General features: G+C 37.5%; 1 protein-coding gene across 2 annotated transcripts; it reads right to left on the bottom strand.

Moving 5' to 3' along the window:
- Positions 1–55,579: 55,579 nt before the first annotated feature.
- TBC1D5 (TBC1 domain family member 5) lies at positions 55,580–471,871 on the bottom strand. Of its 2 annotated transcripts, none has more exons than XM_090379490.1 (21): positions 471,727–471,871; positions 449,403–449,538; positions 426,597–426,693; positions 398,078–398,186; positions 393,384–393,473; positions 385,897–385,971; positions 354,305–354,372; positions 345,855–345,957; positions 313,442–313,530; positions 296,220–296,240; positions 270,439–270,489; positions 258,246–258,315; positions 247,096–247,265; positions 220,619–220,761; positions 195,170–195,276; positions 179,737–179,864; positions 160,541–160,698; positions 142,709–143,070; positions 118,342–118,515; positions 79,508–79,796; positions 55,580–56,754 (listed from the first exon to the last, which is right to left on the bottom strand). In XM_090379490.1, exons 2-21 carry the CDS (start codon positions 449,491–449,493, stop codon positions 56,726–56,728), a joined length of 2,424 nt encoding a protein of 807 aa, XP_090235616.1. In that variant the 5' UTR covers positions 449,494–449,538; positions 471,727–471,871; the 3' UTR covers positions 55,580–56,725. The 2 variants fall into 2 exon arrangements, with proteins under 2 accessions (XP_090235616.1, XP_090235617.1); XM_090379491.1 differs by having other exon boundaries at positions 142,709–143,067.
- Between the last annotated feature and the right edge of the window lie 35,102 nt (positions 471,872–506,973).

Genomic DNA, 506,973 nt, shown 5'->3' with positions numbered 1-506,973 from the left:
TCCCAAACACCTGATAAGAGCGCATTGCTCCAGAGTCATAGAAAAGCTGTATACAAGTTATAACTGTTATATAAAGTTGTTTAAAGTTATAGCTATTATTACTATAACGTGATCAGAGATTCCATTTTAAATGTCATTACGTTTTAATTGCCTTTCTTAGTGTTATTATAATATCACTTCATGAGCCTTATTTCTTTGTTATAATATACATGCTCTTTATTTTTTTATTACATTAACTGGAAGGAATAACAAGTGTAAGTGAACTTTTCATGAAGAGAACGCATAGTGATTTTTAATTACTGAAAAAAAAAATCTATTTCTGTTAGAAATATGCTAACAATTAAAATTTAGTTTTATTTTCAAGAGTTTTAATGTTGTGGCTAAAATGACATTAAAGTTTTAAATTTCTGTAATTTCTTCAGAACTGTATAAATATCTGTACAAATCATAGATCAAATCGAAAGAAGAAACTTGTGAATAAATGTGAAGTTTTAATTTCCCCTCTTGTCAATGTGATTTATTTGCTGTATATCACAAGTTTTTTATGATATATTGCCTGGCCACTTTATTAGGACCTGGAGCTATTAGCTTGTTGGAACAGTGATTCGAGTCAGCGGCGTGTTGAACATTGGCTCGAATAGCACGGAGTCAACAATGTGGTGAAAAGAGTTTCATTACATTGCCATGAACAGAGGACTGTGCAGATGCTTGATGTCTTCCTCTTGTTCTTCAACCACTATTTCGTACATTTGGTGCAGCGCATTGTCATCTTAAAAGTACTCCTGGCTAATTAATTGGAAGAGGAGATCTACGTGATTGTTCATATTTGTGAGATAATTAATTGAGATTACACTATTATATCACGTGGTAGATTTGGGTAATTTATTATTGAGTTGGTCGCGTCTGGCCCTCAAACAGCTTAGATTTGTCGTGACATGGGACTCAGTGAGGTGTCAAAAGTATGCAAGAGGGATATTTTTTTGTGTTTGTCCATGTTGACTCAGTTGCTTCCCAGTTGTTTAAAACTGGATGGTTGCAGACGTAGGTGATCCAGGATCTTTTTCTGGGGGGGGGGGCGCACAAGTTCCCATGCCAGCTATGATAGTCTAGCCCAGGGGTGGGCACGCATGAGGTCAATGAGAGCCGCATTCCGGTTTTTCATATATTATAAAGAGCCACACCATAGTTACATAGTATTAAATACACAAATTCAAATTTAATTTAATTTAATTAATATGATTACATATTCTACACAAGCCTTAAGTGCTATGTAAAGTATACATATACAGTATAAGAAAATATAATTAAGAGAAAGAAAATACAAAATAATTATTTCAAAATTTTAATAATAAAAATGCATTAATAAAAAGTATAACATTTAACGAAGACCTTTGGTCAAATCTTTGAAATTTTGTGTAAAATTTGTTAAAGCCGTTCGCAGCAATTCAGCGAGATGATGATTGGTCAACTATGAAAGATATTTCGACTTCAAGAACTTCATTGTGGAGTACAAAGATTCACGGCAATATGTTGTACCAAAAATTGAAATTAGACGGCAAGCAGCTTTCTTTAAATGTGGATATTTTGATTCTGGCACGAGTTTCCAAAATTCAATTACATTAGTAGATTTGTGCTGCATTTGCAATGCCTGATCCTCTTTCATCTCTAATAACTCCAATTGCCCAGCCGCGTTTTCAACAAATATTATTTCAGAAATTGGAAATCCATCTTCAATAATATCACAAATAAATGGGTTCACAAAATATGCAAATGTAGATTTCAAACTTTTCAAATCTTCAAACCTATGTTCGAAATCTGCTTGCAATTCTTCCAATTTTTCTTTGTATTCGTCTAACTTTTCTTCTTTGATATTAATTATATTTGCTTTTACTCGTGGAAAATGATTAAATATTTTGTTCTTAAGATCGTACACAAAAAGTCGAAGTTTAGCTTCAAAACTAAATACAGTTTGTGACAAATCAATAATATTTTTTTCCTTTCCTTGTAAAGCCAAATTAAGTGTTTGCAAATGTTCTATAATGTCTGTAAGAAACATTAAGTCAGAAAGCCAAGTTTCATTTTCTAATTCTGGGTATTTTTTACCTTTTTCTTTTGTAAATGTTATGATAGGATTTAGGAGTTCCACAAAACGGCCCAAAACATTGTAAGTTGACAGCCATCTTACAACACACCATAGGGATAAATCACTGGGCAATTCATCTGTTTCGTCATTCCCTCGCAACTCTTCTAAAAAGTTCTTAAATTGACGATGTGTTTTGGCATTTGTTCTAATTAAATTCAAAATCTGCAAAACAATCTTCCACACATTTTCGTATTTGAAGTACTTCGCTATGAGATGCTCGCGGTGAATTATGCAGTGAAGAGGTAAGAAACGTGGAATTTTAGGATCGCTGTTTAAAAGACCAATGAGACCTTGGTTTTTCCCTACCATTGCAGGCGCTCCGTCAGTCGCAACACTTACAAGTTTATCACGAGGCAATTCAAACCTATTCATTACTTCATCAAGCGCATTTCTAACATCGATACCGCGAGTTGTTTCGATAAGAGCTACTAGGTCTAACATTTCTTCCTTCACATTTACGTCTGCAGATACATAGCGGACAAAAACGGCCAATTGTGGAACATCCTGAATGTCTGTAGACTCGTCGAGAGCTAAACTAAATGCTGTACAATTTTTCAAATCACACATCAAACTATTTTCAACATTTTTACTACTTGCACCAATACGACGCTCAGTTGTACGGCGTGACATAGGAACCTGTGCGATCAATTTATGCAGTTTTGTATTATCTGGATCCAAAACTTTAACCACTTCTTCCAAGTTTCTTTTAATAAATTCTCCTTCTCCATATGGACGTTTGGCACGAGCAATATTCCAAGCTATCAAAAAACTAGCTTCGTTTGCTCTGTCATCTTCGCGACTAAAAGAAGACAAGAGTCCTTGTTGCTTATGAAGACCAGATTGCAAGGACTTAAGTTTCTCTGTTCGCAATTTTGAATTTAATGGATATTGAGTTGAAAAGTGGGGATGACTTACTTCGTAATGTCGACGTAAATTGCTTACTTTGTAGTTGCAATTGTAACTTTACAAATAAGACACAACGACTTTCCATTATTGTCAATAAAAGCAAAATTTTCTACCCACTCTTCTTGAAAGATTCTATTTTCTTGTTCGTATTTTCGTTTTTTGATATTTTCTGAGGTCATGTTATCAAAAAATTTAAATAACTTTAATTCCAAAGTCTGAAATTGAAACAAAATAATTAAATTAATTTACGGCGCGGAAAAATTACACTCGTAACTTTTTACGCACAAGTCCACTGATGGCGCCAGCAGTGTAAATGCGCACGGATTTATTTATAATCAAAATAAAAATAGCAAGATATCTAGACAAAAAAAAAAAAATAAACACAACATAAAATCCGTATAACAAAATATTAGTTACTTAGTTATATTTTTATAATTTAACAAGATTCACTGAAAAAATTTCTGAAATAATAAAAAAAAACGGATTTAAATTTTCAATGGGAGCCGCACTTAACTCAACGAAGAGCCGCATTTGCCCACCGTTGGTCTAGCCTGTCAACAGTAATACGTTAAAATATGATGACGTTTGTAATTCCAATTTGGGGGCAGCGCTTCCGTTCTCCTTCCCCTAAATCCGCCGATGGTTGTGAATTTCTACTACTCCGAATAGCCCATTCCACATCAATCCATCACATTCAACGCAGCTGAATTCATGCAGTGCTCAAGTGAATTGAGATCTGGTGATGTGGAAGTCAATGCAGCAGGCTGAATTCAGTCTCACGTTCCTGTAACCTGTTCTGTAGAATGCTTGCGATGCGGCGCATTATCCTGTTGGAAAAACACATTCGCAATTAGATACAGTGCAACCATGAAATAGAAACGTTTAGTCGAAACACTTTTCACATATGTGAAAATTGTTTCTGACTGTGGCATCCAATTGTTGCTCCACTGATATCAAGGGGCCCAATGTACACCATGAAAACACTCCTGACACCACCACCACCAACAACAACAACACCAGCCTAAATTGCTGATAATTGGCAAGATTGGTCCTCATTCTGTTTTCTCTGAAATATTTTCCAGTCATCCGCTGTGCACTGTTGGTGCTCCTGATTCCACTGTAAACGTGCCTTTGGTGCAGCGTGAGTGATACACCAGCAAGTGGTGATCATCAGCTGCGATACACCGACCATGACAAGGTACGACGAGTGGAGTGTTCTGAAACGTTTTCGTTGGTTTCTTGCACAACGAGCTCTTTCCCATCACAGGATTGCATTTGGCTGAATATTATTTGGTGTGTGTGTGTACGTTTTGATTTGATTTCGGTTTTTATGGCGCAAAGGCGACTAAGGCCATGATGCGCCCTCTGTGTGCTTGTGTCTATGTGTTATGTAGGGCGGCTCCTGAAGTTACTCTCCATCTGATTATGGTGCCACGTACAAAGTCACTTAAATTTTTAGTCTTCTCATTTTTACACTAAATTGCACACACAGAGCATCCTTACATATCTGCCTACCAGCTTTATACTTCATGGTACGAACACGTGATGATGTTATTGAAGGCGTATTCTATTTCCCGAAAAGTGTAGCTAATAAAGTGGCCACTCGGTGTATATAGGATGTATTTTTAATATCTAGTAAGTGTTTTAATCTAATGTATGGCTGAAAGATACGAAGGTTTAAGTTAGTTATTGTGACCATCCATTTGCCTTCAAGTAGATGAGCTATCACAATAACTTATTTGAAATTTAAAATATTATATGATCATTACGGAAAGATATCCAGCAAAAAGGTTATGGAGGATCATAGCGAAATATGTGATAACTCTGCATACTGAGCGATTACAAGATAACTTCCAGATTTGAAGTCATATATCTCTCAAAGTACTTATTGGAAAGAACTGTTTTTTTGGAATATTCTTATAGGGGAAGGTGGAACAAATTGCGACACATGTTAATTTTGATCGGTTGTGAAGAAATCACTTTCAATGTTCTAAGTCTGAAGAAAGAAGAGCAATCAGCATCCATGGCATTCACGAAAAGTATAGTTTTGTAATAGCAATCGAAATTTATAATGCATAAAAAATATAAATTAAGCTTAGTATCATCCGCCCCATGTGGTATCTAGGCTCTTCTCAAGCGTCATTATATAATAAATAATAAAATATACATTTTAGAAACTTAAGGTAAGAGTTTTATTGAATTTTACAAAATAAAACAAAACTTTACAGAAAAATCCTTTAAATCATTAAAACTTTAAACTTTATATAAACTATTTAAACAACTGTGATTTGTTTTTAAGCAAACACATAACAGACATAACTACCATCAGTAATCTGAATAAACTAATAATAATAATTATAATTATCTCTGTGTTGGCAAAATTTGACACAGTGCATATAAGCAAGAAACTCCTTATACTGAGTGAAAAGGCCCGGGTACGAATCCCGTCAATGTACGAGGAATTTTTATGGTATTTTTTGATGAACTGCGCAATATGGTCAAAGTCACTGATGTGCCTAAAATCCTACAGCAACAAACAACGCCATTTTAGGCATAATGAAGACATGAGGCTCATTGTTGCTCATTAGTTCCAAACAGCTCATTTGGTTTGTTTTTCTGCAGGGCTATGTCTCTTTAGTTTACCGAAAAATAAATATTTTTTCTCGTTTGAATTAAAATAATTTATTTTAATGATGCAGGTTTTTTTTTGCAACATATTCTGTTTTTCTGTTGGCTGTAATTTAAACGGAGATGCTGTAATTATTTCTGCAGCTCTTCTCGCCATTGGCAATGATCACTGGGACTATTCCAGTGGTCAGCTTTTGATAGAGGAGAGCATTCCTGAATGCTTATGTGCATAATGCTTTGCTGCTATAGCACAACGAACAGGGCCAGATTTAGAGAGAACAGGACATGGTCTAAGCCAAAGCACGTGAACAGGCCCCAAAATACGTAATTCTAGATTTTCCTTCTAATAGGAAACACCGAGGAACTAACGGCTTATTTGCCTCAGTGTAAATCCAGCACCGACTACCAAACTTATGGGAATCGCACATTCTAATAAGAATATCAAAAGATATATTCTTATTAGTCTTTATTGGCTAAAACCACGGTTTAAGAAGCCTTGTCATATTATCATGGGACTTCTAGTTGCGGTGCAAATTTGCTTGCTGAAAGTCTGCCTATGTTGAGTTGGCATTCTTCTCCTTTTCTCTCCTTAAGCTTTACAAAACATTTTGACTTCTGCTTTAAATGCATCACCCAATAAATTTATATATTACACTTAACAGATAATTCACTTCCATAATACTGTACACTGCTCGACAAAATTAACAGAACACGTATAAAACGTGGTGTAACTCGTGCAGCTTGCGATGAAGGAGGAACAAAATTTGGTATGGTGGTAGTAGTGTACGATAGAATAACGATGAAATGAGCAGACAGCGAGAAACCTGGGACAGGTATAAGGGACATTTATAGGGGTTGTATAAGAATTACTAAAAAGGTCATATTTCAGAAGACGATACAAGATACTTGAAAATATGGTCATATGACATGAGTACAGCGTGTGATTTCCTCCAAAGACTAAACAGGCCGGATAACGGTGAACCATGCTTGATTCACCGCTAAATTAACAAATCCCATTCTTCCACCAGCTCAGACCTCATCAAGTGACCAGGCCCTCGTGGGTAGCACAATTAGTAGGATCGCCATCCTCCCCACACAGGGAGGGAAAGACTTGAGTTCGAAATGATGACAGGAGGAATTTTTATGGGCATTTTTCACAACGTAGCCGAGTTCGTCCGTCTCATGCGAGGGTAGCATGGTTTTTTCTCCCGGAAACTCGGGTTTTTTTGTCCAATAAATTGACCTCAGAACACAGCAATTTACAGACAGTGAACATCAGTGTTTCCCAAACTGCGTTCCACGGAACACTACTGTTCCGTGAGGTGTGAAAAATTGTTCCTTGAAGAATCGTAATTAATATTTTAAAAAATATAAATACATTTTGCGTATTTGTAGCGTACACCACGTTTGTATCATTATAATTTTTAACATTATTTTTTTTTAGGTTATTAATATACTGGCATAGACTATTAATCAAATACTGTAGACCGCGAACCCTTTATTTTGGCGAACATTGCACAGGGAAGTATGTGTAGAGATAATTCCATCTACGAAAAAGTAGAAATGTAGTGATCTAATATGCTATTCGTATGCGATTTAGCCTGGAGTACACGGGTTGAAGGAGAGGGGGAAGCGAACCGATATCATAACTAAACTCACTTCCTTATATAAATTTTTTTTTTTTGATAATTATAAGTATTTCGAAATAGTATTATTAAAATAAATGACCATGGATTTGTGGTTGAAAACAGGAACTTTAAAACGAAAAGCAATTGTGGTCGACGAAAACGAACACAATATTGTTACACTTCAAAGTGGGGATGAACAATCGCAGAATTTTGTTCCCCAAAAATCCGAAGTGAAAAAACAGGAACCAACTAATAAGAGACCAAAACGAAAGTATGATGACAGTTATTTGAATTTCGGCTTTACATGTGTTGGAAATAAAAATGCTCCTGATGCACAGTGCGTCGTATGTAAAAAAAAAAAACACTAGCAAACAGTTCTTTGGCTCCCGCTAAACTTGTGTTCCGTAAATATATTGTGAGATGAAAATGTTCCGTGACTAAAGAAGTTTGGGGATATATACAGAGCAATATGGCCTTAGTCGTTGATGCTCCTAAAATCCTACAACAACAACAAAACAACCAAGTGACCGGAGAGTTGGCTGTTGGAGTGCAGTTCGACTCCCAAGGGCATCCCACACACGACCGATCGGACTTAAGTCCGATGATTGTGCTGGCCATGGCAGCCATTGGATATCTTCAGTTTCAAGTTATTCCGCCCCCCCCCCTTCAGTTCTATATGTAGTGGCGTTGTCGTGCATGAAAAGAAAGTCTGGGTCAACCGAACCCCTAAAGAGTTGCACATAGGGTTCGAAGATCTGTTCTAGTCACCGTCCGCCCCACACCGGGTGGAAAACGCCTGGGTTCGAATTCTGTCGATGACTCGAGGAACTTTAGTGAGCTATTTTCACTCCGTGGCTGAGTTAGTCGGTCTCAGGCGTAGATAGCAAGGTTTCCCCCAGACACTGGGGGGGGGGGGTTGGTGCAGCAAAACAGACAAATCGACCATAGAACACACGCAATTAACAAACATATGACATACAGCACGGCAGATGAATTTAATTATTCGGGTGGCCTAAAAATAATAAAACAAAAAACACACGAGAACACCGCCTCCACCATAAGTGTCCCATTCTCTGATGTTGGTACCGCATTCCTCGTTGTCTCCAGATGAAATAACGTCTACAAGCTGTTTGTAGGCTAAAATGGAACTAATCAGAGAAGAGACCTGTATCCTATTTGTCAGGGCTCCAATTACATGTTCATGGTACCAGTTTCGACGAGCTGTGCGGTGGTTTGGGGTTAATGGGACCACTGACTTCCTTGCATAGAGTCCACTTGAATTGAGCTCCCTTAGTACAGCCCTGTTGAAAATGTTTTCACCTGTGGCTGCAGCAACCTCAAGAGACAATTGATGACAGGACATTGTAGAGTTCTCTTGCTGTTAGAGTTAAATGACGTAGCCCTCGGGCGATCTTGGCCAGCAATTCTTGTAAAGGTTACTGTTTCCATTGTGCCGAGACGAAACTGTGCGACACATTAAGCCAAAGTGCCACCTCCTGCGATTGCCTTGCTTTAAGTCGCCCAATGGCCCGCTATTTCAAAGAATCATCTAAACGACGATGACTTGCCATCGTGAGTACTGGAGATGTGGCCATTCCACTGAGCAATCCAAAAAACGGGAATGAAATGATGTGGTCGCAATCTGTGTTTTTATAGGCATGAATAATTTGCATAATGTGCGGCTCTGTAAGCTGGTAGATCGATTTATACTGGATACTCGGAATTAGCATGCCAGGATGCCTAGTATATAAAATATTCGACTTCGGCGGCACTGTTTACAATGGAATATTAATGAAAAACTAACTCCTCTCAGAGCCTTATAAACTTCAATTAGGTCACCTCTGAGATGCTTGGTTGCCAAGCTGTGTAACCTACATTATCGGAGTCTCCTCGTTCGGTTCCATTTTGTTGATCTCACCATGAGAGTCTCCCGTCTTTGGACCCTTTCAAGATCTTTTTTTATACGAGATCTCCATACTTAACACAGTATTTCAAATGAAACCTTACAATGTGGTATTATTATGACCGACCTGTCTCTACACAATAATTTTCGATAAATCATCGATGGGACATCATGTTCTTTCCTGCCCGCCTGTTTGCACTGCTCAGAAAACTTCATATCTGCCTGTATCGTAACTCCCACATCCCTTTCTTCCTCTACTGTTTTTAATTCAACCGCACCAAGCGCATTACTTATTTTGGCGATACTGTTCCCCAAGTGTAAGGCCTTGCATTTTGCTGCATTAAAACATAGCTGCCATTTTTCTGACAATTTTTGAAGTCTGTTCAATTCATCCTGAAAGACCGCTTCTTAGCGTCGATCATTAACGATTTTACCAAGCTTTACGTCCTCTGCAAATTTTGATATTGCGCCTTTTATCCCTTCGTTGATCTCATTTATGAAAATACGCCAATCTGAAGAATATCCATTAGAATCTTCCCAGTAATCCCAGAGAATGTTCCAGCTTTTACAGTAATATCTCATGTATCAAATACTTTGTTAAAATCCAAATAAACTATGTCGAAATTCTTCCCTACATCCAGTCTAAAGGTGTTTTTTGAATTTTGTGAATTTTGACACAGTTGCATGAGCAACTGTGTCAAAATAGCGTACTAAGTTAGATGTGCACGATTTTCTCTTAACAAAACTATGCTGTGTATCTTTCAAAATGCCATATCTATCTAAATGTCCCTGAATCGCACTCTTAGTCATTGCCTGTAAGATTTTCCCTAACACTGAAGTCAGACTAATTGGTCTGTAGTTACGGACCTCATTCTTAGAACCGCCTTTACGTTCTAACTCAAAGGAATCTCTCCCAAATACAAAAATGCCCCCATAATTAGCATCAATGTTTTAATACACTCCCTGGCGGCCTCGCTCAAATTACTGAGTATATGTCACCAATTTCTGAAGCATTACTCGACTTTACGCGAAAGTTTTCTAATAAACAGTCATCTGTAATTTTGATATTACTAATTTCATATCGCTCAGCCTCACTGTTACAGCCTCTTCTCAGCATGAAGGGCCATTTCTCAGTAAAGACAGATGCAAAATACCCATTCAATTTCTTCCACAATATAAGCTGGGTTATCTAAGACTTTCTCACCCCTAGTTCACAAGGCTCCGATCAGGTTCACTTTCTTCTTCGTTTTATTCACATACATGAGAAATTCCTTGTCCACATTCTCTACTCTCTTAGCCAGAAAATAGGGCCAAGATAGCCTTGGCCTCCGTAACCTTATTTGTGGTACTATTACAAAAAACCAAACTATTATATTAGGGTCACTCGGTAATTTCTTACATATACGCATGTGTACAGTCTGCGCGAGTAGCATAGTGGTATCGTCATCATCCTCCCTATACCGGGTGGAAAACGCCCGGGTTCGAATCCCGTCGATGACGCGAGGAACTTTTAGGGGCTTTTTTCACTCCCTGGCTGAGTTAGTCGGTCTCATGCGTAGATAGCAAGACTTTTTTTTAGTCAGAAAACTGGGATTTTTTGCCAGAAAAACAGGCAAATCGACCAGAGAACACACGCAATTTACAGACGCAATACATGTAGGTAGTTGAAGTAACGTTCTGCGTGTGACCCTAATAAAGATTTTTTTTTTTTTTTTTTTTACCCATGTGTATTGTGTCTGTAAATTCCGTGTGTTCTCTGGTCGATTAGCCTGTTTTGCTGTGTGGTACTATTACAGATAAAATTGTACCTGTTGTAAGTTTTAGTACTTTTTGTAGCTTTGAAACTGTTCCATATCTATTTCTGCTCTATTTGACTGGCCAGCCCTGCGTTCAACCATTTCGGCATCTTCCTCCTGCAGTATTTTCTTAATGGTATGTATGTGTTCAGCTTCTGTGATTTTTGCTTTAAAAGTATTCCATAATTCAAATATATTAATCCAATTAATAGATGCCATATAGCACATTAAGCGGTCAAAGTCCCCTCTAGTGAAATTAAATCCCGTACCTTTATCTTTAACTACTGCAACATCTTTGCCGTTGTGGTAGCCAAGCCATATCAAGGAGGGGGGGATCCAGGTGGGCCAGTTGGCATGGCCCTACGATTTTGAGGGGGGGCCTACTCCCCGTGGTAGGTTGAACAAAATTAAGATGTGTTATTAATATTGTTTTTTTTTTGTTTGTTTTACTTCAGATCAGTTTTGTGGGACAATGAAAAAATATGAATGTGGTGTAGCAAAGAGAAAGCGTGCCAAATTGCAAGAAGAAGCTGTCAAAAAATCCAAATCAATTACTGACTTCGTAATTAGACTTCACCATCGATGTGAATCAGAGAATGACCACGTTGATCTTAATAACCAAGCTGATGGAACACGACCAGCTAGAGATACAGAAGGTAAAACCCCCGAAAGAAACTGATGATAAACTGATAGAGCAAACAGTGGAACCACAATTGCCAACTGAAGCTGATGCTGATAATAATGAAAAAGGGTCCGCAGCTGTAAAGGCCTCCACATCACAAAACGACATTGGACTTATTCGTAAGAGAAATAGAATTGACACTGAATCATTTCTAATAAAAGTTCAGGACTTTGAAGTACCAACTGATGTCCCCAAGGATAAGGATAATCACTCATCATTTCCAACTCGCCTTTTTACAATAACATTGACAAATGGAGAGAAATATAAACGAGACTGGCTGTGTTGAAGTCAAGCGAAGCAATCACTGTATTGTGCGCCTTGTTTTTTGTTTACCAAGGGGGGATATCTCTTCTAATGTGAGTGTATTAACCAGTCATCCAGAATAGGGTATTGAGAAAGGGTGGAGAAAATTAAAGGATCGAATTCCAAGTCACGAAAATTCTAATATACACAAGAAAAACTATATTGCATGGAAAGAAGCAAGTAAGGCAACAATGAGCGGTGCTTCAACTTCAATTGACAATTACACTGTGCTGCCACTTTATTAGGTACACCTACTGTACCTAATAAAGTGGCAGTAGCGTGTTGAGCCTCCTTTAGCCTTCAAAACAGCCTGAATTCGTCTAGGCATTGATCGAACAAGATGCTGAAAATGTGCAGGAATGAAGTACCATGGAGACATGAGCGTGTCAAGCAGTTCCTTGAGGTGTAGGCCTGCAGCGAACAGCCCTTTTTAGCTGTTCCCAAAGATGTTCAATAGAATTGAGATCCGCGGACTGGGCAGGCCACTGCAGCAAAGAAAAGTCATTGTAATGTTCCTGGAACCATTCCATAGTAATTCGGGCTTTATGCACCGGCGCATTATCCTGCTAGAAGTAACTATCTGACTGAGAATAAACTGTCAACACGAACGGATGCATTTGGTCAGCAACGATGTTTAGGTACGATGTGGCATTCAGACGTGAATCTATGGGTATCAATGGACCAACGTGTGCCAAGAAAAACATTCCCTTGCACAGTAGTTGTCAGACATGGCGGGTCCATGGATTCATGTTGTTTTCGCCAAATTCTGAGCCTTCCATCAACATGATGCACCAGGAACTTCGACTCGTCAGACCAAGCAACTGTTTTCCAATCCTCGATAGTCCAGTGCTGGTGTTGCTGTGCCCAAAGGAGGCGTGCTCTCTTGTTCTTCATTGATAACAAAGGTACGCGATGTGGCCTTCGGCTGTTGTGACCCATTCGCGACAAAGTGCGACTAGAGGTCCGTTGCGATATTTTGTTTTGCGCACCAAGGTTGTATTCTGACGTGATGGGCAACATTGTGGCCCTTCTGTTTGCTTGCACAATTCTAGCCATCCTCCTCTGACCTCTCTCATCAACAAGCGATTTTCTTCCACGGGAGTGCCGTTGAGAGGATGTTTTCTGTTCGTTACACCATTCTCGACACACCCTTGAAACTGTGGTGCGTAAAAAGATCAGGAGAACTGCCGTTTCAGAGAAGCTTTGTCCAGCACGTCTTGCACCTACTGCCTATGCCACGTTCGAAATCCGTTAGATCACTCCTTTTCCCTATTCTTGTTACGGTTTGTATGCTTATCTGATACTAGAAAGGTTGTTCTTTTGCATTTATATCCACAACTGTGGTCATGTGACTTGCAACGTTGTGGGACAAACTTTTTGTTTGCACAGCAGGGGGTGTACCTAATAAAGTGGCAGCATAGTGTATATTGTTGGCCAGTTCAAGGCTGAAAGTAATAAATGGAAGAAAATTCTTCATCGCATTCTTGATATCCTATTTTTGTCAGAGAGGGGGCTCGCTTTCCGTGGTTCTTCTGAACAAATTTACGATAGCCATAATGGAAATTTTTGGGGTATTGTTGAGCTTCTGAGCAAATATGATTCAGTATTAGCCAGTGTACGGAATGCACAGGAGAATTAAACACGGCTCCAGGTACACTACCTATCAAATAAAATACAAAATGAGTTCCTTGAAATCTGCGGATCATTTGTGCAAAAGAGGATTATTGAAGAAATAAAAGCTGCAAAGTATTTTGCAATTGCTGTTGACGGAACGCCTGATTGTTCTCAAAAAGAACAGCTATTATTCATCATCAGATAATGAAGAGGAAAGATACCAGTTTTTCAACTGAAGAACGCTTTCTTGCATTTCATGAATTTTCCCAAAATACGGGTGAAGAAATTGCAGAGAAAATCTTAGACTTCTTAATAAGTCTCAATCTGAACTTTTAAGATTGTGGGTCAAGCATATCACAATGGTCCCAATATGGCAGGAAGTACAATGGTGCGCAGGCTATCTTAAAGGAGAAGAATGAGAACTGCATTTTTCTTTTTCTCATTTGTGCAAATCATACTCTGAATCTTGTTAGTACGATAGTGCTGAAGCCTACAGTGAAGCTATAACATTCTTTGGAATCATACAGAAAATGTTCAATCTTCAGTTCAAGTCCCCAGCGGTGGGAGATACTGAAAGAACAGCATCCTGTCTCACTGCATAAAATGTCAAAAACAAGATGGTCAGCGAGAATTGACTGTGTAAGACCAATTGCACGGTATTTGGACAGTGTCAGAAATGCAGTGGCAGAGCTGAGTGATGTTGTTATTTGGTTTTTAGGAGTTTAGCAACTAAGGCCATATTTCTCCGGGAATATGCGGTGGTCATTCCCTGACCTTTCCGCATCCTCTGTATTTGGTGGTCACGGGCTCGAACCCCAGTCTAATCAAGAAGCGTGTGCTACGCACTGCTGCTCCTGCCCACCTGGCTACGGAGGCGCCCGAGCTAAGTGCAGTTACTAATTTGATAGCAGAGTGTAAGTCTGATCTTTGGGGTATCAAAAAATATTTGGATACCTTTGAACGTGTACTGATGTTAGCCATTTGGATTAAAGTTCTCACAATGATCCATGAGGACAACTTGGTAATAGAATCTCGTGATGCCGCATTAGACTTAGAAAGGGACTACATTGATCAACTACGGGCAGATATCCTGAAAATGAGAGAGAAATGGAATGATATACTTAAAGAAGCACCGCATGTGTCAATCAATATTGGTGTGCCAGATAGTTTTGCTACTCGACTCGCATGGGGTACCCAACTTAAAAGGATGCCGAAAATTACTTCAGGTTGAATCTGTTCTTCACCATAATTGACTTTGTTATCGATGGCCTTTCACGTCGCTTTTCTGCAGTCAGGGAGATTTGTGGACGTTTTGATTTTTTATGGCACTTTAAGCAGTTAGATGAGAATGAGTTGTTACAAAAAGCTAAACAGTTTCAGCTCCGATACCGAAATCATATTTCAAGTGACATTCAGAGTGAAGTGCTTCTTCTTAAAAGAATTTTTGATGTGAATTTCAAATTCAGTGCTGTGTTACAGAAGAAAATGTATGGTCAAATATTGGACTTGAGATTAGGCAATGTTTTCCCAAATGTCCTCATCGCGTTGCGCATTTTTCTGTCATTGCCAGCAACAGTGACCTCTAACGAGAGGAGCTCCAGTATCTTAAAACGAATTAAATCATACTTTCGTTCCACAATAGTGCAAGAACTTTTGAATGGATTAGCAATTTTGAACATCAACAGTGACAAGGCAAAGTTGCTTGATTTTTCTGATGTAATAGATGAATTTGCCAAAGAAAAGCACGGAAAGCATTTCTGATCTGAAATTCCGAATACAGAATAAACATGAATGTACTATTGTATTTACTGCTTCTTATTATCGTACTGTTCTCTATTGTCTTATATACATTTTGAATAAAATTGCTTGCCATTACCTTTTTTATAAATCGTTCTAGTTCTTTTATTCTGTTCTGTTACTTGTAAGTACATCATGTACACTACATGTACATTATATACCCATACATAAATCATATGTATTTAGCAGTGATGGTTTCAGGCCCATCTGGCCTGGGCCTATTACCAGCTTCGCACGGGACTGGCGGTAGCACAGTTGGTAGAATCGCCCCCCCCCCCCCACCCCAGGCAGGATATGAGAAACTGCTCGCTTAGAGAGTAGAGAACGGGGACAATGAGTTTTTCATCTGTTTGAGTACAAAGAAGATAAGAGTAAATCAGTTGGAACCCTTGTGTGGTGGATGTGGGAAAGTCTTAGGTAACCCAGGTAACGTTGCAGATGACATTAACCTGTACTTTGCATCGATATTTACAGAAGAAAGACTCTTCACGGTGAGAGGAAGCTGTGCAAGTGAAATGTGAAAGAATGAAATTAGCGATATTAAAAAATTCAGATTATTTATCTGAAAAAGTTTGGAGCTTAAAGGCAAGTAACGCAACTGAAGTTGATGGAATATACCCAGCTGCAAGAAGCTAGAAGGGTCCTTGATTCTATCCTTCATACGGCAGCTCTCATACAAGTTGTAGATACTCCAACTAGAGGCATTAATACCTTATATCTACTCTGTCACATATTGGACACCATGCATATCACGTCACCCTTCTTTAGGTTCCAATCAGACCACATCCCGATCGCCTGCAAATTCTCCCTGGTCCAAACGATAGATGCAACTTACCACTCCCGTCAATCTAAATGGCAAATAAAGTCAAAAGCAATCTTTTCAGTTAAGTATCTCAAACTTCAAATAATTCTTAAACGCCTAACAGAGTTTAACTGGCAGAATCTATATACCCTCCGAGGGAATCTTTATCCTGCTTAGCTGAAGAATTCAAACGAGAAGCGCTGGCCGGGGCATCAAAAGAAGTTCGAATTACATCAAGAACGTCCCCCATGGTCCAATTCGGACATCAAACTCGCTTTTCGTCGCAAGCAAAAGGCCTACAGACGATGGAAAAGGACGAATAATCAACAAGGTCTCATCACATAAAAGGGAAAGAGCTTTATTTTTAAAACAAAAAAAGAATGAATGGCTCACAGGAAGCTGATTATCGACAGGATGCGACTCTCAAAAAGAATACACGCGTTTACGCGAAATCAGTCTACAATGGATGAGAAAACCTTCGGGGAATGGGCAAAATTGGCCTTCGAGCAGCCCAATCAGCAGCATAATCAGTCCGTCTTTCCAGTGGTAGGACACACGAGTTACCCTGCATTCTCTAATTTCGCTATCAGGAGATACCATCTGATGGAGATCATAAAGAAGCTACCGCTAAAGTCAGCAGTAGGTCCAGACGGGTTTTCACTGTTCATTTTGCAAATATGTAGCGTTTACATTGTTGATATTCTGGTGCATAATTTTAATCAAATCATCACTAGCACAGATCCCCCAGAAATTTGGAACACGTACTTTGTGTGTGTTCCAAATTTCTGGGACATTTGCGCCGAGTACCAAAATGTAAGCATCCGAAAGGACCGAAGGACTACAGGCCGATCGACATCAGCTGTGGATTCTTGAAACTCTTCGAGAAGACCGTTAACCCTGCACTTACAGAACATTGCTTCAACCACAGGCTTCTCTACCTATACACAGTAATCAAAGGCAGGATTACTAGTACCAATCTGTTTGACACACTTAACAACAATACAAAGAACCCTGAGCGGCCCAGAGCAACTTGATGTAGTCTTCTCGATATAAAAGCAGCATATGACCGTGTCAGTATTGATGCATTAATACATACCTTGGAGAACTATTTCAACGTGACTGGTAATGCTCTACGAATTTTACAAGCAATTCTAAAACCTAGAGAGCTTCTAGTCACTCATCAAAACTATCAATATAGGTGACTCAATCAAATCTATCAATATAGGTGACTCATCTAGTGACCAGGAACCTGGACACTAGAGGAGTACTGCAGTAGGGGTTCTTGCCTCCTTACAGTGCGCTGCAGCCCTTGAACCCTTCCTTGCATCGCAACAGGACTTTCTGTCTTATGCGGACGAGATTAAATTCTACATAACACCATCTAATCCTAATCAAGCAGCTACCATCAATCAATTGGCCAATCAAAAATACAACAACTAGAAATGTATCTAGATTCAGTCTAGAACTTAATCATGCTAAATCAACTCAAATGACCCTTACAAACAAAAGGTTAAAGAACAACATACAAATCTGTATCGGAGGGGAACCTGTAGCAAAAGTCATCTCACATAAGGACCTAGGCTTAACGTGGGATGAGCGCCTCACATTTCAGCAGCATCTAAGCATCACCAAAATGAAGACCTATGCAGCAATGTGGCTGCTACGCCAAGAGCTCACAGGATTACATGATCCTCAGCTTATCATCCAATATGGCCAACGCCACCTTTATCTCATTCCATTATGTTCCTCCATCATTTGGTCCTCAGCGCCTAAAATCCACTTCATCAAATTTCTTGGGCTAGAGTATTGGATCCTTAAATGGCTTAATAACATGGAAAAGTATACCCTCTCTAGATCGGTGCTCTACTCGAATTTAGACTGGTGCCTTGGAAACATCAAATTGTTTCTCAAAATATTCTAACACTCACTAAACTCATACCCCGACGCATAGATGCCTCCAGAATGGATGACATCGTTAGGACTCCCAGAACACAGTAAGCTGCCAGGCGGACCCTCGGCTTCCTCTTCAAGCAGGGCTAGACAATCTAGGCCGCCTAAGTACTATGTTCCCCGGAAACAATATCCAGCTTATCAACAGACTAGCGATTGATCTAGACAAGTTCTGTGACTCAAAAGTATACAACTCAGAAAAACTACAGGAAACTTTCACGTGGATGGAGCTATAACATTTACTTCCACCGGAAAAGCTGTACCTAAATTTGTTTACTGTTAAATCGGCTACTGAAATTTGTAAATATTTCATATTTATGGCTGTTATTTATGTAAGTTTACCTTGTTACATCCACTGATTGTAAAAACTGATTTATATTTTTCATATATGTATAATGTAAACTTGTTTGTTTATATAGAACGTAAATAATTAATTGTATTACGGATCGCTCCCTGGCTGAATGGCCGTGTAAGAGGTTCAGACCACATTTATTGGGTCAATAAACTGATTCATTTAATAATTTTGAGGGAGGGCAGAGAGATTGCATTGAACCGTTTAGATTAATTATGAGGACATCACAGACTCTGAAAAGATTCCTTGATTTGGGAAAGTAGTAATGTATCGCCTAAAGGCGGTGTTAAAAGTGAAGTGGGTAACTACCGACCGATCCGTCTAACTTCACTGGTAGGGTAAATCGTGGAGGAAATAATCAAGGGTTGAATACAAGTTCATCTACGTAGAAAGGGAAATCTGAATGGAACAGGATGATTTTATAAAGGGAAAATCATATTTAACTAACCTGGTTAGCCATTTTGACGAAAACACTCATGAGCTGGATGCAGGTAATAATTTTCATATTATTTACTTGAATTTCGATAAAGCATTGGACTCAGTCCCACATGAGAATTTACTGTAAAAGCTGGAACATGTTGAAATCAGAGAAAATCCTCAAGGTGGATCGCAGGATGGCTTCAGTGCAGGAGATAGAGAATTATACTTAATGGTTATTCGTCAGATTGGACTAACACAAGAAGTGGGGTTCCCAAGGATCGATACTGGATCACTGCGGTTTTTGATCTTCCTAAATGACATCGACGAAGGGATACAGGATGTAATATCAAAAACTGTAGAATACGTTAAGATCGGTAGAGTAGTTAATGATTAGTGCCAAGGCTAACTCCTTCCGGAACACTTAGACTTCAGAGATGGCGGTTATGTTTTAAACTTGGGGAACAGCAATTCCAAAATAACTTATATACTTGATAGGGGTTGAACCAGAAACAGTGGAGGAAGAAGTTACCATACGGTCAGACATGAAGTTTTCTGAAAGTATGGACAAGCGGCAAGAAAGCCCCATGGTGTTCTACAGATGATTTTGGAAAACATTCTTTAATTTGAGGATAAATGAGCCTGTTGTACTGGAATCCATAGGATAACAAATAATTAGGCGTATAACCAGTAAAATAAAATATCTTTAATCACAAATAGATACTTGTAGCTTTCGAGGCTGAAAGTGCCTCTTTGTCAACAGAAATGGAAACTTTAGAGATAAAATTATTCTAACGGACAGAGTTGTGCGAGCAGTGGGGCGTGCGAGGGCACGAGGTAGGCCAATCAATCATTAAACTGGTGTTCATTGTTGCTGCATGGACGTGCGTAGTTTTTCTGCAGCGCTCATCTAGACTTAAAACGGTTGCCTCTAAGATGGGGGTGTAGTCTCATTACTTTGCAGCGGTTCATGGCTCTCGAATTACACAATATATTGAGTGACTAACCAGAGGCGGTGGCGAAAGTGTCGGGAGTGGTCAATTACTTCGTAGTCACGCTTGGGATTGAGATCGTGGTGGGTGGACCAGAAGTGTTCCGCGATTGCGGCCTGGTCGGTCTTAGCAATGCGAATCGCTCTGTCGTATTCTGCAAGGCGGTCTTGAAGACGTCTCGAGGTCTCTCTATGTAGCAGCTGTCACAGTCTTTGCAGGCTATGCGGTATATTACACTGCTGCGTAAGAGAGGGGTGACCGGGGTCTTTACATTAGAAACTGGATAATCCCAGGGGCTCACATCTGGTGAGTATGGGCTTGGCACACCCAGGGTCCTGAGCTGGATATCATCATTCTTCCCCTCTTTCTTGGTGATTCCCTTTTACTTCTCTCTCTCTCTCTCTCTCTCTCTCTCTCTCTCTCTCTCTCAGGGCAACAGAGAAATTTTTTTTTGGCTGGTGCAACATAAACCCCGGGCTTCCTTGCACCATATGGCTAATAATAATAATAACGTACGTTTCTACCAGGAAGTTGCACGCATTTTATGCGGTATTCTCTGAAGATTTTTGAGATCCGGCCCGACGTGTCTGGATAGTAGGGAATGTAGGCGGCAGGTACATTGTCCTGAGTTGATTGTCCCTTGAAGTCTGTCCGAGATTTTAAGAGTGACGACAGACTTGACCGATTGTTGCTACCAACCCACATATTAGACAAGTGCTTATTACAAGCACAGGAGCTCACAGTCTACCCGAGACCGCCACCAACTCAGAACAATGTACCTCTCTCTCTCTCTCTCTCTCTCTCTCTCTCTCTCTCTCTCTCTCTCTCTCTCTCTCTCTCTCTCTCTCTCTCTCTCAGGGGAACTCGGGAATTTTTTGGCTGGTGCAGCATAAGCCTCAGAATCCTTGCACCACATGATGATGATGGTGATGATGATGATGATGAAGAAGAAGAAGAAGAAGAAGAAGAAGAAGAATAGGGGCATGATGGCCCAGTGGTTAAAACACTGGACTACCAGCCTGATGGAGCCAGGCTCGAATCCCGCTGGGAGACCAATATACAAATAATAAAATTAAAAAAAAAATAATAAAAAAATAAAACAACGCGATAGTTGCTCCATTGGACTTACCTTCCCCAAGGTCGGAGTGACGGCTTAGGAAGATAGTGGCGCCGTCTGGTGTCACTCGCGATAACTAAAAAACCACTGGACATAAGCCGAAGCTAAACAAGTCCACCTCCATTATGGATGAGGTTGCAGAGAAATATTAATCATACTGCAACGAGACAGTTTCCTGGGCCTGGACCTTGATGGAGTGGATACCCAAGCATACGCAGATGATCTTGTCTTCATGCTACAGGCAGACAGCAGAGCCCAGATGGAAGCTACTGCAAACCAAGCCATTGACAGACAACAGAAATGGGTCAGTCTCAATCATCTGAGAATGTCCTCACCCAAAACTTCCTCGATACTCCTGAAAGGTTCTCTCGACATACGCAGGCCACCGCAAATCAAGATACAGGATACTACAATAAAACTAGCGACAGAACTGAAGCATCTCGGACTTACCCTTGACAAGAACTTATCTTTCACCCCCACATCTTGTACATCTGCACAAAAAAATTAAGAGGTACTCAGCATTTATTGCCAGAGTTACTCGGAAGAATTGGGGCCTGAAGAAGAGGACACTCTCCCTCTTTTATAAAGCTATATTTATCCCAGCCCTCTCATATGCTGCAGGTGTCTGGTTTAAAAAAGCCACCACGGCAGTGAATAGGAGAAAAGCAATCACTGTATTGTGCGCCTTGTTTTTTGTTTACCAAGGGGGGATATCTCTTCTAATGTGAGTGTATTAACCAGTCATCCAGAATAGGGTATTGAGAAAGGGTGGAGAAAATTAAAGGATCGAATTCCAAGTCACGAAAATTCTAATATACACAAGAAAAACTATATTGCATGGAAAGAAGCAAGTAAGGCAACAATGAGCGGTGCTTCAACTTCAATTGACAATTACACTGTGCTGCCACTTTATTAGGTACACCTACTGTACCTAATAAAGTGGCAGTAGCGTGTTGAGCCTCCTTTAGCCTTCAAAACAGCCTGAATTCGTCTAGGCATTGATCGAACAAGATGCTGAAAATGTGCAGGAATGAAGTACCATGGAGACATGAGCGTGTCAAGCAGTTCCTTGAGGTGTAGGCCTGCAGCGAACAGCCCTTTTTAGCTGTTCCCAAAGATGTTCAATAGAATTGAGATCCGCGGACTGGGCAGGCCACTGCAGCAAAGAAAAGTCATTGTAATGTTCCTGGAACCATTCCATAGTAATTCGGGCTTTATGCACCGGCGCATTATCCTGCTAGAAGTAACTATCTGACTGAGAATAAACTGTCAACACGAACGGATGCATTTGGTCAGCAACGATGTTTAGGTACGATGTGGCATTCAGACGTGAATCTATGGGTATCAATGGACCAACGTGTGCCAAGAAAAACATTCCCTTGCACAGTAGTTGTCAGACATGGCGGGTCCATGGATTCATGTTGTTTTCGCCAAATTCTGAGCCTTCCATCAACATGATGCACCAGGAACTTCGACTCGTCAGACCAAGCAACTGTTTTCCAATCCTCGATAGTCCAGTGCTGGTGTTGCTGTGCCCAAAGGAGGCGTGCTCTCTTGTTCTTCATTGATAACAAAGGTACGCGATGTGGCCTTCGGCTGTTGTGACCCATTCGCGACAAAGTGCGACTAGAGGTCCGTTGCGATATTTTGTTTTGCGCACCAAGGTTGTATTCTGACGTGATGGGCAACATTGTGGCCCTTCTGTTTGCTTGCACAATTCTAGCCATCCTCCTCTGACCTCTCTCATCAACAAGCGATTTTCTTCCACGGGAGTGCCGTTGAGAGGATGTTTTCTGTTCGTTACACCATTCTCGACACACCCTTGAAACTGTGGTGCGTAAAAAGATCAGGAGAACTGCCGTTTCAGAGAAGCTTTGTCCAGCACGTCTTGCACCTACTGCCTATGCCACGTTCGAAATCCGTTAGATCACTCCTTTTCCCTATTCTTGTTACGGTTTGTATGCTTATCTGATACTAGAAAGGTTGTTCTTTTGCATTTATATCCACAACTGTGGTCATGTGACTTGCAACGTTGTGGGACAAACTTTTTGTTTGCACAGCAGGGGGTGTACCTAATAAAGTGGCAGCATAGTGTATATTGTTGGCCAGTTCAAGGCTGAAAGTAATAAATGGAAGAAAATTCTTCATCGCATTCTTGATATCCTATTTTTGTCAGAGAGGGGGCTCGCTTTCCGTGGTTCTTCTGAACAAATTTACGATAGCCATAATGGAAATTTTTGGGGTATTGTTGAGCTTCTGAGCAAATATGATTCAGTATTAGCCAGTGTACGGAATGCACAGGAGAATTAAACACGGCTCCAGGTACACTACCTATCAAATAAAATACAAAATGAGTTCCTTGAAATCTGCGGATCATTTGTGCAAAAGAGGATTATTGAAGAAATAAAAGCTGCAAAGTATTTTGCAATTGCTGTTGACGGAACGCCTGATTGTTCTCAAAAAGAACAGCTATTATTCATCATCAGATAATGAAGAGGAAAGATACCAGTTTTTCAACTGAAGAACGCTTTCTTGCATTTCATGAATTTTCCCAAAATACGGGTGAAGAAATTGCAGAGAAAATCTTAGACTTCTTAATAAGTCTCAATCTGAACTTTTAAGATTGTGGGTCAAGCATATCACAATGGTCCCAATATGGCAGGAAGTACAATGGTGCGCAGGCTATCTTAAAGGAGAAGAATGAGAACTGCATTTTTCTTTTTCTCATTTGTGCAAATCATACTCTGAATCTTGTTAGTACGATAGTGCTGAAGCCTACAGTGAAGCTATAACATTCTTTGGAATCATACAGAAAATGTTCAATCTTCAGTTCAAGTCCCCAGCGGTGGGAGATACTGAAAGAACAGCATCCTGTCTCACTGCATAAAATGTCAAAAACAAGATGGTCAGCGAGAATTGACTGTGTAAGACCAATTGCACGGTATTTGGACAGTGTCAGAAATGCAGTGGCAGAGCTGAGTGATGTTGTTATTTGGTTTTTAGGAGTTTAGCAACTAAGGCCATATTTCTCCGGGAATATGCGGTGGTCATTCCCTGACCTTTCCGCATCCTCTGTATTTGGTGGTCACGGGCTCGAACCCCAGTCTAATCAAGAAGCGTGTGCTACGCACTGCTGCTCCTGCCCACCTGGCTACGGAGGCGCCCGAGCTAAGTGCAGTTACTAATTTGATAGCAGAGTGTAAGTCTGATCTTTGGGGTATCAAAAAATATTTGGATACCTTTGAACGTGTACTGATGTTAGCCATTTGGATTAAAGTTCTCACAATGATCCATGAGGACAACTTGGTAATAGAATCTCGTGATGCCGCATTAGACTTAGAAAGGGACTACATTGATCAACTACGGGCAGATATCCTGAAAATGAGAGAGAAATGGAATGATATACTTAAAGAAGCACCGCATGTGTCAATCAATATTGGTGTGCCAGATAGTTTTGCTACTCGACTCGCATGGGGTACCCAACTTAAAAGGATGCCGAAAATTACTTCAGGTTGAATCTGTTCTTCACCATAATTGACTTTGTTATCGATGGCCTTTCACGTCGCTTTTCTGCAGTCAGGGAGATTTGTGGACGTTTTGATTTTTTATGGCACTTTAAGCAGTTAGATGAGAATGAGTTGTTACAAAAAGCTAAACAGTTTCAGCTCCGATACCGAAATCATATTTCAAGTGACATTCAGAGTGAAGTGCTTCTTCTTAAAAGAATTTTTGATGTGAATTTCAAATTCAGTGCTGTGTTACAGAAGAAAATGTATGGTCAAATATTGGACTTGAGATTAGGCAATGTTTTCCCAAATGTCCTCATCGCGTTGCGCATTTTTCTGTCATTGCCAGCAACAGTGACCTCTAACGAGAGGAGCTCCAGTATCTTAAAACGAATTAAATCATACTTTCGTTCCACAATAGTGCAAGAACTTTTGAATGGATTAGCAATTTTGAACATCAACAGTGACAAGGCAAAGTTGCTTGATTTTTCTGATGTAATAGATGAATTTGCCAAAGAAAAGCACGGAAAGCATTTCTGATCTGAAATTCCGAATACAGAATAAACATGAATGTACTATTGTATTTACTGCTTCTTATTATCGTACTGTTCTCTATTGTCTTATATACATTTTGAATAAAATTGCTTGCCATTACCTTTTTTATAAATCGTTCTAGTTCTTTTATTCTGTTCTGTTACTTGTAAGTACATCATGTACACTACATGTACATTATATACCCATACATAAATCATATGTATTTAGCAGTGATGGTTTCAGGCCCATCTGGCCTGGGCCTATTACCAGCTTCGCACGGGACTGGCGGTAGCACAGTTGGTAGAATCGCCCCCCCCCCCCCACCCCAGGCAGGATATGAGAAACTGCTCGCTTAGAGAGTAGAGAACGGGGACAATGAGTTTTTCATCTGTTTGAGTACAAAGAAGATAAGAGTAAATCAGTTGGAACCCTTGTGTGGTGGATGTGGGAAAGTCTTAGGTAACCCAGGTAACGTTGCAGATGACATTAACCTGTACTTTGCATCGATATTTACAGAAGAAAGACTCTTCACGGTGAGAGGAAGCTGTGCAAGTGAAATGTGAAAGAATGAAATTAGCGATATTAAAAAATTCAGATTATTTATCTGAAAAAGTTTGGAGCTTAAAGGCAAGTAACGCAACTGAAGTTGATGGAATATACCCAGCTGCAAGAAGCTAGAAGGGTCCTTGATTCTATCCTTCATACGGCAGCTCTCATACAAGTTGTAGATACTCCAACTAGAGGCATTAATACCTTATATCTACTCTGTCACATATTGGACACCATGCATATCACGTCACCCTTCTTTAGGTTCCAATCAGACCACATCCCGATCGCCTGCAAATTCTCCCTGGTCCAAACGATAGATGCAACTTACCACTCCCGTCAATCTAAATGGCAAATAAAGTCAAAAGCAATCTTTTCAGTTAAGTATCTCAAACTTCAAATAATTCTTAAACGCCTAACAGAGTTTAACTGGCAGAATCTATATACCCTCCGAGGGAATCTTTATCCTGCTTAGCTGAAGAATTCAAACGAGAAGCGCTGGCCGGGGCATCAAAAGAAGTTCGAATTACATCAAGAACGTCCCCCATGGTCCAATTCGGACATCAAACTCGCTTTTCGTCGCAAGCAAAAGGCCTACAGACGATGGAAAAGGACGAATAATCAACAAGGTCTCATCACATAAAAGGGAAAGAGCTTTATTTTTAAAACAAAAAAAGAATGAATGGCTCACAGGAAGCTGATTATCGACAGGATGCGACTCTCAAAAAGAATACACGCGTTTACGCGAAATCAGTCTACAATGGATGAGAAAACCTTCGGGGAATGGGCAAAATTGGCCTTCGAGCAGCCCAATCAGCAGCATAATCAGTCCGTCTTTCCAGTGGTAGGACACACGAGTTACCCTGCATTCTCTAATTTCGCTATCAGGAGATACCATCTGATGGAGATCATAAAGAAGCTACCGCTAAAGTCAGCAGTAGGTCCAGACGGGTTTTCACTGTTCATTTTGCAAATATGTAGCGTTTACATTGTTGATATTCTGGTGCATAATTTTAATCAAATCATCACTAGCACAGATCCCCCAGAAATTTGGAACACGTACTTTGTGTGTGTTCCAAATTTCTGGGACATTTGCGCCGAGTACCAAAATGTAAGCATCCGAAAGGACCGAAGGACTACAGGCCGATCGACATCAGCTGTGGATTCTTGAAACTCTTCGAGAAGACCGTTAACCCTGCACTTACAGAACATTGCTTCAACCACAGGCTTCTCTACCTATACACAGTAATCAAAGGCAGGATTACTAGTACCAATCTGTTTGACACACTTAACAACAATACAAAGAACCCTGAGCGGCCCAGAGCAACTTGATGTAGTCTTCTCGATATAAAAGCAGCATATGACCGTGTCAGTATTGATGCATTAATACATACCTTGGAGAACTATTTCAACGTGACTGGTAATGCTCTACGAATTTTACAAGCAATTCTAAAACCTAGAGAGCTTCTAGTCACTCATCAAAACTATCAATATAGGTGACTCAATCAAATCTATCAATATAGGTGACTCATCTAGTGACCAGGAACCTGGACACTAGAGGAGTACTGCAGTAGGGGTTCTTGCCTCCTTACAGTGCGCTGCAGCCCTTGAACCCTTCCTTGCATCGCAACAGGACTTTCTGTCTTATGCGGACGAGATTAAATTCTACATAACACCATCTAATCCTAATCAAGCAGCTACCATCAATCAATTGGCCAATCAAAAATACAACAACTAGAAATGTATCTAGATTCAGTCTAGAACTTAATCATGCTAAATCAACTCAAATGACCCTTACAAACAAAAGGTTAAAGAACAACATACAAATCTGTATCGGAGGGGAACCTGTAGCAAAAGTCATCTCACATAAGGACCTAGGCTTAACGTGGGATGAGCGCCTCACATTTCAGCAGCATCTAAGCATCACCAAAATGAAGACCTATGCAGCAATGTGGCTGCTACGCCAAGAGCTCACAGGATTACATGATCCTCAGCTTATCATCCAATATGGCCAACGCCACCTTTATCTCATTCCATTATGTTCCTCCATCATTTGGTCCTCAGCGCCTAAAATCCACTTCATCAAATTTCTTGGGCTAGAGTATTGGATCCTTAAATGGCTTAATAACATGGAAAAGTATACCCTCTCTAGATCGGTGCTCTACTCGAATTTAGACTGGTGCCTTGGAAACATCAAATTGTTTCTCAAAATATTCTAACACTCACTAAACTCATACCCCGACGCATAGATGCCTCCAGAATGGATGACATCGTTAGGACTCCCAGAACACAGTAAGCTGCCAGGCGGACCCTCGGCTTCCTCTTCAAGCAGGGCTAGACAATCTAGGCCGCCTAAGTACTATGTTCCCCGGAAACAATATCCAGCTTATCAACAGACTAGCGATTGATCTAGACAAGTTCTGTGACTCAAAAGTATACAACTCAGAAAAACTACAGGAAACTTTCACGTGGATGGAGCTATAACATTTACTTCCACCGGAAAAGCTGTACCTAAATTTGTTTACTGTTAAATCGGCTACTGAAATTTGTAAATATTTCATATTTATGGCTGTTATTTATGTAAGTTTACCTTGTTACATCCACTGATTGTAAAAACTGATTTATATTTTTCATATATGTATAATGTAAACTTGTTTGTTTATATAGAACGTAAATAATTAATTGTATTACGGATCGCTCCCTGGCTGAATGGCCGTGTAAGAGGTTCAGACCACATTTATTGGGTCAATAAACTGATTCATTTAATAATTTTGAGGGAGGGCAGAGAGATTGCATTGAACCGTTTAGATTAATTATGAGGACATCACAGACTCTGAAAAGATTCCTTGATTTGGGAAAGTAGTAATGTATCGCCTAAAGGCGGTGTTAAAAGTGAAGTGGGTAACTACCGACCGATCCGTCTAACTTCACTGGTAGGGTAAATCGTGGAGGAAATAATCAAGGGTTGAATACAAGTTCATCTACGTAGAAAGGGAAATCTGAATGGAACAGGATGATTTTATAAAGGGAAAATCATATTTAACTAACCTGGTTAGCCATTTTGACGAAAACACTCATGAGCTGGATGCAGGTAATAATTTTCATATTATTTACTTGAATTTCGATAAAGCATTGGACTCAGTCCCACATGAGAATTTACTGTAAAAGCTGGAACATGTTGAAATCAGAGAAAATCCTCAAGGTGGATCGCAGGATGGCTTCAGTGCAGGAGATAGAGAATTATACTTAATGGTTATTCGTCAGATTGGACTAACACAAGAAGTGGGGTTCCCAAGGATCGATACTGGATCACTGCGGTTTTTGATCTTCCTAAATGACATCGACGAAGGGATACAGGATGTAATATCAAAAACTGTAGAATACGTTAAGATCGGTAGAGTAGTTAATGATTAGTGCCAAGGCTAACTCCTTCCGGAACACTTAGACTTCAGAGATGGCGGTTATGTTTTAAACTTGGGGAACAGCAATTCCAAAATAACTTATATACTTGATAGGGGTTGAACCAGAAACAGTGGAGGAAGAAGTTACCATACGGTCAGACATGAAGTTTTCTGAAAGTATGGACAAGCGGCAAGAAAGCCCCATGGTGTTCTACAGATGATTTTGGAAAACATTCTTTAATTTGAGGATAAATGAGCCTGTTGTACTGGAATCCATAGGATAACAAATAATTAGGCGTATAACCAGTAAAATAAAATATCTTTAATCACAAATAGATACTTGTAGCTTTCGAGGCTGAAAGTGCCTCTTTGTCAACAGAAATGGAAACTTTAGAGATAAAATTATTCTAACGGACAGAGTTGTGCGAGCAGTGGGGCGTGCGAGGGCACGAGGTAGGCCAATCAATCATTAAACTGGTGTTCATTGTTGCTGCATGGACGTGCGTAGTTTTTCTGCAGCGCTCATCTAGACTTAAAACGGTTGCCTCTAAGATGGGGGTGTAGTCTCATTACTTTGCAGCGGTTCATGGCTCTCGAATTACACAATATATTGAGTGACTAACCAGAGGCGGTGGCGAAAGTGTCGGGAGTGGTCAATTACTTCGTAGTCACGCTTGGGATTGAGATCGTGGTGGGTGGACCAGAAGTGTTCCGCGATTGCGGCCTGGTCGGTCTTAGCAATGCGAATCGCTCTGTCGTATTCTGCAAGGCGGTCTTGAAGACGTCTCGAGGTCTCTCTATGTAGCAGCTGTCACAGTCTTTGCAGGCTATGCGGTATATTACACTGCTGCGTAAGAGAGGGGTGACCGGGGTCTTTACATTAGAAACTGGATAATCCCAGGGGCTCACATCTGGTGAGTATGGGCTTGGCACACCCAGGGTCCTGAGCTGGATATCATCATTCTTCCCCTCTTTCTTGGTGATTCCCTTTTACTTCTCTCTCTCTCTCTCTCTCTCTCTCTCTCTCTCTCTCTCTCAGGGCAACAGAGAAATTTTTTTTTGGCTGGTGCAACATAAACCCCGGGCTTCCTTGCACCATATGGCTAATAATAATAATAACGTACGTTTCTACCAGGAAGTTGCACGCATTTTATGCGGTATTCTCTGAAGATTTTTGAGATCCGGCCCGACGTGTCTGGATAGTAGGGAATGTAGGCGGCAGGTACATTGTCCTGAGTTGATTGTCCCTTGAAGTCTGTCCGAGATTTTAAGAGTGACGACAGACTTGACCGATTGTTGCTACCAACCCACATATTAGACAAGTGCTTATTACAAGCACAGGAGCTCACAGTCTACCCGAGACCGCCACCAACTCAGAACAATGTACCTCTCTCTCTCTCTCTCTCTCTCTCTCTCTCTCTCTCTCTCTCTCTCTCTCTCTCTCTCTCTCTCTCTCTCTCTCTCAGGGGAACTCGGGAATTTTTTGGCTGGTGCAGCATAAGCCTCAGAATCCTTGCACCACATGATGATGATGGTGATGATGATGATGATGAAGAAGAAGAAGAAGAAGAAGAAGAAGAAGAATAGGGGCATGATGGCCCAGTGGTTAAAACACTGGACTACCAGCCTGATGGAGCCAGGCTCGAATCCCGCTGGGAGACCAATATACAAATAATAAAATTAAAAAAAAAATAATAAAAAAATAAAACAACGCGATAGTTGCTCCATTGGACTTACCTTCCCCAAGGTCGGAGTGACGGCTTAGGAAGATAGTGGCGCCGTCTGGTGTCACTCGCGATAACTAAAAAACCACTGGACATAAGCCGAAGCTAAACAAGTCCACCTCCATTATGGATGAGGTTGCAGAGAAATATTAATCATACTGCAACGAGACAGTTTCCTGGGCCTGGACCTTGATGGAGTGGATACCCAAGCATACGCAGATGATCTTGTCTTCATGCTACAGGCAGACAGCAGAGCCCAGATGGAAGCTACTGCAAACCAAGCCATTGACAGACAACAGAAATGGGTCAGTCTCAATCATCTGAGAATGTCCTCACCCAAAACTTCCTCGATACTCCTGAAAGGTTCTCTCGACATACGCAGGCCACCGCAAATCAAGATACAGGATACTACAATAAAACTAGCGACAGAACTGAAGCATCTCGGACTTACCCTTGACAAGAACTTATCTTTCACCCCCACATCTTGTACATCTGCACAAAAAAATTAAGAGGTACTCAGCATTTATTGCCAGAGTTACTCGGAAGAATTGGGGCCTGAAGAAGAGGACACTCTCCCTCTTTTATAAAGCTATATTTATCCCAGCCCTCTCATATGCTGCAGGTGTCTGGTTTAAAAAAGCCACCACGGCAGTGAATAGGAGAAAATTAGAGACTATACAGCGCCCCATCCTACTAACCATCTCATGGGCATGCTGTACTGCAAGCTCGCACGCACCCCAGGTCCTAGTGGGCTGTCTCCCTCTAGACTTGGAAATCATCCGTTGCGGCGTTGAAGAGTCTAGGATTTGGTAGTCGTGTGCTTATACAAAAGCGACTTCTTTTTGTAAAAAAAAGCGAAAGTTTCGACAGGAATAGTGCATCAACGTGAAGACTGTACTGTGGAACAGCAGAAACGGATGGGTTCACGAATTTCGGTTTGCACCAATGGAAGTGGGGTAAAGGTGTAGTGTGAACCTCAACAAGCCATGCATTTAAACTTGCGGCAAACATAACCGTATATTGGAGGGTCTATGGCAATAGCTGTATCACAGAAACAGCATCACGCCAACAACGAAAGAATAACTCTACCTTCACTCGATACAGCCAGCCACTGGAACGGGCATAGGTTTTCCTGGCAATATTCTTTGGATGCTTTAGTTAAGTCAAAGACGTTTTGAATTAAGTGAAATGTAACATGTAATAAAAATATGGTACGTTAGGTTGGGCAATTATTATTTCACTTTCTATGTAATATTATTTACTTAAAGAGATAGCTCCTTTTTTTTTTTGGCTCTTTCAAGGGCCGTTTTTGATGTTCATAAAGGTTCAATTTCACTAAGGTCAGAAGTGTCGGATTCTCCAATAGAATATTCAAGCGCAACAGCACTCTCTGCCAACCTGTCTAATTCCCACATATTGTTTTTCTCTTTTATTACATGCTGGACGTAGTTTACCCACTGTGCAGCTGTGACACGATTTACTACTTCTGTGGTAAGCCATTATAATTCATCGTCTTTGAAAGTGCAATTTTCACTTGCAACGAATTCTTTGATTTGATTCCACACATTTTCGACTGAGTTTAAATTGCAAATGTTATGGAGTGACGAAGAACTTTATGTCTGTGCTATCAATACGATTCGAATCGTATCTGCTGCGAATGTCGGAAACAAGAGATGATAACTCGTTTTTAACATATCAGAATTCCGCAGACTCTGTTTTCTGTCAGCTAGGTTTGAATGTCTGATATTTTGGTAGAAGTCATTGGGATATTTTCCATACGAACACTATGCTTTAGAGCATTATCTAAAACAATAATGCTATTTGGCTGTGTTTGGTAATAGTTTGTTGACAAACCAATCTTCGTAATGCGGGCCATTCATTTCTCCATGGTAATCAGCTGCACATCTTTTTTGGCTCGAAAAATATGACATACATCGGAGACAACTATCAGCATGTGTAATTATTAGCCTTGAGCCTTTTCTAGCTGGAGCTTTCAAATAGATATGCCACTCAAAAACGCTCGTTTACTGGATTTATGGTACTGTCTTATCCTTTGTATGCCCATAATTTATCCAGGTTTCATTAGTAAAACAGATTGGTCTGTCTTCAGAATGATCACCGAATATCTTTTAAATATCGTCGACGCTACTATAGAACATCGCCTTGATCGACCGACATCAATCCCAGATCTTTTATTCTATTTCGTACTGTACGTTCGCAAATATTAGGCAACTCGGCATCCTCATTTATAAACTTAATCAGCTTTTTCGCTGTGGGAATTTCATTCCGAAAGAAAAATTCAAGCACTTTTTTCCGAATAGCTGTCAGTGTAAAATCATCGTACCTTTGCTTGTCTTCTTGTCTGGGTTCCAGTCTGGTATTTCTTTTTGTTTTGTTTTATTCTTTATTATTATTATCATATTTTATTTCAAATTAATTAATCATTATTATTTTTTGCCGATGCGGCAAAAGCCTAGAATTTACCTGCCCCATATGACTAATATTAACCCCATGCTATTGGCCTCAACCACCCTGAGGTAACTTATTTCAGTAATTAACAATTCGGTGGCTAAAAGAAAACAACAACCTAGATTAAACATTTTACCCTGTAATTTGAATTTATGGCTCCTAGTTTTGGAATCATTTATTATTAGTAGCCATATGGTGCAAGGAAGCGTGAGACTTATGCTGCACCAGCCAAAAAAAATTTCTGAGTTACCCTGTGTGTGAGAGAGAGAAGTAGAAGGAAATCACCAAGAAAGAGAAGAATGATGATATCCAGCTGAGGATCCTGGGTGTGCCAAGCCCATACACACCAGATGTGAGCCCCTGTGGTTAATACCAGTTAAAATCCATTTATATTACCTCCACCTCACTTTGCTTATTGGAGGCTTGAAGTGGTGAAACCCATGTTTAGTCTCTAGAGCAAAGTTTCCGGCACCCCCCCCCTCCCCCCATACTTCTCCTACAACCCATGCATGGTACTAAGTACTATAGGTTTTGATACCTTTCGTGTTTGGGGTTTTCATAAAAAAAACCTCTCAGCGTTTTATGCAATTTAAACAATGTACTCAAGGTGTTTAGATTCTAAACTGTGTAGCCGCATATTTGAAGTCTCCTCGAATGGATGCCTTTTGTTGATATCACCAGGCGCGTTGTCCGTCTTAGGACCCCTTCAAGAAGTTCAGCTTCTTTTTTTTTTCTTTCAGTTTCTACTACCTAGGCCACCTTTTTCTGAATTACAGCCTGTTGCATGGAATTCGCTAGGTTTCTGAAGGAGTCTAGCTCCAGAATTGAGCTAGACTCCAGAAGTGTGAAGCTGAACGGCCCTTTCCAACATATTGGTATTAGTAGTGACAAATGATGCAGGAAAGCATGCTTATACAGCATGAGCCAAAATAAAAAAAACACTTCCCATCTCTCCTATCCATTCCCTCCAATAGTTTGTCGTCTAGTTCTTCCTTGAATTTATATAAATTATCCACTTCCACAACAACAGATGGAAGGCTGTTTCCACTGTCACCCGCTGGCTAAAGGCAGAGTTCTACACATCTATTCTGCAACCATTCTTCCTAAATTTATTCTCCTTCACGTGCGTGGTCTGACCAACAGGAAGAATCCCATCAGCATTGCAATCCATAAAAGCCTGAAGCAACTCAATCATATCTCAAATGAATTCAGATCTGGAGAAGTAGGCTGTAAAAATCATGATGTTTGTTCCTATACCCATGATACAATTTTTTAACAGTGGATAGTTGCTTTGCCGTCTTCAAATAATCCATTGCAAACCGGGTAAAAATGAAGCATTACACAATGAAGTTGGTCTTATCTTTGTCGGTAACACAACCTTCTGACGATATAAGTTAACCAAGTTTGTATCAAAGAACATAGCCCATGCCATGATACCACCTCCAGCCGCTTGAGTGATGGACATGATACATTCTGTCTATACATGGTGCAGCAAACCTAAATTTATATTGGAAAATCTATGAGAGAAAATGGACACCGCAAATAATACAGTTGCACTAAAAGTTTGTAAAATAGTAATCCAAATTCCGTTTTTAATAAAAGTTCAATCAAAAATTAATTATGTGCTATAAGTATTAGCTCATGCATGTTCTAGTCAGTCGACTAGTCCTCTAAAGCAGGCGGCTGACCTGCCTTAAGAAGTTCTAAGATTATCTGGAATGTATTCTGCAAGTTAAAAGAAAAACACCCGGATAAATCACATAGAGATATTCGCGTTGGTTGCAGATTTGACTGGTGTGCCGGATTGCACTATTTAAAAAGATGAAGACTGAACTTTAGCAGTACGGATCATTCTCAACCCCAGAAAGAAGCGACCACCAAATAATAATAATAACAACAGATACACACCTGTTGTATTTTTCATAATTATTCTTTTGTACGCTTTTTTTCCCTATTGCATTAACATTAGTTGAGGCATATGATGCAAGAAAGCAAGCTTATATAGCATCAGTCAAAAAAAAAAAAATTCTTCCCAATTTCACTCCTCCGGTCACTCCAAATGTTTGTCTAGTTCAGCATTAAATTTATTTAAGCTACCAACTTCCACAACAACAGATGGAAGTCTGTTCCAGCAATCAACTACCCGCTGACTAAAGGCAGGGTCTTGACAGGGTCCAAAGACGGGCAAATTGATGGGATGTATGATGGGAGAGACTGATTATGTGGGCTAGAGAGCTTGGCATGCATCTCAGAGGTGGCCTGATTGAGGCTTATAAGGCTACGAGAGGGATTAGTAAAATGAATGAAGGCGGAATTCTGTTATAAAGAATTCCAGAACTAGGGATATAAATTTAAATTACAGAGGTTGAGGTTCAGATCAGATTGTAGGAAGTTTTTATTTTAGCCGGCGAGTCGTTGATTGTTGGAACAAGTTTGCCTCGCAGGTAGTTTAGGCTGGCAGTTTGAATAAATTCAAAGGTCAACTGGATAGTTAACTGTGTGAGGAGGAGGGCATTTAACCCCAGGGGCTCACATATAGACACAGAGTCCTGAGCTGGATGTCATCATTCTTCTCTTTCTTGATGATTCCCTTCTATTTCTATCTCAAGAGTAATTCAGAAAATTTTTTTTTGGCTGGTGCAGCATAAGCCTCAGGCTTCCTTGCACCATATGGCAAATAATAATTAAATTTTTCTTTTTGCCAGTGCAGCAAAAACCTTACATTATATGCCAAATACTATTACAGTATTAAGTAACTTTAAAATTTTTATGTCATGAATATACTACAGTTGAATGTAGGGCTTTGCACCTTGTTACTGGGCGTAGTCTATTATTGTGCTGCATATTAAATAAATAAATGCTTAGTCAGCTCCCTGAAAACAGGTATAGTTAAATTTGATAAAACAATTATTAATAAATATAACTTTAATAAAATGGATGAAAAAATTTACCCTAGCTAGAAAGTCGTCTTTGTGAATGCATCATTGATGAATTTGAATCTTCTAAATTTAGCATTGGCTATTTCAGGTTGTTGTGGAAAAGAGGAGAGGGGGGGAGATTGCCCCAATACAAAACCTAGACATGTCGAAACAACCAATATCGTAGACACCGAATGTGAAGTAGTTTCAGGCGATCATTAAAAGAGCAATACGCATACTTCGTGGCAACTCGCCAGTAACAACGTCATATGCTATACGCATGCACTACTAACAGAATTTATGTACAGTACCTGCAACCCCTAGCGGAAACCATCGAATATCCGCTACCAACTTGCGCGGTTCAGACGTCAATTTTATACATATAGAAAGAGGTTTTGGTAAAACCCTAATTATGGATACACCTCCATACTTCAGCGAAAAAGAAGGCACCTCTCACTCAGTGCTTTCCCTTTCACTTCCTCGCGCGCATGTTACAGGCGGGACATCGCAATATGTCGGAGCTAAAATGAAGAAAAAGAAACAGCGATAGAAAGCAAAACAAGTAGCAAAAATTTACACCAGATACAACCACTAACACTTTTCGCCCGTACATTACTAAACAATTTCAAGTGCATTAACAATGTGAATTGCTCATGCATGTCTACAAAAATATTTTTTTTTGGAGGCTGCCTTGTGATACGTTACTAGACGATTTCGTGCATTAACAACTAGAATTCATGCAAGTCAACAGAAATGCTCTTTTCCCCCCAGAACCCTCACAAAAGTTGGGGGTTCTGGTGAGAAAAAAACAATAACTGAGAAACTCAATCAAATCATCAAAAAAAACTACTTGACTACAAAGGAAACTCATCTCTTCAGTCCTGGCATGCTGGCTGGTACAATTCACAAACACTATTCAATTACAGCCTTAGATCTGTCCTTTTCCGATCACTCGCTCCATTGGGGTTGAACACGCAGAATAACAAAAAAAAAAAAAAAAAAAAAGGGGGGCAAAGAATGTGATGGCAGCAGAGCAAAATATCTGAGAGCAGAACAACAGCGATGACTAAACAATAACTGAGAGAAAAACAAAGATTAAGCAACATGTGAAACAAGGCAAATTTGCATCCAATCAAACAATCAGAAAGGCAAATTACGTATTCACAGTAATCACCCAATCAATGCTTACACCCGCAACGCAATGTAAGGTGTACCCATAATCTGGAGATCACCCGAGATTTTTAGTCAGTTGAAGATTCTAGTTGAACAAGTTTTATTTGAGACATTTCAATGGAGCTTTGAGCACTTTTTTGAGAATGTGAAACTATAAAGGGAGAGAATATAAAATTGTGTGTGGTACACGTGGATGATATAAACTTCAGCAAAATATTTTGGTGCTTAGAAAGCTGTACCATTACTAAACACGTGTTTTGTTTTGAGTTACTCGTGGTAAGGCCAATGCCACGTTTATAAGAAAAAAAGGTTCTGGAACACGCTGTTCAATTCCTCTTTATTATACCCACCAGGAGAATTTTTTTGGTGATGTATTGTTAAAAGAGAATAAATGTTTTACTCTGGCACAAATGCAGTGGCAAAACTAGTATGCCACCAGGGCTGCCACAGCGGTGTCCTTAGGAGTTTTGGACTCCTTTAATTTATAGTTTTGCCCGTGTATGGCACAAGTTTGCATCATTTTGATGTTATTAATTATATACAGCAGTTCACAAAGTGCAGTTAACCCAAACCTGACTGCTACTGCACTGCTATATCACAGCTACATCAGCCCTGCTGCTACTCCTATTAATCTACTTATTTACAAATGACATCTAAAGAAAAATATTTTATTGAATGTTAAACTTCATCAGTACAGTGTATAAGATGTATTTTGTAATACCGGCATTCTGTGATGAAAGTAAACAGCTAGGCACACGTGTATAAATATATTTCCAAGATAATGTTCAACTTATGAGAAAATTTTTTAAAGAATATTCTTAAAATGTATTTTTTATTATTACCATGTATCCTAAGTAATTTTATTTATATTGCCACTGAAAAATTAATAATGTCCTTGCCACTGTGAAACCTCATGGTAGCACAGTTGGTAGAATCACTGTCCTTTCCCCATACCAGGTAGAAAAGATCCGGGTTCAAGTTCTATCAATGGCATGACGGATTTTTATGGACCTTTTTCACAACGTGGCTGTTAGTCGGTCTCAGGCAAGGATAGCATGGGTTTTTTGTCCAGCAAAGAGAAAATCAACCACAGAACACATGTAATTTTACACAATATATAAGGAGCAATATGGCCTTAGTTGCTGATGCTCCTAAAACTTTACTACTGCAACTATAAAAGTTACTGTCCAGCTATATTGAGGGAAAAAAAAAAAAAAAAAAAAAAGGCAGCATACTGTTTAATAAAAATGTACAGCCAGCACTTGATGTATATTTAAACCATGTTCTTATTATTTTTTTTGTAGCATTTCTCACAAAAGTAATCCTAATGTAACTGTGTACAAAGAAACAATATAATGAACATTTGCTTGTTGTGAATTATTATGAATGGAAATAAGTATTTCTAATTGCTTATGACTTTCCCTTAAGCAGTAGATTCAGAAACAATTTCTGGAAAATCAAACCCTTTTGGAATATTCTGTTCAGATAACAGCAAAGTAAAGGACTTAACTTGTTCAAGGTTTTTTTATTAAAAGTAACTTTGAAAATGTCCTTTCAGGTCCACAGCTGGAAATACGAAATATGTTTTGTATATTTCGTATATGTTAAAAAGTTTGGGAATTAACTTTTTAACTTGAAATTGCAGCACTGTTATGAGTTGAGACTTCTTGCAATATGTTTGGTGACTCACCAAGATATGGTAATGCATGACTCATCCATTTATCTGCAGTCAATTTGAAACAGTGTGTATTGAACAGGTGTTTGTGTTTTGTCACATTTTAAAATGAGCTTTTTATCACATAGAAAATTTGCATCAAACTACACAAAACTACAGTAGAAATCTACAATTTTGTTTCAAACTACACAAAACTACAATAGAAATCCACAAGATATTAAAACAGCTTTTGGAGAAGATTCTATATGTTACTCAAATATTTTTCAGTGTTTTGCAAAGTTTATCCACTTGTCTGTTGAATATGATCCTTGCTCTGGTCCCTTCAATTTCAAAAACCAATGATTCAAATCTCTCATGATCTGGTCAAAGTTTAACTGTCTGCAATAGTTTCCAATGAAACTGATATTTCTTATGGGACATACCAATCAATTTTAACACAAGATTTGGGAATGCATTGTGTTTCAGCCAAGTTTACCTTCACATCCTCATTGACAATCACAGAGAGTGGCAAGTTCTTACATACCAGGATCTTAATCGTGCTACTGCTGACCCAAACTTTGTTTCTTCCAAAATTAATCTGACAAATCATGGGTGTATGGCTATGATCTGGAAACAAAGGCCAAGTTCTCTCGATGATCCACTGCAACTCCAGCTCCTTGTGCTGGCAGTTCTGTTCTCAGCAGCTCCTTGTGTTGCTGGCTTTCCTAAGCAGAGTTCCTGGTACCAACAGACTCTGAGCAGATGTAGGTCTTTGCAATTAAGTTTGGACTTTGTCTGATATTTAATTTTATTTAATTTGATTATTTTCAGTTTTTTCATGTTTCATATGTATCTTTTGGTCATGGTATTCTTTCCCTCCTTGTACTTGGGCAAATAGTAGAGGGAGTATATCAGAATACAGTACTGCTAAATTATGTGTAAATGACAGCGGAGTTGCCATAGGTTGGCTGGGACTGCTTTAATTAACAAATAAATGGTAAACTCTTCTTTTGCTAGGACTGAGAATGCAGGACATCTCAATTAATGTGAAAATGATGCTTATTGTATTTTTTGACTCATGGCATTGTTCATTATGAATTTGTCCTGCAGGGAAAAACAGTAAACCAGGAATACTACAAAAACACTTCTATGGTGATTGTACAACTAATCATTTTGATAATGCAATGCTATTCAAATAAAACAGCTAGATGCATCACAACAGTGCTCCTGTACTCAGTGCTTTCATGCTGGATGGAGCACAATAGTTCTCCATCCACCATGCTCACCAGATTTACCTTCCTGTAATCCCCCCCCCAAAAAAAAAACTTAAAGCTCACTTTAAAGATCAGATTTGAAATGACTGAGGAAATTATTTGGAACTTGACACAGGGATTTAAATGTCTTTGTTTTGCTTGGTTATAAATTGGATCCTTATTTGCAAGATAAGTTAAGTGTGTGTGTAGTAGGAAAATCTGTAATTCAGCATCAGAGTTTTTCTTGTCAACCAGATCTATATAGCATGACTAATTTAATCTGCAACTGACTATCTTTAGTTTTCTATTTGACATTATCCTCAACAGTGCTGAAATTGTCACTAAAGTGTACATGTGGTATACTCTAAAAATGAAATCAAAACTAAAACTGGCTAAATAGAAAATGCACCACTAATATACAGTACTGCAGCTCAGATCTTACTTAACTTGAAAACTGCAAAAGTACTGCAGTACTTCTGAAGTTTTCAAGTACAATACAGTACTGCAGCTCAGATCTTATTTAACTTGAAAACTGCAAAAGTTTTTATTCTAAAAAAGGAAAATTATTACAGCTACTTCTTTACATGCAAGCATTTTATTAATTTCATACAATTCATGCCATTTCATTGTAAACATTTCATGTCAGACTGAACTGACCAAAAAACCTCAGGGGCTCACATCTGGTGAGTATGGGCTTGGCACACCCAGGGTCCCGAGCTGGATATCATCATTCTTCTCTTTCTTGGTGATTCCTCTCTCTCTCAGGAATTTTTTTTGGCTGGTGCAGTATAAGCCTCAGGCTTCCTTGCACAATACGGCTAATAATAATAATAAAAATGAAATATGTGATTTGGTCAAAATGATTCCATAACAGCAGTGCTGGAACAAAGGCAAGGCAGATGGAGCAAGTTATCAGCAGGATAATATACAAATAGAGCAGAGGTCCCCAAACTTTTATATCTTGAGCCCCCTTAAAATATTTCATAAATTTCATGTGCTCCCAAGTTCCATAACAAATAAACAGATTTGACATAAAATTTACTATGACTTTAATAAATTAATATAAACTTCAATACATTTCATCTCAAAGAAATAAAATATGACTAAAATATGAATAATAGAAATAAATAAAAAATGCTTCATACCTGGATTAGTGGGATGATTTGTCCATATTTCATTAAAAAAAGTGCATCGTGAAAATAACAAGTGGCCAAAAAAATTCAAATTTTATAATTGGAATTTTTTGGGAACACTCCAATTTTAGGATCTAAAATAGAACCTAAATTTAAAATATAAATTTTATATTGGACATATAGAGGGATTCTAAAATTGGAGTAATGGGCATATATATAACATAGAACCTAAATTTAAAATATAAATTTTATATTGGACATATAGAGGGATTCTAAAATTGGAGTAATGGGCATATATATAACAGTCTGGATGCAAAAATACCAGGTTCTTGCACTGTGTGAGTGAGAGAAAATGTGTGAAACACTAATTTTGTTATATTAATTCCTATTTTTATGGAAAAACTAGGAATTAATACATTTTTTTACTCAAAATTTCAATTTATTTGTAATTTGTCACTGTAAAAGGCAGTCATCAAAAATGTAACACTTTACAGTCTATGTCATTTGAGTAAAATTTAGAATGAACTCTGTTAATGTCAAATATTTTGTTTTAAATATCAATCCTATTTGGACTCTGCTTAGATAGATAGATAGAGAGATAGACAGAGAGAGAGAGAGAGAGAGAGAGAGACCAAAAACAAAGAGCTGATACTGAATTCCATGATTTTAATAATGATGCCAACTAGTTATGTATCTGTCGAAGTGAAGAGCAAGCCCCAATGTCACATTTTTTTTTTTAGAATTGGTGTTTTTTATGAAAAAGCTGAGTCTCGAGCATAATTGCTCCATACGCAATAAACAGTATTATGGAAAATTAGGAAGCACAAGAAGATAGCTTTAAAAAATGGTCTTTGTGCACAAATATCAACATTTAAGAAACCAACTGAAGACAATTCCATAATGCAAGTTACAGTATAACTGATTTCGTAGCAAGGATGAACAACCTGTGAACAACAATGCTTTGGACATCTTGTCCAGTCTATAGACAATTTTAATGTGGCCCATTGTGATTTGTCAAAAAAAAATAAAATCAGCTTTTAGTTCTTTAAGGATCAATACAAATTACTTACACTACAATAAAATAATTTATTATTCAGTAATACATTAGTATTGGTTGTGAAAACCAATGCAAGCTTATAAATCATCAGCCAAAACAAAATGAAATATGATACACTTCACCCAAAACAAAATGAAATATGATACACTTCACCCATCCATAACCTCCAAGAATTTATCCAGTTCTTCCTTGAATTTATTCAAACTATCCACTTCTGCAACAACAAATGCAAGTTTGTTCTAACAATCAACCACAAGCTTGAAAGCAAACTTCAGCACATCTATCCTGCAACCATCCTTCCTCAATATGAATTTATGTGCTCTCATAAGTGCAGTCTCAGCAAGAGGAAGAGCACCATCAACAGTTAGCTTACTCAACGTATCAAAGGCCTTAAACACCTTAATCAGATCTCCCTGCAGGTGCCTAGTTTTCACATGCTGCAATCTGCAGAACTGAAGCCTTTCTTGGTAAGGGCACCCTTTTCTCTTCACCAATCTGGTTGGCCTTATCTGTACCCATTCCAGCAGATCTACATCCTTCCTAAAGTGAGACCACCAGACCTGTATACAGTACTCACGATGCGGCCTAACCATGGCCTTGTACAAAGAGATAATCATTTCCTTATCCTTGCTAGCAAAGTTTCTGTATACTATCGAAAACACCACAAGCTGTCCTGTATGCATCGATCAGTGAACTTCATATCTGACTGCACAATTACCCCAGGTCTTTTTCATTTTCCACTACTCTGTTTGTTTGTTTCTTTCTTTGTTGTTTCATGACACATGAAACAACAAAGTAAAACAACACACTGAGTGTAGTACCACACAGTTGGTATGTTCATCTGGGATTACCGCCACCCATTTGCAGTACCTTGGATTTGTCAATATTAAACTTCAAGTGCTAATTCTCAGTCCATTGACCTAAATTTCCTAGCTTTTGTTGCTGTGGCTCATCCTGATTACTCTCATTGCAAGTTGGCAATGAGACATAAGACTGACATACCTTCGTCAATATCATTAATAAATATTGAAAATGACAATGGGCCCAGCATTGAAACCTGGGGGACTCTAATAATAACATTAGTCTACAAAGAACAGTGCCCATTGATAACCACTTTGTTTTTTCCCACTCAACCATCCCTTTATTCATAGCAGTACCCTCCTCTTAATGCCACATTGCTTCAGTTTGTACAGCAGTCTTTTATGTGCAACAGTATAAAAAGACTTCCTGAAACCCAACTATATGATATCAAAATTATTTTTTGTATCCAGTTCCTTGGTTACTGTATCATAGTATACAGCCAGATTGATCAGACAAGACTGCCCCTTAACAAATCCATGCTGTGATTGCATTCTTGTCTAGATGGTCCTGAATTACTTCTTTAACCAGTGACTTCATTATTTTACCTGGAACAGATGTTAAGCTAACAGGTCTGTAATTACTATACCCTTTTGTGAATTGGGGATGCATTTGCACATCTCCGGCTCACAGGAACTCCCATGAATCCAAAGATGCTCTCATAATTATGGCTAAGGGTTTGCTTAATTCCTTTGTCTCCATTAATATAATTAGATAGACTTCATCCACTCCAGGCACCTCTTTATATACCTTATATTAAGTCACTGGGTCTATCATCAAATCTGGTCTTCACTTTTCCAGTCTCTTCTAATAGAGATAGAAGGCTGAAACTTCGTACATATTCCTAATTCATGTGACGTGACAATGCATTCTATCAAAATTTCAGCTAAATCTATCAAGCGGTACACAGTGCACCCATTGCATGTCATATATCGGCTACTTGGATTTATACCTGACCCGGATTTCGGACCTTTTCTCCACTTCTTATCTGGTTAGAAGGGTGTAATTTTGCAAATAATCTCTTTTGATGTAATGTTTCCAATTAAATTTGAGCTAATCCATCGCATGGTCCACTGTGCAGCTATTACATGCAATGGCTGCACAGTGCAAGATTTTATCGTCTATCCTTGCATTGTGTAAAGATTTTTGGTTGAAAATCTTTTCACATAAATTTTCAATCATACTTTATTTATAAAAAAAGATGAAAATTTCTATTCATAAAGAATAAAAAAAATAAATAAATAATAATATAAAAAAGTTTTTCAAAAATATACCTTAATTCCAATAAAATATAAGGTGTGGCCTTTACCATTTTTAAAATGAGGCATGTTACGTTGCAGGTAAAGACCACACCTTATATTTTATCAGAATTAAGGTATATTTTTGAAAAAATTATTTTTTATATTATTTTTTTATTTATGCATAGCTTCAACAATTTTTCTTACACTTTCCTTTCAGTTTTCACAAAATCATTTAGCACCCCCCTATTAGAGTTTGATAACCTTCCCTTTCACTAAAGAATTCTACATGTGTGAATGTAGATACAAAATACCTATTCATTTTGTCAGCAACCTGAGCAGGGTCATCAACAGTTAACCTGTTGATGTCATGGCCCAATGTGATTCAACACCCTCCTTCTACTGTTAATATAAGCATTAGTAGAGGCATATGATGCAAGAAAGCAAGCTTATATAGCATCAGTCAAAGAAAAAAAAACCATCCCGTTTCACCCATCCATTCACTCCAAAGGTTTGTCTAGTTCTGCCTTGAATTTAAGCTATCAACTTACAACGACAGATGGTAGTTTTTTTTCAGCAATCAACCACCCGCTGGCTAAAGGCAAATTTCCACACATATATTCTAAACTATCTTTCCTAGATTTCAATTTATGCCCCCTCAGGTGTGTAATCTGAGCAAGAGGAAGAATCCCATTAGCACTGAGCTTGCTCAAACCATTCAAAGCTTTATACACCTCAATCAGATCGCCTCACAGGTGCCTAGTCTCCAGACACTGCAATGTTACACTTACTTTTGGTTAATTTTGATAAATCCTTTGTTCTTCTCCCTGCCCCCAAAAAAAAAAACAACCTCAACAAAAATGCAATCTTTTGATTTATAGGCTAAAATGACTTATTATGGATGAAAATTATTCTAAGAATGCCTAGTTCAGTATAAGACAATATTTGTTTTTGTATTTTCTCCCTCTCCGCTTCCATGGAAAAAATATTTTTAATGCTTTATTAAAATTACAATCATTAATATCATTATGATAAAGTCATTTTAAGCTTCACTGTTAACTGTCAGACAAATATCACACTTTGGAGTCCACACATACTTCCAAAAAAATAAAATATAAAAATAAAATATAATTAATTGTTGTAATAACCACTCTTCCACCATGGAATCAACAATACAGTCCACGAAGCTTACGGCCCAAACCACCATACATTTAGGGGCGATATTTCAGGCAACTTACTGCTGCCTATCATCAAGACCATATATTGGCTGCTGTCAGACTCCTACTTGCCGATTTATGTAAGCTGCCTGAAACATCACCTCTAAGTGCACAGTGGCATAGAAGTATTTGCTGTTCTTTGTATTCTTTGCCAGACTTCTCATTAGCATTAGTAGAGGCATTTGATGCAAGAAAGCAAGCTTATGCAGCATCAGCCAAAAAAAAAAAAAAAACCCACTTCCACTTCACCCCTCTGTTCGTTCAAAATACCTGTCCAGCTGAGCCTTAAACTTATTTAGGCTATCAACCTCCACCACAAGGGATGGAAGTCTGTTCCATCAACAGACTCATAATCTGACTTAGCTTGCCTAACCTCCCTTGTAATTTGATTACCGACTAATTTATATATACCATAGGTTTCTGTATCATCCGATAATTTATATGCATTCTACACATTTTTATTCACTGCCACAAGTATATCATCAGTTCATCTGTTGAACTGATGATATACTTGTGGCATCATTTCTTAGTTGTTATGAAAAGCCTAGTAGCTTCTATGATTACTTCCTTGAATGTTTCCCATTTAAAATTTGCTGTTTGTAACAGCATCAGTTGATCCTACTGCATAAAATTTAAAAACTATCTGAGACCATTGTAATCACTACCTTTAATTAAATTCCACATTAGTACACTGTGATCACTGCCACCCAGTGGGTCTTTGACCCACATATTCTTAGTGCATGAAGAATCATTGCTGACAACCAGATCAGGAGTATTGATCAAGAGCATTACAACCTTTACCAGAACATTGATCACATGTTCTGGTAAAAGTGCAGTAATATATTTTCTGAGTAATAAATTATAATTTTTATTGTGCTTTAAATGGTGTAAATAATTTGTATCAATCTCTATGGATAAGCCTCACAAAGAAAATGACTATGTTCAAAGTCTAGAGTAAAGCTTTGTTTCTTATTCTACAATAAAATTTTAACTTTCTATAACTCATAATGCATTTTGCAGATTAATTGTATTTTTGTTTGGTTTCACATTTGAATTTGGAGTGGAATCATATATTTTAATGTAATCTTCCCCATTAGTAATCTCTAAAATTACACTAATCTGATTTATCTATAAATTGGAACAGTTATTTCAAAATGAAACATGTAAAATCAAAAAAAGAAAAAAAAAAAAAATTGAGGGTGACAGACCTAACCTTTAATAAGTTAAGAAAATTTTATCAGATATTGGCACTCTTGAGAGAACTGTCAGTCTAAAATTTGCATTAATACAATATTTTATTTCTTCATTTCTTGGGTTAGCTATGTCTTCAAACTTGAATATTCCTAATACAGTTTTAATAATTACTATTATTTAAAAATTCCACATAAGAACAACCAGTCCATTATAATTTATAAAATTTTCATCTGGATAGCAATAATAAAAGTTGTTCATCAATGTTTCTTAGTTTCACTTGCACTTGATTATTTTGTTAAAAACATGAAATTAAATTATTGTTTATTGAAATATTAAGTGCAATTATAATATACTTCAATTAATATTCTATTATTTATTTATGGCTTATGATATTTTTTAAGTTTTACAGAGATAAGACATACTTGACTTAATTTAATATTACCTTAAACATACACAAATAGTATTATGTTGTTGTTATTATTATTAATATTTAAAAAATAATTCAAGTTGAAACCCTAAAAATTATGTACTCTGGGATATATAAGTATTAGAATTTTTTTTTTTTTTTTTTTAAATACATAAATATTGCTCAACAGTGAGTTTCATTTCGATCTATGATCCATATATAAAAGGTCACTACTAATACAAGCACAAAAAATATTGTGAACCATGATTTATTTATTAAAAAATCAGTATATGAAAACTGATGCAATACATTTTTGGTTACCGGTAATTATACAAGTCTTTGCAGATTATTAAAAATTTTCACCAGACTTCGACTACAAGTCTGGTGAAATAAGTCAGACAATTCTTACACAATACAAATGTAATATGATAATTCCGATAATTAAAAAAATACAAGTAATAAATATAGTAGCAATATATTATTTATTTAAAACAAAAACCACAAATATAAAATCTAAAAATTTTTCACACTCAACTTATTTTAATGATTTTCAAAAATGAGTTCTCATATGTAACATATATTTGCATCTGGCTCTAGATAAATATGCTAATACTGGTGTACTCCAATACTTTCTGTACTGAGAGTTATTAAAATAACTCTCAAAAGTAATTCAGTGATTATATTAACAAATAAATGATAAATTTAAGTTTCATTCTGAAGGCAAGCAATTGGCTAGATAACTGATTGGTTCCTTCAACTAAGAAAAATTTTGAATTAAAATGCCTAAAATTATTTTGATCAGATAAAAAATATATAACAAAGGAAGATTCAAACAATGAATCTTGGATCATCATAATGCTGGAAGTCAATGAAGTATCTGAAGCTTAGCACTTATAACTTATTTCCTTGAAAACTTTGTAGATGTTATGTTCATTTAATCTAAGATATACATCTGATGCAATATTAAGAGGCAAATGAAACAATCTTTGAGAGTAAAAATTTGTTTCCTAATAGAGAATGACATGTCTAACAAATTAGTTGAAGGGAACACCTTCAAATAAACTACTGGCAAGTTGTGATCAGTGTATTAATGTGTGATTTTAATTAAAGAGATAAGATAACTACTGTAAAAGGAAAGATATTTTGTTTTTCACAAAAGATTACAATGGTCTTAGTTAAGTTCTTTTCAATGGGACCAAATGATAATTTTACAAATACAAATCGAAAACTGCTTATGGAAGTTATTCTGAAAATTACTAATCTTTTTATGAAGGAAAGGGAATTGTTCAAGATATTGGCAAAAATCAACCATAACCTTGGCAGCAGGAAAGAAAACTGCATGGATTATTTATAATCAGGGGACTATGAATCCTACAGTTCAAAGAACAGCAGTAAGGAATTCTTCACATATATTAGCAGTAAAAGGAAAGGGCTGAATAAACCATACTAGATCACTTGATATATCTATTGAAGGCAATACAAAGGGCATACGTCCAATTTTGGTTATTTTTTTGAAAATTAGGCCCTAAGAATTAGAAAAATTTTCTCTTTTTAATGGAACAGAAGGCACAATTCTTGTTCATATTGTTATGAAAATATAGACATGGTAACAGGAATCAACTCCCACTTTTACAGTTCTTGTTCTGTAAAAAGAGCACAGTTCATTTTATGCCCTTAGACCATCACATTGTTTTTCTCACCAGTCAAAGGGCTTAAGTTGATTTAGGATCTTTTAACCTCAACTCTTCTTAACTTTGGTCATGATTATAAAGGCATTAAGTCAGTCAAAAATTTCTTTATTTCTAACTAGATAATTTAAACTAGCCAAAAAGAATTTCTTTTTCATGTGAGCGAGTATTATGAACAATATTACATTTATTTTAGTAATAAATCTTAATATTGGTATCGATAAAACTTCTAATTTGTAACTGTTTTTTGGGTACTAGCATTAGTCAGGCAGTACTTCTCCTTGCTCAGAAAAACACGCACCTTGTTACCAGTGCAAAGTGTACATTTATTAGTGCGAAAGTGAATTCAGTTTTTGAATGATGAGACGTTCAAAAATCATTATTGAAATGGCTTTAAAGAGTCACCAACCTAGTATTAATGAAGCTAAGATGTGATTTTTATTATTATTCTAAACTAACAGTATAATCTTGAAATATTCATTTTTAAAATTCACCAAGTCACACTCACCCTTTTTAAAATTAATTTAGTAATTAAGCAATATAATTCATATTTATTTTTAATAAGCCCTTAATCAATAATTATCTTTTAGGGCAAAACTTTTTATCTTCCTTATTTTATTTGCTTACTTGCCGAAAAAGTTTATGAATTTGACAACATTAGCAACTTGTTGGACTGAGGAACCCATGCCTGCACATGCATTAAAAAAAAACCAAGCATCTTCAATTCTTGACTATAATATGTAGAATTTATTATTACTGTAAAAATTATCTGATATTGATTTATTATTATAAAATATAAAAAAAGAAGCAAAGACGTTATTTTACTGAGTCTGACCTGATCCATAAAAGCTAAAAAATATAAAAACTGTAATTAAATCTGTAATAGTGTCTTCATAATAATATTAGACTATTTTTTTTACTAGTACTGTTATAAAGCAAAAATTGCTTTTTACAGAGGTGCTCAAAGAAATTCTCGCTGGTGATGATTCTGATGAAGTCAGACATAATTCCTTCCTGTGGGAGTGACTTGAGTGAAGATGAAGAGAAGATAAAAAAAAAGTGTCCAGAAAATCTTCAGAGATAAAGTATTCTGATCCCATAAGTCCTAATTACAATAAGAATACTGTGCTTATAGAATCCAACCATTGCCTAACTCCAACTAAAGAAAATGATGATCCATGTGTTTCAAAAAACAATGAAGTAACCAATGAAATTGCTTCCACGAGATCACCTCCCATAAGAGAGCCCACAAATCAAAGTGTTGAAAAAAAAAAACATACTTGGGCAAGATGTTTAAGGCAGGAAAGAAAAATAAATCTGCATACAAGAAAATCCTACAAAACTGCTAAGGGAGTTTTAATACCCGCAAGAAGAATCCAACCAATGAAAATATGTCAAAAAGAATACCATGTGAAACTTGCCAAAGTAACCCCAGGGGCCTGAGCTGGATATCATCATTCTTCTCTTGCTTGGTGATTCCCTTCTACTTCTGACTCTCTCTATCAGGGTAATTCATATTTTTTTTTTTTTTTTTTTTTTGGTTGGTGCGGCATAAGTTTTAGGCTTCCTTGCACCATATAGCTAATAATAATTGGAAAACTATTTTTTTCCTGAATATTGGGCTCTTGGGACTTAAAATGGGTATGAAAGAAAAGGTCCAAAAAAACTTTGTTCATTAAAAAAAAGTGGTTCTATAAAAAACAGGGAAATTACAAATACCTATTTTTTTTTTTTTTTTAAGTAAATGGCCAAAGATTACCTGTGTGCAAACAATGTTTCTGTTCTTCTCTAAATGAAAAACCTAAATTCGTTACAAATGTAATAAAAAATAAGAATATTGTCAGTGGCACATGGAATACTATACAAGATGACAAGAGAGAAACAAATAGTCCAGCAAATAAGGTGACTGAAAGTGAATTAGAAAATATAAGAAAATGTACTGCATCATTTCCAGCTTACAAAGCCATTATATAGGGAAGGAAAGAAAAACAAAAAATTTCTACCAAGTCACTTAACTTGAGAACTATATACAATTTGTACTACACACAGAGCAAACAAATCAAGTTTCTAGAAAATTTTATGAAATAGTTTCATAAAATGAAACTTGCCTTTAAAAAACCAAGACAAGACACTTGTCACTGATGTGATATATTGCAGATGAAGTTAAAAGTTATGAAGGAAATGGGAGAAAATGAAGAACAGATAAGAAGTATTAGAAAAACATCAGGAAGTCACTGACAAAGCCTATATAATGAAAAGAGAAAACAAGGAAAAAGCAAAAGAACCAGGTTTTAAATGTTATTCATTCGATCTCCAGCTGTGTCTACTTACACCATTTGTTGATTCTTCTGTAGCCTTCTACAAGAAGTAGTTATGGACATTTAATTTAACTGTAAACGACAATGCTAATGGGGACTCAATTACATATGGCATGAGGCATTAGCAAGAAGAGGAGACTGCTGTATTTACATTAATTTACAAAGTTTGCCTGCTGATGTTACACACATGAAAGTTTAAAGATGCCCTCAACATTTAATTTATTCAGCCCATTCAAAGCTTTAAACACCTTCATTAGATTACCCACAAATCCCTGGTTTTCAAACCCAGTGCCTTGAAAAACTCAAGTCTTTCCCGATAAGAATATCCCTTTGCATTTGCAACCCTAACCAATATTCTTTGTCTTCTCTGTATATATCTCCAACAGGTCCTTATCTTTATGAAAATAATATCTCCAAAGCCTGTATGCAATATTCAAGATGTGACTTAACCAGTGGTGCACAAACTCTGGTCCACGAACCTACCAGGTCCGTAAAGGGTGGAAGTTGTGCTCATTATGTGCGTCACGAATAAGTTGCATAGCAAAAAAAAAAAAAGATGAACGTTCACCATCACATTAATTCTGAGAGGGGAAGTTTTAGAGACTTACTTCTGAGAAGGAGAGAAGAGAAGGATTATGGAATTTCAGAGAATTTCAAACCTGTTTGTCTCTATGCATATAGACAAACAGGCCAATAGATTTATTATTTTTTAAATTCATAATGATGATTCTGCTTAGATTGCTGACAAACTGAATACATATTTTGTATCTACATTTACATACGAGGAGTTGTTTAGGGATGGGATGCCAGAAGTTCATCAAAATCTAATAGGGAGCAAATGGATTTTGGATAACTGAGAGGAAAGTGGAAGAGAAATTGTTGAAGCTTAACATAAAAAGGCACTTGGGATAGATGGGATCTATACCATTATATTAAGGGAGGCAACAAAGGAGGTAAGCAAACCCATAGCCATAAATATGAGAGCATCTTTGGATTCAGGAGAGGTCCCTATGGACTCAAAATGTGCAAATGTAACCCCAATTCACAAAGGTAGATCAAAAGGTAACACAAGGAATTACTGACATGTTAGCATGACTTCTCTTTCACTGAACATAATCACTATTTAAAAAGGTTATGCAGGACCTTCTAGACAGGTAGTGCAATTATACTTCAATCACAGCATTGATCTACTAAGACTGCTGTACAAATTGGAGTAGTGTGGATTAAGGGCAGGTTACTGCTATGAATAAAGGGATGGTTGAGTGAAATGTGTTTATTACTGGGCACTGCTCTTTTCATTATGTATTGAGCTCTTTTCATTGCCTATATTAATCCACTGTAAATAAACAACTTTGAATCAGTTAACAGCACAACATTGCAGCTGAAGCCATGGACAGGCTGCGGCCTAGGGAGTGGCCTTCAGCATTAATGTAATTTTAAATGTACAAATTTGTATAATGTATGGACATTGCTCTTCATGGACTAATGTTATCAGTGGAGTCCCTCAGGTTTTAGTGCCGGGCCCATTGTTGTTTTCTATATTTATTAATAATATTGAAGGTATATCAGGCATAATGTAAATCAAGGTAAGCTACTGCAACAAGATCTAGAAAAATAAGGCAGATGGGTTGAGAAGTGGCAGTTGAAATTTAACATCATTGACAAATGCAAGGTACTGTATATATGGGTAGCAGTAATCTCAGATTAACATACCAACTGTGTGGTGCTACACTCAGTTGAAAATGAAAAAGAGCTGGAGTAATTGAGCAGTAAGATATGAAGTTCTCTAACCAGTACAGGGGCTGCCAGGACAGCTCATGGGGTTTTGTCAATTATATGTACGAACTTTGCTAGAAGGGATAAGGAGATGATTATTCTATAGTACAAGGCAATGGTTAAGCCACATCTTGAGCATTGAATACAGGTCTGGAGGCCTCATTTTAGGAAGGATATAGATATACTGGAATAGCCGCAGATAGGTTCAACAAGATTGGTAAAGGAAACGAAAAGTAGCCTTACCAAGAAAGGCTTCGGTTATGCAAATTACAGCATCTGGAGACTAGGCACCTGTGAGGTGAGCTGACTGAGGTGTGTAAGGAATGAGCTTTGAATGGATTGAGCAAGCTCAGTGCTGATGAAATTCTTCCTTGTTTTTAGACTATACACGAGAGGACATAAATTCAAATTGAGGAAGGATGATTGCAGGATAGATGTGCAGGTTTTTTTTCAGCAATTGGGTGGTTGATTGTTGGGACAAACTTACATCTGTTGTTGTTGAAGTGGATAGTTTGAATAAATTATTAGGAAGAACTAGACAAATTATTGGAAGGGATGGATAGGTGATGTGGGAAGGGTGTTTTATTTTATTTTATTTACTAAAATTAATTGAGTTTTTAAAAAGTCCTCAAGACAGTCAATCAGTTAAAACACTGAGTACAACTCTGAGTTCCTCACAGTGTAGATACAAGATTCAAGTTTGAATCTCATTTTCAAATAGCATCATCATGTTTTTTTTTTTTTTTTTTTTTTAAATAAAATTTATTCTAACAGCTGCAAGTTAATTTCCTTCAGTCAGAGCCACGGTATAAATAAACTCAATAATAAAACTTTGATAACCAATTTATTAAGAAACAGTAACATTCACAGAATTCAGATAGCTACCCTTGCATCCAGCATACCTCTTTAATAGTATATGAATTTGTATAATTTAAATCTGAGGATGCCATTCCCAGTGAATGAATTATTACTTTAGAAAAATTGTGAAAAATTTTACACATTAAGTTTAGTAAAACAGAAATACTGTATATGTTTTCTACAAACCTACACAATTTACTTTTTTTATATAATTTAAGTCAAATATTATTAAATGAGCTGATTTCATTAATGTAATGTAAAAATATATTTTATAAGTATTACATTTTAAAGATATTTCTGCATCATGAATGGAGATCTTTATCACACAAATTCAATTTAAACATAACAGTAATATCCAACAAAAATTTTATTAATGTTTTGAAACTTGATCTACATACCCAAGTAAAAATGGAATGTTTTTATAATATTTTATCACATTTTGCCAGTATACAAACAAATATTTGTCAAAACACATTAATATATTCACTTGATAATTTGTGCACATAATAATAAACATTAATAAATACTAAAAATGAAGCTGAATTTTCAGCATTTATCATGGGGCTTCATAAAAGATGTTATGAACTCATACTGCCTGTCAATTCTAAAGACGTTTTTTTATATATTTGCATAAATAAATACTCAATACTTTGAAATATTAATGCAAACAAGTCCATCAGTACGAGAGTAGAAACCATTTATAATATAAGTTCTTATATTACTTTTGCAGATTTGGTTAATGTATAAATTTATCTATATCACAATATTTGTCTATGCCAAAAATGATATCAGATTTCTTAAATAATCATGTCATTCTTACTATCATTAGTAGCTGAATTGATATTGTGATATGTCAGAAAATATAATGCAGTCACAAGAAAATAAAATTTATTGCATGTGAACAATGACATCAAATTCCTTAAATAAACATGGAAGTGGATTAAATAGGTGAGAAGTCAATATATAGAAAAATTTTACTGTATGCAATACATATTAATGTATTGTACAGAGTGCACAATACATTAAAACATTTAAAATATTAAATAATATTTTAAAACTGTTAAAATATTTAGTTCTATAACAATTATCTTTTTTTTTTTTTCATACTTCAAGTAAACTTATGTTGTGAATGTAAGTTATATTTATCAAAGTCAACATTATAAATGGTTTCCATTATTTATAAATACAGAGCCCAGTTGACCAAAATAGATAAGCATTAAAAAACTATACGCTCTCCATAAACAACATACATTTCCTAACAAATTGTCATGACAAATACTGAACAACAAACTTTGATAATGAGTTCTACAAAAAGGAATATTTAGATTTTTGAAACCTGACAATAAAATGTACTAATAATTAAACACTCAATATACACAACAAAACAAAAGTAATTATGACTGAACCATTTGCAGTCACAAGAATATTATCCTGTGTTTAACTCTCAGTTATAACTTTTTATTACATATATTGCACTGTACATGCAATTTCAATTTAAATATCCAGTAAAAATTAAAAAAAAAAAAAAAAAAAAAGATGATTTATTTACAATAAAATGTTTGAAAATAAATTATACATCTCAGATATATATAGCATTTCCAATATTTTCAATTAATGGAGGTGCAGCACCTTTAGAGGTTTTGAAAAATTTTACATCTCAGTAATTATTTTTATAACCTTTATAAATGAAGAATGATATGGATGACTTTGCTTACAAGATGAAACTTTTCTGACTTGTATGCAATATGACAAATATATGGCATGCAGGATGACTTTCTGTCCAAATCATTTTGCAACACCTGTATAAAATTTATGCTTTATGCTATTATCACTGTAATAATACAGCCACATTTTTGAAGAATCAAAGTACGCCATTTTTGTCACCATATTTTCATTACTGTATTGAAATGAACACTTTGAATGTATTGAAATGAACACTTTGAATACCTGAATATCTGAACTTTCTAGATACACAAAAATAAAGACAGAACTGGTGGGGAAGGAGATATAGCAAGCTTTAACCAAAGAAAAGTTCATTTTATTAAATGAAATAACTGATTATTTCTGATCATCCATAATAAATGAGGCCACTCGTACTTTCATTTATTTTTATATCATTGTAACTTTACTGCTGTAATACTTTTGTCAGACTCTTCTTGTAAAATAAATACATCTTGGCTATTACGAAATACTTTAAAATATTCCAATTAAGTTCCACAAGAAAGATTTACTGTTTTAAGAAATTATTATCATCAATATCAAGAATAAATCATTTATTTACAAACCCATTCAATTATACTGGTATTTCTGTTCAATCCACATACAAATGCAATTTTTGTTTTGGCCAGATATCTTGAAAACAAGCACCATGTTACATTTAGGAATGTCCCCTACCCCACCAAAAGCTTTGGCCAGCCTTCTGTACATTTGCACATCTTTGAGCAAATTTTTTTTATCCATATTCATTGATCACACTATCTCTACTTGGTGTTTCTTACAAATATAATTGATAAAAACTACTTTTTTAATTTACTTAAGAGTAAATGTAGTCATGATTTCTTTCTTATATTTACATTTCATCCTGTAAGTAAGGATTTTTCCACCTCATAGACCTCACCTATAATTCCACTCTCACAATACAAATAATATTTCACTATTTGTTAACTATACAAAAAGGTTTCTTCTCATTTTAATGCCAAAGTTTTGATTTTTTAAACTTTTATTAGCAGATCAGTAACCTCTTGAGTAAATCATCAGTAACCTCTTGAGTAAATCTAAGTCTTCCTTTTAGAAAATTTCTCACCTGCATATAAAACATGACAATCTTGTATTACATATCTAATATATGTATATATGTATATATTATCTATCAAATACATATACACTGAGTAGAGATTTTATTGGATACACTCCCACCACCCAAGAAATCAACCACACACATTGTCACAGACAGTATCATATGCCTCTATAAGGCTATATAAAGCAGGTTTCAGATACTGAGGAACTGTGTGTGTGTGTGCGTGCGCGTGAGTATGTGTGTGTGTGTGCACGCGTTGTGCGTGCGTGTGCGTTGTGCGCGTGTGCGTGAGTGTGTGCATGCATGTGCACGAGCTTTTCCAAATTTAGTGAAAGAGTGGGCTAGCAGTGAGATCTAAGTGATTCTGAGCATGGTATGATAGTTGGCTGCTGATATGTCAGTGCAGGTATCACAGATATTCCCCCGCTGGGATTTTCATTCATGCACAACAGCGTCTAGAGTGTACTAATAATGATAAGAATGATTTAACACTCAGAACACATTAGACAATGGCAGTTCTGTGGCTGGAGACAACCTTATTGGTCTGAAAGTCCAATGGGAGGTGTAAAGAATCATACAACTTTCTAGACAAGCAACAATTGGTGAAATTACAACATAGTACAGCAGTGCTGTGCAAAGGGATATGTGTCAAACCTTGTAACAGATGGGGTACACAGCAGCAGATGACTTCACTGGGTTCTACACTTGTCCCTTAAAAACAATTAGCTACTGGTGCACTGGGAACAAGAAACCTACTTCAGGCATTTGAGGAGTGGAAAAGGTTGTTGTTGTTATTTGGTTTTTAGGAGCATTAGCAACTAAGGCCATATTGCTCCGGGATACGCGGTGGTCATTCCCTGACCTTTCCGCACCCTCCGTATTTGGTGGTGACGGGCGAGTGGAAAAGGGTTGCCTGGTTTGAATTTTGCTTCAAGTGTTGTTCCATGTTGACAGCGGGACCAGGCTACAACAGCAGCAGAAATGCTTTTGCAGTGTACAAGGTCCCTTGATAGTGGTGGATACATGGCTGAATGCCATAGCTTACTTGTACTTCGTTGCCACCAAGGGGTGCAATCCTTTGTGCTCATAGTTTATCCATCAGGTAATGGTTAATTCCAGCAGGATAATGCGGCATATCAAAAGGCATTGATCATTTCAGAATAATCAATGCCTTTTGACAGGATCATGATGATGATGACTTTACCATACTTCATTGGCCTGCTCATGCATTGTATGCCAACCAAATCGAGCATCTGCTGAATTAGGTAGAAAAAGCTGTTTAGAGCCAGGTTCTGCTGCCATCTGATCTGCGCCAACTGAGAGGTGAGATCGAGTCTGCACAGGCTAGAATCCCTGTGGAATTCTTTTGGCACCTTACGAGGTCTATGATCTGACAAAGTGAGGTTGTTATAAGGGCTAAAAGAGGTGAAACTCACTATTGGGCCACTTTACCTAATAAACTTATCACTCAGTGTAGCAGAAGTGAAATATTAAATTTTATGCCCTGTATCCAAAAATAAATATATTTACAAATGAATATATTACTTTATATTTTTAATGTTAAATTTCCCTACAACAAGTACAGCTTCAGCAGTTATTTTAAACTAAATATGTTTTATAAGTGTGCTTGGCAAATATCCAGCTTTTTTTCATTACGTTTTGTATGGCTGTGAAAAACGATCTCTTACCATGTCTGAATGGTGAACAAAATGTTTGATACTGACATCAGCAGGCAATTTTTTTGCTCTCACTTTACTACAATTCCTTTCTTTTCTATTTAAATGTATTAATATAATTCCTGAAAGCTATGATGTAGGCACAGACTAATTAAAAGAAATAAAATAGTCCCTATAACTTTCCTTATCATAGTCCCTGCAATTTTCCTTATCATTGATTCTATAAGGTATGTGTAGGTAACCCTGATAAGATTAGCCCATTTCTGCATGAATATGCACTTCTTTTTATCCATATATTTTTTTTTTTTTTTGCAGGTGCAGTTACAGTGTGATGCATCTTTCGAAATAATAGCATAAATTCTCTCAAGTGGACTGATATTTGGCAAATCTGGGAGGTAAAGAAGGTGCCACATAAATTGGAAATTTTCTTCAATTCATCCACCCACAATCTTTCGCAGAATACAAAAATGTAGAAAGAACCTGGTCTGAAGCAGTACCAAGTATCCCAAGGACTGAGTGAACTCAGGAGGAGAGAACTCTTATGGATAATTCAGTACTATGCCATAAAAACATGCCCATATCAGATTACCACTATCTGAGACTCAGACAGAGGGCATGATACATTTTGGAGACAGTACTTTGCACCAATCTCTGCATCTGTATGCATCCAATGGTATTAAATAGTATGAAATGGAATTTCCTCTAGATACATTACCCATTTCCAGTTCTCCAACAATTGCTGTTACCATTCATGATAACACTGTAAATGGGTATGTGTGCTCCACTCAGACAGACAGACTTGCAAAATGAGAACTGTGGGTCTACACATTTTATTAGTTTTCAGTATATGGGGCTGGTTGATATGGGTGTCTGCCATCCAGCACCTACCCTTTTCATGAAATGGAGTGCTCCTTTAATAACAGTACAATATGTTCATACCATGCAATATATATCAGATGGACAGATATGTAGGAATGCTGTATGTGTGTGTAATTCAGTGTGAAAATGGGCAAGATGGAGATTTAAATGACTTTGAACTTGGCACAGAAGCTGCACTAGACATGCTGGTATGAGTTTCTTGGAAACTGCAATCCTGTGCTTTTTGTGGACTGTGTCTTGGGTGTATTCCAATAACATCCATAATATTCAACCAATGGCAATTCTGTGATCTGATACATCTTGTTGATGCAACTGCCAACAGAGGCTAACAAGACTTGTGAAAGGTAACAGAAAAGTTACAGTCAGTCAAATAACAACGAAGTTCAATAGTGGTAACCGAATAGGAATTTCAGAATGCATAGCCCATCATATCTCATCATGAATGGTGTATCACAGCTGATGACTGTCCACCTAGCAAAAAACAGGAACGTATGGTTGCAATGGGCTCCGGCCCACCAAGACTAGACAGTGGGGATTTGAAAGATGATGCCTGGTATGACAGATCCTAGTTCTGTTCTTTCATGCTAAGGGAGAACAAAACAACAGTAAATATCCATGAAACCATCCTCCAAGGTGTTAACAATGCAGACTAGAGGTGGTGTAATGGTGAGGGAGTGTTTTTATGGTGCACATTTGGTTCCCCTGATACCAGTGGAACAAAATTTGGATGCCACAGGTTATCTGGAAATTGTTTCAAACTAGGTGCATCCCTTCATGGCTGCAGTATTCATCTGCAAATAGACTCTTATAACAGGATAATGCACCATTTCACAAGGACAAATTATATATACTGGTGACAGGAACATGTTAGTGAAATCACCTACTGCCACTGCAATAGGCTGATTTCACTATCACGTTCCTGTCACCAGTACTACGTCATGTTCCTGTAACCTCCCCCAGTCATCAGAGCTCAATCCAATCGAGCAGCTATGGGATAAGGTGGAACAAGCCTTTCAGAGTAGAGATCCTCAACCACACAATTTACAGAAACTGTAGCAAGCAACTGAGTGCACAGTGATGCTGGTCCATGTGGCATACTTTTGACACCTCACTGAGTCCATAACATGATGAATCTAGGCAGTTCTGAGGGTTAAAGTGGTCATTTGGTATACAGCTCGGTATTATCTCCCTCCCTTTGTAGCATGTGTGAATCAGTGAATTTTAAACTGCCATGGTTTTCTACTGAAATTCTGTCCCCCCAATTACTTGTGGGGATTTCCCTTATGCTATCGCATTTGATGTTTGATGTTAATTCATGTGGATTTTGTGCAGCATATTATGGATATAGCTGTTACTGATAATGAGATTCTGATTTCATTTCATGCACTGTCCTTATTTTGAATTCCTATGGTGCATGTGCTTAATTGCACCTATTCAGCTTTAGATAAGGATCCCCTTCCCAAATTGGTTTCCAGAACTTCACTAAAAGTTTAAAATGGTGTGTAATGTATTTGAGTCTTGCTATATGTTTAAACAGCAATTTTGCATTGTATGGCAATCACATATTTCAATACACTTGTGATACTGCCATGGGTTTGCTTGAGTTCAGTAGTGGCTAATTTAGTCATGGAGGAAATGAAATCATGTATTTTATGTAATCCTTCTGTGATTAGAAATTTGATAGCAATAGGCACAAGTTGAAGCTTGTTATCATACTACTTGTGAGCATCACTAACTATTAGATTTGCATTTAAATTACAAATTTTCAATGTACAGGCAACCCCCCCGTATAACATGGTACTTCTACAACACGGTTTGGCTCTAACATGATTGATAAAGCGTGGCAACCCTCATACAACACTGTATTCATATGACACGGTTTCACTCTAACATGATTAGAAAGTTGGGAAAACCTCTTGGTGTTTCTTACAAATATAATTGATAAAAACTACTTTTTTAATTTACTTAAGAGTAAATGTAGTCATGATTTCTTTCTTATATTTACATTTCATAAGACAGTATTTTTGAGCATTTGTGTTGGGAAAATTCTGCTATTATGTGTTGGATGTAATTTTTCAACATTTCCATTCTTTATTGTGAATTCCTGCTTTTGGCTCGCTAATTGTTATGCAAAAAAAAAAAAGGGAAATCCCCGTGTGCTTGTTGAACTTGTGGAATGGTTTAAATTTCAAAGTTTTATTACTATTGAATAACGTGCCAGGCCATCCAAATGTTGAAGCAATGTTCCTACCATCTATTACAACTTCTTTAATTAGATCAAAGCATTATATCTACCTTTGAAACTCATTACATCAGAAAATTGTTACAATGGATTTTGGAAAAAAAAAAAAAAAAGATTCTGAATTGAATTGGTGGGAACTCAAAGTGATTAGCATTAGTTGAGGCATATGATGCAAGAAAGCAAGCTTATATAAACATCAGCCAAAAAAATAAAATAAAATAATGAAATAAAACCTTCCCATTTCACCCATCCATTCACTCCAAATGTTGTCAAGTTCAGCCTTAAATTTATTTAAGCTATCAATTTCCACAACAACAGATGGAAATCTGTTCCAGCAATCAGCTACCCACTGGCTAAAGGCAAACTTCCACACATCTATTGTACAACTGTCTTTCCTCAATTTGAATTTATGCCCCTTCATGTTCTTAATCTGAGCAAGCAGAAGTATCCCATCAGCATTGAGCCTGCTTAAACCATTCAAGGCTGAATGATGATTAGGTGTTTAGCCAGTAAAATAATATCTTTAATACAAATAGATACTGAATATCTTTAATTACAAATAGATACTGTAGCTTTCGAGACAAATCATGTGTCTTCAACAGAAAATGGAAACTTTAGAGATAAAATTATTCTAATGGACACAGTTGTGTGTGTGTGTGTGTGTGTGTGTGTGTATGCAGTGAGGTGTGTGAGGGCACGAGGTAGGTTATTCAATCATTAAACTGGTGTTTATTGTTGCTGCATGGACGTGAGTAGTTTTTCTCCAGCGCTTGTCTAAACCTAAAACGGTTGTCTCTAAGATAGGGTGTAAGGTAGGGTGTTATGCAAAAAAAAAAGGGGAAATCCCCGTGTGCTTGTTGCTTGTCATGCCTTTGCAGCAGTTCATGGCTCTCGAATTACACAATATATTGAGTGACTCTAACCAGAGGCGGTGGCGAAAGTGTCGGGAGTGATCAATTATTTCATAGTCCCGCTTGGGATTGAGGTCATGGTGGGTGGACCAGAAGTGTTCTGCGATTGCAGACTGGTCGGTCTCAGCAAGGCGAATCGCTCTGTCGTGTTCTGCAAGGCGGTCTTGAAGACGTCTCAAAGTCTCTCCTATGTAGCAGCTGTCACAGTCTTTGCGGGCTATGCAGTATATTACACTGCTGTGTAAGAGATGGGTGACTGGGGTCTTTACATTGGAAACTAGAGAACGTAAGTTTCTACCAGGCAACTGCACGCATTTTATGCGGTATTCTCTGAGGATTTTTTAGATCCGGCCTGACATGCCTGGATAGTAGGGAATGTAGGCAGTAGGTACATTGTTCTGAGTGGTGATGATTAGGTGTGTTTAGGCAGTAAAATAATATCTTTAATACAAATAGATACTGAATATCTTTAATTACAAATAGATACTGTAGCTTTCGAGACAAATCGTGTCTCTTCTTCAACAGAAAATGGAAACTTTAGAGATGAAATTATTCTAACAAACACAGTTGTGCGTGCAGTGAGGCATGCGATAGAATGATTTCATCTCTAAAGTTTCCATTTTCTGTTGAAGAAGAGACACGATTTGTCTCGAAAGCTACAGTATCTATTTGTAATTAAAGATATTCAGTATCTATTTGTATTAAAGATATTATTTTACTGGCTAAACACCTAATCATCATTCATCCTATGGATTCCAGTACAACAGGCCCATTTATCCTCACCATTCAAGGCCTTATACACCTCAATCAGATCACCTTGCGGGTGCCTAGTCTCCAGATGCTGCAGCTTGCAGAACTTAAGCAGCTCTTGGTAAGAGCACCCCCTTTGTTCCTCTCACCAATCTTGTTGCCGTTCTCTGTACTTGTTCTAGCAACTCTACATCCTTCCTAAAATGAGGCCTCCAGACCTATATGCACTACTCAAGATGTGGTCTAACCTTGCCTTATACAAGAGGATAATCACCTCCTTGTTTCTGCTAGCAAAGTTCCTATATATCATTGACAAAATTCCATGACCTGCTCTGGCAGTTCGTCTGCACTGCTCAGAGAACTTCATACCTGACTGCACAATTACCCCCAGGTCTTTTTCATTCTTTTTCATTCTGACTGAGTGTAGTACCACACAGTTGGTACATTTCTCTTGGTTTACTGCTACCAATATGAAGTACTTTGCATTTGTCGAGGCGTGAAAACATTTTTCATTTGTAGACTGTATCGGAATCATATCTTTATCGCTCAAATAACTAAAATGGTCAATGTTAAATGTTTGTTGGAAAAATGTATGGCCAGAGTCAGTTCATTCAGAAAATATGGTTGAACCGGCAGAAAACGGAATCGGTGCAAGAGTAGAACTTGCTAAGTCAGTAGGAGGGGAAGGTTTTGATGATATGACTACTGAAGCCCTCAGGGGTAGCACAGTTGGTAGAATCCCCACCTTCCCTATACCGGATAGAAAAGACCTAAGTTTGAATCCTGTCGATGATGGGAGGAATTTTTATGGGTCTTTTTCACAACGTGGCTGAGTTAGTTGGTCTCAGGGGAGGGTAACATGGTTTTTTCTCCCGAAAACTCTGGTTGTTCGTCCAGCAAAATAGAAAATCAACCTCAGAACACACAATTTATAGACAATATACACAGAGCAAAGGAGCCCAAAGTCCAAAAGGGAGCTTCAAAAATGCTTAGTTCAGTACCATAATATTTACAAAGATCTCTCAAGCAAAAGCAAACAAACCCAGATTAATGATTTTTTAAAGATAGCAGAAGATACATGAAATCAAGAATGGTGTACTTTTGTTAGCATTTTGTTTATGAAATGGTGTACTTTTGTTAGCTCTGGAATGTAACCCCTTTTTTGTACTGGTTCATAGTCTCAAGCAGAAGATACACAAAATCTAGAATGGTGTATTTTTGTTAACATTTTGTTTATGAAATGGTGTATTTTTGTCTGCTCTTGGAATGTAACCCCTTTTAGTACTAGTTTTTAGTCACAGTTTCGCACTACACAAGATTTTATAGGAACGTAACTACCATGTTATACGAGGGTTTGTTTGGTTTTTTAAGGAGCATTAGCAACTAAGGCCATATTGCTCCGGGAATATGCGGTGGTCATTCCCTGACCTTTCCGCATCCTCCGCATTTGGTGGTGACGGGCTCGAACCCCGGTTTAATCAAGAAGCGTGTGCTACGCACTGCTGCTCCTTCCCACCTGGCTACGGGCGTCTCCGTAGCCAGGTGGGAAGGAGCAGCAGTGCGTAGCACACGCTTCTTGATTAGACCGGGGTTCGAGCCCGTCACCACCAAATACGGAGGATGCGGAAAGGTCAAGGGAATGACCACCGCATATTCCCGGAGCAATATGGCCTTAGTTGCTAATGCTCCTAAAAACCAAATAACAACAACAACCTGGCTACGGAGACGCCCTATACGAGGGTTACCTGTAGCTTTATCATCAATCATAACTTTGCTAGAATATGAAAAACTCTGTTCTGACTGCAATACTAGGAGAGAGAGAAAGTGCAATTCACAATCCTAAAACCTGATGCTGATTAATTCTTTTATGTTCCACTTTGCTTTCACTCTCTAATTAGTAAAGCCTCGCCCTATTCATCAGTGGATTGACTTCAATATTTTCTGATAAAAACAGCTAATTTTGAGAAATCTCTTAAACTTCTACATATATTATAGTTTTACCTGTTGGTGAGTTGCAAATAATAAAAATATTCCAGTGAGTGATCCATCCTGTTATTTCCTTTCTCATAATATCACTCCTTGTTTCAATGTGACCTTTGGGTATCAAACAGGAATAGAATATTTTCTTTTTCAGGTAATTACATAAATTACCTTAAAAGAAAATTATGTAGCAGCTTTCATTTCACTATTAAATAAATATATATAATTTATTTAGTTATTATAATATCTACACACGTATAATATGCAATACGTAGTGAGATCTAGTACCTGATAAATTCTTCTATTTCAGTAGTGAAGTCTGTATGAACATGTTCTTTCAAACCAAAAAAAAGCACAGGTGATTAACCTTTGCAGAATGCTTGTGGGTAACTATATTTTTGACACTTGAAGGATTAGATTGAATTGGGAAGTAAGGTCAAATTTAGCATTTAATATCCAGCTTTCACAGTTGATGGCAGTTCAGTGTTGTCTTAAATATGAGAATTACACCAGTAGGATGAATTATTCCATCTTTCTTGATAACTATTCTTTTAGTATATATTACATTTTGATTTGTTTCTTGAACAATTTCATTCTTGGAAACATTAAGAAGATCCCACTGTTGGAGAACCATTGTGAGAATTCCACTGAATGTCAATATTGTTAACAGTTTTTCTGAGTGTCTCTCTCTGCCATGTAATCTCAGCTACGAGAACTTATTCCATTAATTAAGAATATGATGAGAGTTATTATATCTGATAACTTTTGTTTTAAAAATAATAAAAATATATTATTTCTAATAGTAATTAGTAAACAACAATTAGTAAAACATAATAGCAGAAGTTTAAAATTTATTTCTTGTGAGAAATAAATTTAGCCTTAGCTTGAAAAAAAAAAAAAGGAGTGGGGCTTATAAGAACTTTATTTTAAAATAAGGACAAAAAAATGAAGAAACATAAATAAAACAGCAAGAAAAATAAGGAACATCTTGGAACCCAGCAACTGGTTCCAACTATTGTTGAGGGTTAAGAATAGAGAGGTAACAATAAATTTATTGTTACCTCTCTATTTACTTATTGCTACTATAAGCAACTATTTACATGTCCACTAGCTAACTAAATTATATACAAGATTTGATCATAACGTTTGATGAATGATCTTATAATTCTTGAACATCTACTAGTAGCCAAAAGATTGTGAGCATTGTTTACAATGACCTCTTTTGAGCATGCACACACACCAGGTTTTAACTTGTTGTTACATGCCAATTTAGCAGAAAGTAGCTTAGAGTAAACACTTGTTTTTCTTATTTGTAAACATCATATTTTATATGATTAAAGAGGCCTGTGCGCTCTGGATTCATTATCAAAACTAAAATTACTGTAGCACAGAGCGAAAATGGATACAAAAATAGATTGTGACAAGTTTAATAATAGGAAATATACATATATTAGATTAGATACATACAAACCAAAAGCTTTCAGTTGTTTTGTCAACCTTCCTCAGTTAAACTGACAGTTAAGAATGGAGCATGTGGGCGTGTACTGCCAATCTTGTACGTGAAGTGCATGATTAATTGTTGGATGTTGAAGCCTGTGGCTGTGATGCATGCGGATGTTGCCAGCGTTTGTCAATAGTCAGGATTGACAAACGCTGGCAACGTCCGCATGCATCACAGCCAGCATTTGTCAATAGTCAGGATTGCTGTTTTGATGATAGAGTGGACTTGACATCCACTGTTCCTGTTGACTGAGGTATTAGAGGGTCGTGCATTTACAAATGTACCAGATCCCATTACCTTTTGGTGTCGCTACATGGACGATGTGTTCGTGGTTATCCCCAGAAATTCAGGTGACCGAATCTTAGACCACCTCAATTCTCTGTTGCCTTTCATAAAATTCACCATCGAGCTAGAGTCAGACAATACCATACCATTATTAGACACCCTTGTCCGGCACGAGGGCACTTGCTTGAAGACAACTGTCCATCATAAACCAATGTGTACTGACCAATTTACCAACTTCCGGTCAGCACATGTGCATAGCCATCTTCTTGCCACTGCATGAACCTTGCTAACTCATGCCTGGACACACTCTAGCTCTGTAAATGGGAGGCACACCGAAATTGCTAAAGTCAAAGCGGATCTTACGAGGTGTGGCTATCCCATCAATACCCCTGACAGGTGTGACCTACAGACACATGGCTATTAGCAACCAACAGAAACATCCAAGGTAATGACTCAGCCGCGAGCACCTTTATCCCATACTACCCAAACCTATCACAACAGGTTTGTAGAGTCTTAAAATCACATGGGATAAAATGTGTACAACTCCCAGGCAGAAAATTACGATCCCTCATCTCTAAGGTAAAAACACCGGTCCCCACCTTACTACAAAGCGGATTGGTCTACTGCATCTCTTGCCGTGACTGCACTAGCTGCTACATTGGGGAAACTGGAAGACGACTCGAAAAACGCCTTTCCGAACACAAAAGAGCAATCCGCTTAGCGGATGTAGAGCACTCAGCTATTGCCGAACACGTTTGGGCAACCCACCATGACATTGATCCACACCGCGAAGTCATGATTGTGGATAAGTCCCGCCACTATCAATGACGCACCTGGTTGGAGTCGTTGAACATCAAATGCTCCAATACCTCATTCAACAGGAACAGTGGATGTCAAGTCCACCAACAGCAATCCTGACTATTGACAAATTTTGGCAACGTCTGCATGCATCACAGCCACAGGCTTCAACATCCAACAATTAATCACGCACTTCACATACAAGACTGGCAGTACACGCCCTCATGCTCCATTCTTAACTGTCAGTTTAACTGAGGAAGGTTGACAAAAACAACCAAAAGCTTTTTGTTTGTATGTATCTAATCTAATATATACATATTTCCTATTATTAAATTTTTCACAATCTATTTTTGTATCCGTTTTCGCTCTGTGCTACAGTAATTTTAGTTTTGATCATATTTTATTGTAAATTTGGAAAGCCAGCCATGGAAACACATGAAATGCTCAAAGGTTTTGTAAGGAAAATTTGAAGATGAGGAAGCAGTTGCTTGTCAACCTCTCAAAACAATCAAAATATCAATGAAGTTTGCACCATTAGTCAACTGGATTGATGACTGATCAATCAAGAAATTTAGAGGAGATATCTCATCTGGTTCAGTTCAGGCTATCATGAATGAGCCTCATGCCAAGGATCTGGGCATGAGGTGAGTGAGCACCAAGTCTGTTTCACACATTCTCACTTGATATCAGAGACGGCATTGAGTCCTCATTTCAATTTAGTTGTTCAAAAAAGCTGTAGTGGAGCCTGCATGTTTAATAAATATTATAACAGGTTATGAGCCTTGGGTGTAGCTCAGATACTAAGGTTCAAAGCTCCCAATGGAAAACAATGTTGTTACTAATGCCAAAAAAGACAAGGCAGTCAAAATCACACGTAAAAGCCATGCTGACTACATTTTTTGATGAGGAGATAGTTATCAGAATTCATTCCACAAGGTGTCACTGTTAATGCAGCTCACTGTAAATGACCCAAAAAATAAAAAAATAATAAAAAATAAATTTAAAAAAATAGTTGGCTTCTTTGCCACGACAAGGAAACATGTTGTGCTGTACCCTTAAATACATGGTTTGGAAGCATGTGACTTTTGGCAATTCCCAAAATTAAATCAGGGCATGAAAAAAAAAAATGACTTTAGTTGATTCAAGAAATCAAATCAAACATAATAGACTGTCTAAAAGCATTCGCAGAAGAAGAGTTCAAATTTATCATTGAATAAAATCAATTTTTTGATCAAATCATGCATGCCCTGTTTGAAACCAGAAGGATACAGATTTTAGTATACTTTATGCAGCATTTGATTTCAGTGATTAGATTACATTAAAGGTAAATAAAATACTTATGTTTATAAATGAAAGTTTTACTTCCATATGCTGCTTGGCTGTTCACTTAAACAATATAGATTATTAGCAGTTTGGCTAAGTTTGTAATAAAGACCACCCACCCATCCATCTCATGAGAAGCCAGTAAGCTTCAAAACAGCTCATCAGGTGGTATCTCAGATTTTTAAATATATAGTGGAATCACTTATTCTGGTAACTTGACCTTAAACGAGTCTCTCCATGATTGAAATTGAGTGCAAATGCTCTTCTAATAACTAAATGCCATCCCCACACACACACACACACACACACACACTGTTCCTGATTGTTGCAATCAGAATGCCATGAAGTTATATAATCCATCATAAACGAAGACCAGCCCTGGAATTCCACCACAGGTCCATATTCAATAGCTGCATGGCAGATGGATTATAGATAACATCTCTATATTCTGTAGCCTCAATTAAAATGGCACGCCTGCACATGCCATTTTAAATGACACACATACACACCAAAACTAATTCTTCCATTTTTTTTATTGCTTGTCTGATGTTGCATACAAAATGTAATGAAAATTTAAATGTTACTGCCTGTACCCTGCATATTTCAACACTGCAAACCAGGTGTCAGGCCTGTAATAGTATGTGATATCAATTTCACTATGAAGCAGCGATGTGTTATTGAGTTTCTAAATGCAGAGAACACCACAGACATTGAGATTCACCAATCTTTGAAGATTGTTTATGGGGACATGACAGTTCATGTGAGCATAGTTACATGGACATTAGGCATGCCATTGGTGGTAGCAGTTTGAAGAGTATGTCGAGATCAGGCATCCTCACACTAGCAACTGTGAGAAATTAGTATTAGCATTAGTAGAGGCACAGAAAGCAAGCATTAGCCAAAAAAAAAAAAAAAAAACCACCCTTCCCATTTCACTGACCATTCATTCCAAATGTTTGTCTAGTTCTGCCTTGAATTTATTTAAACTATCAACTTCCAAAACAACAGATGGAAGTTTGTTCCAGCAATCAACTACCTGCTGGCTAAAGGAAAAACAACTGTCTTTCCCCTATTTCAGTTTATGCCCCATCAGGTTCGTAATCTGAGCAAGAGGAAGAATCCCATCAGCATTAAGCCTGCTCAATCCATTCAAGGCCTTATACACCTCAATCAGATTGCCTTGCAGGTGCCTAGTCTCCAGAAGCTGCAATTTGCAGAACTTAAGCCTTTCTTCATAAGAGCACTCCTTTGTTCCCTTTACCAGTCCTGTTGCCCTTCTCTGTACTTGTTCTAGCAACTATACATCCTTCCTAAAATGAGGCTTTCAGATCTGTACGCAGTACTCAAGGTGTCCGTGAAGAGAGACACAGTGAATAAAATGATTCATAAAGACTGACACATTAAGACTTGTGTGTAAGAGTGGGAATAAGCTTTAATAACCTATCACAAGTTGCAGAGTGCTGGTTTGTGCTGATCTTCTAGAGAAATATGAGATTAGGTGATGGTTTTCTTGGGAGCATCATTACAAAGATGAGACATGGATATAATACTGTGAACTGGAGTCAAAGTGGCAGTAAACAGAACGGTGACATAAGAATTTGCCAACAAAGAAGAAATTCGAGGCTTAACCATCTGCTGGAAAAATCATGTTACATTTTGTTAATTTCTTGGAATGGGGATACACATCAACAGTGAAGATATGAATTGCAAGAGCGAGGCAGGGCAGAAAGGAAAATTTCTCCTTCAGCATGATAATATTAGATCCTATACCAGCATCTTGACAAGGGAGACAGACCCCTTGTGGAATTTAGGCAGACTATTCTGTCACACTCCTCATACAGTCCCAACTTTGCACCATCATTTTCACCTTGTTTGACTTTATGAAGCCTGGCTTTAAGGGGGAAATACTGTGTTGATGATAATGATGTCCTTCTGGCCATCAAATAGGTTCTTGGAGGCAACGAAACCACAACTTTTATGAATTGTGGTTTGGTTGCTGCAAGCATGCTCCAGTTGAGTAGTGGAAAAAATGTATATGAAATGGCAGTGAATATGCAGATATGCCAATTTACATGTTATATTTGGGGAGTAGGTGTGTGTTATAGGCCTAATGACTCAAATGAATACAATGAACAATTGTACAGAGAAATAGAGTGGGCTAGTAAATCAGAATGTCTTATAATGGGGAATTTTAACTTTCCAGATATTGACTGGAACTTGTGGATTGGTCACTCGCACACTAGCAAGACTTTTGTAGATTTATTGGATGACTGTTTTCTACAGCAACATGTTCGAGAGGCAACCAGAGGGCGTAATATTCTTGATCTGATTATCAGCAGTGATTATTCATGCTTTAAGAATTTGCAGATAAAGTTACCACTGGGTGACAGTGATCACAACGTACTGATGTGGGAATTACTTAAAGATGTAACTACCATCAAGGCTAAAGGGAAAGGCTTTTGCTTTTGTAAAGGTGACTACAGAGGTCTCAGACAGTTTTTAAATTCTGTACAGTGGGATCAACTGATGATATTACCAATGTTGAATTCTAAATGGAAAGCCTTCAGGGACTTAATTTTGGAAGCTACTAGGCTTTTCATTCCAACTAAGAAATACGGTTCAAGGTTTAGGCCTAAATGGATGTCAGATGAATTAATGAGGCTCGCAGCAGAGAAGAAGAAGAATGTATGGGATGCATATAAAATCAGGTGACATAGAAGCCTATGGCAGGTATAAACTAGTCTGTAATCCAGTCACAAAGGTGGTTAGGCAGGTGAAGGCAAATCTTTGGCAAGGATGCAAAGAAAAAAAGAAAAACAGCAGAGAGTTCTTTACTTATGTAAACTCTAGAAGAAAAGGGATGAATCAGATTGGACCACTTAACATAGATGGGTTGACTATTGATGATCATGCTCAGGTAGCTGATAAACTGAATGAGTACTTTGCATCTACATTCACACATGAAAAGTCATTCAATGAGGGGAGTGCCAGAAGTTTATCATATGTGTAAACTACAACTATTTTGTAGGCAGTTGTTATTGTTTGGTTTTGAATGCATCATATTGGTATTCATACTGATATACCACCTGATGATTATGCATCATCTAATATTGACTTAGACCATATTGAAGAATTGTTTATTAGCCTGTACAAGTGTGTGTGTATGTTTGTGGGCTGATCTGCATCTTGTGCATGCTAAAAAAAAACTGGAATAGCTGATGGAGGAGTCATTACGCCCTCCTAAGATTGGCCAACTACAGTCCAACTGAAGAGGACTTCAGAAATTTTGCCAGTTGACAATGAGAATCAAGCCTAGACCTCTTCAAACAAGTGAAAAGTGGTAAAATTGTTTTATTGTCCCGGAGGATGTTTTGAAGACTCTTACTAAGGCTACCTCAACTGCAGCTCTTTGAATGCAATTAGTTTTACACCGATGGATTAGATATATGCAAATTAAAATAATCTTATGATTTTTCCAGTTGACAATGAGAATCAAACCTAGACCTCTTCAAACAAGTGAAAAGTGGTAAAATTGTTTTATTGTCTTGGAGGATGTTTTGAAGACTCTTACTACCTCAACTACCTCATTTAATCCATCGGTTTTACACCGATGGATTAAATATATGCAAATTAAAATAATCTTATGATAAAATCTGTTCATTATATTAAAGGAAATTTAGGAGCTAAAAGAAATATTTTTATTTATAAATAAATATATATCTGTTATACCTCTTCTGTTATACACTTTCTATATATATATATATATACCTTAATTTTATGGTAAGTTCCTGAGGGTAGTTTATTTTAAAAAAATGAAGAGTAGCATGCACAGTAAGCAGTAATTTGCAGTATAACATAACCATGTATACTCTATTGAGTATATGCCATATCATACAGTTTCACATTTTGAGCAGTATGAATCATGGAAGGGAGCCAAATTAGTTTCATCCAGAGGATAATGGCTTCTTTTTGTGTGGTAACTAATGACAGCTATATAGCAAGTCCTGTAAAATTTATACATGATTTTAGTCTATTAAAGAGATTATATTTTTTAGAAAAGTATCAGTAACTCCACTTTTAACTGCAGCATAATTTTATCCCAGAATCTAGTTTTCATATTAGGAAAGAGTGAAAAACTGAAAATAATAAACATTATCAGAAGAGTATTTAGTTTAGTTTTAATTTACATATGTACATATCTGCACTTTTTAGCATCATATGCTTGAAATTTAACCTACCACCAGAAGTTCAGTGTGGTAATAATAACTTAAAGTTCATTCTCATGATGTTTGACATGATTCACTTACAGAAAAGACATTATAGTGTGGATTAGCTCATCACAGTTATCAATTTCCATATGTAACAGAAGATATAAACATCCTAATATTAGTATAAAATCATTTCATAAAAACAAATAATCTATTCTCAACTTTAGTTATCTCAGCAATATGCTTTGGTCGTACTTCCCATTGCAGATAACCTAAAATTAGACATAATGTATTAAAATATAAAGAACCTTATCAAGAATATAATGACACCTAGTTTTATTTTTAAAAATCAAGTACACATTATCTGAGCACTATTTTTTTGTTGTTGGGATCACTTAATGATACTTGACTAATATAGAACGAGTGATCAAGTGGCTCTACACCTAATATTGAAATAATTAGTTCAAAGTTCTTTTGAAATGTGTATTATGTATCTGCATGTTTCTGATGCACACACATGAAATTAGAGGTCACTCATAATAATACTTTTTTTCCTTGTAGGTGAACAACTAACTGAAAGAATACTACCTCTGTAAGAAATGGAGAAAACTGAGATTAGACATGTTATCAAATATTTCGTGAAAAAGAACTGGATTCTGACTGATATTCACAAAGATTCCCACCATATTTACAGATCTGGCCCTCAGTGGCTCATCTCTTCCCACATCTAGAGAAATATCGTTAAGACAAGAAATTTGTAGATTTGTGATTTTGCTGTGGTGAATGCTATGGATGCTTGGTTGGATAGCCAACCACAAGAGTGTTTTTTTGTCAGGAATTAAACCCTTGGCACATCGTTCGGAAAAGTATATAAACATCCTAATATTAGTATAGTATTAGTAATGGCCGCATGGTGCAGGAAAGCCTATGGCTTATGCTGCACCAGCCAAAAAAAAATCCGAACAAAACAATGATAAAAACAAAAAAAAAATTAAATAAATAATAATAATTAATAAAAAAAAAAGGAAATTAAACCTATCATCCTATGCGCTTCCCTTACCCGAAAGTACTATCCAGATGACCTTTGAATTTCCCCAAACTGTCGGCCTCTACCACCCATGAAGGCAACTTATTCCAGTAATTTATAACTCGCTGGCTAAAATAAAACTTCCTGCAGTCCAATCTAAACATTTCCCCCCGTAACTTGAATTTATGTCCCCTAGTTCTAGCATCATTTATAATCTTGAAAATTTTGTCCTCATTCATTTTACTGATGCCTCTCAGAGCCTTAAACAACTCAATCAAATCTCCTCTAAGGTGTCTAGTTTCCAAACTCTCAACCCACATATTCGAAGTCTTTCTTCATAAGGACGCCCTTTTGCCGATCTCACCAGGCGAGTTACCCGTCTTTGCACCCTTTCAAGAAGCTCGATGTCTTTCTTTAGGTGCGGTCTCCATACTTGAACACAGTATTCCAAGTGTGGTCTAACATAAGCCTTATATAATGGGATTATCACATCCTTATCTCTACTTGCAAAAGTTCGATAGATCACCGATAGGGCACCATGGGCCTTCCTTGCAACCTGTTTACAATGCTCAGAGAATTTCATGTCTGACCGTATCGTAACACCCAAGTCCCTTTCCTCCAGTACTGGGTTTAGTTGAACTCCACCAAGTGAATAAGTTATTTTGGGATTACTATTTCCCAGGTGTAATACCTTACACTTTGTTGGATTAAAGCATAGCTGCCATTTTTCTGACCATTCCTGAAGTCTATCTAGGTCTCTCTGAAGAAGCTGAGCTTGACAGTGATCATTAACTACTCTACCAATTTTAACATCATCTGCAAATTTAGACATCACGCCCTCTATCCCTTCATCAATGTCGTTTATGAAAATTAAAAACAACAGTGGTCCTAATACTGATCCTTGGGGAACCCCACTTCTTACATCAACCCAATCTGAGGAATAGCCATTTATCACAAACCTCTGCCTCCTGCCCTGAAGCCATCCTTCTATCCATCTAAGGATTTTCCCAGTGATTCCAACCTGTTCCATGGCTCATGTGGGACTGAGTCAAAAGCTTTGCTGAAATCTAAATAAACAATTTCGAAATTATTCCCTAAATCCAGCTCGTGAGTGACCCTTTCGAAATAGCGAACCAGATTTGTTAAACATGATTTTCCCTTTACAAAACCATGCTGAGTATCCTTGAGAATTTCAATTCGATCCAAATGATATAAAATCACTTCATAAAAACAAATAATCTATTCTCAACTTTAGTTATCTCAGCAACATGCTTTGGTGACACTTCCCATCTCAGATTTCTCTTCCAATGTACTTCACATTGCAAATAACCTAAAATTAGATATAATGTATCTAATTTTATGTTATCTTCTGGAAACTTTGCTGAAAAATAAAAATACTTTCACTGTTGTCATCCTATTATTTCCACTTAACAGGTAGAGCAACTTGATCATCCCCTCATAGAGTACAAGAAAGTTCTCGGGGATCAAAATCCAGCCAAGTTTCTGGTCAGTCTTGTAAAATATTCCACTGAATAGTTTAGTGCAAATACTTGGGTAGTTGTTTATTTTGGGGGTTCTTTCTCACATCAACTAATTTGATCACAGTGTACCAGTTTAAATGGTACTAGATATGAATTCTATTTGTGTATTTATTATGATGCAGCATAAGCCTCAGGCTTCCTTGCACCATACGGCTAATAATAATAATAATGTCAGTATAGGGGTGGGTGTGTGTGTGTGTGTGTGCGTGCGTGTGTGAAGGGTCAATTTGCATGTTATGTGGGCTGAAACAACCAGCCCACATAACATGCAATTATCTGCTATCGCTCAAGCAAAAAAATTCATCTCCTTCTGCCTAAGATCAGTTAAATATACCCTTAACTAAAGATGCTTTTAAGGATTCTTCCAGCCTCCAACAGGATTGAAAACTGGCCCTCTCAAAATAAGCAAGTGGTGAACTTACTATACTGTCAGAGGACTAATGCAGGTGGATATTGTGAAATCGCAGTGTCTTTTCCTGACTTGGGCAAGGATACTCACAGTACTCAGTGGAAATTTCAATATTTATAAAATAGCTCAAGTTATTTGGAACTAGTTGGATAGTGAAAAGCACAGGATTACCTCATTCTTTAGTATTTTTTTGGCATGCAGAATTTAAATTGTTGATAAAAAATAAAGGATTTTTATTACTTGAACTAACAGAAAGATCCATCTGAATGGAGAGAAAAAAAAAACAAAAAAAACAAAACAGTTTCAAGATTACCATATGCTGACCATAATCGGTGAGGTTCAGCAGAAAGCTCACACACATGTTGATCAGTATATAACGGTGATAAAGTAGTTTATGCTAATGCTATGGACAAATTTTCAAGTGACTCTCGGACTGCTGTTCTATCTGTTTTGGTATACTGTTAATGGTTTTATGTAAAGCATTTACTTTCACTAGCTTTTAGGCAAACAACCCAAACAACCTGCAACTATCACTTGGATTTGTGAATTAATAAATTCTGGTAAACTATGCTGTAATGCTTTAAGCAGGAGGTCATAGGTGGAATATGATACACAACGTAAATTTGAGTAGAGAGATATCACTGTATTCTATAAGGTTCTGTATATTAACCAACACAATTTTTTTTCTTTCATCAACAACAGTTTTTCTATACTTTTATTGATGAAAATTTAATATATATATATATACAGTACGCGTCGGATATAGTGATCACTGGTTAAATTTCAAAGAATCAATCTAAATCAATAAAATGCACTACACTTTCATCGTTTACTAGAATCACATTTTCGGTTATAAGAATCGATTTTGAATGCCTCTGTGATATTTTTTTAAAGCACATTTCTGGAAGTCACAACCATAAAACAATAAAAACAATTTGCAGTTTCCAGTTTATCGGGCTTCCTGTTAGTACAATAAACGGGTAGTAAACTCGATCTTATTCATTTGCGATAATACTGATAGCTGGAATTCTGTGCTTTCACGTTATTGTGGTGAAATGTGTTTCCCCTTCGCTGAAATCTGCTCTTCATTTCTATATCTAAACTTCGTCTCACTTGCATGTGTCGTGTTAGTTCCAATTTGTGTGTGCCGTGCGCTTTGTTATTGATTGAAGCTTATCTTTTTTACTGTTTTAAATTTTACTACCAAAAAAAAAAAAAATGTCAGTGAACAGAAAGAGTGAATTTGAGTGTAAAAGATAAGTTACGAATTATAGAAATGTACGATAAATTAAACTTAGGCAATATGTCTCAAAGGGAAACGGCAGTAAAATTAGGAGTGCCTCAGTCATCTTTATCAAAATTGTTAAAATCACGTCACACATTAAACACAAATGTGATTAGTGAAACCAGAAAAAGGAAGTGTGAAGGGTGCCAAACGGTCGATGAAGCGCTGTTCGTTTGGTTCAAACAGGCCAGCTCATTTAATGTGCCAATCAACTGTAGCATTCTTCTTCAAAAAGCTAATGATTTTGCTGAAAAACTACACAAAGAGTTTAAGGCGACAGATGGATGGATGCCAAGATGGAAGGAGAGGCATGATATTGTTTACAAAAAACTTCACGGAGAAAAACAGGATTCCGATGGTTCTGTAGCTGACACTTGGTTGAAAACCTCTCGGCAAACTGTATTAAGTACTTATAATCCTGAAGACATTTTTAATACAGATGAAACAGGGTTGTACTACAGTGCTACCACAGACCACTGCCTGATTTTTAAAAACTCCTCTGTATCTGCAGGAAAGAAGATCAAGGACAGGATTACAGTTCTTTTAACAAGCAACATGATGGGAACAATCAAGATGAAGCTGTTAGTTATCGGCAAGAGTATATTGCCTAGATGTTTTAAAGGAGTAAAACAGCTGCCTGTTGAATATTGCCAATAATACCAATACGTGGATGACAGCTTCTTTATTTGAAGATTATCTTCGTAAATGGGATTTGAAATTAGATAAGAAAAACAAAAAATTGCATTGGTTTTGGACAACTGCCCAGCTCATCCAAAGTTGACTTTCAAAAACATTGAATTAGTTTTTCTACCGTTCACATCACTGATTCAACCTCTAAACCAGGGAATAATAAAAACCTTCAAGACCTTTTATAGATCGGATATGAGGCAAAGAACCATCCAGTCTATAGATGAAGGTTTGGGAACATCATCCGATATCGCAAAGCAGATAACTGTTCTAGATGCACTTCATATGACAATGAGTGGCTGGATTGAAGTTTCCGAAATCTGCATTAGCAACTGTTTCAAAAAATGTGGATTAATTCATGATGGGCAACTAAGTCACGATACTGATCACGCTGAAAGGACCACGTGACATGGGTGAACAGGAGTTTAATGATTGGGTGGACATAGATGGTGATCTACAAGTTACTACAGCTTTAACAGATGAAGAAATTGCCCAGTCTGTTACTGATAATTTCGCCAAGGAGGAGGAAAATGAAGGTAAAACTGAACGAATTCCAGTTACAAAGTGGTAAACTCGTGAAGTTAGCCATCCTGAGGAGAGCGTTGGAAGAAACTGGTGCAAGTGATCATGAATATAGACTTTTATACAATATTGAAAAATCTATAAATAGACTTTGTACTGATAATTTAACGCAATCTAAAATAAGTGACTATTTTAAATTATAATCATATTACAAATTGTTATGTTTAATTACTATGTACGTAAGTATAAATTTATTTTTATTTTGCTAACCTGTGAATAATTTATTTTTATTTTGTTCGGAATGTAAAAATTGGAATATTCTTCGGATTTTTATGTATCATTTAACTGGTAATAATTCTTTGGTAATAAAGTGTAAATTTGCGCTTTATATCTTTATTTTTATAGCCTCTGGATAATATTTGTTGATTTTCGCTTATTGGAATTGCCGTTTATTAGAATCAAAATTTAATTTGCAAATGTGATCACTATAACCGGCGCTTACTGTGTATATATTGTGTGTGTGTGTGTGTATATATATATATATATATATATACACACAATTTAAAACCAATTATACAAATGAATAAAATTCCCATTAACTTTATTGACCATTATACCCAGATATTGTACTACCAGAAGTATCTGCATTATTATTAGAAGAAAGAAAAGAACCTAGGAAAAATTTTCTTAATTCCCTCTTTGCAGCCACTAAGCTAATACCAAGGTTATTATTACCATCATCTCTCTTTCTGTTTGAAGCATTCATTCCTTCTTGTATGTGGGATGTTTGGTTGGTTAATCCATTTTTGCATGGTTCATCAGTTAATGCAACTTCAGACCCACAGCACATGTCTTGCCTTACTACAACGTAACTATCCAAGGGAGCAGATTCACAATCCAAATCAGCAGTTCCAACAGTTATAGTTTCATTAGCTGATTCACATGATGCAATGAGACTGTTGAAGTCTTCATCATCAGTTACTTCTTGAGTAAAGCTAACAGTTCCTTTTAGAATATCTCTTACCTATTCATAAAAAAAAAAAAATTAGTAACACCACATAAAAATTTATTATATAACACCACATACAATAGACATTCTCTTAACAAGTACTCATTTCAGTGACTCTTCATTTTACCTGTTCTCGTTCTGAAAACTCCCTCTCTGTTATAGTTCAACAACTTGAAATTTATATGATTACAAATACAGCAATTATCCTACTTTAAAATCATGCCAGATAACACTGTCTCTCTCTTTATATAAAATTTACCAAGCTGGGTCAATGAAAGACATCTAGTTATAATGTTATATGATTTCCAAGAAATATATATACAGGTGACCCCCGCTTAACGCTGATCATTCGTTCCGGAAAAACAGAGCGCTAAGTGAATCCGCGCTAAGCGAGCGCCGCTTTCCCATAAGGTAACATATGTATTTGTGAGCTGCGGTCGGTGCCATAGGATATTTCCTAATCAATAATAAACGGTAATGAAAAGATGCACAAATGTCGGTCAAAATATTTAATATTCAAATATTTGCACATATAAAATATTCTGCATTACATACGTATAATATGTGGTAACTACTTGCGTATCAAAAGTAAACTTAAAATTCCAATTAAAATCATGAATTTAATTGATTTAATTTAATGGATGAATTTAATCATGAAAAATGTGTGGATTTTGAGTTGAACTTTGGCCCTCTTCCAAATAAACTAAAAGGGGTATTAATTTTAAATGGCCCGCAGCGTTACCACCCAACAATAACGTCAACTGATCCTTCGCCGCTTTGAAACTTGGCATGTTTTTTCTTCTTTCAATATGAAACTTCTTTTAGGCATTCGTTTCCACAAAAGTCCTGCTTCATCTATGTTAAAAACTTGTTGAGAAGTATAACACATAATACCCCTCTTCAATAATTTTAACAAGTTCTTTTTTGAAAGTTTCGGCTCCTTGATCTGCATTCTAAATCTATTCTACCAGCCCTTACCAGTTTTAAATGGTTCCACATTTTTTTTAGGCGAGTTTTCTTCAGATCGATCTCGATCTCTCTCTCTCTCTCAATATTTAACTTAACTGAATTCTGCATTGGACATTATCTTCAATAAAATTAAAGTCTTTCCATTTCAATCCTAATAGCCGGCCTAGTCCTAGTTGCTTGCAGTGGAACAGCTACCTTTCCCGCTGCAAAAATTAATTCTTTATTTTTTTATAATTGTTCTTACAGTTAAAGTTGGAAGTCCTAAATTATGGCACACATCCGCTTGTCGTTGACCGGAATCGATTCACTTCAAAACGTCTAATTTTCAAATTCAGTCTTTTTCTTACATTTATAGTCTTCGTACTGTGCTCAGACGTTGTTGATTTTTCATTCTTTTTTCATTCTGTAACTGCGTTGGTTGCATTAATTATGATACAATGTTCGAGTAAACTGTCCGTTTCGCACGTTGTCTAATACGGTACTGAGTGATGACTAGACTTCGGATAAATGCATATAACGCAAATATTACAAGCAATATACTTCGTCATTTTTTAAAATGTTGATCTAGGAACTACGTAACAAGCCACTGTACTGAAATTAAATTAGCGTGCGAGAAAATTTCACTGAGCGTGGGAAAATTTCTCAAGTCGGCGTGGGAAACGTTTTAATGCTGTTTTGCTATTCATTTTCAAGCTATCGACTCCATCAAATGAAACGATTTCGTTAAATATGTCAAAAATGTAATCTGTAAAAGAGCGTTATAGTGATCTGTGACAGCGTTATAGTCAGACACGGGTTATAATATAATAACAGCGTTATAGTGAATCAGCGTATAGCGAACCGCGTTATAACGGGGGCCTGCTGTATATATATACATGTACTGTATATATTAATAATTAATAATGATAAAAATGGGCGTAAGAAAGAAATAAAAAGCACAGATAACCACGAACATAAGTGGCTGCATAAAGCAATATCCAACGACACATGTAAACTATAAAAAAATATAAATTACAGAAGGGGGGGCAGAAGAGTGAAGCAACAGATAAATAACAAGGACAGAAGAGAAAAATGAAGATGTGTGGTAGGAAAATACATATAAACATTTTGATATATTAGATATAGGGCAAATAAAGCCAAATTAACATGCCAATGAATACTAAATTTAGACCGGTGCCCACTTGACAACACTGAGGCCAAAAAAATATGAAACATCACTAAAGAAAATAGACATAAGGCAAACCACAAGGAGCAAATAAAAATAACAACCATTATATCCATTCTCATCAGAGGGCCACTGGACATAACAGCTGTGAATATTAATGCATTTCGAATGCAATGGAAATTACCGCAACAGACAGAGACAATCATTAACTAAAATGTCGACCTGCCGAATCAATAAAATGACAATAAAATAAAATATATATATTAATCTTCAATAAAATAGTTTGAATTTATATACATACATTCTGACCTTGTTACAAGCTAGAAAGTCTGATATTAAAGATGTAATTTTATATGAAGCCAACAACAACAACAAAAAAAAAAACAGCGTGTGTACCCTTATATGCACAAAAGATGTTTTATGTGTAAACATCTTTGATGACACTTACTAAATTTTGAAGAAGCTAGAACCAAAATCATGAACGATGTGACATTTTAAGCTCATGCCTGCTACATACTCTACCAAATGAATGTTAGTGACATTAGAGTCATGCTTCAGTCTGAAATATTTAGTATGAATGATGTAATGTTTTATGTACACACCCAGTAGATCTTTTAGCAGAGAAATTGTTAATGGAAGAAACAGCAGATGAGAGAGAGAGAAGAAATAAACCAAGAAATTCAAGAACTGACAGAAACAGACGTATTCTTGGGGTGGACTATACCATGAACACCTGTGAAAGTGAGATTGTTGTCGCTCCTCAGTCTGTCAAGGGACTCAAGAAAAAGGTTCCAAAAATAAAAATGAAAAAGTAAAAAAGAAGGAACAAAGGACACAAATTCTGATACAAGTGAGCAGAAAGAAAGAAATAGGAAAAGAAAAGATGACAGCCTTGATAGTAAACCTGAATATGAAGGATCCGAATTTGTTAAAGAAATTTGGAACAGGCTAAAATCTTATATGTGGGATGCCTACAGAAAAATACCAACTGCATCTATATTATTATTCTTAGTATTATTCTTATAATACTTGACATGTGGGATAAGTTAGAGACTAAGGCTCATGATATTTTTATAGAAAATATATTATTAAAGGATAGACTCAAAAAGAAGGGGTGGAAGGTAGTTCCAGAGAGTTATTCGTCTGCAGTAAAGAAAAGTGTAGTGAAGGACAATAAAACCTTCAAAAGTGATGATCATTAAGGCAGCTAATGATAAATATAAGTCATGACTGAAATTCTCGAAGAGATAAGACCAATGTTGGCTACAGTAAAAGTCAAGAATATAAAGCTAATAAGGGACCGAGGAGTCATTGTCGAGACAGTGACTGATGACGATATCACCAAAATAAAAGGGTGTTCAAAACTACAGGAAATAGGACTTGTGTATTCTGTTCCAAAACCGATAATAATAACAAGAATTGTGCTTTTCAACATAGAAAAAGGGATGTTCAAAGGAGAGATGGCAAAGGAAATTTGGATAAATAACTTTAAAGACTTTAATATTAGTGAGAAGGATTGTAATAATGGCCTAGAGTTTCTAACTGTAAATAAATCTGCAAATACTCAAATTGAAAACTGGGTCCAAAATTGTGGCAAATTATAATGAATAAGAAGCATTTGCTGATAGGTTGGATGTCCTGCGATATAAGGAAATATATACAGTAAACAATGTTATAAATGTATGATGTATGGACATGTAGCTAAATACTGCAGAAAGGAGATGATGTGTGGACGCTGTGGGAAAAATGGGCATGTTTTTAAGAATTGTACAGAAAGAAATAAACAACCAGTTTGTGGAAATTGTAAAGGAAATAATATAGAGGCAACTCATGTGCCAGTGGATAGGGGATGTCCTGAGTATAAAAAGGCTTTATAGTTTTATGAAAAGAAAATAAGTTATGGCTAAGGGACTTAAGGTTCTACAGATAAATGCTCAGAGAACTAAAAGTGTTGCCTTTGAAGTTAACTACCTCATGGAGAAAGAGAATATCATTGTAGCCCTCTTGCAGGAGCCATATGTTTCCCAGGCTCAGATCAGAGGCTATCCACAAAATTATAAGGTTATTGCTGAAGGTAATGCTCCTAAGACCACTATTATAGTAAGAGCAAAAGATGTGGTTGTGACTAAAGTCATGCTTTTGACAGACAATAATGTAACCTGTCGAAATAATTGGGATCTTTGGAAGAGTTGACCGAATAATGCTATATTGTCAGCATGCAGAACCTATAGAACCATATGTGGGGTACCTAGAAAAGGTACATTGCATGTTGGCTCCTGCGAGGTGGTCATGGCTTTAGACTCGAACTCCATTTCATAATTATGGGGCAATAGTTTTTCTGATCAGAGAGGACATGTTCTGGAGGAATTTATTGCTGCCTCTGGCATGGAGGTGGTTAACATGGAAGGACATCCTCCTATTTATTCCACTGTCCATGGGCAATCCTATATAGACTTTACTATGATTACAAATGCTATAAGAAACAAAATTAAAGACTGGAAGGTAATAGAGTCCCATAAGAATAGCGATCACAATTCTATCCTTTTTACAGTAAGGACAATTCTATCTATAATAAGGACAATTCTATCCTTTTTACATGTATTTAAGCTTAATAAATAGTATAGACTGGCAAGAACTCTCACCTATTCAGCACGTTGATAAGTTGACAAGAATCTTGGATCAATCATGCAATATTAGCATGAGGAAAAGGAAATTTGTAAATAAGCCTGTTTTTTGGTGATCTGACCATTTGACTCAATTAAGAAAGCAATCAATGAAATTGAGGAGGAAATGTCAGAACCATAGATGTCTAGGTAATTTAGATATATTACATTATTATACGGAAAGGTATAAAGTATGTTGAAGAGAGAGTATGTAAAAGTTGTTAACACTGCTAAGATAAATAGTTAAAAAAATTTGTGAAGAGCAAGGATGCCGAGATTCATGGGATTCGATTTTTAAGATAATAACTGATAAGAGAAAACTGCAAGTTACAACCAGTACTATAGGGGATGATATTGAGCAAACCTTAACTTGGGCTGACTCTGTGAACAAGATTCTAGACAGCCTCTTTCCATAGGAAAAAATGGACATGGAGACATGACATCAGAGACAAATTGTTTCTAAGAATTTAGAATATAAAGCAGATATTCAAGAAAGAGAATTTACTCTTGATGAGTTAACTTTGACAATGGACCAGGCAAAGGAAGGTAATACTAGGCCTGGATAAAATAGAAGTAATTGTTATGAAAAGGATATATTCACTAACTCCAGAGCTGTATTTAATTATGTATAATAAGTGCTTAAAAGATGGTATTTTCCCATGGAGTTGGAAGGAAGCACAATTGAAACTTATATTAAAAGGAACAGATAGACTAATGAATGATACTGATGCACATTGACCGACTGCTCTCCTTTCGGTTCTGGGAAAAGTTTATGAACGGCTGTGTGAGGGCCGATTGATGATTAAATATAATGAAAAATCTGTCCACAGAAAGCCAACACGGCTTTAAAAAAGGATTAAGTGCTGAGGATGCAGTATATAGATGATTAGTCTGGACTGTATAGGAGAGTGATTTGAGATATGTACTAGCAGTCTATGTTGATTTCAAGGGTGCTTTCGACCGACTCTGGTGAGAGAGTATTATACCAAGAATAAGAATAACTGAATGTTCTGGTACCTTATATTCAGTGTTTAGAGACTATTTTAATGATCGAAGAATTGTAGTTAAGACACTATATACTGAAATTACAAGAAGTGTATTATGTGGATGTCCTCAAGGCTCGGTGATAGGTCCCTTTGTCTGGAAAATTCTCTTAGATGAATTCTTAAACAAGAACGTAGAAGGAACAAGATATATTGCCTATGCCGATTATTTAGCAATTGTAATTACTGGGTATTCTCATTCGCAATTAGAGAACAGAGCTGAAAATGTATTAACAGAATTGTACAGATGGTCAAGAATAAATAAGTTGTAGATTTCACAAGAAAAGACTGCAAATGCTAATGAAAGATAAGTTAAGCATGAATAGAGCACCGACTGTCAGGCTGAATGGGGGGGGGAGTTCAGTATGTCAAAGTCATAAAATATTTAGGAATACAAGTTGAAGAAAGGCTGTTCTTTACCGAACATGCTAAATATCTTAAGAATAAGATTCGAACATTGTACACCAGGCTCTGGAGGGTTATAAGGTCTGACTGGAGTATAAAAGGTTGGGCCATAAACGTTTTGTATGAATGTCTATTTGTCCCTATCGTGACATATGCCTCAGGAGCTTGGGTACATAGAATAAGTAAGATGGTAATGCAAAAATATACTTTACAGGCACAGCAATTTGCCTTATTGGGTGTGACCAAGGCATGCAGAACTGTCTCCTCAGAGACAGTTCTGCATGCCCTGGGAAACAGGCAATTTCCCAGATATTATATGTAGAGGAGACAGTTCTGAGGAGAACTGTCTCTTCTACAGATAATATCTGGGAAATTGCCTGTTAAGTATGTTATACTGCTGAGTGTTTTATTATATTATACTAAGAAAAATATAACAAAGACTATTCTGGGAGTGTCATCTTGCCCAGATGAAAATAAAACTTATGTGCAATCAGATCTTAAAACTGAGAGAGCATGAACATTGCAAGACCTGATGGCTTTATGGCAAAATTCTAATAAAGGAAGACAGACATATCTGTTCTTCTACCAAGTTGGATGAGTAAATAAAAAGAAGCCTTGGCTTCAGTTCGGCTTAAATGCAACATTCCTAATAACAGGACATGGCTTGGCATATAGATTGTTCCAACTAGGTTTAAAAGAGCAAGGGACTTGTCAATGCGGACAGGAGGAAACTTCTCAACATATCATTATCAGCCATATGGTACAAGGAACCCTGAGGCTTTTGTTGCAAAAGGCAAAAAAAAAAAAAAAAAAATTCTGAGTTACCGACAGAGAGAGAGAGAGAGAGAGAGAGAGAGAGAGAGAGAGAGAGAGAGGGGGGGGGGGATCTCAGGACCCTGGGTGTACCAAGTCCATACTCACCAGATGTGAACCCCTGGAGTCGAATGTTGGAATGTGAAAATTATGTCGATTTAAGACTAACCTTGGAGATGTCTTCTGGCATGTACTTAAAAGATGCTCTCTGGGTATTGTTCACAGAGAAAAGATTATTTAAGTATTTTAATGACTTTGTAAGTGCTGTGTTTAGAAGACTGAAAAACTTATTACTAGAGAGTAGAAGCCAGCCTCCTCGGGGAAGGGATGGAAACGTCTTTGACTAAAAAAAAATGGAATAAAAAGTTTTCAAAACACATTTCTCTTCAGAGAAGGCTAAGTGGCAGTAACGAAATTTTGTTTCGTTCATTTATGTTAAAATTTTTATAACTAATTGTTTTTGAACTCTACAGCTCAGACATTAAGAAAACAGTATGTCCCAAGCCATGGATAGGCTTCAGCCTAGGGAATCGTTGAACATATGGTACCTTAAATGTAATGTACATGGCCACTGCTTACTCTACTGAATCAATGTTTGGAAGAGGTTAGGCCAATAGCCTAATTACACATTTTATTGTAGCCATTTGTTGAATAGTATGATTGAACAATACATGTATTTGTATTGCAGATACGAGGAAACTTCTCAACATATTATCATTATCAGCTATATGGTGCAAGGAAGCCTGAGGCTTTTGTTGCAACAGGCTATCATAACATCATGTTAGTCTGTCGTGCTTTGTCGCAAATTATACATGTAATGCTAACAAGATCTGCAAGAAATATGCTATCGAAACTATGATTAGGATCAGGATCTCAATGAGTACAAGCGTGAGATGGTAACGCTGCACATTCCATTCTGCAATGAGGAACGGTTTTACTACCGTTCGAAATTTAGTAGGTACCGCCAAAGATGTATACACATTAAAAAAAAAAAAAAAATTAAACTTAAATTTTTAAGTTTGGAGAGAGGTGCTATATTTTGATTGCACTAATTATAAGAAAGGTCACTTTGTGGGGGTTCTTTGGGGTCTCTAGCTTTTTGCTACTGCCGGAGACTCCAGAGATTTTATCTTGTAATGGTCTTCATATCATTTCCACTGTTCTTATTGCTCATGTCATCATAAAATTGAAAGGAAAGAACTGTGAATGCTATGATTAATGTTTTAGAGACACAATGCATTCCATCCAATTAATTTTGTATGTGTGAACAAGTGTCTCTACTAATTTGGTTCTTTATGAAGTAACAAGAAGGTTTTGAAAACCATCTTAAAAAAATCTTTGCAAAAAAGACCACACTAGGTACTTTTGGGGATGCACTCAATTATCTTTATTTCAATGAGTCCTGGAAAATTCGTCCCCGCATAAAGAAACCACAAGGCTTTGCTTTCTTTATTCAATTCTTTCGCAAGGGTCTTTATCAAGACTAGGTTGAACTGTTCAATCAGATCTCTTCTAAGGTACCCAGGTTTCAAATCTGGGAAATTGAGGTCTCTCCTTATATTCAGCCTAACAGATTAATAGCAGCTGCAGGCAGAGTGCATGTAATTCTTCCACTGCTTCTATTGGAATATGAAGCAACATGGAAAGCAAGGTGTTGGGGATTTCAAGTTTGCTGTGGGTCATAATGAAACAAGCAAACATGCTGTGTTAGTTTGAAAGTGGGGAGTTAAGATAGGTGAAAAGAATGGAGGACGAAGAAAAGAATGGAGGACGAAGAAAGAAGGCATCCTCCAGATGGGTGAGATGGGGAGAGGCAAAGAATTTGGATGACACTGGATTGGGAACCCCACCCAGGCCTAGGGAAAGGATAAAAAATTGAACAGCTAGGGTGCAGCACAAAGATGAGTGCCATAATGGTATGGGTCATCCAAAGATGACAGTTCCACCTGTCCCACAACAAGGTATACAGGTGGAGTTCTATCCTGTCCATCAAGTCCATGTAGATTGTCAAGTTTTTGTATTAATCTTCAGATTGAGCTAGAATCAAGTTGGCCTGGATTCTCAGGTGATTCGTATGTTTGGTGTACACTTCACTTCCTGGGTGAACTGTGAGAGCACAATGAAACTGTCCCGATCGGCAAGGAAAAAGTGCTCTGGTCCAGATGGAAGCCCTCTCATGGAGGTAGTAAGACACACTCTGGAGTTTTCATAGTTTGTGCAGTGGTACAAAATATGCTCTCAGCTTTCTAGGAGTCCACAGGAGCAGTGAGGATCCTCAATGATGCCAAGTTCAGCAAGTTTGGTATTTAGAGAGCCATGGATGAGAATGAAGGAAGTAAAAAGACCAAGTGCAAATTAGGGGGGGGGAGGCTTAGGACTGGCGAAGGTTATTTGGGGAATGAATCTCTTTGTGACAAGACCTTAACGAGTGGAATCCCAATGCACTTTCCAGATCTGATAAAAGTGATTTGAGATGTTTCTTTTTTCATTTTTTGGGTAAACTGCCAGGTTCAAACTGTAATTTAGGACAGTGGTTGGAATACTTTTCTTGAGACAGTATAATAGCCCACTTCAGATGACCTCCAGATCAAGGGGAAGGAAGTCCACCAAGACCTGGAGGGCAGGATAACTAATAGTACAGCATGCCCTAGAGATGATGAGGAGCATGGTACATTGTACAGATCGTACCTTCTTTGAATCCCTGAAAAGGGTTGCTCTGTAAGCCAAGGCACCAGCCCCATAACAAATAATAGGCAAGAAAACTGTCTTGTAGAGCAGGGTGAAGGAATGGCCATGGAGGCACCAGTCTTTGCACATCATCCTTTTCACCAAGGCAGCATATTTTCTAATCTTTGTTCCAAGATACTGGAGGTGTAGAGTAAAAGTGAGGTTGCTGTTAATAATAATTCCAAGATATTTTAACTCGGTAACTAAATGAATGGTGATGAGGCCAATCTTAATACCAGGGGGACACTTAATGTCAAGTTTTCCCTTTAACAAAATGGCCTTGGTTTTTGTCTGTTGCTATCGAGAGTTTGCATTCCTCAATCCAGTTGGAGAGGAGACAATAGCAGTGTTAGCTTGATCTTAAAGAGGCATCCAGTTATCAGAGTATATTACTGGAACAAAAAATTAAAATATAAAAATTTAAACATATGGGCTGAGAAGTGGAAATTGAAGTTTAATGTCACAATGTTTGTTTGTTTGTTATTTGGTTTTTAGGAGCATTAGCAACTAAGGCCATATTGCTCCGGGATATGCGGTGGTCATTCCCTGACCTTTCCGCATCCTCCGTATTTGGTGGTGACGGGCTCGAACCCCGGTCTAATCAAGAAGCGTGTGCTACACACTGCTGCTCCTTCCCACCTGGCTACAGAGGCGCCTTTAATGTCACGAATGCAAGGTAATGATAGGTAGTAGTAATTCCAGAATCACTCAAGGTACCACACACAAGGTAGTGAAGAACAATAAAAAACCTGGGGGTAATCATGTAGTCAGGCATGAAGTACTCTGAGTAGTGCAGATGGGCTGCTATACCAGCTCATGGTGATTTGCCAATGATATACAAGAATCTTTCCAGCAGGGGTAAGCTGGTAATTATTCCACTGTAAAAGGCAATGCTTTGGTCACACCTTGAGTACTGCATATAGATCCATAAGCCTCATTTTACGAAGAATGTATTATGTGGAATGGGTGCAGAGAAGAGCAATGAGATTAATGAGGGGAACAAAAGGTACCAAAATTGACTTCAATTCTGAAAATTGTAGCATCTGAAAACTAGGCACTTGCAAGGAGATCTAATTGAAGTTTTAATGCTTTGCAGGGATTCAGTAAGCTAAATGTTAATGGCAACCTTACTCTTGCTCAGACAACACACGAGGCAGCATAAATTGAAATCGTGGAAGGATGGTTGCAAGGTATGTGTGCTGAAATTATTCTTTCAGCCAATGTAGTTGATTGCTGAAAGAAACTTCCATCTGGTCTTGTGGAAGTAGATAGTTTGAATAAATTTATGAAGGAACTGGCAAATAAAGGGTCAACCAGGTGATATGGAAAGTGTATGTGTTTTTTTGGTTGAGGCTGTATAAGCTTGTTTTCTGACATCATTTGCTATTACTAATATTATTTGGATGTCCATTAGCCAATCTAAGCAGGCCATATGCTGTTGAAACTGTTGAGTTTTTAATTACTGATTAGGGAAATTCTGGTCCTAGAATATGCCCTATATTGAAAGTTAGATAGTTATATTAGTTTGAAATCATTACTTTGCTTAAATGACTTTGTTTGGTCACTCTTATTTTTAAGGTACTGTGACAGATAACAGCTGTCTGCTAATTTCATCATCGTAAGGTGTATTGGCTATATATCACTGACAGTCTATGTCCTATTGGTTGATCAACAGACGTGCACTGTTAGGAATAGTCAGTCTATTTGGTGCAACTTGTTAAGCTTGGGCATGTATGAGGTGCTATCCAAATATTCCAGAAATTTGAATGTTGCGTGGGAGCTACATATAGTACATACTTGTGGCACTAGATAACACTGCATGCATTCTTTGTGAATCAGTATGCCATGTGGCATCGGGCTGGATAGAGTCATTGAATATTTAAGTGCAGTTCTTTGGCAGTGTGTGTCACGTAGTTTGCGATTGTTGCAATGGCTGGTGTGAAAGAGCAATGTGCTTGAATCAAGTTTTGTTTCCTTCTTAACAATACAGCAGCAGAAACCCATAAGAAGTTGAAACAAGCTTTTGGTGGCAATGCCTTAGGCCAAATGCAGACCTACTACTGGTTTAACCATTTTAAAAACAGTCAAATGTTGGTTGATGACGATGATCACTCTGGGCATCCATCATTGAGCACCACCCCGGAAAATGTCACAAAAGTTCAGGTGGTGATCCGTGAAGACCGCAGGTGGACTATCCATGACATTTGTGGCATTGTAGGACTATCGTATGGCACGTGTCAGCAGATTTTGTCAGACGAGTTGAATATGAGAAGGATTGCGGCCAAGTTCGTGCCATGGTTACTGAGTGAAAACCAAAAGCAGCATCGCATGGAAATTAGCAGAGATCTTCAAGAATGGGTCAGGAGTGATCAAAACTTCTTTTCTACAGTCGTCACTGGTGACAAGAGTTGTGTAAATAGGTATGACCCAGAAACCAAGCAATGATCATCCCAGGGGAAGAGCCCATCTTCGCCCCGACCGAAGAAAACCCGACAAGTAAATGAGTGAGACCTTGCTGATCTGTTTTTTTAGACATTGATGGGATTATATATAAGGAATTCTTCCCTACTGGCCAGACTATCAAGGTGAAGTTCTACTGCGACATCCTGAGGTGGTTAAGGGAGAAAACATCAGGAGAAAACATCCAGAGAAGTGGCGCACAAAGAACTGGGTCATTCATCGTGACAATGGACTGGCCCACACACATCTCTCACTGTGGGGCAGTTTTTGGCATCCAACACGACAATCACCCCCACCCCCCTTATTTACCAGGCTTAGCCCCCTGTGACTTCTTCCTCTTTCCAAGAATGTAAATCAAGCTGAAGGGTAGAGGATATCCAAACCGAATCGCAGGCAGTGCTGAACATTATGACGAAGAAAGACTTTCAGGATACATTCAAATCATGGGAAAAGCACTGGGATTAGTGTTTACGCTTTCAAGAGGACTACATTGAAGGTGAAGATGAATAATTTATTTTATAAATACATTTCGGGAACTTTTGGGTAGCACCTCGTATAGATGCTTGCCTCATAATATGATTCCTGATGGTACAGCATTTGTAACTGTTATGAGATCAGGAGACTGATCTCACAACTAAGATTAATCTAAGGTTATTATGTAAGCAGTAAGTGATTTGATCTGATTTATTGACATTGTTAGTCAGATTAAGTGTATGCAGATAGGTGACTACACTTGCGATTAAATTATTTGCTTCACATAAGCACATGCTCAAGTTTTGATGGCTGAAAGTCAGCTTTTGTCACTGGATGGAAGGACGAAGCATCCCCAAGACAGAAACTGAATAGAGAAATGCATAAATTTCTAAAATTATTTCAATGCCTGAATTGAAAATAACCATGCAATCTTTACTAAAAAAAAGTCTTTTCCACTCATTTTGTTTCCCCCCCCCCCACAAGCAAATTGTTTTTTTTAAAGATCAATAACAAATCATTATTATATCTCTTATATCATCATTATCTTTTCCATTTGCTCATTCCATTTGACAAGCAAAACAAACAATTAAAAAGCTGACACTATAAAATATCACTCATAAAGTGTACTGTACATGTTTAGATGCAAATTATTCATAAAGCATATATAGCACTTTTTGATGTGAAAACATCTTTGGTGGCGCCTACTAAATTTTGGATTTTAGTAAAACCAATCTGTCACGATTTTGTGACACGGAAATGACATCATTTGATGTCACTTCTGGTTTTCTGACAAACTGGAAATGACGATTTTGCAACGTGAAAATGATGTGTCTCGAAATCATAACAGAATAGTGAATTCCAAGAGGACGAAAGAGGTGTCAATCAGAGTTGTCAATAATGGAAATGACATCATTTCTGGTTTGCCGATTTGATCGACAAATGTGTCGCAAAATGACGATTTTCTGACACGTCATTTCCATGTCGCAAAATCACGTATTGACACATCTGTCATTTAACTGGCATTATTTTCTTCTAACACATGATGTATGCTTGTGAGTTTGAAGCTACCTGAAGCCTCACTAGTGGAAACAGACACTAACTTGTTGATCATTGCAATGGCATCTTCTTTGTTCTCATCCAAAGGATCTTTGGGAACATTATTTAGCCACTGCAAAATGTGCATATGTGGACTATTGCAATGTTGAAATTCTATGCGCCTCTAAAAGTTAACAATGTAAAATTGACCAAATGGGCTATAACATTTTGACTGCAATATGTTCATAATTACATCCACATCTTCTTGAAGTATATCACAGAAGTTATAGCATCTTTGTCCACTAGTGTCACCTTCTGCATGAAATCAATGTCGTTCACATCGTCCTCGCTAATATCGTCCAACCTCGACCTGGTCGAGGTTGGAATTGTCCTTAGGAATGCCAAATTGTTTTTGATAAAGCTGTTAATGTATTCTTTGGATTGAACTTACTCGGGGGTCAGTTTTATATCTTTACCTATGTATTTGAAAGCCACCATCAAAGAGTCTCTTGTTCTCAATCTCATTACCTTCACTGCTATGTAAAGGAGATGATATGGAGTAACACCACATCGGTCAGTTCGTCTGAGCTCACTCGCTGCCATCACGAACAGAGTCACATGTAAATTCTCTCTGAGTGTTCTGAATTGTCCAAGATAAATGCTGGGAAAGGGCAGTTTTTCTGAGTGCTCATCAAACAGTAAGCTCTGTGGTATGTTAGTTTCTCCTGGGGTGATTCTAAGATATTTATCATCGCTCCACAACAATATTTGCTGTTGAGCAATAAGACTCAACTCAATTGTAACTGCTTTGCTTATGTTGTCTTTAGCAAAATTAATTTCCATGTCACTGTCATCAAAGAATGACTGATCTATCATGATTTGATACAATCGATGACCAAATATTGAAGCCATACCTTAACCACTTGCTTTCTTACTAACCCGATCAAATAGCTGGACATGGTGTATTTTCTTGCATTTTATATGCACAAATAAGGTGCCTGAGTCACTCATATGGACAATACAGCATTCTGGGCCAAGTGATCAATGTGCCTGTTTCAGTCAATCTCCCTTGGCAAGCGATGGCCATCATATATTGATTGATTGTTGTTGTTGTTATTTAGCTTAACGACACAAGGGCTACTGAGGCCAAATTGTGTCTGCTCATAGTTTATTTAGTCGAAATATAACACTGTTGATGTTAAATTAAATACTCCTATATAGGCCAATACATTTTAAAAATATTACAAGTTCATTTATGCTTGCTTCATTTCCCAGGATATGAGTTAAATCATGTGAGAGGTTCAACGTAGAGACAGACTGGAAAGTGTTTGACCGTATGGTTGAATATAGGGGACAATCAAAGAGGAAATGCCTAACAGTAAGTTGACTGTCACAGGATGAACACTGGGGTGGATCTTCTCCCAGTAGCAGGAACAGATGAGTATGATGAGTGTGTCCAATTCTGAGTCTTGCCAGTACTACTTCCTCTCGTCTGTTTTGTCGAAAGCCTGAGAGCCACAGCTTTGGTTCTTGCTTTATCTGGTAAAGTTTATTGTTGGTGTTTCTTTTCCAGATCTGTGACCAATTGTCGTCACTTGCTTTGCGAATAACAGGCTTATAATCAGTGTAAGGAACCTGAGGATGTTCTGGAACAGCTGGTTGAGGATTTTTAGCTGCAAGATCCGCACTTTCGTTTCCCGGAATACCAGAATGGCCAGGGATCCAGCAAAAACTGATTGATTGATTAGACACACTGCAGGAAAATAGCTGAGAATGAATGTGTTTCAAGGTAGGATGAGAAGATGAAAAATTCTTCCTTATGGCAGAAACAGCACTGAGCGAGTCAGTGTAAATTATGACAGGTGCAGGTGAGATGGAAAGTTCAATAATTTTACTGAGTGCTAATTTGATGGCATATAATTCGGCTGTGAAGACGCTGCAGACTAATGGTAGTGAGGCAGTAACCGTTAGAGAAGGAAAAACTGCAGCTGCACCAACCGCAGTAGCTGTTTTGGATCCGTCAGTATAGACTTTACAGGCATGGGAGTTCAGAGTAGTGTGAGCTAAGTGCAACTGCCTGATATTAAAGGAAGGTACAGTATTCTTTCCCCACTCCAAAAAATGTGTATCGTGGGAGGAAGAAACGTATGTCCAAGGTGGCACAGGTGCAGTTGTGTCCTGAAAAATATCGCTTAAATTGATATTCCAACTCTGAGAAAGCTCTTTAATCCTGAGTGAAGCAGGTCTGTTTTCACTTGGCTTGCTGTCATATAACAAATCCCACCGAGTATTATAAAGATACTCCCAACTGGGGTGAGATGGAAGACTCTGGATCTTAGCAGCATAGTGGAGCAGTAATGATTTCCTACGAAGATGTAATGGAGGATCATGTGCTTCGATATAGAGACTCTGGATTGGAGAAGTCCTAAAAGCGCCCAATGCAGTCCTGAGAGCACTGTGCTGGACAATATTTAGACGTTGTAAAGTAGTGCTCCTGGCAGAGTCATACACCGGACAACAATAATCTAGCCGTGACCGGATTAAAGTTCTATAAAGATGCAATAGTGTATACCGATCAGCGCCCCATGACATAGCCGAGACTGATCGCAGTATATTCAGATGCTTTAGACATGTATTTCTTAAATGAGAGATGTGAGCTTGAAAATTCAGCTTGCTATCTAATATCACTCCAAGGAATTTAACGGTACTTACAAGCGGGATTGGAGTATGGTTTATTTGTAATTCCGGATCGGGATGGAGAGCTCGTTTCTTGCAAAAGTGGGTGAGAGTACATTTCTTTTCTGATAGTCTGTAGCCATTCCGTGAAGTCCACGATTGTATTTTGGTAATAGCAAGTTGGAGCTGCCGTTCGATGGTGTTCATACTTTGAGATTGACAAGAAATTGTAAGGTCATCTGCGTACATGTAAGTTTCAACAGTTTTTGGGATGTCTCGTGTTATGCTGCTAACTCGGATTGAAAATAGTGTTGGACTAAGTATCGATCCCTGCGGGACTCCTTCTTCCTGAATGTGGGATGCAGAGAGTACATTTTTATATCGGACCTGAAAAGAACGCAATTGCAGAAAATTTTGAATTATTTTCGGCAAATGGCCTCTAAACCCCAAGTGGTAAAGGTCCATAATAATCCCATGACGCCATGTAGTGTCAAATGCCTTTTCAAGATCTAGGTTGACCATGACTAGATGTTGTTTCATGACAAAGGCATTTCGGATATGAGATTCGGCTTTGATAAGCACGTCCAGAGTTGATCTATTCCTCCGAAAGCCATACTGATGATCTGGAAGGAGATTTTGTGACTCCAGGATGTAAGTAAGCCTAGTGTGAACCATTCTTTCGAAAATTTTACCCAGGCAGCTCGTAAGAGATATTGGCCTATAGTTTTCAACACAGGAATGATCTTTTCCTGGTTTTGGTAAAGCAATAATGAAAGAATGACGCCAGGAAGAAGGATAGGCATTTTCGGAGAATATCCGATTATAAAAGATTAACATGGTACTCAAATCTTCTTGAATTAAATGCTTCAGCATAACATAATGAACTCCATCTGGGCCTGCAGCACTGCTTGAAGATCTGTTTAACGATTCTTGAAGTTCTATGAATGTAAAGGGTTGGTTGTACGGGAAAGAGCGGTGCGTGAAAAAGTTGATTTTATATCGTTCTGCACTAGCTTTGATGTTCTGAAATGTGGACCCATAGGAGGCAGAAGCAGAGATTGTAGCAAATGATTCAGCAAGTGCATTAGCAACTTCTTCAGCTGTAGATAGGTCTTTTCCTTTCCAATGAAGTATTGGAGAGGGCATACGAGCGAATTTCCCATTTAGTGCCTGTATTTTTTTCCAAATGAGGCGTGTGTCGGTGTCTTTTGTGATTGTTGAGGCAAAAGCGATCCACGAGTCTCGTTTCGCTTTCCGTCTAATCTGCCTTGCTTTTGCTTTAAACCTTTTATAAGCAATGAGGTTATTTGTGGTGGGATTCTTACGGAAATTATTCCAAGCTCGGTTTTTTTCCTGTTTGGCAGTGAAGCAATCTGCATTCCACCAGTGATTTCGGTGATTGTGATATGTCTTGGATTTTGGAATGTAGGTATTTGCTGCAGTCAGAATCTGATTGGTGATGTAAGTATTTACATCATCAATAGGTTCTTTTTTAACGTAAAGTCTATCTAGAAGTATTTGAGCAGAATAGCCATCCCAGTTCGCCTTTTTAAACTTCCAAGAGGATCGTTTATCAGGATTTGGTGTTACTCCTGTTTGTAAGGAGCAAATGATCGGAAAGTGATCACTGCTAAAAGGATCAGTTAATACAGACCATGTCATGCTTGGAAAGATGGAAGGTGAGCAAACTGACAAGTCAATTTGAGAAGTAGATCCTGTAGGTAAGTGGATGTATGTAGGAGATCCAGAGTTTAATAAATTTAGGTCATTATTATTTATAAATTCCTCGATCAACTTGCCTCTTCTGTCCATTGTAGCTGATCCCCACAATGGATGGTGTCCATTAAAGTCACCGAAAAGACAAATTGGAGTTGGAAGTTGTGCGATGAGGTTGTCAAGTTCTGATTGGGCCAGTGATAGAGATGGTGGAATGTAAATCGAAACAATGGTAACTGAAATACCAACTGCAATCCGAGCTGCCACAGCTTCTAGGCTGGTTCTTAATTGGATCGGTCTGGACGGTATGTTAGTATTTACAAGAATGGCTACTCCTCCACGGGCAGGAGACTCTGGGCTTCTGTCTCGTCTGTATATCATAAAATTTGAGAATTTCGGCGAAACTTGGGGTGACAAGAATGTTTCCTGTAGGCATATACCTATGGGATTAAACTGAGAGATTAAATCCCTTATGTCATCAGAGTGGCTGCTTAGTCCTCTACAATTCCACTGTATGATGTTAGGCATTATTTTGGTTTGGCTGAAGATGATTCATCTGACTGTTTTTTATGTGCAGGGCATTTTTTTCGGTCTTTTTTTGGGAATAATGGACGTCCAGTATCCATAGTGTCATTGGCATGGAGTTCTAGGATAGGGTCTTCATCATTTTGGTGTACATCCACTTCCATAGTGTTGGTTGTTGGATCAGTTTCCTTAGATTCTTTATTGGGTTTCAATCTTTCCGCATCATTTGAGACTGTCACAGTAGCAGTTGGGATACTAATTGGGGTGTTGGTGGCATGGCTGGTTTTAGTTTTAGAATTTTCTTTTCCAGTGGTTGATAAGGTTGTTTTAACCCAATTAGCTAGCGAGACGTTGGGCGGTATTGAGACATCTGTTTGAATTGCAGTTGTTTGAAAACTGCGGGTTCGAGAGGCATATGATGGACTTGGCATGGTCAACATTATTTGTCTGCGTGCCTCAGGATATGGGACTTTATGTTCTACTTTGTATTTTTGGATTGTCCTACCTGTTTTCCACATCTCACATGATTTAGAAAAGGCGGGGTGATTGCCTTTGCAGTTGGGGCAAATGGGAATTGCGGCTGGACAATCTGCCTGTGTATGATCTTTTGCTCCACAAATAGGACAGATGGCGTCACCTCTGCATGCCTGCTGTGAATGGCCATATTTCTGGCATTTGAAACAGCGAAGAGGATTTGGGATGTATGGACGAATTCGACAATTTAAATATCCAGCTTTTACTGAGGATGGCAAATCAGGAGTACTAAAAGTTAAAATGATGGAACGAGTTGGAATGAGATTTCCATCTTTTTTGGTCATAATTCTTTTAGCAGCGATTACCTTTTGATGGCTAAGTTCTTGGACTAATTCCTCCTCAGACACTGTAATTAAGTCCCATTCTGTGATGACTCCTTTAGATGAATTTAAGGTATTGTGAGGAGTAACAGACACTGGTAATCCACCAAATGTAGCTGTTTTTAATAGCCACTCAGAATGTTTGGATGTGGCTGTTTCAACCAGGAGATCTCCTGATTGTAGTCGCTTCACCATTTTTGGTGACCCTGCAATAGATTCTAGATGTCTTTGAATCATAAATGGTGATAACTTGCCCACGGGCTGCGTGGACAGAGAGTGTATCACAAGAAAATTGGGGATGTCTGGACGCTGTGCTTCAGTTCAAAGCCTTTTTGGTTGATTGTCATTATCATGACAGGATTCTTGTCTTGAGCTTGGAAGCTCTAAGGGTGGAAAATTGTTTGAATCCATGATAGCTCCTTTTCGCCCTGGGGGTTTATCTTTACCACCCAGGTTTCCGGCCCCGCCACGGGGAGGCAGGAGCAGTGCCACGAGGTGACCAAGCGGCTGAGTTAGTAAGTTAGTACTAAGAGAAAAAAACAGAAAGGTGGCTTCCCTTTCTGGGCTTCTGCCTACTTCTTGTAGTGCGAGAGAGCTACTATGCTATAGAAATAAAGAAAACGGTTTTTCAAACTAAAATAGAAACTGTTCGCTCAAATGTTCTCTGTAGAAAAATGCTTTAGAAAACGCACTAGAATCGCTTGGCCACGGAACGCTTGGCACCCGGGGCCTCATATATTGATTGAAACAGGCACATTGATCACTTGCCCCAGAATGCCGTATTGTTCATATGAATGTCTCAGGTGCCTTATTTGCATGAAGAGTAAGTGAGGAGAAATAAGCTTCTTTGTCACTAAAACTTCGGTAAATGCAACGTAATTTCTGGGTAGACAAAGCCGTTCAACATAGACAGTGCTGGAATGGTGCTGTTCTTAATTGATCCTCTGCAGCTATTACACACAAGGATCCCGTTGACGTCAACATCAGGAAATATCGATGGTTCAACTGTTGATGATCCTGCTCAGGTAGCTAACAAACTAAATAAATATTTTGCATTGACATTCATACATGAGGAGTTATTCGAGGAGGGGAATGTCAGAGGTGTATTCAACTCTGGCAGTAAGCTAGATATTCTTGTAATAACTGAGAGTAAAATGGAGGAGAAATTGTAGAAGATAAACACAAGAAAGGCACCTGGGGTGGATGGGATCTATCCAGTTATATTAAAGGAGGCAGCAGAGGAAGTAAGCAAACCCTTAGCCATAATTATGAGAGCTTCCTTGGACTCAGGGGAGGTACCCATAGACTGGAGATATGCAAATGTGACCCCAATTCACAAAGGAGGATCAAAGGCTGACAAGTAGTTATAGACCTGTGAGTTTAACTTCTGTTCCAGGAAAATTAATGGAGGCACTGGTTAAAGAAGCACTGCAAGATCATCTAGACAAGACTTCAGTTATAGCTGGGACACAGCATGGTTTTGTTAAGGGGAAGTCTTGCCTGACCAATTTGATTGGATACTATGATGCAGTCACAAAAGAACTGGATGCAGGGAATAACTTTGATATTATATACTTGGATCTTAGAAAGGCGTTTGATACTGTTGCACATGGAAGACTGCTGCACGAATTGGAGCAGTGTGGTATTGGAGGCAAATTGCTGCTATGGATAAAGGGGTGGTTGAGGGGGAAAAGACAGAGAGTGGTAATCAATGGACACTGCTCATCGTGGACTAATGTTATTAGTGGAGTCCCTCAATATTATAAATAATATTGATGATGGTATATCAAGCGTAATGTCCAAGTTTGCAGACGATACAAAGGTTGGCAGGGTTGTTTAGGACACTACTGACGCTATTCTGCTGCAACAGGATCTTGAAAGGTTGAGCAGATGGGCTGAGAGGTGGCAAATGAAGTTTAACATTGACAAATGTAAAGTACTATATACGGCAAAAAGCAACCCCAGAGCAACGTATCAACTCTGTGGTACCACACTGACAGTGGTAGAGAATGAAAAGGACCTGGGGGTAATTGTGCAGGCAGATATGAAGTTCTCTGAGCAGTGCAGATGGGCTGCAAGAGTAGCTCATGGTGTCTTGTCAATGATATACAGATATTTTTCTAGCAGGGATAAAGAGGTGATTATTCCCTTGTATAAGGCAATGGTCAGGTCACACCTTGAGTACTACAGGTCCTGGGGGTCTCATTTCAAGAAGGATGTAGAGCTGCTGGAATGAGTACAGAGAAGGGCAACAACATTAGTGAATGGAACGAAGAGTTACTCTTATCAAGAAAGGCTTAAGTTTTGCAAATTACAGTGTCTGGAGACTAGGCACCGACGAGGTGATCTGATAGAAGTGTATAAATCCTTGAATGGTTCGAGCATGCTCAATGCTGATGGGATTCTTCCTCTTGCTCAGAATAATCACGGCGCCTCCATAGCCAGGTGGGAAGGAGCAGCAGTGCATAGCACTCGCTTCTTGATTAGACTGGGGTTCGAGCCCGTCACCACCAAATACAGAGGATGCGGAAAGGTCAGGGAATGACCATCGCATATCCCGGAGCAATATGGCCTTAGTTGCTAATGCTCCTAAAAATCAAATAACAAACACACAAACAGAATAATCACCGGAGAAAGCATAAATTCAAATTTAGGAAAGACAGATGGCATACATAGGGTATATTCTTACCCTATGTATGCCATATCCAAAAATTTCATTACTTCATACAGCATGTCCCACCCACTTTTTCTTACTATTGAATACACCATGAATTGTCAAACTAATAGAGCAAGCTTGTCTGCGAAAAGATCTAAACCTCCCAAGCACTTCCTAATTCATTTCACAAATATACATGGTCTCAATTGTAATCTCAACGATGTCCATTTCCACTTGCAGTCTGCCAAACCCCATGTACTTTTTCTGACAGAATCTCAGTTATCGGTTGATTCAACTACTGCTCATCTCAGATGCTTAGAAAATTATTCGCTGTATGATTCCTTTCGCCTCAAAGGTGGTACTTGTGCATATGTCCGTTCTGATATTCCCTGTCAGAGACTTGGCAATTTGGAATCTCCTCTCTTTGATCTTCTCTGGCTTAAAATCTCTCTACCTCATTGCGTCAAATTCATCTGTTGTCTCTACCGTTCTCCCACTTCCACTAATCATTTGAGCTCTTTGACTTCCTCTTTTTGCAGCTTGTCTTTCTCCAGTCCAACTTTCCTAACAGTGAGGTAATTTTCTTTGGTGATTTTAATGTTCACAACTCCAGCTGGCTGCCGTTTTCTGGTCACACTGACCCAGCTGGTCGAGATGCTGAGCTTTTGCAATTACTAATGACCTTGCACAGATTGTTCATTTACTTATAAGAATACCAGATAATCCTAATCATACAGCCAATATGCTTGATCTTTTTCTCACAAACAACCCTTCTAAGTACACAGTGGAAGTGAGAGGTCCTTTAGGCACTTCAGATCACAACTTGTTGATTGTCTCTTCTCCAATGGAACCTTTATCTCATGGCTATTCCCAATCTGGTGTTGTTTGGCATTACAAGAATGCAAAATGGGATGACCTGCAAGACTTCTTTTCTTCTTTTCCTTGGTCAGATTACTGTTTCAAAACTTCTGATGTCAACGTTTGCTCAGATCGTGTCAGTGAAATTATTCTTGCAGGAAGGAATCCTTTATCCCACACTCCACTTTAAAATGTCGTCCTTTAACTAAACCTTGGTTTTCCAATAAATGTGCTAAGGCTGTTCAAGAGAAGAATGTTGCATATTGTAATTGGCTTGTTTCTAATTCTCCAGTTTCATTTTCTACCTACACCAAAGCTCGGAACAATTGTAAAGCAGTTATTAATCAGTCCAAACTAGAGTTTGAACAGGCTAAGAGTAGAAAACTTGCTTCTTGCTCTAATGGTAGCCGAGCATTCTGGTCTCTTACCGAAGCTATTGGCCGCAACTTTTGCCCATCTCTGCTCCCACCTCTGTCCAAACCAGATGGTTCTGTTGCCACTTCAGCCAAGGATAAAGCTGACCTGCTAGCATCCCATTTTTCTTCCAACTCATGTATTAATGATCTTGGTAAAACACCTCCCACCATTCCCAACACGCTCCATTAAATGCCTCCTGTGGTCTTCCGTCAAAAGGATGTCAGAAGGATTTTGACGAATCTTGATGCTAAGAAAGCTCCAGATGGTATTTCTCCACTTGTTCTCTAAACCTGTGCTCCTGAACTTACTCCTATTCTTTGCCGCCTTTTTTCACTTTCTTATTCCAGAGGTGTTTTTCCTTCTGCTTGGAAATTTGCTCATATCCAGCCAGTTCCTAAAACGGGTGACAAATCCCTCCCATCCAATTATTGTCCCATTGCAATTACTTGTACTCTTTCTAAAGTAATGGAGAAATCAATTAACCGCCAACTCTTAAACTACCTAGAAACCTTCCAAGTGATCAATGATCGCCAGTACGGATTTCGTCAGTGTTGATCCACTGGTGATATTCTTGCTTATGTTACCCATTTATGGACTAATTCAATGGAAAGGTTCGGTGAAACACAAGTAGTTACTCTTGACATCTCAAAGGCTTTCAATCGTGTTTTGCATAAAGGTCTTCTAAACAAGCTTCCATCTTATTGTTTGCCAACTGTTTTTAGTAATTGGTTATCCAGTTTTTTCTGTGATCGCTCACTGATGGTAGATGGCTCTCTGTCTTCTAACTTCTCCACTAATGCCGGTGTCCCCCAAGGTTCAGTTCTTTCCCCCACTCTTTTCCTCTTGTATATTAATGACCTTCTTCCATTGACTGGAAATCCTATCCACAGTTTTGCCGATGATAGCACATTGCATTCCACTTTCCATTTTGAGAAACCTTGTCCTGCTCAATCAGCTTCAATTTCTTGAAAATCTGCTACCAATTCCTTACCCGATCTTCAGGTAATTCTCCAGTGGGGCAAAGACAACTTAGTTGTTTTCAACCCTTCTAAAACTCAGTCTTGTCTTATATCTCGCAAAAAGGATTCTTCTACTCCTATGCTTATCTTTAGTGACATTCCGATTTCTAGGAAAAATGATATATCTCTTTTGGGGATTACCCTGACTTCTAATCTCTCTTGGCACAAGCACATTACAAATATTGCTTCCTCCACATCTAAAAAACTTGGTTTTCTCTTTCGCTCTCAGCGTTACTTTTCTTCCAAACAGCTGCTCACTCTGTATAAATCGCAAATCCGCCCTGCCATGGAATATTGTTCCCACATCTGGGGTGGTGCCCCCAAAACCTCTCTCAGGCTTCTTGATTCCATTCAGAAGAGGGCAGTTAGGTTAATTAATGATTCATCTCTAACAGTCTCTCTCCAATCGCTCTCTCATAGACGTACTGTTTCTGCTGCATGCCTCTTCTACAGATACTTCCATGGTCACTGTTCTTCTGAATTGGCTTCTATAATTTCCGCTCTCTCTTTCAAAACGGTCCAAACATGTGCCGCCACCAGCCAACATCCATTTACTGTCCAACTTCAAACTCACAGAACCAACTTTTCATCTTCCTCATTTATTCATTCAACTGCCGTTTTCTGGAACAACCTTCCTTCATATGTATTTCCTGAAAATTACAGTCTACAAAAGTTCAAGTCCAATATCAACAAATATCTTCTTTCGTCTTCTCAACCTCCAACCCAAGCACAGTACTAAGTACTATTGGTTCTAATACCTCTCGTGTTTGGGGTTTACATAAAAAAAACAAAAAAAAAAGGATAGATGTGCGAAAATTTGCCTTTAGCCAGCGGTAGTTGGTTGGTGGAACAGACTTCCATCCCTTGTTGTGGAAGCCGATAGCCTAAATAAATTTAATGCTCAGCTGGACAGGTATTTCGAACGAACAGAGGTGTGAAGTGGAAGTTTTTTTTTTTTTTTTTTCTTTTGGCTGATGCTGCATAAGCTTGCTTTTTTGCATCATATGCCTCTACTAATGCTAATGCTAAATGCTGTTTCCCGATGTTGACGTCAACTAGTAACTAAGGCCATATTGCTCCGGGGATATGTGGTGGTCATTCCCTGACCTTTTCGCATCCTCCGTATTTGGTGGTCAGAGGCTCGAACCCCAGTCTAATCAAGAAGTGTGTGCTGTGCACTGCTGCTCCTGCTCACCTGGCTATGGAGGCACCCCCATCAGGAAATGCAGTGTTTATCAGTGGTACATCTTTAGCAGCTGGTTTCTTTGTGTTGTTTTCGAACCATAGACGATTACAAAAACGTAGCATACAGAACAGAAATCATTTTCCATACATATCTTTTAAAATTCTCGATGCGTGTTCTTATGTAAATAGTAGTTGGTGTAAGGAAAAGGAGCTTGATCATTTAAACTCATTTGCTTTGCAATTGGAGAAATGTTCCGTTGTACATAATTAATACTCATTTCCTGTACATTATTGTTAGATGAAGCAGCGGCATTGCTGGTTGAAGGCACTGCAAAATCCAACACTTGATTTTCTCTTGGTCTTTTATGCAATCTCAATAGTATTTGTCATTTTTGCTTGCTCATTGCTACCCCCATCTTTATTCTGTTAGGTTGGCTTGCTCGATAATCAAAACAATGCTCTGCATTTGACTTCGGCATTGTTGAACACAAAGGCTATAGCAGTGTGGCATTCACAGTCACTTTATACTCAGAAAATTATATATGTGAAAACATCTATAGTGGCACCTAACGATGGAATGTAATGAAAATGCAGATTGCAACAATACAAATATTTGTATTGTTGCAATCATACTATTCAACAAATGGCTACAATGAAATGGTAATTACGCTATTGGCTTGGATTTCGCTAACCTCTTCCAAACATTGATTCGGTAGAGTAAGTAGCAGGCATGTGCATAAAACATTATATCATTCATACTAAATATTTCGGACTGAAGTAAGATGCTAATGTTACTAACATGGATTCGGTAGAGTAAGTAGTGGGCATGAGCATAAAATGTTACATCACTCATAAATTCGGTTGTATCTGTTCGATTTTAACATGGTTCTGCTTTTGATCAAAGATGTTTTCATGTAAAACATCTTTCATGAGTACAGGGTGCACACGCGGTTTTTTTTTTTGTTGGGAAGAAACACATCGAACTTTGCAAAAAATTTACTCCAATTAGTAGTTCAAGACACAGAACCTTCTCTGACAGAATTTAATCAACATCATTTGAATTTTGTCATGAATGGAAGCTCTACACTTAACTTTTTACAAAAGGAGCAGTTTATGTGTCAAGTGTACCAAATCGAACAAGTTTAAAAATGTATACAGTGCAGAAAGTTAACAAATTAAATGATGTAGCATTAGTAGAGGCATATAATAAAAGAAAGCAAGCTTTACAGTATCGGCAAAAAAAAAAAAAAAAACACCCTTCCCATTTCACACATCCATTAGCTACAAATGTTTATCTAGTTCTGCCTTGAATTTATTTAAAGCTGTCAACTTCTACAACAACAGATGGAAGTTTGTTCCAGCAATCAACCACCCGTGGCTAAAGGCAAATTTCCGCACATCTATTCTACAACTGTCTTTCCTCAATTTCAGTTTATTTGTAATCTGAGCAAGGGGAAGAATCCCATGTACACATGCAGATACAAAAATATTTTAGTTTATCAGTAACCCGAATAGGAACATCAATAGTTACACCATTTGCATTCAGCAGACTAATGTGATTTATCCTTTTCCTTATAGTGTTAATATAAGCTAAGAATTCAATGCAAAGAACTATGTGGTGTATCAGACATACTTCTTTGCATTCTTATCCAAACAATTTTCATGATTTGCTTTAACACTCCAAACCCCCTTTAGTAACTTGATAGCAGACTAGTTTATATTTACTGTAGACTTCTTTTTTTCCCTGATAATTTATAATCATCCCATGCATTTTTCTTTTCTGCCATTAGCCTTAATCAGTTCATCTAACATCCATTTAAGTCTAAACCTTGAATAGTATTTCTTAGTTGGTATAAAAAGCTTAGTAGCTTCTATGATTACTTCCTTGAACACTTTACATCAGTGTTCTCATTTGTTAATGTCAGCTGGTCCTACCGAAAATTGTAAATAACCTTTGTAAAAATAAAATCTCTTCCCTTCACCTGATAATAATTACACCTTTAAACAAATCCCACATTGGTACACTGATCACTACCGCCTAGTGGTTTCTTTATCTGAAAATACTTAATGTATGAAGAATCACTGCTTATAATAATATCAAGAGTATTACTTTATTTTATTGCCTCTCTAATGTGTTGGTATAGAAGACAGTCATCCAATGATCCAGGAATTTTCTGTTACTGAGGGAATGACTAATCCACAAGTACACCAATCAATAACTGAAAAGTAACAATGCCCCATGATAAGACATTGATTTATTTGACCATTCTGTCTGTTTGCATAGCTGTTCAATATATTCATCACAGCCAATTGGCATATAACATTGTACTTCTGTTCTCATTTTTGTTTTCACAGTGTTAAGATCACACCAGACTGCCTCAACATTGCACTGGCAATCCATGTCAGTCTGGTGTATTGCCCTATAATCTATGTGCTTCTTAACCAGCACTATACCCTCCTCCTTCTCCTCCTCCACGTGTCCTGGCTGTCATTTCTGTACATGTACTTGCTGTATATAAATTCTGCATCCTCTTTTGTTAGAGGAGCAACATGTTTTTGATATCCCTGTGATATCCACATTTCATGACTGAATCAGTGAAATGACTGACAGAATTATTTGCAAAAATTGACCCAGATGAGCACCAGTTTTGTCCAGTTTCATCTCTTAAAACCTAACAGTCTCACTTTTTTTCTTTTCTTTTTTTTTTTTTTGAGTTTATGTACTAACTTCTGAATCATTTTCCTGTATGGAATGTGGATACCAAGAAATGTCATCCTAAATTCAGTGTGACTTCCTAGCATAATTATGCAGCATGTAGCAGCCATACATGAAAACTTATTGCTCTGAATGCTGGTCTAATCAAGACGCGAGTGCTACGCACTACTGCTCCTGCCCACCTGGCTACAGACGTGCCTTAGTATAACATGGAAATACTGAATACAAATGGGGTAACTATTGATATTCCTACATGGATTACTGATAAATTAAACAAATATTTTTTATCTGTATGTACACATGAAAAATTTCTTAGGGATGGAGATTCTAGGAGTGTACTTAAGGGAATTAAATGATTTTATGATAACTGATAGGGAAAATAAAACAAAAATTACTGAAAAATCTAAAAGTAAATAAAGCAATTGATGCTAATGGAACTATTAATTTATATTAAGAGAGGAAATAAAAGCGATAAGCAAACCTTTAACCATAATTGAGAAGCAGAAATGGAAAGTGCCATAAAATTAATTTGTCATTTTTTTCCATATATCAGTTGTACGTGCCTTGCTTGACAGTCTAGTGAATGTGGAAATTTCCAGAGAATAAAGGTTTAGTGAAAATTCTACCAAAAGAATATGCTACTGTGATAGCGACTTAGAGACTGATGAAAGTGCCAGCGCCCGCCCTCAGTCATTGTGCTCTTATGAGTTTTGTTTACAGGGTTGTGTCTTGAATTTTGCATAGTTTTTATTTTCTAATCTAGTCTTATGTACCACAACTAGGCTAAGATTTGTGTTAAACGTTTGAGTTGTTTGCAATTCCCTCAGTAGTGTGTAGTTTGAAACATTGTATTTCTATTCCTTTGTCATCGTGTCTAACCTCGCTTCCATACCCACCTATTTCATCTTCCAAACCTGTGAGGATAAACAAGACACATCAAAGAAAAGATAGGCTGTTATTTGGTTTTTTTTTTTAGGAGCATTAGCAACTAAGGCCATATTGCTCCAGGATATGCAGTGGTCATTCCCTGCCCTTTCTGCATCCTCCGTATTTGGTGGTGACGGGCTCGAACCCCGCTCTAATCAAGAAGTGCGTGCTACGCACTGCTGCTCCTCCCCACCTGGCTATGGAGGTGCCGAAAAGATAGGCAAACTAGATGTAAAGCTGGTAAGCCCTACACAACTTCTTCAGGGAAACAAATCCCTCTGGGAAAAACCACTATCACATTTACACTTCTGATGAAGAATAAATATGCTTACAAGACTGTCTCCAAGGAGTATAGAGACACGTTTTCTTCAGTTCTATAACTTAACTGACAAAGAACAAGGAACATATAACACGAATTGGCTTGAACTTGCAAAAAATAGGTAGGCTGTGTCATGGAAACTACAATGACCTGACCAACACCAAAGACAAAACACATTTTGTTCCACTATTCCCAATGGTAATGATGGTGAGCACATTCAAGTTTGTAGTAAGACATTCAAAGACATTTTTGCTTTGACTGGTCGGCTCCTACAGACTGTTCAGTAAAAAAAAGAAAAGAAAAGAGGGGAATTACTGCTGTACACAGATAAAAGGGGAAGAAAACTAGAGTGTAGTGCACATAAATTTAAGTTTACTAATTATGACAAAACTCTAGTTTGTTGTCACATTGTCATTTCCTAGTGAAGTAATGTCAAAATCAAAAAAAGAATACTTGAGTCCCAACTTAAATATAATGTACAGAGCATTTAAAGAAAAATATTCACAGAGTCAAATTTCACTTAAATATTACAGAAGTGTTTTGAAGAAAGACTTTCCTAATCTCACATTTGGAAGACCTAAATCAGATGCTTGTAACCATTGTGATAAGCTCAATGCTGCAATAAAAGCTGCTTCATTTCCTGGTATCAAACAGCAAGCTAATAACGAACTGCAGGTACACCAACGAAAAGCAGAAAAGATTCGGACCATAATGAAAACTGATACCACAGACAACAGTTGACTGGTAGCTTAACTGCTGTCTGTGCTGTGGACATGCAGGAAGTACTACAAGTTCCTACACTTACAAATTCCAGAATGTTTTACTTGTGCCAGTTGTCGTGCTACAACCTCTACGTACTCAACTTAACAAATAATAACAGCTACATGTGTGGCATGATGGTATCTCTAGATGGAGAGAAAATGAAATCGCATTAGGCTCTTTCGAGGGATGTCTAAATAACTAACACTAGACGTCATCATACGGGCCGACAACTGTGTGGCCCAAAACAAAAACCGAATGCTATTCTTCGCTATGATTTTACTTAATGGCCAAAACAATTTTTGATATTACTGAAATTAAATATTTTGTTCCAGGGCATAGTTTTATGGCCTGTGACAGGACTTTGGAAGAAAAAGAAGTTCATGAAAGTCATAATCCCTGATGAGCTGAAAGAAGTTTGGCGTCTCCGTAGCCAGGTGGGAAGGAGCAGCAGTGCGTACCACACGCTTCTTGATTAGACCGGGGTTCGAGCCCGTCACCACCAAATATGGAGGATGCGGAAAGGTCAAGGAATGACCACCGCATATTCCGGAGCAATATGGCCTTAGTTGCTAATGCTCCTAAAAAAAAAAACCAAACAAACAAAACAACAAAACTGAAAGAAGTCATCAAAAGTGCAAAATGTTTTTACCTTTTGTGACAGTTAAAATTGGCACAGATTTCTTCGATTTTGTGACAGTTAAAATTGGCGCAGAGGATTTCTTCAATTTTGTGACAGTTAAAATTGGTGCAGAGGATTTCTTCGACTTTGTGACACTGGCTGATGACTTATAAGCACCACTAAACTAAGCATAAGTAAAGCATCACAAATCAGAGTGACAACAATAATAACAGCTATATGTGTGGCATGATGGTATCTCTGGATGGAGACTAGTTTTAATTCATGTATTCAGAATTTGCAGATAAAGGAACCACTAGGTGGTATGATCACAGTGTACTGATGTGGGATTTACTTAAAGATATAATTACCATCAGGGGTAAAGGAAAGGGTTTTTGCTTCCATAAAGGTGAATACAGTGGTCTCAGACAGTTTTTAAATTCTGTACAGTGGGATCAACTGACGCTGTTACCAACAGTAAATTCTAAGTGGGAAGCATTCAAGGAATTAAATATGGATGCTATGAAAAGTTTCATACCTATTAAAAAAATCGTTCAAGGTTTAGACCTAAATGGTTATCAAATTAACTAATGAGACTCGTGACAGAGAAGAAAAATGCATGGGATGCGTATAAATTATCAAGCGACTCAGAAGCCTATGGCAGCTATAAGCTAGTCTGTAATCAGGTCACAAAGGAGGTTAGGCAAGCGAAGGCAGATTACGAGAAATCCTTGGAAAAGGATGCTAAGAAAAACAGCAAGGATTTCTTTACTTATATAAACTCTAAAAGGAAGGGGATGAATCTGATTGGTCCACTTGATATTGATGGTTCGACTGTTGATGATCCTGCTCAGACAGCAAACAAACTGTATGAGTATTTTGCATCTACATTCACACATGAGGAGTTAATAAGGTTTGAAAATGCCAGAAGGTTATCAAAATGTAGCAGGGTGCTTAATGATTTTGTAATATCTTATATTATTAGTGATGATTTTGTAATAAGATTTTGTATTGCTTAATGATTTGTAATTTTGTAATAATGATTTGCTGCAGTTTTGTCTAGATTATCCTGCAATGCATCTTTAACCAGTGACTCCATTATTTTACCCGGAACAGAAGTTAAACTAACTGGTCTGTAATTACTCAGGGGAGGTCCCCACGGACTGGATATGTGCATATGTGTCCCCAATTCACAAAGAGGGATCGAAGGGTGACACGAGTAATTACAGACCAGTTAGTTTAACTTCTGTTCTGGATAAAATAATGGAGTCACTGGTTAAAGATGCATTGCAGGATAATCTAGACAAAACTGCAGCAATAATTCAGACACAGAATGGGTTTGTTAAGGGGAAGTCTTGTCTGCCAATTTTGATAGGATATTATGATGTGGTTACAAAGAAACTGGATGCAAAAAATAATTTTGATATCATATATTTGGATTTCAGGAAAGCTTTTGACACTGTTGCGCATGGAAGACTATTGTTCAGATTGGAGCAGAATGGTATTAAGGGTAAGTTGCTACAATGGATAAAAGGATGGTTGAGTGGGAGAAGACAGAGGATGGTAATCAACGGGTGCTGCTCTTCATGGACTAATGTTATTAGCGGAGTCCCACAGGGTTCGGTGTTGGGCCCACTGTTGTTTTGTATATTTATCAATGATATTGATGAAGGTATATCAGGCTTAGTGTCAAAGTTTGCAGATGATACACAGGTTGGTAGGGCTGTTAATGACAGTAATGGCAGTGTGCTACTGCAACAGGATCTAGAAAATTTGGGCAGATGGGCTAAGAAGTGGCAACTGAAGTTTAACCTTGACAAATGCAAAGTACTGCATATGGGTAGAAGTAACCCCAGAGAAACGTACCAACTGTGTGTTATTACAGTTAAGGTGGTAGAAAATGAAAAAGACTTGGGAGTAATTGTGCAGTCAGATATGAAGTTTTCTGAGCAATGCAGACAGGCTGCAAGGGCAGGTCATGGGGTTTTGTCAATGATATATAGTAATTTTGCTAGCAGGGAAAAGGAGGTGATTGTCCCTCTGTATAAGGCAATGGTCAGGCCAAGCCTTGAGTACTGCGTACAGGTCTGGAGGCCTCATTTTAGGAAGGATGTAGATTTGCTTGAGTGTGCACAGAGAAGGGCAACAAGATTGGTGAGGGTTATTGTTGTTATTTGGTTTTTAGGAGCATTAGCAACTAAGGCCATATTGCTCCGAGAATATGCGGTGGTCATTCCCTGACCTTTCTGCATCCTCCGCATTTGGTGTGATGGGCTCGAACCCCGGTCTAATCAAGAAGCATGTGCTACGCACTGCTGCTCCTTCCCACCTGGCTACGGAGGCGGCCAGATTGGTGAGGGGAATGAAGGGATCCTCTTACCAAGAGAGGCTTAAGTTCTTCAAATTGCAGTGGCTGGAGACTAGGCACCTGTGCAGTGATCTGATTGAGGTGTATAACGCTTTGAATGGGTTGAGCCCTTCTGTTGCCACATACCATCCGGGAGAGCCTTTACTCACCTCAAGCATTGATGAGCTGTGGTCATCCAACACTTCACCGGTGATTCATGGGTTTCCCCTTCTCGAACCACTTTTGGTAGGTACTAACCACAGATGAACGTGAGTATCTCACCAGCCACGCCGTTTCGGATATGCTCTGACCCAGTCATCTGGCCATTACAATTTGGCCTTTGTCAAACTCACTTAAGTGCACTACCTTTCCCATCTGAAGAAGAAGAGTAACACTGGTTAATGGAGCTCAGTATCAGGTGATTTTTATACCGTGTCCCGACATGTGCATGTGCCGTAATTCACCTGTTGTTGCTTTGATTTGCATAACAACCTGCTGGTCATAATGTTTTGGCTCATTGGTTTAAGTGGGCTGCATAAATTGCCAAGTAATCACTTTCAGACTGCAGTCAAACTATATTGTAGTATTATTTCTTCTCCTGTCTACCACCACCCTCTCATTAAAACCTAAACCACCACCAAATCGCAGTGGCTGGAGACTAGGCACCTGCACGGTGATCTGATTGAGGTGTATAAGGCCTTGAATGGGTTGAGCACGCTGAATTCTGATGGGATCCTTCCACTGGGGGCATAAATTCAAATAAAGAAAAGACAGATGTAGAATAGATGTGTGGAAATTTGTCTTTAGCCAGCGGGTGGTTAATTGCTGGAACAAACTTCCATCTCGTTGTGGAAGTTGATAGGTTAAATAAATTTAAGGAGGAACTGTACAGGCATTTGGAGGGAATGGTGTGATTTTTTTTTTTTTTTTTTTTTTTGCTGATGCTGCATAAGCTCATACACTTGCTTTCTTGCATCACATGCCACTACTACTACTACTACTACTACAAGTCATCTTCTTTCAATGAACTTTTTGACTAGGAGATCTTCACCATTTTTCTGTTTAAGAAAAACAAAAAACGAAAACAGCTACCTTCAATAATGATGCTTCTCAATATAACAAATAAGCATGAAATTAGTCAAGAAAAAAAAAAAAAAAAAGAGAGAGAGAGAGAGACCTTTTGGAGCTATGCTCCTTTTTGAGCAATGAGGAAAAAAAAACTTTATTGAGGACTTTTTTTTTTTTTTTAGGGGGACACAAAGGAGATAATGAGTGTTATGATATGGACAGTTACTAAAAAGCTACTATGTTAAAATCTGTATTTTTAGACTTCATTTATTATTATTTTTTTTAATAAAAAAAAAATTAATCACTATCTGGGTTATTCTTGCTTCCAGTTTTATCCCTCCCCCTCCCAAACAAGCCTAGCTTACAAAATTTATTCATATGGATAAATCAAAATCATAATGGTTTTCTTCAAACAAAGTATTTTTCCCTAAGCTTTGCTTTAGAAAATAGAACTCTCAAAAATTATGAAAGTGGCAGAGAAGGAAGAATTACATATTCTTCATTTCAGAAAAATTTTGTTTTTGGTACTTTCAACGATTTCCATTTCTGCTCCTCAATTATGAGCACATCCTTGGATTCAGGAGAGGTCGCTACAGACTGGGGATGGGCAACTGTCAGTCCTATTCATAAAGGGTGAAGTGAGTAATTATAGACCTGCAAGCCTGATTTATGTGCCAAGGAAAATAATGGAGTCAGTGGTTTAAGAAGTAATGACTGCTGTATAACTGCATCTTCATATGAACACAGTTATAGAGCAATCACAGCTTGTATTTGCTAAGGGGCTTTCCTGACCCACCTGATTAGCTACTATGAGCTAATTACAAAGAAATTGGATGCAAAAAATTATCCTGACATCATATACAGTAGAACTTTGATTGTCCGTCACCCCATTTACTGTCAGTCTCTGTTAACTGTCACTTAACTCCACTACACCGTAGTGCATTGTGATATTGGCGCCATGTGTCACTCAGTCTTTGTTTACAATTCACTGTATACGGTTGTATTTTAACCTATTGTTTCATATTTTAATAATTTTTATTTAGTAAACCCATTGAAATGACAGAGAAACGTAAAAGAATAGTGCTGGGATTATCACAAAGAATTGAAATAATCAATCATCTAAGAAAATGTGAAAGTGCTACAAGTATAGCATCGGTTTATGGAATAGGAAAAACAACAGTAAATGATATAAAACGTGATTTAGACAAAATTGAAAACCACATGTTGAAAATGGAAACTGCTGACAGTAATGTTAAAAGTCGTAAAACAATGAAGCTTGCTATTAATGAACAATTGGATACTGCAATATTTCAATGGTTTGTTCAAAAATGTAGCCAAGGAATTCCATTGTCGGGACCTAAAATAATCAAAAAAGCCATTGAAATCAATAAAAAACTAAGCGGAGATCCTTCGTTCATGTCTAGCATCAGACGGTTGGACAAATTTAAGTTTTGCAATGGTATTCAACAGTTGTCGATCTAAGGTGAGAAGCTAAGTGCAGATAGCGCAACAATTTCTGTTTATCATGAAAAACTACAGAAGAAAATAGCTGATCGAAGTTTGGTTAACAACCAAATATACAAGTGCAATGAGAATGACCTTAATTGGAAGGCACCGGGATATAAGATGCAAAAAAGACTGCATCCCTATAATGGTATGTGCTAATGCCCACAGTAGTCAATAAATTGCCTTTGGTTGTTATAGGAAAACCAAAAAAGCCTAGATAATTTTAATATATTAATTTAAATGCTTTGCCAGTTAAATATTTCTCACAAAACAATGAATGGATGAGCCAAGATATATTTCATGATTGGTTTCATAAAATATTTGTACCATGTGTAAGATCACATTTGGCATCAAAATGTTTACCACAATATGCAATGCTACTGATGGGCAATGTGCCTACTCATCCCATACACGTATGTGATTTAAAGAGCGATGATGGCAAAATATCATGCCATTTCTGCCAGCAAACATGACATCTCTCATCAACCGATGGATCAAGGCATGATTGAGAGTATGAAATGTCGTTATCACAAAATGTTCATTCAAAAACTTGTTTTGGCAGAAAATAAATTAGATGTGATAAGGTTTTGAAAAGCTACACTATAAAAGATGATTTTCAATGTCGCTGATGCCTGGAATCATTCCAGTTCAAACAATACAAAGAAGCTAGAATAAGATTGGCCAGAAATATATATTTTCAACTGATACAGAAACCATTCCAAAAAAAACTGAAATTTTGCAGTTATGTTCAAATGTTCCTGGTTTTAAAAATATTTCGATGGAGGAATTAAATGATTGGCTGAATGGAGAAAAATGGATGTCGGATGCAAAATTTTAGACGACAATGAAATTGTGCAAAAAATGGTAACAATTTGGATGATTCTGAAACTGAAGACGAATTAAAAGCTGCTGCTGACGGAACAACAAACATAATTAGCCACTGTGAAGCTGAAACTATGTTGTTAAAGTGCATTGAGTGGTTCGTGGTATAAGAAGAAGCAGATGCTACGCAAGTGTTACTTTTGCGTAAAATTCATAACATTGCCTCCCAGAAGTCTCAAGAGATGATGAAACAAAAGAAATTAACTGACTTTTATAGAAAAGAAATTTAATTATGTAATATCGTTTTCTTTTAAATTTTTTTATGACATTACTAGACAAAATATTAAGTCAAAATAGTAAGTCGAAATATTAAAAATAGGTATGTATGTAGATATCTGTACTATGAATTTTTGATGACCCAGTAAAAAATAAATAATGATGAAAGTTTAATTAAATTTAATTAGGTTATGTATTATGTAATAAAATAAACAAGTTAGATGACCCGTTCTATTGTATCGATCATGGTCTCAGTCCCGTACCCTGATGGACAATCGAAGTTCTACTGTTGTTGGATTTCAGCAAAGCTTTTGATATTGTTCCACATGCTCAGGGGCAAGTTAATGCTAAAGATAAAGGGATGGTTGAATGGTAGGAAACACAGAGGGTTATTAATGGCCATTTCTCTTCATGGATTAGTGTCATTAATGGAATCCCTCAGGGTTCAATGTTGAGTCCATTACTGTTTTCAATATTTATTAATGAAGGCATATCAATGTCCAACTTTTCTGATAATATAAAGGTGGACAGATTGGTTAAGTACTGTAATCAAGGTATGTTATTCCAACAAGACTTGGATAAATTAGGTATATGGGCTGAAAAGTGGTGCTGAGGATTATTATTGATAAATGTAAGGAACTGTATTTGGGTAGCAGTGATTCCAGAATTAAATACCAATTGGTGGTGCCACACGGTGTGGTGAATAAAAAAGATCTAGGGGGAATTTTAATTTTTTCGTGAATTTCTCTGCATAGTGCAGACAAGCTGGATAGGCTGCTAGGAGAGCTCACAGGATTCTGTCAATGATATATAGGAATTCTGACAGAACCCCATTCCATTTTTTTTTTTGTGATGAGGTGTCATGGTGGTAAGCATCGCTCACCACCAGCAAAGTGGTGGCTGTGTTGCAACAATAGTCAAAAAAAAAATTTCTCTGCACAAAACAAAGTTAAATATAGTTGCAACTACATTTTAATTCTGTTTCCATTTGCACAGTATTTAACATGACTTGAACCACTATTCAAATCCTGAAACTATTCTGATAAAGAACTATATTTTATTCTTTACTATATGTTTCATCACTCCTCTATTATCAACAGTCTATTCACTATTTTGAAATGCAGACTCCACCTCTAAACTGTTCATAAGTTTTAAATGAAACAATGTGTAATTTTTCTGGGAGTATGTTTTTGGTAGTAGAATTTCTCCCCTTTAACAATAGTATAATCTGTTTGGCTCAGCAGTTATCCCTTGATCAAAAATTGCACTATGTCAAAATCAGATTAAGTGTAGCACAAATAATACTGTACAAATAAACACAAGTTTCTGAACTATCAAGTCATTCAAAAGTAAGAACTAATTTTTAACTTACTCTATAAATCTATTATAAAAGGAAGCCAGAGGCAAAAAATATAATTTACTAATAGAGAGTAAGTAATAAAAAAACAAATAGTAACTAGAAAAAAATTCAAAGATTATATCAAATTTATTTAAAAAAAAGCCCTCTGACTTTAATAAAGTGTGTTTTAGAATAGGCTTACTCTTTTCAGTCCTGCAATGGCAAGTAACATATCATCTTCATACTGAAGAGGTTGACGTATCATGCATTCTTGAAGCCGATCTAGATGACGTGTCATGCGCTTACAGCAATACTCACACATAGCATGCAAATCAGACACCTCAGATCTTAGTTTATAAAGCTCTTGCTCTTTCTCCTATGTAAAATAATGACCAACATGAAACAAATTCCAATAATTTATTACTGCTTAAAACATGAGGATAAGCAAATTATTGTCACACAAACAAAAAACTATTCTATCTCTTCCTTTGATACAAACAGTATTCCTTTGTACAACAAAAACAATCAATTTCTGCAAGCAAGAGTTGCTATTCAGTGAGTGCTGACTCACAACCAAATGAATGAGTTTGCACAAATTACTGGGCACCTGAATAGCACATACTACAACTTCCTTCACAAATGAAGAGTGCTTACTAGATTATAACTCATCCAACAATTAAATGACTTTTTCTGGGAGAAAATGCTCCTTGAGATTTCAAGATGAAACTGATATTTGTTTTCCACTATGAGAACCCAGGAACTAAGACTTTAGTTTCCTGGTTTTGACATAATATTGGAAAGCTTGGATTACCAGAGCCTTGTATGAAGAGTGGTTCTGCCATCATTTATGATCTGCTGTAAAGATTTGGCTCAGCAAGAATGACTTAACAGAGAAGGCATTGTAGATTGCCAAAATGCTCCAGGTCACTGAAAACTTTGATGAAATGAATTAGTGATATCATGGAATTATTGTCCCTCTTTTCCCCAATATGAAATCGATCTTACAGCCCATGGACCAGAATACAACTGCTAATGTCAATTGATACTAACATGATCACATTAGAGATCACTGATGCAGAAAAGTCCACTTTGGGGGAATTTTGAAAACAATTCAGTGTTAAGAATGTAAGCAACATTTTATTAGTCAGTTCCTACTGCACAAATGCTAAGTGAAGAAAGTTCAGACCTGAATGTGTCACTGATTTCCTTGGAATACAAGAGAAGACGCTTTAAACAAATAAAGGACTGTTCTGTTGAGCTGAGGACTGTTGAGGAAAGGACTGTTGAGCTGAGTAGCTAGCTAAGTTTGGAATTAGATCTGTGATGTTGAAGAACAGCAGTACATGGTGAAATCATCACTCAAGACCTGTTTTCATTGAGGAAATTCAAAGCCTCAGCATAGTCACATTATGAAGAGATGATGATGATGATGATGAAGAAGAAGAAGGAAACTAAAATTTGATGACGATGATAACAATGATGTCTCCAGAAATGCACAGTCCTCAAGTTCTCGATTTTAAGTTTCTAGTATACAGGCTGAAGGCAATTCACCCTTCAGGAAGTAAATCTATATGCATATTATATATTTAAATCAAAAAAATTATCATCAAAATATCTGAAAAATGAGTTTAGTGCCCAGATTTATGATTTCTCTGGAATCAATCATTGTCATAACATGCAATCTATTTCTCCTTTGTAAAAAAATAAGAGAAATTTACCTCAATATGATACATAGAACACTTCCGTATGATACTTTCCACAAATTAATTGCATTGTTATATTCATTTTAATTTCTGGAGAGCATCATACCGAAGTGTTCTACATATCATATTGAGGTAACCTTCTCTTATTCTTTTACAAATATTGAAATCAACGTAGAACGTATTGAGCATCACAGCTCTGGTTTATATTATCAAAATCTATTTCTCCCTATCAATTAACAAGTGCTCATTGCACATGGAAAATCTAGGATGAAGATTTTCCATGTGCCCCATATCATATTTTATGTCTTATTGGAGGACGTTAATTCAAATTCAACTTCACATCACACACACAAAGAAAATATGTTTTAATATTATAGCATGTGTAACATTTGTTTTGCACATTTTGCATAAGTTATGCAACATAATCCAGCATATCTAATACTAACTAGAGACAAACGACAAAATTCCTTCTCAAATTTGCAGAATATTTCAAAATCCGATATTTAACAATGAAGCTGTTATTCTGGAGAGTTTTTGTGAAAAAGACAGACTACTTTGGACACTGAGAAGGAGACTTGATCAAACACACAAGTATTTAGTGATAAATCTTGAAAGTTGGCAGCTAAGAAAAAAGTAAGGTAGAAAATAAGTCAATTTGGAGAATTTGAAAGCTTGAAATTCAACTTTAAAACTTGCTGGTGTTAAAAAACTGATACAATCTGCTATACAAACTTCCAAAAGAAGGAGACTGGGAAAAATATATAATCAGAATTAAAATGGGAAATTTGTATTTGGAAAGTTATGGGCTCCTTCAACTGCTTATTATAATTTGGACTAAGACTAGAAATAACTCTTATTTCCCTAATGTCAGCTTATTCTAAAAACAAAAATTTCATTTAAGGATTATTTTGATACTAAAGAATCTATTAAAGGTTAATTTCAAACACAAATTACTTTTAAGGAGTGTTTTCTATATAGATCTAACTCAATCAACATATGCAATGCATTCTTGGAAAACTGAACAACCAATGAACATTAATTTCCCATCTAAACAATGTTATTTGATGAGATATATTCCCAAAGATTTGCAAATAATTTGATTTTTTTTAAATATGTAAATAAATACAATTATTGTATACATACCTGATAAACTAATCCTATTTGAAAAATCATTCAAAGAAAGTTGTCGAACTCCCTTCAAAAAAGAATCATATAGCAAACAGCAACGTTATGAAGGTCTCCAACAATAATATTAGTGCATTTTTCAACACTGGATTTGAAATCCTCTAATTATAATCACCTCTTCAAACTTCAGTATGATTTATCATAAACTTTTGAGGTTCAGGCTAGAAGGACACCGGACACTGAAGTTTTTAGGGATGGGAATATCAGAAGTACACCGAGTTATAATTGACAGCTAAATAATTTAGTGATAAAAGAAAGTGGAAGAGCAATTGTTGGAGTAAAAAGTAAATGAGGCATCTGGGCTGATGGGATCTATACAATTATATAAAAAGAAGCAGTAAAATCAGTATGCAAATTATGAAAGCATTCTTGGATTTAGGAAGGTCCCTATGGATCGGAGATGTGCAAATGTCTCCTCAAAGATTTCTTTACTTATGTAAACTCTAGAAGGAAGGGGAATAATCAGATTGGTTCACTTAATGTTGGTGGTTCGGCTGTTAATGATCCTGCTTAAATAGCTGACAAACTGCACGAGTATAGACAAGCACAGACAACATGGAGTAAAAATTCTACACCATGAGCCTTATACAATCTCTCCAGGTCCGAACTGATTGATTGATAATGCTCATCATATATTCCCTACAAGCTACCAAGTAAAAGTTACAAAGTTCCTGCCAAAATAAAGACTATCTGAATATTAAGCTGTAGCTTTTAAAATACTTTAGAAAATTAAAATTTACAATATATTACAGGATTTAAATTAACAAACAATTACAGAAATTAAACTGTTAAAAAAATTTAATCCCTAGTGGAGTTAAATTTAATCTACCGAAGTGAAGCTATGAAGTTCCTGTCAAAATATCAATGACAAATATAAATATTAATCTGTAATTTTATAAATACTTAAATAAGTACAAAAATAAAGTATCCTATATGTGGGGCTAGGGGAGCCATATGTGTTTCACAGGCCACTAAACAGAAATTTATTTATTTATTTGAAATTATTGTTTTTCTCTTTTGATTTAAATTTATTAATGTAGCATTTTTTTTTTTTTTTTGTGATTTGTCTGATCAATTTGGTATATTTATTCTTTACTTGGATTTTGTAATTGTATAAAAAAAACCACAGTCAACTTCTAACAGCATTGTATCAATAAAAACTTTCATATTCTTCCGCCATTGTTTTCGTATTGATATAGCAGATACTGGAAGTTTCTACGTAGCTTTTGGCAGTGTATTCAGTATCAGCAGAGGATTATAAACTATAATTAATAGCACTATTTACTTGTTTTAATAATTTAACTTTATCACATAGTCCGTAAAGTACCACATTAATATTTGTAGAAGTTTTAGCATCAGTGATTTGGTGTAGGTATCGCAAATAGCTCATGTGAGAGTTCAATCATGTAGGTTGGCAATAGATAGTTAAATTTATTATCTGTTATAACTATTTAGAATTTACAAATGTAACTTTATAGCTTAATACATATAACTATATAATACATACATGTAATAAATATAACTTGCCCAGACATGATAGGAGGGAGTATATGATGAGGGCCTTGTCGATCAATTCGGCCCTGGAGAGATTGTACAAGGCTCGAGGGGTAGAATTTTTTTCAGCCTGGTTTGTACTTGTTGACAGGAGAGACTGCTTCTAAAGGGATGGGGTACACTTAAACAGAAAGGGTGCAAGAATATTTGCTGATGCTACTGAGGCAGTGTTAGGTGGGTCGGAAAACTGCTAACTTGGGGGGGATACACAGACTAAAAGGTTAACAGTGGCCGCAGGCATAGGCAAAAATGATTCCTGCACTGCTTCTATTAGACTGAGCAGTAGCCTGGAAAGCAAGGCAATGGAGATTTCTAGGACTGCTGGAAATCATAGTGGAGTCATACATGGGCTGTGTTAGGGTAACTAAGAGTAGAAACAGGTGCATGTATACTTGCATGTACACCAATGCTAGGAGTATAGTTAATAAATTTGATGAGCTTAAAGTGCTAGTCAAGACATCAAAGGCAGATATTGTTGGGATATCAGAGATGTGACACCACACAGACATAAGCAGTGCAGATTTGGAATTTGGGGAGCACAATGTGTACAGAAAGGAGAGACAGGACAAGATCGGTGGAGGGGTTATGCTGTTAGTTAGGAAACATAAAATCTAAGGAAGCGCATCCAATTGATGTTGAACAATACAATGTTGAGTCTGTTTGGTGTGACATAAGCACTGGGAAATGAAAAAATGACAGTAGGTGTGTGTTATAGGCCTAATGAATCTGATGAGTATAATGAGCAATTGTGCAGAGAAATAGAGTGGGCCAGTAAATCAAAATGTCGTATAATGGGGGATTTTAACTTTCCAGATATTGACTGGAACTTGTGGATTGGTCACTCGCACACTAGCAAGACTTTTATCGATTTATTGGATGACTGTTTTCTACAGCAACATGTTCGAGAGGTAACCAGAGGGAGTAATACTCTTGATCTGATTATCAGCAGTGATTATTCATGCATTAAGAATTTGCAAATAAAGGAACCACTGGGTGAAAGTGATCACAATGTACTGATGTGGGAATTACTTAAAGATGTAACTACCATCAAGGCTAAAGGGAAGGGCTTTTGCTTTTATAAAGGTGATTACAAGGGGTCTCAGACAGTTTTTAAATTTGGTACAGTGGTATCAACTGATGATGTTACCAACGTTGAATTCTAAATGGGAAGCTGTTGTTATTTGATTTTTAGGAGCATTAGCAACTAAGGCCATATTGCTCAGGGGATATGCGGTGGTAATTCCCTGACCTTCCTGCATCGTCCATATTTGGTGGTCACGGGCTCAAACCACGGTCTAATCAAGAAGAGTGTGCTACGCACTACTGCTCCTGCCCACCTGGCTACGGAGGTGCCTAAATGGGAAGCTTTTAGAGACTTAATTTGAGGCTACTAGGCTTTTCATTCCAACTAAGAAATACTGTTCAAGGTTCAGGCCTAAATGGATGTCAGATGAACTAATGAGGCTTGTAGCAGAGATGAAAAATGTATGGGATGCATATAAAGTATCAGGTAACACAGAAGCCTATGGCAGATATAAACTAGTTTGTAATCAAGTAACAAAGGAGGTTAGGCAGACGAAGGCAGATTACAAGAAATCCTTGGCAAAGGTTACAAAGAAAAACAGCAAAGAGGAAGGAAAGGCATGAATCAGATTCGACCACTTGAGCATGATCATCAATAGTCATCATGCTACCTGAGCATGATCATCAATAGTCAACCCATCAATAGATGGGTTGACTATTGATGATCATGCTCAGGTAGCTGATAAACTGAATGAGTATTTTGCATCTACATTCATGCATGAGAAGTTATTCAATAAGGAAGTGCCAGAAGTTTTTAAACTATAACAGGGAGCTAAATGATTTTGTAATAACTGAGAGCAAAGTGGAGGAGAAATTGTTGAAGTTAAACATAAAAAAGACACCTGGGGTGGATGGTATTTATCCAGTTATATTAGTGTATTATATACTCCTAACGGACACCTCTCTTCAACGGCCATCTCTCTACAACGGACATTTTCAAATTCCCCAACTCTCCTCTATTGGTTTTAACGTCTTTTCAGCTTCTGTCTAACGGACGCAGACAGCTAATCTGCTCTGTTTCGTTTAGATTAGCACTTAATTTGATCTCCCCATAACAGACAGCGGGCGAGCTCACGGCCCTTTTTCTAGGAACGTTTCTTCGATTGAGGCAATACGTGTGTTTATTTTCTATTTCCGATTCTCTGAATTTTATCAAGGTTTACGTCGCGGTTCTAAACCCTTTTTCAAGAATTTTAAGGCACGTGTAAAACTTCTGATGAATTTGGTGTGTGCAGGGGGGGGGGAATTTGGTCGGCCTTTCGTCTTTTGAGTTTCAGTTTTCAGTTTTGTTCAGTGTCGTGTGAAGTGCACAATGTCTTCTCGTAAACATTTAACTTTAAAAGATAAAGTCGAACTCATTAATGCGTATGTCGGCAAAAACATAGTGTTCGCAATCTCACTGCAAAATTCAAAATCAGGAAGACGCAGGTAAGTGACATCCTAAAGAAAAAAAATGAACTGCTCAAACAATTTTGGCAACACATAAATGATCAGGTTCAAAAATCATACTGACAATGTTACGTATGTGTGGTTTTGTCGCGTACATGCTAAAAAAATTCCCATTAATGGGCCTATTATTAGGGAAAAGGCTTTGGAGGTTGCAAAATCTATGGGAGTAAATGAGTTCAAAGCTTCTGTGGGATGGCTAGATAAGTTCAAAACTCGGCATAAAATTTCTTGGAAAACCGTAAGTGGTGAAGGTGGATCTGTTGATACTGGGGTTGTAACAGAGTGGACTGTCAAATTGGAAGATTTATGTTGTGATTTTGAAGCTAAGGATATTTACAACTGTGACGAAACAGGGTTGATTTTTAAAGCTCTTCCTGAAAAACAATGAGCCTAAAAAACGAAAAGTGCCAGGGCGGAAAAATTTCTAAGGAACGCTTGACTACTATTGTGTACAAATATGCTGGGAGACTTTGAACAACCTCTTGTTATAGGAAAACCACAAAATTCTCGTTGTTTCAAGGGCATAAAGTTGAATCTTTTGAATGTTGACTAGAAGTCTCATAAAAAAGCGTGGATGACACGAGATATCATGAGCGAATGGATAAGTCACTTTAACCAAAACATGATTCGTCAAAACAGAAAAATTATTTTTTTCATGGATAATGCTGCATCCCACCCGCACATTGAATTGTATCATTCAAATCGTTTTTCTGCCACCAAACACATCTGCAGAGTGTCAGCCCTTGGATCAAGGGATAATAAAAAATTTTAAACTTCACTACAGAAAACAAAATAAATAAATTTGATGAAAAAAAAAAAAAAAAACAAATAAAATAAATTTGATGAATTTGAGGTACTGCTCAAAACATCAAAGGCAGATATTGTTGGGATATCAGAGACGTGGTGTCACACAGATATAAGGGATGCAGAACTGCAATTTGGGGAGTACAACGTCTACAGAAAGGATAGACAGGATAGGAAGGGGGGAGGGGTTAAACACATAAAAACCAAGGAAGTGAAGCCAGTCAACATCGCCGGACAGTGCAGTATTGAGTCAGTTTGGTGTGACATAAGCATTGGGAGATCAAAATTGAGAGTAGGAGTGTGCTATAGGCCTAATGACTCTGATGAGTATAATAAGGAACTGTACAGGGAAATAGAGTGGGCCAGTAAATCAGAGAGTCTTATAATGGGAGATTTTAATTTCCCAGATATTGACTGGAATTTGGGGGCTGGTTACTCACACACTAGCAGGGCTTTTGTGGATTTATTGGATGATTGGATAGAGGGAGTAATACTCTTGATTTGATTATCAGCAGTGATTCTTCATGCATGAAGAATCTGCAGATAAATGAACCACTAGGTGGCAGTAATCACAGTGTGCTGAAGTGGGATTTACTCAAAGAGGTAACTACCATTAGGGGTAAAGGGAAGGGTTATTGCTTCCATAAAGGCGACTACGATGGACCGAGACAGTATTTAAATTCTATACAGTGGGACCAACTGATGATGTTACCAACAGCAAATTCAAAATGAGAAGCATTCAAAGAACTTATCTTGGAAGCTACTAGGCTTTACATACCAACTAAGAAATATTGTTCAAGGTTTAGGCCAAAATGGATGTCAGATGAACTAATGAGGCATATGGCAGAGAAGAAAAATGCATGGGATACTTACAAATTAACACATGACACAGAAGCCTATGACAGATACAAGTTTTTTTTTTTTTTTTTTTTGATTTGGTAGTTGTTGGCGCATCGGCTTCTGTGGCCATAATGCACCTCCCAAGGTTTTTGCAGTACTTTGATCCAAGCCCGAGGCGGGAATCGAACCCGTGACCTTTGGGTTGCCGGGCAGGTACTTTACCCACTCGGCTAGCCCGGTCGGCGATAGATACAAGTTGATATGCAACCAAGTTACAAAGGAGGTTAGGCAGGCGAAGGCAGATTACGAGAAATCCTTGGCAAGGGATGCAAAGAAAAACAGCAAAGAGTTCTTTACTTATGTAAACTCTAGAAGGAAGGGGATGAATCAGATTGGTCCACTTGATATTGATGGGTCAACTGTTGATGATCCTGCTCAGGTAGCTAACAAACTAAATGAATATTTTGCATCGACATTCACACATGAGGAGTTATTCAGCAAGGGGAATGCCAGAGGTGTATTCAACTCTAGCAGTAAGCTACAGAATCTTGAAATAACTGGGAGTAAAGTGGAGGAGAAACTGTTGAAGATAAACACAAGAAAGGCACCCGGGGTGGATGGGATCTATCCAGTTATATTAAAGGAGGCAGCAAAGGAAGTAAGCAAACCCTTAGCCATAATTATGAGAGCTTCCTTGGACTCAGGGGAAGTACCCATAGACTGGAAATGTGCAAATGTGACCCCAATTCACAAAGGAGGATCAAAGGCTGACACAAGTAATTATAGACCTGTGAGCTTAACTTCTGTTCCAGGAAAATTAATGGAGGCACTGGTTAAATAAAGAAGCACTGCAGGATCATTTAGACAAGACTTCAGTTATAGCTCAGACACAGCATGGTTTTGTTAAGGGGAAGTCTTGCCTGACCAACTTGATTGGATACTATGATGCAGTCACAAAAGAACTGGATGCAGGGAATAACTTTGATATTATATACGTGGATCTTAGAAAGGCTTTTGATACTGTTGCACATGGAAGACTGCTACACAAATTGGAGCAGTGTGACATTGGAGGCAAATTGCTGCTATGGATAAAGGGGTGGTTGAGGGGGAGAAGACAGAGAGTGGTAATCAATGGACACTGCTCATCGTGGACTAATGTTATTAGTGGAGTCCCTCAGGGCTCAGTGTTGGGTCCATTATTGTTTTCTGTATTTATAAATGATATTGATGATGGTATATCAAGCTTAATGTCCAAGTTTGCAGATGATACAAAGGTTGGCAGGGTTGTCAAGGACACTACTGACACTATGCTGCTGCAACAGGATCTGGAAAGGTTGAGCAGATGGGCTGAGAGGTGGCAAATGAAGTTTAACATTGACAAATGTAAAGTACTACACATGGGAAACAGCAACCCCAGAGCAACGTATCAACTCTGTGGTACTACACTGACAGTGGTAGAGAATGAAAGGGACTTGGGGGTGGTTGTGCAGGCAGATATGAAGTTCTCTGAGCAGTGCAGACGGGCTGCAAGAGTAGCTCATGGAGTATTGTCAATGATATACAGGAATTTTTCCAGCAGGGATAAGGAGGTGATTATTCCATTGTATAAGGCAATGGTCAGGCCACACCTAGAGTACTGTATACAGGTCTGGAGGCCTCATTTCAAGAAGGATGTAGAGCTGCTGGAACGAGTACAGAGAAGGGCAACAAGATTAGTGAATGGAACAAGGGGATGCTCTTACGAAGAAAGGCTTAAGTTTTGCAAATTACAGTGTCTGGAGACTAGGCACCAGCGAGGTGATCTGATAGAGGTGTATAAAGCCTTGAATGGTTTAAGCATGCTCAATGCTGATGGGATTCTTCCTCTAGCTCAGAAAAATCACCTGAGAGGGCATAAATTCAAATTGAGGAAAGGCAGATGTAGGATAGACGTGCGGAAATTTGCCTTTAGCCAGCGGGTGGTTGGTTGGTGGAACAGACTTCCATCCCTTGTGGTGGAGGTTGATAGCCTAAATAAGTTTAAGGCTCAGCTGGACAGGTATTTTGAACGAACAGAGGGGTGAAGTGGAAGTGGGTTTTTTTTTTTTTTTTTTTTTGGCTGATGCTGCATAAGCTTGCTTTCTTGCATCAAATGCCTCTACTAATGCTAAAAAACGTGTTTTAAGACACCTCATTGCAAACACGAATTATGTAACATGTGCGAGTGACCTTGCAAAGAAACTCAGCATCCTAGATGCGATTCAATGGATTTCCTCTTCAGTAAATGCAATTAGAAAACAAACTGTTGTGAACTGTTTTGTAAAGTCTGGCTTCTCAAACGCAAAAATTGAAGTTGTGAACAGCAATGTGGAGCACCAAGAAGAACAAGAACTTCAACATCTATTGATAATGTACGATACTTCCGCTACAAGTGACACTGGCTACAAAGATATAGACTCGAACCTCACTACAGAAGATGGTGCTCTAGATATCAACATTATCATCGATATTTTTCAAGAAGTTCCTCATGAGGATGAAGAAATGGAAGGAGGCCATTCTGTCGAAGAACATATTAACGACAAACCACCGATGAAAATAGAAGAAGCACTCATACAAATCAATCGGTTAAAAATGTTTTTCGCTGCTGAAGAAGATACTGAAGGACTTTCGATGGTTTCTTCACTCCAAACAAATGTTGAAAACAAAATTATCAGCCGGAAGAAGGTGCAGAAGAAAATAAGTGATTACTGTATGTATTTTTCTTAAGATAAAGTCATAATATGCATAGCACAATTGTATGTATATTTTTTACAAAAATATTGTGCAAAATCTGTATATAATTTAATTTAATTTTACATTAAACGTTTAACGATTTTTCTTTCTTTTTTTTTTCTCCCTCAGACTTCTTGTTAGCAGACTCTCTCTCTAACGGACACATTCTCATTCCCCATGGTTGTCCGTTAAAGGGAAGTTTCACTGTACTTGTGTTCCAGGGAAAATAATGGAATCACTGGTTAAAGAAAAATTGCAGGATCATCTAGACAAGACTGTGGTAATAGTTAAAGGGAGGTCTTTTCTGACGAATTTGATTAGCTACTATGATGTGGTCACAAAGGAACTGAATGCCAAAAATAATTTTGATATCATATAGAGTACTTGGATTTCAGGAAAGCTTTTGATACTGTTGCATATGGAGAGTGCAGTTCGAATTGGAGGGTATGGCATTAAGGGTAAGTTGCCACAATGGATAAAGGGATGGTTGAGTGAGAGACAACAGAGAGTGGTAATCAATGGGCACTGCTCTTTGTGGACAAATGTTATTAGTGCAGTTCCCCAGGGTTCGGTGTTGGGCCCACTGTTGTTTTGTATATTTATTAATGATATTGATGAAGGTATATCAGGTTTAGTGCCTAAGTTTGCAGATGATACAAAGGTTGGCAGAGTTGTTAATGACAGTAAAGACAGTATGCTACTCCAACAGGATCTATATAAGTTGGGAAAATGGGCTGAAAAGTGGCAACTGAAGTTTTACATTGACAAATGCAAAGTACTGCATATGGGTAGCAATAACCGAATAGAAATGCACCAATTGTGTGGTACTACACTCAGGGAAGTGGAAAAGACCTGGGAGTAACTGTGCAGTCAAAAATGAAGTTCGCTGAGCAGTGCAACCAGGACAGGTCATGGAGTCTTGTCAATGATATATAGGAATTTTGCTAGCAGGGACAGGGAGGTGATTATCCCATTCTACAAGGGAATGGTCAGGCCACACCTAGATATTGTGTACAGGTCTGGAGGCCTCATTTTAAGAAGGGTGTAGAGTTGCTAGAACAAAGAAGGGCAACAAGATTGGTGAAGGGAACAAAGGGACTCTTACCAAGAAAGGCTTAAGTTCTGCAAATTGCAGCACCTGGAGAGTAGGCACTTGTGAGGTGATCTGACTGAGGTGTATAAGACCTTGAATGAGTTGAGCAACTGAATGCTGATGGGATTATTCCTCTTGCTCAGATAAAGAACCTGAGGCGACACAGATTCAAATTGAGGAAAGAGTTGTAGAATAAATGTGCCGAAATTTGCCTTTAGCCAGCGGGTAGTTGATTGGTGGAACAGACTTCCATCTTTTGTTGTGGAAGTTGATAGCCTAAATAAATTTAAGGCTGAGCTGGACAGGCATTTTGGAACAAATGGAGGGGGAACAGTTTCACCTAGAACAGTTTCCATTTATTACCACTCTCTTGCCATCTCCCACCCAACCATCTCTTTATCTATTGCAGTAACTTGCCCTTAATGCCACACCGCTCCAATCTGCACAGCAGTCTTACATGTGCAACAGTATCAAAAGCATTCCTAAAATTCAAATACAGCAAACCCCCGCTATTCGCGGTATATGTATTCGCAGTTTCGCGTATTCGCGATCACCGATTTAATATAAAATGAAACCTAAAAAAACGTGAATTTTAAAGCGCCGTGAATATTTTCCGCCATAAAAAACATGGGCGTGGCTAAAATTATCTTTCCCGGTCAAAACAGCGCTCAGTGGGTGGGGGGAGAGGGGAGAAAAAATCGCGAGCGTGGATGTTTCTCGGTAATCCTTGTTCAGTATGTGTTAGTCATGGAAGGTTTCGTTGTTTGCTTTTAATTTATATGCTTATAAACTGAATAAATTTATCAATTTATAAATTGATATGCTTCCAAAAGTGATAAATCTACCATTTTGCAGTGTAAAACAGACTTTTTCGAGTGTGTTAACGGAAGAAAGTGACTTTATTGTGGACAAGTTCTTTCTAACCCCTACAAAAATATGGCTACGAATAAAAAGAGAAATGTGAAAATATCAAAGAAGGTGATAACATTAGCGAATAAATTGAGTTATTAGACAAAATTTCTAATGGTGAAAGTGTCTCCTCAGTGGCAAAACATTATAAAATCAATGAGTCAACGGTACGATCAATCAAGAAATCGGAAGAAAAAATCCGCCGTAGTGTCCGTGAAAACGCGCTAATTGCTTCAAAAATTTGCTCTGTAACTCGTGATGTTAAATTAGAAAAAATGGAAAAAGCTTTAAATCTGCGGATAGAAGACCGAACTCGAAATAAAATTCCGTTAAGTTTACTCATCATTCGCGAAAAGGCAAAACTCCTTTATCAACACTTTAGCGAAACTGGTGATAGCACTGGCGGGATGTTTTTTTTTTGCTAGCAAAGGCGCTGGTTTGAAATTTCTAATAAATATTACATTTAATATTAAATTGTTTCTTATTTTCATTTCGATGCCATATGCTTGCATTTCACTATGTACTGTCTATGTACATAGTCATATTATGAAGGTACATATAATACATACTTAGACAAAATTTTAGACTAGTTCTTCTTATATATTTCATACTTTGGAACGGAACCCCTTTATTACTATGGGAGCCATAACTCAGTATTCGCGTTTTCGGTATTCGCGACATTTCTCAGGAACGTAACCCCCACGAATAGCGGGGGTTTACTGTATATGATATCAAAATTATTTTTTGCCTCCAGTTCCTTTGTGACCACATCATAGTATCCAATCAAATTGGTCAGACAAGACTTCCCCTTAATAAACCCATGCTGTGTTTGAACTATTGCTGTTGTCTTATCAAGGTGATCCTGTATCACCTCTTTAACCAGTGACTATTATTTTCCCCAGAACAGAAGTTAAACTAACAGGTCTATAATTATTTGTGTCACCCTTTGAACCCCCTTTGTGAATTGGGGATACAATTGCACATCTCCAGTCCATGGGGACCTCCCCTGACTCTAGGGATGGTCTCATAATTATGGCTGAGGGTTTGCTTACTTCCCTTGCTGGCTCCTTCATTATATAACTGGATAGATTCCATCTGCCCCAGGTGCCTTTTTTATGTTTAACTTCAACAGCTGTTTCCCCTTCACTGAAATCTTCAATCATATAAAAAACATAAATTTTCAGAATTTTATCCTCATTCCTATTTTTTAAGCTTCGTAAAGTTTTTACACTGTATCTCACTTGCGCGTATCACGTTAGTTGCAATTTGTGCATGCTTTGTTCTTTGTTATTGATTGCTTATCCTTTTTACTGTTTTAAATTTTACAACTCTCCCAAAAAAAAATGTCAGTGAATAGAAATATCAATTAGTCAGTATGTACCTTAAAATATTAATTAAGCTATGTACATAAGTGTAAATTAATTTTTATTTTGCTAACCTGTGGAAAATAATTCTTCCCATTTTTACATATCATTTAATTTTGTTAATTGGTAAGGTACTAAAGCAGTGGTTTCAACCTTTTTTTAATAACGGCATCCCTAAGTCATTTATTTTATTTTGGGGCATCCCTACTCAATTTTCTGCCTGTTAGAATTTTAAAATATTAAAAAAAAAAATATATATATATATATACAGGTAGTTCTTTCCCAAAGAACTAAGGTTAAAATTAGGGGTTACATTCTCAACAATGAAATTAGTTATCTAATTAGTTTATGTTTAAACAATGATTGATTTTTCGAAAAAAATGAAAACATAGCCTGTAAAATCAAACAAATTATAATAATAGAGAAATTATTTACGACTTACAAATGTTAAAGAATGTTTATTCTTCATCATTATTGACTAAATGCACACCTGTTGATCACTCATTATTGGCTCGGCACTCGTTGGCTTGTTGCACAAGGAGTCGTCTTCTACAGAAATGTTTCAAGAGGCATTTGTTTCTAAGATAATCTTCTCTTTTAATTATAAATTTCCCGATTGCATGCATAAGCATTTTTTAACAGCACACACAAATTGCAACTAACATGATTCGCGTGGAGTAACAAGTTTACGAAGCTTAACGAGAAGTTTCTAAAAATTTGTTTTTTTATACGATTGAAGATTTCAATAAAGTGGAAACATATTTCACCATAATAATGTAAAAACTATCAGTATTTTCGCAAATGCAAAAAGATCGAGTTTATTACCCGTTTATCATTGCTTGCAGTAACAGAAAAGCCCAATAAACTGTAAAGTGCAAATTGTTTTTATTGTTTTATGGTCGTGACCTCCACAAATGTGCTTTAGAAAAATATCACAAAGGCGTTTAAAATTGATTCTTATAATGGAACATATGACAACAATGAAAGTCATTTGGATTGGTAACTAAGGTCACGCTCGTGACCTTAAAAATTAAATTTTAGAGAGATAAATAGCTTAGTTATACAGCGAAAATTTCAACTTTCGAGATCTTGAAACAAATTACCAAAAAACAATGTGTTATTGGGTTCACATTACGGTATTTTAACGATACGATGGTATTTCTGGAACTGATTAATATAGTAAAGCAGGGTACACTGTATTGTATAGCTACACACGTGGTTTGGAATGCGGTATTTATGAATGTCTAACATTCATTTTTTTGCAATTATTCTTTATATTTTCGATTTTGTTGATACTTGGGGGGAAAAAACTCGTAAACCCGGGAACTCTTAAAACGAGACGGCCTGTATATATATAAAATATTAAAAATATATAGAGGTACTAAGTAAACATCAATTATAGATTACCATAAAATTAAAAAGATACTGTACACCTTTTTATAATGAAATAAACATATAAATTCAAAAAAAAAAAAAATAAATAAATAAGTTTAAGTAACTTAAACCAAAATTATGTGGCACCCCGGCTGAAAACCACTGTACTAAAGTGTAAATTTGTCAACTTTACTTTTATAGCCTGTGGATAATATTCCTCCTATTTTTGCTTATTAGAATCGCAATTTAATAGAATTAAAATTCAATTTGCAAACATGATCACAACAACCAGTGCTTACTGCATAATATCGTGAACAGTTTTATTATTGAGAGCCCATTGCAAAGTGATTTGATTGATCGTATAGTGAACCAATCGCAAAGCAAGGGTTCACTGTATATATATATATATATATAGTGTACTACTGCACTGAGATATGTTTAGTATAGTATTTTTAATGGTATTGAAATTGAATTGAAATTATGCCACAGAGCAGAGCAGCAAAGCAAAAGGCACAAGGCAGTGGGAATGCTGTGGCTTGGAGGAGAACTGAGGTGGGTGGATTGTCCTCTGAAACACAGCCTTTTGAAATGTACTGCTTGTTTGATGTTTATGGAGCTATCAGAAACAGGACATGATATCGCCAACGGTGATGTCTTTGTGTGTGATTGATGTAAGGAAGTTTGCCACCAACTCGGCATTGTTATGGGTCTATATGAGAGCTGGAAGAACAGGGTGGATGCCCTTGAAGGAATTAAACTGGAGGGCCCATCAAGGATCTAAAAAAGTTGGGCAGATGGACTGAGAAGTGGCAACTGAAGTTTAACATTTACAAATGCAAAGTACTGCATACGGGTAGCAGTAATCCCATAGAAGTGTACCAACTGTGTGGTACTCCACTCAGGGTAGTGGAGAATGAAGAAGACCTAGAAGTAATTGTGCAGTCAGATATGAAATTTACTGAGCAGTGCAGACAGGCCGCCAGAGCAGGTCATGGGGTTTTGTCAATGATATACAAGAATTTTGTCAATGATATACAAGAATTTTGATAAGAAGGTGATTATCCCATTATATAAGGCAATGGAGGTTCCTCCCATCTCCAGCAGAGATGGGGGAAACCCCAGGTGCCAATAGACAACTAACACACTGTATAAGGCAAAGGTCAGGCCACACCTTGAGTACTGTGTACAGGTCTGGAGGCCTCATTTTAGGAAATATGTGGAGTTTCTAGAACAAGAACAGAGAATGGCAACAAAATTGGTGAGGGGAACAAAGTGGTGCTCTTACCAAGAAAGGTTTAAGTTCTGCAAATTACATTATTTGGAGACTAGGCACCTGCGAGGCGATCAGAATAAAGTATATAAGGCCTTGAATAGTTTGAGTAGGCTCGATGCTGATGGGATCCTTCCTCTTGCTCAGATTACGAACCGGAGGGGGCATAAATTTAAATTGAGAAAAGACTGTTGTAGAATAGACATGTGGAAATTTGCCTATAGCCAATGGGTCATTGATTGCTGGATCAAACTTCCATCTGTCGCTGTGGAAGTTGATAGCTTTGAAAAACTAACCCACTATGAAGTTCTGAAATGCCCAACCTCCATAATACAATCAAGTACAGTAATAAGCTATATGTTTGCACTGGTTGACATCCAATCAACAAATCCAACTTTATTCTCCTCACGCAATGCACAGAGGTCAAATATTTCCGTTTCTCTGTATTTTGTTTCCAGAGAAGTCCGAATCAGCTTATAATCACATGCTCCAGTTGATAGAGAAAAAAAGTGTTGCAAATCAGCATTTTTACTTCAACCAAGAAGACTCCAGACTGATTTTGAAAATGCTCTTATCAAGTCAATGAAGGAAACGTTCCCTGATGTTGTGGTTAAATGGTTTGTTTCATTTCAGTCAAGCTATTTTGCAAATAGAAAAGAGAACCAAACTGTTTTTGAACTCCATGGTGTTTGTTTTTTTGAAAGAACAAGCCAAAGCTTGTTCTTTCAAAATTCCACGTGGAGGAATCATTTGTGAAAGGCTACATCTAATATTCTGTCATTTGAAAATACTAAGAACTTATGATTTTAAACCAATTCGATTGGTCCTAATGTACTATTCTTATTACTCTGGAATCACCATGCAAATATTAGTTGTGGTACAATTAATATCCACAAAGCTTGCATAATGCTGGAGCAGAGCTTTTGGATGCAGTCATATTAGAACTGAAAAATGATTTGCCAGGTAAAAATCATAAATATACAAAGTTGATTAATCAGAAAATAGCGAAATGTGTGTGTTGAATTGGCTGATTTTGTTGATTGGCTATAGTGTTGCATTATGTGATTAATTGATATTATTCAGTTGTATTCTTCTTAAAGGATTTGCAATAAATTGTTAAAATCCACAATAAATTGTATTCATATATATTTATTGTACTCTTTCTTTCATTCATTCAACTCTATGCATTTAAGCTTTTGGCCATCTACATGGGATTAGGGAAAGGGAGTGGTGAAATGTGGGATCAGGGCATGTAAATTGGGGCAACTCAGGCTAAACTGGGGTAGGGGTTACATTGAAATATAAAAATTAATTTTTTTTACTAGTTTCCTTCATATCTTACCCTCAACTTTTTGTTGACCCCCTTGTGGTAGTAGTAGTAGTGGCATGTGATGCAAGAAAGCAAGTGTATGAGCTTATGCAGCATCAGCCAAAAAAAAAAAAAAAAAAATCACACCATTCCCTCCAAATGACTGTCCAGTTCCTCCTTAAATTTATTCAACCTATCAACTTCCACAACGACAGATGGAAGTTTGTTCCAGCAATTAACCATCTGCTGGCTAAAGGCAAATTTCCGCACATCTATTCGACATCTGTCTTTTCTTAATTTGAATTTATACCCCCTTAGATTCGTAATCTGAACAAGTGGAAGGATCCCATCAGAATTCAGTGTGCTCAACCCATTCAAGGCCTTATACACCTCAATCAGATCACTGCGCAGGTGCCTAGTCTCCAGCCACCGCAATTAGCAATTAGCAATTAGCTAATTGTGGTGGCAATTAGCCACCACAACAAGTACAGGTCACTGTTGAACAAAAGCCGAGAATTAGGGTTGAATTTGAAAGTGTCTGCAATTCTGCCCAGACACGATAGGAGGGAGTATATGATGAGAGCCTTGTCGATCAATTCGGCCCTGGAAAGATTGTGCAAGGCTCAAGGGGTAGAATTTTTTTCAGCCTGGACTGTACTTGTTAACAGGAGAGATTGCTTCTACAGGGATGGGATACACTTAAATAGAAAGGGTGCAAGAATATTTGCTGATGCTATCGAGGCAGTGTTAGGTGGGTCGGAAAACTGCTAGCTTGGGGGGAGACAAAGACCAATAGATTGACAGTAGCCACTGGCAGAGGTGAAAGAGATTCTTGCACTGCTTCTATTAGAATGAGCAGAAGCCTGAAAAACAAGATGCATGGTATTTCAGAGACTGCTGGGAGCCATTGCGGTACAAGTAAACACATGGGTTGTGTTAGGGTAGCTAAGAATAGAAACAGGTGCAGGTATACTTGCGTGTACACCAATGCTAGGAGTTTAGTAAATAAATTTGATGAATTTGAGGTATTGCTCAAAACATCGAAGGCAGATATTGTTGGGATATCAGAGACGTGGTGTCACACAGATATAAGGGATGCAGAACTGCAATTTGGGAGTACAACGTCTACAGAAAGGATAGACAGGATAGGAAGGGAGGAGGGGTTATGCTATTAGTTAAGAAACACATAAAAACCAAGGAAGTGAAGCCAGTCGACATCGCTGGACAGTGCAGTGTGGAGTCAGTTTGGTGTGACATAAACATTGGGAGATAAAAATTGAGAGTAGGAGTGTGCTATAGGCCTAATGACTCTGATGAGTATAATAAGAAACTGTACAGGGAAATAGAGTGGGCCAGTAAATCAGTGTCTTATAATGGGAGATTTTAATTTCCCAGATATTGACTGGAATTTGGGGGCTGGTTACTCACACACTAGCAGGACTTTTGTGGATTTATTGGATGATTGTTTTCTACATCAGCATGTTCGGGAGGCAACTAGAGGGAGTAATACTCTTGATTTGATTATCAGCAGTGATTCTTCATGCATTAAGAATCTGCAGATAAATGAACCACTAGGTGGCAGTGATCACAGTGTGCTGAAGTGGGATTTACTCAAAGAGGTAACTACCATTAGGGGTAAAGGGAAGGGTTATTGCTTCCGTAAAGGCGACTACGATGGACTGAGACAGTATTTAAATTCTATACAGTGGGACCAACTGATGATGTTACCAACAGCAAATTCAAAATGGGAAGCATTCAAAGAACTTATCTTGGAAGCTACTAGGCTTTACATACCAACTAAGAAATATTGTTCAAGGTTTAGGCCAAAATGGATGTCAGATGAACTAATGAGGCATATGGCAGAGAAGAAAAATGCATGGGATACATACAAATTAACACATGACACAGAAGCCTATGATAGATACAAGTTGATATGCAACCAAGTTACAAAGGAGGTTAGGCAGGCGAAGGCAGATTACGAGAAATCCTTGGCAAGGGATGCACAGAAAAACAGCAAAGAGTTCTTTACTTATGTAAACTCTAGAAGGAAGGGGATGAATCAGATTGGTCCACTTGATATTGATGGGTCAAGTGTTGATGATCCTGCTCAGGTAGCTAACAAACTAAATGAATATTTTGCATCGACATTCACACATGAGGATTTATTCAGCGAGGGGAATGCCAGAGGTGTATTCAACTCTAGCAGTAAGCTACAGAATCTTGAAATAACTGGGAGTAAAGTGGAGGAGAAACTGTTGAAGATAAACACAAGAAAGGCACTTGGGGTGGATGGGATCTATCCAGTTATATTAAAGGAGGCAGCAAAGGAAGTAAGCAAACCCTTAGCCATAATTATGAGAGCTTCCTTGGACTCAGGGGAGGTACCCATAGACTGGAAATGTGCAAATGTGACCCCAATTCACAAAGGAGGATCAAAGGCTGACACAAGTAATTATAGACCTGTGAGCTTAACTTCTGTTCCAGGAAAATTAATGGAGGCACTGGTTAAAGAAGCACTGCAGGATCATTTAGACAAGACTTCAGTTATAGCTCAGACACAGCATGGTTTTGTTAAGGGGAAGTCTTGCCTGACCAACTTGATTGGATACTATGATGCAGTCACAAAAGAACTGAATGCAGGGAATAACTTTGATATTATATACTTGGATCTTAGAAAGGCTTTTGATACTGTTGCACATGGAAGACTGCTACACAAATTGGAGCAGTGTGACATTGGAGGCAAATTGCTGCTATGGATAAAGGGGTGGTTGAGAGGGAGAAGACAGAGAGTGGTAATCAATGGACACTGCTCATCGTGGACTGATGTTATTAGTGGAGTCCCTCAGGGCTCAGTGTTGGGTCCATTATTGTTTTCTGTATTTATAAATGATATTGATGATGGTATATCGGGCTTAATGTCCAAGTTTGCAGACGATACAAAGGTTGGCAGGGTTGTCAAGGACACTACTGACACTATGCTGCTGCAACAGGATCTGGAAAGGTTGAGCAGATGGGCTGAGAGGTGGCAAATGAAGTTTAACATTGACAAATGTAAAGTACTACACATGGGAAACAGCAACCCCAGAGCAACGTATCAACTCTGTGGTACTACACTGACAGTGATAGAGAATGAAAGGGACTTGGGGGTGGTTGTGCAGGCAGATATGAAGTTCTCTGAGCAGTGCAGACGGGCTGCAAGAGTAGCTCATGGAGTATTGTCAATGATATACAGGAATTTTTCCAGCAGGGATAAGGAGGTGATTATTCCATTGTATAAGGCGATGGTCAGGCCGCACCTAGAGTACTGTATACAGGTCTGGAGGCCTCATTTCAAGAAGGATGTAGAGCTGCTGGAACGAGTACAGAGAAGGGCAACAAGATTAGTGAATGGAACAAAGGGGTGCTCTTACGAAGAAAGGCTTAAGTTTTGCAAATTACAGTGTCTGGAGACTAGGCACCAGCGAGGTGATCTGATAGAGGTGTATAAAGCCTTGAATGGTTTAAGCATGCTCAATGCTGATGGGATTCTTCCTCTAGCTCAGAAAAATCACCTGAGAGGGCATAAATTCAAATTGAGGAAAGACAGATGTAGGATAGACGTGCGGAAATTTGCCTTTAGCCAGCGGGTGGTTGGTTGGTGGAACAGACTTCCATCCCTTGTGGTGGAGGTTGATAGCCTAAATAAGTTTAAGGCTCAGCTGGACAGCTGGACAGGTATTTTGAACGAATAGAGGGGTGAAGTGGAAGTGAGTTTTTTTTTTTTTTTTTTTTGGGCTGATGCTGCATAAGCTTGCTTTCTTGCATCAAATGCCTCTACTAATGCTAATGCTAATGCTAATTTGGTGGTGGTGTAGGTTTTAATGAGAGGGTGGTGGTAGACAGGAGAAGAAATAATACTACAATATAGTTTGACTGCAGTCTGAAAGTGATTACTTGGCAATTTATGCAGCCCACTTAAACCAATGAGCCAAAACATTATGACCAGCAAGTTGTTATGCAAATCAAAGCGACAACATGTGAATTATGGCATGTGCACGTCGGGACACGGTATAAAAAACACCCGATACTGAGCTCCATTAACCAGTGTTACTCTTGTTCTTCAGATGGGAAAGGTAGTGCACTTAAGTGAGTTTGACAAAGACCAAATTGTAATGGCCAGATGACTGGGTCAGAGCATATCCGAAACAGCATGGCTGGTGGGATACTCACATTCAGCTGTGGTTAATACCTACCAAAAGTGGTTCGAGAAGGGGAAACCCATGAATCACTGGTGAAGTTGTTTTGTTTGTTTGTTATTTGGTTTTTAGGAGCATTAGCAACTAAGGCCATATTGCTCCGGGATATGCAGTGATCATTCCCTGACCTTTCCGCATCCTCCATATTTGGTGGTGACGGGCTTGAACCCCGGTCTAATCAAGAAGCGTGTGCTACGCACTGCTGCTCCTTCCCACCTGGCTACGGAGGCGCCTACGGGTGAAGTGTTGGATGATCACGGCTCATCAATGCTTGAGGTGAGTAAAGGCTCTCCCGGATGGTATGTGGCAACAGAAGGGCAGCTGTGGCACAAATTGCCGGTAATTGGAATGCTGATGATGGGGGTAATGTGTCACAATACATAGTACATTGAACCCTGCTGAAAATGGGGTTGCGTAGCCACAGGCCGCTCCAAGCGCCCATTCTAACCACGGTTCACCGGCGACAGGGCCTACAATGGGCACACGAGCATCGAAACTGATCCTTGAGTGATTGGAAGAAGATTGTCTGGTTCAATGAATCATGTTTCCTGTTGCACCATGTGGACAGCCGGGTATGTATGCGTCATTTACCTGGGGAAGTGATGGCGCCTGGATGCACCGTCGGATGAAAACAAGCCGGCTGTGGCGGTGTCATACTTTGGGCGATGTTCTGCTGGGATACCCTGGGTCCAGTCATCCATGTGCCAGGCACTCTGACGTCTACCACCTACCTAAACATCATTGCTGACCAGGTACACCCTTTCATGGCAACGGTCTTCGTCTCTGGCAGGGCAGTCTTTCAGCAGGATAATGTGCCATGCCGCACTGCCTGGACCGTTTGAGACTGGTTCGCAGAACATGAGGAAGACTTCCAGGTATTGCCCTGGCCTCCAAATTCCCCAGACACCAATCCCATTGAGCATCTGCAGTTTGTATTGGAATAGCAACTTCGATCTGTGGTGTCTCAACCATGGACTTTACAGGAGTTAAAATATCGGCTGGTTACGTGTTGGTACTAGATACCACAAGACACATTTAGAAATGTAGTGTCCATGCCTCGCCAGGTACAAGTTGTTTTGGCTAAACGTGGAGGACCGACATCACATTAAGTAGGCGGTCATAATGTTTTGACTGCATGTGGAGGACCAACATCATATTATGTATGTGGTCATAATGTTTTGGCTCACTGGTGTATTTATTAAGCATATTTTAAGGGTTTGGTTTTTTTTTTTTTTTACTCAGAAGTAAACCCACATGGAATGTAAATCAGAAAATTGGTTTTCCATGTAATTTTTTAAACACTGCCATCTTGGCAGTGTTTAAAAAATTACATGGTATAATATATAAAAAATTATATAAAGATATTGATGGAACACACACACAAACATTCAAAAACACATACAAAATGAAGTCATTTATAAGTTACTTACTTCTTAAGAATAAAGATATTTAATAATTACAATTTTCAATTACAAATATTACAAAATTGAATCTCATCAATAGCACTGTTTCGTTAACTTTGGTTTTGTTAAACGTCTGCAAAATAACAACAGAGATGATGGTTTAATGCATATTAATACAGGCTATCAGCTTTTGCAAGAGAATATCTGAAAATTATCAAAAATTTTAACACTGTAAATACTTACCCTGATTGACTGTCTTGCTCCTCGTCTCCGACTATGATCAGTAATAGTGGCACTACAATAGTTAGTTTGTTGCCGTGGAAGAGATATCATTTCCCTACATGATACCTCCGATGATGCTTCTAGATGCCCCAAGCTATGACTCAACCCTGACTTTCTTAATCCAGGATGACTAGAATCGATGCTATCCCTTAGCATGTGCGGCAGAGTATGAGACCCATGACCACTAGCATGATGAAATTCAGCTCCACCCTGAGATAGCAGCTGAGCCGCACTGTCACTGGGATGTCTTGTGTGATGCTGAAAGTTCCCCCTTCCACGAGATGCTCCAGCAGATGTTTCAGTGTCATCCGGACAAACTTCTTCTAAAAATATACAAATATTATATACATTTCCAGTTTCAAGTTTTTTCTAGGATTCACAGTTGTATATCTCTGACATTATTTTGTGCAGAGAGTTGAAAATTTGCACAAATTTTCCACCAAACATCTGTTCAAGATTTCTAGGACAAACGCTGAATAAAGGTATAATTTGGTGTGGCTCTACTTTCTGCTCCCAGATTCTCTATGAACATAGCAAGAATGAAAAATGAGTATGACCACTGTACCCATCAACACTGAGAATACGTTCAATTAGTAAAACATCAGTGTGCAAGACTCCAATGAGGAGCCACTGTTATTAGAATATTTGTGCCACCATGGATTATACTCAGTTCTGGCTATGTGTTAAAAGAGATCAGTTGCAAACTAACTGCATTTGTGATAGAAGATATGCAGACCACTTTCTGTACCCTTACAGAAACAATTCCAAAGATCTACCATACAATACAGACACACCATCTTCGTGGTGGCAGCAATAGATTGAATTTCTCATTAATTAAAGGTGGCCGTATTTAACACGTGGTAGGCTCCCAAGTAATTCAAACAACATTCTAAGTTTAGAGTGAGATTTCTTGCAATGCTTGAAGTGAATGAAATGGCTATTAAAACAGCAGTGATTTGCTGCAGCAAACTTTATCCTTTGGCAAGAGCACCTGAAACTGCATCATGGTGAAATCAAAAGTATGCTGTTCCATTAAGGTACTCCTTCACAATGAGAAGGTAATTCCTCATAACAGTTTTGTTCAATTTTAGAACCAACAATGAATAAACCTGTTTCCACAGAGAAAGAAATGCTGGATGGGTCACAAGTACACATAACCATAACAAAACAATACTGAATATTACCAATTAGAAATATACAAGTTGCGAAAGACTTCCGAAAGAAAGTAATCTCTCATGCCGTTCCTCGGAGTGGCCATGTTTGAAAGATCTGACATATGCTGAATATCTCATATCCAGATGAAGTCACAAGTATATCACTGACAGCAGTAATTGTTCAGGATCAAAAGCATGGCATCACTGCCTATCATCAGTAATATATATTATCAATATTGTTACATGCACACCTTGAATGTGGAATGTCATGATATAAATTGACAATGTTCCAAGAAACATCTAAACAACTAACCAATGCTTTGAAACCCATGCTGAATGGACATCAACTGCATCTTCCACAGAAATCATTAATATAAGTTTGTGGTTCATATACTTTTGGTGACAGAAAATTTAAAATACACAATTATGCACATTTTAACCTCAATTTTAAAGTACACATCAGACAGAATTAATGCAAATTTTCAACTGGGAAACAAACAGATGCAGATAGATATTAATAGCCAATTAAAAACATGCTACCTTGAAAGAATGTATTAATACACACAATATCTCATACTTGTGATTATGAATATACAGACAGCTGCTCATTGTTGATTTTTAGTATTATTTGTAAAGTGTAACTAACACATTCTCTGTTCTGATTTATATAAGTATCAAACAGCACTATAAGTGATGTGGCGTAACACACACAAACATTCAAACAGCACCTAAGTGTTGTGTTGTGTTGTAATGCATATGGGCAACTATTCTTAAGCAGTCAATAAATAAGTGATAAATAATATATTATTTTGAATGTGCTGTTAAATTTTTATACATAACAGTGGTGTATTTTCATTAATTTATTTACTTTATTTTAATTTTCTTAATTATTAAATCAGTCTCGTAAGACAGTTAAAATCTTCAACTCACAGATTAGCAAAACAAGGCATTTCATGTTTGAAATACATATGGTAAGACATTACTTCCAATATATGGGAAAATCAAACTTGCTATCAGCAAAGATGTATTTCTCGATTTTGCTCATATTCTTAAAAAACAAATCACTTTTGATATTCCCATGTAAAAATAACTAGCATAGGCATGATTTTTTTTAAATATTCTTTTCAAATTAAAAATTAACTTAGATTAATATATAAAGCTACCCTTTATATTTTATGTTTTAAGCATAAATATTAATAAGGAAACGTTAAAAGAATCATTATCAATTAAAAGTAAAAATTACATGTTATGCAGAAATAACAGATCTCATAATTATAAAAATCATAGTTGACAAATCTTGTTTTAGAAAACAACACTGTAAAATCACAAGGATTTTTAGAATTTGTTAAAAATAGTTTCTTTGAACTTCCTCAACTCAACAGATGTCCAGTGGTCATTTCAGAATGTAGGCACAAGGAAACAAAGGTATTACTGATATATTGCTCAAATATGAGCCATTTGCAAGTGACCTTCCAGGTACTCACAATTTCGCAGCCATAAGATAATTCCACACACATTTTTCTATTCCTGTTTTTAAAGATAAAGTTGGAAAATACACCTGGGGTATAAACATGTTTAGCTACAGTAATAAGCTACAAATGCATTTTTATAATATAAGTTTAAATTTTAAGTTTGCTTCTTTCTTAACTGTTTAAATCTGTTAGTTAATACCAGCATCTAAATTGAAGCCCAATGAGTTTGGTTGGCCCAAGTGAGGTCTGAATATAGGGAGGGTATGGAATGCTAGAGCACCCAGTGCTCCTGGCCTGTCCATATCTTTATGATACTGTTTTTTAAGGCCAAGGCAATAAATAAATACATGAATATTCATTTATTTTTATAATCAATATTTGCTTTTGTATGGTGCTAATTGATATTTTTCTATGGTGCTAATTAATGCAAATATCTATATTTTTAAAGTAATCCCTTTGACAGTTTTGATTTTATCAGCAATTTTTCCAGTTATCATTTAATTTCAAACAACTACAGAGAAAATCAATTTTAACTAATTTTGTCAGCTATTTTTACAGAATCACTCATGAGCTGGACAGGAAATACTTGCAAACATTGCTTATTTGGATTTTAGCAAAGGTTTGACTCAGTTCTGCAGAAGAGGCTATTGTATAAGCAGGAACATGTTGGGATTTTAAGGCCTGGGTGAGATCTGAATATAGGGAGGCCTGAGATGCTACAGCACTCAGTGCTCCTGGCTAGTTCATTCCTGTATGATACTGTTCTTGCCTATGCAAATATTTCTTTCCTGGTTTTGGGTTGTTTATTTGGGGGATTTACAGCAGAAGAGCAGCATGGCCATAATGTGCCTAAATATGGTAAAGTTTAATGCCCTGTTTTTTATCAATATGGATTGTGGTTGAAGTTTAAAGTGCATTATCGAGTTGTATCTGTTTGAGGAAAGTAAAGATTTTATCTCTGTGTGGTGTATCTGCTAGGAGATGAATAATACACAGTGTGTTCATTGCAGAAAATGAGGCAAAGAGAGTTTGTTGTTCATCATAGTAAATAGGGCAATCAATGATTATATATTGGACTGTAAGATGAGTGTTGCAGTTTGTGCATTGTGGTGGGTTAATGGCTACAAGTAGGTAAAGATCTATCAGGTGTGTGTGGCCAATCTGTAATTTGGCTAATATGACTTCTTCATGTTGGTTCTCAGGTATACAGTATTTCCATAGTTTGAGATCTTTTTTTAATACCCAGTATCTTGTTATTGGCTTGACTCTGCCAGATGCACTGCCATTGTTCACGGTATCTTGCTCATAGGCAGCAACTTAGCATTCTGGTGACCTTGGAGTAATTAAATTGGGGGACCAGTCAAGCTCTCAGCTGCCCAACTCAACGCCAGAGCACCTTCTTGTGCATCAGGCAACATAGCGGCAATCTCCAAGGCAGAAGGCACTGGTCCCTCAGGAGATAATTATTGTCGGTGACTCCATTGTCAGGGAAATGGGTAATATATTGGGTAAAAAAGGATAGGTGGAATAGGACCAGGGTATGTCTGCCAGGGGAAAAGGTTGATGACATTGTACAGCAGATATCATCTTTTAAGGGCACAAAGGATGATACTGTTTTGCACGTTGACACTAGTGACTTTAAGAGTATGAGATCTACAGACTTACTTAACAAGAATAGGTCAATGTTGAAAAAAAGGATGTGAGTTAGGGTTAAATTTGAAAGTGTCTGCAATTCTGCCCAGTCAAGATAGGAGGGAGTACAGGATGAGAGCCTTGTCAATCAATTTGGACCTGGAGAGATTGTGCAAGGTTCATGGGATAGAAATTTTCTCAGTATGGTCTGTGCTTGTTAACAGGAAAGACTACTTCTACAGGGATGGGATACACTTAAATAGAAGGGGGTGCTAGAATATTTGCAGGAAGAGGTGCAAGTGATTCTTGCACTGCTTCTCTTAGATTGGAGGGCAGGGTGCTGGGGTTTTCAGGGACTGGTGATAGTCATCACAGAACAAATAAATACATGAGCTGTGTTAAGGTAATTTTGAATAAGAATAGGTGCATGTGTACTTGCATGTACACCAATGCTAGGAGTATATTTTTGTTATTTGGTTTTTAGGAGCATTAGCAACTAAGGCAAAGTTGCTAATGTTAAGGTACAGTGATCATAGTGTATTTACTCCGGGATATGCGGTGGTCATTCCCTGACCTTTCCACATCCTCCGTATTTGGTGGTGACAGGCTCGAACCCTGGTCTAATCAAGAAGCGTGTGCTACGCACTGCTGCTCCTTCCCACCTGGCTACGGAGGTGCTGCTAGGAGTATAGCTAATAAATTTGATGAGTTTGAAGTGCTAGTCAAGACATCAAAGTCAGAATTGCTGGGATATCAGAGACGTGGTGTCACACGGATAAGCAGTGCAGAATTGGAATTTGGGGAGTACAATGTGTAGAGAAAGGATAGACATGATAGGAAGGGAGGAGGGATTATGCTGTTAGTTAAGAAACACAAAATCTAAGGAAGTGCATCCAACTGATGTTGGTGGTCAATGTAATGTTGAGTCAGTTTAGTGTGATATAAGCACTGGGACAAAAATTGAGAGTAGGTGGGTGTGTGTTATAGGCCTAATGACTCTGATGAGTATGACTAACAACTGTACAGAGAAAGAGAGTGGGTCAGTAAATCAGAATGAATAATAGTGGGAGACATTTAACTTCCCAGATATTGATTGGAACTTGTGGATTGATCACTCGCACACTAGCAAGACTTTTGTAAATTTATTAGATGATGGTTTTCTACAGCAACATGTTCGAGAGGTAACCAAACAAAGTAATACTCTTGATATGGCTATCAGCAGTGATTATTCATGCATTAAGAATTTACAGATAAAAGACCCACTGGGTGGCAGTGATCACAGTGTACTGATGTGGGATTTACTTAAAGATATTACTACCATCAATGGTAAAGGGAAGGGTTTTTGCTTCCATAAATTCTGTACAGTGGGATCAACTGTTGATGTTACTGGCAGCAAATTCTAAATGGGAAGCATTCAAGGAAGTAATTGTGGAAGCTACCTGGCTTTTCACACTGATTAAGAAATACTGTTCAAGGTTTAGGCCTAAATGGATGTCAGATGAACTAATGAGGACTCATGGCAGAGAAGAAAAATGCATGGGATGCATATAAATTATCAGGCAACACAGAAGCCTACAATAGTTATAAGCTAGTCTGTAATCAAGTCACAAAGGAAGTTAGGCAAGCGAAGGCAGATTATGAGAAATCTTTATCAAAGGATGCTACGAAAAACAGCAAGGACTTCTTTAGTTATATAAACTTTAGAAGGAAGGGGATGAATGTGGGGAGGTGACCACACAGGTGCAAACCAACGTAAGCAGGGGTCGAGAGAATGAGAAACCTCTGTGTTATAAGGCAATACTAGGTGGTAGATAACTCTTATCAACTAGTGTAGTGGTTCCCAACCTTTTTTGACTCGCAAACCCCCTTTAACATAATATTTTATCGCAAACCCCCTTTAACATAATATTTTATCGCAAACCCTTAAGCCTATATTCTCTGAAATCATATAATAGTAGTACTGATTTTTTATTATAAAATATTCCCAGTACTACGTTTTTATAAACAACATTCCATAATAATAATAATTATTATTATTATTAAGTATTATTTATACTTTGTAAAGCAGAAGCTTTCTGGTTTTCTGGTCTCTTTCCAAAGCTATTGGAGGCAATTTTTGCCCATCTCTATTCCCACCTCTCTCAAAACCAGATGGTTCTGTTTTCACATTAACCAAAGATAAAGCTGACCTGCTAGCATCCTATTTTATTTCCAATTCATGTATTGGTAATCTTGGTAAATCACCTCCAACCATTCCCAGTACACTCCATTCAGTGAATCCTGTGCTTTTATGTAATCCTGTGCTTATCAAAAGTATGTTGATTGTTTTGATGAATCTGACGCTACAAAAGCTCCAGGTCCTGATGGTATTTCTCCACTTGTTCTCAAAACCTGTGCCCCTGAACTTACTCCTGTGTTGTCGTGTTTCACTTTCTTATTCCAAAGATGTTTTTCCTTCTGCTTGGAAATTTGCTCATGTCCAGCCAGTTCCTAAAAAGGGTGACAAATCCCTCTCATCCGATTAATGTCCCATTGCAATTACTTCTACTCTTTCTAAAGTAATGGAGAAATCAATTAACCGCCAACTCTTAAACTACCTATAAACCTTCCGTCTGATCAACAATCGCCAGTATGGATTCCGTCTCTGTCAATCCACTGGTGATATTCTGGCTTATATTACCCATTTTTGGACTAATTCAATGGACAAGTTTGGTGAAACACAAGCAGTTGCTCTTGACACCTCAAAGGCTTTCGATCGTGTTTAGCATTAAGGGTCTCCTAAATAAGCTTCAATCCTATGGTTTGCCAGCTGTTCTTTGTAATTGGTATTCAGTTTTTTTCTGACTGCTCACTGCAAGTGATGGTATACTGCTCTCTGTCTTCTAACTTCTCCCTTAATGTTGGTGTTCCCCAAGGTTCAGTACTTTCCCCCACTCTTTTCCTCTTCTATATTAATGGCCTTCTTCCATTGACCGGAAATCCTATCCATAGTTTTGCTGATGATAACACATTGCTTTCAACCTTGCAGTTTGAGAAACCCTGCCCTGCTCAACCAGTTTAGCTTCTCGAATATCCACTACCAATTCCATAAATGTGGATCTCCAGGTAATTCTACAGTGGGGCAAAGAAAACTTAATTTCAATCCTTCTAAAAGTCAGCATTGTCTTATATCTCACAAAAAAAGATTCTTCTGCTCCTATGCTTATCTTCGATGATACTCCGATTTCTAGGCAAGATCTTAGGGATTACTGTGACTTCTAATCCCTCTCGGCATAAAGCACATTATAAATATTGCTTCTTCTGCATCTAAAAAACTGGGTTTTCTCTTTAGCTCTCAGCGTTACTTTTCATCCAAACAGTTGTTTACTCTGTTGATATATTTCTGGCCTACCATAGAATATTGTTCCTACATCTGGGGCAGTGTCCCCAAAACCTCTCACAGGCCTCTAGATTCCATTCAAAAGAGGGCAGTTAGGTTAATTAATGTCTCATCTGTAACAGAGTCTCTCCACTCTCTGTCTCATAGACGTTCTGTTTCTGTTGCATGCCTTTTCTATAGTTACTTGCATGGACTCTGTTCTTCTGAATTGGCTTCTATAATTCCCACTCTCTTGTTCAAAGCAGTCCCAACACGTGGCGCAACCAGTCACCATCCTTTTACTGTCCAAGTTCAATTCCACAGAACCAACTTTTCTTCTTCCTCATTTATTCATTCAACTAATGTTTTCTGGAATAACCTTCCTTCATACTTATGTATTTCCTAAAAATTACAATCTGCAGAAGTTCAAGTCTAATGTCAACAAATATCTTCTTTCATCTTCTCAACCTCCAACCCAAGCATGGTACTAAGTACTAAAGGTTCTAATATCTATATTAGAACCTATAGTACTTGGTTCTAATATAGGTATTAGAACCAAGTACTATAGGTTTACATAAAAAAAAAAAAAAAAAAGAATACCTTCACAATGAGTTTCCGAGGTATTGTGCTACTTTGAATAAGTAACTTCACCAGAGGACAAGAATAATGTTACTTATTCGCAGCAGATACCTCCACCCAGATGGCACCGTTTCAAAGCTTGTTGGCTTACTCATCTATGGGTGGGCAGGTACCCAGTTGTTACAGTAATCACAACCCAGTTATGAAGTATAACTCCACAATATGAGAGATGCTTGATGGTTTGCATGGTTTAATCTAAATATATTTCTTGACTAAATGTCTTAAGTGTATGAAAAAGATTGTTTACTCATGGGTAATACACTTCCATAATTTCTACTACCCAGGTAGTAGGCATTCATCGTTTGATTATATCTCGCATTACCCATGCATAAACAACCTTTTTAACACTCTTAGACATTGAGTCAAGAAATAATTTTAGATATTTAACATGATATACTGTAAGATAGTAAAGTGATTATAAGGAATTGTGGGAGATGTGGTTTCTTTATTTGGCAATTCTTTACTTTTTATTTAATTTTATTTTACTTTATTGTTTATTATTAGTTATATTTTGTAGTTTACAATAATATACCTACGTAAATCTAAGCAGACGCCATTACAGAATTTTTAGTATCGGTGTTTTGATACACCATAGACACTCTTAAAAAAACTACAAAGTAGTTGTTGTGGGCATCATTTGCTCTTTCTCATATTGTGCTCTGCCTTCACGACGTCTTCATAGTCTTCTCTATTAGTGAAGCGTTACTTATTTGAGGTAGTGCAGTATCATGGCAACTCGTCGTGAAGGCAGAGCACAATATGAGAAAGAGCAAATGATGCCCACAACAACTACTTTGTAGTTTTTTTTAAGAGTGTCTATGGTGTATCAAAACACCGATATTATATAGATACTAAACTCTTAAAGTATTATGCCATGTGCATTTAATTATTTTAAATATTATCTTATACACCTTTTGGCATCTCTCATATTGTGCGATTAACTTCACAACTGGGTCGTCATGTCTGCAATACTAGGGTACCTGCCCACCCACTGATGATAGGCCAATAGCCTTGAAACATGTCTGGGTGGTGGTACTCACTGAGAATAAGTAACAATAGTCTTCTCTATTAGTGAAGCGTTTCTCTATTAGTGAAGCGTTACTTATTTGAGGTAGTGCAGTATCATGGCAACTCGTCGTGAAGGCAGAGCACAATATGAGAAAGAGCAAATGATGCCCACAACAACTACTTTGTAGTTTTTTTTTAAGAGTGTCTATGGTGTATCAAAACACCGATATTATATAGATACTAAACTCTTTAAGTATTATGCCATGTGCATTTAATTATTTTAAAGAATTTTTAGTGCGAACCCCCAGGGGTTTGCAAACCACCGGTTGGGAACCACTGAACTAGTGCAATACCACCACACTTATTGAAAGCCTGAAATGATGGAACCAGTGTTTAGTCTCCAGAGCAAAGTTCCGGAAACCACCCTCCTCCATCTCTTTCATGATGCAGTAAGGTTGATATCTTTTAAGGTTATGATGAACATCATGGCGAGATCCAATCTTTCTTACATTTCGAGGGTACAGCTCTAAAATGGTGTTGACAGGTCGGCTGCTAGATAGTCCACCAAACCAAACCGAACCTATTGGTAACTCTCTAGGGGACCTCTGGATCAGCTAGTGTATAATCTTGCTGCCTCTACTCTACCAGATCCAATCTTCCTTACATTTCGAGGGTACAGCTCTAAAATGGTGTTCACAGGCCGGCCGCTAGATAGTCCACCAAACCAAACCTATTGGTTTGGTTTGGTGGACTATCTAGGGGGCCTCTGGATTTGGTTTGGTGGACTATCTAGGGGGCCTCTTTGGTGGACTCTCTAGGGGGCCTCTGGATCAGCTAGTGTATAATCTTGCTGCCTCTACTCTGCCAGATAGTGACTGGAGGATTGTGTGTATTGCGGCATTGTTGAGGCCACATTATGTCAAGCAGCTGGGTATATTCTTGCTATGTGTACTCCATATCCAAAAATTTCATTGCTTCATACAGCATGGTCTCCCAACCTTTTCTTACTACTGAATACATCATGAATTGTCAAATTAATAGAACAAACGTATTTGTGAAAATATCTAAACCTCCCCAACACTACATCGTTCATTTCACAAATATACATAGTCTCAGTTCCAATCAGTCTGCCAAACCCCATGTACTCTTTCTGACAGAATCCCAGTTATCGGTATATTCAACCATTGCTCATCTGTTGTCCAAATTATTTGCTGTATGATTCCAATTGCTTCAAAGGTGGTACTTGTGCATATGTCCATTCTGATATTCCCTTAGTAATTTGGAATCTCCTCTTTTCGATCTTCTCTACCATATTCTGTCAAATTCATCCGTTGCCTCTATCGTTCTCCCAACCCCACTAATCACTTGGAATTCTTCGACTTATGTACTTATATTCTTTGACTTAGGCCACTCTTGTGTACATTTTACCTTGGAACTTATTATCTTGGTCTTAATGCTAATTTGATGAACTGAATAAGCATTCTGATAGGAAATGTCTTATTAGTTTGCAACCATCTCGTGCCACGTTAACAGTGTGATTCAGGAATCAAGCTATTAAAATAACAGAAATAAAAATTGCAGGTTGGTAAGTAGGAATGTTACAAGCTAATAAGTTATTACTTAAGCAAATTCTTATTCAACTTACCAACCATTATCAGCATTAATAGCAGATCTGTTCATGGAGAATTTTTAAAATGCAAATATCCAGCAAGCCACTTTAAGGCCTTCTCTGGTAATCCATTTCATAGTTGTGTTCATAGTATGGGAACACAGGCATAAAAAATTATTGAAATACAAAGAATATCTGAACAACGTTTAGAAGATGTTAAGTTTAAGCTTGAGATCAATAACAGCTTGCCTTTTTAGGCAAAATGTGCAAGTTAACAGAAAGCTGGTGGATTCTGGATAATGCACAAACTAAGCATCTAGTCAACCACAAAAAATAAACATCGCTGTTCACAAAACTTTATCAAGTAGATGTTTAGAATGTTTTGATAATAATGAAAGAAATGTAGCTTAAACTAAGGATACTGAAAGTATTATTATTAGTAGTAGTAGTACTAATAGTAGTAGTAGCAGCAGCAAAAGATGCAAGAAAGCAAGCTTATACAGCATCAGAAAAAAAAAAACCCCTTCCCATCCACCGGTCCATTCAATCTAACAGTTTATCTAGTTCATTCTTGAATTTATTCAAAGAGCCCACCTCCACAACACCAGATGTTAGTTTGTTCCTACAATCAACCACCCTTTGACAGGAGGCAAATTTCCATACATCCAAGCTGCAACCAACCATTCTCAGTTTGAATTCATGCCCCCTCATATGCATAATCTGAACAAGAGAAAGGAATCTGTCAGCATTAAGTTTACAAAATTCAATAAAGACCTTAAACACTTCAATCAGATCAGCTCTCAGATGTCTAGTCTCCAGATGCTCAACTTACAAGACTGAAGCTGTGTCCTGATTGGTGAGGGGAACAAAAGAATGAGCACCCTTTTGCAACCCTCACCAAGCTTGTGCTTTTCTATGTACCCATTCCAACAGATCCATGCCCTTCCTAAAATGAACCTTCCAGACCTATATCCAGTATTCAAAATATGGCCTAACCATTGCCTTATACATAAGAATGATTATTTCCTTATAACAGCTGGCAAAATTCTTGTTGTATCATTGACAAAGGATCATGAGCTGTCCTGGCAGCTTGCCTGCACTGCTCAGAGAACTTCATGTAATGACTGCACAATTACCCCTCCAAGTATTTTTCATTCTCCCCTGCCTGAGTGCATTACCACACAGCTGGTACATTAATCTATGATTGCTGCTCCCCATATGAAGTACCTTGCATTGGTCAATATTAAACTAACTGCCACTTCTCAGCCCATCTTCCTAATTTGTCTAGATCTTGTTGCACTAGCATACGCTGATTACTGTTATTAACTACCCTGCCAACTTTCATATAGAGTCCTGTGTTCTGGTGTTAGAAATGGGCCTTGGTGGCTCCTGTAACCTATTGCAGCTAATGATCGCCTGATGGTCTTGGTAGACACATTTCTGGCACCTCCCTCATTGAAGTCGGTGGTGATTTGTGCTACTGTCACTCTCTGGTTGGCTGAAACAATGTAAGACAGACATCGACAGCCACATTCAACCACCACATTTCTCCATCCACAGTGCTATCCATGATTAGATGTTATTGCTGAAATGGCGTATTCCCAATACACTCTTGATACTGTAGAATGGGGGTAGTGCAATTTCTGTACCACCTCCACACGATAGAGTGATCCATGTGTCGGGCATGGATCACTACTTAGCAGATGAACCAAGAGACACCCTCTTCTCACAGCTGATTATTGTCTATGGTGAATGCTGTGGTGTCATCAACATACTGCTTGGACACTGAAGAACTGGAAATGAGTGTGCTGGTTGCACGAGTCCAAATACCTGGTGCAACATGCTGACAGACTCCGTGTGCAGCGCAAGCAACACGAGTCCATGGACCCATCATGCATGGTGCCCACTATCCAGGCAAATGGTGCTGATTACTTAATATAGGGCATGTTTTGCTGGCAAGAACTAGAACCTCGGTTTATGGACCAACATTTCACTGGTGAGGTCTACTGGCAGCTCTTAGAAGACCATGTGCACCCTGCCTTGTATTTTTTTTAGGGGGAGAAATAGGATCTTCCAAGATAATAATGCACTGTGTTATCGTTCCCACACTGTGCACAAGTGGTTCCAGGAATATAGTGACGATATCACTCATCTTGACTGGCCTCCAAAATTCACCTGACCTTAATCCAATTGAACACCTGTGGAATATTTTGGAATGGGAAGTGCAGCACATAAACAAGCAACCATCACATATTCAGAACAAAGACAATAATACAAAAAGGAATATTGTTTACAAAAAAGCAGTAGTGATTCTCTATATAAAAGGCATCAGTGAAAAAACAAAAAGAAATCTGCAAAAAAGTAGTCTTCAGGTGGACTTTACGTCAATTAATAAAATGGAATATGCAGAAATAAGTGGAAATGTGGCAAGGTAATTCCAGGAAATATGCAGGCAATTCAGGGTGAAAATCTGAAACTAGCAGAGAATAAAATAACAAACACTGTTAAAAGGAACACCAAAGAATCAGAATTAGCACAGTATATGCTAGGGTGCACCCAAGTATATAACAAGTATATAATAATAGGAACTTTGCCATACCAGGGTTGAAAGAATAAAAAAAAAATAATAATAATAATAATAAAATAAATAAATAAAAGAATCCTTTCAGTCATGTTGCATTAAATGTAAATAATTTAGTCATGGGCTTTAAAACAATAGGATTAACACACCACTTCATACCATTTAACAGGATTAAGTGGTGTGAAAGGAGAAACCACAATAGGCTAGGCATTAAATTAGAGCTGTTCTTAAGACATGATGTCAGCAGTCACTGAGAAAGGCAAATTTGTAATCTTTCTTTGTTCTCACTTATTATGCATATGAATAAGGATGTGGTATTGGGTTTGTGATGTTCATTTATTAAAATATCTATTATGGTGTATAAATGTATTGCAATCGTTTTATTTCTTGATGGATTTCACCCATGAATAAAATGTCTTATATAAAACATGATTAAAATCATCTAATATTAAAGTAATTTCAACTCCTTTCTGCCATTCGATATAACACTGCATGGTAAGCAGTGGGTTGGGATTTGTTCTACTATTTCAACATCATCATCTTTATTTCCTGAAATGCCACTATTTTTCCCTTGATATCAGTTCATCAGTAAACTCACTAGAAAAACGATCAAATTTTCATTCAAGTACATACAGGTTGCACAATTTATTTCAGCGTGCTTCACTAAAGTTTTCCACTCCTAAGCTGTATACAGTTCATTCTTATCACTAAAGAAGGAGGATTTATATGTATTACAAAACAGAAAAAAATACCCATATTTATGCATGCATCTATGCTCTAAAAAGGAGTAAAATATGTTTTGGGATTGCAGGGGGTGACCGGTGCAGCAGTTGAAATTAAATAAAATTTGAATGCCTTGCCATGTTTAATTCTCATCATGGGGATCTTTCTGCTCCCACTGAAAACCAGGGCTGCCACACCAAGGCTTGTTATTTGGTTTTTAGGAGCATAAGCAACTAAGGCCATATTGCTCGGGGAATATACGGTGGTCATTCCCTTGACCTTTCCGCATCCTCTGTATTTGGTGGTGACGGGCTCGAACCCCAGTCTAATCAAGAAGCGTGCGCTACGCGCTGCTGCTCTTTCCCACCTGGCTACAGAGGCGCCACACACACACTAAGGCTTATGCTTTTCAATTTAGAGACAAATATCATTATCCACAGTTCTGCCTAAATTCACAATATCTTTTTCAATTGTATGGCATCAGTTGAATGTGTGAATCTGCTGTACATTTAAATATGTGAGACATCCCCACAACAGCAGTTGGAAGCTAAAGGCTTCTCATTAGCTGGCCACTTTAGACCCAGGATTTTATGATTTTGAAACCAGTTAATAATTTTTTTGCTTTGTGATATGGCATATTATCTCACTAAAACTAGCAGACTTTTCTCCCCCACCTCTTTGTTCCATAGCAATTATGCTGATGTAACAGAAAAACAATATAAAACATTTTCTATAATGAGCCACTTAAACTTGGCTTTTATAAACTTTTAATAAAGTAGCAACCTTCAGTATGATTTCATAAATTAACTTTCTGTATATTTCTAAAAGCTACTAGTATCAACTTGCATGTACAAACTTTTCTCATGGTCAGTCTTATATAGCATGTTAAAGAGGGAAACGGCCAAAATAATTTGTATATTCTTTCAACAAGTGACAAAACTTTCAGCACAGTTGATATGAAAGCATTACAAAAATTTTTATGTGAATCATTTAAAAATCAAAACATTTCAACAATCAACACAGGAAATAAACAAAAAAAATTTATTCTTAACTGGAATAAACTTGTATATTACATTTTACAAGAACAGAATATTATCTTTCTTTCAACAACTTAAACTTTCTTATTCACTACAGATAATTACAGATCTGCTGTCTTGAATAAACAGTTACAACAAGACTTGGGAGAATCAAACAAACATTACCAATGGTGAAAGGCACAGCCATCAATCATAACAAGTTGACTGAACACGTCCACAGGAAAGCATCTGGAAAGGTTTTTTGAGCATAAAGATGCAAAATTAACATTCAAACAAGATATTTTCTTAAAATTTCTTCAGAACAATGAAATGAAGAATTCAGAATAATGAAACATTACTGCAGAAACAGTAGAATTAGTATAACTATAAGGCTTCTTTAGTAATGCAATGTTCAGTTTTATTCACAAGCAAAGATTTAAATGGCTTAAGGCTGAAAGAATTATAAGCCACAAGAAATCAACATATTATTACCTTATATCATCCACCTTTACAAAATGTAATATCGGTGTAGATACACCATAGTTTACCCATAAATTTGAACTACGTATGTAGTGTAAATGGCATCATTTTAATTGTATCTCATATTGTGGGTGCCTTCACAATGAGACGGCTGGAGGCACCCGCAATATAAGATACAATTAAAATGATGCCGTTTACACTACATATGTAGTTCAAATTTATGGGTAAACTATGGTGTATCTACACCAATATTATATAGTTAATTACCTAAACCCATAAGAAATTATGCCTTGTGCATTTCATCTTCTAACAGCTTTACATAATATACTTCAAGTTTAAACAGCCATTAAAGCAGCTCTTGTAATGATGTATTGTCGGGCAATTACTTTCAATTTTTAATAAAATTATGATGCAACTAGTGAAAACAACATGGTCCAATGCTTCCTGCAACTCAGGTATCCATTTTTGTTTTCTTTTCTTGTAAAGCATGATAACTAAGGTTATTTTCACCCAAATAACATTACAAATATATCAGCAAGCTCAATCAACAGATATGAACAGTATTCTTGTTAACACCAACCAAACCAAATCTTTGACTTTATGTAGCAAAATAAAGTCTGCTTATATACAAAAAGTAAAACAGGAAAAGAAGGAGGATGCCAAAAAGCAGTGAAACATATGTCTCTTCACACATTTAGGATTTCCAGTAATGAAAAATAAGAATGAATGGGAGAAAATTTTTCAGAAGTGAAAACTCCGTAATGCCAGTGAGACAACTTGCTTTCCTGCATCATTTGCCATTGTTAATACTAAGTTTCCTTAACAGGCTAAAGCTACCACAGATTGAAATTAAAATTTAGAGAGAGAGTAAATGTGGACAGAATGAAAGTCACCTAATGAAGAATAAATTAAATACCTGGAAAAGAATATAAGAGGAATTTGACCACATGGAGGTCAAATTCCTCTTCTCCTAAAGCAAAGGGGAGGCTACAAGGCAATCCAGTGGGCAAGGGATGAATGTGGTGTTATGATAGCTTCTGACAGGATCCCTGACATTATACAACCAGTAAGCAAATGCAGTCCTGACCAGTGGAGCCTTGAAGCTGTGAATAAATGAAATAAAAAACACACAAATGTAACATAAATAATCAAAAACAATGTTTGTCTTCACCTGCTGGAGTGTCATGTAGCTTCCCCCTTGAAAAGATGGGGTTTTGGTGGCTGAATTCCTCTTTCATTCTTTTCTAAGTATTTTCATTTATTCTTCATTAGGGAACCTTCCTTTTATTCAATTTATTTTCTCTAAATTTTAATATCAGTATTTAATATCAATATCAGACAGCATTAGCCAATCGAGGAGACATATTGTCTCACTGTCATTTTGAAGTCTTCACCTTTTTAAAACATATTATTCCATTCATTCTATTTTTGTGTTATTGGAAATCTGCAAAGAGACATTGTTTCACTGGGTTTTGGCATTTGTCTTCTTTTCCTGTTATTCTCTTTTCTATGTAAGCAGATTTTGTTTCATTACTTTAAAATTAAGTCACATTTTCTGTCTGGTCAGTGTCAACAAAAATACTGTTTGTATTTCACTCCTAACTATAAAAGGTAAGTTCAAATCTAATTTATTTATTTACATTTTTCTTTCTTTAGATTACTTGACATTTCATTAATAATAACAGTATTAAGATTACATTTTAATAATCATATCTGTTATTAAATCCTAAGTATAAAAGCGTGAATAATCTTGGTCAATATTTTTTTAAACTCTTAAAAACTCTAATTCTCTTTGTAAAATGCAGCATCTACTAAAATACATCTGTGTAAGATGTGTAGCTAAAAAGTAAATTAGGTTTGTTACAAAATTCTTTGGTGTTATATGGCTGAAGCCATACAACACCAAAATTTATTCTAAATTTATCTCAATGCTTTCAATATGCTATTCAACCTTTTGTACAGGTTGAAAATGTTATTCGACCTGTATGAAAGGAGATATAATTATTTATATTCATTCAAGAAGTTAACATATAAAATCAATATTTATGTGTATTTAGAAATTTAACTTATTGAATCAACACATGCATAGTATAGCCTTAGCATACTAAATTCCATACAAACCAACTTCAGGACTTGGTGATGACTCTAGAGTGGCTGGCTCGCTTGATGATTTTGCTCGACTGAGAAGTTTATTTGCAGCAGGACCTAATGCTAGAGACTTGGGACGGCCAGAATTCCAAGAAGACTGAATAAAGCTTTGTTTATGATTCTTTGAAGTACTGTAAGAAATTTATTTACCACATGAAAATAAAATAGTAGTATGAAGAACAACTCTAATATTCAACCACAGAATCTTCCTTTCTTAACTTGTTTAAATATTTTTAAATTATATGATTTGATATTAGTAGGTGACACTGCTCTTTTCCCTTCATTGATTAAAAACATTATAATTAGTTGCATTATTATTTACTATTATTAACCCAATGGTGATGGGTTATGTGAAAGGTGACCCTGAAAAGTAACATTCCCTTATTAACAGTTAATCAATGATTAAAAATCTGAAATATTTTCTGCCTTCCTAAACGTAGTCAAACTTTTACTGCAATAGTTTCTGAAGTGATTTTTTTATGGTTTTCATACAAAAATTGCATTTAAGAACTTGTCAGGTCCACCATCTCTGTTTGTTTAATGGTTTTCCTAGTGCATCAGCAGCTATGGCGTGTCATATATATGGAGTGAGGTTAGCAGTGATTACAAATGTGGTAAAAAATGTGTACTGTGCTCCAGATACTAATCATAGATGGTTATATATATGCCAATTCATTTCAGATAAGAGAAGAATTTTTCAGCTTTAGTTTGACTACCCAGGAGTGATGAGATCATGGGAAAATTTTGTGGTGTGGATTAGAGAATTCTGCTTGGCATGCATGTTTATATGATGGACAGTCCACTGGAATGTGATGGATAGTAAGTATCATATTATATGTATGACATAGTGGAGGTTTTTCAGCTCTGAGCAGATAAGAATGAGTGGCATGCATATTCCCTATTTGTAGCTGAGCCAGTCTGACTGCTTGCCTGATTGGTTCAAATGGGAGCTTGAGAGCCATGGCTGGAGAACAGGTCTGATACACCGTAGTTTGTTGTTAATTTAAACTTATCTTGCCATGTTAGTTGCCACAGATGTTTGCAACTGTTTTGTTATGTGTTTAAAGTCTTCATATAGTATCTTCTCTCCATGATTTTGTGGTGTGGGAACTGACTAGGCAGCATTATCAGCAACTTTGTTGCCTAAGATTCCAACATGTTCCACAGTACAGTAGAAACATAGCTCTTTTCTGTGTCTGGTGAGGAGAGAGATATAGACTCTTATGATTTGTCTGAGAACAGAGTGAGATGCGTCTAGAAAGTTTCTTAATGCATTCAAGATGTATACAGGGTGATTCACTACCAGTGCGACAAACTTGCAGGAGGTGTAGGGGGCACAAAGACGAATCGGCATCACATAGCATTGCAGGGTCCGAAATGCCTTAGTCATGCGGTAGAGGACGTTGAACGGGAGGTCATGTGAACAGCGATCCCGCTGGAAGTCAGCATTTGCGAACCGTTTCTGTTGAAGAAACCAAGTAGCAAAAGTCCTCCGGAGTGGATAATCCGCAGGCTCCAATGATTGGACGCGTTGCAGATGGTATGAACTCATTTGGTTTGTTGACAGTATCCTCCATACAGTGGATTGGGAAATACCCAATCATTGGCCTAACGCTCGAGTACTCGTACTCGGATTGCCTTCTGCAAGACGTAGGACATTCTCCTCATTGTCTGGTGTCCTCGTCATTCGCTCTCGATTCATGGTACCTCTCGTGAAACAACCAGTCTCACGTAACCTTCTGTGCACACGTGCAAAAATCATATGATGAGAAGCACGCCTGTGCGGGAAATGTTCCTGGTACAAGTGCAGAGCGGCGCGCCCGTTACAGTCCGCAGCTCCATACGCGAGGTGCATGTTGGCCAGTTCAACGTTTGAATACTCGTCCATCCTACTGCCTCGGGAACCGGTTCGCAAATGCTGACTTCCAGCGGGATCGCTGTTCATGCGACCTCCCATTCAACGTCCTCTACCGCATGACGAAGGCATTTCGGACTCTGCAATGCTATGTGATTCCGATTCGTCTTTGTGGCCCCTACACCTCCTGCAAGTTTGTCGCACTGGTAGTGAATCACCCTGTATAATCAGATTAGAGTGAGGCAATAAACTTCCCACTTGGTGATGAGAGGACCTTAAGAATTTTAGCTTTTTCAGGCAGATAGGCAGTTTTGAGTTGTTTAATGCATTCTAGTAAGGTCAGTTTGTGATCAAGTATGATTCCTAAAAACTGAAAATGTTCATGTACTAGAAATGGCTGACTGTCCAGCATCAATTCAGGATCTGAATGGAGATTATGGTAACAACAGAAATAGCTGTACCCAGTTTTTTTTTTTTTTTTTTTTTGAGAGGATAATTTGAATCAATTTGCTTGCAACCATGAGCTAACTTTGTTGATGGCATATTGTAGCCACCTCTTTATCATCCACATGTATTGGGAGTGAAGGAGATGCTTAGATCATCAATGAACATCGCTGCGTCCACTGTGCTTGGTAGTTTTTTCCTATATGGTTTATATCAAATACAAATGGAGTAGGGCTCAGTACCAACCACGAGGGACACGGTCATCCTGTAGGAAAGCTATGGCTAATACTGTTTTGTTTTAAAGTGCACTTGAAAAGTGTGGTATAGGAAGTTCTGAATAATGATGGGCAGGTGACAACATAATCCCTGTCAGTATAACTAGTTAAGAATTCCATACTTCTAGGTAATGTCAAATAGGCTTTGCTCATATCAAAAACACACAGGTAGCCCTCGTTTTGCACTGGTCCGATTTGTGCCGATCAATGACCACAACAGCATTTTTATTTATTTATTTTTGCAATTTTTTTATAAATTGAAAATTTAAAATTGTCAGACAAAATTTATCAGCATCATACTGTGCTATGTATCATACACTGTTCATGTGATTTAGGACAATCTGAACCAATCAGCAATTAGTGCATCCGTATCAGAGATGAGTCTAAAGATTCCTGCCCTCAAAGTATAGAAACTCGCGGATGTGGGTGGTAAAGGTCAATGCGGTGAAGCATTCAGTTGGTTGTTGTTGTTTACGCTATTTACACGTGTTGGAAATTTATTATGCTAACATTTTTTTATTAATTGTGCTATTAATAAATTAAATAATAATAGTGATAGTCGTGTGCAGTTTTTGCCAATCATGTTATAAAGTTTTTGATTTAATAGAATAAAGAGATGCCATGTCTGGTAAAAGTAGTTCATTGAATCCTAGTGCAATATTCGGAGGATGGAATCTGGTGAAAGCCGCCCTAATTGTGTAGGGCTATGAATATGCCTCCATTGACTATTACTACAACTATGAAGAATGCTAATAAAATAAAACAATCGTTGCAAAGTGGTAGGTAAAATTTTTGGTGCCCGGAACCTAACCCTATGATTTCCGATTGACTTCATTATATAAAGGGTTCCATTTGCGCCTGTTTCCCCAGGAACCTAATCCCAACGTAAATTGAGGGCTACCTGTATTCTGATCGAAGGAAAGCATTTTGTATTGATTTCAATTTTACCAAAATATCTAATGTGGTTTATTTCATCTGATCCCATTCTGGATGCATAATCCAGAATAGGATAATCAGCAGGTTATAATTTTCTATAGCACATAAGTCTTGTGCAAAAATCTTGCACAAGCAGCTGATTAAAGCAATGGGTCTGTAGTGAATCAGACTGGTAGGGTCTTTTCCGGTTTCAAGAAAGCAAGAACAGCAGAATAGTGCCATTGTTATGGAAAGCAGTTGTCTGTATAGATTTATTGCAGAGGAGTATAAGTGATTACAACGAACTTTTGTTCAGTTGTTTGATCTTCAAGTAATGAATGCTGTCTGGTCCAACAACTCTAGGTCCATATATTGATGGCATTCTGTTTTAACTCATGCAACGTAAAAGGTTGATTATATCTTTCATCTCTATTTGAGTGAAAGTTTAGCTCATGCTTTTCTATTTCTGCTTTACGTCTCGGAATATTTTTGGCGATAGATGCTGTTGATGAGACCATCTCAAAGATCTCCCAAGTACATTTGTAATTTGTGGTAATTCAGCAACGTTCTGACACTATCAATTTATAACTGGAATAGAGTTATTGTGATATCTACCACTTATTTTCCTGATGGCTTTCTGGATTGTTGGGAAGTGGTGTTGTTATTTATTGCTGGGGCAAAACATACTCAAGAAGTCATTTGGCTTGTCCTTCTAATGTGTCTGGCTCATGCTCATTTGCACTGAAAAAGGTTGGGTTGCAGAGGAAGTTGTTCCAAGTTTTATTTTGTTCCCTTTTCTCTACAAGGCAGTCATCATCCACCAAGTTTTTGTGTGTACTGGTAGTTCTGTTGATGCTTTTAGTATGGCATTATTTGCATTTCTTTGTAATATATGTAACCCTTTGTTTGAAGACTATTGAACAACTGTATGCAAATCCTGTGTTGCCGGGGTTTTATATTTAGTCCAATCTGCTTTCTCAAAACTTCCATTTTGGATTTCTATTAGGGAGATTTAGACTTTTGCCTAACAGGTTGAACATGATTCAGAAGTAGTATAAGTAGTGGCAAATGATGAAAGAAAGCAAGATTATAAAGCATTAGCAAAAACACCTTCCCATATCACCATTAAATCCCATCCAATAATTTGTCTAGTCCTTCCTTGAATTTATTCAAATTACATGCCTCTATGACAACATATAGAAGTCTGTTCTAACAATTAGACCACCTGCTAACTGAAAGAAAACTTCTGCACATCCATCCTGTAACCATCCTACTTCAATTTGAATTTATGCCCCCTCATGTGTGTAGTCTAAGCAAGAGAAAGAATGTCTCCAAACAGGCCTACAAGGTTGGGAAAATTCATGTTGAAAAATTATACTTCTCACCAACCAGAAATTGTAAGTTTTACTGCAGACTAAAATACACGAATTAGATAAAACTGATAAAAACAGATTTATTTACAATAAATATGAAATGATGGTTAAAAAAAATGAAATGATGGTTAAAATATGACTAAAATGGAAGTTAAAATAATAATAAAATATAATAGAAATTAAAGCACTAAAAATTTTTTCTCGAAGAGAAAAGCTTTCGGAGACAACAGACTCCTTTCTCAACAGTTTACTTCTGCTGTATGACAATATCCTTAAATAGCAGGCTCACGGCACTCTTCATGTGGTTCCACAGGAATATGGTTGGAATTTCCCACCTGCACACTGGAACCGGAAATGGCTCAGGAGCGTGCCAATAAAAACTGATCATCTTGTTCAAGAACGATGGCTTCAAGGAGGGGATACATACACCCCTATCCCTGTTGATGGTGTTACCACTAGCTGCCCTGATGCGCAGGCTCTCAAGCCATTTATGGCTTGAGACCCATGAGTCCAGTCAGTGATGACTGCAGCTTTAGGGGAGATCAGGTGCTGCTTCTCCCAAAAATGCTCCGCCACAGCAGACTTTGCATAATTTGCTGTTCTTATAGCATTCATGTGCTCACCCAGACGTTCTTTGAGTCGTCGCCCCGTCTCACCAACATAACAAACCCCACAATCCGGGCACTTAATTTCATATACCACCCCACTACTAACTTCTTTTGATGTGGGGTCTTTAACTTGTGATATCATTGTGTGCAACCTCCATCCCGGAAGCTACACACAGCGTATCTGGAACCCACGGACCAAATGTGCAATGCGTTCAGTAAAGCCCGGATAGTAAGGAATGTATACAGTGATCACAGGGGCAGGCGACTCACTACGCGTGGACTCTACCCCTCTAATGAATTTATCCACAATCCTCTGGGGATAGCCACATTTCTTGAGGTCTGCTGTGACTCTAATAATTTCTCTCTCTTTATCCTCGGGGGTACTGCAGTGGGACCCAACCCTATCTATTAGGGCCTTAACTACACTGTTCTTGTGTTGGCTGGTTTGTGCCGAGCTATAATGGGTGTATTGTCCCCGGCACATGGGTTTCCTGAAAACATTAGTCTTAAGCCTACAACCTTCTCTGATCACCAACACATCAAGAAACGGGAGGGATCCCTCTGCCTCCACCTCCGAGGTAAATTGAATGAAAGGGGAGAAGCTGTTAAGCACAATGAGAATTTGATCTTCCGTCCCCTTCTGTATGATGGTAAAAGTAACATCCACGTATCTTTTCCATTTACGTATGTGAACTTCCAAACCGTCAAAGATCCTAATTTCCAATTCTTCCATAGCTAAGTTAGCCACAACAGCGCTAATGGGGGAACCCATGGCCGTGCTATGAACCTGTCTATACATAACGTCTTGAAAGACCAAGGTGGTACTGGACAGGCATAACTCTACACCTTCACAAATATCATTAATACTTAACAAAGACCTGGTATTTAAAGCCTCATCCTTTTCCAAAGCCCTTCTAACACATTGAACTCCAAACAAAATAGGAATACATGCAAACAGGGAAATAACATCATATTTCCCATTATGCTGATTGCCCAGCTTTGGTGAACATGCTTCAAGTGGTGTCAGGATAGAACAGCCGAGATTTGTGGATAGCATTTCATGGCCTTCAGTGATGAATTCTATTTCATTTTGAGATGATAACTACAATTCTGTATGGCAAAGATATGGCAAGAGGTCTAAACCATCCACAGATTGTGAATGCTGCACAGCAAGGGGAAGCAAACGTCATGGCATGGATCCTATAAGTTACAAGTCTCAGGAGGACTTGTAACTTATGGGATCCATTCAGCTAGTCCCAGGAGGTTTAACAGCCCACAGGTATATTAACAACATACTGTGACCTATTGTACTGCCCTTCCTAGCACACCTACCAGGTGCTAAGACAGTACAATAGATCAAAGTATTTTGTTGATATACCATCTTCAGGCAAGACAGCACTCACCCACATGGTGAACCACATCAAATGGTTCACACCATTTGACAAAGTTCACAATGTCAAATGTTAAGAAAAAAAATTTTGAAATGAAACTACTTAAACTGATGAATATGATTTTTGCAGGCCACCTGCCACCAGATAGCTCAAAAAATGCCCTTGTAGTGCCAATTTCAAAAAAAGGCAATATAAATGACTGCAATAACTACAGAGAAGTCAGTCTGGAATATAAAATATACTCAAGCCTTTTAAAACTGAAACTTAGTAAATAATGCAAAAACATCCTTGGAGAAGAACAAAATGGGTTCAGGAGGGGAAAATCATGCGTGGACGTTTACTTCACACTCAAACTCCTGATAGAAAAAAGAAGAGAGTTTATTTGGAAACCCATCTCTTATTCATAGATTACAAAAAAGCCTTTGACAGGGTGAACCAAACAAAACTATTTGAATCTTAAAAGAATACAATATACCAAACCAGTTGATAGAGGCCATCCTCAATATCTATAAAAAATAACAGAATAAAAATTAAAACTGAATCAAACAACTGATTTGGAGACAATAAATACAGGGGTACAACAGGGATGTGGACTGTTCCTACTTCTATTCAACATATACATAAATCATATGATAAGAGAATGGAGAAAAATCTCCAAGACAGGCATTGAAATTAGCCACAAAGCAAGAATGGACCCATTGCTTTTTGCAGATGACCAGGTTCTAATAGAAGAAAATTAGAACTCATTGCAGAAAGCCATCTTCTCGTTAACCAAAACAGCAAAATCATTTAATATTGAAATTTCAACTTCAAAGACAAAAGTGATGGCATTTAAAGGAAGAAATCCAATAAGAAGCAAGATCTGCATTGACAATAATATTATTGAACAAGTACTTTCAAATACCTAGGATACCATCTGTCCGATGAAAAAAAGAAAAAGATATTGAGCAAAAAATAAATAATTACATAGGATTTACTAAAACCATAAATCATATTTTCAAATCTAATCTGGTGCATAAGAAAACGAGGAAACGAATACATAACACCCTAACCAGACCAATCCTAACCTATGGCTCCGAAGCATGGACAATTAACAAAGAGGATACGAGGAGGTTGACTGGTGCAGAAATGAGCTTTGTGTGCAGAATCTATGCAGAGGCTATACCAGACTTGACTTAAAAAGAAATCAAGACATCCTTGACTCATGCAGAAACAGATGGATCCAGCATGTAGAAAAAATGGAGGGCGGACACTATCCGAAAGAGATTCTAAACTATGAACCCCGGAGAAAGAGACAGAAACAAACCCCTGCAAAGATGGAGAGAGATCATAACAGGTCACAAAGATGGAGAGAGATCATAACAGGTCACAAGGCCTAACACTGGACAGAACAGAAAAAAGAAGAAGAGAAGAATAACATAAGCTTGATAGCATAATATGTATTATTATGCTATCTGTGCACCAATTATGCAGTAAAAATACTGCATAACTGGTGCACAGTGTTATCATTGCAATTAAGTATATTATTTTAGTGTAGTATTCCCGATTAAATTGATTTTGAACAGAAATCATGTCTCAGACAAGAACAGCAAAGGAAAAGGCTCAAATAGCAAAAGTGCTATGGATTGAGGAGGGTGGCGGTGGTTTTCTTCTGAATCATGGCCTCATGAGACGTACTGCTTGTTTGATGTTTACGGATCTGTCTGGAATGGGGATGATACCATCAAGGGGATGTGTGTGTGTGTGTGTGTGTGTGTGTGTGTGTGTGTGTGTGTGTGTGTGTGTGTGTGTGTGTGTGTGTGTGTGTGTGTACAATGTAAAGAGTACAATGTGAGGATATTAGGTGTGAAATCAGCATTCTGATGGGTGTTTATGTGAGCTTGAGGAACTGAGTAGATGCCCTTAAACAAATTAAGTTGGGAAGCCCATAAAGCTCGTTCAGATTCCCACCTCAACACCAGAGCTTGCATGTGTGCATCGGGCAACACAGCAGCAGCAGCAGCATCATCATCCCTCCAAGCAGAACACAATGGTTCCATAAGAGGTAGCTATTGTTGGTGACTTTTTCAGGGAAACGAAAAATATATTATGCAAAAAGATACGTGGAATAAGACCAGAGTATGTCTGCCAGAGGCAAAAGCGGATGAAGACCCCCAGGGTCCTGAGCTGGATATCATCATTCTTCTCTTTCTTGGTGATTCCTCTCTACTTCTGACTCTCTCTCTTGCTCTTTTAGGGTAACTGGGGAATTTTTTTTTTTGCTGGTGCAGCATAAGCCTCAGGCTTCCTTGCACCATATGGCTAATAATAATAACGAATAAAGCAGATGCCATCTTTTAAGGGCACAAAAGGGGATATTGCTGTACATGTTAGCACTAATGGCATTAAGAGTAGGAGATCTGAGGACTTAACAAGTACAGAGCAATGTTGAGAAAAAGTTGTGGGTTAGGTTAAATTTGAAAGTGTCTGCAATTATGCCCAGACATGATAGGAATGAGCAGATGATAATAGCCGTGTCAATCAATTCAGCCCTGGAGAGATTGTGCAAGGCTCATGGGGTAGAATTTTTATCAGCATGTGCTTGTTATTATTATTATCATTATAAACCATTTGGTGCAAGGAAGCCTGAGTTATGCTGCACCAGACAAAAAAAAATTACCGAGTTACCCTGAAAGAGAGAGAGAGAGAGAGAGAGACACGTATTTATGTGTGTATTATATGTGTTCTATTGTTGTGTCTGGCCACTTAGCTACTCAGAAGCATCAGTCACCTGGACAGAGGATTCTGGATAATCATCCACATCACGGGAAGGTCCCAGTCCCAGTAAAACATGTACTGTCTCAAAAGAGACTCTGACTCAACAGAATGTTGTCAAAAGTTGTCAAAAAAGTGGGCCAGGTTCCTCTTGGGGCCATTCCAGAGGAAGAGAAAAAAAAAAAAATCCCGTGGTGTAATTAAAAAAAAAAAAAAAAAGAGAGAGAGAGAGAGAGAGAGAGAGAGAGAGAGAGAGAGAGAGAGAGAGAGACTACACTAGTGGAGAGCAGAGGGAGGGGATGAGAAAAAAAAAAGTACGCTAGTGCAGAGCACGAAGAGAAAATGAGAAAAGTTTTTAAAAAAATAAAATAAAATAAATAAAATTAACTTTTAAAAAAATAAATAAAAATAATTAATAAAATAAAAACAAATATAGATAATGAAACATTTTAGATTAGTAAAATAAAATTTTTAAGCTGCTGTCTGGGGATCCCCATTCGCAGCCTGTGTTATTCTGTAGGAGGTTTTCCTGCCCGTGAATACTTGCATCAAGTTCTGGAAGGCAGCCAGGTTCTGTGGTGTCTGTAACAGAATGTCCAGTTGATTTTCAGTGAGAGGGATGGTATTTGTAAGGTCTTGCCTCAGGTCCTTGTAGAGAGTGCACTCAAAGAGAAGGTGGAACCAATTCTCCTTGGCCCTGCAGTAGCAAATGTCTATGGAGTATTACGCCTAGTTAGAAGAGCTTCTCGTTCAATGAGCCATGCCCAATGACTAGGAATGATGTCGAGAGAGAGAGAGAGCCACTTAGAGGAGGAGGAAAGTCACATCTGGCAGGAACCTCCTTGTGACTGCTCCCTTGGTGGAAGTGTCCCATCATGTCTGCCAGATGTTTATCATCTCATTATAGCAGTGTGTTCTCTCTGCCTTAGGGTCAGTGTCCAGGTTTAGCTCAATGTCCAAGATCTTTGTCAGAATTTTATTGTTGATTCTAAAGGTCAGGCCACGGAAGGTTACATACAGGTCCAGTGAAGGGTCCCAGCTAAGACCTGGATAGCAGCAGTGGATACTGTCCTGCATACCCTATGGGTAGCCAGAAGCATTGTCCATTGTACAGAGCCTAATGTGCCTATCATTTTTACCAATCTAGCTCGGTGGAACCAAGCACCTGCAGCATATGACACGATCGGAAGGAAGATGGCTTTATAGTACAGCTGAAGCGACCACTTGGACAGGCCCCATTTGTTCTGGTGATTCTGATGATTGAGCCTGAAAATTTTTTCACCTTGGAGCTGAGATGGATGAGGTGGAGGTGAAAGCTTAATTTATGATCAAGAACCACCCCTAGCACAGTGGTCTGTGTGACAATGGGAAGTTGTACCCCCAGTGACTAACTTGCGGAGGCTAGCCACCTGAGGTCCAGCATATTTTTAAAGAGCATCATTTTAATCTTGCTTGGATTTATCTGTAGTTTATTTAAGCTAATCGGGTCCTTGACCCGATTAGTGTTGTCTTCTATGGCTTTGCGAGAGCGGCCAGACACCACTATCATGAGATTGTCCGTAAAAGCATCAATCTTGGTATTGGAAAAGGAGCGGGAAAGCCAGTCTTGTAGGATCATGTTCCACATGAGAGGTCCCAGGACTGAGCCCTGGGGGCACACCTGGGTGATTGGCCTGGAGACATGATGATATTTTGACTTTAGAATTACTGTTCTATTCTGAAAAGTAGCTTTGGAAAAGTTTATAGAGATGGCTGGAACGGGAGGCTGTCTGGAGGCATGCCAGAGCACTGCCCCACCAGACAGTGTCAAATGTGTCCTCGAAGTCAATGAAGATGGCAAGTTCATATTTTGCTTCAGAGTTTTCTATGTGCAGAACTAGATCGAAGAGAACCTCCTCACATCCTGGAGTGAATCCATACTAGCAGGGGAGAGTAGATTCTGTGCTTGAAAGAGAGATGTGGTCCTAAGTGCTCCAGTATTTTGCCAAAATTTGCAAGTAGCACAATTGGACGGTGAGAGCGTGAGTCAGTAAGGTTTTTGTGCAGCTTCTTAATGAGTCTCAGTAGCAAGACCTTCCAGTCCACAGGAAACATCCCTCCTGAAGACATTCACTGTACAGTAAGAGTATACAGGGTGTTTCAGTTAAACGTTTCAGAACTTCTAAGAGGGGTAGGGTACATCCTGACAACTCGAAATCATATAGCAATGTGGGGTCGGAAATGCTTTCCTGAAGCGGTGTTGTACACAGAAGCACCATAAAAAAAAGAGACTATAAGTGAGAAATCGTTTTAATAATACATGAAAAGAAGCAAAAGGTACATGGATTAAAGTAAGTGTTCGAAGTTTCTTCCACGGGCTACAATGCACGCCTCATATCTCTGACGCATGGACATCCGAACATTCTGGAATACTCCAGGTGAATTTCGAATTTCTTGAACAAGAACGCCAAGTTAGTAGGATGGATGATTACACGAACGCAGAGTTAGCCGATATGCATTTGGCGTACGGGGCTGCAAATTGTAGTGGGCCAGCCGCACAGCGTTTGTACGCGGAACGATATCCGATGAGGCGTATTCCCAGTCATAATTTCTTTGCAAGACTGCACCAGAGGTTAGCTGAGAGAGGTTCATTTGAAAGAGCTGACAGGGACAGGGTAAGAACAGCACGGACTCCAGCCGTCGAACAGAATGTGCTGCAGCATGTACAGGGGAATCCAAGAACGAGTACACGAAGTCTAGCAAACGCAGTCGGGGTTTCCCATTGCAGCGTCTGGAGGATTCTCCGAGAACAAGACATGCATCCGTTTCACGTGCAGCGTGTCCAGACACAGCAACCGGAGGATTATGCACCTCGTATTGCTTTCGCACAGTGGTACCTTGGAAAATGTGCTACAAATCCCCTTTTTCCTGCTGAAGTGTTGTTTTCCGATGAGGCATCCTTCACAAGGGAAGGAATTTTCAACACGCATAACGACCATATCTGGGCGGTCGAGAACCCGCATGCAATACGACGTCGTGCAGCACAGATTCGATTTTCGGTCAATGTATGGGCCGGTATTATGGGAGATCACCTCATCGGACCTTACCTGTTACCGTGTCGTCTAACCGGACCTATCTACTTGATCTTTCTGCAGCAAGTATTGCCACAACTTTTGAGAGATGAACAGATTTCTGCATCGACGCAACAGACAATGTGGTTCCAACACGATGGAGCCCCTGCCCATTATAGCGGAGATGTTCGTAACTACCTGGATGTCACATTTGGTCAACAGTGGATCGGACGTGGTGGTCCTGTGTGTTGGCCTGCTCGGTCACCCGACCTATCATGTCTTGATTTTTATTTCTGGGGTCATATGAAATCGCTAGTTTATGACACCCCTGTTGACAATGCTGAGGAGCTGGTTGCAAGAATCGCAGTAGCTGCCGAAGAAATTCGAAATTCGCCTGGAGTATTCCAGAATGTTCGGATGTCCATGCGTCGGAGATATGAGGGGTGCCCGTGGAAGAAACTTCGAACACTTACTTTAATCCATGTACCTTTTGCTTCTTTTCATGTATTATTAAAACGATTTCTCACTTACGGTCTCTTTTCTTTATGGTGCTTCTGTGTACAACACCGCTTCAGGAAAGCATTTCCGACCCCACATTGCTATATGATTTCGAGTTGTCAGGATGTACCCTACCCCTCTTAGAAGTTCTGAAACGTTTAACTGAAACACCCTGTATACTACAGCCGAAGCTTGTGGAGATGGAGGATGAAACTGTATTCGATGAGATCTAATCCTGGACATTTTTGGATGTTAATATTTTGGACAAATGCTGATAATTCTTCCAAGGTGAAAGGTTCTGTGGTTTCATCTGATTCATAGCTGTTGTTTGCTATACTAATAGCAGTATGTTCAGACAAGTCCTGAGCAGTGTCGTCTGGTGGAAATAGCTTATCAAGGATGTGATTGGCTGAGTCGTGCCAGTTGGAAGTCTCCCGGGGGTCTGCAATCACTGTGCTGAAGATTTCCGGAGTGTAGGTTTTGTCCCGCATGATCTTGTAGACTAGGCCCCACGGATTCGTCGTACCAGATTCTCTGACAAAGTCAGACCATGTTGCCTTCTTCCTCGCTGCAATAGCCTTTGTGTATCATTTTTCTTAGCGATGTAGTCGCTGTATAGTTGTGCTACTTCTAGGGCTCGCCAGTCATGCTATCGCTGGTAAAATCAGCGAGTTCAGTGGACGGACTGTCTAAGAAAGGTGAGTTCCCAAGTCCACCAAGGGCATATAGCAGAACGGAAGACTTTCTTCTTGGCAGATTTATAAGAGGCCTTCAGGACAGCTTGCTGCAGGGTGGTAAGTAATTCGTTATCAGTGCAGACGCTGTACTGGGTTGGATCCGTGAGAGAGAAATCTGAGACAATAGATCTTTCGAAAGCTTCCCAGTCAACATTTCTGATGGAAAAGCTGACAAAGTCTGGAATTCTACTTTCATTGGTGTTTATGGAGAACAGGATAACTCTGTGATCACTAACTGTCCAGTTGGGAATGACTTCCCAATTGGGGACTAGAGGGTTAAGTTTCCTTGTGGAAATGGTGAGATCAATGTTTGACTCTCCGATGTAGCTGCTGTAAGTTGTATACTGACTAGGCTGATTGTGGATCGTTAGGTTCCTGCTGATGATGAAGTCCTCAACCAGCATTCCCCGGGTGTCGGTAGTTAAACTGAACCAGAATGGTGGTTTTGCATTGGCATCAGTGGCTATGAGAAGTGATTCAGGGCCAATGAAGTCCAGGGCGTACTCCAAGAAGTTAAGGGGGTCATTGATATCTGCTGATGGAGGGGCAGTAGAGTAACATCAGGTAGAAAGACTGTTCAGAGTATATGACTTAGATGGATATTGCAAACTGGTTGCAGAGTCCCTGAATGACCAAGACATCCAGATCTCTGTTAAGCACCACAATGCATGTTTTGGGATCTGCCTGGGCAGGTTGAATAATGCGGGTATGAATGGAATACCCAGTGATTTTTGTAGAGAGAGAGAGAAGAGAATGAATGGGTCCTAGTGACAAAAAGGCTCCTGAATCAAGATGATGTCGACAGTGGCTCTCTGCAGCAAGGTGGATTTCGTCTGCCACAGTAAGTGACCTGTGCCCATTGATTTGCATAATCTTTAGACTCCGGGGTCCAGGTATAGAAGGGGAATTATCAGTATAGTGGAGGGGGCTAGCAATGGAACCATCTCGAAGAGTAGAGCTGGTTGGACTAAACATTAGCGGTTCTATGCCGTACTAGTTCTAATGCTCTGATATTCTGGGCAGGAGATGTCCTGGTTTATGTTCCCATCTTTGCCTTTTGCAGTTTATGCAGCTAGGCTCTTCATCTCAGTGGGGGACACCCAGCATTAATGTGTCCATGAGAGGAGGAGCTGTGGGAACAATTCTGGGAGGTGTGCCCATAACCCAGGCAGAGAAAACATTTTATCACCACTGTGAATGGGCAGAATCTGTGTGCACTGCAGCCAAGGAAGATTCTATCAGTTGATAGTATGTATATGTAAAGTTTGGTTTGGTTTTTATTGGCACATTAGCACCTAAGGCTATAATGCGCCAAACTCATATGTAAAAAATTTAAATTTTCACTGACCTAATTACTTAGGTCACCATGTCAGTATATAAAATAACAAAGGTATAAAATGTAGAAAAAATAAATCAATAAAGAAATAACAATAACATGTAAATATTAAATACAAGTAAAAACCTTTATTGATTTAAAATAACTAAAAATAGCAGAGACATTGTCATTGTCAGATAAAATCTGACTGAGTGTATACGGCTCAGTTAAAATTAAAGGCAGTAAAACGGATATTGCTAAAATCTGGACAATCAATTAAAATGTGTCTAAAAGTTAAAATTGTGCCACAGGACTCACACATAGGAGTGTCATCAGCCCTCAGCAAAAACGAATGTGTCAAATGACTATGTCTTATGCGGGTCCGGGCAAGAACAACTTCCTCCTTATGATTCCTAAGCAGACTAGACTGCCACGGTTCAATTACAGGCTTTATACGATATAGTTTATTCCCAGTCTGTCTATTCCACAAATCCTGCCATTGGGAGTGTATCTTCTGCTGTATTGTTTGCCTGTAGTCTGTATAGGGGACTGACAGGCAGCGATTATTATTAGGGATTGCTGATTTGGCTGCGGTGTCGGCCAAATCATTTCCCCTAATCCCAATGTGGGTGGGAATCCAGCAGAAGCGGATATCATATTCACGTTCTCAGAGGAAGTGAATCTTCTGCTGAATGCTAGACAGAACCGGATGAGGATTATACCTCACGGATATTAAAGCCTGTAACACACTGAGAGAGTCAGAATATAAAATGAACCGTTGGTATTGGCATTCACTAATGTGATCCAAGGCTAACTTTATAGCGTGCAGCTCTGCAGTAAATATGCTGCATTCAGAGGGAATCTGCTCCGATGTAGTAGTGTCTGTAAAGACAGCAGCAGATCCCACATATGATTCTGACTTTGAACCGTCAGTGTAAACTGGCACAAAGTCAGAATGTTCAGCTCGGTGTGCTGAATAAAGCTGCAGGTAGACCGACGATGGAGTGTCCGACTTTCCCCAATTTCTAAGGGACAAGTCACATGCTGGGACATGAGCATGCCAGGGTGGAAGAGGTTGCTTCGGTGGTACTTGTAGAGGCATGGAGAGAGAGAGAGAGACTAACAACACAGTGCTCTGTCAAACTGGATTTGGCCTTAATGGCGAATCTTACCGTGGTTTCAGATTTCACTTCCTCCCAAGAGAACCCAAAGTCAGCAAGATTCTTGTGAAAAAGGCCTCATTGGATAGGTCTTTAGAGGTGTCATAAATCAGTAGCAAGGGATTTGATTTCAAGGGTGGGGTAATGACAATACTTGCAGTGGCCAGGGAGTTGGAGGTGGAGATACTAGACAAATCCTCTTGTGTAGCTGTTTCCAGAAGGACACCCCGGTTTCTGATATATCTCAGTGATCTTACTTTGATACTTCTGTAGTCAGAGTTTTGGTGACCAATTCTTTCATAGCATTGCTCATTTTAAGCTCTGAAGTCTCGTTGGCCCTTGAGAACAGCAAGTGCTGTGGTTTCCTTACGGCAACTGGGGGTCTGCAGTATTTTGCCTTCTTGAGTAGCGGTCAGGGTTTGTCCTGTGTGAACGACGCTTGCGTAGGAGGTGGCCTCAGTCAAGGGGCTGGAGAATCTGTGGTTATCAGAGGAACTGGTTTCAGGACCAATGGTGACAAGGAGCTTGGAAAACATGTCAACCGCCTTCTCCAGCACAGCGGTCCTCGATCACAGCTCTTCATTCACTGTTTCAGCTTTTCATTGTCAATTAACAACTGAGTAGTAATGGTCTCCAAACTTGACCATAGCTCCTGGACATAATTACCCGCTGTCTTAGTGAAACAGTTGGTGTCATTATTCAGGAATGAGACTAGAATCCGGTAGAGTTTGGATATATCCTGGTACAAAGAAGTTGAATCAGAAGTGGCTCCTGGAACAGCAGCACTAAGTGCTTGGTGGAGTTTAGAGAGAGAGAGAAAGCAAGAGTCAGAAGTAGAAAGGAATCACCAAGTTGAATGATGCTCAGGACCCTGGGTGTGCCAAGCCCATACTCACCAGATGTGAGCCCCTTTTCTTTAACAGGAAAGACTGTTTCTACAGGGATGGGATACACTTAAATAGAAAGGGTGCAAGAATATTTGCTGATGCTATTGAGGCAGTGTTAGGTGGGTTGGTTAACTGCTAGATTGGGGGGATATACATACTAATAGATTAATAATAACCACAGGCAGAAGTGAAGTGAAACAAAAGTCTCACTTAAGTCTAAAACAGACTACGCCAAAATTATTCTTTGCATCTAGATTCTCTCTAACAACATAAAAGTTAATTATATAAGTTAATCATGGTTCCCTTCAACAAAGCCCTGCAATGTTACCACAAAATCTGTTCATATTCTGATGCTATTGCCATATACAATTCCATATTCTATTTGCTTATACAGTGGATTCTGGTTATTTGGGCCACCGGTTAATCGGGGCAGCCGTTTATTTGGGGCAAATCTTAAAAAACAGAAACCAATCGAGAAAATAGCCAGGGTTTACTTCGCTTAATTGGGACAGCATGCCATTTAATCGGGGCAGGAGACAGCAGCACTGAAGATTACCCTACGATTGTCTCCGACGGTACCACGTGGTTCGGTCAAAATTCTGTAGGTCACAACCATAAAAGAATTAGCAGTCACCTGTTTATTGGGATTTTCTGTTAGTGAAATCTATCATAAATGGACAGCAAACTCAATCTTACTGAATTTGTGATAATACCGACAGCTGGAATTATTTATTATTATTATTATTAGCCATATGGTGCAAGGAAGCCTGAGGCTTATACTGCACCAGCGAAAAAAAAATTCCCAAGTTACCCTGAGAGAGAGAGAGAGAGAGAGAGGGAGAGAGAGAGAGAGAGAGAGAGAGAGAGAAGTAGAAAGGAATCACCAAGAAAGAGAAGAATGATGATATCCAGCTCAGGACCCTGGGTGTGCCAAGCCCATACTCACCAGATGTGAGTCTAATTCTGTGGGTTGTTATGGTGAAATGTGTTTACACTTCCATGAAATCTTCAATCATATAAAAAAATTAATTTTCAGATCTTCTCTTCATTCCTATTTTTACAGCTTCGTAATTTGTTACTCCGTTGTCACTTGTGCGTATCGTGCTACTTGCAATTTGTGTGTGCCGTGTTCTTTGTTATTGATTGCTTATCTTTTTACTGTTTTAAATTTTAACCCCCACCCACAAATGTCAGTGAACAGAAATGTCAACTAGTTAGTACGTACATATTACAGTACGTATTAATTATTTCGATTATCACGTATCATTTAATTTTTTAATTGGTAAGGTAATAAAGGGTAAATCTGTGCTTAATATATCTTTGCTTTTACAGCCTGTGGATAATATTCCTCCTATTTTCGCTAATTAGAATCGCTGTTTAATAAAATTAAAATTCAATTCACAAACGTGGTCACAATGACCGGCGCTTACTGTACATCGTATAGTGAATGGTACTTTACTATGTTGAGTTTGTCATAACGTGATTTGATTGCACAGTGAACCAATTGTAAAAAAAAAAAAGGGGGGGATACATTGTATTTTTAACTATTTACGTGAAACTTCGGATAATAATTGGGGCAGCCGCTTAATCGGGCCAAAATGCACTAGTCCCGATGTGTTCCAAATAACCGGAATGGACTGTATATATATTTAATAACAGGCAGCTTCATAATTTTTCTGCCCACATAAGAAATTTATGCTCCACTATCTAAATATAAAAATGTCTTAATTTTTCCTTCTGATTGATTGTACTTCCTTCAAAAAGTGAGTGTGAAACCATTCTGAAAATAGTTCATAATTTTATCATTAACTTCTCATTTAGAAAATATTTCCATTATGCATAAAAAAAATTCATGTGAAAAATAAGCAATCGAAATTACAATGGTTTTATTATATTTCTATATTTACCTATGTAAAGATACGGTTATTTCTCCATAACCATTCTTTACAGGAGCCCGATGAATATCTCTCCTGCCTCCAACTAAAGGAATATGCTGTAACATTTGAATGGAGTATCCTACAGGTCGCTGATATTTCTAAAAGAATATATAAAATTACAAGTAGGATATAATATAGCATATAATGATACTATGTATTTTTGTTACATATATAATTATATATCAAAAATTAAGCAGAAATTTAGTAACCAAGAAAAATTCTAATAAAGCAATATGCAAAAATTATTCTTACAGCTATATTCTACACAAAACATTTTGCTATATTATTAACTTCTTCCAGAGTATATACGTATATACATGTTTTATGTGCATAGGCCCCAAGGAATGTGTATGTATATTATGCATTTTTAAAGGCAATTTAAAATGGCATTTCAAAGTATGTTACAAATCTTCCAGTAAGTGCTGCTATCTCTAATCAGTGTTTCTATATAATTGTAGGTACAGTTTCTAGTAGATGGTGGGTAGCACAAAAACAGATTTTAGGTTGGGTACCAAAAAATGTAGCAAAAACAGTGGCAGGTCACTTGACAGACACTCAACTTTATTTTTAATTTCTGAAAATGTTTTGGGTTTTTGAATTCTGCTTAAATGCCAATTATTTCTTCGTTTCTTAACAGACTGCACTACTTACTGTATGTAGTTTTTAAAGTTTTAATAAAAAATTAAAATTTTAAATTATGTTGTTTTATGCTTTTTATTTTCAAAAAAATATATTAATTCTACTCAAAATTTCAAAAAAATGTTTTTGATTTTATTTATTTTCAGATGTTTATTGAATTAGAAAAATTTTAACAAGTAACCTGAATCTAAACAAACACGGCATCAGAACCTGTCCAGTACTATGCCACTTTTCAAGCAAAAAGCCATACAGTTGTAAAGACAGTGATGGGTCAACTGACAGGTTCTTGAGCACAATTTCTATCAGAAAATTGTAAAAAAAATCACTTCAGAAACTAATCAGTAAAAGTTTGATGATATTTAGGATGGTAGAAAATATTTCAGATTTTCAATCATTGATTAATGGTTAATGCTGGACATCATTTTTGAGGGTCAGGTGACTTGCCATGACCACTCAGCTAAAAGTGGAGTGAAGAGGAAAAGGCAATTTAAAGGCAAATTGCTTCTATCAGCTATTGTTGTCCTATTTTTCTTAAAAAAGCCAAAATTGTCTTGAATTCAGATCCAAAATTTGTTGAAATTGAATAAGTGATATATAAATAGATATAGCAGATAGCATTACATCAAAAAAAAAAAAAAAAAAAAAAAAAAGGAAGAAATTATGAGTCTTTTATGATTTTTTTGTGATTTAAAAATTCTTATTTGATCATGCTTGGGCAAATGAGGAAAAATAAGGGAATATTAATATTTAAGAGCATTTATGCACAAATATTTCATTTTTACAAAATTTTCAAAAAACTCATTCCTTCAGGGGCCATGTACTGCTTATAAATTCAGCCCTGAAAAAGTTACTATTCACGCACAGCAATGCAGTGCAAAAGGTGGTTGCAACTATATCTATTATCCACATGGTACTCATTTAAAAATAGACATAACTTTTATAGCACAGAATAAATACGAATTTGCATACTGACTTACATACTAACCAGTATGGACTATCATTCATAATTTAATAATGCAACTAATCATAATAACTAAGTTTCTTGATTTTAACATATGATACAGCCAAGATGGGGGGGGGGGTCTTTGTGTATGTGTTCAGTGCAGAGAGTGCAAATAAATTAGGTCTCGGTGTTCTGATGGGCGTTTATGAGAACTTGAAGAGTAGGGCTGAATTAGGGTGGATCCACTCGAAGGAATTAAAATTGGGGCACATCAAACTCTCATCTGCCCAACTCAACCCCAGAGCATATACTTGTGCATCAGGCAACACAGTGGCAATCCCCACGGCAGAATATGTTGGTCCTACAGGAGGCAGATATTGTCGACAACTATTTCAGAGAAACAGGAAATACATTGTGCAAGGATAGGTGGAATAAGACCAGGGTATGTCTGCCAGGGGAAAAAGTTGATGATGTTGTAGAGTAGATATCATCTTTTAAGGGCAACAAAAGATGATATTGCTGTACACATTGGCAGTAATGATATTAACAGTATGAGATCTGAGCACTTACTTAACAAGTACAGAGAAGTGGAAAAAGTCGAGAGTTAGGATTGGATTTGAAAGTGCCTGCAATTCTGCCCAGGCATGATAGGCGGGAGTACATGATGAGAGCCTCATCAATCAATTCAGCCTTGGAGAGAATGTGCAAGGCTCATGGAGTAGAATTTTTCTCAGCGTGGTGTGTGCTTGTTAAAGCAGGAGAGACTGTTTTTACAGGGATGGGATACACTTAAATAGAAGGGGTGCAAGAATATTTGCTGATGATATCGAGGCAGTGATTGGTGGGTCAGAAAACTGCTAGCAGCTTGGAGGGATACATAGATTAACTAGAGCCAGGCAGAGATGAAAGCGATTCTTGCATTGCTTCTATTGGAACATGCAGCAGAAAAGCAAGGTGTCGGGGATTTCAAGCCCTGTTGTGAGTCATCATGGAACAGGTAAGTACATGGGCTGTGTTAGGATAACTAAGAATAAGAACATGTGCATGTATACTTGCATGTACACTGATACTAGTTGCATTGTAAATAAATTTGATGAATTTGAAGTATTGATTAACACTGCCATAAGAGTCAATTGACCATCTGTCTACTTTAAATTGCTGCAGCCCTTTTAATTAAATGTGAATCCATGACATTTTCTAACTTTCCATTAACTAACAGCATATACAATCGCAAATAATTTTGCACACATTTTTCATTTAAATTTTAGCTCTATACCTAAAACTGACAAATCAGTCGATTTGACTGTTTTAAAATTTTGATAAAATTGTTAATTTTGTACAGTTAATCAAGTTTTTCTATTTATTTACCTCGTGATAAACATTTATGATTTTATGATTTGAATCAACCTATGGTTTGTACAAGTATGTGCCCAGATGCATATGTCTGCATGTCTATGCAAGCCACTTCAGGTCTGAGCATGTGTAGGGGTCAGTCACTACCACATACTGAAATTTTATAAACGGAAAGGTATTTCAACAATTTTTACAGTGCTAGTTAGATTGCATTACAAAATGCGGTGATCTCAGGTCTTACCCAAGGCAGATTAAAACTGTCTATAGGAATTAGAAAAGCTATCTGAAAATGAGTCTGGAGAGGAGAGTGGAGATGAAGAAACTGACTAACGGATTTCTAATGAAAGAGGCAAGGAATCTAATAGTAGTAAAAATACTTTTGATTATTGTACATCAAGTGATTCTGTAGATGATAACACATGGCATCCTAATCATAATAACAATGTGTCTACCAGTAAGCAGCAAACATACCTAAAAATCTGGGCACATATGGGAAGTTATAAAATCAGATGGTCCTTCAGTTGGATGTGCACTACAAAGGAACCTAATTCCCGATAACCCTGAGCTAACTCCTTATGAATTGGCCATCTTCATGGACTTCGAGGGAGCCTTCAACACCATCTGGTGAGATAGTGCCTTGGCACGTCTTCGATCGGCAGCTTGCCCCTGGCAATTATACAGCCTCTTCCAAAATTATTTTTCTGACCGAGCAGTTATTCTTAAGTCAAAATTCCAGCAAGTCACCAGATCAGTAAACCGAGGTTGTCCCCAAGGGTCAGTCCTGGGACCCCTCATCTGGAATATAGTCCTCCAAGACTGGCTCTCCCGCACCTTCAGGAATGCAAAAATTGTAGCCTTCGCTGGTGATCTCACAGTGGTGGTGTCCGGGCATTCACAGAAGGCCATCGAAGAAAATAGAGTGGGCCAGTAAATCAGAGAGTCTTATAATGGGGGATTTTAATTTCTCAGATATTGACTGGAATTTCGGGGCTGGTCACTCACACACTTGCAAGGCTTTTGGGGATTTATTGGATGATTGTTTTCTATATCAGCATGTTCAGGAGTCAAATAGAGAGAGTAATACTCTTGATTTGATTATCAGTAGTGATTCTTCATGCATTAAGAATCTGCAGAAAAATGAACCACTAGGTGGCAGTGATCACAATGTGCTGAAGTGGGATTTACTCAAAGAGGTAACTACCATTAGGGGTAAAGGGAAGGGTTATTGCTTTCGTAAAGGGGACTACGATGGACTGAGACAGTATTTAAATTCTATACAGTGGGACCAACTGATGATGTTACCAACAGCAAATTCAAAATGGGAAGCATTTAAAGAACTTATCTTGGAAGCTACTAGGCTTTACATACCAACTAAGAAATATTGTTTAAGGTTTAGGCCTAAATGGATGTCAGATGAACTAATGAGACATATGGCAGAGAAGAAAAATGCATGGGATACATACAAATTAACACGTGACACAGAAGCCTATGATAAATACAAGTTGATTTGTAACCAAGTTACAAAGGAGGTTAGGCAGGCGAAGGCAGATTAAGAGAAATCTTTGGCAAGGGATGCAAAGAAAAACAGCAAAGAGTTCTTTACAGTCAGTCCTCGTATAGTACGATAGTTGTGTTCCTAGAAACCCTCGTGCAATGCAAAATCGTGCAATATAAACAACAGGCCCTATGGGAAAAATAGGGTTAGGTGCTCACCACCCAAGATTGAACACACATTTGTTACCAAAACATTACCAAACACAATAAATAAATACTTACGTATTTTATTACGACTATTACGTAATAAAATATTGCTAATGCTTTTGCTTCTATCGTAAGCAAACTTGTTTTTTTGCTTGATTTTCTATCGAAACAGATGACAGCCGTTCCATCTTTTCCAATTCTTTGTGTCTTAATCTAATGGATTTTAATTGCACTTTGAGTTATTCCTGCTATGAAAGTTGTTTTTATTTTCTCTGCATTCTTTGTAATTCTCGGCATTGCCTCATTTAGCACGGGTCTGTAGCACGTGGAATATCACATGGTCTTTCATTTTGCTCAAAGCGCTTCACAATTTCATATTTTTTCTCTATCGACAGAGGTGGACTGGCCATAAGCCTTACCGGGGAAACCCCGGTGGGCCGGAGGCCAGTGTGATTTTGGCCATAAACCATAGTATGAGGCCACTATAAATTTTCCCGGGTAAGAATTTTTGACCCAGTCCTCCTCTGTTTATCGATATTGCTTTTCTTTTTCTCACTGAATCTGCAGTGTCTTCACCGGGATGCTTCCTTTTCACACCTTTTAAATATTTTACTCATTTTTAGGGAATAAAGCACAATTACAAAATGAGGAGGCACGCTTGATACACATAAACAAAGCTGCGCGCATGTAGCAACTGAATAAACAACAACACCGTAAAGGCAGAGATACACTATTAACACATCACATTTTACTAAAGCACATTTCTAGGGGTTACTACCATAAAACAATAAAAACAATTTCCAGTTGCGTTTCTGCTAGTGGAATCTGTTATAAACTGGTAGTAAACTCTATCTGATTGCATTTGTGATTATACCGATAGCTGGAATTGTGTTGGTTTTTATGTTATTATGGTGAAATGTGTTTCCCCTTCACTGATATAAAAAACATAAATACATTTTCAGAATCTTCTCTTCATTCCTATCGTGTTGTGTTCGGTTGGGGTGATTCCGCATTGGACTGCCATTTCTTGTAAACACAAAGGCGAATCATGCATAAGCGAATTCGGTTCGTGTTATATAGGATGTCGTTCCCCTATTTATAAATTGTGTATGATCAAATTCGTGTAGTGCAAACACGTGTTATACGAGGACTGACTGTACTTATGTAAACTCTAGAAGGAAGGGGATGAATCAGATTGGTCCATTTGATATCGACGGGTCAACTGTTGATGATCCTGCTCAGTTAGCTAACAAACTAAATGAATATTTTGCATCGACATTCACACATGAGGAGTTATTCAGCGAGGGGAATGCCATAGGTATATTCAACTGTGGCAGTAAGCTAGAGAATCTTGTAATAACTGAGAGTAAAGTGGAGGAGAAATTGTTGAAGATAAACACAAGAAAGGCACCTGGGGTGGATAGGATCTATCCAGTTATATTAAAGGAGGCAGCAAAGGAAGTAAGCAAACCCTTAGCCATAATTATGAGAGCTTCCTTGAACTCAGGGGAGGTACCCATGGACTGGAGATGTGCAAATGTGACCCCAATTCACAAAGGATCAAAGGCCGACACAAGTAATTATAGACCTGTGAGTTTAACTTCTGTTCCCGGAAAATTAATGGAGGCACTGGTTAAAGAAGCACTGCAAGATCATCTAGACAAGACTTCAGTTATAGCTCGGACACAGCATGGTTTTGTTAAGGGGAAGTCTTGCCTGACCAATTTGATTGGATACTATGATGCAGTCACAAAAGAACTGGATGCAGGGAATAACTTTGATATTATATACTTGGATCTTAGAAAGGCTTTTGATACTGTTGCACATGGAAGACTGCTGCACAAATTGGAGCAGTGTGGCATTGGAGGCAAATTGCTGCAATTGATAAAGGGGTGGTTGAGGGGGAGAAGACAGAGTGGTAATCAATGGACACTGCTCATCGTGGACTAATGTTATTAGTGGAGTCCCTCAGGGTTCAGTATTGGGTCCATTATTGTTTTCTGTATTTATAAATGATATTGATGATGGTATATCAAGCTTAATGTCCAAGTTTGCAGACGATACGAAGGTTGGCAGGGTTGTCAAGAACACTACTGACACTATGCTGCTGCAACAGGATCTGGAAAGGATGAGCAGATGGGCTGAGAGGTGGCAAATGAAGTTTAACATTGACAAATGTAAAGTACTACATATGGGAAACAACAACCCCAGAGTAATGTATCAACTCTGTGGTACTACACTGATAGTGGTAGAGAATGAAAGGGACCTGGGGGTGGTTGTGCAGGCAGATATGAAGTTCTCTGAGCAGTGCAGATGGGCTGCAAGAGTAGCTCATGGTGTATTGTCAATGATATATAGGAATTTTTCTAGCAGGGATAAGGAGGTGATTATTCCCTTGTATAAGGCAATGGTCAGGCCACACCTAGAGTACTGTATACAGGCCTGGAGGCCTCATTTCAAGAAGGATGTAGAGCTGCTGGAACGAGTACAGAGAAGGGCAACAAGATTAGTGAATGGAACAAAGGCTTAAGTTTTGCAAATTACAGTGTCTGGAGACTAGGCACCAGCGAGGCGATCTGATAGAGGTGTATAAAGCCTTGAATGGTTTGAGCATGCTCAATGCTGATGGGATTCTTCCTCTTGCTCAGAATAATCACCTGAGAGGGCATAAATTCAAATTGAGGAAAGACAGATGTAGGATAGACGTGCGGAAATTTGCCTTTAGCCAGCGGGTGGTTGGTTGGTGGAACAGACATCCATCCCTTGTCGTGGAAGTTGATAGCCTAAATAAGTTTAAGGCTCAGCTGGACAGGAATTTCGAATGAACAAAGGGGTGAAGTGGAAGTGGTTTATTTTTTATTTATTTTTTTTTTTTTGGCTGATGCTCCATAAGCTTGCTTTCTTGTATCAAATGCCTCTACTAATGCTAATGCTAAACTAAAATGATGCTATTCAAGAATATACCGGATCTCAGGCACCCAATGCAGGTAAAGATATTTAATGCTCAACTACCAATTGTCACTGAAACCAAGGTACTTGGGGTGATTATTGACTCAGCTTTCTCCCATATCTTGTTTATCTAAGAAACAAAGTTAAGAGATTCTCAGGAACCATCATACGCATCTCTAAAAATGATTGAGGACCCTCCAAAAAGTCCCTGCAGTTGTATTTCAAAGCAGTGTTTTTACCAATTGTGACCTATGCAGCCGGAGCTTGGTTCTGAATGAAGGAAGGATCCCATCAGAATTCAGCATGCTCAACCCATTCAAGGCCTTATACACCTCAATCAGATCAACGCGCAGGTGCCAAGTCTCCAGCCACTGCAATTTGCAGAACTTAAGCCTCTCTTGGTAACAGGATCCCTTCATTCACCTCAACAATCTTGTTGCCCTTCTCTGTACACGCTCAAGCAAATCTACATCCTTCCTAAAATGAGGCCTCCAGACCTGTACGCAGTACTCAAGGCATGGCCTAACCATTGCCTTATACAGAGGGACAATCACCTCCTTTTCCCTGCTAGCAAAATTCCTATATATCATTGACAAAACCCCATGACCTGCTCTGGCAGCCTGTCTGCATTGCTCAGAAAACTTCATATCTGACTGCACAATTACTCCCAGGTCTTTTTCATTTTCTACCACCTTAAATATAGTACCACACAGTTGGTACGTTTCTCTGGGGTTACTTCTACCCATATGCAGCACTTTACATTTGTCAAGGTTAAACTTCAGTTGCCACTTCTTAGCCCATCTGCCCAAATTTTCTAGATCCTGTTGCAGTAGCACACTGCCATTAGTGTCACTAACAACACCACCAACCTTTGTATCATCTGCAAACTTCAACACTAAGCCTGATATACCTTCATCAATATCATTGATAAATATACAAAACAACAGTGGACCCAACACCGAACCCTATGGGACTCCACTAATAACATTAGTCCACGAAGAGCAGCACCCATTGATTACCACCCTCTGTCTTTTCCCACTCAACCATCCTTTTATCCATTGTAGCAACTTAGCCTTAATACCATTCTGCTCCAATTTATACAATAGTCTTCCATACGCAACAGTGTCAAAAGCTTTTTTGAAATCCAAATATATGATATCAAAATTATTTTTTGCATCCAGTTCCTTTGTATCCACATCATAATATCCTATCAAATTTGTCAGACAAGAATTTCCCTTAACAAACCCATGCTGTGTCTGAATTATTGCTGCAGTCTTGTCTAGATGATCCTGCAATGCATCTTTAACCAGTGACTCCATTATTTTACCTAACTGGTCTGTAATTACTCATGTGATCCCCCCTTCGATCCCCCTTTGTAAATTGGGGATACATTTGTACATCTCCAGTCCATGGGGACCTCCCCTGAGTCCAAGGATGGTCTCATAATTATGGCTAAGGGTTTACTTAGTTGCTTTGCTGCCTCCTTTAATATAACTGGATAGATCCCATCCACCCCAGGTGCCTTTCTTATGTTTAACTTCAACAATTTCTCCTCCACTTTGCTCTCAGTTATTACAAAATCATTAAGCACCCTGCTACAATTTGATAACCTTCTGCCATTTTTAAACCTTAATAACTCCTCATGTGTGAATGTAGATGCAAAATACTCATTCAGTTTGTTTGCTATCTGAGCAGGATCATCAACAGTCGAACCATCGATATCAAGTGGACCAATCAGATTCATCCCCTTCCTTTTAGATTTTATAAAAGTAAATAAATCCTTGCTGTTTTTCTTAGCATCCTTTGCTAAAGATTTCTCATAATCTGCCTTCGCCTGCCTAACCTCCTTTGTGACCTGATTACAGACTAGCTTATATCTGCCATAGGCTTCTGAGTCGCTTGATAATTTATATGCATCCCATGCATTTTTCTTCTCTGTCACGAGTCCTATTAGTTCATTTGATAACCATTTAGGCCTAAACCTTGAACAATATTTCTTAATAGGTATGAAACTTTTAGTAGCTTCCACGATTAATTCCTTGAATGCTTCCCACTTAGAATTTACTGTTGGTAACATCGTCAGTTGATCCCACTGTACAAAATTTAAAAACTGTCTGAGATCACTGTACTCACCTTTACGAAAGCAAAAACCCTTTCCTTTACCCCTGATGGTAATTATATCTTTAAGTAAATCCCACATCAGTACACTGTGATCACTGCCACCTAGTGGTTCCTTCATCTGCATTAGTCCACGAAGAGCAGCATCCATTGATTACCACCCTCTGTCTTCTCCCACTCAACCATCCTTTTATCTATTGTAGCAACTTACCCTTAATACCATTCTGTTCCAATTTGTACACATGGTACCACACCCTTACAATGCTGTCTTGCAGCTGAATCTTACTTGTTGGCTTCTTTTGAGCAATTTTAGACTGCAAATTCTTAATACACGAATGATCACTGCTGATAACCAGATCAAGAGTATTACCCTCTCTGGTTGCCTCTCGAACATGCTGCTGCAGAAAACAATCATCCAATAAATACACAAAAAATCTTACTAGTGTGTGAGTGACCAACCCACAAGTTCCAGTCAATAACTAGGAAGTTAAAATCCCCCATTATAAGACATTCTGATTTACAAGCCCGCTCTATTTCTCTGTACAATTGTTCATTGTACTCATTCGAGTCATTAGACCTATAACACACTCCTACTCTTATTTTTGCTTTCGCAGTGCCTATGTCACACCAAACTTATTCAACAGTGCACTGTTCATCTATATCAACTGGATGCACTTCTTTTGATTTTATGTTTTTCTTAATTAACAGCATGACACCTTCTCTCTTCCTATCCTGTCTATCCTTTCTGTACACATTGTACTCCCTAGATTCCCATTCTGCATTTCTAATATCAGTGTGACACCACGTCTCTGATATCCCAACAATATCCGCCTTTGATGTCTTGGCCACTTCAAATTCATCAAATTTATTTACTATACTTCTAGCATTGGTATACATGAACTATTGCATTCGTATACATGCAATAACTCACACTATCTCTGGCCTTTACAGAGAGTGTACTTAGACAGAATTGGGGGAAACCTCAGTGCCACAACACAATAAACATTATACATATATACTATGTCTTGCCTTTCTGTACATACTGTACTCGCCATATTCAAATTCTTCAACCCTTATGTCTGAGCGGCACTGTGTCACTGATATTTCTACAACGCCTGCATTTGTTGACTTAATCAGTACTTCAAATTCATCAAAATTTATTTACTATGCTACTAGCAGTAGTGTACATGCAAGTATAGATGCACCTCCTATAACTCATAGTTATCCTAACGCAGCCCATGCATTTGCTTTTTCCGCGAGGACCCCCAGCAAGCCTTGAAATCCTCGACACCCTGCTTTCCAGGTTGCTGCATGTTCCAATAGAAGCAATGGAAAAATCACTTTCGCCTCTGCCTGTGGCTCTAGTTAATCTATTAGTCTGTGTATCCCCCCCCCCCCAACAAGCTATCAGTTTTTCAATCTACCTACCACCACCTCAAAAGCATCAGCAAATATTGTTCACCCTTTATATTTAAGTGTATCCTATTCAATAATAAGTACAGACCATGTCAAGGAAAATTCTAACCCATGAGCTTTTATCTGGGTCATGCAGTTAATAATTCTGATATGTTCTTTAAAAATAAGTTTTCTCAGTTTTCAAGGAATTTTACCCTGTTTAACTGAGTATTCTATGGTCATGCAAGGTTAGTTCACAACCTGAGTGGATTTTCTGTAAAAAGGCACAAATCATTTTGTGTGCTGATATTCTAAATTCATCAATGTGGCCCATTTGGTAATTATTTATCACTTTCAATCGTGTTTTTTTTTCCCCCCCAATCAATCATCTATTTGCTTTTTTGCTTGACTGAATATGCTGTAATCATAAATATGTGAAATAAAAGGAGGTAAACTGTTAGCAATATTATCTGTTTTTTGATGAAAAATAATGTTTAACTTAAGACAAATCCACAGGGCCTCTTTCTCTTTTCTCTTATTCATATAGCTTAGCACGAGAGAGAGAGAGAGAGAGAGAGAGAGAGAGAGAGAGAGAGAGAGAGAGAGAGAGAGAGAGAGAGAGAGAGAGATGTTTGTGCACTGACCTGAAATATTCTTTTTTCTCCATAAAATTTTAGATGAAAATCAGTAAGTACCCTTAGACCAGCATTATGTATTCCTTGGAGAAGGCCACAGCTTCAAGTAGTATCATGTACCATGGTGACAAGATCATATGATTCAATCTCAAGAAAATACCTCTCAAATCACTACTTCTTTCTGCAAATCACTTTGTTTTGATTTGTCATAAATATCTTCCCAAAGGGTAAAATCCATAATTAATGGAAATATAAGAAATCATGCAAATGGCAATGATGACAACCAAACATACACTTTATTGCATTAATGTGTACAAACTGAAATGATAAGTTAACGTAATAGTATTATGTGCTGTAAATCAGCAAAATAAATTCTCAATATTTTGTTGTTCCTCTTCGAGCTGCAATTACAGCCTTGCAATGATCTGGCATAGAGTTAATCAACATCTGGATATACAGTCACCCAATTCCATGGTACCACACCCTTACAATACTGTCTTGCAGATGAATCTTACTTGTTGGCTTCTTTTGAGCAATTTTAGATGACATTATGTACCAACAGTTTTCAATAAAATTCAAATCTAAACTCTTGCCAGGCCAGCCCAACACTGGCCCAACAAGTATCTTCTTCCTCATTTGTTGGGTCAATAAAGGCTGCTTCTTGGGGTGATAGGCATGCAGACCGCATTCCGAAAGCTCTCTCTGGATAGTTAGTGCACTTGTTTCAACACCAGAAGCCATCTCAAAGTCTAGTTTTAGATCAGGAGCACTAGCATGGTGATTACGAAGGCATAGCCATCTGGTGAGTATGGGCTTGGCACACCCAGGGTCCTGAGCTGGCTGGATATCATCATTCTTCTCTTTCTTGGTGATTTCTGTCTACTTTTCTCTCTCTCTCTTTCTCTCTCTCTCTGGGTAATTCAGAATTTTTTTTTTTTTTTTTTGCCTGTTGCAGCATAAGCCTCAGGCTTCCTTGATGCAATACCTTGCAATTACTGTCTGATGCAATAGAAACATTATCTGACACAATACCTTTGCTTTGCAACAAACAAAATGACTGTAATCAAACAATATCTTATACGTTTCACTACAAATGTTACTTTTTTTTAAAGGTCATGCAGGTTTTTTGTCACCACTGTATTTTCCAACTAGATCCTCCTTATACATTATATCACATCTGTGTCAGCCTTTCCTGTGTAGAGCACAGTTTCTTAATTTGGATACATCTGATATTAAGTATTGTTATAATCAGTTTGGGGTCCTCTGCAGTCTCACTGAAAGATTTTATCTATTATTATTTATTTGTTTGTTTGACCCTTGTGATTGTCTCTGAAGGGATATACAGCTATGTTTATTTCCTTTGATATGTGTTTTTCTGGAAAAATGGGCTTGTTAATATTCATTTCTTAATTGGTAAATAGTTCCAGTGTTTGATCTTATGTTACCACTTGTCTCCCAACATTGGTTTCTTTAGTAGTATTCATTTCCTAGTTTTGTTTGGTGCTATGGGCTTGTAGTGTTCATATCTTGTTTGGTGGTGTGACTGGCATAGTCATAGTTTGCTCTTGTGGAAGTGTAGTTAGAAAGAACATGCATTTAACAAGAAAGACTTATTTGGTGAATTTAAAAGTTCAGCTTGTGTTTATACCGAATTATATTTTTTGGTTGCTTGTGTAGACTGGTTCATTTATAGGTAATGGTGTTACCTCAATTTTCCTTCTTGATAGGTTATATTTCTCTTAGTTTTATATTTTTGAATTGTTTTTCTTGCTTTCAATGATACTGTTTAGAACAGGACTGGTTGGTTTCCTTTGTAGTTTGGACAGCATAGACTGCTGAATGTGTGGTCCTTTATTTCATGACTGTTTTTACCACATGTCAACATTCCATGTATGTTGTTTGCAAATGGACAAAATGTCAGCAAATATGTTTGGTTTGTATAGGAGCATTTGGCAGTTGGTGGGTTGTGTCAAATGTGAGAATAAAAGTTCCTGTCTGTACGATAGTTTCATTTTGTTATATGCCATCAATTTCATTTCATAATTCCAGTTTGTTATATGCAGGACTAAAAAGCATTTTTTAGTCCTGCATATAACAAAGTAAATTTGGGAGTTGTCACTGACAGTTTCTCTGAACGTATTGAGTGTACTGTCTCAATAAGTAGGGGGGTATCAAAAAAAAGTTCATACCCTGACCTAGAAAAACATCAGTAGGAAGATGCTGTTTTTAATACAAGTTGTCTACATATTCAATAACTAACATGTGAAATTTCATTCCCGTAGGGGATCGTACACCAGAGGTGGGGCCCAGAATCTGAGGAAGGATACTATGATTGACAAAGTGGAGTATCGAACAGTGATCAAATCCCTGCATTTGCAAGGCAAGAAAGCTTAGGAAATTGAAGAAGAAATGAAAGCTGTGTATGGGCAGAATTGTCCATCCTATGACACTAAAAAAGTGGAAATGGGAGTTCGAGTGTCATTGATGAGTCAAGAGAAAGAAGGCCATCAACATTCACACACAGTGAGATGGGCAGCTGGTGCTGAGTGACAGACATGTGACAATTCATTTCATCACACATGCAGTGGGAATTATTTATGGGGTCTGAATTTTACATGATGATCTGCATGTGTCTAAAGTCTCCACACAATGGGTTCCAAGATTGCTGACGCCTTTGCAGAAGCAATATTGAATCCATTGCTCTTGACAACTGTTGAATTCATGTAGTGTGGATTTCTCCTGATCTAGCACTGTCAGACTTCTTGTTTCGAGAAATGAAGAAACCATTAGGTGGATGCTGCTTCGATTCGTCTCAGGAAGTCATCAATGAAGTGGAATCGTAGTTTCAGGCAAAAAGTGCGGACTTCTATGATCAAGGCATTAAACAACTGATCCATAGATGGGAGAAATACGTTACTATATATGGAGAGTACATAGAAAAGGATTAAAGTTCGTGTGAAGTTTACCTTTCTAGGGCTATTATTTCTAGGTAAGGGTACGAACTTTTTGATACTCCCTCATATGTCTCCTGATTGGAGATGCTGTACTGAATTTGGGAAATACAATGAGTCCCGAAAGTGTTTTCTGGATTATAAAGGGGGATATATGTCTGATTTATGTCCCATAGTACATATAATTCAAAAACATAGTTTTAGATATCTGTTTCCTGATGTTAAGATGAGGTCATGTCTGGACTGTTTGTTAGTCTGCTGGCTAGAACTTTCTGTGCAGGTCCAGATGTATCTTTACTACTCATCACTGTTCCTTTCTCTCCCCCCCTCCCCAAGGTTTCTAGTCTAACAACAAAGAGTACTTTGTGGCCGTGAAGGGCTTATTGCAATGTATCCATTGTATTACTATTATTATTATTATTATTGCAATAAAGATTTCTACAAAAGTGGTGCCAATTAGCAAGAAAGCAAATCATTTTTATTCTAATCTTCTTTTTGGATGGAAGGAGGTGCAACCCCAATGTAGTCAAAACTGAATTTTGAATTGTTTTGGGATTCAAACTTTTCAAATTTTACAAATTCAACTAGAATCCAAACATAGTGAAAAGATGGACCTTAGTGATAGAAATGCTCAGCTTTTAAAAGCTGGGCATAGAAAAACATTACTTTCTTTCCAATTTTATATTTAATAAATACATAAAAATGCAAAATTTGCTTACCACTGGGTCACGGAGATGCAATGCTAAATCAACAATATAATGGACATCTGCTACTGCTGGATATCTCATGAGATAACTCAGGCACATTGTATAGTCAGCAGACAGCACTATATAAAAGAAAGAGATTTTTAATTGACAAGCTTTAAATAAAGGCTATTTTTGGATCAAATATCTTGATAAATGTTGATTTCAGCCTTCTGAAATACCATAATGTAGTGCTGTAGGAACAGTGGGCCAGGAATGAAAGAGATGTTTTTCCCACAAGGTGTGCTATTTTCATGCTGTACTGTCATGATTCCATATTATACAATATATTTCATGATCACTTGCTACGTGAGAATGTATTCCCTTTATTATTCAGGTACCACTTGTATGTTAGATAGGTGGTGAATGTTGAAGGAGAGTATTTCTAAGTGTAGTAGTTGCAAAAAGGCAAAACGACTCAAGATACAATATGAATAAAGTTGATATTTAATATCATAGAACTGCATAGAAGAAACTGCTTGATTACTAAAAAAATACCATACATTATACACTATGAACCATCTCTAGGTGCCTTTCTCTTGCAAGTACATACAAAAATAAGAAAGAATATTTACATAAATTTGTTTATTAAAAGTTCATGGCACAAGTTGGGGAGGCAGGACATGAAACATGGTAAGCCATTAAACGTTGACAGTAACAAAGTTTTTAATGAAAAATAATGTAAATGAATTAAAATATCATTTTAATTTGCATCTAAAATATTATTTGATAGGAAAATGAAATGCTATTTTTATCTTACTGGGTGGGAATGATGGTAAGTACATTAGCTAAATCAGATGACTGTAAAGCATCTTTACTGACATCTTTACATCTGTCTGGTTACTAGACATGGAGGGAGTATAATGAACTGGATTAAAGCAGCCTCTTAACTTACAGCAAAATGGACCTTGGTGACTAGACTCCTACTCAAAGCTTAACAAAACTTTGCCCATTGCAAGGGCAACTTGGTACTGCAAATTGCTTCATATGATCACATACTGACCGTACTAAACAAAGTTCATAATGAATACCATGGCAACAGTGACACTCACTTTATACTGTTGTGGCATTACTTCTACGAGTGCAATAGTTTTATAGTCTCAGTTGTTTGTTTGCTTGTTGGTGTCATGATTATGCTGTACAAAAAGAAACAGTCATTTATATCCTGTTTCAGATGCCTCAATATATATAAAATGTAGCAATTAGGCAAGTTCCTGTGATGACACAACTTGAAACTTCTACATCCCTGAGCATATGGTTCCAGGAACCTACATACAAAAGTTACACTTTTTAAGAAGTATTATGTTTCCCCACAACAAAACTCAAAGAAGCAAAGCTAATTTTTATAAGAAAAAAAAAAAAAAAAAACAATAATGTTCATCTTTAAAAAGTAATATGGTTTTTTTTTTTTTTTTTTTTGCGTAACAGAAAGTTACTCAAAATACCAAAAATGGGGGAAAAGCTGCTAACTGTTTTCAACTTAAAAGTCATTTCCTATATTTAAAAATGCAGTTCAAAAATTTTACTGTATATCTTTCCTTGTGCTTTTCAAACTTGTGGTTTTTCCAGTTTTAAAGCAAAATTTAACACACACTTTGTTTAGTGCATTGCAATCTAACATTCTGAAATCAAACAAATTTTGATAAATCAGAATTTTTTTTTTTTTTTTTTTATCAAACTGTCAGCATTACACACGTGTATTCAAAGAATTGTTTTGATAAAACATACCCCCCATGGCAAGTAAGTCTCCTTTCAGCTCTCATAATAGTCTAGATTCATTGTGGTATGGGTTCAATGAGGAGCTTAAAGCATACTCCACTGCTTCCTGCAATTGTGGCAAATTGGATGGCTGCAGACAGGGCTGATATTCATAATATTTAACAACTGGTACATAATATATATACACAAGGGTGTCAAGACTAATACTCAAGATTTCTAAGAGGTACAAGCTAAAGGTTATAATGATTTATGCACCAACATCGAGCCATGATGATGAAGAGGTTGAAGAAAGGTACACTGAAATTGAGTCTTCTAGATGAGCAGAAAACCCACTACACTATTATTATGGGGGACTTCAATGCTAAGGTTTGAAAAAAACAAAACAGCGCAGAAAGGGGAACTATAGGAAATTTTGGAATTGGTGAAAGAAATGAAAGAGGCGAAAGACTTGTGGAATTTGCAGAATCTCAAGGATTGTCAGTAATGAACACTTTTTTCAAGAAAAGGGTGAACAGAAAGTGGACATGGAAGAGTCCAAATGGATTAACAACTAATGAAATCGACTTCATCCTCACTAACAGAAGATATATTGAAAATGATGTTACCATCCTGAATAAGGTAAATGTTGGAAGTGATCACAGAAGGGTAAGATGTACACTTGATATAGATGTAGGAAAGGAAAGGAAAAAACTGACTCGAGTAAATAATACAAAGGTCTTTGAGATAACAGAAGAGGTGAAAAGGCAGTATGTACTAGAACTTAAGAACAAGTTTGAGCTTCTGCAGACTGATCAGGACCAAGATATCGATGAGGAATATTACAACTTTCTGAAAGTGATAAAGCCCAAGAAACCTATAGGGAAAAAGAAATCCAAAGAAGAAAAAATTAGTCAAGAAACACTTGTTATGATGAACTGAAGGCGAAAAATGAAGAGAAAGATAAACACTGACAAATAGAAAATTGAGTATACTGAGTTATGCAAAGCCATTAGAAAGAGACCCAGAGAGAACATAAAAAGATTTAACACAAGAAAAGTAGAACGAGCATTAAGGGAAAACAAAGGATTTAAATTAGCAGCCATGAGCAGTAATACAGAAAGACAAATGATACTGAAACTGAAGAATAGCGATGGTGTACTTATAAACAGCAGAGAAGGCATAATTCAAAGAGCAGAAGACTACTATAGAGAATTATACAAGGAGCAAGGGAATGATGCCAGCAGTGGGGAAGATGGATTGCAAATTAGCAACACATACGACATACCCGATATTCTTCCAGATGATGTAGAACATGCATTGAAGAAAATGAAGAATCAGAAATGTAGAGTTGTTAAAATTGGGAGGAAAAGACAACAAAAACTGGCAAGGCTCTTCACAAAGTGCATTAGAAAAGGTGCGACGCCTAAGCAGTGGAATAATGCAATCATAGTTTTGCTGCATAAGAAAGGAAATAAATCAGAAATTGGAAATTATAGACAATTTAGCTTGTTATCCCACATCTAAAGTTGTTCACAAGGGTCATTACTAACAGATTGGAAAGAATACTTGATGAGAATCAACCGAAAGAGCAAGCTGGCTTTAGGACAGGATTCTCAATTATGGATCACCTTCGTGTAATATCACAGCTAATGGAGAAAGCAAATGAATATAAAACACCATTATGCCTGGCATTTGTGGATTATGAAAAGGCATTTGACTCCATACAGCATAAGGCAATGTTTCGGGCAATGGAAAGACAAGGCACGGATACTCCACATATTATGGTGGCAAATGAAGTTTAACATTGACAAATGTAAAGTACTACATATGGGAAACAGCAACCCCAGAGCAACATATCAACTCTGTGGTACTACACTGACAGTGGTAGAGAATGAAAAGGACCTGGGGGTAATTGTGCAGGCAGATATGAAGTTCTCTGAGCAGTGCAAACAGGCTGCAAGAGTAGCTCATGGTGTCTTATCAATGATATACAGGAATTTTTCTAGCAGGGATAAGGAGGTGATTATTCCCTTGTATAAGGCAATGGTCAGGCCACACCTAGAGTACTGTATACAGGTCTGGAGGCCTCATTTCAAGAAGGATGTAGAGCTGCTGGAAAGAGTACAGAGAAGGGCAACAAGATTAGTGAATGGAACAAAGGGGTGCTCTTACGAAGAAAGGCTTAAGTTTTCCAAATTACAGTGTCTGGAGACTAGGCACCGGCGAGGTGATCTGATAGAGGTGTATAAAGCCTTGAATGGTTTGAGCATGCTCAATGCTGATGCAATTCTTCCTCTTGCTCAGAATAATCACCTGAGAGGACATAAATTCAAATTGAGGAAAGACAGATGTAGGATAGATATGCAGAAATTTGCCTTTAGCCAGCAGGTAGTTGGTTGGTGGAACAGACTTCCATCCCTTGTTGTGGAAGCCGATAGCCTAAATAAATTTAAGGCTCAGCTGGACAGGTATTTCGAACGAACGGAGGGGTGAAGTGGAAGGTTTTTTTTTTTTTTTTTTTTGACTGATGCTGCATAAGCTTGCTTTCTTGCATCATATGACTCTACTAATGCTAATTATGATTTGGAAGAAAATATATGAGAATGTTACCTCTTTTATTACACTTGACAAAGACAGTAGAAAATTTAAAATCGAGAAAGGAGTTCGACAAGGAGACACAATATCTCCAAAGCTGTTTACTGCTGCCCTTGAGGAAGCTTTCAGAAGATTAGACTGGTCGTAGAAAGGAGTCAATGTGAACGGAGAGAACCTAAACCATTTACGATTTGCAGATGACATTGTGGTCACAAGCCACAATCCCAAAAAATTAAGAGGAAAATCTTAATCAGTTATGCACAGTTAGTAGGGATTTTGGGCTAAAGATAAATATGGCTAAAACAAAAGTAATGACGAACAAGCATGCCACAGAAAAGGAAATAATGATTGAAGGAGCAGTAATTGAAAAAGTGGAGTCATATACTTATCTGGGACAAGTTATTAGCTGTAATAATGATAAATGGCTGGAAGTCAAGAGAAGAATAAATTTTGGATGGATAGCTTTCAGGTTGTTGTTGTTGTTTTAGTTCAGTTTAACGACACAAGGGCTACTAAGGCCAAATTGTGTCTCTTCATCGTTAATTGACAAAAAGCGTATTGTTAGAGAGATTAAATTATATGCTTCTGTACAAACCAATATGTTTTAGATATAATAAAAGTTCTTCAAAATTTGCTTCATTTCCTAAGATGCAAGATAAATCAGGTGATATATTCAATGTAGAGAGTGACTGAAAAGTGTTTGACCGAATGGTTGAATATAAGGGACAATCAACCAGGAAATGACGGACTGTAAGTTGCGTCTGACAGGATGAGCACTGTGGTGGGCTTTCACCCAATAATAGGAAGAGATGAGTATGGTGAGTGTGTCCAATTCTGAGTCTTGCCAACACCACTTCCTCTCATCTGTTTCTTCGGAAGCCAGACAGCCACAGCTTTGGTTCTTCTTTTATCTGGTAAAGTTTATTGTTAGTGTTACTTTTCCAGGTCTGTGACCATTTATTGTAGCAGGCTTTGCGTATGACACACTTAAAATCAGAGAAAGGAACCTGAGGATGTTGTGAGAGAGAGCGGGGATAGCATTCAGGAAATATAGTCACATACTGAAGAGCAATATCCCAGTTTGTCTGAAACGTAAAATAATGAACCAATGTATACTCCCCACCATGACTTATGGAAGTGAAACTTGTGCATTGATTCCAAAAGAATGGAAGAGAAGCTGAGAACTACACAGCGAAGAATGGAACGAATTATATTGGGAATCAGACTGTTAGATAAGAAGAGAAACACATGCATTAGGCAGCAAACTCAAGTAAAGGGACATTCTTATCAAAAATAAAGAACTAAAATGGTCTTGGGCAGGACACATAGCTCGAAGACATGATGACAGATGGATTAAGAAAATAACAGAATGGTACCGAAGAGGAGCTAGAAGAAAACCTGGAAGACAAAGGCGGAGCGCCTCCAGGTGGGAAGGAGCAGCCGTGTGTGTAGCACACGCTTCTTGATTAGGCCGGGGTTCAAGCCCGTCACCACCAAATATGGAGGATGCGGAAAGGTCAGGGAATGACCACTGCATATCCCGGAGCAATATGGCCTCAGTTGCTAATGCTCCTAAAAACCAAATAACAACAACAAAGGCTGAGATGGATAGATGAAATTCATGAGTTTTGTGGGTAGTTAAATGGATGGCCAGTGTTCAAACACAGAAGGAACTGGAAAGGTTGCTGGAGAGGCCTTCATCCTTCAGTGGATTGAAAAATGGCTGATGATGATGACGACGACATAATATATCATACATATATATATAAATCAAACAATTTAAAAAATGTGTGCATTGCATGTAAGGAATGCAGATATGGAAAATTTCCTTTGTATTCTCTAAATAAACTAAACTATATTATATATTATAAAACTGCTTACTAATTGATATATAATTTGTAGCATAAATCATTCTAATAATTTCCAAATTATCTGCTGATATTTAGAAATTGTTGGTGTGATCTTTTATTTGATGTAGCTGTCACTAACTAAATGATGCCCACTGTCTGAGCTATGATTTGAAACGGAGAACTGCATCAAACTGTTTTGACAATTCCCCCATTAAACTGATAGTCATTAGGTGACCTGTAGTCTCGATATGCAGAGAATTACTCTTAACATCATTGATATTGTTCATGGTGCTAAATCCTCTCTCAGCTTCTGCTGAAGAAAGAGCAATTACATTCAAAATTTTTCTACTCCTTATAATACTGTCTGAGACTTTTATATATTGAATATCTCTATTATCGACTAGTCATGAAAATTGTTTATTGGAATGTCATTTAAGTAGTTGGCTTAATTTTATTAATTTTTGTTCACCTTCACTCCACAAAGCTCCGCAAACGTTATTTGGCCAAGTTTCAGGATGATTCAATAAAACTGAAAAAAACTTGAACATTCTCGTTATATTTTTCACTTTTGTCATCAAACAACAAATGCATTTTCATATACTTTATTAGACAATCTAATAGTTTTCACTTGTAATTGATACTTTATTATGTTTAGTTTCAAATGGTATATCATATTTATTCATTTTTATAATCTTATGCTTCTCTTTTCATAGTTTCCTTTATTTAGTTTTGTATGTTCAATCAGTTTTTACCATTTCATCAAATTAACCTGTCAGCTTTAATAACTGAAATATTTCTTCCTTGTAAAGCTAAAGAAAGTATTGAAAATATGGCTGTCAGTTATATCTTAATTATACAATAGATAGTTGTTAAAAAATTCTGATGGTACTTTCTAAATGTTTTTTGTGAGTTTTATTAGCATTAGTAGTGGCATAAAATGCAAGAAAGCAAGCTTATACAGCATCAGCAAAAAAAAAAAAAAAAAACTTCCCATTTCACCTGTCTATTTGTTCCAACAGTTTGTTCAGTTTTTCTTTAAATTTATTTAAGCTATCAACTGCCACAATGAGAGATGGAAGTTTGTTTCAGGAATCAACCACCTGCTGGCTAAAGGCAAATTTCCACACTTCTATTATGCAACTGTCTTTTCTTTCCTTTTTGGATTTGAATTATGCCCCCTCAAGTGCATAATCTGAGCAAGAGGGAGAATCCCATCAGCATTCAACTTGCTCAAACCATTCAAAGCCTTATACAACTCAATTGGATCACCTGCCTAATACCTAACACCGCAATTTGTAGAATTTAAGCCTTTCTTAGTAAGAGCAAAATCTTTGTTCCCCTCACCAATCCCACTTCCCTTCTCTATACTCATTCCAGAAGCCGTACGACCTTTTTCAAATGATACCTCCAGATCTTTATGCAGTAATCAAGGTGTGGCCTGACCACTGTTTTATACAAAGGGATAATCACCTCTTTATCCCTGATAGCAAAATTCCTATATATCACTGACAAGATCCCATGAGCTGCTAAGGTCAACCTGTCTGCACTTCTCACAAAACTTCATTGACTACACAATTACCCCCAGGTCTTTTTCATTCTCCACAACTCTGAGCGTAGTACCACACAGTTGGTAGATTACTCTGGAGTTACTGCGACCCATAGGCAGTACTTTACATTGGTCAGTGTTAAATTTCAGTTGACACTTCTCAGCAAATCTGCTCAACTTTTCTAGATCCTATTGCAGTAGTGTACTATCATTACTGTAATTAACAACCCTGCCAACCTTTGTATCATCTGCAAACTTGGATATCAAGCCTGATATATCTTCATCAATATCATTGATAAATAAAGAAAAAAGTAATGGGTCCAATACTGAACTCTTCGGAACTCCACTAATAGCATTATTCCACAAAGAGCAGCACCCATTGATTACAACAGTCTCCTCCCACTCAACCATCCCTTTATCCATAGCAGCAACTTGCACCTTAATGCCATACTTCTCCAAGTTGTACAGCAGTCGTCCATGTGCAACAGTATGAAAAGATTTCCTGAAATCCAAGTATATGGTATCAAAGTTATATTTTGCATCCAGTTTCTTTGTAACCACATCATAGTATCCAATCAAACTGGTCAGACAAGACTTCCCCTTAACAAAGCCATGCTATCTGAACTATAACTCAGTCGTGTCTAGAAGATCCTGCAATGCTTCTTTAACCAGTGACTCCATTATTTCCCAAGAACAGAAGATAAACTAACAAGTGTGTAATTACTCGTGTCACCCTTTGATCCCCATTTGTGAATTGGGGTTACATTTGCACATCTCCAGTCCACGGGGACCTCCTCTGGATTCAAGTATGCTTTCATAATTATGGCTAAGGGTTTGCTTACTTCCTTTGCCGCCTCCTTTAATATAACTGGATATATCCCAACCACCCGAGGTGCCTTTCTTATGTTTAACTTTAAAAATTTCCCCTTCACTTTCCTCTCAGTTATTACAAAATCATTTAGCTCCTGTTAGAGTTTGTTAAACTTCTAGCATCCACTTCCCTAAAGAATTGCTCATGTGAATGTAGATACAAAATATCTATTCTATTTGAAAGCAACCTGAGCAGGATCATCAACAGTTAAACCATCGGTATGAAATGAAGTCTGTAATCAAGTCACATAGGAGGTTAGGCCTTGCTTGCCTAACCTCCTTTGTGACTTGATTACAGACTAGCTTATATCTACCATAGGCTTCTGTGTCGGCTAATAATTTATATGCAACCCATGCATTTTCTTCTCTTCCACAAGTCTCATTAATTCATCTGACATACATTTAGGCCTAAACCTTGAACAGGATTTCTTAGTTGATATGAAAAGCCTAGTTACTTCCAAGATTAATTCCTTGAATGCTTCCCATTTAGAATTTTCTGTTGGTAACATCATCAGTTGGTCCCACTGTATAGAATTTAAAAACTGTCTGAGACCACCACAGTTACCTTTACAAAAGCAAAAACCCTTCCCTTTACCCATGATGGTAGTTACATCTTTTAAGTGAATCATACATCAGTACACTCTGATCACAGCTATCTAGTGTTTCCTTTATCTGCAGATTCTTAATGCATGAATAATCACTGCTGATAACATGCTGCTGTAGAAAACAATCATCCAATAAATCCACAAAATTCTTGCTAGTGTGTGAGTGACCAACTCACAAGTCCCAATCAATACTGATACTCCTTGACAAAATATTGTTTTCAATTTTTATTATTTCAATTGCTTTATTATGTGAAACTGATTCATGATGTTCTTTTAATTTTTTCTTCATTCATGATTGTAAATAAATTTCTTTATTTGAAGCATGAGCTTTAACAGAACATGACTGCCATTTGGATGAAATATGTAAGTTTTTAGCACTTTCAACATTTAAAGATACAACTTTTGAGTATCATTTGCACCCAACATTCATGTCACTAGCAAATAATAAGTCACTCATATTTTCTGTTGAAATAATCAAGTTGTTTTTCATTCCAAAATACAAATTTGTTATATTTTGTTCTGATTCTTGCAGTTTTTAAAAAAGACATTCCAGGCTATGGTTCATTATTAATATCCTTTCTTCTTTGTTCTCCCATAGATTCAGAAGATTTATGTTTATGATATTTAGAAGGAACATTACACCTTTTCCAAATTTTAATGTCTCTTCACATGGATATTCTTTTTTTAATATTTTATTATAAATTCTTCAATTTATAAATATCAAACCACTGCAAAAAAATTAACTCGCACTAGTCGTACTTACTACTTACACAAGATTTAAAACTTTTAAAACTTACTAATAATGAAACCATGTGAAAACTAAACCAGTTAGAAGCAGTTGCAATTATGTAATTCAGCGTTAATGATAAACTAGTGATTTCCCTGCACAATGTGCAATGCAGCCATGGATGCCAACCATCCTTTAACTCCTGCACACAAATAGTGACACTTCAGCTTAGTTGCTAGCACAATATTATGAGTTTATATAATTAATTAATTTTACCACTTATTATAGTTGTTATTATTATATTATTTATATTTAAGAACTAGTATGGAGGTATTTTAATATTTTAACAAGCAGAACAGCCGTATTGGTGTAAACCAGCTGAATATCAGCCCTGGTTGCAGATCTCTACTTCAAAAAGCTTGTTTCGTCCCATCTCACAGCTGCTCAAGGATTGAGATCTTGTAATAGGCTGAATCTAAGGAGTGTGAGGAAATCAGGCACCAACTCAGCATTGTTATGGGCTTATATGAGAGCTTGAAGGAGAGGGTGGATGCCCTCGAAGGATTTAAATTGAGGGGCCCATCAAGCTCTCAGCTGCCCATCATCAATGCCAGAGCTTGCACTTGAACGTCAAGCAACACAGTGGCAAACCCCAATGCAGAATGTGCTGGTCCCAAAGGAACTAGTTGTTGTAAGTGACTCTATTGTTAGGGAAATGGGGACCATATTGTGCAAAAAGGATAGATGGAACAGGACCAGTATGTCTGTCAGGGGCAAAGGTTGATGACGTTGTAAAGCAGATATCATCTTTTAAGGGCACAAAGGGTGATATTGTTGTACTCGTTGGCACTAATGATATTAAGAGTAGGAGTGGCAGAATTACTTAACAAATACAAGACAATGTTGAAAAAAAGGCATGAGTTAGGGCTGAATTTGAAAGTGTCTGCAATTCTACCCAGACATGAATTGATCAACAAGGGAGCCTTGTTGATCAATTCGGCCCTGGAGAGATTGTGCAAGGCTCAAGGGGTAGAATTTTTCTCAGCCCTGTGCTTGTTAACAGGAGAGATGGCTTCTACAGGGACAGGATACACTTAAATAGAAAGGGTGCAAGATTGCTGATGCTATCGAGGCAGTTAAGTGGGTGGGAAAACTGCTAGCTTGGGGGGGGTTGTTATTTGTTATTTGGTTTTTAGGAGCATTAGCAACTAAGGCCATATTGCTCCGGGGATATGCGGTGGTCATTCCCTGACCTTTCCGCATCATCTGTATTTGATGGTGACGGGCTCGAACCCCGGTCTAAATCAAGAAGCGTATGCTACGCACTGCTGCTCCTTCCCACCTGGCTACGGAGGCGCCAAGCTTGGGGGGGTACACAGACTAATAGATTAACAGTAGCCGCTTTTAGAGGTAAAAGTGATTCTTGCACTACTTCAATTGAAATGCAATTGAGCAGCAACCTGGAAAGCAAGGCAATAGGAATTTTCAGGACTGCTGGGAGTCATAGTGGAACAAGTAAATATATGGGCTGTGTTAGGGTAACTAAGAGTAGAAACAGGTGCATGTATACTTGCATGTACACCAGTGCTAGTAGTATAGTTAATAAATTTGATGAGCTTGAAGTGCTAGTCAAGACATCACAGGCAGATATTGTTGGGATATCAGAGACATGGTGTCATACAGACATAAGCAGTGCAGAACTGGAATTTGGGGAGTACAATGTGTACAGAAAGGATAGACAGGACAGGAAGGTAGGAGGGGTTATGCTGTTAGTTAAGAAACACACAAAATTTAAGGAAGTGCATCCAATTGATGTTGATGGACAATGCAATGTTGAGTCTGTTTGGTGTGACATAAGCACTGGGAATGGAAAAATGAGAGTAGGTGTGTGTTATAGGCCTAATGAATCTGGTGAGTATAATGAACAATTGTGCAGAGAAATAGAGTGGGTCAGTAAATTAGAGTGTCTTATAATGGGGGATTATTCTGATAGAGGTGTATAAAGCCTTGAATGGTTTAAGCATGCTCAATGCTGATGGGATTCTTCCTCTAGCTCAGAAAAATCACCTGAGAGGGCATAAATTCAAATTGAGGAAAGACAGATGTAGGATAGACGTGCGGAAATTTGCCTTTAGGCAGCGGGTGGTTGGTTGGTGGAACAGACTTCCATCCCTTGTGGTGGAGGTTGATAGCCTAAATAAGTTTAAGGCTCAGCTGGACAGGTATTTTGAACGAACAGAGGGGTGAAGTGGAAGTGGGTTTTCTTTTTTTTTTTTTTGGCTGATGCTGCATAAGCTTGCTTTCTTGCATCAAATGCCTCTACTAATGCTAATGCTAATGCTAATTTTAATTTCCTGGATACTGACTAGAATTTGTGGGTTGGTCACTCACACACTAGCAAGGCTTTTGTGGATTTATTGGATGATTGTTTTCTACAGCAGCATGTTTGGGAGGCAACTAGAGGGAGTAATATTCTTGATCTGATTATCAGTAGTGATTCTCCATGCATCAAGAATCTGCAGATAAAGGAACCACTAGGTGGCAGTGATCACAGTGTGCTGAAGTGAGATTTACTCAAAGAGTTAACTACCATCAAGGGTAAAGGGAAGGGTTTTTGCTTTCGTAAAGGTGACTATGGTGGTCTGAGACAATATTTAAATTCTATATGATGGAACGAACTGATGATGTTACCAACAGCAAATTGAAAATGGGAAGCATTCAAAGAATTAACCTTGGAAGCTACTAGGCCTTTCATACCAACAAAGAAATATTGTTCAAGATTTAGGCCTAAATGGATGTCAGATGAACTAATCAGACATGTGACAGAGAAGAAAAATGTATGGGATACCTATAAATTAACATGTGACACAGAAACCTATGATAGATATAAGCTGGTCTGTAACCAAGTTACAAAGGAGGTTAGGCAGGCGAAGGCAGATTACGAGAAATCTTTGGCAAAGGATGCATAGAAAAACAGCAAAGAGTTCTTTCCTTATGTAAACTCTAGAAGGAAGGGGATGAATCAGATTGGTCCACTTGATATCAATGGTTCAACTGTTGATGATCCTGCTCAGGTAGCTAACAAACTAAATGAATATTTTGGATTGACATTCACACATGAGGAGTTATTCAGGGAGGGGAATGCCACAGGTGTATTCAACTCTGGCAGTAAGCTAGATAATCTTGTAATAACTGAGAGTAAAGTGGAGGAAAAATTGTTGAAGATAAACACAAGAAAGGCACCTGGGGGTGGATGGAATCTATCCAGTTATATTAAAGGAGGCGACAAAGGAAGTAAGCAAACCTTTAGCCATAATTATGAGAGCTTCCCTGGACTCAGGGGAGGTACCCATGGACTGGAGATGTGCAAATGCGACCCCAATATCCACTGTTAAAGTGTTAAAAAATGTTATCATTTTTTTATCCCTTTCACCTGCTTTTAAGAAGCATTTATTCCTTATAGTGCCTTATACTTTTTCCACAGCCTATACAACTAACTAAGTAGCGCCTTCCTGTCAGAATGAACTCTGTTTTACTTTCATTTTCAGACGCCCCAGGGGATGAGGTCAGTGAAACACTACACCGTCGTCTAGTGCTCAGAGCAATTAGATGACACCAGTCATCCCTCTCCCCGACAGCAACAGGTAGTTCACGTTTGTTTAATTGCCTCAGGAACAAAAAGAGCAGATTGCGACTTTTGACCGAAGAGGGTGAGAAGCCAGAACGTGAGACAATTTCTTATGCAATCGAATCTAATAAACACAATGACTGTCATTCCAAAATTCCGTTCGTATAAGTGTATCGATTTATGTTCAATGACCACGATTGCAAAACAAAAGAAACTGCTCTACACAAACATGAGATTTCCTTTATCTATTTAATATATCATTTGTAGTAGTGTCAAATTTCAAAATTGACAATCCTCAAGTGTAATTCTTTGCTCCACATTTTTGACCTGTGAGATCAGAACATGTCATAGGTAATTAAGGTAGGGGAATGCAGAGGTATTTATATTGAAAAGGGGAAAGAAAACGAGAGAGTTTTGGCAGTCTTACTGTAGGTTTTGGAGTTTCTAGGTTGTAAAAGTTAGAGAGCGGATCCGAGAAGCTTAGCGAAAGTTTAAGTCAGCAGATAGAAAAAGTCAAGGAAGTTAGCCCAGAGTCGTACGGTTGGATAAAAGAGCAAGATTAAGAAGTACCGGGGACGAACGACCATTAGTCGGTAAGTGATTAGCCTTTTATAAAACAACACAAATCCAATCATTCGAAGTTAATCATACTTTCCCCTTGCCTTTAAATAATTCACACCCACTGACCTCTCTTCTCATAAAAATCATTCTGACAAATGTGTATCTACTTGTCATAGTTAGGTCTTATAATACTCATAGTAATTGTTTAGTTGACATATATACAGTATTCCTATTCTAATAGTAGAACAATTGTATGGCACGACTGCCATCAGTGATTGGATTGTGAATTTTCACAAGAGAAATAGTGGAAAAGCCACATGAAGAACAGTCCAAAATTGTAACACTACTAATAGCAAGATAACGCTTGCTATTCAGTTAATTTTCCAAGCAACCACATACCAATTAATCTAAAGCTTTGACCAGTTCAATTGTACTCATGTGTATGACTTATATGTTTAATAAAACTTGTTTTGTTGATCATTTTGCCTTGTGGCAATTCTCTGTTACACATAATTCACTGAGCAGATTTTGAGTTGGAGTTAAGCGGGCTCAAAAAGTCAACTTAAGGAGAACCTTTGAGTTAATCACAACGCAATCTTACTCTTATTTAAATCTGAGTGGGTTTGAGGGCACAAGGTTTTGTCCTAATCAGAACTACTGGACTGTCATTTGAAACCCAGGTCTTCTGGAAACATATATTAGCGTGCAGCCTTGTTGGAAGACGATTGATTCACAGAAAACACTATTTAGGCAAGCGCACACGCTAAAACAGAAGAAGAAACCTGTGGAACACCACAAAGGAGGATCAAAGGGAGACAGGTAATTACAGACCTGTTGGTTTAACTTTTGTTCCAGGGAAATTAATGGAGGCACTGGTTAAAGAAGCATTGCAGGATCATCTAGACAAGACTTCAGTTATACCTCAAACACAGCATGGGTTTGTTAAGGGGAAGTCTTGTCTGACTAATTTCATTGGATACCATGATGTAGTCACAAAGGAACTGGATGCAAAGAATAACTTTGATATCATATATTTGGACCTTAGAAAAGCCTTTGATACTGTTGCACATGGAAGACTGCTGCAGAAATTGGAGCAGTGTGGCACTGGAGGCAAATTGCTGCTATGGATAAAGGGATGGTTGAGTGGGAGCAGACAGAGAGTGGTAATCAATGGACACTATTATTATGTTATTAGTGGAGTCCCTCAGGGTTCAGTGTTGGGTCCATTGTTGTTTTCTGTATTTATAAATTATATTGATGATGGTATATCAGGCTTAATGTCCAAGCTTGTAGATGATACAAAGGTTGGCAGGGTTGTTAATGACACTAATGACGGTACACTCCTGCAACAGGATCTAGAAAAGTTGAGAAGATGGGCTGAGAGGAGCAAATGAAGTTTAACATTGACAAATGTAAAGTACTACATATGGGAAGCAGTAATCTCAGAGTAATGTATCAATTCTGTGGTACCACACTGATAGTGGTAGAGAATGAAAAGGACCTGGGGGTAATTGTGCAGGCAGATATGAAGTTTTCTGAGCAGTGCAGACGGTCTGCAAGAGTAGCTCATGTTGTCTTGTCAATGATATACAGGAATTTTTCTAGCAGGGATAAGGGGGTGATTATCCCCTTGTATAAGGCAATGGTCAGGCCACACCTTGAGTACTGTATACAGGTCTGGAAGCCTCATTTTAAGAAGGATGTAGAGCTGTTGGAATGAGTATAGAGAAGGGCAACAAGATTAGTGAATGGAACAAAGGGTTACTCTTATAAAGAAAGGCTTAAGTTTTGCAAATTACAGTTTCTGGAGACTAGGCACCTGTGAGGTGATCTGATTGAGGTGTATAAAGCCTTGAATGGTTTGAGCATGCTCAATACTGATGGGATTCTTCCTCTTGCTCAGAATAGTGGCCTGAGAGGGCATAAATTCAAATTGAGGAAAGACGGTTGTAGGATAGATGTGCGGAAGTTTGCCTTTAGCCAGCGGGTGGTTGATTGCTGAAACAAACTTCCATCTGTCGTTGTAGAAGTTGACAGCTTAAATAGATTCAAGGCAGAACTTGACAAACATTTGAAGCAAGTGGATGGGTGAAATAAGGGAGTTTTTTTTTTTGTTTTTTTTTTAGCTAATGCTATATAAGCTTGCTTTCTTGCATCATATGCCTTTGCCAATGCTAATGCTCTATCATTTTCCTTGAATCTGTACTGTACAATTCTGTTCTTGTGAAATGGCATAATCCTGTTGGAAGAGGTCATTCTTGGATGGGTACACTAGAGCCATGAAGGGAAGTTCCTGGCCAGATGCAATTTCATGATAACATGTGGCTTCCAGGTGTTGCTCCACTGGTATTAAGAGGCCAAATGTGCATACAAAAAGACTCCCCATACCATTACACTGCCACCAACACCAAACAGGAGTTGAGTGGATGTGAAAAATGGATTTTATTTTTAAATAAAATTTCAAGATTACCCAAGTCAGATAATGGTAAGCATCTAGATAGGTTTTCTAGTATTTTTAGCTTGCTTATATATAGACATAGATTACTATCTATGTCTATATATCTTATAACCAAGGCAATTTAATGTAACTTTAAGAAGCAGCACCCCCATACATCAGAGTCGTGAACTGCCACTAGGCATTTCTTTTTATTTTTTTTTCCCTCATTTCATTTTTTTAAACTTTGGTTGAACTTGTTTTTCCCTTTTTAAGAACACAGATCTAGTATCCTTGAAAAACTATACAGGCATACCTCGATTAACGAATAGGATGCGTTCCACGAAATTACTTCGTTAAGCGAAACTTCGTTTTCAGAGGTAAAAATACTATGGCCAGAATAGGGATACGTTCCTACGTAAAGAAAATGAAAAGCTTTTTTTCGAACAAAGAAAAGTTTTATTAAATAAACAGTCAACTTACATACAAAGTGAAATCCCATTTTAAAATATGAGGTTAAAGTTGATTGTTTATGCTTTTTTTCTCTTTCATTTAACAATTGCCTATACAGAGTTATTGCATTTAACACTGATCGCTTAACTATAACACTTCTTCCTAAGTCAGGATCATTTTCACTAAAAAAATTTAAAATGTTTTCAATATCATTTAAGCACCTTTTTAAATCTTTGGTTGTTAACACTTTTTCGGCAGGTACTTCTTTAACTTCGCCTTCATTATCTTTGTCTTCGTTGCTAACAAGGCTTTCTAAATCTTCCACTGAAAAACCATCATCTTCTGCATTCAATAAATTTCTAACATCCTCTTCATCGACATTTTCGAAACCTATTTGATTGAGCCATCTGGATAACTTCATTTCTAATTCTTGGATGTTATTTTCTTCTTCTAGTACAACTTCTGGCCATATTTTGCGCCAAACTCCATTTAAGCATTTCTTAGTGACTTCTTTCCAAGAACTATCAATGCTTTCTATTGCGTTTTTAATGGTGTAGTTTTTCCAAAAGGTTTTAACTGTTATTTCCTCTTTATCCTCTAGTTCAGTTAAATTGCTTAAAGTTCGACGCAGATTATAAGCTTTAAATGATGCTATTACTCCCTGATCCAATGGTTGAATCAGGGAAGTTGTGTTTGCTGGAAGAAACACAACTTTGACAGGAATGCATGTGTCCAACGTGTTAAGATCAGTAGGATGTCCCGGAGCATTGTCTAACAACAAAAGAGCTTTTTCTTTAAAGTTGTTTTTTTGACAATACTGTTTTACTCCAGAACAAAAGTGGTTAACAAACCAATCAGTAAATAACTCCATGGTAACCCACGCTTTTCTATTTGCTTTCCATATTACAGGTAAATTCATTTTTATGTTACCTTTTAACGCCCTCGGATTTTCTGAATGGTAAACTAATAACAATTTTAATTTATAATCGCCAGAGGCATTTGATCCAAAGAGTAACGTTAAACGGTCTTTGGCTGCTTTGAACCCAGCAGCCGATTTTTCTTCAATAGAAATGAAGCTTTTTGTTGGTAGCCGTTTCCAGAACAAACCGCTTTCGTCAACATTGAACACCAAATTTGGTGGAAAATTTTCACGTTTAATTATTTCCTTTAGTTTTTCTGGAAACTTATTTGCAGCTTCAACATCTGCACTTGCAGCTTCTCCTGTTAATTTTACACTATGAATCCTGGCGCGTTTTTTAAATTTCTCGAACCAACCACGAGAAGCCCCAAAGGTTTCCGTAATTTCTTCAGTTTGTTTAGATTTCAGGTGATTAAACAAAAATGGAATATTTTTTTTATGTTAAATGGGGCTTGAAATTGCGGACTTCGTTATATCAAGGCTTCGTTATCAGAGGTAACGTTAACCGAGGTATGCCTGTAATGTGAATTTTCTGTATAGTTTACAATGCAAATAAATAAACTTCACTTTTTAGAAAAATGAAAAGGAGTAATATATTCTTATGTTAATGATTTAGTACTCTTGTTTAATACAAATATCAACACTTGGAAAACAAATCATTTGATTTCTTTCTTTTAATGTATGTATTAAAACTATCTGATTGTTATAAACAACTCAAAGATAATCTGCAGCTGGCAGATCATGTTAATACGTAATATATCTTTTTTCTTTCTTCACAAAAACAAATGGTATATCTCTTACACTAAAATTTTATGATACTTTTTTTTTCGTACACAACTTACACCAATGAGCCGAAACATTATGAACACCTACCTAATATAACATTGGTCCTCAACGTGCAGCCATAACAGCTTGTACCCGGCAAGGCATGGATGCTACAAGATTTCTAAATGTGTCTTGTGGTATATGGTACCAACAAATAACTAGCAGATCCTTTAACTCCTGTAAGATGAGTGGTTGAGATGACCCAGATCGGAGTTGCTGTTCCAACACAAACCACAGATGCTCAATAAGATTGATGTTTGGGGAATTTGAAGGCCAGGGCAAAACCTGGAAGTCTTCCTCATGTTCTGCAAACCAGTCTCGAACAATCCAGGTGATGTGGCATGGCGCATTATCCTGCTGAAAGATGGCACCGCCACAAAGGAAGACCATTGCCATAAAAAAAGGTGTACCTGGTCAGCAATAATGTTTAGGTAGATGTCAGAGTGCCTGGCACATGGATGACTGGACCCAGGGTACCCCAGCAGAACATCGCCCAAAGCATAACACCGCTGCCAGCAGCTTGTTTTCGTCCGACGATGCATCCAGGTACCATCACTATCCCAGGCTTCCCACATGGTGCAACAGGAAACATGATTCATTGGACCAGACAACCTTCTTCCAATCACTCAAGGTCCAGTTTCGATGCTCGCATGCCCATTGTGGGCCCTGTCACCCGTTAACCATAGTTAGCATGGGCACTTGAGCAGCCTGCGGCTACGCAACCCCATTTTCAGTAGGGTTCGATGTACTGTGTGTTGTGACACATTTACTCCCATCTCCAGCATTCCAATTACCAGCTAGTTGCAGCACAGTCACCCTTCTGTTGCCACGTACCATCCGACAGAGCCTTTGCTCACCTCAGACATTGATAAGCTATGGTCATCCAACACCTTTCCAGCGATTCGTGGGTTTCCCCTCCTCAGACTACTTTCAGTAGATATTAACCATGGCTGACCGTGAGCACCCCACCAGCCGTACTGTTTCGGATATGCTCTGACCAAGTTGCTGGCCATTACAATTTGGCCTTTGTTTCCCATCTGAAGAACAAGAGTAACACTGATTAATGGAGCTCAGTATCAAGTGTTTTTTATATCGTGTCCCGACCCACGCACGCGCCATAGTTCACCTGCAGTTGCTTCGATCTGCATAACAATTGACTGGTCATAATGTTTTGGCTCATCGGTGTATAGTTTTTAAAACATCTATGTCAGGCACTCATTAAAAGGAAGTAAATATTTCCCTACCTCAGTAAAAACATGAGTGAAAATTGCTTTTCCTAAAACATTAGGTTACCAGAGAGCTTAAACATTCTTGTTTATTATCCTTTTGAAATGTAAGCTCATTCCAAATTCCTTCCATGGCATATTGTAATTCAGGAGTGCAGTATATATTAACACTTAATTTTTTTCAACCATATAATCCTTTATTCTTATATTATCCTTACTAAGGAGAATGAAATCAGTTTAGTACTTGACGCTTAACCATTAAAGTCTACAATAATCCATTCCTATGCTATTTAACCTCCCATTCCTTTTTATTTCTCTCTAGTCTACTAAGTACACTACCTCTCATAGTAACATGCTATCAACCCTGCTGTGGCGCATCCATAGCCAGGTGGGAAGGAGCAGCAGTGCGCAGCACACGCTTCTTGATTAGACCGGGGTTCGAGCCCGTCACCACCAAATACGGAGGATGCAGAAAGGTAAGGGAATGACCACTGCATATTCACGGAGCAATATGGCCTTAGTTGCTAATGCCCCTAAAAACCAAATAACAAACAACCAATAATCAACCCTGCATACTAGCTCTAATGTGCTACATATATGCACTAGTGTAATCATACTGAAACACTATTGCTGTAAGTTTTAGATTACTGGATTACACAAAAGTTTCTTCTGACAACACTTTTAACAAGACTAGAATAAAGTTACAGTGAAACAACAGATATACCACAACTGTATTACAAATGTGAGTATAAAATTTATATTTCTTTTCCAAATTATACATTTCTTTTTCTTTCATTGGATACAGTTCTATAAATAAACAGTTCATATTCTTTCTTCTATGTAAAAATTACTGATAAAAGTTCATATTTAAGCGACCTTTCACATTAGATGTCTACATACCTGGCAACTCTTTTGGTAGAAAATTAAAAAACTTTTTTCATTTACGCAGTAATTAACTTAATTTTTACAACTGAGGATTAACAATGACAAAAGCAAAGTACTTCATATGGGTAGCAGTAACCCCAGAGTAATGTACCAACTGTGCGGGGAAGTGCAGAATGAAAAAGACCTGGTTGTAATCGTGTAGTCAGATATGATGTTTTGTAAGCAGTGTAGACAGGAATCTTGTCGATGATATACAGGAATTTTGCTATAAGGGATATGGAGGTGATTATCCCTTTGTATAAGGCAATGGTCAGGCCACACCTTGAGTAAATAAATTTTCTGTTTATACTCCGGGACGACGAAACGGTCAGAGGAGTTCGCATGATAGATTGAATACAAGAAACACCACCATATTCAGTAGTCACGGGCTTGAACCCGGTCACTCAAGGCACGTGTACTTAGGCACCCGCATGCCTGACCACTAGGCTACGGCGGCCTACCGTACTGCATACAGGTATGGAGGCCCCATATTAGGAAGGATGTAGAGCTGCTGGAATGAGTACAGAGAAGGGTAATGAGATTGGTAAGGGGATCAAAGGGTTGCTCTTACGAAGAATGGCTTAAGTTCTGCAAATTACAGCGTCTAGAGATTAGGCACCTGTAAGGTTATTTGAATGAGATGTATAAGGCCTTGAATGGTTTAAGCAAGCTCAATACTGATGGGATTTTTCCTCTTTTTTTTTTTTTTTTGGCTGATGCTGTATAAGCTTGTTTTCTTGCATCATATGCCTCTACTAACACTAATGCTAATAACAAATTTTCATTTTGTATTGCATTTCATTATGCTGAAGTTTGATTATTTAGAGTCTCTGATTAGCTATTGGCTGTGTCAGTTTCTTCCCTCATCTGAGCTTTGGCAGATTGTGATGTTGTTTCACCTCTGGAGAGAAAATCTGCTATGATATTTTGTTTCCCTGGTACATATGATACTTGTATATTATACTCTTGTATTTACAGGGCCATTTTAAGATTCTCCTATTTCTGTATTTCATTTGGTGAATAAATCAGAGAAGTGAATGATTCAAACATTTGAAGATTATCTGAGAATCACTCAATCTTCAATATGCCTGGATCATCAGCAAACCTTCATATGTTGATGATCCAAGCATATGAAGATTGGCTGATTTCCAGATATTTAATCTTCTTGAGTGAGAAAGTGATGAAAAAAAATTTAAGCTCAATTGTGAAACAGTTTTTCCCCAGCCTGATTCAGTTATTCCTTAGCTCACGACTATAAGCCTTCAGCCTACCATCCTTTTATGTCAAAAAAACACAAGAACCTTTTGTGTCAAAAAACACAGGAACAATTTGTTTGTCAGCTGAATGAGAAATTCAAAATTTCTTAGGTCTTAATGAATCATTCCGTTCACTCGACTGTTGTTTTGTCTTTGGATCACAGCGAAAAATCGATGTTTCATCACAAGTCACTATTCAATTTAAGAAGTTTTGACACTGTTTCAAAACGATCTTTTTTTTTTTTTTTTTTTTGTTTTTGTAAACCCCAAACACGAGAGGTATTAGAACCTATAGTACTTAGTACCGTGCTTGGGTTGGAGATTGAAAAGACGAAAGAAGATATTTGTTGACATTGGACTTGAACTTCTGTAGACTGTAATTTTCAGGAAATACGTATGAAGGAAGGTTGTTCCAGAAAACAGCAGTTGAATGAATAAACGAGGACGATGAAAATTTGGTTCTATGAGTTTGAAGTTGGACAATAAATGGATGTTGGCTGGTTGCGGCACGTGTTCGGACTGTTTTGAAAGAGAGAGAGAGAGAGAGAGAGAGAGAGAGAGAGAGAGAGAGAGAGAGAAAGAGAGCAGGAATTATAGTAGCCAATTCAGAAGAACAGTGCCCATGGAAGTATCTGTAGAAGAGGCATGCAGCAGAAACAGTACGTCTATGAGACAGCGAGTGGAGAGAGACTGTTAGAGATGAATTTTGAAACAGTAATCTGACCAAGAAAAAGAAGAAAAGAAGTCTCACAGGTCATCCCATTTAGCATTCTTGTAATGCCAAACAACACGAGGTTGGGAATAGCCATGAGATAAAGGTTCCATTGGAGAAGAGACAATCACCAATTTGTGACTGAAGTGGCTAAAGGACCCCTCAAATCGACTGTGTACTTAGAAGGGTTGTTTGTGAGAAAAAGATCAAGTGCATTGGCTGTATGATTAGGATTGTCTGGTATTCTTGTAGGTAAATGAACAATCTGTGCAAGGTCATTAGTAATTGCAAAATCAGCATCTCGACCAGCTGGGTCACTGTGACTAGAAAACGGAAGCCAGCTGGAGTTGTGAACATTAAAATCACCAAGGAAAATTATCTCACTGTTAGGAAAGTTGGACTGGAGAAAGTCAAGTTGCAAAGAGAGGAAGTCAAAGAGCTCAAAGTGATTAGCGGAGTTGGGAGAATGGCAGAGACAACAGATGAATTTGACACAATGAGGTGGAGAGATTTTAAGCCAGAGAAGATCAAAGAGAGGAGATTCCAAATTGCCAAGTCTCTGACAGGAAATATCAGAACAGACATATGCACAAGACCACCTTTGAGGCAAAAGGAATCATACAGTGAATAATTTGGGCATCTGAGATGAGCAGTAGTTGAATCAACCGATAACTGAGATTCAGTCAGAAAAAGTACATGGGGTTTGGCAGACTGCAAATGGAAATGGACATCGTTGAGATTAGAACTGAGACCACGTATATTTGTGAAATGAATTAGGAAGTGCTTGGGAGGTTTAGATCTTTTCACAGATAAGCTTGCTCTATTAGTTTGACAATTCATGGTGTATTCGATAGTAAGTAAAAGTGGTTGGGACATGCTGTATGAAGTAATGAAATTTTTGGATATGGCGTACACACAGTAAGAATATACCCAGATCCTTGACATAACGTGGCCTCGACAATGCTCCCCGCATACACACTACTCGGACTCCCTCCAGTCACTATCTGGCAGAGTAGAGGTAGCAAGATTATACACTAGCTGATCCGGAAGCCTCCTAGAGAGTTACCAATAGGTTCGGTTTGGTGTACTAACTAGCGGCTGTTCTGCGAAGACTGTTTTAGAGCTGTACCCTCGAAATGTAAGGAATGTTGGATCTTGCTACGATGTTCATCATAACCTCAAATGTCATCAATCATGGTGGGATCAAGCATTTCTTGAAAAAACAACAAAGTCTACTTTGCTGTTTTTGTTCTGGAGTCAAATTGTGTGGAATCCAGGGGGGGGCACAGATTTGTGAAATTTTCAGGTGATCTTTCATAATATTGTGAGCACTACCATATGAAATGGACATTGTAACAGCTAATTCATGAAGTGTAATGCACCTGTCCCCATCCAAGATTTCCTGGGCTTTTGTGATTTGCTAAGGAGCTGAGGAGGAAGGCTGACCAGGTTTTGGGTCATCTGCAACAGACTCATGGCCTTTGCTGAATCACTTGTGCTACTTAAATATGGCCGTCCTACCAAGACACTCATTACCATATGCTTCATTCATCTCTTTAACTGTTTCTAATGCATTTAAGCCATGTCTGACAATAACAAATCACATAGCGCTGTTCACTCTGTATGTCCGACATGATACTTGCTTTATAATGATCATCAGTGACATGCAGCTGAAAAAAAAAAAAAAACTCTTCATGCAACACTAGCTCAACAAGTACTGAAATGCACACAGAGTCTGCTCAGGAGCAATCAGGGAGAGTGCCTTTAGCGGCAGTTATGGAATGTTTGCGTGTTAAACATAAAATCTTGCACTAGTCCATGAATTAAATGATCACCGCTCGTAGGTTCAAAATACCTATTCAAGTTGTCAACAACATAAGCAGGATAATCAACAGTTAACTCATTGATATCAAGCGGCTCAATGTGATTCATCCCATTCCTTCTATTGTTAATATAAGCACAGAAGTCTTTTCTGCTGATCTTTACATTCTTTGCCAAAGACTGCTCATAATCTGCCTTGGCAGATTATAAGAAGCCTAACCTCCTTTGTGACTTGATTACAGACTATTTTACATATACCATAGGCTTCTGTATCATTTGATAACTTATATGCATCCCATGCATTTTTACAAGTCTCATTAGTTCATCTGACATCAATTTAAGTCTAATTTACACAAGACAGTGAAATAAATCACATGTAACTAATTACTATAAATTTCAAGCAAGTTCTAAACCTTATTTTTAATTATTCTCTCTACTATGTATAGCACCTTTTGCAGTCACATGCTATCGACCCCACGTATTATCTCTAATGTAACACTGTTATTGAGATCTTTAAATTAATGGGTTATGCTAAAGTTTCTTCTAACAGGACTTGACTAAAGTTAAAATGAAACAACTACAAATATACCATAACTGTATTACAGATGTGAGTATAAAATTTATATATATTTTTTATTTTATTCAATAAAGTTCCATAAATAAACAGTTCATATTCTTTCTGTTATGTAAAAGTCCATGATGAAAATTCATATTTAAGCAAAATTTCATCCCATTCTATATTGAAAATAACAGCCATATATATCTGTATACTCACAGAGTTCTCTAATAAATATAAGCATTGCAGTAAAGATGTAATCAACAAGATCAAAAGAAAGACTATTTGCAAAAATAGCATCCCAGATGACTAACAAATCTTGTATGGAAAATTCTCTTCCAAACAGAAGGCGTAACCATCGACTGGGAAAAAAAAAATATATTATATATATATACATATAGAATTTTTCAGTAATTGAACTGTTTAAATAATTTTTTGCACAGACAAATAATATAAATGTTCTTATTATTTTTTAATTACAGAAAATCAGTTTTAATAAGTACACTGTACATAGTTTTAATATAGTTTTTAATTTAAAAGAAATCTGGACTAAAGCATTTTATGCATCAACATAAAAACAAGTAAATTAAAACAAATTCTTCAAAAATGCAATGTATGAAACAAAACATGAACACAGTCACTTGGTTTTGGTTCTGGAAATTGACAAGTGTTTTGTACGAATTTTAGTGATTTTTGATTTCTTTTTTAAATTTATAGTGGGATTGTAATTTTTATTGATCTACTGTAGTTAAATGTTTATTTTTATTTTTTTTTTATTTGACAAGTAGTACAAAAGTCACATTAAATTTCTCGTATTAGTTTTTAACCATTGTCAGATGTGAGCTGCCAGACAGAAAATATGTAAGCATTTTGTTGTCAGTGTTTGTGGAATTATAAACAGTAAGTACAAAACTTGCTATAAATAGTGTTACATCTTCTTCTTCAAGAGGAGTGTTTCCATTTACAATGGGTTTGCTCAGCCTACAAGTTATTTCTTGTTAGGAATTTTTTCCCGCCATAAAGTGCAGTTCAAGGTGTCTTGGTCGGTTAAGCCTCGGGCTGTTATGCACTCCCGTACTCCATCCATCCATGTCCTCCTAGATCTTCCTCTTCTTCTTCCAGGAGGTATCCATTCCAGGATAGCCTTTGGATATCTGTTTTCTTGCATCCGTTTTACAGGTCCATACCATGTTAGATGCTTTTCTTTGATGGTGTCAATAATAGTCTTTTTCACTTCCATTTTTTCCCTTATGTCTTCATTCCGTTTTCTGTCTCTTCTAGAAGTTCCTGTTGAATGTCTCCAAAAATCCATTTCTGTGGAGAGCAATTTGTTTTCCGCTCGCCTATTCAATGTCCAGGTTTCTGCTCCATACAATAGAAGACTTTGTACAATTGTTTGAAATATAGGTTTCTTTGTTTTATTTAGGATATTTTTGCTCCACAGAACAGAGTTTAACATGCCAAGAGCCTTTCTGCCATCTGTAATTCTCTTATTGATCTCTGCTTGGGATGATCCATCACTTTGTAAGATTGATCCCAAATATTTGAATTTATCGACTTGTTTGATTTTAAAACCTGCAATATTTAGAACGTGTCCTGGCCCTGAAGACAACATTTCAGTCTTGCTAAAATTGATTTTTAGACCCCATTGTTTATATTCCTCATACAATTGACGACATGCATACTTTGCATCTTCTAAATCTTGTGCTATCACCACCTGATCATCTGCAAAAAGTAAATTCTGAATATAGGTGTTCTTATTAATCGGCAATCCCATTTTATTACATTTTTTTGACCAGGATCTTAGGCAGATGTCAATATAAATTTTGAAAAGTGTTGGTGACGTGCAACAACCTTGTAATAAGCCTTTTGAAGTGTGGAATTCAGGTGACAAAGCTGATCCCACTTTAATTCTGTATCTATTATTCCTGTAAATTGCCTTAATAATGTTAATCAGTTGTCCATCAATATTTGCCTCTTTCAGTGCTTCCCATAAGAGTTTTCTTGGAACACTGTCATATGCCTTTTCAAAGTCAATGAAAATCATAAAGATTTTTTTTCCTTTTGATTGGCATTTTTCAAGGATCTGTCGTACTGTTGACTTCCCAGCTGAAAAACCACTTTTTTCTTCTAATACCTTGATTTGGGCTTCTAAATGGTTCCTGATCCATTTTCCAAGGATCTTTAACAGCGGGGTTCAGGACGCATATTCCTCTGTAATTTGAACAGCTTTTCCGATTGCCCTTCTTATAAATTGATGTAATATATCCTGTTATCATTTCTTTCGGTATTTCTTCTCCTCTCAGTATACTATTTAACAGTTTTTGTATCAGAACAGCCACTCCTCTTCCTCCATATTTCAGAAGTTCCATGTAAACTCCTCCAGGTCCAGGTGATTTATACCTTCCTTCCTTTCTTTAGGAGGAGTTCCACTTCCCTAACAGAAACTTTTAAGCCCGAGCTTTCTACACCAAAATCCTCCATCGTCTTGAACTCTTCCCGGTCTTCTTTTAAAAGTCCTTCATAGTACTCCGTCCAGTCTTTCAAAGGTATTAATTGCAAACCAGCATTGTGTTTATTCTGTTTTCTCAAGTCTTTAAGGACCTTCTGCTGATTGCTTGAAGCCCAATTTGCTATTAATAGTTGTGCATTTCCTTTCTCATTCTTCATTTTTCGCTTCTACTACCAACCGATTGGCTATTTTCTTTTTTTTCAACATAAATGTTCCTATATGCATCATTCCTATCACCCAGCCATTTCTGATATGCAAGTTTCTTTTCCTCTACAGCAGCTCTTACTTTCTCTGTAATCCAGGTCTTTTTTGGTCCTTGACTCTTCTTTTTGCCTAGGATTTCATGAGCTATTTTTTTAACAGTATTTTTTAAATATTCGTAGATTTCTTCAGTATTACCTTTTATCTCTATGTTGATTGCAGCATCCAGTCTTTGGGTGAAGTTGTTTCTAATGCTGTCGTCCTGGAGTAGGTCAATGTTAAATTGATCCACTTGTAGCATTTCTCCTTCCCTGCATTGTTGGTTGTCCACACATATTTTCTTAATCCAATTCCACCTCAGTGTTGTTTTAACAAGAAAATGGTCAGATCCACATTCAGCTCCTCTATAAACTCTGACATCTTTCAATACAAATGTCCCTGAATGTTTTGAAATAACGTAATCTATAACTGATCTAATTTGTCTTGTCTCTTGTGACCAAGTATATTTATGAATATCCTTGTGTTGTTTATTCTCAAGTTGAACTGTTCACAAAGATTGCATAGTCTATCTCCGTTGTCATTCCTCTCTTTCTCTCCAAATCTTCCAATAACTTTGCTATTTTGTTCAGTTCCTACTCGTGCATTGAAATCTCCCGTTAGAAATATCTCTTTGTTCTTAGGAATTTTTTCTATTAGTTCTCTCAGATCCTCCCAAAATTCATCCTTCAAGGTATCGGCGGTGTCATTAGTCAGGGCATATATTCCCAAAATAGTGTTACATATTACTATAAATAGGAGTTTTGGCAGATTATTTTATACTACATTTTGGTAATTCTTTTAATTATTAAATTTAGAAAAGTTATCGAAAAATCAGTAATCCAAAACAACAACGATCAATAATCCAAAAGTTAAAATAATAGTATGAATCTATGGTTTCTGACAATTTCCAATTAATGTCACAATTCTGAGCACAGAATATTTTAAAAAAGGACTGTCATTTTATAAAATCTTTTATTATGCATACTGCATCATAATATAGTATATGAATATTGGGAATACAATGTGAACAGAAAGGACAGGAGTGAGCAGGTGTTATGCTTTTTTGTTAAGAAGCATATAAAATCTAAAGCAGTGCACTGTGAAGGTCGCCAGTGCAATGTTGGGTCAGTTTGGTGTAACATAAAGCACTGGAAAGACAAAAAATGAGGGCAGAGGATAGGGGTGTGTTATAGGCTTAATGACCTCAATGAGTATAACAACTAAACAGACAAACAGAGTGAACTGGTAAATCAGAATGTCATATAATGGGAAATTTTTAACTTTCCAGATAATGACTAATATTAAGAATCTGCATAAGAAAGACCCACTAGAGGCAGAGATCACAGTGGGATTTGCTTAAAGATGTAGTAGTAGCAGTAGTGGCATGTGATGCAAGAAAGCAAGTGTATGAGCTTATGCAGCATCAGCCAAAAAAAAAAAAAAAAAAAAATCACTCTATTCCCTCCAAATGCCTGTCCAGTTCCTCCTTAAATTTATTCAACCTATCAACTTCCACAACGAGAGATGGAAGTTTGTTCCAGCAATTAACCACCCGCTGGCTAAAGGCAAATTTCAGCACATCTATTCTACATCTGTCTTTTCTTAATTTGAATTTATGCCCCCTTAGGTTCGTAATCTGAACAAGTGGAAGGATCCCATCAGAATTCAGCGTGCTCAGCTCATTCAAGGCCTTGAATGGGTAACTACCGTTGAGGTCAAAGAGAAGGGCTTTTGCTTTTGTAAAGGTGATTATAATGGTTTCAAACAGGTTTTTAAATCTATTCAATGGGACTGACTAATGATGTTGCCAATAGGAAATTCTAAATAGGAAACATTCAGGAAAGTAATCATACAAGCCAAAAGGCTTTTTATACCAACTAAGAAATATTGTTTCAAGGTTTAAACCTAAATAGAATCCAGATAAACTGATCAGACTTATATATGCAAGGAATATATATAACATGTTGGACAGACAACTTATGTGATCAAGACCCACTAATATGTTGTCTATCGAACATATTACATAAGTTGTCTGTCCAACATGTCAAGTAAAGTTTTGAGACAACAGGATTCCCATAATGTTTTTATACAATGGAATATATATAAATGACAAGGAGATACAGAAACTGATACTAGATATAAATTAGTCTATAATCAAGTCACAAAGTGGGTATCTAACAAGTTAAGGCAGAATAATGCTAAAGAAGAAAAACTCTTTGGCAAAGAATACAAAGAAAAGCTAAACACTACAAGGAAAGTGATTAATCAAGTCATATCCATTTACTGTTTACATAAGTAAAATCCATGATGTATAACAGTTGATGATCCTACTAAAATTGCTGACAAACTAACAGATATTTTGCATCTACATTGACACATGAAGAATTTTTTAGGGATGCTAGACGTATATCAAATTACAGCAAGTTAGGTGATATTGTGATAACTGGAAGGAAAGTGTAAGAGAAATTGTTGAAGCTAAACATAAATCAGGACCTGGTGTGGATGGGATCTATATCTATTATATTAAGGAAGGCAGCAAAAGAGGTAAGCAAACCATTAGTCATGAGAGAATTGTCATATTCAGAGGTGGTATCTAGACTAGAGATTTGTGAATGTAATACTATTCACCATATAGTGCAAGGAAGCTTTGCTGCACTGGCAGGGGGGGAAAAAATCAATCAAGTAGATAAGAAAACAAAAAATGTTATATTTCTCCCTCCTCACACAGGAGTTAGTCCAGTTGATTCTTGAATTTACTCAAACTGTCAGCCTCAACTATCTGCAAGGGCAATTGTTCAAGCAATCAACAACTCGCTGGCTAAAAGAAAACTTTCTACAATGTAATCTAAACCTCAACCTCCGTAATTTGAATTTATGACCCCTGGTTCAGGAATTGCTTAGAACAATGAAAATTCCACCTTCATTCATTTTACTAATCCCTCTCAGAGCCTTATAAATCTCAATCAGGTCACCTCTGAGGTGCCTGGTTGCCAAACTCTGTAGCCCACATAATCGGAGTCTTTCCTCCTACAGTCTTCCTTCTGCCCTGCCAATCTTACCATTCAAGTTGCTCATCTTTGGACCCTTTCAAGAAGCTCGATTTCTTTTTTCAGATGAGGTTTCCATACTTGAACACTTGAGTATTCTAAATGTGGTCTTATAATTGCCTTATACAGTGGGATTATCACCTCGCTATTTCTTCAGGAGATAATTTTTCTAATAGGTTTTTCTAATACTCTACAGGATAGTGTTCGATAAATCATCAAACCTGATGGTCCTGAGCTGGATATCATCGTTCTTCTCTTTCTTGGTGATTTCCTTCTACTTCTGACACTCTCTCTCTCTCTTTCTCTCTCTCTGTATCAGGGTAACTTGGAAATTTTTTTGGCTGATGCAGCATAAGCCTCAGGCTTCCTTGCGCTATATGTCCAATAACAATAATCTGTAATTATGACATCACTAATTTCATATGGCTCAGCCTCACTTGCACAGCCTCTTCTCAGCACAAAGGGTCTTTCATCTGCAACATCAGCTGGGTTTTCAAAAACTTTCCCACACCCAGTGCACAAGGGTCCAATCTGATTCACTTTTCTTCTCCTTGTATACACATACATGAAAAATTCCTTGTCCCCATTCTTTGCTCCCTTAGCCAATGCATTTTCACATGCAACCTTGGCCTCAATTTTATTTCTGATACTATTGCAGATCAACTTGTAAAGCGGAGCTGGCTTTTCCATTGTTCTGTAACTGTCCCATGCTATCTTTTTCTGCTGTATTTGAACAGCCATTTCTGCTGTCATCCATTTCAGCCTCCTCCTCCTCATGTAATATTTTTTTAAAGGTATGTATGTGTTCATGGCTTCTGTGATTTTTATTTTAAAAGTATCCCATAATTCAAATGTATTCACCATACCATGGCAATTTGCCCAGTTCATAGATGCCATACAACGCCTTAAACAGTCAAAGTCCCTTCCCCTGAAGTTAAAACTCGTGCCTTTACCTTTAACCACTGCAACAACTTTCTTCATCTTCCAGCTGATGATTGTATTATTACTTCCTGACAATGGTTCCTGTACTTTAAGCCTTGTGATGTCATTTGAACAGTTAGTAATGATGAAGTCAAGAATATTCTCACCCCTAGTACTTTCTCTAACATGCTGGTACAAATAATAATCTAATTTATTTAAAAAAGATTTTGCCCATTGTGAGTTTCCCTCCCACTTATTCTAATCAATCTGTGGCAGATTAAAGTCACCCATAATAAGACATTTATTCTTGCTTGCCCATTCTATCTACATGTAAAGACTCTCATCATATTCGTCACAATTTTCTGTCTTTAGATAAAAAGATTTTGCCCATTGTGAGTTTCCCTCCCACTTATTCTAATCAATCTGGGGCAGATTAAAGTCACCCATAATAAGACATTTATGCTTGCTTGCCCATTCTATCTACATGTAAAGACTCTCATCATATTCTTCACAATTTTCTGTCTGTAGATAACTCCCACTCTTATTGTTTCTTTGCTTCCAACTAACTCACACCACACAGATTCTATGCTGGCAGATGCAACTTCAGATTCAACAAAATTGCTTTTCACACTCAGGCTGCTTTTGATGAGAAGCATGATCCCTTCTATCTTCCTTAAACACATTATACATACTGTAGAGGAACTTGTCATCACCAATTTTTGGGTGGCACCACATTTCTATTAGCCCTATTTTAACAGCATTAATTGTCCTCACCAGGAGTTCAAATTCAGCCATTTTATTGAACACTTCTGACATTACTGTAGACACAGTTGAGACTAAGTAATCTTCCATAGTTTACTACTCTGACACACCCCTTGAAGTTACTTAGGTTTGTATCCCAAGCTATATCTTCCTTTGAAACATTGTTACTCTCAGAAGAACATCTTATCAACATCGGCTGTTACAGCAACAAATAAGAATTAATGAGGCGAGTGCAAGCATTACTTTTACCCATACCATATCAGATAGACACAAATCTAAATTACTCCCCCACCATACCCAGCAGTTTTCCTGAATCCTTAGGGTATCCTAACTGATATTGGCAAAAAATCTTTGCACCTCCTTTCATTTATAATAAAATCTTTTCATTTATTCAAATGAAAAGCATCTCTACAAAATATATTCCTGTTACCTACAAATGCAGATCACATTGATAAAATTTCCCTCCCCCCCCTAGAGCCTTGCAGATTCCCTCAAGGCTTGAGTTAATCCACAAGGCGCTTTCAGCATATATCCCCTCCTATCATGTCTGAGCAGAATTGCAGACACTAACACACACTCTGGCCTAACTTGTGGAATTTTTTCAGCATAGTCCTATATTTCTCCAACAGATGGTCTGGTCATGTGCACTTAATATCATTAGTCCCCACATGAATAATAATTCTCTCTTTACCTCCCATAAAATCTGACAGTCTGTTGGTAACATCATCAATTGTTGCTCCTGGCAAACACATTGTGGGTCTAGACCTATCTTTATTACAAAAAATGTTACCCATTTCCTTGACAATAGAGTAGGCCAATAAAACTATATCACCTTAGACCAGAGCAGTCTGCGCTTCACTATTCTTTTCTGGGTCCCAAATCAGGGGTGCATCACTTGGCAGGTCAGGAGATAATTGAGTCCCTGACGAGCTCCCAGTTACATTTGTTTCTAAGGCAAGCACTAGAAACAATGTATCCCCAATTCATAAAGCTGGATCAAAAGGAGATGTGAGTAATTACAGACATTTTAGCTTAACATCTGTTCCAGGGAAAATAATGAATCACTGGTTAGGTTAATGCAATCATAGCATGGATCCGTTAAGGGACAATCTTGTCTGACAATCAGATTGAATACTATGCTGCAATAATAAAGGAACTGGATACATAAAATAATTTTGACATCATATACAGTAAGTCCCCGACATGGGTAAGAGATATGTTCCAAGACTTCTTGCATAAGCTGAGTTTTACGTAACTCAGGTATGGCTAATAAAATATTGCATAAAATACATAAAATAATTTTGACATCATATACAGTAAGTCCCCGACATAGGTAAGAGACTTCCAAGACTTCTTGTGTAAGCTGAGTTTTACGTAACTCAGGTATGACTAATAAAATATTGCTACACTATCCCTGATATGCCAAAATTACAAAAACCACATAATATACTCAGAAGAATGAAGAAAATAGTTATATATTTTTCAGTTAAGTTATATATCACCCCAGGGGCTCACATCTGGTGAGTATGGGCTTGGCAAACCCAGGGTCCTGAGCTGGATATCATCATTCTTCTCTTTCTTGGTGATGCCCTCTCTCTCTCTCTCTCTCTCTCTCTCTCTTCTCTCTCTCTCTCTCTCTCTCTCTCTCTCTCACTCACACACACACACACACACACACACACACACACACACACACACACACACACACACACACACACACACACACACACACACACACACACACACACAGGGGTAACTTGGGAATTTTTTTTTTTTTTTTTTTGGCTGGTGCAGCATAAGCCTCAGGCTTCCTTGTACCATATGGCTAATAATAATAATTATAATAATAATAATAATAATAATAATACTTTTCATATATATTTAGTTATATATTTTTCATTAGTTCAATTAAAAACTATCTGGGGACAGTGATGAAGTAGCTGGAGTGGCACATAAGAAAATAAAACATAAAAGGAAGAAAGAACACATGTTATTGTACTGTAAAAACTAATATGTATTTCATAGCCTTGGTTATTATTAGTTGACTTCATTGGTGCCAATCCCTTCACCGCTTCTCATATTCTTTGTCCTTTATTATTATATTCACTGTTGACACTGAAAAATCTAAATTCTGCACGATACTTGTAATGTTTGATCATTTTCGTACATTCTTATTTTAATTTTTTTATGCAAATCGATCGCTTTCCTTTTCTTGGTAGATTTAATAGTACCGTTGTCACTTATTCTCTTAGTCGGCACCATGATAACGGTCAAAATGAAATTTTCTCTAAAGAATTTCACAGGGTTAAGACAGAAACACATTATTATCACCTCATGCGAGCTGAGATTTTACTAAAGCACATTTGTGGAGGTAACTATAAAAGAATAAAAACAATTTGCAGTTTCTGGTTTACTGGGCTTTTCTGTTAGTGCAATCTTTTATAAATGGGTAGCAAACTTGAACTAATTGCATTTGCAATAATCCCAATAGCTGGAATTCTGTGGGATATTACATTATTATGGTGAAATGTGTCCCTTCACTGAAATCTTCAGTCATATAAAAAATATAAATTTTTGGAATCTTCTTTTCATCCCTATTTTTTTAGGTTCGTAAACTTGTTATTCTGTATCTCACATGTGCAATTTGTGCATGCCATTTTCATCATTATTGATTGCTTATTTTTTTGTTTTTTGCTGTTTAAAATTTTACAATCCAAAAAAAAAAAAAAAAAAAAAAAGAGTAAAAAAAATTTACGTAATTCGGGGACTTACTGTACTAGCTTTTAGTAAAGCTTTTGATATTGTTCCACATAGAAGACTGCTATATGAATCGGAGCATTATGGCATTGGAGGCAATTTTTTTTTTTTTTTTTTTTTTATGAAAACCCCAAACACAAGAGGAAGTACTTAGAAGTACCTATAGTACTTAGTACCGTGCTTGGTTTGGAGGTTGAGAAGACGAAAGAAGATATTTGGTGACATTAAACTTAACTTCTGTAGACTGTAATTTTTGGAAAATACGTATGAAGGAAGGTTGTTCCAGAAAACGGCAGTTGAATGAATAAACGAGGAAGATGAAAAGTTGGTTCTGTGAGTTTGAAGTTTGACAGTAAATGGATGTTGGCTGGTGGCGGCACGTGTTTGGACTGTTTTGAAAGAGAGAGCAGGAATTATAGAATCCAATTCAGAAGAACAGTGCCCTTGGAAGTATCTGTAGAAAAAGCATGCAGCAGAAACAGTACGTCTATGAGACAGAGAGTGGAAAGATTCTGTTAGAGAAGAGTCATTAATTAACCTAACTGCCCTCTTCTGAATGGAATCTAGAAGCCTGAGAGAGGTTTGGGGGCACCGCCCCAGATGTGGAAACAATATTCCATGGTAGGGTGGATTTGCGATTTGTACAGAGTGAACAGCTGTTTGGAAGAAAAGTAACGCTGAGAGTGAAAGAGAAAACCAAGTTTTTTAGATGAAGAGGAAGCAATATTTGTAATGTGCTTATGCTAAGAGAGAGTAGAAGTTAGAATAATCCCAACTGCTTGTGTTTCACTGAACTTTTCCATTGAATTTGTCCATAAATGGGTAACATAAGCCAGAATATCACCAGTGGATCAACACTGATGGAATCCATACTGGCAATCGCTGATCAGACGGAAGGTTTCTAGGTAGTTTAAGGGTTAGCAGTTAATTGATTTCTCCATTACTTTAATAGAAAAGTAGTTGCAATGAGACGATAACTGTATGGAAGGGACCTGTCACCCTTTTTAGGAACTGGCTGAATATGAGCAAATTTCCAAGCAGAAGGAAAAAAACACCTTTGGAATAAGAAAGTGAAAAAAGGCGGCAAAGAACAGGAGCACAGGTTTTGAGAACAAGTGGAGAAATACCGTCAGGACCTGGAGCTTTCTTAGCATCGAGATTTGTCAAAATCCTTCTGACATCCTTTTGATGGAAGACCACAGGAGGCATTCAATGGAGCGTGTTGGGAATAGTGGGAGGTGTTTTACCAAGATCATTAAATACATGAGTTGGATGAAAAATGGAATGCTAGCAGGTCAGCTTTATCCTTGGCTTTTTTTTTTTTTTTTTGGTAGTTGTTGGCACATCGGCTTCTGTGGCCATAATGCACCTCCCAAGGTTTTTGCAGTACTTTTCTCCAAGCCCGAGGCGGGATTCGAACCCGCAATCTTTGGGTTGCCAGGTAGGCACTTTACCCACCTGGCTATTATTGGCTGAAGTGACAACATAACCATCTGGTTTTGAGAGAGGTGGGAGCAGAGATGGGCAAAAGTTGCGGCCAATAGCTTTGGCAAGAGACCAGAATGCTCGGCTACCATTAGGGCAAGAAGCAAGTTTTCTACTCTTAGCCTGTTCAAAATCTAGTTTGGACTGATTAATGGCTGCTTTACAATTGTTGCGAGCTTTGGTGTAGGCAGAAAATTAAACTGAAGAATTGGAAACAAGCCAATTACGGTATGCAACATTCTTCTCTTGAACAGCCTTCACACATTTATTGGAAAACCAAGATTCAGATAAAGGATGAGATTTTAATGTGGGGTGTGAAATAAAGGATTCCATTCCTACAAGAATAATTTCACTAACATGATCAGAGCAAATGTTGACATCAGAAGTTTTGAAACAGTAGTCCGAATGCATGATGGAAGAGATGGGGAAGATTTGATCGAAACTTCGATGGGGAAGAGATGATCGAAGTTACTGTTATTGATAAAGGGAAGATTGAATGGCAGAAGACAGAGAATTATTAATAGGTACTGTTGCACTAATATTATTAGTGGAGTCTCAGTCTCGTACGGTTAAGTGCTGGGCACATTATCATTTTCAATAGTTATTAATGATACTCATGAAGATACATCTGGCTTGATGTCTAAGTATGCAGACGATACAAAGGTTTGTGGGGTAGTAAATGATAGCAATCAGGGTGGTACTTTAACAAGATCTAGAAAAATTTGTTAGATAGGCTGGGAAATAGCATGTGAAGTTTAACCTTGACAAATGCAAGGTACTGTATATGGGTATAGTAATCCCAGAATGACATACCAAATGTGTGGTACCACACTGAATGCAGCAGAGAATGAAAAAGGGTAATTATGCAGTCAGATATGAGGATCTCTAAGAAGTGCAGACAGGTAGCTAATGTGGTTTTGTCAATGATATACAGGAATTTTTTCAGCAGAGTTAAGGAGGTGTTAGTACCACTGTATGAAGCAATGATTAGGCCACATCTTAAGTACTGCATTCATTTCTTGAAGCCCCATTTTAGGCAAGATGTGGATCTACTGGAAAAGGTGCAGAGATTGCAATGAAATTAGCTAGGGCGAATAAAAGAATACTCTTACCAAAAAAGACTTCAGTACTGCAAATTGTAGCATTTGGAAACTAGGCATCGGTTAGCAGATCTGAATGAGGTGTTTAAAGCTTTGAATAGATTAAATAAGCTAAATGCCAATGGCATCCTTCCACTTGATCAAATAATGAGAGGAATAAATTTATACTGAGGAAGGATAGAAATCCCAGGGGCACACGTCCGGTGAGTATGGGTTTGGCACACCCAGGGTCTTGAGCAGGATATCATCATTCTTCTCTTTCTTGGTGATTCCCCTTCTACTTCTCTCTCTCTCTCTCTCTCTCTCTCTCTCTCTCTCTCTCTCTCTCTCTCAGGGTAATTCAGAAATTTTTTTTTTGGCTGGTGCAGCATAAGCCTCAGGCTTCCTTGCACCACATGGCTAATAATATGTGGAAATTTATTTCAGCCAGCAGGTAGCCAACTGTTGGGATAAACTTCTATCTGGAGCTGTGTAATTGGATAGTTTGAATAAATTTAAGGAGGAATTAAACAAATTATTAGATGGTCAGATAAGTTACGTGGGAAGTATGTTTTTATTTTAATTTTAGTTGATGTTAGATTGCCTCTCTAAGGTATTATTATTATTATTAGCCAATGGTTCAAGGAAGCCTGAAGCTTATGCTGAACCAGCAAAAAAAATTCCCTGAGTTATCCTGAGAGAGAGAATAAAAAGTAGTAAGGAAATCATCAAGAAAGAGAAGAATGGTGATATCTAGCTCAGGACCCTGGGTGTGCCAAGCCCATACTCACCAGATGTGAGCCCCAGGGTCCAATAAATTCACAGAAGCCTTGCTAGTGTATGAGTGACCAACCAGCAAATTCCAATCAATATCTGAGAAGTTAAAATCCCACATTATTAGACAATCTGATTTACTGGCCCATCTATTTCTCTGTACAGTTGTTCGTTGTACTCATTAGAGTCATTAGGCTTATAACACACTCCTGTTCTCAGTTTTGCTTTCCCAGTGCTTACATCACACAAAACTGACTCAACATTGTACTGACTATCTATGTCAACTGGATGCACTTCCTTAGATTTTGTTTCTTAACTAACAACATAACCCCTCCTCCCTTCCTATCCTGTCTATCCTTTCTGTACACATTGTACTCCCCAAATTCCGATTCTGCACTGCTTATCTGTGCGACACCACATCTCTGATATCCCAACGCCTGCCTTTGATGTCTTGATCAGCACTTCAAATTCATCAAAATTTCTTTATTATATCCGCTAACATTGGTGTACATGCAAATATACATGCACCTGTTTTTACTCTTAGTTACCCTAAAACAGCCCACGTATTTATTTGTTTCATTATGACTCCCACCAGTACCTAAACCCACATCACCCAGCAGTCCAAGCTGCTCTCATTCTAATAGAAGCAATGCAAGAATTACTTTCACCTCTGCCTGCGGCTACTGTTAATCTTTTAGTCTGTGAATCCCCCCAACTAGCAGTTTTCTAATCCACCTAGCACTGCCCCAATAGCATCAGCAAACACTCTTGCACCCCTTCTATTTAAGTGTATCCTATCCCTGTAGAAGCAGTCTCTCCTTTTCTCACAGACCACGGTGAGAAAAATTCCACCACAGTGTTTTCCCTCTCAGGATGCTCACTTGTAGTGATGATAATTGAGAGCAGTGATGGCAGTTCCTTATTTTATTTCTGGGAAGCCATTGTGAACTGTCCATGTTTGAAGAATATTTTTATATTTATCTTTTGCCTTTGCCACTGAAAGCAAATAATAAATTTCTTTTCACGAAATCAACATCACCATATATTTTCAATCCATTGCAGGATGAAGGTCTCTCCAGCAACTTTCCAGTTCCTTCTGTTTTGTGTAATGGCCATCCATTTACTAAAATAAAGGTATATAAATTTTATTTAGGTACTTATATTTTTTGATATGGATCAGCTTTTGCTAACTGATACCATGTTTGCATGGTATCAGTTAGCCAATTGTTGGCCAATTGCCATAGTCATGTACAAGAACTCATAAATACATATCAGTATTTCCCTCAACCCATAAGGCATCAAATGATTTTGGCAAAGCCTTTTGCACCATCTTTGTTCAAATACATTTCTTCTCTACAAAGCACATTCCTTTTACCTAGGTTGTGCTATGCTAATAAAAATCCTCCCCCCCAAAGCCTTGCAGAAGCTCTCAGGTTTGGTCTTAATCCACAAGGCTTTCAGCATATAGTCACTTCTGCAATGCTAGGGCAGGACTGCAGCTATATTCTGACTAACTGTTGACCTAATTTTTTGTTGCATGGTCTTCTATTTATTCAACAGAATGTCAAGCTTGTACGCAATTTATATTGCTAATTCTCACATGAATAATAACAGTCTCTTTAGTTAAACCATTAAACTCCTCATACATTGATGGCCTGTTTGTTACATTAACAATTTTGCTCCTGGCAGAAATGTTTGTTATTTGGTTTTTTTAGGAGCATTAGCAACTAAGGCCATATTGCTCCGGGATATGCGGTGGTCATTCCCTGACCTTTCCGCATCCTCCGTATTTGGTGGTGACGGGCTCGAACCCCGGTCTAATCAAGAAGCGTGTGCTATGCACTGCTGCTCCTTCCCACTTGGCTACGGAGGCGCCCATCTGGCGCCTCCATAGCCAGATGGGCGCCTCCTGATTCTGAATACCCTGATTCCGAGGCCAAATCATTAGAGAATTTACTAATTTCTTCAGTAACTCGGTTTAATGTAGCAATATAGCAAGTTTTAATAGACTGGTACACCCCCATACATCGGGAATACAAAAAGAATCATCAGTTAAGCTAGGATTATCTGCTAGATTGACATTTGAATACATGTCACAGGATGCACAAGAGCAAATCTTTCATGGTCATTTCCATCTGTGTTTTGATATCCTGTGACACAGTATTTGAAGTGAACTTTGTATGTAGCAATCATTATTAAGGTAAGAATTAAGGTAAGAACTTACAAAATATTATACACACACATCATAATAATATATTACAGTAACTAAAAAACAAACTATTACTTATGCATCAGGAATTAAGAAGATATAAAAAAATTATTGTACTCAAAACTGAAGAATTTAAACTTACAAGGTACCAAAAAAGAAAATTATATATAAGAATATCTTTATAAAGGCAAAAATTAAACTTATAAAATATTACAGAAACTAACTGGAATAAATTGCAGAAATTAAATTTACAAGACATAAAAATTAAGCAAATAAAAAAAATATTAAGTTAATACTTAATGTTGCCGAGTAACTAGTTATATTCCCCTCCCCATTTTGTTAATTTAGGATCTTGTTTTCACTATTGCTAAATAACAGTATTTCAATTAATACAGTGTTTCTATTAATTCAACTTGAGGCGCCTCCATAGCCAGATGGGCAGGAGCAGCAGCGCGTAGCACATGCTTTGTGATTAGACCGGGGTTCGAGCCCGTGACCACCAAATACGGAGGATGCGGAAGGTTAGGGAATAACCACCGCATATCCCCAGCCCAGATAAAGGGTAAAGGTTGGCATCAGGAAGGGCATCCGGCCATAAAAATTTCATGCCAAAACAGTAAAAAAAATGCTGACCTCATATATAATGGGAAAAATGCAAGGACAAAAAAAAAAAATAATTCGACTTAAATTTCATAGAAATTAACACATTTCAACCAAACTGAGATTTTCACTAGAAAAGGCTAAGAATATCTACAACTTGAGTATGGTCATAGGAAAACTGCTTTTGGTTATGTTGTAGATGCAGTCAACGTAACAACCAATATTTCACTAAAAATTATTTCCTTTTTATAATGATTCTTAGTGCATAGTTATTTGAAGTGCGGAGTATAGTCAAATATTCAACCCTCCTATAGATTGTTTCTCTTCCTGTTGCATCTCATCATTGATGTCATCCCAATATCTTGCTCAAGCGAAGTTGTTTGGTGAATGCTGATATGACAGATATTGGCAATCTGTTCAAAGAAAAAAAAAACTCGTAAGTATAATGATGGTAACAATTTGTACAGGATGTACGTTTGGATAATTATTCTGTAATTATCCAAATAATTACAGATTATATGAATAAATACTCTGTAATTATTCGTGTCTATAATTACTTACGTCACCCTTTGATCCCCTTCGTGAACTTGTGATATGTATGCACATCACCAGTCCACAGAGACTTCACCTGAATCTAAATGTGCTCTCATAATCAATGCTAAGGGTTTGCTTACCTCCTTTGTTGCCTTCCTTAAAATATCTAGATAGATCTCATCCATTCCAGGTGTTTTTTTTTAGGTTTAACTTTGACAATTTCTCTTACATTTTTTTTCTCTCAGTTATTACAAAATCATTTAGCTGCCGGTTAGATTTTGATAAACTTCTGAAGTGCTGAAGTGGGATTTACTCAAAGAGGTAACTACCATTAGGGGTAAAGGGAAGGGTTATTGCTTCCGTAAAGGCGACTACAATGGACTGAGACAATATTTAAATTCTATACAGTGGGACCAACTGATGATGTTACCAACAGCAAATTCAAAATGGGAAGCATTCAAAGAACTTATCTTGGAAGCTACTAGGCTTTACATACCAACTAAGAAATATTGTTCAGGGTTTAGGCCAAAATGGATGTCAGATGAACTAATGAGGCATATGGCAGAGAACTTCTGGCATCCAATTCCTTAAAGAATTCCTCATGTGTGAATATAGATGAAAAACACCTATTCTGTTTGTCAGCAACCTGAGCAGGATTATACACAGTTAAACCATCAACATCAAATAGACCAATGAGATTCATCCCCTTCCTTCTAGTATTTACGTAAATAAAGAAGTCTGCTGTTTTTCTTTGCATCTTTTGCCAAAGATTTCTCATAATCTGACTTGGCTTGGCTAACCCCTTTGTAACTTGATTGTTGACTAGTTCATATCAACCACAGGCTTCTGTACCACCTGATAATTTATGTGCATCCCATTCATTTTATCTTCTCTTCCACGTGTCTCATTAGATTATCTGACATTCATTTAGGTCTAAGCCATGAACAGTATTTCTTAGTCAGTATGAAATGCCTACTAGCTTCTAAGATTACTTCCATGAATGTTTGCTATTCAGAATTTGCTGCTGGTAACAATATTAGTTGGTCCTATTGTATAGAATTTAGAAATTGTCTGAGACATTGTAGTCTCCTTTACAAAAGCAAAAACTGTTCCCTTTACTGTTGATAGTCGTTGAACTGTTAGTTGAACTACATATTTAAGTAAATCCCACATCAGTAAATTGTCATCACTGCCTGCTAGTGGTTCATTTATCTGCAGGTTCTTAATGTATGAAAAATCATCGCTGATAATCAGATCAAGATTATTGCTCTCTTGTTGCCTCTCTAACATGCTGCTGCTGTAGAAAACAGTTATCCAATAAATCCACAAAAGTCTTGCTAGTGTTTAAGCAACTAGCCCACAAATTCCAGTCAATATCTGAAAAGTTAATATCCCTCAGTTAATATCCCTCAATTCCAGTAAATCAGAATGTCTCAATTATAAGACATTCTGATTTAATGGCCCAATCTATTTCTCTATATAGTTCTTCATTTTACTCATCAGTCATTAGGCCTATAGCACACACTGCTCTCACTTTTTGTTTTCTCAGTGCTCATGCCACCAAACTGACTTGACATTGCACTGGCCATCCATGTCAACTGGTTGCACAGCCTTAGATTTTATGTGCTTCTTAACTAAGAGCATAACTGCCCCTCCTGCCCTTTCTCTATATGAAAAGAGGAACATGAGTGAGTGATCGATGTCTATTGTTATCTCCAGTCCGACCCTAAATGAGTAATAATCACAATAATAAAAGTGTGCATACCTGTGTATCTGTAAGAGTGGAAGGTGTGTGTGGGTGTGTGTGTGTGTGTGTGTAAGGTTTGAACATATGAGGAGTGTGTGTAGTGTTCTGGCAACCCCCCCACTTGGACTGCAGTGGAGATAACCCACAGAGAACTACCCCTACCTTACTGAAGACATGCATCCTCTCCTTTAAGGCATGGCGTGGAAACTGCTGACACTGGCAGTACTTCTTTAACCAGTGCCTCCATTAATTTTCTTGGAACAGATTAAACTCACAGGTCTATAATTACTTGTGTCAGCCTTTGATCCTCCTTGCATTCGCCTAATATTGCAGTCACATTTGCACATCTCCAGTCTATGGGTACCTCCCCTGAGTCCAAAGAAGCTCTCATAATTATGGCTAAGGGTTTGCTTACTTCCTTTGCTGCCTCCTTTAATATAACTGGATAGATCCCATCCACCCCAGGTGCTTTTCTTGTGTTTATCTTCAACAATTTCTCCTCCACTTTCCTCTCAGTTATTACAAAATCATCTAGCTCACTGCCAGAGTTGAATTCACCTATGGCATTCCCCTCCCTGAATAACTCCTCATGTGTGAATGTAGATGCAATATACTCATTTAGTTTGTTAGCCACCTGAGCAGGATCATCAACAGTTGAATCATCAATATCCAGTGGACCAATCTGATTCATCCCTTTCCTTCTAGAGTTTACATAGAAGGAAAGTTGCTGTTTTTCTTTGCATCCTTTGCCAAAGATTTCTCAAAAAACTGCCTTTGCCTGCCTAATCTCCTTTGTGACTTAGTTACAGACCAGCTTATATCTATCATAGGCTTCCATGTCACCCATTAATCTATATATGTATCCCATGCATTTTTCTTCTCTGCCATATGTCTCATTAGTTCATCTGACATCCATTTAGGCCTAAACCTTGAACAATATTTCTTAGTTGGTATGTAAAGCCTATTAGCTTACAAGATAAATTCTTTAAATGCCTTTCATTTTGAATTTGCTGTTGGTAACATCATCAGTTAGTCCTACCGTATAGAATTTAAATACTGTCTCAGACCACCGTAGTCACCTTTACGAAAGCAAAAACCCTTCCCTTTATCCCTGATGATAGTTACCTCTGAGTAAATCCCACTTCAGCACACTGTGATCACTGCCGCCTAGTGGTTCCTTTATCTGCTGATTCTTAATGCATGAAGAATCACTACTGATAATCAGATCAAGAGTATTACTCCCTCTAGTTGCCTCCCGAACATGCTGATGTAGAAAACAATCATCCAATAAATTCACAAAAGCCTTGCTAGTGTGTGAGTGACCAACCCACAAATTTCAGTCAATATCTGGGAAATTAAAATCCCCCATTATAAGATTCTCTGATTTACTGGCCCACTCTATTTTCCTGTACAGTTTCTTATTATACTCATACTCATCAGAGTCATTAGGCCTATAGCACACTCCTACTCTCAATTTTGATCTCCCAATGCTTATGTCACACCAAACTGACTTGACACTGCACTGTCTAGCGATGTCGACTGGCTTCACTTCCTTGGATTTTATGTATTTCTTAACTAATAGCATAACCCCTCCTCCCTTCCTATCCTTTCTGTACACATTATACTCCCCAGATTCCAGTTCTGCCTTCCTTATATCTGTGTGACACCACGTCTCTGATATCCCAACAATATCTGCCTTTGATGTTTTGAGCAATACCTCAAATTCATCAAATTTATTTACCAAACTCCTAGCATTGGTGTATACGTATGTATACACGCACCTGTTCCTATTCTTAACTACCCTAACACAATCCATGTGTTTACTTGTACTGCAATGACTCCCAGCAGTCTCTGAAATACCCTGCATCTTGTTTTCCAGGCTGCTGTTCATTCCAATAGAAGCAGTGCAAGAATCACTTTCAAGTCTGCCAGTGACTACTGTTAATCTATTAGTCCTTGTCATGCACTCCTTTATCATGCACTACAGTGACAAGTTAGAAGAATTATTCGCCAAATCACTGTGAGGTTCTACATATATTATATCATAACTTATAAAATCTCTAGCTAAATTTAAAAATAAACTAATGAATGTTGCTAGGATTATAAAGCTATTCACAGAATACAATTTAATATGGCAATTAAGTCAATAAAACAGCAAAATTTTTCAAAAACTTGTTCTCAGGAGTTTGAAATTCTTCAATTTCACAGTTCTCACTCTGGAATATGGAACAGGCATGAAGAGTGATTCTAATTTGCACAGGGTATATGAGGATAGCTTTGTAGATCTACTGCTATACTGTTTACTGACATTTCAGATTACACTGGTTGGCAAAAAGAACTTTTTTTTTCACTCCCTGTGAAAATTTAGGGTGATTCTTGTAGATCTGATGTTACTAAATTCTAATATGGCAACCATATTGCTGTAAAACATCCACCAATTTTAAGGGAGCAAGGAATTAAAAAACTAAGTTTCTAGTAAAAAATATTTCATATATTTTAAGAAAATGTTACATACAATACTAAATATTGAACAATGGGTCTATTAATCTTATTTATAAAAATTTTTAACTGATAACAAAACACTTATTTTGTCATTTTTTGCCTTTTATAATCATTCATTGGTGTCTCCTGTACAAGATTCCAACAGTAGTCTGCCAACATATTTGGACTCAATTTTCCCTGGTATCTTTTTCCATTTGAGAAATATCTTGGTGAATCCTTTCACTGTGTTCATCGGAGATCATTCCCAAGATTTCAGGAAAAAAGTCAAAATGGGAATGTAGAAAATAAAGCTTTAAGAACATGTTGTATCGCAACTCTCTATATGCTAAAATTAGCTCATTCACAGTTTCACTGTAATTTCTCATTGCTTAAAAAGTTCCAGCAGATGTTTTCAAATACCTTCCAGACTTATTTCTGTAACATTTAATTTTTTAGTGAATTCCTCTTGGAATAACAGTTTGATTTGAGGACCAACAAAAATTCCCCCTTTTATCTTGGTATCACTGATTCGAGGAAACTTTTGCCTCAAATAGGAAAATCCTTCTTTTTTGTCTATCGCTTTCATAAATATTTTTATCAAGCCTAGCTTGATGTGCAAATAGAGGTAAACAGATTTTTGACTTATCGACTAAAGGAGGATGAGCTACATTATTCTGACCTGGTGTTCTTAATGGTCTGGCCATTATTTTACCCTGTAGTGGCAATCCTTTGCTTGGCTGTCCCACTTGCATAAAAAGCCGCAGTATTTAGTGTATCCATTTTGCAATCCAGTCAGCAAAGCTACCACTTCTAGGTTAACACAGATATTCCATTTGTATTCATGATAGCATATTTTTTGCAAAAGAACCTGTAAGTTCTCGTATGTATCCTTCATGTGAACTGCATGGGCCAATGGTATAGATGGACACTTATTTATATTATGGAGTAAAACTGCTTTCAAACTGATCTTACATGAATGGATGAAAAGCCTCCACTGCTTGGGGACATGCTCCAGGTGCAACTCTTTCATTAATTGCTGGACACTGTTACAATAAACCAAAGCACCATCCATGGAGTAATAGGTCATTATTTTAGTTGCCTCTTCCTATAAAAAGACACCTTGACATTTCAAGAAGATTCCACTACTGAAGCCATGATCCTAGTAATTGTGCCTTGGTTTTCAAGAGGTCCAAATCTCTGAGCAAAGCATTCAATTCTGTCTGAGTGATTAGATGCAGCTTTGCAGTATGAAGTTCAAAAGTCTGGATCTGTACTCGTTCTGGGTTATTATTATTAGCCATATGGTGCAAGGAAGCCTGAGGCTTATGCTACAACAGCCAAAAAAAAAAATTCCCAAGTTACCCTGAGAGAGAACATTCATCAATGTTCTCTCTCAGAAGAATATCATCATTCTTCTCTTTCTTTATCAAGAAAGAGAAGAATGATGATATGCAGCTCAGGACCCTGGGTGTGCCAAGCCCAACTCACCAGATGTGAGCCCCTGGGGGTTCTGCATCTTCTGGAGATTCCTTTTCCAATCCTGAACCAGCAAGTCCATAAGTTTCTGGGCTTTGGCACTGGCATTGTATCGTCATGAGCAGGGGCAGACTGGCCATAAGACTTACTATGGAAACCCCGGTGGGTCAGAGGCCGATGGAGGCTGGTGTGATTTTCAATATTACACTCTGAGCTCCGATACATTCTGTTTGTTTTCTGTGGTAAGAATTTTTGACCCAGTCCACCTCTGATCGTGAGGAACTAGCCTTAGAGCAGAAGGTACTCTACTTTATGCTTGGATTTCTCAGAAAAACCATCTGAGATAAATCTGAGAAAAATCATCAGAAATATTGGTCATGCAAAAGTAACAATTGTTTATGTGGTCTTGAGGTTCCCGCCATATCACCGGAACAGCAAAAGGCATTGCTACTTTTAAGCCAGCCTGTTAATGTCCTTGAACATGAGCTACAGGAAATCTTTGGAGCCCATACTTTATCTTGATCTCCAAGTTTACATCCAAATAAAGTTCACAGGCTTTTCTCACAAGTTGTGACAATGGCTTCCACTGTGATTTTAATACCACTTCTCTGAAAGTGTAGCAAAAGCTATCAGGCTTATTTCGGCAAGAACGTAACTCAACTGTACATATTTCATGCACAGTTGAGGTACATGCACATAAGAACACAATTAAGAAATTGTAGATTTTTATTTCTAAACACAGTTCACAATTTATACTAATTCATACAACACTTGTTTATAAACACTAATTAGTTAAAACACCACTCACTCTCTGAAACACACACACTTTTTGAAATATAAAAATGCTTGTTTGGTGTGCAACCTACTCGTATATATACTGGTAGAGAAATTTCTAGAAGGCTCACAATGTTTCTAGAGAACTCTGTTGAAAGTTTTAGAACCTTCCAGAAATATCTCGGGCTTTATTCCACATGTAACAATATTCTAGAATTCCACAACATTCTCGAATGTTGTAGAAAGCTCCCGAATGCTCTAGAAATCTCCTAAATGTCCTATGGAAAAAAATAAAAATAAATAAATATATAAAATAGATGGAAAAGATGATTAAACCAACTACAGGTCTCAGTTTTCAGTCATTAACCTACAATATTTGAAAACTGAGGATGATGGAAATTTTTTAAGCACATAACCGAGTTTTTGAACATATTTTATACGAGAATCTGTTGAAATTATTTCAGGGAGGAAATTGATGCCAATCAGTATAGAAGATCTTTCAAGAAGGTATATCATATTTCTCAACAAAGATTAACAACTAAAGGCAGACAATATATTTTTATTCAAGACTACCTCAACCTGTTTAAGAACAACTTCCATTCTAAACATATTTTAACATTAGGCAACTCAACCCTGCAGCAGACATTTTAAAGATTACCATTCCCCTTTTGGTAATTTTCCTATCTGTAACCAGCCACATCAATAAAATTTGCACTTAAGACACTTTGTCATGCAAGTAATACAGTTATGGTGGATCAAGAGAATTAAGTAGATGTCGGAGTATCTTTAATTCTTTCACAAGTGAGTTCTATTAATGCTGCTATCAGAAAACTGACTCTATGAGTCAATTTTCTAATAGCATCAAACTTCATGGAGTGAGTTTCTTCAAGAAATTTTAGTTAGTTAAATATTAAATGCTTAAAACTTATTTAAATTTCAAAAGTTAATTTGTTAATCTGCCTTTAAATATTAGTTTTATTATTTTGATTTGTTTGCCCAGCATTATACTGAACTATTGTCAAAAATTTAATCAGAAAATAGGGCAAAAAAAAAAAACCTTCATCTTTCTTTTCTTTTTTTTTTTGTCTAATATCGTCTACATCTATTTATGTAACATTTGATTCGATTCCATCACTTCTAGATCTGAATTGCAGAGAATTTTGGCTTTTGCAAGTCCAAATCAGACAATCAAGGCTAAGTGTAAATATCTCCTCCTCTGATTTACAAGGCTATATGCATGTTGCTCCATTATATAGTATATATATCCTATATATAGTATATATATACAGGGTGATTCACTACCAGTGCGACAAACTTGCAGGAGGTGTAGGGGGCACAAAGATGAATCAGAATCATATAGCATTGCTGGGTCTGAAATGCCTTCGTCATGCGGTACAGGACGTTGAACGGGAGGTCGCGTGAACAGCGATCCCGCTGGAAGTCAGCATTTGCGAACTGTTTCTGTTGAAGAAACCAAGTAGCAAAAATCCTCCGGAGTGGATAATCTGCAGTATCCAATGATTGGACGCGTTGCTGATGGTATAAACTCATTTGGTTTGTTGACAATATCCTCCATACAGTGGATTGGGAAATACCCAATTGTTGGCCTATTGCTCGAGTACTCGTGCTCGGATTGCCTTCTGCAAGACGTAGGACATTCTCCTCATTGTCTGGCATCCTTGTCATTCGCTCTTGATTCATGGTACCTCTCATGAAACAACCAGTCTCACGTAACCTTCTGTGCACACGTGCAAAAATCATATGATGAGGAGCACGTCGGCCAGTTCAACGTTTGAATACTCGTCCATCCTACTGCATCGGGAACCGGTTCGCAAATGCTGACTTCCAGCGGGATCGCTGTTCACGCGACCTCCCGTTCAACGTCCTCTACCGCATGACGAAGGCATTTCTGACCCTGCAATGCTATGTGATTCTGATTCGTCTTTGTGCCCCCTACACCTCCTGCAAGTTTGTCGCACTGGTAGTGAATCACCCTGTATATATATATACTATTACACAAGAAAGCACCTTGTGAGAAACAACCTTTAAAATGTATGTATGGTGTATGTTTGGTGCACATGCATGTATGAACCCAACAGCTCAAATATGGAAAATGTAAACATAAATACATACTCCAGCAAGGGCTAATCTAATCTAATCTGTGATGTTCCATAATTATCATAGCTAGATATGCTAACTTACAAGAAAATCAATAGGAAATCAATATTCGAGAAAATCGATAACTTTTTAATTTAATTTGTGATGTTTTCTAAGTGTCAGTTATATATGTTACTTGACTGATTATCCAGAAGACTACAATTTGAACAGTTTAAATTGAAGTCTTTTAGTATTTTAGGTGAACTATATTAATCATTCCTTCAGCCATGCTATTAAAGTTTTTCTTTTTCTATGTCCACATTCAGCAACTGTTTAAATTTACTATAATTTTCATTGACTTAGGCTTCATCAAGTTACATGAAATATGAGTGGCATCTGAAACCACATACCTATATTGAACAGTAATAACAATGGGCAATAATACCTGGTCTTTCAGCAAAGAACTTCTGATTATCAATTGTTTGATATCTCAGATTCAATTAATTGAATGGTTAAAATGCAGTGAAGCAAAAATCTACAACCATTAAACTGAATTTTCTCCTTTAACTGATATTTAATATTTCTGTGACTGTTGGGTGTTGGTCCCTCCATGATAATATAGTGGTTTTGCCACTTATCCTTTGTTTGGAGAGGTCTGGATTCAATTTCCATCGATGACTGGAGAAATTTCTAAAGTCCTCTTCAATCAAGACTGTAGTTATCTGATCTCAGGCAGAGGGAGTGAGGTCTTCCCTCCCATGAGTTATTGCAGATTTTTGAGCCTGCACAATGTACAAATTTGCCCATGAACATGCACAGCAATAAAACATTTATATGGATATAAGTTATGCTTGGGAGCAATTAGCATAATTATAAAATATTTAAGGGCAAAGGCCTCATGCTACGAGGTAGAACGACTAACATGTAGGTTAGTGCAAAAGCATCATTTTAACGTAGCCATCTACCAAAGTAGTTAAATTAATTAATTAAATTAGCATTGTTCTGGTTATAATTATTATTATGTTGATCATCTTGAAAAGTTCTTAAATGTGATGCAACAGTAGAAGTATACAGAAAGGCTATGTAAAAACAGGCATCTAAAGTTCAACACTCACTCTCACTCACTCTCTCTCTCTCTCTCTTTCCAAAAATTTTCAAATATCTTGTATTTAATATAAATTCAATATTACACCTTACTTACATGCCATAAATCTGGGGGGCAATTTCTAATTGTTCCAAATGACTAAATAATTCATAATCATGATGCCTTAACAATTGTTCATAGATCTTGGTTAATTTAACTCCTATAACACTACAGGGTCCGGTATCGGGTGGTCGGGAAAATGGTTCCAGGTTGAAATGATCCATATACTGCAAAAAAGTTTGAAACCATCAAAAGCTGTAGTTAATAAAGCACCAAGAAAAAAATAAGGTTTATTTACAGTGTTCTAGAAAATATCATGGTAAAATTGAAGGGATGAAGTTTTATATCATTCAGAACTGCATTCACTAGAACTGAAAGCAATTCTCTGAGGGGAGAAAAAAAAACTGAATATACTTTTCTTATCAAAAACAATGTAGTATTATCAAAAGCAATGTAGTATTGTAATTGAAATATTTTACACCTGTTTCTTCATAATTAAAAAGGAAAAAGGTAAGGAAAAGATATGAAGCCTTTTTACTGTGGCATTAACAATTTTGCTGTCACCATATTGTGTCCTTGCATTTAAGCATGCTCAGGACTCTCTAACTGTAGCTCTCTGTATATCACTGATTAACACAGCAGTATCAATTTTTCTATATGTTCTATTTAAGTTACCAGTTTAAAGGTCCAGAAAAAGCAATTTATCTTCTTCGTTTGTATTTTTTGCTAAAATTCTTTTCTTTACAAGAAAAATTTATGATTCAAGGTGTCAGCATCAAAAATGAAGTGATGTCTAAGAAAAATTAAACTAGATATGGAAGAAATGGAAGGTTTATATAGTATTGTGTCAATATAATAATAGATTATCATTCAGCAATAAAAGCATTTCTAGTCACTGCTAAATAGCTGTCTTGATTTTATTACTACTAATCCTCCAATATGTGAAGATGATAAATGGACGCCTTGTGTTTCTTGTCAACAATTAGGTTGAGATTGAACTGGGAGCTACTAAGGAAAATCTGAGGCACTCAGCCTGCTCTGCTGAATCACTTATGATGTCAGCACACTTACTCAGAGATTCAAATAAAACAAAACTTTGATTTTTCGAGGAGCTTTTTAGGAGTAGAGTGTGAATTAGCAAATTAGGAGTGGAGTGTGACTCTACTGCTAGTTTGCAGTCACTATAAAATAGCCACAAATTTCTTGATACTAATAAGGTCAAAGTGAAATAGGAAGATAGTGAGGACAGTCTCCAGAGAAGCTCACTAAGGTCATGAATACATTTACTAACAGATCCAAACAAACAAAAATACTTTTATTTTTTTTTTTTGGAACCTTTTCATTCCATTTCAGCTGTGCAAATAATCTGCTGACTGTCTCAAGTTCACAATATGGCATTAGGATCAGGATCACAGGTATACTGCATAATACATTCAAGAGAGCAGAAATGTTAATCTCTTAAAATAAAATGGTACTTCCATAAGATGCCTTGTCATTAAAATACAAATAAACAGAATTTCCCTTTCAAGAATGGTAACTGCTCTTAATTTGTAATGTGACGCTACAACCCTATATGTTGCATTGTTAAATACTGCCATCTCCTCAAAGAATTTGGAATCCCATTTTGTACAGCATTTAATAATCTATTGAAAATTTAAATCGAAGATGAGAAACAGCATATGACTAAAACATGTAAATTTTGGTTATAAAATACTCTTTATAAAGTAGTTGAAATAGACATAAATTTCTTTTAACTATAACATTTTACAATGCCTCTGACAGAGCTGAAGTTCTTTTTTTTTTTCTTTCTTTTTTTTCTTTTTTTTTTTCTTTTTTTTTTCAAATTGTAAATTTCCATCTCCATTAACATCACAATCCTCCAAGTTAATCAAGTATTGAACTGATGAGGCACCCATTCATCCTTTTACAGATGGCAATGACCATTGAAATGGCTATCAGAATGGTGGGTAGATGGTACTCCTTACGGTAATTAGAAGTTATGCTTCTTGAAAGGAACATGTCAATTCTAAACTTTATTTATTATCTAAGAATTCTCTACATTTTTAACCATTCGACATGAGCTCAGTAAAAGAAACCACCATCCAAAATTTAAATTACTTTTTGAGAAATGGACTTAAGGCAGATTCCAAAAAAAATAAATAAATAAATAGAAAAAACTATATCTACATGCTGAAGTTTAATGCTTTATTCATTGAGACGGAAAGTAGTGACATCACTGCAATTTGAAAAATCAATACTATAATGGAAAAACATTTTGTACTTGTTTCACAGAAGCTATTTCCATTACAATGCAAAAATTATTAAATGGGAAAGGGATTGACGTTTCTAGCCTACTACAGAAATAATGAAGCCATGCTTCCCACAGATACAATATTCCTGCATCTTTTTTTAGCTCCTTTAAACAGAAATCACTGTCTTATCCTCAAACCACTCCCAATATCATAACTATCACTGATTGAACCAAAGTGTTGCCTTTTTTGAATGATTCTTCAATACAAGAGCAAGTAGTAATTCAAAGAGGCCATATCTGGAAAACATGGTGGGTATGACAGCAATTCATAAACTAAGTTGATGACTGTCTCCATAGTTACCTGATTCTTGTGACTGGATGTGCAATCATGCAGAAAGCAGAATCTTCTGGGGTACTCCCTACAACTTTTGGCCTTGAAATTGCATGAGCAATTTCAGTAACAAGGAAGAATGATCTTCACCGGTAAGGCATTTATCCTTTTGAATGTAATCAACAAATATTACCCTTTCTTTGTCTCAAAAAAAAAAAAAAAAAAAAAAAAAAAAAAAAGATGTGGTAGCTGATCGTGATATTTGAAATTTCTTGTGGAAAGGATCTTTCATGGTACCAATCCACAAAATGATATATGGCCTCTGAATTATAGTAATAAATTCAAATTTCATCCAAGGGCATCAAGTGGCTCATAACCTTTTCTGAATCCAGGGCAAATTCTTCAAGAATTGTCTTCATACAATTCTCCCTCTTGTGATCTGCATTCACATATTTTGGTACCCATTTCACCAAATTTTTATCTTGTTCAAAGGATATGTTTAATATCTTTGTTATTTATTATAACCTTTTTTTTTTTTTTTTTTTTTTTATTTAAACCAAATTGAACCAGAGATGGCCCTACTACTGCACAGCCAATCAGCTAGATGGTTACCTAATCCGATGATCTTTCAAATTAGATCTTAAACATCATCAACATTTTCTGTGATTGCCAAATTCATGAAAATCAACAGACTTTGGTGATTCTGAGGTTCATCTGTGGTGGTTCCCCACAGATGAACCCCAGACCCCTTTTGAATTCAGCAATCCAATTCTCAAGTATTCAAAGTATTAATGTTTCCATAATATTCTCGTGGATTTTCTTCTCAAACAGTCCTTTAAAAAAAAGTGTTTCATTACTGTATGTCTGTTTTTTTGTGAAGTTACTGGTGAACATAACTGTTTTAAAAGTAAAAGGAAATAAAATAACATAATATTCAAAATATTACTCTAAAAATTGGGTTATATGCATATAAATGTTTGTAATTTATATTAGTTTTTTTTTTTTTTTCAAATAATGAAATATATGGTAGGTCAGGTGCTTTTCAAATACCTTTCACAATATATACACTGAGTTGGCTTTACATTAGCAACACCCTCTTGTTTATGAATGGACTGATCTTTAATGCTGGTGAAAGCTCAAAGTTGGGAATGGAAGATATAAGATTGTAGTCTGCATACGTTGTGATCAGTTTTTGAATTTCTGTGAGGAAGAATGGGTTAGTGTTGAGATCTTTCCAACTTCAAATGTGGAATGATTGTGAGGGCAAGGCATGAAGATGCCAATATCTCAACTACAGCCAACATGGTTAAGTGTTTCCATTCTGTGGTGGCATGGGTCTACCATGACTGGCTCGACAGCAGTCAAACAACCAGCCAAAGATTATGTGTAACTGACACCTGCAGTGTGCGTCATATGTCTTGTCTCATAGTACAGTGGCCCAGCTAACTTCCCAATACAACATAGGAACAGCAAGACTAATATCCACATAGACTATGCACCAGACATTAGTTTGTATAAGCTATGACAATAGACAGCCATTACAGGTACCCGTGCTCACTACAAGATACAAGAAATTATGCCTTGTAGGCACATCAGCACTAACACTGGACCAACAATGTATGGAAATCTGTTGCCTGGTCTGATGAATACCATTTCCAACTCTATCATTCTGATGGACGCATCTGCATTTGGTGAAAGTAACATGAAGCCATGGCTCCTGGATGTACTGTTAATGTTTGGTAGGTTGAAGGCAGTGGTGTTATGGTTTGGAGACTGTTTTCCTGGTATGTCTTGGGTTCTCTGATAACTGTTAATTAATCAACAGTTTGATGGGAATGCCTACCTCTTCATCGGTGCCAACCAAGTACACCACCTTCACAATGAGAATGTATCCAGCCAACTCTGACCTCTTATCAACAAGACAACATGCCATGCCAAGAGGCTCAGCAGGTTGCTAACTGGTTTCAGGAACATGACAATAAATTCTGCAACCTACAATAGCCACCAAACTCACCTGATCTGAACCCAATTGAACATGTTTGGGGCATACTGGAAAAGGACATTCAATGCTATGCCCATCCACCTCAAGATGTGCGGCATTACTGGACATATTGTTTGCCACATAAATGGCACTACCACACAGTGCCATTTATGTGGAAAATACAGAGTATCCTGTGGTATCTCATGACACTACAACAGTATACTCTACAACACCTTATGCCCAAGATGCATACAGTCTGTATTACAGGCAAAAGGTGGCCCCATGAGGTATTTGGTAGTTATTGCTAATGCAAAGCCAACTCTGTATATACTCAATAGTGATGTTTATCAATAAAAATAAACGGCAATCAATAAATTTATTTCCTCAACATAAATTGGGTATATTAAATGTTTTTTCAATATTTAATTCATAATTAACTTTATTTTTTTCTAGCATCTGTCATTTTCATATAATATTCCATTTCTTCTATTCTTTCCTAACAGAAACTATAAATGTTCCAGTATGAAGTATTTTTGATAAAATTAAAATAATACTCCGTTCTAACACTATAATTAATAATATAACTTTGTACTATCACTATAACTATCAATATAACTTTAGGACTGTACTCCTCACCAAAATATGCAGAGTATCAGAATTGAAATCTCTATGGTCATGATCTGTTTCACCAATATCTTATAATTTCTTAGATACTATGGAAACCTGGCTTACTCCTGACAGTGAGCTTGCTACTCTTGCAAATAATTTCTATTTAACATTGTCTCCAGCTGTCATGTCTCAAAGAAAGGAGTAAGTTCCTGCCTCTTTATTACAAAGGACTTCCCTGTCATCTAACAGTATGCAGCAAACACATGTTCATTTGATGTCACAGTAGTACTAGCCGATGTGAAATCCACCCCAGTACTTATTTATAGTTGCCTACTGTTCCTCTGCCCACCTCTGGAAATATGTTAGGAAATTTTAGCACATAGATAATGTGTCACTAGAGCTTGGGATATTATAATCTGCACTGGAGACCAATTCAGCAATACATCTCCCAATCATGACGTCACTTGACATTTTATAGTTCAGATGGAAATCATGTAATGAACTGCCTTCTATTCCCAAAAGGGTTGGTACATGTTTAAATAATGTTTACAAATACTCTGCTTTAATCTCTCTCAGTGCAATACTTTATTGTTTAGCGAAAAAAGGCTAGTCATCTTCCCAAAATACCTTAACCAAGAGCTGGCAATATTTAATTTTTCCTTAGTCATTCTTCAACTCCCCCCACCACTACAGATGCACCCTTCTGGTTAACCTGATGCCTAATCTTCATATACAGTCGAAGCTCTTTATAGTAACCCTCTTTTTAATATCCCAACATGTTATAACGTCCTATGTGGTTGGTCCTGGCCAATTTCACATTAATCTAATGCTATTTTACTTTCAGTATAATGACCTTGAAAATAAAAGGATCACTATAACAACCATAAATTTCTACCTCTTAATCTGAATTTTCACTTTCTTATTACATTATTCACATTTAAAAATGACAGAATGCTTCAAATATGTTGAGTAATTGCGCCTGATGTAAGAAATCATTTTTTTAAGATTTCCCACGCTCTTTTCTCACAGGGCAGTAATCAAATGAACATCGGCTAGAAGTCAGTTACAGTGTATGTTTATTGGTATGGCTCCAAGAAAGCGGATAGCTTTTGACAATTGCAGAAAATCACGATTTTGCAAGCTGTAGATAATGGTGTGCATTCTAAGACTGACATCGCCAAACAGTTCTGCATTCCCAAGAGTTCACTATTTTGAAAGATCGGAAAAAGATTGAAAGTTTAGAGAAATCTGCTGCTGCATGGGCAGAATTCATGTACAAAAGGCAAAATGTCCGGATATTGAAAAGGTAATTTTGGAATGGCTAATGATGATGCTTTAAAAAAAGTTTCCATAGATGGTAATTTTTTAAAAGTTAAGGCTGAATCATTTGTGAATTGAATGAAGATATTGAAGAATTTGAAAGTTCAGATGGGTGGTTACAAAAATTTAAGACTCATCATGGCCTGTCTTTCAAAAAAAGTGTGTGGTGAAAGTGAAGCCATTGGACAGTGACACTACAAAGGAATGGAAGGAAAATCATTTAAAAAATGTTTTGCTGACATATGACCACAATGACATCTTCAATGTTGATGAAACTGGACTCTTTTTTAAACTGATACCGGATAAAACACTTACATTTAAAGGCGAGAAAAAAAGGCCAAACAACGGATTACCATTCTCCTAGCAGCAAACGTGACTGGCACAGAGAAGCTTCCTCCTTTACTCACTGGGAAAGCCCAGAAGCCTAGAAGCTTTAATGGTTTGAGGACATTACCGAGTCTAGGAAAATTTACCACCGCATCAGTTTATCACATAAACAATTTACCATCGCGTCAGTTTATCGCATTTTACTGTCTAGAAGCAATGAGATGTGTTTGGTAAAATCATAAAAAGTTATTTTTTTATTTAAGTTTCTGCCTTAAGCTATGATTAGCACATTTTTTGGAATTCTATGAACTATGAGGGAATAGTATGGAAATAAAAACAACACATGTATGGAAATATGTAATTTAATAGGTAGATTATGTATTTTAATAGTTACATGTATCACAAAAATAGTAAAAAATACATTATTTGAACAATATAACAATTGGTTAATTTTTAAATAAACTAATTATAACATTAGGTATGTCATAGTACACTGCAAAAATTCAAAATGAATGTTTATACAATCTTCAGAATCAGCCACGTTGGGATAATTAATTACTAAGAAACTGTAATATTTACAACACAGTATGTAAATTATTAATAAGAAATATTATGCGCTATACCTCTTAGATAATCAACAATATCACCCCCTTCATCATATGCACTAACAAGCCTTTTAATTCGTTCATCACAATCGCGATACTTCTTTTTTTTGTTGCCCGGATCACTTCCACTTAAATATTGTTCGATGCACATTTCGTTAATACTTTGTTCTTTTTTAAATTTCTGTTTATACTCCGGCACGACAACCAAGTCAAGAGAGTTTACAATAAATCGTAAATACAAATATTTATTGTATTTTAATGCAATCGATAAATTTCCAAATGTTGGGATGATAAGCAGCGACTTGTTCCTCAAATCTTCTATGCCACCCTTCAACAGAATTATTCATTCTTGGTAATCCTTCAAGAACAAGCTGGTTTACATTCCACATTTCATGGGAATACTTTGGTGGTTGATGAAGATGTCGTCTGATTGGGCGTCCAATCCATGTATCCTCAAAATAATCAACAACTTCTTGCAATTCTGGAGGAAAAACACCATTTTCACACAAATGTTAAAAAACGACCATCACAATTGGAGTGGGCACAAATGCAATTGCTGCCAAAATTCACATATTTAAAGCAAAATTAGCGTCAGTTTCATAACGTTGTTTCAATCCATTATTCTGAATGGAACGAAAAATACATTGTGAAAAGTGGAAAAAACAATCCCGTTGCGGTCAGGAAAAACTCTTCTGGCCATCATCGCCGTCTCAAAATCTATAGTTATTGATTGCGGGGCTATAGCCAGTTCCAATACTTTCAGCTGCTGTAGTAGAGATACATACGTTTCCTCAGACTTGTTAGGCAATAATGCATAAACTAATGGAAGCAATATTTTGTCCTTGAATCCATGTATCGTATACAGCTGATAAAAAAAGTAAGGGAATAGTTTTGAAAGTCCCATTGGCATGCCAGTGTTCACTTCGCGCTAACAACAGCAAATTTCTTTTCGTACTGAAATTAACATACGATTGTCCTCGGGTCCAGAATCAAATTATAGAAACAATTCTCCATTGCACGATGTTTTATATTCTTTTGTAAAAACTATGTCTCTACGATGCGTTGGAAGAACTGGGCCATCAAAATTTCGATTTCTTATATTTTGGAAGCTTGGGGGCTGCTGCTTGGCTACAAATTCTCAAAACATTTGAAATAATACTATGAGGCGTATTATTTGTTGTTTCTGCATAAGTTCGAATGGTATCAAGAAGTTATGCTGCCTCAACTCCTGCTGCGTCTCCACAATGATTGTGCTCCTTCCACGTTTTAAGGATGGTGTTATCTACCGTAATAACTCGAGCGGCACATTTGGTTTTTCAGTAATTTTGACACTTCCAATGAATTTTTGTTTCATTTTGCCTGTCTTTATAAAACAAATGTCCACTAAAGCACAATTTCGGGTTTCCTTTTTCTGATTTCAAAAATTCCACCGACATGATGCGTTCACAAACTCAAAAGGATGAAAAATAAACTCAAAATAAGAAAATGTTGTGATTGTAAGAGATTATAAATATATAAGTACCTCCCTAATCGGCATGCCCTACCCCCCATCCCCTAAAACATGCTACTTAAGTTTTTTTTTTTTTTTTTATGTAAACCCCAAACAGGAGAGATATTAGAACCTATAGTACTTAGTACCGTGCTTGGGTTGGAGATTGAGAAGACGAAAGAAGGTGTTTGTTGACATTGAACTTGAATTTCTGTAGACTAATTTTCAGGAAATACGTATGAAGGAAGGTTGTTCAAGAAAACGGCAGTTGAATGAATAAACGAGGAAGATGAAAAGTTGGTTCTGTGAGTTTGAAGTTGGACAGTAAATGGATGTTGGCTGGTGGCGGCACGTGTTCAGACTGTTTTGAAAGAGAGAGCGGGAATTATAGAAGCCAATTCAGAAGAACAGTGCACATGGAAGTATCTGTAGAAGAGGCATGCAGCAGAAACAGTACGTCCATGAGACAGCGAGTGGAGAGACTCTGTTAGTGAAGAATCATTAATTAACCTAACTGCCTTCTTCTGAATGGAATCAAGCAGGCTGGAGAGGTTTTGGGGGCACCTCCCTAGATGTGGGAACAATATTCCATGGCAGGGCGGATTTGCGTTTTATACAGGGTGAGCAGCTGTTTGGAAGAAAAGTAACGCCAAGAGCGAAAGAGAAAACCAAGTTTTTTAGATGCAGAAGAAGCAATATTTGTAATGTGCTTGTGCCAAGAGAGATTAGAAGTCAGGGTAATCCCCAAAAGAGATATCTCATTTTGCCTAGAAATCGGTGTGTCACTAAACATAAGCAAAGGAGCAGAAGAATCCTTTTTGCGAGATATAAGATAAGACTGAGTTTTAGAAGGGTTGAAATCAACTAAGTTGTCTTTGCCCCACTGGAGAATTACATGAAGATCGGCATTTAAGATATTTGTAGCAGATTTTCGAGAAGTTGAAGCTGATTAAGCAGGACAAGGTTTCTCAAAATGGAAAGTGGAATGCAATGTGCTATCATCGGCAAAACTATGGATAGGATTTCCAGTCAATGGAAGAAGGTCATTAATATACAAGAGGAAAAGAGTGGGGGAAAGAACTGAACCTTGAGGGACACCGGCATTAGTAGAGAAGTTAGAAGACAGAGAGCTATCTACCATCACCCTTAGTGAGCGATCAGAGAGAAAACTGAATAACCAATTACTAAAAGCAGTTGGGAAACCATAAGATGGAAGCTTGTTTAGAAGACCTTTATGCCAAACATGATCTAAAGCCTTTGAGATGTCAAGAACAACTGCTTTTGTTTCACCGAACTTTTCCATTGAATTAGTCCATAAATGGGTAATATAAGCCAGAATATGTATGAATTGTCTTGAAATATTTCTGAAAGGGCAGTCAGTTTATAATATGTGGCAGTGTGAAAATTATTTTGCATACTGCCACGTATTTTATATATCAGTCAATTCAATTAATTTCATACACTTGTGGATCTGAATTCCAGAGAATTTTGGACCAAACCCATTGAGGAGATTGAATTTGTTGGCTGCAAATATTCAATGGGTTTGGCCCAAAATTCTCTGGAATTCAGCTCCACAAGTTTATGAAATTGAATTTACTGATACATAAAAAGATGTAGAGGATATTAGTGCATCAAAATAAAAAGTAACCACAATTATTTTTCAATATTTTTTACGAATTTTTATATATATTTTTTTTTTAATTCTAATTTGATTTTTGATAATTTCCCTCTAATCCTGGGCAATCAAGTAAAAAATTTAAACAAATGATTATTTAAAAGCATTCATGTACAAAGTTTTCCTTTTTACAAATTTTCAAATTCCATGAAGAAAGTTACTCAAAAGAGTTGCCCCTCCTAGTGGAAAACTAACTCCTGCAAGCTCATATATGGTGGGTGAATCATGCTTGAGAGGTTTAAGAGAATACCAACGCAGGGATAGTGACAAAGGTTGTTAGCAGTTTCAAGTAATCAAACCAGTAATACAATACCAATCCAATACTCTCTAATGCAGTATCTAATTTTAACAACATGGGAGAATACTTGACTGCCTCTTATTAAATTTTCAGATTGATGAAACAAGAGACATTATATTTATAGCATAATAGAAAAACACTACAAGTTAATTAACTACTGAGAACTGGCCACTGCATATAAAATGAAGCGGAATTATATATATATATATAATTCCACTTCATTTTAAAGATTTCTATCTCTCTTTCTCTCTCTCTCTCTCTCTCCAATTTCATCTCAAAACTGACTACTAATGCAAAGAAGAAGAAAAAAAAAAAACTTACCCTGACAGCCAATGCTTCATTCATTACATACCATGCTTCAACCACCTCCATAATTTGACAGAAGATAAAGCTAAATAAAATAAAATAAAAAAAAACTAAGATCAATATTCTGTGATTCTATTCTTATAAATTCTCTCATATTCTCTTTCAACTGTTTTCCACCCATACTATATATATATATTTTTTCATAAATACTTCCTGAACAATATACAGTAGACTTTCAAAATAACGGCACCTTAGGGGATTCAAGGTACCATTATTTCGATTTCTCAATTATCTAGAAAGTTTTATTTTTAATGTATTTAATGCAGAAATAATGAGGCCAAATAAGAAATGGAAAGGTTAAGAGTGCAGTTTTATTAACAGCACATAAAAAACAAACATATTGACGATCCAATGTTATTCTGCTTATGCCCCGTTCTATTTTCTTTATTATATCAAGTTTAGTCTGTGCGGGTAGCACAGTGGTATCTTCACCGTCCTCCCCATACCAAGTGGAAAAGGCCTGGGTTCAAATCCCGTTGATGATGCGAGGAACTTTTATAGGCATTTTTCACTCTGTGGCTGAGTTATCGGGTCTCTTTTTTCCTCCATAAAATAAGGTTTTTCGTCCAGCAAACCAAGGAAATCAAGCAGAGAATACGTGCAATTTACAGACATAATACACACGGGTATATGAATTAACATTCTGGGTGATCCTAATGTAATAGTTTGGATTATATCAAAGTTTGTCACTAAGCTTTAATGTTGTTGTTGTTTTCTTCTCTGTATGAGGTTTATTAACTTTAGGAGCCACAGTATAATTGATGACTTTTGAGGTTACAATGAATATCAAGGCAAGATCCAATCTTCCTTACATTTCGAGGGTACAGCTCTAAAACGGTGTTTCCAGGCTGGTCGCTAGTGAGTACACTGGACCGAATTGGTAACTCTTTAGGAGGCTTCCGGATCAGCTAGTGTATAATCTTGCTACCTCTACTATGCAAGATAGTGACTGGAGGGAGTCTGAGTAGTGTGTATGTGGAGCGCATTGTGAAGGCCACGTTATGTTAAGGATCTGAGTATATTCTTACCATGTGTACGCCATATCCAAAAATTTCATTACTTCATACAGCATGTCCCACCCACTTTTTCTCACTATTGAATACACCATGAATTGTCAAACTAATAGAGTAAGCTTATCTGCGAAAAGATCTAAACCTCGCAAACACTTCCTAGTTCATTTCACAAATATACGTGGTCTCAATTCTAATTTCAACAATGTCCATTTCCACTTGCAGTCTGCCAAACCCCATGTACTTTTTCTGACAGAATCTCAGTTATCAGTTGATTCAACTACTGCTCATTGCAGTTGCCCAAATTATTCGCTGTATGATTCTTTTCACCTCAAAGGTGGTACTTGTGTATATGCCCATTCCGATATTCCTTGTCAGAAACTTGGTAATTTGGAATCTCCTCTCTTCGATCTTCTCTGGCTCAAAATCTCTCTACCTCATTGTGTCAAATTCATCTGTTGTCTCTACCATTCTCCCAACTTGGAGCTCATTGACTTCCTCTCTTTGCAACTTGACTTTTTCCAGTCCAACTTTCCTAACAGTGAGGTAATTTTCCTTGGTGATTGTAATGTTCACAACTCCATCTGGCTTTTGTTTTCTAGTCACACTGACACAGCTGGCCGAGATGCTGAGACTTTTGCAATTACTAATGACCTTGCACAGATTGTTCATTTACCTACAAGAATACCGGCCAATCCTAACCATACAGCCAACATGCTTCATCTTTTTCTCACAAACGACCCTTCTAAGTATACAGTCAAAGTGAGTGGTCCTTTAGGCACCTCAGATCACAACTTGGTGATTGTCTCTTCTTCAATGGAGCCTTTATCTCCTGGCTATTCCCAACCTTGTATTGTTTGGCATTACAAGAATGAAAAATGAGATGACCTGCGAGATTTCTTTTCTTCTTTTCCTTGGTTCGATTACTGTTTCAAAACTTCTGATGTCAACGTTTGCTCAGATCGTGTCAGTGAAATTATTCATGTGGGAATGGAATCCTTTATTGCACACTCCACTTTAAAATCGCGTCTTTTATCTAAACCTTGGTTTTCCAAAAAATGTGCTAAGGCTGTTCAAGAGAAGAACGTTGCATATCATAATTGGCTTGTTTCCGATTCTTCAATTTCATTTTCTGCCTACACCAAAGCTCGCAACAACTGTAAAGCAGTTATTAATTTTGAACAGGCTTGAACTCAGCCTGTTCAAGATTTTGAACAGGCTGAGAGTAGAAAACTTCCTTCTTGCCCTAATGGTAGCCGAGCATTCTGGTCTCTTGGCAAAGCTATTGGCCACAACTTTTGCCCATCTCTGCTCCCACCTCTGTCAAAACCAGATGGTTTTGTTGTTACTTCCGCCAAGGATAAAGCTGACCTGCTAGCATCCCATTTCTCTTCCAACTCATGTATTATGATCTTGGCAAAACACCTCCCACTATTCCCAGCATACTCCATTCAACGCCTCTTGTGGTCTTCCGTCAAAAGGATGTCAGAAGGATTTTGACAAATCTTGATGCTAAGAAAGCTCCAGATCCTGATGGTGTTTTTCCACTTAAAACCTGTGCTCCTGAACTTACTCCTGTTCTTTACCACCTTTTTTCACTTTCTTATTCCAATGGTGTTTTTTTCCTTCTGCTTGGAAATTTGTTCATATCCAGCCAGCCAGTTCCTAAAAAGGGTGACAAATCCCTCTCATCCAATTATCGTCATATTGCAATTACTTCTACTCTTTCTAAAGTATTGGAGAAATCAATTAACCACCAACTCTTAAACTACATAGAAACCTTCCGTCTGATCAATGATTGACAGTACCGACACCGACACAGAATCCACTGGTGATATTCTGGCTTATGTTACTCATTTATGGACTATTTCAATGGAAAAGTTGTGAAACACAAGCAATTGCTCTTGATATCTCAAAGGCTTTCGATCGTGTTTGGCATAAAGGTCTTCTAAACAAGCTTCCATCTTATGGTTTGCCAACTGTTTTTGTAATTGGTTATTCAGTTTTCTCTCTGATCGCTCACTGAGGGTGATGGTAGATGGCTCTCTATCTTTTAACTTCTCCACTAATGCTGGTGTACCTCAAGGTTCAGTTCTTTCCCCCACTCTTTTCCTCTTGTATATTAATGACCTTCTTCCATTGACTGGAAATCCTATTCATAGTTTTGTTGATGATAGCACATTGCATTCCACTTTCCATTTTGAGAAACCTTGCCCTGCTCGATCAGCTTCAACTTCTCGAATATCTGCTACCAATTCCTTATATGCCGATCTCTAGGTAATTCTCCAGTGGGGCTAAGACAACTTAGTTGATTTCTATTCTTCTAAAACTCTGTCTTGTCTTATATCTCGCAAAAAGGATTCTTCTGCTCCTATGCTTATCTTTGGTGACACTCCGATTTCTAAGCAAAATGATATATCTCTTTTGGGGATTACCCTGACTTCTAATCTCTCTTGGCACAAGCACATCACAATGATTGCTTCCTCTGCATCTAAAAAACTTCGTTTTCTCTTTCGCTCTTGGCATTACTTTTCTTCCAAACAGCTGTTCACTCTGTACAAATTGCAAATCCACCCTACCATGGAATATTGTTTCCACATCTGGGGCGGTGCCGCCCAAAACCTCTCTCAGGCTTCTAAATTCCATTCAGAAGAGGGCAGTTAGGTTAATTAATGACTCCTCTCTAACAGTCCCTCCACTCGCTGTCTCATAGATGTACTGTTTCTGCTGCATGCCTTTTCTACAGATACTTCCATGGGCACTGTTCTTCTGAATTGGCTTCTATTATTCCCACTCTCTTTCAAAACAATCTGAACATGTGCCGCCACCAGCCAATATCCATTTACTGTCCAATTTCAAACTCACAGAACCAACTGAGGTTCTGTGAGTTTGAAATCTTCCTCGTTTATTCATTCAACTCCTGTTTTCTGGAACAACCTTCCTTCGTACATATTTCTTGAAAATTACAGTCTACAGAAATTCAAGTCTAATGTCAACAAATATCTTCTTTTGCCTTCTCAACCTCCAACCCAAGCACGGTACTATAGCTTCTGATCTCAAAAGGATTAGCCCTTTGCAGTCCAGCTCCAAAATAAAAAAAATAATAATAAAAAAATTTAAAAAAAAACTACGTGAAATGCAACAATTCAAATATTATTTATTTTTGCTGATTATATTATACAATGGATTTGTAAAATAATAAGAGGAGTTTACCTCAATATAGTACGTAGAACACTTCCATATGATACTCTCCAGAAATTAAAACGAAAAAAATTTAAAAACTTACATTAGAGTAAAAAATAATTAAAAACCAATTTAACACAATTAACAATCAATTGAATGGAATTAAAAATATTAAAAAGAATCTAATGAAAATATTCAAAACGATTTTCCTTCATTAAACTGACAACTCTTATTATTTTACAAATATTAATATCAATGTAGAATGTATTGAGCATTACAGCTCTGATTCATACTATTAAACAATGGATGAAATGTTTAAAATGAAAAATTTTGGAAATTTTAATTGACATACTGTGTTTTATAAATAGTTTTTAATTGTCCTAATTTTGTATGTTAGCTTATTTTTAGGCACTTCAACATATAGGTGAAAAACACCTATTTGGTCTGCATGTAATAATTTGACTCTGAGTGGAAAGATTTTCATAAAATTTTATATTTGTTTAACACCGGGCCAATAAAAACCTGGAAAACATTATTTCTTTGTTGGGCTTTCTCAAATTTTATTAAAATAGGACCAATAGAAAGCTGGCAATTATTATTTCTTTTTTTCATACATATCACATAGGCTATTCATATACAGTCAATTCCGGTTATTTGGGACACATCGGGACTAGTGCATTTTGGCCCAATTAAGCGTCTGCCCCAGTTATCCAAAGTTTCATGTAAATAGTTAAAAATACAATGGACCCCCACTTTACAATTTTTTCACTGTACAATCAAATCACGTTACGATGGAGTCGCCATAGCAAAGTACCGTTCACTATATGATGTGTAGTAAATGCTAGTCATTGTGATCACGTTTGTGAATTGAATTTTAATTTTATTAAACAGCAATTCTAATTAGCGAAAATAGGAGGTATATTATCCACAGGCTATAAAATTAAAGATATATTAAGCATAAATTTACCCTTTATTACCTTATCAATTAAAAAATTAAATGATACGTGAAAATCGGAAGAATATATGTGATAATCGGAATAATTAATAGGTACTGTAATATGTACATACTAACTAGTTGACATTTCTGTTCACTGACATTTGTGGGTTGGGGTTAAAATTTAAAACAGTAAAAAGATAAGCAATCGATAACAAAGAACTCAGCACACACAAATTGTAAGTAATACGATACATGCAAGTAAGAACAGAGTAACAAGTTAAGAAGCTTTAAAAATAGGAATGAAGAGAAGATTCTGAAAATTAATTTTTTTATATGATTGAAGATTTCATGGAAGTGTAAACCCATTTTGCCATAATAACCCACAGAATTCCAGCTGTCGGTATTATAGCAAATTCAATAAGATCAAGTTTACTATCCGTTCATGATAGATTTCACTAACAGTAAAGCCCATTAAACAGGTGACTGCTAATTGTTTTTATTGTTTTATGGTTGTGACCTCTAGAAATCCGACCGAACCACGTGGTATGGTCAGAGATAATTGTAGGGTAATCTCCAGTGCAGCGGTCTCTTTCTCCAATTAAACGGCATATTATCCCAATTAAGCGAAGTAAATCCTGGCTATTTTCTCGATTGGGTTCTGTTTTTTTAAGATTTGCCCCAAATAAATGGCTGCCCCAATTAACCGGTGGCCCAAATAACCGAAATCCACTGTACTACATATTGTAGCTGAAGCGCTGCATAACTATGTTTGTAGCCACATAGTGACTGGAGGAATGAACAGGCAATATGGCAGATGTGCAGAAATAAAATGCTCTTGGTTCATGCATAAAAGATTTTTTTTTTTTTTCCATTTTTATAAATAATGTAATGAAATGAAATGTAATGCACTGCATGTATTAACTAACTTGTTGAATTTAGCTAAGTATTTTAGCATTAAATCAGCTCACACACCAACCATAAGAATAAGTATTTACTGTAACTAAAATATTTACATATTAAAATAAAATAAAATAAATATTTACAAAAACTGCTATTATATTAAATTAAATTATATACATGAAAAAACATTAAAACTGTGATAAAATCCTTAAGATAAAATACACTAAAATAAACCGGATTAAAAGCGATAAAAACAATAAAAGTCTCTGGAGCTTTCGGAAGCATCGGCTTCCTTCCTCAGCAGTAACAAAACTTCCTGCAGCACGTCCATATATAACAGGCTCACGGTACCTATACACGTGGTGCAGTCGGTGCATGGTCTGAACTGGAAGCGGAAATAGCTCGGGAACGTGTTAAGCAGAACCGTTCATCCGTACTTAGGATGATAGTTTCAAACAGAGGATGCATACACATACCTCTGTCCCTATTCATAATATTGTGGTCGGATGAACAGATTCGTAGGCTCTCGAGCCATTTACGGTTCCAGAACCCATGCGCTCGATCCACGATAACCGCATCCTCTGGGGAAATTTGATGCTGCTTCTCCCAAAAATAAGTCTGCCACAGCAGACTTATTGTAATCAGCGGTTTTTATAGCATTTGCATGCTCCCCCAGACGATCCTTGAGCCGTCGTTTTGTCTCGCCCACATAACATTCCCCACAATCCGGGCATTTTATCCTGTATACTACTCCACTACTAGGTCCTTTGCTATTGGGTCTTTTACCTGAGACAACACTGTGTGCAACCTCCGCCCGGGAAGCTGCACACAGCGTGTTTTATAACCCCACAAAACTCTAGCGAGATGCTCAGTAATTCATAAAGTCTTTGTTATTGGTAATTTTAGCATGAACAGCATATCTCATAACTAACAACTTGTAGTGCACTACATAATAGTAGTTAATTATAGTGTTTTAAATTGTAGTAAATAAAAAATGTAAAGGCCCTAATTACATAAGTTAGTTTATTTTTGTATTTAACTGGCATTCAGAAAATCAATGTTATTTAGAAATGCAACAGTGTAGTTCTTACCTGCCACCACATAACCTGAGAATACTAGAATTATTATATTCTAATGTCTTGGTTTGTGTGGTACTTTTATATTAAAATTAAACTAAAATCAAGCCTTAAACAAGTGCAGCAAAGCAAAAAGCTCAAAGTGGTGGGAATGTTTTGGCTTGGGACAGAACCATCATTGAGATTCTCTTACAAATCAGAGCTACATCCAGTGTGCTACTTATGGCCTTTTTGCAGAGTTGACTTATCTGTAGTGGCATATGATACAGCCAAATGGGATGTCTTTGTGTGCTTCCATTTCAGAGAATGAGAGGAGATTAATTCTGTGTTCTGAAGGGCTTATATGATGGCTTGAAGAACAGGATTAATATTCTCACAGAAATTTTCAAAAACGGAACGAATGAAGCACTCAGCCCACACAGCACAATGCTGTACTCTATACTTGTGCATCACACAACACAACGAAATCGTCCACAACAGAAAGCAATGGTCCTGCAGGAAATAGCTGTGGTCTCAGATAGTTTTAAAATTCTATTCATTGGGACAAACTGACGATGTAACCAATTACAAATTTTAGATGGGAAACATTCAGGGAAGTAACTGTAGAAGATATTAGGCTTTTTATACAAACTAAGAGATATTATTCAAGTACAAGATTTAAATGAATACCAGGTGAACTGATGAGATTAGTGGCAAAAGAATAATAATATATGGGATGAGTATAATTATCAGGGGATAGAGAAACTGACCATAAGTACAAATGGTCAACATAAGTATAACTAGTCTGCAATCAAGAGATCTTGAAAGAGGTTAGGTAAGCTAAGGCAGATTATGAGGAGTCTCTGGCAAAGAATGCAAATAGAAGTAGCAAAGACTTCTTTATTTGTGTTAACACTAGAAGGAAATGGATGAATCAAATTGCTCCACTAGACATGCATGACATAACTGTTGATGATCCTTTTCACGTTGCTAACAAAATGAATAGATATTTTGCACATTCCTCATATATTCACACATGAGAAATTTCTTAAAGATGGGGATGCCAGAAGTATACAGAATTGTAACAGGGAGCTAAATGATTTTGAGGAAACTGAGAAGAAAGTGGAAAAGAAAATATTGCTCCTGGGGTGGACAGGATCTATGCTGTTATATTATCGTTAAGTTGTCGATTTTTTCGTTTTTTCCGTTTTAATTTCTGGAGGGTATCATACGGAAGTGTTCTACGCACTATATTGAGGTAAACTCCTCTTATTATTTTACTAATGCTGTTATATTATAAGAGAGGCAGCAAAAGAATTAAGCAAGCCTTCAGTCATAATTATGAGAGCATCCTCAAATTCAGGGGCAGTGCCTATGAATTGGAGATATGCAAATGTTCCCCAGTTCATAAAGGGGGATCAAAAGGTGAAGTGAGTAATTACAGACCTGAAAGCTTGACAATTGCTCCAGGAAAAATAAGTGAGTTAGCAGTTAAAGAAGTAATATAGGACCATTTTTACAGGAATCAGTTATATATAGCAGTCCCATAATGGATTGTCTGACCAATATGACTGGATACTGCAACACAGTAACAAAGGAACTGGATGCAAAAAATAATTTTTACATCTATATTGAGATTTCAGAAAAGCTTTTGAAACTGTTGCACATAAAAGACTGCTATACACACTGGAGCAGTGTGGCATTAAGGAGAAGTTGCTGCTGTGGATAAAGGGATGGGAAAAGGCAGAGTAGTGGATTCCTCCAGGGCTCAGTGCTAGGCCCATTATTTTTTTTCAATATTTATTAATAATATTGATGAAGGCATATCAAGCTTAATGTCTAAGTTTGTGGATGATACAAAGGTTAGTATGATGGTTTATGATAGTAATCCAGATTACTGCAAAATGGCAACTGAAGTTTATTCAGTAATACCCATATTCAGTATGACTACCCATACTGAATATGGGTAGTCATAATCTCAGAATAACATACCAACTATAAGATACCACAGTCAGGGTAGTGGAGAACAAAAAAAAAAAAAAGACCTTGGGATAATTTTGCAATCAGACATGAAGTACTCTGAGCAGTGCAGACTGGCTGCTATTACAGCTCAAAGTGATTTGTCAATAATATACAGGAAATTTACCATCAGGGATAACGAGGTGATTATCCCATTGTAAAGAACAATGATTAGGTCACATCTTGAGTACTGAATACAGGTCTGGAAGACTAGTTTTAGGAAGGATGTGGATCTGCTGGAAATGTGCAAAGAAGGGTAGCAAGATTATTGAGGGGAACAAAAGGGTGCTCTTACTAAGAAACACTTCAGTTCTGGAAATTGTAGTATTTGTAAACTAGGCACCTGCAAGGAGATCCAACTGAAGTGTTTAAGGCTTTGCATGGATTGAGTAAGTTAAATGTTGAAAGAATCCTTCTCTCAGACAACACACATAAAAGGAGCTTAAATTTAACTGAGGTAGCAGGAAAGATGTGTAGAAATTTGCTTTCTGCCAGAGAGTAGAAATTTAGAGAAATTATTAGAGGGGATGGACAAGTGATGCAGGAAGGGTTTGTTTTTTTTTTTTTTTTTTTTTGGCTGATGTATAAGCTTGCTTCCTTGCATCATTTGCCACTACTAATACTAATATAAAACTGAATGGTTGTTGTTGTTTGGTTTTTAGGAGCATTAGCAACTAACACCATATGCTCCGGGATATGCGATGGTCATTCCCTGACCTTTCTGCATCCTCCGTATTTGGTGGTGACAGGCTCGAACCCCGGTCTAATCAAGAAGCGTGTGCTACGCACTGCTGCTCCTTCTCACCTGGCTACGGAGGTGCCAAAACTGCATGGTAAAACATTTATAAAACTCTTTATATTTTAAATGCAAATTATTTATATTATTTCAATGTGTTGTATTTCTTGAAACTTTCAAAATCCTAGAATCCTGGTTTTGGAGAGCATGTCCCAAAAACCAGGATTGTACAATTGAACATCCATCCACAAAATGAGAATGGACATTTGGTCTTCTAGAAAGAATGAACATCTCCTACTAGCTGAATGCACAACCTTCAAATGTGCTTGTGAGGAAGGTTCTTTTGAGATCTATCTGCTGCCTTCATCAAGATGAAACTGTTCACAATTTTGATGTCTGAAAGCCAAAAAAAAAAAAAAAGACAACCTCCTCCATCTGATTCAGAAACTGCTTCACAATACCATGAATACTGTGAAGAAGCTTTTGAATGAGATGAAGAGTGATCCCTAAGGTTAACAAGTCTAGTCTTATCATCAGTAATAGGCTTTCTAAAATATATCATAATAGCCAATCCATAACCTGTTTCTAATCAGCTAAAATAAACACATGCCAGAGCCTACTTTGTAGGCTTTTGAGGGTTATAAGATTTTTTAATGAAATTCAACATTGAAACCAACATTATTTTTGTTTAATACAATAATTCTTCCTAGAAAAAAGATATTCATGAAACTTTTATTGTTACTTTATATATCCTCTACCTTGAATTACCTTTGTTTCCTTTTTTTTGTTGGGAAGAGATGCAGTGTCCAAAATATTTGCAGAAATTTCTTTCTGCTAAATACATTCTTCAAAAATGAATTCCGTCTATCCATCCTTCAGATAAACGATCCTTATATTAGTATTTTCATTTACCTTTTAATTCCATGTTACTACCAAAAAAACACCATTTGTTCATTCAAATTCTGATTAAGTAAATTCTAAATTCCCAATTTAGATATTTTCAGTTTAGTTCTAAATTTCTCAATTTCTTTATCAAAAAGACTGTGAGATGATGATACAATGTCTAAAAACTTTTCATCTAAAATATATCATAAGATACTCTTTGGCTTCTAAAATGAAGAAACTAATTGCCATCTGCTGTTAACAGGGTCCCCCCATTGTGTGTTGTGGCCTAGGTACATTACATCCAGCATTCTTTCTCCCACCAATTTTTCATAGCCCTGTTAAGAAGTATCCTTCTTTTCATATTATTACTTTGTTATTCCTTCAACATGAATTGTTGAGGAGGCTTCCATCCTGCAGTGGGTTGATAATGGCTGCACTTTACTTTTTTTTATTCTTTACTGTATAATATTTTTATATTTTTTTTATATTTTCTAAAAAGAAATTAGAAAATATTTGGTATATTTTATAATTCTTTTATATTTTATACATTTTTAGTATATTTTATTTTCTTATATATTTTTTTAATTGCTTAATATAACTTTTTAGCACAGGTTTTAAACCCTCATTAGGTTTTATACTAAACCTCATTAGGTTTAGGCAAAATTGTTTCTTCCATTTAATCAAGCTGCTTTTTTTAGCAATCAAACTTTAAATGCAGTCATGTGATTGGTATTACCAGTACACAAATTGATTGTTTTAAATTATGTGCAAATTTAAATGAATTGTCTTATAACTGTTGCTTGCTCATATACTTAAAAAAAAACAAAAAAACTGTGTATTGGGGAAAGTAGGGTCAGTTGTGACATTTCCCAGTTAATTCATGTATTTTTACTGACTCTGTATGGCTCATTAATGTGTCACCAAATTTCAATTCCTTAAAAATTGTATCACAAGGCCAAATTTCTATTCCTTAAAAATTGTATCACAAATGCATCACTAGCAGTCAGGAAACACCAAAATACAGTATTATAAATTTTTAAAATAGGTAGTACAGGTTGCACCTTAACATAGCACTGCCTTAGCTGTCTCCTTGTCCTTCAATCAGCTGTCTCCCTGTCCTTTATCGTTGCAAATGTCCCTTTGTCATGAAGCTGCAAGAATAGTAGCGGTGAAGTGTTTCACATCACCATTACTGGATCAATTTATTAAAAGACCAAAATATTACCATTAGGTTTCATGTGCATTACTATTAGCTGAGGATCTGCAAATCAGTTTCAGTAGCATATCCTTAAAATGCAAATGATATGGATTTCAATCTAACTGTCTAAAACTCACAGATGGTATGGCTCTGGATACCAACTAGAAATTAAAACTGCATATTAAAATATAATAATTGTGTATCATAACTGCTATTAATACTTACTATGTATCATGTTCTGTATAGTATGGATTGAGGAGAACACTGATTTCTTCTCTGCAAAAAAAAAAAAATTAATAATAATAATAAATAAAATAAAATAAATAAAAATATCAAAATCAGTAGGGATAATATATGTTTGTTTTGTTTGTTATTTGTTTTTAGGAGCTTGTTTGTTTGTTTGTTTGTTGTTTGGTTTTTAGGAGCATTAGCAACTAAGGCCATATTGCTCCGGGATATGCAGTGGTCATTCCCTGACCTTTCCGCATCCTCCATATTTGGTGGTGACGGGCTCGAACCCCGGTCTAATCAAGAAGCATGTGCTACGCACTGCTGCTCCTTTCCACCTGGCTACGGAGGCGCCTGGTTTTTAGGAGCATTAGCAACTAAGGCCATATTGCTCCGGGATATGCGGTGGTCATTCCCTGACCTTTCCGCATCCTCCATATTTAGTGGTGACAGGCTCGAACCCAGGTCTAATCAAGAAGCATGTGCTACACACTGTTGCTCCTTCCCACCTGGCTACAGAGGCACCTGGGATAACATACAACCATACAAAACCTCTAATTCAAAATGTAGAAAAACAAAAATATTATGAACTTAAAAAAAAAATCAGGTTCAAGTTATTCAGTATTAAAAAAATAACCTTTGTTTGCAATTCTGGACTCATCCAATTTACAAAACTAATTTGCTACTAAAGAAAATACAGGAAAATTACATATTAACAAATTTATTTTACCAATAATAAATGACTGCAAGTGTGTCTGTTTTAGTTTACTACCACATAAAAAAAAAACAACACATCACTGTGTATGGATTCCAATTTTATCAATTTTTATTTTCAAGGACTGTGTGCTGATGTGTGTGTGCGTTAAACAATATATTCAAGCAATTTTTTTTTTTATTCATCATACCATTTTATTCAACTGAAGAACACAAAATTTTGTTTAGAAACAGAAAGTAACTCTTGTTTTAATTTACTTCCACATTTAAAAAAACAAAACTAACACCAATGTGTAAAAGTTTCAATTTTACTAATTTTTATTTTCAGAGACTGCATCTGTGTATGTTTAAGAATAATGCAGGGTGATTTTTTTTATTCATCATAACATTAGATTCATCTGAAGATCATAAAATTTTGTTAAGAAACAAAAATTAACAAAAATTATAATCAGCAGTGTAGGAAAATTCATGCCACGATACATTCAATGTGTCCATGTTTATCGATAATGTGTCACAGTCAATATTAGTAGTGACAAATGATGCAAGAAAGCAAGCTTATACAGCATCAGCCAAAAAAAAAAAAAAAAACCCTTCCAATTTCATCTATCCACTTAAATAACGACAGATGGAAATTTGTTCCAGCAATCCGCTGGCTACAGACAAACTTCCACACATCTATTCTACAACCATCCTTCTTCAATATGAATTTAGGCCCCATTATATGCACAGTTTCAGCAAAAGCAAGAATCTCATCGGCTTGCTCAACCCTTTCAAAGTCTGAAACACCTCGATCAGATCATCTCACAGATGCTCAAGTCTTCAGAAGCTGCAATCTGCAAAACTGAAGTCTTTCTTGGTAACAGCACCCTTTTGTTCCCCTCACCAATCTCACTGCCCTTCTTCTGTACCCATTTCAGCAGCTCTACATCCTTCCTAAAATGGGGGCCTCCAGACCTGTACGCAGTACTGGGGGTGTTGCCTTATAAAATGAAATAATCACCTCCTTATCCCTACTGGAAAAATTCCTCTATATTATTGACAAAACCCCATAAGCTGTCCTGGCAGCCTGTCTGCACTGCTCAGAGAACTTCATATATGATTGCACAATTACCCCCCAGGTCTTTTTCATTCTGCACTACCCTGAGTGTAGTACCACACAGCTGATATGGGTTTACTGCTACCCATATGCAGTACTTTGCATTTGTCAATATTAAACTTCAGTTGCCATTTTTCAGCCCATCTCCTAATTTTTCTAGATGAAAAAAATGCTCCGAAGTTCCTACAACAGAAAAAATTATCTTCAATTACTTTCTTCAGTGCAGGAATGGTTTTTGGATTCTTCTGAAACACTTACCAGGAATGGCTTCTGTAATCTAAAGGGTATCACATACCTAATGAAAACTTTTGCAGCAAAGGAAGAAATCCTTGATATTCTAGATTTTACTGAATTGGAGAATTTCCCTTGGATACACAATAACCTTATGAGATTAAAGAAGATGGACTCCTTTTTCATCAACAAAGCAGCTGTAAATTGGTGAAATTAGTTCAAAATTAACCCTGGTTTTTTGATTCAATCTAAATGAATAATGGTTCCACTTCAATTTATTGCAAGGCAATTTGTTGTACAACAGTTCGGTACATGCAACAATGGCATTCACAAAATTGTTTCGTACACCAAAACAATTTGGTGAATGACATTTCACCATATGTGACAATTTGGTGAAAGACAACTGGCGGCTACAACGATTTGGTGAATATGACAATTTGGTGAATGCATAAAAATTCAGTGTATCACACAGAGATCTGAAATTAACAAAATCAATGAAAAAAAAGGTTTAGGAAACAAAAGAAATTTTGGCAAATTAGAAAGGAGAAAAAAAAAATTAGAAAAAAGAAAATAAGCTAGAAGAAAATTATGGGTGCAGAAATCAGGTTAAAAGAAAGAAATTAAGATTATGTTTGTAAAAGCTGTTAAAACCATACACTGTTTCAGTAATGTGGATTGGTTGAGGGTTGCAAAGTTGAAGAAATTCATTTACACTCATCTACACAATTTTCAGGGAAGCTTACCAGCAGACCTTTAACTCATCAATAGTACTAGCCTACTATTAACTTCCTTCAAACACATTACCATTACCCAGTCGTTATCCATTAATGATCTCTATTTTTTGTCTCTGGAACGACTGCCATCATGTGCATTTCTTAAAAAATGCAACTTACAGAAGTGAAAATAAAGTGCAAGCATGGTCCTCTTGTATCCCAACCTTCACCATGGCACTTTTTATGTGAAAGCATCTATGGTTTCACATAAAAATTCATTTCATTAGTTAAGAAACACATAAAAACCAAGGAAGTGAAGCCAGTCGACATCGCTGAACAGTGCAGTGTTGAGTCAGTTTGGTGTGACATAAGCATTGGGAGATCAAAATTGAGAGTAGGAGTGTGCTATAGGCCTAATGTCTCTGATGAGTATAATAAGAAATTGTACAGGGAAATAGAGTGGGGCAGTAAATCAGAGAGTCTTATAATGGGAGATTTTAAATTCCCAGATATTGACAGGAATTTGGGGGCTGGTCACTCACACACTAGCAGGGCTTTTGTGGATTTATTGGATGATTGTTTTCTACATCAGCATGTTCGGGAGGCAACTAGAGGGAGTAATACTCTTGATTTGATTATCAGCAGTGATTCTTCATGCATTAAGAATCTGCAGATAAATGAACCACTAGGTGGCAGTGATCACAGTGTGCTGAAGTGGGATTTACTCAAAGAGGTAACTACCATTAGGGGTAAAGGGAAGGGTTATTGCTTCCGTAAAGGCGACTACGATGGACTGAGACAGTATTTAAATTCTATACAGTGGGACCAACTGATGATGTTACCAACAGCAAATTCAAAATGGGAAGCATTCAAAGAACTTATCTTGGAAGCTACTAGGCTTTACATACCAACTAAGAAATATTGTTCAAGGTTTAGGCCAAAATGGATGTCAGATGAACTAATGAGGCATATGGCAGAGAAGAAAAATGCATGGGATACTTACAAATTAACACATGACACAGAAGCCTATGATAGATACAAGTTGATATGCAACCAAGTTACAAAGGAGGTTAGGCAGGCAAAGGCAGATTATGAGAAATCCTTGGCAAGGGATGCAAAGAAAAACAAAAATGAGTTTTTTTACTTATGTAAACTCTAGAAGGAAGGGGATGAATCAGATTGGTCCACTTGATATTGATGGGTCAACTGTTGATGATCCTACTCAGGTAGCTAACAAACTAAATGAATATTTTGCATCGACATTCACACATGAGGAGTTATTCAGCGAGGGGAATGCCAGAGGTGTATTCAACTCTAGCAGTAAGCTACAGAATCTTGAAATAACTGGGAGTAAAGTGGAGGAGAAACTGTTGAGGATAAACTAAAGAAAGGCACCCGGGGGTGGATGGGATCTATCCAGTTATATTAAAGGAGACAGCAAAGGAAGTAAGCAAACCCTTAGCCATAATTATGAGCGCTTCCTTGGACTCAGGGGAGGTACCCATAGACTGGAAATGTGCAAATGTGACCCCAATTCACAAAGGAGGATCAAAGGCTGACACAAGTAATTATAGACCTGTGAGCTTAACTTCTGTTCCAGGAAAATTAATGGAGGCACTGGTTAAAGAAGCACTGCAGGATCATTTAGACAAGACTTCGGTTATAGCTCGGACACAGCATGGCTTTGTTAAGGGGAAGTCTTGCCTGACTAATTTGATTGGATACTATGATGCAGTCACAAAAGAACTGGATGCAGGGAAAACTTTGATATTATATACTTGGATCTTAGAAAGGCTTTTGATACTGTTGCACATGGAAGACTGCTACACAAATTGGAGCAGTGTTACTTGGAGGCAAATTGTTGCTATGGATAAAGGGGTGGTTGAGGGGGAGAAGACAGAGAGTGGTAATCAATGGACACTGCTCATCGTGGACTAATGTTATTAGTGGAGTCCCTCAGGACTCAGTGTTGGGTCCATTATTGTTTTCTGTATTTATAAATGATATTGATGATGGTATATCAAGCTTAATGTCCAAGTTTGCAGATGATACAAAGGTTGGCAGGGTTGTCAAGGACACTACTGACACTATGCTGCTGCAACAGGATCTGGAAAGGTTGAGCAGATGGGCTGAGAGGTGGCAAATGAAGTTTAACATTGACAAATGTAAAGTACTACACATGGGAAACAGCAACCCCAGAGCAACGTATCAACTCTGTGGTACTACACTGACAGTGGTAGAGAATGAAAGGGACTTGGGGGTGGTTGTGCAGGCAGATAGGAAGTTCTCTGAGCAGTGCAGATGGGCTGCAAGAGTAGCTCATGGAGTATTGTCAATGATATACAGGAATTTTTCTAGCAGGGATAAGGAGGTGATTATTCCCTTGTATAAGGCAATGGTCAGGCCACACCTAGAGTACTGTATACAGGTCTGGAGGCCTCATTTCAAGAAGGATGTAGAGCTGCTGGAACGAGTACAGAGAAGGGCAACAAGATTAGTGAATGGAACAAACGGGTGCTCTTACGAAGAAAGGCTTAAGTTTTGCAAATTACAGTATCTGGAGACTAGGCACCAGCGAGGTGATCTGATAGAGGTGTATAAAGCCTTGAATGGTTTGAGCATGCTCAATGCTGATGGGATTCTTCCTCTTGCTCAGAATAATCACCTGAGAGGGCATAAATTCAAATTGAGGAAAGACAGATGTAGGATAGACGTGCGGAAATTTGCCTTTAGCCAGCAGGTGGTTGGTTGGTGGAACAGACTTCCATCCCTTGTAGTGGAGGTTGATAGCCTAAATAAGTTTAAGGCTCAGCTGGATAGGTATTTTGAACAAACAGAGGGGTGAAGTGGAAGTGGGTTTTTTTTTTTTTTTTTTTGGCTGATGCTGCATAAGCTTGCTTTCTTGCATCAAATGCCTCTACTAATGCTAATGGCAACACTAGAGTAAAATCGATTGGTAACGAAATTTTCTTGTAACAGAAATGATGCAATTGATTGGTAACAAAGAAATCTGACCATTCAAATTTTAAATGACGCGAATGATGTCACTTCCTAAATGGCGCCAACAATGCTAACTCAGTCACTAACGTTGATTAGGTAGGGTAAGTAGTTGATTCCGTAGAGTAAGTTCATACTAAGATAGAGAAATTACATCACTTCCTAAAGGCTGATAACTCAATCACTAATGTTGATTCGGTAAAGTAAGCAACAGGTACTAATATTATGCAAGAATAAAGCTTCGAAGCCACTGAAGAAGTCTCTCATGTCGAAAAGGAATGAGTTCAAAAACATGGAGAATGAAAAAAATGCAGACTTAAATAAAATCTGCAAATTTTATTAAAAAACATTCTTTCACACAAGACCATTTCATTGCTTAAGATTTAAACAGCTTTGATTCAGATTCAAGAATGCAACAATAAAACAATCACTTCAACAAACAATAACTTCTAGCAGGAGTTTTTGGTTATGACGTCATACTAGTCAACAAATGGATTTCGCTAAGTACTGAATTGTAAAAATACCTATAAAAGTATTTCGAAGATAGCTAAAACTTCAGCTGAGGGAAATCAAGGGATGTATGCAAGAATAAAAGCTTCAAAGCCATGGAAGAAGCTTCCCCTGTCGACAAAAGAACAATTAAAAAACAGAGAAAATGAAAAAAATGTAGAGTTGAATAAAATCTGCTTCTCAAGATTTTGATCAACATTAACCTTCTATATCGACTTCTCATCAAGAAGCTCGACCGTCAACATCACAAAATTATATTCAAGAACATCCTGAAGATTTTGATCCAGAAGATCTGAGTTCAAATGAATTACCTGAGGATTTTCAATTGATTCCTGAACCAGTTATTAATCAAAGCAGTTATTAATCAGTCCAAACTAGAGTTTGAACAGGCTAAGAGTTGAAAACTTGCTTCTTGCCCTAATGGTAGCCGAGCATTCTGGTCTCTTGCCAAAGCTATTGGCCGCAACTTTTGCCCAACTCTGCTCCCACCTCTGTCCAAACCAGATGGTTCTGTTGTCACTTCAGCCAAGGATAAAGCTGACCTGCTAGCATCCCATTTTTCTTCCAGCTCATGTATTAATGATCTTGGTAAAACACCTCCCACCATTCAATGCCTCCTGTGGTCTTCCGTCAAAAGGATATCAGAAGGATTTTGATGAATCTTGATGCTAAGAAAGCTCCAGGTCCTGATGGTATTTCCCCACTTGTTCTCAAAACTTGTGCTCCTGAACTTACTCCTATTCTTTGCCACCTTTTTTCACTTTCTTATTCCAAATGTGTTTTTCCTTCTGCTTGGAAATTTGCTCATATCCAGCCAGTTCCTAAAAAGGGTGACAAATCCCTCCCATCCAATTATCGTCCCATTGCAATTACTTCTACTCTTTCTAAAGTAATGGAGAAATCAATTAACCGCCAACTCTTAAACTACCTAGAAACCTTCCGTCTGATCAACGATCGCCAGTATGGATTCCGTCAGTGTCGATCCACTGGTGATATTCTGGCTTATGTTACCTATTTATGGACTAATTCAATGGAAAGGTTCGGTGAAACACAAGTAGTTGCTCTTGACATCTCAAAGGCTTTTGATCGTGTTTGGCATAAAGGTCTTCTAAACAAGCTTCCATCTTATGGTTTGCCAACTGTTTTTAGTAATTGGTTATCCAGTTTTCTCTGTGATCGCTCACTGAGGGTGATGGTAGATGGCTCTCTGTCTTCTAACTTCTCCACTAATGCCGGTGTCCCCCAAGGTTCAGTTCTTTCTCCCACTCTTTTCCTCTTGTATATCAATGACCTTCTTCCATTGACTGGAAATCCTATCCATAGTTTTGCCGATGATAGCACATTGCATTCAACTTTCCATTTTGAGAAACCTTGTCCTGCTCAATTAGCTTCAAGTTCTCAAAAATCTGCTGCCAATTCCTTAAATGCCGATCTTCAGGTAATTCTCCAGTGGGGCAAAGACAACTTAGTTGATTTCAACCCTTCTAAAACTCAGTCTTCTCTTATATCTCGCAAAAAGGATTCTTCTGCTCCTATGCTTATCTTTAGTGACACTCCGATTTCTAGGCAAAATGATATATCTCTTTTGGGGATTACCCTGACTTCTAATCTCTCTTGGCACAAGCACATTACAAATATTGCTTCCTCTGCATCTAAAAAACTTGGTTTTCTCTTTCGCTCTCGGCGTTACTTTTCTTCCAAACAGCTGCTCACTCTGTATAAAACGCAAATCCGCCCTGCCATGGAATATTGTTCCCACATCTGGGGTGGTGCCCCCAAAACCTCTCTCAGGCTTCTTGATTCCATTCAGAAGAGGGCAGTTAGGTTAATTAATGATTCATCTCTAACAGAGTCTCTCCACTCGCTTTCTCATAGACGTACTGTTTCTGCTGCATGCCTCTTCTACAGATACTTCCATGGGCACTGTTCTTCTGAATTGGCTTCTATAATTCCCGCTCTCTCTTTCAAAACAGTCCGAACACGTGCCGCCACCAGCCAACATCCATTTACTGTCCAACTTCAAACCCACAGAACCAACTTTTCATCTTCCTCATTTATTCATTCAACTGCCGTTTTCTGGAACAACCTTCCTTCATACGTATTTCCTGAAAATTACAATCTACAGAAGTTCAAGTCCAATGTCAACAAATATCTTCTTTCGTCTTCTCAACCTCCAACCCAAGCACGGTACTAAGTACTATAGGTTCTAATACCTCTCGTGTTTGGGGTTCTCATAAAAAAAAAAAAAAAAATCACTTTTGTACTTCTTGTGAACACGGTAACAAACAGAATAAGTTGGTCTCGTAAAAGAATTTATAAAACAGTTTTAAAGTTTAAATTGTGTGTGAATTAATGGATATTTATTTGTTTCGTGGTTTTTTAGGTTTTTGCAATAATTGTTTTTCAATTCTCCTGGTGGCATGTGATGTTGGTTGGTTTTTTTGGGGGGTTGGTGGCCGCCATCTTTCCGATTCGCTTGGCGTGATATGAGAATTGAAGGCATGATGATTTTAATTAATAGCTATTTTAATTTGATTTATGACTATGCACGTGGGGTAGGTTCATATTATAATCATTCGCGATTGAGTGTTGAGAGATTAACAGTCCTACTAAAAAGGCATGAGGTTTCCTCTTATAATTTAAGAATAGGAATTAAATAGAAATGGGGATAAGATACAGCCCTGTTGCACACCTTTTTGAATTTCAAAGCAATCTGTATCTCCAAATGTTGTTCTGACAGTTGCTTCATGGTTAGTGTGCCATGATGTTAATTAGTTCAACCAAGTGCGCCAGTACTGACAATTCTATCAAAGAATTCCACAATTTGTCGTATTCAACAAAATCAAATGCTTTGGTATAGTCAATGAAGCACACATCTTTCTGAAATTCATGGGCTTTTTCCATGATCCAATGGATGTTAGCGATGTGATCACGAGTGCCTCTTCCTTTGCAGAAACCAGCTTGAACCCCAGGCAGTTCTGTTTCCATGATTCTATACAAATTTGCTTGATTTTCAATTCAATCTTGCTTGCTTGCATGTGATATCAAGGCTATTGTACGGTAGTTCAAGCAATTTCAGGTGTCTCCCTTCTTCGGGATTGGAATGAACACTGATCTCTTCCAGTCTTTTGGCCACATATTGCTTTTCTAGATCTCCCAGTACAAAGCTGTGATAACTGAAATTATAAGAAGTGTTAACAATTCTGTTGGTATTCCATCAATTCCGGGGGCTTTTCTCCTTAGTAGTTGTTGCAACACTCATACTACCTCTTCCTCTAAAATATCCAGTTCTAGCTCATCCTGCACTTTCACTTCAACCTGTTGATGTTTGTTTTTATTTGCATATAGGTCTTCCATGTATTCCTGCCATCTTTTCCTAATTCCTTGTTGATCATTCAGTTCATTTCCATCTTAGTCTTTTACTGAACCCTTACAAGCAGTGAAAGGTGTCAGGATCTTCTTTATTTGCACGAAGAGATCTCTCGTGTGCCCCTTTTGTCACTATCTTCCATTTTTTTACAACGTTCGTTCCAGTATTTTTCTATCTTTTCTGGCTGCCCTTTGGAATTTTGCATTAAGCCTTCTTGTCTCATCTCTATCACCAGCAGCTTTAGCTTTTCTTCTTTTTTCAGCAATTTTGATGGTTTCTCCTAAGATTAACAGTCCTACTAAAAAGGTATGAGGTTTCTTCTTATAATTTAAGAATATAAATTAAATAGAAATGGGGATAAGAACTTACTCAATTTCGTACATTTTTTTTGTATGGGATGTATTAATGGGCTGTTTCAGTGACGATGTTTCTTATTTCCTCCCAAAGTACGTCTGGTTGCTTTTCCACAGTTAAACAAGTCGAATCTGTTTTTTTATCTCAACCGCATACAATAGTGAAATTTTATCCATGTCATATTTCCGTGGTGTAGCAGTCGTTTTGATGTTACAGAATTTGAGCCTGACTTTGGTTACTGAGATGGTGATCCGAGCAGCAGTCAGCACCAGGTAACTTTTTCACTGAAAAAACAAAGTTTTCCATCTTTGCCTGCACATGATGTAATCAATTTCATTGCGATGCAATCCATTTGGCGATGTCCATGTATACAAACGTCACTCAGGTTGGATGAACCATGCGTTTGTAATCCTTAATCAATTTTACTGACAGAACTGCATCAGGCAGTTTCCTGCCTTGTTCCTATCCCCCAGACCAAATCTGCCAATGACTCCATCTTTTCTGTCTCCTATTTTTGCATTGAAGTCTCCAAGAACATATACAGTCTTTTTTTTAGTGTTTGACTCAGTGCATCCTGAGTTTCAGCATAAACCTGTTCAATTTCATCTTCAGTTGCATCAGTTGTTGGTGCATAGACCTGAAGAAATGCGATTTTAAAAAAATTTTCTTATACAGATTGCCATTACTCTGTCACTTACTGATCTATAACTTTCAATTGATCTGGAAATTCTCTTGTTCACTATAAATGCCACACCATTTCTCCTGATTTTTTCATTCCCAGAGCAGTAAACTGCAAAATCATCTGACTGAAAGTAGCAATTTATTTCACTGACACCAAGGATGTCAATCTTGGTCCTAACCATTTCTCTCTTAATAATATCCAGCTTTCCATAATTCAAACTCCAAACATTCTATCTGCAGATCTTATGTGTGTTTTTGTTTAGCACAGACTGTTCCTTCCATCATGGGCTACCTCAGCAAACAGGCTTCCCGAAGTCTTTAACCAAGTTGTGTTATCTGTACCCACATTACTAGAAACAGGTCATCACTCTTCTCCAATAGCACGTTTGATACTTTCCAGCATGAAGGGTCCACCTTCAGGTACCATCTCTTCTGATAAATCCTTGAGAACTTTATTAACTTCTGATGTTCATAAAGTTTTCTGGTGAAGAATACTGAAGTAGGTCACCATGTCTTTCTCCAGTCTGATATATATATATATAAAAAGGTGTATATATATATATATATGGAGATCTGGGTACGAGAATAGCCTGTGCGGACGAAGCTCTTTGACGCTCTTGGAACAGAGAAGTTTTTCCTGATTTATTTTCTGATTTATTAGCTTAAATTGTCATATTAACTTATTTCTAGAGTAGCTTTATATTCCTAGTTACGATACTTAGTTTAAAGTTTAACTTAGACAGAGATTTTGTAGGTATTACTTAGTATCGGTAACGGTATCAAATCCACGTGTTACAAATTGAACAAGAGGTCTTTTTTTTTTTTTAACCAAATTTAGTCGATTTATTAACCAATTGTTATATTAAATTATCTTCTATAAGTAGATTATAGACCTAGTCAGGATCCTTAGTTTATTCTAAATTGAGATAGCAAGATTTGGAAGCTAATCAATACTTACGAGTCCGTAGAAGTACCGTTCGTGAATTCCCGCCATTTTTACACGATAGCATAACCTTAGTGTAGTATAGTGCATAATATAATATTGTCAATTAATCAGTAAATCTATTAATCTTGATAAACTTTATTGTCAATTAAATTGTACTTTTAACTCTATATATATATAACGACTTAATCGTAACAAATAATTAATACATAACTATAGTGGTACACGTGATACGGAAGTTATATAAAGGGAACTCGTAGAAAACACTAGATACCGAAAAAATAAATATAGCGTTATAACTGTTTTGGGATATAACTTAAGGATTTAATTTTGTTTTGAAATTTTATTGAATTAAATCGGAATCATGACTCAGACCAGAGCAGCAAAGCAAAAGGCTCAAGCTAATGGGAGTGCTGTGGTTCAGGGGAGAACTGAGGGGGGTAGTTGCCCTCTGAATCACAGTCTTTTAAAATGCATTGTTTGCTTGATGTTTGCGGAGCAGTCGGGTACGGGACATGATACTGCCAAGGGGGATGTTTTGTGTGTGCACGATGTAAGGAGTGCAAGGAAATCAGGCAACAACTCAGCGCTGTTATGGGCCTTTATGAGAGCTTGAAGGACAGGGTGGATGCCCTCGAAGGAAATAAATTGAGGGGCCCATCAGGCTCTCAGCCGCCCACATCAACGCCAGAGCTTGCACTTGGTCATCAGGCAACACAGAGGCAGGCCCCTAGGCAGAATGTGCTGGTCCCACAGGAACTAGTAGTTGTTGGTGACTCTATTGTCAGGGAAGCGGGGAACATGCTTTGCAAAAAGGATAGGTGGAATAGGACCAGGGTATGTCTGCCAGGGGCAAAGGTTGATGACGTTGTAGAGCGGATATCACCTTTTAAGGGCACAAAAGGTGTATAGTTGTACACGTTGGCACTAATGATATTAAGAGTAGGAGACCGGCGGAATTACTTAGCAAGTACAAGTCACTGTTGAAAAAAAGCCGTGAATTAGGGTTGAATTTTAAAGTGTCTGCAATTCTGCCCAGACACGATAGGAGGGAGTATATGATGAGAGCCTTGTCGATCAATTTGGCCCTGGAGGGATTGTGCAAGGCTCAAGTGGTAGAATTTTTTTCAGCCTGGACTGTACTTGTTAACAGGAGAGATTGCTTATACAGGAATGGGATACACTTAAATAGAAAGGGTGCAAGAATTTTTGCTGATGCTGTCGAGGCAGAGTTAGGTGGGTTGAAAAACTGCTAGTTGGGGGGGATACAAGGACTAATAGATTAACAGTAGCCACTGGCAGAGGTGGAAGTGATTCTTGCACTGCTTCTATTGAAATGAGCAGAAGCCTGAAAAACAAGAAGCAGGATATTTCAGAGACTGCTGGGAGTCATTGCGGTACAAGTAAACACAGGGGTTGTGTTAGGGTAGCCAAGAATAGAAACAGGTGCATGTATACCTGCGTGTACACCAATGCTAGGAGTTTGGTAAATAAATTTGATGAATTTAAGGTATTGCTCAAAACATCAAAGGCAGATATTGTTGGGATATCAGAGAAGTGGTGTCACACAGATATAAGGAATGCGGAACTGGAATTTGGGGAATACAATGTGTATAGAAAGGATAGACGGGACAGGAGGGGAGGAGGGGTTATGCTATTAGTTAAGAAACACAAAGTCCAAGGAAGTGAAGCCAGTCGACATCGATGGACAGGGCAGTGTCGAGTCAGATTGGTGTGACATAAGCATAGGGAAATCAAAATTGAGAGTAGGAGTATGCTATAGGCCTAATGACTCTGATGAGTATAATAAGATATTGTACAGGGAAATAGAGTGGGCCAGTAAATCAGAGAGTCTTATAATCGGGGATTTTAATTTCCCAGATATTGACTGGAATTTGTGGATTGGTCACTTGCACACTAGCAAGGCTTTTGTGGATTTATTGGATGATTGTTTTCTACATCAGCATGTTCGTGAGGCAACAAGAGGGAGCAATACTCTTGATCTGATTATCAGTAGTGATTCTTCATGCATTAAGAATCTGCAGATAAATGAACCACTAGGTGGCAGTGATCACAGTGTGTTGAAGTGGGATTTACTCAAGGAGGTAACTACCATCAGAGGTAAAGGGAAGGGTTTTTGTTTTCGTAAAGGCGACTACGATGGTCTGAGACAGTATTTAAATTCTATACAGTGGGACCAACTGATGATGTTACCAACAGCAAACTCAAAATGGGAAGCATTCAAGGAACTAATCTTGGAGGCTACCAGGCTTTACATACCAACTAAGAAATATTGTTCAAGGTTTAGGCCTAAATGGTTGTCAGATGAACTAATGAGACATGTGGCAGAGAAGAAAAATGCATGGGATACATACAAATTAATGGGTGACATGGAAGCCTATGATAGATATAAGTTGGTCTGTAACCAAGTCACAAAGGGGATTAGGCAGGCAAAGGCAGACTACGAAAAATCCTTGGCAAAGGATGCAAAGAAAAACAGAAAAGAGTTCTTTACCTATTTAAACTCAAGAAGGAAAGGGATGAATCAGATTGGTCCACTGGATATTGATGGTTCAACAGTTGAGGATCCTGCTCAGGTAGCTAACAATCTAAACGAGTATTTTGCATTTACATTCACGCATGAGGAGTTATTCAGGAAGGAGAATGATGTAGGTAAAGTAAACATTGGCAGTGAGCTGGATGATTTTGTAATAACTGAGAGGGAAGTGGAGGAGAGATTGTTGAGGATAAACATAAAAAAGGCACCTGGGGTGGGTGGGATCTATCCAGTTACATTAAAGGAGGCAGCAAACCCCTAGCCATAATTATGAGAGCTTCTTTGGACTCAGGGGAGGTACCCACAGACTGGAGATGTGCAAATGTAACCCCAATTCACAAAGGAGGATCAAAGGCTGACACAAGTAATTATAGACCTGTTAGTTTAACTTCTGTTCCAGGTAAATTAATGGAGGCACTGGTTAAAGAAGCACTGCATGATCATCCAGACAAGAATTCAGTTATAGCTCAGACGCAGCATGGTTTTGTTAAGGACAGGTCTTGCCTGACCAATTTGATTGGATACTATGATGTAGTCACAAAAGAACTGGATGCAGGGAATAACTTTGATATTATATATTTGGATCTTAGAAAGGCTTTTGATACTGTTGCACATGGAAGACTGCTGCACAAATTGGAGCAGTGTGGCATTGGAGGCAAATTGCTGCTATGGATAAGGGGATGGTTGAGGACAGAGACAGAGAGTGGTAATCAATGGACACTGCTCAACGTGGACTAATGTTATTAGTGGAGTTCCTCAGGGTTCAGTGTTGGGTCCGTTGTTGTTTTTGGTGTTTATGAATGATATTGATAATGGGATATCAAGTTTAATGTCCAAGTTTGCAGATGATACAAAGGTTGGCAGGGTTGTTAAGGACACCACTGACGCTATGCTGCTGCAAGAGGATCTGGAAATGTTGAACAGATGGGCTGAGAGGTGGTAAATGAAGTTTAACATTGACAAATGTAAAGTACTACATATGGGAAACAGTAACCCCAGAGCAACGTATCAACTCTGCGGTACTACACTAACAGTGGTGGAGAATGAAAATTCCTGCTCTGCAAGAAAGGCCAGTGCCTAGTCTCCAGACACTGTAATTTGCAGAACTTAAGCCTTTCTTCGTAAGAGCACCCTTTTGTTCCATTCACTAATCTTCTTGCCCTTCTCTGTACTCGTTCCAGCAGCTCTTGAAATGAGGCCTCCAGACCTGTATACAGTACTCAAGTTGTGGCCTGACCATTGCCTTATACAAGGGAATAATCACCTCCTTATCCCTTCTAGAAAAATTCCTGTATATCATTGACAAGACACTATGAGCAACTCTTGCAGTCTATCTGCACTGCTCAGAAAACTACATATCTGCCTGCACAATTACCCCCAGGTCTTTTTCATTCTCTACCACTGTCAGTGTAGTACCACAGAGTTGATACGTTGCTGTGGGGTTACTGTTTCCCATATGTAATACTTTACATTTGTCAATGTTAAACTTCACTTGCCACCTCTCAGTCCATCTGCTCAACCTTTCCAGATCCTGTTGCAGCAGCATGGCATCAGTAGATTAATTAACAACCCTGCCAACCTTTGTATCGTCTGCAAACTTGAACATTAAGCTTGATATACCATCATCAATATCATTTATAAATACAGAAAACAATAATGGACCCAACACTGAAGGCCTCCACTAATAACATTAGTCCACGATGAGCAATGTCCATTGATTAACATGTCTTCTCCCCCTCAACCATCCCTTTATCCATAGCAGCAATTTGTCTCCAATGCCACACTGCTCCAATTTGTGCAGCAGTCTTCCATGTGCAACAGTATCAAAAGCCTTTCTAAGATCCAAATATATAATATCAAAGTTATTCCCTGCATCCAGTTCTTTTGTGACTGCATCATAGTATCCAATCAAATTGGTCAGGCAAGACTTTCCCTTAACAAAACCATGCTGTGTCTGAGCTATAACTGAAGTCTTGTCTAGATGATCCTGCAGTGCTTCTTTAACCAGTGCCTCCATTAATTTTCTTGGAACAGATTAAACTCACAGGTCTATAATTACTTGTGTCAGCCTTTGATCCTCCTTGCATTCGTCTAATATCACGGTCACATTTGCACATCTCCAGTCTATGGGTACCTCCCCTGAGTCCAAAGAAGCTCTCATAATTATGGCTAAGGGTTTGCTTACTTCCTTTGCTGCCTCCTTTAATATAACTGGATAGATCCCATCAACCCCGGGTGCCTTTTTTATGTTTATCCTCAACAATTTCTTCTCCACTTTCCCCTCACTAATTACAAAATCATCTAGCTCACTGCCAGAGTTTACTTCACCTCTGGCATTCCTCTTTCTGAATAACTCCTCATGTGTGAATGTAGATACAAAATAGTCATTTAGTTTGTTAGCCACCTGAGCAGGATCCTCAACTGTTGAGCCATCATTATCCAGTGGACCAATCTGATTCATCCCTTTCCTTCTAGAGTTTACATAAGTAAAGAACTCTTTTTTGTTTTTCTTTGCATTCTTTGCCAAGGATTTCTCATAATCTACCTTTGCCTGTCTAATCTCCTTTGTGACTTGATTACAGACCAGCTTATATCTATCATAGGCTTCCATATCACCCATTAATTTATATGTATCCCATGCATTTTTCTTCTCTGCCATGTGTCTTATTAGTGCATCTGACATCCTTGAACAATATTTCTCAGTTGGTATGTAAAGCCTAGTAGCATTTTGAATTTGCTGTTGGTAACATCATCAGTTGGTCCCACTGTATAGAATTTAAATACTGTCTCAGACCATCGTAGTCGCCTTTACGAAAGCAAAAACCCTCCCCTTTACCCCTGATGGTAGTTACCTCTTTGAGTAAATCCCACTTCAGCACACTGTGATCACTGCCACCTAGTGGGTCCTTTATCTGCACATTCTTAATGCATGAAGAATCACTACTGATAATCAGATCAAGAGTATTACTCCTTCTAGTTGCCTCCCAAACGTGCTGATGTAGAAAACAATCATCCAATAAATCCACAAAAGCCTTGCTAGTGTGTGAGTGACCAACCCACAAATTCCAGTCAATATCTGGGAAATTGAAATCCCCCATTATAAGACTCTCCGATTTACCTTCCCCACTCTATTTCCCTGTACATTGGGCCTATAGCACACTCCTACTCTCAATTTTGATCTCCCAATGCTTATGTCACCCCAAACTGACTCGACACTGTACTGTCCAGCGATGTCGACTGGCTTCACTTCCTTGGATTTTATATGTTTCTTAACTAATAGCATAACCCCTCCTCCCTTCCTATACTTTCTGTACACATTGTACTCCCCAAATTCTAGTTCTGCATTCCTTATATCTGTGTGATACCACATCTCTTCATAGTGTGTGTTTCAGTGTGGTACATTGCAATACATGAATGATGTTGTTTCAGTGTGGTGCATTGCAATAATTGACATAGGTTCTTTGACAGCATTACATAATGTAGATTTTGCAAATTTTAATAGAAATATTTTTTTTTGTAGTTAAAATTTCAGAATCAAAGAAGAAAAAAAAGCAATTTCTTTGGAAACTAAACTAAATATCGTACGACGTGTTGAAAGAAAATCTGATGTGGCACATTCTTTAGAATTAGCGCAATCAATTTTAACAACCATACTAAGTCAATCAGAAAAAATAAAACAGTCTGCTCAGAATTGTACAGATGTTACAGTGGCAAAATTAACTCGCTTAAGGAATCCAATTTTAGAAAAAAATGGAGAAAATGTTAAGTTTGTGGATAGATGATATGTCACAACGTCATATGCCTTTAAGTCAAATGGTGATTCAAGAAAAAGCATTATTTTTGTTTTATCACTGAAATCTAAAACTGAAGAAATTACGGAAACTTTTGGGGCTTCTCGTGGTTGGTTCAAGAAATTTGAAAAACGGGTCAGGATTCATAGTGCAAAATTAACAGGAGAAGCTGCAAGTGCAGATGTTGAAGTTGCAAATAAGTTTCCAGAATAATAAAGGAAATAATTGAACGTGAAAATTTTCCACCAAATCTGGTGTTCAATGTTGACGAAAGCAGTTTGTTCTGGAAACGGCTACCATCAAAAAGCTTCATTTCTATTGAAGAAAAATCAGCTGCTGGGTTCAAAGCAGCCAAAGACCATTTAAATTTACTCTTTGGCTCAAATGCCTCTGGCAATTATAAATTAAAATTGTTATTAGTTTACCATTCAGAAAATCCGAGAGCATTAAAAGGTAACATAAAAATGAATCTACCTGTAATATGGAAAGCAAATAGAAAAGCTTGGGTTACCAAGGAGTTATTTACTGACTGGTTTGTTAACCACTTTTGTCCTGAAGTAAAACGGTATTGTCAAAAAAAACAACTTTGAAGGAAAAGTTCTTTTGTTGTTACACAATGCTCCAGGACATCCTACTGATCTTAACACGTTGGACACATGCATTTCTGTCAAAGTTGTTTCTTCCAGCAAACACAACTTCCCTGATTCAATCATTGGATCAGGGAGTAATAGCATTGCTTAATGTTCGACGCAGATAATAAGCTTTAAATGTAAGATAATAAGCTTTAGATAATACAGCTTTTTGGAAAAACTACACCATTAAAAATGCAATTGAAAACTTGGAAAGAAGTCACTAAAAAATGCTTAAATGGAGTTTGGCACAAAATAAGGCCAGAAGTTGCACAGAAGAAGAAAATAACATCCAAGAATTAGAAATGAAGTTATCCATATGGCTCAATCAATAGGTTTCGAAAATGTCGATGAAGAGGATGTTAGAAATTTATTGAATGCAGAAGATGATGGTTTTTCAGTGGAAGATTTAGAAAACCTTGTTAGCAATGAAGACAAAGAAAATGAAGATGAAGTTAAAGAAGTTCCTGCCAAAAAAGTATTAACAACCAAAGGTTTAAAAAGGTGCTTAAATGACATTGAAAACATTTTAAATTTTTTTAGTGAAAATGATCCTGATTTAGGAAGAAGTGTTATTGTTAAGCGATCAGTGTTAAATGCAATAACTCCATATAGGCAATTGTTAAACAAAAGAGAAAAAAAAGCATAAACAATCAACTTTAGACTCATATTTTAAAATGTGATTTCACTTTGTATGTAAGTTGACTGTTTATTTAATAAAACTTTTCTTTGTTCGAAAAAAATCTTTTCATTTTCTTTACGTAGGAACGTATCCCTATTCTGGCCATAGTATTTTTACCTCTGAAAACGAAGTTTCGCTTAACGAAATAATTTCGTGGAATGCATCCTATTCGTTAATCGAGGTATGACTGTGTGTATATATATATATATATATATATATATATCCTCTGGAATTTGAATAATAGGCACAGTATACTCTCTGCATACGTAACATTCACAGATTATATCTACTGCTAATTTTATGACTAAAGAACTGCTCTTAGCATATTCAAAATTGAGTTTGCATTGTTTGTTTGTTTGTTATTTGGTTTTTAGGAGCATTAGCAACTAAGGCCATATTGCTCCGGGAATATGTGGTGGTCATTCCCTGACCTTTCCGCATCCTCCATATTTGGTGGTGACGGGCTCGAACCCCGGTCTAATCAAGAAGCGTGTGCTACGCACTGCTGCTCCTTCCCACCTGGCTACAGAGGTGCCAGTTTGCATTGATTAATAACTTATTTTACAACTGTTGTGAGCTTTAGTGTAGGTTAGCGGTTCCCAACCTTTTTTGACTTGCGAACCCCTTTCAGCGTAAAAATTTTTTTTTAGCGAACTCCTTTCAACATAATATTTTTAAAGCGAACCACTAAGCCTATATTCTCTGAAATCGTATAATATTTCTGAATTTTTATTATAAAATATTTCCAGTACTACGTTTTTATAAGCGACATAAGTGTAACAATAAAAATTATTATTGAGTATCATTTATACTTTATAAAGTAGTTATTATTCAGTCCAAACTAGATTTCGAACAGGATAAGAGCAGAAAACTTGCATCTTGCCCTAATGGTAGCCGAGCATTCTTGTCTCTTGCCAAAGCTATTGGCCGCAACTTTTGCCCATATCTGCTCCCACCTCTGTCAAAACCAGATGGTTTTGTTGTCACTTCAGCCAAGGATAAAGCTGACCTGCGAGCATCCCATTTCTTTTCCAACTCATATATTATGATCTTGGTAAAACACCTCCCACTATTCCCAACACACTCCATTCAATGCCTCCTGTGGTCTTCCGTCAAAAGGATTTTGACAAAACTTGATGCTAAGAAAGCTCCAGGTCCCGATGGTATTTCTCCACTTGTTCTCAAAACCTGTGCTCCTGAACTTACTTCTGTTCTTTGCCACCTTTTTTCACTTTCTTATTCCAAAGGCGTTTTTTCTTCTGCTTGGAAATTTGCTCATATCCAGCCAGTTCCTAAAAAGGGTTACAAATCCCTCCCATCCAATTATCATCCCATTGCAATTACTTCTACTTTTTCTGAAGAGATGGAGAAATCAATTAACCACCAAATCTTAAATTACCTAGCAACATTCCATCTAATCAATGATCACCAGTATGGGTTCCGTCAGTGTCGATCCACTGGTGATATTCCGGCTTATGTTACCCATTTATGGGCAAATTCAATGGAAAAGTTCAGCAAAACACAAGCAGTTGCTCTTGACATCTCAAAGGCTTTTGTTCGTGTTTGGCATAAAGGTCTTCTAAATAAGCTTCTGTCCTATAGTTTGCCAGCTATTTTTTGTAATTGGGTATCCAATTTTATCTCTGACTGCTCACTGGTTAATGGTACTCTGTCTTCTAACTTCTCCACTAATGCTGGTGTTCTCCAAGATTCAGTTCTTTTTCTTACTATTTTCCTCTCATATATTAATGACCTTCTTCCTTTGACCAGAAATCCTATCCATTGTTTTGCTCACGATAGCACATTGCATTCCATCTTCCAGTTTGGGAAACCTTTCCCTGCTCAAACAGCTTCAACTTCTCGAATATCCACTACCATTTCCTTAAATGCCGATCTCGTGGCAAAAATAACTTAATTTCAATCCTTCTAAAACTCAGTCCTGTCTTATATCTCACAAAAAGGATTCTTCTGCTCCTATGTTTATCTTCGATGATGCTCCGAGTTCTAGGCAAGACCTTGGGGATTACTCTGACTTCTAATCTCTCTTGGAATAAAGCACATTACAAATATTGCTTCCTCTGCATCTAAAAAACTTAGTTTTCTCTTTATCTCTTGGCGCTACTTTCTTCCAAACTGTTGTTGACTCTGTAGAAATCGCAAATCCGGCCTACCACGGAATATTATTCCCACATCTGGAGTGGTGCCCCAAAAACTTCTCTCAGGCTTCTAGATTCCATTCAAAAGAGGGCAGTTAGGTTAATTAATGTCTCATCTCTAACAACAAAAACAAACAAATTATGATATTAGGGTCACCCATAAATGATTACGTCTACCACAATAAATATATTGTGTCTGAGACAACTAACTCAGCCATGGAGCGAAAAAAGCCCATTAAAATTCCTCACATCATCGAAGGGATTCGAACACGGGCCTTTTCCACCTGGTGTGGGGATGATGGTGACAATACCATTGTGCTACCCACGCAACAGTCTCATCTCTAACAGAGTCTCCCCACTCTGTCTCATAGACCTTTCTATAGATACTTCCACGATTCTTCTGAATTGGCTTCTATAATTCCCTTCCCTCTCTCTCTCTCTCTCTCTCTCTCAAAGCAATCCAAACAGGTGCCGCAAGTTACTGTCCAAGTTCAAACTTACAGAACCAACTTTTCTTCTTCCTCATTCAATTTCTGTTTTCTGGAACAACCTCCTTCTTATGTATTTCTTGAAAATTACAATCAACAGAAGTTAAAATCTAATGTCAACAAGTATCTTCTTTCAACTTTTCAACCTACACACAATATAAGTAATATAGGTTCTGAAAAAAAAAAAAAAAAGTACTTGTACATAACAATGGTCCTTGAGAATCAAAAAAAAAAAAGTTAGTATGGAAAACATTTATTTAACATGATATACCGTAAAATAGTAAATTAATTTTACTTTATTGTTTATCATTAGTTATATTTTGTAGTTTACAATAATATACCTATATAACTCTAAGCAGAGCCATTATAGAATTTTCACGACCCCCCCCAGGGGTTCGAGAACCACCAATTGGGAACCACTGGTGTAGGTAGAAAATGAAGCTGGAGATTGGGATACAAGTCAATTGCAATATGTTATGGTTGATTTGATTTTGGTTTTTATGGTGCATGAGCAACAAGGCCATGATGTGCCAAGTCCGACAATATGCGATGGCCTTATCTTAAAGAACATTAACAAATCTGTTGGAAAACCAAAGTTTAAATAAGGGTGCAATTTTAGATTGAAAAATGAGAAAAAAGGGATTTCAACACAATAAGAATAATTTCCTTGATAAGCTATGAGCAGACAATGCAATTGGAAGATTTAAAATTGTAATCAAATCACAGAAAAGAGGAACAGAAAATTGTGCAGATCATCTCATTGAACTTTCTTGTGATGGCAAGTAACATAAGGCTGGTAATGGCTATGGGGGGAGAGAAACTCCATTAGAGAAGAGACCATCACCAAGTTGTGATCTAAGGCATCTAGAGGACTACAAACAATGTACTTTTATTGGTTACTGAAGGGTAAGAGATAGTGTTGGTGAGTGGTTAGAACTGTCTAGTATTCTAGTAGATTAATTAACAAGTTCTATTGTTTGTTATATCACTTAGTACATTCAGTTTAGCATATCACTTAGTACATTCAGTTTAGCAGTACATTCAGTGTAGCAGTACATTTTATAGTGTAGCATTCAGGTTTAGTGCTGTAGGACTAATTCCTTTTTTCCATTAATTGAAATTATGCCTAGAACTAAAGAAACATAGCATATGATGCAGAGCAGTGATGACTTGGTTCTGGGGGAATTGCTAAAGACAGCTGTTCTATCAATTAAGGCTTTATTGCTTGCACTGTTGTGTAGCATGTATGCAGACTTCACTATAGTTTTGTATAATGCTGCATGAGGCAATTTGTTTTTTTTTTTTTTGAGACAAAATTTTAGTGAATTCTGTACCCCACACATTAAATTCATTATCAATAAATTTTTAGAAAATTTAGAATCTATGTCATTAATTGAAGTGCTTGAAGAAAGGGTTCATTGCCCTTGAAGAAATAAAATCAAGGGACTCATCAAGCACTCAGCTGCCCACCTTTGCAGATGATAAGCTTTCCTGGCTGCCTGGTAAAAACATTGGTAAAGTCTTTAATGATCAGTGACAAGCAGTACCCCCTCCAGGATGACTTAAACAGGATTTGAAGCTGGTCAGAGAAGTGGCATCTTTGTTTTAATGCTGCTGAATGCAAGGTCTTACACCTGGGGAATAGCAACTTCAAATTATACACTTGGTGGGGCTGAATTAAAAATCGTAGAGGAGGAAAGGGATCTGAGAGTTACAATACGGGCAGATAAGCATCCTGAACAGTGTAAACAGGCAGCCAGGAAAGCTCATGGTGTCCTATCAATGATTTATCGAATGTTATCCTGCAGAGATAGGGAGGTAATACGTAACCAGATTTGGAAAACTGTGTTCAAGTGTGGAGACTTCATCTGAAAAGAGACATTGAGTTTCTTGAAAGGGTCCAAAGATGGGCAACTCAAATGATGAGATTAGCAAAAGGACAACCATAGGAAGAGAGACTCCGATTAAGTGGGCTAGAGCTTGGCAACCAGGTGCCTCAGGGTGACTTGATTGAGTTTTATAAGGTGAGGGAGGGAGGGAGGGAGGGAGAGAGAGAGAGAGAGATATTAGTAAAATGAATGAAGGTGGAATTTTAACTGTTATAAAGAATTCCAGAACTAGAGGCCATAAATTCAAATTACAAGGGATTTTAGATTGTAGGAAGTTTTCTTTTAGACAGCAAGTCATTGATCGCTTACCATATTTTAGCAAATATTATTACTAGTTTTTTAAATATTGTGTGTATATTAGGCATCCTTGTGTGTCTACCTAACTATCTATCCACAAAGCTATTTAGTTTTACTATTTATTTAGTTTGGCAATGTTATTCTTCATTATCTTTTTGCAAACTTTGAAGAACAGCAGCCTCTGTTCAATAAATTTTTTAAATTTTATTTTTATGTTACACAGAGTAATGTTTCTTTATTTGAATCATTCAAAAAATTCTCTGCTACTTTTCTTTGTGCTCTTAACCAAAGACTTTTGATACTCTGCCTTACATTAAAAATCCACCTTCCCCAATTAACTTGTTTACAGACTAATTTATACTTAAGAATACTGCAGGATTCAGAGTCCCCTGATAATTTATAATCATACCAAACAATTTTCTTCTCTGCCATCAAGCTCATAGTTCATCAGATATCAATTTTGGTCAACATCTTAATAAATATGATAAACATTACTAAAGACGGTTCTAAGGTTGCAAATAGAATGTGATCATTTTGTAGTTTAATTTAATATCAGTTATCCCTTATTAAATTTATTTATATGAATGTATAGAAGTATGTTCCTTCATATTTATCATCATAGCCTGCATTATTATGCCTTTTAATAACCAAATTAGGTCTAAATCTTCAACAATACCTCTTCATATAAAAAGCTTAGTCGCTTCCATGATTACTTCCCTGAACACTTGCCATTTGCTTTTATTAACATGAGTTGATTGCACTGAAAATAATTTCAAAAATGTCTGACTACCTCCTTTGCAAAAACAATCTCTTCAGATTACCCTTGACACTAGTTAGTGTCAGTAATGCAGTGCAAAAAAACCAGACGTATTTTGCTGCACCATCCAAAAAAAAAAAAAAAACTAAAGCCCTAACTGATATGTTTCCCCTCTTCACATAAGTACTGATCAAGTAGGCTTTTGGATTTCCCACATCATTGATCTGAACTACCCATGGAACCAACTTGTGCCAATAATTAACAACTGGCTAAAGAACAACTTCCTACAATCAAGTCTATAACTCTTATTTTCTTAGAATTGGTTTGAATTGGATTGGTTCTACCATCATTTAACACTATGAAAATCTCCTTCTTTCATTTTTTCCATCTTCCTTTTTAAATTAAAAACCCAAATTTGACCCCTACACCACAAAGTTACCAACTTTGTGGTGTAGTTTGAATTGGTTCTACCATCATTTAACACTATGAAAATCTCCTTCTTTCATTTTTTCCATCTTCCTTTTTAAATTAAAAACCCAAATTTGACCCCTACACCACAAAGTTACCAAGCTTTGTGGTCCACATATTCAAAGTCATTCTGGAGTATTACATCGCTTCACATAATAGTCCATATATAGTCCATTCTATATTGTCATATCATATCATAGAACAGTCCACATATTCGAAGTAATTCCAAAGTTCCCAAGTTTGCTAAAAATTATGTCATTTCAACTTAAAACTAAACAAAAATATTTTGACTATCTGAACTATAAAGCATACAAAATTTGGTGGGACTGCTACTGGCTTTGAATTAATAAGATTTTATAATATATGATTTCTATTCCATTTAAAATCAGTTTGAAAAAAAAAAAAAAATTTCAACATAAAATAATCATGAAACAGAAAAGAAAAAGGATTCTAACCTGACAGATGGATCAAAAGAACTGTAAAAGAAACCAGTAGAATTAAGGTTAGTAATTTTTATTAATTTAAATTATATATAAAAAAGTAAAAAATAAATAAAATAATAATAAAAAAATGGGACACTGTGAAATATATAAAAAAATAAAATTATAATGTTAAAAAAAGTAATGCAAAATAACACTATTTTAAAGTTGCAACGAAATAATGCAATATACTCAAAATTAGAAAATTATAAAGTTTGCAGGCATGTAAACAGATGCTCTCCCGATAAAATAAAACAAAAAAATATATTAAATAAAACAAAGCATGCTTGTCCATTTACATCCTAAGTACTGCAGCTGCTCAACCTAGAGGGATAAAATTTTACACACAGTGCCTTTCCAATATTCAGTGAAGACATCATTCTAAATTTTTAAATTTAAGCAGGTATTATTTTTTTTAATTTTTAGTTTAAGCTTAAGTTTAAGTATTATTTTTTTAAATTTTAAGCACACATGTGAGTAAACAGTAATTCTGACTAGATATACAGCTTTTTCATATCAGTTTTTAAAACTGGTATGAAAAATCTGCAAATTTGTGGAGAAATTTGCAGATTTTCAGTTCTGAAGAATCTGGATGGCTAGCAAATTGTTAATAAATTAAGCAATTTGATTACTTATTATTAATTACCTATCAATATTAATCCTAGCAATTATTTTTTTTGACTTCAATTTACCATAATGGAGTGTTTTACAATGGCTATTAAAAGATCCAGTGTTCATTAGCATTTTACAAATGGGTTGTAAAAATACTTAGGTTCTTGGTTATGGAATAACTTTATACATCTTGAAAGGGCATTAATTAGATGAAAAATAGTGATAACAAGAAACTTGCCTTGGTTTACATATATTGATAAAATTTCTACATTTTGTGCACATTTTAGTTGTATGGAAGAACAAAAGTGATTTTATTATATGACAATGCTTTTAGATGAAACTGGAATTACCTCTATTGTCTAGACATTTGATAAAATTGTCACCATAATTTCTACCTTATTAGGTAGAAATTATGGTGACATAAATAATTAATTAAATAATAATTTAATTAATTATTGATGATAAAGGTGAGTTATTAATTATATAAAGTGCGATAATGATCAAGGGCATCAAGAGCTAATGGGTAACCAGTAAAAAGTCCACGATGCCTGCTTAGCAACCTGTCTTGGAAAATTTCATGTCTGACTATACAGTCACCCCTAGCTCTTTTTAGTATTAGTACAGTAGACTTTCAGAATGACAGCACCTTCAAGAATTCAAGGTGCTGTTATTTCAATTTTTCCATTATCTACTAGAAAGTTTTATTTTTAATATATTTAATGCAGAAATAATGAGGCTAAATAGGAAATAGAAATTAAGAATGCAATTTTATTAACTGCAGATAAAAAACAAAAATGTTGAGGATTCAATATTATATTCTGCCATTAACACACTCCTGCTTACGCCTCACTCTATTTTCTTTATTATATCACATTTAGTCTGCAAGGGTAGCATAGTGGTATCGTCACGGTCCTCCCCACCTGGGTGAAAAAAACCTGGGTTCGAATCCTGGAGGAACTTTTATGGGCTTTTTTAACTCAGTGGCTGAGTTAGTCAGTCTCAAGCGTAGATAGCAAGATTTTTCCCTCAAGAAACTGGGGTTTTTCGTCCAGCAAAACAGCCAAATCGACCAGAGAACACGTGCAATTTACAGACAAAATACACATGGGTATATGAATTAACTTTCCGGGTGATCCTAACATAATAGTTTGGATTATATCGTTTATCACTAAGCTTTAATGTTGTTCTTCATTTCTTCTCTGTATGAGGTTTATTAACTTTAGGAGCCACTGTGAGGAGTTTTTAATTTAAAATAAATGTAAACGGCTGTATAATCCGTGATATCAGTACAAAATTCACTTTGAAAATGGCAAATGTAAACAAATATTAAATAATTAAACTTCACACCAACCAGTACTTGAAAATATTTTAATACTATAACTAAAAACACTGTATTTACAATAAAATAACCGTTCATCGTGTGAACGGTTTCGGGTAGCGTGCTCTCAAGCCATTTCCAGTTCTGGTGCGCAAATTTTTTTTTTTTTTTATGAAAACCCCAACACGAAAGGTATCAAAACCTATAGTACTTAGTACCGTGCATGGGTTGAAGGAGAAGTATGGGGGAGGGGGATGCCGGAAACTTTGCTCTAGAGACTAAACATGGGTTTCACCACTTCAAGCCTCCAATAAGCAAAGTGGTGGTATTTCACCAGTTGATGAAAGTCATCTACCACCTTAAATGGGAAATACCAATCACATTCCTGGGGAATCATGTGACGAATTCCGTGGACCTGCTATTTAAGGATGTGGCTTAGTTATTTTTTTTTTGGTTTTTAGGAGCATTAGCAACTAAGGCCATATTGCTCCGGGATATGCGGTGGTCATTCCCTGACCTTTCCACATCCTCCGTATTTGGTGGTGACGGGCTCGAACCCCGGTTTATTCAAGAAGCGTGTGCTGTGCACTGCTGCTCCTTCCCACCTGGCTACGGAGGCGCCAAGGATGTGGCATACAGCAAAATGTATGTTGTTGAGAAAGGAGACTGCAGTATCCGAAAGCTACAGTTGTTATGGTGTATTTTAAATTTTTAACATTCTTTAATATCAGTCATATTTTAATTGTTTCTATTTATATATTTTAAATATTTTAAACTAGTTTTATTATTTTATTGTAAATACAGTGCTCCCAGTCACAGCACCAAAACATTTTCAAGCACTGGCCGGTGCGAAGTTTAATTATTTAATATGAGTTTTCCCAACCTCGTAGGCCTATTTAGAGAATGTAAACAAATACAGTAACCATGTGACTTGCCATTTTATTTTTTGCCACTGCAAGACATCTGTGCTGTACGTAAACATCCAATCTCAATGTGCTGTTAGCTCAAATGTTCCGCTATTTGGGGTGCCATTATTTCAACAGTCTACTGTATCAGCCATATCGAGGGTTTAGTGTGAAACAACATTAACTACAAAATCATTTTGTAGTAAACGCTTTTGTAATTAATCAAAAAAAAGTCATTTGACATTTTCTTGGTTTACCGGAAATGTAGTTACAGCCCAAGCTAATTTGTAAAGCACTAGAGAGATACAACTGTGTGACATGATATGCACTGTTATCTGTATAAAGCTTATTATACAGATCTTGATGCAATTTTGATAGTTGATGCTTGATAATGACACCAAGTTGTATGTTATATGACAATATTCTTATCTAATTTTATTCATATATTTTTATATATATATATATATATACCATGATTTCATTTGATACAATTTTGTAGTTAGCGTTGGTCGACACTAAACCCTCAATATGGTGCAAGGAAGCCCTAGCATTTGTGCAACTGCCAAAAGCAATAAATAAATAAAATAGTAATAATAACAATTAAATAAAATAAAATACCTATATGACTCCCACCTCATGCAGGTGTTTATCCAGCTAACCTTTGAATTTTCCCAAGGTGTCAGCCTCAAACACACATGGAGGTAACTTATTCTAGTAATTAATAACTTGTTGGTTAAAATAAAACGTCTTGTGATCTAAACATCTTTTCCTGCCCTGGAATCTGAATTTATAGCCTCTAATTCAGGAATCATTTATAACAGTAATAGTTCCACCCTCATTCATGGAGTCCATATCAATTCATTGCAAGATAATTCTTGTATTCAGTTTGGTGCATGATAATTTGCTATATGCAACAACTCAGCACATAAAGGTTTTGTGCATGAGATTATTTGGTGCATGACATTTTGCTGTATGTGACACTCTGGTGTTTGAAAATTTGGTGAAAGACAATTGGTTGGTATGGCAATTCAGTGAATTCTGTGTGAGAATTCAGTGTATGACAAAGCAGTACCAAAAATACAAACTTTAAATAAGCCATGCTGTAAATGGTTATTTTAGTGATCGCAATATGGTTCATATCTTTGATAGAGCACATTAACCACCTACATTTTCAGGTGCATTAACATATGTGCATAAAGCATCTATTGTTTTCACTATATTCATCCATCCTTATGTAATAACTTGACTCCTAATGGATAGATTTTCATAAAATTTTATATTTGGCTCTGTCAGAAAGATGTCAAAATTTCATTAAAATCTGGCAATTGTTATTTCTTTGTCTATCCATTTGCATTTAATAATGCAGCTTCCAGTGAATGGATTTACATGAACTTTTATATTTAGTTCTTTTAATTTATTTGGCCCTCTTTCCCAAATTTCATTAAAACTGGACAAATAGAAATCTGGGTTTCCTCCACAAAACCAACTACACACCTGGATACCATTCACGTTGAGCCAGTTTGGTGGGATGGGTACAAAGAAAGCAAAAATTAAAGTAGGCGTATGTTATAAGCCTAATAACTGTGATCAGTACAACACACAACTATACAGAGAAATACTGGGTGAGCCAGTAAATCAGCATGTCTAATAATGGAGCATTTATTATACATTTATAGTAAATATATTTAACTTTCCAGATGTTTGTTATTTGGTTTTTTAGGAGCATTAGCAACTAAGGCCATATTGCTCCGGGGATATGCGGTGGTCATTCCCTGACCTTTCCGCATCCTCTGTATTTGGTTGTCACGGGCTCGAACCCCGGTCTAATCAAGAAGCATGTGCTACGCACCGCAGCTCCTGTCCACCTGGCTACGGAGGCACCAACTTTCCAGATACTGAATGAAACTTATGAATTGGTCACTCATACATTAGAAAGACTTTTGTGGATTTATTGGATTACTGTTTTTGACAGCAACATGTTTTCTAACATGTTGCCTATTTGGCAACAGAGGCAACAAGAAGAAGCAATACTCTTCATCGAATTATCAGCACCAATTCTTCATGCATTAAGAACCTAGTGGTGAGAGACCCTCTGGGTGGTGGTGATCCCAATGTGCTGATGTGGGATTTACTTAAAGACATAACTACTTTTGCTTTTATAAGAGTGAGCTCATAGAGTATTTCAATCCTATGCAATGAGACCAACTGAAAATGTTACCAACAAAATGGGAAGCATTCACGGAAGTAATCGTAGAAGCTACTAGGCTTTTCATACCTACAAAGAGATATACTGGTAGATATAAACTAGTCTGTAATCAACTCACAAAGGAGGTTAGGCAAGCTAAGGCAGAAGTCTCTTGAAAAGAATGCAAAGAAGAACAACAAAAATACTTCTTTACTTTAATCTCGCAAAAAGGATTCTTCTGCTCCTATGCTTATCTTTAGTGACACTCCGATTTCTAGCAAAATGATATATCTCTTTTGGGGATTACCCTGACTTCTAATCTCTCTTGGCACAAGCACATTACAAATATTGCTTCCTCTGCATCTAAAAAACTTGGTTTTCTCTTTCACTCTCGGCATTACTTTTCTTCCAAACAGCTGCTCACTCTGTATAAATCGCAAATCCGCCCTGCCATGGAATACTGTTCCCACATCTGGGGTGGTGCCCCCAAAAAATCTCTCAGGCTTCTTGATTCCATTCAGAAGGGGGCAGTTAGGTTAATTAATGATTCATCTCTAACAGATTCTCTCCACTCGCTTTCTCATAGACGTACTGTTTCTGCTGCATGTCTCTTCTGCTGCACTGTTCTTCTGAATTGGCTTCTATAATTCCCGCTCTCTCTTTCAAAACAGTCCGAACACGTGCCGCCACCAGCCAACATCCGTTTACTGTCCAACTTCAAACCCACAGAACCAACTTATCATCTTCCTCATTTATTCATTCAACTGCCGTTTTCTGGAACAACCTTCCTTCATACGTATTTCCTGAAAATTACAATCTACAGAAGTTCAAGTCCAATGTCAACAAATATCTTCTTTCGTCTTCTCAACCTCCAATCCAAGCACGGTACTAAGTACTATAGGTTCTAATACCTCTCGTGTTTGGGGTTCACATAAAAAAAAAAAAAAAAAAAATCAACAGTAGAAGGAAGGAAGGAAGATGAATCACATTCATGTTGAGGGACTGTTAAGGATCCTACTCAGGTTGCTGACAAATTGAATAGGAATTTTGCATCTACATCCTTCTGTTCCAAGGAAATATTGAAGTCAGTGGTTAAAATAATGCAGGACACTCTAAAAAAGAATGCAATTATACTGCTGTCACAACATGGATTTGTTAACAGACCATCTTGTATGACCAATTCAGGAACATCCAGTAACAAAGGAACTGGATGCAAAAAAAAATAATTTTGATATGATCATATACCAGGATTTCAGGAAAGCTTTTAATACTCTTGCACATAAAAGATTGCTGTATAAATTAGAGCAGTGTGGCATTGGCAAGTAATTGCTATGGATAAAGTTGAGTGGGTGAAGACAGTGATTATTAATGGACTGCTCTTTGTGGACTAATGTTGTTTTCTCTATTTAATAATGATACTGATGAAGAGCATTTTGACAGTAGGTAAGGCTGAAACAAAACAGCTATTGTACTATATAGTAGAACAATGCATTGAAGACCCTAGTTTTGAAGAAATTCAAAAAGTTATTAAGTGCTTAAAGAACTTTAAAGCACTAGGAGCTGATGGAATAACTGCAGAGTTTCTCAAGAATGGTTGTTGTTGTTGTTATTTGGTTTTTAGGAGCATTAGCAACTAAGGCCATATTGCTCTGGGATAATGCGGTGGTCATTCCCTGACCTTTCCGCATCCTCCATATTTGGTGGTGACGGGCTCGAACCCCAGTCTAATCAAGAAGCGTGTGATGCGCACTGCTGCTCCTTCCCACCTGGCTACGGAGGCGCCTCAAGAATGGTGGAGTGATTCTATAATCAGATACTATTAATATGATCTGAGGGAAAAATCCTTGATGAATGGACACTTGGAATTATACAGTTGATTCACAAGAAGGGTGATAAACTGCTTTGCTCTAACTATAGAGGTATTACATTGCTGAGTGTTACTTACAAGGTTTTGTCGGGAGTTATTTATAACAGACTGGCAGCATATTCAGAGAAAATCATTGGAGAATATCAGTGTGGTTTCGGACCCAAATGCTCAACAACTGACCAGATTTTCATCTTGAGGCAGATACAGGAAAAAGCAGTTGAGTATAATATACACTTATTTAACCTATATGTAGATTTCAAACAAGCTTTTGATTCACTCAACAGAGAGGAAATGATAAATGATCTCCTTCTCCTGGGCATACCCACAAAGATTGTTAGGCTCATAAAAGCAACCCTGGTTGGTTCTAAAGCAGTGGTGAGAATTGACATCGAGTTGACAACTCCCTTTGACATTAACACTGGTGTTAGACAGGGCGATGCACTCTCTACTGTGTTATTTAACTTGGTTTTAGAGGCAGCTGTCAGAAAATTAGAAGTGACTGGACACATAGGCACAAAGACAGTGCACGTCTGTACATATGCTGATGATGTCGCTATTATCAGTAGTACTAAAAGAGCACTGGAGGAAACGGTGGCCAGGCTGGATAGTGAAGCACAAAGAAGAGGACTTAGGATAAATGAAGCGAAGACAAAATATATGGAAGTCCGGAAAATGGCAGATAATACGGAAAATTTAAGGACCAGCAGCTTCTTGTTTGATCATGTTCAAAATTTCGCCTATCTAGGTTCGCAGATAAACCAGTCCAACTGTATTACTAATGAAATTAAGTCCCTTATACACATGAAAAACTAATGAAGTCCAGAGTATCGAACAGACATTTAAAATTAAGAATATACAAAAGTCTCATTAGACCAGTTGTAACGTACTGATTGTGAAGCTTGGATATTAATGAGTAAAGATCAGCAGTTGTTGAGAGTGTTCACGCACAGAATTTTGCGAAAAGTCTTTGGGCCCATACAAGATGTTGATGGATCCTGGAGGATCAGAATGAACCATAAACTTAACAATCTTATTCAGGGTGCAGACATCGTCAGATTTGTGAAGAGCCAGAGACTTGCCTGGTTGGGACTCTCCATGTTATGAGACTGGATGACAGCAGAACTAAGATGATAATGAAATGGAAACCTACTGGTAGGAGAGCAAGAGGAAGACCACGGAAAAGATGAATGGATAACGTAGAAGAAGACTTAAAGATCATGAGAATAAGAAGTTTGAGAAGTTTGACTTCTGGGAGGGCTAACTGGTGGAAAATCATTGGGAAGGCTAAGACCCACCCTGGGTTATAAATGCCAGAAGAAGAAGATGAAGGTATATTAGTCTAAACATTTAAGTTTGCATAAGATACAAAAGTTTGCAGGGTTGTTAATGGCAATAATCAAGGTGAGTTCCAAAAATCAATCACCCACCGGTTGGAGGCAAACTTCTGCCATCAATCCTGCAACCAGGGCTGTAGTGGAAAGTATATGCAATATATCCTCTGGATTTTTTTTTAGGTGAATAGCGTATACCTTCTGGTTTTTGAAAGACTTGAAAAAACAAATATTATTAAAATATTTATTGAAAATTAAAAAATAAATTTATTAGAATTTGATTCTTAGGCAATACTTATAGTTTTAATATATACGCCATAAATATAAGTAAGTAAATATGCAGTACACACACACACACACACACACACACACACACACACACACACACACACACACACACACACACACACACACACACACACACACACACACACACACACACACGGTATACCCTCTCGAATTCGATTAATAAGACTGATATGCACAGTACATCAGGCTTATATTGTATATATTGCTTTTTGAAACATTCATAGAGTATACCTTCTGCTAATTTTACGGCTACAGCACTGCCCGTAACAATCCTTCCTCAATTTGATTTTAGTCTGAGAAAACGGAAGAATGTCATCAGCATCAAGCTAGCTCAATCCATTCAGAGCCTTAAACTTCGTCAAATCAATTCGCAGTCTCTAGACACCGCAATTTTCAAAAACTGAAGCCATTCTTGGTAAGACCACCTTTTGTTCCCTTCACCAATCTTATTGCCCCTCTTCTCTGCACCTGTTCCAGCAAGTCTACATTCTTTCTAAATAAGGCCTCCAGACCTATATGCCTCAAAAAATAACTGCAAAACTTACCATGTTTTAGCAATATAGTTTCCTAGTGAAATAGTTTGGTGACTCCATTATTTTTCGTGGAACAGAAGTCAAACTAACAGGTCTGTAGATACATTTACACATCTCCAGTCCTTGGGGACTTTCCCCGAGTCCAAGGATGCTCTTATAATTATGGCTAAAGGTTTGCTTACTTCCTTTGCTGCCGCCTTTAATATAACTGGATATATCCCATCCACGCCAGGTGCCTTTCTTATGTTTAACTTCCAACAATTTCTCCTCACTTTGCTCTTTGTTATTATAGAATCATTTAACTCCCTATTAAGAGTTTGATAAACATCTGGCCCTCTCCCCACTTGAATAACTCCTCATGTGTGAATGTAGATGCAAAATACTCATTTAGTTTGGCAGCTATCTGAGAATGACCATCTACAGTGAAACCATTGATATCAAGTGGACCAATCTGATTCATCCCCTTCCTTTTAGAGTTTATATAAGTAAAGTCATTCAAAGTAAAGCAAAGCAAAATAAAGTTATAAAAGTCACATCTCTGTGACTGAATAACAATGTCAAACTTTCAAGTGTTCTAGACTGTGAAGAGCAAACATATCTTCAAACTCACATTTATCCAAAGACAGAAGGGTGGCAATTTCTTTGCTTGAATTTGCAACATCCAAGTGAAATGGACCACACAAGAACTGAAATGCCAATTTGAAGTTGTTGAAATCAGAAAATTGTGATTCAAATTACTGAGACAGATTTTTTTCATCCAGTTAATATGCAGACCACATCGAATGGATGGCATCCCTCATTTTTTCTAGAAATCCAGCCAAAATTGGTCAAATCATTCTTCTCAGTTAGTACCATGAGAAGGTTCAGTTTTGATTTGAATATGCTGTACTTGTTCACATATTACTTTTCCATTTCCATGGAGCTTCACATTCAATTCATTCAGTTGAGCCATAATATTATATTGCCACAAAGGGCTGTCAACCGTCAGAAAAATTTTAGATCTGACGTTTCCCAACAAAAAATCTCGAATATCAAGAGGCAAAGAAGTAAACCATTCCAGTACTTTTCCTCTTCTCAGCTTTCTCACATTTGCAAAGCCAATAAGATTTTCGAAATCAAAGTAATCGCAATCTTTCAAAGCCTTTCTCACCTCAGCATTATCTTCTGCTGCTGATTCACTTTGTTTTCAAATAACCCACTTATCAATCTCTGGGGGTGAAAACGTAAAAATTTTAACAATTATAACAGTTCTTGCGAATATGCTGAAGCATGGAAAAATGTGAAAATTACAAACTCGAAACGGACACAAACATATGCTTTAAAAAATGTTAAACTGCAGACACTACCCGTTCAAGGTTGGATCTAGACTCAAACTGAAGGCAGGGAGAAAAGTGTTAGGAAAGGGAGTGAAGGTGAGTATTGGTTAGGCATTGTGTCAACGAGTCATTCAGATGAAGGAATATGAACCATTAAGTTATAAACAGCACACACTGTCAGGAAAAAGATTTGTTACATTTTATTGTAGCAAAATAAGGCAAACTCAAATTTGCCACACTTTCATGGCCAATTTGCCACTTGTGGAAAATGGACCATGATGGTTGCCACCTCGGGTCTAGAGGGTGGAACACACTTTAAATAAAAAGCAGCATACTTCTCCATTGGAGCAGTACTTTTTATTTCAAATGGTGCAGTACTGAGTCAACTCATAGTGAAAAGTTCTATAATATCGGATCAATGAACTAAGTAGCAGATGTAGTTTGCTCATTGCTATGTACAAAAATATAGTCTATGCCCAACTTGTACAATGATGTTTTATAGCACTCATTGCATGAGGCATTACGTTTTAATTTACTTCATTTTTTAATCTGGTCTACCATCTTAAAACTCACATACTGTGGGTATATCTTGTCACAGGGCTGTTCAGTCTTCTGGTGCTTACTTACCTTTAGAGACAAACTGAGATTAATAGAGTTTGGCCCATTCTTACATTCTGCATCTCACATATGGTGGATACATTTTGTATATCCACATTTTTATTTTCATCAGAAAATTTTAACTACGGTCTGGGTAATGGCATGCACTTTAAATAAAAAAGTAGTAGTATACTTTTACACTGGTGCAGTGCTTTTTTTTTTTTTTTTTTTTTTTAATTTAGGCATTGTACTAATTTATACAATACCAAGGCAACTTATGGTGAACAGCCTGCACACCATGAGACTGATCCACTCAATTCTCCAATTCACAAAACAAAGAGGAAGGGGGGGTATCAAACAGTGATATGAATAATTACCGACCTGTAAGTCTAACTTCACAGTTCCAGGAGTAATAATGGAGTCGCCGGTTAAAGAAGTAATGCAAGACCATCTAGACAGAAGTACTGTTATACTTCAGTTGCTGCATGGGTTTGTCAGGGGGTAATCTTGTCTAATTTTGATATCATACACAGTCATCCCTCTATTTGCGTGGGGTTTACATTCCAGGAAAACACTGCATAGCCTAAATCTGTGCAATGCAAAATGTAGTTTATACGACATAATGAGTACCTGTACACAAAAAAAATGTGCAAAAAAAATTTTATTGAAAAAAATTACAAACATGTCCATAAAATTAATTTGCTAATACGTACCTCTAGATTTTAATCTAAATTCATTCCTTCTTCTTCGCTGTTTTCCTGTGATAAACTTGCAACAGTATCCAGCACTTTTTGGAAAAAATTAGTTAAAATTGTTTGCTTAGAAGCATGCTGTTTTTCTCTATAAATTTCTTCATAAGGAACTAAAGCTAATGATAAAGTTCTGTGAAAATTTAAACTCCTCTCCAAACTAGGATTCATATCCAGAGCTTCTTAGCTAAACTGATTTGCAGACCTGTCTTAAAAACTCAGCTAGTCAATTCATGGTCAAATTTTTGTGTGCATATTCTTCATTTTTATCAGTTTTGTTATCTTCTTCACATTGTGAAAAAATATCATCCACTGATAAATATTCTTTACGAGATTCAAGGACTTCTGTGATATCTGCTGGTTCCAGTTCTTCAAATCCCTCTCTGTTAACATTTTGTCAATTCTCACAATCTCAACTCCTCCGGAATTTCGACCGTGGCTTCTTTAGTGCAGCTTTGTGGCCACAGTTTTTTCGACACTGCATTCTTTGTTGAGTTCTTAACTTCACCCCATGCAAACTCAATATTTTTTACAGCATTAAGAATGTTATAATTCCGCCAATAATGTTGAATTGAAAGACTGTCTATTCCATCAGTAGCTTCTACCAATTGTAAAAAAAGATATTCTTATGTAATAAAGTTTTAAGGAAGCAATAACACCTAGGTCCATTGGCTGAATTAACAAACTTGTATTCGCTGGAAGAAAGGAAACTTTCATATTTGGGTGCAGATCAGACAAATGTGTAGGATGACTGGGTGCATTGTCAAGAAGGAGCAAGATTTTGAATGCTATGTTCTTCTTCAGGCAATATCTTTTTGTTTCGACACAAAAGCAATTTAAAAATCAATCCTCAGAGATTTTAGCTGTCATCCAGGCTTTTTTATTTAATTTCCAATGAACTAGTAAGGAGCTTTTTGATATTCCTTTAAAAGCACAAGGATTTTCTGGCATATAAATTAGAAGTGGTTTACACTTAAAGTCACCCTCTGCATTGCCACATAACAAAAGTGTTAACCTATCTTTTGCAGCTTTGAAAGCTGGGAGGTTTTCTCTTATTTTGAAATGAATGTTTGGCTTGGCATACGCTTCCAAAATAGGCTGGTCTCATCAGCATTAAACAATTGACTTTCTAGATAGCCCTCAGTTGAACACAATAACATCCTTTAAAGTTTTCGAAGAAGCAGCTTCCATATCTGCACTGGCTGCTTTGCCTGTTAATTTTAGATTGTGAAGGCTTTGACGTTTTTTAAAATTTTTTTCAAACCAACCCTTACTGGTCTGAAAGATGTCTGCATTGGATGGACCGGCGGCTTCTTCTTGTAAACGATTAAAAATTTGCAGAGCTTTGGCATGAATAATATCTGAACTAACAGGCATTCTGTTTTGAATAAGATCTATCCAGAAAGAAAGTAATTTTTCAGTTTTCTCTATTAACGGATTTCTCACTTTTGTAGTGCTTTTCGCAGCCAATGATGTTGTTTGTTTGTTATTTGGTTTTTAGGAGAATTAGCAACTAAGGCCATATTGCTCCAGGGATATGCGGTGGTCATTCCCTGACCTTTCCGCATCCTCCGTATTTGGTGGTCACGGGCTTGAACCCCGGTCTAATCAAGAAGCGTGTGCTACGCACTGCTGCTCCTGCCCACCTGGCTACGGAGGTGCCACAGCCAATGATGTGGAACAGATAACCGAACTTTTAATTTTCTCAGCAATTTCCCTAATTCATTGAATACTAGATTCATTTATGCTGTATTTCTTGGCCAATGTCACAACCTTTTCGCAATTTTCTAACTCCTTGACTTTTTAATTTTCCCTCAATTATTAAAAAAATTTTTTTTGTTGTGACTTTCTTAAGACATTTTAGGCACTAATTAAACACACATTTTATATACACAATAAATATTAAATCAGCAAAAGCAATGCTTACTGATTAAAACACTTTACATTGCACGAACCAGAAAAAGATTATGTCTGAACAACTAACATAGGATAACTGATGAAGGGGGTTCCCGAATTAGGAAGTTGTTTCAAAAATAACCGGACAAACACGCCACCATTCAATGCTGTTTAGTTAAAAGAATCAGTTTTGAGAGCCTTTGTGATATTTTTCTAAATCACATTTCTGGAGGTCATGACCATAAAACAATAAAAACAATTTGCACTTTCCAGTTTATTGGACTTTTCTGTTAGTGCAACCTATTATAAACGGGTAGTAAACTCAATCTAATTGCATTTACAATAATCCTAATAGCTGGAATTCTGTGGGATTTTACGTTATTATGGTGAAATGTGTTTTCCCTTCAATGAAATCTTCAATCACATAAAAAACATAAAACAATCATGTAAAAAATAAATTTTCAAAATCTGCTCTTCATTCCTATTTTTGAAGCTTTCTAAACAAAAATCGTGCAGGTAGCGAAACCATGCAATAAAAACAGTGAAAATTGAGGGATGACTGTACTTGGATTTTGGGAATGCTTTTGATACTGTTGCACATAATAGATTGCTGTACAAATTGGAGCAGTGCATCATTAAGGGTAATTTACAGGTATGGATAAAGGGATGGTTGAGTAGAAGAAGACAGAGTTGTTATTAATGCCCTTCGTGGACTAATGTTATCAGTGGAATCCCCCAGGGTTTGGTGATGGGCCCATTGTTGTTTTCCATATATATTAATCATATTGATGAAGGTATATCAGGCTTAACATCTAAGTTTGCAGATGATATGAAGGTTGGCTGGGTGATTAATGACAGTAATGATAGTATGCCACAGTAACATGATCCAGAAAAATTATGCAGCTGAGCTCAGAAACAGCAATTAAAGTTTAACATTGGCAATACAAATTACTGCATAGGGGTAGCAGTAATCAAGATTAATGTACCAACTGTGTGGGTACTATACTCAGGGTAGTGGAAAATGAAAAAGACCTGGGGTTAACTGTGTAGTCAGATATGAAGTTTTCTGAGAAGTGCAGAGATAAGGAGGTGATTATTTCATTTTATAAGGTAATGGTCAGGCCACATCTTGAGTACTGCACACAGGTCTGGAGGCCTCATTTTAGGAAGGATGCAGAGCTGCTGGTATGGGTACAGAGAATGGCAATGATATTGGCGAGGGGAACAAGGGAGTACGCTTACCAAGAAAGGCTTAAGTTCTGCAAATTGCAGCATCTGGAGACTAGGCACTTGCGAGGTGATCTGATTGAAGTGTATAAGGCCTTGAATGATTTGAGCAAGTTCAATGATGATGAGATTCTACCTCTTGCTCAGATTATGCACCTTAGGGGGGGTATAAATTCAAACTGAGAAAAGATAGTTGTAGAATTAATGTGTGGAAATTTGCTTTTAGCCAGAGGTTGCTGAAACAAACTTCTGTCTGACATTGTGGAAGTGGATAGTTTGAATAAATTCAAGGAAGAAAAAGACAAACTGTTAGAGGGGATGGATAAGTGAAAGCAAGCAGGTTTTTTGGCTAATGCTGTATAAGCTTGCTTTCTTGCATTATTTACAACTACTGATACTAATACTACTAAAATAGCAAACCTAGTTTCCTCATTGCTATATATATACATAAACAGGTTTAACATACTTCTCATAATATGCCTAAATACCTTAGTAACTTTATTGCATACTAATTTGTAATTGCTGACTTACTGTAGAATTCATTCTCTGTTCCCTGAAGATTTATACACATCCCATGCATTTTTCTTCTCTGACAATAAACTCCTCAGTTCACAACTGACATCCATCTTTTTCTTTGATGGTTAGTAGCCTCTATTAGCATTAGCAGTGGCATCTGATGTAAGATGCCACTACTTCCAAAAGGGAAAAGGTTGATTTAATAACTGTTGGTCTAACAAATTTACAAATTCATCAAATATCAAGGATCAATATAAACTCAGTAAATGGATGTGGGACATGCTTGGTTAATTATGTTAATATTATTTTAAAAATTATGTTAATATTCAAAAATAGTTATTCAAACTATTTTTGAATATTAACATAATTTTTAAAAATAACAAGAAAAATGTTTAATTCAATTAAGAGACAGGAACATGAACCTTTCTGCACATATTAGAATAATCTGTGTGTGTGTGTGTGTGTGTGTGTGTGTGTGTGTGTGTGTGTGTGTGTGTGTGTGTGTGTGTGTGTGTGTGTGTGTGTGTGTGTGTGTGCGCGTGTGTGTGTGATTTTGAAGAATTTGTATATACATTCTTTAGAATCTTTTTCACTTCAGTGGCCTACATTAATGGAAACTGTTACAATTTGTATTTCCATTTTGCACTTCTTTTTATTTTGTAGTAAATATCCAACAAATGAAAATGGGTTTATATGCCTTCAGAGGAAGGCATACCAACCCAAAGGTCACCTAAATAGGATATAGCTTGAAATCATTTTGATTACTGCTATCTGTAGCAATCAAAAATGGCACAATTTTCAAAGCCATCACTAGCTCTTCTTTTCCTCTGTATGAAATTTCACTAGCAATGCCTGCTGTTTATCTTCTTCCATGTCCTTTTTTTTTTTTTTATTTCACTATCAAGAAACATTTTTGGGGGAGGAGCCTTCATCATAAAGCCAAAGAAGTTCGAAGATATGGATATTAGTGATCATAATTAGGATATTTTAATGACTACTGTAAAATTTTATTTGTTTATTACAGATTTTTGCAATCCAGATAAAAAAAAATTGATATATAACCTGTTCTTGAAATAAAAGCACAATTTATCATTTTTTTTTTTATGATTGATGAATACCACTTGCTGAAATGTGACACAGTTTTCCCAGCTTAAGAACAAATTCTTCTGACTGTCTAATGCAGATACCTTACATAAATAATGAATGGAGACTAGTGAGCCCCATCAGACCAGGACCACAAAAAAATTGTAAAATTAACCAAAAGCACTCTAAGCCTGGAAATACAATGGATCAATTATGACTTGTAAGTTTCATTATAACTTGCATAATGAATTGATGTTTTATTTATTATTATTTTATTATTATTAGCCATACGGTGCAAGGAAGCCTGAAGCTTATGCTGTACCAGCCAAAAAAAAAAAAAAAATCCCAAGTTACCCTGCAAGAGAGAGAGAGTCAGAAGTAGAAGGGAATCACCAAGAAAGAGAAGAATGATGATATCCAGCTCAGGACCCTGGGTGTGCCAAGCCCATACTCACTAGATGTGAACCCCTGGGGTTAAATGTGTCTTGACTAAATTGATAAAACCAAGATTGATTAGGGCCAAACCACAAATTGACTGTTAATGAACTGTCTATCTTTGTATCTATTTAAAGATATAGGGGTCAGGCAATTTATCAACAGTCAATGTTTTAAATCATCTCTATTAATGCTGATTTGCCTTGGTCAACAACAGGCTTGTACATCAAACACCTAACTAAACAAATACAGTAAATTAAATGAACAAATGAATGACACTGATAATGTAGAAATATACATGAGGTACTGATACACTTACTTAAGTAAATCAATCTCAGATGCATGAAGGAAAACTTGCTGATCAGAATGCAAAACGAAGATAACTGGTGCCAGTAATTCATGCATACCCTATAAAATATTAGAAACAAATGAAATGCTTTTTTCTTACAAAATAAGTAAAGTAAAAAGCATTTTAAAGATTTTTAAATATAAAAACAGATTTGTAGTTTTTATCAGTTTACACAAAATATACAATGCCAGATTGAAAAAATATGGACTAAATTTGCTCTTCTATTGCTAGTTACCATGAATTTAGTAACTGTGCTGTGACACTGTAATCATTCCTTAATTGATATGGCTGTAATATTTGTTGTATGCTACATATGACAAATAATGCCACATACAAAAACACAACCACTGAAATTAAGTTATTAAATGTTAAATCTTTATAAAAAATCAAATATGTAAATATAAACTTTATAAGAATTGTAAAAAACAAAACACTACAAAAGCTTTAAATCTTTCTTTTTGTTTTCTTCTCAATGTAACACATTAGTAATATCAAAAATATATGGTGAGAGTGATATCATTTTTTTCACCATGTCTCTGTATATATATAAAATCCACCAAATGCTACTATCAGCAGTTAAGTATGGACAGTCAAGCAGTTGCTGTTACATGTGGACATTATTCAATCTAGTGCTCAATTCTTTTATATCAAAGGGTCATGCTGGGGAATTTGTGAGACTCCACAGGCCATATAAGGAAAAACCATGCGGTTTTTACCCTTAAAGGGATAGTGAAGATGTATCATCTCTTTTGTTATATTTCTTTAACATTGCTAATGTTTCTTTACAAATTAAGCACAAACCTTTTCCTTGCCAATCTATAAAGAAATATCTATTTTCCCACTGTTCATTAAATACATCACAATCAAAGTCGACTTTTCTTTTTCGTGGATACATTTTCAAGCTAAAATACTGTGGGATGAACAACAGAATAATGAAGAAACATTGGGAAAAAACTTAAACTAAACTGAAGTATAGAAGCACAATAAGAAAATATTCATTAAATTTATATTTAATTCTGAATATCAATAAAATATAAAATTATTACTATTTTAAATTCTGGAAATGATCTCTAAGCATTTGCAGTTGTATCATATGTGTATATTGTTGTTGTTGTTGTTGTTATTTGGTTTTTAGGAGCATTAGCAACTAAGGCCATATTGCTCCGTGAATATGTGGAAAGGTCATTCCTGACCTTTCCACATTCTCCGTATTTGGTGGTGACGGGCTCAAACCCCGGTCTAATCAAGAAGCGTGTGCTGCTCCTTCCCACCTGGCTACGGAGGCGCCCATATGTGTATATCAAAATTTTGGGGCAGATACTTATATCTGAACAGCCTTGAAGCTGATTAATATTCTGCAAAGCTATGGTTACATATTTTTCATATAGAATGTCTAATTTGACTAGTGATAATATTCAAAATTCTTCCAAAGGATTGATAAAACCTTGTTGGGACTAGGCCTAGTTCACGGGCAATAGTTCGGAAATATCTGGTTTTCGCTAAGCATGAGATGGAATCAAGTGGATTGTTTCAATGTACAAGGGGTGATCATTTAATTTGCAGACTGATGCAAGATCTTATCTTAGTTGTCTGAATCTTCTGTGGATTTCTCCTTCTCGAAATACTATCCCTTGAACTTTACACACTTTCGCCACAGTTGTACCCACACATTAAATGCTTCTAGCAAGCCATTTTTCAAAATACTGCACAGTGCTTCCATTGTGACACTGCAAGCATCTTTGTGTTGGGTGCAAAACCTTTCAGAGTTTTCTTCAGATGTGGAAACAGGAAGAAATCACATGGGGCTAAGTCCGGTAAATAAGGGGGGGAGGTTGGCAGAACCTTGGCACCTGTGGCAGCGTTCACTGCCTGCATAATATTACCTGTACGGGGCCTGGCATTTTCTTGATGAAGAAACCACTTCACACCAGAATATGACTGTCCTACCAAGACACTCATTACTGTACATTTCATTCATCTCTTTAACTGTTTCCAATGCATTTAAGCTCCATCTGACAAAATAACAAATCACATATTGCTGTTCAATCTGTATGTCCGACATGATACTTGCTTCAAAATGATCGTCAAGTGAGACACACAACTAAAAAACTCTCTTCATGCAGCACTAGCTCGACAAGTACTGGCATGCATACACAGAGTCTGATCAGTAGCAATCAAGGAGAGCACCTCTAGCAGCAGTTATGGAAAGTTTGCGTGGCAAACATGAAATCTTGCACCAGTTCACAAATTAAATGATCACCTCTCGTATTTGTTGGTGAAATAGGAAGCTTTTATTTTTTATTTTATGTTCTGAATCTATTCAAATATCTGTCATGTTAATTTTAGCACAGCAGAGAAAAATCAATAAATTCGTTCATAATTTACATGTTATGGTTTGGTGAAATATGCTAGGTTCCCATTTCATGAGTATTAATATATCACAGATTTGACTTCTTAAAAATTTTCTGTTATTCTTTTAAGATACTATATCCTTTCATGTATAGTTAATACAAGAAATAAGAAAACATTTATTAAATTTATATTTAATTGTGCATATATAATTAGATTTAATTATGCAGTTCCCCACCAACAAACTCTCAGTGATTATACAATATCTTCTCTTTTTGTTTCTATATACTATTAATTACAAGATAGCTTTATGTTTGGCATTTAATGCACACAAACACACAGAACCAATATTTCCTCTTCCTTATTTATCCCTTCTACTTTTGTTTACTGGAACACCCTTCCTTCATATATATTTCCTGAAAATTATAATTTACAGAAATTAAAATGTAATGTAACCAACCATCTTCTGTTTTCTCAGCCTTCAACTCATGTATGGTACTAAGTACTTCAGTACAGCCACTCCCCGACTTACATAAGGGGGTTGCATTCCATGGAACACTACGTAAGTTGAATTTTAAGTAAGTCGGAATTTCTCCGAAATGCTTATGCAGCACTGCAACTATGTGCACTGAATTTGATTGAAGCAAAAAAGAAATGTCCAACGAACATGTAAATAGAATTATTTATTCAATTTTTTTATCTCACAGGAAAAATTACGAAAGTGTACAAAATTACAAGAATTTCAAAATTATAAAATTACAAAAAGAGAGAGGAGACAGGCATAATGTCAGCAAGTTTTACCTTTCGTGCATCGTTGCCAGAATTAACTCTCCAGCTGATAAGCTGTTGTTGTTGTTGTTAAATTTGTTGGTGCATCAGCAACTTAGGCTATAATGCACTGATTACTGTCTTAATATCTTCTTCGTTTGTCTTACGAGTGATATGACTAATATATTGTGATATTTATTTATCAATTTTAGAAAGAGAAAAATGTCATCCATATCCTCACGATCTCCTAGAACACACTGTAATGATAACTGGCTGAAGTTATGCAAATGAGAGAAGAAAGCAGTTTTCCGTTCTTTCAGATATAGCGGGCATTCCAGGATAATATGTTTTACTGTTAATGAGCATAAGCAGTTATTGCATTGTGGAGGATCATCGTTTGTTAGTAGGTAGCTATGAGTGAGGAATGTATGACCAATACGTAATCTGGCCAGGATGGTTTCTTCCTTTCTGTTTCGTCTCAGACTGGATTGCTTGGGTTCTCTCTTGATTTCAAGAAGTTTAATATTTGCTTTATCTTGCCACATGCATGTCCACTCTTGTTTATACATCTGTTTGATAATGGATTTATGGTCAATATAAGGAGTCCTGAAATTAGATGGTATCACATTTGGAGCACATTTAGCAACTAAATCTGCCTGCTCGTTTCCTGGTATTCCAACGTGTTCAGGGATCCAACAAAATATTACTAGCTGTCCATGTCCGTGAAGTTCTAGTAGCTGTGCCCAAATTTTTTGTACCAGCGGATGACTAGGGAAGAATTTACACTGCAGAGCATTAACAGCACTTAACGAGTCCGTATATTTGATGGATTTGGTATACGAGTCTTCTTTGATATTCTCTAAGGCTAAAACAATACCGTATAATTCTGAGGTATAAGTACTGCATTCAGATGGAAGCTGTCTGGAGATGGTGACATTTGGTAATACTACAACGGTATCAACTTTACTACCAATTTTGGATCCATCTGTATATATTTGAATGGAAGTGCTAAACTCAGAGGAGTGGGTCTTATGAATTTTCCTAATGTTGGAATCTGGAAAGTTATTCTTTCCCCATTGCTGAAAGTGTCTATCAATATGTATCGAGGGCATTTGCCATGGCTGGGTTTCCATGCTAGTATCCTGAAGTATGTTAGTGAAATTCAGATCCCAGCTTGTGATAAGAGCTTGAAGCCTAATTCCAGATGGTTTATTGAGCCGTGGTTTACTTTCATAAAGTTTACTCCATTTGGGCATAAAGAGATACTGCCATATGGGATGATGTGGAAGACTGCTGATTTTAGCTGCATAATTTAGTAACAGAACTTGTCGTCGAAGATGTAGCGGTGGCTCATAGGCTTCGGTATATAGGCTTAAGATTGGTGAAGTACGAAAAGCCCCCAGTGCAACTCGTAGGGCACTATGATGTACGGGATCGAGCCATTTAAGTGCACTCGGTCTGGCCAAGTCATATGCAGGAGACCCATAGTCTAACCTGGATCTAATCAGCGATCGATATAGCTGTAGCAACGCGTAGCGATCTGCACCCCATAAAATGGAAGAAATTACTCTGAGAAGATTTAGTTTTCTAAGACAACTTGTACGAATATGTTTTATATGCTCCAGGAAGTTTAATTTTTTATCAAAAATTACACCAAGGAATCTAATACTAGGCTGGAAAGTAATACGATGAGAATCTAACTGTAGGTCTGGATCAGGATGTAAAGAACGTTTGCAACAGAAGTGTACGGCAGTTGTTTTTGGTTTAGAAAGTCGATATCCGTTGTTTTTGGCCCAAGAGACTATTTTGTTAATGGTACCTTGTAGTTGTCTTTCAATTAGTCGCATATTTTGAGAGTGACATGAGATGTCAAGATCGTCAGCATATAGGTATGCGTCAACTGTATTAGGTATACACTTGGTTATGGCATCAATCCTAATGGCAAAGAGTGTGGCGCTCAACACTGAACCTTGGGGAACTCCCTCTTCTTGTACATATGCTCGAGACAATGATGAATGGAATCGGACTTGAAATGATCTATTGCCTAGAAAGTTTTTAATGAATATCGGCAGATGACCCCGAAGTCCACATTTATGTAAGTCCTGAAGAATCCCATATCGCCAAGTCATATCGAAGGCTTTCTCTATGTCAACGCATATCATGACTAGGTGCTCGTTTCTGAGGAAAGCGTTCCGGATATTTGTTTCTGCTTTGATAATGAGATCAAGTGTAGATCTTCTTCTCCGGAAGCCACGCTGGTTTGGACTTAGAATGTTTTCCGTTTCTAGAAACCATGTCAATCTAGCGTTAACTATTTTTTCTAATGTTTTTCCCAGACAACTGGTTAGAGAAATAGGGCGATAGTTTCTGGGATCTGTGTGGTCTTTTCCTGATTTCGGGAAAGCTAGCACATAAGAATGGCACCAGCTAGCAAGGTAATACTCCTCTAGAAAAATTCTGTTATACAGTTGTAATAGGGCAGTTAACGAATCCTCACTTAAATGACAGATCATGGTGTAAAAAATTCCATCGGGGCCTGGAGCACTATTCTTTAATCGGGAAAGTGCACTGTGCAATTCAATCATGGTCAGAGGTAGGTTATACGAATATGGGACGGCAGTATTAATTTTAGTTTGTATTTTTCTGTCTGGGATTTTACCAATTTAAATGCTGGTTCATATGTGGCAACAGCTGAAAGTGTTTCAAATGAAGTACCTAAGATATTGGCAATCTCTAGAGGTTCAGAAATTTCCTTCCCTCTAACAAGTAGAATAGGAGAAGTTGTTTGCGAGTATTTGCCATTAATTCGTTTGATTTTTTTCCATATTTTAGAAGTATCTGTAGATCTGTTTATGGTGGAAGCGAAACGTGCCCATGCTTCTTTTTTACACTCTCGTCTTATATGACGAGCTTTAGCTCTGGCTCTCTTAAACTGTAGGAGGTTGGCTGTGGTTGGATATTTTCGAAACAGATTCCAGTACTTATCCCTTTCTTTTTTAGCATTGTTACATGCTTCATTCCATCACATTTTTGGATGAAGCCGGCTTTTGGATGAAGATTTTGGAATAGCAGCTTCCGATGCTTTCATTATTTTTCGTGTAGTATACCTGACTGCAGAATCAATAGTGAGGGTTGTTATGATGGAAGTATCTATTCGAGCTATTTCCTGGTATTTTGTCCAGTTAGCCTTTTCAAATTTCCAGGTTGTCCTAATTTCTCTCTGGGGAGGAGAACTTGAGCTGAAAGTACAGATGATAGGAAAGTGATCGCTGCCACAAGGGTTATCAGTAACAGTCCAGTCTATGATAGGAAATATTGCTGGGGAGCATATTGAAAGATCAATAGCTGAACTTGAACCAGATGGAGAGTGTATGTATGTGTGATCACCAGTGTTTAGAATAGTTAGATTATGTTTATCTAAAAATTTTTCTATTAACTGTCCTCTAGAGGCAAGATGTTGGGAACCCCATAGGGGGTGATGACCATTCCAGTCACCCAATAATACAAAAGGGAACAGGTATTTGCTTTACTATATCATCTAAATCATCAAGGCTGTATGCATGGTTTGGCGACAGATACAACGAAACTAATGTTGCTGTTATACCAATGGTGACACGAACTGCAACCGCCTCTACAGATGTTTGCATGGGGATAGGTCTACAGGGAACTACAGAGTTCACTATGACTGCTACTCCTCCATGAGCTGAATTAGAGGAACTTCTATCTTTTCTATATAGAGTATAATGCTTAATTGTCATAGATACTGTATTCGTGAGATTGGTTTCTTGAATGCATACTGCAACAGGCTTATATTTACTTAATAGATCGTAAAAGTCATCTACGTTAGCACGGAGCCCATGGAAATTCCACTGAATAACTGTACTCGTTGTTTGGTTTTAACTGGTGTCTGCTAACATCCGTGAAGTAGTCTGCTTACGCCTGTCTATTTTCCCCTTTTCCTTCTTTGAGAAAACTGGTCTGCCTGTGTCGATGTCATCTTCTTGATGAATTTCAAGAATTGTATCGTCTTCGCCAGCTGATAAGCAGGCCACTGCAAAAGTTGAAGGCTGTAAAGATTTAGAAGGGTTTTTCCCAACACATCACAAAATTTCTCTGCAGTTGCAGAATCGGCACTGGTGACTTCACCACATACAGTACTTTAATGTTTTGTAAACCAGTGCGATGCCTGAACCTATTAAACCATCCACTGCTTGCCACGAACGTGGCTTGGGGTTCGCCGTACTTATCCTTAATATCTTCATAAATACTTCTTGCTTTTGCTTGAATGGCCATTGGACTCAGGAGTGCTTGCTTCTGAATCTGATTTTCCATCCATATTGTTGATAGCTTTTCCACCTTCGATAGCTTTTTATCGTTGATAGCTTTTCCACCTGAACGTTGTTTTGTGATCACTGTTGATCCTTTAAGGGATGCACACTGTCCACAAAATTCCACAGAATTACAGTTATCAGTATTATCGCAAATACAATAAGATCGAGTTTACTACCCGATCTTATTGCTTGTACCTGTTTATAACAGATTGTGCTAACAGAAAAGCCCAATAAATTGGAAAGTGCAAATCGTTTTTATTGTTTTATGGTAGTGACCTCCAGAAGTGTTTTAGAAAAATATCACAAAGACATTCAAAACTGATTCTTATAATGGAACATTTGATAATGATGAAAGTTAGTGCAATTTCCATTATAAAAATGACCTTTTAGAGAGAGAAATAGCTTAGTTATACAGGGTGATTCAAAAAGGACTTTACAACTTCATAAGTATATAGAAATTTATTCAGGAGACATAATTTATTGAACTGTCATACTGTAGCAAAAAACATCGTTTTACCTAGAACAGTCATTTTGGTTCGATGTGACTGCTATTGATGATATGGCAGACATCCCATCTGAACACAATTTCCTCCCAAACGCAATGCAACATATCCGGCGTAATTTCTGTAACTGCAGCAATGATTTTAGTTTTCAGCTCAGCAAGATTGGTAGGTAAGAATGGAACAAATACTTATTCTTTAATGAAACCTCACAGAAAAAAGTCTAGAGGTGTCAAAATCTGGGGAACGAGGTGGCCATGCTAATGGCTCTGCTCGACCAATCCACCGACCTGGGAAATGGTTATTGAGGAATTCCCTTATCCCCGTCAGGTAGTGAGGAGGTGCTCCGTCTTGCTGAAAGTGAAAGCGTCCATTGTCATTTGGTCACTTCCAGGGTCATCTTCGTCGAACTGTGGAATGAAAAAAATTTTCCAGCATATCCAAATACATGATATGTACCGTTGATGGTTGTCTCATGGAAAAAGAAGGTCCATAAACTTTTACTTTGCTGAGGGCACAAAGGACATTCACTTTTGGGCTGTCACAAACATGTTCCAGATGTGCACATGGGTTTTCGCCGGTCGAAATCCTGCAGTTGTGGGTGTTAACCCTACCACTAACATGAAATGTGAAAGTAGCCATTTTGAAATGCACATTGACGGAATTCGGTACTAAGTCAGTAAAACTTGATGTTTTTTGCTACAATATGACAGTTCAATAAATTATATATCTTCTGAATAAATTTCTATACACTTATGAAGTTGTAAAGTCCTTTTTGAATCACCCTGTATAGTGAAAATTTCAACTTCCAAGGTATTAGAATGAATTACCAAAATAAAAAAAAATGTATTATTGGGTTCACATTACAATATTTTCACGATACCTCCATTTATTCCTATGGGATGCAAAATAAGTTTCCACGATTTTTTTTAGTTTGCACCAGCTGGCAAAAACTTATGTAAAGTGAAATTTCCATAAGTCGAGTATTACGTAAGCAAGGGAGTTCTTGTATTATAATATACTGAAGTACTTAGTATTATAATATATGTCTATTATAATACCTTTTGTGTTTGGAGTTTTTGTTATAAAAAAAAACAAAAGTATCTCAATTGTCATTTGTTATGAACTCTGAATATGACATTATGATAAAAAGACAAAGCAGCAATCCAGAGTTTAGATGCAAAAAGACTTCCTTCTGCCAAAAAAAATCCACACTGCTACTAAAAAGAATTCAGGTTGATGCCGTTGTTCGACTCTAAAAGAATAATTTTACACCTATTTGTCACAGAAAATACAAATGTAAATCATTCTCATTATGTTATTTGCAAAAAATAAAAATTAAAGAGTCAACTGTACTATTAGCACTGTAGCATTAAAAGAGAAACAGTGGTTTCTTTTTCATGAAATGAAAGGTCTCATATTGTATGAGTGATGCAAGATGCCCTATTAAGTATTGGCACAATACTTTTATAACACTCGCCCTATAGCCCAAACCTTACTCACTTTGATGTTTTTGCTTTTCTGAACTTGGAAAAAACATCTATGGAAACAAAAATTCACAGAAAATATGGAAGTGAAAAATGTCTCTCAGCAACATTAAAAAGATGTGCTTGTAGCACATCTTTTAAATGCAACTGGGCTGCTATGTTTATAGCAGCATAGTTACATTAAAATATCCACCACTAATTTAAGGAATTAGTGGTGGATATTCAAGAAGTTAAAGCTGTTTGAGCAGGGAAAGCTTTCTCAAACTGGAAGATGGAATGCAATATGCTCTAATCAGCAAAACTATGGATAAGATTTCTGGTCAATGGAAGAAGGTCATTAAGATACAAGAGAAGAGTAGGAGAAAGAACTGAAATTTGAGGAACACCAGCATTAGCAGTGAAGTTAGAAGACAGAGAGCCATCTACTATCACCCTGTCAGAGAGAAAACTGGATACCTAATTGCAAAAAACATTTGGCAAACCATAAGCTTATTTAGAAGATCTTTATGTCAAACACGATCAAAAGCCTTTGAAATGTCAAGAGCAACTACTTGAGTTTCATCAAACTTTTCCATTGAATTTGTCCATGGATGGGTAACATAAGCCAGAATATTACCAATGGATCGACACTAATGGAATCCACACTGGCGATCGTTGATCAGAGGGAAGGTTTCTAGATAGTTTGAGTTGACGGTTAATTGATTTCTCCAATACTTTAGAAAGAGTAGAAGTAATTGCAATGGGAAGGTAACTGGATGAGAGGGATTTGTCGACCTTTTTAGGAACTGGTTGGATAAGAGCAAATTTCCAAGCAGAAGGGAAAACACCTTTTCCCTTCTGCTTGGAATAAGAAAGTGAAAAACAGGTGACACAGAACAAGAGTAAGTTCAGGAGAACAGGTTTTGAGAACTAGTGGAGAAATACAATTAGGATCTGGAGTTTTCTTAGCATCAAGAGTCTTCAAAATCCTTCTGACATCTTTTTGAGGGGAAACCACAATGGACTTTGAGTGGAGCATACTGGGACTGGCAGGAGGTGGTTTGCCAAGGTCATTCATATACAAGTTGGTAACATAAATCTAGTTCGAAATCCTGTATGAAATCTAGTTTGGACTGATTAATAACTGCTTTAAAATTGTTTTGAGGTTTAGTATAGGCAGAAAATGAACCTGGAGATTTGGATATGAGCCAATTATGATATGCAACATTCTTCTCTTGAACAACCAGAACAAAATGAACAGGACCAGGGTATGTCTGCCAGGGGCAAAGGTTGATGACGTTGTAGAGCAGATATCATCTTTTAAGGGCACAAAGGATGATATTGTTGTACATGATGGCATTAATGATATTAAGAGAAGGAGACCAGCGCAATTACTTAACAAGTACAGATAAATGTTGAAAAAAAACTGTGAGTTAAATTTTAAATTGTCTGCAATTCTGCCCAGACATGACAGGAGGGAGTATATGATGAGAGCCTTGTCGATCAATTCAGCCCAGGAGAGATTGTGCAAAGCTCAAGGGGTAGAATTTTTCTCAGCCTGGTCTGTGCTTGTTAACAGGAGAGACTGCTTCTACAGGGATGGGATGGGATACATTTAAATAGAAAGAGTGCAAGAATATTTGCTGATGCTTTCGAGGCAGAGTTAGGTGGGTCGGAAACTGCTACATTGGGAGGATACACGGACTAACAGATTAACAGTAGTCACTAGCAGGGGTGAAGTGATTCTTGCACTACTTCTATTGAAATGCAACTGAGCAGCAACCTGGAAAGCAAGGCAATGGGGATTTCCAGGATTACTGGGAGTCATAGTGGAAGAAGTAAATACATGGGCTGTGTTAGGATAACTAGGAGTAGAAACCGGTGCGTACACCAATGCTAGGAGTATAGTTAATAAATTTGATGAGCTTCAAATGCTAGTCAAGACATCCAGGGCAGATATTGTTGGATATCAGAGACGTGGTGTCACACAGATATAAGCAGTGGAGAATTGGAATTTGGGGAGTACAATGTGTAAAGAAAGGACAGACAGGAAGGTAGGAGGGGTTATGCTGTTAGTTAAGAAACACATAAAATTTAAGGAAGTGCATCCAATTGATGTTGATGGACAATGCAATGTTGAGTCTGTTTGGTGTGACATAAGCACTAAGAAAAGAAAAATGAGAGTAGGTGTGTGTTATAAGCCTAATGAATCTGATGAGTATAATCAGCAATTTTGCAGAGAAATAGAGTAGGCCAGTAAATCAGAGTGTCTTATAATAGGGGATTTTAATTTCCCAGAGATTGACTAGAATTTGTGGGTTGGTCACTCACACACTAGCAAGGCTTTTGTGCATTTATTGGATGATTGTTTTCTACAGGAGCATGTTCGGGAGGCAACTAGAGGGAGTAATACTCACGATCTGATTATCAGTAGTGATTCTTCATGCATTAAGAATCTGCAGATAAAGGAACCACTAGGTGGCAGTGATCACAGTGTGCTGAAGTGGGATTTACTCAAAGAGGCAACTACCATCAGGGGTAAAGGGAAGGTTTTTTGCTTTCGTAAAGGTGACTATGGTGGTCTGAGACAGTATTTAAATTCTATATGATGCGAACAACTGATGATGTTACCAACAGCAAATTCAAAATGGGAAGCATTCAAAGAATTAATCTTGGAAGCTACTTGGCTTTTCATACCAACTAAGAAATATTGTTCAAGATTTAGGCTTCAATGGATGTCAGATGAACTAATTAGATAGGTGGCAGGGAAGAAAAATGCATGGGATACATATAAATTAACAGGTGACACGGAAGCCTATGATAGATATAAGAGGGTCTGTAACCAAGTCACAAAGGAAGTTAGGCAGGCAAAGGCAGAGGCAAATCTTTGGTAAAGGATGCAAAGAGTTCTTTACTTATGTAAACTCTAGAGGGAAGGGGATGAATCAGATTGGTCCACTTGATATCGATGGTTCAACTGTCGATGATCCTGCTCAGGTAGCTCACAAACTAAATAAATATTTTGCATCTACATTCACACATCAGGTTTTATTCAGGGAGGGGAATGCCAGAGGTGTATTAAACTCTGTCAGCAAGCTAGATAATCTTGTAATAACTGAGAGTAAAATGGAGGGAAATTGTTCAAGGTAAACATAAGAAAGGCACCTGGGATGGATGGAATCTATCCAGTTATATTATAGGAGGCAGTAAAGGAAGTAAGCAAACACTTAGCCATAATTATGAGTGCTTCCTTGGGCTCAGAGGAGGTACTCATGGACTGCAAATGTGCAAATGTGACCCCAATCCACAAAGGAGGATCAAAGCGGGAGACAGGTAATTACAGACCTGTTAGTTTAACTTCTGTTCCAGGGAAATTAATGGAGGCACTGGTTAAAGAAGCATTGCAGGATCATCTAGACAAGACTGATCATCAAGAATGATCAAGACTGACCAAGCTATAACAGATCATCTAGATCAGTTATAGCTCGGACACACCATGTGTTTGTTAAAGAAAAGTCATGTTTGACCAATTTGATTGTATCCTATAATGTATTCACAAAGGAACTGGATGCAAAGAATAATTTTGATATCATATATTTGTATCTTAGAAAGGCTTTTGATACTGTTGCACGTGGAAGCCTGCTGCATAAATTGGAGCAGTGTGGCACTGGAACCAAATTGCTGCTATGGATAAAGAGAGAGAGATGGTTGAGTGGGAGAAGACAGAGTGGTAATCAATGGAGACTGCTCTTCGTGGACTAATATTATTAGTGGAGTCCCCCAGGGTTCAGTGTTAGGTCCATTATTTTCTGTATTCATTAATGATATTGATGATGGTATATCTGGCTTAATGTCCAAGTTTGCAAACGATACAAAGGTTGGCAGGGTTGTTAAGGACACTACTGATGCTATGCTGCTGCAACAGGATCTGGAAAGGTTGAGCAGATGGGATGAGAGGTGACAAATGAAGTTTAACATTTACAAATGTAAAGTACTACATATGGGAAACAGTAATCCCAGAGCAACATATCAAGTCTGTGGTACTGACAGTGCTAGAAAATGAAAAGGACCTGGGGGTAATTGTGCAGGCAGATATGAAGTTTTCTGAGCAGTTCAGATGATCTGCAAGAGTAGCTCATGGTGTCTTGTCAATAATATACAGGTAGCAGTGATAAGGAGATGATTAACCCCTTGTATAAGGCAATGGTGTGGCCACACTTTGAGTACTGTATACAGGTCTGGAGGCCTCATTTTAAGAAAGGTGTAGAGCTGTTGGAACGAGTACATAGAAGGGCAACAAGATTAGTGAACGGAACAAAGTGTTGCTCTTACGAAGAAAAGTCTTAAGTTTTGCAAATTACAGTGTCTGTAGACTAGGCACCTGCGAGGTGATCTGACTGAGGTGTATAAAGCTTTGAATAGTTTGAGCATCTCACAACACATGCGATTCTTCCTCTTGCTCAGAATAATCACCTGAGAGGGCATAAATTCAATATGAGGAAAGACAGTTGTAGGATAGATATGTGGAATGTTGCCTTTAGCCAGCAGGTGGTTGATTTCTGGAACAAACTTCCATTTGTCGTTGTAGAAGTTGATAGCTGAAATAGATTCAAGGCAGAACTAAACAAACATTGTGTTTAGTGAGTGGATGGGTGAAATGAGAAGAGGGTGTGTTTTTTTTTTTTTTTTGGCAGATGCTATATAAGCTTGCTTTCTTGCATCATGTGCCTTTGCTAATGCTAACCTTAGCACATTTATTGGAAAACCAAGGTTTAGATAATGGACAAGATTTTATGGTCGAATGTGGAATAAAGGATTCTATCTCTACAAGAATAATTTCACTGACACAATCTGAGCAAACGTTGACATGACAAATTTTGAAACATTAATGCAACCAAGGAAAAGAAGAAAGGAAATCTCGTAGATTATCCGATTTTGCATTTTTGTAATGCCAAACAACACAAGGTTGGGAATGGCCATGAAAGAAAGGCTCCATTGGAGAAGAGACTATCACCAAGTTGTGATCTCAGGTGCTTAGAGGACCACTTGCCTCAACTGTGTACTTAGAAGGGTTGTTTGTGAGAAAAAGATAAGGTGCTGGTATTCTGGTAGGTAAATGAAGAATCTGTGCGAAGTAATTAGTAATAGCAAAAGTCTCAGCATCAGAAGCAGCTGTGTCTGTATGACTAGAAAACGTAAGCCAGCTGGAGTTAAGCCAAGGAAAGTTACATCACTGTTAGGATAGCTGAACCAGAGAAAGTCAAGTATCAAAAAGAGGAAGTAGTAGTGGCATGTGATGCAAGAAAGCAAGTGTATGAGCTTATGCAGCATCAGCCAAAAAAAAAAATAAATAAAATTTTAACACAACCGTTCCCTCTAAATGTTTGTCCAGTTCCTCCTTAAATTTATTTAACCTATCAACTTCCACGACAGATGGAAGTTTGTTCCAGCAATTAACCACCCGCTGGCTAAAGGCTGTTGTTGTTATTTGGTTTTTTAGGAGTATTAGGAACTAAGGCTATATTGCTCCGGAGATATGCAGTGGTCATTTCCTGACCTTTCCGAATCCTCCGTATTTGGTGGTCACGGGCTCAAACCCCCATCTAATCAAGAAGCGTGTGCTATACACTGCTGCTCCTGCCCACCTGGCTATGGAGGCACCCTGGCTAAAGGCAAATTTCTGCACATCTATTCTACATCTGACTTTCCTTAATTTGAATTTATGCCCCCCTTAGGTTTGTAATCTGAACAAGTTGAAGGATCCCATCAGAATTCAGCATGCTCAACCCATACAAGGCCTTATACACTTCAATCAGATCGCCGCATAGGTGCCTAGTCTCCAGCCTGCAATTTGCAGAACTTAAGCCTCTCTTGGTAAGAGGATCCCTTCATTCTCCTCACCAATCTTGTTGCCCTTCCATGTACAAGCTCAAGCAAATCTACATCCTTCCTAAAACGAGGCCTCCAGATCTGTACATAGTACTCAAGATGTGGCCTTACCATTGCCTTATACAGAGGGACAATCACCCCCTTTTCCCTGCTTGCAAAATTCCTATATATCATTGACAAAACCCCATGACCTGCCCTTGCAGCCTGTCTGCATTGCTCAGAAAACGTCTTATCTGACTGCACAATTACTCCCAGGTCTTTTTCATTTTCTAACACCGTAAGTGTAGTACAACACAGTTGGTATGTTTCTCTGGGGTTACTTTTACCCATATGCAGTACTTTGCATTTGTCAAGGTTAAACCTCAGTTGCCACTTCTCAGCCCATCTGCCCACATTCTCTAGATCCTGTTGCAGTAGCACACTGCCATTACTGTCATTAACAACCCAACCCTGCCAATCTTTATATCATCTGCAAACTTCAACACTAAGCCTGATATACAATATCATCATAAAATGATATCAACACTAAACCTTCATCAATATCATTGATAAACATACAAAACAACAGTGGACCCAACCCTGAATCCTGTGGGACTCCACTAATAACATTAGTCCACGAAGAGCAGCATCCATTGATTACCACCCTCTGTCTTCTCCCACTCAACCATCCTTTTACCCATTGTAGCAATTTACCCTTAATACCATCCTGCTTCAATTCGTACAGTAGTCTTCCATGCACAACAGTGTCAAAAGCTTTCCTGAAATCCAAATAAATGATATCAAAATTATTTTTTGCATCCAGTTCCTTTGTAACCACATCATAATATCCAATCAAAGTTATCAGAAAAGACTTTCCCTTAATAAATCCATGCTGTGTCTAAATTATTGCTGCAGTCTTGTCTAAATTATTGCTGCAGTCTTGTCTAGATGATCCTGCAATGCATCTTTAACCAGTGACTCCATTATTTTCACTGTAACAGAAGTTAAACTAACAGGTCTGTAATTACCTGTCTCACCCTTTAATCCCCCCTTTTTGAATTAGGGATACATTTGCACATCTCCAGTCCGTGGGGACCTCCCCTGAATCCAAGGAGGCTCTCATAATTATGGCTAAGGGTTTGCTTACTTCCTTTGCCGCCTCCTTTAATATAACTGGATAGATCCTATCCACCCCAGGTGCCTTTGTTATGTTTAACTTCAACAATTTCTCCTCCACTTTGTTCTCAGTTATTACAAAATCATTAAGCACCCTGCTACAATTTGATAACCTTCTGCCATTTTCAAACCTTAATAACTCTTCATGTGTGAATGTAGATGCAAAATACTCATTCAGTTTGTTTGCTATCTGAGCAGGATCATCAACAGTCGAACCATCGATATCAAATGGACCAATCAGATTCGTTTTAGAGTTTATATAAGTAAAGAAATCCTTGCTGTTTTTCTTAGCATTCTTTGCTAAAGATTTCTCGTAATCTATCTTCGCCTGCCTAACCTCCTTTGTGACTTGATTACAGACCAGCTTATATCTGCCATAGGCTTCAGTGTCGCCTGATAATTTATATGCATCCCATGCATTTTTCTTCTCTGACACGAGTCTCATTAGTTCATTTGACAACCATTTAGGCCTAAACCTTGAACAATATTTCTTAATAGATATGAAACGTTTAGTAGCTTCCATGATTAAGCTTCCACTTTTTTAAGAGTTCCAAGTGATTAGGGGAACTGGGTGAACAACAGAGGCAAACAGATGAATTTGACTGAATGTTTTAGGGAGATTTTAAGCCAGAGAAGATCAAAAAGAGGAGATTCCAAATAATTAGGTCTCTGACAGGGAATATCAGAACAGACATATGCACAAGTACACCTTTGCAGCGAAAGGAATCATAGAAAGAATAATTTGGACACCTGAGATAATCAGTGGTTGAATCAACTGATAACTGAGATACTGTCACAAAGAGAACATGGGATTTGGCAGACTTTAAGTAGAAATGGACATTATTGAGATTAGACCTGAGACCAAGTATATCTGTGAAATGATTGAGAAAGCGTTTGGGAGGTTTAGGTCTTTTCACAGATAAGTTTGCTCTATTAGTGTGACAATTCATGGTGTATTCAGTAGTAAGAAAAGGTTGGGGAGCATGCTGTATAAAGCAATGACATTTTTGGATATGGCATACACATGGTAAAAATATACCCAGCTCCTTAACACAACATGGCCTTGACAATGGCCCTCCTCACCCCACATACACACTGCACAGACTCCCTCCAGTCACTATCTGCCAGAGTAGAGGTAGCGAGATTATAAATTAGATTATCCGGTAGCATCTAGAGAGTTACCAATAAGTTTTGTCTGGTGTACTAACTAGCGGCTGGACTGCAAACACTATTTTAGAGGTGTACCTTTGAAATGTAAGGAAGATTGGATCTTGCCATAACCTCAAAAGATATCAATCACACTGCATGATGGAAGAGATAATACTGGCAATCACTGATCAAATGGAGGGTTTCTAGATAGTTTAGGAGTTGGCAATTAATGGATTTCTCCATTACTTTAGAAGTAAGTACAATGGGGCAATAAGGGAATGGAAAGGATTTGTCACCCTTCCATCCAAATAGGAACTGGGTGGATATGTGCAAATTTCCAAGCAGAAAGGAAAACAGAGATAGAATAAGAGTAAGAGAATCAGGAGAACAGGGTTTGAAAACAAGTGGAGAAATAACATCAGGAACTGGCACTTTCTTTACATTAACTATTCAAAATTCTTCAAATATCCTTTTGATGGAAGGCCACAGGTGGCAATGAATGGGGTGTACTGGGAATGGTAGGAAACAGTTTACCAAGATCTTCAATACATAAGTTAGAAGAAAAGTAGGACACTAGCAGATCACCTTTACCTTTAGCTGAGGTGGTAACAGAATCATTCAGTTTTGACAGAGATGAAAATAGTGATGGGAAAAAGTTGCAGCTTTAGCAAGAGACCAGAATGCTTGACTACCATTTGGACAAGAAGCAAGTTTTCTATTCTTAGCTTGTTCAAAATCTACTTTGGACTGATTAATAACTGCTTTGGATGCAAGCCAATTACAATATGCAACATTCTTATCTTGAACAGCCTCAGCACATTTAGTGGAAAACCATAGTTTTTCCACTAAAGCTTTTCATAAAATATATAATTAATGCTCAAATGCATTTTATTTTTGAAAACAAATCAAAATATACATATAAACATTATAAAATTATTGTATTCTACATAAGAAAAGGTATACACATATATACCAAAACAACACAAATTATGATTTTTAAAAGGAAAAAATTAATTGCATTTTAATGGGATTGGTGTTTCTGCGTCCTTGAATCCCAAATTCATTTAATATTAGGTATATTAGGTATACCTAATATTAGGTATGCTGGGAATCCTCATGTCAGGTGCAGCATCAAGTCTATTCCTATATTTAGTTTTTTTTTTTTTTTTTGGTAGTTGTTGGCGCATAGGCTTCTGTGGCCATAATGCACTTCCCAAGGTTTCTGCAGTACTTTGATCCAAGCCCGAGGCGGGAATCGAACCCGCGACCTTTGGGTTGCTAGGCAGGAACTTTACCCACCCGGCTAGCCCGGTCGGCCTTTAGTTTTTGTTGCAGTATAATAGGAAAAGCCAGTCTCACAAATAAGTTGTAGCAAAAGGAAGTAATACTCGAACTGCATGTTTAGCCACATTGGGGTATTCTATTAAGCTACTCCAAAAATTATTTAGCGGAAGTTCCTTAAACTTTTGTTTTAAATTAGAGTCAGAAATTAAATCAATTAGGCTTTTGTAATTGTGCGTAGTGAAGCCGACTGATTTGGATGTAATTAAAAATGGATTTCGAACTCAAGAATTAACATCAGTGATTTTTGGAAAATATTCTAATAAAAATGACTGCAAGTCATGTAAGTATTTTAAAATTTCACTGGAAACTTCTTCATGGATTGTAGAATTTATTTCTATGAGAAATTCATGTAACATGGGGAAGCAGTCAAAGTTATTTAGTTCTACAGAAGATATCCAGAATTCCAGTTTCTTTCTAAAGGATGAAATTTTATCCATTGTACTAAAAATTGTCACATTCTTCTCTTGTAGTTACAGATTAATTTCAAAAAAATATCTGCAAGATATCAAGTCTCAAGATCAGATGAAAAATGTGTAGCTGATATTCTAGATGAGTTATTGATCTGAAGTACAGAATTTAAATTGGAGATATCATATCAGAAAACAGTGCTAATATTGCTAAAGGGTCAACTGAGTTGGAATCAAAATCTTGTTGTGAAGGCTCAAGGAATATCATTACCTTATGTCAGGGTTGTAAGATATCTTGGGTTGTATCTAGAAGTGTGGATATTCTTTACTGAAGTTTCTGAAAAACAAGTTTAGGCTTCTGTATTCCAGGATCAGAAGAGTTGTAATAGCTGAATGAGTCATAAAATGTAGATTACTAAACTTGTTATGTGAATGTTGTTTGTTCCCATAGTTAGTTTAGATCATACTGTTTCTAAAAGTATTATTGTTAAATATTTAAATCAAGCACAGCGATTCGCTCTTCTGGGTTGTACCCAGAAGAGTAACATCTCAACTGATGCATTGCAGATTAGTACATGGAGATTTCCAGTTTACTTGTTAGTGATAATGACTGGCATGATATATTTAACAAGGAATATTTCTAAACAAGTATTAGGTATTACATCTTGTTCTAATTCTGATTATGTGTATAAAAGAAATGATGTAGAAAGGAAAAGGATTGTGACTCAGCTGACTGACATTTGGCAAAAGAGGTGGAATATGAGTACAAAAGGCAGGGAAACTTACAGTTTTTACCAAGAGTCAACTTCGTGAATGTAAAATAAAACCTCTGCTTCAGTTTGGATTGAATGCTGCTTTTTTGTTAGCAGTCCATGGTTTAGCCAAGTGCTTGTACCAGTTAGGGCTTGAGAATAATACTGTATGTACTTGTGAAGATGAAGAGACTTCAATGGATATCATGTTACACTGCCCATAGTATGTGGATTTGCATTTGCATTAAGAATTGTCATTGGTGGATTAACTGAAGATACACTGTGGCAAAGGCTCGTTGTAAGCACTGTTCTAATTATTTTAGCAAATTCATCTTTCAAGCATTTAAATAAAAGAGAATTCTGAGAGGCCAGATAGAAGCCAGCCTCCCAGTGGCAGGGATGGAAACTTGAGTTCACTGGGATGTGTAAGGTCTTAATGAGACTTTATTTTGTTGAATTCAGTGACAGGTGGCTGTCTCCTTCATTAAAGTTTGAATTTTGATTGTATTAACATGCATTGAATTTATTTATTTTGAAATTAACTATATAATTTCTAAGCAGTCCTAACTGTTTTTATGTAATACTCTGACATAATATAGTTCAATGCCATTAACAGCTTCAGAAATAAAAAAAAAGAAATTCCATTTTTCTTGAGATCTATCCATGGATAGGCTTCGGTCTAGGTAGTGGGATGCTTATGGTAATTTCAAATGGTAATAACTGTGATATTAATATATTTGCAGTTAAAAATTGGTTATAATAAACCTGAATCCTTTCACCACTGTGGGGCTGCATTAAGGCACAATTTTTTTAAGGGAATTAAATCAGGAGGACATCATTACAGAGTTGACCAACTCAATGCAAGAGCCTACCCTCACATATCTTGCTGCATAGCAGGATCACCATAAGTAGAAGGCACTGATCAAACTTGAGGTAGTTATTCTTAGGAACTCAGATGTCAGGAGAAAGAGGAAATATTTTATGCAATAAGAATAAGTGCAATAGGACCAGGGTGTTATAGAACAGTTATCTTTTAAAACACAAAAAGTGATATTGTACATATTGGTACAAATGATGTTAAGCTGAGGCAATCTGAGGCATTATTTAAGGTATGAGGTGATATTGAGAAAAATTTGTGTTAGGGCTGAATCTGAAAGGTATAATGAGAATCTTCTATGGCCAAACTGAACAAGGCCAGTGTATCCCATTTCTATCCTATAGAAATGGGATACACTTAAATGAAAACCATGAAAGAAGATTTGCTGATGCTACAAAGGCAGAGTTAGGTGGTTCGGAAAACTGCACCAACCCTTCCCTTAATTCTCCTAATTGCTTTTATTAAAACATGTAAATTGTCTCAGAATTTCAAGATTAAAAAAAGGATTACAAGGCATGCTGGGAGTTTACATGGGAATAGTATGTATGGGCTGCATCTGATTACAGGCACACATTTACTTCTGTATACACTAATGCTAGGCATATAGTAAATAAATTTGATAAATATGAAATATAACACAGATAAATTCAAGGTACAGTCAGTCCTCATATAGCACGATAGTTGTGTTCCTAGAAACTCTCGTGCAATGCAAAATCGTGCAATATAAAAAACAGGCCCTATGGGAAAAACAGGGTTAGGTGCCGGCCACCCAAGATTGAAGACACATTTGTAACCAAAACATTACGAAACACAATAAATAATCGTAATAAAATACTTACGTATTTTATTACGGCTATTACGTAATAAAATATTGCTAATGCTTTTGCTTCTATCGTAAGCAAACTTGTTTTTTGTTTGATTTTCTATCCAAAACAGATGACAGCCGTTCCATTTCTTCCAATTCTTTGTGTCTTAATCTAATGGATTTTAATTACACTTTGAGTTGTTCCTGCTACTGAAAGTTGTTTTTATTTTCTCTGCATTCTTTGTAATTCTCGGTGTTGCCTCATTTAGGTCTGTAGCACGTGCAATATCACATGGTCTTTCATTTCACAAAGCATTTCACAATTTCATATTTTTTCTCTATCAACAGAGGTGGACTGGCCATAAGCCTTACCAGGGAAACCCCAGTGGGCCAGAGGCCGGTGTGATTTTGGCCATAAACGCTAGTATGAGGCCACTACAAATTTTCCCGGGTAAGAATTTTTGACCCAGTCCGCCTCTGTTTATCGATATTGCTTTTCTTTTTCTCTCTGAATCTGCAGTGTCTTCACCAGGACACTTCCTTTTCACACCTTTTAAATATTTTACTCATTTTTAGGGAATAAAGCACAATTACAAAACGAAGAGGCACGCTTGATACACATAAACAAAGCTGCACGCACGCACGCGCGCGCGCGTGTAAGAACTGAACAATAAACAACACAGTAAAGGCAGGGGTACACTATTAACACCTCACATTTTACTAAAGGACATTTCTAGGGGTTACTACCATAAAACAATAAAAACAATTTCCATTTGCATTTCTGCTAGTGGAATCTGTTATAAACTGGTAGTAAACTCGATCTAATTGCATTTACGATTATACCAATAGCTGGAATTGTGTTGATTTTTACATTATTATGGTGAAATGTGTTTCCCCTTCACTGATATAAAACATAAATACATTTTCAGAATCTTCTCTTCATTCCTAACATGTTGCGTTCATTTGGGGTGATTCCATGTTCGACTGCCATTTCTTGTAAACACAAAGGCAAATCGTGCATAAGCAAATTCGGTTCATGTTATATAAGATATCGTTCCCCTGTTTATAAATCGTGTATGATCGAATTCGTGTAGTGTAAACACGTGTTATACGAGTACTGACTGTACTACATATGGGTGGCAATAATCTGAGAATAACATACCATTTTGGTATTGCCAAACTCAAGTACCGGATAATGAAAAACACCTAGAAGCATTGTCAGTCCAGCATAAAATTCTTTGAGCAGTGCAGAAAGGATGATGGAGCAGTTCATGGTGACTCTAATCAATGATATACACTGAGTGGACAGAAATCATAGGATACCTATACGACTGCCCAGATAAGGACAATCACATGGCAAGGCATTGAGTCCACTAGTTCATGAAAGTGTTCCACAGGTATTTCCATCCACGTTGAGGTACTGCTGTCCATAATTCTGTCACATCCCTGGGTGGAGGATCCAAAGCTTGAACAGACCTTTCCACAGCATCCCAAAGATGCTCCACAGGGTTCATGTCCAGTGAACAGGGAGACCATTCCATGGTGGTAAAATCTGCAGAATATTTTTCGAACCATGTTCTAGTCACCACGGCTCTGTGGGGAGGCACATTGTCCTGCTGGAAGAGTCCATTGCCCTGTGGGTGCACGATGACCACGAAGGGATGCAGATGGTCTGCAAGGATGGACAAGTAACCTGGACTGTTCAGAGATGCGTCTAGACGTACCAAAGGTCCCAATGTGTGCAAGTTGAACACGTCCCAGACCATTACTAACTGTCCACCTACCTGAACAGTTGACATGATAGGTGCATAGCTTCGTGTGGTTTCCACCAGATACACACCTTCCGCTCAAAATAACTGGAAACAGGACTCATTGGACCTGGAGACCAGTCTCCAATCATCCAAGGTCCAGTGTTGATGTTCTTTCATCCAGTTGAGGCATAGAGTCCTGTGTCGTGGTGTTAGCAATGGGACTCTGGTGGGTCGGCAGCTCCCATACGTACTGCAGCTAATGATTGCCTGATGGCCTTGGTGGAGACGGTTCTGGCACCTCCATCATTGAAGTCAGTGGTGATTTTTGCCACTGTCACTCTCCAGTTGGATGAAACAATGCAAACAGACGTCGATGGCCATATTCATCCACCACCTTTCTCAGCCCATAGCGCCGTCCATGATGAGATGTTATTCTAGAAGTGGTGTATTCCTGATACACTCTTGAACAAGGATGGTGCAATTTCTGTACTACCTCCGTGATAGAGTAGCCCATGCATCAGGCACCCACTATCATCCCTCTTTCAAAGTCAATTAACTCAAGACGTTTATCCATACTGACATCATATTACCATCTACATGAATGCAGTGATGCAATGTACCTATACACACGCCAAGCGGTGGGTTCATCCACTAGCAAGAGGGATGACAGCATTGCGTTGCCCAGGAACCAGGTATCCCACGAATTCTGTCCTTTCAGTGTACAAGGGCTTTGCCAGCAGGAACAAAGATGTGATTATCCCATTGTGTTAAAGAAACAATAATTTCTGGACCACAAAATTGAACATTGCTTACAGATTTGTAAATTTCAATTTAACAAGAATGAAAAAAATGTATTCTTATCAAGAAACACTGGGGCTCCATAATTTTAACACATGGTGACTAGGCATTTACATGGAAACCTAGGTGAAATGTTTAAGGCTTTAAGGGTTGATTAACCTAATGCTGATTGATGGTATCTTTACTCTTTTTCAGATTACACCAACCACAAGTGGGTATAAATTTACATTGAAAAAGGATTTAAAATAAATAAATGCACAAGGCATAATACTTTAAGAGTTTGGTATCTATATAATATCGGTGTTTAGATACACCATAGATAACTCTTAATAAACTACAAAGTAGTTGTTGTAGGCATCATTTGCTGTTTCTCATATTGTGCTCTGCCTTCACGACGAGTTGCCATGATATTGCACTACTTCGAATAAGTAACTCTTCACTAATAGAGAAGACTATTGTTACTTATTCTCAGTTGAGTATCACCACCCAGACAGCACTGTTTCACGGCTATTGGCCGATCATCAGTGGGTGGGCAGGTACCCTGGTAATGCAGACATGACGATCCAGTTGTGAAGTTAATCACACAATATGAGGGATGCCAAGAGGTGTAGATGTCAATATTTAAAATAAATAAATGCACAAGGCTTTTGTCTTCTCTATTAGTGAAGTAAGAGTCCTCTCTCTTAATAAACTACAACTACTTTGTAGTTTATTAAGAGTTATCTATGGTGTATCTAAACACCGATATTATATAGATACCAAACTCTTAAAGTATTATGCCTTGTGCATTTATTTATTTTAAATATTGACATCTACACCTCTTGGCATCTCTCATATTGTGTGATTAACTTCACAACTGGGTCGTCATGTCTGCATTACCAGGGTACCTGCCCACCCACTGATGATCGGCCAATAGCCGAGAAACAGTGCTGTCTGGGTGGTGGTACTCAACTGAGAATAAGTAACAATAGTCTTCTCTATTAGTGAAGAGTTACTTATTCGAAGTAGTGCAATATCATGGCAACTCGTCGTGAAGGCAGAGCACAATATGAGAAACAGCAAATGATGCCTACAACAACTACTTTGTAGTTTATTAAGAGTTATCTATGGTGTATCTAAACACCGATATTATATAGATACCAAACTCTTAAAGTATTATGCCTTGTGCATTTATTTATTTTAAATATTGACATCTACACCTCTTGGCATCTCTCATATTGTGTGATTAACTTCACAACTGGGTCGTCATGTCTGCATTACCAGGGTACCTGCCCACCCACTGATGATCGGCCAATAGCCGAGAAACAGTGCTGTCTGGGTGGTGGTACTCAACTGAGAATAAGTAACAATAGTCTTCTCTATTAGTGAAGAGTTACTTATTCGAAGTAGTGCAATATCATGGCAACTCGTCGTGAAGGCAGAGCACAATATGAGAAACAGCAAATGATGCCTACAACAACTACTTTGTAGTTTATTAAGAGTTATCTATGGTGTATCTAAACACCGATATTATATAGATACCAAACTCTTAAAGTATTATGCCTTGTGCATTTATTTATTTTAAATATTGACATCTACACCTCTTGGCATCTCTCATATTGTGTGATTAACTTCACAACTGGGTCGTCATGTCTGCATTACCAGGGTACCTGCCCACCCACTGATGATCGGCCAATAGCCGTGAAACAGTGCTGTCTGGGTGGTGGTACTCAACTGAGAATAAGTAACAATAGTCTTCTCTATTAGTGAAGAGTTACTTATTCGAAGTAGTGCAATATCATGGCAACTCGTCGTGAAGGCAGAGCACAATATGAGAAACAGAAAATGATGCCTACAACAACTACTTTGTAGTTTATTAAGAGTTATCTATGGTGTATCTAAACACCGATATTATATAGATACCAAACTCTTAAAGTATTATGCCTTGTGCATTTATTTATTTTAAATATTGACATCTACACCTCTTGGCATCTCTCATATTGTGTGATTAACTTCACAACTGGGTCGTCATGTTTGCATTACCAGGGTACCTGCCCACCCACTGATGATCGGCCAATAGCCGTGAAACAGTGCTGTCTGGGTGGTGGTACTCAACTGAGAATAAGTAACAATAGTCTTCTCTATTAGTGAAGAGTTACTTATTCGAAGTAGTGCAATATCATGGCAACTCGTCGTGATGGCAGAGCACAATATGAGAAACAGCAAATGATGCCTACAACAACTACTTTGTAGTTTATTAAGAGTTATCTATGGTGTATCTAAACACCGATATTATATATTGAAAAAGGATGGATCCAGAATAGATGTATGGAAATTTCAGCCAGAGAATAACTGATTGTGGAATAAACTACTACCTCACTTTGTTGAATAAATTAAATAAGTTTAAAGAACTGGAAAAATTGCTAGAAAAAATGAGTAAAGGAAATAGATAAAAAGGTATTTTCGTTTACTCCGTTAAGGAGTAAACAAGTATAATGGAGTATGTTTCTGTATAAGCTTACTGCATTTTTGTACCATTTTTCAATACTAATATTTCCTAGACCCATTTTATAGTAGACGTTTTATATGAATTGGTGCATAGTTCAGCATTTTTAGATTCTAGATATTAAAGGTTAACTTGAATTCTTCCTTCAGTACCTGTCATTAACTGGGATGTGGTGCTTTCAGTAAGCCATGATGTGAAAAGACTTTACTCTCGTCTCTAGCTAGTTTTCTGATGTGCAGTTGTGATTTTAGTGCAATGGTTCCAATCAGTGTTTTGCATTTGGCAGTCATCATCAAACATTTTTTTTTTTTTAAAGTAGCTAGACATACTGGGGGTTTCTTTTTGTGTACACACGTGTTACCTTGTGGTTCATGGTTGCCTTTTTATTTGAAGAGAGCTAGCAAGTCTGTTTGTTTGGTGGTCGATCTTGACAATCATTCCTTGATAGTTATAAGAGATTCTAGGATTGCAACTCTTGGTGGGTTTATTTCAGATTCTGGTGTGTGTGTGTGTGTGTGTGTGTGAGGAATATAAATTGTATCTGGTTGTGGGACATAGACATTTACCCCTCCAGAAGGAATAATGGGGTTGATATCATTACAGATGTGTCATGAGAATACTTCAAATCTGACATCATTATCATTATATTTTCAATTTTATAGTTTAGAGTAAAAGATAAAAACCAAAAAAAATACCATGTGGAAAAGGGCAGGGTTCAAATTTCGTCCGATTGGTCACTCTTGCCCGAGAGCTACATGGTTTTATTTTCTCACAGAAATTATGGTTTAAATCCACTGATGTGGGCAGCTGAGAGCTTGTTGTCCCATCCCAATTTAAATTCTTCGAGGGCATCCACCCTGTTCTTCAAGCTCTCATAAAGGCATAAGAATGCTGAGTTGGCACATAACTTCCTCACGCTCCTTACATCAAAGGGCAATATTATGTCCCATCCTGATAGATCCACAAAAATCAAACAAGCAGTACATTTCAAAAGGCTGTGATTCAGAGGACAACCTCCGCTCAGTTCTCCCCTGAGCCACAGCACTCCCACTACCTTGAGCCTTTTGCTTTGCTGCTCTGAGACATGATTTCAATTAATTTCAATACAATTAAAAATACTACACTAAACTTACATCCCAATTCAGTAATAAAACTATATATTTCAGTATCAAGCTTCGGTATATATATTTCGTTTCTCCTACAAAGTTTGTGTTATATGAATTCTGTATCTCATATTAAGTTTAAGTTATATGTATTAAGTTAGAATGTTACATTTGTAAATTCTAAGTAGTTATAATAGATAATTAATTAAACTATCTATTGCCAAACTCTCACAATGGCTATTTGTAATACTATATCTAATATCTACTCCAAATCACTGATTCTAAAAGCTCTACGAATATTAATGTTGTACGTTACGGACTAATGATAAAGTTAAATTATTAAAACATGTGCTATAAATTATAGTTTATAATCCTCTGCTGATATTTATCATGCTGCTACAAGTCATGTAGAAACTTCCAATATCTGCTATAGCAATACAAAAAACAATGGCATCAGAATTTGAATGATCCTATCAATACAATGCCGGCAAGAAGTCAACTGTGGTTTTTATGCAATTACAAAGGCAAAGTAGAGAATAAATACACCAAATTAATCAGAAAATCACAAAAAAATACTACACTACTAAATTTATATCAAAACTTACAAAGAAAAACAATTTCAAATCAATAAATAAAATTCTACTTAGCCAACTTTGGAAACACGTAGCTCAATTCTGTTTTAAAATATTTACTAAAGACCTCATATCATTAAAATTATTTGAACCTATTTATCTATCTAAATGAATAGCAAGTGACATATTCAATCACACAGGAAGGGTCTTTAGTGGATGGTAAAACATTTATTCAATGAGCTGGTAGTTCTGATTTTTCCTGGGATAAAATACTCCAAGAATTATCATAAGAATCATAATTCCAGGCAAGAAGCCACTGATGTTATTGTGAGGCATATATAAAAATATGACAGAGAAACTAAAGATTTTCACATACCATTCTGTTTACCAAAATCTCATCTCATAGAATATTTACAATAAACACATAATAAATTTATGTTGAAAGTGTCTTGAATTTGAAAGTGTCTGCAATTCTGCCCAGACACGATAGGAGGGAGTATATGATGAGAGCCCTGTTGATCAATTCGGTGCTGGAAGGATTGTGCAAGGCTCAAGGGGTAGAATTTTTTTCAGCCTGGTCTGTACTTGTTAACAGGAGAGACTGCTTCTACAGGGATGGGATACACTTAAATAGAAAGGGTGCAAGAATGTTTGCTGATGCTATCGAGGCAGTGTTAGGTGGGTCGGAAAACTGCTAGATTGGGGGGATACAAGGACTAATAGATTAACAGTAGCCACTGGCAGAGGTGAAAGTGATTCTTGCACTGCTTCTATTGAAATGAGCCGCAGCCTGGAAAATAAGATGCAGGATAGTTCAAAGACTGCTGGGAATCATTGGGGTACAAATAAACACATAAGTTGTGTTAGGGTAGCTAAGAAAAAGAACAGGTGCATGTATACTTGCATGTACACCAATGCTAGGAGTTTAGTAAATAAATTTGATGAATTTGAGGTATTGCTCAAAACATCAAAGGCAGATATTGTGGGGATTTCAGAGATGTGGTGTCACACAGATATAAGGAATGCAGACGCAGACCTGGAATTTGGGGAGTACAATGTCTACAGAAAGGATAGACAGAGTAGGAAGGGAGGAGGGGTTATGCTATTAGTTAAGAAATACATAAAATCCAAGGAAGTGAAGCCAGTCGACATTGCTCTGCGGGGAAATAGTGGGCCAGTAATTCAGAGAGTCTTATAATGGGGGATTTTAATTTCCCAGATATTGACTGGAATTTGGGGGCTGGTCACTCACACACTAGCAGGGCTTTTGTGGATTTATTGGATGATTGTTTTCTACATCAGTATGTTCAGGAGGCAACTAGATGGAGTAATACTCTTGATTTGATTATCAGTAGTGATACTTCATGCATTAAGAATCTGCAGGTAAATGAACCACTAGGTGGCAGCGATCACAGTGTGCTGAAGTGGGATTTACTCAAAGAGGTAACTACCATTAGGGGTAAAGGGATGGGTTATTGCTTTCGTAAAGGCGACTACTATGGACTGAGACAGTATTTAAATTCTATACAGTGGGACCAACTGATGATGTTACCAACAGCAAATTCAAAATGGGAAGCATTCAAAGAACTTATCTTGGAAGCTACTAGGTTTTACATACCAACTAAGAAATACTGTTCAAGGTTTAGGCCTAAGTGGATGTCAGATGAACTAATGAGACATATTGTTGTTGTTGTTGTTGTTATTTGGTTTTTAGGAGCATTAGCAACTAAGGCCATATTGCTCCGGTGGGGTGGTCATTCCCTGACCTTTCCGCATGCTCCGTATTTGGTGGTGACGGGCTCGAACCCCGGTCTAATCAAGAAGCGTGTGCTACGCACTGCTGCTCCTTCCCACCTGGCTACGGAGGCGCCAATGAGACATATGGCAGAGAACGAAAATGCATGGGATACATACAAATTAACACGTGACACAGAAGCCTATGATAGATAGAAGTTGATCTGTAACCAAGTTACAAAGGAGGTTAGGCAGGCGAAGGCAGATTACGAGAAATCTTTGGCAAGGGATGAATCAGATTGGTCCACTTGATATCGATGGGTCAACTGTTGATGATCCTGCTCAGGTAGCTAACAAACTGAATGAATATTTTGCATCGACATTCACACATGAGGAGTTATTCAGCGCGGGGAATGCCAGAAGTGTATTCAACTCTAGCAGTAAGCTAGAGAATCTTGAAATAACTGGAAGTAAAGTGGAGGAGAAATTGTTGAAGATAAATATACGAAAGGCACCTGGGGTGGATGGGATCTATCCAGTTATATTAAAGGAGGCAGCAAAGGAAGTAAGCAAACCCTTAGCCATAATTATGAGAGCTTCCTTGGACTCAGGGGAAGTACCCATGGACTGGAGATGTGCAAATGTGACCCCCAATTCACAAAGGAGGATCAAAGGGCGACACAAATAATTATAGACCTGTTAGTTTAACTTCTGTTCCTGGAAAATTAATGGAGGCACTGGTTAAAGAAGCACTGCAGGATCATCTAGACAAGAATTCAGTTATAGCTCAGACGCAGCATGGTTTTGTTAAGGACAGGTCTTGCCTGACCAATTTGATTGGATACTATGATGCAGTCACAAAAGAACTGGATGCAGGGAAGAACTTTGATATTATATACTTGGATCTTAGAAAGGCTTTTGATACTGTTGCACATGGAAGACTGCTGCACAAATTGGAGCAGTGTGGCATTGGAGGCAAATTGCTGCTATGGATAAAGGGGTGGCTGAGGGGGAGAAGACAGAGAGTGGTAATCAATGGACACTGTTTATCGTGGACTAATGTTATTAGTGGAGTCCCTCAGGGTTCAGTATTGGGTCCATTACTGTTTTCTGTATTTATAAATGATATTGATGATGGTATATCAAGCTTAATGTCCAAGTTTGCAGACGATACGAAGGTTGGCAGGGTTGTCGAGGACACTACTGACACTATGCTACTGCAACAGGATCTGGAAAGGTTGAGCAGATGGGCTGAGAGGTGGCAAATGAAGTTTAACATTGACAAATGTAAAGTACTACATATGGGAAACAGCAACTCCAGAGCAACGTATCAACTCTGTGGTACTACACTGACAGTGGTAGAGAATGAAAGGGACCTGGGGGTGGTTGTGCAGGCAGATATGAAGTTTTCTGAGCAGTGCAGACAGGCTGCAAGAGTAGCTCAAGGTGTATTATCGATGATATATAGGAATTTTTCTAGAAGGGATAAGGAGGTGATTATTCCCTTGTATATGGCAATGGTCAGACCACACCTAGAATACTGTATACAGGTCTGGAGGCCTCATTTCAAGAAGGATGTAGAGATGCTGGAATGAGTACAGAGAAGGGCAACAAGATTAGTGAATGGAACAAAGGGGTTCTCTTATGAAGAAAGGCTTAAGTTTTGCAAATTACAGTGTCTGGAGACTAGGCACCGGTGAGGTGATCTGATAGAGGTGTATAAAGCCTTGAATGGTTTGAGCATGCTCAATGCTGATGGGATTCTTCCTCTTGCTCAGAACTCAATGCTGATGGGATTCTTCCTCTTGCTCAGAATAATCACCTGAGAGGGCATAAATTCAAATTGAGAAAAAACAGATGTAGGATAGACGCGAGGAAATTTGCCTTTAGCCAGCGGGTGGTTGGTTGGTGGAATAGACTTCCATCCCTTGTCGTGGAAGTTGATATCCTAAATAAGTTTAAGGCTCAGCTGGACAGGTATTTCGAACGAACAGAGGGGTGAAGTGGAAGTGGTTATTTTTTATTTATTTATTTTTTGGCTGATGCTGCATAAGCTTGCTTTCTTGCATCAAATGCCTCTACTAATGCTAATAAAATTTATTGTTACAGAAGAATGAAAATTATGAAATATTTTTCTTAAACACTTACTTGTCTATAACATACATGAGGATATTCTCTGGCATAGCAGAATAATATATTGACCATCATACTCTGAACTTCAGGAGTATGAAAAAATTCTATTTCTGGAAATCTATAATATTCAAAGAAAACATGATGTAATATAATAACATAATGATATTACTACATTATAAATGTATGTATAAAATAATTTACCTAGTTAAAATCTGAGTATGTTTAACTTTCTTCACTTATAAATGAGAACATGATGGAGGATGGTTTTACTTTTATGTGATGCTCTTTCTTAAAATAGTTTAATGCTTAACAGCTTCAAAAATAAGAAAAGAAAGAAGCACAGTGGTGTTATTAAGCAAGTACTAATAATTTAATTATTATACAAGAATTAAATTAAAATTAAACACTTAACAAACATAATAAAAAAAGGAGGAGGGTCTAACTGCACTGAAGAATGTACGAAAATAAAGAATGGGAGGGGGGTAGATTAGAAACTGTCTATAAGTGAGATCAAAATAATAAATGGTAGTGAAAATATGCACAAATGTCGGTCAAAATATTTAATATTCAAATATTTGTACATATAAAATATTCCGCATTACATACGTATATAATTATGTGGTAACTATTTATGTATCAAAATTAAACTTAAAATTCCAATTAAAATCATGAATTTAATTGATCTAAACTGATTTTAATTGATTTAATTTAATTGATGAATTTAATCATGAAAAATGTGTCCATTTTCAGTCGTACTTTGGCCCTCATCCTGGTAAACTAAAAGGGGTTTTAATTTTAAATCCCCCGCAGCATTACCACCCAACAATAAAGTCAACCGATCCTTCACCGCTTTGAAACCTGGCATGTTTTTTTTCTTCTTTCAATATACGAAACTTCTTTTAGGCATTCGTTTCCAAAAAAAAGTCCTGCTTCATCTATATTAAAAACTTGTTGAGAAGTATAACACATAATACACCTCTTCAATAATTTGAACAAGTTCTGTTTTGAAAGTTTTGGCTCCTTGATCTGCACTTGCAGCTTCTCCCTGGATTTTAAATATATTCAACCAGCCCTTACTAGTTTTAAATGGTTCCACATTTTTTTTTTTTTTAGGTGAGTTTTCTTCAGATCATCATATAGGCTAATCTCTCTGTTTTTTTTATAATATTTAAATGCAGAATCTTCAATAAAATTAGTTAAAGTCTCTCCATTTCAATCCTAAATAGCCGGCTTAGCCCTAGTTGCTTGCAGTGGAACAGCTGTCTTTCCACTGCTAAAATTAATTCTTTATTTTTTTATAATTGTTCTTACAGTTAAACTTGCCAGTCCTAAATTATGGCACACATCCGCTTGTCATTGACCGGAATTGTCGCTTCAAAAAGTCTAATTTAATTTTCAAATTCAGTCTTTTTCTTACATTTACAGTCTTCGTACTGCATCCAGATGCTGTTGCTTTTTCATTCTTATCAGCCACTATTAACTCTTCGAAAATGTAACTGCGTTGGTTGCATTAATTATGATACGATGTTCAAGTAAACTGTCCATTATGCACAATGTCTATATACTGTACTGAGTGATGACTAGACTTCGGATAAATGCATATAATGCAAATATTGGACAATATACTTGATCATTTTTTAAATGTTGATCTCAGAACTACATAACAAGTCACTGTACTGCAATTAAATTAGCGTGCAAAATTTCACTGAGTGTGGGAAAATTTCTAAAGTCTGTGTGGGAAACATTTTAATGCTGTTTTGCTATTCATTTTTAAGCTATCGACTCCATAAAATGAAATGATTTTGATAAATATGCCAAAATTGCAATCTGTAGAAGAGCATTATAGTGATTTCTGACAGCGTTATAGTCAGATATGGGTTATAATATAAGAACAGCATTATAGCGAATCAGCATAAAGCGAACTGCTTTATAATGAGGGCCTGCTGTACCACGTGTTTTAAACTCCCAAGTAAAAATCCCTAGCTATATATATTATAGTATGATATGTATGCTGTAATAACATCACACATGTGGCCACCATGGCTTCTCAAGAGGCGCCTCCGTAGCCAGGTGGGAAGGAGCAGCAGTGCGTAGCACACGCTTCTTGATTAGACCGGGGTTCGAGCCCGTCACCACCAAATACGGAGGATGCAGAAAGGTCAGGAAATGACCACCGCATATTCCCGGAGCAATATGGCCTTAGTTGCTAATGCTCCTAAAAACCAAATAACAACAACAACAGCTTCTCAAGAAATAAAGTAACCTATTGAGCCACATATATGCGACATAGAAAAAAATTCTTTTCTTTTTTGATATTTTAAACAAAAAAAACGACAACACTGACATTACAATATTTATTTTAGAATTACTATTCAAATTATTTGCTAAATATTTTTTGGTCCCTGCGGAATTTTTTTCTCAAAACTAGCTTGGCAGTCAATGGGTTAAAGGTAGGATGAGGTGGTTAGCTGTTGGGTACACTGCATGTGCTAAAATAACCACCTGTGTTCCAGCTAACTCACTAATCCAGCACCCCCACAGGTCCCAATGCTGCCGGATTAGTGATGGTCAACTTGTACAATATGGAAGAGTCCTAAAGTCCGACATGACCCTAGATGCATTCCAATGTGGTGACACTTGGGATTTCAATAGCACCATAATCCTTTCTACTGACAACCAATACAACAGAAGGAAACTGAAAGAAGCTTTCTTCATAAAGTGCCTGCAATTCTGCCCAGACACGATAGGAGGGAGTATATGATGAGAAACTTGTCGATCAATTCAGCCATGAAGAGATGAGAACCTTGTCGATCAATTCGGTCCTGGAGAGACTGTGCAAGGCTGAAGGGGTAGAATTTTTTTAGCCTGGTCTGTGCTTTTGACAGGTGAGACTGCTTCTACAGGGATGGGATACACTTAAATAGAAAGGGTGCAAAAATATTTGCTGATGCTATCAAGGCAGTGTTAGGTGGAGTCAGAAAACTGCTAGCTTGGGTGGGGGGGATATACAGACTAGAAGGTTAACAGTAGCCGCAGGCAGAGGCAAAAGTGATTCTTGCACTGCTTCTATTAGAATGAGCAGCAGCCTGAAAAGCAAGGAGCTGAGATTTCCACGACTGCTGGGAGTCATTGGGGTACAAGTAAACACATGGGTTGTGTTAGGGTAGCTAAGAAAAAGAACAGGTTCATGTATACTTGCATGTACACCAGTGCTAGGAGTATAGTTAATAAATTTGATGAGCTTGAAGTGCTAGTCAAGACATCAAAAGCAGATATTGTTGGGATATCAGAGACGTGGTGTCACGTCTCTGATATCCCAAGAGATATGACAGAGACGTGGTATCACGTCTCTGTCACACAGATATAAGCAGTGCAGAACTGGAATTTGGGGAGTACAATGTGTACAGAAAGGATAGACAGCACAGGAAGGGAGGAGGGGTTATGCTATTAGTTAAGAAACACAAAATCCAAGGAAGTGAAGCCAGTAAACATCACTGGAGAGTGCAGTGCGAGTCAGTTTGGTGTGACATAAGCATTGGGAGATCAAAATTGAGAGTGTAGTTGTGTGTTATAGGCCTAATGACTCTGATGAGTATAATAAGAAACTGTATGTGGAAATAGAGTGGGCCAGTAAATCAGAGAGTCTTATAATGGGGGATTTTAATTTCCTGGATATTGACTGGAATTTGTGGGTTGATCACACACACACACACTAGCAAGGCTTCTGTGGATTTATTGGATGATTGTTTTCTACATCAGCATGTTCGGGAGGCAACTAGAGGGAGTAATACTCTTCATCTGATTATCAGTAGTGATTCTTAATATATTAAGAATCTGCAGATAAAAGAACCATTAGGTGGCAGTGATCACAGTGTGCTGAAGTGGGATTTACTCAAAGAGGTAACTACCATCAGGAGTAAAGGGAAGGGTTTTTGCTTTTGCAAAGGCGACTATGGTGGTCTGAGACAGTATTTAAATTCTATAAGGTGGGACTAACTGATGATGTTACCAACAGCAAATTCAAAATGGGAGGCATTCAAAGAATTTATCTTGGAGGCTACTAGGCTTTACATACCAACTAAGAAATATTGTTCAAGGTTCAGGCCTAAATGGATGTCAGATGAACTAATGGGACATATGTTTTGCTTTTGTTATTTGGTTTTTAGGAGCACTAGCAACTAAGGCCATATTGCTCCGGGGATATGCGGTGGTCATTCCCTGACCTTTCCGCATCCTCCATATTTGGTGGTCATATTTTGTCACAGGCTCGAACCCCGGTCTAATCAAGAAGCGTGTGCTACACACTGCTGCTCCTGCCGACCTGGCTACGGACGTGCTATTGGGACATATGGGAGAGAAGAAAAATGCATGGGATACATATAGATTAATGGGTGAAACGGAAGGCTATGATAGATATAACCTGGTCTGTACCCAAGTCACAAAGGCAATTAGGCAGACAAAGGCAGATTATGAGAAATATGTGGCAAAGGATGCAAAGAAAAAGGGCAAACAGTTCTTTACTTATGTAAACTCTAGAAGGAAAGGGTTGAATCAGATTGGTCCACTAGATATTCATTGGTTCAACTGTTGATGATCCTGCTCAGGTGGCTAATAAACTAAATGAGTATTTTGCATCTATTCACCCATGAGAAGTTATTCAGGAAGGGGATTGCCAGAGGTGAATTAAACTCTGGCAGTAAGCTAGATGATTTTGTAATAACTGAGAGGAAAGTGGAGGTTAAATTGTCTAAGATAAACATAAAAAAGGCAACTAGGGTGGATGGGATCTATCCAATTATATTAAAGGAGGCAGCAAAGGAAGTAAGCAAACCCTTAGCCATAATTATGGATTCAGGATTCAGGGTAGGTACCCATGGACTGGAGTTGACCTCCAATTCACAAAGGAGGATCAAAGGGCAACATAAGTAATTATAGACCTGTTATTTGAACTTCTGTTCCAGGAAAATTAATGGAGGCACTGGTTAAAGAAGCACTGCACAATCATCAAGACAAAACTTCAATTATAGTTTGGACACAGCATGGTTTTGTTAAGGGAAAGTCTTGCCTGACCAATTTGATTGGATACTATGATGTGGTCACAAAGGAACTTGGATGCAGTGAATAACATTGATATCATATATTTGGATCTTAGAAAGGCTTTTGATACTGTTGCACATGGAAGACTGCTGAACAAATTGGAGCAGTGTGGCATTGGAGGCAAATCGCTGATATAGATAAAGGGATGGTTGAGTGGGAGAACACAGAATGGTAATCAATGGACACTGCTCATCATGGACTAATGTTATTAGTGGGTGCCTCAAGGTTCAATGTTGGGTCCATTGTTGTTTTCTGTATTTATAAATGATACTGATGATGGTATATCAAACTTAATGTCCAAGTTTTCAGATGATACAAAGGTTGGCAGGGTTGTTAAGGACACTAATGTTCAAGATTCACAAGGAACTCAAGGTTCAATGTTGGGTCCATTGTTGTTTTCTGTATTTATAAATGATACTGATGATGTTATATCAAACTTAATGTCCAAGTTTTCAGATGATACAAAGGTTGGCAGGGTTGTCAAGGACACTACTGACACTATGCTGCTGCAACAGGATCTGGAAAGGTTGAGCAGATGGGCTAAGAGGTGGCAAATGAAGTTTAACATTGACAAATGTAAAGTACTACACATGGGAAACAGCAACCCCAGAGCAACGTATCAACTCTGTGGTACTACACTGACAGTGGTAGAGAATGAAAGGGACTTGGGGGTGGTTGTGCAGGCAGATATGAAGTTCTCTGAGCAGTGCAGATGGGCTGCAAGAGTAGCTCATGGAGTATTGTCAATGATATACAGGAATTTTTCCAGCAGGGATAAGGAGGTGATTATTCCCTTGTATAAGGCAATGGTCAGGCCACACCTAGAGTACTGTATACAGGTCTGGAGGCCTCATTTCAAGAAGGATGTAGAGCTGCTGGAACGAGTACAGAGAAGGGCAACAAGATTAGTGAATGGAACAAACGGGTGCTCTTACGAAGAAAGGCTTAAGTTTTGCAAATTACAGTATCTGGAGACTAGGCACCAGCGAGGTGATCTGATAGAGGTGTATAAAGCCTTGAATGGTTTGAGCATGCTCAATGCTGATGGGATTCTTCCTCTTGCTCAGAATAATCACCTGAGAGGGCATAAATTCAAATTGAGGAAAGACAGATGTAGGATAGATGTGTGGTAGTTTGCCTTTAGCCAGCAGGTAGTTGGTTGGTGTAACAGACTTCCATCCCTTGTTGTGAAAGTTGATAGCCTAAATAAATTTAAGGCTGAGCTGGAGAGGTATTTGGAACGATTCAAGGGGTGAAATGGGAGCTTTTTTTTTTTGGCTGATGCTGCATAAGCTTGCTGTCTTGCATCAAATGCCTTTATTAATGCTAATGCTAAAGTGAAAAAGACCTGAGGGTAATTGTGCAGTGAAATATGAAGTCCGCTGAGCATTGCAGACAGGCTGCCAGGGTAGGCCATGGAGTTTTGTCAATGATATATAGGAATTTTGCTAGCAGGGTCAGGGAGGTGATTATCCCGTTATACAAGGCAATGGTCAGGCCACACCTAGAGTACTGTTTACAGGTGTGGAGGCCTCATTTTAGGAAGGATGTAGAGTTACTAGAACGAGTACAAAGAAGGGCAACAAGATTGGCGAGGGGAATAAAGGGGTGCTCTTACCAAGAAAGGCTTAAGTTCTGCAAATTGCAGCGCCTGGAGAGTAGGCACCTGCAAGGTGATCTGATTGAGGTGTATAAGGCCTTGAATAGGTTGAGCAAGCTGAATGCTAATGGGATTCTTCCTCCTGTTCAGACTAAGAACCTGAGGGGGCACAGTTTCAAATTAAGGAAAGATAGTTGTAGAATAGAAGTGCAGAAATTTGCCTTTAGCCAGCGGGTAGTTGATTGGTGGAACAGGCTTCCATCTTTTGTTGTGGAAGCTAATAGCCTAAATAAATTTAAGGCCGAGCTGGACAGGCATTTGGAACGAATGGAGGGGTGAAATGGGAGGGTTTTTTTTTTTTTTTTTTGGCTGATGCTGCATAAGCTTGCTTTCTTTCATCGTATGTCTCTACTAATGCTAAAAATGTATGGAGCCTCAGCAATCCACAGAAAACAGGGAATTGAATTCAACCCAAAATATTTCAATCTTTTTTGATAACAAAATCAAAGAAGAAATGAAAAACCAAGAAACGATAAGAAAATAGTCCAGATATGCAGAGTAGAGGCCCACATGCAACCCCCTCCAGACCCCCAGAACCAGACTACACATCAACTCTGATGTTTGGAGTATTAGAGCAAAGGTCACTACTGCACAAGAACCAGGGATACAGGGTAGAAAACTTGGCAACATTCCATTGGCAAATGGTTTTAATCCCTCATCTATAAATTAACTGCTGGCAGCACTCCCTTGCTTGTATACATTTCAGGTTTCTGGGAGTATCAGCAAGAGGAGTCAGACAGCAGGTAAGAATGGAATCCTTATGTTTTTGGCTAAATCTGTTTTCTATTGTAACAGCATATCAAACTTAATACTTTAGACTTATTACCCACAATTAATTAACTTATTCGAATTGTATATATGTAATTTTCAATACTGTAATTGTAATATTGGTAATTGTTATTCTAATATTCAAATTTGTAACGCTTTATATTTCTCTCTTCCCCACCAGCATAATCTGATGATGAGTATCAGTAAGATGCCTGAAATGTCACCTTAAATTATATAGTGATTTAGGAAATTAGCTTAATAAACTATACTATTAATTTCCTATGGTATATGGGTGGTATTAATTACAGTAATAATCTTAAAAAAAAAAAAAAGTTAGCCTTTCAGCAAAATCATGAAAGACAATTTTCATAATTAATACAGAAGAAAGAACATTAAATATACCACAAAACTAATGCAGCAAATTAATACAACGATGGCAGATTAGTCAAGGACGTGAAGGGATACTCTTACCACAAAAGACTTCATTTCTGCAAATGGCAGTGCTTCGAATCTAGGTACCTGTGAGGAGAACAGACTGAAGTATGAGTTTTTAAATAGATTAAGTAAACTAAATACTGATGGTATCCTTACACTTTCTCAAACAATACAGCACACAGAAGGACAAACTTAAATTGAACGACAGCTGCTAGATTACTGTGAGAAAATTTACTTTCAGGCACAAAGTAACTGATCGTTGGAGCAAACTACCATCTTGTGTTATGGAAGTAGATAATCTGAATAAATTTAAGAAAGAATTAGACAAATTAATAGAGGAGATAGCTAATTAGGGTTATAGTTATTGTTTCTTTTTCTACAATAATCTCAGAGAATAAGCATGTTCGTCTCTTTAGTAGAGTTTACTACAAATTTTGGATAAATTGTTAAAGCTACGGGTGTGTGATATTATGGGTATGGGTGCAATTTTTTGACAAATACATACGTTCGAATTACATCCTGACGAATGGTGATCTTTAACTCGCTATCTTGGAAATACTGATTCCATGGACTCTGAAAGGGAAAAAATATGATAAAAAGTACATTAAGTTAAAAAATTTAAATTCATTGACTTGAAAAATATAAAAAAATATAATTAAAAAATGTGGGGTGGGGCAAAAAGTTACAATACTGTTCATTTATTGTAGAAGCATCGAGTCATCTTAAGAATCCTTATAATCCACGTAATTTAGTAAAGGACTTGTGGTACAGAAAACTGAATGTTGCAGATGAACAGAATTCCCTGTGTGAAGAACAAATAATTTGCCACTAGTTGAGACAGAGCAAGAAACTATATATGAGTCCTCTTGACAGCTGTGCCATGTTTCTGGGCACTAGTCAGACCTCTGCTATAGCTCCAATTATAACTGGAATGTAGAAAAGATATATATATAATCTTTATTGTGTACAAAAGGATGTATACAATGTACCCTTCACAGCAGGAATGCCAGGGGCTTCACACTGGCTGGTGGACAAAGGCTTGAGGACGGGGCCCCACATCAAAATTCGGGTTCATCCCCCAGGGCCGACGGCGCCCACATCAAAATTTGGGTTCATCCCCCAGGGCCAACAATATAATAAGTTTCAGTTAAATTAATCACTTAATTAATATTCATAAAATTCAATTAATATTCATAAAGATATTATACAGTATTTTTGATATTATATACAATATTATACAGACACTTTTTAAATTTATTATACTGCCCACATTACTGGGCAGTTTACCTGGTTAAGTTTAGGCCATCAAGGATCTCTCTCTCTCTCTCTCTTTCTCTCTCTCTCTCTCTCTCTCTCTCTCTCTCTCTCTCTCTCTCTCTCTCTCTCTCTCTCTCTCTCCGGTATTTGCGATTCTTGTCAAATTTGTAGAGATTGCCTTCGATTGCTTGTACTGTGATAAGCATCTGCATGGGGAGAAAACGGTCTAGTCTATTAGGGTTGGCTATAAGTGTGGGAGCTGACCTTAGTCAGTTCCCAGATATTTGGCTCGGAGATTATTCCAATGGTCATTTTGGCAGTTAGGATGAGGTGCCTTTCCATTATAAGATTTGGCAGTCAAGCAAAGTTTAGTACAGTTGCCATCACAGTTGTTCTTTGCTGGGGTGGACAATGTTTATGTGTGATCCAACGAAGGAGCCAGTATTCGGAGGAGTACACGCGCTTGATATTCATGGGGGCTGCAGATGCCCATATTTCTGAGGCGTATAACACGACAGAGTATACAGAGTACTGCCGAGTCACATCCAGATCCTTAACATGGAGTAGTTGTTTTTTGGTAATCCATCGCATTTTGCAGAATTTTGTTATGAGTTTGTCAATGTGGGGCTTGAAGGTTAGTTTGCAATCAAAGACGACTCCCAAGTCCATATATATATTTACTACTGGAAGAAGAATGCCATCTAGAGAAGCTTGGACTTCAGTGAGTTGCTGCTTCAAAGAAAAGACAATTTGGGCTGATTTTGCAGGATTAACAAGTAGTCCAAATTGATGGAGATAGGATCCCAATTCGTGTAACTTTCAATTGATCTTTTCATTAATATTTGAGCTACGATTGTAGCGTAGAAGGCATCGTTTTAATTGTATCTCATAATGTGGTTGCCTTCACAACAAGATAGCTACTATTGAATTACTTCAAATAAATAACGCTTCTCTAGTAGAGAAGACTACTGTTATTTATTTTCAGCGTACCACCACCCAGACGATCGTTTCGAAGCTTTTTGGCTTCGTCATCAGTGGGCGGGTAGGTAATACAATATGCCATCTCAGTTGCGAAGTTATATCCACATTATGAGAGATGCCAGAAGGGTGTGGTGGTAATGTATTTGGAAAATTAAATGCACTAGGCATATGGGTTTTTTTGATAATTAACTATATAATATCGGTGTAAATACACCATAGTTAACCCATATATTTGAGCTACGATTGTAGCGTGGAAGGCATCGTTTTAATTGTATCTCATAATGTGGTTGCCTTCACAACAAGATAGCTACTATTGAATTACTTCAAATAAATAACGCTTCTCTAGTAGAGAAGACTACTGTTATTTATTTTCAGCGTACCACCACCCAGACGATCGTTTCGAAGCTTTTTGGCTTCGTCATCAGTGGGCGGGTAGGTAATACAATATGCCATCTCAGTTGTTGGTGGTAGTACGCTTGGTGGTTGGTGGTATGCTGAAAATAAATAACAGTAGTCTTCTCTACTAGAGAAGCGTTATTTATTTGAAGTAATTCAATAGTAGCTATCTTGTTGTGAAGGCAACCACATTATGAGATACAATTAAAACGATGCCTTCCACGCTACAATCGTAGCTCAAATATATGGGTTAACTATGGTGTATTTACACCGATATTATATAGTTAATTATCAAAAAAACCCATATGCCTAGTGCATTTAATTTTCCAAATACATTACCACCACACCCTTCTGGCATCTCTCATAATGTGGATATAACTTCGCAACTGAGATGGCATATTGTATTACCTACCCGCCCACTGATGACGAAGCCAAAAAGCTTCGAAACGATCGTCTGGGTGGTGGTACGCTGAAAATAAATAACAGTAGTCTTCTCTACTAGAGAAGCGTTATTTATTTGAAGTAATTCAATAGTAGCTATCTTGTTGTGAAGGCAACCACATTATGAGATACAATTAAAACGATGCCTTCTATGCTACAATCGTGGCTCAAATATATGGGTTAACTATGGTGTATTTACACCGATATTATATAGTTAATTATCAAAACCCATAAGGATTATGCCTAGTGCATTTAATTTTCCAAATTAATATTTGATAATGTTCGCCGGGGTTAAACTGGGTGTGTAGCTTAATATTGTCAGCATAGCAGATTACGTCTTCTCTTTGTTGCACAAACGGAATAATGACTGCAGTAAATAATGTTCCAGAGAGGACTCCGCCTTGGGGAACTCCCGCGGTGATTTTTCTTGAAATTATATCTTGATCCGCTGTACGAAGAATGATTCTGTCAGAAAGCAGAATTGTGATAAACCGCAACATGTCACCAACATGTTTTATATGGAAATAATTTTCTAGGAGGTGAATGAGCAAGGGAATGCTGATTGACTCGAAGGCAGCTTCCAGATCAACGTATGTGACAACAAGTTCTGCTTTATCTTCTATTGCTCTGAGAATGGTGCTGGTTATGAATGTTAAATTGGTGACTGTCGATCTTCCGGGAATGGCATAGTGAATTTGTGAGGGTTTGTGAGGCATGATTTCATTGGTGATGGTTGAAAGTAATGCCTCCTCCATATGTTTCAAGAGGCTGGAAGAGCGAGAGATTGGCCTGAACTGTTTAATGAGTGATGCAGATTGGCATTTAGGATGTGGCCTCACAGCATATCTGTTCCAGAGAGGGGGAAAGTAGTGCTGTATTAAGACACGGTTAAAAATTGAGAGTAGTCGATCGATGATAAACGTGCTGAGACACTTGATCATGAACTGTGGCACAAGTTCGGGGCCTGCGGTTGCGGTGGGTGGCAATCCATTTATAGCAGTTATAAGTTGCTTCCTGGTGATGCAAACAGTGGTGGGCATATCTGTTGGGACATTGTTGACAGGTAAGTTGCCTGGATACGTCGGGGCCATATTGTTCGAGAACCGTGCAATGTGATCCATCCACACTTCAAAGTCCAGTGTTTTAAGAATTCCTGTGTGCTGAGAGTCATAAAATGGTTTGCCTTTTTGTAGAGTTGCTTTTAGATGTTTTTTAATTGCAGATGATTTCTGGCAGTTGAACACTGCCCTTGCTCTGGAGAAGGCAATCCGATCTTCTACAGCACCCAACTCTTTCCATCTCTTATGCAGATTTTGTTTTTCTTGAAAGGTTTTGTTCAATGCAGGTGTCCACCAAGCTCTTACATCTACATAAATACAGTAAATTCCCATCATAAAACTTCTGGGATAGGGGTGGGGGCAGACTAGCTCTAAAAAACACTATAAGCAGGTAAGGAGTGTCCTTTTTCTGAGGACTATTTTTCATATTTTGCTAATATCCATTTATTTTTCAGTTTCATTTTGTTGCTTTTTGCCATGTTTATGAAGCAACTGTTTATGTCTAAGTTGAAAACTTGCACACTTAATGAAGCATGCTTCCTTTTTTACATGCTAATAGCTATTAAAAAGAATGAATTTTTTTTTAAATTTCATCAAATTAAACTTAATGTATTTCAAGTAGTATTAACAAAATAATAATAACAAAAAAATTAGTATTAACAAAATAATGTCATTATTATTTTGTTAATACTAAAAACACAAAAGACACTGATTACTGTACCAGCAAAGAAAACAGATGAACAGAGTTCAATTTAAAAAAAAAAAGCTGAAGAGAGCATGTGAATACAAACATTTTCCATGAGTTACCCTGAGAGAGAGAGAGAGAATCAGAAGTAGAAAGGAATCACCAAGAAAGAGAAGAATGATGACATCCAGCTCAGGACCCTGGGTTTGCCAAGTCCATACTCACCAGATGTGAGCCTATGATATTAGGGTCTCCCTTAAATGATTACATCTACCCATATGTAATGCACCTCCATAGCCAAGTGAGCAGGAGCGGCAGTGCGTAGCACACGCTTCTTGATTAGACCGGGGTTCGAGCCCGTGACCACCAAATACAGAGGATGCAGAAAGGTCAGGGAATGACCACCGCATATCCCCGGAGCAATATGGCCTTAGTTGCTAATGCTCCTAAAAACCAAATAATAAACTACCCATATATTTATTGCGTTTGTAAATGGTGTTCTCGGGTCGATTTGCCTGTTTACTGGACGAAAAACCCCAGTTTCTGGAGAAAAAACCTTGCTCTATGCCTGAGACCAAGCAACTGAGCCACAGTGTGAAAAAAACCCACTAAAGTTCCTCGTGTCATCCACGGGATTCAAACCCGGGCCTTTTCCACCCGATGTGGGGGGGGGGGTGGACGGTGACGATACCACTGTGCTACCTGCACAGACAAAATTCAACCTGCATGGCTTGGATGGGAAGCGATATGTGAGAAGAAGAAAATCGGAGGCATAACAACAACTGTAAAGTTCCCCGCCCGCTGATCAGATGGTCTGGAGATGCATAACAAGCAAAATGTTGGGGCGAATTAAGTCAGTTAACGGAACGGTGAATGCAGAAACCTACACTGCTATCTTGGAGGAGTGCCTGAAATCCGTTATTAAGGATCACCACACAAGCATCCAAAACTGCCTCTTTCAACAGGACTCAGCACCTTGCCACACGGCAAAACTGCTATTTAGATTTAATGATGAGTTTGTTTTCTAGTCTTACAAGGCTTAAAACATACTTATGCCAATATTTATCCCCGTTTTTCTCCCTTAAGGTGCAGTCATACCTCAGATATGCTGGCATTACAATGTGGAACCCTATTGAAAATTGCTGGTACATAATGTCTGAAATTTCTCAGAAGAAGCCAACAAGTAAGATTTAGCTGCAGGAGAGCATTGTAAGGGTGTGGTGCCAAGAAATTGGGTAACCTTATATCCAGAAGTTGATTAACTCTATGCCTGATTGTTGCAAGGCTGTAATTGCAGTTCGAGGAGGAACCACAAAATATTGAGGACTTATTTTGCTGATTTACAGTACATAATACTATTACGTTAACTTGTCATTTCAGTTTTTACATGTAAATGCAATAAAATGTACGTTTGGTTGTCACAATTTCCATTTGCATGGTTTCTCATATTTCCATTAATTACACATTTTGTCCTTTGGGAAGATATTTATGGCAGTTAGATATATCAGGTGGAGTCTTTTTATTGGATTTCATTCACAGATATATATAACTCCCATCAAATAAATGCATTTCGAACATTTCTGCAACCCACAATGCAGCGCAGAACACACAAGTGATGCAGTTTTTTTGTCCACCACTCTAATTTAATAAACTTATTCAGATGACATTGACACTAATGTTTTTAAAGAATTAACGCATTTTATACATTTTGCAAAAAAATGAAAATTTATAATAACATACACGTATAAGTTATAAATCCAGTTTAATGTAAGAATACAAATATATACTAACAGTAGCTTTCGAGAAACGTGTCTCTTCATCAACTGACATTTAAATGTCAGTTGATGAAGAGTGGGCCCCCATGGGCCCGCATGGAGCCCATTTTGCCTTGGGCCGCATGAGGGTATAACACACCCCTGGCTAAGGGTTTGTTTACTTCCTTTGCTGCCTCCTTTAATATAACTGGATAGATTCCATCCACCCCAGGTGCCTTTCTTATGTTTAGCTTCAACAATTTCTACTCCACTTTTCTCCCAGTATTACAAAATGGCTAAGTTTGTTTGTTGTTTGTTTGTTTTAGAGTTTTATGGCGCATCAGCATCTAAGGCTATAATGCGCCAAGTCAAAAGGATGTACAATATAAAATTATTTGTATATTATTGTAAAAAATATATACGATATAAAACGTTCATACAGCATAAAACTATTAAAATATTCTAGATAGAATTATTTAGATTAATAAGTTGTAAAAACTTAAAAATAGCTGACACGTTGTCATTGTCCGATAAAACCTGTCTGAGTGTATAAGGTTTAGACAGATGGCTAAAACATAAACGGCGGTCATTATAAAAAGACGGACATTCAATTAAAATATGACGGACTGTTAAAATGGTGTCACAATTTCTACACATAGGACGATTATCTGCCCTCAGCAGATAGCAATGTGTCAGGTGACAATGTCCTATGCGGAGTCGAGATAGAACAACTTCCTCTTTTCGGTTCCTGCGCAGACTAGACTGCCAATGTTCAATTACAGGCTTAATCTCATATAACTTGTTTGTAGTCTGTCCATGCCATGAGTGTTGCCACTGGGATACCAGTTTCTTTCGGATTACTGGCCTGCAGTCTGTATAGGGGACTGACAGGCAAGAGTTAAATAGGTTCGCTGATTTGGCTGCAGTGTCTGCCAAATCATTTCCTGAGATCCCAATGTGGCCTGGGATCCAGCAGAAACAAACATCAAATTTGAATTCTGCAAGGAAGTGCAGCTTCTGCTGTATCCGGGTCAGGACAGTATTGAGGGTTGAACCTCATCGATGATAAAGCCTGCAATGAACTCAGAGAATCGGTATATATAGTATATTTTTTGTGGTGGGTGGTTTGTATACGATCTAAGGCTAACTCAATCGCATGCAGCTCTGCAGTGAACACACTGCATTCGTTGGAAATCTGCTCAGATACTGTGGTGTCTGGGAAAACAGCTGCAGATCCGACAGACATTTCTGATCTCCAGCCATCTGTGTAGATGGGCAGGAAGTCAGCATGTTCCGAGCGCTCAGCTAAAAAGAGCTGCAGGTAGACAGTGGATGAAGTATTGTCCTTTCTCCAATTATTAAGGGAGAAGTTGCAGTTTGGGACACGAGCATGCCAGGGTGGAAAAGGTTGCCCTGGTGATGGGGCACCATTGTCTAATGTGATGTTCAAATCATTGAGTAGCCTTTGGATACGAATACCGAATGGTTGATTGGCAGTCTGGCGAATGTTGTACAGATTTTCCCAACGTGGCTGAAAAATGGGTGTCCACGTCAGATGGTCTGGCAGGGATTTCAGTTTCAAAGCATACTGTAGAGACAACTGTTTCCTGCGAAGCGATAACGAGGGCTCATTCGCTTCGACATACAGGCTACGGTTTGTTGTTGTTTGTTTGTTATTTGGTTTTTAGGAGCATTAGCAACTAAGGCCATATTGCTCCGGGAATATGCGGTGATCATTCCCTGATCTTTCCGCATCCCCGTATTTGGTGGTGACGGGATCGAACCCAGGTCTAATCAAGAAGCGTGCGTTACGCACTGCTGCTCTTCCCACCTGGCTATGGAGGCGCCACAGGCTACGGACAGGAGAAGTTCGAAATGCTCCAGTGGCAATACGGATCGCCTGGTGGTGGATGGGATCCAGCCATCAGAGTACGATGAGTCTAGAGGATGCGTATACCTGGCAACCGTAATCTATCTTAGATCGTACGAGTGCACGATAGAGGCGCATGAGGGTACATCGGTCAGCACCCCAAGAATGTGAGGAGATTGCACGTAGGATATTCAAACCTCTCGTGCACTTCGCACGTAGTTGACGGATGTGTTCTAGAAAGGTCAGCCTTTTATCGAATATAAGCCCCAAAAATCTAGTCTCAGGTACTACTGGGATAGCATTTTGTCCAAGCCTTAGTTCAGGTTCAGGGTGAAGATTGCGCTTTCTGCAAAAATGCATGCAAACAGTCTTTTGTGGAGAGAACCTGAACCCGTTGTTCGTTGCCCACGAGTTCAAATGGTCAATGGCATGTTGCAGTTGCCTCTCAATTACCCTCATGTTGCAGGAATGACAAAATATGCTAAAATCTTCAACATAGAGGGCACAGTTTACAGTTGGAGGAAGTTGTTCTGTGATGGAATTCACTTTAATGGCAAAAAGCGTAACACTTAAAACGGATCCTTGAGGTACTCCCTCCTCTTGGCTAAAAGAGCGAGAGAGAGTAGATCCTACATGGACTTGGAAAGAACAGTGACATAAAAAGTTTTTAATAAAATTGGGGAGATTACCTCTAAGGCCGATGCTGTAGTGGTCTTTTAAAATTCCAAATCTCCAAGTTGTGTCATATGCTTTTTCCATATCGAAGAACACTGACACCAGGTGTTCGTTTTAAGAAGGCATCTCGAATGGAAGTTTCGAGCCTGATTAAATGGTCCAAAGTTGACCTATTCCTACGGAAGCCGCACTGAAATCTGGAGAGTAACCCATTAGCCTCCAAATACCAGATAAGGCGGGCATTGACCATTCTCTCCAGAATTTTGCACAGATAGCTAGTCAGAGCAATAGGACGGTAGTTTGTTGGGATTTTAGGATCCTTTCCTGGCTTAGGAAAGGCAAGCACGATTGCCTTATGCCAGGAATCCGGAAACTGCTCTTCTTGAAATATTCTGTTATATAGAAAAAGCAGTTGGTCCGTGGATTTTGCAGACAGATGTTTGACCATATCATAATGGCTAAGATCTGGTCCGGCAGCACTTGCCTTGGTAAGAGTTAGAGCTGTTTCTAACTCTTCCGTGGTAAAGGGCCCGTTATAGGGATAAGACTTTTTTGATTTAAAGTTAATTGGCTGCTTTTCACATTTATCTTTCCAGACCAGAAATTCTGGGGAGTAAGCAGATGTCGACGAGATGGCAGAGAAGGTCTCCCCAAGTACATTGGCTATTGCAGTTGGGTCTGCAATAACGTATCCATTATACTCCAGGACCGATGAAGGGTGTGATGTATATTTACCCTTCATTTTCCGGATTTTGTCCCAGATAGCTTTACTGCTGGTTGACTGGGTAATGGTGGATGTAAAGCGGACCCACGATTCCTTTTGGCTCTGACGACGAATATATCGCGCTTTCGCACGTGCACGTTTGAAGGCTAAGAGATTGGCTGTGGTAGGATATCGTCGGAATATCCCCCAAGCTTTATTTTGTGCCTTTTTTGCTGATGTGCATTCAGTATTCCACCAAGGTTTTGGAAATGGCGGAAACCGGGTAGATGTTTTCGGAATTGTAGCTGCAGCTGGATGGACAATTCTTTCTGTGATGTACGCCACTGCATCATTGATAGGCTCCCGACTGACTGTACTGATGTTAAAGTCTACCAGGTGTTGAAAGGTGTTCCAGTCAGCCTGATCAATCTTCCATCGCGGTAACCTAAAAGGTGAGCATGGCATCCCTTTAAGTAGGCTGGTTATCACGGGGAAGTGATCACTTCCATAAAGATTCTCCTCTACCTCCCAGTTGATTGAAGGAAGGAGAGAGGGGGAGCATATAGAGAGGTCGATAGCAGGGAACGTACGGGTAGGCATGTGGAAAAAGGTGTTAGTTCCCACATTTAGGAGGGATAGGCCATTGTCATTGAGCATATGCTCTATGACACGTCCCCTTCCATTAACATTTGCACTACCCCACAGGGTGTTATGTCCATTAAAATCGCCCAGGAGTAAGACAGGAGTAGGCAGCTGCACAATGAGATCATCAAGGTCTGTTGGGAGATATCAGCCCCAGGTGGTAAATAAACTGAGCAGACTGTTATTAAAAAACCTACCGTAAGGCGAACCGCTACCGCTTCGATGTTGGTGGTGAGCGCAATAGTTTGATATGGGGTATGGTTGCCCAGAATTATAGCAACACCCCCATGAGCAGGTCCATCCTCAGTTCTGTCCTTTCGAATGACAGTGGTGTTACGAAGCAAAGGGTTTCATTTGCCTTCAGGTATGTCTCTTGTAAGCAAAAGCAGACTGGCTCATGCTTTTGCAGAAGGGCCTTGATGTTATCATTGTTTCGCCGGAATCCACAACAGTTCCACTGTAGGAATTTAGCCATTATTTTGGCTTGGTGGGTCCATCAGGCGGCTTCCGAGGTGCTGAGGGCTTACCTTTTTCAGTCCTGGCTTTATCCTTCCTGGGGAAGTATGGACACTGACCAGTGTCCATTTCCTCCTCAGCAAAGAGCTCCAAAACTGAATCTTCGGGTACCTCCTTCTTCTCGACATCCATGTTTTCTTGGGTACTAGGGGGTACTTCACCTTTCTTATTCTTTTCTTTTGCAATTGCTTTTGTTACTTGTGGAGCATTAGGAGGTACCGATATAGGAGTGGCAGCTGATTGGTCTTTCTGTGCAGGTTTTTGGGAGCTTAAAAGATAACGTGTGATGGGAGTAAATGATTCTTTTGGAGGGATGGACATGTCCGTCTGAGTTCCAATGGAACATCTCCCTGCTACCTTCTGGGCGTAGGTAGGTTTGTTGATGTTGGGAGGTTTAACCGCTTTCCTTGCCTCCTGGTACGATATGTTTAGCTCTGCCTTCAGCCGTTGAATTTCTTTTTCTTCTTTCCACCTCTGGCATGCTCGTGAGTAGGCTGGATGTTCTCCCTCACAATTAATGCAGGTGGGTTTTGCGGCTGAACATGCTGTTGTTTCGTGGTCCTTTGCAGCACATCAAGCGCATGCAAGGACTCCACGGCAGGCCATTTGAGAATGTCCATACTTCTGGCATTTAAAACACCGTAAAGGATTTGGAACATACGGACGTACTGGACAGTTGATGTAGCCAGCTTTAATCTCATCAGGAGGTTTGGGAGAGTTAAAAGTCAGGATAATGCTCCTGGTTTTAACAAGTTTCCCATCCCTATGCGCACTAATTCTCTTCACGGCAATAACTCCCTGTGGTTTCAATTCTAAGCAGATTTCCTCCTCAGTTACGTCGAGAAGGTCCCATTCCGAAATGACACCTCTCGATTAATTGAGTATTCTATGTGGTGTCACTGTTATGGGTACTCTTCCGATTGATGTTGCACGGAGTAGCTGCTCAGACTGCCTGTCAGTTTTGGTTTCAATTAAGAGGTCTCCAGAACGGAGCCTCTTAACTGATTTGGGTGACCCTGCTAACCCATCTAACCCTTTCTGTATGAAGAAGGGCGACATTTTGCCAATCGGTTTTTCAGTGGTGGAATGAATAATTAAAAACTTTGGAACAGGCCCTGATGATATTTCTGTTCGCTGCTTCTTTGTAGCAATAATGCTATCAGTATCATTTTCTATAGTTTCAGATAGGGACCGGGTTGGGGCCCCTGAAGAAGTAAGTTTATCAAGATTCATGGAGTTTTTTAAATTGTTCAGTGCCCGGGCTCCCCACCCACCACGGAGCCCAAAGGGACGCCCACTACCCGGCATGCAATAAATGCGCTCGGGAGTGGAACGCCAGGGCTACCCAGACACCATACCCGCACCGCCGCCAGCTTGAATCCTGTCCCTCAGACCATGAGGGTAGGGGCATGGCATTGATACGGTTGACCCTCGCAGGCGAGCCTACTAGCCGATTGATCCTAGCCGGGCCTTCCAGGACCTCCCGTCTTGTCGAAGCAGGGGCCAAAGTGGTGTATTGAAGCTGGGCCCCTCAACCACCAGGATCCCCCTTTCCGAATTTCCACGGGTCGCAGCGCACGGCAAACACGCCGGATTCCATTGATGTAAGCCTGGAACCTGGGCTGTGGGTGTTGGATCCCAGTGATGCTAGTCTGTAAGTCCAGCAGCGTCACTGGCCCCTCAACCACCAGGATCCCCCTTTCCGAATTTCCACGGGTCGCAGCGCGCGGCAAACACGCCGGATTCCATTGATGTAAGCCTGGAACCTGGGCTGTGGGTGTTGGATCCCAGTGATGCTAGTCTGTAAGTCCAGCAGCGTCACTGGGAGGTCCCCTCACCACGTACAGGTGCCCACATCGAGGGGAATGGCTAAGCACCCTGTTAGAAAGATAAGAGAAACTTCTGGCATTTTCCTCCCTTAATAAAACTCATGTGTAAATGTCGATACAAAATAATCATTCAGATTATCAGCCATCTGCACGGGATCATCAACATTCAAACGATTGATATCACATGGACCAATCCGATTCCCCCCCCTTCCTTCTAGAGTTTATATAACTAAACAAGTCCTTGATGTTTTTGTTAGCATCCTTTGCCAAAGATTTCTTGTAATCTGCTTTCGCTTGCCTAACTTCCTTTGTGACTTGATTACAGACCAACTTATATCTATCATAGGCTTCTTTTGTTGCCTGATAATTTGTATGCATCCCATGCAGTTTTCTTCTCTGCTACAAGTCGTATTATTTCATGTGACATCCATTTATGTTTAATCCTTTTACAATATTTCTTAATCGGTATGAAAAGCCTAGTAGCTTCCACTATTACTTCCCATTTAGAATTTGCTGCTGGTAACATCATTAGTCGGTCCTACTGTAGTCACATTTACGGAAGTAAAAATCCTTCCCTTTATCCCTGATGGTAGTAATATCTTTAAGTAAATACCACATCAGTACACTGTGATCATTGCCAACCAGTGGTTCTTTTATTAGAAATTCTTAATGCACGAATAATCACTGCTGATTATTCTATACGTTGCTCTCTAATGTTTTGCTTTAGAAAACAATTGTCCAATAAATCCACAATAAAAGTAAAATAAAATAAAATAAAGCAAAAAAACAAAGTTGCTTTCGGAGCACTGTGTCTCTTTTTTTTTTTTTTTTTCCTTAGTTGTTTGTGCATCGGCTCCTGTGGCCATAATGCACCTCCCAAAGTTTTTGCATTTTACTCCGCTCCAAGCCCGAGGCAGGATTCGAACCCACGACCTTTGGATTGCCTGGCAGGCACTTTACCCACCTGGCTAGCCTGGTCCGCACTTCTTCAGCTAAATAGTGAGTGGTGGCATATATACGTTACATTACATGGAATAATGGTATAAGAGTTGACTGGACACAATCATGAATCACGTGACTATTGCTAATGCCACGAGCACTGGCAATAGTCACACGAGTAGTCAACGTCATGTCAGGGATCAAGGCTGTGCTGTTCAACCCAATAATGCTCAGCAACAGCGGAGCATTCAAAATTATTAGACTGGAGAGCCCCTTCATTTTCTGAAACATGATCTTTTAATCTCCTAGCAGTTTCGCCTACATAACTCTCACAATCCAGACATGTAATGCAGTACTCGGTACTGTTACACAAGGAGGAGATGTGTGTTTTTACCTTAGAAATGATGGAGGAATTCCCAGGGTGGAATCCCCATCTAAAAGGCTATTGCCCACCTTATGCAGGCAATAGCCTGCAGTACCGGACGGCGCCTCCATAGCCAGGTGGGAAGGAGCAGCAGTGTGTAGCACACGCTTCTTGATTAGCCCGGGGTTCGAGCCCGTCACCACCAAATACAGAGGATGCGGAAAGGTCAGGGAATGAGCACCGCATATTCACGGAGCAATATGGCCTTAGTTGCTAATGCTCCTAAAAACCAAATAACAAATAACAAACAAGCAGTAGTGGAACAGAAGTGAACAGGGAGGCCACATCGAAGGAAATCATGACCTCATTCTCCGAAATAGTAAGGTCTTTAATGATATGTAGAAACTGTACACTGTGGGACACAGTATAAGTAGTTACAAGGGGTGTTAATAACTTAGCAATATACTGACATTAATTGAATGCTCAGCAACAGCAAAGCATTCAAAATTATCAGACCGGAGAGTCCCTTAATATTCTGAAACACGATCTTTTAATCTTCTAGCAGTTTCGCATACATAACAACTCCCACAATCCGGACATGAGCTGGATATCATCATTCTTCTCTTTCTTGGTGATTCCTCTCTCTCTTTTTTTTTTTTTTTTTGTCTGGTGCAGTATAAGCCTCAGGCTTCCTTGCACCATATGGCTAATAATAATAATAAATGGCTATAGACATTGGAATGCAAAGGGCAACCTTTCTAACTTGAAAGCTTCAAGAGTCCATTGCAGACGATGTTTGTTTGTTTATAAAAAAAAAATAAACGTCACCTACACCAAAAGTAATTTCTATAAAGTAAACCAACTGCACTAAACAATTCGTAGATCTCATAGCCAAGGATCCACCATCTAACACACCTATATAATAATAAATGCTGAAGAGTAACAAGGAAGAAATGCATAGGCAATGCAAGAAAGAAGACAGTAAAAAAAAAAAAATAGAGAGAGAGAGAGAGAGAGAGGAACTGAAAACAGAAAAAGAAGAAATCATCATCAGAAAAATTCTGACATCTTAACCTCCTCAGGTCCTGACAGTTCTCATATTCAGGCACAATCTTATATGCACAAGTCAGTGCAAATATTAGGGGTGTTCTTAGCATGCCCTTTGTGCACAGTATTCTGTATACAGGAGCCATGAACCTGAGTCTACTACTCAACTTACACAGTCCAATTGACATGGTGGCCTATTCTTGCACAGGAATCCCAAAGAAATATCCTATAGCAAACCAGCTGCTAAATTCACAAGATGTAAAAAGCATACCCAGTTCTCGAACAAATATCAATTAACAAGACAAGTTGAGCATCCTGGTTGCAATCAATATGTATATTGTTCCATCTTCAAGAATGTCTCCTTAGGAAAATCTTCCAAACAAAATCTTGAAATGCCAAAAACCTATCTCGATTTCTCACTACAATGTTTTCTCTAGATGGTGTCCACTCCACCCCATCATGTAATTGTTCCAACAGCACAGATGCTAGTATCTCGACAACATGGTTAAGTGCTCCTGTTCTGTGGTGCCATGAGTCTACCATGACTGGCTTAAGAGCCATCAAACAACAAGCCAAAGGTCAAACATGGGACAGCCACATGAGGTCAACACCCATGGTGAATGCTGTGTCTTTTCTTGTCTTGTAACACAGCAGCAATGCAGAATAACGGCCCAGTACAACATAGGAATAGTAAGACCAATCCGCATGGACTAAGTATTACAGGTCAAATGGGACTGTGAGATCGTCCAACTCTGCAAACACATGAAATTAGTTTAGTGTTACAGGTCAAGAGACACTGGAGGTTCCCACAAACTCTGCAAAACATACAGACTACGTGCTGGACATTAGCTTGCATAGACTATGCCATTCAATAGTCATCACAGGGACCCATCCTCGGTGCAAGACACAAGAAACTGCACCAAGAAATGTGGACACATTTTCACCAACACAGGACCACTAACATGTGGAAATCTGTTACCTGGGCTCTCGGTGCCCACATCAATGCCAGAACTTCCACTTGATCATCAGGCAGCACAGCAGCAATCCCCAAGGCAGAATGTGCTGATCCCACAGGAGCTAGTTGCTGTTGGCAATTCTATTGTCAGGGACAAAGGAAATATACTGTGCAAAAAGGATAGGTGGAATAGGACCAGGGTATGTTTGCCAAAGGCAAGAGTTAATTAACTCTTGCAGATATCATCTTTTAAGAGCACAAAAGGTGATATAGTTGTACAAATTGGCACTGATGACATTAAGAGTAGGAGATCTGCATACTTACTTAACAAGTACAGAACAATGTTAGAAAAAAGTTGAGTTACGGTAAAATTTGGAAGTGTCTGCAATACTGCCCAGACATGATAGACAGGAATACAGTCAGTTCTCGTATAACACGTGTTTACACTACACGAATTCGATCATACACGATTTATAAATAGGGGAACGATATCTTATATAACACGAATCGAATTCGCTTATGCAGGATTCACCTTTGTGTTTACAAGAAATGGCAGTCGAACGCAGAATCACCCCAACCGAATGCAACACGATAGGAATGAAGAGAAGATTCTGAAAATGTATTTGTTTTTTATATCAGCGAAGGGGAAACACATTTCACCATAATAAAGTAAAAACCAACACAATTCCAGCTATCGGCATAATCGCAAATGCAATTAGATCGAGTTTACTACCAGTTTATAACAGATTCCACTAGCAGAAATGCAACTGGAAATTGTTTTTATTGTTTTATGGTAGTAACCCCTAGAAATGTGCTTTAGTAAAATGTGAGGTGTTAATAGTGTATCTCCGCCGTTATGGTGTTGTTTATTCAGTTGCTACACGCGCGCGCAGCTTTGTTTATGTGTATCAAGCATGCCTCCTCGTTTTGTAATTGTGCTTTATTCCCTAAAAATGACTAAAATACTTAAAAGGTGTGTAAAGGAAGCGTCCTGGTGAAGACACTGCAGATTCAGAGAGAAAAAGAAAAACAATATTGATAAACAGAGGCAGACTAGATCAAAAATTCTTAATTGGGAAAATTTATAGTGGCTTCATACTATGGTTTATGGCCAAAATCACACCGGCCTCTGACCCACCAGGGTTTCCCTGGTAAGGCTTATGGCCAGTCCACCTCTGTCGATAGAGAAGAAATATGAAATTGTGAAACGCTTTGAGCGAAATGAAAGACCATGTGATATTGCACATGCTACAGACCTAAATGAGGCAATGCCGAGAATTACAAAGAATGCAGAGAAAATAAAAACAACTTTCATAGCATGAACAACTCAAAGTGCAATTAAAATCCATTAGATTAAGACACAAAGAATTGGAAGAGATGGTTTGTTTGTTTGTTTGTTATTTGGTTTTTTAGGAGCATTAGCAACTAAGGCCATATTGCTCTGGGATATGCGGTGGTCATTCCCTGACCTTTCCGCATCCTCCGTATTTGGTGGTGACGGGCTCGAACCCCAGTCTAATCAAGATGGAAGAGATGGAACGGCTGTCATCTGTTTGGATAGAAAATCAAACAAAAAAACAAGTTTGCTTACGATAGAAGCAAAAGCATTAGCAATATTTTATTACGTAATAGTCGTAATAAAATACGTACCGTATTTCCCCATGTATAAGACGCACCTTAATTTTGGGGCCCGAAATTTGAAAAAAAAATGTATTACATAAAGTTATTGAACTCAAGTTTTATTCATCATAAAATTCATACAACTCATCACTGTCAAAACTCCCATCCATTATGGGAGTTTTGACAGTGATGAGTAGCTTGTCCTCATCTGTGTCTGATGATGAATCACTGTCTTCATATATTGCCTCATCCTCAGTTCCATCTATGGCATTTGAAATGCCACACTTCTTAAATGACTTGACAACAATCTCAATCTTGATATTATCCCAGGATCTTTTCACCCAGATACAAACTTCTCTTATAGTTGGTTTCTTCACTCTTCCTGCTGGTGTCAAATTGTCCCCAGAAGACTTCATCCATTGGCTCCATTCGTCTCTCATGGCAGCTTTGAAGGGTTTGTTAATGCTGACATCAAATGGTTGGAGCTGGAATGTCAAGCCTCCAGGTATGACGGCAAGTTTTGTTTTTTGCTCTGCAGCAATCTTCTTTGTATTTTTTGTTATGTGTGCCCTGAACTGATCAAGGATAGAGCAGGGCACACATACGGTGGGCTCTTACGCAAACCTGCTCCAATAGAGCAGGTTTGCGTAAGAGCCCACCTGGTCTCCTGCTCCAAACTTTCTCAAACCAGATCTTCATCCCATCCTGATCCTTCCAACCCTTGTCATGAACATGGACAATCACTCCTCGAGGAATGTCTTCTTTTGGCATTGTTTTCCGTTTGAAAATCAGCATAGGAGGTAGCTTGGTTCCGTCGGCACAACAAGCTAAAACAACTGTATAATGGCTTTTTTCATGTCCACTTGTCTTCACAGTTAGTTTTCACCCCCTTCTTATCAACAGCTCTGTTACTTGGGACATCAAATTGAAGGGGGACTTTATCCATATTTGCAATCTGTCCCAACTCTGACATTGAATGACAAAACGATGAAATTCAAGGACCTTCTGCTCATAGCTTTCAGGCATCTTTTAGGCAAGTCTGGTGCGTGTACGCATGCTTAGTCCATTCCGTTTCATGAACCTGAAGCACCAATTGTGTCCTTTGAAATCAATAACTTCTTTTTCATCAGCAATTCTTCTTGCCTCATGCTGTTGTTATTGTTGTTATTTGGTTTTTAGGAGCATTAGCAACTAAGGCCATATTGCTCCGGGATATGCGGTGGTCATTCCCTGACCTTTCCGCGTCCTTCGTATTTGGTGGTGACGGGCTCGAACCCCGGTCTAATCAAGAAGCGTGTGCTATGCACTGCTGCTCCTTCCCACCTGGCTACGGAGGCGCCCTTTGCCTCATGCTGAACCATCTTTGTGGACAAAGGAATTCCAATTGCCCTTTGCTCCTCAATCCATATCTTCAATTCCCTCTCTAAATCAGGCCATTTTGCTGATTTGCCTCTAATGGCCTTCTTCTGCCGTGGCGTTTTCAGCAGGGTTTCTTCTTCCATAGTCAGTCTCGGATTGTTTTCTCAGTTGGAGGAGGACCAAACTTACGTTCAGCAGCACGATTTCCATTCACTTTTGCAAACTGGATCACTTTTAACTTGAATTCAGCACTGTATGAAAATCTTTTCTGAGCCATTTCTGGGCAGAACGTGGCAAAACGTAGCCTAATATACCAGTAACAAGTGCAAAACAATGAACGCAAAGACAACAAGTGCGAAAAAGTGGGAAATGCAAGTAAAAAAAATCTACAACCACTGTATAAGACGCACCCAGTTTTTAGACCCCAAATTTTTCGAAAAAAGGTGTGTCTTATACATGGGGAAATACGGTAAGCATTTTATTACGATTATTTATTGTGTTTGGTAATGTTTTGGTTATAAATGTGTGTTTAATCTTGGGTGGTCGGCACCTAACCCTATTTTTCCCATAGGGCCTATTGTTTATATTGCACGATTTTGCATTGAATGAGGGTTTCTAGGAACACAACTATCGTGCTATACGAGGACTGACTGTATATGATGAGAGTGAGAGAGAGAGAGAGAGAGAGAGAGAGAGAGAGAGAGAGAGAGAGAGAGTAGTGAATCAATTTGGCTCAAAAACGAGTGTGCAAGGCTCATGGAATTTGCTGATATTACCATCAGCAAAATCTAAATGGTAAGCATTCAAGAAATTAATCATAGAAGCAACTAGGCTTTTTATAACAATTAAGAAATAATCGTCAGGGTATAGGCCCAAATGGATATCAGATGAACTAAAGAAAGTTGAAACAGTGAATAAAAATCCATAAGCTGCATAGAAATTTTCGAGTGACAGAGAAGTTTGTGGCAGATATAAACTAGTGTGTAATCAAGGTACAAAGGAGGTCAGGCAAGTGAAGGCAGATTACGAGAAATATTTGGAAAAGAACACAAAGAAAACCAGCAAAGACTTCTTTACTTACGAAAATTCTAGAAGAAATGAAATGAATCAAATTGGTCCACTTGATATTGATGGTTCAACTGTAGATGATTCTGCTCAGGTAGCTGACAAACTGAATGAGTATTTTGCATCAGAGGATTTTAACTTTCCAGATTTTGACTGGAAATTGTGGGTGGGTCACTCACACAATTAGCAAGACTTTTGTGGATTTATTGGACAATTGTTTTCTACATGTCTGATAGGCAACCAGAGGGAGTAATACTCATATGAGTATCAGTAGTGATGATCATTCATGCATTAAGAATTTGCAGATAAAGGAACCACTAGGTGGCAGTGATCACAGTATACAGATGTGAGATTTACTTAAAGATGTAACTACCATCAGGGATAAAGGGAAGGGTTTTTGCTTTTGTAAAGATGACTACAGTGGTCTCAGACAATTTTTAAATTCCATACTGTGGGACCAACTGATGATGTTACCATCAGCAAATTCTAAATGAGAAGCATTTAAGGAATTAATCATAGAAGCTACTAGGCTTTTCATACCAACTAAAAAATACTGTTCAAGGTTTAGATGAACTAATTACACTCGTGGCAGAGAATAAAAATTCGTGGGATGCATATAAATTATCAGGCAACACAGAAGCCTATGGTAGATATAAGCTAGTCTGTAATCAAGTCAAAAAGGAGGTTAAGCAAGCAAGCAAAGGCAGAGTATGAAAAATCTTGGGCAAAGAATGAAAAGACAAACAGCAAAGAGTTCTTTACTTATATTAACTCTAGAAGGAAGGGGATGAATCAGATTGGTCCATTTGATATCAATGGTTCGATTGTTGATGATCCTGCTCAGATAGCTGACAAACTAAATGAGTATTTTTCCTCTATATACACACTTGAGGAATTCTGTGGGAAAGTGGAGTCCAGAAGCTTATCAGACTCTAACACGAGCTAAATGATTTTGCAATAACTAAGAGCAAAGTGGAGGAGAAATTGTTGAAGTTAAACAGAAGAAAGGCACCTGGGGTGGATTGTATCTATCCAGTTAAATTAAAGGATGTGACAAAGTAAGTAAGCAAACCCTTAGCCATAATTATGAAAGCATCCTTGAACTCAGGGGAGGTCCCCATTGACTAGAGATGTGCAAATGTATCCCCAATTCACAAAGGGGAGATCAAAGGGTGACACGAGTAATTACAGACCTGTTAGTTTAACTACTGCTCCAAGGAAAATAATGGAATCACTGGTAAAAGAAGTAATGCAAAATCATCTAGACAAGACCACAATTTTATTTCAAACACAGTAATGCATTTGTTAAGGGGAAATCTTGCTTGACCAAATTGATTGGTTACTACAATGTGGTCACAAAGGAACTGGATTCAAAAAATAATTTTTGATATCATACTCTTGGATTTCAGGAAAGCTTTTGATAATGTTGCACATAAAAGACTTCTATACAAATCAGAGCACTGTGGAATTAAAGGCAAGTTGCTGCTATGGATAAAATAATGGTTGAGTGGGAGAAGACAAAGAATGGTAATCAATGGACATTGCTCTTCATCGACTAATGATATTAGTGGATTCCTCTAAGGTTCAGTGTGGAACTCATTCAATATTTTTCAATGATATTGATGAAGGCATATCAGGCTTAATGTTCAATTTTGTAGATGATACAATGGTTGGCAGGAAGGTTAATTGCAGTAATGACAGCTGCAACAGGATCTCGAAAATTTAGGCAAATGGGCTGAGAAATGGCAATTGAAGTTTAACATTGATAAACAAAAAGTACTGTATATGGATAGCAGTAACCCGCGAGTTACATACGAACAGTGTGGTACTACACTCAGAGTAGAGGATAATGAAAAAGACGGAGTAATTGTGCAGTCAGATATGAAGTTCTCTGAGCAGTATTAAGCGGGTTGCCAGGACATTTCATGGGTTTTATTATTATTATTTTGATTAGCCATATGGTGCAAGGAAGCCTGAGGCTTATGCTACATCAGCCAAAAAAAAAATTTCCAAGTTATCCGAGAGAGAGAGAGAGAGAGAGAGAGAGAGAGAGAGAGAGACATAGAAAGGAATCACCAAGAAACAGAAGAATGATGATATCCAGCCCAGGACCCTGGGTGTGCCAAGCCCATACTCACCAGATGTGAGCCCCCTGGGGTTATCATCAATGATGTACAGGAATAAGAATGTGATTATCCCATTGTATAAGGCAATGGTCAGACCACATCTTGAGTACTGCATATAGGTCTGAAGGAATCATTTCAGGAAGGATGTAGAGATGCTGGAACAAGTACAGAGAAGTGCTATGAGATTGGTAAGTGGAACAAAGTGGTGCTCTTACCAAGGGAGGGTTCAGCTTTGCAAATAGCAGCACCTGGAGAGTGGGCACCTGCGAGGTGATTTGACTGAGGCATTTAAAGCTTTGAATGGATTGAGCAAGTTCAGTGATGATGGGATTCTTCCTCTTGCTCATAACCACACAGGGTATGAAAGGGGGAAGCTGTTCAGATTCCCCCCCCCTGAACAGCTTGGTACAAAATTACATTAAATTGACACTAAGATACTCAGCCCAAAGTTACCATATTTCTTTTCTAAAATATTGTCTTCAAAACAACATCATTCCAAAATTTGCCAGGGTTAATTTAAATCAAAAAGTTTCGGGCATATAACAACTAGCACTTGCCACGTCGCGTAATAAATGACTTAAAATCTAGATATTCTAATAAACAAAAATACCTTTCCCAGGTTAGGAAGCTTCGCAATAATTTTAAAAATTATCTTTAGACAGGCAATACAATTTGGGATTAAGAACTACGATACATTATTTAATAACCTTAAGGACTGTAGGACTTGGCTACGATACATTATTTAATAACCTTAAGGAGTTGTAGACTTGGCAACAATGACAATCTACATCCTAACAATTGGTCCGTATCGAAGACCTCCATAGATCTGTGACGGAAAGCAGGGCCTCAGAAATAAAAAACAGACATGTTAACAAATTACAAACATTATTGGGAGGGTCAAGACACATTCATACGAATTCTAACACGTTGTTGTGGGCTTGAGACCAAGTGCATACAAGTTTGGTGATGACCCCCACATACAGACAATATTCTACCACAGAACACATCAGCTAGTTCGCGAACACCCCATTGCCCAGCATTCAATGAACCGACATATCAACAGGTTATAAATCTTTCCTCGTATACGCTATCGCAGGACCAGATTTCAATTATAATTTATCACCTAAAAAACAGTGTGTAATTGATATTGAATTTGGACTTCGTAATGTTCTACAAAACGATTTATTTATTCAACTAGTTAACCAAGTGGTGAATAACATAAAAGAAAAGCGACTTCCTAAATTCAATATACATGACAGTTCAGCTTTATGTGAACTTTGGGAAAATAAAGACATTATTATACAGAGGGCAGATAAAGGAGATACAGTGGCAATACTCGATAAACCTGATTATATTAATAAGTTAGATTCAGTTGTTGTTGTTGTTATGGGAGTTTCATGGTGCATAAGCTACTTAGCTATAATTCACCTATATTCAGTTGTTTCAGATACCTTCACTTATCTTGAAGTGGACCCAGCACTATTTACCAATTTGGTCAATCTATACAACATTAACCACGTATCAAAAAAAACTACTACATTACTATGGCTCAGTTAAAGGAATTGAAGGCCAGAACATACAATATTCCCGCACTTTTCGGTCAGGTAAAATTACACAAGACTGGATTTCCTGTTCGACTTATTGTTTCCTACAGAAACTTGGCATTTTCATCCTTGGCTACATACGAACGCGACACATGTATATAGCATTATAAAACCCTTTAGACAGGCAATACAATTTGGGATTAAGAACTACGATACATTATTTAATAACCTTAAGGACTATAGGACTTGGCTACGATACATTATTTAAAAACCTTAAGGAGTTGTAGACTTGGCAACAATGACAATTTATTCTCACTAGATGTTACCTCATTATACAGGGTGTTTCAGTTAAACATTTCAGAACTTCTAAGAGGGGTAGGGTACATCCTGACAACTCGAAATCATATAGCAATGTGGGGTCGGAAATGCTTTCCTGAAGCGGTGTTGTACACAAAAAGCACCATAAAGAAAAGAGACCGTAAGTGAGAAATCGTTTTAATAATACATGAAAAGAAGCAAAAGGTACATGGATTAAAGTAAGTGTTCGAAGTTTCTTCCACGGGCTACAATGCACGCCTCACATCTCCGACGCATGGACATCCGAACATTCTGGAATAGTCCAGGCGAATTTCGAATTTCTTCGGCAGCTACTGCTATTCTTGCAACCAGCTCCTCAGCATTGTCAACAGGGGTGTCATAAACTAGCGATTTGTTTTGACCCCAGAAATAAAAATCAAGACATGATAGGTCGGGTGACCGAGCAGGCCAACGCACGGGACCACCACGTCCGATCCACTGTTGACCAAATGTGACATCCAGGTAGTTACGAACATCTCCGCTATAATGGGCAGGGGCTCCATCGTGTTGGAACCACATTGTCTGTTGTGTCGATGCAGAAATCTGTTCATCTCTCAAAAGTTGTGGCAATACTTGCTGCAGAAAGATCAAGTAGATAGGTCCGGTTAGACGACACGGTAACAGGTAAGGTCCGATGAGGTGATCTCCCATAATACCGGCCCATACATTGACTGAAAATCGAATCTGTGCTGCACGACGTCGCACAACGACTTCTGTGTACAATACCGCTTCAGAAAAGCATTTCCGACCCCACATTGCTATATGATTTCGAGTTGTCAGAATGTACCCTACTCCTCTTAGAAGTTCTGAAACATTTAACTGAAACACCCTGTATATGAATGTAAACATTGAATACACATTAGATATCATTTGGGATATCATCACTTTGGGATACCATCTTCATTGTTGTCTTCCAGGTTTTCTTCTAGCTCCTCTTGGGTACTTCCTCTGTTATTTTCTTAGTCCATCTGTCATCATGTCTTCGAGCTATGTGTCCTGCCAAAGACCATTTTAGTTCTTTAGTTTTGATAAGAATGTCCTTTACTTGAATTTGCAGCCTAATCCATGTGTTTCTCTTCTTATCTAACAGTCTTGATTCCGAATATAATTTGTTCCATTCTTCGCTGTGTAGTTCTCAGCATCTCTATCATTTTTTTTGTGAGTGCCCAAGTTTCACTTCCATAAGTCATGGTGGGGAGTATACATTGGTTCATTATTTTTACGTTTCAGACAAATTGGGATATTGCTCCTCAGTATGTGACTATATTTCCTGAATGCTGCCCATTCAAAATTTATTCTTCTCTTGACTTCCAGCCATTTATCATTATTACAGCTAATGACTTGTCCCAGATAAGTTTTCCACCTTTTCAATTACTGCTCCTTCAATCATTATATCCCTTTCTGTGGCATACTTGTTCATCATTACTTTTGTTTTAGCCATATTCATCTTTAGTCCAAAATCCTTACTAACCCTGCATAAATTAAATGATTAAGATTTTCCTCTAATTCTTTGGGATCGTGGCTTACGACCACAACATCAGCTGCAAATTGTAAATGGCTTAGGTACTCTCCATTCACATTGACTTCTTTCTGCGACCAGTCTAATCTTCTGAAAGCTTCCTCAAGGGCAGCAGTAAACAACTTCGCAGATATTGTCTCCTTGTCGAACTCTTTTCTCAATTTTAAATTTACTACTGTCATTGTCCAGTCTAATAAAGGAGGTAACATTTTCATATATTTTCTTCAAAATCATAATATATGGGGTATCTATGCCTTGTCTTTCCAGTGCCCGAAACATTGCCTTATGCTGTATGGAGTCAAATGCCTTTTCATAATTCACAAATGCCAGACATAATGGTGTTTTATATTCATTTCATTTTATATTCATTTGCTTTCTCCATTAGCTGTGACATTACGCGAAGGTGATCCATAGTTGAGAATCCTGTCCTAAAGCCAGCTTGCTCTTTCGGTTGATTCTCATCAAGTATTCTTTCTAATCTGTTAGTAATGACCCTTGTGAACAACTTGTAGATGTGGGAATAACAAGCTAATTGGTCTTTAATTTCCAATTTCTGATTTATCTCCTTTCTTATGCAGCAAAACTATGATTGCATTATTCCACTGCTTAGGCATCACACCTTTTCTAATGCATTTTGTGAAGAGTCTTGCCAGTTTCTGTGTCATGTCTCTTCCTCCCAATTTTAACAACTCTACAGTAACTTCATCTTCCCCTGGAGCTTCTGATTCTTCATTTTCTTCAATGCATGTTCTACCTCATCAGGAAGGATAACAGGTATATTGAATGTGTTACTAATTTGTGATCCATCTTCTTCACTGCTGGCATCATTCCCTCACTCCTTGTATAACTCTTTATAGTGGTCTTCTGCTATTTGAATTATGCGATATTGAATGAATCGATATTTGAAATATCGACCATCACTAATCTGGCTACCGGTAATCCGGTTCCACCGCTAATTCGGACATAATTTCCGTGAACGTAATTTCAAATTTCCCGGGTCGGCACACCGACCTGCCACTACTGTTTTGGTGGCGTTGGTTGCAGCATCAGCTGTTGGCATGAACTCTTAAACACTGGCAAGCCATTCCCACTTGTTTTTCTGCATGTATTATTATAACCTGCTCACATTTAGCCCCAGCCATGGTTCCAATGCATAAAGGAAGTGCCTCTTGTGGTGTAAAGCGCAAACACCATACATTGTCCATAACAGATAAAGTTGAACTTCTGAAAAAACTGGACAGCGGTATGTTTGTGAGAAGGTTAACTCTGCTTAATTGTAAATTCCAGCAATTTCTCTCAGTTTCTCTTATTTTAGTAATTTTCTTTTTAGTTTTTTTTTTTTTTACAACACACTTGTACAAACTTGCAGAAAAACACAACACAATATGATGAATAATACAGCATGCTAACAAACTTGTTTTCACAAAATCTCTAACAATACTGACAAACTTATCGCGACGTTTGAGAGTTTATTTTATAGCAATCAGTTTTATTGCAGCACTTGCCGTGCATGCAATAAACTAATCACAAACGACCTTAATATGTATGCTGCAATAGCGTCACACATATGTGGCCGACATGGCTTCTAAAGAAATAAAGTAATCTACTGGGCCACGTCGGCCACATACATGCAACATAAAAAAAAAGACTTTTTTTTTATATTAAAACAACAACGCTGACATTACAATATTTATTTTAGAATTAATAATCAAATTATTTACTAAATATTTTTTGGTCCCTGGGGAATTTTTTTCTTAAACTAGCTTGGCAGTCAATGTGTTATAGGCAGGATGAGGTGGTTAGATGTTGAGTAAACTGTATGTGCTAAAATAACCACAGTGATCCGGCAAACTCACTAATTCGGCATCCCACATGTCTGGTTTAGTGACGGTCAACCTGTAGTTATATAGTGCAAGGATGCCACAAGCTTTTGTTGCACTGGGTGTGTTTCTTGGGGGGGGGGGGGAATTAGATAAGAAAACACAAAATATTTGCTTCCCTCTTCACATATATATCTATCCAGTTGACCTTTGTATTTATTCAAACTGTCAGCTTCAACTACCTGCAAAGGCAACCTGTTCCAGCAATCAACGAGTCGATGGATAAATAAAAACCTATAATCTAGTCTAAACCTCTTCCCCTGTAATTTGAATTTATGCTCCCAAGTTCTGGAATTCTTTGTAACAGTGAAAATTTCACCTTCATTCATTTTATTAACCCATCTCAGAGCCTTAAAAACCTCAATCAGGTCACTTCTGAGGTGCCTGGTTGCCAAGCTCTGCAGTCAAACATGTTCAGAGTCTTTCCTCATATGTTTGCCCTTTTGCCAATCTCACCTTGTGAATTGCCTGTCTTTGGATCTTTCAAGAAGCTCAATGTCTTTTATCAAATGAAGTCTCCATAATTGGACACAGCATTCCAAATGTGGTCTTACAACTGCCTTATACAGTGAGACTATGACATCCATATTTCTACAAGATAATGTTAGATATATCATCAATACAACATCGGTTTTCCTGGCTTCCTGTTACACTGCTCAGAAAACTTCAGATCTGCCCATATTATAACTTCCCCTGTTCTTCCTCTACTGTTTTTAATTCAATCCCACCAACAGTATATTTTGGGGTTGCTACTCCCCAAGGGTAAGACCTCGTATTTTGCTGCATTAAAACATAGCTGGCAATTTTCTGACCATTTTTGCAGCCTGCTTCTTTGGTCTGACAAGTCATTCCAAGGGAGCACTGCTTGGTAATGATCATTAACTACTCTACCAATCGTTAAGCCATCTGCAAATTTTGACAACAAGCCTTCTTTCCCACATCATCGATGTTATTTATGGAAATCAGAAAAGGCAGTTGTACATGGACCGATCCTTAGGGTACCTCACTTCTGACTTTCCACCATCTGAAGAATATCAATTAACCAGAGCCCTCTGCCTTCTACCCTGCAGCTACACAGCAATCCATCTTACAATTTTCAAAGTAATCCCAACACGTTCCAGCTTATACAGTAAGCTCTCATGAAGGACTGTGTCAAATGCCTTACTAGAATTCAAATAAACTATGTCAAAATTGTTTCCTACATCCAGCTCATGAGTAACTGTGTCAAAATAGCCAACTAAGTTAGTTAAACATGATTTCTCCTTAACAATATCATATTGTGTGCTATTCAGAATGCCACATCTATCTAAATGTCCCTGGATTGTACTCTTAATCATTGACACTAAGATTTTCCCTACCAATGAAATCAGACTAACTGGTCTGTAGTTATCAACTTCGCTCTTAGAACCATTAATCATTAACCATCTTAGGATCCAAAGATGCCCTCATAATTAACTTCAATGGTTCAATACACTCCCTGGCGGTCTCTCTCAAAAATCACTGGATATATGCTATCAACTCCAGGAGCCTTACTTGCCTTTATGCTCATAAGTTTTTCTAATAAACAGTCATCTATAATTTTGAAATCACTAAGAAGCTGTGCCTCACTGGCACAGCTTCTTCTCAGCGTGGATCTTTCTTCATTTCATATGTTCAAACACTACTTTCATATAATTTTGAAGTGCCTGAAAGTTGATAGAATTTCAATAAATTTGGTTTCGTGACCAATTTGGATAGTTCCTGTTATTTGGAAAAGTTGAATTCTAAAATTATCATAAAATTTAAAAGAATATAATGTGTTTATAGTCTTCTAACTGATCACACAGACAAAAATCAGAGGATGACAAATTAAAATAAGCTAACTTAAAGGATCCATGTCCTGTTAAAATATAATTTGTGTATAAACTGTGCATGCTTTCTTATTTACAAATATAACTGAAGATACAAATTTCTTGGTAACTGCACCTTTAACAAAGACATGCCAACTTTTCCTCCCATCTAGCTTTTAGGATCTCAAGACATCTTAGTTGTTCCTCTTCAGGATAGGTAATATTAATATTTATTCCATCAAAATTAATTGTTAGACCTTTTCTGATGTAATAAGACAAACCAGAGTAGACATGTAATATCTGAAGGTGCTCACTTTTATCTTTTTCATCTTAAAAAAAAATTCCTCTACTAAATAAGTTTTAGATGTGTTTGGAATAATCTAGGGATAATACCTAAAGAGCAGGTGTTGAGACAGAGTGACATTCCCTCAAGAGAACTAAAAGGAAACTACATTGAATATAGTTTAATTTAGACTGTAAGAGCCTGGCATGAAAAAACCATGCTCTTGTAGTGTAGGTTACTATAGGAATTGTAGAGAAGTGCAGTGTGTGTGTGTGTGTGATGTTTTAGACCACAGTCCATATGAGTAATGAATGATTTGGAAAGAAAATTTTTTAAATTTTTCTACAAGGTGTGATATACGAGGCAAGAATGTTAGTCAACTGTTAGTTTAGTCAGTAAGAATGCCAAGGTAAATAAATACCTTGGCATTCTTAAAGGAGTAACAAAGAGAACAGAAACTCCATAAACTTTAACAAGTGGCAGACAAGTTTGTAACAAAGTTCCCTTAAAGACCATCATTTCAGTCTTAGATGCAGAGATGGTCAATTCATTTTCAACTGACCAGTTATAAAGTTCTTTTAAGACATTATTAGCTGCATGTTCTAATTGCCATTTGGAGTTAACGTTAAAATCTGGTTTAGATCATCAATGTAAGCTAGAGCAATATAATTTCGAAGCCATTTATTTAAGATAAGATTCCAGATAAAGAGTCCAAATATGGACTCTTAAGGACATCCACAAAAACCCTGTTCTTTGACAGCAGGAAAATAATATGCAATAGTTATAAAACAATCTGAAAAGTAGTGATGCATAAGCTTAAAGAGATTGTAAGGACAATTTAGGGACCTTAAGACCCCAAGGGTGCTTTCCCGCCAGAGGGAATCAACATCATTTTAGAAATCAACAAATACAGCTAAAACATATTCAGTAGAAGAATTTGTATAAGATGAAAAAGATATAAGAAAGTATCTTCAGCACCATGACCCTGTCAAAATCCAAACTGATCTGATGCATAGACATTGTTTTCCAAAAGTAAGTCAGTTATTCTAAAATATATAAGCCTTTCATGTATTTTAACAAGGTTTGCCAATGAATCTATCAGTCTGTATGAAAGTGAATGGCTGACAGGTTTCCAGGTCTGATGATAATCATCAAGGAAGCACTTTTCCAAATGGAGGAAAGTTATAATAATGTAAACATTTGTTGAAAAGTTTAACGATATATTTGGAAATTTAGTGTGCAATTTCGATATGAAAGCTCTCTTGACAAGGTTGGAACGTGGACATTCTGACCTTGTCAAGAGCATTAAAATTCTATTCTTGCAATAGCATTTTAACTTCTTGAGGAATAAAAGGAGAGGCATTAAGGGCCAAGTAGTAATCCGAGTTCAATTGCCAAATAATCTGATGAATGGAGAATCAACTGCATTGCACTGCATTTTAAGGAAAATGCTGCACCACAGAAACCAAAACAGCATCAACTGCCTAGTGCACAACCCATCCTAATTCATCCCTGGAATGCTGAAAAGCTGTCTACAACATGATGTAGATGGTCATGTTTGGGTCTAGCAGATGCTAGGAGAATGTTATTTACCAGAGTTTGATGTCGCAACTATGAAAATTAGGAGAGATCTTGTCACTGTTGGGGGGCTGTTTCTTGTGGTTTGTGATTGGACCACTGGCTGTTATTCCTGGAATAAAGAATGCTATGTGGTACACTGACATTCTGTATGAGTCTACTCTTCCTATACTGCAGCAGCAGTACAGGGAGGACTCTTTTCAATTTCAGAATGACAACACACCATTCCATACTCCACTGCTTGTAGTGGCTGGTTATTTAAAGACAAAAGCATGCAAAAACATGGACCCACCCAGGCTCCAACCTTTATCCCACTGAACACCTTTGGAATGAAATGGAATTGCAGCTTTGGATCAAGCCAACAATGCCCACAATAAGTAGCTGAATTGACCGTGGTCGAATCGAAGGAGGAACAGACCAGAATACTGCCTTCCTGTTACCAAGTACAATTAATGCCAAAGGTGGATCAACACATTATTAAATATTGTATTAATAAAAGATTCATTGCAACATGCAGTTGTCCAGTAACACAATGTTGCACATGTATGTTTATGTGCTGAAAATTCATCATTTAATAAGATTTGTACAATTTACTCTCTATTGTTCTACAAATGAGTAACAAAACGAAGTATAAAGAAGTTATTTGTAACTTCTTTATACTTCATTTTGCAAAAAAATTTTTAAAAATAGTAAAAAATTAAAACATCAAAACAGTGGATCCTGATAATGTTCAACACAAATTTTATGGATACTGATTTCATTAATATATGCTATAAAATTATTTTTGAAAATATTCCAAAATTAGGATAAAATAGCAACTCATACCTTCTCCTCCTGAGATAAAGGATTGTTAAGCATCAAATCAAGCTCATCTCCATCTGTTCTAGGATTAGTCTTTAACTATTAAAAAGAAAAGGTTTCTATAGTCATTCTTACTATAACAAAATAATCCTATAGATTATTTAATATTGTATTCATATTTTATACAAAGCCAGCTTCTGGGGGTTTAGTACTCATAATTAAATCAGAGCTGGCTTCTTACAAAATAAGAAAACTAAAAATAAACATTTGATCATTTAATTATCCCCTCAACCATATGCTTAAAGCACAGTGGGGTAGAACACTGCATACAGTATCTAGAATGTTAATGCTACTACAATGGCAAAACTGAACAACATCTTGACAGAAATGATCAGCACAATACTGCCATTAAAGAAGCATTATGTAGCCAGTCAGCAGTAGCTGTTCATTACTGGGAGAAACTGCATCAAGTTAACCCCTCTGAGACTGACAATGTGAGTAAGAAACATAGAAGACAGTGTCACTTATAGTCAAGAATCTAGCTACTAAAACAACTAGGCATGCCATGAATTTGGGTAATGGCACAAATATGCATTAGTTTCTGTAAAATGCTACATCGTGGCCATGCTATTTGTAGTGGAATGTTAGTGGAAGGAGTAGGCACACGTCTATGCAAATTAAGGTGATATGTAACAGAGAAAAGGTGAATTTGGCTTCACTTACCTAAACTGTAGTAGGCACACAATTGCTTTTAACAATTATGATGGATTCCAAAAGCAGTTACCATTTTTTATAGTTTTAACGATGATTAATACAGCAGAGCATCGAAAATCTGAACATCAATAATTTGAAACATTGATAATCCAAATGAGCCAGCATTTATTATTATTATTTTTTTATGCTGGTGCCATAAAATAATTGCAGTAAGTGGCAGTTATTGTGATCACGTTTACGAATTGAACTCTGATTCTATTAAACAGCAATTGTAATAAGCGAAAAACTGAGGAATTTTTTATCCACAGGCTATAAAAATGAAGATATAAAGCACAAATTTACACTTTTATTACCTTACCAATTAATTACATTATCAATCCAAAGGTTGGCAAAAAAAAAAATAAAAAATTTACATTTGCATACATAGCTTAAAATACATACAGTACTAATTAATATACATACAGTACTAAATAAATATAACACTTTGTAATCTGTTATTCAACACACTTTGCAATTGATATTTCTGTTTACTCACATTTTTTGGGGGGTTGTAAAATCAAAACAGTAAAAGAAGATAAGTGTGAATAAATAACAAAGAACAATGACGCACAAATTGCTACTAAGACAAAAGGTGTGTGAGACAACCAGCTTGCTTAAAAAAAACAAATCAAGAATATGTGTGTATATTTACCGTAAGTTTTACTGATTTACAATAGTTTGGAATTCAAAATATAAAACAATAATAAAATACAGTAGAACAGTTTTTTTTTTTTTTTTTTATGTGAACACCAAACACGAGAGGTATTGGAACCTATAGTACTTAGTACCGTGCTTGGGTTGGAGGTTGAGAAGATGAAAGAAGATATTTGTTGACATTGGACTTGAACTTCTGTAGATTGTAATTTTCAGGAAATACGTATGAAGGAAGGTTGTTCCAGAAAACGGCAGTTGAATGAATAAATGAGGAAGATGAAAAGTTGGTTCTGTGGGTTTGAAGTTGGACAGTAAATGGATGTTGGCTGGTGGCAGCACGTGTTCGGACTGTTTTGAAAGAGAGAGCAGGAATTATAGAAGCCAATTCAGAAGAACAGTGCTCATGGAAGTATCTGTGGAAGAGGCATGCAGCAGAAACAGTACGTCTATGAGACAGCAAGTGGAGAGACTCTGTTAGAGATGAATCATTAATTAACTTAACTGCCCTCTTCTGAATGGAATCAAGAAGCCTGAGAGAGGTTTTGGGGGCACCACCCCAGATGTGGGAACAATATTCCATGGCAGGGTGGCTTTGCAATTTATACAGAGTGAGCAGCTGTTTGGAAAAAAAGTAACACCAAGAGCGAAAGAGAAAACCAAGTTTTTTAGATGCAGAGGAAGCAATATTTGTAATGTGCTTGTGCCAAGAGAGATTAGAAGTCAGGGTAATCCCCAAAAGAGATATATCATTTTGCCTAGAAATCAGAGTGTCACTAAATATAAGCATAGCAGCAGAAGAATCCTTTTTGCAAGATATAAGACAAGACTGAGTTTTGGAAGGGTTAAAATCAACTAAGTTGTCTTTGCCCCACTGGAGAATTACCTGAAGATCAGCATTTAAGGAATTAGTAGCAGATTTTCGAGAAGTTGAAGCTGATTGAGCAGAACAAGGTTTCTCAAAATGGAAAGTGGAATGCAATGTGCTATCATCGGCAAAACTATGGATAGGATTTCCAGTCAACGGAAGAAGGTCATTAATATACAAGAAGAAAAGAGTTGGGGGAAAAAACTGAACCTTGGGGAACACCGGCATTAGTGGAGAAGTTAGAAGACAGAGAGCCATCTACCATCACCCTCAGTGAGCGATCACAGAGAAAACTGGATAACCAATTACTAAAAACAGTTGGCAAACCATAAGATGGAAGCTTGTTTAGAAGACCTTTGTGCCAAACACGATAAAAAGCCTTTGAGATGTCAAGAGCAACTACTTATGTTTCACCGAACCTTTCCACTGAATTAGTCCACAAATGGGTAACATAAGCCAGAATTTCACCAGTGGATCGACACTGATGGAAACCATACTGGCAATCGTTGATCAGACGGACGGTTTCTAGGTAGTTTAAGAGTTTGTGGTTAATTGATTTCTCCATTACTTTAGAAAGAGTAGAAGTAATTGCAATGGGACGATAATTGGATGGGAGGGATTTGTCACCCTTTTTAGGAACTGGCTGGATATGAGCAAATTTCCAAGCAGAAGGAAAAACACCTTTGGAATAAGAAAGTGAAAAAAGGCAGCAAAGAATAGGAGTAAGTTCAGGAGCACAGGTTTTGAGAACAAGTGGAGAAATACCATCAGGACCTGGAGCTTTCTTAGCATCAAGATTCATCAAAATCCTTCTGATATCCTTTTGACGGAAGACCACAGGAGGCATTGAATGGAGTGTGTTGGGAATGGTGGGAGGTATTTTACCAAGATCATTAATACATGAGCTGGAAAAAAAATGGGATGCTAGCAGGTCAGCTTTATCCTTGGCTGAAGTGACAACAGAACCATCTGGTTTGGACAGATGTGGGAGCAGAGATGGGCAAAAGTTGCGGCCAATAGCTTTGGCAAGAGACCAGAATGCTCGGCTACCATTAGGGCAAGAAGCAAGTTTTCTACTCTTAGCCTCTCTAGTTTGGACTGATTAATAACTGCTTTACAATTGTTGTGAGCTTTGGTGTAGGCAGAAAATGAAACTGAAGAATTAGAAACAAGCCAATTACGATATGCAACATTCTTCTCTTGAACAGCCTTAGCACATTTATTGGAAAACCAAGGTTTATTTAAAGGACAAGATTTTAAAGTGGAGTGTGGGATAAAGGATTCCATTCCTGCAAGAATAATTTCACTGACACAATCTGAGCAAACGTTGACATCAGAAGTTTTGAAACAGTAATCTGACCAAAGAAAAGAAGAAAAGAAGTCTCGCAGGTCATCCCATTTTGCATTTCAGAATGTCAATTAATTTGAAAGATTGATTTTTCTTCTTCTTCTTTTAGACAAATATTTGAGACAAATGTTTATTATGCTATATGAGTATTTCTGTCTTTTTTTATTTTTACGTCATATATCTGGTGAAATGTTGGATTAGGACTGATGGGCTTTCTTGGAAACCACGAGTGATAAGAGTTTAGTCATTCACTTCCGTGAAACCAAGTTTCCATGACATATTTTGTTCTCTTTGTTTCATATTATGTTTAGTTTAGCTCCAGATTCGGTAAAAATAATATCGGCCCGAAACAGTGCGATTTATTATTTTTCTCAGTTTTTTTTTTATTTTATTATTATTTTTTTTAAGGTAAAATGTCAACAAAAAGAATGGGTGGAAAACAAGGATGGATGTGATATAATAAAATTGATATTATTTAGGAATTTGAGATAGTTAGCAAAAAAAAAAATATAGGTCACAACTGCAAATGAAACAAAAAACAATCAAACATTATTTTAAAAAATTATTTAAAAAATTACTTTAAATGTTTTCCACGTAAAGTCTACAGTAAAATACCTATCCGGATATACATAAATATGTAAATGAATTAATTAAAATAAGTGCGACCATACATGTGCTCGATATTTTCCTATGTTGTATTAGCATTTAAAAATAAACAAAGAGTTACCTTTTATTCCGTTGGAAGGAATTCTTCTTGATCAACTCTCCTTTTTCGTGAATTATAAAATAATAAAACAAATTGTCATTAAATTAATCTAAAAATAATTTAAACTCATAACGTGTGCCATACTATCAGTCCACGAGTAATCCAACACCCTCAGGATCCCTCTAGTACTGGAAAACAAAATGTTTTCCAGTACTAGAAAGCCTGACCATCTAATACTGGAAAACAAAATGTTTCCCTGACCTTTCTGCATCCTCCGTATTTGGTGGTCAAGGGCTCGAACCCCGATCTAATCAAGAAGCATGTGCTACGCACTGCTGCTCTTGCCCACCTGGCTACAGAGGTGCCCTTAGTGTAATCATGTTGTATATTTAAAATTCTGGCTTTGTTGAAAAGGAATGTGTGACTTTCATGTATCACATGAAAACAAGTTCTGAAGCATTCGCACGCAAAGCATAGACTGATGCTTCATGTTGCTTTACCCTCAAGTCAGAGACACATCTTGTAGATCCAACGTAACTAGAATCACAGTCCCCACAAGTAATGTGGTAAATTAGGTCATGTGATTGTACTGAAGGTGATCATACAGTGTGATTCTTTAGTGTCGTAAATAATTTATGGACAGGTTTTGCTATTATTTTCATTTCTGTACCAAGGTTATTAATTTGCCTGTTCCATTGTTTAACATAGGTATTGCAATAAAATATTTTTTACTTTTAATTCTGTCATTTTTTATTTATTTATTATATAATTATTTATTATAATTATATAATAAACAAAATTTTATTATTATATAATTATTTATTATAAATAAAATTTATTATTTATTATATAATATATATAATTATTTATTTAATTTTTAGCTTCTAATTTTATATTACTGATGGATGTAATGGGATATCCTCTATTTAGGAACCTATTTGTCAATTCTATTTCTATCTGTAAAGAAGTATGTGTAGTAGAGTATTTGAACGCATTTATAAATTGGTTTGACATGATTGATCTCTTATAAGAATATGGGTGATAACTACAATAATGTAGGAACAACGCTGTATTTGTGGGTTTCCGATAAATCCTAAATCTATATTATCACCCACCCTTTTTAGTGTGAAGTTTAAAAAATTTATGGTTTTTGTCTCTTCTTGCTCCTTCTCCAGAGTAAATTTTAATCTGGTGTGGATATTATTAAAAGTTTGTAACACTTTGTTTATGGTGTGATGATCCGTAATAATGTCATGTATAAAAAGTCACTAAAGTCACTTTTTATGGAAGATATCTCGATGATATACTCATTATTACAGATCAATTGTGATATGATATGAGTCTTATTTGCATGTCCATAAAAAAGACAAATTTTGCAATGCAAAAACATATTACATATGTAATGACCTGATATATTAATCCATGAGAGTGGAAACCCTGTAAAAACATTTTAAATATACACTATCAACATCCAAAACATTTCACAATCATCTTTGAAAATGTTCTATTACTTCAGCTAGAGTATTTTCATCGATGCTCTTCAGAGTCATAAAAATTTCTTTCCTCAATTCCTGTACTGTGTGGACTGTTTCTGTAAATCTTATCTTCAGGAAACCACACAAGACGGGTTCATATCTGAAGAGTACAGTGGCCAGGACCATCCAAACCAAAATGTGTAAAAAGTTAATTAAACAAAATTCAATACAGTTAGAGAAGGATGTTACGTGGTTGTTTTCCATGAAAATTAATTGTTATAATAACCACTCTTTTACCATGTGAGATAATAATATAGTTTATTAAGTTTATATGTATAGTTTTGTTGTTTGGTTTTTAGGAGCATTAGCAACTAAGGCCATATTGCTCCGGAATATGCGGTAGTCATTCCCTGACCTTTCCACATCCTCCGTATTTGGTGGTGACGGGCTCGAACCCTGGTCTAATCAAGAAGCGTGTGGTACGCACTGCTGCTCCTTCCCACCTGGCTACGGAGGCACCATATGTATAGTGGTTTGGGCTATAAGCTTAATAAACTATATTATTACCTCATGTAGTAAACGAGTGGTTAATATAACAATTAATTTTAAAACAAAATTCAGTTTTGAAAACGGTCACTGTAAACATCAAGTACAACATTTATTGTATTTAGTTGAATTCAATTCTGTTTTAAGCACAGCTTAAAAAAAATTGTTCTGTCCAAAACTGACAACCACACCTCGAGAAATGGTGTAAATTATTTGAAGTGATGCATATAATGGTGAGCAGTTATTGTAGCCCTCAAGAAAACTTAATCTAGCAATACCAAAACCATTTCTGGGTATTCAATTAGGTCTCCATTATTTCATGGTAGTTTTCTGTGATTCCTACATGTGCATTCTTCTTGTTAAGATGACATTTAAATGTAAATGAACTTTATCTGTAAAATTTGTTTCTCCAAAGAGAAACAAATTTTACAAATTTTATCATTTTTACCAAAGATGGTAACTCTTCTATCTTTATCCTTGTCAATGAAAAATGGTTGTACTTAAAATTTGTATACAAGTAATTTCACTTCTTTACAAACATTCCTGTACACTGATGATTCTTGTAATTCAAGTTGAGAAAATATCTCATGGATTTTACTCGAAAGATGTTTCATGGATCTTACTAGAAATTCACTGAGCATAAATAACACCAAAAGTTTGGCAAAATCGTTTTTCTAAGAACACGTGCTACTCTGTTTGTTGCGTACATGCTCTTGCTCAGTATTGCTTTCGTGAAGTTATAGATACGTGCAGTACATTCTCTCAAAACTGATGAGTTCACCAAACACATTCAAACAGTAAGATCCTTTAGGAAAGACCCCTTAAAATAATAAATACAAAACATCTTACAGATACAAATCTATATCATGATAAGATATAAAATGTAATATTAATAAAATAAATTAAAAAGAGGATAAATCTTACAAAACTCCAAATAATACTATCATTAAATACAATAAATATTGTTATGACTATCCACACAAACTGTACAAATAGGATGACCTCTCTATCTGCACTCAGTGTATACATAAACATGGCAATTTAAAACTGATTCAATTCTGAGCTAGGAACTTAAATCCATCGTATGCAGATTTCTTGTTTATTTTTTTGGTACCATATATTACAGACTTAAATCACTTTATAAAAAAACAATATAATACATACATTTTCTTGTAAATCTTGATATTTCTTCCTTAAAGCTGTTATTTTGGAAATCCATTCAGTTGGATCCTCAGGAAGACAATCAAGATAAATCTAGATTTTAAAATTTTGAAATATATATTCAATTTATAATGTGGATACCTTACATACAAAACAAATTTTAATGAAACAATTCAAACAAAAGAAAATCAAACCAAGAAAGCTGTGCAATTCCATAACAAAGAACATAAGGCAAGCTAATAAGTCCAATATAAACACCTTATATCTCATTCATAGCTATTTTCCATGGAATACAAATGTGTTTTACAATGGCAAACTTTATGACTTCTACATGGCACTAACCATTACAGTCACCAACCATAGGTGGTTGGGAAATTCAGCCTAACTTATTCATCATATACTATAGGCTCACACATTTGGTTCAGCATACATTTATTCTGTTATCAGCAGTTGTTTTACTATTATAAATTACTTACTTTATTTCCTGCCTGTCCACAGCATTTCTCATCGCTAACTTCCAGAATAACTTATAGAATATACACTGCCCTATCAGAACCTGTATATCTACAGATAACCTCTATATTTACAGAAAAACTAATAATACTGAAACCTTTAGACAGCATTAATAAAGGTAAAGGTTTTTTGAGAACTCTTGACCAGTCTTTTGTAAACATCCTCCGATATTTTCTGCCATTCAGCCTTCAAAGAGGCAACCAGTCCAGCTCCGTTTTTTGGGCAGTCTCTCCTCGTGTACCCGATAATCCAATTAATTCTAGAGAATCTCTGTAACATTGAAGTCAAGGCTCTGACTAGCCAATCAGTTTCTCACATCCTCAAATGAGTCCACCAAAATGTGAGCCATATAACATGGAGCATTGTCCTGCTGATACAGGTGTGGGCTTTCCCTAACATGCTACCAAAATGTAGGTAACCCATTATTGTCCAGCCCAAACTATGAAAAACAAGCCCCAGACCATCTCACAGCCTCTGCCAAACTTCATTATCGGGACAATACAGTTTGGTAGGTAACTTTTTCTGAGTGTTCACCATACCTAGGCATGACTATAACATTAGTTGAATGTACCATGTTTCATTGGTCTACATACAAGAACTACAGGCCTTACACCAAGCTAGACAGCATCTGACATTAGTCAGGATGATTAGAAGCTTGTGGAAGGCTGCATGACTGTGCTAACCCATAATATGCAGCATCCTGTATACTACTGGTGTTGACATTGTCCTAATCACCTCACTGAGGACCTGTGTGTGTGTCAACAACATTAGCTTGTATCTAGAAAAGACAATTCTTTGTGGGGCTTTCCTGTCATGTTCTGCCAGCTTCAGAGGTTTCCTGTATTATTTTGTGATGGTTTCAGCACCAGTCCACTTCCATTTGCAGAGCACATCATCAATCATCAACCTAGGGATCTTCAGTGCCATTGAAATGTCATGTACAGACCAATTGCTTATTAGTATTAGTAGCAGAAAATTATGCAAGAACGCATGCTTAAACAGCATCAACCAAAAAAAAAATTTTAAAAATCCTTTCCACATTACCCATTCATTCCCTCCAATTGTTTGTTTGTTTGTCTAGTTCTTCCTTGAATTTATTCAAACTATCCACTTCCAGAAAAATGTAAGTTTGTTCCAACACATCTATTCTGCAACTATCCTTCCTCAATTTTAATTTATGTCCCCTCATAATTTAAGCAATAGGAAGAATTCCAACAGCATCGAACTTGCTCAATCCATTCAAAGCCTTAAACACTTCAAATATCAACTTGCAAGTGTCTAGTCTCCAGATCCTAGGATTTGCAGAACTGAAGCCTTTCTTGATAGAAGCACCCTTTGTTCTCTTATAAATCTCATAAGCTTTTCATCCTAACTGAAATGAGCCTTCCAGGCCTGTATGCAGTACACATAATAGGATGAGGCACCATATTATCTTTCCATGCTGGAAGTCTGTTAAATTTGTTCGTCATGGCATCTTGCATTCACAATCATACAACTGTCTCCTCAAAGGCCTACAAGCATATGTAAAGTTGTGACTGACATGTGGTGCTTGGGTGGGTTGTGACTAACTATTAACAGAGTGATGTTTGGATATTAATGGTTGGGCAGTGCACATATATGATGCCAGATATCTGCAATATGTAGTCATGCATGATACCATTTAAATAAATATCAGTTTCACCATAAGAGAATGTTATGGATGAATATACACACATGTTGAAATACATTGTATGCACAGAATGACATATGACCAGAGGGGCTCCTATAACTTAAAAAAAGTTTACATCAAGGCTGATATTACAGAACACTCAAAAGGAAAAGATAACAATTAAGTTACACAAAGATATATGATATATAAAAATACTCATGTATACATACAAATAATGATAAAAAAAAAAAATAGAGGACATGATATTACAACAAATTCTACCTGTTACCATAAAAATTTAAGATTATACTCCATTTTATGGGTACTCCTTGTCACTACATTGCAGGCATGGCTGAAAGAACGGAGGGGTTGTCTGGTCGAGTTCTATGATTCGCTGATTACTGTGTGAATGCATAATTTACCTTTCTGATTATTTGATTGGATGCAAATTCACTTATGATTTTAGCAGTAAATGCAAAATTATCATTAGCTTTGTTTCATCGTGTTGTTTAATCATTATTGTGCTATTGGTTATTGTGCTCAGTTATTGTTTAGTTGTCGCCATTGTGCTGCTCTTGGAAATTTTTACAGATGTTTTGAGTGGGTCTGTAGAAAGAAAGTGGCCAATTCTCATCATGTTAAAAGGTCTGTTTGTGAAGTATCCCATCAGGCATGACAGGACTGATCAGGCAAGTTTTCTTTGTATTCAAGTAGGTTTTTGACAATTTGTTTGTTTTCACAGTTATTGTATTAGTTGTTAGTGTAAGATTCTCTTGATAGTAGCAGGGAGGTGTGAGGGCGGCTGCCTTCACAGAAGTGGGGGTCTGGGGTCAGCAGCCCCTGGAAAAATTAAAAAAAAAGCATTTTTGTAGATATGCATGAGCAATTCTCATTGTTAATGCACTTGAAATCACCTAGTAATGTGCGAGCGAGAATAACAGTGGTTGTGTCTGGTGTTAATTTTTGCTACTTGTTTTAAAAAATTTGCACTTATATTCGCCTATTTTTTGCTCCTTATTGCCATTTCTTTTTCTTCATTTCAGCACCAACATATTGTGATGTCACGTGACATCCACCTGTAATGTGCAGGCGAGAAGGAAAGGGGGAAGCAGTGAGCTACCAATCACTGCTTTCTTTCTCGCCATAGTACAGAGTCAATATCATATGTTTAGTCATCTAACTAAACATATGATATTGACAATGATTAACAAGACAGAGTACAAAAAAAAATTAGCCTAAAAAAATCAAAACATGACAAACTTGTTCAGGAGAATTTAAAACTAATCACCTTACTCCTGAAATGATTGGTCTTAAATTTTACCCAAGTAAATAATCTACTTTTAACAGTTACAATTGCAAGTCAATTTTAAATTTATTAACTTAACAGAGGAGCCAAGAAATACTCTGTAAATATATTTTATCATATTCCCTGTAAGTATTAAAGTATTATGAATCTGCAGATAAAAGAATCACTAGGTGGCAGTGATCACAGTGTACTGATCTGGAATTTACTTAAAGATGTAACTACCATCAAGAGTAAAGAGAAGGGTTTTTTGCTTTCACAAAAGTGACTACAGTAGTCTCAGACAGTTTTGAAATTCTATACAGTGGGAGCAACTGTAACATGATTAATAATCTAATTATTAATCATAATACATAATGAATTAATAATACAGTTCAACACTGAAATGTATATTTGGATAAGAAAATTGAGGATTCCAGGTTCATTTAAAGTCAGTTGCGTTAAGTGTAATTCAAATACAGAATATTAGTGATTAATAATGTAATTATTAATCATAATACATAATGAATTAATATTACATTAAAAGCATTGCAATGTATATTTGAATAAGGAAATTGAGGATTGCAGGTTCATTTGAAGTCGGCTGTAAGTGTAAAAAAAGGAATGGTGTAAGATGGCTAACAGTTTGAAAAATAAGTCTAGACCCTTACATTCAGTATGTAAAATCCATTAAACACAATGAAGTAACATAGATAAAAAAAAAATTCACCTCCAAACAATATAATGGGAAGGTTCATGTTGTCCCTCCAGAGACATTAAAACTTTCATAAGAATTGGACATCTTCTTCAATTATTTCAAACTAAGAGATTATCAAATTTAACAGGGAGGTCAACCCGTAGCATTTTCTAAGTACCAAACCAAACTTCAAAAGACTATAATTCATTGTTAATGTTACACTAAAAATACTGCAGATAAGATCAAACTTGGAAATGTGAAAGAATCACATTTCCAATGTGCAACTGTTAACAGTAATGCCCCAAGTATTAACAAGGTGCTTGCTCTTATTAGATTCCTTCTTAAAACATTAAACTTTACTCCATATTTTGATATATTTGGTACTGATGTCCAATTACTCTGTTAGACTACTATAAAGTAGGTTGATGTCTATTACAAATATGGAATTCATCCATTTTAACTTAAAACATTATTTTAACTTTTTTTAAAATATTATTTTAATTTTATTTCCATTTTAAAATTTTGATTATTTTTAGAGATCTTGTTGTTATTCTTACCCTCCAGCATATGCTTCGGAATCGACAACTTCTAAGCTGTCCTTTCAGCCCAATTGATTTTAACTTCTCGACATATTTTGGAACTTCAAAGAGGCGTTGCCATTCATCGCTACAACAGAAAAACATTTCATTGTCATTTCCTCCAGTCCTCCCCTAACCCCAAAACATGATGATATTTCAATTAAGTAACAAGAAGAACTAGAAAAATAAAGTTTACAGATAAAAATTAGTAATCTCAAAATCATACTGAAAGAAGGTAAAAAAAAGTCATATCTCAAACTACAAACTTCAATATTTACTGAATTCTTTCACTCATCCATTTCCGTTTGGAAATATTCCATTCTTTGAAAGTAAGAAAGTTTGATGAAACTAAAGTTTAATCATCCTTTTAAATTTCTAAGTAGGTCTAATAATCTGATATGATTATTACCTTATTCTCAAACTTTCAAATCAAGTCATCTCACTAGTTATTTTAGGAAACTCTCATCTCTTTTAAATGAGCATTTTTGGTGTTATGAGAAGTTTGGTCATATATTTTAAACAAAATGCTCATCTGAGCCTTTTTAAGTAAAAAGTAGAAGAGTTCAGAGAATATCATTGAGATATTCTCTGTATAATCATTGAGATATACAGAGGTAAAACTGCAGGATAGGATTAAAGGGTTCAAAAGAGAGTATAAGTAGATGAAAATTATAACATGGGCTGTCAAATGTTGATTAAATGTCTATAATGCTTATATTGATGGAACAAAAAGCTGTTTGAAGGGAGTTAATTAATGGATCCCTATAGTAGAATTATGATAATTTGCAGTATGTGCATTAATAATAAAGTTTAAATACGCATACAGGTTTCTATGCCTAAAAAGATAAAACTGATAATAGTGAATAACTAATAAAACAGAAACCCATTTTATCTTCTAATTTGATACCTGAGAAACAGAAAGTTTAAAAAGATTTAAATGTAACAATCAGATTGTCACAGAGAAGGCAGAATGGGGGGGGCATACATTGTACCCTTTCAAAATATAATGAATTATAAGACAAAGTCTAAAATATTATAGAAGATAAATGTACATAACCTTAGATTAAAAATGAATGCAGCACTTAAATTCGAAGGAGAACTAAGTCACAATTGACTTGGTTAAAGAATGAGAGAAAAACATATAGTTTTTTGCATATGGTATTATATTTTGCATAAAAGGAGACTTTGAACTATGGTTCAAAGTCTCCTTATATGCTTGGTTTGATAAAGTTACAAAAGTCTAATAATCTTTTATATCCCATTGTAAGCTTTTGTAACACAACTATGGCAATGTTGGCTAGTTTCGTGGGAAAAATTCTTAGAACCTTTATACAAAATTCCATTTACAGAATTAAAAAAATCTGCTCATTTCCGTTCCTAATTCAAAATATCAATATTTATTCTTACAACTGAATATACTCTTTACACATGAAATCACTCTACACCAGGGGTGGGCAACTTGGCTGACGGCCCGCTGACGAAAAGTCAGCGGGCCGAATGAAATTTTCATATCATAATGCGGGCTAGAATAGATTGAACGATTTAACAAAAAAAATCAGAACCTAAAAAATGTTATATTACTTGAATTACCAAATTATTAATGTATTTTAAAAAAAAGTAAATACAATATTTAAATAGAAGTCGATTATAGATAGGTACAGATAAGAACTACAATTTGGAATAAACATTTTTATTGTTATGATAACAAAGTAAATGCAGAAAACAAAAAATTTAATGTGAGGGATTACATTTGGAATATTCCCGATTTATGATTTCATCAAAATTGGGATTCAATTCAGTAGTGGCTATTCGTAGAACTGCTCCTAAATTTTAATCCGTTATTCTTGATCTAATTTTGCTCTTTGTATTTTTCATTAAAGAAAATGTAGTTTTGCACAGGAATGTCGATCCAAAGAATGCCAAATATTTCTGTGCATTATCCAGAATATTTTTAAACATTCTGGATTTAACGAGGCATAAAAGTCCATTATTGTTTTTTCAGCAAATTGATTCTTTAATATTAAATTTGATTGTAAATTTATCAGTTCCAAATGGATACAAGGTGGTGCATCATTGACATCAAAATTAAATGGTAGGCTTACTAAAGATAGATCTTTAGAAATTTTCTGAAAATTATCAAATATTCTTGTAAATTCATTAAATAAGTCACTTATTACAGCCTCATATTTCTTAAAATCGGCACATTTCAAGTTTTTTTCTCTTTTTTGTAAGATTGGAAAGTGAGTTCACTGTTTATTTTGGAATTGTTGCGAAAATAACTTGAGTTTTCTTGTAAACGATGTGACATTTGTAAAATAAATATCAAAAATAAATAGTCCTTTCCCTTGTAATAATAAATTTAATTCATTTTTATGCGAAAACATATCAACGGAGAAGAAATAATCGTTCAGCCATTGTTCATCTTTTAATTCATAAAATTCATTCAGCTTGTCCTTAGCATTTAAGAAGTTTACAATTTCATCCAACAAATCATGAAATCGTTTTAACACTTTTGCAAGACTAAGCCATCTTATGTCCATATGGTAAGGAATATCAGTAAAATCACATTCAATTTCTTTCAAAAATGTTATGAATTGCCGGTGGTTTAAAGCTCTTCCACGAATAAAATTAACTACTTTCGTTACAACCGACATAACATGCTTCAGTTTTAAAACTCTTTTGCAAAGGGTTTCTTGATGAATTATAAAATGTAAGAAAATTATTTCTTTTCCTGGAATACACTTTATTTCATCGCTTGTTCTTTTTAATAATCCAATGTTTTTTCCTGTCACACTAGGACACCCATCGGTTGTGATGTTGACAATTTTGTCCCACTTTAAATTATGTTTTTGCAAAGCTTCTTGAAGAGCTATAAAAAAATCTTCGCCAGTCATTGTGTCTTTCATAGGATATGCAGAAAGTAATTCCTCTGTAATTTCAAATCTATGATTTATAACCTCAAATAAAGATTAAAAGTTGACTGGTATCGGTAATGTCACATGACTCATCTAAAGCCAGTGCACGGTAAGTACAATCTTCCAATTTTAATTTTAATTGATCACATAAATTACTTGAAATATTATCAATTTGTCTCACAAGAGTTCTCCATGGCAAATTTTTTCAAACGTCAATTTTTTATCAGGGCATAATAATTCAGCAATCCTTCAAAAATTCCCCTTCAGAAAATGATTTACATTGTTTTGCAACCTTATGTGCAACAATGTAACTAGCTTTTGTCAGAGCTCTATCTGTATTTGACAAAATTTTCAAAGTATTTTTTTGCTTATGCAAACCACATTTTAAATTTTCTGCTTCAATATTCATTTGTTCCGGTGAAAATAGCTTATATTTTATGAAATGTTTTGTTGAAAAATGCCTTTTTAGATTATATTCTTTAAAAACGGAAATAGTTTCGTTACAAACCAAACAAACAGCTTTATCATCTATATTTGCAATTAAATATTTGAATGTCCAATTATCATTGAAAATTGCGGCATTCGGCATCAATTTTTCTTTTTTTTAATTGGCTCATTTTATGGGCTATAAATTACATTAAATTAAAAATTGTAATAATTAGAAAAGGCATAAACTGACTTATAAAATATCTTGCAGCAATATTATTTTTTTTCAATAAGAAGTCAAACCCAAAGGAACTTCGTTCGATCGATGCTACAATAATAATTAGGAAAAAATACTTTTTGACGCTGCGTAGAATCACCTGGTTAACTGCACACTGCTTACTGCTGTACGCTGCACTGGCCGCGATTCCCGATTGAACCGAATTAAGCCGAACGTTTAATGGCAAGTGTAGTCAGGTATGGATTTTCTATATTTAAGCATTTACGGAGGGGGGCCGGATTCAACATCTTCGCAGGCCGGCTGTTGCCCACCCCTGTTCTACACTAATGTTAACCCTAATGGAGCCAAAGAAGCTACCAAAAAAAAAAAAAAAAAAAAATCCCTGCTGAAAATGATAATAACCTCACTCAACAAAGTTGGATATAAGGAATACCGTTGAAATTGTTGACATCGTTTTGGATGCCAATAATTTTAATCACAGTCATTCATTTTATGAAAGGATCAAATAGCTGAATTCTATCTTTTGAACACTGACAATCATATTATCTCTAAATTTTCTAAACAAGATATTTAGATTGTCAGATTTGTTGATGGCATAATTTTAACTGGAAGACCTCCCACTATCAAGGATATTTTTCAAGATTTAAATAATATGAAAAAACAATTTAATTTAATTTAAATTTACCTTGGAAGACGAATTTGATAGAAAATTAAACTTTCTTATATACACTCATTAGGGATGGTATCACTATTTACACCAAGATCTAACATAAACCTACAAAAAAATGAAGGCACCTTCAATTGCATCAATATAATCCTCTATTTCATAAAAAGCTTTTACAGAGCTCGCAAACAGTATTATGCAGTCTAAGGAATAAGAAGCCATCTTGACCTTGGAAGTTTTGAGCGCAATGCATTTTCACTGAGCTTGAAAACAATATTACACCATTTCAGGAACAGTTTACCCTTTTTTGTTGCTCAGTCTTGTTTGTACAAATTGTTTGGTTTGGATTTTATTGGCGCATTAGCAACTAAGGCTATAATGCAACAAGACATTTGTACAAACCAACTATTTGAAACATGTACGTCTATATTTACAAGATTAGCTCATTTTATTTGTTGGCATGCAGCAGCAATACCATGTGGTGTCCTGCTCAGCACAGGACAGAGTTAAAAGATTAACCCTACCCAAAATAAATTATACGCTTGGTTGGTGGGGATGAATTAAAAATAGCAGAGGAAGAAAGGGATCTGGGATTTATAATGCGGGCAGATATGGTTTCATATCTGCCCATATTATAACTCTCAGATCCTTCTGCTTTACACTGCTCAGGGTGGTGTAAAAAGGCAGCCAGGAAAGCCCATGGTGTCCTAGCGATGATTTATTGAACAATATCCTGTAGAGATATGGTTTATAGTCCCGATGTATAAAGCAGCTGTAAAACCACATTTGGAATACCATTAAAAAAAGATAGAGCTTTTTAAAAGAGTCCAAAGATGCGCAACTCGCATGGTGAGATCGACAAAAGGGCGACCATATGAGAAAAGGCTCCAAACACATGGGCTACAGAGCTTGGCAACCAGGCACCTCAGAGGTGACCAGATAAGGCTCTGAGAGGGGTTAGTAAAATGAATGAAGGAGGAATTTTCACTATTACAGAGAATTCCAGGACAAAAATGGCATAATTTCAAATTACAGGGGAACAGGTTTAGCTACATTGTAGGAGGTTTTTTTTTAGCCAGAGAGTCATGAATTGCTGAAACAGGTTGCCTTCATAGGTAGTTGAAGCTGTCAGTTTGAATAAATTCAAAGGTCAACTGGATGCAAATAATTTGTATTTTATTATCTACTCCAGGTTTTTTTTTCCCAGTGCAGCAAAACCCTCTGGATTGTTTATACTATATGGCTATTACTATTGTGGCTGCCTCCCTTGGCATCTAAAACTACACAGTTATTTCTCACCCCAATAATGTTTAGACCATCCATCAGATTTAAAAGAGCAAATCAACATAATTTTCAGAAATCCCAGTATTAACTATGAGCTGGAGTGGGATAAACTGTCAAATTTGATGTGCACATTATATTCCATTCTTATAGAAATTAAGGACATCACAAGCCTCTGTAAGCATTTTTTTTTTTTTTTTTTTTTATGTGAACCCCAAACATGAGAGGTATTAGAACCTCTCATGTTTGGGGTAAGTAATAGTACTTAGTACCATGCTTGGGTTGGAGGTTGAGAAGACGAAAGAAGATATTTGTTGACATTGGACTTGAACTTCTGTAGATTGTAATTTTCAGGGAATCCGTATGAAGGAAGGTTGTTCCAGAAAACGGCAGTTGAATGAATAAATGAGGAAGATGAAAAGTTGGTTCTGTGGGTTTGAAGTTGGACAGTAAATGGATGTTGGCTGGTGGTGGCACGTGTTCGGACTGTTTTGAAAGAGAAAGCGGGAATTATAGAAGCCAATTCAGAAAAACAGTTCCCATGGAAGTATCTGTAGAAGAGGCATGCAGCAGAAACAGTACGTCTATGAGAAAGCGAGTGGAGAGACTCTGTTAGAGATCAATCATTAATTAACCAAACTGCCCTCTTCTGAATGGAATCAAGAAGCCTGAGAGAGGTTTTGGGGGCACCACCCCAGATGTGGAAACAATATTCCATGGCAGGGCGGATTTGCGATTTATACAGAGTGAGAAGATGTTTGGAAGAAAAGTAACGCTGAGAGCGAAAGAGAAAACCAAGTTTTTTAGATGCAGAGGAAGCAATATTTGTAATGTGCTTGTGCCAAGAGAGATTAGAAGTCAGGGTAATCCCCAAAAGAGATATATCATTTTGCCTAGAAATCAGAGTGTCACTAAAGATAAGCATAGGAGCAGAAGAATCCTTTTTGCAAGATATAAGACAAGACTGAGTTTTGGAAGGGTTAAAATCGAACTAAGTTGTCTTTGCCCCACTGGAGAATTACCTGAAGATCGGCATTTAAGAAATTGGTAGCAGATTTTTGAGAAGTTGAAGCTGATTGAGCAGAACAAGGTTTCTCAAAATGGAAAGTGGAATGAAATGTGCTATCATCGGCAAAACTATGGATAGGATTTCCAGTCAATGGAAGAAGGCTGTTAATATACAAGAGGAAAAGAGTGGGGGAAAGAACTGAACCTTGGGGGGCACCGGCATTAGTGGAGAAGTTAGAAGACAGAGAGCCATCTACCATCACCTCAGTGAGCGATCAGAGAGAAAACTGGATAACCAATTAACCAATGGATCGACACTGACGGAATCCATACTGGCGATCATTGATCAGACGGAAGGTTTCTAGGTAGTTTAAGAGTTGGCTGTTAATTGATTTCTCCATTACTTTAGAAAGAGTAGAAGTAATTGCAATGGGACGATAAATGGATAGGAGGGATTTGTCACCCTTTTTAGGAACTGGCTGGATATGAGCAAATTTCCAAGCAGAAGGAAAAACACCTTTGGAATAAGAAAGTGAAAAAAAGGCGGCAAAGAATAGGAGTAAGTTCAGGAGCACAGGTTTTGAGAACAAGTGGAGAAATACCATCAGGACCTGGAGCTTTCTTAGCATCAAGATTCATCAAAATCCTTCTGATATCCTTTTGACGGAAGACCACAGGAGGCATTGAATGGAGCGTGTTGGGAATGGTGGGAGGTGTTTTACCAAGATCATTAATACATGAGCTGGAAGAAAAATGGGATGCTAGCAGGTCAGCTTTATCCTTGGCTTAAGTGACAACAGAACCATCTGGTTTGGACAGAGGTGGGAGTAGATGGGCAAAAGTTGCGGCCAATAGCTTTGGCAAGAGACCAGAATGCTCGGCTACCATTAGGGCAAGAAGCAAGTTTTCTACTCTTAGCCTGTTCAAACTCTAGTTTGGACTGATTAATAACTGCTTTACAACTGTTGTGAGCTTTGGTGTAGGCAGAAAATGAAACTGAAGAATATTAGAAACAAGCCAATTACGACATGCAACATTCTTCTCTTGATCAGCCTTAGCACATTTATTGGAAAACCAAGGTTTAGATAAAGAACGAGATTTTAAAGTGGAGTGTGGGATAAAGGATTCCATTCCTGCAAGAATAATTTCACTGACACGACCTGAGCAAACGTAGACATCAGAAGTTTTGAAACAGTAATCCGACCAAGGAAAAGAAGAAAGGAAGTCTCGCAGGTCATCCCATTTTGCATTCTTGTAATGTCAAACAAAACGAGGTTGGGGATAGCCATGAGATAAAGGTTCCATTGGAGAAGAGACAATCACCAAGTTGTGATCTGAAGTGCCTAAAGGAGCTCTCACTTCGACCGTGTACTTAGAAGGGTTGTTTGTGAGAAAAAAGATCAAGCGTATTGGCTGTATGATTACGATTGTCCAGTATTCTTGTAGGTAAATGAACAATCTGTGCTAGGTCATTAGTAATTGCAAAAGCCTCAGCATCTCGACCTGCTGGGTCGGAGTGACTAGAAAACGGAAGCTAGCTGGAGTTGTGAACATTAAAATCACCAAGGAAAATTAATTCACTGTTATGAAAGTTGGACTGGAGAAAGTCAAGTTGCAAAGAGAGGAAGTCAAAGAGCTCCAAGTGATTAGTGGAGTTGGGAGAACGGTAGAGACAACAGATGAATTTGACACAATGAGGTAGAGAGATTTTAAGCCAGAGAAGATCAAAGAGAGGAGATTCCAAATTGCCAAGTCTCTGACAGGGAATATCAGAACGGACATATGCACAAGTACCACCTCTGAGGCGAAAGGAATCATACAGCGAATAATTTGGGCATCTGTGATGAGCAGTAGTTGAATCAACCAATAACTGAGATTCAGTCAGAAAAAGTTCATGGGGTTTGGCAGACTGCAAGTGGAAATGGACATCGCTGAGATTAGAATTGAGACCACGTATATTTGTGAAATGAATTAGGAAGTGCTTGGGAGGTTTAGATCTTTTCGCAGATAAGCTTGCTCTATAAGTTTGACAATTCATGGTGTATTCAATGGTAAGAAAAAGTGGGTGGGACATGCTGTATGAAGTAATGAAATTTTTGGATATGGCGTACACGTGGTAAGAATATACCCAGATCCTTGACATAACGTGGCCTCGACAATGCTCCCCGCATACACACTACTCAGACTCCCTCCAGTCACTATCTGGCAGAGTAGAGGTAAGAAGATTATACACTAGCTGATCCGGAAGCCTCCTAGAGAGTTACCAATAGGTTCGGTCCGGTGTACTAACTAGCGACCGGTCTGCGAACACCGTTTTAGCGTTGTACCCTCGAAATGTAAGGAATATTGGATCTCGCCACGACGTTCATCATAACCTCAAAAGTCATCAATCATACTGCATGATGGATGAGATAGGGAAGGGTTGACCGTAACTTAGCTCTAGAGACTAAACATGGGTTCCACCACCTCAAGCCTCCAATAAGCAAAGTGGTGGTATTTCACCAGTTGATGAGAGTCATCTACCACTAGTACTGCCTGGTAACATAGAGGGGCGGCGTTCCTCCATGTGGTGTGGGCGCCACACCTCGACCCCTGCTTATGTTGGTTCACACCTGGGTGGTCACCCACCATGTACTTGTGCATGGAGGTTATACCCAGGATTACTAACAGTCCCACCATCATGAAGGTGCATAAGGAAGAGGATGATGAATCTCAATTATTTACAATAATTGACATGGGTGAACCAGTGCAATGTTGAGTCAGTTTGATGTGACTCCCCATGAGTAAAACAAAAATGAGTGTAGGAGTGTGCTGTAGGCCTAATGATTCCAAATTTCATCATACTATATGTAATTACCCCAGCTAGCAGGGGTAATTACAATGTGATAATTAACAATACTAGCTCAATAACTTCAGTTCTTGCTGCTCCCTCTACTTCTGTTTGTTTTTTTGGTTTTTAGGAGCATTAGCAACTAAGGCCATATTGCTCCGGGATATGCGATGGTCATTCCCTGACCTTTCCGCATTCTCCGTATTTGGTGGTGACGGGCTCGAACCCCGGTCTAATCAAGAAGCGTGTGCTACGCACTGCTGCTCCTTCCCACCTGGCTACGGAGGCACCCCTCTACTTCTAAATGCTGGATCTTACCTTACATGTTGATACTAACCCTACCACCAGGGTTGCCAGATTTCAAATTAGGTCTCGCAGGACAAAAATGAAAAAAATTGCGGCAATTTTTCACAAGAAAATTTTCGCACAATTAACGATTTTGACATATCATTTTTAATTTCTAAACTTCATTTTGGCCATTTAAAAATGTATCTAATAAAAAAACAACAAAAATAATTGAGTTAAATTTTTATTTATACTATAATCCTAAAAATTATTCAATATTTATCACTTGATTTCACTTCATTAAGAATGACTAAACCTTGATTTTTTTTAAAAAACTGGAATTCCGAACAATTCATTCTGAAATTCTGTTTTATCATCAACTCGACCTCCAAATTTTTTAGAATCAACCTATTTCTATCTTTACGCCAAGCACTCGTCATTAGACTAAAAATCCTTTCAGATGTTGCGTTTGCATGCGAAATAGAGAAAATGTATTCGATAATTTTTAATAATTGTGGAGAATTTTTTTTAAAAAAACAAACCCATCTTTGATCACACAGTAATTGCCTTTCAATATCTGTTATATTTGCCATAAATCTTTTTAAGAAGATATATTCTTCAAACAACAAATCTTGATCTACTCTATTTTAAATGCGTTAGTGATTTCTACGATTTCATGAAATGCTGGTATGCTATGCAAAGATAAGTTAGAGAGAATTTTATATTTGTGGTCATTGAAATTAAACAATTTCTCTATATATTTTATAGCCATATCAAATAAATTATTTGCTTCTATTTTAAACCGTTTTGAAGCATCTAGGTTATCACAATTTTGGATAATTTCATGAACATTTGCTCAATAATAACATTCATTCTTATGCTCAATCAAGGACTGCCTTACATTATTCATAATTGAATATACTTCAACAATCATAACATTATTACCTTGGAGTTTTTTTAGCGCTGGTTAAAATACTGAACATACATTCTTTACAAATTTTACATATGCCTCATGAAGCTCATGTTCAAAAAAATGTCTCAATATAGGTGCTATGTTATTCTTGATCATAAAATACGATTTAATAGGTGCAAAATTGGTCAACAGTCGCTCAATAGCTGGTAAAAGAGTCAGCCACCTTGTTGGTATATGCCTTAACATTTCATTCCATTCTGTTTCTGCCCATTCGAAAAGTCTTTTAGTTCAGTCGTCTTTTTTGTTGAAGAGCTAAATTCATTAAATATTTTAATAACAATAGATTCTATATCAATACTCAAACAACTGCAAGCTCTCTTAGCAGTGTTATGCAGAATGTGCAAATTGCAACCAGCAGGCAATATATTTTCATTAAATTTTTTTAATGCTACGAAAACGCTATTTTTCTTGCCAAAATTAATATTGGCGTTATCTGCTCCATATGCAGTAATGTTTTTGGGAGATAATTCATTAAATGTAAGCTGTTGGATGAGAGCATTTGAAATAGTTTCAGTATCTTCTGCTTCTAACCAAATGAATGATATCAAACCAGTTTTTACACCATGGTTTTGGTCAAAATATCTCACAACCAAAGGAAAAGTTTTTACGTTTCCTTTATTAGAAACGTCCATGCTTATAGAAAAGGGCTTATTATTCTCCAGTTGTTTCAATATGTAATTTTTTGAGTGCTCTCCAAGAATTTTTGTAATAATGGCAGAAACTTTTGTTTTCCCACAAAAATATTTTGCTGCAATTCCAGAGTCGGGAAACATTTTTTTTAAAATTGAGCTAGAACAACCAGCTGAGACATAACAATGAGAATGCATAACAGAATGGTAACAAAATGATACTTCTGCAAATGCGACATCTTCATGAGCCTTGCTTTGCTTTGGTATAAAAAATTTAGAAATTTTTGATGTAGTTGCTATTGCTTGAACATTTGCAATGTGGTTTTTAGATTGCAAATGTCTACTTACGTCGTTTTCACCACCGTGACAAATTGTAAAAATTAAATTGTTGCATGTAGAGCATTTTGCACTATGATCGGCTCTACTGTGACTAATCCAACTATACTTTTTTTTCCCAATCTGCATTATAGTGAACCAACCGTCTTCTTTTCTTTTCCGGAATTTTCAAACTACTTTCACCATCTGACATTTTGAAGGCTAGAATAAATTGATATTTTAAATACAACCCTTCATTTTAATTTTTAATTTAATAAGACAAATTCAAACAAAAATTAAATGAAATTTACCTTATATAGATAACAATTCCTACAGAAGCTGAACTGATTAGACAGATGTCAAAATAATTTTTATTCTTTTTATAATGAAAGATAAACACACACTCGAGATACACCTAGCTTAGACCACCAGACAGCACTGACATCGTTGATCACACTATTTACGCAGACGCTTACATCTAAAAATCCCTGAGCGGCTCGAGGGGATTCCCAGACATCTAACATGTCCCGTGAGCATTAGCGTGCAACTCACCCGCCAATATCCAAAATTCATACATATTAGGAAAGAAATACATTTCATAACAGCAGCCATCACTTTTTATGGCATTATTTTATAGTCAAAATCTGTTAATTTTTTACCCGTGGGACATTTAAATATTTATGCGGAGCATAGGACAAATCACTTTTGTAGGGAACTGTCCCGCGGGACGTCTGGCATTGCGGGACATCTGGCTGTTGTTATTTGGTTTTTAGGAGCATTAGCAACTAAGGCCATATTGCTCCGGGATATGCGGTGGTCATTCCCTGACCTTTTCGCATCCTCCGTATTTGGTGGTGATGGGCTCGAACCCCAGTCTAATCAAGAAGCGTGTGCTACGCACTGCTGCTGCTCCTTCCCACCAGGCTACGGAGGCGCCTCGGGACATCTGGCATCCCTGCCTACCACCAGAATGAAAATAATTTTAATTTTATTAAATATATTCCTTTAATAAAATTATTGTAAATATACTTTATACTGCTGTCATTCAAATGACAACAGTATAAAAAAGATCAACTTGGTGCGAGTAGAGCTATAAGACGATCACAGCATGGATTTGTTAAATGGAGAAAATGCCTCTCAAATTCGATTAGCTACTATGAGGTTGTTACAAAGGAACTGGATGCAAAGAATAATTCTGACATCATATACTTATAGTTCGGTAAAAAGCTGTTGATATTCAGGGCTTATTTTCTACCAAAATGGCATTCCAAAAGTTAAAAAAAAATACAAATAAAAAGTCATATACAGTCGAACTTGGTTATAACGAGTACAGAAATAACGAGATCATGGCTGTAGTGAGCAAAGAAGCCATAATGATTTTAACTTACACATATTCCCATACAATCGCTCACCGTTATAACGAACATACTACACAGCTATACCATACAAATTTTGGTAACTATGCAAACATTCTTAATTGCTCTGGTAGTCAAAAAAATCCAATTCTTGAAATAGACAAAAATGAAAAGGATGACTTAGCTTTTATAACTTGGTTATAACGAGTACAGAAATAACGAGATCATGGCTGTAGTGAGCAAAGAAGCCATAATGATTTTAACTTACACATATTCCCATACAATCACTCACCATTATAATGAGCATACTACACAGCTATACCGTACAAAATTTGGTAACTATGCAAACATTCTTAATTGCTCTGGTAGTCAAAAAAACCCAATTCTTGAAATAGACAAAAATGAAAAGGATGACTTAGCTTTTATGACCCCCCCCCCCCCCCGTATCAGGGATGGGGCTATACAGTAGTGCATTGGCTTTCCGCTTGTTGCATTACCCTATTTACAGATTGTCTTGTATTCACTGAACCATAAATTTATTTCACAACTTCTAAGAATTTTGGAAATGGGACTTCTAAGAACTTTGTATGAGTTCTTAGATCACTTTACAGTCATTTTAAAGTAAAATCAGTTAGAAACAAACCTTCCTTCAGAAACATGTCTACTAACAAAAGAAAGTGTCTCTCGATTCGTGAAAAGGTTGAAATTATCCACGAGTTAGAACATGGTGCAAAAAATGTTGAAGTATGTAAAAAGTTTTCTTTGTCCTCTTCAGCAGTATCGATATTATGGAAGAATAAACATGTTTACATATCAGCACTGGAAAAGAACATAACCAAAAAAATAAAAATTAAAAAATTTAAAAGTGCAAGGTTACAGACATCGATGAAGCATTGCTTCAATGGTTCACTATACAAAAAAGCGCTGGATTTTCAATAGATGGTCCGATCTCGAAGGCTCAAGCAGAAAATTTGCTAAACAATTCGGACGCAATAATCCAGCCAATCGTTATTGTCTGGATCGATTTAAAAACTGATATAACATTGTTTATGCAAAAATTAGCAGAGAATCTCGATCTGCAGATCCAATAATGGCAAATGAATGGATTGACCGTGTTTGAACAGAAATCAGGAAGATTTCAATGACGAAGACATCTACAACACTGATGAAACAGGACTTTTTTTATAACTTGACACCTGACATTTAAATTCAAAGGGGAAAAATGTGTTGGTGAAAAAAAATCAAAGACTCGCTTGACGGTGCTCGTATACACAAATATCACAGGAACTGATAAAAAAAAAAACTGTTTGTTATTGGAAAATCGTTAAAATCTCAGTGTTTCAAAAATGTAAGGAAACTTCCTGTGGATTACAATGTGAACAAGAAAGCTTGGATGACTTTGGATATTTTTCACCAAGATGTAAAGGAATGGAATACGGAGCTATTCAAAAAGAAGAAAAATATTTTATTGTTAGTTGATAACTGTCCTGCACATCCCCAGATTCAAAATTTGTCCAACATTAAGCTATTGTTTCTGCCTCCCAATGTGACATCAATTTTACAACCAATGAACATAGGTGTAATCAAGAGTTTGAAAGGATTTTATAAAAGATTTCTAGTTCTATAGGTGATCACTCAAGAAGAACAGAAACGTAATGAGTCTATATCAATATTGGACTATAAATTTATTGAATGATGCGTGGAACTATGTTACTTCAACAACAATATCGATTTGCTTCAAGAAATTGAATTTAAATTTAAATCGTAAGTGTAGATGATGGAAACAAAGAAAACAACTTACCATTATCCAAATGGTTGCCAAACAATGTTGTAGGTTTTAATACAGATAACATTGACGAATTTGTACAAGTCAATGAGAACTTGTTAATTAGTGGTCTCCCTACAGAGAGTGACATTGTAGATGCTGCGCTCAACAAAGATTGTGATGATGATATGATGACAAGTGAAAGTGAACTAAAATCAGTGCCAACAATCTCCCATGCTCAAGGTGCAATGGACACATTAATCAATTTTTTGAAGAAACTGAGGCAAATAATGAGACTTAATGCATTGAGTGTTTTAAGGGAAAACTTGAGAAATATCAAAGTGAAATCTTTAAAACAGACATCAATTTTAAGGTTCATAAATAAAAAGACTAATTGAAATCATGTTTATTATTAATTAGTATTGTTTTTAATTAGAGAAATAAATTGTTTAGTACTAAGTGTATGGTTTTAAAATTACAGACAAATAAATTGTTTAATATTAAGTGTATTGTAGTTTATTCAAGCATATTAATACAAATAATATGTAGGTATATACTTATTATTTTTTTCTCTCTTTTTGTTTTTTGAATTTATCTTTTTATGAAGTTATTGAGAATTAAAAAAAAAATAGGAGGTAGATTTCACTCATCACTGATAAAGTGAGTAATGGTTATAACAAGGAAATTTTGCCAGTCCCTTGATGCTCATTATAACCAAGTTCAACTATGTTTAAAACAAAAAATATTTATGTTTAAATAAAATTTATTTATTAGTATTAGCATTGGCATTAGTAGAGGCATATGATGCAATAAAGCAAGCTTATGCAGCATCAGCCAAAAAAAAAAAAAAAAACCACTCCTATTTCACCCCTCCGTTCGTTCGAAATTACCTGTCCAGCTGAGCCTTAAATTTATTTAGTCTATAGCTGAGCCTTAAATTTATTTAGGATATCAACTTCCACAACAAGGGATGGAAGTCTGTTCCACCAACCAACTACCCTCAGACTAAAGGCAAATTTCCGCACATCTATCCTACATCTGTCTTTCCTCAATTTGAATTTATGCCCTCACAGGTGATTATTCTGAGCAAAGAGGAAGAATCCCATCGGCATTGAGCATGCTCAAACCATTCAAGGCTTTATACACCTCTATCAGATCACCTTGCCAGTGCCTAGTCTCCAGACACTTCAATGTAATTTGCAAAACTTAAGCCTTTCTTCATAAGAGCAATCCTTTGTTCCATTCACTAATCTTGTTGCCCTTCTCTGTACTCGTTCCAGCAGTTCTACATCCCTCTTAGCCCAGCTCATTGTGCACTGGGAAGAGTTAAGCTAAATTCAAAGCTTGAAAAGAAATCACAGTAAGAAATATGATAATAACATGCTTTTACTGTGTAAATCTGTGGTCTGTTTACAACCTGTAAGGGAGTGGGAGCTAAGTAGTCAGTTAGTAACCATCCATTATGTGTGCCTGGTCTGTCAGCTGTTCGGCTGTGCCAGAGGCTTGACTGACAGTTGGCATTCACGGAGACTATTATCTTAGAGATTGATAGGATTGTTAAGGCATTTTGAAGGTAGTGACCACTGAGATTTATATCCTCTCCTGGGCTGCAGTGGGGATATATAATGTGAAAGGATCCTGTTTGACTAATTACGTGAGCACAAAATATAAGGGGGGAAACAAAGAGAATTTACCTTGTTAACTTGGTAACTGTAACAGAAGGATTTCTAATTACTACTGCTGTTAATGAGGTTTCATGAGAGGTTCTATTATTCTATATGTTGTGGGGTATCCTTGAACTCTACCCTACAGCTCTTGGAGTACCAGAATATCTATATTATTTTCCTCTGCTTTAAGCTGAGGAAAATAATATAGACTCAGTACTCTCTGAGCATTTAAGAGGATGAACTTTAGGGTCCTGTTACAAGTCTGGTTTAAATTAAGGCGCATAGTTGGTTCTTAATTCAAGTTGCTTGAACATTTTTTGATAACTGAGACAATTATTGTTCCTTAGACTATGGTGAAAGTCCACTTTGGCAGATTTACAGGTAGCAACTCTTGGTTGTGTGGATCTACTTGTACATATTTTATAGACATGGCCAGTAATCGCACAGTGGCCACAGACAGGGCCTTTTTGCTGGCACTGCCTGGCTGTGTGACCAAATCTGTGGCAGCGATAGCACTTTGTACTAGCATAGTATTCCCTGAATCTATGGCTGGTCCAGCCAGCATAGATTCTTTGTTGATTTTTTTTATGATTGTCCAAACATATGGTGATAGCTCAGCTATGGTATTAATTGTCCATTTCTTTTGGATCTATTTCCATGTTTAATGATGAATTCCTTGGCCATTTCCTCAACTGTTAGGTGATCCTTTAAAATTTTATAGTACCACATCAATCAGAATTCCATTGTTTCTTATTTTCCTTAGGTTATTCACCTTTATCTCTTTTAGATGAGGTTTAAACTTGTTCAGAACAGTGTTCCTGACTTCTTCACTGCTTTTATGTTGAGTCCTTCACGGCTTTAATAATTACATGATTGATTTGCTTTGGGGGGAACCAACTCTCTTAAGTATAGTTTAGGTATCTTTAATTTGAGAATGTCCAGTATTTTTGCTTGTTGCTGCCGTTTTCACATATGTTAACATATTCATTTGTTTGTAGCAATCCTTTTCAGCATTCACTGCTTCTAACTTAGCTTTTAAGACTTTGTTCTCTATGATGAGAGCATTAACTATATTTTATAAGTTCCAGCATCTAACGATCTGCTTTCTGATTACAGCTGTAATTCTATTAGAATGTGTGGTCATTATATCTTCCAGGTGGAGTTTAGTAGCCACCATTTGGTCAATTCGGTCAGTAGGATTTGATGTTGAGGCCTGCTTATTGGCACTTATTTCTGTTTTAGCTCTGGTTTTCTTGGCCTTTTCAGAACTTAATGGCCAGGTGGGCAATTGTAAAGTTAATTTATAATATCCTCTACAGGGGTATTCTCCCTGGATAATTGTCTAGTTTCCAAATCTGGGAACAGTCTGTGCCAGCCATGCTTTTCCTAGTTATTTTGTTATTAATTTTTTTGCTGTAGTGCATCAATATGATAATAATTTATTGGCAAACATCGGTAGCAATCTGATGATATCAGTTTATGTTCCCACTATAACCAGAGTTGTGCGGTATGGAAGTTTTAAAATATTTCAGGAAGTGCTGATGCAGCATTTTGTTAATGTTCAAGATAACAATGAAAACCTTGCAAAAAACACAAAATGAGTCTATAAAACATTATATTTCGATTACAGACCTTTTAAAACATATGTTTTGCTAGTTTTAATCTTTAATAACCATTATTTTCACAGTTCTCAGCAGTCAAATAAAGGCAACTTGCCACTACAATATCGGTATGGCAATGTCGAAAACGAATGTATAGTAATCAGAATGGCTTAGAAGTTTGAAAATACACTAAAACTAATAAAAATATCACACTTACCTGATTTCTCCTAGGCTGGACCATGATTACTTACCTTTAGTTGAAGAAATTCCATCTTACAGTGATCCTAAAACAATATAACTTGGCACAGACAATCACTTGGTCCCTTCCTCCGTTTGCCAATCAAGCGGAGCTCTGCAGCACACGTCCCTCCTGCTTGACGTCGCATGCACTTCCTACAGTATCAATATCACCTTCCCACAGTGTGCTACAGTAGCACATTGTGGGAAAGTGATATTGATATAATTCGGGTGACCATCTCTATATCTAGTAAAATTACAGATTAGATGGTCAAAGAAGCTTGGACCACCTCTGACCACAGATCCATAACTTTCACTTTAAAGAGACAAATAGAGTCACCCCAAGGTTCATCAGATATAACTTAAAGAAAGTTAACTTGCAAATTTTCACAGATAAAATACAAAATAAACTACAACAGCAGACTCAGATCCACAACTATAATTATAACCCAGATGAACACAATTTAAATTTGACAACTATGATCAACCTAATTAATATTAACAACTCAGTACAAGCAATATATGTTATTCATTATACCAGTACAGCACACAGTAAAGCAAATTTGAAAACCAGTATAGCACAGTAAAGCATTATACCAGTACAGCAGAGTTGTAGTATGACATGCCAAAGCATAAAAGTACCAAGGAGGTACCAACTATGCTCATACCCGGCCAATATACAGATTCACTGCAATCTGTAGTCTTACTAGTTGCTCTTAAGCCCAAAGGTGAATTAAAGTAAGGAGGGAAGCAAGCCCTTAGCCATAATTATGAGAGCATCCTTGCATTCAGGGGAGATCCCTATGGACTATAGATATGCAAATCCCCAATTCACAAAGGGAGGATCAAGAGATGACATGAGCAATTGCAGACCTGTTAGCTTAACCTCTGTTACAGAGAAAATAATGTAGTCACTGATTAAAGAAGTAGTGCAGTCATCTAGACAGAAATGCAATTATACTGCAGTCACAGCATGGATTTGTTAAGGGGAAGTCTTGTCTGAACAATCTAATTAGGTGCTATGATGCAGTAACAAAGGAAATGGATGCAAAAAATAATTCTGATATCATATACTTTGATTTCAGGAAAGCTTTTGATAATACTGTTGCACATAAAAGACTGCTATACAAACTGGAGTAATGTGACATTGAGGGCAAGTTACTGATATGAATAAAGGGATGGTTGAGAGAGCGAGAAGACAGAATGATTATCAATGGGCTCTACTCTTCATGGACTAATGTTATTTAAAGAAGTAGTGCAGCCATCTAGACAGAAATGCAATTATACTGCAGTCACAGCATGGATTTGTTAAGGGGAAGTCTTGTCTGACCAATCTAATTAGGTGCTAGTGATGGATCTGGTGATGGGCCCATTGTTGTTTTCAATATTTATTAATGATATTGATATACAAATGTTGGCAGGGTAATGACAGTAATCAAAGTAAGAAGGGAATATCAGACACTAAATTACAACAAGAATTAGAAAAATTACTGCAACAAAATCTAGAAAAATTAGCCTGATGGGCAGAGAAATGCATTGACAAATGCAAGGTACTGCATATATGGGTAGCAGTAATCATAGAATAACACACCAACTATATGGTACCACATAGTGTACTTTCGCTTTGTGAAAAATGAGAGAGACTTGGGGTAATTGTACAGTCAGATATGAAGTTCTCTGATCAGTGCAGACAGGCTGCTAGGACAGCTCATGGGGTTTTGTCAGATATACAGGAAGTTTGCTAGCAGGGATAAGGTGATTATCCCTCTGTACAAAATCATGGTTAGGCCACATCTTGAATTCTGTATACAGATCTGGAAGACTCATTTTAGGGAGGATGTAAATCTCCTAGAACAGGTGTAGAGCAGGGCAACAAGATTGGTGAAGGGAACAAAAGGGTGGTATCCCAAGAAAGGCTTTAGTTCTGCAAATTGAAGCATCTGGAGACTAGACACCTGTAAGGAGATCTGATTGAGGTGTTTAAGGCCTTGAAGGCATTGAATAAGCTCAATATTGATGGCATTCATCCTCTTGCTAAGACTACATACACAAAGGGATATAAATTCAAACTGAAGGAGGATTGTTGCAGAATTGATGTGCAAAAGTTTACCTTCAAGCAACAGGTGGTTGATTGCTGGAGCAAACTTCCATCTATTGTTGTAGAAGTGGGTAATGAGAATAAATTGAAGGACTAGACAAATTCTTGGAGGGGGGATGGACAAGCAAGGTGGGTAATTTTTTTTTTTTTTGCTGATGGTTTATATGCTTGTTTTCTTGCATCATTTGCCACTACTAATACTAAAGAAAATAGTATAATCCTTGACCTTGCTCAGAAGCCAATTATGCCCCAAACTCCACTAGAAGCATTCAAATAAGATCTTTTCATCATAATTTTGTGCAACTCAGACTATAATCAATTTTATGATATACTGCTAACGTTTGGAATGTTTAATATTGCCCTCATTTTCATCCACCTCATCGTCAATATTGTCACTAGTTCTTTAAATACGTTCAAAAATGTTGGAGTCACTCGGATATTCAGCTACAATGACATCATTATCAACTCCTAAAAATTCGTCAAGAACAATTTCTCCACTGATCAAACCTCGCTTGCAACTCTTCCCAAGGTTGCTCAATGTCTTCTTCAATGTCAATGTTTTCATTACCAGCCATATTTGCAACCAAGAGTGTAATTCTCTCCTTACTATTTCTATATAATGAAATCGATCATTCCCTTGAAAAAATTCGTTATACAGAAATTTTGTTAAAGAAATATGACCTTTTCAACAATGAAAAATACTGTAAATTCAGAAATACAGTAAAAGATGGGAAATAAGTGGGAATGGTTACATTTTCTAACATTTTAAAACAATTTATTAATATATATTAAGAAATGACAATGTACATGATGTGCAAAATATATTAGTACACTTTTAAGAATTATGTTGTAAAATATTTGGTTATTTTTTGTTGTACACTGGATTCTACTGTACACCATTCATAAAAATGTTTGAATTTGTTTAAACTTTAACCACTGAGATATATTTTCTGTTACATTTTCTTCACACTGAAGTCCTTGATCCAAAGTTTCAAATGCTGCTAACGTTTGGAATGTTTAATATTGCCCTCATTTTCATCCACCTCATCGTCAATATTGTCACTAGTTCTTTAAATACGTTCAAAAATGTTGGAGTCACTCGGATATTCAGCTACAATGACATCATTATCAACTCCTAAAAATTCGTCAAGAACAATTTCTCCACTGATCAAACCTCGCTTGCAACTCTTCCCAAGGTTGCTCAATGTCTTCTTCAATGTCAATGTTTTCATTACCAGCCATATTTGCAACCAAGAGTGTAATTCTCTCCTTACTATTTTTAACACCTACACATTTATCACCTTTAAAAGTCAGAGCCTTGTTTGGCAAACATTTAAAAAAAAATGACCTGTTTCATCAATGTTGAATATGTACTTTGGACTCTTAATCCTCTATATTTTTTTTCAAAACTGTTTCTTTCCAATGGTTATAGTCTTCTTTGATTGCAACTCCACTTTCATCAGAAATAAATTTTTTGAGTAAGCCATGACACTCTTTAAATTTGTCCAGCCAACCAGAACTGGCTTGAAATGTTTTGTGCCCCAAAGATGCACACGTCATAGCCTTTTCTTTTATTAATGGTCCTGATATCAGCATGTTTTGGTCTCGAATCAACTCCATCCACTTAAAAACTGCTTCATCTACATCTTCCATTTCGCACACTTCCAACTGGGTCCCGTTTCCTCAAACAGTTTGAAAATAGAAACAGTTTTTCAGAATGGTTGACACACTACTTCTGGCAGGGGCAACAAATTTTAAAGCGATTTCTTTTTCTTTTCTTAACGTTCCAATCTATACTATTAAGCACTTTCACTTTTTCACACTACACTCAAGGATTTCCTCTTAGACACTGTAAGGTTACTTGCACAGCAGTTAAAACAAAGCTGAAATTAGGGACCACTTGTAACTACCACGTAAACAGAGACAGGTGAAAGTGTGAACGATTCATTTCTTCGAAACAACAGATGAATTTCCAAGATAAAGGAAAATCACTCTCTCCTAATTCTCTAATAGGATGCTTACGGTAGAAAATAGGCTGACCAGAGCCAATGCCCACATCAGGAATATTCCTTAATCTTTGCTAAATGGCTGTGGACAGCTGACCAGCAGGACTTCTCAGTATAGTAGTGTATAAGTTGTATAGGTTTTCTTCTTTTTAGTCATTGCTGACCCTCTGCTGGGCAAAGGCCTCTCCCAGAAACTTCCATCTTTTTCTATCCCATGCCGTCATTGGCCAGTTTCCTCCTGCAGGGTTTTACAGGCACCATTAAATTGTAAAATGTTTTTAGCTCTTAATTCATGGAAATAATGCCTTTAGCTATTAAAGGCTAAAGGGATTAATTCTTAATCCTTTTAGCTCTTAATCTGTGCTTTCTACAGTGTCAGCTCTATTGCCTAAAGGCCAGAGGTGCGAACAATGCATACCCAGGTCTCTCGAAATCTGTTCGTTATATGAAAACTATTTTCAAAGTAATGACCAAGGGTAAATCAAAAAAGTTCGAAAATTTCCCTATATGGAAGTTCATTAAAGAGAGGTCAGACTGTACGCAAATAATAACATTGCATATAACAGTATGGATGCAAAATCTGCTCTATTCTTATTTCCTATTTCATTAATGTACACAAGCTTGTTGCTACAAGTAACAAATGTGTGTGTTCCTGAACCAGGAAACTCTCCAAATGAATTGCTAAGTTTCTTGTTTTAGAAAATACTGCATGAGATTTGATATACAATTGTTGGCAGCGTGGTTAATGACAGTAATCAAAGTAAGAAGGGAACATCAGACACTTAGCATGCAGACATTTTGCAACCACCAGTTTTTTTCTTAATCAAATTAAGTTGTTATATAATTACAAATTCTTTTAATTACTCAGCACTCTACTATAAAATATGCTACAAGGTAATATAATTTACTCCTACACTACAAGTACAACTACAAGTACTTTGACATGGCACACACACAATTTAATTCCACAATATCACACTGCTGGTAGAGATAGCTCTTCCTTCCCTCTGTACCCTACTAGTATCTCTCTCTCTCTCTCTCTCTCTCTCTTCCCCCCCACTCTTTTCCTGCTGAGTAACATGGAAGTCTTATAGACTAGTGGTTCCCAACTTTCTTGACTATGTGAACTACTTTTTTTTTTAGGCAAAAATTTTGCAGCCCCTACTAATACGCCTCTACTAATTGGAAAAAAAAAATATATATATATATGTGCAAGACTACTTATTTGTGTTGGAGCTAAATAAAGTTCAAAATTACAATGATTGGTGCACACATGGAGTCGTAGACTTTTGCAATAACTCTGAAACCCCTGAACAATTTGCGGCCGATAGGTTGAGAACGATTGTTATAGACTTTCACTACCTTATTTTCTTCCTTCTTTAGCACATTCCTTTCCCCCTCCATGTCATTCATGCAATCAACTGCATGCAATGAAAGCCATGCAGCAATATAAGTAGCAGGTGCTCATAGCTTTCATAAATCAATTATAAATGCTACAAGTGGTGATAGTACAAATCTGAGAATTAGTCATTCTATGATTCCAGCAATGCCTGTTTCACTAGAAGACTATATGCTACTCATGACTACTCTTCCATCAGAACAGCAGCCCACCAGGAACACCGAGAGATTTGCAAAGAAAAGAGTTGTAATGTTATCCATAAATAATACAGTTGCTAACATTTGACTTTCAAAAAGCTAGAGATCAGGCATTTGCAAGCAGGAGGAAAACAGGTGGAAAAAACTGGAAGTTTTTTGCAAAATGCAGTTCTCCCCCAAAAAAATAGGAGGAACACAGGAGATTTTTCAGAAAAAGGACTTTTTTTTTGGTCTGCACTGCACAAAAAAACTAAAATTTTGCTGGAAAAAATATACATTTTATATTAAAATACAGCCATAGGATTCTTTACCAGCACAGTATGCTTATGAATATTAGCTTACCTAACATTTTCTATCTATGGATATTATATTAGATATCAACTGATTCTGAATGACTCAAGAAAGATACTGTTGCAGGCTTTGCCCTCTTCAGTAAGAGGGAAAAGTTTTATTCATAATAATGGCTCTGTTGTCTAGACATGGCTGTCAGGAGTATTTCCAAAGCTTCACCAGAAAGAGAAGAGCTGAACTCTTTATCTCTTTCTATTATTTCTATTTTTTTTATTCCTATTTCTTCATCTATTTCTTTATCTTTAATGACACCAAGAAGTACTGAAAACTTGTCTACAAAAAATTTCAAACATGAATATGATGCAGTGGCAAATGATGGAATTTGTGATGTCTCAGCATTTATGTGAACTAAAATAAATTTACACATAACATTCTTCAATGTATCTAGGAGCAATGACCTCAGTACATGGATAGGTATATTCGAATAAAGAGCTATGTTCGGTTTTTCAAAAATTGGAATAACATTAAAAAAAAAAAAAAACAAGCAAATTGCTTTTATCAGAAGTTTTCAATTCAGAAGTTCTTTTCTTGAGTTCATTAATTTGTCTTTAAAACTTTTAGATAATGAACTGAAATTGAACATGAGTTAGTACCACCCACTTGTGATCACTTGTTAGATTGTTCAATTTAGTAACTCTGAATAGTGCGCTCATATGGCTTTTCTGAGCACTTCTATCCTCTTCTTTAAAAGACTTTTAATAGTTACCACTGTTCTAACAGTCTAGCTACACATTTAACCAAAAGCAGCCAATGTATACATACATACTTCAAAATCTTTTTTACTCCAGTGGCAAGCATTGTTGAAATTGTTTAAATCTATCTTCCTTTTAACTCTTCTATAGGTAGTAGTAAATGTCTACCGAGTATTCACTGACTTTCACAGGAAAGTATTCATCCTCCCTTTTTTTAGCACACAAATTAATAAGATGACAAGGACAACCTATTACCATCAAGTGCTTAATTTCCTCTTTTAATACCCTTGCTACTAGTTTTTAGGCCTACCATAACAGGCACATTATCAGCACTAAGTGTTAGACAATTAGTGCTGATAATGGTTGTTCAGATTCTTCAGATGATGCCAAATGTTGTACCCTATAGGGTCACCTTCCAAAGCTGGGAGCACTGAGAGCAAACTGCTTTTGTCTTCTAATTTTTAACTTTTTTTTCTTATCATGAAAGTTCACCACAATGGGATATAGCTTGGAATATCACTTTTATTACTTAGACTATGTTCTGCTATCCAATTGTGCCAGAATTCTCAAAAATATGGTCATCCAGCATAAGCAGTATTTATGCTGGGTGATCATGTTAGCAATTGAAAAAGACCCATTTTTCAGTGTCATCACTACATTTCTTTCTTTACCCATGCAATAACTGTGCTTGCTGTTTTGTACAAATGTGGATGTTATGTGTAAATTCTATATTTTTGCTATTTCACTATATATCAAGACAGCTTATTTCTGAGCAGCATTCCTGCATGACTAGCAGAAGTCAGATGATGATTATGTTCCCAAAATATGTATAAACATTCAGCATAGTCATCTTAGTTGCCACAAAATGCAACATCTAGTTTTGCATTGCTTTCTGTGCACTGCATGCTGTCTTTATGTTTATATGTTTGCAAATGTCTGATTACATCACATTTCCCACCACTTGAAATTGAAAAATTACATCTACATACAGTATATATTGTGTAACTTTTTCCAGGTAACATGTTTGCATGAAAAACCTTGCATGTCTTATGAAACACACACACAAGCCAAAAAAATATGAACCTACGTATTAAGACAGTCACAGACAGAAGAAATGCAAAATGTGAATAAATACAAATAGATGCAAAGAAAACAGTGAGGAGCCATGATTCAAGAAACAAAAAACATAACTAGTTTCTCAAAAGCATCCACCTGAAAGGTTTTTAATGATTGGAAAGCAAGTGGTTCTTCCACATCTCAAAGGCATTAGTGTGGCAGAAAAAAAATATTTCAAGAGCAAAACCAATGTAATCTAAGGAGGACTGTACAGAAAAATAGAACATTCAGTGTGCAGCTAATAACATCTGAATTCAAGAAAGTCCAGAACTGCCCTATTTCAACCCATACCATGCACGGGGAATTGAAGAAATTGGGTATTGGCAGTAGCCTACTTATTTGAAAGCCAGTTGTTCCAGAGAAAAATGGAAAAATCTGCTTTGAGTGGTGCCAAGAACATCATGATTGGACAGTGGAATAATGGAAGAAAGGCATGGGATAAGATGAATCATGATACACTTTGTTTAGCACTGATGATAGGCAAAGAGTGTGGTGAGAACTTCAAGCAATGGACTCTGTTTGCCTTGTTAAGACAACCCAAGCATCTGGAAGTAGTATCATGGTATGGGGAATGTTTTGTTGGGACAGACTGGATCCGTTGCTACTGGCAGAAGGTCAAGTGTCATCCAGGGAGTGCCTGAATTTTGTATCAGATAAAAGCTGATAAAAGTGTAACACTACATCCTGCAATGTTACTTTTATCCCAAAGTGATGGCCACGTTATGGATGAAAATGCAACAGTGTGTCATGCCAGAATTGTTCGGAGAACATGACATGGATTTCCACCACTTTCCCTGGTCCCCACATTCACCTGATCTCAATCCTATTGAGAATGTGTGAGATATGCTGGAGTGTGTGGGATATTCAGCAACTTCATTGCCAAATGGCTCTCTCTCAAGCATGTCTCTTCTTCCTTCAACTTTATTGCAGCTACACAATATTTTTCTGGAAGAATGGTTACAATTAGACCAAACATACTAAAAGACCTTAGAGAATCCATGCCACGCTGCACATTTGCTGTTATTTGAAACAAAGGCAGTCCAATTCGATACTGAATAAAGGTTCATATTTTTTTGGACACTGTGTGCATTATATATTTGTTTAGCACCTTAGTAAAAGGCATTGTTAATTAGCTTCATGCTACACAAGTACTCTGAAATGACTCCACATAACAGAAACAGCGTAATTACCCCACATATCAATTTTGCAATGTAGACAAACACAGCACACCTGACAGCCAATTCATTAATGAAAATTTAGAAGAAATTTTCAAGATTTTTTAAAAAATCCAATTTTAACATTGCTTTATGTTTTATTATTTTTATGAAAAGGAAAATAGATGGAGAAAAACTAAGTTTCTGCAAAAAGATGCAAAAACTCTTTGTCAGCAACCATATTTATAACAGTGAGATAGAGAAAGGTAAAATCAAATAAAAAAATACAGATTATCTGTTGTAAATCTGGAGAGGCGGAAGCTATAAATAAATAAATTAGATTAGCATTATTATTAAAATTCAAGAATGATGTAAGGAAGCAGTGCTTATGCATCAAATGGTGCCAGCTACTATCAAATACCAAAAACATCTTGGCATCAGTTGTTGATATGCCATTAATCTAGACAACTAACCAACCCACCCAAACATCAACTATATTAGGTAGAGGAGGAGGGGGATGATAATGCTTATCAATAGAGGAGAATCGCTATTGCAGCACATCTTGCATTACACATTGTTTTTTTTTCTGGTCCACCATAGTGTAAAAGGTTGTAAAGTAGATTGCATGTTATTCTCTGCAAAAGACTGACCATTACTTTTTACTTGGCAATACAGTAATTTGAATGGCATTTATGTGGCAGGTGGTTGCATGAATGCAAGTTAGCAAAACATGAACTTCAAATAAAAGTAATCCACAAATACAAGACTGTAAAAAATAATTCCCAACATAACTTAAGAGCTCCTCCTGTATCACTGGTTTTTATCCTCTTTTAAAGAAATCCTCCCAACAAGTCCCAAAAAATATGTTCATTGTAACATATTTTCTAAATACCACTAGATATTTCCATCAACAATGTGCATCAATCAAACTCCAACAATGCATATTACCATCATCTCAGTTCACCCCATCCAAAATGATAATGTAGTTCTTTGACTCAAGTGAGTTGTGGACAATACAGGACAACATAGGAAAAAATTCCTTTCTTCTCAAAAACTTGTTTCTGCTAATGGTTATCTTAATCTCAGCATTGGTGGCATATACCCTCACCTGGTGCAAAGTTCATTTTTTAAACATAATTCTTGTCTGCATTATTTCCATAGTATGTCTTCCAAATATAAATGCAGTTAGTTTTTGTGAAAAATCTATCAAAGTAAATTTTAATCATAGTCTTCTTGTAAATACAGTATTAAAATAAAATATAAAATCATAGTATGAAAAGAAAATATTTAACTTACTGATAGTAGTTCTGTACTGTTGCACTATTTCCATTATGTTCAGTGTTCTTAGTATTTACAGAACTGGTTGTAACAACCACCATTTGATCTACATCCTCTACAATAAATTTGAAGAAAAAGAATTAATGAACTAAATTTTATCTTAAAAGTTAGGTTTTTAATATGCTTGAAAGTAACCAACTAGAGAAGGATTACAAAGAGTATCAAATAATTTGTTCAACACAAATTTAAAGCAAGTTAGTTAATGGATACAGTGTGTTTCAGGTTCATAGCAAATAGTAATAAATTCATGATTTTATTAAAAATAGTGGTAAAAATACAAGTTTTATGTATGAACGGAGAATATTTATTTTCTGTGCATCCACCACATTCCCCATCCACCAGCATGACAACAAACATAATATCCAGCAGTTCAGTTACAATATTAGGTATATGGATAGAATATGTAATATGTATGAAAAAAATAAATAATAATTTCCAGATTTCTATTGGTCTAATTTTAATGAAATTTGGAAATGCTCAACAAATTCTCAAAACACCAAGCATCTTTGCATCATCAAAATCAATCCACTGAGAAATGAGTAATAACATACAGAAAGTCAGACAAATAAACAGTAACTGCGAGATTTCTATTGTTCAGATTTTAATGAAATTTGGGATGGCCTGAGGAGTCTGTCTATCAAAGCTAAATATAAAATTTCATCAAAGATGGAAATTGAGCTATTACATGCAAAAGGATATAAGAAATAAACAAACATAAACAAATTTATTTGAAGGGAAAAAACAAAGAAATGCAACAGTTATATGTGATGGTTGTTTTTTGATGAGCATTTTTAGCTGTGTCAAATAGCTGGTATACAACGGCAATTATATGTCTCGTCTACTCTTACAAATAACATTCAAAAGAATTATTTAAAAAATACATTCTGGGATAGAAAACAGCAATTCACGAAACAGAAGTTTAAGAGGGGAAAAAAAATGCAAAATAATAAATTCAATATAGGGAATTAAAAAAAAAAAAAAAGGATAAACTAGTTGTATTAGAAGTAGTGGCAAATGATGCAAGCAAGAATGATTAGAAACCATCATCTAAAAAAAAAAAATTCCACATCACCTGGTCATCTCCTCCAATACTCTGTCTAGTTCTTTCTTCAAACTACCTGCCTCTACAACAACAGATGAAAGTTTATTCCAACAATCAACCACCTGATAGCTGAAGGCAAACTTCTGCACATCCACCTTCCTCAATTTGAATTTATGCCCACTCGCATGTGTAGTTGATAAAGAGGAAGAATGCCATCAGCATTAAGCATGCTCATTCCAATCAAACCCTTAAATACCTCAATCAGATCACTTTGCAGGTTCCTAGTCTCCAGACATTGCATTGGCAGAACTGAAACATTTCTTGGTAAGAACCACCCTTTTGTTCGGGCAGATCTACGACCCTCCTAAAACGAGACCTCCAGACCTATATGCAGTACTCAAGACATGGCCTAACCATTGTCATGTACAATGGCATAATCACATCCTTATCCCTGCTAGCAAAGTTCCAGCAGATCATTGACAAAACCTCAAGAGCTGTCCTTGCAACCTATCTGCACTGCTCAGAGAAATGAGCATCATGACACTGCCCCTACAAACTGCTTTACATAGTTTCACATCTGACTACACAACTACCACAAGTCTTTCTCATTTTCCACTACGCTGAATATAGTACTACACAGTTGGTATGTTAATCTGGAATTACAAATATCTTGCAGTTGCCAATGTTAAATTTAAACTGCCATTTCTAGCCCATCTGCCTAATTTTTTTAGATCTTGTTGCAGTATCTTACCTTGATAACTGTCATTAATCACCTGTCAATCTTTGTACCATCTGAAAACTTAGATATTAAGCCTAATATAACTTCATCAATATTACTGATAAATATAGAAAACAACAATGGGCACAGCAATGAACAATGTGAAACTCCACTAATAGCATTATTACATGAAGACTAGTGTCCATTAATAACCACTCTTAACTTTTCCCACTCAACCATCCCATTATCCAGAGCAGTAACACCCTTACTGCACCAATACTCCAATCTTTACAGCAGTCTGCAATAGTATCAAAAGCATTCTCAAAATCCAAGTACATGATATCAAAATTATTTTTATCCAGTTCCTTTTTTAATGGATCATAGTATCCAATCAGATTGGTCAGACAAGATTGCCCCTTAACAAATCCATGCTGTGACTGCAATATAATTGCATTCCTGTCTAGATGGTCTGTATTACTTCTTTAGCCAGGGACTCCAATATTATCCCCAGAACAGAAGTTAAGCTAACAGATCTTTAATTACACGTGGTTATCTTTTGATCCCCCTTTGTGAATTGAAGACACATTTGTACATCTCCAGTCCATAGGATCTTCCCTGAATTTGAAGATGCTCTCATAATTATGGCTAATGGTTTGCTTACTATCCTTGCTGCTACCTAAATAATTGGATAGATCCCATCCACCATAGGCACCTTTCTTATGTTAAGCTTCAACAATTTCTCTTCCACTTTCCTCTCAGTTATCATTTAGCTCCCTGTCAGATTTTGATGAGCTCCCCATGCATGAATGGTAGATGCAAAATACCTATTCAGTTCGTCAGCAACCTGGGCAGGATCAGCAACAGAAATACCATCAACATCAAGTGGACCAATATCAATTCAACCCCATCCTTCGATTGTTAACAAAAGGAAAGAAGTCTACTGTTTTTTTTTGCATTCTTTATTAGAGACTTCTTGTAAGCTGCCTTGGCTAACATCATCAGATGGTTCCACTTTATGGAATTTAAAAACAGTCTGAGACCACTGTAGTCTTCTTTACAAAAGCATAAGCCCTTCCCTTCCCTTCCCTTTAACCTTTACAATAGTTATGCCTTTAAATTCCAAATTAGCACACTGTGATGGCTGCTACCCAGTGGGTCTTTTACCTGCAAATTCTTAATGCATGAACAATCACTGCTGATAACCAGATCAAGGGTACTGGTTCCTCTTGCCTCTCTAACATGTTTCTGTAGAAAACAGTCATCCAAGATATCCACAAAAGTCTTGCTAGCATGTGTAAGTGACCAATCCACAAATTCAGTCAACATTTGGAAAATTAAAATCTCCCATTATGAGACATTCTGATATGCTGACACACTATTTCCCTGAATAGCTGTTTGGTATACTCATCACATTCATTAAGACTATAACACACTCCTGCTCTCATTTTTGTTTTCCCAGTGCTTATATCACATCAAACTGACTCAACATTGCACTGTCAACTGGATGCACTGCTATGGATTTAATATGCTTCTTTAACTAAGAGAATAACTCCTTCTCTCCTGTCTGTCCTTTTTCTATACATTGCACTCCCCACATTCAAATTCTGGGTCCCTTATATATCTGAGTGACACCACGTCCCATGCCTCTGATATCCCCAACAATGCCTGTATTTGATATCTTGACTAACATTTGAAATTTGTCAAATTCATTTACTATGCTCCTAGCACTGGTGTATATGCAGGTATACATGCACCTGTTCTTACTCTTAGTTAACGTAACACAGCCCATATATTTACTTGTTTAACAATGACTCCCGGCAGTCCTTGAAATTCATAGCACCTTACTTTCAAGGCTGCTGCTTGTTCCAATACAAGAAATGCAAGAATCACTTTCATCTCTGCCTGCAGCTATTGTTAATCTATTAGTCTGTGTATCCCCAAGGAAATTGTTTACAATATTTGCAAGAGGAGAAGTGTGACACATAACTCCCACTGTAGAGCTAGCTGTTCAGCACAGCTAAATGTGCCTATCGAAAAGCGACCATCACATACAACCATTGTGTTTGTTTGCTTTTTTCCTTCAAATAAAATTGTTTGTTTCACAAATATACAGATAATATTTTTAGACTAAGCCAAGGACAGGAACAACTTTCCCATTGGAAAAAAAACAGTTCATTAAACAAATTTAAATTTATAAATCATAAAATCAATGCAGAAATAGTCCAATTTAATCATCAAATTCAAAAATTTCAGTCCAAATATGACAAAAAAAGTCCAGGGACTAATAAGTCTAATAGTTCTGTGCTTGTTAATAGGGGAGACTGTTTCTACAGGGATGGGACATATTTAAATAGAAAGTGTGCAACAATACTTGTTGATGCAATTGAGGCAGTGCTAGGTGGGTTGGAAAACTGCCAGCTTGGAGAGATACACAGACTATTAGTTTAGCAGAAGCCACATTCAAAGGTGTAAGTGAATCTCACGAGGTGTCAGGAATTTCAAACACTGCTGGGGAACCCTCGTGGAATAAACAAACACACAGACCATGTTAGGGTTATTACTAAAAGTAAAAACAGTTGTTTATATGTTCATAGCATTAGCGTATACGCAAGTTTTTACTTGCATGTACACTAATGCTATGAACATATAAACAGATACGATGAATTTGAAATACTGCTTAACTCATCAAATGTAGAAACTGTATGGATATCAGAGATGAGTACCACTCAGATATAAGGAATGCAGAATTTGAATATGTGGAGTATAATATGCAGAAAGGATGAGGGTGAGTTATGCTCATAGTTAAGAAGAACATGAAATCTTTATGCCTCCAATGACATGGGTAGCCAGTACAATGTTGAGTCATTTTGGTTTGTTTTTTTGTTTTGTTTGATTTTTAGGAGCATTAGCAACTAAGGCCTTATTGCTCCGGGGATATGCGGTGGTCACTCCCTGACCTTTCCACATCCTCCGCATTTTGTGGACACAGGCTCGAATCCCGGTCTAATCAAGAAGCGTATGCTACGCACTGCTGCTCCTGCCCACTTGGCTACAGAGACGCCAGTCATTTTGGGGTCATATAATCACTGGGAAAACAAAGAGCAGGAGTGTGTTACAAGTCTAATGCCTGTAATCAGTATAAGGAACAACTGTACAGACAGATAGATTGGGCCAGTACACCAATCGTTCTTATAAAGGAGGGGGGGGAGATTTCAACTTTCCAGATATTGACTAGAATTTATGCATTGGTCAACAACACAGTAACTAGGCTTTTGTAGATTTACTGGTTGATTATTTTAGACACCAGTATATTAGAGAGGCAATGAGAAAATGCAATACACTTGATCTGATTATCAGCAGCAACTCTTCATGCATTAAGAAACTGCAGATAAAAGAAATACTAAATGGCAGTGATCACAGGGTACAAATGTGAGATTTACTTAAAGATGTCACTAGTGTCAAGAGCAAAGGTAAGGAAGAGCTTTTGCTTTGACAACAGCAGTCTCAGACAGTTGTTAAATTCTATGCAGTACAACCAACTGATCAAGACACCACCAACAGCAAATTCTAAATGGGAAGTCAGAGATATTATTGTAGAAACTACTACACGTTTTATATCAACTAAGAGATAGATTCAATGCATAACCCTCAATCGGTGTCAGATGAACTGATGAGACTGGTAGCAGCAAAGAAAAATGCATGGTATACATATAAATTATCACATGATACAGATGCCTACAATACATATAAACTAGTCTGCAATCAAGTCATAAAGGAGATTAGGAAAGCTAAGGCAGATAAGAAGTCTCTTGAAAAGAATGATTTTTTTTTTTTTTTTTTGGTAGTTGTTGGCACATAGGCTTCTGTGGCCATAATGCACCTCCCAAGGTTTTTTTTGCAGTACTTTGATCCAAGCCCGAGGCGGGAATCGAACCCGCAACCTTTGCGTTGCCAGGCAGGCACTTTACCCACGTGAAAAGAATGAAAAGTAAACAGAAGGAAGGGGACGAATCATACAGGTCCACTATATGTAAATGGTTTTATTTATGTTGATGATTCTGTTCATATTGCTGACAGACTGAATGGGTATTTTTCATCTATATTGACACAAGAAATTCTAAGGATGGGGATGCAAAAATGAGCCAAATTCTGGTGAAGAGTTGAATAATTTTGTGATAACTGAGAGGAAAGTGGAGGAGAAATCTGTGTAAAATGGCACCTGTGGCGAATGGAATCTGTCCAGTTATATTAAAGGAGGCAGCAAAACAACTAAGCAAACTTTAGCCATGATTACGAGACCATCTTGGTCTCTATGGACTAGAGATGTACAAATGCATCCTCAATTCACAAAGGGAGATTGCCAACTGGGCTAGCTGGGTGGGTAAAGTGCCTGCCTGGCAACTCAAAGGTCACGGGTTCGAATACCACCATGGGCTTGGATATCACAATGGCGCCGCACTATCCAGTTGGATCTCACGGCCACGATACACGAAGGAGGCAGGAAAAAACTGGTTCCTTCATGTATTGCTCACATCATATGATAAAGGTGTAAGGTGTATTTAGTGTCAGACGGCACCAGGGGTTTCCCCCATCTCCGTGTTGCTTTCATTGTGGGTGTACCAGTTCACTGGGAAATGCCAGAGATTTAAAAGTGTGTGGGCTTTGTATCTGTATGATGTCGTGTACCGTTGTTCATCTGGTCGTTTAGCCGCTGGACCTCTGCTGAGGCCCAACGTTGCCCCACTTTCGCCCCGTGGAGGCAGACCAGGGACCCAGTAGTTTTAGTTTCACTCTGGCAGGTCCTGCCACCTAATTTCCTGAGATTTCAGAGGCTAGGACCTAAAAAAAAAAAAAAAAAAAAAAACGCGCGCGCTCTTTTATATGCACGTACGTACAGATAGATACATATATCCACCATTGTCGGTTTGATGATCGTTAGGTGAGGGGGATAATGCTTGCATAATAAGGGCCGAAAGAATGGGCGAACGGGAATTTTGACATAATTACGTTTTTGTGTGTGGGACATTCGCTAGCATAAAGATAGAGTGGGTGGGAGACGGAAGGCTGGGGGGGGGGTTAAGGCAGAAATATGGGGATGATAGAGTAGGCAACCCCAGAAGTCAGTGAGGCATGTCCATGCCTCACCAGGAGAAAGTAGGGGGTGCTGGGGGGGGGGACCGTCCCACCACCGGCGCAGGGGAGGGGGTGGAAAGGCACCAGGCAAGGTAGCCCAGTGAGCTGAAGAACAGATGTTCTTTGGTTATAATGGTAGCGGGTTGTGGGCTCCGGCCATTTGGTTTCTCCTCGTCCTCCTCCTCGTGAACAGTGCCTGTGCGTAATCCGAGAAGGCTTGATACTCCTCCTTCGTGTCTAGGAGGTGATGTTCTTGTCCCTGTGGTAAGTAGTGGATTCTGGTGAGTAAAACACCACGTAGGTCTTCATAGAGCCTGCAGTCATACATTAGGTGCTGCCAGGTCTCCAGCCCCCCCGCAAGTGCAAGTTGGATCAACCTGAATCCCAAGTAGAGACAGTTTGGCATTAATTGCTCCGTGTCCAGTTAAGAGGTACGTTGCTTGTAGACCTGGGGAAAACCAGTTGGGTGAGGTTGGGTAGTTTTGTTCAATACTGGGTAGAAATTTCTTTGTGATCTCTCCCTTTTGAGAGTTGCACCACCTTTCCTGCCATGCCTGCTGCAAGTGAGTTTGTATCCTCTTCTTTTCCACATTTCTGTTGCTGGTTAGGTCAATAGTGAACCCCAGAAAAGTCTGTGGGGTGCCTTTGTCTAGGTAGTATAGTAGGCAGCGTTGTATGATTTCTAAGTCCAGCGGGAGAGTGCCTGCGAGCACTTGCAGGGCGTGGGTGCTCACCGTGCGGCAAGCGCGAGTGATGGTTAGGAGGATGGATCTGTGAATTTGGTCCGTGATACGTCTGTTTACTGCTGTTGTAGTTTTTTGAAACCATGCGCCGGATGCGTAGGTGACGATCGGAGTGAAGATAGCTTTGTAGAACAGTTTCAGGACTCGCTTTTTCAAGCCCCATTCTTTACGCGTGACCCTGGCAACCATGGCTGCGTAGCGTCTTATTTTTTTACGGAGATATTTCAGATGGTCCTGAAATGACAGGTTTTGGTCCAGTATCACGCCTAGGTATTTCAGTTGGTTGGAGAATTTGATTGTTTCCTGTCCAATTTTTATTTGCGGAGGCCGCCTAAGATCAAGGCGTCCCTTTAGTAGGATGGAGTTTGTTTTTGTGGGGGATATTTTGAGTTGATTTCGGTTTGCCCATTCTTGGAGAGTGGTCAGGGCCCGATTTGCGAGGACTTCTAACACGGCTCTTGAGTTTGCCTGTATCGTCAGAATGAGGTCGTCCACGAATGCCTGAGATTGTACTTCATTGAGATCGATGTTAAGAAAGGTGTCCAAGACAATATTCCACAATAGTGAGCCAAGGACCGAACCTTGAGGGCAGCCCCGACGGACATGCCTGGAGAGTGTGCCATAGGGGGCGGTGACTTTGATGGTTCTGTTGCTTAGGTAACTTTTGATGGTGTTATAGAGGTTTTCCGGCATGTTGGCTTCGCGCAGCCTCACCAGGACGCTTGGCCACCAAAGTGAGTCGAACGCCCCAGCAAAGTCCACGGCTATCACTAGGAAGTACTTTGTATTACATCTGTTTACTTTGGTCAGGAGGTGAGTTAAGGCGTCCACGGCAGAGGTTCCCCGTCTGAAGCCGAATTGGTTTGCTGAGGCCAGGCCTGCCTCATCATAGTAATGTTGGATACGTGTGTGATCATATGATAAAAAAAGGGGGGAGTCATGAGTTGGTTGGTTGGTTATTGGAAGTTTAATGGAGCATCACCATCTAAGGCTATCGTGCGCTAAGGGAGTCATGAGTAATTAAAGACTTGTTAGCTCCACTTCTGTTACAAGCAAACATGGATTCACTGGTTAAATAAGTAATGCAGAATCATCTAGACAGTCTGTTGTGCCGTTATACTGTCACGGCATGGATTTGTTGTTAAGGGGCAGTCTTGTCTGATTAATCTGATTGGATACTATGACACAGTAACAAATGAACAAGATGAAAATAATAATTTTGACTTCATATACTTAGTTTTAGAAAAGCTTTTATTAATGTTGCACAAATTCTACTGTACAAACTGAAGCAGTGTGGCATTGATGGCAAGTTGCTGCTATGGATAAACGGATAGTTGAGTGGAAGAAGACAGTGGTTGTGGCACTGCTCTTCTTAGACTAATATTATTAGTGGAGTATTAATTCAGTGCTGGGCCCATTTTATTTTCTATATTTATTAATGATATCAATGAAGAAATATCAGGTTTTATGTCTAAGTTTGCAGATGAGACAAAGTTTGGCAAGGTGGTAAAGACAGTAATCAAGGTATACTACTGCAACAATATCCATACAAATTAGGCAGATTGGCTGAGAAGTAGCAGGAATGGGGAGCAGTAATCGCACATTAATGTTCAGCTGTGTGGTACCACACACAGGGCAGTGGAGAAGGAAAAAAGATCTGGGGATAATTATGCAGTCAGATAAAAAATTCTCTGAGCAATGTAGACAGGCTACCAACACAGCTTACACAGGGTTTTGTGAATGATATACAGGAATTTTGCCAGCAGGAATAAGGAGGTGCTTATTCCATTGTATAAGGATGGTTAGGCCACATCTTGAGTACTACATATAGGTCTGGAAGGCTCATTTTCAGAAGCTTGTTAATATTTTCACACTAAATATAACAAATATTCTTACAAAACTGCTATAGATAGAACTGCATTCAAAACCACACTGAATGTATTATGCATCTGGAATATTTTTTTCACTTCTGTCATAAATCATGAACTCTCTCCAGTCTGCAGCACCACCTGTGCATACACCTATGCATTTTTACCATTCAAACTCACTGTACGAAAATAACTCGTCAACTTTATAAAATATATTAACGTTTCTATCAACCCAAAAAGAGGCTTACAGAAGAGTAAATCTTCATGAATTTGGAAATTATACTGATATCACACAAAAACTATTAATTTAGTACAATCTACGTCAGTGGATTCATCAAACTGAATTGTGAATGTTTGATGTAAGATAAAAATTGACACTTAGTTACTGTCTCCAACACAATCTATCTTCTTTTTTTTTTTTTTATGTGAACCCCAAACACAAGAGGTGTTAGAACCTATAGTACTTAGTACTGTGCTTGGGTTGGAGGTTGAGAAGACGAAAGAAGATATTTGTTGACATTGGAATTGAAGATTGTAAATACGTATGGAGGAAGGTTGTTCCAGAAAACGGCAGTTGAATGAATAAATGAGGAAGATGAAAAGTTGGTTCTGTGGGTTTGAAGTTGGACAGTAAATGGATGTTGGCTGGTGGCGGCACGTGTTCGGACTGTTTTGAAAGAGAGAGCGGGAATTATAGAAGCCAATTCAGAAAAACAGTTCCCATGGAAGTATCTGTAGAAGAGGCATGCAGCAGAAACAGTACGTCTATGAGAAAGCGAGTGGAGAGACTCTGTTAGAGATGAATCATTAATTAACCTAACTGCCCTCTTCTGAATGGAATCAAGAAGCCTGAGAGAGGTTTTGGGGGCACCACCCCAGACGTGGAAACAATATTCCACGGCAGGGCAGATTTGCGATTTATACAGAGTGAGAAGCTGTTTGGAAGAAAAGTAATGCCGAGAGCGAAAGAGAAAACCAAGTTTTTTAGATGCAGAGGAAGCAATATTTGTAATGTGCTTGTGCCAAGAGAGATTAGAAGTCAGGGTAATCCCCAAAAGAGATATATCGTTTTGCCTAGAAATCGGAGTGTCACTAAAGATAAGCATAGGAGCAGAAGAATCCTTTTTGCGAGATATAAGACAAGACTGAGTTTTAGAAGGGTTGAAATCAACTAAGTTGTCTTTGCCCCACTGGAGAATTACCTGAAGATCAGCATGTAAGGAATTAGTAGCAGATTTTCGAGAAGTTGAAGCTGATTGAGCAGAACAAGGTTTCTCAAAGTGGAAAGTGGAATGCAATGTGCTATCATCGGCAAAACTATGGATAGGATTTTCAGTCAATGGAAGAAGGTCATTAATATACAAGAGGAAGAGAGTGGGGGAAAGAACTGAACCTTGAGGGACACCGGGATTAGTGGAGAAGTTAGAAGACAGAGAGCCATCTACCATCACCCTTAGTGAGCGATCAGAGAGAAAACTGGATAACCAATTACTAAAAACATTTGGAAAACCATAAGATGGAAGCTTGTTTAGAAGACCTATATGCCAAACACGATAAAAAGCCTTTGAGATGTCAAGAGCAACTACTTATGTTTCACCGAACCTTTCCACTGAATTAGTCCACAAATGGGTAACATAAGCCAGAATTTCACCAGTGGATTGACACTGACGGAATCCATACTGGCGATCGTTGATCAGACGGAAGGTTTCTAGGTAGTTTAAGAGTTGGCTGTTAATTGATTTCTCCATTACTTTAGAAAGAGTAGAAGTAATTGCAATGGGACGATAAATTGGATGGGAGGGATTTGTCACCCTTTTTAGAAACTGGCTGGATATGAGCAAATTTCCAAGCAGAAGGAAAAACACCTTTGGAATAAGAAAGTGAAAAAAAGGCGGCAAAGAATAGGAGTAAGTTCAGGAGCACAGGTTTTGAGAACAAGTGGAGAAATACCATCAGGACCTGGAGCTTTCTTAGCATCAAGATTCATCAAAATCCTTCTGATATCCTTTTGACGGAAGACCACAGGAGGCATTGAATGGAGTGTGTTGGGAATGGTGGGAGGTGTTTTACCAAGATCATTAATACATGAGCTGGAAGAAAAATGGGATGCTAGCAGGTCAGCTTTATCCTTGGCTAAAGTGACAACAGAACCATCTAGTTTGGACAGAGGTGGAGCAGAGATGGGCAAAAGTTGCGGCCAATAGCTTTGGCAAGAGACCAGAATGCTCGGCTAACATTAGGGCAAGAAGCAAGTTTTCTACTCTTAGCCTGTTCAAACTCTAGTTTGGACTGATTAATAACTGCTTTACAATTGTTGCGAGCTTTGGTGTAGGCAGAAAATGACACTGAAGAATTAGAAACAAGCCAATTACGATATGCAACATTCTTCTCTTGAACAGCCTTAGCACATTTATTGGAAAACCAAGGTTTATTTAAAGGATGAAATTTTAAAGTGGAGTGTGGGATAAAGGATTCCATTCCTGCAAGAATAATTTCACTGACATGATCTGAGCAAACATTGACATCAGAAGTTTTGAGACAGTAATCCGACCAAGGAAAAGAAGTCTCGCAGATCATCCCATTTTGCATTCTTGTAATGCCAAACAACACGAGGTTGGGAATAGCCATGAGATAAAGGTTCCATTGGAGAAGAGACAATCAGCAAGTTGTGATCTGAATTGCCTAAAGGAGCTCTCACTTTGACCGTGTACTTAGAAGGGTTGTTTGTTAGAAAAAGATCAAGCGTATTGGCTTATGATTAGGATGGTCCAGTATTCTTGTAGGTGAATGAACAATCTGTGCTAGGTCATTAGTAATTGCAAAAGCCTCAGCATCTCGATCTGCTGGGTCGGTATGACTAGAAAATTGAAGCCAGCTGGAGTTGTGAACATTAAAATCACCAAGGAAAATTACCTCACTGTTAGGAAAATTGGACTGGAGAAAGTCAAGTTGCAAAGAGAGGAAGTCAAAGAGCTCCAAGTGATTAGTGGAGTTGGGAGAACGGTAGAGACAACAGATGAATTTGACACAATGAGGTAGAGAGATTTTAAGCCAGAGAAGATCAAAGAGAGAAGATTCCAAATTGCCAAGTCTCTGACAGGGAATATCAGAACGGACATATGCACAAGTACCACCTTTGAGGCGAAAGAAATCATACAGCGAATGATTTGGGCATCTGAGATGAGCAGTAGTTGAATCAACCAATAACTGAGATTCAGTCAGAAAAAGTACATGGGGGTTTGGCAGACTGCAAGTGGAAATGGACATCGCTGAGATTAGAATTGAGACCACGTATATTTGTGAAATGAATTAGGAATTGCTTGGGAGGTTTAGATCTTTTCGCAGATAAGCTTGCTTTATTAGTTTGACAATTCATGGTGTATTCAATGGTAAGAAAAAGTGGGTGGGACATGCTGTATGAAGTAATGAAATTTTTGGATATGGCGTACACGTGGTAAGAATATATCCAGATCCTTGACATAACATAGCCTCGACAATGCTCCCCGCATACACACTACTCGGACTCCCTCCAGTCACTATCTGGCAGAGTAGAGGTAGCAAGATTATACACTAGCTGATCCAGAAGCCTCCTAGAGAGTTACCAATAGGTTCGGTCCGGTGTACTAACTAGCGACCGGTCTGCGAACACTGTTTTAGATCTGTACCCTCGAAATGTAGGGAATAATGGATCTCGCCACGACGTTCATCATAACCTCAAAAGTCATCAATCATACTGCATGATGGAAGAGATAGGGAAGGGCTGACAGGAACTTAGCTCTAGAGACTAAACATGGGTTTCACCACTTCAAGCCTCCAATAAGCAAAGTGGTGGTATTTCACCGGTTGATGAGAGTCATCTACCACCTAGTACTGTCTGGTAACATAGAGGGTTGGCGTTCCTCCATGTGGTGTGGGCGCCACACCTCGACCCCTGCTTACGTTGGTTCACACCTGGGTGTTCACCCACCATGTACTTGTGCATGGAGGTTATACCCAGGATTACTAACAGTACCACCATCGTGAAGGTGCAAGCAGAGGATCTGGCTGTCACAGACCGTCCGGACGTCACCGAAATTGGATCCACTTGACTTGAGTGTCACCCGAATATCAGTTCCATCGGCGTTTTAGACTCCCAGGTAGCAAGTACAGCTTGTCTGGCATATCTGAGGGAATGTCTGCAAAGGCTAGGAATCTCATCTACAATTTCACGCAATTTTACTGTTACTGCCAATACAAACTCTCTCCTATTGTGTTTTTTTTTTTTTTTTTTTTGGAAATTAAAAATCCATTCTGAATAAATTACTAAAGATGCCTTTAGTAATTTATCATTAAGAAAATGTGTATGTTTTGTAAAAAATTGTGTCTGCCATTATTGTTCTGCTCCTTTCCTTTCAAAGAATTCATTGTACTTAATTTGGTATTCAGGGTGCATAGTATTTAACTGCTGAATCGTTTTTCCAGCCTCATATAATCATTTGAGAGTGGGTTCAAAAACATTACACATGCGGGTTTTTCTTGCTTATTAAAAGATTAGGAAATAAAGAATATTTATATAAACTGGATTACATTTGAGTTTTTTAATGTTGTATATTTTCTTTTGATTTGGCTATTCTTTTAGAAGTGGACCATGCACTCCCATTTTAAAATGTTCTGGTTCAGTGAAAGGGCACCCATTTGTTAATGTCAGTTTATAGAAAGCCCATGCTGTTGAAGGCAGTATATGAATTATAGATCAGTACATGCCTTAGAGCAGGGATGGTGAATCATATTCTTTGCTCTTTTTATGATATCTCCTTCATTATTTAGGATGGTGTGAATTGTTGTTTCTGGGATCTTGAGGGATGTGCAATATCGATTGCTCGTTTTCCACATCTTTTATGAGGTAAAACTACTAATTTAACATCTAAAGGATTACTTTTTCATTGCCTTTTTTTTCTTGATATTTTATCATCAGTACTTTGCTTTGAACATATGGCTAATAAAAATAAGAAAACTAAGGATTCAGTTAACATAAAAATTATCGAAAATATCAGACACAGCTACTACAAGCAACAGTAAGCAAGAAACTGACCGTAGGTAGATGGATTCGAGTCAACAGGATGCTTGCTGGAAGAGTGGATTTTTGTTTTCATATATTTTTTGTGCATAATTTGCAACCTCATAACTGCGGGGACTTGGATAACGAATACTCGAATACCAGGGACCCGCACATAATTGATAAGTTACTCTGGGGTTACTGCTATCCATGTGCAGTACCTTGCATTTAGCAATGTTAAATTTCAACATCATATGAAAAAAGATTATGGAAATCCTATTGTCCCAAAACTTGATACTACTCAACCCATTCAATGAGGGCCCCCCAACCATGACCTCTACTAATGGGGATGAGTAGTCATGCACCCAGATACGAGGGGGTGGGAATTTTCCTTCTGCCCTCCTCTTCATTTTGCCTACTTAAACTCTACTAATGGGGATGAGTAGTCATGCACCCAGATATGAGGGGGTGGGAATTTTCCTTCTGCCCTCCTCTTCATTTTGCCTACTTAAACACCCCCACCACCACCCCTCGCACTTTTGAAATACTGCAATGGGGCACCTCCGTAGCCAGGTGGGCAGGAGCAGCAGTGGTTAGCACATGCTTCTTTATTAGACCGGGGGTCGAGCCCATGACCACCAAATACGGAGGATGCAGAAAGGTCAGGAAATGACCACCGCATATCCCTGGAGCAATATGGCCTTAGTTGCTAATGCTCCTAAAAACCAAATAACAACTGCAATGGAACATGCCTGAGCCATATAAATATGGCCTTCGGCACATGTTTGCTTCCACTTTAAAGATGGTATAAATGAAAAGCCCTCATCAAACTTTGGGTAGTTATCTCCCTTTATACCTCTAGTTATTCGACATACAAGGATTTAAGGTCAAATCATTCTTTTGTCCTGCTACAAGATTCATCTGTCGAAGGGTTTGTAACATACTTTAGGCAGGTCTTCTCATGCTAATTTCATCGATTCTAATTATACCATACCTTGATGCAGTTATTATGGATTCCCTTTCCTAAAGAACGAAACAAAAATTGGAAATCTCAGATAAGAGAATTCCTGGCTTGAAATTTCTATATTTATAAAATATCTATATCTATATTTCTATTCAAAAAAAAAAAAAAAAAAAAATTTCGATTGATTTAAAAATTTAATTTAAAATGAGGACACATACAACATAAAATTGCAATGAAATAGCATTTGTCCAATTTTACGGATATTAGTGAGTCTCGAATACACAACTTGTCTGCTAAACATGTCATTGTTAAACTTCAAGTGTCATTTCTCAACCCATCGACCCAATTTCCCTAGATATTGTTGCAGTAGCTCACCCTAGTGACTATTGTTAACCAGCCAACTTTTGTATCATCTGCAAACTTAGATATTAACCTGATATAGCATCATCAATATCATTGATAAATATTAAAAACAACAATGGACCGAGCACTGAACCCTGGGGAACTCCACTAATAACATTAGCCCATGAAGAGCAGTGCCCACTGATAACCATTCTTTGTCTTCTTTCACTTAATCATTTCTGTATCCATAGCAGTAACTTGCATTTAATGCCACATTGTTCCAGTTTGTACAGCAGTCTTTTATGTGCAACAGTATCAAAAGCTTTCCTGAAATCCAAGCATATGTCAAAATTATTTTTTTCCATCCAGTTCCTTCCTAGTAACCTATCAGATTGGTTCGACAAAACTGTCCCTTGACAAATCCATGTTGTGACTGTGACATACAATTATACTGTGACTGCAGTATAATTGCATATCTGTCCAAATGGTCATGCATTATTTCTTTAACCAGTGATTCCATTATTTTCCTTAGAACAGACGTTAAACTAACGAGTCTGTAATCACTCATGTTACCTTTTGATCCCTCTTTATGAATTGGGGATATATTTGCACTTCTCCAGTCCATAGGGATCTCCCCTGAATACAAGGATGCTCTCATAATAATTACTAAGCAGTGTTTTCCCACAGAAAATTTTGCCAGCCGGGTGGGGAAATGTAATACTTCACAAGATTATAAAATGTTCTTATTTATAAATGTGACTTAAGCGATCCAGAGCAAAAATTAATTGCATAATTTAACATTATATGCTCCTGTTGCATTGACCTTGATCGTTCAAATTAATATTGATCAAGATCAGTGAGCAGTACCATATGGTATCGCGAGAATCGCTTAAACTTTAGCCGGGCGGACAATAATTAAATTCATCAGGCAGTGTACTCATTCGATAGGTCCTAGGGAGAACACTGCTTAGGGTTTGCTTACCTCTTTTGCTGCCTGCCTTAATATAAATGGATAGATTCCATCTGTGCCAGGTGTCTTTTTTATGTCCATCCTCAACAATTTCTCCTCCACTTTCCTTTCAGTTATCACAAAACCATTTAGCTCCTTGTCAGAGTTTGATAAACTTCTAGAATCCTCTTCCCTAAAGAATTCCTCGTGTGCAAATGTAGATGTAAAATATCTATTCAATTTATCTGGAACCTGTGCATGGTCATTAACAGTTAACCCATAGACATCAAGTAGCCCAATGTGATTCAACCCTTTCATTCTACTGTCAATATAAGCATAAAAGTCTGATGTTTTTCTTTGCATTCTTTGCCAGAGACTTCTCATAATCTGCCTTAGCTTGCTTAACCTCCTTTGTAACTTGATTACAGGCTAACTTATATCTACCATAGGCTTTCTGTATCATCTGATAATTTATATGCATTCCATGCACTTTCCTTCTCTCCCACTTGTTTCAATAGTTCATCTAACATCCATTTAGGTCTAAGCCTTGAACAGTATTTCTTTGTTGATATGAAAAGACCAGTAGCTCCTTTATTACTTCCCTGAATACTTCCCATTTAGAATTTGCTGTTGTTAACCTCATCAGTTGGTCCCACTGCACACAACTTAATAACTGCTGGAGACCACTGTAGTCATCCTTATGAAAACAAAAGCCTCTCCCTTTACCCTTGACAGTAGTTATGCCTTTAAATTCCATATTAGTACATTGTGATTGCTGCCACCCACTGGGTCTTTTACTAGCAAATTCTTAATGCATGAAGAATCACTGCTGATAATGAGATCAAGGGTACGGCTTCCTCTTGTTGCCTCTCTGTAGAAAACAGTCATCCAAGAAATTCACAAAAGACCACCCACAAATTCCAAGTCAACATCTGGAAAATTAAAATCCCCCATTATGAGACATTCTGATATGCTGATCCACTCTATTTCCCTGTATAGTTGTTTGGTATACTCATCACAGTCATTAAGCCTACAACACACTCCTACTCTCAATTTCATTTTTTCAGTGCTTATATCACACCAAACTGACTCAATATTGCACTCATCACCCAAGTCAACTGGATGCACTGCCTTAGATTTAATATTCTTCCTAACTAAAAGAATAACCCCTACACCACTCCTGTCCTGTCTGTCCTTCCTGTAAACACTGTACTCCCCATATTCAAATTCAGCATCACTTATGTCTGAGTGACACCACGTCTTTGCTATTCCTACCTGCATTTGATGACTTAGTACTACAAATTCATCAAATTTATTTACGCTGCTCTTGGCATTAGCACAAGTATACATGCACATGTTGTTACTCTTAGTTACCTAACACAGCCCATATATTCATTTGTTCCATGATGATTCACAGCAGGGCCTGAAATCCTAGACACCTTACTTTCCAGTCTGCTGCATGTACCAATAGTAGCAATGCAAGAACCACTTTCAACTCTGCCTGCAACTCCAGTTAAACTATTAGTCTGTGTATCCCCACGAGCTAGCAGTTTTCCAACCCACCTATCACTGCCTGAATAGCAATATGTGCTGTGCTTGGTTAAGGAAGGAGATAAGAGAGAGAGAGAGAGAGAGAGACTCTGGATTGGACTCAATTGGCTGGCAAAATTTTACACATCCCTTGGAAAAAACCTTTTTTCCAAGGGATTGTACTACTGAGAATAGAGACATGTAGAGGGAGACTACTACTGATATTGATTTTTTTTTTATATTTATTACTTAAAGCGGTCCCAGCCAACCAATGGCAACCCCGCTGTCAGTTACACATAATTTAGCAGTACTCTTATATACTCCCTCTTCTGTTTGCCCAAGTACAGGGAGGGGAAAAACCTGCCATGACCAAAAAAGATTGATATGAACAAATTGAAAAATAATCAAATTACATAAAAAATAAAATATACATATAATTAAATTTCAGACAAAGTCCAAACTTCATTGGAAAGATCTGCATCTGTTCACAGTTTGTTGGAAAGCCAGCAGTGCTAGGAGCTGCTGAGAAGAGAAGAGAAATACTAGCACCAGGAGCTGCCAAGAGCAGAAATTCCAGCACGAGGAGCTGGAGTTGCAGTGGATATAGCAGACTCAAGCCTCCACGATTTCACAGAACTTTAGGTAATTGAGCACAAGGAGCTGGAGTTGCAATGGATATAGCAGACTCAAGCCTCCATGATTTCCAAGAATTCTAAGTAATTCGGCAAACACCATACCGCATTACAAATCCAAGGCTTCCAGATGCAGAGTTTCTTAGGCGGAGTCTTCCGCCTAAGAAATATTGCAGTTGCAAAGGCTTGGAAAGCCAAGAAGTTCTCCTGTTTATCAACCAGACTTGTCTCGCAGCCTTCTGCCATAAGATTGAGATTACTAACCCGAGATACCAATTCAATTCGTAGATCGCAGTACTCCTCACAGTTGTACATAATGTTCCCATGATTCTCTTTCACCACAATGGCAACTAGATCTTTTATTAATTCCTAAATCATGCAACTTTGCATTAATCGAACCATGACCAGTTAATAAGAACATAGCTTGTAAGTTTGGGGCAAACCATTTGAATTTTATTGAAGCTGTATTTCTTAAATCTTAAATTGATTATGAATTAACCTAATTATGAATTAATTAGGTTAAATTAACCTTCATGTTACCAAAATTGCTATTCATTTATTTAAGGTCCATTCTAGCAGCTTTTGTGTTCAATAATAGTATAGCAAGATCATTTAATCTGACTAGACCTATAGAATTTATTTTGTAGTCTTTTATTATTTTTAATTTACATGACCTTTACACACCAGCCACCATTACCAGAAAAGTAAGAAATAATGTATGATGGCTCTCTACTATTATATAATAATATTATTATTATTTGATAGTTTTATTTCTATAACATTTATAATTTTTTTGTTTTATCAGGACAGACCCATGGGAGTCCTGTCTTCGTGGGCCCTTACACTTTGCTAATTCTTGCACCACGATAACTATACCTCTGCTTGCTCTGTGCTTAGAAGAAAGCCTTACCTTTGTTGAGTATGCAAAATTTTTTAAAAATTTGAATTTTGTATGCTAAGCTTCAAAGGGTCATTAAAGTCAGATGGGGAATTAAAATAAGAGTAGTAAACACAATGTACGACTGTCTGTTTATTCCTATATTGACCTATTCCTGGTGCTTGGTATCATAGAGTTATGAACTCTATAGTTAAAAAGCATGATTTGGCTGCTCAGAAATTCATTGCTCTGAGCATAACAAGAGTGTGCCAAAATGTACCTACAGATGCAATGCAGGTGTTACATGGGAAGATGCCAGCAGATCTAGTACACACCAGAGCAGAATGGACTTGTAGCCCCCTTCTCACTCTTGGTGTGTCAGAAGGGGCTTCCCCATAAAACTGATGGGTTTCTTGTCGTGCCTGGTCAAAAGACCTTCCTGCCTCAGGTTATGGCCAGAGACCATGGTTACAGTTCAGGCTTGAGCCCAGTTTTCTCTTGATGGGACATGGCTTGAGACTCAGAGTCAGCTAGGTTTGATTGAATCAATTCCTTCAGAGAGTTTAAGACTGGTTTAAGACTCTATGACAATTATATTGATTACATGATATAATGATTATTATTATTATTATTATTATTAGCCATGTGGTGCAAAGAAAGCCTGAGGCTTATGCTGCACCAGACAAAAAAAAAAAATTTCTGAATTTACCCCAAGAGAGAGAGAGAGAGAGAGAGAGAGAGAGAGAGAGAGAGAGAGAGAGAGAGAGAGAGAGAGAATCACCAAGAAAAAGAAGAATGATGATATCCAGCTCAGGACCCTGGGTGTGTCAAGCCCATACTCACCAGATCAGTATACTGGATTTAATATACTAACATTAAATTGAGAGAGAGAGCCTACCATCTTGTACGAATCAAACTTTGATATCCTATTCTGAAACCAGCAATATTTGTATAGTTTTTGTAAGTTCATTGCACAACTTTCAGAAGGAGAAGCTATCTCCTCAGCAGGAGGAATGACAACTCCATGACAATGGATGGCACTATATGTAATTCCCTATCACAGAGGCTGATTTGCTCTTCTCCTTTTCTATGTATTCATATCCATTTCAGTTATCTTTATAACTAATTAGTTTAATTTAACTAACTTATGCTTTACAAATTGCATTTATAAATGTTTATGATTCTAATTTACAGAGTTTTATATGCATATGGGCTGAAGCCAAGGTAATTGGTATTGGCCAAGGTATTAATTGATATAAATGTTTTGCAAATGAGAATGACCTAGGTCTATCTTTGGTGAATGGAACTATCAAAAAAACATTGCCTATGGTCTCATACTGCTCCAGAAGATCAGCACAAGCTTACATCCTCTGATCCAGGCAACAAAATTTCCCATATCCCAGATTGTCCAGAATTGTTTAGAATGCATTAAAGCCTATTACTATTCTTGCACACACTTCCTGGGTCCCAATGTGTCAGCCTTCATGAATCGTTTTATCCACTGTCTCCTCGTGTTACACCACTGTTGCAGTGCAATAACATATGACTTTGGCATGTCCTTCAAACACTATCACTGACATATCTAACTGTTATGTCCCCATAAATATTCTTCAAACATTGGTGAATCCCAATAAGCTCAATGTTTTCTGCATTCAACTCTGCTTCATGCAAATGTCAGTCTTCATTTTCAGCAACTATTCCAGCTCTGCCCTGGCATACAGCATTGAAACTTGTAGGACACTGACAGTCAGAGGAGTTTACAAAATAGAAACATGAACAGCACTACATTTATCAATTACACAGGCTGGACCAGTAGTCAACTCAAACGTGTTTATTACTGTATACTCATGTTTGACTACTTGGATATGGCATCTGTTTTATTAACAAAATGATTATATTGGTATATTTCTTTGCTTGTCTGTGCAATAACAATGCAATAAATACTTTTTGTTACAATAAACAAACCAATCAATAATCATATACCTTTTTATTACAATCAAAATAAATTTCATTTTTTTACTTTTGTCACAAGTTTCTTTAATTTTTTTGAGTGGATTAATGATGAATGAAAAATAAATTTTTTCATATACATTTAAATCTCTTGGCTACCCTAATAAGCTTCATGGCTCCTGAAGGACTGCAAGCACTGCTATAAAGTATTATCAAAACTGGGAAAAAAAGATCTCTACTTGGATGAGCAGATTACAACCTTTCAAGAGTGATGTGCTGAGGTTCACCTCTAATATACAGTTTCTGGTGCTGGTGATAATTTTTTTTTAAATTAGAGTTTCTATGTGCAAGGAAACCACCTGCTGTTATTTTTCAAAAATTGGTGTTACCCATAATGAGTAAGAGTTCTGTAAATGTTTAGGTAGCTTCAGTTTCAAATTAAAACAGAACACAGAGGCAAAAGTCTGTTTTGGTAGCAACTTTTGTGACAATGTCTTACTGCACTATTAAATGATGATGGGACTATTCAGAATGATCTCTGCTGTTACCTTGAGCACCAGTACAAAACAAAATTGTCAATCTCTGACTTGGATCTCATATAGAAACTAAAAGAATAATCTTTATGAGGCTGTTATTATAATTGTTTAATATTAAATTTTGGCTGTTTAGTTTATCAAAATTTAAACCCAGGGGCTCACATCTAGTGAGTATGGGCTTGGCACACCCAGGGTCCTGAGCTGGATATCATCATCCTTCTCTTTCTTGGTGATTCCCTTCTACCTCTCTCTCTCTCTCTCTCTCTCTCTCTCTCTCTCTCTCTCTCTCTCTCTCTCAGGATAATTCAGAATTTTTTTTTTTTGGCTGGTGCAGCATAAACCTCAGGCTCATATGGTGTAAGGTACACCATATGCCAATAATAATAATAACTAAATGAGAAAAATTAGTGAAAAAAAAAAAAAAAAAAAAAAAGAGCCACCATACCTGTATCAAATTGTTCTTTGACATTCTTCTGTGAATCATTTTCTAACTGATCTTGGTCAGAAGAATAATATGTATTTTTATGGTGGTTCATCTCTACTTTTTAATAAAGGTTCATATCTTCATAACATCTAAATGGCTAAAAAAACAAATTTCATTAATTAAAAACTTAAAACAGTTTAAATTACAGGAACAGCATAGTATAATATGTGCATCATGTCTTAACACCATACTTCAGTGGTCTTTTTTTTTTTATATATGTGATTCTTTTTAAATTAATAAGCAAAATACATAACATAAAATACATTAATTATCAGTTAACTTGTTTTGGATTAATGTAAAGACACTTATCCTTATTTTATCATTGTAATGCAAGGTGAAAAATAAGTTGACTAGACAGGAAATCGTATGATCCCCATCTAAGATAAACTTAGCACAAAATGAAAAACTTTATAAAATTTATCCAATGAGCAATGTGATCCAACTCTTATCTTACAGTACCATTGTCTTATTATAATATCAAGTACAGATGGACTTCCACAGTACATAAAGGATTGACTATGGACAGAATAAAAAAAAAAAAAAAAAACTAACAAGTAAAAGGACTGAGTGTGCAAGTATTGTTCTAAATTTGTTTGCAAAACATCAGATTATGATTTTGTTCACAGATTACTGCAAAGAAATATATTAAACTAGTACTATACAAAAAAGACAGCTTTGGTATAATGGATTGTTCATCATCAAAATTATTACCTAAGGAATAACATGTCTCTTTGAACTATCCAACAAGATAATATTTTGATAGGGACTTCCAGCATTTGTTAATAGCAGAATAAGATGGACATAATTTATGGAGGCTTCCAGTAATTGTTCATGTTAAAAAGAGCCTGCAATTTATTGTTTATGCCAAGATACTGGTGAGATTATACTATTTCCTTAAATAACCTTATGGTTGTTTAAGGAAATAGTCTTATGGTCTTATTGTGAAGGTCATAAACACTTACTTCTACAAACTATATAGTTATTGTAGATGACTCTATTATCAGGGTGACAGGGAATATATTATGCAAATAGTATAGGTGGAACAGGACTAAGGTATGTCTGCCAAAGGCAAAAGTTGATGACATTGCAGAGCATATATCTTTTCATTGCACAAAAGGTGATATTGTTGTACACGTTCGCACTAATGACATTGATTAGAAGATCTGCAAATTTACTTAACAAGTACGGGTCAATATTGAAAAAAAAATCATGACTTAAGGATAAATTTGAAATTATTTGCAATTCTGCCCAGACACAATAGGAGGAAGTATTTGATGGGAGCCTTGTCAATAAATTCAGCCCTGAAAAGATTGTGCAAGGCTCATGGAGTAGAATTTTTTTCAGCTTGGTCTGTACTTGTTAACTGGAGAGACTGCTTCTACCTAGATGGGATATACTTAAATAAAAAGAGTGCAAGAATGTTTGCTGATGATATCAAGGCTGTTTTAGGTGAGTTGGAAAACAGCTACCTTGGGGGATTGAATTTACAGACTAAAAGATTAACAGTAACCACAAGAAGAGGTGAAAGTGATTCTTGCACTGCTTCCATTAGAATGAACAGCAGCCGGGAAAGCAAACTGCTGAGAGTCACCATGAAACAAGAAAATACATGGACTGCGATAGGGTAACTAATAGTATGAACAGGCACATATATACTTGCATGTAAACTAATGATTGGAGTACAGTAAATAAATTTGATGAATTTGAAGTGCTGGTTAAGACATCAAAGGCAGATATCGTTGGGATATCAGACACGTGGTGACACATATAACCAGTGCAGAATTGGAATTCAGGGAGTACAACGTGTACAGGAAGAGAGGAGGGGATAAAATGTTAGTTAAGAAAAAGATAAAATCTAAGGAAGGGCATCCAAATGACATGGGCGAATAGTGAAATGTTGAATCAGTTTGGTATAACATAAGCACTGGAAAAGAAAAAATGAGAGTAGGAGTGAGTTATATGCCTAACAACTCTGGTGAAAACAACTGGGCAGAGAAATAGCGGGCCAGTAAATAAGAATGTCAATTATAACAGGGGATTTTAACTTTCCAGATATTAACTGGAACGTGGGTTGGTCATTTGCACACTAGCAAGACTTTTATGGATTTATTGGATGATTGTTTTCAAGAGCAGCATGTTCAAGTGGGAACCAAAGGAAGAAATACTCTTGATATAATTATCAGCAGTGAATACCGATGCATTAAGAATTTGCAGCTAAAGGAACCACTAGGTGGCAGTGATCAAAAGATGTAACTGCCATCAGGGTAAAATGTGAAGTTTTTTCCTTTCGTCAGGGTAACTAGAGTGGTCTCAGACAGTTTTTAAATTCTATACAGTGAAATCAACTCATGTTATTAACAGAAAATTCTAAATGGGAAGCATTCAAGGAATTAATCACAGCAGCTACGAGGCTTTTCATAACAAATAATACCATTCAAGGTTTAGGCCTAAATGGATGTCAGATGAACTAATGAGGCTCGTGGCAGAGAAGAAAATGCATTGGATGCATATAAATTATCAGGCGACACAGACACCTATGGTAGATATATGTAAGTCTGTAATCAAGTCACAAAGGAGATCAGGCAAGCGAAGGCAGATTACGAGAAATCTTTAGTAAAGGATGCAAAGAAAACAGCAAAGACTTCTTTACTTATGTAAACTCTGGAAGGAAGGGGATAGATGAATCTGATTGGTCAACTTGATATTGATGGTTCGACTGTTGATGATCCTGCTCAGATAGCTAACAATCTGAACGAGTATTTGCATCTACATTCACACATGAGGAATTCTGTACGGAAGTGAAGGACGTAACAGGGAGCTAAATGATTTTGTAATAACAGAGGGCAAAGTGGAGGAGAAATTGTTGAAGTTAAACATAAGGAAGGCACCTGGAATGGATGGGATCTATCCAGTTATATTAAGGCAGCAATGGAAGTAAGAAAACACGTAGCCATAATTATATGGGCATCCTTGGATTCGTGGGAAGTACCCCCCCCCCCATGGACTGGAGAAGTGCAAAAATGTAACCCGAATTCATAAAGGGGGATCACAGGGTGACACGAGTAATTACAGACCTGATAGTTTAAATTCTTTATGGAAAAATAATGGAGTCACTGGTTAAAGAAGAATTGGATCATATAGACAAGACTGCAGTAATAATTCTGATGGGGAAATCTTGTCTGACCAATTTTATTGGATACTATGATTTAGTCACAATGGAACTAGATGCAAAAAATAATTTTGGCATCATATATTTGGATTTCAGGAAAGCTTTTAATAGTGTTGCACATGGAAGACTTCAAATTGGAGCAGCATGGCATTAAGGGAAAGTTGCTGCTATGGATAAAGGGATGGTTGAGTGAGAGATGACAGAGTGGTAATCAATGGACACTGCTCTTCATAGACTAATGTTATTAGTGGAGTCCCCAGGGTTTGGTGTTGGCACCATTTTGTTTTCTATATTTATCAATGATATTGATAAATGTCCAAGGCTTAATGTCCAAGTTTGCAGATGGTACAAAGGGTGGCAGGGTTGTTAATGACAGTAAAGATAGTATGCTACTGAAACAGGAACTACAAAAGTTGGATAGATGGGCTAAGAAGAGGTAATTGAAGTTTAACATTGACAAATGCAAAGTACTGCATATGGGGAGCAGTAACCCCAGAGAAACGTACCAAATATGTGGTACTACACTCAGGATAGAGGAGAATGAAAAAAAAAAAAAAGACCTGTGGGTAATTGTACAATCAGATATGAAGTTTTCTGAGCAATGCAGACAGGCTGCCAGAGCAAGCCATGGGATCTTGTCAATGATATACAGGAACAGATCGTAGGTATAGCTTAGCTTAATTTTTCAGCACTCACCTCATAGTAATCCGCTTAATTGGTTGAAAGTTTTACCACATACATAGTGGTTATGAGATTCTAATAACTTACGGGGATTATAAATTTAAAAACTAAGTTATGGACTTTAAAAATTTTTCTAAGAAAGGAAAGTGCACCTTCCATTCTATGGTTGTCTAATTAAAATAAATTAAATGAAGAAAGATAAAAGCTAATAGCCACGCATGAGCGATTTACAAAATCATCATCAGTTAGCTATAGTGGGGAGGGAAGAGCGCGTGAGCGTTATATACGGGTTGAGTTCCCGAAATGCATTTCAGTGCACGTGGAAACTTAATACATGCTAAATTCCAAATAGGGGAGAAGTTGGCGGGAATCTTTTTGTTTAGAACGTTAAGTGATGTGTGGCGCTTAAACCACTCAATGACGAGGGCTTCGTTTTGAAGGATTTTATAGCTGGAATTTAATTTAATTACTGTAATGGCTGAATCGATGAGTGGGTTATGATTATAAGATTGGACGTGTTGTGTTAGTTCTGTACTTGCTAAATTAGATTTGAAGCTATTAAAGTGGTAGCATGCACACATGTTAGAAATTTTTGATGTCCCAAATTTTGCTGTTGTACTGCCTATGTAACATGCTTGGCAATTTGATTGGCATCTAATCAATTATATAATGTTGTTATGATCTTGTGTCCTATACTCTTGTGTTGTCTTGTATGAATTGAATTTGGTACTTAATTTGTTATAAGATGTGAATATTAATTTGATATATGTATTCTTAAAAATCTGTTGAAGTCTTCTAGCATACTGTTGATGGTATGGGAGGGCAATAAGTGGTTAATGTATCTTATTCTTATTCACGCGGTTGTTAATTTTGCTTAGGTTATTAGTGTTATTATAGACTTTGGTGATGGTTTCTTTTATTAGTTGTAATGGGTATTTTCTGTCGATGAATGTTTTGGTGAAGTATTGCAATTCTACAGATAGGTCTGTTTGTGTGTGACTATTATATAGCGTTGTATATCTGATTGTATAGAACTGCTTTTTTGATGTAAAGAGGGTGGTGTGAGTGGTAACGTAAGAATTTACCTGTATGTGTGTTCTTTCTGTATATTTTGGTGCCTATTTTGTATATAGTGAGGTTTAGAAAATTAATTTTATTATTGGTTTCTACTTCGAGGGTAAATTTGAGTCTTTCATGTGTTGTATTAAACATGTTCAGTAAAGTGTCGATGGTGATTCTGTTGCCTATTAAGAGGACATCATCTGCATATCTCATATATAATTTAATTGCTGGGGGAAAGGGTTGGAGTATTTTTTCTTCAATAGAAACGAGGTAGATTTTGGATAAAGGGGCAGAGATACCGAGGCCCATGGGGAAAGCTGAAAATTTGTTCATAGATGTTATTTTGGAATTTAAATTTATTCTTGGGTCAAAGGATGCGAGAATATCGTTTTCAGATATTCAAAAATACCTATATAAAGATAATGTTACACATCCTGTCAGATTCAATGACATACAGAGCTTGCAACACGTTTAACATTAACAAACTTAAAAATAAACTTGATGGAATCCTAAGAAGACTCAGAGCCAACAAACAAATTAATTTACACACCTTCCAGCAAATAGGCATACGCAGTAACATTCTCCCACACATTTTTGGAATAGTCAAACTCCATAAACAAGATTATCCTTTAAGGCCCATCGTTTCCTATAAACAGTCTGCCTATGCTAACCTATCCATATTCCTTATCAAAACTGTTGGGACAGTATTTAAATTCTATACAGTGGGACCAACTGATGATGTTACCAACAGCAAACTCAAAATGGGAAGCATTCAAGGAACTAATCTTGGAGGCTACCAGGCTTTACATACCAACTAAGAAATATTGTTCAAGGTTTAGGCCTAAATGGTTGTCAGATGAACTAATGAGACATGTGGCAGAGAAGAAAATGCATGGGATACATACAAATTAATGGGTGACATGGAAGCCTATGATAGATATAAGTTGGTCTGTACCCAAGTCAGAAAGGAGATTAGGCAGGCAAAGGCAGACTATGAAAAATCCTTGGCAAAGGATGCAAAGAAAAACAGAAAAGAGTTCTTTACATATTTAAACTCAAGAAGGAAAGGGATGAATCAGATTGGTCCACTGGATATTGATGGTTCAACAGTTGAGGATCCTGCTCAGGTGGCTAACAATCTAAATGAGTATTTTGCATCTACATTCACGCATGAGGAGTTATTCAGGAAGGAGAATGATGTAGGTAAAGTAAACATTGGCAGTGAGCTGGATGATTTTGTAATAACTGAGAGGAAAGTGGAGGGGAGATTGTTGAGGATAAACAAAAAAGGCACCTGAGGTGGATGGGATCTATCCAGTTATATTAAAGGAGGCAGCAAAGGAAGTAAGCAAACCCCTAGCCATAATTATGAGAGCTTCTTTGGACTCAGGGGAGGTACCCATAGACTGGAGATGTGCAAATGTAACCCCAGTTCACAAAGGAGGATCAAAGGCTGACACAAGTAATTATAGACCTGTTAGTTTAACTTCTGTTCCAGGTAAATTAATGGAGGCACTGGTTAAAGAAGCACTGCAGGATCATCTAGACAAGAATTCAGTTATAGCTCAGACGCAGCATGGTTTTGTTTAGGGCAGGTCTTGCCTGACCAATTTGATTGGATACTATGATGTAGTCACAAAAGAACTGGATGCAGGGAATAACTTTGATATTATATATTTGGATCTTAGAAAAGCTTTTGATACTGTTGCACATGGAAGACTGCTGCACAAATTGGAGCAGTGTGGCATTGGAGGCAAATTGCTGCTATGGATAAGGGGATGGTTGAGTGGCAGAAGACAGAGAGTGGTAATCAATGGACACTGCTCAACGTGGACTAATGTTATTAGTGGAGTTCCTCAGGGTTCAGTGTTGGGTCCGTTGTTGTTTTTGGTGTTTATGAATGATATTGATGATGGGATATCAAGTTTAATGTCCAAGTTTGCAGATGATACAAAGGTTGGCAGGGTTGTTAAGGACACTACTGACGCTATGCTGCTGCAACAGGATCTGGAAAGGTTGAACAGATGGGCTGAGAGGTGACAAATGAGGTTCAACATTGACAAATGTAAAGTACTACATATGGGAAACAGTAACCCCAGAAAACGTATCAACTCTGCGGTACTACACTGACAGTGGTGGAGAATGAAAAGGACCTGGGGGTAATTGTGCAGGCAGATATGAAGTTCTCTGAGCAGTGCAGACGAGCTGCAAGAGTAGCTCATGGTGTCTTGTCAATGATATACAGGAATTTTTCTAGCAGGGATAAGGAGGTGATTATTCCCTTGTATAAGGCAATGGTTAGGCCACATCTTGAGTACTGTATACAGGTCTGGAGGCCTCATTTCAAGAAGGATGTAGAGCTGCTGGAACGGGTACAGAGAAGGGCAACAAGATTAGTGAATGGAACAAAGAGTTGCTCTTACGAAGAAAGGCTTAAGTTTTGCAAATTACAGAGTCTGAAGACTAGGCACTGGCGAGGTGATCGGATAGAGGTGTATAAGACTTTGAATGGTTTGAGCATGCTCAATGCCAATGGGATTCTTCATCTTGCTCAGAATAATCAACTCAGAGGGCATAAATTCAAATTGAGGAAGGACGGATGTCGGATAGATGTGCGGAAATTTGCCTTTGGCCAGCGGGTGGTTGGTTGGTGGAACCGACTTCCATCACTTGTTGTTGAAGTTGATAGCCTAAACAAATTTAAAGCTCAACTGGACAGGTATTTCGAACGAACGGAAGGGTGAAATGGGAGTGGTGTGTGTTTTTTTTTTTTTTTTTTGGCTGATGCTGAATAAGCTTGCTTTCTTGCATCATATGCCTCTACTAATGCTAAATGCTAATGCTAAAATTATTTCACCCTTACTGAGATTTTCTCGGTTCAGGGTCTACAATACTAAACAGGCACACGAACATATAACTTCCATGACCATATCTGAAAATGATATTCTCGCGTCCTTCGACGTCGTCTCCCTATATACAAACGTACACATCGAAACCATGCTACTGGCTCTAAAAGAACTATTAATTAAAGACAACACTTTGACAAAACGTACCAACTTAAACATTAATGACATTTTAGAACTCATGTCACTGTTACTTGATTCCAAATAATTTAAATTCCAAAATAACATCTATGAACAAATTTTCGGCTTTCCGATGGGCCTCGGTATCTCTGCCCCTTTATCCAAAATCTACCTCGCTTCTATTGAAGAAAAAATATTCCAACCCTTTCCCCCAGGAATTAAATTATATATGAGATATGCAGATGACGTCCTCTTAATAGGCAACAGAACCACCATCGACACTTTACTGAACACATTTAATACAACACATGAAAGACTCAAATTTACCCTCGAAGTAGAAACCAATAATAAAATTAATTTTCTAAACCTCACAATATACAAAATAGGTACATCTTTAGGCACCAAAATATACAGAAAGAACACACATACAGGTAAATTCTTACGTTACCACTCACACCACCCTCTATACATCAAAAAAGTAGTTCTATACAATCAGATATACAATGCTATAAAATACAGTCATACACAAACAGACCTATCTGTAGAATTGCAATACCTCACCAAAAAATTCATCGACAGAAAATACCCATTACAACTAATAAAAGAAACCATCACCAAGTTCCATAATAACACTAATAACCCAAGCAAAATTAACAACCACGTGAATAAGAATACGATACATAAACCCCTTATCGCCCTCCCACACCATTAACAATATGCTAGAAGACTTCAACAGATTTTTAAGAATACAGATATCAAATTAATATTCACATCTTATAACAAATTAAGTACCAAATTCAATTCATACAAGACAACACAAGAGTATAGGACACAAGATCATAACAACATTATATAATTGATTAGATGCCAATCAAATTGCCAAGCATGTTACATAGGCAGTACAACAGCAAAATTTGGGACATCAAAAATTTCTAACACGCATGCATACTACCACTTTAATAGCTTCAAATCTAATTTAGCAAGTACAGAACTAACACAACACGTCCAATCTTATAATCATAACCCACTCATCGATTCAACCATTACAGTAATTAAATTAAATTCCAGCTATAAAATCCTTCAAAACGAAGCCCTCATCATTGAGTGGTTTAAGCGCAACACATCACTTAACGTTCTAAACAAAAAGATTCCCGCCAACTTCTCCCCTATTTGGAATTTAGCATGTATTAAGTTTCCACGTGCACTGAAATGCATTTCGGGAACTCAACCCGTATATAACGCTCATGCGCTCTTCCCTCCCCACTATAGCTAACTGATGATGATTTCGTAAGTCGCTCATGCGTGGCTATTAGCCTTTATCTTTCTTCATTTAATTTATTTTAATTAGACAACCACAGAATGGAAGGTGCGCTTTCCTTTCTTAGAAAAATTTTTAAAGCCCATAACTTAGTTTTTAAATTTATAATCCCCGTAAGTTATTAGAATCTCATAACCACTATGTATGTGGTAAAACTTTCCACCAACTAAGCAGATTACTATGAGGTGAGTGCTGAAAAATTAAGCTAAGCTATACATACAATCTAGTCATTACATCATACACATAAGGACTCCTTAAAATATAAAGAGTGATATACAGGAATTATCCCATTGTATAAAGCAATGGTGTGACCACACCTTGAGTAACACATACAGGTCTGGAGGCCTTATTTTAGAAAGGATGTAGAGGTTCTGAAATACAGAGAAGGGCAATGAGATTGGTGAGGGGAACAAAGAATTGCACTTACCAAGAAAGGCTTAAGTTCTGCAAATTGCAGTGTCTGGAGACTGGGCTCCTGCGAGGTGATCTGATTGAAGTGTATAAGGCCTTGAACGGTTTGAGCAAACTCAATGCTGATGGCACTCTTCCTCAGATTATGCACCTGAGGGAGCATAAATTAAAACTGAGGAAAGACAGCTGTAGAATAGTTGTGCAGAAATTTGCCTTTAGCCAGTGGGTAGTCGATTGCTGGAACAAACCTCAATCTGCTGTTGTGGGAGTTGACAGTATAATGCATTAGGGCTTTATGCCTCAGGCTGCATAAAAGTTAGACTATGTACAAATTAGTGCAAATGCATCATGTTAGCACACAGCCAATTCTAGTTTAGCAAATTATTTGCAAAAGCGGCATCGTTTAAATCATATCTCATATTGTGAATACCTTCACGATGAGTTGCCATGACATTGCACTACTTCGAATAAGTAACGCTTCACCTAAAGGAGAAGACTATTGTTACTTATTCTCAGTGGATACCACCACCCAGACGGCACTGTTTCAGGGCTATTTGGCCCTACTTCGGTGGGTGGGTAGGTACCCAAGTGCAATGCCATGGCAACTCGTCGTGAAGGTATTCACAATATGAGATATGACTTAAACAATGCCTCTTTTGCAAATAATTTGCTAATCTAGAATTGGCTGTGTAGTAACATGATGCATTTGCACTAATTTGTACATAGTCTAACTTTCACGCAGCCTGAGGCATAAAGCTCTAATGTATTAGTCTTAATTCAAATTATACACCATCAGGCATCTCTCATATTGTGGAATTATACTTCATAACTGTTTTGCCATCATTACATCACTTGGGTACCTACCCACCCACCGAAGAAGGGCAAAATAGCCCTGAAACGGCACCAGGGAGAGCCTGATGATGTCCGGAGTTTCCAAGAATAGGTAACAACAGCCTTCTCCACTGGGGGAGTTGAAGGAGTTACTGTCCCTTTCATTCTTCTACACCGTTTCTTTTCCTCTTCCACTCCTACTATTACTTTCCCTCTACCTTTTTGCTTTTTTGAGTCTAATAGGGACAAGTGGATAGTCGAGTTATTATCCCACACATACACAAATAGCCCTGAAACGGCACCAGGGGGAGCCTGATGATGTCCGGAGTTTCCAAGAAGAGGTAACAGCCTTCTCCACTGGGGAAGTGTTGCCTATTCAAGGAGTTTATCTATGAGTTTTTGAGTGGTGTGAGTTGAAGGAGTTACTGTCCCTTTCATTCTTCTACACCGTTTCTTTTCCTCTTCCACTCCTACTATTACTTTCCCTCTACCTTTTTGCTTTTCTATGTCTAATAGGGACAAGTGGATAGTCGAGTTATTATCCCACACATATACAAAATAGCCCTGAAACAGTGCCATCTGGGTGGTGGTATCCACTGAGAATAAGTAACAATAGTCTTCTCCTTTAGGTGAAGCATTACTTATTTGAAGTAGTGCAATGTCGTGGCAACTCATCGTAAAGGTATTCACAATATGAGATATGACTTAAACGATGCCGCTTTTGCAAATAATTTGCTAATCTAGAATTGGCTGTGTACTAACATGGGAGTTGATAGTTAAGTTGATAAATTCAAGGAAGAACTGAACAACTTTTGGAGCAAATGGATGGGTGAAATGTTTTTTTTTTTTTTTTGGCTGATGCTGCTGTATAAGCTTGCTTTCTTGCATCATATTATTATTATTGGCCATATCGTGCAAGAAAGCCTTTGGCTTTTGCTGCACCGGCCAAAAAAAAAAAAAATTTCTGAGGTATTTTGAGAGAGAGAGAGAGAGAAAGAAAATAAAGAGTCAGAAGTAGAAGGAAATCATCAAGAAAGAGAAGAATGATGATATCTGGCTCAGGATCCTGCATATCATCACTCCTCTCTTTCTTGGTGATTCCCTTCTATTCTCTCTCTCTCTCTCTCAACTAACGCTAATGCTAACGTAAGCCACAAATTCTGTTGTTGTTAAATAATATTTGAATTTGAGTGGCTGAGTCACTGAGTAAGTGAGAAAGAGAAAAAAGAAAAAGAGAGAATCTTCACTGCAAAATGATAAACTGCATACTAAATACAAAACCTTTCCTGACCACATGGCCAGAGGATGCTTATTAAAATTGTGGAGTGGGCCATCTAGACCCATGTTGCAAATTACAAAAGAATTTTAAAATATTTTTACAGTAAACAAAAGATTTGGCATATTAATAAATTAATAAATTCTCAAAAAGAGAACACCTTCCTAGTTCATTTCACAAATATACGTGGTCTCAGTTCTAATCTCAATGATGTCCATTTCCACTTACAGTCTGCCAAACCCCATGTACTTTTTCTGACAGAATTTCAGTTATCGGTTAATTCAACTACTGCTCATCTCAGTTGCCCAAATTATTTGCTGTATGATTCCTTTTGCCTCAAAGGTGGTACTTGTGTATATGCCCATTCTGATATTCCCTATCAGACTTGGTAATTTGGAATCTTCTCTTTTCAATATTCTCTAGCTTAAAATCTCCCTACCTCATTCTGTCAAATTCACCTGTTGTCTCTACCATTCTCCCAACTCCACTAATCACTTGGAGCTCTTCGACTTCCTCTCTTTGCAACTTGGCTTTCTCCAGTCCAACTTTCCTAACAGTGAGGTCATTTTCTTTGGTGATTTTAATGTTCACAACTCCAGCTGGCTTCCATTTTGTAGTCACACCGACTCAACTGGTTGAGATGCTGAGGCTTTTGCAATTACTAATGACTTTCCACAGATTGTTGATTTACCTACCAAAATACCGAACATTCCTAACCATACAGCCAACACGCTTGATCTTTTTCTCACAAACAACCCTACTAAGTACATGGTTGAAGTGAGTGGTCTTTTAGGCAACTCATCACAACTTGGTGATTGTCTCTTCTCCAATGGAGCCTTTATCTCATGGCTATTCCCAACCTTGTATTATTTGGCATTACAAGGATGCAAAATGGGATGACCTGCGAGATTTCTTTTCTTCTTTTCCTTGGTCGGATTACTGTTTCAAAACTTCTGATATCAACGTTCGCTCAGATCGTGTCAGTGAAATTATTCTTTTAGGAATGGAATCCTTTATTCCACATTCCACCTTAAAATCTCATCCGTTATCTAAACCTTGGTTTTCCAATAAATGCACTAAGGCTGTTCAAGAGAAGAACGTTGCATGTCGTAATTGGCTTGTTTCTAATTCTTCAATTTCATTTTCTGCCTACACCAGAGCTCACAACGATTGTAAAGCAGTTATTAATCAGTCCAAACTAGAATTTGTACAGGCTAAGAGTAGAAAACTTGTTTCTTGATCCAATGGTAGCTGAGCATTCTGGTCTGTTGCCAAAGATATTGGTCTCAACTTTTGTCCAATTCTGCTTCCCCCTCTGTCAAAACTAGATAGTTCTATTGTCACTTCAGCAAAGGATAGAGCTGACCTGCTAGCATCCCATTTTTTCTTCCAACTCGTGTATTAATGATCTTTGTAAAACACCTCCCACCATTCAATGACTCCTGTGGTCTTCTGTCAAAAGGATGTCAGAAGGGTTCTGACAAATCTTAATGCTATGAAAGCTCCAGGTCCTGATGGTATTTCTTCACTTTTCTCTAAACCTGTGCTCCTGAAATTACTCCTGTTCTTTTCCGCCTTTTTCACTTTCTAATTCCAAAGGTGTTTTTCCTTCTGCTTGGAAATTTGCTCATATCCAGCCAGTTCCTAAAAAGGATGACAAATCCCTCCCATCCAATTTTTATCACATTGCAATTACTTCTACTCTTTCTAAAGTAATGGAGAAATCAATTAACCGCCAACTCAAACTATCTAGAAATCTTCCATCTGATAAACGATCGCCAGTATGGATTCCATCAGTTTCGATCCACTGGTGATATTATGGCTTATGTTACTCATTTATGGAAAAATTCAACAGAAAAGTTCAGTAAAACACAAGCAGTTGCTCTTGACATCTCAACGGCTTTCAATCATGTGTGGCATAAAGGTCTTCTAAACAAGCTTCCATCTTATGGTTTGGCAACTGTTTTTTGTAATTGGTTATCCAGTTTTCTCTCTGACTGCTCACTGAGGGTAATGGTAGATGGCTCTCTGTCTTCTAATTTTCCACTAATGCTGGTGTCCCCCAAGGTTCAGTTCTTTCCCCCGCTGTTTTCCTCTTGTATATTAATGATCTTCTTCCATTGACCAGAAATCCTATCCATATTTTTGCTGATGATAGCACATTCCATTCCACTTTCCAGTTTGAGAAATCTTGCCCTGCTCAATCAGCTTCAACTTCTCGAAAATTTGCTACCAATTCCTTAAATGCCGATCTCCAGGTAATTCTCCAGTGGGGCAAAGACAACTTAGTTGATTTCAATCCTTCTAAAACTCAGTCCTGTCTTATATCATGCAAAAAGGATTCTTCTGCTCCTATGCTTATCTTTGGTGACACTCTGATTTCTAGGCAAGATGATATAGCTCTTTTGGAGGTTACCGACTTCTAATCTCTCTTGGCACAAGCACATTACAAATATTGCTTCCTCTGCATCTAAAAAACTTGGTTTTCTCTTTCGCTCTCGGCGTTGCTTTTCTTCCAAACAGCTGTTCATCACTGTATACAAATCGCAAATCCGCCCTCCCATGAAATATTGTTCCCACATGTGGGGTGGTGCCCCCAAAACGTCTCTCAGGCTTCTAGATTCCATTCAGAAGTGGACAGTTGGGTGAATGAATGACTCATCTCTAGCAGAGTCTCTTCACTCTCTGTCTCATAGACATACTATATATTTTCTACAGATACTTCCATGGGCATTGTTCTCCTGAAATGGTTTCTATAATTCACGCTCTCTCTCTTTCAAAACAGTCCGAACACGTACCACTACCAGCCAACATCCATTTTTTACTGTTCAACTTCAAACTCACAGAACCAACTTCTCATCTTCGTCAATTATTGATTCAACTCCGTTTTCTGGAATGGCAGTTGAATGAATTTTCCTTCATATGTATTTCCTGAAAATACATTTCCTTCATATGTATTTCCTGAAACAACCTTCCTTCATATGTATTTCCTGAAAATACATTTCCTTCACATGTATTTCCTGAAAATACATTTCCTTCATATGTATTTCCTGAAACAACCTTCCTTCATATGTATTTCCTGAAAATTACATTCTACAGAAGTTCAAGTATAATGTCAACAAATATCTTATTTCGTCTTCTCAACCTCCAACCCATGCACGGTACTAAGTACTATAGGTTCTAATATAAATTTTAAAAATTTATACCACCTATAAATTTTAACTTTATTAGCCAAAAGGTGACTAAATGACTCATGCCTCTAAAATTCTATTAGGTGTTTGATTGATTTGGTAGTTGTTGGCGCATCGGCTTCTGTGGCCATATTGCACCTCCCAAGGTTTTTTTGCAGTACTTTGATCCAAGCCCGAGGCGGGAATCGAACCCGCGACCTTTGGGTTGCCAGGCAGGTACGTTACCCACTCGGCTAGCCCGGTCGGCTCTATTAGGTGTGATATTGAGGAGGATAATGAGAAGACCTGAATATATAAATAATAAAAGATCACAAAACGCTGAATATTGTATTGGGGATTTTGAAAAGGTTTTTGACAGAGTCAACCATGGGAAAATGCTCAATATACTTAAGAAGATAGGAGTTGAGGGAAAGGATTTAAGAATTATAAGAAACCTATACCAAGAACAAAAGGTGGTTTTCAGAATAAATAACAAAATGCGAAGTGGTTTAAAGTCAAATGTGGCATAAGGCATGGTTTTCTTGGTTACCCTCCTTATTCAACTTATATAATGAGGAATTAATTCTGGAATCTTTAAAAGACATTAAAGGTATAAGAAAGGGCAGAATTAATCTCAATAAGATTAGATATGCAGATGACACTGTTATAATTACTGAAAGTATATCAGAATTAAAGAGAGCACTTAACAAAATTCACACAATGGGAGAAGAGTATGGCATGAGATTAAATGTGAGCAAAACAAAATTAACGGTATCTGGTGAAAACAAAAATTGACAATGTAAAATTAGAATAAATGGAAGGTTAGTAGAACAAGGAGAATTTAGATACTTTGGAAGTGTGACAAAAAGTAGATGGAAGGAGCATCAAAGAGATGGAAGGGGCATCAAAGTAGATGGAAGGAGCATCAAGAATTGGAATGGCAAAGGCAGCTTTCTGGAAACACAAAGAAATGATGAAAAGGAAGGTGAATTGGGAAATAAAATTAAAGATGTTGAGCTGCCATGTATGGTCAGTCTTCCTATATGAGTGCAAAACTTGGATTCTGACAAAAGAGAGCAAAGTTAAGATCAATGCTTTTGATATGTGGTATGCTCGAAGAATGCTGAAAATTAAATGGCTGATAAGATTAGGAATAAAGAAGTTTGGAGAAGAATGAGAAGCAACTACAGCTTACTGAAATAAGTGATGAAAAGGAAGTTGATGTATGCTGGACATATGAGAGAGTCCTCTGGAAACAGACTAGTTATAGCACTAGATGAGAGGGGGAGAAGAGAGAGATGACAAGGAAGGTAAGGAGAGAATGGATAGATGACTTAAAAGAATGATCCAACAGGAAGAAATACTTTAATCTGAAGATATTTGCCTAAGACAGAAAGCTTTGGCAAATCATGACTACGAACCTTTGCCACAGAGGCCACACCAGATGATGATAACAAAATTAATAAAATTAAAACATTTTGATCATTTTAAGTTTGTAGATTTTTTGTCAATTATTAAAAATTTATTTAATTACTTAAAAAATGTAATATTAAGGTTATTTAGTTAAGATAAGTTAAGGAGAGGAATCTTAATTGAACTTCTGAAACTGGGAGAACATGTAGTTGCAAATCAATTAGCTAATCTTCATAAAAAATGTCTTAAATTCAGAAAAATCCCTAAAACTTCAAATAACTTATTCTTATCTTTAAGAAAAGGAACAAAGAACAAATAAAGAACTATAGACCAATAAGCTTATTATCATCTATAATCTGTTTACAAAGTTTTTATGAAAATAATTAGGTGCAATTTGACCATAGTAGCCCTGCACCATTAAATTCCCCACTCCAACTTCGACAACAATGAAAATAATTAGCAATAGAATTAAAGTGTCTAGAGAGTTCACAGCCATGAGAGCAAGTGGATTTTAGAAGTAATTAGGGCAGTGCACTAGATCAGTAGTTCTCAACCAGAGTACCACAGCACACTAGTGTACTGCAAAAGTGTGCTGCAAGATAAATTAAAAGGTCAATTTTTAAAATTTGCAAGAAAAATAACAAAAATCTACTCCTATGCACTCTACCTGTTTGTCAGGAGATAGTGCCAGCCAGGTACAACAGAAAAGTTATTATATGGAGACAGAATTCATCTTCTGTGCATGATCCCCCACTCCAACTTCAACAATGAAAATAATTAATAATAGAATTAAAGAGAATTTAGAGAGTTCATAGCCATGGCAGCAAGTGAGTTTTAGAAGTAATTATGGCAGTGCAATAGATCAATAATTATTCATTATTTTGCCTTTAGCCAGTGGGGGGGCTAAAGGCAAAACTGATTGCTGGAACAAACTTCCATCTGTTGTTGTGGAAGTTGATAGCTTAAATAAAGTCAAGGAAGAACTGGACAAACTTTTGGAGTGAATGTATGGATGAAATGGGAACTCTTTTTTTTTTTTGGCTAAATCTGTATAAGCCTGCTTTATTGCATCATATGCCTCTATTACTGCTAATGCCAACATGAGTCTGGAGAAGTCCTTTTGGTGGCTCGATCATTAGTATTAATAGAGGCATATGATGCAAGAAAGCAAGCTTTTATAGCATCGGCCAAAAAATAAAACCCTTCCCGTTTCACCCCAAAAGTTTGTCTAGTCTAGTTCAGCCTTGAATTTATTTAAGCTATCAACTTCCACAACAACAGATTGGAAGTTTGTTCCAGCAATCAACTACTCATTGGCTAAAGAAAAATTTCTGCACATCTATTCTACAACTGTCTTTCCTCAATTTGAATTTATGCCCCCTCGGGTGCGGAATCTGAGCAAGAGGAACAATCCCATCAGCATTGAGTTGCTCAAACCATTCAAAGCCTTATACACTTCAATCAGATCACCTCGCAGGTACCTAGTCTCCAGATGCTGCAATTTTCAGAATTAAGTCCCTTGGTAACAGCAACCCTTTGTTCCACTCACTAATCTCATTGCCCTTCTCTGTACTCGTTCTAGTAGCTCAACATCTTTCCTAAAATGTGGCCTCCAGACCTGTATGCAGTACTCAAGGTGTGGCCTGACCACTGCCTTATACAAGGGGATAATCACCACCTTATCCCTGCTAGCAAAATTCCTATATATCATTCACAAGACCCTATGAGGTATTCTTGCAGCCTGTCTGCACTGCTCAGGAAACTTCATATCTGACCGCACAATTACTTCCAGATATTTTTCATTCTCCACTACCCTGAGTATAGTACCACATGGTTGGCATGTTACTCTGGGGTTACTGCTACCCATATGCAGTACTTTGCATTTGTCAATGTTAAACTTCAGTTGCCACCTATCAGCGCATCTGCTCAACTTTTTCTAGATCCTGTTGCAATAGCATACCATCCTTACTGTCATTAACAACCCTACCAACTTTTGTATCATCTGCAAACTTAGACATTAAGCCAGATATACCTTCATAAATATCACTGATGAACACAGAAAACAACAATGGACCCCCCATAGGCAGATTCAGGATAGGGGCACGTGCCCCCTGCATTTTTCAGAGTATATACACCAATCGTTTAAATTCCCTTTAGCTACAAAACAATTTCTTTTTTCGTTAACATAGGATTTTATGTATTTTTACATTGTGGCTCATCTATTTGCAACTAACTACAATTGGCAACACCGATACTGATGTGATCGTCATTCAAGTTCGAGGCGTCACAGTTTGGTCGTGCTAATGTTTACTTCAAAATAATTCAGACTTTAGCTGTGTACCTGTGTCTGCCAGTCACCTTATGTTTGAGTGTCATATTTGTTTTGTTCTGTGCATTATTTTGTGCCTTGTTTGTGGACAAAATGGTGCCCCTCCTGTCATTTTTTTCTGGATCTGCCACTGATGGGCCCAACATAGACCCCTAGGGAACTCCACTAATAACACTGGTCCATGAAGAGCAGTGTCCATTGATTACCACTCATTATGATGTGTTTATAACTACCTTATAGCTGTCGTCTACAGCGAGAATTCCACAGAGAAAGTGGCACCCATGATGGGAACACCTGAACTAAGTCTACACAGTTCAATGCTGCCTTCATATAATTATTATAATGGGCATTACACTATAATATCTTCTCTGTGGTGCCAGCTGTCTGAGCACAAGAAGTATCTAGCAACTGATGCCCAATGGCCAGTTCACCTAAGAGAAATAAAAAATTCTCAGACAGTTTTGCTCGGTGATTTGCAGAGAGAGGTATAATCAGCATTGTGAGTCCCGTACAATTACATAAAGCATTTCAGCAATCTATTTTTAATTTTTTAATTTAATTGTTACTTTTTCATGCTTAAGTAGCCACCCTAAAAGTAAAATGGAAAATTTCATCAGAAGATGTGAAGGAGAATGCTGCAAAAACAAGGATTATATTGGGAGACTCACAAATGATAAAAGCCAGCTTGATTTGAGCAGGAATGTGCAACCAAAGAGGTACAAAGTTATCTGAAAGTATATAGACAATTATTAATTAAGTTTTGGAATTTCTTTGTGTGAAGAGGAGGACTATCCTCTACCTCTGTGTGTTGTTTGTGGTACAAAACTTTCCAACAATGCCATGGTTCCTAGCAAATTGAAGAGACATTTAATCACTAACCATGCAAATGGATAAAGATTTCGGTTATTTCGAAAATTTAATTGAATGATAAAAAATAGGCAAACTATTTTGAGAAAAGAACACAAATTTCTGAAAACGCTCAGACTGCTTCTTATCAAGTAGCAGAAATCATTGCATTGCAAAAGAAACTAGACACTGTAGCCAAGTTCCTTATTTTGCCAACTTGTTATTTGATTGTCAGAACATTGTTTTGTGCTGAAGCTGAAAAAGAAATTGCTAAAATACCCCTATCGGATGACACTATTCAAAGAAGAATAATGTAAATGCCTTCTAACATTGAGAAACAAGTACGAGGATAGGTACGAAAGTAATGCCTCCTAATTTTTTGCTTTCAAATGTGGCCCCGTAAATCATTTCGCATGTCACTGAGTGGTCACTAGAGGTCTCTAGTTTCACCATACTGAGTAGTGCTGCGATTGGTCTCATGAGTGCAGCACACGGATAGTTCAAAATGGTGGATGTTACAGATATACGTATCAAGCAAAGAGTGGCAATTGAATTTCTTACGAAGGAAGAAGTCATGCCTATCAAAATTCATACACGTCTCAAAAATGTTTATGGCAACAATGCTGTAGATGTGAGTACAGTTAGACATTGTGTAAGACAATTTAAGAGTGGAGAAAGTGACATTGTTGACAAGCCCCAAAGTGGCTGACCAATAACGTCAGTGACACCAGACAAGAGCCGGATCAATGTTCTGATCAAAGAGGACTGCTGCATCACAACACACGAATTGTGCAATGCAGTAGGTATAGGGAAACCTGATGTGATAACCATCATGAAGGAACTAGGCTACAACAAGGTTTATGCCTGGTGGGTCCTGAAAATGTTGACACATGAACACAAAGAAGCCCGGAAAGTCATCCATATGAAACTTCTCCAGTGTTATGAGAGTAAAGGAGCAGTTTTTCTTTCATGCATAATCAAAGGTGATGAAACTTGGGTCCACCACTATGACCCTGAAACGAAGTGACAGTCGATGGAGTGACACCATCAAAATTCACCATGCAAGAAGTTCAGAAGACAGCCTTCTGTCGGTAAAGTCATGGCAACAGTGTATTGGGACATCAATATCAATATGTGGAAATTTCATCAGATGTTGAAAAAGTTGAAAGCCTGCATCCATGGAGTTGGACCAGAAATAAACCTTAATGAGGTTATTCTCCATGATAACGCATTACCACATACCAATCTGCACACAATGGAGGCCACTGTAAAACTGGGATGCTCTGTTCTTCCTCACCCCTTTCATAACCTGGATCTTGCACCTTCTAACTACCACCTCTTTGGACTGCTGAAGGATGCACTCCATGGAACCCATTTTGTGGATGACGACCAGCTCAAGCACAGCATTTGCAAAGCCCTCTGGAACAAGAGTAAGGACTTTTACAGGACTGGAATACAGCATCTGACTCAGAGATGGTGGAAGTGCATAGAAAATGGTGACTTTGTAAAAAAAAATAACAGTATGTTTATTAATGATTGAGGTTTAGTTGATGTAAAAGGCATAGTTGTAGGAATTAAATTTTCTGACAATTTTCTGCAGTGGCAAGATATGAATGAAAAGACATGGGCATGAAGAAAACTTTGTCCAGTAATGGATTGACAATGCTTCAAAAAGAATTAATCCCAACAGATTAATCACAACTGAAAAAAGAATTAATCCCAACAGAAATATCATTAAAATAAATCAAATATTATGCTGAATAAAAAGTACACACCAGTGTACTTTAATTAATGTAATGATACTGAGAAGCAAGCTTATATGTTATCAGCCACACAATATAAAAATGCCCACTTCCTTTGTCCAATCTTTCTAATAAATTTTCCAATCCTTTAAATTCATTCAAATTACCTACTTAAACAACACTAAATGGAAGTTTGTCCAATCAATTAATGATTCTCTCCTGAAGGAAAATTTCTTCGTTTCTAACCTGAAACCATCTTTTTCCAATTTTTTCAAAACTGGGAAAGTACAGTTACAGAGTAGATTCCTCACCTTATATGATTTAAATTTATGTTGTGTGTGTATGCATCATCCAAGAAAAGGTAAGGATGACATTAGCATTTAGTTTATGCAACCCAATTAAACACTTCAGTCATATGTCCTCACAGATGCACCAATTCACAGAACCCAAATCTTTCTTGGTGAGAATACAATTTTGTGCTCCAGTTAATAACATTTCTCTTCTCTGAACCCTTCCCAAGAGCTCTATGTTCTTCTTAAAATGGTTTCTAATCCTCTATAAAGTATGCAGTGCTTTATACAATGGGAAAATTGTCAACCTTTCGCTTTTGTAAATAATTTACTGCAAATAAAAAATTTAAATCTATATAAATTAAAATCGGTGATGCTAGATTCACCTTTGAAAGCAGTACACAGAACATGTGGTAAGATCTGTAATACCTTCGTAAAAATAATGCTACCATTTCATTTCGCTGTATTGCTACCGTAAGCAATACAGCGAATTCCCAAATCTGAAAATATATATCCCACTTAAGTTATTCTAATACTGCATTACGTATAAGTGAAATTTTAAGGGAATGGGGTGAGAGGATGAACAACTATACAGCACAATTCCAAATGTATCAATTTCACCAAAATTATTAGCACATGTCATAAATGTCAGTATAAACTATAAGTGGTGTGTTTAGTGTGCTGGGATACATATAATCGCAACGTACATACGAATCTAGCTTACTTCAAAAACTGTTAGCATATAATGTGACCACATGATTATGAATACATTCCAAAGGCCGTTGCCTTTTAAACAGCGAAGTGAAAGATAAAAAAAAAAAAAAAAAACTACATAATAATCATCCTACACTTCCGCACTTGTGACAACAAAGTCTGACAACACTCCCACCATTTCCGAGTTCAGACAGACTTTGTTGCCAATATATTAATGTTATCGTTTTTTAGTATAAATTACATCACTTAAACTTCATCGGAAGTGATAAATAAATGAATACAAATACATTAACGCCTCGATTATCCGAGTTATACTGGAACGAGAGTACCACGGATAACCGACTCTCAGCAATAGAATTTTTTTTTCTTTTATTATATTAGAAAAATAAAAAAATAATTTTCAATAAACGTATATGTATATACTACAGTGACCAGATCATTAGTATTCCAATACGGGACATCGATTTTACAACCCCCCCCCCAAAAAAAAAACAATATACATTTTTTTTTTAATTTATAAAAATATTCATATACAAAATATAAATTAAATACATATACAGTACTTCTTTGAACTAAACTTATAAAAAAAATCACACTTCTTAAAAAAAACCGAATATAGCCTATATTTGTTTTCTTTTTTTTTCACATATATTTGTTTTATTTCACAGAAACAGCTAATACCTTTTAATTTTATTATACAGTATAGGTATTTCTGTGAAATAATAATAATAATAAAGAGTGGCATGATGGCCCAGTGATAATGACACTGGACTACTTCGCAAATTAAAATACAGTATGTGGTTGGTCCATCAGGGTCTTGGTCATTGAGTCCCGCCTTGGCGGAAGCGAACGAGGCTCCATCACGCTGGGAGACCAGCATAATAATAGTAATAAATTAGAATAATAATAATAATAAATTAATTAATTAATAGTAATAAAAAAATAATAAATAAATAAACATCGTGAAAGTTGCTCCAACGGACCTACATACCCAAAGGTCCGAGTGGCAGTTAATGTAGATTGTGGCGCCATCTGGTGTCACACTACAGAACTACCACTGGACTTAAGCCGAAGCTAAACAGGTCCAGCTCCATAAATGGATGATCTGGCAGAGAAATATTAATCATACTGCATCGAGTGTGGAGCAGGATAAAGTCACTCGCGTTCAGGCCTTAGGCACAGGGGTCGGTTCAAAAAATTAGAGACAGTCACCAGAGGAGGACAATAGAGTAAATGGAGATGTTCCCCGTATGGCTACCAAAAGAGAAGGCAAGCCTCCAGCCCACCAACTGGAAGGGCTTCCTGGCAACTGCGATAGTGACCACTCAGAAAGGAAGAAAACGCCAACGCATGAAGTGGAGCATCGAAATGAATACATACAAGCATACTAAGAAATCCGAGGATTGCTGGCACCCACTGGTATTGCACTGCCTGCAGTGGGTGCAAGATTTGTCCAATCTTAGACAATTCATTTTATTTTTTTTATCTATAGTTTTTTCTTGTAAATTAATTTATATATATCTTTTTTTTCTTTTTTTTATATATATATTTTTTTATTTTTTTAATATATTTTATTTATTTATTTTTGTGTAATTTTTTTAGCCGAACCGGCTAGAGATTTATTTTAGCCATACCAGCTATTTATTTTATATAATTTTACTTCACCTTCATTTTATTAGTAATTTCCTTTTTTTTACTTTGTCTCTATATATATTTGTTTTATTCTATTTTACTTCTTTTTTTAATACTGTTTTATTTAATTTTTTTTCTACTCTTATCTATAAATTTTTATCTTATTTTATTTTATTTTACTTTTTTTTAACCTAACTTATTTATTAATTTTTATTTATTATTATTTTTTTAATTATGATTTTATTTATTTATTTTTTCTCTATACTGGTACCCTAAGTTTGGTAGCTGTGGGTACAGGATTTGCTGGCACCCACTGGTATAGCACTATCTCCAGTGGGTGCGGGACTTCGCCCTGTTCAGGGCAGACAAAGATTGTAATGGTCTATCTCCACTTGGCGAAGGAAATATCGAGTTGTGGCCCACCTCCTCGTGGTGTAAATGGGCACTGGGCACGCTTTACAGGAGAACGCCTGCCCGGTGGCAAAGAGGCCAGAAACAACTAAACGACACATAATATACACAAACATAGCACTACACGTTTCTGGCCACTTCACAAAGTTTTGTATCATCACAGAGTAACAGGGCAGAGATGAACTTATGTTCCTGGAGCCGCTCTACAGAAGATATTATACATGTCTACACAGAAGCGAATTAAGGTCGGTTGAGGCCCCGGGCGCTGAAGAAAATATTGGGTCCCTTAAAAAAAAAAGAGAGATAGGGAACATAAAAATACATGTTAACCATTTTTTTAAATAAATAAAAAATATTATGTACTATTAATGTTTTATTTCCAATAAAATTTGAATATAATATATGTATTATATTATATTCGCGTCTTTTTTCAACCCCTAAAAGATGTCGTTTCATTTTTCTAGCTACCATTGGTAGCCTATCAATGAAAAGAAAAATATAAAATTTAATAGTCTGAATGATTAGAATACTAGAGAAGAGATTTTTCGTTATAGTGCAATAAATTAATGATTAATTAAAATTCAAAAATTATTCCTAAACTACGAAAATCCAGGCGCTGATGTAACAACGGGAATTAATTTTATCTTAAAATAATTTCGATAATATACGATATACGCGTATTTGCGTATATCGTAAGTCTGCACAGCAGGAGAACCTTGGTAAGTACAAAGGAGCAAATACGATTCTATTCCTCTGATGAGCGGTAGCGCAGCCGCGCGGGGTCTATGCAGCGTAGTAATGAAATAATGAAAATAAGCGAATATAAACATACTATCAGGTTTTACCGCCGATTGTAAACTTGTACGTATTAAAATTGCACATATGGAATCAAACTTGGTGTCATTAGGAAAAAAATGTAAAGTTGGGGTTTTGGGGGCTCTTCAGAAGTCGGGGCCCAGGGCGCGCGCCCGGTACGGCCGCCGTTAAATCCGCCTCTGTGTCTACATACTACGAAATAACTAAACTGGAGATCGATATGTCACCGTACAGGGCGAGACTACATAGCAAGAATCTGAAACGATTCCCAGATATTCAGGTCACTGAACAGCAAGTAGCGAACCAGAGAAGAACCATCGTCACGAAGAACCTGACAACTCCTGCAAATTTTGGAAAAATCAAACAGCACGTGAGCGATCAACTAGAAAGGAAAAAAAGAATACGGTCAATGCAGAACCAGAGAAGGAGGAGGAAGAACATACCACCACCGAAGCAGAGGAGGAAGAAGACGAAGAAATATAACCCACAGCAGCTGAAGTGGATAGAGACAGGTCATGACGTCCAGAATAGAGGACGAGTGGAAGAAAACCCTAACAGAAATCGAAAGAATGGACAACACAAAGAGCCACGTGATACCGAAGCCGAGGCCCAAAAAACCCGAAAACGGAAGGAACCGCCAGCTTGGTAAAGAGGACTTCAGCAGAAGATAGAACAATTAAAAGTCAAGTTAAGCAATTGAACCAGAACCGAAAGGGTAATAGGAGTAAGAAATTGATTGGAAAAGTGAAGAGCATCCTCAAGAGAGACGGTGTCCACAGCAAACATGAGAAAAAAATCAGAGAATAGGAGAGTACTTACTTGGACACACTGAAGCAGAACATCCTCGCACTCAGCAAGAGACTACGCCGATATAAAGAGAGTTCCCAGAGGAAAATAAACAACTTACTCGCACTCAGCAAAAACTACGCCAATACAAAAGAGAACTCGCAGAAGAAAATAAAGAAACTGAATCTTCGACGAGGACCAAAGAGGCTTCTACAGGTCTCTCGGAGAAGACGGGAAAGAATGGAACGGACCATCCCAGCAGAAGACAATTAAGGAGCTCTGAGGCAACGTAAGGAGCAGGGAAGTAAGATATAACTGCCGAGCCCCCTCGATAGAACTGGAACGCAAGAAAACCAAGGACGTACAAGAGATGAGAAAATGGGAGATTTGGAAAGAAGAAGAAGTAAAACTGACAATCAAGAACCTCACAACTGGAAGCGAACTCCAGAAATAGATAACCTACACAATTACTGGTATAAGAAGCTCCCTTGCACACACAAGCGCCTGGCAGAGCAGTTCACCCGAAAATGATAAGGCATCCAGACACATTCACGATGTTTCTCACTCAAGAAATCACATACTAAGAAAGCCGGCGAAATACAGACCAACACCGCCTAAATCGGAGATTCGGAGGATGATCACTCACTACAGTCCGATTCAAGAATATATTAAAGTGGAGATAGAATGTTGCATAGCCAAGACTATGAAGAAAGAAGAAAATATCGTTCGTCTTGGTTTCATAAGCATTACCACTCATTAATTTTACCTGTTTATTATTATTATTATTATTAGCTACATGGTGCAAGGAAGCCTGAGGCTTATGCTGCACCAGCCAAAAAAAAAAAAAAAATTCTCAGAGTTACCCTGAGAAACAGAGGAAGAGAACGTGTCAAAAGAAGAAGGGAATCACCAAGAAAGAGAAAAATGATAGTTTATAATGGACGGTTTTCCATTTCGTTTTAATTAATATTTTTCAGCGAAAAGCAAATTATGGTAACCGAAGTTAATTAAACTTCGTTCCAATTAGATTTCTTGCCCATCATTTTAAATTCCGTTAATAAACGTTTCTAGACTTTTTATAGGCCTATACCATATAATTTAGTTTTTTTTTTATTCGAAATTATAGTTAGCTGGTCTAAAGCGAATGTGTAGGGATTTTTTCCACGTGAATGATTCCGGTTTTTCTGCCCACAGCATGAAATTCGTGCTATGATTACACATTTATAGAGAAATAAGCACTTATAGCTAAAAGCACAAGTTTTAGGGGCGCTTAATACCATTGTTAATAATATTTATACAATATAATTAATTGAAAACCTCAAGAATATTTGGGAGCAGTACTGTTACACGCGACCTCGTGGGTAGTACATGTGGTAAAATCGCCGACCTGCATTCGTCATACCGGGTGGAAAAGACATGAATTCGAATCCGATCAATGATGTTAGGAATTTTTATAAACCTTTTTCATAACATGGTTCAGTTAGTCAGTCTTGGGAGAGGGTACCATAGAACTCTGGTTTTCCATTCGACAAACAGAAAATTGCCAATATAACACAGTGTAATTTGGCAACCGGGACCGGCCGTTATCTAGTAATCCAAGATTAAGGTACCAATTGTGAGTTACTACACTCTGCGTAGTAGAAAACGAAAAATACCTAAGGAGAATTAAGCAGTCAGATTCAAATTATTATATTAGGGCTACCGGTAATTTCTTACATATACCCGTGTATGTACCCCCAGGGGCTCACATCTGGTGAGTATGGGCTTCGCAAACCCAGGGTACTGAGCCGGATATCATCATTCTTCTCTTTCTTGGTGATTCCTTTTAACTTTTTGACTCTCTCTCTCTCTCTCTCTCTCTCTCTCTCTCTCTCTCTCTCTCTCTCTCTCTCTCTCTCTCTCTCTCAGGGTAACTCGGGAATTTTTTTTTTCTTGGCTGGTGCAGCATGTGGTGCAAGGAAGCCTCAGGCTTCTTTGCACCACGTAGCTAATAATAATAATAATAATAATCATGCTTGAAGTTGTGTGTGTTCTCTGGTCTATTTGCCTGTTTTGCTGAACGAAGAAACCCCAGTGTCTGGGGGGAAAAAAACCTTGCAATCTACACCTGAAACCGACTAACTCAGCCATGGAGTGAAAAAACCAAATAAAGTTCCTCGGTTCGAATCCCGTCGATGACGCGAGGAACTTTAATGAGCTTTTTCCACTCCGTGGCTGAGTTAGTCTGTCTCAGGCGTAGATAGAAACTTTCCGCCTCCCCAGAAACTGGAGATTTTCGTCCAGCAAAACAGACAAATCGACCATAGAACACACGCAATTAACAGACATAAGATACAATAGCACGGTATACGAATTTAAATATTCATTTGGCCTAATATAAAAGTTTGTTTGTTTGTTTTTTTTACGTAGTCGGATTTGAAGTTCACTGAGCAATGCAAATAGCGTGCAGGACAGTTTATGGGATTTTGGTAATGATATACTCGAATTTTGCAAGCAGTTATAAGGAAATATCCCATTATAAAGGCATGATTATGTCTCATCTTGAGTACATCAGGTCTGGTAAATATAAATTAGTCTGAAATCAAGTCACAAATGAGGTTACGCAAGTTAAGGCAGATTATGAGAAGTCTCTGGCAAAGAAACACAGCAAGGACATATGCTTTTATTAACAGTATAAGGAAGGGATTGGGTCACTTGATATCTATGGACCCAACTCAGGTTGCTGAGATATCGAATAAGTACTTTGTATCTAAATTCCCACGAGGAATCCTTTAGGGAAGGGGATGCCATAAGTTTATCAGACTTCAACAATTTAAAACAAGGCAGGATGGCTGAAACTTTTCAAACCACGCCATGGTCTAAGGGAGCTTGAAATTCAAGGAGAAGCTTTATCAGTTTATGTCCCAGAAGCAGAAGCTTTTAAAGAGTGTTTTCTGAAAATGACGAAGGAAGAAAGTTTTCCAAGGATGATATTTACAATGCAGATGGAACTAGTCATAATTGGAAGTCACTCCCCCGTAAATCACTTGCATCAAGGCGCGAAATGGCTGCTTCTCCTTTCAAAGCTAAAAACAGCGTGTTGTAGTTATGGTATGTGCAAGTGCAAGGGGATATCATCTTTTACCATTGTTGGTGATTGGAAAATGTAAGCATCCAAGGTGAATGTAAGAATCCAAAGCGCCTACCAATACGATATAATTGACAGAAAACTGCTTGGATGAATTCCAACGGTTTTTTGGATTGGTCTATCCAGATTTTATTCCAAGTGTGAAGAGGTATCATAAAAATCAGTGTAAAGCTGGTAAAGTTTTGTTTATTATTGATAATGCACCATCCTACCCTCCTCTTGAAATAATGTATTCAATTGACGAGAACTTCATTCTCAGGTTTTTACCACCAAATGTTACAGCCCTACTGCAGCCAATGGAGAATCCAGGTATCATCGTAAGGGGGGGGGAGGTATGGCGACCAGGTTCAGTTATCATCGTAAGGGAGGGATATGGCGACCAGGTTCAGTAATCATAGTAAGGGGGGCGTGGCGACCAGGTTCAGGTATCATCGTAAGGGTTAGGTTAGGTTATGTTAGGTATCATCGTAAGGGTTAGGTTATGTTATGTTAGGTATCATCGTAAGGGTTAGGTTAGGATAGGTCAGGTTAGGTATCATCCTAACGTATCATCGTAAGGGGATCGCCAATATGGCTGCCAACCACGTCGGACACGTTGTTCATCGCTCCGTCATTTTAGTTAATAACATGTGGATTTAGTGTGTTTCCTTTCAGGAAAAGTACATTAATTAAATTTTAAACTACAGTGGATTCTCCAGGTGAGAAACTTTTCTGTTTGTCTGGGCTTATTAGATGAATACAAGCGTTTTTATCTGTTTTCTTTGTTTGCCGGCGCCTTCGTAGCCAGGTGGACAGGAGCAGCAGTGCATAGCACACGCTATTTGATTAGACAGGGGTTTGAGCCCGTGACCACCAAATACGGAGGATGCGGAAAGGTCAGGGAATGACCACCGCATATCCTGGAGCAATATAGCCATAGTTGCTAATGCTCCAAAAAACAAAAAAACAAACAACAATTTTGTTGGCCAGACGGTACTGGTCACCATGCCGCTGACAACAGGGAAATAGAGAGTGTGTCCAATTATTTCTGGCTGGCTTGCTTGGATCCAGCTCTTAACTGGAGAGGTGATCCATAACAGTGTGATTTGGGACAAAGACTGCTCCAACATTTCCCAAAGATTTTCGTGAGGATTCAACGAAGAGAACGTGACTTCCCCCCCCCCCCGTTCTCTTCCATAAACCTTCTATGATGGAAAGCGATCTCCACAATTACTGCTTCTACGGAAAAACAAATCTCACCTTCGTTCTCACCACCCCTGAAAACCCGCAGGAGGAAGTTGCTCTGGTCCTTTCGCCAGTATTGCACTCCCTCTGGCGGGTATAAGATTTTTGGTGGTACAGGAGGACTATTGACCTAGGCCCGGAGCTAGGGATGGGCATCAGGCAGCAGCTGCCCATACGTTGGCTGCTCCCTGGAGGCATAATAGCCTGACACAAACAAAACAACACACATTAATATTTCACACATACACTGACACTTTTCAGGCCCATTATGCAGAGTTTCTGCACCATAACAGAGTACAAAGGTGGAGTGGAGATGGGCTAAGGCCTAGGAGCCACCCCGATATAAGAACACACACGCAAACACACACAGTACCTTGATTACCATTATATAGAATGGATATATATATATGATAATTTCTATAAAACTGTATATAATCTTGTATATAAATTGTTTATATCATGAGAATGTACATAAAATTGTGTGTATAAATAAATAGAAAAAAATGGAAATGGTCCTCTAGGGGTATTTTCGTGAATAGCTGTTCCCCTCCACGTGACTGTGGGGAACAGCCTAAATCTTCTTTAGTGCACAGAAATTCACCAAACTGGGCTACGAACTTGTAGTGGGTGTCTTTCAACACCAATAATAAAGCTATATCGCACAAACATCCTGCAGTCTCGGAAATCCGAACTTACCTCGATTATCTGCAATTATCCCAACATGCAGGGAAAAACTGACAAAGCTCAAACTACGACGCAGGAAACCAGCAAGGATGACATTACGGTCAAAGAACATCACGAAGGGTCTGCGGATCGTCGCGTGGGAGATTCCTCTGCAATAAGAAAAAATTATAAACCCACTATTCTCAAGTTGGAGCGGGAAACCCGCTCACAAACTGACAGAGAGAATTACAAGAGACTCACGCATCGCAACGGGATTCCACCAAGGAGAAACCAGAAGATACACCATTAGACCCAACTCTGCCTGAGGGCACTGTCCCTCAACAAAAATTGATCCTGCGAACCGGCCTTGAAAACCTATTCAAGAAGCAGGGTTGCAGAGCTACCACAGGATTAAGAGCCGAAATATTTTCCGTGTGGACTAAACTGGAAACAATTTCGGACCAAACCCACCTGGAAAATGAGAAAATAACGGCCAGGCTCGATGCCTATCTGGAAAATGGGGTGAAAAAATGCCCCAGCGCGCTCCCACTTTTGATGAAGCGCTGAGGACAAACACTGCCAAACTAACAAACAATACAAAGCCAGAGGCAAGAAAGACACTACTCCCCAAACCTCACCTAGTGGTTCTTAAACCAACTACTCCGGACGGACACCAAGCCAGCGAGGAAGTAAAAAAGACAGTGATGGACTCCCTGACTGAGGACTTTAGAACAGCCAAAATAAAATCTATACGGAAAACTCGCACCACTGGGGTGATTATTGAAACTGAATCCAGCCATGCCAACCTTATCCTGAGTAATACTAAGATCCCAACACTTGGCCTCACGGCAGAACCACCCAGAAAGAAAGGACCTTCCATAGTCATCTATGACGTAGATAAAGACCTTAGTCCAGTCACAATCTGCGATGAAATATACATACGCAACCTACAACAGGACCTACCTAGCTAAGACCCGGCGAGTGTTATTGTCCCGAAATATCAGCCAAGAAGCAGGTATGGCAACTCCATAAACTGGGTTGTGGAGCTTACTCGAGACGCATGGAAGATTCCCACGCGACAGACAAGAATATTCATAAACTGGGGACCAAACCGGTACAGAGAGCATGTAGCAGTACCCAAGTGCTTCCGCTGTTGTCATTTCGGACACACAACCCACACGTATGTCCAAATCTTGACCTGCGGCCATTGTGCAGAGAAGGGGCACAATTTTGCAATCTAGCCCAACAAGGAACAAGACCCAACGTGCGCAAACGTGAAAGCCTGAAACTCCCACACACCCATTCTATTTGTGATAGTAAATGCCTAGTATACCTTAAAGCCAAGAGTACCCACCAGCAGAGAATTGAATATGGAGACTCTGCCTAAACAATATAACGACAAATGCATCAGGTTCATGCAGATCAATGCGCAGTGGGCCAAAGCTGTGGCAGGCCAGATACGAAAAAAAAAGGCAGATGAAGAAAACTGCGATATCATAATCGTACAGATTCCATTCAGATTTCGATTCTCGATTCCATTCAGAAGAGGGCAGTTAGGTTAATTAATGATTCATCTCTAACAATGTCTCTCCACTCGCTGTCTCATAGACGTACTGTTTCTGCTGCATGCCTCTTCTACAGATACTTCCATGAGCACTGTTCTTCTGAATTGGCTTCTATAATTTCCGCTCTCTCTTTCAAAACAGTCCGAACACGTGCCGCCACCAGCCAACATCCATTTACTGTCCAACTTCAAACCCACAGAACCAACTTTTCATCTTTCTCATTTATTCATTCAACTGCTGTTTTCTGGAACAACCTTCCTTCATACGTATTTCCTGAAAATTACAGTCTACAGAAGTTCAAGTCCAATGTGAACAAATATCTTCTTTCGTCTTCTCAACCTCCAGCCCAAGCACGGTACTAAGTACTATAGGTTCTAATACCTCTCGTGTTTGGGGTTTACGTAATAATAATAAATAAAAATAAAAAATCCTATGCAGTAGCTAACGAGGTGCGGGGATACCCGACATCCTATAAAACCGTCCAGCTGGACGGCGAAACACTCTGGACAGCCATTCTGGTTAGGAACCCGAACCTAACGGTCACAAAGATCTCACAGTTATGCTCGGCGTGGGCCTCCTGCGCGCACATCATCTCTGCAATTGGAGATTTCTATGTCATATCTCTCTACTGTCGACCGGGTGAGGACATTTTCCCTGCAACAAGGTACCTGAATCAAGTTCTAACAGAGCTCCCAGGCTCCAGAATTCTAATCTCTGCTGATGTAAACTGTCGCCCTCTCCCCCCCCCCGGCATAGTGCCACCCCAGAGCACAGAGGATCCAGGAACGGACAAAAAATGTAGGAATTCTTTGCAAACAGTGGCATTGGCGTACTAAACTGTCCAAACAACCTTCCAACTTTTGCCTTTACACTCTGTGAGGCAACTCTGGATGTTACCCTATCAACAAGATCTCTGGCCCGCTATATAAGGACTGGAAGGTCCAGAAGAGTTGGACTACATCCGACCACAGTACCATCACTTTTAACACGCACAGAACAATAACAATCCATTTTGTGCATGTGGATCTCAGGAGATTGCCAATTATCCATTTTGTTCATGTGGATCACAGGAGACCTGTGACCACCTGATGTATGACTGCCAACTTTGTGAGGACCTCCGGGGTCTATTCATCACTTAGCTACAGTTTATCCCTAGAGACAGAGAGCCCATTACCAACTAGAAACTTGAGAGATACGCTGTTCAAAAGGAAGAGTGGAATGTGTTTGAGAAAGCGATCATTACAAACGCACAGAGACTGTCGTCTGAGCACTGCCAGACCCAAACCCCTGACCTCTGCCAGCGCGCAGTCACCAATGCAATTGTAGACGCAGCAAACCAGGCCATCAAGAGAAAATCCCCACACCAGGGGCTCTTCCCTGGTGGTCTAGGGAACTGGATGCCCTGTGCAGAGAACTCAACCAAAAGAGATGAGCATTCCAAACAGCCAGGCGTTCCTGGCCTCCCCCTGAGGTGGAGGCCCCCCAGGAAACAATACCGGGAATCCAGAAATGCCTACCCTGGAATGATCAGGCAGCGGAAAAAGCTGTCCTGGGAGCACCTGGTCTCCACGGTGGGAAACCCGGATCCCTGCGGCATAGTCTACAAAATCACAATGAACAAACTGCCCAGAGGTGAGGTGACACCCTCTACCAGGACGCCCCAAAGAAACATGACGAAAAATTGGAATGAATCGGTTAACAACATTATAAACAATATATTCAAAACACTGGACAGCCAAAACTCCCCTGAGCAAGAGCAAATCTGCCGAGAGAATGACACATTTCACACCATCCTCACAGAGGCACCCTTCACGTAGCTGGACCTAATATCCGCAGTCGGCAAACTAAGAAACAAGAAATCTCCAAGAATGGATATGATAGAACCTGAAATAGTTAAAAAGGTGGCAGAGCTTGCCCCAAATCTTCTCCTGGACCTATACAACCACTGTGTCCAAAGCGGCCACTTTCCCACAGACTGAAAAACTGCCAACATTAAACTGATTCTGAAGCCCAATCAAGCCACAAAACATGCCTGATTCATACCACCCAATCGCTCTTCTCTCTCTCTCTCTCTCTCTGTACTAAGCAAAGTCTTTGAGCAGCTCCTACATCATAGGATAGAAACCTACTACAACTCAACACAGCTTCCTGCACAGAACCAATTTGGATCTATGAGAGACCTATCCACCACTGACGTACTTGAAAGAATCATCACTGCAGCTGAAAACTGCCAAAGAAAATACCTCCTCGTCATCTCGGTCGATTTTGCAGGGGCGTTCGACACCCTCTGGTGGCCGAGCGTCCTGCGCGACTGAGGTGTTCAAACCTTCCCATGAATTCGTACAACTGCCTGCAGAGTTATCTCACCGAGAGAAGAGTGGTGATCCATGCACCTTACTGTAGAGTTGAAAGACAGATCTACAGAGGATGCCCGCAGGGATCTGTGCTTGGACCGCTTCTTTGGAACTATGTATTGGATGGATTCCTCTCCCTGGACCTTGGGGACGTCCGGGCACTGGCTTTTGCGGACGACCTAACCTTGACCTTGAAGCTGACTCAAGGGCTCAGATGGAAACAACAGCAAATGGAACCGTATCCGTCCTTCAGGAATGGACCAGAAAGCACCTTGCAAATATCTTCATCCAAGACTCAATCCATTCTCCTGAAAGGATACCTAACACCCACAAGGCCTGCACAAATTAAAATTAACAACAAAACTATAAAACTGGTCATGGAACTAAAGCACCTGGGAATCATTCCCGACAGTAAACTATCTTTCCTACCACATCTGAACTACATCCAAACAAAGAAGAAGAAATAAGCAGCAATGGTGGCAAGGAACGTCCGCCGGGACTGGCGACTGTGCGCCCTCCTTATTTTTTGTAGAGGATGCCGCAAACTCGCCCTCCTCTACAAAACAGTCTTCATTCCAGCAGCTACATATGCCTCAGATGTGTGGTTTAACAACAGGCGGAAATATTTACAAAAGCGGCAAATAGCAGGAAACTCAATATTATTCACCGACCAGTTCTTCTTACTATGGCACGTGCCTGTAACACCGTCTCCACCCATGCCCTGCAGATGATCATGGGGGGCCTTGCCTCTTGACCTGGAGGTGATACACACAGGCATGCTGTACCAGCTTGGATGAGGAAAGAGCACAACATACAGGGACCACATCACGGACCACGCTGGGAATCGATCTGCAGAAAAGAAACGACTACAAAACTACCTCTAATCCGTATGATAACAACGTTGGATGGAGTCCACAAAAGGGGGAATAACTCGCAAGTTCATTCCAGACGTACAAACAACGTATCCAAAATCGCCTTCGTGGTTCTCCCCGGGACTCTATTGCACTTACTTATTAACAGGACAAGGTGCTATACGCAGCAAGCTAACAACACTGGGAATAGCCAACAATCCATTTTGTGCATGTGGATCACAGGAGACCTGTGACCTCCTGATGTATGACTGCCGAGTCTATGAGGACCTCCGTGGTCTATTCATCACTGAGCTACAGTTTATCCCTAAAGACAGAGAGCACCACATTCTAGAGAGTGACATCACCTACACAGCATTGTCCGAATATGCCCAAAGTCTCTTCACAAGAAGGCCGACCCTGCTGCAACCATCAACCCCTACCATGAAAACTACAGTGCAACCAACCCAAGAAGCAGTGACTTGTTGCCTGGACAGAGGCATTTGACCACAATAGGATAGGATGACGCCCTCAAGAAAATCAGAGCAAACCAGATTAAGACACCTATCCCCGGATTTGATTCATATTCGGAAGAGACTGACTACAGAACGCAACGAAGCCTGGAGAGAACTCCACTTCCCCGAAAATCATCATGAAATGTGACTAACTGAAACATGACTACTCAATGACCAACAGATCCGGCCAGTAAACTCCACTTCCCGGACAAGAGTGATGAAAACGTGACAAACAATGGACGTGATTACCACTTGCAAAGACTACAATCAAGACAAAATGGACGGGACCTGAATCTCATGAATGACAACTATCTGATCAGACCTCTGTGGAGGCTAGACGGATACCACTGGATTTGACAGTGCAGTTCTGCTGCAAAGCGCCTTATTGGAGATTTAAATCGAGTTCCCTCTCTCTCTCGATTTACTTTATATCCTCCTCCCCAGTAGGGGGTGACAGTTCTCCGTTTCCTTCCCCCACCCCTCCTTTCCTCTTGTGGGGCCTGAGCAAGCCCCACTAACCAGTGGGGTTGTCTTCTCTAACGTCCTCATTCTTTGGTCTTTCCCCCCCAGTCTTCAGTCTCCCTCCCCCACTCTACCTATACACCAGAGTATGCCATAAACATCAAAATTGAATCATGCAAAATTGAACCTCGCACGACATTTGGCTATCAATTCTGGCATTTTCCCCCTTTTTATTTTTTTATTTTATTTTATATTTTTATTTTTTAAGGTCCTAGCCACTGAAATCTCAGGAAACTAGGTGGCAGGACCTGCCAGAGTAAATAATATCGAAACTACTGGATACCTGGTCTGAATCCAAGGGGCAGAGTGTGGAGAACGTTGGATCCCATGCGGCTAAATGACCGGTACACGACACTATACATATACATAATTCATACACTTTTAAACCTCTGGCATTGACAGTGTTCTGTTTCACGCCCACAATGTATACTACCCGGAGGTGGGGGAATCCCCGATGCCGTTTGACACTAAACACACTCTATTATCGTAAGGGGGAGCATGGTAATCATGTTTTTCAGTTTTTTTTTTTTTTTTAGAATGCCTCCTGCATTCTTTTTCTTTAATTTAAAATTTTTGGTTAAGGTGGGGCATATTCCCCCTCTGCCCACTCCTGAATACGTCCCTGGCTACAGCCAATGGATCAACGTGTTATAGAAAAACTAAAAAAAGATGCACAAAAAAACAAATTGCGTCGTTTGCTGCTACCAGGAGATTAAGAGAGCGTAGTCACGCTTTCAAAGAGGCTCAACATTAAGGACTGTTGCTACATGTCAGCATATGCCGGGAACATGTCGGAGAGAAATCTGAAAAAGGCATGGAATAAACTTTGGTGTGCTGCTCGAAAAGACCGTCACACATGTGCAAGATTTGAATGAAGATGTAGGTGAGATTGTAACTTTATTTCAAGGGATTCCCGCATTTTCCGAGTGTGGTAAAGATCATGCAGAGGCATGGTTATACAACGATGCTGATGACCATGGTTATCCATGTTTCAACTGAAGAAACAATTGTAGCATTAGTCCAAGATGAAGAACGTACTGACTTTTTTTTTTTTTTAACTAAGGTGATTCTGATAACGAAGAAGAAGAAGAGGGAACGGGCCCGCTCACGCGGAGGCCTTCACTGGCTAGAAACTTCAATGGTATGGTGTGAGGAACTGTCTGAATGCAGTTCTACGGAGATATTGCTGTTAAAGAGAATGAGAGACCTCGCCGCGAAAAAAAGATAATCTCGCATGGTTCAAAGTAAATTTAAGATTACTTATCTTTAAAAATAAACCTTCACAAGATTCGTTATAGTCTTATTTGTGTGCAATTAATTGTGTTTTTTTATTTCTGTTTATGTAAAAAAAAAATGTGTGATTTATAGTTGAAACCATGAAAAACAATTAGGTAAGTTCAAAATAAATGTAATATATACCTACTCAACAATCTTGGCTTGAGAGGAAAAATTAACCTTCTCCTTGAAGACTACCTTACTGATAGGCCATTTGTCGTTAAAACAAACCAGTCTTTTTCAGACAATTCTTATTTCACCAGGGGAGTACCTCAAGACTCACTTCTCGGACCTAGTAGTAGTAGTAGTAGTAGTAGTGACACATGATGCAAGAAAGCATGTGTAGGAGCTTATGCAGCATCAGCCAAAAAAAAAAAAAAAAAAAATCACACCATTCCCTCCAAATGCCTGTCCAATTCCTCCTTAAATTTATTTAACCTATCAACTTCCCCAACGACAGATGGAAGTTTGTTCCAGCAATTAACCACCCGCTGGCTAAAGACAAATTTCCGCACATCTATTCTACATCTGTCCTTTCTTAATTTGAACTTATGTCCCCGTAGGTTCGTAATCTGAACAAGTGGAAGGATCCCATCAGAATTCAGCGTGCTCAACCCATTCAAGGCCTTATAGACCTCAATCAGATCACCGCGCAGGTGCCTAGTCTCCAGCCACTGCAATTTGCAGAACTTAAGCCTCTCTTGGTAAGAGAATCCCTTCATTCCCCTCACCAATCGTGTTGCTCTTCTCTGTACACGCTCAAGCAAATCTACATCCTTCCTAAAATTAGGCCTCCAGACCTGTACGCAGTACTCAAGGCGTGGCCTGACCATTGCCTTATACAGAGGGACAATCACCTCCTTTTCCCTGCTAGCAAAATTCCTATATATCATTGACAAAACCCCATGACCCGCCCTAGCAGCCCGTCTGCACTGCTCAGAAAACTTCATATCTGACTGCACAATTACTCCCAGGTCTTTTTCATTTTCTACCACCTTAAGTGTAGTACCACACAGTTGGTACGTTTCTCTGGGGTTACTTCTACCCATATGCAGTACTTTGCATTTGTCAAGGTTGAACTTCAGTTGCCACTTCTTAGCCCATCTGCCCAAATTATCTAGATCCTGTTGCAGTAGCACACTGCCATTACTGTCATTAACAACCCTGCCAACCTTTGTGTCATCTGCAAACTTCGACATTAAGCCTGATATACCTTCATCAATATCATTGATAAATACACAAAACAACAGTGGACCCAACACCGAACCCTGTGGGACTCCACTAATAACATTAGTCCACGAAGAGCAGCACCCATTGATTACCGCCCTCTGTCTTCTCCCACTTAACCATCCTTTTATCCATTGTAGCAACTTACCCTTAATACCATTCTGCTCCAATTTGTACAGTAGTCTTCCATGCGCAGCAGTGTCAAAAACTTTCCTGAAATTCAAGTATATGATATCAATATTATTTTTTGCATCCAGTTCCTTTGTGACCACATCATAATAACCAATCAAATTTGTCAGACAAGACTTTCCCTTAACAAACCCATGCTGTGTTTGAATTATTGCTGCAGTCTTGTCTAGATGATCCTGCAATGCATATTTAACCAGTGATTCCATTATTTTACCCGGAACAGAAGTTAAACTAACTGGTCTGTAATTACTCGTGTCACCCTTCGATCCACCTTTGTGAATTGGGGATACATTTGCACATCTCCAGTCCGTGGGAGCCTCCCCTGAGTACAAGGATGCTCTCATAATTATGGCTAAGGGTTTGCTTAGTTGCTTTGCCGCCTCCTTTAAAATAACTGGATAGATCCCATCCACCCCGGGTGCCTTTCTTATGTTTAACTTCAACAATTTCTCCTCCACTTTGCTCTCAGTTATTACAAAATCATTAAGCACACTGCTACAATTTGATAACCTTCTTCCATTTTCAAACTGTAATAATTCCTCACGTGTGAATGTAGATGCAAAATACCCATTCAGTTTGTTTGCTATCTGAGCAGGATCATCAACAGTCGAACCATCGATGTCAAGTGGACCAATCAGATTCATCCCCTTCCTTTTAGAGTTTATATAAGTAAAGAAATCCTTGCTGTTTTTCTTAGCATCTTTTGCCAAAGATTTCTCGTAATCCGCCTTTGCCTGCCGAACCTCCTTTGTGACCTGATTACAGACTAGCTTATATCTGCCACAGGCTTCTGCGTCACCTGATAATTTATATGCATCGCATGCATTTTTCTTCTCTGTCACGAGTCTCATTAGTTCATTTGATAACCATTTAGGCCTAAACCTTGAACGATATTTCTTAATCGGTATATAAAGTCTAGTAGTTTCCACGATTAATTCCTTGAATGCTTCCCACTTAGAATTTACTGTTTGTAACATCGTCAGTTGATCCCACTGTACAGAATTTAAAAACTGTCTGAGACCACTGTACTCCCCTTTACGGAAGCAAAAACCCTTTCCTTTACCCCTGACGGTAGTTACCTCTTTGAGTAAATCCCACTTCAGCACACTGTGATCACTGCCACCTAGTGGTTCCTTTATCTGCAAATTCTTAATACACGAATTGGTATACATGCAAGCATATATGCCCCTATGCCTATTCCTTGTTACCCTAACACATCCCATATATCCAACTATTCCATGATGACTGCCATCCGTCCCTGAAACCCCCAACACCCCTCGCTGCAGGTCGCTTCTTATTCTAATAGAAGTTGTGCAAGAATCACCTTCACCTATCCTATTTGTTCTTTACATTAATGAATTTCTCTCTCATCTTCCCACCTAGTAGAGTATGCCGATGACATTTCCATTCTAATCACTGATAAAGACCCTAATCAACTTCAATGCAAGATCTCTGCCCTGCTCTCTGAAATGCATAGTTGGCTACAAAGAAACAGCTTATACTAAACCCAGAAAAATTCAAATATATGGTGTTTAGGACGAAAAATAAATTTGAGGTAAATATAGTATTATTCAGAGGCTTAGCTATCGTGCTGTAAGAATTAGCAAAAGGTAAGGATCCATGAAGTCGGGAGACCTACGTATGTCTCGACAAAATTTTCTTTTTAAATATTACAGAAATAAAACTACAGTATATCAGATAATAATAATAATATTATTATTACATAATAGTACAGCGCCACCATACATTATTTCTTACGTTTATTACGTTATTTCTTACGGTGGCAGTGAATAAAGGTCAATTAGTAATTTAAAAATATGTCTACAAAAGAAATTCTGTATGGCAAACCAGATTAAATGATCTCGTTATACTAGTTACTCAATTTAAAAAGCCGCCAAAATCACGAGAAAGAAATAATTAGTGATTTTGCAAACATAAAAGGTAAGGAAGATGAATTTTTAAATAAGAACCAACTTTATAAATTAGTTATAACGTTAACGATTAGTAAATTGCTTAATTCGATGGCCTAACTTTTAAACAGTTTTTTAATAGCTTAGATTTATTGAATATCATTTAAAACAAGTTCAAGGCAGAACTAGACAAATATTTGAAGTGAATGAATGGGTGAAATGGGAAGGTTTTTTTTTTTTTTTTTTTTGGCTGATGCTATATAAGCTTGCTTTCTTGCATCATTAGCATTTAGCATTAGCAGAGGCATACGATGAAGAAGTTTTTACGAGTAAGGCGTTTGTGTTCATGATAATATAATAGAGAAGGGGGATAGATAGTCTTTGCATAGTGGCTCAAAAGTACGCCACAGATGTTATTGTATATTATTAAATTCTTTTAAGAATATTATGCAATTCACAAATTTAATACTGTATATCGACTAAAAATACCATATTATTTTAAATGGTGTTGATTAGGTCCTAAAGTAGAAATTATAAATGTATATAAGTAAATAATTATCAAAAACGAGTTCATGTAATTTTTCTTAATAAGTAACGATTAACGAATTATTATTACTTTTTACTTTTCAAATTAGTCAAAAAATAAATGTATTTTACATGAAAAATTTTCAGGATTGCCTTCATTTCTTTCCGCCACCCCACCCAACCCAGAAGTCATCGCCGGGTTATAAATTTTGAAGAGGTGTTCAACCGTAGTTGTAGGCAGGAAAGGATAATCTTATAAAGAATATTTTGTAATTGAAATTTTAACTTAGAAAGGATGGATACAGCATAGATATTCGGATATTTTCATTTATCTAAAGAATGTTTGTTCTGGATAAATGAAAATATCCGAAATGTTGTGGAAGTGATAGAAATGATTTGAGTAAACAAAGAAAGAGTGGACAAATTGAAGGAATGTGGCAAATGAAGTGGATAAAAAAAGTTATTTTTTTGGCCAATTCTGTATAAGCTTGCTTCCTTAAATCATAAAATGCACAATAAAATGAAATTCTGCGAATCCATTATCATAATACAGTAATAATAATAATATAATACAGTACTACTAATAATGCATTTATTTAGTTGTGTAATATGTGTTTATTTAGTAACCGAATGCTGGTCGTTAACCCTCCCCCCCTACCCCTTGTAACGGAAATGTAGTAGCAACGTGAACACTAGTTATATAAGCTAACATGTTAATCTGGAGCGTGGGGTGTTGGGGGTTTCAGGGACGATGTCAGTCATCCTGAAATAGGTGGGTATATGGGATGTGTTAGGGTAACTAAGAATAGGAGTAGGAGCATGTATGCTTGCATGTATACCAATGCTAGAAGTATAGTAAATAAATTTTATGAATTTGAAGTGTTGGTCAAGACATCAAAGGCGGATATTGTTGGGATAGCAGAGACGTGGTGTTACACAGATATAAGGAATGCTGAACTGGAATTTGGGGAGTACAATGTGTACAGAAAGGATAGACAGGATAAAAAGGGAGGTGGTGTTATGCTGTTAATTAAGAAAAACATAAAATCAAAAGAAGTGCATCCAGTTGGTATAGATGAACAGTGCACAGTTCAGTCAGTTTGGTGTGACATAAGCACTGCGAAAGCAAAAATAAGAGTAGGAGTGTGTTATAGGCCTAATGACTCGAATGAGTATAATGAACAATTGTACAGAGAAATAGAGTGGGCTAGTAAATCGGAATGTCTTATAATGGGGGATTTTAACTTTCCAGATATTGACTGGAACTTGTGGGTTGGTCACTTACACACTAGTCAGACTTTTGTGGATTTATTGGATGATTGTTTTCTGCAGCAGCATGTTCAAGAGGCAACCAGAGAGGGTAATACTCTTGATCTGGTTATCAGCAGTGATCATTCGTGTATTAAGAATTTGCAGATAAAGGAACCACTAGGTGGCAGTGATCACAGCGTACTGATGCGGGATTTACTTAAAGATTTAATTACCATCAGGGGTAAAGGAAAGGGTTTTTGCTTCCGTAAAGGTGAGTACAGTGCTCTCCGACAGTTTTTAAATTCTGTACAGTGGGATCAACTCACGATGTTACCAACAGTAAATTCTAAGTGGGAAGCGTTCAAGGAATTAATCGTGGAAGCTACTAAAAGTTTCATACCTATTAAGAAATATTGTTCAAGGTTTAGGCCCAAATGGTTATCTAATGAACTAATGAGACTCATAATAGAGAAGAAAAATGCATGGAATGCATATAAATTATCAAGCGACTCAGAAGCCTATGGCAGATATAAGCTAGTCTGTAATCAGGTGACAAAGGAGGTTAGGCAGGCGAAGGCAGATTACGAGAAATTCTTGGCAAAAGATGCTAAGAAAAACAGCAAGGATTTCTTTACTTATATAAACTCTAAAAGGAACGGGATGAATCTGATTGGTCCACTTGACATCGATGGTTCGACTGTTGATGATCCTGCTCAGATAGCAAACAAACTGAATGAGTATTTTGCATCTACATTCACACATGAGGAATTATTAAGGTTTGAAAATGGCAGAAGGTTATCAAATTGTAACAGGATACTTAATGATTTTGGAATAACTGAAAGAAAAGTGGAAGAGAAATTGTTGAAGTTAAACATGAGAAAAGCATCTGGGGTGGATGGGATCTATCCAGTTATATTAAAGGAGGCGGCAAAGCAACTAAGCAAACCTTTAGCCATAATTATGAGAGCATCCTTGGACTCAGGGAAGGTTCCCACGGACTGGAGATGTGCAAATGTATCCCCAATTCACAAAGGGGGATCGAAGGGTGACACGAGTAATTACAGACCAGTTAGTTTAACTTCTGTTCCGGGTAAAATAATGGAGTAACTGGTTAAAGATGCATTGCAGGATCATCTAGACAAGACTGCAGCAATAATTCAGACACAGCATGGGTTTGTTAAGGGAAAGTCTTGTCTTACAAATTTGATAGGATATTATGATGTGGTTACAAAGGAACTGGATGCAAAAAATAATTTTGATATCATATATTTGGATTTCAGGAAAACTTTTGACACTGTTGCGCATGGAAGACTATTGTACAAATTGGAGCAGAATGGTATTAAGGGTAAGTTGCTACAATGGATAAAAGGATGGTTAAGTGGGAGAAGAGAGATGGTGGTAATCAATGGGTGCAGCTCTTCGTGGACTAAGTTATTAGCGGAGTCCCACAGAGTTCGGTGTTAGGTCCACTGTTGTTTTGTATATTTATCAATGATATTGATGAAGGTATATCAGGCTTAATGTCGAAGTTTGCAGATGATACAAAGGTTGGCAGGGCTGTTAATGACAGTAATGGCAGTGTGCTACTGCAACAGGATCTAAATAATTTGGGCAGATGGGCTAAGAAGTGGCAACTGAAGTTTAACCTTCACAAATGCAAAGGACTGCATATGGGTAGAAGTAACCCCAGAGAAACGTACCAACTGTGTGGTACTACACTTAAGGTGGTAGAAAATGAAAAAGACCTGGGAGTAATTGTGCAGTCAGATATGAAGTTTTCTTAGCAATGCAGACCGGCTGCCAAGGCAGGTCATGGGGTTTTGTCAATGATATATAGGAATTTTGCTAGCAGGGAATAGGAGGTGATTATCCCTCTGTATAAGGCAATGGTCAGGCCACGCCTTGAGTACTGCGTACAGGTTTGGAGGCCTCATTTTAGGAAGGATGTAGATTTGCTTGAGCGTGTACAGAGAAGGGCAACAAAATTGGTGAGGGGAATGAAGGGATCCTCTTACCAAGAGAGGCTAAAGTTCTGCAAATTGCAGTGGCTGTAGACTAGGCACCTGCGCGGTGATCTGATTGAGGTATATAAGGCCTTGAATGGGTTGAGCACGCTGAATTCTGATGGGAACCTTCCACTTGTTCAGATTACGAACCTAAGGGGGCATAAATTCAAATTAAGAAAATACAGATATAGAATAGATGTGCGGAAATTTGTCTTTAGCCAGCGGGTGGTTAATTGCTGGAACAAACTTCCATCTGTCGTTGTGGAAGTTGATAGGTTGAATAAATTTAAGGAGGAACTGGACAGGCATTTGGAGGCAATGGTCTGATTTTTTTTTTTTTTTTTTTTTTTGGCTGATAAGCTCATACACTTGCTTTCTTGCATCACATGCCACTACTACTACTATCTCGGGCAAGCATGTTTGCGCGAAATAGATTATGACACGATTACCTCGTGGAAGAGTAAGAAGAAAGCGTAGGTGCTAAGATACGCCTGTCTATTCTGATTGTGCATGCAATTTGAATGTATATTTCAGACATGAGCGGTATGTGGATCAATTTCAAAACGAGAAAAAGTGAGTAGCTGTAGTTTTCACTTCTAGAAGGATAAAACCGGTTCTATATTAATTATTTATATTATACAAAAAACTGTACAAATGGGCGCCGGCAGCATGGTGAAAGTGCACCACATTTGAATATCTGAGTAATACACAATTTTTAATATTTTTATTAATTTATTGAAACATAAGACATTGCGGCTAAACTCCCGAATTTGGGTACAAGTTTTTTCTACTCAGTGGGCGTGGTCTTAAACCACGCCCACTGGAGATATAGTAGAGTACAGTTTTGTGATTGAGTGATTACTGTGAATGCGTAATTTTTGCTTCTGATTGTTTCATTGGATGTGAATTTAGTTTGGTTTAGAGGGAAGTACGAAGTTATCATTTGCACGTGTGTGTTTGCTTTTTTTTGTCGCCATTTTCCTGGTGCTGTTAGTATATTTTGTGCTGCCTTTTGCTTGTCGTGTTAGGTGTTTTTTGCTTTTGTTATTTTGCCTTTTACGCATATTACTCTCTGCTGCCGTATGCTCTACTGCCTTCACGTATTATTTTCCTTTTTTTTTGTTGTTGTTGTTCCTTGTTTAGTCCCAATGGAGCGAGTGAATGCATGGTTTGCAAAAGAACGGTTGTAAGGCTGACTGAATGGTGTGTGAGTGTCAATTTGATTGCTTCTGAGTACAAGTGTGTTCAGGGTGGATGTTTGATGAGATTGGCCGCACGAAAGGAGATTATGGTTGGGTTTGTAGAAAGTCGGGCCAATCCTCATGATGTTAAAAGGTCTGTTTGAAAGGGATCGTGGTTTTCTGAAATTAATTTGAGTATGATTTTTCTTCTTCTTATCTGAAATTAATTTAAGTATGAGGTGTTCTTCTTACCTATTTTTGGGTTTTGAAGACACCGTGTGAAACTGTTATAAATGAGATGAGAGTTAGTCAAACCACGGTATGTGACGTGGAGTTTTTGTAGAGAAGTGTGTGGATATTGTGTGAAAGACAGTGGTATGATTTGTGGTGTCGGTATGGTTGTTGAAATTGATGAGAGCAAGTTTGGTATGAGAAAGCATAACAGGTAGAAGATGAATGGCACTGGGTATTTGGTAGGGTTGAACGAGGGGCATTACAGTGTTTTTTCAGGGTTGTTGAAAATCGGAGTAAAGAAGTCGTCCTAGACACCATTAAGGCTTCTATTTTACCCGGAACGACTATTGTTTCGGATTGTTGGAAGTCTTATGACGAAGGTTTTCAGCATATAGCTGTTAATCACTCGCTTCACTTCAACGATCCTGAAACTGGTGCAAACACCAACAATATTGATGGTACATGGAGTGCTATTAAACGGCAACTGCCATCAAGAACAGTTGATGGTCAGTGACCTCACTCTGAAATTCATTAAAGGAATTTGTCAGCTGTACAAGCAGGCATGTGAGGATTGATGAGGTGAGTTTTATTTGTATTCAAGTAGTTATATTTGTTGGGTACCCTTCCGGTTGATCGTTGTGAGTGGCAGTAATTGACATGCCCAGCAGTCTTAGTTAGGGTGTTTATCCCCCCGCCTTACCGCTGTTTTTATAGTGGAAAACGAGTTCCGTATTTAAAAACAGCGGTAACGAATATTCTATCCAAAGATTATGCCCAGCCCTCGCTATCTGCAGTCTTAGTTAGGGTGTTTATCCCCCGCCTTACCGCCGTTTTTGTAGCGAAAAAGGAGTTCTCTATTTAAAAACAGCGGTAACGGATTTTCTAACCAAAGATTATGCCCAGCCCAAGCTATCTAGAACTGCTGGAGATCGATATTTAAAAAAACAGCCGTAAAAGATATTTAAACCAAAGATTGGGTTTTTGCGAAACTTTGGAAGATATTTAATTAAAAAACTGGCTTATTTTTCAAAATTTATAGTTATTTTCGCGTATTGTAGTTTCTCTTTTTGTTCATTTCAGCTTTGATGTATTACGACATCACATGACTTTGGCGTGTTACATGTGGGCGTGGAAAGCAGTGAGTGGCAGCTGTCAATCACTGCATTGTTTTTCTGACCATTAGTCGAAATATGGACTTGTACCCAAGATCTGGAGTATTACCGATATTGCATATATTTGAAAATTTGGTGACCAAAAAAATTTATTACCATATGCACCCACCGCTTTGCAAAATACCCTGCCGGCCCCATGACTGTATATCTTATAGTGATATTACCCGGTTCCCATAAGCAAAACCCTACAGGTTTTGATTATGGAGATAACTCACTGGAGATAATAAATAGCGTTAAAACGAATGAAAAGTGGTGCCATCAGTGTTGAACCAAAGAAGCAGCACGCTCATCTTATCATACTTAATTTTATCTTCATTACAGTATAATTGCAATTTCAAATATCATATATTATATTATATAGTATGAATCAGAGCTGTAATACTCAATATGTTCTACGTTGATAATGATATTAGTAAATAGTTAGATTCATAGTTAAATAGTTAGATCTAACTATTTACTAATGATATTAGTAAATAGTTAGATTCAATTGTATCTGATAGCTCCACTTATTGTGAAGTGGACCCGACACTGTTTACCAATTTGGTAAATCAATACAATAAAACGTTAACCACATATCGTAAAAACGACTACATTACTATGGTTCAGTTGAAGGAATTGAAGTCCAGAACATACAATATTCCTGCACTTTTTGGTCAGGTAAAATTACACAAGCCTGGATTTCCGATTCGACCTATTGTTTCCTACAGGAACTCGGCATTTTCAGCCTTAGCCACACATGTATATAACATTATAAAACCTTTTAGACAGGTTATACAATTTGGGATTAAGAATTACGATACATTATTTAATAATCTTAAAGACTGTAGACTCGGCGACAATGACAATTTATTCTCATTAGATGTTACATCATTATATACGAATGTAAACGTTGAATACACATTAGATATTATTTGGGATATGTTAAATAAAAACTCGACACCGATTAATTATACGAAGCTGCCTATAAAGGAGATTTTTCACTTAATTAAACTATTAGTTGAGGCTAACTACATCACCTTTCGAGACAAGGTGTACAAACAAATTTTTGGATTACCAATGGGTTTGAGCCTGAGTGGCTTAATGTCAGAGATCTATCTCTCAACGATTGAGCAGATACATTTGACACCTTTTCGTCCCCGTATCACATACTATGGGAGGTATTTAGACGATGTTCTAGTTATTACCGATAGTAGTACTATCCAAGATATTTTACATTCGTTTAACAATATTCATTCTAGACTCAAATTTACATTGGAAAGGGAAGATACGGATACTAAGTCATTAAACTTTCTAAATTTCACGCTTACCCGGGACTCGAACAAAATACAATTTAGCATCTATCGAAAACCCACAAACACCGGTATGCTTCTACATTATAATAGCTACCACCCGTTCACCTACAAAAGATCGATTATCTTTAATCAATTTCTAAATGCCTATAAATATTCAACGACGGATTCTGCTTTAGACTCAGAAATACAAATATTAACTAGCAGATTCTTGAACAGGGGTTATCCCATTAACACAATAAATCGAATTAGGGTACAAGCTAAGGATAGGATACAAAATACTGCACCAATCAACAATAGTAATATCAAAAAATACTTTATTTCTGTCCCATATGTTGAACAGTGGCACAAACAGCTTAACAGATTCTTTAAAGATACCGAATTTAAAATTATAGCTAGGCCTATACGGAAGTTACACACTATACTGAACAATCGCTCGGTTCTTTCGGCGTTCGCAACACAAATTAATGATCTAGTATACAACATTTCTTGCGGTGATTGCGACTCGTCTTATCAGGGTTCCACGCGGTTTTCTCTTAATATCCGTGTAAATCAACACGAAGCCTCTGTTCGTGCTTCTCGTTCAGCAGCGTCAGAATTAGCCTTTCATGCCATTAACGAAAAACATACTTTTTTATTTAACGAGGCCAAAATACTTAACGTTCAACGTAATTATACGCGACTATTAATTGCAGAAACCGTTGAAATTAAATTACACGAGAATTCTGTTAATGTTCGGCGGCCATATTTGATCTCCGATGCGTGGACCTTTACGCGCATGCGCGAAGACACATAATCACTATTTAAGTTGCAGGTTTAGCCTGATTCGATAATTTTCATTCCTGTGATCACGACAGTCGGTCGAAAAGCATTGTCAGCTTCAGGAAGGAAAATCGTTTTGAATATTTTCGTTAGATTCTTTTAATTGCGTTAATTTGTATTTTAATTGTTTTGAATTGATTTTGAATTGTGTTAAATTGATTATTTAATTATTTATAATTTACTTTAATAATTTATATTTTACTTTAATGTACCGGTAAGTTGTCGATTTTTTCGTTTTTTCCGTTTTAATTTCTGGAGGGTATCATACGGAAGTGTTCCACGTACTATATTGAGGTAAACTCCTCTTATTAATTTACTAATATTATATTATATAGTTATGAATCTTCACATGGAATGAAGAGATGGTCAGCTCCTATACCCAATGGCTTTCCTCACAGTGACTGAATGATCTATTCTCAATTTAAAATCAGCGGCAAAGGGTGAAAATCATTTCCCGATTTTAAACCAGTGCCCAAGGGGGAAACATTGTTTCGGCGTTTTCTCCCTTAGCCGCTGGTTTCAAATCGGTGGACGAAGTTACGCACAGGAGTAGATTGCCCAATCAATGCAAGGAAAGCATTGGGTAGGAGGAGCTAGGCCAGCTGTTCACTCCTTGTCGCAAAGATCCAAGGGATGCAACACCATATTCTAAATTTAACCCAAATATCTCAAAACCAGTGAAGTTCACTCTTGCTGCTAACTGAAAACCGTCTCTTGGTGATAATATGCAACTCAGCAATCAAAAAATAATAGCCTGAAATGTTCCTAACCGAGCCACAATTAAATTGTGGCCATGAACCTTCATATAAAGAAGTTGGCATGCGTATTATTTTGGAAGCCAAGTTAGGTTAAAGAATAAGTCCCCAAACTTTTATACTTTGCTGTCCCCTTGAAACATTTCATAAGTTTCATGCCCCCCCTTCTTAAAATACAGTATATCATAAAATTCATGCCCAATTTTCCAGGACGAGTACAAATAAACAGATTTATCATAAAATTTAGCTATAAATATACATTATTTTATAACTATACTTCAATACATCTCAATCTCAAAAACTGAAACAAGACATGCTTCATACCTGGATTACTGGCCGATGGTTCGTCCAAATTTCTCCATGGGTCTACGCCCCATACTTTGGGCACCTCAGGTTTAAGGCGCATGTTATGCATTAAGATTTTAAAAATCTTAATGCTAAACAAAAAATAAAATAAATAAGACAATGTGTTTTAAGTCTATATTAGCGTTCTGTGAACCCTCGATTTTGCTGATCTGATGTAATGCACTTCAGATTTAACTGATGAAAAAAAGTGACCACACCAGATATTGGTAATTTGGAGATGGAATGCTCATGAAATAGAGCAAACGGGAGGTCACGAATCACAAGCAACCGTCCAAATCTGTTTATAGGAACAGATTTGGAAGGTAATTTATATAAATGACCTATAAATTAATTGCTGGTAGCACCCCTTGCCCGTATGCACATCAGGTTTCTGGGAGCATCAGCGAGAGGAGTCTGTCTGCAGGTAAGAATTTAATTTCTGTATTTACCTAAGATATACTTTATTTAATATCTGATGTCTATTGTAGCACTAATTCAAATTTAGAATTGTTTGTTAGCAGCATTGTAATAATAAAGTTGTAATGGTAATTACATTTGTAATGTATTCAGATTTGTAACCCTTTCTATTTTTTGTTCCTCCAACAGCACGGTCTGATAATGAGCATCGATAAGATACCTGAAACGTCACCTTAATATATAGTAGTTTAGGCGAATAGCTTAATAAACTGTATTATTAGTTTAACATGGTATTAAGACTGGTATTAAATGTAGTAATAATGGAAAACAACCACGTAACATCCTTCTCTAACCATATTAGATCGTTGGGGTTCGGTAGAGGCCTGAAAAATTTTGTAACAATTAAATATTACCTAAACAATAATTATAAATTATTGAAGAATATTTTTGGTGAGTACATTATACAGCAGACTCTCGATTTTCCAGGATAGACTGAAAAAAAAAAAAAAATATATATATATATATATATATATATATATATACAGGGTCATTCACTACAAGTGCGACAACCTTGCAGGAGGTGTAGGGGGCACAAAGACGAATCGGCATCACATAGCATTGCAGGATCCGAAATGCCTTCATCATGCGGTAGAGGACGTTGAACGGGAGGTCGCGTGAACAGCGATCCCGCTGGAAGTCAGCATTTACGCAGAACATTTGCTCAGGCATTGTCTGCAGTAGACGATGAAAAAAAATTTACGATGAGACTTTTGTAAATCTTACAATATTTACTACGCCATCTTAAATATTAATAAGGCCTGGGTGGAAATTACTAAAAGTTGTTTAAATGGCGCATGGAAGAAAATATGCCCATAAGAGCACGTAAAAGGCTTCGAAGGGTTTGAAAAAGACGAATCATATGAAGAGGTTACAAACGAGATTGTAAAGGCTGCAGAGCTACTTCAGTTGGAGGTTGTTGCCAAAGACGTGGAGCAGTTAATAGAAGGGAAGGAATTATCTAACGAAGAACTTATTGACTTGCAGGCAGCGATAGTGAAAGAAGAAAATGCTGACGAAGCTCAAGAACACATGAGGAGCCGAGACCCTTCAGCATCAAAGATATATAGCAATGGCATTTCGTGAAATTGCATCGCCAATGGCGAGGTTTGAGAAGATGGTTTGTTTTTAGTTAGTTGTTGGCGCATCGGCTTCTATGGCCATAATGCACCTCCCCAGATTTTTGCAGTACTCTGACCAAGCCCGAGGCGGGATTCGAACCCGCGAACTGTGAGTTACAGAACACACACACACCAACCTACGTCACACACACACACACACACACACATCTGGCCCATTTGTAGTGATACTGTTCTTCACAGAGATACTAGGCGGAATTGAACTAACGTTCTAGGAGCCGCCCCTTACAAAAATACATGTCCATGTGGGTTGCTAGGCAGGCACTTTACCCACCCGACTAACCCGGTCGGCTTGAGAAGATGGATCCTTACAGCGAACGATTCTTAAAAGTTAACAGAGGGGTGAATGATATGCTGGCTTGCTACAAAGAAATCTACGATGAAAAGGAAAACTCCACCGTCCAGTCATCCATTAATATGTTCTTTCGTAAGGTTGAGCGGCCGACCCCTTCTAAATCTCCGAAGCGGCGTACTTATCAGCTGAAGACGTCGATTCTGGCAACGATGCCCTAGAGGTAAAACTTACTTACGTTATGCCTGTCTCCTCTCTTTTTTTTTTTGTAATTTTATAATTTTGAAAATTTTTAAATTCACGCTTTTGTAATTTTTCCTGCGCACAAGATAAAAAATTGAATAAATACAACAGACTCTCGATTAACCGGGACACTTCAAGACTCCAAATTAAAAAAAAAAATCAACCAGAAATCAAAAAATTCAAGTAATAACTGGAATAGGTATAAACAGATATTTTGCGACTCGTAAAATAGCGACAAGCGGCATTATAAGTTGTTATGCCGACCGGGCTAGCCGGGTGGGTAAAGTACCTGCCTAGCAACCCAAAGGTCGCGGGTTTGGATCAAAGTACTGCAAAAACCTTGTGAGGTGCATTATGGCCACAGAAGCCGATGCGCCAACAACTACCAAAAAAAAAAAAAAAAATAAAATAAAATAAATAATAATAAATAAATAAGTCGTCACTGGGAAATCAGTGTATCTATTATGTTGCAATCCCCACTGTCTTCACACGCGGCACTCAAAAAAAAAAAAAAAAAGAGACCAAATGTTCAGTTTTACTGCGCCGCGTCAGTTGTGTTCCGTTGCAGTGCAAAAGGACAAATTTTGTTTATGTCAGGGATGTCAGAATTTTTTTTATAGTAATTGTTTTTTTTTTTTTATTTTTTTATTTATAAATCGCGAAAATGATGGGTAAACGCAAAAGAGTTGCGTTTTCAGTTAAACAAAAACTTGAAATTATTCAAAAGTTTGAAAACGGTGCATCTGTTAAATCCGTTTTAATGTTGTGACCAAACCATACGCAACATCGTAAAAAATAAAGGGAAGCTAAAATCGATATTGTAAAAAAATATAGGAAAGCTATTAGACTTAAAATCGACATCGCAAAAAATAAAGGGAAGCATCGTATCGGACACGCGAGTAGTGCGTTACGTTTTTTCGTTTTTTATCTATCGCCATTTAATAACATACACGTATAAGTTATAAATCCAGTTTACTTATACGTGTATGTTATTAAAAAAACCATGGACCCCAGTACACCAGGCCCATTCGTTACTATCTGTCGCCATATTTTTTACGTAGGTTGCTAAACATTTTTCGATACAGTAAGTCCCCGACTTACGCAACTACGGTTTTACGTAAATTTTTTTTTCACTCAAATTTTTTTTTTTTTTTTTAGAATTGTAAAATTTAAAACAAACAAAAATAATATATAAATAAAATAAGCAATCAATAACGACGATCACAGCACGCACAAATTGCACAAGTGAGATACGGAGTAACAAGCAAAAAAATAGGAAAGAGAAGACTTACAATTTATTTATGTTTTTTTTTTTTTTTTTATATGACTGAAGATTTCAGTGAAGGAGACACATTTCACCATAATAACGTAAAAACCCACAAAATTCCAGCTATCGGTATTATCGCAAATGCAATAAGATCGAGTTTACTACCCGTTTATAATTAGATGCACGAACAGAAAAGCCCAGTAAGCCTTAAGGTGCAAATTGTTTAATGGCAGTGGCCTCCAGAAATGTGCATTAGTAAAATGTGAGTTCGCGTGAGGTGATAATAGTGTGTTTCCCATTTAAACCTGTGAAGTTCTTTTCAGAAAATTTCATTTTGACCGTTATCATGGTGACAACTAAGAGAATAAGTGACAGCGCTACTAGTAAATCTATCAACAAAAGGAAAGCGATCGATTTGGATCAGAAAATTAAACTAATAAGGATGTATGAAAATAATCAAACATTAACAAGTATCGCTCGGAATTCAGATTCGTCAATAATAATATAGTAGCAATATGTTATTAGTCATTCCCGAGTTACGTAAAACTCAACAAAGTAAGAAGTCCTGAAACGTATGTCGGGAACTTTTGTATTTTTGGATTAACCGGGAAATCGATTATCAGGGATTTGTTTTTTACCATCTATCCTGGAAAATCGAGAGGCTACTGTACAATAAATAACTCTATTTACACGTTTGTGGAACATTTCTTTTTTGATTCGATTAATTCACGAGCACAGTTGAGAATGATACACAAGCAACGGGGAAATTCCGACTTACGTAGCGTTCCAAGGAAGCAAACCTTACGTTAATCGAGGAGTGGCTGTGATTAATAAATTCACACATTTTAAAGCAAGGAAACAATTTTTTTTAACATTATAATTTTCCTTTTATTTTATTATTGTGGGTACGATTACTGTAATTTAGAATTTAAAGTTCATTTCCAAAATTTCAGAATGATTTTTTGTTTGTTGTTTCATTATATTATAAGTGAGATATATTGTAATTCTTTTCTTTTTCAATAAATTAATAATAATTATTTACGCCTTATTCAATTCCTACTATTAGTTCACACTCTCCCCATATATATTTATATATCTTGTTCAAATTTTCAATCGGTAATAAAATACTTTTTATTCATCCACTCAAGTTCAAATAAATTTTTTACATGTTAATACAGTTTTTTCAAATATTAATTCATTAATTAAATTAAATTAATTAATTTTAGTTTTATATGGGAGAAAAAAAATTTCTCGTATATAAGATATTTAGCAGGATATAAATTTAGGAATAAATACCGTCAGTGGCGAAGCGTGTAGATCGCTGGAAAAAAATTTCTTTTTCAGATTCTTTTTTCATTCTGGGTTCTAGTCTGAGTCAAGGAGGGAACAAAATGGAAAATGAAACGTGAATAAAAATAATAGTCCAACACCATATATAGAAAGGAAAATGGAAAATTGCAAGGAAATTCGCTTTCTATTTTGCCACTTAATATTGTGATTCTGTCATATATATATATATACATATTTATATTAATTGTAATTATTTAATAAAAAGTAACTAAAATAAAATTTTTCTTTGTTGACCTAAGTAGGAATTGACTTTAAAATTTTTTTTTTTTTATATTACTTGTTTTATTTTTTAATCCAAATGTTTTGGGGTGGCAAATTTGATTTTGCGCACATAGGGTCACAGTGGCCCTGATCTGATGACAGCACTTTCGTAATCAAATTGGAATTTTCTTGGGTTGAAACGTCCCCATTTGCAGTGCTTTCTGTTGAATTAATCTAAACATGCAATTGTAAGTTGGTTATGACTTATCTGAAAAAAAAAAGAGGATAAAGAAATGGAAACAGGGGCTCGCATCTGGTGAGTATGGGCTTGCACACCTAGGGTCCTGAGATGGTTATCATCATTCTTTTCTTTCTTAGTGATTTCCTTCTACTGCTCTCTCTCTCCCAGGGTAGCTCAGAAATTTTTTTTTTTTGGCTGGTACAGCATAAACCTCAGACTTCCTTGCATCATATGGCTAATAATAATAATAAATAATGCTACACAAGAACCCCGGATCCAGGATCAAAACTTGACAGCAGCATGGTCTGATGATAGGTATCAGTAAGATCCTGAACCAGCCGGCACTCATCGCTCTTTACAGCACTATCCCGTGCTGTAAAGAGCAATGAGTAAGTTGGTTAAGATAGCACTTGTGTGTGGCATATACAAATTTATTAAAATGATATTTCCCATCGATATGAGTGAACAAAATATGACCCTTCATACTTAAATTTTGGATTCACATATTAAGATGACTGCCCACAATGCATTAATTGAGCGCAAAGATTAATAGTGCTAGGCTTGTGCAAAACTAAAGAAGCATTTGGAAATACCACAATCAGTATCAGAATATGAAAGAAAAGAGGTTGAAAGCTCTGAAAATGCTCATTCAGAATAGCGTGCTTGAATTGAGTTGTCCTTTAAAACATGATTTTTAATATAATTTCACAATGAAGTCAAAGAAAAAATTTCATCCTAGAAGGCTTAATTATTTCGTATATGTTAGATGTCAGCCGTACCCTTTTGGAAGGCGCAGCTCTTTCTAACGATATAGTTTCAAATCATAACTATGATGACCGAAGGTATTCATCAACAACTTGTAATAAAAATAAAGAAATCAAAGATCTATTCTTCAATTAGATGAGTTGACTGATATTGCTGAAGAACCACCCTCATGGGTAGCACAATTGGTAGAATTACTGTCCTCCACACACTGGGTCGAAAAGACCTCAGTTCAAGTCCCGTCACTGACATGAGGAATTTTTATGGGCATTTTTCACAACATGGCTGAGATAGTCGGTCTCAGGCAAGGGTAGAATGTTTTTTTTCTCCTGGAAACTTGGGTTTTTCATCCAGAAAATCAAGCACAGAACACACGCAATTTACAGTATACCCGGAGCAATATGGCCTTAGTTGCTAATGCTCCTAAAACCCACTATGACAACAGTTGATAAAGCTTTGCTACTTATCTATGTTTGCTGTGTAGATTGAGATGAAGAAGAAAATAGAGAATAATTCATGAACCCTTTGGAACTGAAGAAACATACAACTGGTACTGAAATTGTTTCTCTATTATTAGGTTATTTCTTAAATTTCAATTTTAAAATGGCAATTGCATTTCAATTTTTACTGATGGCACGGCTGGT

The sequence above is a fragment of the Mastigoproctus giganteus genome, chromosome 8 (assembly GCF_048544385.1).
Source record: "Mastigoproctus giganteus isolate SK-2022 chromosome 8, ASM4854438v1, whole genome shotgun sequence".
NCBI classification, from domain to species: Eukaryota; Metazoa; Arthropoda; class Arachnida; order Uropygi; family Thelyphonidae; genus Mastigoproctus; species Mastigoproctus giganteus.
Note: the sequence above shows the minus strand (reverse complement) of the source record. Positions and strands in the feature narration are given on the sequence as shown.

Excerpts from the sequence above, each read along its gene's own strand:
- TBC1D5 (XM_090379490.1), bottom strand. The coding sequence starts at position 449,493 with ATGAACCACCATAAAAATACATATTATTCTTCTGACCAAGATCAGTTA. Across the intron at positions 313,531-345,854 it reads CTCATGTATGTTATAGACAA|GGTATGCATGAATTACTGGC; the intron begins GTAAGTGTTTAA and ends AATATTTTATAG. Across the intron at positions 258,316-270,438 it reads TATACAGAACATGATACATA|CTTTATCTTCTGTCAAATTA; the intron begins GTAAGTATTAAT and ends TATTTTATTTAG.